Below are 530,671 nucleotides of genomic sequence, written 5' to 3' on the forward strand. Positions count from 1 at the left end.
GTTTTTACTCCCTGCCTCCGGCAGCCAGTAATCAGCTTCATTTGTTCCACCTGCACCAGGTAATACGTCTCCTTGTTTCACCTGCACCATGCTCCATATATACACTGCTGTTCTGTTTACTCGGCGCAGAAACATTCTCACTGTTCTTAGTTCTCATAGTGATCTGATCATGCCAAGCACGTCTTGCCTGCCTGTTTCTGCCACCTCCTGCTGAAGTGGGTTTTATTTATTAAATCTGTCTACTCACCACGCCTCTCTGCTTCCTGTCTGTCTGCATCCTGGGGTCCACCACCACACCATGTTCGTGGCAGTTGATCAGCATAAGGCAGCAAGAAAGTAACTATTGGCCTGGGACTGTGACGCCCTCAAAGGTACATAAGAATAATAAAATAATACACACAGCAAAAAAAAAAACCAACTATTAAAAACATGGTAAAACAGGCAATAACTGGGAAATTTAAAAACAGGTAAACAGTGGTTAAAAGCCTCAGCAGTAGAAAATCCTTAGGCTTAAACCAGCAATGTCTTTCATGTTTCTCTTTTGGAAGATCCTTTCACCTTCCTTTAGTATTGTTACATTTTATTGTGAATTTACCCATCTTTACCAGGGGTGCCAACTGTAGAGGGTGCTATAAAAGAAGAAAGAAAAAGATGAAAAAAAATCAAAGTGAAAAAAAAAATAATACCAAACAAAGGTTTCTGCCCCATATCAATACAGACTGAATCCTTATTAATTGATCAAGATTGTTTCCATTATTCCTAAATAATCTAGTGATACAGTCATCCAGATCGATATGCATCTCTCTTAATTAAATAGCATGTTCTCTTGACTTTCCCATATTTAGAAATGGCGTAATGGCTTATGATGTCTTATATCTATTCTTGAGAGATGCAAACCCATGGACTCCTAGACTCTCTGATCAAATAAAAAAAGATTGTATAAATTGAAAAACAGATCATTTTTCTTGCATTAGTTGTTTCTTACAATATTTTTTTCTTCTGAGCAAATTATCTGAAATGAAATGTTTGATTTTCCTAATATTTTTAATTTTAGGTCATGCTACTGTGTCAGTTATTTGCAAAACATTTTTTTAATGCATGTCTGTTTCACCTTATGATTAAGCTCAATGAATGTCAAGAGAATCGTCAGTGTGACACGTACACCTCTGCAGAAAGTCTCTCCTTGAAGATCTAGCATGTGTTTAAAGTAGCGAATCTAATTTACTGACACCTAGTGGCACAAACTTTAAATTGCACCCCTCCACTAAAAGGTTTCTGCCCTTATCCTCCTTTTTCAGGCATACTTAGAAAGAATAGATCCAGTAAAACACCAGCATTGGATTTGGAAGGTAACAAAATCCAGGACATGTAAATTACTTAATGTGTGAAAACAAAACAAATATTAGTGCTAAACTGATGCATTAGAGTAAAAAAAAAAATTGTTTCTGATTCCTCAAAACAATAAATACATTGAGAAACAGAAACTATTATTTCAAAAGATGGCATAAACCAAACATTTAGTTTTGATTTCTGATTCGGTTTGAAAAAATATGACATTTGAACTTATTTTCTTCCCGAAAAGATCATCTTCTTTTATTTATTTTCTCTTAGACATTCACCAAAAAGTAATATTTTATCGCTTTACATGTAGAAAAGCATTTACAGTGTTAGGGGACAGGTGAATTTTATGGTCATCACATAGTTGGCACACCTCCCAAAAACCTGCTGTACCCCAGTGAAAGATCTGATCCCTGAGTCAGCTCCACTAAACGCTGTGGAAAACATGAGCAGGTTGACTCGGACCTGTCAGGAAGTGCTGTGAAGAATGTTACTGAAAGCGAAGGCTGTGAATTGATCACCCTCTGGCTGCTGCCAAAAGGCGCTCGGTGTGCCATCCTATGTTGAGTATGTGTGTGCGTCAGCTTGTCATGCCCCCTATATGTGGAGATATTGGGGGACATGGTTAATTAAATGGAGTAAAAGCTGTTGAAAGGGGCTGGACACTACCAGCACGAGAGGACTTGACACCCATGTGTTTTGAGAGGCAAAAGGGGGCAAGCGTGACGGAAGGGGGAGGCCCATGTTACTGCACCCTGCCTGGCTGCAAGAGCTCAGTCATGGGGCAAAGACCCTTTAGGAGGAGGACAAGGCGGTAAACCATAATGTAGAAGGCTGGTGTTTGCATTAACTGCAATTCCAGACACTATTAGGGCAGTCTTCTCTATATTTGCCCTTTCCAGTGCAGAGCTTTAAACCCCAACACCCTATCCTACTGTGACACATACACACACACACACACATTCCAGGAGAAGGAGATGGGAGCGTGTCAATCGGGAAACAACGGCTGTTAGTTACAGAAAATGCATTACGGTGTGGGCCCTGGCAAAAGAGCGAAGGACAGGAAGTGGTGAGATTACACATGGGCCTGTACGAAAAGAACAGGGGGAGATTTCCTCCTCGCTGCCGTAAACTGTCCAGATTTACAAGGACTCCGGGGACAGGGATATCTCATACTCATCCCATCAAACTTTGACAGCTCCTGATTTAAAAATAATCCTAAATCAGCGTGTGACGGATGTCAGTTGGCTATAAGAGAAAAGGCTTATTACTGTCTTAACTACCTTTCCAGCACCAACGGTGATAATGTGAACTTAGATTTAATATTTTACATATGGACAACAATGCTTTTTGGGGGTTTTTTTGGTAAGAAAATTAATTTGCAACCTAAGTTTTAACATCCATATTAATTCTTTATAAAGTTATTCCTACTTTCATTTCCTTTTTTCCTTTTAATATTTACTTCACAGCAGTCATAAACTAACTTGTACATTTTTAATCATTGTTTTCCATACTATTTAAAATTTACACCCCAAATAAAGATGTAATGCCCCTTTAAGAAAAAAATGATTGTAACAAAATAATTTTTTTGACATGCAATTATTGACACCCCTACAATTCCTTTGAAATAAATGTAACTGGAGCATTTCTTAATTGGAACTTCTAATTAGTAATCTATGACTTCCTGTTTTCCCTGGGGTATGAAAACAACGTGACACAGGGGCCCATTTCTATAAGCAATTCTTCAAGATAGGGGGCCGTACCATTCAAGTAAGGCAAATGTGTGTTGATGTTCACAAGTCAGCAGCTGGCTACAATAAGGTGTTTACGCACCTAAAGCATCAATAATTAAAATGTTTGAGATAACTGCAGAATGTGAAGATGTGGAGTTTAATAAAAGGAACTGAAACTTTATCTGGATCCATGTCCTTTGGTCAGATGAGACTTTGATTCAGTTTTCAAGCAATAAACACTCCACACCCTGGTAACCTTATCAGACTTAACCTTTTCATCAACTCTTTACATGAACATTTAAAATACAAATTGATCATCATTGGATCTTAATGCAGTATAATGATCTAAAACATATGCCCAAATAAACACAGAAGTGGTTCCGTCTCTATCCCAGACTTAAATCCTAAAGAAACCTGGTGGGGTTAGCTGAAGAGAAGAGAGCATAGAAGAAGACCCAGGACTCTGGACCATCTAGAGATATCGTGTAAAGAAGAACAATCGCAGATCCCTTTCAGTATGTTCCAGCTTCTTCTGTTCTGGTGTTTAGATTTTATTTTCCTTCTTTACATTTTGCCTCTTAAAATTGTTTTTATGTAGCAAAACCGCCTTTTGCCTGAGTCATTTTTTGTTAGTGTTCTTACCAAAAAGGCCAGAGACTGTAGAGACTTCAGATTGTCTCCAGAAATGCCAGTTGAAGTTAACACAAGTTGGCAAATTTGCATAAACTGATTGCAGTTTCATAAATGTTTAAATAAAGCTGATCAAATTGAGATTATAAAGAATAATAACATCACATTATAATAATATTTATATTGCACTTTACGTTTTGAAAATCTTAATCTATTGTTATGCTAAAAAGCATAAAAATCATAAAAGCAGTCAGACATAGACAGTATATGTTTTTCAGATATATATTCAGTATAATTAGGTATAACCAGGTTAATTTCAATGCAATACTGAAAAAAAAATAAAACAATATTATGCAAACAATACCGCTACAAATGGCAGACTAACATTCACAATTACAACATTTTCATGATTACTACCAATGTTTTAAATAATCTCTTTTGATAAATTGAGCACCTTTGACTTTTTCTTTTGTGTTTCTCCTTTTAAATCAGGGACCAATATGCTTTTCAAACATATTTTATTATGGCTAAAAGTAACAAAGTTTTAGAAACTCTGATAGCTTTTATGAGTACCAGAAAGCGTTCTTCCTTCAGCTACATTAAGCTCCATGTTGAATACTTTCCCTTCATCTGGTGAAGATATTTCTCCCTTTATTCCTCACAGCAGTAAATAACTGTCTACATTCCCCCGTGTTCCAGCTACTGCTCCACTGATGTATGTTTTCTTATTGTGCCGGCATCACCCTAAACCGGATGTAACTCACCTGCCTCTCCTGTGATCACCACAGGCCTCTGAAGACCCCTTGAACAGAAACAGGAAGCACTTCATAGCTCGGGTCGTGACCCCTCTCACTCAGCCCCATGAGTCAAGGCAGGGCCCACCCCGACGAAACACGGGAAAGTTCCGGTCCCATCAACAAGGTGTGGAAGGATATTCACAGGGGGAGGAGGTGCTCAGGGCTTCACTCTGGCTATCTGAGCATGCAGAAGTCGGACAGAGAGAGGTGCACATCTGTGGAGTGCTAGCCGTGTAACAATATTACACACACGGCGCTGAGATGCACATCTAAATGCAACTACAGCTGCATCCAGTACAGAGCTCGACATCTGATTTAAAGCTGTTAAAGAGCAGGAAACTGTATACAACATAGATGCCTGTGGTAAAACAGTATTTAATCACTTTTTGTAAATCTTTTTTATTTACCCTCATTTAGATTGTTTATGTTCTTTCTGTGACTCATTTTGGACTTAATGCCTGCCCAGATGCATGATTCAGCATTGCTTAGAAGCTGGACATGATGAATGGCTTTCTAAATCACCCCTGATTGTGTTTTTGCTGTGAGCAGGAAAGTGAGATATCAGGCATATGATGCACAACTGAGCAAACTCAAAGGGATGGAAGAGACAGCTCAGAATACATGGCTGTGGCAATTTTGTCGTCTGTTACGGTTTCTGAAATATGGTAATTTCCAGTCTGACACTTTTCATTTAAAGATGGCCAAAATAGTTTTCATTAAACAACTGTTTCTCAGTTTAATCTTTACTTTTTTATCTTCAGGTTGGAATAAAATGTTTTGGCCAAAAAAAAAAACCCAAATACAAACTGTTTCTCTGCTGTGCATTGATGGATAGATGGCTTAATATTGCATACTAGCCATGCTTAAATTTCTTGCTGGGATTAAATTTTAATCATAAAAATAATCCATAAACTATTTAGTAAAAAGTAAGTCTCTGTTTTTAAAGGAATGGTTAAGGAGTATTCATTTTGCTCAAATCCAGATTACTTGGTCCTAAAGGTTAGAAATTAAGGTCAACAATTACTTTTTTTAAACAGTAGCACATATATTAGGATGAGTGTCAATTAGATCTTATTTGTTTGTTGTTTAAACTTTTTAATGTTGTTGTTTTAGTTAATTAGTAGTGAGTGAATATTGTTTAATCAATAATAAGACAACATTTTTGTCAGGATATGACATTTTTGGACTTTGTTTGTGGCTTTGTGTTAACTTTTGTTTAGTTGTTTCCATTTTGGGTTGGGCTTCATGTTTATTAGTTCCTTTTCTTCCCTCTATCATTTCCTAGTATGTATTGTATTCCCCTAACTCTTAGTTCCTTTTGTTGTTGCTTTCTTATTATTTTTTGTAGTATTATTATTCTTGTTATAATAATAATTATTATTTATCCTTGGATTCTTATTTAGGAGCTCTGTGTTTATTTATGGTTAGGTATTTGTTCTTATTCCTGCTTTAGTTATTGTTTTCATTTGGTTTGTTTATTTTGTAACTTAGATTCTTCTTCTGGGCTCTTTGTTTATTTCTTAGGTTATTGTTTCTATGTTCCCCTCTAGTTTCTCTGTTTACTTTAGTTCATAGTTATTCTAGTTCTTTATTTTCTCCTCTGATTTATTCTCTTGCTTAATTTGTGTTTTCTGTTTATTGTTTATTAGTTACTTCACTCATCCTCAGCCTTTGTATTTGTTTCACCTGTTTCTTCTGCTTCCCTGCCTCCTTGTTACACCTGTTCTCAGTTCCCTTGATTACCTGCCTTTGTCTTTCCCCAGTATCTTAGTTGGTTTGGTCTCTCTGTTCGTCGCTGGTTCCTTGTATTCGTCACTCCTCGTTCCCTACCATTATTATGCTTTGTTATGCTTCGCCTTGCTTTGGAGTACCTGCAGTGATTTTTGTGAGTTGTTGTATTTGGACTCTGGTTTGTTCCTGCAGTGTGTTTTGCTACGTTTTGACTTCAGAAATAAACCTTTGAATTATAAAGATGATCCTGCTGAGCTCTTGTCTGCACTTTGGTCCGATCCAAAACCACATCGTGACAATTTTGTTTTTATTTGTTAGGAGCTTTTGTCAACTTTTGAATTTTATTTGAAATTTCATGCAACTCATTGCATCAAATCTGCTTGGGGTTTGAGTTCTCTTTACTTTCTCTGCACTGCCATGTTCTTCACTTGCTTTATTTAAGTTCTTCAGGTTTATTAGATTAATTCTGGTATTTAGGGTTTTGTTACTTCCCTGGATTTTTATGTTGCATGTTTTAGTTTGTATTTCCTTGTAGATCTGATTCCTCCCTGTTTATGTTCTTTTGGCAGTCTCATTGTTTACTTATTTCAGTTCACTCAGATGTTTTCTCTTACCTCTCTGCACTCCCTGCTCATTAGTGTTAATTAGCCACTATCCCTCAGTTACCTTCAGTCTCTCTCCCACCAGCGGATCCCCCTCTGATTAACTACCTGTGTTCATTGGTCCATTTTCCACTCTCTGAAATCTTCCCTGAAAACTACCCTGCATATTACCCTATCTACTCACCACTCCATGTCCTGAGGCCTGAGTCCTGCTGACGTTTGTAAGTTTTCCTGTTTTTTTTCCTGTTTTGTGGTCCAGTAACAACCTCACTTACCATGACACATAGATTTATGAATATTCATGTAATCTAATTTAGCGCATGATAAGTGCACAAAAGAGAGGAAAACCCAATCTAGAAATGTGAACTGACAAGGTACAAACAACAGCAGTAAAAATATGAAGCTGGGCTGAACATGCTGAATGAAACTAACGATTGACTGCTTGTGAAGTGTGATGATAGTAATCAGAAACAAGTGTTACAGGACGAAACAAAAGATTTGATCTCCCATTTTATTTCAGTATATATGATGAGGGAAGATTAAGGCAAGTCTTTTCATTCATTAGTTTAGATTTAGTTTCATTAAGAGATGCAACTGAGTTATTTCTGTTTAAGTTTTCTTTTTTATTCCTAGCTGTTTTAAATTTTAATACTGTTGTACTATTTTACTTTTTGTTTCTTTTTTTTTTCGTTTAAAAATTAAATGTTGTATTCTGTACCTCAACGCCTTCATAATAAAGGCTCCAATATGATGATACGGATAAATAAACATGTCCTATATATTCCCCAGCATTCCCTTTTGCATTTCTAAAGCTACATGACTTGGAAAAGGTTGCCATCATTTTATGCATATTAATATAAAGAGAAGCCCAAACATCCTGAGCACATCCCCTCATGTAACATGACATTCTTGGACTTGTCTGAAAAAACAAACACATTATTCGGTGAACCATAAATTGAACGACTTTTCAGTTTGTACGTTTTCTCTGCGTTTGAGCTCCCAAAACTACAATTGCAATGCAAATATTTTGTGAGAAATGTTTTTGACTCAAACATGAAGCTGATGTCATGTGAGCCGTCTTAATGCTCGGCTACATCTGATTTATCACTTTAATGGATGGATGTCAAGGTTGTAAAGTGGAAGAGAAACAGAAATGACCAGGCTTAACAAAGCAAAGCTATTTTCCATCCCACATAATTTTCTCAGTGACCATCTGACAACATTATCTCCCCTCTCCTAATGGGCTCATCTCTGTGGAGGAATTATGCAGCCATCCTTCTCTAACTGCAGCCAGGTTTATTATAATGTGCCTGAAAAATGTGTGAAATCAGTACTTGGCAGTAGGGTAGTTTCACTCATAATCAAGTCTATTTAAAACATGCTGGGTTCAGTTATCACAATGTTTCCAGTTAAAGCTGACATAATACATATTTTTTACATTAACAGTAACACCCACAACTCCATGCAGTTCCACACATGTACATCATATAATAAACCTAAAGAAATTACCTCCAAGTTCATGTTTCCTTGAACATTATTAAAATGCCACATGAACCAGCTGACATACCTGAAGTAGTGTCTGAAATTTAAAACAAAAAATGTCCATCTATTAAATGGAAACACTTTCTTCTGTAATTGGATACATTTTAAACTTTTCTGGCTTGTTTTAAATATCAGAAATATGGCAAAAAGATTTGGTCTATTGATATATAGTTTGTTTTTTCAGATTTTGGCACTTTCAGTCAGCTTTCAGGCTCACAATTTTGTGCATGTTAAATCCTTTTTATAATGAACAAAAATTTGATGTTTGGGACAAAATCTTTTTAATGTGAAATCATGATGGAGAACTTACAAACAAAAAACCTCAACACCACAAAAATAATATTTCACTGTTGTTTAAATGTCAATGTTTTTATCCATTTCACAAAAATCTGATTAAAAAAAAATCTGAATTCTTTGGGAAAAAGTCAGTTGCATGAGTTCAATGCACTAGATTTTATGACTATACAAATGCACACCTTTTCAGATTCATACTTCTAAGTTAAAATTTATATTTTTTTGTTATATAACATATTGTGAAAATGTTCAAGAGGTGTTAAAGCTTTTGCAAGGCACTGTAATTGAACTAACACAACAATTAAGAATACTGACACTTTTTGCATGAATGCAAGCCTTCACGAGCCCCTCCTTCAAATTTCTATTGTTTTTATTGATGGGTTAAATGTTTCATAAATCACATTTGCGATTAGTTTGGTATTAATTTTTTCTCATAATGACAAAGAGAGAAAAAAACATAAAAAATATTTCAAATACTCCCCTTTTGTGTATTCATAAATAGAATTGTGTTTTAAAGAATATTGGTAGATCAATTCAGGTTAGGTCCTGCCAATCTAAGTATTTTATATTTTGATCTGAAGTTGATCAAATGTCATCCTGATTTATTTAAAGAGGGTGAAATAACCTTTTAATGTACTGCTGAATAATTCTGATGCGTTATTAGCCTATATTGGACCACATTTTCTTTCAGTGCTTACATTGTAACAATATAGGGGGGTTCCCACTTTGAATCAACAGTATTTGCAAGCAAGTAATAGAAAACGTATTTATTTTGAGTGCTTATGGCGCCCCCTGATGGAATGGTGCCCAGAGCAGTGAACCATGTCCATATTAAAAACCAGTTCTGACTGAGAGCAAATAATCATAAGATAAAAAAGTACATAATTTAAACATTTTAAGTAGTTTCTTTCTCATTTTTAGGACATCCTGCTGATTTTAATATCGACAACCATCTATTGCATAATCCTATCATGTATCCATCTTAGGAACCATCTTTTTAACAAATGAGCTGGCATTTCTCCAGCTAAACTTATGCCTTTCCAGTTCTGGTATCTGTCCTTTTGCCAGCTGTTTTCTTTCCTGAAGTAAATCTCTATAAATCAATGGGAGTTAATCTGCTGAGAAGATTGTGTGCTCACCCTGGCTATGGGTGCACTCCTTCTCCATTGGTTACAGAACATCCATCAAGTGCTCAATGAAGGCTCCACAGAGTAAAAACACCGCCAGTCCCTTTCTAACCCCATCACCCCACCAACCTCCAATGCCACCTCTTACTTTTTCATATTCTTTTTCTGATAACTGGATTGTGAAAGCTCAATTGTTCTGGAGAGATAAAGGGTAATTGCTTCATGATTTCAATCAGTTGTAATCTGTTGTTGAGTTTCACACTCTTGAGTTGCTTTATCTTTATCTTGGTGTCCTTTTGGCCTCATCACAAAACATTTCCTCCTGCAGCGCTGTCTCTTGGGCGGCAGTGTCTCACTGCACTGGAAAGTTGATCTGATTACCCCATCATTCATCATGTAACTTTAACTCCGAGGGCACAGTGCAGCAAAGGAAAACCTTTGCAGTGACAAAGCCAGCGGTGAATGGGTGCAAATCATCTTCATACTCTGTATTTGAGGAAGAAGATGGATTTTTTGTGCGGGAATGTCTGGGTGGATGACTCTTACCTGCCATGATGGTTTCAGTAACACATAATCCGATCTTGCACACTGCCTTCTTGGTTTATTAAAATATTTGAAGTGGACCTCAAGGCATTTTTGGAGGTGTTTGACAAACTGAAGCATGTCAAACCAAAAGAGGAGACAAACCAGCCTATGTGAACCCCAAATGACCTGGCCAGGTTTACCCAACATCTCCATCAAAGCCAAATAATAACTAATTCCAGTCAGACATCTTAGTCAGATGATTACCCATAATAATTTCGGTCTTTTCATTATGCATTTAAACCAACATTTTTCAAGAGTAGAAGATTACATTTTCTGTAAAATTTCTACAAGTCACACAGGGTCAGAATCACACACAGACACACACTGAATTGCCAGAACCATTCATTAGTCAGCCTTCACAAACACATATGAACTTGAGGGGCATCCCACTCTTAATCAATATGGTTTGATATAATGTCAGCCCACCCATTTATCTATAACTCCTTAAACATTTTCTGGGAAAGCTTTCCACAAGAAGAATTTAGAAATGTGTTTGTGAGAAACACATTTCTAAATTCTTCTTGGAACACAGTTGTGAGGTCAGACACTGATGTTGGATTCAGCTACTCAGGTTTAATTCCATGAAGCTCACTGCACACTGTTCTTGTGCTAATCTGAAGGCCATATGGAGTTTGGAGATCTGTAGCTATCGACTCTGCAGCAAGGTGGTGACCTCTGCGTGCTTTGCACCTTTGCCTCTATTAACCACAGAGGCTGTGGCTGATTTTACATGACCTACCACTTTGTGACTGAGTTGCTATTGTGCAGATTCACTTTCAGTTTGTCATTATACCTCTAGTAATTTTCTGATTTAATATTTAGTAGCAAGGACAACTGGATTATTGCACAGGTGGAATCCTATCAGGGTACCACACTTGAACTCACTGAGAGTGACCAATCCTTTCAAAATTGTTTGAAGTAGTATACATGCCCCAGTTTTGGTTTTTTAGACACATGTGGCCATTAAAATGGCCCGAACACCTACACAACCTCCATGTCTCAGGCCATTCATTAAGTGGAAGATGTTGAAACACCAGTGCCACTGTCCACACCGAGGCAAGGTTTACATCTGCCTGCGCTGAGAAAGCACCAACCAAAAAAGAAGCCACTACTCCAAATATGATACCTTCAAGATGTACAGCAATTTGCAGGTGTCCACATGGACAAGACAAATGAATGCAGATAAATGTTTTGTGTCCACAGGTGACAAAGATTTAGCTATATGGCTGCGATGGCAATAAGCATATTCCAAAGCGCCAATGTGAGGCTTTCAAACCTAATAACACTACCTCCTGTCATATATGGTGATGGCACCATCATGCTGAGGAACTGTTTTGTTGCCAGTGGTACTTGAGCTTTGAACAGAGGTAGAATACCTCCAAAACGTAGGCAGGTGAAACCTGACCCTAAATCCCCCCTGAAAAGCTTCTGGTACCATTAAGATTCCTGCATGGCTTTCCCAAGTCCCAGAATTCAACTTAAATTTTATGAACTATGTTTAAAAGCATTATCCATGCATTGTATACAGCAGATTCTTAAATTGTGCACAACAATGAAAGAAGCCCAGCCCCCACTGAGTGAACATGTAAAAAAGCAACATAAAGTCTATTTAAGGGAACAACTGAGAGAAAACTTTAATTTGGTAAAAACCTGTGCCGCTTCCAGGCTGTACTGCCCTAGGTGGTCAGCCATAGGACCCAAATCAAAATCTGCCACTTCACAGATGTCTAAGATCAGATAATAATATACCATGAAAAAATCCATCCATTGTTGTTGTGCTGCTTTATGACATCAATATTTTTGCATGTTGTCACACTTGGAAGGTAGAATTATGAATTGTTTATGACATAATATAATGCAATCATAGATGCAAGTTTTTCGAAGCCAGTGGCTAAAGCCATATACTTCATATTGATGGAAGAACAGTAAATGTTTCCTTGCAGCTGAAATCAAATGCCAACAAAGGATGACAGCTTTTGATGTTTGTACAGGGTTCAAGCAAAAAAACCTTCAACATATAGCATTTATATCACTATATGCCTCTGGAACACAAATTAAACTCTGTATTTCTACTAGTATAAGGTGAAATGTAGATTTGGACTGTATATAATCCAAGGTAAAATCGCTGAAACTGTAAACCGGTAGGAAATGAGTTATGAAAGAATCAGCGGCTCGGATTTCATGCATGCCCGTAAAACAGCCGTAGGCCTGTATGTGATTCACGTAAGTCAGACAGCGCACACTTTATTACAAAATATAATTGGAATTTGGTATCTATGCTCAGAGCTCATCACTACTGACTGTTATGTTTTCATTTAGAAACTCTGACTCATGAGGAAAATGAATTTCCTTTGAGAACCCACAGGAGGATGCTGGGATTGTGCCAGACTGAAAACAAGAAACAAGTGGTGCAGCAGCAAATAAATGCCCGAAGGAGAGAGGAAAAAATTATGTGTGAAGAAAGGGAACAGTAGTTTTTTTTTTTTTTTTTGCATTAAATAACACATAATTATGGTTCCGTTGTAGAATAGAAGTAGTATTTATATAATAAATTTACATTGCTTCTGTAGTTGTGAATGGATTGATTTCTAGACTAATTACTGTAAGTGATGTTGAATAATAAGGATCAAACTAAACAAATATAAATGTAAATACCTCAAATTCCTTCAACATCTCACTGTTAACGCCGATATTTCCAAAAATAACCTTGTTGCCTTATTAGGTTTTCCAAACCTTGACAGCTCTACACTGTCAGGCACTATCTCTTCGTGGCTGTCAAAAGGTTCAGCGTGTAACTTTTCTGACAGTACTGACAAGTAATCTCACTAAATTCATGCTCTCTTCTCTTTTTATAGAGAAAATTATATCTGTTCTGCAGCAGTGAATACTTGTTCCATAAAGGTGTCCCACTAACAACAGGTCTGACTGTTGTTTTAAAAAGTGGGAATTAGTAATCTTAGATTGATCAAGACTTTTCAGAGCATTCTGGCTTAATTTGTTTGAGATCAAAAAAGACAGAAAAGGAAAAAAACAAGGAATTTATTGAAAAAAATCACTGTATAGCATTGTTATTTGAAACACTTTGTGTGGCTTATTAGTCATTTTTAAGGCTACATGGAGAGATCATGTGCAGTCAGTATCTTACCTGCAGTATCTGAATTTCATAGCTTTGATTAAAAAAAATGTGTATAACACACACTAGCTAACAGTTCATCACAGCATGGTCAAGTCCAGAGTAATCATCTACCAGGTTACAGCATCTCCAAATTCAAAAGTTTGCAAAGCAGTACCTGCAAGGCTATTTTCTGAAACTTTACACCACCATGATCTCTTTTGTATTTGATTTTTAGCTCTGCGCTGTTATGTGTAAAACAGGGTTTTGCCAAACAGAATATGTTGAGTGTAATCTCAAGAGTAACATGCCGTAAAAAAAGTAGTTTAGTGAGCAAACCGGAAGATTATATGGGTTTTAGTGAGTACAGTTTTTTATTTATGTTGCATTACTTTCAATCATTTTAAAACTCCAGTCTGTTATCATTTTCTTTCAGCAATATACCGTTTGTGTCCACATGAAAGCTTATACTAATTTCCTTAAGAATAACTGTGTCAGAAAACACTATTGTTGATTATTATGTTGCATTTGTTTTCCGGTATTTTCAGGTATGACATTTTCTACTGTTTTCTGAACTGAAGACTAACATTGCAACAGAGTCCAGCGTAGAGGGTGGACCAGTTAGCATGGTTCACCTATTAGAGAACTGATCTGATTCACTAAACTCAAGCTACGTTCACACAGCAGGCAAATGCGGCCAAAATCTTTTTTACAGAGTTCTGAACGGCCAAATTTCGTTTTTTCTACCACCAAAAAGTTGAATTGTGCCATTTCCATACGTGGTACTAAATTAGACACGCATCCAGTGGTTTTTAAAACATCCACAGTCCGAACGCTCATGTTGCATTTCATTCGACTTTTACATGATTGCCCTTGCTCCGACTACGCGTCCACACAAACGTCTCTACAGAAGTAGCAGTCACTGCTCCACAAACGGTTGTTAAAAAGCCACTGTTAAAAGTTGTGCTCTCTTTTTTCATACATATATTCTTGTTATGATGTGGTTGTAATATAGTGGGCTCCCATTGCTCAACAACGTAAAAAACGATACACAAACAGACATGCATTTTTACTTCCGTAAACAGTCTGATGCTGTGTGACATCAATATTCTCCTTCTGCGCATATGGGTTACTTTGAGGTCATGAACCACTCAGACTGTAATTTGATGATGATGCAATTGAACAGCAATGTGAATAACCATGCAAAGATAATCGGATTTCAGGAAAAATGTGAGCTTAGGTACTGCTCACCACTTTTAGGAAAGTACAAAATACATAAAAAATTAAATGAAACCCCTCTAAAAAATCTGTGACTTATTTAAATGAACCTGTCTTAAAACCTTTAAAGTTAATCAGGCTGAACAGAAAAACAAAACTTACTACTTTCCTGTGAATACGGGAAGGCAAGGTTCTATGTTAGTACCAGTGTATCAGTCTGAGTAAATTATGCGTCTTGTGGGTGCAAGTAAACATATTTTAATGACTGATTTCATGTGGTTGGGATTTGTGCACATACGGCAAGCTTTGAATTTCCATGCTTTCATGCTCCAGGGGAGATCTCTGCTGTGACATCTACCAACTCTGCTACCAAGTTGAGCCTCTTTTCTTATTCAAATCGCTAACTCTCCCCTGAGCCAGGAGGCTGTTTGTGAAAGCAGGTCTGTGGGGACCACACGGGGAGAAGGAATCAAGGAAAACATGTCCAACAGACACAACCAACCACACGCTGCCGTCGGTTTTCATCTTCCTCAGTCCAGTGAAGAAAGAGAAGGTGGAGCAACAAGATATTCTCTGGATACAGGAAGCTTTTAATGACTACGTTCTTTAGTTATGAATATCGTGATGGAAGTACTTTCTTTTGTTAAGAGATGCTGTGTGAGTAAGCAGCCCGGTTGTAGACACAACTGGGTAGAGTAAAATATTAAAGATATTAAAATATTTGTGCTCTAGTACAAATAAAAAGTAAGAATCTAAGAAATCACTCAAGCAAGAGTAAAAATAGTATTTGGTAAAAAGGCTACTCAAGTACAGAGAACTAAAATAATAATAAAAAAACAAACAAATAACATAACAAATTCAGGGAAGAGGAACATTATCCAACTCACATTTTTTCACCATAAAACCAATACTTACAGTAGGTGATGTATATATGTTATGAGAGGGTAACGTACTTCTGCTGACAGTTTGTGCTGTTTAATGTATATTCATTTGACCTCCTAATGGCACAGCTGGCTCAGTAGATAGAAAATAACATCAGAGCAATGAAGCTTGTATTAAAACGAGATCATAAACTGTAAATGCGTGTATGAGGCTGGTGCATTTTTGGTTAAAACAAACTTGTCCTTCATTTGGTGAAGAAACTAGAGGTGGGTAGAATAGCTAGAAACATTACATAAGCAAAAGCAACAATACACCATAATAATAGTACTCAATTAAAAGTACAAAATACAATGCAAAAAGTTCCTCAAGTAAATGTATCTGATTAAATGTAACTAGTTACTAGCCACTTCTGGTTCTAGATGGTAGACCAGGGGGAAATAAGGGGAATAACCAGTTTGAGATGACTATGTTCATCTTTGCTCATCATCTTTATTTCCTTTTCATTTGAGAGCTGTGAAGAAATGACTCAGAAGTCAAACATGTGCCTGAAAGGAAGTCATTCACAAAGAATGTCCAAATGAGCTAAAGGGTCTCTGTCATCAGTGCTGCTCTTGTAAAATAACATCTAAAATTCCCCCAAAGTAGCTAACAGAGATTAAACTGCAATTTTTTTAAGGTGATGGCAGAATCTGGTTTGTGTGGAAACTGGAAAACTGTCTAAAAGACGTTTTGGTTGGGTAATTTGACTGGTCAGAGGATAGTGAAACCTAAACAATGTGGAGCACTGCTCTGTGATCAGCTTGGGTATGGTGATTAGTTAGGATGGTCAGAGATGAACCCGGGACGTCGCAAGGTTTCAGCTCCCCACTGGTGTGAACGGTGGGTGGTGAGGAGATAAAACACAAGGAACGCTCACAGCAATGTTTATGCTGCTTATTTGTAGTCTGCATCCATGTAGGAGGGTGTGTGTGTGTGTGTGCGTGTGTGTGTGTGTGTGTGTGTGTGTGGGTGGGTGTGTGTGGGTGGGTGGATGGGTGGGTGGATGTGTGCAGCCCTTATGTCTCTGCAATGTAGCATAGTGTTGCTAAAACCTCCCACATAAAGAATGAGGTGTAATAACACGGCTGTTGTTTAGTCAACATTTGTAGTTAGGAAATTCATTCTGTGATATTTTCCTATCATTTTGTTTTGCAGATACAGCAGACTTGCAAAACTGTGCATCTAAAACTATGGTTTGCGGCAAAAAAGTAACTAAATACATTAAAAATAGTTACCTGAAAATCCAAATCAGGGAAGACAAAATTCTCCTCTTGGGCGTTCATGACTGAGTATTGGGGGGTCCTGCCCCACCTGTTTCCCTGCCCCAAACAGCCAGGGTCAGTCACCAGAGAGGTGGTCCTGCTTGGCTCCATCCACACCATTGGCCCACCCTATCAAGGCTAAACAGTGTGAAACAACACATTAACAAGCGGCCTGTCCAAATGTCAGCCAGGACAAGTGCTTGCTTTAAAAACGACCACCACAGATCCATTTGTCTTGCTGTGTGGTCTCCACATAAACGTAAGTTAAAGTTTGCTGTTGTTGTTGTTGTTGTTGCATTGTCATTAAAGCCTGCAAAAAAGACTCAACTAATCACACTCTGCTGGAAATGTAAAAACTGGACAAAAACCTCTTCAATATTCAGTGAATCTTACCCATCACATGCATTAATGCAGAAATTTATAATTGTTGAACATATTTTTTTTTGATAACAATGCTGGTGTATGGCAGAGAAGAAGAATTCTGTTGGATGTTAAGAGGAATTGACCTAAATAATTTAAATAAATAATCCCTCTCAAATGTTGATAGGTTTTTAAACTGCCATTTTTGTTTTACTAATTAACATCTGCTCAACACAATTCTCCAAAGTTTGGCACCAAAACTCTTCTTACTTTGCTACAGTTGGTTAATATCAGTTTACAAGTTGTTTTATAACCATCTTAAGGAAAAACCTGGCCAACAAGATGACTTTCACGTAGAATTTTCATGTACAAATCAGCCACATTCAAAAGAAGTTTAGATAGTGGTGTGAACATCTAGAAGCAATCAAAGATGGTAATATGACAGTATTGAAATATTGTAACACAGCAGGATTATTGCATAGTGTTTATCATCACAATCAGAAGAATATCCATCTATCTAATCTCAAAAATATGAAAACTTCAGACCAATCGGCAAGTGAATCAGCTAGGTAGATCATAACATGATTGAAATCTATAGATTAAAACTGGGTTTGGGACTCCAATAAGCAGGTGCTTCCATTTCCCAGCTCAACACATTTTAATAGTGTTTGTCCTTTTTCTAATTGTTTATTCAGAGGATTTCCCACATGGTTTTCATGTAGAAAAAGAAAAATGCTAGTTTTTTTGTTTGTTCCCCCCCAAAAATTATATATGGGCTGAAAATTTAAAGCCACACACCAAAAGAGCATTCACAATGTACAAAGTAGCAAAACCAGGAAGAAACCGGGATAAACAAATTGCATCAAAAACAAAGATCTACAAGAGAAAATCTGATGTAATTAGAAATACACTATATGTGTGCAGATAAGAAACAAGAAAAAACAAGACTAAAGAGAAAATCAGGGAAAAAACATAAACAATTTTAGAAAATTCAGGTAAATTCAGTTTGGTTTATGTATATAGTGCCAGTTCACAATAAATATCATCACAAGAAACACTTGGCCAGGGGTACTTTCTAAGGCAAAACAAACCATACACAAATACAATAGACCTGTTACTGACTCTGTCTAGCAAAGAAACACAGCTTACCAAACAGAACGGTACAAATGTGGATGTCCCCAAAGAATAGATTGTGCTATACCACAAGAGCTCAATTAGCTGTGGCGGTGTTGAAGTGAGGAGTACCCTCTATGGTGATAAAAACAAAAAGAAGACACAAAGTAAATAGCAAGCTCCCGCACTGGATAGGTCAGGGGCACTTTCTATGGAATCAAGGCTGAAAACTTAAACCATTCGGTATTCTCATTTAACATCTCTTCCAAAATCAATCCCCTGCAAGAGTAGCAGTGGTATAAAATGAACTTCAAATATTTCTACTGGTTAAATTTTACATTTCTCCAAATGATTTATTAATGTATGGGTTTGTATAGGTCAATATTAATCTTTTAAAGTATGAAATAATAAAAGGCAACTTTGTATCCTGATTACTACATTATTTATAATGTTATGATGTTATAATGTTATAATGTTACTCAAGCATTGAAAAACTGAGAATGAGGGGGTTGCAGTTCTAAGAAAATTATACACATTTATGCATAAAAATCTGATAGGTTAAATAATGGCCCATGATAAACCTTTCCTCTAACTTGTACACATTTTGGTAGGTTTTGTATGATCTTGCAGGCAGAACAACTGTAATTCTTTCTTGACTGTGAAATCAAACCTCACTGGTAACATATTATCAAAAAAAAAAAAAAAAAAGATTCCAATTTTGTGAACTCTGTGAAGAAAATAATCTCACTATTTCTTTCACCTCTCTAAACTGTTAAGGGACTGTGAAGGAATATATTTCTTATCACATGGAGACAGTCTGGAACAGAGGGAAATAAAGTTAATTTAAGACCAGAGAATACAATTAAACTCTACATTTGTTGCATCAATGAAACAATCTGAAGGGAATCGTGTTTAAGAGCAGTACTGCATGAAGCAAATTAGTATCCTCGGTTGAAGTTTATCTATTTTTTTTTTTTTTTTCGAACTTTGACACACAAGCAACTTTGGCATTGGAAGTTCAGTTCTGCCAAGGATTAGCATCGCGACACTTTGGTGGTATTGTGCAACCCAAACCCTCACTACTGTTCCACACATAAATCTCACAGAGCGTGACTAACTCGGCCGTAACAAGATCTGGGGACCGGCGGTCCCAGTGGACCCCGGCCTGCATGTCAGTGTTTCAGTCTGCTCTGCAGCAAGAAGCAGCCCCAGAACTTCCCTGGGCCCCCGGAGACCCTGCGAAACCAAACAGTGAGGTCAGCTCTGGACTGCCATCTCACTGTGAGGATTACACAGTATCATATGTACATACAAAGAGCTCACACCACTGAGACTGAAGTTGGATTAAGTCATTTAGAGCAACGATCCACTAAAACCTCAGCCTGGGGCTTTCTCTGAAAAAATATTTCTTTTTCTCACAGCAGCTGATGTTTAATTTGTATGCTGAGCAGATGGGCTTTTCTGGACTTTTTTAGAAAAACGCTATTTTCATTATTTCTTTGTTAGGCTTTATTCACTGTAAAACATGCCTCCTTGAATACTTCCTACAATAAGACCATAAAATATATATAAAGCTTGTATTATTATCAATAATATTACACCCGTCTGACCATTTTCCTGCATGCACCTGCATCACTTTTAAACACACAATGAAATTCAATCTCCAATAACTTCCACAACAGTAATACAAGATGGTTTATTGTATAAAACAGGTGGTGATGATCTTCATGCCCACTGAAATGCATGACATTGGGCACGCTCTTCAAAATTTTGACTACTTGTGTGTGTGTGTGTGTGTGTAAATGTGTGTGATACTTGTGTATGTTTTTGTTGCATTATGCTGTAGACCTGCATGCAACCACACAAATAAACCTCCTGAAATAAAAACATCAGTTCACTACAGTGTTCAATAACTAGGATGATGCACGTGTTTTGACAAAACCCCACATGTGTTTAACTTGCTCTTATGCAGATGCATAACCGTCAATAGACAATGAATGTCTTCTTTGTTTAGACAGTAACGTTAGTCCAAAAAGTCAAAAAGGTTTTGGGTGTGGAGTCAAAACCTGTTGAGAATAATTCATACAAGTGTCAAAAGTGAGAATCTCAGGATTTTCTTACGGGGCCACACACATATGAATGGACACCACTTGTCCACATCATAAGGATCAATTTTAAATCCCATTTCATTTATTGCTTTTCAGACAAAGTCAAAAATTCATAAATAACCAGGTCAAAGGGGTTATAAAGATTTGGGTACATTTGATGATGCATAAATATTTATTACAATAATCCATATTGCACCTTTATTATTTCAAGTAAAACATTTTTTAAAGTAATAATGATAATAAAACAATATCTTATTTTCTTTTTTCAGTTATCAGAATTTGCAAATTAACATAGAAAAAGATACCCATTAAAGTTTAATTAAAAAAATATGATTAAACACAGTTACAATTCAAATGTCTCGTTTGTTTGTTAGTTTTTGTTCGTTTCTTCTGTCTGAGGTTTATTTAGGAGGCGGCTGAGAGGGTGATGTATTTATTAGCAGATTGTACAGGGGTTGGACAATGAAACTGAAACACCTGTCATTTTAGTGTGGGAGGTTTCATGGCTAAATTGGACCAGCCTGGTAGCCAGTCTTCATTGATTGCACATTGCACCAGTAAGAGCAGAGTGTGAAGGTTCAATTAGCAGGATAAGAGCACAGTTTTGCTCAAAATATTGAAATGCACACAACATTATGGGTGACATACCAGAGTTCAAAAGAAGACAAATTGTTGGTACACGTCTTGCTGGCGCATCTGTGACCAAGACAGCAAGTCTTTGTGATGTATCAAGAGCCACGGTATCCAGGGTAATGTCAGCATACCACCAAGAAGGACGAACCACATCCAACAGGATTAACTGTGGACGCAAGAGGAAGCTGCCTGAAAGGGATGTTCGGGCGCTAACCCGGATTGTATCCAAAAAACATAAAACCACGGCTGCCCAAATCACGGCAGAATTAAATGTGCACCTCATCTCTCCTGTTTCCACCAGAACTGTCCGTCGGGAGCTCCACAGGGTCAATATACACGGCCGGGCTGCTATAGCCAAACCTTTGGTCACTCATGCCAATGCCAAACGTCGGTTTCAATGGTGCAAGGAGCGCAAATCTTGGGCTGTGGACAATGTGAAACATGTATTGTTCTCTGATGAGTCCACCTTTACTGTTTTCCCCACATCCGGGAGAGTTACGGTGTGGAGAAGCCCCAAAGAAGCGTACCACCCAGACTGTTGCATGCCCAGAGTGAAGCATGGGTGTGGATCAGTGATGGTTTGGGCTGCCATATCATGGGATTCCCTTGGCCCAATACTTGTGCTAGATGGGCCAAGGACTACCAAACTATTCTTGAGGACCACGTGCATCCAATGGTTCAAACATTGTATCCTGAAGGCGGTGCCGTGTGTCAGGATGACAATGCACCAATACACACAGCAAGACTGGTGAAAGATTGGTTTGATGAACATGAAAGTGAAGTTGAACATCTCCCATGGCCTGCACAGTCACCAGATCTAAATATTATGGAGCCACTTTGGGGTGTTTTGGAGGAGCGAGTCAGGAAACGTTTTCCTCCACCAGTATCACGTAGTGACCCGGCCACTATCCTGCAAGAAGAATGGCTTAAAATCCCTCTGACCACTGTGCAGGACTTGTATATGTCATTCCCAAGACGAATTGACGCTGTATTGGCCGCAAAAGGAGGCCCTACACCATACTAATAAATTATTGTGGTCTAAAACCAGGTGTTTCAGTTTCATTGTCCAACCCCTGTATATTGTCTTCTTTTAACACCACTTTCTGAGCAGTTGCCTACTAAGTCTGTTTTCAGAAACCTAGTTCCAGCCCTGCTTTTCTATGAATACAGTGCTGGATCAGCAGCAGGTCAAAATTGCTAGTTAGATATGTTAACATTTGCTACTCACAATAAAAGTGTGTGCAAAGCTTTTTTTCAGATTAAACTATGAGAAATAAGTAAGATTCTGTTAGAATAGACAAAAAACGATGTACTATAACTATATACAATTGGAAGATGCATTTTAAGGGTTTACTATTGTCATATTTAATCCTTGAATGCTATTATTCTTGTAAAAAATGAAAACAACAGCAGAAAAAGCTAATTATATTACAAATCCAGCAATACGATGGTTTCACCTTTCCAGCAAGAGTCATGTGGAGGAGTGAATGCTGCAAGTCACTGCTGCGAAGCAATCTGCTGGGTTTCCTTAGATCGAAAACTTTGAATAATAACCAAAATTGACTGCAGTGTTTCCTGACTAGGATCAATTGGAATGTATGTATTTGACTTAGAATCTGTAAGATTTGATTGGATTGTCTTTGTAAAGTGCCTTGAGACGACATGTGTTGTGAAAAAAAATAATTAAGTTACAGCATACCAATATTTTTACTAAATTCTTCTGTGTTATATTAAGGTTTTGGTTTACATTATTTTTTCAAGTTCAAAAAAAGGTTTACAAATGGAAAAACCTCCTCATCTAGCATAGAATTGGTAACAGGTTTTGTTAGGTTAAAAATTAGTAACAGGTTGCCAGCTAACTATGACCCAATACAGACCCATTTCTAACCCAACTGACAACCCAAAAAAGGTCTTGCATGTGTAATCAAGTACCGTAAACTATGGCAAAACATTATAGAGAGGATCTGACATCCTGTGGTGCCAGTCCAGCCTGAGGGAAACCCAAATGGGACCTGCATGTTAGCTGGGTCCTAATTGGTCATTCTTCACAGAATGTTGATAAATACAAATCTCTTTCTTTTACTCTAACAAGACTAAAAGCAGCAGGCCATCATTATTAAGCTAGAATAAAATTATATTTCATTGTCAAAAGTTTAAATGCTGGGTTTTAGGACATGTTCATACAAACCCACATTTAGTAACCCAAAGTGTAGGGTAAGATTTTTAGAAAAAATCAACAAAAGCTTCCTCCCACTGAGGCTTCATGGCTATCATATTATGACCTCCGCTCAGTAAAAGCTTTCTGTGGCCTCATCTGTTGTTTTAATGGTATACCCCCATATAACCAATTCTACAGCGTAGCAGTGCCACGCTTCTCGCTCATCAACACTGACATTTATCAATATCCTACTAGTTTCACTTGGAGTCAGGCACTTTATCCCCCTAAAAAAAGGTCTGCGCTTGTTTTTGTAGTCTAATTTTCAAAGTAACAAAACTCGCTTTGTTCTGGGCTCAGACGCTTCAGGAAAAAATAATATTGGTGGATCATTGTCACGGGGGTTGCCATGGCTGCAGTCATACTTGCTGATGACTGGATTCATTTTGTATTATCACTGGCGACATCCCCGACTCCCAGAGGCCATTGCGATGCTCTAGATAATGATGTTTCGTCATATCATTTACAGGCTACAACATCAAAGGGATGCTTCTCTTTTGATTTGGATTCAGCTTCCAGTTTTTTTTTAAAGTAACTTATAACAAATGCCGTTCATGATGCTTACCTTTTGAAAAAGTACATAAATATAATATGGATAGAGGGCTAGACACAAAGAGGGCACTGGGGTCAAATTCTCACCTCACCGGGCTAGACAAAATATCTGCTATCTTTTCTTGCTGGGTCAAGGCCAGTGCCGCCTCTAAGTCCCCATCAGTGGCTTTGTCTGGAGGGCGCAGGAGTACAACACCAAATGCACACTGACCAAGTGGCAAGAGGCTAATCCATCACTCTCCTGAATGAGGACAGAATCAATCAGGAGTGGCCTTCAGATCACTCCAAACTAAATTACCATTGGATGTCAGGTGATAAGCTGCAAAGGGTCACTTTTAGTATTTATTACAATTGAAGTAACAGCAGGACAGGAACGCAAACAGCTGGAAAAATCTGCCGAACCCTTTAGGGTGGCTTCAGAAAACCAAATATGGTTATTATTATTCTTTATGTCCATTTGCAGGAACAACCCTTTAAACCTCTCCATCACTACCAGGCCATTTGCAAGAGGGCTATTGACATTGCCTGACCAGCGTGCAACACAATCATCATGCCTCATAATGTAATGCTCTGAGGTCACGCAGAGTTTGCCAGCAATTGGGGAAGTTATCAAGCTCTTTCTCTCGCTAATTGATGCACTTCAGCCGCTGTGACTTTGAACAGAATCCTTGCTCCATGCGACAGAAAGAAGGCAGATGCCATCAGTCCCCCACCTCCTCCTCTTTAGCCTTTGAAACCCAACCCCCGATCTAAACCACACAGCTCAGGGTACGAGTGAGAGGACCCGTCTGTTAGCTTAGCTCAGGAGACAGTTTCTCTCTGACGTGTTTGAACACCTTAGAGTCTGGGCTGTGTGTTTGAGCCAAAAAAGATTAGAAGATAATATCACACAGGCAGTGAGACCTGTGATACTGTCTGTCTCTGACTGTCTCTGAGTTCCTGCTGCCCTAAGACGAAGAGTCATTGTTTGCTCAAGACTTTTGCCTTGTCTGGCTTTCCTCCATGCAGAACAACTTACACAAAAAGCATGTGTTGCACAGAAATAGGGCAGGTTCAGCTGGACTTTAACAGACATAGAAAAAAAATAAATTATCTGTCCATTTCTCCATCTCCACCAAAGTGGTCTAAAGCTGATAACGAAATGTACATTTTCAGCCAAAGCTCTAAAATGCACCAGGAGCCCCAAAGGCTTTTAAAGCTTTTTCGAAAACCCAACTGATAACTTTCTCTGCTGTGGAAATGGCATATCCATTTCATGATAGCATCAGATCTTCCATTTCCTGCCACATAATTTCCGGCTGCTGTCGGTAAATGAAAACTTTAGGTTAACAGAATGATTTATGAACATAAACTGGGGATCATTTTTGTTGATATCCCATCACTGACCACACTGAGCAAGGTATTTTACTTTATGTTAAAGTGTTAAGTGGAAGGTAAATGATCAACATTTAGTACAAATAAAAACCTAAAGTGTGACATGCATTTGTGTTTAGCCCGTCTGAGTCAACCCCTTGTAGAACCACCTTTTTCATTAACATTGCAAGTCTATTGGGGTATATATCTCAGCCAGCTTTGCACATTTAAAGTCTAATATTTTTGCCCATCCTAATTTGCAAAGAAGTTCAAGCTCAGTTGGATTGGCTCGAGGGGGTTGGTAAACATACATTTTCAAGTCCTGCTGAAGATTCTTAATTGGATTAAGGTATGTAATTTGATTGAGTAGTTTTAACACATACATATACTTTGATCTAAACTATTTCACTGTTGCTCTGGATGTATGTTTAGGGGCATTGAACCTCTCTCCCAGTCCCATGTCTTTTGCAGAATCTAAAAAGATTCCTTCCAGGATTGTATTTGGCTCTCCCCCCCCTCACATCAACTCTGACCAGCTTCCCTCTCCCTGCTGAAGAAACTCATCCCCACAGCATGATGCTGCCACCACCATGGTTGACGGTGGGAATGGTTGTGTTCCCATGGATGTGAAGTATTACCTTTTCTACATCTTTTGCATTTAAATTTTTGTACCACAGCACCTTCTTCACGTGTTTCCTGTATCCCTAAATAGTTTGCAAACTGCAAGCAGGAATTTTTCTGTTTCTTGGCCTCCTCTTGCATAAAGGGCCAAATTTGTAGTGTGCACAATACAAGCAATGTTGTCCTTGTCTGTTTTGTCAGTTTAGGTGTTTGGTCCATTCTGTTTCCATTTTCACATTGAAACTGGTTTCATACTGACATTGAATGACACAGGTGGAAAACATTTACTAATGAGGTGACTTCTGGAGAGAGTTGGTTGGACAGGAATTTATTTAAAGATATCAGAGTAAAGGACATGAAAAATAATGGTTGACTATATAAAATACAGATGAAGTACATCAAAGATTGGACCTGTAATGTAACAAAATGTAAAAAGGTTGAAGTTCTGTTAAATGCTTCAGTTAAAGAAACTTTCAGCTAACATAAGTGATTTAATTCCAGCTGTTAAATAACCTGTTTTTCAGTAAATACCTAACCGAAGACACATTTTTATTCTTGACACTCCACTGACGTGCATTTTGTATGTAAAAGTAGCAGTTACCAAGTCGGAAAGTGATCCTGAAAACAACACCTGCAACCCCACTTTAAATTTCAACACATGGTTTTTAGCCTTCTTGCAAGAAACAAAGAAGCCATTGGATGTGTCGCAAACCAAACGCTTCACACGGCCATAAAAAAGGGACATCTGCTTAGTATTATCAAATCAATCCCTTCACAATGAGATTCTGAAAATGTAAAATTTGTACAGTTACAAATTAAATGTTTACATGGTGAAACTGCTATGTCTAGTTTAGAAGCTGTGCATGTTTACAAACATAAAAGCAGTGTGAACAAGAAAAATTACTTATGAAGAACTTTATAGTTTACTTTCTTAACCTAAAGGCTAAAAACAACAGTAAAAGAAAAAGAAAACACATTTTTGTATTCTGTTCTTAAAAAAACATCTTTTTCTATGATTCATAACTGTATTGAGATATGATCTGCTTTTCACAGGCCTCTCCTCACAGCCTGAGGCCGAGGTCCAGTGACCCTGCAGGTCAAAAGGGTGTGATCTCAGGTGAAGTATTGTCATCAGGCCCATGACCAGAGTACTTAACCCCTGATTGCCTAATTCATATCCCAGGTGTGGAGCTGGGTTATATGCTGTGTGTCCGTCACGGTGCTCAGCATTTCCTCTCCAACAGCCCAATGAGCCTGTCTGAGACAGGACATGCTGTTATGACATGGAGGGGGTGGTGGGTGGATGTAGGAGGTGTTTAAAATGGTAGGGTAGGAACTGAGGTGGGAGAACGGGAGTGGTGGTGGGGGGCTATAGGAGGAGAAGAAAGGTCTGCTTGAGGTGGTCCTACAGTTCATGTTAATTATCAGTTCTTTTTGTGACCCCCGTGTCAGCAGCAGCCCTAACTGGATCCTGCTTCTAACACCCCTCTGAGGGAGAAAAATCACATGGACGTGACATGTACATGCAGGATGTTAGATGTTGGAGAACATGATAGGCTTGGAGGTTTGCATGGTTAAAGTTGAGAAGTGCTAAAGAGGGGTGATAAAAGAACTCTGGCATCTAGCTGACAAATGCTATTATAATTTGCTCAGTGAGGGTAAAATTATTAATATTTCAACAGGCTCCTGCAACATATTGTACGAATATAACTTATATATTTTTAGGTAGAGTGATATTTAACTTTATAGGGCAGAGGTCTTGTCTTGAGGGACAGTGTCCTACAAGTTGTAGATGTGCCACTGCCCTGACACACCTGTATTAAACAGGTATCTCCTTATCCTGTTGTTCAGTGTTTCATTTCAATTTAATTCATTTAATTTATAGCACCAATTCACAACAAATGCCATCTTATTTCTGCATATCCAGAAAAATATCAAGTCAGTCCAAATATATAGACACATTCAGATTCAGACATTACAATTAGATCCTAATGGCAATACACTGCTGTCAAATTCAGTTTATTGAGCACACTGGAGAAAGGTTAACTATCTAAGGAAGTCCATCTGATTGCACTGTCTCAGTGACTGCTGCGAACCCTTATCCTTATCCTGAACCCCTTATCCTGAGCATGAAGTTGGCAACAGTGGTAACTCTTCTTAACAGGAGGATGCCTCCATCAAAACCAGGCTCAGTATAAGTGACCATCTGACAGGGAGTTGAGAGGACGGAGCAGACATTGAAAACCTACAAAGCACTGGTCCAGGAGTACTTTTTGGATCTCGCTAATGACTCAGTCATGTATCATGTGTGTTCAAGAAGGGAAACATCTAAAATCTTTTCCTCAAGAACAACAATTTCGCAATTCCTGCTTGGGGTTTTAGCCTGATCTTCCTCATTGTATTTCTGGGTAACTGGTAATGTGTCAGAACCCCAGTTTACCAAATGGAATGATACGTATTGCTCTTTCTTTGGGCACCTATCCAAACAGAGTGTTATGATTTGGGGTTGTTTGGTTTTTGGTTTCGGGTTTTTTCTTTATATGTTTTTCACAGTTAAGGTTTTGAATTGTTCTTCTGTTTATTATTTTCCTGGTCATGCTTTAGTTTTTGTCTTCTTATTCATGTTTTGTCAAGTTAGGCTTTTGGATCTGGTTATGCTTTAGTTTAATGTTTTTCTAGTTATATTTCTATTAGTTTGTATCCTTAAGGTTCTGTTTTGCTCCTGTCATGTTGTGTTCTGTCTGTCAATTAACGTTATTCGGTTCACCTGCACTAAGCTAATCTGTCTCCTTGCTTCACCTGGTTCACGCTCCATAAATACACACCTGTTTAGTTATTCATTGCGGAAACATTTCAGATCATGTCACCTGTGTCCTGTTGTTTACGCCAAGCCTGTCTTGCCATCCTGCCCATGTCTGTTTTTGCCTGTCTGGCCTGTTTATTGTTTTGGTTTCTGCCTCCTCCTGTGAGTGGGTTTTTTGTTTTTTGTTATTAAATCTATTTTCACTTACCGTCATGCTGCCTGCTTGTCTGCATTCCGGGCTCCTTCGTTGTACCACACCTGACACAGAGATTGCTAACTGTGCATGCACAGGAAGAAAATGCAATCTCAATTTGTAAGAAAGGCCCCAGATGTGATTTGAAACCACAATTTCAAATGAATTTTGATTCAGTAAAAAATAAAATTCAATCTAAATCAGCCAGCAAATGCAGGACTTAAACCAGTGCTTAAGTCTTAAGTCTTTTTCAATCTTGAATTTTCCTTGTGTCACACAAGCCCTGTTATGGACCTTCAACCTTTCCAATAGCCCGATGACAGCTGTAGCACCATGACAACTTGGAAAGGCCCCAACAACTCCCTTTGACCCTAGCAAGGTCTTTTTGTGGAAGAAAAACAAATCTCATGTGGTCAGATTGCTTTAACCTGCCTAAATATTAGCATACTAATGACTTTCTACAACCAAACTAACCGATTTTTTCAGTATACAACTGAATTATGAGACAAAAATGAAATCCAAGGGAAGCCATGTGTAAGATTTGTGGTGCTTTTCAAAACAACCAAAGTTCACTGATAATTTTCTCAGTACTGTTCTCTTCAAAAATGAAACACAAAAGCCACAAGATGTGACATATAGTGCTTTGCAAAAGCATTTAAACCCCTTTACATTATTTTTAAAAGGTTTTACCAATAAATGCACATTTTGGCATGTCTCTTGTTAAATTAATAAAAAAACTAATTGTATCTCAGTTTAAATACAATTATTCTGTGAAGCACTCATACGTGTGTCTGAAAACATTAGTGATCAAAGAGTCTTACAAAGACCAAGAAACACTCCAGAAAGAAGAAGTTGTGTATGTTTAAATCAGGGTTCGGTTTTTAGAAAACATATTAGACCCTGCAAGAGACTTGAGACAGGGTCAGAGGTTCACCTTCCAGTCTAATAAACCCTAAACATACACCTACCGCTATAATGATTTAGATCAAAGCATATTAATGTGTAAGAATGTCCCATACACTTACAGACATACTTAATCTGCTGCATTTTTTGCAATAAAAGTGAAGTGGAAGACTTGAGGTGCTGGCGGTGCTGAATACAAATATTCTTAAAAAGGTTCAAAAACCATGTTTCATTGTTTTTTTCACTTCACAATTATGCCCAATTGTTGGTCTATCCTAAAAAAAACATTGAAATGCTTTAGAGTTTGTTGTTGTTATGTGACAAAGTGTAAAAAAAATCAAGAGGAAGAAAGACTTTCACAACACACTGTAGCAAAGATTGTGGAAAAACAGTTACTACATTCCCTAGATCTACAGGGGTTGGACAATGAAACTGAAACACCTGGTTTTGGACCACAATAATTTCTTAGTATGGTGTAGGGCCTCCTTTTGCGGCCAATACAGCGTCAATTCATCTTGGGAATGACATATACAAGTCCTGCACAGTGGTCAGAGGGATTTTAAGCCATTCTTCTTGCAGGATAGTGGCCAGGTCACTACGTGATACTGGTGGAGGAAAACGTTTCCTGACTCGCTCCTCCAAAACACCCCAAAGTGGCTCAATAATATTTAGATCTGGTGACTGTGCAGGCCATGGGAGATGTTCAACTTCACTTTCATGTTCATCAAACCAATCTTTCACCAGTCTTGCTGTGTGTATTGGTGCATTGTCATCCGGATACACGGCACCGCCTTCAGGATACAATGTTTGAACCATTGGATGCACATGGTCCTCAAGAATGGTTCGGTAGACCTTGGCAGTGACGCGCCCATCTAGCACAAGTATTGGGCCAAGGGAATGCCATGATATGGCAGCCCAAACCATCACTGATCCACCCCCATGCTTCACTCTGGGCATGCAACAATCTGGGTGGTACGCTTCTTTGGGGCTTCTCCACACCGTAACTCTCCCGGACGTGGGGAAAACAGTAAAGGTGGACTCATCAGAGAACAATACATATTTCACATTGTCCACAGCCCAAGATTTGTGCTCCTTGCACCATTGAAACCGACGTTTGGCATTGGCATGAGTGACCAAAGGTTTGGCTATAGCAGCCCGGCCGTGTATATTGACCCTGTGGAGCTCCCGACGGACAGTTCTGGTGGAAACAGGAGAGTTAAGGTACACATTTAATCCTGCCATGATTTGGGCAGCCGTGGTTTTATGTTTTTTGGATACAATCCGGGTTAGCACCCGAACATCCCTTTCAGACAGCTTCCTCTTGCGTCCACAGTTAATCCTGTTAGATGTGGTTCGTTCTTCTTGGTGGTATGCTGACATTACCCTGGATACCGTGGCTCTTGATACATCACAAAGACTTGCTGTCTTGGTTACAGATGCGCCAGCAAGACGTGCACCAACAATTTGTCCTCTTTTGAACTCTGGTATGTCACCCATAATGTTGTGTGCATTTCAATATTTTGAGCAAAACTGTGCTCTTACCCTGCTAAGTGAACCTTCACACTCTGCTCTTACTGGTGCAATGTGCAATCAATGAAGACTGGTTACCAGGCTGGTCCAATTTAGCCATGAAACCTCCCACACTAAAATGACAGGTGTTTCAGTTTCATTGTCTAACCCCTGTCGATCAACCGGCGTTTGAGGTTGGGATTTAGGAACTGGATGTCTAAACCCAAACAGAGATCCAATTAACAGTTGCTGCAGGTGTGTTGTGATTGGACAAAAAGCAGGACTAGAAAGACACTACAAGGTGGGGACCTCTGGCTAAAATGCAGGTATTAAATCCTGTTCATTGATGTTCATTTAAACAACATGCAACAGGGATACAGTTTCTGGTAAGTTATTCAGGCAGATAATTATTGTTCTTATTGTTCAGTAGTTTTTCATTTTTACGTTGCTGCTGACGTTGCTTTAATACAGAAGATTATAGGTGCCATGGCTAAAGTTCCTGAGCCTGATCTGCAGGATCTGTAGAAATTGAAATCTCCTGCTGGAACAATGGATTTTGCAGATTGTTTAGGCAAAGCCCCTGTTGAAAACTTGTCTTCCTGTGCACCTGTTAATTTGAGAAACAGAGAAGTAGGGAGCAAGTAAATGTCTTTATCCTCAAAGAGAGCCAGGTTAACTTTCTAAAGCTTTGTCTAATTTTTGCAAAAGTCTTGAAGCATTATTGTTTTAGCCCTGTGTCTAAGGTTTTCATTTTTAGTGCAACAATTTCAATTAACTTTTTATTAGCATAAACACACTAATGTCATATAGAGATTTTAAACAGATTCTGACTTAGCTCCATTGTTAGATTTAGCCCGATATCCATGTTGCAGAAGTGCCAGCTTCGTGGCTTATCGGACTCCGGACTGATTTACACTTTCTGCAGTCCTCTCTGACTCCTCATTCTCAAAGAAGCAGGATCCTCCAGTTTGAGTTTCTTCCACAGATAATGCCATGATTCTTCCTGACAGCTGAAATGTCAACCCCTTGGCACTGACAGTAAATTTATGATTAGGTTCGGGATGCACAGGGTAGCCCAGGGGGGAGAATACATGATCGTGGCACACCAGGGGACAAGACTATTAATCTTTCCACAGCATGATGAAGCCCAATTTTAGTCTGACATGATACTTAATTTGAAACCATTTTCTGTTCATAAACTACTTTATTCATCACAACTCCTTATTAATCAGCATTTATGATATTAATTACATGTGGATGTATGTTTTATAGGAAACTTACTAAGAAGCTTTGATAGCAGCTGATGTTTACAACACAATAAAAGATAATAATTAAATTTTGACAAGAAATACACACAGACATTAAAAGCACTCTCTGGAAATCTCTCTTATGTTGGACCTGTCACTTCTATGGTATGGTAAGCTCACAACATAAATAATAAAAATGCAAACACTTCTGAATAGCTCATATCTAAAAAAAAAAAAAACATTACATTTAGTGCTAACCCAAAATGATTAATATTTGTTGACCAAGGGGAGAGGTTTTGAAAAAAAAAGGAATTTATTTATGTATGTGTGTGATAATAGTTGTACAAGAGTCATTTAAATTTGTTGGGTTGTTTACTGATTATTATAAATGCAGTCTTTATATATCCAGGTAAAATGTCTAAATGAGTTTAAATCTTTATGAGGACAACATTTAACAATAACAATATTGTTATTACTTAACAATAACTTAAATTGAACTGAACATCATCAAAAGAAGACTTAAAAATTTGAAGGTTTGAAATACTGATGAAGATAAGTAATGTCAGCATGCAAATAGAACACAGTGTTGTCAGACCTGCCTTCTCCAGTTCTGCACTTACATTAACTGCCTTTCACAGGTTGCTTCAAAATGTCCATGTATAACCATAGGTCTAGTCAAATCAACTAGTTCCCCCAGCTGGCAAGCCCAGGATCCCCCAAATATGAGAAGCATGTGTCCTTGTGAAGTTACTCTGCTCCAACAACTCTAACAACTGTCTAAATGCTGGTCAAAACATGTTTCCTTCTGAGACCAATAATCTTGTTTTGCTAGATTCAACACCCAGACAGATTTGAATAATTCATGACTAGTGACTCCCATAATAAATTTGAAAAATTATTATTGTTTGGGTCTTTCTTTAAAACAATAATTATGTGTTTAAAAAGGTGAATGTAAAAACACCCTCTGCCATAAGATGGCTATTTTGCCTCATGTGATAACTTGATGTATTAAGAACACAGACGGGTCTTTCTGGGATCTAAAAAACATGTTTTAGAAGAATAGTCGGTTTTAATTGGTTCATCAGTTCTCGTGACGACTTCTCACCCAGAAGCACATTCGGTCAAAAGGCTGGGCTGAGTTCAGAGACTCAGATTGAAATTCAGATTCTTTAAGAAAACTTGCCCAATAGGATCACAAAATGTTGATCAAACAGAACCGTTTATGGAGCAGAACCTGATTATTTTTCAGGCTAAGAAAGATGGCGGCAGTGAATTGCATGAGAAGAATCACAAGCTGGTTCTGTGTAAGTTATACAGCTCATGTCTCAGCACAACAATCTTTTTTTTTTAGCTCTATTGTTGAGGTTCTGTGGCTAAAAGCCAACTGATCAAGACCGAGTAAGATCTTGGGTTCTATTATCCTTTTTTTTCCCACTCCAATGGATTAAAAGGTGAGTTAGCTTATAGAACTATGTCATGAGAGGTCCCCTGGGTCTTCAGGCTTCTGAGAGACTGACAAATTCTTTATATATCTTAGGACTTAGTCAGTTTAGGTACCAATATTTTAAACATTCCCTTATTGGTTATAAAAATAGTTATCTGACACCGCTGTTTGTAGAAAAAAATCAATTAAGTCTATCTTTGATTTTTTTTTTTATTTGTGTGTCGGTTTCTTCTGTTAAGTTAATCCTTGGTGAATTTTTGTTATTGACTGATTAATAAAACATTTATTTCTCGATCTTTTTTAATAATGGCTTTCATCAATTCTTCTCACCTTCGTAAATGGATATGTTAATCTGTTACTTTTCAATAAATTATATTCCACAGAATCTGTTGATTGTTCTTTTATTGTGCAAAATACAAATGATGACAAAGATTATTTACACAGAGAATGAAGAGCAGGGGTCCTAATATGGAGCCCCGAGGAACTCCTTTTTATACCAGAAGAATGGAATGAGGTGAACACATTGTGTTCAAGTTGATTGGTAATTTGTCAGCACTTGCAGAAAAAACCAACAAGATGAGTCTAATTTTTTTTTTTTACGAAAATAGTGTGGTCGCCTATGTAAAAAGCCATACACGTCTCAGGTTTAGTACAACAACCAAAATTTAATGTGACTGGGATTGCTCAGCGTCTCTCACACTCAAGTAGCATCTAAGTTTGATTCATTCAGAAAATCCCAAATCAGATGCCTCTTGGGGAAAAACAAAACTGCCCATGTGCAAGGCTCTGAGACCACTTAACTAGGCTCTTCCTTTCAAGAACTGCTGCTTGATCTTGTTTTATTTCAATACACAAGGTCATGCAGCTGTACAGAAGTAGGAATCCCTCACATTCCTGCCTGTGAATTTTCCATTTGTAGCCCTTGAAGGTTGCAACAAATATGCCATGGGCAATATATCACTTTCTCAGAGGCTTTTATGTTTTTCTCTGATCTAAAATGAACGAGGTGAGTTTCTATTTTTGATGTACTATGCACACATTTCTAAAAGCTGGTTTAAGGCTGTCAACTTTTATCACGAAGTGATGTTGGTTGGAAATACAATTCTTATTAGTTAATAAGGGCAGAGACAGTGGAAAATATTTAGTAGCATAAGTTAAGATGCATAACTTTGCCAGAATGTCAGGGATTCTAATACTATCTTTTAATGTATGGGGTATCAAATTGAGCAATAAAAGGTACAAAGTGCTTTCTAATAAGTGGTAATGGTGGGGTTAAAAACCATAAATACGACACTGTATTTTCAGATTATATTTTTTTCTGATTACATTTTTAATTAATCATACAAAATAACAATATTGTTTTAGGCATTACATTAAATGATCTTACTTCAGTTATTTACATAAAAAAAAGTGAAAGAGTATATTTTCATTGTGTCAGTTTGTACTTTTCTCTTTGTAGGTCCATTGTGCAACCTTGGAAAACTACCTGGTGTTATACCAGAGCAACAAGACAAAGAAAAACCTAGCAATCCAAAATAGACAATAGATTTCTACATGAAGGTAAAAACCAATGGATGTGGACTGTATCCATTTCTATTTCAAAGTCTTTCCCTTCATGTCAGATAGCCCTTTGATATCCAGATATAACCTTAACAAAAATGATGAAAGTCAGGTAGGGTAAGCCAGTTTCAGATGAATGAATTAATCATTTCCGCACTTTTCAACGATATAATCTTTGAAAAGTGCTAGAATACTGAAATAACCAGGTAAGAAAAGAAAAACAGAACACAGGGCATAAAAGCATTTTAAGCACAGAGAAGATATACAATAGCTCACAAAAGTGAGTACACCCCTTACATTTTTGTAAATATTTTGTCTTTTCATGAGACAACGCAGATTATATGAAACTTTGATACAATGTAAAGAAGTTATTGTACAGGTTGCATGACAATGTAAATTTGCTATCCCCTCAAAATAACTCAACACAGCCATTAATTTCTAAACCACTGGCAATTCAAGTGAGTACACCCCTGAGTGAAATAGCCCAACTACCCAATTTCCATTCCCGGTGTCATGTGACTCGTTAGTGTTACGAGGTCTCAGGTGTAAAAGGGGAGGAGGTGTGTTAAATGTGGTGTTATCACTGTCACACTCTCTCATACTGGTCATTGGAAGTTCAACATGGCACCTCATGGCAAAGAGCTCTCTGAGGATCTGAAGAAAATAATTGTTGTTCTTCATAAAAATGATCTAGCCTATAAGAAAACTGCTAACATCCTGAAACTGAGCTGCAGTATGGTGGCCAAGACCATGCAGTGGTTTAAAAGGACAGGTTCCGCTCACAAGAGGTCTCGACATGTTCAACCAAAGAAGTTGAGTGCACATACTCAGGGTCATTTCCAGAGGTTGTCTTTTGAAAATGTGCAAGTGCTGCCAGCATTGAGGCAGACGTTGAAGGGGTTTGGGGTCAGCCTGTCAGTGATCAGACCATACACCACACATTGCATCTAACTGGTCTGCATGGCTGTCATCCCAGAAGGAAGCCTCTTCCAAAGATGATGCACAAGAAACCCCACAAACAGCTTACTGAAGACAAGCAGACTGAGGACATGGCTTCTCTAGTAAACTCTATGTCCAAAATGTCCAAAGGCTTGAGCTCCTTTTGTACTCAGTTTTTTGTGGGGAATGACTAACAAGTTTTGAGCTTGAGAAAGAGAACAGAGAAAATAACAAAATGTTTAGTCAGATAATTAATATGCTTCAGGTAGAGTGTTGTACGTTAAGTGTGAGCAATTGTACTTAATTACAAAGTGTCAACTTCACATGAAGCCAGTGTCATGGATGTAAACATGAGTTTTGTGAGCTTGCTTGTTAGAACAGTTAAAATAAAAGTTTTATTTCCATTTTTATGTTATTTACCTGTACAGCCCTTTGGTTTGTTAAGCACTTTATAAATGATTTAATGATGCTGATCGCTTCTGTTTTGCTCAAAATGTTTAAGTAAAATTTTTACTAAATAATACCTGCGATGGGAAGTATGTAAAATAAAAATAACAATTGTCCCTGTATCGGACCTAAAGGGAACCCCTTAGGACAAAGAAACTAATGCAGGATAGAAAAACTGGTCTAATGCAGAGCCAGAAATACAAATGCCATTGACAAACTGTTGCCCAAAGTATTAGATGCTGCATTGAGATTGAACAGCACAAGCAGAACAATTTCCTGGGAATGGCAGCCAATACTCAATTGTTACACATTTAAAAGAGAAGTCTCAGTAGAATGCTGTGGCTGATGACCAGATTGAAAAGAATCAGAAATCTTCAGTTTGGCTAATGAAGATTTGAACCAGCCCCCTACTAATTTCCTTCTACATTTTACTAATGAATAGGACCTTTGAAATTGTCTGACAGTTGCAGGTTTAACTGGCAATAATTATATTTTCTTGTTTTTCATATTGGATCTATTTTAAGTTTTCATCATGTTCTCCTTGTCCCACCCTCTGTCCCTTCCCTAAATATGACTTTCAGGAGGTCCCCCTGGCTTTGTAAATGCAGTTAATTGTAATTGTAAATGAATTGTTAATTGTAATTGTATTTTTTTGCTAGTATAGCAAAATAAGCATAAATATATTTAATTCATAAAAAAGAAAGACATCATTTATTTTTCAAACCTGCCAACCCTTAAGCTGGTCCTATAAAATAAAGCTGAAGAGTGGAACAGACTTTGCACTGCTCTTTAGACATTAAATAGCACCACAATGAAGCAATTTTGTCCAGATGCATATAGTTATAGCACCTGTCATGAAATTTGAGAGGACTCTTTAATAGCTTCTGAATGCCTCAATGTGTATTTATTCTCAACACAAAGTGAATGTATAGCAAACACCCATTCAAAACTAATATGCTTGTTGCAGTGTGGCAGCCAGTGTTGGATAGAGTTTCACATTCTATATATAAGCCTGTTGACTGTGTCCCCGTTGCTCTATTTAAATGCCAGAGTTCCACTGTCAAAACAGAGAGACGGACGCAACAATATGATGGACCTTTTTGAGACCAGCACTTATCTGTTCAGTGATTTGCGTTATTTGGAGGAAGGGGACCATGGACCACTACAACACATGGACATTGCAGGGGTCTCTCCTCTGTACTCTAACAGCAATGACAGCCCGTTGTCCCCAGGCCAGGATAATGTCCCGTCGGAGACAGGGGGCGAAAGCAGCGGAGAGGAGCACGTGTTCGCTCCCCCAGGTCTCCAGGCGCACTGCGAGGGCCAGTGCCTCATGTGGGCCTGCAAGATCTGCAAGAGAAAGTCAGCACCAACAGACAGACGTAAGGCAGCCACGCTCCGGGAGAGGAGAAGGCTGAAGAAGATCAACGAAGCGTTTGAGGCGCTGAAAAAGAAGACTGTGGCCAATCCCAACCAGAGATTACCCAAGGTGGAAATTTTACGCAGCGCCATCAGCTACATCGAGAGGCTACAGGACCTGCTGCAAACTCTGGATGAGCAGGAGAAAATTCAAAAAGGAACTTCCACTGTAAGCTTTTATTGATTCACCCTCAGAGGAAACTCCTTCCTGTCCACTTGATGTTCTAAACATGTCTGAGAGTGTGGCTGGCGGACTCAAATGACTTTCAAATGACACCAGAGTCCTTGCTTGGATTTTAAATGTGTTTTTGTCCTTTTATTACTGCATATTATTTATTTAATTATTTGGGATTGGTGTCAACTTTTAGGAATACCATTTTTGTTTAAGAGCATGGGTTGCACGAGTAAAATATGTTTTTGTCTTGCTTCAGCAGCTTGCGAGCGATGAGCATCAATGGAAGAAATCCTCTGAGACCTGGCGGACCTCTACTGATCATTCCAATGCAGCAATGAACCAGAGAGAAGGTACATTTGTCAGCAAATTCTTGTAATTAGCAGTTAATGAACAAAATACAGCCACAACTGGCAATGTGCAGGTTTTCATCCCTTTCAGTCTTGACAAAGCTGACCACCATGACTATTTGCAGGCAGAAAGAGATACACAGAGCTAATTCAGAAGTGCTGTAACAGTGTTCGAGTTGCTCCAAACATAATAATCAAACATTTCCATGTTTTTGAAAAGGTGTTGCCACTTTACTGTTTTTCACACGTCAAAAAGTTGCTTAGCAAAATTGTATCATGTTTGCCTTTTACATGATTTGACTGACTGACCATGCAGAAGAGTCAGTGAGATTTGGAACAGCCATTGCACTGGAGAGTTCAACTTTTTTGAGCACTCTGAATTTTATTTCTGTATTTCATTTTACATTCTTTCTACCATAAGGTTCATTTGGATCATGTTTGTGCATGAGCACCTAATTCATTGCTATAGATACCAAGATTTTTGTCTCTAAAGGCATGTCTTATAGGCATAGAGGATGAAGGTATGTAGTGACACATTTTAAATTTGGTCATACCTGCTTTCTAATACTTTTATGTTTTAAGAACCATCTTTTATGTTTTTTGGTAAACTTGGAGCCCTATTAGCAAAATGACAATCTCAGTTGATGAGATGGGCTGATACAATATCATTGGATGGACACTGTCTAAATGGAATAAACATGATAACTAAACAATGATCTTGTGTAACGATCAAGTATAAAGTTTTAAAATCAACTGTCATAGCATGGGCTGACCTTGGCAGCACGTTTATGGCCTTAAGGTGTTTTATATTTAGAAGATTTGGGGGGTCCAGTCTGTTTAACTGGTAGCCCTGCTCTGGTATGTGGAATTTTTGCTAACTTACCTCTAAATTTCTGTGTATGCTGTAGGTAGGAACTGATTACTTTTTTACAGAAGCCCCAATGTACTGGCATAGTTACAGAGATTGATGATTGTGGACCTTCAGGAAGGAGGGTTTTGGTTAACTTTCAGCTGAACCTTACTCAAAATAAATTTCATTGAATAGGTTTAGAAAAGACAAAGATGCTTCATAAGTGAACAATATGAAACTGAAATGTCACTGTCTTTAGGCTAAATTTGGGCAGAACATATGGGCTAAAAAAATCCCCCATTTTAATGTGGTTTTCTTGTCTAAATACAGAAGAGAAAAAGCCAACCTGGATTAGCCATATAAAAGATGTCTGTATGGCTGGGGAGGTTTAGTGCTTGAAGGACTGCTCTTAGAGAAGATTTCTAATCAATAAGGGTCATGTATGGCGGACTGTGTGACAGTAAATTTGTTTACATTGGACAATTAGACCCATAATGTGCAGTACTCCCATTGCTGATCATGATAAAGACAAATGCTAAAGAGTACATATAAATCAATTGTTCAACCACTGTGCAAATTAATTAGAAGTTAATGATCCATGTTTAAGTGGAATTTGTGTCCGCTGATCGACTGACTTTGCTGTCAAACATGATTTGGTTGACAGAATGTCTTTTGAAAGCAAAAAAAAAATTAGTGCACCATGTAATGATGCATTTATTTTATGTTATTGAGCCAGTTTTAAAATCGACTGAAGTGTTGGACACTTGGTGACCCCAAAAAGCCTGTCTTTGCAGCAGTTCTCTTTCAGTGAACTTTGGAGAGTTTTATTCCTCTCCTTTACCATTCTTTTCATGGGCATGGCGACAAACTAAACTTTTAAATTATTGCGCTGATTGGAAATAGGACAAGTTTGTTGTTTCTTGTAGCCATTTCCTGACCTATATAGATCAGCACACATTTGTCTCTTTTTCCTCTACGGAACAAATATACTTAAATTAAACATTGAATTTTTGAAAATTTTTCATTGTCCCAGCAGCAAAAGTTTTATTTATTTTATGGTTTTTTGCAAATCTTTTACCAAGATGTGTGAAGGGAGCTGTAAGCAAACTTCCTTACTATCAATAATAGACCATTACAACCTCATTGCTTGGGTTTCTTGTCTTTTCTGATTTGAAGCACAGCTGTTGGTATAAAATAAACACTCGAGTGACTCACTTTTCTTTGCTTCCAGGGACCAGTGAGTCCTCTGCATCCTCCAGTCTCCTGCGTCTGTCCTCAATTGTGGACAGCATCACAAATGATGAGAAACTGAACTTCTCTGTGGAACCCTCAGGAAACTAAAATAGTCTGAAGTGTTTTGTTGTTTTATTATTTAAAATTTCCAGTATTTTGCTCAAATTATTCTTTGTGTAATGCATAATTTTAGTTTGCCCTTGCTTGTAACAGGAAAAAAATTGTACATATTTTATATTAATGTGGTTTATAAATGTATTTATTTTGTTTTCAAAGCCTACCAGACTGTGGAAGAACCTTTCTTTTTGAAAATTTGTACACGTAGCTCACCAGCAAGTAAAACATTTACTATGTTGTAAGTTGTTTGCAAAGTTTTTCTTTTTTACATGCATGCTTCTGAAGACTATCTCATTAATGATTTTGTTTCTCATAAAAATCATTCACAAAAGATATTTTTGTTTTGCAGCATGCCAGTATTTACCACTTGGTTGTTTATAAGGATAAGCAAACACAAGTAGTAAAAGATCTAGCACTTACACCAGCGTTCATGCCTATTAGAAGTCCATAAAATCTGTCGAAACTGCTCTGGAACAGTTCGCTGCCAGAGTGCTTGTCTTTGTTCACCAGCAGACCTGATCCCACAACTGTAATCCGAGTCTCCCCCAAACACCGCGTGCCTCCACACTCCTCCCCTATCACATGTTGGGAACACGGAAACTTGGGCTTCAAGCACGAGTGCAAACCCCAGTGGGTTAATACAGTTATTTTAGCCGTTAGGTCTTAATTCATCATCACTCGGATCTTCATCACATGACAAAGCGTTTACATGAAATGTGTGGCTCAATGCCAGTGGCTTGGAAATCCAATCGGTCCTGTTTGTCCTGTATCGACGGGACAGAGATGGGGGCAGGGTTTGTTCAATGCAGAGCTTGATGTCATGTTGCACAATGGCTCGCTCTGATCTCTACAGACGAGTCAAAGTGCTTGTTGACCTTTGGGATTCAGACAGATAAAGCCTCATGCAAAATGTCACAGCTGCTCATCAGGTCTGAGGACAAAAGACAGAAAAATAACATAAAATAAGTAAAAAAAAATAGCTGACTCCAGGTTTCCATTTACAGGAAGTTTGTTCAAACCATGCTTACATTTGAAGGTCATTGCCTTTGTAGAGATCTGTGTGTGTTGAGTAAGTGATTGAGGATGTCAGACTCTCATGAAAGCTTTTAGAGAGACGTTTGTAACTGAAGATGTGATGAGGCTTTTAAATTTTGCCACTTTTAAAACGTGTCTTTAAATAAAATCTTCATACCCCTATTATAGTAATGTTTAACTCAATATTTAAATTTTACAAACATCTTTACGTTTTAAAGTTGCCCTGCTGCAGTACCGAATTGAATCTGATTGAGAATATGTGAAAAAAGCTATAGATTAGGGTAATTGTAAGGATGGCTTCCAACCCCAAAGGCTTGGAGCTGATGATCAGAAATAAATCATGAAAATTCCAGTGGAATCGTGTAAAAAGCTGCATATAATTTTCTGTAATGCTAATAAGTATGCATGGAATATTAAAAAGGATAGAAATAAAATTTGAGTTGGCAATTTTAAAATGAAATTTAACTAATAAAAAAGGTTTGCAAAGGTTATACTCCTTTTACATAATTGTATTGTTTTTTTTATGTACATGTCATTTTCTATCAGAAACAAACTATTTACAAATATTAAAATAATACAATAATTATATTTATTTATCTCTAAATCCGAGAGTAGCATAAATTATCTTAGGTTTTTTTTCGTCTAAATTTCACCTAAAATGAACAGAGTTTCCACCTGAACTGCGCCGCTTCGGGTAATTGTACTGCTGACAGCTCGTAAGGATACAATGCGGATATTTCTCACAATGTGCCAAAGCGTTTGGCGAGCCCTGTTCTCTGGGAACCGTTCACACCTAAGAAAACACGCAGGATTCTCAGTCCCTGAACTGCAGTGAGAGCCTGTCCGAGGGGCCACAGCTGAAGAAGACATCGGCTCTTCTGCTGCTTGTTTAACCACTCAGAGGATCAAAGGCTGCTTTACAGGCTGAGAACGACGTCGTCAATGAGAAAACCTGCTTAATTGAGCTCCGGGGCTTGATTGGCGCAGCACATGGCGCAGTTTTGGATGCAGAGAGGGAGATTATGCTGGCGCACAGACCCAGTGATGTGATCTCTGTCCTAGACTGATCTCTTGGGAACTCTCTGAGGTTGCTTTTCTGTTGTTCTCAAGGGTCAAAGGCAGAGTTAAGTGAGGGGCAGGAGGTGATCTTTTATGTCCCACCTCCCTCACGTCTGAAAACCTTATTTCCTCAAAAACGATCTAACTGAAAACATGGTTGGACCTTCTCTTAGCCCATTTTAATTTTTTTAATCTGCTGTTGCATTTAAATGACACTACTCTAAGGATTTATGAATGGAGTAGCCTAATGCTTGCGGAAAAGAGGAGGAAAATGTTTAAGAAAGACACAATACAATTATGCCCAGGGTTATTTTCCATGCAGTTTAAAGTCCGAAAAGAGAAACTGAAAAAAAAAAGAAACACAACATTTTGAGTGGCAACACCATTTGTTTGGCAGTGAGTAGAGAGAAGCGTGCTGCCAAACCCTGCAAATTGGAGCGCTTCTCATGGCAGGATGTTGAAGGAAAGTTCGGGCAACTCAGAGCACTCAGCTTCCAGGTCTGATCCCTCCTCCTCCTGTTATAGCATTCCGCCTTTCATCAGCTCTGATTTTTGAAACACTGACTTCACAGACTAATGACAATGATATGGTGTCATCACCAACAGACAACTCTAAGGCAAGGTCAGGCAGGAGAAAGTCAGATCATAGTTTCCTTTGCTTTATATAAGAGCAAATATAAAAAAGAATTAGAGAATGAGACTCACAACACAGCATTTACATCTTAATGATTTCATACGGAAGATAATGTTAAGAAATCCAATTATGAACAAAGCATGTTTTCCATTGTGGAGAATATTTTGTTCCAATACACCATTTTCCCAGAACGGTTGTAACATAAAATAGTTTCATGCAAAAGGCAGCCAGAATCCTGAGAGTTACAATTAATGAAGTTTTAATGAGCTTGTGCTCACTCAGTAATCTCAGTGTTCTTTTCTCTGCAGTTTTGTTAAAATCAACTTTTAATCTCTTCATGCACCTATAAGATGAGACTAATCGCAACCATTTAAGTTGGTTTCTTTTTGCCTGAAAACATAACTGAGTGCAGCAGCAGAAGATCTCAAAGGTGTATGAATAGTGTGTGTATTTTTTCCTGTGTTAGTTATCCTCTTCAAGCAAAGCTTTCAGATGCTGAAATTTCCTTTGCAGTAACAGTTGGTTTAACTTGAAGTTAAAGAGATATCTACTTTCAGTGTATCCTTTCATGCATTTAAAATAAAGGATACAACTAATAACAGTTTTTATTGAAAAAGAAATTGATTTTAATAACTTCACATTATTAGAACATTGTTAAGGTACTTCAAAGAACAGGTTCATATTAACTTTTCTTTCATTACAAGATTACAGATAAGATAGGAGGCAAAAAAGGACTTATGTGGGTATATGTTGTCATTTGCAAACAGGTCTTACAATAACTGTGACAAAATCAATCTACTCTTTAATGTGATAAAGTGGACTTATAGCTATATATTGTAATAAGAACAACTAGTCCACTGAAATGGTCAGATTTGAGTTCAAAAAGAATCTTCTGGAATCTTCCAGCAAAAGAAATGAGAGTTGTTTGTGTCAAGAATAAAAACATAAAGTTGTCAAACAGGGACCTGAGATCCTAAGATTTTCAAACAAAAACAGCTCTGCATTTAAAGCCCATTAAACTGTTGTTCATCCACTTGAATAAAAATAATTGCACCGTTATGACCATCTGTCGGGTGCTGTAACTTGGTGCTTAACTTGCGTCATTACCTTTTAATGGGTAAAATTTGGTCCACAGAGCTGGGATGCATAGTGGTGTCATTACTTTTAGTGAGCTTTGACAAACAGGAGTGAGCTCTCTTATGCAGCACCTTAAATGATGGGATTGGGCATTTAGACAGGGTCTGCTGTTGTTTTGTGAATTTGCAGGGGCTTGAAATGTTACACCTTCCTTTGCAGCTGGGCTGCATCTGCAACGCTGTTGTCTCCGCGGTAACAATTGGCCAGCATACTGCTGCAAGTGGTGACCCTGCTTTGCTGCACAGTTTGATCGAACAGACTGAGCTCTCGGTCGTCTTAATGTCTTCATAGCTAAGTGTGGCTGTAAGGTATAACAAGATGTCTCAAGGCTACCTACAGATTAGCTAAACCAAATAAATCCCCCAAAACACTTTCACCCTTTCAAACAGGCCATGCGACAAATATTCATCCACACCTTTGAAAGCTGCATGTCCGGTGTTCACTGTGCCCTCACAGAAGCAGAGCTGGAGAAAATGGGGATGAGTGGGAAAACACCAGTAGGTGCGGATGTGGGAAACTCTGTAGGGTACTGGGGGGTGAGGTGGTGGTAGGGATGAAGCAGGGAGGGAACTGAACTAACTCCAGCCTGCCTTCTGGCTGGGCCAATGGGCCATGGTAATTAGAGCTGGCCAATGTGGGCCCTGGGCTTTGGCCTGGGGGCATATAAGGGGGGCCCTGGGGCAACAGACCCCTCATATCACTCAGAGGTCTCCCCTCTTTCACCCAGTAACTTTATCCTCCTTCGTTCTATTCTGGCGTCTTTTCTTTACCAAGCCATGGATGTCTTCTCTCCATCCCAGCTCTACTATGACAGAGCTTGTGCTTCTTCTCCAGACAGCCTCGACTTTGGCACCAGCATGGAGATCACAGGCTCCGAGGAAGATGAGCACATCAGGATCCCTGGGGCCCCTCACCAGCCTGGACACTGTCTCCAGTGGGCCTGCAAGGCCTGCAAACGCAAATCCAGCTTTGTGGACCGCAGGCGGGCTGCCACTATGCGGGAGCGTCGGCGGCTGAAGAAAGTAAACCATGCTTTTGAGGCTTTGAGGCGCTGCACCACAGCCAACCCCAGCCAGCGCCTTCCCAAGGTGGAGATCCTGCGCAATGCCATCCAGTACATTGAGAGTCTGCAGGAACTGCTTCGAGAGCAGGTGGAGAGCTTTTACGGCCTACCTGGAGAGAGCAGTTCTGAGCCAGGCAGTCCACTGTCCAGCTGCTCTGACAGTATGGTAAGATCTCTCACCTATATGTTCATGGGGGTTAGTTGTGGCTGTAAAGCCAAAAGATATTCAGTTAAGAAAAGCCTTGAGTGAAAATTGTGGTGTTGCAGCAGATATGCAAGATCTCATTACCCGGCTAGTTCTAATCTGGAAAGCAACTAAGATTTTCTCATAGTAATTGCTTCTGGACCTCAATTTCCAGGATCTTCCTTATAGGTTATACTCTTATAATACCTCAATGCAAAACCTATTGTGCAGGCTTTTTTCTGTTTTTGTCCCTGAGCTTTTATTACCAATTCTGTTCAGTTTTACACTGAATCTGACCATGTATCAGATTATAAAAAATAACACATTGGACTAATGACTTTCCCACCACCGAACACTTTATGGCCCCAATAAACCAAACTAAATCCACCTTACTGAAGTCTGGCAGCAAAACCCAGGCGCTTTACCCCGCATTCCATCCTGACTGCATGTATCTGCACCACTGCCAGGATTTTCTGCAGATTTACTTAGAGAAAGTGTCATCTTGCACAAACCGGTGTTGCTTCCACTGATACAATTGATTCGCCACACTTGAAAACGGGCAGGGGAGGGGGGAGTTTACCCTGGCTACTTTAACTTCAAGGTGGACGTGAAATAAAGAAGCCCAATAATGCTGGAATTTAGGATTTATTGGCCCGTCCAGAATATGATGAAGGGTAGTGGCTGTTTTTGTACTTTTTCTGCCTAATCCTAATCAGCATTTCTCTATGCAACAATAACATATGACATCAGTCTACTTTTGTAAGGTATTTGTTGGAGTTCAAGGGTAAATTTGATTTCTTGTGTTCTTGCAGGCTGGAAGCAACAGTCCAGTGTGGCAACACCTAAATGCAAACTACAGTAATGGCTTTTCATTTACAAAGAATGGTAAGAGCTTATTGCTTTAAAAGACTGTTATCTGTTTCATTAATTAAAATAGATGACAAAAGCAGATAGATGACTTTTCATTATTAAAAGTGTTAGATATTTCTTTGGCAACCTCCTAAAATAACCTGTGAGCTAAAATGATTTTTCCATAAGTTAGTAACGCTTGTGTTTTTGTTCATTTTTCAGACAGTTTGGATGACAAAGCCCTTGGCGCCTCCAGTTTGGAGTGCCTGTCCAGCATCGTGGACCGCCTGTCTTCAGCAGAGTCCGGCTGTGGACCGGCCACTCTGAGGCACCTGCCTACCTTCTCCCCTGGTAGCTCCGAGTCGCAGCCCTGCACGCCAGAGAGCCCAGGATCCAGGCCCATCTACCACGTCCTGTGAAGAAAAACCCATGCTTTGATGTGGATAGATTGCCACATCAGTTTTTTTCAGACACCAGCTGCTTTTGTTACAAAATTATAGTAAGAAGAGGTTTTTGTGCAAAGCAGACGAGGACAGCAAAATCTTTGTATTTGTAAATATTTGTAAAAATGTAATATAACACCAATTTATTCTACATGAACTATAATACCCAATGTGACATATTTAATGTAATGATGCATTATTCAATTTTAAAATGATATTTAAACAGCACAGTAATGTTCTTTTTTCGCTACATAATTTTATGTTTATTAAATATTTTGTTTAATCGTTTAAGGGGTTTTAGGTTTTCTATGAAATATATATTCATGTTGAGCAATATTATCAAAGTAGGAGCAATACTATTATATCTTTTTTTGTGTGTGATTATCAGTCCTGATTTAGTATGTCTGCAAATTTGTTGTTTGAAAGTTGAACTAATTTCCATTTCTTATTAAAAAAAAATCTAAAATGCTCAGATTGAGTAACAGATTTGGACCTAACCACAGATACTGTGGCAAATTGAAGGACCTGGTTTATTTATTATGTAGTACAGACATAATACGTTCCAGATAGTCTCCGCTGTCTCCAGCTAACAAGGTTTTAGGATCCCTTTCGAGGTCAGCTGATACCATTTGTCATTTTGTGCTAATCACTCATGTGGCCATTTGTGTGCGAATCACCATTAAAACCATGATTTAATTCCTGAAAAATAAGAAAAATGGCCCTTCCACCAGTGAATTAAGGAAACAAAAGGAAATGTCCTATTACTTTTAAGGTGCTGGTGTGGATTTCTGCATTTTGTGTACCTGTTTGCTCTCTCTAAGCAAATGTGAGTCATCATTAGCACCCCTCATTATACCACCAACACTAGTGTGGAGAACAGATGGCCTCTAATGGTGCTTATCGGGTGAGTGAGGAAAGGAAGGGGTCAGTGTTTTAGATTGTGCTGCAAGTATGCTGTAATTTTACTAAATGCACCACTGACAAATTTAAAATAAAACTTTTGGTTCCTTAAATATGCTTTTTGCTTCTGTTCATTTGCTAATTTGGTACTGAAAACAAGAAGAGCAGAAAAAAATCATGCACTGTTACACCCCTTATTTAAATTTAAAACACTGGACACAACTACAGGATTAAAATAGAACTGCATGTAAATGTAGAACTTTGTATCAAGTTTGACTTGAAAATATTGCTCATAATACTAACAAAATATTGTTGAATTTACAACTTCTTCCGCACTTAAAAATTCTTAAAAGAAAACCTCCAATATTTTATTGCAGAAGTATAATCTCAGAAGCATGAAAACTAGGAAAATGAAAGGCTGTCAATGAGGAAAAAGCCCATCTTAACAACCCTTTCTTAAAACAAAATTACAGATGCCACATTAATTTTTAGATCATCTACCTTCATCTAACAGGAAGTCATAGATTATGAATTAAAACGCCCTAGATAAGTAAAGTGCTTCAGTCAGGAATTGTTGGGGCTGCCAATGACAGCTTAAATATTATTCAAATAATAAAAACAAGTTAATAGTGGATTTGTAAAGCATGGCTTTTATTTAGGATTTTACAAGTCTTTACCAGGGTGCCAATATAGAACTCAACACACCTGAATATCATAATTAGATCATTAGCAGGACTCTGTAGAACTTGAGTACATGAGGAGATAATTCAGCTATTTGATTCAGGTGTGTTGGACTCACTGAAGAAAATACAAGTTGCATGACATCGCAACTTGAGGACTGGAGTTTGACATCTGTGGTCAAAGCACAGTGGTTGAAAACTACAAAGATGTACAAGTAAGTCCATGCTTGTGAGTTCCAAGTCTGTGACGTTAGAAGTCCTTGCTACAACCCTAAACCTTAGCTCTGTCCACAGATTCTCTATCTGTGGAGTCAGAATCAGTTAAGCTGGGTGCTTGGGCTGGGCTTCTCCAAAATTTTAATATTACTTTCAGACAAAAGAAAATTGATCAAATTAAATATTTTTTTTGTCACATCTAAATCTGCCAAGGGTATGAATAAGTTTTGGTTTAACTGATTCTGATTCAGCCTGGGTCTAAAACAAAGGCAGGAATTTAATTTCTCTCAGAGCCAGTGTGTCTTCTGCGTTTCTTTGGATTTGGTTATCAATTTTAATTGTTCCTGTAGTTAGTAAGTTAATTTCAGTTTTATTTAATCAGAAATTTCTTTAGTTGTAAAGGGAAACCTGGCATAACTAGCAGCCATTAATTACCTATAACGAGGAAGAATCTACATTCAAAACTTCTTTAAAAAAAAGATGAAATGAGAGAGCTTTTCAAACAGTCTTTTCATGCTCTTAGTTTTTTATTAAAGTGAAAAATGAGAAATGTGGGACACAGAAAAGCCCAAAATAAATTCACTCTGTGACGCTTTTTTTTTGTAGTGGTAAATATGAGACTTTGAATTTACATGCTTTTTCACGAGGAGGGACTGCTTCAAATCAACGGGTCATGTTTCTCAATATCTCCTTAGATAACTTTAACAACTGGCGCTATACTATCAGCTTCATTTGACTGTATTGTATTATAATTTGGATTAAACTGGATTGTTTGATCTGGATCTATTTAAATGGTTTGGAGTTGTTTGAACTGGGATGATTTATTATACAGTGCATTCCTATTTAATCATATATATGAATTATATTTGTTTTTTAAACACTGTTTTTTTTATTTTTCAAGAATGCAGATCTGTAGATGAGATAGAAATTAAGAGCAGATCTTCCTGAATAAAAGCAGCAAATGTAAATGCAATGGAAAAGTATATACAGTGTGATTGAATATTTTTAATATTTTGAAATTGTACTTTTTAAAACCGCTTCTCTGATGCTGTTTTCAGTGTTAGTGGTTCCACCTATTAGTTTGATTTTCATGTTCCCGTTTACAGAATGTTTCCCCCTATTTGACAACCCCAGTTTGAATGAACGAGGACTGAAATTCCATTTAAGCTTGCTAAATGCTCTACAAATCCACCCCTGCCACTGAGCAGACAGGCTTTTATTTCTCTATTATCAAATGCAGATTTCTGTTCTCCGTTGGTGAACAGATACGAGTTCAACAGTGCCTGAAGGCAAGCACAATCGGTGTAACAGGGCTCCCTTGCTGCTGCTGTGTTGCTATGAAACATTCCAACAGGGGCTTGTTTTATGCAGGCCTAAAGAGTCAGCTCTAACTATCCTCAGAGTTCACCGGAGGGTTGTAGGATGAAAATTTTGAGAACAGTAACGTTTGTCACCTCTGTTATCTATTGAATATCTGAGTAAAAAAAGAAAAACACGTTTTTTGTGTGTTGTCATTGTAGTACTCTGTGACACCACAAGAGTGAGGTGTTTCATGTACATCACACATCAATGCATGACTAGTCATATTTAACTCATGGAGTCTAGCAGAGAGCTGCTAAAGAATGCACAGCATGTTCTTATGTTTGATGGGGAACTGGAAACCAGTTAAGGTCTTTTGAGAGTTTCATCTGCTTTAAGGCTATTTTAGAAAGAACCTGCAAACAGAGAAGGATAGGTGAGGCAGCAGCTTGAACCCAGATGCTTTCTTACAGTGAATAAAAAGATGGTCAAAAGTTCTACGTGCATTTGTTTGCACAATTGTATGTAATAATGACCATCATAGGAATGTGTGACCATCATCCTGTATAGAAAGGGGACAGGTTCTGTGTCCCAGAGATGAATGTGTTTTGGTGCAAAATGTGTGCGAGGATCATGGTCAGTAGGTATTTGTGTTTTTGGATCTCATTTGGCTTTTTCTTATTATTTTGGGTTAAATTCTCAATTTAGTATTAATTCTTAGTTTCAATTTTTATTTTATGCTATTGTGCCCAATCTGTATGTTTACGTTCTTCATCAGCTGCATTGCATTCTTCTGATTTTTCAAACCTCATTCAATCATTAACCTCTGCAGAAGTCAGTTTCCTGACCTCTTCGTCAGATTCTTTTGTTGTCCCTAGACTATTTCCTCCATGTTGGCTTTCCTGTGCTCCAGTTGCTTTCCTGTTCTAGTCATTCTCAGATCTCTCATGTTAGTTTCTTTAGTTGTTTTACGTTTTTTCTTTAATGAAATTCCTTCATCATCAACATAAGGCTATCTTTTCATGTCTACGCCTGGGTCCATCTCCACCATTACAATACAGGTCCTTCTCAAAATATTAGCATATTGTGATAAAGTTCATTATTTTCCATAATGTCATGATGAAAATTTAACATTCATATATTTTAGATTCATTGCACACTAATTGAAATATTTCAGGTCTTTTATTGTCTTAATACGGATGATTTTGGCATACAGCTCATGAAAACCCAAAATTCCTATCTCACAAAATTAGCATATCATTAAAAGGGTCTCTAAACGAGCTATAAACCTAATCATCTGAATCAACGAGTTAACTCTAAACACCTGCAAAAGATTCCTGAGGCCTTTAAAACTCCCAGCCTGGTTCATCACTCAAAACCCCAATCATGGGTAAGACTGCCGACCTGACTGCTGTCCAGAAGGTCACTATTGACACCCTCAAGCAAGAGGGTAAGACACAGAAAGAAATTTCTGAACGAATAGGCTGTTCCCAGAGTGCTGTATCAAGGCACCTCAGTGGGAAGTCTGTGGGAAGGAAAAAGTGTGGCAGAAAATGCTGCACAACGAGAAGAGGTGACCGGATCCTGAGGAAGATTGTGGAGAAGGGCCGATTCCAGACCTTGGGGGACCTGCGGAAGCAGTGGACTGAGTCTGGAGTAGAAACATCCAGAGCCACCGTGCACAGGCATGTGCAGGAAATGGTCTACAGGTGCCGCATTCCCCAGGTCAAGCCACTTTTGAACCAGAAACAGCGGCAGAAGCGCCTGACCTGGGCTACAGAGAAGCAGCACTGGACTGTTGCTCAGTGGTCCAAAGTACTTTTTTCAGATGAAAGCAAATTCTGCATGTCATTCGGAAATCAAGGTGCCAGAGTCTGGAGGAAGACTGGGGAGAAGGAAATGCCAAAATGCCAGAAGTCCAGTGTCAAGTACCCACAGTCAGTGATGGTCTGGGGTGCCGTGTCAGCTGCTGGTGTTGGTCCACTGTGTTTTATCAAGGGCAGGGTCAATGCAGCTAGCTATCAGGAGATTTTGGAGCACTTCATGCTTTCATCTGCTGAAAAGCTTTATGGAGATGAAGATTTCATTTTTCAGCACGACCTGGCACCTGCTCACAGTGCCAAAACCACTGGTAAATGGTTTACTGACCATGGTATCACTGTGCTCAATTGGCCTGCCAACTCTCCTGACCTGAACCCCATAGAGAATCTGTGGGATATTGTGAAGAGAACGTTGAGAGACTCAAGACCCAACACTCTGGATGAGCTAAAGGCCGCTATCGAAGCATCCTGGGCCTCCATAAGACCTCAGCAGTGCCACAGGCTGATTGCCTCCATGCCACGCCGCATTGAAGCAGTCATTTCTGCAAAAGGATTCCCGACCAAGTATTGAGTGCATAACTGTACATGATTATTTGAAGGTTGACGTTTTTTGTATTAAAAACACTTTTCTTTTATTGGTCGGATGAAATATGCTAATTTTGTGAGATAGGAATTTTGGGTTTTCATGAGCTGTATGCCAAAATCATCCGTATTAAGACAATAAAAGACCTGAAATATATCAGTTAGTGTGCAATGAATCTAAAATATATGAATGTTAAATTTTCATCATGACATTATGGAAAATAATGAACTTTATCACAATATGCTAATATTTTGAGAAGGACCTGTAGAATTCCAGAACAGAAAAACTGAAGCAAAAGATTTTGTGAAAATGCCGGCTGAAGCTGGGAAAGGAGTGTTATTATTCACAGGATAGTCCTGTTAAGACATGGGCTGAAAGGCCACAAAGCTAAGAACAAACCATTACTAGATAAAGCAACATAAAATGACAGAGTACAGTTTGCGAATGCTCTCAGGGACTAAAACCTTAGATCTTAGTCTTATGGAACTAAAATTAAAGTGATTGGCCGTAATGATCATTGCATGCGAAGGGAAAACTGAGAAGCTTGAGAGCCTGAAAGCACCATCCCAAAATATAATGTATGTGGGTAAAAGTATTATGTTTTTTGGGTGTTTTTACTGCAGGAGAGACTGGTGCACTTTACAAAATAGATGGCCTAATGAGGAAAGAACATTAAATGGAAAAGGAAAGCGGCATCTCCATGCATCAGTCAGAAAGTTAAAGATTGAGCACAAATGGGTCTCCCAAACAGATAATGACCCTAAGCATACTGTCAAATTAGGAACAAAGTGGACAACAAAGCCAGTGTTTTGGAGTGGTCTCCACAAAACCCTGATCTCAGCTCCATAGAGAATATGTGGGCAGAGCTGAAAGGATCTGTGTGACCATGATGGCCCACAAACCTGGTTCAATTCTACCAGTTCTTTCAGGAAGAATGGGCCAAAATGTCAGCAAAATATTGTTGAAGGAAACCCAAAACAACTGACCCAATTCCTACATTTTAAAAGGCCATTCTAACAAATACTGAGGAAATGTGGAAAAACTTCTTTTGAATTTTTAAAGAAAACTAAAATCTTTAAAAAAAAATGTGGTTTTTGTAGTGTAATTAAATATCTGGTTTTAATTGTATGCGATTAATGTAGAACTTTCTTTTTATATCAGCAGAAATAAAAAGCAACAAAGAAATCAATATTTTTTCCAGCTTTTTTTTTAGCTTCTTCCAATTTCATCAAAGCTATTTGCTTTGATAATTGGTTCAACACCATCTTTCTATGTCGCTTTGATTGAGCCTGAAGCAAAGACTTCTAATTTGCCATTTTATCAACAATTTATACCTCTCTTTACAAATTTCCTCCATGAAGTTTCTTAGTGCCACGTCCTGGAAGCATTTCCAAAGTTTCATGGCTGTAATACATTTTGATAAGATCCCACACTGTCCAAACTAACATTTCAAGGCCTTTGTTGATGCCATTCCAGTACCTTTAACCTTTGTTCTTCCTTCATAACATCTCTGACACTTTTACCATAGTTAGAAAGTATAAACATGTATCTGTTTTATTTAGATCAGAGGAAAATCAAAACAGGAAAACTAAACTCACAAAATCTGTTGTTTTTGTAAGTTTAGGGTGTTTTTATTGAAGTACATAAAATATTTAATTATTGCATTTAAAAAAACTAAATGTGTGACGTGATGGAAAGGACAACAAAGCAGTACACTGTACACAAGGACATAGATTTATTTATACAAATATAATATGTATAACAATTGCATATGGACAGTTTGTATTTTTCAGTCATCTTTATGATACAGGCTCATTCTTTTAAAGTGTAAATCAATTACGAAAAAGTATCAGTGTTTTAAAGATACAAAAATTTAATTTAACAATTTTTTTCATATTTTTGGGAGTGATTTGGGGACAAATATATTTTAGTCAAATATAAAACCATTAAATGTTACTATAAAGCATTAAGGTCACTTAAGACCTCATTGCTTTGGGGAATGCTCTTGTTGTATGTTGCCGTGTTACTCATGAAGGTAGATCTGCAATATTTTACAGTTCAGGTCAGAGGTTTGCATACACGCATCATATGCTTTAACATCTTATTTTTTTTGGATTTTTACTGATTTATTTTAACCAGTGTTATTTTAGGGGTAGATCATGAAAGGGACAACTTTGATCAATTTTAAGTACAAGAAATGAGTTCAGAAGAGTCAATGCTTTAAGAGTGTCAGTCCAAAGGATCAATGTTAGCTTGCTCTATGCAGTAAAAAAACAATTTTAATATGTGATCTATGTCCAATTGGAGCAACTTTGTTAGAATCAACAACAGCAATCTAGGGGTCTGGCCATCAAACTGTAAGATGCTGAAATCCCATTGTCACTACCTACAGAGAAGCAAGTTTAAAATCTACGTAGACTCAGAGTCGAACAAGGAACAAGCTCTGAAACAAATTAAGACACCTTCTGATATTTGATAACAGGCCAAGAAATTATCATGTAGAGGGGGTGTTTTGCTGCCCGCGATGCTTGTGCTCAAAGTTTGGCAGAAATTATGAAATATAACGACCTTTGCAAACATTTGACCTCAACACTATTTAAAATATGTGTCAGTAAGAAGTAATGCACAATGAGTGTAAAGTATGTTTTGAAGATTCAAGGATTTCAATCCCCAGAACCATGAACCAATAGTCAGGCATGGTGGTGGCGGCATCGTTCTGAGGGACTGTTATGCTGCCAGCATTACTTGTGAGTTAAACAAAGTAATGAAGAATTACCTACAATAAACAGATTGACTGACACAGTTTGATTCTTTAACAGGACAATAACTTCCAACACATATCAAAGCTGTTTTAAACTGGACAGTGGCAGCTGATATTAAGTTTACAGAACAGCGCTGAAAAGTTGGGTCGATGTAAAAAAATAACCAATTCAAATACACCAATTCTATCAATAAAAGTTGTCAAATCTATAGTCAGAACTCAGCCAGAGGCATGCTAATGGCTAAGTGTGGTTGAGATGCATTTTGCTAAAGGACAATTAAATATTAGTGTGGATGTATTTACATACATATTTAAGCCCATGTATATAATTTTTAAACCTTTTGGATTAAATTTAAACTCTGCAGTCAATGCTTTTTCATGAGATAAATGCTGAACCTTCCAATGTCTCACTCATGATTGTTAAAAAAAGAGAAAAAAACACATCCCGATCTATGCACTAATATTACACAACAAACATGTGTTAATAATAATCTGTATGTTTGAAAAAGAATATATCTGAAATGCTAAAACTTTTCTTTAGATCTCTAATCTACAATTTTCCGAAAAATAAGGATAATTCTACAATATTCTATGTGATCGGATGACATTCTGTTTATCTGTCGGGAACAGATGTTTGAAATAATCTCTTTGTGACATATAATCTAGATAGATTTCAGGTGGGATTATTGATTTAAAGTTTTTTATTGCACAATAATTGTACATGTTGCCAGTAAACCAACCTTAATCTCTTCAAACGGTACAGAGAATTTGAACTCGGAAGCTGCCTTACAGTAACAGGACTATGTTTGCTTTACTGTGTTTTCAATCACACAATAACTTTGTGTTCTTATTTATGAACTGAACCAAAAATGTCTTATTGCTAAAACTACAAGATATAAAATCTGCTGTTGCTACAGTATAGAAGGTAAAAAACAGTTTATCGAAAAACAGGACAAGAAATCATTTATATGAGACACAAGCACCAGAATTGAGGAGTTGATAGAAACACCACGGTACAAATGATATCTATGGCAAAATGGCAGAAGCTCTACTGCATCTTGGATGGAAGTATTAAAAATGAATAACAGGCAAAATAATTAACGAGAAACACAAGAAAAGGGAGCTTTTAAAAATCCACAACAGGGGAACAGAAAACTATAAAAAGGGAGTATAAAGTTAAACTGGACAACTTTCAATATGTTCTTCAAAGCACCAGTTTTACACCAAATTCTCTCTTTGCTCAGTAATCGGTGGTTCACTGGAAGGGAGAAACAGGAGGTCAAGAGAGTCTTATTGTCGATTTCCTCCACTACAAAGAGATTCCTTTGGGATCCTCCGCATGTAGGTGATCTTTGAGATCCATCCTTTAGTGCTTTTATTTCTTTTTCTTCTGGAACAACCTGTGGATCACAAAACAAACACAAAAAAACAAGACAAGCTGAGAGCCACGACTTCACACTTGCAGATTCCTCTAACCTTCACCCCAAAGCATGCAAAACAGTGGCTTATGTTGCACTCCTTTCTTATTGTTTGGCGTCAGCTTGGCTGCTGAAGCAAAACTCTGTGGTCGATAAAACAGGATCTCATTTCAGATCACTGTCTGTAACTCCACTGCAACGCCGTGTTACAAGTTCCCAAATACCTTCCAAACAGGCATTGTGCCAAGTTTAAGACAGCAGATGCGCTTCAGGGACTTGGTATCACAAGAGAAAGGCCACAGAGAACCTGGATGTTTGCCTGCCCCCGACATATCAAACAAACTCTTGAAAAATTGGAGATGGCTTTGCAGAATTAGGCACTGCATGACATGATTTTTCTCCCTGCTCTCATTATTGTCCGGAGCATCAAAGAATTTTGAGGGTTTTGATGGTTTTTTCAAGGTTTTTTCAAGGAAAATTCCTGTAGTTTGACTAAAAGTTCAGAGCAATGTTCTAGCTTGCCAGGGCATTTATACCAAGTATTTCTCATATAGTCATGGCGCAATCACAACCTTGAATCATCTTACTGGAATTCTATGTAATAGACCATCCAAGCTTCTTCTCTCCATCCGATCTTGTTCGCTCGTCTTCTGTGAGGAAACAACCCCGTTTCTGCTCTCATCATTGTTTTTATAGAGCTTGATGCCTTCACCGGTCAGGCCCTTATTAGGCTTCTTAGTTATTGCGCAACCTATTCAGCTCAGCTTCTTGATTATTGCTCAATACTTTCGTCATGGTCATTGTGACCCACTGATTCTGCTTCTCAGCCTAGGAGATGCCAAAAATAGCCACGCTGGTCTGTAGTCGCATCCTCCCGTTGCTGTCAGCATGCAGCTGCTCTCGTCACTCCTTGTCATCCTCCAGTTCTTTCCCTAATCTGCTCAGTTTTAAACTTTACACAGTATTACACATTTCATTATTCAGCTTTCAGCATTCACTTTAAAACACTGTTGCAAAACCATCACTTCATTCTTTTTATTCATGCTTTACAAATGATTAATGTTATATTTCTTTCATATATAGCTGATTGAGAATGTCAAACCTTAATGTTTTTCCTCTAATTCTCAGTTCTTAACCACATTTCAATCATACATCTTTTAACTTGTTAATCAAAGACTATTAATTTTATTCAATACATGTGAAAGAATATAAAATCATCATACATCATTTCTTTGGATATACTTGTTCATATTTTTGCAAAAGATAACATGTGGCAGATATGTGGCTCCACACAGGCCTCTCCAGTCTCTCAGCTCCAGAACATGAGAACATGCTTTTTTCACTCCTCACTGCTTCAACTGTGTGTTTTAATAATTATTGCATGGATTACATAAAAGATATAAGGATATTTATTGTAATTTTTATGGAGTTAACTGTGAGCAGTTACTAAATGTTGCATGGATTACATGGAAAGATCTCACCTTATTTTGACCTATGAAGTGGAAGGGTCATTGTTCTGCTAGTGGCTGAACATCTAACCCAGTCTTGTGCTCCCTGTAATGAGTTTTCTTCCAAAATGTAGCTCTGTCTACATTCCCATCAACTTTGACCTGCTTCCCTGTTTGTGCAGAAGAAGTGCATCCCCACAGCATGATGGTGCCACCACCATGGGCATGGTGTGTGTGGTCACGGCTAAGTCACACATGTCATCAGTTTCAATCAGAAAAATAGAAATTTGAAGTGCTGGTGCAATGCATGGCTGCTTACAAGTAATTTTCTCTGATGTAATATTTTTAGTTTAAATCAATTGCTTGGATAGCTATCCCTACTTCCGATACCCTTTAAATTGATTAGGATTTCAAAATGTTTTCCAGTTATCATTACAAAAATAACTTTTCTAGATAGGAAATCATAAGTGTATCAACCTAGTGTCCCAGGAAAATAACCTTTGGCATCTCAAGACAACTGCACAATAAAACCATGATCACAACAAAAAAAGCATCTGATATTTTGAGATAGAGATAAATAACTTATATCCTGAAAATATGTTTTAGAATGGTCTCTCTAGGCCAAAGGTCTGCAAAGGTCATGATACAAAGGCAGTTATGTCTTTTGCTTCACTTTTGAAGCTCTTTCTTGGCAGCTACAGCCATCGTATACGCAGACCTGTTAGCACCTTTGCCAGTTTGATTCACTATTTTGTACCCAATGGTTGCCATTTAATATCAACCTACATCAAATCATCGGTCATCAGTTGGAGAAAAAGTCCCTAAAATGGGCACGAATTATGTAAATCAGACGCTATTTTTGAAAACAAAAAACAAACATACAAAGAAATCAATAGAACGTGCTAAAGAACCTCAAAAACAGCTCAACACCTTTTTATTTTTGGTACCTTTTCATTGCTTTTCATTAAAGCCATGTCGCCTGTTTCTTGCAGTAAATAGAAATGTTGAAGTGTTTGCACAATGCATGGCTGCTTACAAGGAATTTTCTCTGATGTAACATTTTCAGTTTAAATCGATTGTTTGGATAGAACAAACCATTTCATACTTAAACTGGTAATCTTCTCCAGTGTCAGATCAGAATGTGTTGTTCTGTACACTTGGTCCATATAAAATCAACTGTCTGTTAATAATTTGGGCCTTTATTCAATAATAAAGTCTTGGAATCTGGTATACAAAGACAGATTTCCATAAGGTTTTGCTCTTAAGAACAAGCATTTTTTCCTAGGGATAATTGTATAGTGTTTTGACCCGACCTTGTAGTACCAGTTCGGGCTGTTGGTACCCTAACATAAAGCCATACCATGCGTATTGTTGCATCCCGCCCACCCCCCACCCACCCCCCATCCCTCACCCTTAAAGTAATGAAGCGCCTCACCTACGACATGTGATTTTGCTGAGCAGCCAGATTTTGCTGCTGCTGCATCAGGAGCTGCTGCTGCTGACGCCGCCGGGCCGTGCGGAGCTTCTCGAAGCGAGCCTCCATCTCCTCCAGCACTTTGGGGGTGTAGCGAACCACAAGCTTCACGCTGTCTTTGGCAGCCTTCAGCAGCTCCACCGCTTTCTCATGATGTTCTCCTTCTACACTCTGCAGGGAGGGGTTACAGAGACAGAAAATTAAAACAGGTGCTTATTTTAATATATTTTTAAAAATAGTATCTTAATGTTCCTTTTACTTTAATATACTGCAATTATAAGCAATGAGCAGGCTAACTCAGTCTTTTTTAATAAACTCCCTAGTCAGTAAAAAAGTTTCTATTTCCCATTCAGGAGAGGCATTTTGACCTTGATATAGGCACTCTCCTAATTGGAGACTTCTAATAGACTTGTGATCATAGGTAAAGGACAGACTTTTCCCCATAGGTTAAAAAATGTCATGAATGTATGCAGAGCTTATCTTAAATGTGTATCTGTGTGTCTTGTCTTCCTATGCAGCATTAATACTGTAAGGCTGCTGAGACCTACCACGCCGTTGACAGACAGCAGCTGATCCCCTCGTTTTAGGCCACCGTGCCTTTCAGCCACTCCTCCAGGAATGATGCGGGAGATGTATATAGGTGAGTTCTGCTCCTTGCCGCCCATCACATTAAAGCCTAACCCTTCCTCTGTCTTGGGAAGCTCGACCACCCTAGGGTGTGAGTGACCTTCGCTGGCTGCAAAGGCTGCGACTGTGGCCTTAACGATAAAGAAAAAGATGGTAACTGATAATGAGAGGTTGGCTGCAAAGAAGTGGAATACACAAATATTCCCCATATGCTTTGTCAATTAATGGGTAAACATTCATGTTTAGAAGATTAGCAATTCTTTGCAAAGGCTGCAGGAATTATGATGACTTTCCCCATAATTTGTTTTACAATGTGCATTTTTTCATATTCAGGCATAAAAATATATTCTAACTTCTAGTTTTAACATGTAGTTAACTCATAACATTTTGTGTGAAATTCATGAAAAAAATAAACTAATGTGACTAGATGTATTGAAATTTTCAAAAACTGTTCTCTCCAAAAAAAATACTTATCTGACTATTCAGCCAGTGTTCTCTACATGTTCTTGTGTAATCCTTCCATCATTAACCTCTTCATCTTAATTGATGGTAAACTGTATATATTGAACAAATATACAAACCTGATTCTGTCAATCTGTTAGTTTAAGTAAATACCACAAAAACAAGAATACACTGAGACACACGTTCTTGTTGACCTTCCAGGTATCTGATATTTTGCTTTATTTTGTCCTTGGGAAATGCAGATGGGAAATGCTCAACTTCCTCTGCATCTTTACCCACTTCAGCATCTGCAGCTCAGCTGTCACTACATCTACCATATGCTAACCCTTCACATGAGAGACAGGGTGAGAGAAAGTTGCATTGTTACTATTATCAGCCTTTTTTTACTTAAATATTTGTGTTACTACTTTCCCTGCAGGGCATTCTGTCATTACAAAATATAAGGAAACTTACTGTAACTCACACAGTTGAACTAATCTGCAAAATATATGGCTCTGCTTACAAATAAATGTAAGTTACAATTTAATAATATGTCTTTTTATAACTGCAAAAAACAATTACTGCTGTTGAAATACAGATGCATCTCAATAAATTAGAATATTAACATTACATATCATTTTATTCTTAAGGTTAATTTCAAGCAGAAATTCAGTTTCTTCGAAAATTAAAATTTTACATAAAAAATGACAAAATGTTTTAAATGTCATATTATGGCCTACACAACTAATTGGAAAACCGCTGACATGACAGATGTCCAGGAGACAGTCTCCACCAGGAGGATGGTTCCATGTAATATTACTGTGAAACAGAATTTTTGGTTTTGGTCCAAAATTAACAGACTTTAACTATATCAGTGTCTGTGTAATAAACCAAAATTATATATAAGTGATTAATGAATGCAGATTATGTTCTAAATTACTGACATGCACTTGTGTTTCAAAGAATAAGGTTACAATAATGGTATACATTCCAGGTAAATTATAGCCCCTGATGCATAATGTCCCCTTGAGTGGAAAGATGACTAATTGCAACTTCCTACCTACATAAAAATAATACCTAAAATCTAACAAATGTTTTATTTTAAATGCTTGGCATTTCTGCTACCTTTCAATTAGTTTTTTCTGTACTTACACTGGTTGAGTAGTAGGTTGCAATCCAAGGAGTGAAACACTACAATTCAATTCAGTTTATTTATATAGCGCCAATTCACAACACATGTTGTCTCAAGGCACTTCACAACAGTCAGGTTCATACATTCCAATTAATCCTAACCATTGAACAGTGCAGTCAGATTCAGTTATTTATTCAAATTGGATAAAATGTTTTTCTATCTAAGGAAACCCAGCAGATTGCATCCAGTCAGAGATTTGTAGTAGTCATTCCTCCTGGATGAGCATGTAGAGACAGTGGACAGTCACTGGCATTGACATTGCAGCAATCCCTCATACTGAGCATGCTTTCATGCACGTATCTGACATAATAACAAGGACATAGCTATTAATAGCTGTCAACTGCAGTGACCACTATTCATTAAAGGTTTGAGAAAAATTCAGATGATCAAGTACAATTTGTGACGTTACCGTTTTGTATTGGAAAAGATGTTCATCCCAAAGCGACAGGATTTAGTCAGGGCTGGGGATTTTATATTCAACGTGAGAAGTTTCTGGCTTTCAGTGCACGTGGATTAGCACATCTAAGTTCAGGACGAAGAAGCTGCCAGACAGCTTTCCCCTCGTTATGTCCACCAGCTGTGGGGTTTCTTTGAACCGCAAGCCTTTTGCTTTCAGAACAAAGCGCCATGGAGCTTTTTAGCCAAGCTTAGGGAAGCTAATGGCAGAAATACAGCGAAAGAGTCACTCCTTTCCTACTGTTTTCCTCGGGTGCTTCTCTGTTAAGTCAGCACCATTTGTCATAGCTGAGATGCAAAATGTAAAAACATAAAGTAGGGGTGAGTGAAATCTTTTGCAGATGTGCATCCACATTTTCAACTCCAGATAAGTAGGACTTTGAGGTATCATAGCATGCCAGTCTTTGCTCTTAGTTTCCAGATCCAATTTTATTTCCGGTTAAACTCTTTCCCTAAATCATCTCTCCTCTCCTGCCGCCTGTTTTATTGAAGTGATTAAAACACATCAACTGCTTCTTCTTCCAATTTTCTCTTTGTTCTTTGCCCTTTCTTCCTCTGTGTCTCCTCTTTCACTCTCCATGTCCCACCGCGAAGGCAGCTTCTCAGCATGCATACCGTCACCTCCCAGAACTCACAGTGCATCGACCTTCACAACTTTATCTGGGTTTCTGCAAACAAAAACATAATCTGGCAGATGGCCGGCGCCTCTCATACACAGGAGGGATTTTAAATGAAAGGCTTGCCGGAGGATAGACACCCTACACTGTACATACAAGTATGGCTTAAATTACCCCGAGTCACTTTATTCTCAGCTTCAATTTCTCTTTTCTGCTTGAAAAAATACACAGGTGAGTTATTGATTGGATTAATGAGGCACTAAAAGAGGGAGGTGCAAGTTGAACACAAATCTTAACTGCCTGGTGATTTGCTACCTTGCTTCTTAAAATACTTGCGAGGCAGGTCAATGAAGACCTTTTTTTACTTGTCTTTTGCAATTCAATTTCTAGAATAATTTTCTCTTTGCAGTACATTTAATATTGCTTTCCTATTGGCTGTTTCTAAATGGTTGCTATTTTTCGGCACATTCCACACAGTTTCACAGGAATCTAATCAGTTCTGTATCTTTTTGGCAAATCCTTCCTTCCTTAAGTAAAAATGTGAACTGTATGGGGAGTCTTTTTCTGACTCTGACAGAGTCAGAAAAGATGTTTTCTGTGCAATTTGTCCATCTGAGAGCAACATTACTCTAAAACTAGATGTGATAGCTAGAAGTGAGGTGGGGGTGTAATAGTGCTCCTTTGCTCCAACAGGGGTTTTTCACAGAAGCCATATCAGTGCAAGACCAGGACTGGTATTTAGGTTGGTTTTTAATTGATTTATTCTAAAAAAAAAAGTTGACTGTTTTTGTCGCAGCCAGAAACTAAGCTCAGTGCAACATCACTTAAAATGTAAATCCCAGTAAGTCTACATAGGGCATCAACATACAAAACATGACAACAACTGCTATTTTTTGCAAAGCCAGAGGAGAAGCAGGTACATCAGCCACTCTCCTGTGGCTGATGTACCCGACCTGCATTTCACAAATAGCTTTAGTCTTCAAGAATCAAATTTTTATCTTTTATCTGTAATATACGGAAATATTTCTTAATATCCACCCCCTCATAGTAAAAGTGAGACTGCATTGGCTTTTGGAGCACACCAATTTTAACTGCATTCATACACAGAAACTCACTTTCTTTGTTTTTGCTTTCTCACCCTGTTCACTCCTTCCACCCACTCATCATGATGTGTTGAAGAGGAGTAGACTCAGCTGGGCACTGAACAAATGAGGCCCACACAGAATGGCTCTAATTTCATGTTTTCATCTAGTTTCATTATCCTCTCCCTGTGCTTTCATGAAGTCAGAGATGCCTTCATCTCTTCTCTTTAAAGTCTCCCAGGTTTGGTCCTTGTTTATGCATCAGGTATATAAACCTACCAAGGATATCAAAACAAATGAGATGGCTATTATGTAAATGCAGACAGATTTAATGCAGAGAAAATTCAACTTTCATCATCAGATAAAAGTTTCGAGATTCTCTCTAACACTCTAAATGGTAACTGATATTTAAAGGTAGTTTCAGCTTCACTGTCATTTTCGTTGCCCTGTGATTTGAGCTAATGTGGTTTTATTGTGGGTTCCCACTATTTGCGTTGGTGCACAGATGTATTTGTGAAGTGGGTGCTCTTGATTCTCAACCCACACACCTCTGTCCCATTTAGTTATCAAATCAGCAGCATTTCAGTACTTTTTTTTATTTTTAGCCATCCTCATCTCAACAGATTTTGAAGTCATCCAATGAGAAGGCTCACTGTGTTTTGCTTTCAAAATTCACTTTTTAAATCTTTTGCGTGTGTGTGTTTTTTTTGTTTTCTTTTTGGCATTTCAATGAATCCTATCCTATGAGTATTTCAGCTCTACTGCCTCTTTATCCTTCAACTCAGTTATTCCCAAATGCTTTGACTGGAATAAGACCTACCTCACCAAACAGCCTGTCTGCTTTATATTCAGCCAGCAACCCTTATTCCCCAGTGTCCTTTCCTTCAGAGCTCCCACCTCCAGCCAAAGGTTCCCCTCAACGTTTAGCCTTCACTTGTCTTCATCTTCAACACCATGAACCTCCAGCCACATTTTAAGTGATTCTAGTAAATCAGTATGTGCACTGGAAACATGTGCCCTGTTTTTGGATTCTCCAAAATGATTGCAACAACACTAGCAATCAATAGATTATTTAAGCATAAGGTCTTTTTATCTTTTCGGATTGTGTTTGTACATTTCGCTTTAGTTCAAAAGAGCTGGAATCTTCAGTAATGGATATCCTGTCTATTATTATTTTACCACTTAGCATGACGTTACCAATAGAAGATTTTCAAGTGCTACTTCAGACTCTCCTTAACAGCAATGCAGAAATGCCTAACCACAGTTTTCATACCCCCTAAAAACCCCAAAAATCAATGCAATTTATTAAAATGTTAGTAGTAAACACTTTTGCAGTGGACAGAATAAGAAGCTATTTCATAGTTACCTTTTGATGTGAACCTCATATTAAAGTTTGTCTGTATGCTTACGGTCATTGTACTACTGGAAGGTAACATCTGCTCTAGTCCCAAGTATTCTGCAGCTTGTAATAGGTTTTTCTTCATGACTGCCCTGTATTCAGCTCCATCCATCATCTAATCAACTCTGCCCCTGTCCCTGCTGAAGAAAAGAATTTCCACAGCATGTTGCTACCACCATTATGTTTCACAGTGGGGATTGTGTGTCCAGGGTTATCCATAGTGTTAGTTTTCTGCTACACACTTCATTTAAGCATGCCAAAAAGTTCAACGTTGTTCTGATCTGAACTGAGCACCATCTTCAACATATTTGCTGTGTCAACAACATGGAAAACTCCTAATAATTGTCTAATTAATGTTCTTCCTCACCAGGCCTGTCAGTGTAGTTGAAAAGACAGAACTTGGGATATTGCTTCATAACCTAAACCTGCTTAAACTCCATATCTCTAGCTTTCCTTTGTCTTTATGATGTTGCTTGTTCACTAATATTCTTTAACAACCTCTAGGGCCTTCACAGAACAGCTGGACTAATACTGAGATTAAATTACACACAGGTGGACTCTATTTATTAATTTGGAGAGTTGGGAAGGCAATTGGTTGCACTGGATTTTATTTAGGGGTATTAGAGTAATGAGGGCTAAATACAGCTCCATGTCATAGTTATAGTTATTATTTGGAAAACCTTTTATCATGTTTTGTTCACTTTACAATTAAGGACTAATTAGTGTTTGTCTATCAGGTATAAAATCACAAGAAAAAAGTTGAGGTTTGTGGATGTAACAAGAAAAATGTGAAAAAATAATTTGAGTTCAGCATTTTTGAACACTTTGGCCCACACTGTAAACGTAAAAAAGTTTGTATACAAAGTACAATGGCAATCAAAGTTAAGAAAGAACAATTAAAGAGATGAGACGGCATAAAATAGTTTTGTTTCCCAAGCGCCTATTCTAATCTATCTGTACATACACTCACCGGCCACTTCATTAGGTGCACCTGTCCAACTGCTCGTTAACGCAAATTTCTAATCAGCCAATCACATGGCAGCAACTCAATGCATTTAGGCATTCAGACATGGTCAAGACGATCTGCTGCAGTTCAAACCGAGCATCAGAATGGGGAAGAAAGGTGATTTAAGTGACTTTGAACGTGGTATGGTTGTTGGTGCCAGACAGGCTGGTCTGAGTATTTCAGAAACTGCTGATCTACTGGGATTTTCAAGCACTACCATCTCTAGAGTTTACAGAGAATGGTCCAAAAAAAAGAAAATATCCAGTGAGCGGCAGTTCCGTGGCGCAAATGCCTTGTTGATGGCAGAGGTCAGAGGAGAATGGCCAGACTGGTTCGAGCTGATAGAAAGGCAACAGTAACTCAAATAACCACTCGTTACAACCACGGCATGCAGAAGAGCATCTCTGAACTCACAACACGTCGAACCTTGAGGCGGATGGGCTACAGCAGCAGAAGACTACACCGGGTGCCACTCCTGTCAGCTAAGAACAGGAAACTGAGGCTACAATTCGCACAGGCTCACCAAAATTGGACAATAGAAGATTTGAAAAACGTTGCCTGGTCTGATGAGTCTCAATTTCTACTGCGACATTCAGATGGTAGGGTCAGAATTTGGCATCAACATCAAAACATGGATCCATCCTGCCTTGTATCAACGGTTCAGGCTGGTGGTGGTGGTGTAATGGTGTGGGGGATATTTTCTTGGCACACTTTGGGCCCCTTAGTACCAGTTGAGCATCGTGTCAACGCCAGAGCCTACCTGAGTATTGTTGCTGACCATCTACATCTCTTTATGACCACAGTGTACCCATCTTCTGATGGTTACTTCCAGCAGGATAACACACCATGTCATAAAGCACGAATCATCTCAGACTGGTTTCTTGAACATGACAATGAGTTCACTGTAGTCAAACGGCCTCCACAGTCACCAGATCTCAATCCAATAGAGCACCTTTGGGATGTGGTGGAACGGGAGATCCGCATCATGGATGTGCAGCCGACAAATCTGCAGCATCTGTGTGATGCTATGATGTCAATATGAACCAAACTCTCTGAGGAATGTTTCCAGTACCTTGTTGAATCTATGCCACCAAGGATTAAGGCAGTTCTGAAAGCAAAAGGGGGTCCAACCCGGTACTAGCAAGGTGTACCTAATAAAGCGGCTGGTGAGTATATATATGGTTTGTTCACAAGTGTGAGGCTGTGTAAATTTACAACAGATTTACAATTTGTTAATATTAGAGCATATTTTTGGAAAGATTATTTTGAAGAACAGTCTTTAGGATTTAGAGACAACTAGTGGTGAAAATGCACAATACATCCAACTGAAAACTGTTCCATTTTGCAGAAATTGTATTAAATGCATTAGCTGGTACAGAAACATGCAATATCATTAATGTGTTAATGCCCTAGCATGGCTGCTGTGCCGGTGGAGTGCCTCCTTAAATAGTTCCTGCATTAGAACTTTATGGTTTTTAACGCTGTTTTTAATTCCTCTCTGTTGATTTATCATCTTCATTTGAGAAGGAGTTCCCTGATGTTCGGTTCAATTTATGTGATTAGCTTTAGAGAAAGTATTGCTTGAATCAAATATTGTGTTACATTAGAACATCATAAAAAGGTTTAATCTGGCACTTGAGTTCTAAGTTGGCTTACATTATCTGTACATAATTACAATTCCTAATTTACATATGCAAGGACTTGGGATGAATACAATCTACAGTTTTTTGGATTAAAACATCCTCAGGTACTGAAATATTTTCAGATAGTACTTTATAATCTGAGGTCAGCTTATAGCCTTTGGTGCAACCACTATTGCTTTGGCCTAATTAGACACATTCTCCTAATGAGGATCATTAAGAAGGAGGCTAGTTTGTTAATTTTGTTAGTGATGATATCACTGGATAATGTGATTTGTAGATAATTCACCAGTCATTATGTGCAGTTTTCAGCAATAATGCATGATGTTTTGATATCAAATAATTATGATTATCAGCTTGCAGTTCTTACCTTAGCCGTGGCTCTTGCCTGGTACTCTGGGCAGCCATTCACTGTAATTGTTTCATGCATGTACTGATAGACCTGAAAGAGATGAAGAGCGACATAAGGTGTAATTACAAATGACTGAAACATGAAATCACTACTTTCTAGAATCATCTTCCCTCACAGTTGGCTTCACATGCTTAGACTTCACTGCAACCATCTGACTGATGGGAAACTGGGCTCTAAATGCCATTAAAACAATTTAAGTAATTCTTTGAATGAGAGGTAGTCATTCTTGCCTCAAATATAAAAACAAACATGTTTGTCAGATACAGTAACACCATGCAATATGAAATATCAGAATGACCTTCAAATGTATATTTGCACTTTTATGTTCACTCATGATTACTACTTTTATCCTCATTTCAGCAAGAACTAGCTGTTTGCAGTGTTTTTAAACTACTTTTATACTCTTTGTTAGTGTTTCATGGCTGAAAATGGTTTTCTGACCTCAGCCCTTGACATAAGTTGCTTAGTTTCCAGTTGAATGTAGAAATAAAAGGATCTCTGCCTGTTTGACGAAGCAGATGGAACCAAAGCAGACAGCTGACCTCCCCAGTTAAATTCTGGCCATCAAGACTACTTTAGAAATTGAATAAATTAAAGTCTGATTAAGGAAGATATGTAATTGTTTCTCCATAATAGCAAACTGGCTGTGAATAGAACAGAATAAAATGGAATAGATTACAATAGAATAGAAGAACAAAGAAAAGAAATGGTCTTTATTGTATCTCAGTGGGGAAATTCAGGTGTAGAAGAAGGAAAGTGACAGGCAAATTGAAGCATGCTGATTCACACAAGGGGAAAATATAATAAAAAAGAAATAAGAGACTTGTGCAGAAACAGACTGTCACAATCATAAAAAGTGCTTTACACAATGACCTACAGCCAATAAATAATTTTTTTTTAACAAACTTTAGATAGTTTGTAGCTGAGTTTTTCATCCAAATGATGCATAGCACAAAACCTGCTGTTAATATCTCATCAGAAATATCACCAAAGCTGAACAAATTTTGCAGTGGTCCTTTTACTGACAAGATTAAGCTATAACTTTACAGGATAAGGCTGAAACTCACAAAATCATGATCTGACAAACTTGGATAATTTACAGCTGAATTTATAATCCAAAGGATTAAGGATAAGACAAAACCCTTGGTGGACTTTCTGTTAATACCTCCTCAGCAGACATGACATGTTCCTGCAGAAAACAAGCCATACATTTCTAGGTTAGGGCTTAACTAACCAAGTTATGAAACCTTACTCTACAACAAAAATGACTGCAGTTCTCAAATAGTTGGGTATTGAGATTTTTACCTCCCTTTCCATCTTCCTCACTGTGTGTGGATATAGGCAGGTCGAGGTTCTTACAGCCATTTTTGAAATTACAAAAATCCTGCTTTATTCAATGCCGTGTTCTCTTGTCCTTCCCATTTTGAACAGCGGCTAAGAGAAATGGGCCTTTGTGTCTTGTCATATTTACAGATATGCTTCGGTTACAGTTGTTTTAGGTGTTTAGTATTTGTTATCAAAAAAATTCTTCATGTCAGATGTTTTTTCCCACTCAATAAATGTGCTAAAGCTAAAAATTGGATTTTCCCATTTTTTTGGTGCGAAATTATGCCACTGCAATAAAAGGTAAGATAATTTTAAGGTTTTTTTTATTACACCAACAAATGTAGATGGTATTATATGTTCCCCCAAATTTACATAGCACAATTTTTTTGTAAAGCATGAATTGGGATCTTTGTCTATAATATAAACTTTGAAATAAAATAGAAGATGTTTTATTTACAATAATTTTAATTCAGAAATAATCAAATTTATTTTTTATTTATGCAAGATAACTATGGTGTAAATCATACCTTACAAACAGGAAAGACTGCATCACCCTTAAATTATCAAAATAACCCCTTTTTTTTTTTATTAACAAAGGTGTACCACAAAGCTTTTTTTCTTGGCTCACTATTTGGTTTATACCAAAAGTAATTTTCATGACTGTGGTGAAGAAGTATGCTGACAATACAGTTATTTACATAGCTGGTAAATATGAACATACACTATGTTGCCAAAAGTATTGGGTCACACCACCAAATCAGTGAATTATTGTGTTCCAATCACTTCCATGGTGTATAAAGTTTGGTGTAGAGAAACTTGACAGATTCCTGACCTCAACCTTCTTGAACACCTTTGAGACGAATTAGAGCGGAGGCTACGAATCTGATTCTCATCTAACTATGAACACACTCCAAAACCTTGTGGAAGATGTTTACAGAATAGTTAAAGTTGCTATTGCTGGCAATGGTGGGTCCATCAACAAATTGGACCTTTTTATAGTTTAAGAACAGAATGTCATCATAGTTCATGTACATGCAATAGTAGACAGAAAAATACTTTAACAATATAGTGTATCAGTTTAAATATGAACATAGCAGTGTTTCCTACATGTTTCCCACATGTGAGGAAGCCATGGATAAAATCACCACCCTTCTTACCAGGAGATGAACACAGAATATCTATTCATACCCAAAACCACATCCTTCTACACATCTACACAAACTACTGCACAGCTACATTAGGGCTTTAAACCCTTACAGATGTTGCTATATCAGACGTAAACTGATACATAGCAGCTGCTGTACGACAGTCCAAGTGTGATGAATGTAGAAGTTTAAAATGGTTGACAAAACGTCACAGATTATACAGACTTGATTAAAAACATAGATTTGATAAACTATTAGAAGATTCCAAATGATTCTGCAGCTCTGCTCCTCTAGTTGCAATGAGTTGTAGTCAATTAAGCAAATTAGCTAGCCAAAATCTGTTTAAAATAATGAAATGGATCATTTCTCAGAATATCAGCTTGGTGGCATGAATAGAGATTTTAATCACTTTTCCTATGTTTCACATCAGAGCAGAGCAGCTTATTGGAAACGAACAGATCAGGCAGCTTTGACATACAACATCACAAAGCTCTTGGTTTCCTGAATCGTCAAAGAAACGTTTACTTAAAGGATACAAACACTAAGATATTTCCGTGTATAAATCTCAGTGCGGGAAACACATCCCAGAGCTTCTGTTGGATTGTTTGCCTATGAATCTGAAAGACCAAACGAGTTGCTTTTGAGTGTGCAGCTCATCCCAGCCTGCAAAATGTTTTGAGGGTTTATGACAATGGCTCTTATTGAGAAAAGGAGCCTTGCAGTTCACACATGCACACACGGCTTCAAAATAATATTTTGTTTTTCCTCGGGTGTTTTTCCACCTCTGCACTTTTTGAGGCTGAGCACAGCTTTGAAAATGTTATGAAAGGTTCACATTTTTTGCATTCTTCATATGGAGCATATTGTTCCTTGTATTTATCTCTTTCTTTTAAACCCTATTGTTACCGCCATTTAGAGCTACTTATTTTGTTTCCAATAGCTCTACTTTTCTCCCATAGCACTTTCAAACACTAAGTGCAAAACAATGGCAGCTTCATCTAGCTGTTACAGTAATGCCTTTTGGGCCTTTAAACCCCAGCCTCCATTGTGCAAATGTTTATTAACAGCCTTATTCAAGCATGACAGGAGTGCCACAGATAAAGATTATGCAATATTTGGCATCTGCTGCATGAGAAAAAGCGGCACAGCAGCGAACTGAAAAGCAATGACACTAAGAATGAGAAATTTCTCGTCTCGCCTTGGGTGCATCACTGACTTCTAATTTTATAACTGCCACACACAGTTCATGAGGCAAATCTTCTCATTTTTTTTTATATGTATTGCATTATTTATTAGATTGGAATTTGTAAGTCTTTTTTCCACAATTAAAACCCTTTTGATCTGAGAATGAGTTCAAATAACTGGCAAGAGATTTCAGTTATGAATTTCTCTCCAGGTAAACTAGGTACATTTGGTGTGTGCAGGTGGCTAAGCAGCCTGAAAACCTGGATAACCATGTATACTGAAGAAGATTGCAATATATTTTGGATCAGCATTAGGTTCCTTTCTGATGAAAATATCTGTGCCTTTTATTAAGGCTATTCTTCAGTGTTTTTGGCAGTCAGTATTTTAGATGAGACATACGTTCTTAAGCTGCCTGCGGTCAGTAAAAGCAACAGTACATCTATAGACTAGAAAATGAAGAACAGCGTTGAGAGAAGCCATAAGACAATAAACAGCTATGAGTCACATATACAATGAATTTTTTCACTCATAAACTTCTGAACTTGTCACCAGAAACAGGACATTTACCAGGAGCTGCGATTACACACATCTACATAATAGGAAAATATCAGAAGGGATTTCACCCAACATTTATTGCTGTTTTGCAATCTATAGAGAGGGAGAGATTACTTAATGCTCAGTTACACAATGTAATGATCTTCTTCTCAGATGATTTAGTTGATTAGAAAAGTTTTTTGTAAAAATCTTAGGAAGGCTACCTCAAAAGAGGATTATTTCCCTCCTCCATCATATCCCTGACCCCTTTTTGTAAATCTAGCAAACCAGCCGGTCAGTTGTTTTCTCCTGTGCTAAAATTTCCATCAGCCTTTAGCAGAAGGTATTTTCCCTGCAATTAGTGTTACTCAAATAGCTCTGTACTTTGACGATGCTAAGAAATTTGCTCTGACTTGAACTTATACAAATCTACGTAAAACCCCAATTCCAGTGAAGTTGTGTAAAACGTAAATAAAAACAGAATACAATTATTTGTAAATCTTCTTCAACCTTTATGCAATTATATACACTACAAAGTCAAGATATTTAATTTTCAAACTGCAAAATTGTATTATTTTTTGCGAATATTCATTCATTTTAGATTTGATGTTCACAACACATTCCAAAAAAGCTGGGACTGGTTCAACACTGTGTAACATCACCTTGCCCACCTTTCCTTTTAACAGCACTCAATTCTTTCCCATTCTTGCTTGATGTACAACTTCAGTTGCTCAGCAGTCTGGGGCCTCAGCTATTGTATTTTGCACTTCATAATATACCACACCCTTTTTTAATGGGAAACAGGTCTGGACTGCAGGCAGGCCAGTCTAGTACCTGTACTCTTTTACTACGAAGCCACGCTGTTGTAACACGTGCAGAATATGGCCTGGCATTGTCTTGCTGAAATAAGCAGGGATATACCTTTTTTAAAAAGACATTGTTCGGATGGCAGCATATGTAGCTCCAAAACCTATATGTACCTTTCAGCATTAATGGTGCCTTCACAGATGTGCAAGTTACCCAGGTTCTCTGAATCTTTTGATAATATTATGGACTGTAAATGATGAAATTCCTAAATTCTTTGCAATTGTACATTGCTCTTAAACTGCTTACGCAGCTGTTCACAAAGCCGTAAACGTCGCCCCATCCTTGCTTGTGAACGACTGAGCCTCTCAGGGCTGCTCCTTTTATACCTGTTAACTCGTGGGATGTTCCAAACAGGTGTTTTTGAGCATTCCTCCACTTTCCCAGTCTGTTGGTGCCTCTGTCCCAGCTTCTTTGGAATATGTTGCAAGCATCAAATTCAACATTAGGGAACATTTGCAAAAGACAATAAAAGTTTATTAGGTTGAACATTAAATATCTTGTTTTTATAGTGTATTCAAATGCATAAAGGTTGAACAGCATTAGCAAATTATTGTATTCTGTTATTTGCGTTTTACACAACGTCCCAACTTCATTGGAATTGCGGTTGTGATATGTGATGACGTTCTCCTAAAGGCATGCATAATACCTCATTTAAATGTGGGCAAACTTTCTTATAGAATGACAACCATGTGTAACCTCAGGCTTACTCGAACCTTTTATTCCTCGCCTTCACGAATTTGCCCGTCACTGTGCTCCATGTTTACAGGACTGCAAACATGGAGCATTATGGTACCTTTCAGCAAGATTTTCAACTCGGTTCAATTCAAAAATACATAATTTTTTTCCCCCCTTTGTGAATAATACAGTATTTTTCAACTGAATTGAAAATCTTCATCTTCATATCTTGAAACAGTAATATCACAATGAGAATTCAAAGCTACACAAAAGCATAGAGAGAAGACTGTGAAACAGTCCAGCAGAGTAATATCTACCTTGCTTTGAGCTTTTTAGAAAATTGCTCATTCTATTTATATACTACCTAAAAGAAACCTGGACACTGTTAAAAAAAATATGACAGTAATGTAAAATATGCTGCTTGGAAATGTCTGAGGTAATAAAAAATCTGAGACTTTAAAGATAAGGTGAGATTTGTTTTCTTAGTATCCACCAAATGCCAATGTTTGTTAAGTGGGAATCTCACACATTATTGCCCGAATTTCTCTTCAATCATTTCTAAGAAGGTTATCTCCTCCAGTCCTTTTGTCTTACATCCTTCCCTTCCCATTTGCAAGGCTGATTGACCCTGAGAACTCACTCATAGTGATGCAGCGCTTCTAAAGCACACAACCATCTTCCCCCGCCCTTCCTGTCATTAAAGAACGTGGCGAGGAAAGACAAACACCTCATAAAACTCTACCCCTTTGTCATTTACCCGAGCACTGCTGAGGCTGCTTTTTTCCCTGCTCATCATTTTTCATATTGACAGATAGCTTGTCATCTTTAACAGGGTTGAATCATGTTTTGCAGATTCATCTGCCTTGCAAATAAAGACAGAGACAGGATTTTGGAGTGGACCTAAAGCAGGATTAGTGCTTCCATCATGTCAGACTTTAGGTTGGCCTTGAAGGCTTAGAACTGAGCAACAGCACATCTTCCATGTGAAAAAGAAATGATAATTTTACAAACAAGCAGTCTTCAAAAGAAAAAAAAAAGCTAATCCTTTTGTTTGAAATTCCAAGAACTGAGCTATAACACATTATGATTTAACTTGTATTTTATGGCTATCATAATCTGAAAGTGGTTAATGCTGATGGATGATATGGAGGAACAAGAAGTGAGCACACATAATAAATTCATTTGACCATGAAAAGCAAGGCATAATAAAAGCCTTTATATGGGGTAACGTTGCTTTTAGTTATTATTTTTATTTAAATATTAGTACTTTATTATGATGGCCTACAGCCAGCAACCGAATTCACATTCATGCCATTTTGTTAAAAGACTTGTGGTAAAGATTGCCGATCTGATTTATTTGGTCTTCGAGAAGGGCACCAGAACATGAAAAAAAGGCTAACCTGTGAATTCTGATGTGCTTTTTACTGACTAAAACACACATGAACATTGTTTTTGTCCTGCAGTTAAATGCAATAAACATGTACTAAAAATAGTCACAGCACATTGTTTCCAAAAGATCTGATTACATTTTTGCTAATAATTGTAGTTGGCTGTAAAATGCAGTAGTTTGTATTTAGTTACCAAAGTTTCCGTAAGGAACCAACATGTAACTGTATTTCTTGTTTTTTTATCTAAAACCGTAACCCTCTTTACTGTAGCCCTCTGCCCTCTGAGCACTCCTGATGGTTTCCTTGGTGATTGTGTTTAGCCAGCTCTCTGTAGGTGAAGCTCATTGCCTCTTGGTGAAGAGTGACTGCTGCTGGCCAGGTGGTTGTCAGTTTCTGAATGTCCATGTCATTTCATTCCTGTGACTAGCACCAAAATCAGTGACCCAGTTGCCAGATGAGCCTCTGGTGCCAAGATGTGCGTGAGTTGAGCTGACACAGAGCAGAGCTGGGCTCTGTAAGAGGAGACAGCCAGTTCTTTAATCTTATATATAACTTTGATGATGGCTGCAATATGATCTCATGTTCTGATAAAATATATGGCTTTGTTTGATTTGATTCACTGTTGGAGAAATTTCATTCCTGTGAGCACAATTAGGCAAGAAATCAAATAATCTCACATCCATCCAGCCATCCACTTTCTATACCCTCTTCTTCCGTACAGGGTCACGGGGGAGCTGGTGACTATCCCCAGCAGTCTACTGGCTAGAGGTGGGGTACACCCTGGACAGGTCGCCAGTCCATCGCAGGGCAACACAGAGACACACAAGACAAACAAACATGCACACCTAAGGGCTAATCAGAGATACCAGATAACCTAACAGTCATGTTGTTGCACTGTGGGAGGAAGCACTAGTGCCCGTAGAAAGTCCCCCGGACCGGAGTCGAACCCAGGACCCTTTTGCTGGGAGGCAACTATGCCACCCTGATGGACCTTGCCCATTGGTTTTAGATTATGACCTCAATCTGTTTTGAAAATCTGGTGTAATTGGTCCCAGTTTTCTCTATTATGATTCTAGTATATATTATCTGCCATTGTTTATCGCACCTTTTATCCTCTGACTGATTGTATAGGCTCTAGCTCCGTGCAACCCTGGACAGAATGAGGTAATTATATAAAAATGGATGAAGAAATATTTTGTGTCCTGACTTAAAATTAATGAAATATTTTCATCAAATAGGTCCCTGTTCAGATGAGCAAACTGTAAAAAGCGTACTGATCTCATCAATTTATGGCACACAGCATGTTTCAGCTAATGATCACTTGTCAAAAGTCCTGAAGATACAGTTGGTCACTGGTGTGCAGGGTACTATCTTCTACAAACTCAGAGGGTAATCCACAAAGCAGTGCAATTTACTCCCTTATTCACATGTCTTTTGCATGATCTGCTATATATACAATAAATTCATGCTGATGGCAAGCACTTTCAAGCCCAACAGAATCAACAATTTGCCAGTAGCCTGTCTTCAGGTTGCAGTTATCCTCTCTTAAGGTTCAAACAATGCAGTTACAGAAATGATCAAAGGGATATAAAAAATATATATATTTTCAGAGAGCTCCCAGTCCCAACAAGATCAAAGTGGTCATGCAAACTTTAAGAACAGTGTTTGAATGTGTTAAGGACAAATCATATTGAAATTGTAAAAATTGGTATGACTAATCATTTCAACTGATTTCATTCAAAGATAAAGAGCATTGACTGAAGGTATCAGAGTGCAAAACTGTCTATGCAAATATCCTTTACATTCTTTACTGTGATTATATCTGTATGTAAAAAGCAGGTTTGTTTTATGTTAGAGGATTTCTGTTACAGGATGCTGGTTGTGTCTCACACCCTCAGCTCTAAAGCAGAGATTCTGCACCTCACTTCATTGCACAATGTCAATAAGGTACAATTTCATGCAATCTGCATTACAAGAAGATCACTGATTTTACAGAATCCTAAGCCATTTGTTTGCAATTACATAAATATACATAAAATGGGTAGACTTTTTCTTAAATGCATGCAGGATAATGAGGTGTAGAGCTAGATGTGTAGAGCTCATTCACAAGTCTTCCAACATCCTGGAATCTTTAAATGCATGCTGTTAACACTTTACTGTCGAGTCCTAAAAATAAAATTAGCCTAGCAACACTGGCTTTGTACTAAAACAAAACCTGCTTACTGACAATGCTGAAACATGTTAACCAGTAATTTTGGTCTCACCTGAGCTGCCATGATCAGCAATAAGTTAAACACTTCACACTAAATCTCAGAGTTCAATAAAGCCTTTTTACAATAAGTACAATAATAAATAATGACAGGATTCATCAATGCAGAAATTCCAATAATGCCAACTAGTTTATGGGTTCATTGCTAGCAAATCTAATTTTTTTAAATTATTATTTATTTTAAAAAAAAATCTCATTAGGTTCAACAAAATAATAAAAATTACAACTTCAGGATAATTAGAAGTAGCTGCATGTTCAGAGAGCTTAAAGCACCCAAATAAGGTTAGAGGAAGGTCGACTCAGCAGATAATGTAAAACTCCCACCAACATACTGATCAACTCCACGAATACTCTTTCTCTCCAGGTCCAAATAAAATTTTGACTTTGTTTGTAATTGCAGAACAGAGGCCATTGCAGCATCTGTCATCTGTTTCCCTTCAATTTAATGCTGCTGTTTCCTTCACAAACTCATGTCACTGTGTGATGCTGCAGTATACAGGTCCTTCTCAAAATATTAGCATATTGTGATAAAGTTCATTATTTTCCATAATGTCATGATGAAAATTTAACATTCATATATTTTAGATTCATTGCACACTAACTGAAATATTTCAGGTCTTTTATTGTCTTAATACGGATGATTTTGGCATTCAGCTCATGAAAACCCAAAATTCCTATCTCACAAAATTAGCATATCATTAAAAGGGTCTCTAAATGAGCTATGAACCTAATCATCTGAATCAACGAGTTAACTCTAAACACCTGCAAAAGATTCCTGAGGCCTTTAAAACTCCCAGCCTAGTTCATCACTCAAAACCCCAATCATGGGTAAGACTGCCGACCTGACTGCTGTCCAGAAGGCCACTATTGACACCCTCAAGCAAGAGGGTAAGACACAGAAAGAAATTTCTGAACGAATAGGCTGTTCCCAGAGTGCTGTATCAAGGCACCTCAGTGGGAAGTCTGTGGGAAGGAAAAAGTGTGGCAGAAAACGCTGCACAACGAGAAGAGGTGACCGGACCCTGAGGAAGATTGTGGAGAAGGGCCGATTCCAGACCTTGGGGGACCTGCGGAAGCAGTGGACCGAGTCTGGAGTAGAAACATCCAGAGCCACCGTGCACAGGCGTGTGCAGGAAATGGTCTACAGGTGCCACATTCCCCAGGTCAAGCCACTTTTGAACCAGAAACAGCGGCAGAAGCGCCTGACCTGGGCTACAGAGAAGCAGCACTGGACTGTTGCTCAGTGGTCCAAAGTACTTTTTTCGGATGAAAGCAAATTCTGCATGTCATTCGGAAATCAAGGTGCCAGAGTCTGGAGGAAGACTGGGGAGAAGGAAATGCCAAAATGCCAGAAGTCCAGTGTCAAGTACCCACAGTCAGTGATGGTCTGGGGTGCCGTGTCAGCTGCTGGTGTTGGTCCACTGTGTTTTATCAAGGGCAGGGTCAATGCAGCTAGCTATCAGGAGATTTTGGAGCACTTCATGCTTCCATCTGCTGAAAAGCTTTATGGAGATGAAGATTTCATTTTTCAGCACGACCTGGCACCTGCTCACAGTGTCAAAACCACTGGTAAATGGTTTACTGACCATGGTATCACTGTGCTCAATTGGCCTGCCAACTCTCCTGACCTGAACCCCATAGAGAATCTGTGGGATATTGTGAAGAGAACGTTGAGAGACTCAAGACCCAACACTCTGGATGAGCTAAAGGCCGCTATCGAAGCATCCTGGGCCTCCATAAGACCTCAGCAGTGCCACAGGCTGATTGCCTCCATGCCACGCCGCATTGAAGCAGTCATTTCTGCAAAAGGATTCCCGACCAAGTATTGAGTGCATAACTGTACATGATTATTTGAAGGTTGACGTTTTTTGTATTAAAAACACTTTTCTTTTATTGGTCGGATGAAATATGCTAATTTTGTGAGATAGGAATTTTGGGTTTTCATGAGCTGTATGCCAAAATCATCCGTATTAAGACAATAAAAGACCTGAAATATTTCAGTTAGTGTGTAATGAATCTAAAATATATGAATGTTAAATTTTCATCATGACATTATGGAAAATAATGAACTTTATCACAATATGCTAATATTTTGAGAAGGACCTGTATTACAGACAGAACACTAAATATACAGGATCTGTGCTTATCAGCTTGTGTAGCATTGCCACAAGCAGAAAAGGCTCCTCTTTGCTTTTTACGCCTGTCCGGTTGATGAATCAGGTTACAGCAATGAATCAGCTGGGGGATGTTTTAGACGGCTTGTGAATGACAACAGAAAACCAAGATTTAGAATTCAGACCATGCATTGCTTCAGTAAAAGGAGATTAAAAGTAGCATAATTAAAATTAAAGGTAACAAGCGTATCAAGCCTTCACTATAATGAAAAGCCCACAATGTTCCCTAGCACCATCATCGTTAGTGGTCAAAAATAGAAATAATCAAATAAACCTCAAGGTTTTCCTTTTAAGCTCCAGCTGTAATAAGGCAGACTTATAAGCTCTGACGTTTTCACTATGCTGCAGTTATTTGATGAGCAGCGACTTAAAGGTATAATGCACACGTTTGTTATAGTGTCTCCATAAAGGTTGGAATTTAATATAATAAACAACCCTTCACCACATTTTAGATCGCCTAATTCAATCAACAGCCACTAAAATGTATTCTTTGAACATGACTAACAGATACTGCTGCATAAATGCATGAAATATATTTTATGGTTTGCTCTATTTGTACTCTGAAATTAGAATGTTTGACTTTCAAGTCAGAAAAATCAAACAGAATGCCTACTGAAGTTGAGGTCCGATTGAATATGGCTGCTGCGCTTACAAAATATAATGAAAGTTCTAGGAATAAACTGTTTAGTTTCACGTCTGACTGTTTGGATTTAATTAAACAGAAATATGCTTACTAACGCACAATTTAAATGCAAGCAGGTTCCTTCAATGTTTGAATAAGTGGAACTGGCATAAATATCTTTTTATTGTATTGGTAATTGTGGGTAGCCCTGGTCACTGAGCAAAAAAACTAGCTACTAGTTTGATACTTTGTAAAGACACAGTATGTTATTTTTGGCTGTGATGTAACTGCCCCACCTAACCATCTTGGGAGAAAAACTCCATGGCAAATTTACAGTCAATTTGTGTCTCCATGTAGTCAAATAATTATTAGCTGGATTCATTAGAAAATAGGTCACGGTGTCCTGCCGGTGGAGCACCTTGAGGTGAGTAAATTTTCATCAGTTCAGACAAAGTCTGCATATTGTATCAGATTAAGTACCTTTTTATTATTGGGTTATTACTACAACATTTGAGTAGTATATAAATTCCATAACGGTCTCTGTTGTCCAACGTTCATGCCACGAAATTGTTGGGTATTACTTATCTGGAGATATTATTTACATTATGATTTACATATGTTACAGCATCATACTCATAAAGATTATGCTGGGGTGGTGCTGACCTAAAACCACATATCTTTGTGCAAATAAACACATTCAAGATACTCAAAATGTGACGGGAATGTAAGGGCTAGTGTGTTACTATTACTGTTGAGCAGCGGCAACAAAGATCAACAGAGTGAAACATCCAACATGGAGCTCTTAGTTTAAGCTAATAGATCTCTGAATTTCACAAAAAGCAGGTCAATATAATCTCTGAATTTATTCTCTTTTTTAGAGAATGGAGCCAGCTGAGGTGGCTCGGGCATCTATACCGGATGCCTCCTGGACGCCTTCCTCGGGAGGTGTTCCAGGCACGTCCCACCGGGAGGAGGCCCAGGGGATGGCCCAGGACATGCTGAAGGGACTACAGGTCCTTCTCAAAATATTAGCATATTGTGATAAAGTTCATTATTTTCCATAATGTCATGATGAAAATTTAACATTCATAAATTTTAGATTCATTGCACACTAACTGAAATATTTCAGGTCTTTTATTGTCTTAATATGGATGATTTTGGCATACAGCTCATGAAAACCCAAAATTCCTATCTCACAAAATTAGCATATCATTAAAAGGGTCTCTAAACGAGCTATGAACCTAATCATCTGAATCAACGAGTTAACTCTAAACACCTGCAAAAGATTCCTGAGGTCTTTAAAACTCCCAGCCTGGTTCATCACTCAAAACCCCAATCATGGGTAAGACTGCCGACCTGACTGCTGTCCAGAAGGCCACTATTGACACCCTCAAGCAAGAGGGTAAGACACAGAAAGAAATTTCTGAACGAATAGGCTGTTCCCAGAGTGCTGTATCAAGGCACCTCAGTGGGAAGTCTGTGGGAAGGAAAAAGTGTGGCAGAAAATGTTGCACAACGAGAAGAGGTGACCGGACCCTGAGGAAGATTGTGGAGAAGGGCCGATTCCAGACCTTAAGGGACCTGCGGAAGCAGTGGACTGAGTCTGGAGTAGAAACATCCAGAGCCACCGTGTACAGGCGTGTGCAGGAAATGGGCTACAGGTGCCGCATTCCCCAGACCTGGGCTACAGAGAAGCAGCACTGGACTGTTGCTCAGTGGTCCAAAGTACTTTTTTCGGATGAAAGCAAATTCTGCATGTCATTCGGAAATCAAGGTGCCAGAGTCTGGAGGAAGACTGGGGAGAAGGAAATGCCAAAATGCCAGAAGTCCAGTGTCAAGTACCCACAGTCAGTGATGGTCTGGGGTGCAGTGTTAGCTGCTGGTGTTGGTCCACTGTGTTTTATCAAGGGCAGGGTCAATGCAGCTAGCTATCAGGAGATTTTGGAGCACTTCATGCTTCCATCTGCTGAAAAGCTTTATGGAGATGAAGATTTCATTTTTCAGCACGACCTGGCACCTGCTCACAGTGCCAAAACCACTGGTAAATGGTTTACTGACCATGGTATCACTGTGCTCAATTGGCCTGCCAACTCTCCTGACCTGAACCCCATAGAGAATCTGTGGGATATTGTGAAGAGAACGTTGAGAGACTCAAGACCCAACACTCTGGATGAGCTAAAGGCCGCTATCGAAGCATCCTGGGCCTCCATAAGACCTCAGCAGTGCCACAGGCTGATTGCCTCCATGCCACGCCGCATTGAAGCAGTCATTTCTGCCAAAGGATTCCCGACCAAGTATTGAGTGCATAACTGTACATGATTATTTGAAGGTTGACGTTTTTTGTATTAAAAACACTTTTCTTTTATTGGTCGGATGAAATATGCTAATTTTGTGAGATAGGAATTTTGGGTTTTCATGAGCTGTATGCCACAATCATCCGTATTAAGACAATAAAAGACCTGAAATATTTCAGTTAGTGTGCAATGAATCTAAAATATATGAATGTTAAATTTTCATCGTGACATTATGGAAAATAATGAACTTTATCACAATATGCTAATATTTTGAGAAGGACCTGTATGTCTCTCGGCTGGCCTGGGAATGCCTTGGCCTCCCCCCGGAGGAGCTGGAGGAGGTGTCTGGGGAGAGGGACGTCTGGGTGTCTCTGCTGAGTCTGCTGCCCCCGCGACCCGGTCTCGGATAAAGCGGAAGACGACGAGTACGACGGAATAACAAATCTTGTTTGCTGCTTCATTTAAGATTAGTTATTATTCATTAAATGCTTAAATTATCTGAATATAATATACTAAGGCACATTTTCAAAAGAGTGTAATAATGAAAGGAGAAAAAAACATTTCCTTTCATTTAATAATGTTAAAAATTTACAAATAATACAGTTTGTTAAACTTAATCCGACTAATGGGTAAATACAGTTTTTAGTTGCAAAGAAAATCTGACGTTCTTTTTTTTCTTAATCATATGTTTTTCAGTCTTTCTATCTTATTAGAATTTGGTTTTAGAGAATCTTTGAGCTTTGGCATCCATCCATCAATGTTCCCATCAAAACTTTTCTCAACTGTGTTGCAGCAGCAGTTTCATTAGAAACCTCCTAAGAAATTCCACAGGGTTAGTAATTAAAGGGCCTAAAGCCTATACTGTTAAAAAAAAAAAAGCTCTTTACTTTGAGAGTTTAACCATGAATCATCACGATACTGAGAACAATCACTGAAAGAGCAGTGTGATAGCACTTTAATATGGAGGTGTATTATGAGAAAGGTCATCCAAAAAAGGAGAAATCATCCCACAGCCGTCCAGACTCACCTCTCTGATTGCTGTGCAGAACTCACTCTGCAGAACCTTCTTCAGGGACTGCAACTTATGACCAGGAACATCCCCTGATTCCTGCAGCTTCTCCAGCAGCTCGATAGCCCGGGCAACATCTGGCAGGAGGAGGAACACAGACTTAGTATAAGCAAATGTGTGTGTGTGGGCACTCGTAGTGAGATGGAGAGCAAAAAAAAAAGCTGGTCAATTACATTAACAGCACAGCAATGACAAAGCCGCTGGAGCGAATCAATAGATGCTATAATGGAAATAGACTCAGTCAAGGCCAGCAATTGCAAGGGTGATAGAGTAGGAATGAAATCCTTGAAACGTATGCATTGACTCAAGATATGTGCATAAAAATAACAGAGGATTTCATTTAAAGTTACCTCTTTCTCAAAATTGAGAAACTACTACTTTTGTCATCTGTGCCTACTGATGTTATAGCCTGGTAATCTGATTTAGTTTTGTCAAAGAAAAAGGGATAGAAATTGGAAAAGATCATTAGAATTAAAACCGAACTGCAAAACATAACAACCAAGATAAACAACATAGATCTGCAAAGTAATACTGACCCAAAGTACTACTACTTCTCCAACTACAACACAAAACACTTGAGCTATGTTTGCAAACAGGTTATTTTGAATAAAAACGGACTAGATCACCAGTATATTATATTCTATTGATAGTAAAAGAAATATCTTCAGGTTGAGTATCAAGGGTTCTTGTGTAGGAAGGAACAGGTGCTTCTACCAGACCGTTCATTATCATATGATAGATTACATCTACTAGCAGAAAGTCAAGGTTATTTTGCTTTAAATTAGAGGTCATAATCTCTTGCATTTCATGAGAGTAAATCAAGGGTCTTAAAATAATAATCACATCAGGATGTAACAAACAAAAAACTCTTCAGAAAGTAATTTACAAATGAATTAACTTATATGCAAGATATAAGCATTTCATTGATGGTTTATCTCATTCATTCATCAACATGTTCAATGGCTGAGAGAAATAAACGGAAATTCAATGGTTTTGTACATGGAGTTACAATTATTTAAGACTAAGAATCGGAAGTAGGTTGGGATGAAATGGTGACATGTGGGTATGGAATGAGGGAGCAAACTGACGAATGGGCAAACTGATTGGGGCCAAAAGAACAGTAGTGGCATCCTGATAATGAGGCACATGAACAAAGCAATCTGTTTAGTTTGGAATGGTGTCAACCTGAAGTTCATTGTAAGCACTGGGGGGAAATAAGCCAAAGCAGTCATTGAAACATATTGTATTGTATTATCATTATTGTAAGTGCAACTATAATCATTTTTTTAAATTTGCCACAGCCAGACTGTATTTTGAGGTTGGTGTAGTTTCTTTCCAACTCTGACATCTTACTTCAAATGGTTTTCCAGTTGCTGACCCAAAACTCTGAAAATTCTGATGTCTAAGAACAAATGCAATAGATTTGTATTTTGGTTTATTTTCGGTTTATTTATTTATTTGGTAGGGACAGATACAATAAACATAGATCATTATATGCAAAATAATCTGATGCCTGTATCATGGTGCTTATAGCCATAGCTAATTCGCAGCACCTGTCCCTTGAAGGGCTTTTAACAATTAAAATAAATAAGTAAAAACAATTACAATAAATGCAATCAGAAATGTCCAGAAAACCAGTTGGTACTAATAAAATCAGTGTAATAAAATTAGCACATCCACTCAAGATCAAACAAATGTACGCCTCATATATACAGTTATGAATTTCATATGACATGGCCACACTGCTGCTGCTGTGTGAGCCAGGATTTTGCTTGTTTTTTGAAAGTGGACAGGCTAGTCAAAGTCTTAATATTAACAGGAAGACCACTTGTCTTAACTTGTAAATTATGGATGCCAACATTTCATTTGTTAGTGCAGCTCAAAACTAGGAAAAGGTACAATTGTGATATTATTATTGTTATGATATTGGTTGCAAGTAACTCCTATTCTCTTTCTTTTCTCATTTTCTATATTTCCATCATGAATTTGTCCATACGTCTCTCTAAGATTTTCAAGTTCTTTTTCACAAAGTTTATACTAATTTAAATATATGACTGATATCTAGAGCATAAATTTTATTTAAAATTCCTAAAATTTAATGTCATGACAAATATTGCACCCAACGGTCCTTTGCTATCGTAAAATTGCACACAGTGATACTGTGATGACAACTGCGATCTGATGTAATGTGCAGCTCTTATATGAATACTATTAAAAGAAGTACCACAATTTGTACACGTACCACAGTTTGAGCAAGAAGGCCTAAATTATTCATATGCCTTGGAAATTAAGATTTAAAAACATTTTAAATCAACCAAGAAGTTTGTTTCTGACAGAAAATTGGAAGATTGGAATGCTTCCTTGCAATCACCCTAATCTTGAGCTCCCTAACCAGATTCTCTGTCAGATTTAAGTTGGGCCTCTGGCTGGGTCGCTCCACAATGTCAATATTACCCCACTCAGGAAAGAAATCTTGGTAAAATAAAAAGATTAATTTAAATCTAAACTGGTTTAACTGTAAACCTCATTTAGGTGTGATGTATAGGATGATTGGTTCAATGGGGGGACAGAAAGTCTTCAAACTTTTAACATCTGTCTTAACATAAGAACCAAATCTATAATATAGTAAGAGCAGTGATTATTATGCATTTTTATTCTTGTAATCTTAAGAGAGTTCTGGGAATATAAACATCTTTATGTTAATTTTTTTATCAGGCAAAATCAAATCAATAGCTCACATTGCATTTGACTAACTTGCATAAATCAGCTTTGCAACCTGCACATCAAAGACACAACAGAGAGTAAAACATTTTGAATTATTTTGTTCCACTTAGGAGTCCTTTCGTTTAACATACTCTAAGTTATTTTTATTAGATATATGAATGAAGTCTCAGTTTAAGTTTAAGTTTTCTCAATCCTATCGAGTCCTTTGACCTCTAAATACCTTTCTCAACATGTGCCAGATTATTTATGAACCTTTGTAATGGTCCAGTTTAAGCTGCCTTTTATTACAGCCAGTTTGAATTACTGGAAAAGATCTATGCTTTGTGTTCTGAATTACAAAACATATGGTTAAGATTTTACAATACATGAAGTTATATCCTTCCTGTAATGGATCCTTATGTGCAGATGGCTTTAGATGTTTTAGCCGCTATCGTCATATGATTTAACAAAAATTCTGTTTATCTTTGAATGATCTAAAAAAAAAAAGATTTAAAACCATTGTAGAGACTGTTTCCTCTACATGACGTAGTCTGAGGAAAAACTGCTCACAGCAAGGTCTGTGGGTCAGAAGGCAGCATGAAAACTCCTGTTTTCAGCTCTGTGTGGAGCACAAACAAAACACCGCTGAGAGCAGAAATGTCAGAGAAAGACACCTGAAAATCTGTAAAAATAAAAAAATAAAGCATATCTCAATAGCTATCCAACAAGATTTGCAATAATAATACTTTTAATCAAGGTAAAAGAGTCACATTTTTAACCCTGTCTCTCAAAATCAAAAAACTCTTTTTAAAAAAAGCTCTTAAAGCTCTTAATGATTTGGCCATGTACCAAGGGCAAAGCTGTCTAGGAGGGCTCCATGCATTTCCGTCTCATTAAACAAAGGCGATAGGCCAAAGAGGTTTATTTTTCTGTCTGCTTCTTTATGCTCATTAACACACATTACATCATCAGCATCAAGTCCGTTCACCAACTATGAGAAACAGAACTTCAGAGACGGATATTGCAAATACTTTTTTTTTTCCTGCTGCTTTCATCCAGCAGATCACAAGTGACAGTTGAACATTTCTGGATAAAAGCTTTCCAAGTTAAAATCATCTTTGCATCATCAGAGAAGCTGTAAAAAATTTAAGAGAGAAAGTGCTTTATATCCACACCAACCTTAAAGAGTGATTAATAATTTACATACACGTTTTTTTTTCTGAATACATTTCAAGGTTCTTAAATTCCTATAGGCATTAAAAACAATACTAAAGTACATGTACACCAGAAGCTGTTCACACAAAAAATATGCACTGCCAGTCAGAAGTTTACATACACTCATCTCTTGCATGTTTTTTTGAAACATTGTTACAAGGAAGGACTTGGTGCACGTCTAATTATTGTGGATTTGGCATGTTTGTCTCTATGTTTCTGGGTGGATATTTGACTACCCATTGGGATATAATTGGTATTTTATTTAAACTGGTTGATTTCCTTGCACAGACATGGCTTTTGAACACAGTCATTAATTTAACTTAATGTTAGCCTGCTTTTTCCATTCCAAAATCGTTTCTGGTGTGTGTTGGGATGACTGGTCACCCGGTTGTTTCCAAGTTGTTTTTTACTGTTTGTCCAGCAGTTAAGCCGTGGTGGTGCTTGGGTTGGTTTTGAACTTCCTAACAAATTTGCTTTTATCTGAGGGTGACAGTTCAGGTTAGATGGTTAAAACTTGCACATATTTGGGTGCTCATATTGGACAATGGCTACAAATACACACATCACAACTCAGTTTGGTATAAATAAAGCAGACTACCATTAACCTCAACCCTGCTGAAAATTTGAGAACCATGTTTAAAAGTCAGGTCTATTTCAGAAAACCACCCAGTTGAAATTAACCCTAGACAATTCTGGCCATATATCTAAATAGAATTAGAATGTCCGTTAATTCTGCCTCTTGCTGAGGAATATAACCAAACATTAGTAGTAATGGATGTGGATTAGTGAAACTTTACAATTAATTAAAACTGTGTACCCAATTCTTGTTTTTAAAAACATTTTTGCTGTACTTTGTGTAATCATTCAAACTGTGAAAAGAAAAACTCAAGCTCATCATTAATTATTATAAAACTCATCAGATTGATGGATGCAAATCTTTGACTGGAACTATGAATTATACTTGTTCTTTAAAAGTACTCTGACAGGTTTTAGCACATAATTCGACTATTAGTTTTAAAACAAAGAATACATCATGGAAATAGATTCAGTATTTATAAGTTCTGTCTGGAGCAGAGATTGTTGACCATCAGCCAGAACGCTTAAATATTCTATCAGGCTTGCAGTGTATTAAATCACATCTAATCCAATAAAAGAATGAGTTATAGCCCAGCTCTTAAAAGGTTAATTATAGCAGTAACTAAGCCAATCACACTACTTAATCAGGCCCAACTTAGACACTGAGACATAACAAGATTCTTATGTTTCCTACCTGGCCAGCTTAATAAAATCTAAAAATGAATAAACTACACCAATATTTTGCCTTTATGACTCAGACAATAAGACAGAGGTTTTTCCTGGTCCAAACCCATTCCTGGGGTTTGGACCAAACTTATTCCTAAGGACAATGAGACACTATGGAATAAGCAGTAGAAAATTACTGACTGACAATGAGACATAACGGAGGTTCTTTGACAGAGCTACTTTTGAATCCAACATGCAACATATGCACTTTTGATGCATTTTAAGGACAGAAATAGAAATGTTTCTTCTTAGTATTAGGTCTGTTGCTAGGTGATTAAAGCCATTGTAGGGAAATTAACCAATTGCGATTGGTAACAACTACTTTGTGCATCTCTACCTAAACGGTCTACTCATTTCCAGTAAAACTATGATTTTCATTTTACAAGTAACATTTAAACTGTGTAAAATGAAAACAAACTGCAGGCAATTCCACATTGCAGTTGAAGCCAGTAAAATCTGTTTTTTGCATTTATTCTGCACAAGTTAGTGCATAATAAATGCAATGTTTAATAAACAATGTTTACGATGTTAGCTGTAAAGATGTCTACTTAGTAAGAAAGATAACACAATCCCACTCAGTATGTGGCCCCATTTTGCTTTTTTATTCCTGTATAAAAGCAAAGACCATTTATAGGAAGGTGGCCAGACTACACTAAATAGTAATAAAGCGTTGCCATATACCCCTGTATCCCTCAATGACCTGTTCAGATATAGTGCAATGTACTGCCTAGGTACATCTTCTCCTCAACACAAAAAATATCACGGTGAGAGCTTTTCACTGCTTGTGTTCACACAGAACATGATCCTGTAATGAATATGTGCAAACAAATCTTGTTATAATCTGTGTTTAAGTTGTCTGATTGATTTTGGTCAGCTTTGATATGTTTGTATTTATTGCTATTATTAGAGCTTGTGTTTTGCATCTTGTTTTTGACATTTCTGCCTTGATTTATACTGAAATGAATTTTAATCAGGATTTTTTTCTTATCTACTATTTGTTGAGCTTTGTTTCCTTTTATTTTTAAGAGTTCCTCTCCTTTCCCTGTCTTTGTAACATGTCTTTTTGTTCAAGATATACAAATATACTGCATACCATGGCTACTACAATGAAACATGGTAGTAGAAGCATTATGGTCTAGGCTTACTTTTTTCAAATATAACTAGACTTTCTTTAAGGTTTGCTAAAAGCATTAAGACTTCTAAAAACTAGTTTAGACCCATAATCTTAGTTTCTGCAAGAAAGCTGAAAATAAGGATTTCATTTCCCACCATCATCGTAAGTCCACACATATATCGAATTCAACAAAGAGTGCCCTCACCAGAAGCAAATTGAAGTTGAATGGCCCAGCCATAGTTCAGAATAGAATCCAACAGAAAAGCTTGGGGTCAAAAGCTGTGAAACCAGAGATGTCCTCACAATTTGATCGATTTTGAGAATTTTGAAGGGCAGAGTGTTGTAAATATTGCTAAGTCACGTTGTGCGATTCTAACAGACTCCTATCAAAGAAGGCTAAGTGGGAAAATTCAAAACAGGTATTTGTTTAAGGCAGTGTTTTTCAAACTTGGTCATCAAGGAACACTGTTTTACATATGTTTTAGATGCTTCCCTGCTTTAACACACCTGAGTCAAATGATCAAATCAGGTGTGGTGAAGCAGGGGGAACATCTAAAACATGTGGGGCAGTGTTCCTAGAGGACCAGGGTTAAAAAACACTGGTTTAAGGGTTTATAGGCTTATGCAACTAGATTGCTGCACTTTTCTTCATATTTTCCTCCTTAACATATTTGTGTCCTTTTAATAATTGCATTTTACAAGTCAAACCAAACATGGAAATATTTTGAAATGATTTGTCATGGTGTCATTTTACTTATGTCACAAAAAGAAGTGACGTTAACAGTGGTGTGTAGATGTTTTATATTCAGTGTATACCATAATAAAAAGCAAAAACTCGTGATAGAAAGGCAATAATTTGTAGTTTTTGCCTAAACCCTAAACTACTGTGCTCTAGATTTTTTCAAAAGAATTACAATAATTCCTTAAGACTGTTAGCTATAGACAATGTACTAGCTTTAGCACTAGCATATTTGGTCAGTTGTAGCGGATGAACATAATGGTGTATTTTGTAGGTTATTATCTGTTCACTACTCTTTACATACTGTAAAATGCATGAAAAATTACAAATCTAAATAACACTGCAACTTTATCTTCTTGCTCGTCTGTCTCTGGTGGATTTCATTGTTTCCACCTGTGTGTTAATGCTTGTGTTTATGGCTTTGTCTTTCCTTCAACTGCTGGTTATTGGGCTCTTCACCTGCTCTGTAATTAGCTTGGAGTTTGCAGTTATGTTCCTTTTTTAGAGGTTTCAGATAAACTGTTTCAACTTTACACTCCTTTTGTTCCTGTTAAGTTTGTTTTATATAGTATTTTATATAGTGTTCTAGAATTGTGCCGCTCAAGGTGGCAGCAGGTTGTAGTAGCTCTGTTACTTTTGATTCTGATTTATTCATTTTTGGGAACTATTCCTCTTGTGGCGGATACAGTTGATTTTTTTTTTTTTGGGCAACTGTCCTCTCCGGTGTCAGATGCTGTGCAGCTTGGAGGATTTTTCCTAATACTTTCTACTTTTGGACATTTGTTATGATGCATTGCCAAGGCAACAGGGTTGTTTCTTACAACCGGAAGCAGCTAATTAATATCTCAAAAGCTCAAATAATACTTCAACTACAACCCCAAATCCCTGATGAGTTGAAAAGGAGATGCCGTGGATGCAGAGCAGGAGCTAAGAGAAGAGAGAGAAGGAGGAAGTTCAAACCATCTCTTCCGTCGATTATGATGGGCAATGTGAGATCGTTGGGAAACAGGTTGGATGAACTCCAAGCCCTACAAAGGACCCAGCCAGAGTACCAGGCATGCAGTATTATGTGTTTTACTGAGACATGGCTGTAGGATCATATCCCCGACTCCAGCGTCTCTCTGCAGGGCTTTTTAACCATACGAGCAGACAGAGAGTTAAAGAGGAGCGGCAAATGTAAAGGAGGTGGACTGGCAGTACTTGTGAACAACAGATGGTGTAATCCAGGACATGTAACTGTGAAGTGTCATCTCTGCAGTCCAGATATTGAACTGTTGTTCAATATCTGTTTCGTCCATATTATTTACCCTGAGAGTTCACCAGTGTTATTTTGGCAACAGTTTACGTTCCACCTTCCGCTGTTGCCGACACTGCATGTGATGCCATCAGCTCAGTTGTTGCTAAGCTACAGACACAAAACCCCAATGCTTTTGTGGCAATTTCTGGTGATTTTAACCATGCTTCACTCTCTGCTACACTTCCAGTGTTTCAACAGTTTGTCAGCTGCTCTACCAGAGAAAACATTGGATTTGTTTTATGCAAATGTCAAGGACTCATACATCTCTACAGCAAGACCTCCTCTAGGCAAATCAGATCACAATCTTGTTTTTCTCTGCTCAAAATATGAGCCCCTTGTTCAGAGGCAACCTGTAATAAAGAGGACTGTGAGAAAATGGTCACAGGAAGCTGAAGAAGCTCTGCAAAGTTGCTTTGAGGCTACAGACTGGGACGCACTGTGCCAGCCACATGGAGAGGACATCAATGCCATGACTGAGTGTGTAACCGACTATATAAACTTCTGTGTGGATAACACCATCCCCACCAGAACTGTGAGATGCTTCCCCAAAAACAAACCTTGGATCACCAGTGACCTGAAGGACCTGCTTAACAAGAAAAAAAGAGCCTTCAGAGAGGGAGACAGATAATTATTGAGGAGTTTACAGAAGCAACTTAAACTCAAGATAAGAGACAGCAAGGAGGTGTACAAGAAGAAGCTGGAGAGCAAGCTCCAGCAAAACAATATCAGAGATGTATGGAAAGGGATGAAGAACATCACAGGCTTCAAGCAGAAGGATGATCAGACCGATGGAGGTCTGGACAGAACCAATGAACTGAACACATTCTTCAATAGGTTCAGTTCCGAAACAAGCTTCGCATCCTCCTCTCCTGCTCACAGCCAAACAGACATTCCACCTTCCTTTGACCCACAGCTCTCCAGTAACACCTAAAATTTTTTATCTTCCACCTCAGCCCTAGACCCTTCTGTTTCTACATGTTTGCCTTCAACCATATCAGAAGATGCTGATGCTTCCTTTGCTTCCCCCTTCCACCTGTGTGTCTCAAGAAGTCAAGTGAAGATGCAACTGGAGAGACTGAATCGGAATAAGGCTGCAGGTCCAGATCATGTCAGCTCTAGAGTCCTGAAGGCCTGTGCAGAGCCGCTCTGTGGGATTCTGCAGCACCTCTTCAACCTTAGCCTGGCCCAGAACAAGATTCCGGTGTTGTGGAAGACCTCCTGTCTTGTTCCGGTACCAAAGAAAACTCACCCATCAGTCCTCAATGACTATAGACCTGTTGCCCTGACATCCCACATCATGAAGGTCCTAGAGAGACTCCTGTTGGCCCACCTAAGTAAGCAAACAGTAAACCATCAGGACCCCCTTCAGTTTACTTATCGCTGTGGAGTTGGAGTTGAAGATGCCATCATACACCTGCTTCAACAAACCCACTGTCATCTGGACAAAACCAGCAGCACTGTGAAGATCATGTTCTTTGATTTCTCCAGTGCATTTAATACAATCCAACCTGATTTGCTTTGTCAGAAACTCCAGAAGACTCAGGTGGAAGCCTAAACAATCTCCTGGATCAAAGACTACCTGACAAACAGACCACAGTTTGTGAGACTGGAGGGTTGTTAGTCTAACCAGGTAGTCAGCAGCACAGGAGCACCACAGGGGACTGTACTCTCACCATTCCTTTTCACTCTGTACACCTCAGACTTCCAGTACAAGACAGACTCCTGTCATCTGCAGAAATACTTGGATGATTCTGCAGTCAAGGGGTGGATCAGAGATGGACAAGAAGCTGAGTACAGGAAGGTGGTGGACCGTTTTGTGGCATGTTGTGGAAACAATCATCTTATTTTGAACGTGACTAAAACAAAGGAGATGATTGTAGATTTTAAGAGAAACAGGAATAAGTCAAAAACTATTTCTATTATGGGAGAAGAAGTGGAGGTGGTGCAGGAGTATACATACCTCGGTGTTCACCTGGACAACAGACTAGAGTGGAGATGCAACTGTGAAGCCATCTATAAGAAGGGACAGAGCAAACTGTACTTCTTGAGGAAGCTCAGGTCCTTCAGTGTTTGCAGCAAGATGCTGCATATCTTCTATAAGTCTGTTGTGGAAAGTGTGATCTCTTCTGCCATCATCTGCTGGGGAAGCAGCATCAGAGCCAGGGACTTAAAAAAGCTCAACAAGCTGATAAAGAAGGCTGGCTCTGTTCTGGGGACTCCTCTGGAACCTCTGGAGATCATTGTGGAAAGACGGATTCTTCATAAAATGAAGAACATTATGGAGAACCCTGAGCATCCTCTTCATGAGACTGTCCTACAACAACAGTGTCTTCAGTCAGAGGCTTCTTCAGATCTGCTGTAAGACGGAGCACTACAGGAGATCCTTCCTGCCCACAGCCATCAGCATCTACAACAGCTCTTTGAAGAAACCTTCATAATGAGCTACAACAACATTTAATTTCCTTTTGGGATTAATAAAGTATTTTTGAATTGAATTGAATTATACCAGCGTTTTACTCAGTTATCAAAATCTGGTGTAGATTTTGACACAGAAAGGATTGTAGGACAAGTTCCATGTGAGATTCATGAATCTGTGTGCATGGCAGCTGGAATTAATTGTAAATTAAAGACCACTCCATTATTCATTAATAGTTTCAATGGCTTTGCCCACATAATTTGCAATCTGTAGGAACAATAGTTGGTGATAACTAGAGATATTTCAGATTTTAAAGTAACTGTGCCATAACAACAGATTATCAAGATGCTAAAACACACATAGATCAAAAATGTTGTTTCTTAGAGAAAAATGCCAATGCTGTGTAATTTTTTTTTCAACACCGTACTTGCAATACATAGGTGTTAAATGGTCACATTTTAAAGATGCTTGAAGAGGTCCTGTCTGAGAGCCTTTAAACCCATATTAATTCATCACACTGCAGAGTATCAACCTAAACACCATGATATTCAGGAGAATATTTAGGAGATTATTTAATAGAATTGCCTTTAAACTCTAGGCTTCAGCTTTCCAAAACTGACTTTGTTGTCCTTAAGCCACTTTGGAACTGAATGACCTAACAGTCATGTTATTTTGGACTGTGGAAGGAAGAAGCAGTACCAGGTGGGAATCTCATCACAGGGAGAACTTGTAAGCAAAATGGATTTGAACCCAGAACCTTCTACCTGTAAGGCAATATTGCTATCAACTGTACCACTGTGCAGTCAACCCTAGGATATATGTTTGCAAAAAATAAGATATTTGTCCCTGTGTGTTTTGCAAACTGTACTCTGGCTTTTTATGTTGCTTTTGGAGCAATGGCTTCTTTCTCACTGAACGGCTCAGCCTGTGTTGGTACAGGACTCATTTCACTGTGGATAATGACCCTCTTTTAATAGCATGTATCTTAACAAGATCTTTTGATTTTGTTTTGCACTAAAACACACTTTGGGACATACAATCTGTGTCCTTCATGAACGGTATGATGGATGGAATTTCCCTCGCTGTTTATTTTTCCCATTTGCATTTTATTAGTACAAACTGTATGTTTCAGGTACTAAACTTCTTCAATTTCTATATTTTCACCAGACCCATGATTGGAAAAATTGCAAGGTGCAAGGAGTCTTATTTGTTAAGGAATGATGCCATTATGTCATAGGGTTGGGGGTCAAACTACACTCATCAGCCACTTTATAGGGTACATTAGTTCACTACATGCTTACACAAATATTGAATATCGAAGAAAGGGGATTTAAGTAACTTTAAAATGAAGTGTTGTTAGTACCAGAGGGACTGCTCTGAGTCTGTCAGAAAGTGCTGATCTAATGGGATTTCCATTTATATTTATCTCTCAGGGTTACAGAAAACAGTGAACAGCACTGCCTAATATGTTGAGAAAGGTAACTTTTCATTCATGTGTTGCTTATTCACATATATCTCTTTGAAGAAAATTGGCAAATATTGAGTCTGGGATTTTAATTCCCTGATAAAGCACCAAGTGCTTATTTTAGCTCCTCTTCAGATTTTAGAGTATCCTGGAAAAATATGAATCTCTGTAGCTGTTTAATGTTCCAATACAGAAAATTACTAGCTATATAGATAGGCTGGTTGGTGTGGCACGTCTGTTTGTGCTGCAAACAGTTTTTTTCAACTGTAAATAAAAAGCGGAAGAATCACATTTTTCACTTTGAATATTTTACTTTATGAACGTCATTACCTTGCTAAAGTACTTTATGTAACAGCACTCTTGCAGATGGTTTTTGCACAACCTCATCCCTTTACCTCTATTTCCTGTTCTGCTATTATATGACTAAAGCTTTGTTCTCCTAATTGCTGTCACCTCCCAACACTCTAAACCTGTCTCTAACACCTACCTTTAAGTTCTTTGGTCACAGCTGAAACCCACAAAACTCTTCACTTGGTGTTTGGAAAATAATGAAAATCACTTTTAGCTATTTACTGCCTCATTGCACTATACTGACAATGGATTCAAATGAGATACTCATGGTATAATAACCTTGAGTAAAAACACCATGGCTTCAAATTATATGCTATTTACAAAAAGACTTACAGCAAACATCAATAACATAAGTTCTAACATACTTGCAAACAGCTCAATGTGTCTGTGCTGAAAGAGAGGGGAAAGTGTTATACTATTGCTTTAGCTATTTTACAAACAGTGCACAGCAATAGGTGGAGGGTGCAGGGTGGGTGCAGTTTTTTATACTACACACAGCTGTCAAAATCCTCTGGGGAATCTTTCACTTTTTCTGACATCTGGTTAAAATTACTTTACACCTTAGGAAGAGTATAATAGAAACAAATGTGCATTTTTGCAGACTTGGTACACACACTGATACTGATACTGGGCCTAATACTAACTTTCACTTGTGCAACATATATATGTGTTTTTCTATAGCATGACAACTCAATTCAATTTCACTGTTAACAACTGTATATCTTTGAAGCATGTGCCATATCCACTCAAGGCATTCTTATGATGGAGACTGAAAGTCTCTAAAATGTGCTTCAATTTCTTAACACTTTATTGGATTTTAAGAACAATGACCTAAAGGTCTATCAGGATTTAAAGAAAATTCATGACTTGAAAGTGAAAGTCTCTGAGCTTTGTGACACTTTGTTACACAACAAGAAGCTGTCTAATTGATGGATAATCTAAAAAACAAAACCAATAAAGCAACCTGGGGCTTAAACACTTTGTTTTGTTTTTTAGATTATCCATCAATTAGACAAAAAAGAAGAACAAGTACAAGGACTGATGTTTAATATTTTCTTGCAATGTGCCTTTTCATATCCAATGAAAGGACTCTGAATAAATGAGTCATATGGTGTGCTTGCTGTGTTCAAAAGAGCATCAAAAGGAAGATGAAATTTTGAACATGACTTGCACACTGAAATTTCTACTGTTCTGTCTCATCTTCCATGCAAAGGTGACATTTAAACATGAAAGACAGACATTTGGAAAATGTAAAATAAGGTTCGATCTATGTCTGCTGTCAGGTGGTTAGCAACTTTTGGAATCTTCTCAAGGACAAGGAACTTATTTTTTGTGGTATTTCCTGTGGTATGATGAAACTAAATCTGAAGCATTTGGAAATAATGACCATTGTTACATTTGGAGGAAACACATGATGCTAACCAGATTTAGAACACCATCCATACAGTTAAGTATGGGTGTGGTAGAATCATGATGCGAGGGTGTTTATATGCGGTTTTGATGCACGTATAAAAATAGATGACATCATGAACGAGAATATTATGTGAAAATACTGATGTAACTCAGTCAGGCACACACATCAACCAGGATGTTAAACCGTGTGCACAAATGGGTCTCCCAAACATACAGTGGCCATAAGCATACCAGCAGATTATTTACAGAGTGGCTTAAGGATGAAAAGGTGAAAATAAAAGGATGGATGTGTCAGTTTCCACAATGTTTCATGCAATTTTCTTGCCTACCTCCAATGATAAGATTCATTAAAAATGGGTATATTATGCATTGCTGTGTTCAAAGGAAGATCTAAAGGAAGGTATACCTTTGAATGTTTTTGAAGGCTCTGAATTCATGGAGGATGTGCATTGAAATTTCAACTTTTTTGTTTTATCTGTCTTGCAATTGTGATGATTAAATATTGAAGACAAAGGCACTTTGAAAATGTAAACAAGGATGGATCTATTTCTAGTTTCAGTTGCTTAGCAACAGTGTTGATAAGCAGAGATTTACATCTCTTGAAGGCCACTCATATTGCAGTTTTCCCTGTTGGATATATATGTCTTAACAGGTCATGTAAAATGTGTAATAAAAATATTTGTAACTGTAATGGAAAGATGATTCACAGCAGATAAAGCAATCAAATGAGAGACCTGACATTACCTCATCAGATCCTAATACTTTGGTCTGTTGAATAAAAATTGGTGGGGCACCAATTAAATATAATGTATTTAATTGGATGTTTGATATCAGGATTTCTGCTTTTTGGAGTCAGCGGTTACCTGGAATATCGAGAAATTCGGAGAATGTCTGCAACTGTTCTGGCAATTGTGAGGCTGACTGGCATGTGTGATGGGATCTTCAGGGGGATCAGCACTCAGACTGAGATGTTACGTGAGCTGAATCGCAGACTTGATGTGATCCTTAGGATCGCAGGCAGGTTGCGGTTCCTGGACTCAGGGGTGAAATGGGATAAATCTTGGAGAAAGTTGTTCGCTCGGATCTGGCAAAAGACCAGGAATTTGGCTGTTTGGATTTGCCTTTGAGAAGCACCAGCGAGACTCTCAAGGCTGACGGAAAACTAAGAGTCAGCCTAACCCAAATAATTATTGTTTTTATGAATCTGGCTCCCCTGCACGGCCTTGATGGCTGGCTATCTTCAACTTCTCCTGGAAGTTATGTAAACATGACGCTCTGCTCCCTCTGCCCCCTCCCTTCCCTGAGGACATCTGTGGACCTGCTCAGAACTTTGTGGCCGGTTGATGAACATTCCAACGAACCATCAAGGACAATGGCCTCTGTGACAGTGCTTCATGGACTTACTTGCACACACTCACTTACACACACACATGCTCAAGATAAACATATGCACCCCCTCACACCACCTTTACCATTCCCAGCATGAAGTTGTTTTGTCAACTTGTTGCTTCTTTGTGCTGAGGTTTTTTGCAATCTCAAACTGTATCCTGCTAAGGATAAAGTGTGAAATATGATTTTTTTCCCTCTACTTACCTAATGTGGCCTCTTTTCTCATCTAACAAGGGCAGCGCCTGTGAGTGGGCAGCAAAGTCTCGGTGACCCATCCCCCCCTTGTCTTGTGTCATGATGTATGTTTGGATGGGTTGTACTGGAATTCTAATTTCCCCTCAGGGATCAGTAAAGTATCTTAGAATTGAATTGAATTTTAATTAGGTTTTTCCAGGCCAGTACCAGTTTCCAATATTCTGAGATCAGACCTGCCAACTAAAAATGGTGGGAGTTCTTAGTTTTGATTAATAGGAAAAAAATCTGATTTGACCTATTGATTACTGATCAGAGAGATGGATTGTTTCATCTCTAATAAGACCACTATAACACAATACTATAAACATAATGTGGTGTAATGCATCTGTTGCTGGTGTTTCTACAAAAATACATCATAGGGATTTTTTTTCTTTTATCACAGTAAAGACCAACATCACAACTTGTTTGCTTAGAGAAGGTCAAGATGCTGAACAAACCCATGCTGAGGTTTAATGAAGGCTTCAATGCTTGACTAGCCCTCACTACGATGTTGTTGAGAGGTTTTCGCTCTGGGCAACATTCCAGTTTCCTGGTATAATTATTCCATTTAGATCAGAGAGCAGAACATAATGAAGTCCATTTGCAAGGACTCAGGAGTGTTATTTTGACACATAGCTGCAATAAGATAAATAAAAAAGCATCCATATTAGAAACTAAGCTCATTAACACTGGTAGATGTGGCATTATATCTGTTGTTTCACCTCAGCAGATGTCAGAAGGTCTAAATTACCTCCTCAGCAGATTCCCCTCACATCTTTTTCAATGCTGAAGGATGTCTTTTGGATGTAATGAATAAAGTGTCTTGAAAGAGGGTCTTGTAAACTGCATCTGTCACTATGACCTGAATGTCCTTGATACCCTCAGCATCTCTGCTCCTAAATCCAACCCCAGAATCTGAAATTATTACATTCTACGAGGTTAAAATGGGCCAACAGGGTTTTACCAACCAAGCCCTGTCCACATGCCAAGGGAATTACCTCTAATTTACCCGACTGTGACTATGCTCTCATAGCTCAACAAATTACTCCTAGAGGGCTAATGGCTCCTGTAGGAGCCTGCATTGAAGACAGAGACAGAAAACATCACACTCCTAATGTCATCCTTATCCTCCAGTAATGATGGGGCAGTGTCCTTGCAAGACAATTACTCGAAATACCGCTTATTTGTGCATTAACGGCTATGAGGGATGTTGACTTGTCAGCAACTTTTTAATCCCTTTAAATCCTTGATATGCATACAGACAAATGACCTAAAACTGTTGAAGAAGTCATGATCTCACTGAGGTAAATCCAGGTCAGGCAAAAAGCAAAAGGTGTCGCTCTTCAAAGATACGACAACCTCAGAAGCTGAAGGTGAAATGTGGTAAATTCATCTTCTCACACTTTTTCTTTTCTCAACTGAGAGCTTGAAAGCACTTCACACACTTCCCTAGGTAACACCAGGCTGGGATACAAAGATTTCTCCCTTCTGCACCACGCAAAATAAACAAATTTCCAGTTGTAACCAAACAATTTCTATGTCTACAAATTCACAGCAGAATCTCGCAGCTGGTGTAGAGTGTATTTCTCCATGAGGGCATTTTGTTTTTCCCACAACTGCAGTTGAAACATCCTGAATAAAACAAAATACATCAGGTGAGATATCAGAAAGGGAGTTGTGGACCTCAATAAGTCTGGTTCATTCTTAGATATAATTTGCAGCTGCCTGAGGGCGTCATGTTCATCTGTTTAAAGAATTGTATGCAACTGTGAACAGGATGGGAATGTCCAGCTGTCATTCTGAAAGTTAGTTTTACATAAGAATCAATTCCTATAGTGACCTGGGCTAAAGGGCCACTCAGTGAAGAAGAAGCCATTACTACAAAAGCAATTTAAAAAGACAGGCTACAGCTTTCAAATGCATACAGGGATAAAGATCTTCCTTTCTGGGGATTTGTCCTGTGGTAGATCATACTGACTAACGATGACCATAATGACCATTGTAACATTTGGTGGGAGAGGGGAAAACTTGCAAGCTTCAGTACACACTCCCAATTGTGAAGACCGGTGGTGGCAGCATCATGTCTTTTTTTGGTGGTTTTGCTGCAACGGGGACTAGTGCACTTCACCATATCAATGGCATCATGATGAAATGTGGAAATGCTAAAGCAAAACTTTCAGCACATCCACATGGAAGTCAAAGCTTGGGCACTAACAGGTTCTTCAAACGGACATCATACCATCTAATTACATTCAAAGTGGCTTAAAAAGTACAAAGTCAATGTTTGGGAATGGCCACCAGAAATCTCAGTCCCATGTGGAGCAGAGCTGCAAAAAATGTGTGCAAAAGGTGAACTTTTGAATATGAAGAAAGTTTCTTAGGTATGCAACAAATAAAAATAGTTTTGTTTATAATAGCTGACCTAAAACAGGAACAGTTTAGTCTATATGCATGGTATTTCATATGGTATTCTGCAGTATATGCATGTTTTATATTTTTAAGCTTTTATTTTGTTTTTAATTGGACTTCAAATTCTCAGATCTGTTAAGAAGGTTGGATATTTAATTATTTTGGTTTGATAAAACATTTGTTTTCATATGCAAAACTTCAGGTCAGGTTACAATTAATGTTTTAAATAAATTACATTTTGTGTTGGTCAAGATGCATAATTATGACATTATGTGTGTCTATTTGCTAGGCTTCCAGGACTGGTATAATGGCACTAAAAAAAAGAGAAAAATACAGCCAGCTTTGAGTGCACAAAACAAAAGGTAAGTATGATATGTTCAGTTTTCTACCAAAGGCAGTTGCTACAGTTAGTAGGGTTATAAAATATGGAAATTCTACATTGGAACTAAACACTGCAAGTTTTATGTTGAATAAGGACTAATTGTTCTGAGATCGGGTGATAAAGGTTAAGTCAAGGTTTAAACTTGTGACTTTAAATCCCATAAAAAAACTCAATTAATTTGTGCTAAAACATAGCATTTGGAGATTATTTATGTAATGCATCAACTAAACATTTCAAATGCACCTGTTCGAAAGGATACTGGGGTAATTTACAGTGTCATATTTTTCCAATAGGTTACATCATTGCTTTGTGTGTAGCTAGCATTTTCAGTACAAATGACATTAATAATTGAATATAGCAGACTGCTATAAATGTTACACAAACATTTAAAGCGCCAGGCCACAATGCTTTCTGATGTTGGCCAATCGGCCACATTTCTATCACTTTTTACTAATGTTGCTGGATTGCATTACAAAGATTAAACAACCTGTTATGCTATTATGCAAAACATCTTTCTTACATGATGAGATACATTTAGAAGAAAAAAATCTGACATTATCTGATATAGATAGCCTGTATCATAAAGTAATTGCAGATCTAGGAAGCAGTAAGTAAAATTCAAGCAGATAAGCAAAACATTTTTTGCATCAGAAAACAATGATGTCTGTCCAACCTGAACTCATCAACCCTACTGTAAAACATGGTAGTGGCAGGATCATGCTGTCATGTCAGAGTAGAGGACAAGATGAATGGAACTAAATACAGAGTAATCCTGGATAAAAAAGCTGTTAAATGCTACACAAGACTCAAGATTGTGGTGGATGTTCACCTTCCAGCAGAAAAACAATCAGAGCTACAATTTCAATCAAAGCATATTCATGTGTTAGAATGGACTAGTTAAAGCCCAGACATAAATCTAATTGAGGATCTTTGGAAAACAAATGCAGTTCACAGATGCTCTCTGTTGGGCTAACTTTCAAAGAAGACTAGACGAAAATTGAATTTTCTAGATGTGCAAAACTGGTAGAGACATAATGTACCTTAAACTGTTTGCATCTGCAGTTGGAGCAAAAGGTTGTCCAACAAAGTATCAACTCAGGGAAAATACAGGTGCACACCACACTTGTCAGATTTTATTTGTGAAAAAACATGTTCTTTTCACTTCACAATTATACACTACTTTGTGTTGGTCCATTAAATCCCAATAATATGTTGTATGTTGTAATATCACAAAATGTGAATAAGCTGAAGGGATATGAATGTTTAAAAGGCGCTGTATGTACAATTTGGACTATAAATTATATTTTGGTTTGCAAACTCTAATAGTGTAGTACTGCCTATTTCAGATGCTTTATAAGCTAAAGGAAGTTGTCCTCAAGAAGTTTGTGTTGCAGTGCCCTCGGCTCTTACTGTTTCCTTTACGGAAGGGTTGGAATTCATTAGGCTTCCCTTTTTAATAATTAAATGCCTGCTTTACTGAGAATGTCAGAGGTTCATTTCCATTGTTCTCTGTGGTGTGTCCTAATCACGGTTATTTCCTCTCACAATAACAGGAAGGAGAATGAATTTGAGCTCTTTATCATATTGCATTGACCCAACAAGCCCAGTGGGTGCTCTGGAAATAAAAAGATGTTGTTCATTTCCTCACCGTGAACATTTGTCAAACCCAGCAACTCAACAGCTAAAGCCTATACTCAACACAAGATGAGAAGACCTTTTCATTAGCAATTATAGTGTTTTCTCCAAATTGGCAGCACATAGGCAAGAGGAAGCCTATAATGGAGCATCTCTCTGATGGTTCCTATGGAGAACTATCATTACTGCTGCTCCTGGTGTTACACAGCTGCCAACAGCTGACTGGTCTAATTCATACCACGGCACGTGAATACCATCCCCCTCCTCCCGCTCTTACAGCAAACACGCTGAGGTCACAAGTGAATCATTGCCATAAGAAATGACTAAAATCAGATATGGCTGAATTTGGAGCTTAAACACATTCTTTGGGGTTTAGAGATACAAATGTTGTTTGTCAGGACAGTAGAACCACTTCCTAAGAACTCTGTCAAATGTGAAACAAGCAGGAGACGCTCAGCTAGTATTGTGAATATGTTTGCCTTGTACAACCTTGGGTTCATTTCATTAACTCAGAATGCATTAGTGCCTACTATTGCAACCCGCAGATTGTACATCAGTAAAGCTTTAAAGCCTTCAAACAGTAAACTAGACTGGAGAGCAAATTGCATTTGTACCAAATGCATATGAACAATTTAAAATCAGAATCGGTTTGATTCTTATTATATCTGTGACCAATGACAGGTGACATCAGTCAGCATAACTTCATGATAAGGTAAACTAAGTTAATCTTATTTTTGGCATGAAATGACCAAAGCTGAAGCTACTGCACTGAGGGAAGGTTGACTTCTTCCTCTGTATTAGAAGTACAACCATATCTTATTCCATGCCTACGCAAAATTGCATACCACCTAGGAATCTTTTACTTAAAAAATGCATTTTTATCATGATTTCAAGAATTTGTGTGTACTATCCTTGGTACACAAAAATCATGGGAAGATGGTGAAAGGCCAAATTCAGGGTAATCATGGAGGAAAATCTGTTAAAACCTGCAGAAGGCTTGAAAGCGAGTCAAAGGTTTCTCTTCCAGCAGGACAACTACTGTAAACCTACAGACCAGAACTACGATGAAATGTTTTGAATCAGCGTTTTCCAAACCTTTTGCCATGTGGGCCAAAACTGTGAAGTTGAAAGTATTCACAGGCCACAAAAATTCCAATTTTTCAAAAAATGAAAAATGCAAAAATAATTTTATTGTAAATGTTTTTCTTCTCAACTAATTAAACACACTGCATTTTCATGAGACAAAGTAGTTGCATTTTTGTAGAAAATGGATCTGTAAATCAAAAGTGCCACACATTTGCCTTCACAAAAGAAAGGTAAATAATTTCCAAAACATTATGTGTTGGGTGGTTTCTTTGTATTTGCACAGTTAGCACTGTTGCCTTCCAACAAGAAGGTTCTTGGCTTATATCCCAGCCTGGGGTCTTTCTGCATGGAGTTTGCATGTTCTCCTTATGAATGGGTGAGTTCTTTCTGGGCACTATGGCTTCCTGCTACAGTCTAAAAACTATTAGATTATGGGAGGTTAACTGGTCTTTAAATATCAATGTTTGGGTAAACCATGTTTTTTTTTTTTCCAAATACATGTATTATAAACGTTATTATAAGCATATTACATTTTCAAAAAAATTGTATTTTTCTGTGAAAATCTAGTGGCCTATCCTAGCAACACAAATTTACACATTTCGATTTGAAATCTCTGGCAAGAGTTAAAACATCCTGTTCACAGACCCCATCTAATACAACTGAGATTGATCTATTTTTGCAAAGATGAGTTTAGTCTCTAGATGTGGAAAGCTGGTAGAGACAAACCCGAATGTATTTGCATCTGTAATTGCAGCGAAAGGTAGTTTTATAAAGTATTGACTCTGTGGTAAGAATGCAGTATGTGACATATCAGTTAATGTGTTGGTCGATCTTACAATCCCAGTAAGATGCATTGAACGTTAAAGGGTATGCATACTTCTGCAAGAATAAATGAGGCTCAAATAGAGAAACACATAATTTGTATATATTCATTTTAATTAACTGTACATCTCCAACACAAACTTGTCTCCTGCTCTACAAAGTAGACTTCCAACAGCCCAGCCTTCCTCTCCTACAGATCATAAAGCAATCCTTGATGGGACAACATATTTCCGAAGAGGTTACATAATACAGATGACGATGAAGACTGAGCACTGTACACGTACAGTGCTTTAGTGTTTGTGTCTACATACACCACAAACGGTAGGAGAAAACCGGCGCTCCGTTCAGCCAACACGAACCGAACAGACGGCTTTCGCGTCATTTACACTGAGATCATTTTGCCTTAACACAACCATCCGTTCAGACCACATTAGGAAATTCGAAACGGACAGAAATGCTTTCATCCAACACCGATTGGCATTTCCTTAAACTTTTGGATGTGCGTCTCAAAAGAAGAAGAAAAAAAAAAAACATCCAATAAAAACGAGTCCAAATCGCGAAGCTCCGAGCGCCTTACCTCTTTCCAGTGTGAGCGGCTGGACCATTGTCGCCATGACTGCTGTTTACTGGAGACTGAAGAGACTACAGGAGCTGCAGCATCACAGACAGAGCGAGGGAGCCACAGAGAGGGAGGCTGGGAGTGGTTACAGGAGTAGGATTTTATCTGCCTCCATCCTCCTCATCACCTGCCTTTGTTTGCAGAACAGAACTGTTGGATTCGGCAAAACTTGGAAAAATGTGCATATACAGTTCATATCTCAACCCCTCTGTAAATTTGTAGGCTACAACAGAGGTGATTACACCCCACACATTTAACTAAAATGTTAAACTAAAAATTAGGGTAAATTAAAATCAGCTTTCTTTGAACAAAATAAAAATAACCCCACCACAGGAACAAGTTTCACAGCAATCAATCCGAGACTTTTTGCAGTACCTTGCAAAAGTATTCATACTTGCTGCAAAAGTATTCATAGTCCTTGTACAACCTCAAACGTCAATGTATTTTCTTCACCAGCTTTTTACATCCAGAGATTAACTATTTTCCCATTTGTTTTTGCAAAATATTTCAAGCTCAGTCAGATTGGTTGGAGAATGTCTGGAAACATGTCCAGTCTGTGCCATTCTAACACAATAGTATGCTTTGACCTTTACCATACCCCTGGTTGTATTTTAAAGGTTGCTGTTCTGATGGGTGGTGAACCCCCACTCTTTTGCAGTCTCTAAACAGATTGTTTTTTCCTTGACTGGCATATATTAGGGACTCTACATCTTTTTATCAAGTCTGACCGGCATCCCTCTAGCTGTGAATACAAAAAGCACCATGGGTTGCATGGGGATGGTGTGTTCAGAAAGATGTGCATGTAGGTCAAACGACTGAGTTAAGGAAGTTGACTGAACAAATGCACACCACAGTTTCATTTTTTTACATATGTAAAAAAATATTGCAAACTACAGAACGTTTTGCTTTCACTTCCCAGTCATATGCTTTTGTGGTATTGTTCTATACCAAATTAATTATATTGTAGTATGTGTTTGTGGCAAAATTTGAAAAAGAAATGTATGGTAAATGGCTTGCACTTGTACAGCACTTTATCAAGTTCCCAGAAACCCAAATGCACTTTACGCTACAATCAGTCATGCACCCATTCATACATACATTCACACACTGACAGTGGTGAGCTGTCATTTTGTTTGCAATAGATCTGACCCACATACAGAGAACACTCCGGAGAACAGAATAAATAAAAGATTGTTTTTATTGAAGGCTGATAATCAGGGACATAACGGTTGAAACTCCAACTGTATGGAAAGAGGGGAAGAGAACGAGTGAAAACAGGGAACAGAAATGTTAACGAAATTAAGAACAGTGAACTAATGTAATAGAGAGTTTTGCTTACTAAGTAGGTGTGGTCAGGTTGCCAGGGAAAGAGAGATTCAGGATCCAGGTTAGACGAAGGTGAGACTGTAGAAGGTTCTTTAGGTACAGTTCAGCGTGAGCTCGGAGCAAAAACAGGAATGAGTCCGGTGTGCCGATGCTTTTCTTGGAGGGTGGACAGGTTACGCTTACGGTTTGATCCAGGTGAGAGGGTAGCAGGAAACTGCCAGCTTGATGTGAATCCAAACGTAGACAAGAGACAGGATATGAAAATCCTCAGAACAAAGATAGTCTTGATAATCACTGTCACTGGAGACCACTGGGTTGATCTGGGATACATGAAATGTAGGATGGATACAAAGATATGCAGGTAGGCAAAGACGAACAGCAGACGGACTAATTATAGTCTCAATCTCATAGGGACCGATGAAACTAGGCGAAAGCTTCCGTGACATGGACTTAAGGGGTATATCTCGTGCAGACAACCAAACCTTCTGTCCAGGCTAGTATTCAGGTGCAGGTCTGCGTTTACGATCAGCGAAACGCTTGTTCTGATCAGCAGTGCGGTGCAGGCTCTGGACAGTAGAGTTCCAAATGGTCTTGCAGCGGCGGACATGTTGGTGGACAGATAAAACAGTGATATCTCTTTCGTCGGCAGCAAACAGGGGTGGCTGATAACCAAGTGAGGCCTCAAAAGGTGAACGTCCAGTGGCAGAAGAAATGTGTGAATTCAATGCATATTCAACCCCAGGTAGGTATGAGCACCAATCAGAGGGGTTAGTGGATGTGAAACATCGTAAGGTAGATTCCAGCTGCTGAATTAATCTTTTGGTCTGACCATTAGACTGAGGGTGATAACCTGAGGTCAATGAAACCTTAGCTCCGAGAGCTAAACAAAACTGTTTCCAAACCTGCGAGATGAACTGTGGACCTCGGTCTGATAGGATGTCCTGCGGAATTCGAAAGAGATGGAGACGAAAAACATGCTTTGTGAGACGTTTGGCTGTTTGTAGGGCTGAAGGAAGTTTCCTGAGTGGGATGAGATGACATGCTATAGAGAAGCAATCCACAATAGTGTCATACCTGAAGAAAGGGGAAGTCCAGTAACGAAAATCCAATGCTATGAGACCAGGGTCGACTTGGGATGCTGAGAGGTTGGAGAAGACCTGCAGGAGACTGGTTATAGGACTTATTTCTGGCACAAATTGCACACGCCTGAACAAACTCCTTCACTTCTATATGCAGTGAAGGCCACCAAAACCTTCTTTGAACTAGTGCAATAGTTCTACTAACACCAGGATGGGCAGAAAACTTTGCTGTGTGCAACCAATTGATTACTTGGGAACGTACTTTAAATGGGACATAGATGCGGTTAGGCGGTCCATTGCCAGGGTCAGGTTCCTGTTGCTGAGCCTTAAGTACGGTATCCTCTATCTCCCATCTGAGTGCGCCAACCGTCCAACTGGGCCATAGGATGGGCGCTGGTTCCTTCACCGAATCGTCTGTGGCAAACTGGAGAGGGCATCCGGCTTAGTATTTTTGGGTCCGGGTCTGAAAGAAATGCATAAGTCAAAACGAGAGAAAAATAAGGACCAACGAGACTGACGTGGGTTAAGTCTTTTAGCTGACTGGAGGTAGGCCAAGTTCTTGTGATCAGTCCAGACTTGGATGGGATGCTCAGCCCCCTCAAGCCAGTGGCGCCACTCCTCAAGGGCCAGCTTGATCCCCAGCAGCTCTCTGTCACCCACGTCATAGTTCTTTTCAGTATTACTGAACCTGCGAGAAAAAAAGGCACAAAGGTGAAGTCTCCCATCTTCTGAGTTCTGTGATAACACTGCTCCGACTCCAATGTCAGAGGTGTCGACCTCCAAGATTAACCATCTTGAGGAATCCGGATGGACCAAGATGGGGGCATGGGAGAACTTCTCCTTGAGAGCTCCAAAGGCTGCTTCGGCTTCGGATAACCAGGAAAAGGAGATCTTAGAAGAAGTTAAAGCAGTCAGAGGTGCAGCAACAAGACTATAGTCTTTCATGAAACGTCTATAAAAGTTAGCAAATCCTAGTAAACGCTGTAAAGATTTGCGTGAGTCAGGCGCCGGCCACTCCAGTACTGCCTTTATTTTCAATTCAATTCAGTTTATTTATATAGCGCCAATTCACAACACATGTCGTCTCAAGGCACTTCACAACAGTCAGGTACATACATTCCAATTAATCCTAATCATTGAAAACTGCAGTCAGATTCAGTAATTTATTCAATTGGATAAAAAGTTTTTCTATCTAAGGAAACCCAGCAGATTGCATCCAGTCAGTGACTTGCAGCATTCCCTCCTCCCGGATGAGCATGTAGAGGCAGTGGACAGTCACTGGCGTTGACTTTGCAGCAATCCCTCATACTGAGCATGCATGTACCAGTTTTATCTGCTTCAGAACATACTTGTCCACCCTCAAGGATGTAGCCCAGAAATGTGATGGAAGACTGATGAAACTCACACTTCTTAGCTTTAACGAACAAGCGGTTCTCCAGAAGGCGCTGCAGTACTTGGCGAACGTGCCTGCGATGTTCCTGAATATTCCTTGAATAGATCAAAATATCGTCCAAGTACACGAAAACAAAAATGTTCAAAAAGTCTCTGAGGACATCGTTAACTAAAGCCTGGAACACAGCAGGAGCATTACATAGTCCAAAAGGCATGACCAAGTATTCAAAATGGCCTAGTGGCATCTTGAAGGCCGTCTTCCACTCATCCCCCTGGCGGATCCTGACCACAGGAAAGAATTGCGAAGATGTAACTTAGAGAATACAGTGGCACCATAAACGGGTTCAAAAGCGGAAGTGATGAGGGGAAGTGGATACTTATTCTTAACGGTGATTTGATTTAGGCCCCTATAATCAATGCAGGGACGTAACGAACCGTCAGGAGACGAAGGTAGCAGGAAACTGCCAGCTTGATGTGAATCCAAACGTAGACAGGAGACAGGATTTGAAAATCCTCAGAATGAAGATAGTCATGATTATCCAGAAAAACTTCCGGACACGTAGTCAATACTCAATGACATAGATCCAAAGCTTAGGTTTTCTCAATCTGTAAAGGAGCATAGACAAAGTTACCCGAGGTCGAAGAACAAAGCATAAACTTAGTGTTTGGCTTGAGCTTGTACCACTGAGGGCAAAACACTCGAAGGCATCGAAATGCTGGCAGCCTCCTGCTTAAGTACTCCCCAGAGTAATCAGTAGAGTAAGTCGCACCTGTCACCCAGCACACCTGAGAGCTCCAGCACCATCTGAAACACTGAACACATGTAGCAAGCAACAAAACACAAACACAACTCAGATCCTGACATGAGCTACATTTTACTCACACTGACCCACAGACTGACAGAAGTGAGGCTGCCATACAATCAGCGCCACCGAGCCCTCAAGATAGGTGAAGTGTCTTGCCCAAAGACACAACAACTGAGACAGAGAGCACGGGGGGTTCGAACCAGCAACCCACCAGTTACAGGACGAACCCCTACCGCTGTCGTCACCGTCGCACTGTATGAGTATGAATACTGTTGCAGGGCACAGTATGCTCAATAGATTTTTTTATTCCAAGCTGTTACAGAAAGAGCCATCAAGTTTAATCTTACAGCCAGGTGTGTGAATTTAGCCGTATTACAAAATTCCTCCAGTAATTGGTGGGTTGCCGGTTCAAACCCCTGCCCTGTCCGCCTGCAGTCGTTGTGTCCTTGGGCACAAGACACTTCACCCGCCTTGCCTGCTGATGGTGGTCAGAGGGCCCGGTGGCACCAATTGTATGGCAGTCTCACTATGTCTGCCCCAGGGCAACTGTTCCTGATTTGTAGTTTCTTTGTATCGCTGCTCAGTTCATCTGTGTTAATTAATCTCCCTCCTTCAGCTACACTGCCTTCCTGAATGGCTGCTCCACATCTAATCTGATTAGCTCTCCTGTTTTTTTTTGTCCTCACATACCTTAGTATATAAGCTCCTGTTGTCTCGTTGTTCACTTCTAGATTCTTCTGTTAAACTGCCTTCTTCATAAAAAAGGGGCACTAAAACATTTGCTTTTTCTAACAAATAATACTTTTCTAAGCCACATAGCTAACTAGAATACCTGACAACAATGTACGTGTAGCCAAAGGTTCCATTAAAGCTAAATTAAAACAAAAAAGACCATCCAAAAAACAGGGGTGGTTTTGCAGGTGAGGCCACAGACTTTTTTTCCCTCCTCATTTTATGACTGCTTTTCAGTAGTTTTTTATTTGACCAGGGTCAATGTCACTACAGGTAGCATGAGGCGATGCCAGGATCCTACAGAGGTTAAACAAACAGTTCAAATCAACCAGGATGACACATCAATATGTGCCATTGCCCAAAGGTTTGCTGTGTCTCCAGGCACAGCTTCAAGAACATGAAGGAGATTCCTGGGGACAGGCAGTTACTCTAGAAAAGCTGGACAGGTGCCGTCAGAGTTCCTTAACCCATGAGCAGGACCGGTATCTGCTCTTTTATAACAGGAGAATCAGGATGAGTACTGCAAGAGCCCTACCAAATGACCTTTCAGCAAAACGGACTAGCCTGCCACAGCAGTTTTTCAGCCCTCTGTGGGTTAATAATTTTCCTTTTCAATGATTTGGCATCTTTTTGTTTCTAACACATTACCCATCGCATATCTGTATAGATATCCAGCATGTTTTTTTCTTCCAAATGAGAGAAGTTCTTACCATTTTAGGTTTGCATGTTGGATATATTTATGTGTGCATGCATAATTTTGCTTTAGCGCACTTGAATAATTGCAATCCAAGTAATCCATTGATGTACTGCACCTCTATGATCAGTTGGCTAGAAGCACGGTTGCTATTAAGATATATTGTGTAAAGCGCTAAGGCATGCTTCGTCTTATATCCTTTCTGGGCTATGTGCTGTGTATAGGCTGATAGGGACTAAATGATGGCAGCGAACCATAGTTGAAGGGCTTAAGGATTAATCTTGATGTTTACGTGCCACCATGGAGTCAAACCCCTGACTCTCCTCGGTTTCTGTACATAAGTCATGCTTAAAAACGAAAACAGAATAAACAAAAAATTAGGAAGTTCACGGTTAGCAAGAAGACAAAAAAGTGTCACATGGGCCACAAATTATGACTTTACCTTCACAAATTTCAGCTGAACAGGAATGGGCAAGAGCCAGAATGCACACACCTGTTTGAAGTAAATATAGAGCCATACTTGCACTATGTAAATGTCATTTATCTAATATTGCATGACAGAAACCAAAGGTCTGTGAGCTCATAATGATTCTATTTTTAAAGGAATATTCCATGGCCAGTCTGTTTTAGCTTATGCTTTTTCTAAACCTGCACACTAGTATTTATACAGTCATGCTGTGTGTGATGGTGAATTCTAGCTGTCCCACCCAGCTGTTTCCTGAGGTGAAGTAGTTAGTGGATGGCTGGATAGAGGGTGAGGGCTCAGAGAGCATGCATAAGGAGGTCACAGTGAGATTACAGGCTCACATCCATGTGGGCTGTAATACAGTTCTCCTTTTTTTAAGAGGTGGGATTATATTGCACTGCTTAATGCCCTCCCAGTGCAAGAGAACTGATTTCTCAAAGGCATCCCCTCATCTTAAAGGACACACAAGAGGCCAGATAGACAGACCAAATCATAATTTTCGTTACGGATGAAAGCTTGTAGCATTAGTACATGTTAGAGTTTGATCTGCTGAATTCCCATCAGTTTCCTCAAAATTCTGAATGTTGTCTTGACATTTTGGAAATTCATCCCAGATGAAATTCAAGTAAGAAGAATAACTGCATTTGTTTTACTGATGATAACTATAACAGATGTCAGTTGGTATTTTGAAGGGGGAAATGGTAAAAAAAAAATAGTGACTTTCAAAAGTACTCATTGCATTTGATCTATTCTGTATTTTGTCACTTTACAGTAACATTGATTATATTTTATAGAGATTTTATGTGTGGAGGTTGAAACTCCTTGTCTGCATAAAAATGCATCCCTACAGCATGATGCTGCCATGGACATGGTGACATGCATTGTTAATTTTCCTCCACACATAGCATTTCACATGTAGACAAAACAGTTTAATTTAAGTTTTACCTGATCAGAGGACCTTCTTCCACACACCGTGAAAGGTGTCCCCAACAAGGCTTGCAGAAAAAACTGCAAACATCTTCTGTTATCATTTGAACAAAAGCTTTGTTCTTGTAGCTCCCTCTCTATTCTGAATTAAATTGAATTGAATAAAAGCCAGACTGGGGGAATGCCAAATTAAGAATTGTTCCTTCAGCAGAACATGCCAGCTGAGCTGAGGATTTCTGCATCTACCCCACTTACCATGGACCTCTTGTCTGCTTCTCTGGTTATTACTCTCCTTGCCTATCCTGTCAGTCTAGGTGGACAGTTATGCCTTGCTAGGTTTGCAGTTGTGCCATCCTCTTTCCATGTTCAGATGATGGATTAAACAGAGCTCTGTGAGATGTCGAAAGGTTTGGATGTTGTTTTAGAACATAACGTGAATACTTTTTCAAGGCATTGTATCTATTGATTCTGTTTTGAGGCTTTTAACTAAAAATAAATCCGTAGCAAGGTGTTGTCATGTTGTCCTCCCCTAAAAAGATGACAACTGAGAATTGTTGCATCTGAAATCCATTCCAATTTAAAAAGGCAATCCTTATCCCCAAACTAATTTGATTATAAATCTATATTCTGACATTCAGCAGGAAAGAGACACTGAGCAGAGATCTTTTGCTTGCAGAAAAATTTCAGAATCCACCTCCATCAGCTTCTGAAAGAGAGCTAGTAATATTCACATTTATGTGATAAAATCAGAAAAGAGGGCAAAAAGGGCAGCTAGAATACACCATTGGGACCTCAGTTTGATTCTGATGATCCTGGCAAAGCTGCTGTTACTGTAATTAGTGCTTTATGCATGTTTGCTGTAAGAGTGAATTACTGTTATCACAAGAAATTAGTGCTCTGTTTAAAGGAATAATGATGTCAGAAAATGTGATATTACATCACCTGTTCACATTTGAAGGAAATCGATTTTCTAAATCAAAAATAAGATAGGAGATACACAAATATTTCCCAGGATAAGGATGTAAATTTGATAGAAATTACAGAAGAAAAAAATTATTTTGAAGTTACATATTATTTTCACAGTTTATATTTCCATCAACCTGTAGCAATAAAAGAAGTTGTTAGGAACCAGTAGTTGCAATTCAACCGCTTTAATGTATTTATGCTTTCTCAAAAGTTGAGAAAGCAGAAATACATCACTTGGTGCAACAGCAAATACAGTTAGAGTATTTTATACAAGCATTTATTTTTTATGAACATTCAACAGCAGGTTCAACTATTTGTAGTTTTAGGATTCCACCGTCTTTAAAAGGGGAAACTTACAATTTTAGGTTTTATTTAGCAGCCACCATGCTTCCAGGAGGGTCTGATGGAAAGATTTTTTTTCAAATTTTTAAATAGAAACAGATGATGTGAAATATCAGATGGTTGAGTTATTCAAGCCCACTGGGATTCTGTGCAGAGGTCATGTCCAGGGAGGATCAGCTGGATTATGGGTATTTACCAGCAGCTTGAATGCTGTTTGCAATAGTAGAAATGTGCAATACAAGAGACTGCTGCTGCTGCCTGTGAGCTATTATTATAGACATTAGAGTTGCACAAGTGATTGAGTATACATGTTTTTTAATTCTTTTTACCAATAAATATTGTAAAGTTGTGTTTATACTTATCATATATTCATCCCCTTTTAATCTGAAACCTTTAAACACATTACAGTGCTAGCAACTATCTGGAAAAATACTTTGTATAACTTAATCTCAGTATAAATACTGTTTTGCAAAGACCTCAGACCATCCCATGGTGAAACATGGTGGTGGAACCATCATGTTGTAAGGATATTATTATTCAGCAGGGACAAAGAAACTGATCAGAGTTGAAGGAAGGATGGATGTAGCTAAACGCAATGCAATCCTGACTGACCATGAGATGTTTCAAAATGAAGAACTGGAAATATTTTACACTCTAAATGTGCGAAGCTAAAACAGACATACCCCAATGTCTTGCAGCTGTACCTGCAGTGGTTCTACAAGTTATTGATGTAGGGGGGCTCAACACAGTGACCATGATCATTTCAAAACTATTTCCTCCTTTATATCATGGCAAAATGAACACAGTCAGTAGGACAGTGTCATTACTAAAACTCAATGTTTCTAAAACGTAATGTTTCTCCAAAATTGATGAAAGGATGAGGTGAAAACATTTAAGAGAGCCAACAAAAGACTGACAGCACAACAGAAGAGGTTGTAAGAATTTCTGGCCAGTTCTGGTTGTTGTCTTCTACATGTGACAAAAATCCTCCACACTTTATATGTTTGGATAAGAATTAAGATTGAGAAGTCTTTTCTTCTGCAGAAAACATTCAAGCTGGCTTTAAATATTCTGAAAACCTTTGCGAGAATGTGTTATGTCTAATGAAACAAACGTTTAATTATGGGCACAATTCCAAATGGCACCGAAAAAACACCATAGGCAGACTTGAAATATTAAGTAGTAGCATTTTTAACTGAGCTCGATTTTCTTCAACAAATTGTAGTTTTTGACCAAAAACCTTCACATTTCTGTAGGAGAGCTAAAGTTCAAGAGGGATCTCACTTGTCAGCAACAGAGTGAGTCCTAGCATACATCAAATTCAACAAAAGAATGGGTTCAGTAGAAGAAAACTAAAGTTCTAAAAATGGACCATTTAGAAGATATGTTCCCACAATCTGGCAAAACATTTGCAAGGTAGAGTGGGGAAAATATTGTCAGAATATGGGATCATGATAACACCAAATGCTGAAAATGAAAAGTATTAAAGCATTGCTTTATGGGTGTAAACTAGTGTAACCAGGATATTTTAACAATTGTTCAGGATACATGTCACATCAACCAAATTTAACTAATTTTCATATCATAAACCCTAATTTTAAAAACGGCTGTGTGAACTATTATTATGTAATTTTCAGCTTAATATATCACATAAAATCTCATGAAAATATATTGAGGTTTTTGAGAAAATGTTTTGCTGATTTTTTTTGGTAAACACCGCTGAGTAAAAAGCTGGGAAACTGGTATGCAATGAAAATTGAAGGCTACTGGCAGTTCACGTCCAGCTTTGGCTTAAGTAATATCTTTCTTCCCCTGTTGCGGCTCAAAGCTCCTCCTGCGTCAACTATATCCAGTTCATAGTTCGCATTCCTTAAGGGCATTGTAGCAGGATTCTCTTCCTGTAGGGCCCCCAGGTGAACTCGTTCAGTCTCGAATCGCACTGCTGGGTTTATTACCTTCAAGGAGGACATCGTGTTAAAGTAACTGTTTGAGGTAACTACAGACATAATGCATTCCCAAATAAAGTACTTGGTGCGCCTGAAGCCCTGTGCTCCTGTTCACAGCAAGAGGATACTCGAGAGGAAACTGTGGTCTTTCTGTGAAACAAAACAACAGCAACTAGAAGGAGGCGTTTGCGCGACTGGATCGCATGCAGCTGCAAGAGAAAATGCGTTTTTCGGATTTCAGCGCTGCAGAAACTATGCATCCGACTGCGCATATAGCCAAGCCTTCGCTTCGGCGAGGGACGACCCGGAAACATTTTGGGGTGACATGGGCCAGAACATAAGCTGGTTTGAGCCGTGGAGCAAAACTCTGAAAGTTGAGGACCCGGTGTTTCCAAACTGGTAGGTTATTGGTGAGTGTTTGCAACAGCGTGTGATAATGTGTGCGACATAATTATATATATATATATATATATATATATATATATATATATATATATATACATGTCAAAATGACATAAATAAATAAAATAAACAACCACATCTAATCTCCCCAAATAAGATAAGTTTTCCGACATAAACATAAACCGAAACACAACTTTTTTCACCAAAAACTTTGGATGCCACAATTTAAATAATACGTCTTTAGAAAAATGTGTGTTATTCAGAAATAAAAAGAAAGTACAGAAATCCTTAATTAAACGACAAAATGTTGATGCAAGATGCAGCCCCAATTTAAAAACGTTAATCACATCTCCAGGTATCCTTTTTGTAAACTTTACTACGGAGCCCGCGAGGGAACATGGGGGAGCGTTCGCTCGCAAAACTTTTGCGTTCCCACGCTGTACTTTTTGCGTTCTCACGCAATAGTCTTTGCGTTAACTCGCAATACTTTGTGGGAGACCCGTTTTTGAGATTTATTGAGTTTTATTTTGAAATCGGACTTAAATACAAGGATCTTCAATCAGACATAAAGACAGTTATTATCCACAAGTTGTCAAACTACTGAACTCTGGACAATAATACTGCACGAAACCACATCTGTGACACTTTATTTGCTTATTGCTGCTGCATGATGTGTACTTTTTTTGCTTTTGTTTTTATAGTGAGTTGAACGGTTCTTCTTATCTTAAGCATTTAATCACATTGTTGACTGCATGTGAACCTGCATATGACAGATAAACCATATCAATGCCATATCAGGGATGTTTGTTTTGTGAGAAGTTTGTCATCTGTGCTGCTGTTCCAAAATGCACAGCTTTCTCAAGGTGATTAACAACTTTTGCGAGCGAACGCAAAAGTATTGCTTGGGGACGCAAAAGAAAAGAAAAAAAAAATCACCCATGTCCCCTCGCGGGCTCCGTAGTAAACAAATGACCTGTGAATATGAAATAAAAATTAGTTGTATATGTCATAGAAGTACTGATGGCACAATTACCTAATGAAAACAGTTAAAATGTAACATTTATTTTCATTTATTTGACATGTTATCAATAATAATGGTAACAGCATTCGTAACATACCGAGGATGAAGTTGATGGGTGACAAGAAAAGTAGATTATAAAAATTTGCAATCAAATGAAGACTTAAGTCAACATGTCCAAGTAGATTCTCCTCATGACAAAGGATTTGTTCCCAAGAGTTTATTTGGAACAATATTGTTTAATCTGTTACTTGATTGAAATAAATAGTAAAAAGAAAAAAAAAAAGAAACAACAGTTAAAGATATATAAAGCAATTGGGTTTCCTGTTGGCTTATAGGTCTAGTGTATTTTTGATTATTGGACAGTTTTTTCCCGCTGGCAATCTCTCACTGTAATAGGATCACTTTAGACTAGCATATTAATTTTTTTTTTATTTCAAACAAATTCCTTTTAAATAGCAATGGTTTGCTTTCATTCATGAGAGAAAAATTATAATTAGGTCAATTTTAAAACAGTTTGAAAGACAGCTAAAAAAACTGGCTTATAGTGGAGCAGTTACCCATCTAACATGATATGTGGGCCTGTAAGAATTCTGCTGAGATGGGTGGGTCGTAATAGGACTGGGCTTCTGTAATCCACTAAAGTTGAGTAATTACAGCCCATTTTGGCAAGACCAGTTGGGCCTTTGTAGTAAGTCTTAGCTGCGTTACAAACTGATATAAAGAAAATCAGTTTAAATTGAGCAAGACATCTAGGATCCATATGCAAACTTCTTTACCCAGAGTTGTCCTACATCAGACCTACATAGGCAATTAATATGATGGCATAATCCAACCCATGGACAATCCTAATGGGACCTGTTTTTATGTTACTACCCATGTGTAACCTATATGTAAATGTTAGCTGGGTAACTGGCATTCTGCTTTTTCAGAGCACTCATTTTCAGCTATATTATATAGTAAGGAAAAAAGTTTGATGCAAATACAAAAATAAAAGAAGCAAACATCACTTAAAAAATCCCCAACATTCTTTTTGAGTTATAGTCATAATAGGTCGATGATGTCTTGGGCAATCTAAGTCATAAGAGAAGATAGCAAGTCAAGTCAAGTTTATTTATATAGCGCTTTTCAGCAACAAGGCACTCAAGGCGCTGTACATGAGGAAAAACATTACAATGATACAGAAAATCAAACAGAAGTAATTACAAAAAAAAGATGGATAAGAAAATGAAAGGAAAATTGGACTGAAAACTTAACTAATGTTTAGGTAACACATTCAAAGGTCACTCTAAACAAATAAGTTTTTAATCTTGATTTAAAGCAATTTAGGGTTTCGGTGCTTTTACAGTTTATTCCAGATTAGTGGAGCATAAGAACTAAAAGCTGCTTCTTCATGTTTGGTTCTGGTTCTGGGTATGCAGAGTAGATTTGAGCTAGCGGTTTCTAGCTGTATTAACTGAAGCTGTGTGCTAACTTTTAAACGCTCTTCCTTTGGTCCAAAGATTATTACTTGAGTTTTGTTTTGATTCAGCTGGAGAAAATTTTGGCCCATCCATGCATTGATTTCTTCTAAGCATTCTTCAAAAAAAACACAACCTACCTGAGACTGATAAACAAGGAAGGCTGGAACTGTCAATTATTCCATCTGGTGTGGAAGAATTTACAAATACCGTGACAGTTGGATCTCACTGATGCTCACAAACATAAATTCTTCTGCCTTCTTGCTGTTATTTAACTGCATTCAAAGCAGCAGGGTGACTTGTCTGATTGAAGACATCGATTAGATGTAATCTGCAAACAGAGATATTTGCCAGAATAGTTCATTGCTCTGTTGCCAATTTTTTAAGCATTATCAAGAGTGCATATGTACACACATCCATGTATATACAATTAAAAGAAATAAAAGCAATAATTAGGGGTGCAGCTAAGGTTCGATCTATTTCACATCAAAGATAGTAATGCTAACCTATGCTAAAGTTTGAAGTCATTCTCAGAGAATAGCCAAACCTACAAATAACTCCCATGTCTTAAAGGAACAAACAAATGCAATTATTTAGTTTTGATGTGTATGTAATGCATGAATGTCTGTGATGTTTGAAAGTGTACCTTTCTGTCAGGTTTGTTGGGGGGAGGTTAAACATGTGCTTCAATGCTGTGGACCATCATGTTGAAAATGGCCGTGGAGAGCAGCCAGCCATCATTTATGACAGCCCAGTGACTGGAACTAAAAAGATCATCACCTTCAGAGAACTTCAGGACCAGGTGTGTGGTAACAAATAACTACACAGTCCACCTAGATGATGAGCCACATTGATAAAGCCTAATTTTAAGGTCTGCAAGTAAACCATGTTTGGTTTTGTGGGGGTGAAAGAATGCTGTGATGGTTCTGAAACATGGTGCCTGTCGTTATGTTTTGAACCTTTAAATAAAATGTACTTTTTCATAGTACAAACAAACAACTCCTGTCTTTTAACACGACTGGTTTATGCAATGATCTAAAATCGCGTAAAAGGTGTGCAGATTTAATTTCTGTAAAATGAGAGTTTATTTTCTGCATCATTTCCTCTGTATCCTGAGCCAGGTGTCCAGGTTAGCAGGAGTCCTCGTGAAGAATGGGGTGCAGAAAGGAGACCTTGTTGTTATCTACATGCCCATGGTGCCCCAGGCCATGTTCACCATGCTGGCCTGTGCACGGATTGGTGCTCCGCACAGCCTCATCTTTGGTGGCTTTGCTTCCAAGGAGCTGTCAGTCCGCATTGATCATGCCAAAGTAAGGATTTTCTGCTGTTCACCTTGTGGTTGGTCTGGAACATCAATAATGCATCATATATATTTGTTTCATTATGCCAATACTTTGTTCCTACAGAGGCTATTAAAATGTGTATTTGATTACTTCACGTCTAGGGTGAAATGTATCCAACTTTAGGTAAATGTTCCTTTTAGGTTTTGAGTGTGTGTGTATTCTGTAAATAATTAAAAGACAAATGTACCTGATCCACCTTTGTTATATGTAACTCAATATGATTAATCATTAACCACGGAATGCCACATCATGTTTACTTTGCACATGTTTATGCATAATTTCAATGCACCCATGATCCACTCTGATCTCCACTGATGTTTGGTCAAATGTCCCTAACCACGTTGCAGAAAATATGGGATTTTTTGCATTCATTTAGAAGCTTCAGGTACAATTCCAGCTGGTTTCCTGACACACAATTGGCTTTTAAGCCTAGGCCATACATTTTAATAGGGTTGAGAGCTTTTGGGAAGGCCAAAGTAGCAGTTTAATGATGGTCTGATATATACATGCTGAAACCATTTTAAACGTTTTTGATGTTTTTTTAAAGATATTTAACAGTTCATCATCATTTTGAAACCCCCTATTGTGCTTCCAAATGAATGAAAATTTGTCCGGACCTTTCAGGAACAAACCAGAAACCACAAACATTTAAGCCTGCTATAAGCTGAAAGCTGCTGGAACACCAGTGTCTCCTTTCACATTGAAGCCACTTTAACATCAGCGGGAGGGTGCTGACCAAGAAAAAAACCCTGCTGCAAAATCAGCATTCAGACAAGCCAAATGTCCATCCATCCATCTATCCATGTTCTACACCCACTTCTACCCTACAGGGTTGCAGGGGAAGCTGGTGCTTATCTCCAGCAGTTTACAGGCGAGAGGCGGAGTACACCTTGGACAGGTTGCCAGTCCATCCCAGGAAGCCAAATGTCTTCTGGAGAAAAACTTTATAGTTGGATGAGACAAATATCAAGCTATTTGGTCACTGTGAATTATGTATGTGTGCTTTGCAGAGTCAATATGAGGGCTTTAGACAATACACCAGCTTTTAAGCATGGTGGTGGCAGCATCGTGGTGTGGGTCAGTTTTACTGCCGGAGATAACAGTGCATTAAACAAAGTGGAAATAGAGAGCTACATTAAAATTCCTAATCACCTTAAATCAACAATTAGCTGGTTGAAACTTTACACAATTAGGTGTTTCAACATAGTATCATCCCAAAACAAACATCAGAACTGTTGTTGGAATGAATAAAGTAGGCTAACATTAAGCTAACTTTAAGCTGGCCTTCTAAAAGCTCCAATCTACTAAAAATGTATGGACTTCGCTTAAAATTAGTTTTTGTGCTGGGAAATTAACTAGTTTAATTGTACTTTACCAATTCTACCATGAAGAGTGGTCAATATCCAGTAAATAATGCTAAAAGCTTTGTGCCGGCCTCAAAAGCTGTGTTGTTTTTCTCCATCTTGCCAAGGGAATTTAACCACATATTAGTTGGGGTATACGTATATGCAATTTTGACTGTGCTGATTAGAGAAAATTCACAATAAATTCAAACTTGTGCTGCCAGTTCATGCTTTTAAGAAATATTCAGGTTGTTTGTTGTATTATCAGTCCACCGTCAAAAACAATAGCTAAAATAAATTATTAAATGCCCCAAAATAATGACATTTATACACATGATGAATGTGAACATCTGACAGGAACAATTGTTAGGCTGGAATGAATAAAATCAGTACTTTTACACAGATATGGTGAAGGTGTTTTGGGCTTTTGAGCAAACTGCACAGAACAGCAAAATTGTTTTCCCTGAATCTGTAGGTGGGGAAAATTATAATTTTAAATAACTATAATAATACTAAGTGTTATGCTGTGTTCTGCTTGAACACTCAAGAAACAGCTACTGTGGAAAAGTAAGAAAATGTATTTTCATTTTGCATTAAAATAACTTTAAAAAAACTCAAATTTAGTTGAAATGTGAAGAGTTAGAAATTTAAAGGCACCACAGGAGTTACAAAACAGTAAACAAAGTGTCTTTTAAAACAAGCCTTTTCTCTATCTCATATTGCTATTTTGTTATTGAGGTCTAGATGCATCAGCCCTTTTAATTTGAAAGGCTACAGGAAATGCCTTTAATGATGTAGGAAGGCCTCAGGTGTGCTGGAAGCTTGCACTTGATTACACAACTGCCTGAAAGCCTAAGTGAACTGCACTCCATTTTGCCTGCTGACAACTCTGCAATTTGGTTTTCCCAACATTTTCACATGACTGGTGTTTTTGTAGCCCAAGCTGTTGGTGACAGCCTCGTTTGGCATAGAGCCAGGCAGAAGAGTTGAGTACATCCCGCTGGTGAAGAAGGCCCTGGAGATGTGCTCTCACAGACCCTCCAAAGTCCTCATCTACAACAGGTCCAACATGGTAAGGAAATCTAATTCAGCATAAATCTGCATCCGGCATTGTGGTAGAATGTAAGAACATGCAGGTTTCTAAAATACACAATACATATAGGCTCATGTGCTTAGTCTGTCTGCTGTCACCGGTTAGAAGATGTCATTTGGAGCTTGGCAGAGATCCTGCTTGGAAGCAAATTCTGTTTTGTTGAATATGTATACAGGCACTGCATAACAATGCAATATTTGACTGGTTATTATAGATTAAATTTAAAGATCAATGGAGCATATGCTAGCAGTAAGCAGAATTTTCACATTATTTGTATGTGCAAGTAAACAAATTCATCATTCATTATAATCCCTAACGTTTGTCTTTTTTGAACAGTAGAAAAGCATGTGCACACTTTGTGTGTTTTAAATATTTTCCCTCATATACTATACTTACTATATGCATTTACCATATACAGAATATCTATGTAAATAATGTTCACCCATCTAAATGTCTTGCTTCCACCACAGACACAGAAAGATTTATAAAAAAAAAAGTCAAATCTGGCTGGGCTTTTTCTGCAAGTTTTTAACTGAATAAATTTTTTGTATATATCACTTTCACACCACATGTTGCTAAACTCTAAGTAAAAGTGTGTACTGATCTTGTTTATAAAAGGGGAAGGATGCACACAAAGTATTTTATTGGCAAAAACACTTTGAAAAGGTTTGACCCTAACTTTTTGCCTTTGGCTTAGCAGGAAAGTCCAGAAATCTGAGCAAAACTACACCAGTTTTTTACTTGTAGATATTTTTTCTTGGTTTCAGGAGAAAGTTTCACTCGATCCAGAGTCGAGTCTGGACTGGGACCAAGAAATGGCCACTTCTCATCCACATGACTGTGTTCCTCTGCCCTCCAACCATCCTTTGTATGTTCTCTATACATCTGGGACCACAGGGACACCAAAGGTACTGGCAATCAGTTATAGATTCAATATCAGTTTCAAGTAGGATTACATTTTTGTTGTCGAACGACTTGAAAAAAAATATCGTTAGCTTGATATCAAAACTAAACACTGCAAAGCAAAGCAGAAAAATGTCAAGTAGAATTCAAAAGTCTTTGAAAGAAAACCAAATAGCATAGTGGAATTTGATTCAGTAATAGGAATCCTGCCATTTGCCATATACAGATCACAAAATCAATGAATTGCCCTGGACCAAGACTTTTCAGACATAAATGCATTTTTATTAGCAAAAACCCAGTAGTTTGGTAAACAACCTTTTATATTTTCTTAACTTCAGTATAATAATGTTATACTGCTCCTAAAATAGAAATAGGCCAAGCAATGAATTCCCCAATACAACAAATGGGAAGCTGTAGTAGAAGTTCACAGACTGTGTGAAGTTGAAGCAGTTGCAATGGAAATCAACAATTTTCCTCAGACTATCTGATTTTTGTACCTGAGGATTTTACCACATGGTTGCGTGGTGATAAGCTTGTTCATATTTGCAACCACAGTAGTTGTATAACAGTATACTGTAATGTGTTGCAGGGCATACATGAATGTTTAATTTAGGTTTTGCTGGGAGGCATTAAATAAAAAAGCCTACACCAGCAAGCGTTTCCCTTTTTATTTGAAAAACTGTTTATCTGCAAAACTGTGCGAGAATGTTCAAGAAGAGCAAAAGATCCTCAGTTGTCATTCTATGATCTGAAGGTTATATTCATGGGCCACGTTTAGCAACCATTTAAAGCTACATCTTTAATAATGGCATAAATGACTATTTTTGGTCATTACTTATTCTTTTAGGTTACTTATTGGAAACGAATATTGCATAACACCGTGTTAATTCAGAAAAGTTAGGAGATTTACTGTTTGAGTTTATCCTAAATAGTTAATTATGTAACCTGTGTTTGACTAATCAGATCTTCAACACTGTGAAACAATCTACAGCCATTATAAACTCCATCAATGTGACGTAAATAAGACAGAACTTCTGCACCGCAGCAGGAGGTGTTTCAAATGATAAATCACTGACATCCTGCAAATAGCATAATTTATCTTTCACTAAATGGGAATAAAAATATTCTCTTGGACTTTTCCTGAATTGAGCTGAAATTGGCAATTTTTTTCCTGTTTGCTGCAACATGTTCCGTTGACTAAAATGGAGCCTGACACCGCTGTGTTTTAGAAGCATTCATTCAAAAACAATATACAATCCCCTTCAACACTGCATGTCTGAGCATCTGTGTTTTAACTGATAGAACCCTGCTTCTTGGCTTTGTGAAATACCTGTCACCGTTTTAATGTCTTTCTTATCTCATTCCCCAGGGCGTTGTGAGAGACACTGCAGGCTATGCTGTTATGCTGAAATGGACCATGTCAAATATTTATGGACTCAATCCTGGAGATGTAAGTTGATAAAGTGTTCTCTTCTGAGTTATTGCTATTCTTATGGGAAAGAAGAAGTAAGCAATCAGCAAATTGATGAATTTTCACTTCAGAGATGATTTGATGACAGTGGATACATAATGGCATTTAATGTTGTATTGTCAGCTACATTTATTGTGTAGATTTTCAGTGCCTTAAAGCTTCAATAGCTTTAATGCATTTTTCTCCATTTTGATGCAATTTACAGAGTGATAATGTAGCTCTTGTTCTGTGATGTATGATATTGCATACATATATTTATTTGATGCAGGTTTGGTGGGCTGCGTCTGATCTGGGCTGGGTGGTTGGCCATTCCTACATCTGCTATGGTCCTTTACTCCATGGTAACAGCACCATTCTATATGAGGTATGTCCTTTTAAGAACAAGACAGTTATCTAAACAGAGTGCAGAAATGGTGCAAACCACTTAAAATAAGTCTGGGCTTCACAAAACGCAAACCTACAAAAGCAGCATTTAGATACGTGTAGAATGCAGACGAGTCTAGTGCATAGTTGTGAAGTGGAAGAAAAACATGATTTATACATGATTTTCAAATGTTTGTTACACCTAAAAAGATTTATTCAAGAATAGTCCAACCTGACTTATTCTAATACCGTTACATAAAATCAAGATTGCAATGCTTTGGAAACTGCCTAATGGTGGTGGAAGCATGAAGCTGTTGAGATGCTTTTCTTTAGGAGGGACAAGATAGCTCATCAGCTATGGTAGGCTAAAAGGGGCAGGACTTATCAATGCTGCAAAGCATTTTAGACTGGGCGGAGATTTCCATTCCAGCTGTTTTCAGTCCAATTTAATGAAGCTTAAACCTTTTGGCAAAAAACAGGGGGCTCACATTTCAGTCTGTAGATGCAGAATATATAGACATACCCCAAACAGGCCTTCTGCTGTAATTGCAGTGAAAGCATCTGTATCCTTTTCCTTCCACTTAAGTTAAGCACTTCCTTCTGGCGGTTGGACACAGAAAATCCCCCAAAATGTTTGAAGTTGTTGGTTGCATCACAAAATATTACGAGTTTACGAGGCATTAGGGAAATTGTTTCACTCTGTTTGATCCACTCTCCGCCTTTATTCCCTGGTTTTCCTTCTTCAGCCTAGCAAATGTGATATCTATGTGTGATTCATGCGTTACCATCCTAGCCTTAAGATAACATTTCATCTAGATAAAAATGACACTCTTCAAGCTACAAAGGACTTTCTTGATCTATGTGTGTTTTAACTTGAGATTGATATTTTTGCTTATTAATTTGGATCTTCTTTTAGTTCCATACAATCTAGTCTGTTTTAATGTGTAGACGTCTGGGAGGAAAATTATTACTGATTATTCAGTTTCTTGTTTTTATTTCTGAATAGATTTCCTCCTTTCCTTGGTTTTTCTCTGACCTGAGGGAAGCAGCCACATTTTGCAGCTCATTCACCAGCCTCCCTCCAAAAAGACTGATTTTATTTCAAATTGGTCTTTGTTTAAAAATTTCAGCCTCCTACAATGATTTGATAATTCTTTGTTGCACTGTGACAAACACAATTGTTTACATTACACAGCTTTATATACAGTGCCTTGTTTGAAAGTGTGCACATACAGGGGTTGGACAATGAAACTGAAACACCTGTCATTTTAGTGTGGGAGGTTTCATGGCTAAATTGGACCAGCCTGGTAGCCAGTCTTCATTGATTGCACATTGCACCAGTAAGAGCAGAGTGTGAAGGTTCAATTAGCACAGTTTTGCTCAAAATTTAGAAATGCACACAACATTATGGATGACATACCCGAGTTCAAAAGAGGACAAATTGTTGGTGCACGTCTTGCTGTTGCATCTGTGACCAAGACAACAAGTCTTTGTGATGTATCAAGAGCCACGGTATCCAGGGTAATGTCAGCATACCACCAAGAAGGACGAACCACATCCAACAGGATTAACTGTGGACGCAAGAGGAAGCTGTCTGAAAGGGATGTTCGGGTGCTAACCCGGATTGTATCCAAAAAACATAAAACCACGGCTGCCCAAATCACAGCAGAATTAAATGTGCACCTCAACTCTCCTGTTTCCACCAGAACTGTCCGTCAGGAGCTCCACAGGGTCAATAAACACGGCCGGGCTGCTATAGCCAAACCTTTGGTCACTCATGCCAATGCCAAACATCGGTTTCAATGGTGCAAGGAGCGCAGATCTTGGGCTGTGGACAATGTGAAACATGTATTGTTCTCTGATGAGTCCACCTTTACTGTTTTCCCCACATCCGGGAGAGTTACGGTGTGGAGAAGCCTCAAAGAAGCGTACCACCCAGATTGTTGCATGCCCAGAGTGAAGCATGGGGGTGGATCAGTGATGGTTTGGGCTGCCATATCATGGCATTCCCTTGGCCCAATACTTGTGCTAGATGGGCGCGTCACTGCCAAGGACTACCGAACCATTCTTGAGGACCATGTGCATCCAATGGTTCAAACATTGTATCCTGAAGGCGGTGCCGTGTATCAGGATGACAATGCACCAATACACAGCAAGACTGGTGAAAGATTGGTTTGATGAACATGAAAGTGAAGTTGAACATCTCCCATGGCCTGCACAGTCACCAGATCTAAATATTATTGAGCCACTTTGGGGTGTTTTGGAGGAGCGAGTCAGGAAATGTTTTCCTCCACCAGTATCACGTAGTGACCTGGCCACTATACTGCAAGAAGAATGGCTTAAAATCCCTCTGACCACTGTGCAGGGCTTGTATATGTCATTCCCAAGACGAACTGACGCTGTATTGGCCGCAAAAGGAGGCCCTACACCATACTAATAAATTATTGTGGTCTAAAACCAGGTGTTTCAGTTTCATTGTCCAACCCCTGTAAGTCAACCTCTTTTACATTGTGTTACTTTGTATCAACAAACTTGACTTGTTTTGGGATTTTATGTGGCAAACATGCAGAAAGTATTTTTATATTTTTTAAAACTAACATTTCTGGATCCGCGTTCACCTTCTAGAAAGAAGTGCACACGTGTGCACTCTGATTGGGGGCATGTCCTGTCGTTACGGCCTGTTGTGCACATCCCAATATTTGTAATACTCTCCAAAAGGAAGATGGGCAAGGTAAACTCTGAAAGGGCATTCATTTTTATAGGCACATGCTTGGTTGAATATAAACATAGGGTGTAAATGTAAAAAAAGGTTTGACAGAGTTGTAAAAAATTGCTAAAAGGTGACATGTACCAAACTTCATAGTTAGTTGTATTCGTAATGATCATTTTTCTTCTGCTACCAGTTTTTAAATACACACAGATGTACCTGCAGCACCATATGAGTGTTTTAAAATAAGAACTGCAGCGCCTTAAACGAAATTATTAAAGCCAAAGGGTAGTTTGTTGCCACTGAATTCTCTCGAAGCTTGAGTCAGTACTTTGTACAACCATTCACTGCAAGTCTTTTGAGGTATGTCTCTACATCTTATGACTTTATTATACCCCTTCTTTGAGAAATCAATTTGGATTAGGTCTGGACTTTGACTGGGCCGTTTAAACACATGACTATGCTTTGAACTAAACCTTTCTTTTGTAGCTCTGGTTGTGTCGTTGGGGTTGTTCTCCTGTAAGGTGAACCTTCGCCCGAGTCTCAAATCTTTTGCAGTCTCTAACAGGTTTTTCTTTTAAGATTGACCTGAATTTGGCTCCATTCCCTTTCCCATCATTGCTTAGCCAGCATTTCTGTATTCCCACATTGTGACACTGCCACCGCCATTATACTTTTTGAGATGGTGTGTTAGTTTTCTCACTAGATATTGCCATTTTGCATGTTTGGCCAACATGTTTATTTATGGTCATGTTTAGGTAGGATTGCAGTTGTGCCATACCCTTTCTATTCGTTCAGTCTACAGGTCCTTCTCAAAATATTAGCATATTGTGATAAAGTTCATTATTTTCCATAATGTCATGATGAAAATTTAACATTCATATATTTTAGATTCATTGCACACTAACTGAAATATTTCAGGTCTTTTATTGTCTTAATACGGATGATTTTGGCATACAGCTCATGAAAACCCAAAATTCCTATCTCACAAAATTAGCATATCATTAAAAGGGTCTCTAAACAAGCTATGAACCTAATCATCTGAATCAACGAGTTAACTCTAAACACCTGCAAAAGATTCCTGAGGCCTTTAAAACTCCCAGCCTGGTTCATCACTCAAAATCCCAATCATGGGTAAGACTGCCGACCTGACTGCTGTCCAGAAGGCCACTATTGACACCCTCAAGCAAGAGGGTAAGACACAGAAAGACATTTCTGAACGAATAGGCTGTTCCCAGAGTGCTCTATCAAGGCACCTCAGTGGGAAGTCTGTGGGAAGAAAAAAGTGTGGCAGAAAACGCTGCACAACGAGAAGAGGTGACCAGACCCTGAGGAAGATTGTGGAGAAGGGCCGATTCCAGACCTTGGGGGACCTGCGGAAGCAGTGGACTGAGTCTGGAGTAGAAACATCCAGAGCCACCGTGCACAGGCGTGTGCAGGAAATGGGCTACAGGTGCCGCATTCCCCAGGTCAAGCCACTTTTGAACCAGAAACAGCGGCAGAAGCGCCTGACCTGGGCTACAGAGAAGCAGCCCTGGACTGTTGCTCAGTGGTCCAAAGTACTTTTTTCGGATGAAAGCAAATTCTGCATGTCATTCGGAAATCAAGGTGCCAGAGTCTGGAGGAAGACTGGGAGAAGGAAATGCCAAAATGCCAGAAGTCCAGTGTCAAGTACCCACAGTCAGTGATGGTCTGGGGTGCCGTGTCAGCTGCTGGTGTTGGTCCACTGTGTTTTATCAAGGGCAGGGTCAATGCAGCTAGCTATCAGGAGATTTTGGAGCACTTCATGCTTCCATCTGCTGAAAAGCTTTATGGAGATGAAGATTTCATTTTTCAGCACGACCTGGCACCTGCTCACAGTGCCAAAACCACTGGTAAATGGTTTACTGACCATGGTATCACTGTGCTCAATTGGCCTGCCAACTCTCCTGACCTGAACCCCATAGAGAATCTGTGGGATATTGTGAAGAGAACGTTGAGAGACTCAAGACCCAACACTCTGGATGAGCTAAAGGCCGCTATCGAAGCATCCTGGGCCTCCATAAGACCTCAGCAGTGCCACAGGCTGATTGCCTCCATGCCACGCCGTATTGAAGCATTTCTGCAAAAGGATTCCCGACCAAGTATTGAGTGCATAACTGTATATGATTATTTGAAGCTTGACGTTTTTTGTATTAAAAACACTTTTCTTTTATTGGTCGGATGAAATATGCTAATTTTGTGAGATAGGAATTTTGGGTTTTCATGAGCTGTATGCCAAAATCATCCGTATTAAGACAATAAAAGACCTGAAATATTTCAGTTAGTGTGCAATGAATCTAAAATATATGAATGTTAAATTTTCATCATGACATTATGGAAAATAATGAACTTTATCACAATATGCTAATATTTTGAGAAGGACCTGTAGATGTTCAAAAGATGAGATATTATTTTATTACCTAGCCCTGCTTTAAGCCTCTCCTACTTTCTTCCTGACTTGTTTACTGTTTCTTGGCCTTTATGATGCTGTTTAACTAATGGTCTATAGCAAACCTGAGACTTTCACCACACAGCACTATTATAGTAAAATGCCCAACAGAGAGCTGGTCTCTATTTGCTAATTGGGTGGCTTGTAAAGGTAGTTGGTTGCACTGAATTTTATATAGAGATATCAGAGTAGGAGGGGGAGAATGGAAATGCCCACCACGTTTTTAAAATCTTTATTTGTAGAAAATGTTTTTTTTGTTTTGTAATTTTACTTCTACCCAAACCCTGTGTTGGTCTATCACTTAAAATCTCATTAAAATAAAAATTTGTGTGCGACTGTTTGTGGAAAAGTTTAAGAAGTATGAAAACCTTCTTCCCTCAGTATTAAAATGCTTATTCAGATTTAATAGCAGATGTGTCAATTGCTTGTGGGTATCTTGTATGTTTTTTTTTGTTTTTTTTTTCATTAAGAGTGCTCCATTATGTTAAAAATGTTTTTTGATCCATGGATTTCTGACCAGTCTGGATCAAAAACAGCCTTCGTCACTGAGCTTGTTTACTCTTGGTTTTAGTTTGTTGCGTTCACTATGTAGAAATACTGCTTTAACAAATCTGAGCTTTAATATTATCTGGATGGTATTTTACCTTAGCAAGGTACTGTATACATTTATGTGCTATATTAGAATTTGTTGGTATTTCGGGTTGTAAGGAGACGCATTTTAATTTATGTTCCTACATGATCTGATCATAGGGAAAACCAGTTGGTACTCCAGATCCTGGATCGTTCTTCCGTGTCCTGTCTGAACACGGAGCTTCCTCCATGTTTACAGCACCCACTGCAATCCGGGCCATTCGGCAGCAAGACCCCAACGCTACAGTTGGGAGAAAATACCCTTTGACCAGGTAAATCATTGCATTATGTAATAATCAGCCAGATGAAGAGAGGTTTTATTTCATGATTTGGAAGCTTTGTGTAAATTAGAAGTTGTTAAATGGATGATTGACAGATAATTTCTCGCTGATCTTATTCGAAACGTGGACTTTTCACTGTCAGGGTGAAATATTTTCTTTGGGTCTATGCTTTCATGTAGAGTTCTTCAAGGGTCCACCTTTGGCCCCATCCTGTTCTTACGAACCCAACAAACACAAGATCTGTTTTTATTACTATGTAGAGGATCTATAAACATTTATCAAGTTGAGGTTTATTTATAGAGCACTTTTAACCAAAGCTGAGCTACATCTTTCTTTCCCTGAGATTGCGGGGAAAAAATATATATATTCCTGCATATTTGGATTTGTGCAATTCCTTGTGCGTAGGTTTAGATAAGTTGTTCCTCTGTTTTTGTTGTTTCTTTTTTCCCCCGGCTGGTGTTTAATCCTGCTGCTCAATTATTTACAGGAGTTTAAAGGCACATTATAGCTTTATTACAATTATGAGACAGGCTCTTATATGACCCACAAACCAAACACAAAATACAGGTAATCACGCCCTTGCAGTGGGTTGACACATTGCTTGGATTGTCTTACCAATTCAGATACAGTAAGGCTCAGAACAAAAACAAAAAAACTCAAAGTGCTAAAAACTAACGTTTTTTTTCTTTGTGTTCATTTTTAATGGAGGTTGACAGCCTGATATTGGCCTGATATGCTGCCTGTTTTTTTTTTTAAACTTTAATTTTAATGTTTTCAATTTTGTTTTTGTATTACTTTTTCCTTCTTAAAGATTAATTTAGTGATTTTGTTTTTGTTTAGCTTTATTGGTGTGTTTGATGTTATCTTGCAGAACTTTGCTTCAACTTGGTTTCATGCTATAGATAAATTGACATTTAGTATCACAACAGTCTACATGCCAGTCAGAAAGCCAGCTCTTCAGTCTGTCAGGTTCTGCTGGAATCTCGTCTTTGCTGACACTTACACCAGCTCTACCTAGAGATTATTGCATTTATTGACCTGTAACACTGATCTACACTGGTATGCCCTTATCAGTGATATTCACTGGTACACAGTCTAAAACACAAATTAACCTTTTTTTCTCTTTGTTTTTTACTTTAGAGATATTTCAGAGCTTTCATTCTTAAGCTGCAGATTTGTTTTAGAGTCTCTAAACTTGGTGACCTTCATGACCGCTCAGTGTTATCTTTACAGCCTCTTATTAGTCCCTTGCCATTTGTGAACTGCTTTTACTTCCCACCTCAATCTTCTTTGACCTCCACTTGACTCACCTGGGTGTTCCTCAGGATGGCTTGCAAATGGCAGCCCAGTCTTGCCTTCTTGGTTAAATCTTCTACTCCCATCACCTAAATGCATATCTGCTTTCTGTTTCAATGGCAGAAGATATGACGATAAATGGTTTAAATAAATAACATTATCTGTAGCACAAGCAGTTTGATGTTAAATACTTAAAAACAAAACTCTTGCATGAGAAAATTGGAAACAGCTGGTTACCACTACTAAAAAAATAAAATCATTGTTACTCAGATGTTGCAGCAATGTCCCAGTATGCTGAATGTTTGAAGAGTCTCCAACAGCAGACAAGGCAACACCTATCTTTGATTAATTCAGCTAATAATTATTTAACCACTTGGGACATTAATTTGTGCAGAGCATCAAACCTTCATCCTCAGATGTTCAGGTGATCATTAAGCACAGAAAAAGATGCGAACAAAATTGGTACATCATGGCTAATGGGACTCGCCAAGTCCTGATGCAGGAAGGTTGTAAAATTTACACAACAGTGTAGATTTTACAACCTTTGCACACCTTTGTTATGGAGGCTCATCATAGGCAACACATTTGTTACATATGACTGGACTTTCACAATATGTGCATCATTTTTTTATGTTTAGACCCATGAAAAACATGTTATAAGTCTAAACATGCATAATAAGATAAACAGTGTGACGGCAGCTTCACAGCCCCTAATTCATGTGAGGCTATCTTTAGCATGGAATAAAATACACTTTTTTTTCATTTTAATAGTTTTGTCCAGTGATTCAGATACTGGGATGATCTCGTTTTGTTAAATGTTTGTTGCGGACCACAAATTCGGACCTGAGGGTTGGATTGTCAGTTTATCACTTTTCGCTCTGGTTCAGCAGTCTCAGCAGCCTCTTAAAACACAATCATAAAGCAATTTTGAATCTTTGGCGACCTTTGGCATCAGTGACTCATTCACTATATGTAGCAGTCTGTGTTGGATCCTCTGTCTTGAATCCACTGGGGTCTGGCAAACTGATTATTTTGTGCTTCCTTTCAGTTTTGACCCCATGCTGACAGTCAATTAAGCAATAGTGTTTTTAAATCTAATATGTTGCTTGTGAAAGATTACTGCGTTTTTATTTGGCTCTGCACAATACATCTCATTGTGACATAGAGGCGGCACTTTAAAAGCATGATTTTCCTGCAGTGCGATCTGTTAAATTTAAATTTTGATTGGTTAATGTATTACTAGAATTTGTCAATTTTACTGAAACAAGAAATAAATGTTGGTTTCTTTTCTTTGGTAACTGGCCAGTTTGCTACAAGAGGAAGGAGGTTAATGTTTGTGAGAATATCTTCTAATGTATCCACATATCTAAAACTATGAGTTTTTGTTTGTAGTAAAAAATAAAGTGATGAGAGTTGTAAAACCTTTGAGAAAAGCTTTTCAGCTTTATTACCAAACATAATTTCATGCTAGAGAGTTTAAACCATGATTTGATGCAGCTCACTTGTTCTTTGTTCAGTTTATTGACAGGGACTGAGGATTCCTCTTGAGCCTGTTCAGCTGTAGTGAGCCTTTTTTAATGTGAATAAGCTGCATCCCTCGTTAACATGTCAGTGGTGGCAGCTGTTTAGTTATCCAAAAATATAGGCTGAGCAGACAAGCTTTTAGCAGTGTTTCAAAAGAAAGCAGACTGGTTATGAAGAGATCCACAAACAAAATAGCTGTTACTTTTCATGTAAACTTATCAAAATATAGATTTTGTTTATAGCCAGCATAGTATGTTTAATTTGTTTGCTTTTGAGCAGCAGTTTCTACTCCTAACAGTTTCCCCATCAAGTATTTGTAACCATTCAATTGTATTTCTGAATATTTTATTAAAGTTCTCCTATAATTGTCGTTCTGGTGCAGCTGTAGCTAAATAGAGAGACGTTAGTCCTCTTGCATTTGGGAGGTTAAGTTGGACTCCAGTGTCTTTATGCTGTAGACACTGACCCTCACTTTTGTCTCCAGTCTGCAATTTCTTTGTAAAAAAAAGGAATTATAGAATAAAAGCCCTTTGGTTGTCGGTGAAACTGAACTTGACTATTCAGTGCTTAACAAAATTATTCATACCCCAGAAAGACTCCTGCCCTCATATTTATTTATTTATTTTTTTTACGTCTTGTCTTGTCAAAACCATCATATTCGGTGTAATTTAACAGATTTTTATGTCACAAAGTTGTGAATGAGGGAAATGCTGCATCGTTTCCAGTTGCAAAGTGATTTAAATTGGAGACCATAGGTGTTCTTAATTGCTCTTTCTATAATCATAGCACAGATTTTGATGCAGACTAAAGGGGATTATATTGACTTTGGGCCAGAGGGGGCACTTGACTCCATAGACTTTCATTTCTATTGATGATCTGAACACCAGAAAAAACGCCTGTCATCCTTGAATGACATGAAGCATAGAGGATATGTAATGCTCTTTGGCTGGAACATAATGCATCTCTCGGCTCTTCAACATTTATTAAGATATTTTAGGTGTTGCATCTTAATTCCTGTAGGTAAATGATTGTACACTGTTCATTAAGTTTAATGCAATCTTTTATTAAATGTTAGAATTATCATTTTGTCAAAATATTACTGTAGAAGTAAGCCTTAGCCAGAAATTTGTGGCTCATAAATTAGAAGCTTGCTTTATCTGTTACGCCAAGTATTAGGTTTTTATTATATTATTATTATAAGTATTAATTTTGCATTGTCCCAAATAGTTGGTACTGGTGTTATTTGGTACATTTTGTCAAGCAATGAACTAGTCCAAGCTGTGGTAACAAAGCCAACAGCAGAGAGAACTTATGGTCATTCAGTCACACTGCTGTATCACAGTTAAACCCTGGGCTTCATTTTCTTTTTTCTGTTTTGCTTAACCTTTTCAGTAAGTAAGTAAAACTTACTTACTGAAAAGTACTATATAGCATTTTTCAAGACTAAAATAAAAACAACCAGCAGGCCTTGGTTACATGACCAAGGAACCTGCTAGGGACAAATTAATTAAACATTCTGAGATGTGTGGAGATGCTTGACCATCCAAAGCCCTTTTGTGAAAACCAAGATCTTGAAGTGTACTGTGGAGTGTATGATGATCCAGTGGAGCTGGATGAGTAGCGACGAACATGAGAAAAGTTGGATTTGGCCAGAGGTCTTTCTTTACAACCTGTGGATGATCCAATGACGCTTTGCTTAGGCACATGAGTAATAAGTCATATTTTATACATAATTTTATAAAAATATAAGCATGTTGTTGTTCTGTTTTACACATTTTTAAATACAAATATTAATCTTACTATATACAGATGATTCAACTTCTTTATGATTTTACCTGCACATGCCAGGTTTCCAAAATAATAATATATTTGATACTATATTAGGGATAGAATGGCTTTTTCTTCTAAATATGTGCATTTTAAAAATGGATCGTCTGAACAGCTCTTTGAAGGGAACCGATCCTAAAGATTGGTTCCCTTCAAAGAGCCCTTGTGGAACTTTATATTTCACTTTGCAATGTTTAGATGCTGAGTTTTCTAATTTGCTTCGTTAGAAATTGAACCACTTAAGAACAGTTCTGGAGATGGCTATCATTATGAATTTATTAAATAAAATTTTATGGCTTATATAACGTTCTACACAATAAATACCAACCTTAACATCTGCATATGTACATATCTTTGCAGTAGTTTTACAACTTTGCTATCCTACCTTGTAATCATGTGCTGCTTTTAATGGTAGCATATTAGTCACTGCTTTAGAAACTGTTATTATTTTTGACTCTATGCTAGTTGCAGTATTGAAGCAATATTCTCACCGGTACTGAAAACTTATTCACTGAAATACTGCAAAGACAATAAAGCTCATCAACAGAATGCCAAGAGTGTGCGGAGCAATAATCAAAGCACAAGGTGGCTACTTTGAAGAACCTAGAATATAAGACATATTTTCAGTTGTTTCACACTTTTTTGTTCAATATATAATTCCACATGTGTTAATTCATAGTTTTGATGCCTTCAGTGTGAAGCTACAATATTCATAGTCATGAAAATAAAGAAAACTCTTTGAATGAGAAGGTGTGTCCAAACTTTTGGTCTGTACTGTATATATACAGGGGTTGGACAATGAAACTGAAACACCTGGTTTTAGACCACAATAATTTATTAGTATGGTGTAGGGCCTCCTTTTGCGACCAATACAGCGTCAATTTGTCTTGGGAATGACATATACAAGTCCTGCACAGTGGTCAGAAGGATTTTAAGCCATTCTTCTTGCAGGATAGTGGCCAGGTCACTACGTGATACTGGTGGAGGAAAATGTTTCCGGACTCGCTCCTCCAAAACACCCCAAAGTGGCTCAATAATATTTAGATCTGGTGACTGCAGGCCATGGGAGATGTTCAACTTCACTTTCATGTTCATCAAACCAATCTTTCACCAGTCTTGCTGTGTGTATTGGTGCATTGTCATCCTGATACACGGCACCGCCTTCAGGATACAATGTTTGAACCATTGGATGCACATGGTCCTCAAGAATGGTTCGGTAGTCCTTGGCAGTGATGCGCCCATCTAGCACAAGTATTGGGCCAAGGGAATGCCATGATATGGCAGCCCAAACCATCACTGATCCACCCCCATGCTTCACTCTGGGCATGCAACAGTCTGGGTGGTACGCTTCTTTGGGGCTTCTCCACACCGTAACTCTCTCGGATGTGGGGAAAACAGTAAAGGTGGACTCATCAGAGAACAATACATGTTTCACATTGTCCACAGCCCAAGATTTGCGCTCCTTGCACCACTGAAACCGTCGTTTGGCATTGTCATGAGTGACCAAAGGTTTGGCTATAGCAGCCCGGCCGTGTATATTGACCCTGTGGAGCTCCCGACGGACAGTTCTGGTGTAAACAGGAGAGTTGAGGTGCACATTTAATTCTGCCGTGATTTGGGCAGCCGTGGTTTTATGTTTTTTGGATACAATCCGGGTTAGCACCCGAACATCTTTTTCAGACAGCTTCCTCTTGCGTCCACAGTTAATCCTGTTGGATGTGGTTTGTCCTTCTTGGTGGTATGCTGACATTACCCTGGATACCGTGGCTCTTGATGCATCACAAAGACTTGCTGTCTTGATCATAGATGCGCCAGCAAGACGTGCACCAACAATTTGTCCTCTTTTGAACTCTGGTATGTCACCCATAATGTTGTGTGCATTTCAATATTTTGAGCAAAACTGTGCTCTTACACTGCTAATTGAACCTTCACACTCTGCTCTTACTGGTGCAATGTGCAATCAATGAATACTGGCTACCAGGCTGGTCCAATTTAGCCATGAAACCTCCCACACTAAAATGACAGGTGTTTCACTTTCATTGTCCAACCCCTGTAGATGATGAAGTCGCATTCAAAATAATTGAGAGGTTGTAAGACGTGAAAGATTTTTCTAACTCATTGTGATCAAGTTTTCATATCACAAATGTTACACATGGCAGACCGTGGATTTAATAATGATGCTACTCACTGTTGAATGTGTCCTTTTAGGCTACGGACATTATTCGTGGCAGGAGAGCGATGTGATGTTGAGACACTGGAATGGGCAAAGAAGGGCTTTGGGGTTCCAGTTCTGGATCACTGGTGGCAGACAGGTAGGAAGACATTAATTTTCCTCTGACAGAAATTAGAGTATGTCTGTCTCCTTTTGGAGTTTAGGCTTCTCTGGGTATTACTCAAGACTGAACATAGTTGGTCATCAAATATAAAAGGAAGAAAATTAGGAAGAAAAAAAAGTTGATGGACTGGAATTCAAATTGAGGCATTATTGTGTTGGAGACATTTGAGCTGTTGTATTTACATTTGCCTGGTGGAAGCCTCATTGACTCACAGAGATCAGAAGAAAAAAATAAATCCAATAATAAATCTTAGCTTAAGTCATTTTATGGATTTTTCACCATGAAATGTTGAATATATGTTAAGGTTAAAATGCCATGGTGGGGGAGTGGCTTTCATCTGGATTTTAACTATATAGCCAATATTTTAGTGCTGGACTGTATCATTGCGGTTTTAATAAATGTCATACTTGAATACTTGTGAGTTCATCTTTTAACAGCTACCTCTGTCATGCCCAGCATCTCTGTTCAGTGGCAGCAAATAGTATAACGCTGCAGAGTCGTGCAGTTCTGCATGATGGTCAGATAATACTGCAGTTTTTGTTACTAAGGCCATCTTTATTATTGATTCTTGAATTTGAAAAGTGGTTTGTCATTGAATGGATTGGTAAACGCAGGGAGCATACTAATGTCAAACCTCCCTACGTCCCACAGTTTGATTGCTTTCATCCTCGCAGGCCACAGAGCAGTGATAAATGTGAATATGAGCACAATTGGATGAAATAACGTGGTGGCGCAAATAGAGGATCAATGCTGGGCGAGATGACATATCTGTGTTAAATATGGAATAGGTGCTGTTGTTGGATTGTTTGAAAGCCATTGACCTTGAGTGCTTGTACTTGCAATACTCCTCACATCTCGGTACAGATTATCCCACTTGACCAATTAGTCTGTCCAGAGTCTATTGGATTGTGTAGAGCTCAGTATTGGAATAATACAGAAATGTGATTCATCAAATTGATCAATTGTTGAGGTTACAATCAGTGCATTAATGCAACAGCCATAGACCTGGAGCCCTGTCTTGTTTTTGTATGCGCCTTAAAGGTTGAATTTTTGATAGTAACATCTTAGAACCAGAGCTCATTATTCTTTTCAATTTCATAGTGCATTTGATGCAAAACACTGCTGAGTACCAAGGTAAGAGCTGTTTAAGAAGGGGCCAATTTAGACAAAAATCGATAAAGATACAGAGAGACAAACGGTAAGAACAAATTTTGATTTTTAAAGACCTGCAACTTCTTCAACAAGCTGTGGTGTCACAAGTGCAAATGTCATACAGTTTCTGGAACACAACAGACATCTGTCTGTCAAAATGGTGGGAGAAGTTCACCAGACAGAGGATCTCTCCGGTATGCATTTGGCAACATTACCATAACTTGGAGTTTAATAGAAGTTGCATTCTGGATTTGCATGGGACAAATATTAGTACCATTGAACTGTTTGTTTGTCATGTAAACATACAGTTTTCAGTGACCTTATGTTGGAACTAATATTCTTCTTGACAGGCTAGGTTTACTTGGATTACACCAATTTTGGCATCTGCTGTCTTATCATTGACATGCGAGGCACATCTTAAATCCATTGTCTTCCTCTTATCAGACACTACATAGACACAGACTTCCTTATAGGCACAGTCTTTTTATACCCAGCAACTCTTTATACCTGCTATTGGGAGATCCCAAGGTACTGGCAGACCAGAACAGAAATCTAGGCCTTCAAGTGAGTTCTGTTTCATCTCAGAGGTCTTCTCTCTGTGGGACGTTTTGGGAAATTCTCCAAAAGAAGCCAGTCATTTGGCATTCTGATCAGATATCCAAATCCCATTTACTCTACTCCAAGTCCCCCTCTTCATGAGCATTTCTCCAAGGCTGAGTCTATCAATCCTGTGGAACTAGCTCATTTCAGCTGCTTGTGTCTGGGATCTCCTTTTTTTGTCTACATTCCAACCATTAACTAAGGTCATGAAAAATGGTAAACTGGTAAATTGAGTAGACTCTCAATAGGAAACCACTTCAGTTCATACTTAAATTCATAGCTTGAAGACACCAACAAAACCACATCATGTGCAAAAAGCCAAGAAATGACCACAAATGCTTTGACAATCTTTCCATAAAAATCACAAACCGGATTGTTGACACAGAGCAACCCTGGAGGAGTTTGAACTTAACTGGTAACAAACATTATTGTGAGCCAGCTGAATAATTTACATGCTCATTCATGGTCTCCAATAGTAACAAATCACACCCAACTTGGACCATTCCTTCTGGCTGCTCAACCAGGTGCCAAATATTGTTTTAATGTGTGTTTGTGCATTTTCTTGCCCTCTTTTGACTCTATTATTTGACTTTGTATTATTAACTAAATATTAACAAAGGCTAAATTTATGTTCAATTATCAAACTCAGCCTAAAAAGTGAGAACCAACAGTATTTCTCATTGGGCCATAGTCTATTTCTTTCACTGACTGAGGACTGACTTTTTTTTTCGGTAATCACGCATATTAGCTCACTATTATTTTAGATATTTATAAAATTAATCCATTCACTTTAAAATCAGTTTTTCTTTATCACAATGCAGATGCAATAAAGAAATTCAATACTTACGTGTTTTTTTTAAGTTGTTTGTTTGATTATTGTTTGGTTGTGTTGTCTTGGCAGCATCATAATGTCAGCACACTAAATGAAGAAAAATGCACAAATTTGGGGAGTTATAGCATATCTAATGCTGAGTTATATAAACTTTACAAAACATTTGCCATAACTTGTGATGTTTTCTGTCTGCGTTGACTCCTGTTGGCTGTGGCAACAGATATTTCTAGTCCAAATGTTTGTCCTGTGTCATTGCTTTGCTCCACAGCACACTGAGTTGACTTCTGCTTGGATTAAATACGTGCTGTTCTGTATTCCCAGCAATTCTGTGGCTCTCCTACATCAGAGTGGGAGAGGCTAAGGGAATGTTTACTAGATAAGCAGCATATCCACAACATAGTACTTAGTAATTAAAGTGGAAACCAGATATTTACATGCACTTTGTTAATAGATTCAAGCTTTTTTCCCCCAGTGTTAGTATTTTGTAGCATTCAAGTGAAAGTTGTAGTCTGCCTTGCTTGTAAACACTTCTTTAGCTCTGCCCACAGTTTTTGACAAATTGAGGTCTTGGGTTTCTCATGGCCCCTCCAAAGCATTTACTTAGTTATATTTAAGCCAGTTTTTAACCTACTTGGTGCTCTGGCACAAATGGTTCTTCCAAATGGAAAATGACCATTACCTAAGGTTTAACTGTTTGGCCGCTGTTTTCAGATGTTGCTTAAATACTTCCAGATAGTTTGCCACATATTTCATTAAATGGACCAGTAACCTGTCCAGCAAAGCTCCCAGACAACATAATGCTGCCACCCTCATACTTCACAGTTGGGATGGTGTTCTCAGGCTTGCAACCTTCCTCCTTTTTTCTCTAAATATAATATATTATCCTGGCCAAACAGTTCAATATTAGATTTACCAGGCTAGAGGACATGGCTCAGAAAGTTAAGGTTTTAAGAATACATTTGCAAACTGAAATCTGGTATTTTATGTACAGTTGGTGTAATGGCTTTCTACTGTCTGACAGTTTCAGGCCATCTTAGTACAGGATTCATTTCCAGGTGGATAATGAGACACTCACCAGCCAACATCTTCCAAAGGTCATTTGCTTTGTTCTGGCAAAAATGGTCTTCATTTTTAGGACCTAGAACCCGTCAACTTCCCGATCAGACAGATTTCCTTGTTGACTATACTTGTGCATACTTATACTTGTTCATCTGTGTGCACACAGCCTTCAGCCATCTGGAAAGTGTTTCCATGATAACCCAGACCTGTGGAGGCCCACAATTCTATGATATCTTGACCAATTTTTCTATTTTCTTTTTATGGTGCCACACATCGAGGCATTATGTTTAGGATTTTGCCCTGAATTACATCCACATATGTGCCTCAAATTTTATTACAAAGCTTGCAAAACCATTAATTTATCTGTTTTAAAGGAACAGTGATATTAATACAAAGAAAGTTCAGAATTTAAAGTAGAAAATCAAGTTCCACTAAAGTCTTGTACTATTCTGGCATTTAGCAAATAGAAATAATTTTGGTAATCCTAATTGACCTAAACAAGAAATATGTAGCCTGATTTAACATCAGACAAAGAGGAAAAAAAGGATAGATGTCTTTATTTAGTGTATTCAATTAGTTTTATTGCACATAAGTTTTATACTATAGTTTATTCTTTACATTTTCTCTAATTGACCTTGACCTCTCTTTTTATTTTTTTTATACATCTTAAGTCTTCCTACCAGTTAGTTGTGACTCTTTTTAATCAGGAACCCTTTGGTGCAGCACTAGTAAACAAGTGATTCGCTTAAAGAGGACATATCATGCTTTTAAATTCTTCCTTTTCACACTTAAATCATCCAGTTGTGGTCTATATAAAGTGGAACTGCAATGCTTTTGTCTGAATTTCTTGTTATTGTAGCTCCATAGGCTCATCTTTTATCCCTGTTCTGAGGCACTTCATTCCCCACCCCCCTCCAGGTCGAAGAGTGTTCCACTCCACCTTGTTCGGCCATTTTTGTAGTTTGATAAGAGATACAATTATCTAATGCTGCAGAGACGAGACAAAAACAGCAAAAACAATGCAAAACTGTTTATGTAATAATACTATTTAAAACACGCAGTACGGTTCTGTCCTTAAGGACCTAAAAGCAGCACACAGCACTAACATTAGCAGAAGGCCCAATGCGACTGCTATCAGAACAATGGCCAGGACGTCATATCATCATACAATAAATTAATGTCTAAAATAGTTTGTTGTCATTTTAGCGTTATTTGGAGCTTACTGCTTTGCTGTGTCTGTCGATTCCATAGACAGAAGGAACTGACCCCTTAATCAAATGAAGCCTTTCGGCAAATTCTTCTTGATATTGGCGGAAGTTGTTAAAGGCACTTGTCCTTGAAGTGCTTCGTGCAAACAAAGAAGAATTTCCTTACTTAACTTACTTTGTGGGAAAATTTCCATTAAAAAATTAAATTTTACCAGACACTTTGAAGAGGCCACTGGTGGTTGGTGTAATGAATTGTGTGCGTTAATACACACAACAACCGAGCATTTAGACTAATCAAATTGCAGCTTCGGCATACTTGAGCTTGGACTGTAAAATCACAGCGAGAAAAAAACTGGTGGGTACACCAAACTGGTTAGCTGGACGTCCATGACTGTGGCGTAGCAGTTAAAAAAAAAAAAGAGAGAAAACTGAACGTTCTGAAAAATATGACCCAAACAGAATAAAGAGACATCTACGCAGCACCTGGAGACTAAATTCTACTTTTCTGCACTCATATAGACTCCAAGTACACAACAAAATGTATTTAAGAGCTAAAAAGGTGGAGTTTATATTACATGTCCCTTTTAATCAATGGTTAGTTTGACTTTTAGTGAGAACATTCGACCTGAGTTCGGTAGGTAGCTTAAATGTAAGTAAATCTGAATGTTGGTAGTAAACTACTCAGTGCTTATAAGCCCCAATCAATCATATATAGGATGCACTGAGTGTAAGCCACATTGCAGTATTGCAAAAGTTATGGCAAATCATACTGGGTTTCCTGTAGGTTTGGTTGAAGTTAACAGTTTCTCTGTTGCATAAGATATTTCATTTATTTACTGTTCATTCAGCAGTTTGTCAGTAGTTGTAGCTAGCAGAGCACAGCTAGACAGAGATTAATGGCTTTTTTTTCGTTTTATAGCTTTGTGATTTATCTGTCTGCTCTATTTACATACCCTATTACACTATAACCGTTCCTTAAATTTTATGTTGCATCTGACTGAAGTTACATATGACTGTACCAATACCTAACCAAACCTGTAAATGTTTAACTGGATAAAAGCTCTAATTTTTCTTCCTGAAGTTTATCTTTAGAATAACATTTCATTCTATTAAATGCTGAAGTGTTTATAACATGGTTCTTCTGTTCTGCTCTTTCACAAACACTCCTAAAACAAAATCCTGTCCCATTTGTGGCCATTCGAACCAGATGATTTATAGTTCGGAGAAAACCATCGGCCTAGATGTGTAAATCCAATATTATCGTTCACCCTTGGCCAAACTCTGTAACTGGCAGCTTGCAGCCACCGCTGGAATCCGAATATGTTCACCACTTTTTCATGGTAGAACGGGCTGCTTGCAGTCTCTTACTCTTTCTGTCGCAGACCCTGTTTGACCTTAAATATGAGGGGTAATAAAGCAGATATTATCTGTGAAATAGTTAGTTTTCAAGTATTCAGCATTATTTAAATAACCTTTTAAAATATTACATACTTTCTGTGCAGATGTTTAGAGATGAACTGCTCTGACCTCTCTTTCAGAGTTCCATTGCATATTGCATTGAGTTCTGGCTTCGAACCATATCATAATACTGTCATAGATAATACTGTACTGGTTTCAGGGGTAGAAGCTTTTCAGTATAGATGTCCTATTTAAACAACAATGACCACAAAGGTTTACACACTGCAGGACTCCATTCCTGACTTATTTATTGCATGGTATTGTAACACCAAGGTGATGATTTCAACATTTGGATCTTAAGCAGATAATTGATTTTTATGTTCTTTCTAAATCATGTGTGTCATACAATTAATAGTCCCAATATGTACAAACTTAGGCAAAACTTGCTGGATATTCTTAGTAACAAGAGGAGTACCTATAACACGCAGTCATAATCAATAAATTGGAATATTAAATGTTAAAAATGTTATATAAATGAATTATGTTATTTGTTATATAAATGAATTACACACAGACTGATGTTTTTTTGCCTTTATTTCTGTTAATGAGGATGGTTTCTGCTCACAGCTAATGAAAACATGACATTTAGGATTAGAATATAACATTGGACCAATAAAAAAAATCGATTCTGAAATGTGGACTTAATGAAACATATGCTTAGTACCTGCTTTAAGATTTTATTTTAAAAATGTACTTTTAATCTGACAAAAATGAGCCTCATTGGAACGCATATTCAAATTTATTAAAAATGGCTGTATGTAATGATATAAGCATGCAATTTTCATGTGATCATAGACCAGGTTAAATACACCAAAGTAGGAAAAAACTGTGTATTGTGAACCTTTTATTTGGTTATTGGTGACTAAGGTTCACATAGTACACAGAAATGGGTTCTGGGAATTCAATTTCTTTGATTATTCTGTACTTTTGTTAGCCTTTCTTTTTATATCCCCATTTTTCCAAGTAATAAAATAAGCTGTCTTTAATGGAACATTTGGTACTGAGCATGCATCAGTTTGTACTTGCTTTGGGGACGTTTCATACCCATACCTCCTTTAACAACCAATGATTTAAAGTAACTTTATTTAAGAGGCATTGGCATGCCTTGCAGAATGTTAGGCCGAACTGCATTATTTCCTTTTTAAGTAATTTAATCTAGCAATAAATATTTGCTATCAAATCTGTTTAAAATGAATATAGTTCTACTACATTCAAATGAGTTCTATATTCTGGCAGCTCCAAAATGCAAGGTGAGCACAGCCTATCATGCAAAAGAACACAGTATGACTGTTAAAAATGTTTCTTTAATGATAATAAATGCAAAATAAAACACTTTAGCGTAATTTTGATCTGGGACTGTGTTTCTGTTAACTTTAAATGGACAGGGTGAGTTAAAATCAAACAGAAAGCTATATGCTGGGCTTAAATGTCTTCAGATAAGCCCTTTCTCGAGACTTTTGAATGTATTCATCAATCTAAAGTTCTTGTTTGATTACCATAGAATTCCTTATTTATCAAAGTGTTTTGCTGCCACTGCTTTAATCATGCCTTACCTGGTTCAGTATCTGTGACCACTGATTCTACCTCTTTGTAGAAACCAAATCAACTGTGCACTATGTAGGAATGACTAATTCGACAAATTGTACTCTTCAGTCTAATACACCTAGAGCAGTGAAGATTAGTTTTCTAATCCAGAGCAGAAGTGACTTTTTAGTCTATTTCCATGTACAGTGGACTCAGTCATGCCTCAGTCTTTGTCATCTCAAGCTGATTCATCCTAATTCATTACCTTAGATAGTGCTTATCTTTTCATTTCATCCTACTTAGCCTAATTATGTTTAAATGCTTTCTCCCCCCACGCCATTTAATGTGTCATAAGTTTAACCTTTCGCCACCTCCCATAGAACCGTAACATGTGCTTATTTTTGACCCACCTGATGCCAGTGGCTGCTTGGCTCACTTTCTGTGCATATGAGAAAGTGTCTGCTGGTTTGAATCTTGATGATAATCTGTGCGCTATTTTAAGACCCAAGTGCCATTGGACGGGGGTGGAGAGGGCCGAGGATGAAGGTTGCTGATGTCACGACTGTTGCCTGGCAACAAATGTGTATTTCCAGTTGGCAGGTTTTGGCTGCTTGCATGAAAGCAGTGACATATGCACTTGTGATGTTATAGGTATGTATTCCTTTTCTGACTTTTCCTCTCCTGCTTTGTTACTTTTATGTTTTATCTTAAGTCCACCTGACCTTCTCAGAGAAGCTATCTTGCTCAGTATTTCTCTCTCTACCCTTGCCAGTAACTGAGCTGGCACAGGTGTGTATACATTGGCCCATCTCAGAAGTCTACCAAGGGCAGTTTTTCAGCCTCTATGAAAGGCTTGACAATGAAATGAAAGAGAACTGATTTTAGAAGAGCTGTGTATTCCTAAAATCAAAGATGACGATATAGATGAGCAGTTGATTGAATATTACAACAAATTATTGACAAAGCCAATCCTATTTGACTTTTTTCTAATAATTGACTCTTGAATCAAAATCAATGTTTTTTTTTAATAACTTACATTTTTTATTTTCCAATTTCATGACCAAAATTTCTGCCTTGGATCCACTATGTCCATAACTTAAGTATAACCAATTTAGTACATTACAAACTAATGTTTGTATTCCTGTTAGCATTCAGACAATCGCACATTAAGTGGTGGACTGCTGCGCAGAGGCCCACTCCCTTGAGGTGGGCCTCAACAGCAACATTACACTAGTAGCAGCAGTAAAGAACATTTTGCTTTTTACTTGAATGCATTAGAAATGCACAGCAGAATTGGCTGATGACCAGAAATTACTATTTTTCAGCTTAAATTCCCTGTTGTAAACTCAAAAGTCTGTTTTTTCCACCCAGTGAATTTAACAACTCTGCAGTGGGGAAGTTCTCACTGAGGGTAAAGACTCAAGCTTTGCTCCTTTTACTGTTTAAAAGTGAAGCCAGAGGAAGCACAAAATGTGATAGAAGCTTTTTAAAGGAAACTATTTTCCATGGTCTCCTGTCTGCTGTTAATTTAGACCGTGCTTAAACATAGGGAGACTTCCATGGATAACAGGAAGGCTGTTCTGTTTTGAGCTTTGAACCCCTATCTTCATTATTTTTTTTGTCTAGTTAGTTTTACAGTGGGGATTCTGACACACAGTGTGATGTCACCTCTGATCAAATGTTTGAAATGAGGCTTGATGTCTGAGCTAATCTATATTAGAGGTAAAAATGGAAATTCGGTGCTCTTAAGACATCTAAATATTTAATGTTATCTTCATTATACACTACCGGTCAAACGTTTTACATACACTTTTTCACTTAGTGGCTCTTTATTTTCATGACTACTTAAATTGTATATTCTCATTAAAGGCAACAAAACTATAAATGAACACACATGGAATCATGTAGGAAACAAAAAGTGTGAATTAACTCTAAACATTTTTATATTTTAGATTCTTCAAAATAACCATACTTTTCTTTGATTACTGCTTTGCTCTCAGCATTCTCTCCAAGAGCTTCATGACGTTGTCACTAGGAATGGTTTTCCAAAGTGTCTTGAAAGAACTTCCCAGAGGTTCATTGAGAGATGGCCAGGGGTTAATATTTCCGTCATCACAGCACAAGCCAGCTGCTTTAAGAAATCTAAAATATAAAACATATTTAAAGTTATTTTACAATCTTTTGTTTGCTACATAATTATATATGTGCACATTCAGAGTTTTGATGCCTTCAGTGGAATCTACGTACAATGTAAATGGTCGTAAACATTACATTCAAAGTTCCTTAAAAATAACATTTGTCTTAAATCTGAAGTCGGCATAAGATTCACAGCTTGTGATATGGCTGCCGTGTGTTAAACTGGCTGGGGAACACCTCCCAGGTTGAAAGCATAACAATTTTCAAAAACCTATACATGTGTATTTAATCCACATCAGTTTATTTTGTTGTCTCTGTGCACCTTCACAACCAAAAAGTAGTTTGTAACTTTTAATTTTTGTTTCTCTGTTTAATTTTGCTGCTTATATATGAAAAAACTAAGCTAGTCATTAATGCTACTGCTACCTGAAACCTATAAACAAAAAGGAAACACTGAAAATGTTTTATTCTTGAAATAGTTAAGTTGTAAAGGTACGTTTTTACCATTTAGACGTTTATCTGATCTGTTATCTTTAGAAACCTCTATTTAACACGTTCTTATGGTTATTAGTTGAACCAGAAATTGAGAAGGGACTTTTATATGAACAATTTCAATTGGCCCATGCCTTTGTTGGTAAGTAACAGAACATCTTCCTCTTTGTAATTTTGGTAGCATTTATGATGTAACACACTGTGCTCATGTTGTATTTTAAGGGTCTGATATTTCTGGCACTAGAATAGTTTGCAAGTGACATCAGACCACAAATAATAATGTATTGTTCATGCCCTAATAACTAGTAGACTAAAGAGGATTACTTGTAGTTTACATGGATTTTAAACATTTTGGTAAAACAAGAAAACTTCTTGAAGTTTGAGACATCAGTTTACTGAAATCTGTGAGTGTATTGTATAGTTCTCCATTCACATTCTAAATTGACAAAAAGATGAGAGAAAATAAACCAAATCAAGCTGAATCTCAACTTGTTCCTGTTTATGTCCAAGCTGGCATTAGTAATGCAGCACTGCTTGCTGCTGCACAAATTTTGAAGACTTGTTCAAAATTCCAAATTCCATTTATTATTATTTTTGCATTGTGGCAACCATTTACCTTTTAATCATTTTGTGTTCAGTGGTATCTCATTTTGTTGTTGCTGTGGAAATTGTTTTCTATGATGATGACAGTTTCCCTTGGAATGACTCATGCCTTGTTGTTTTTATTTTACTGGATGCCATAGCTATTTAAAACTATAGCAATTGCACTCTGCTATAGACTGTATGGTAAGGAATTTTATTTCTTCAAAGTTATCAACATAATCACTTTAAAAAGTTGTCTATTTATGCACCTTTGTCTAGGTTGTTATGACAGAATTTAAGCAATTTGCCCTTTTGGTGCATTTATAGTAACTAACCCGGTGTCTGGTTTTTTTTGTTCTTTTTTATTGCTAACCGTTAATTTCTCTTGACTCAAACCGAGGTATGTGGGTCAATTAAGTTGGAGATTATTTCCACTCAAGTCACATGAGAGAAATATTTTTACAGCATTGTCTTCGTTGTAATCACAATTGCATTTTAGGAAATGAATATTTCCATTATTGGAAAGGTGAATGTATATTAATAAACTTGGCTCTGAGCAAACAATCAGAGCTGCGTGGGAACTGATTGTTTTTCAGTTAATTGACTGAATCACTGAGTATTGGAAGTCAGTGAAATGCACTTTTCATGTGTTTTCTCACCATCTCCCTTACATTCTTAGGCCTTCACTCCACCTCCAGTATCAGATCCCAAGGGGGGAAGACTTATCTAATTCTAAGCCTAAGACGTTAATTCAAGCTCATGTCATTCTCAGCATTCAAGTCTTCCTCCGGGGTCCGAGTGCCAAAGATATAAACTTTTATCAATAAACTTCTCTAATCGCCATCTTGTTTCTTATTGTGAGTCTTTTCAGGCTGAAATTTGTTTGGTCACCTGTGTTACAGGCCTGTTCTTGGAAGGTGGCATCTACAATACTTTGGGTTGCAAACGGCTAAGATAAAAAAAGCAATTGATTTCTAAATGAGGGAAGATTAGTTTTGAATTGGTAAAGTAGATTAAAAAAGAAACTATCTTTTTTCTCATGTGCAACTTCGCCCACACCACATGTCTCTTTTTACATTGACCTTGGGTCACCTCTCTCTAAGCTCCTCACCTAGTTGCCACAGCAACCACACACCACACATCACACAGACAACCTAGAGCTCTGCCATACATATGTATGATGTACAGAGAGACCCTCTGGGCCGTTTCTGCTGGGGTTGCCACTCAGTTTGGTTCTCCTGTAGATAAGAGTTGGTTTTCCTGCTGACATTCTAACTAGAGAACCAAAGTGCTGGTCACAATTTTAATTTTTGAAAAGAGTTCTATCTTTTTGTTTTTAATTAAATTTTCAAAAAGAAAAAAATTATACCGTCAAGTTTAGCTTTTATACACTATTATAAATTGCTGTATTTAAAATGAAAAAAATAGAAAATAGAAACACGTTTCTCTGGCCAAATGTATTCATTCACCTTTAATTTATTTTACATTTTGTCATGTTACAACCACAAATTCAGTGTTCTTTATTGGATTTTATGTGATAGCCTAACAAAGTAAAGCATAATTCTGAAGTGGAAAAGCATGTATATTTATTGAGCTCCAGGTCAGCTGCAGGTCTTTTAGGATCTGGGTATTGCAACTTTCCTCATCTAAAAATTGAAAATGTCATCCATTCTTTGCAAATAAGATCAAGCTCCAATGGAGAGGATCTATAAAAATCAATTTTCATGTTTTGCCACATATTCTCTGATCAACTGAGGTTTGGACTTGGACCACGCCATTCTAACATAAGAATGGATTTTTATCTAAACCACGGTGTTGTAGCTTTGGCTGTTTTGTGCCATTGTCCTACTGGAAGGTGAACCTAGGATGCACTAAAGATGCACAATATACATTATCGGCGTTAACATTGGCATCGGCCGATTCTAGTCATTTTCTAATGTATCGGTCCGATAAGTAAAACTGGATCAATATTAATAACCAATGTTTATTTAAATGTTGTTGCTGTTGTGTTTGTCTTTTTGGAGGATCAGGGGGTTGACCTTGTGGTATAGGTTGGGGCATGTGACTGGTGAAGCAGAGAAGCAATGTCAGAAGTGTGGTCATTTTTTTAGTGTCAAACAAAAGTGTAGTGAAATATATAGGACATAAATAAATATCAATTATTGGCCATAACAGCAATAGCCTTGCTTTCAGATGATTTCTTCTTCCCGTCATTTAAAATTAGCTTTTCCTGTCCATGCTAAAGAAAGGCATCCCAGCAGCATGATGCTGCCACAACTTTGAGGTTGGACAGTGTCAGTTTGGTATGGAGGCCGAAATGTTCAGCCTCATCTGATCGAAGCACCTTCTTCCAAATGTATGATGTCTCCACTACATGGCTTGTGGCAAAATACAAACATGACCTATTGTGAACAATGGCTTTTTTCCAAATTTGTGAAATGCACAGCTATTTGTTGTGAGTTGTGGCTCTCTGCAGCTCCTCCAGAGGTACCATGGGCTTCTTGGTCATTTATATGAAATTAAGACTGTCCTTGTCTGGCCTGTCAGTTTAGATCAAAGGTCTTTTATTTAAGAATACTACTGTAAAGGGTGCCTAATAAATATGCACTTTTCATAATTTGTTTTACTTCACAATTATGCGCTACTAAATGTTGGTCCATCGATTCAAATCTAAATAAAATACATTGTTGCATTAGGTACACATACTTCAATCAGAATCAGCTTTATTGCCAAGTTCGTACATACAACAAACAAGGAATTTGACTCTGGTACACTTTGCTCTCTGGGTTTTCTTTTTTTTTTTTGCATTCTAAAATATATTTATGCATATATCTTTAGGTCTTTAAATACATATATACAAATATACACATATACAAAGGTGCATTTGCAACTTCAGTGTGCAGTTGTTTGGTACTCTATTAAATGTTCAACAGAGAAACAGCCTTGGGGAAGAAACTGTCTCTGTGGCGGCTGGTTTTAGTAAACAGCTCTGTAGCGCTGACCTGAAGGCAAAACTCTGAACAGTTTATGTGCAGGGTGTGTGGGGTCTGCACGGTGTTGTTGAGGATGGTTAGAGGGATGTATGGGGATGGTGTTCTCCGAAAGTCCACCACCATTTCCACAGTCTTGAGTGGGTTGAGTTCAAGGTAGTTCTGACCACACCAGTGTACCAGCCGATCCACCTGCTGTCTGTATGCAGACTCATCATCGTCCTGGATCAGTCCAATGACAGTGGTGTCGTCTGCAAACTTAAGGAGTTTCACGGACGAGTCCGATGAGGTGCAGTCATTTGTGTACAGAGAGAAGAGGAGTGGGGATAGAACACACCCCTGGGGGGCACCAGTACTTATTGATCTGATTTGGGAGAAGATGCTCCCCAGTCTCACCTGCTGCTGTCAGTGTGTCAGGAAGCTGTTGATCCACTGACAAGTGGAGGCTGGGACGTTGAGCTGGGTGAGCTTCTGGTGGAGGATGTCTGGTATGATGGTGTTGAAGGCCGAGCTGAAGCCTATAAACAGGATCCTGGCGTACGTCCCTGGATGGTCGAGGTGTTGCAGGATGAAGTGTAGACCTAAGTTAACAGCATCATCTGCCGACCTGTTTGCTCGGTAAGCAAACTGCAGGGGGTCCAGCAGGGGGCCTGTGATGTCTTTCAGGTGCTTCAACACCAGCCGCTCAAAGGATTTCATGATCACAGACATCAGGGCTACAGGCCTGTAGTCATTTAATCCTAGGATGTTGAGTTTCTTGGGTACTGGGATGATAGTGGATCGTTTGAAGCAGGAGGGGACCTCACACGTCTCCAGTGACTTGTTGAAAATCCGGGTGAAAATCGGAGCAAGTTGATTTCCACAGGCTTTCAGGCATGATGGGGAGACGTTATCAGGTCCTCCAGCTTTCTTTGTTTTCATGCGGTGAAAGAGCCTATTTACATCTTCCTCGGAGATCTTTAGTGCAGCCAGAGGATCTGAAGGTAGGGGGTTGGTTGTTTTACGGTTCGAATTTGTTCCTGAATGGGATGTGGAGGAGATGGTTTGAGGTGTGAACGGCTTCCTGTCATGTCGGCAGTAGAAGCCATTCAGACGGTTAGCCAGGCGAGGGTTCTGTTCAGGATGGGTGGGGGGGCTCCTATAGGCAGTCAGGTTTCTCAGACCCATCCTTACAGCTGAAGTATCACCAGTAGAAAGGCTGTTCTTCAGCTTCTCACTGTAGCTTCTCTTGGCTGCTTTGATCTCCTTTGTTAGTCTGTTCCTGGCCTGCCTGTACTGCACCCAATCTCCACTGCAGTGAGGTACTGGATCACTAGCCTTTCTGAAATATGGAAAAAAAAAACACCAAGAAGGGTTCTATTCTTTATTTTCAGTCAATTTAAACTCTTAATCATATTTTATATAATCCAACATCTTTTCTCTTCATTTTCACTGGCCATTATAATAATCTTATAGAATCTTGGGATTCGTTGATGTGGGAAGACATTTTTCAGAAATGTCAACTCTGAAGCTCCGGACAGCTGTCTACTGCAAGGTAGCCACAACTCTGATGCAATTGGTTTAAAAATATTACCATTAATGCAGAAACTGAGTTGTGAATGTGCTACTTTTTCATTATTTTTTAAGCATTTATACTCCGGAATCATAGTAGACTGCGAAACCAGTCCCTGTTGGCCTCGTCTGTCTTGCATGTAAGGTTTATAGACAGAGGGGTTAGGTTGTTTGAGCTTTTTTATTTTTTCAGTGAAAAAAGTTTGGGTTTAAAAGAGAACACATCAGATCAGAAATCTTTTTTCCTCCCTTCGGGGAACTTTTTTTTTTCTTGCAGCTGTTCTCTTCCAGACTCCTGACCCTGAGCACAACTATTCAAAGTGACTTCTCTGCATCAAAACATCCCACTGTGTTCCTGTTATTCCCAAGTGTCATCCAACATTCTCTACTTCTCTCCACACATTCATCACACACAAAAGGCTTCGCACTGGCCAAAGTAATCTTCAACAGGCCAAAGGAAGATTGATTTTTGTGTACAGGACAAAGGAGTGTGAAGCTGGAGGAAAATGAAAGACTAAAGTTTTACTCAAGCCAGGGAATGTATGTGAAAATGACTCAACCCAAATGCAAATTAAAGCAAATTAAAGTTTGCAAAGTGAGAATGTTTTTTTAAATGTTTAATCATCTCTTCACTCTTTCTGCTACAGTCTTAAAGTAGTTTGGTGAGCTGCTGCATCTCTTTTATCAGCCTCCTTTTTAAGTGTATTACCAATGCTTTAGTAATACAAATACATATTTATTGAAAATAATTCATCCCAATAAACTGCATAGCCAGTTTAGTTTGGCTGCCCATATTAAGATGTCTATATTTTGTCTAGGTTTGATGTTTATTGGCTGCCCTTAAATCTCTGTCAGTAAGGTCTGCTGCTTTAGACAGACAGAATTAAACACTCTCACTCGTGTTGCCCTAGTTCAGTGGGTTAGGTCAAGCTCCAGTCAACATGCAATTTAAGAGAGCTTTTAAAAGATCCTTACAGTAAACCTTCAGGGTCAGACCTACTTTTTTTCTAATACTGGGTTATTTTGTAAAGAAAATGGCAATATATCTTTCTAGGTAAAATTTTGTCATGTTTATGTTTATCAGTTTCTTAATATATAAGTAACCTTTTTAGTTAAGCAATGCTTTTCCTCAGACTGATACCAAACATGTTGCTGTTGTGTCTTAATCAGGACCATCCTGTACAATAATTGTTGGCATTTATAATCATATGTTCAGAAGAAATTAGCAGATCTAATTGTTTTAATTGCAAGGTTCCTATGCATTCATGAAAGGATTATAATTTGATTTCTGTGTTTTCATGTCTAGCCAATATGAGATCTTGTAGAGAGATGTGCGTAAATGTTGGATTTATCTATCCATTTATCCATCTGTTGTTTTCTGTTCCTTCACCCATCCATTCAACCCATTGGTTTTCATGTCCATCTAGCGGTCAACCATCTATCCATCCATCACTTTATCCATCCTTCCCTCAATCCACAGGTTTGTGCCTTCTGTCCAACCATATTTTTTTCCTGTCTCCCATTCCTCCACCCATCAATTTCTCTGCCCTTCTTTTGAATTGTCCATCCGTCGATGTACAGGTCCTTCTCAAAATATTATCATATTGTGATAAAGTTCATTATTTCCCATAATGTCATGATGAAAATTTAACATTCATATATTTTAGATTCATTGCACACTAACTGAAATATTTCAGGTCTTTTATTGTCTTAATACGGATGATTTTGGCATACAGCTCATGAAAACCCAAAATTCATATCTCACAAAATTAGCATATCATTAAAAGGGTCTCTAAACGAGCTATGAACCTAATCATCTGAATCAACGAGTTAACTCTAAACACCTGCAAAAAATTCCTGAGGCCTTTAAAACTCCCAGCCTGGTTCATCACTCAAAACCCCAATCATGGGTAAGACTGCCGACCTGACTGCTGTCCAGAAGGCCACTATTGACACCCTCAAGCAAGAGGGTAAGACACAGAAAGAAATTTCTGAATGAATAGGCTGTTCCCAGAGTGCTGTATCAAGGCACCTCAGTGGGAAGTCTGTGGGAAGGAAAAAGTGTGGCAGAAAACGCTGCACAACGAGAAGAGGTGACCAGACCCTGAGGAAGATTGTGGAGAAGGGCCGATTCCAGACCTTGGGGGACCTGCGGAAGCAGTGGACTGAGTCTGGAGTAGAAACATCCAGAGCCACCGTGCACAGGCGTGTGCAGGAAATGGGCTACAGGTGCCGCATTCCCCAGGTCAAGCCACTTTTGAACCAGAAACAGCGGCAGAAGCGCCTGACCTGGGCTACAGAGAAGCAGCACTGGACTGTTGCTCAGTGGTCCAAAGTACTTTTTTCGGATGAAAGCAAATTCTGCATGTCATTCGGAAATCAGAGTCTGGAGGAAGACTGGGGAGAAGGAAATGCCAAAATGCCAGAAGTCCAGTGTCAAGTACCCACAGTCAGTGATGGTCTGGGGTGCCGTGTCAGCTGCTGGTGTTGGTCCACTGTGTTTTATCAAGGGCAGGGTCAATGCAGCTAGCTATCAGGAGATTTTGGAGCACTTCATGCTTCCATCTGCTGAAAAGCTTTATGGAGATGAAGATTTCATTTTTCAGCACGACCTGGCACCTGCTCACAGTGCCAAAACCACTGGTAAATGGTTTACTGACCATGGTATCACTGTGCTCAATTGGCCTGCCAACTCTCCTGACCTGAACCCCATAGATAATCTGTGGGATATTGTGAAGAGAACGTTGAGAGACTCAAGACCCAACACTCTGGATGAGCTAAAGGCCGCTATCGAAGCATCCTGGGCCTCCATAAGACCTCAGCAGTGCCACAGGCTGATTGCCTCCATGCCACGCCGCATTGAAGCAGTCATTTCTGCCAAAGGATTCCCGACCAAGTATTGAGTGGATAATTGTACATGATTATTTGAAGGTTGACGTTTTTTGTATTAAAAACACTTTTCTTTTATTGGTCGGATGAAATATGCTAATTTTGTGAGATAGGAATTTTGGGTTTTCATGAGCTGTATGCCAAAATCATCCGTATTAAGACAATAAAAGACCTGAAATATTTCAGTAAGTGTGCAATGAATCTAAAATATATGAATGTTAAATTTTCATCATTACATTATGGAAAATAATGAACTTTATCACAATATGCTAATATTTTGAGAAGGACCTGTATATCCAGTAGTTCATCAGGCTGTTTCTGTCCTCTGCCTTTTCATTCCAATTCTTAAATCTATCTGTCCATCTGTCCATTACTCTTTCTTCCTGTATGTTCTTCTTTTGATTCAGACTCAAACACAATTGTCTATATTTCTTTCCAAAGATGGTTGTTTCAAAGCCATTATAAGTTGAAGTTTTACTTTTCAACACAGTTTGTGTTATCAAGAGAAATAGAATACAATAGACATAGAAATATAATTTCTTGTCCTTCTGTGGGGAAATTCCGGTGGCAGGCAAAACAGAAGCATGCAGATTTACACAAGTAAAAAAGATAAAACCAAAAAATAAGAAATTTGACTCTACAGTAAGGGCATACTTACAACTATAAAAAATGTACCATTAGAACACAGGGATGATGGTTGCTGAAAATAGGCCTGTAGAAATTCCAATAAAATCTGCTGTTTCCTGCTATAACAATCATTTACCACTTTAATATTGTCTCAACTGTATTTCTTATTATGTTAATTAAATTGAAGAAAATTGTGCTTTTTCTTAAAAAATAAGGACATTTCTAAGTGACCTTGAACCTTTGAGCGGTAGCGTATGTAAGACTTAAGCAATCTAGAGCATTTTGAAATGCTTAAAATATTCTTCTCTTGGTAGCATTGTTTCTGTGATACTATGCTGTGAGTATTATGTTCACAACCTGAAGTATGAACACAAAGCAGCCAATGCTGGGAATGCATAGATAGTCCATCACTCTATTGCATTCCTTACATTGGCATTTTTTTATATTATGATATGAATATACTTTAATTTCCAATCTGTTCAGGATCTCCTTGATGACTTGCTTATGTGCTCTGTTGTATGAGGCTATGCCACTACAGTGACATTAGGCAAACCTGGTAGAGAACAGAATTCATGGTACTTTAAATAACAGCAACACTTCCAGGTCCTGAAGCAGTAGAGGAACAAACCCGGACCATCACACTACCACCACGTTTTACTGTCAGCATTTCAGAAAAGACATTCTGTTAGTTTTAGGCCAGACGTGACAGGACACACACCTTCCACAAACGTTTGCTTTTTACTAGCCAGTCCACAGAATTTTTTTTTTCCCCCCAATTTTTTGGGAACCATTAAAATGTTTTTAGCAAAATGAGAAAGGGCCATTGCGTTAACTGTGGTTTTTGCCTTGTAACTCCCTTTGTCACATAGGGTTAGGTTGGTTTAGATAGCTTATTCCCTCTTATAAATGATAAATTAATTTTGTATTTACTCTGGTTATCTTTCTCTGATATAAAATATTTTATATGAAATGTTTAAGTGTGACAGAAAAAGCAAAAACAGAAAAAAAACTAATTTGTAGTAGAATACATGATGCTGGATTGGTATTGTTGTAATTTGCTGTTATATAAACTTAATGACATAAATAAGAAAATGTAGCGTTACATTTACTCCACATGCTTTCTGTTTCAGAGTCATATATTTAGGCATAAGCTTCATCAACATGATCCTATACTTGTCTGTTTAAATGTGTGAATGTGTGCGTGTTTGTGAGTGTGATTGGGTGAATGTGGCTCTAGCATAAATCGTTTTGAATGGTCAGTATGACTGGAAAAGCTCTATATAAATTTGGTCCATCAAGCATTTGCTGTTTTGTAGAGCTCGGGTTTGGTGGAATAGTTTTGTTACAGAAAATAAAATACAAATATGATGCTTGTTCGTGCATATATACTATAACCTTTATTTGTTCGTACATATATACTATAACCTTTATGCACGGACATGGCGAAGAAGGGAGGAAAATCTCTTCACGGATCTGGGGTTTTGCATTTACCACCAAAGACAGATGCTGATGCTGGCACACTCAGCTGCTGTATCTGATGTAATCTCCCTTGCTGAGCTGGATTGATTCTGCTATTCCTTTGGTGGGTGGGCGAGCAGGCCTGCCAGCCGAGTCTCTGCTGTAACTGGAGCATAGTTCTGTGGTGGAGCTGGGGAGAACCCACAGGAGCTGTCATAGTTTTGTTATGTAGGTTAATGCTGCTCACAGAAGAACACAATATGAGACATTTTGCTTGGATCAAATTGCCATTAAATTGTTTAGCACATACAAATGGGACGTTAAAACTATAAAACGGTTTCTGAAATTCAGATTTAAATGTTTGATCTCCCTTTTATGAGTGAGCTCTCAAGTTTAGTGAAACTGTATTTTTTGGTTGTTTTTCTTTAGAAACTGGTTCAGCTATAACTTCCTCCTGTATTGGCCTGGGTAACTCACTCACGCCACCTGCAGGCCAGGCTGGAAAACCAGTTCCAGGTTATAATGGTAAGAGAATTACCAAGAATTAACTTTTCATTATGTTTTGCAAAACATTTTCTGGTCGCAGGGTTCTTACGAAGTCTTGAAAAGGTTTTGGAATTTTGGTCCAGTATTAGTTAATGTGTTTCTAGATTTAATTCCTTCTTCCATTCTCTAAAAGATTTTCCAGCCTGTCTACTTTTTTACTGTAAATTAGTCCATCCATCTGTCCATGAATCAGTTATCCATCTATTTATCCTTTTGTATATCCCCATATATATTCATTCATCAGTCAGCCTCTCTGTCTGTGTCTGTCTGTTCATCACTCATCCATCCTACCATCAATTAGTCTGTCCATAAATCAGTCCCTGCATCTCTCCATCTTTTCATCCCTCTTCATCTCTTGTCTGTCCATCCGACCATACCTCCATTCATCCATCCGTTCAAAAGTCTGACCACTATCGAAATTTCTGTCATCATTTGTAATTTCATAAATCCACAAGTTAATGCGAGTGCAACAAAACCCTAAGTATGTTTTATATTTAACAACATTGTCTTAAAAAATGACTGGGAGCTCTGGAGATTTTAATGTGGGATTTTGACATGAGAAATGTGTAAGAACTAGTTACAAATTAGTTTTTTCAATCATATTCTTCAAAATGTTCAGTGTTAACACAGCTACTAAGAATAAACTGATCCATCTTCCTGTTTTTTTTGTTTTGTTTTTTTTTAGTCACTGTGATTGATGATGACATGCAGGAGGTGAAGCCAAGAACTCTGGGAAATATTGTGGTCAGGTAAGCCAAGCTGATGTGTGGGCAACTTCCTTTGGTTCTGTTTTAAAACTCCCAGATGTACAGTATGTGTTTACAGAAGAGCATTTTGCACATACGATCTCAGTTAGATGGGCAGCATATGTCTGACTCCACACGTTAGTGTTTCTGGAAGCAAAGGGCTGGTAATGGAAATGTTTTTGTAAAACAGGGTCGCTAAGTGGACTTCACTGAAAGTAGCTGAGCTCTTTTGTGCTGCTTTCAGTGCCAGTCTGTTTCCTATCTGTTATCACCCTCCATTCCACTCCCCCGCACTTTTTAAAAATGCTGGTAATGACCAAGTGCTGCTGAGGGGGGATTTCCAATATGGGGTGCATCAAGTGAGTTTGAGCTCTTAAGACAGACAGGAACAGCTGTGTTATTGTTCTTTCTGGTCTTATGAGAAAATCTGGACCATTTCTTCTATTTCATTCTCAAACTGGGTCTGCAGCTTTGCCAAGAGTCCATGCAGCCAACAGGGCACATTTTAAAGCATCACAAACTCTTTGTCTTTCATTAGAAAGTTGCAAGAAAGCTACAGCATTCTGATCCAAAATATATTGGTTCCTAATATAATAATGCACAGCTACATCAGCATTTTTATCCCAATTGAGTTCATGTATCAGGCTTACAAATACTTTTTGGTTTGAAACAGGAATAACAACATAAGATAAAAAATAGGTTTTCCTTGGGTAAAATCTTTTCCTTGGGGTGAGCTTTTTCTCTGCACAGTTAGATTAAGGGTTCAGGACATGGAGGAAACTGGCTAAGAGGGGGGATTACTTGTAGTCTCTTAGTAAACAATGACTTCCTGACCTTTCCTTTCTTGCTTTTTGTTTGTTTGGGTGCCTGTGTCTGTGGATCAGTTAAGGTCTAGCAGAGCTTGACTGCATATCAAGAAGAACTGCAATAAATTAAAAATAAACACACAATTCTTTTGTTTGTGTCAGTTTGGCTCTAAACCATTGGTAGCCTATTAGATTTAATGCTACCTAGAACCTATTAAGAGGCAGCTAGACAATGGGTCCCACATTTCTCCCAAGCCAGACTATTTTTAATTTTATTTTTAAGTTAATTTAATTCTGTTCTTTTCCCCTCAGACTGCCTTTACCACCCGGAGCTGCACTGTCCCTGTGGCAAAACCAGGATTTGTTCAAGGAGCTCTACTTCTCCACGTTCCCAGTAATTTAATTATCTACATTGTAATGCTGTTTAGGTTGTGGTCAGTTTTGCTTTTAAGAAAACAAAGTATACTTTTTAAAAGACTGTGACTTTTTGCAGCAAAAGGTAGACCTCTAGTGTTTAAATTTGATATTGCAGACTTTTCTGATCTATTTGCAGCATGTAGGGTCTGCAGGATGTTTTAATGAAATGCTGATAGATAGATAGATAGATAGATAGATAGATAGATAGATAGATAGATAATTTGGGATTATACTAGAGACAGTTCTTCTGGCTTCCTCTTGTTTAATCCTTCCCCTTTAGGGATACTATGACACAATGGATGCTGGCTTTTTAGACAAAGAAGGTTTCCTTTACATCATGTCCCGGTCTGATGATGTCATCAATGTGGCAGGTCACAGGCTGTCTGCTGGAGCATTAGAGGAGGTGGGAAAACCATCGCACAGGATTTGAAACCGCAATTTTCCTAGTAGTTTTTTTCCTAATTGCAAGGATGCGTTTGTGTTTTCCAGTCAGTGCTTCTGCACTCTGCAGTGGGAGACTGTGCTGTGGTGGGCCTTGAGGACACTCTGAAAGGCCATGTTCCTTTGGCGCTGTGTGTACTTAAACAAGGTGAGCAATACAGTGCCCAGCAAAAGTATGCACATTTTACATTTGATCATATTACAACCATAACATACATGAATTTACTTTTTTTTTTTTAATGCAATATCCTGAAAAGAGAAACTTGCATTTGAGAAGCAGATGACAGGGCCAGAAATACACAGCTACAGTGGTGACAGGATAATTATTAGTTGTGTACTCCACAAATCTGGGCTTTTTGGGAGAGTGATAAGTAGAAAGTCGTCGTTGAAAGAAAGGGTGAAGTCCTTTTAGCCACTGGCCATGTAGGGGTCAGATGAGACCAAAATTGAACTTGAGGCTGTGTGCAAAATGTTATGTGTGGTGAAGAAGTAACACTGCACTTCTAACACACCATCCCTACATTGACGCATGGTGGTCATTAGCTGGTAGAAATGGATGATTTTAAATAAAGGGCAATACTGGAAGAAAACCTGACAGAAGCTTTAGAGTATTTAAGAACAGGGCAGAGGTTCACCTTCTAGCAGGGCCCTGACTAAACATACAACCAGAGCTACAATAGAATGGTTTAGATCAAAGCATATCCATGGATCATAATGGCCCAGTCCAGACGCTGCCTATTCAGTCTGTCTGAACTTAAGCTTCTATGGAAAGAAAATGTCAGTCTCTAGATGTCCTGGGAGCTGTCCCAACAGCAAAAGGGTTTCTACAAAGTATTGACTCAAGGAGGGCAAATACAAATGTTTGCATCATTTTCCACATTTTTATTTTTGCATTTGTTTTGTTTCAGGTGTGCATAAAACTAAGGAAGAAATCATAAAGGAGATTGTGAAGCTTGTGAGAGACAACATAGGACCTGTGGCCGCCTTTAGGAATGTTCTCTTCGTCCACGGGTTACCAAAGACCCGTTCTGGAAAAATCCCCCGTTCTTCTTTGGCCAACCTGATCAACGGCAAACCCTACAAGGTAAGATGCAACGTGCTGGGACATGTTCTGAGCATTTTACAGTAATCATTCATTAAATTTGTGAAACAATTATCAGTAGGACTTTTTCTTTATCTTGGGGGAAAATACTTAAAGGTTCTGTTTTTGTCATGCTGGGTCATGGTGCAGGGCCTATTTTAACTAATCTGTTACAATTTCAGGTAAATATAGATTCACAAATAGCAGTTTTAGATTTTCACTTAAATTAAATATTTCTTTTTTTACAGATTACTCCAACCATTGAGGACCCAGAAGTGTTTAAAGACATTGAGAGGCAAGTACAAAACGTTCTGAGACGAGGTGCAGCTTGAACACACCGGTGGCAAAGAAAACCGAGGCTTGAAAACCGGACTACCACTTTACTCCGTTTACATTGTGTAGTTGAATGAATGTGAAAGCATTTGGAAAAATTAGGCATCCCGACTAATACAACTGATGGACCTTAGAGCAACATTAAACAATGTGTGTCTGCCCTTCGGCTTTTAATACTTGAACATTAATGCTGATTATAGGCCATTAAGAAAGTTTTAGTGGTAATTCAGTAGAATCTTATGGTTAAATCCCAACAAATCTAGCTGAAATTGGTTGAGAAACATTTTTCAGTTTTGGTTCAAATTCAAAAATGTTTTTCCAATATAAACAAAGAAACATGTTTCTAAACAACTATACATGCTTTGTCAGGATCAGTATTTCTCATGTCTTATTTACACATTTTACAACGGCGCTTGATTAACTCTTTTTAGATTATTGAACAAACCAATCACAGTGTGGGTTTTTAAACAGTTGACAAAAGTAACCAGTGAGCTGTACTACAGAAAGTCAGGTTTCTGTGTAATGAGGTGGATCTGTTTGAGTCAGAGATTTGGTGTAAAACATCAGACTGGGACTGCATTTGTTGTTGGACATATTGAATGTCACTGATTAATAATAGCCAATCAAGGAACGACTACAAGTACTTGTAGTGTTGAATAAATGATTATCCTGCATTTAGACTTAACTGAAAGGGTTATTTAGCTTTTTTTTGTTTTAGGTAGATGATCTGGAAAATACTCTAATATTTTGTTAAAAGGTAGTGATTCTTGGCCAGTCACTTCTTATTAAATATGACTACTGATCAAACCAAAATAACTCAGATTGTACTCCTGCTGCTAGATTTTTATTGGAGTCACATGATCAGATTTCCTTATAGCATGTTTACAGTAAACACTTTTTAAATGGTCGGGTGCCAAAGCTGGTGAGAAACATCCCAACGGGGTTTCGATTGTTTATAAAACATCCAGATGTCTCCTTTTTGTGCCTGAAAAAGCTGGAAGCAAAAAGTCCAAAACTGCACAGGTACTACTTTGGTCATGTTGCCACTTTGGCATTTTGAACTTGTGCAGTATTGGTTGTTTGGTACTCCACTTTTCTGGGGTACAAAAAAGAGGTGCCTTCTACATGATGCATTATACTGACCATGCATCAATTTGTACCCAGCTTTGGGATGTTTCTTACATGCTTTGACAACCGAAACTATACTTTTCTCCTGCTCTACTGTAAGGAAATGTGGATGTGTCTCCAAGAACACCTAACAACAGGAGGTTGCTGAGTTATTTTAGTTTGATCAAGGAGTCTTAAGTTATAAGGTAACATAAACTGACCACTACTAAGTTGTTTGGATAGTGGTATGATTTGGCAAAGGAGTAAATTGACCCAGAGTTTCCTTTCTCTACTCAAGATTTAACTTCTCCGATATCCTTTATTTAGATGTACAGGTCCTTCTCAAAATATTAGCATATTGTGATGAAGTTCATTATTTTCCATAATGTCATGATGAAAATTTAACATTCATATATTTTAGATTCATTGCACACTAACTGAAATATTTCAGGTCTTTTATTGTCTTAATATGGATGATTTTGGCATACAGCTCATGAAAACCCAAAATTCCTATCTCACAAAATTAGCATATCATTAAAAGGGTCTCTAAACGAGCTATGAACCTAATCATCTGAATCAACGAGTTAACTCTAAACACCTGCAAAAGATTCCTGAGGCCTTTAAAACTCCCAGCCTGGTTCATCACTCAAAACCGCAATCATGGGTAAGACTGCCGACCTGACTGCTGTCCAGAAGGCCACTATTGACACCCTCAAGCAAGAGGGTAAGACACAGAAAGACATTTCTGAACGAATAGGCTGTTCCCAGAGTGCTGTATCAAGGCACCTCAGTGGGAAGTCTGTGGGAAGGAAAAAGTGTGGCAGAAAACGCTGCACAACGAGAAGAGGTGACCGGACCCTGAGGAAGATTTTGGAGAAGGGCCGATTCCAGACCTTGGGGGACCTGCGGAAGCAGTGGACTGAGTCTGGAGTAGAAACATCCAGAGCCACTTTACACAGGCGTGTGTAGGAAATGGGCTACAGGTGCCGCATTCCCCAGGTCAAGCCACTTTTGAACCAGAAACAGCGGCAGAAGCGCCTGACCTGGGCTACAGAGAAGCAGCACTGGACTGTTGCTCAGTGGTCCAAAGTACTTTTTTCGGATGAAAGCAAATTCTGCATGTCATTCGGAAATCAAGGTGCCAGAGTCTGGAGGAAGACTGGGGAGAAGGAAATGCCAAAATGCCAGAAGTCCAGTGTCAAGTACCCACAGTCAGTGATGGTCTGGGGTGCCATGTCAGCTGCTGGTGTTGGTCCACTGTGTTTTATCAAGGGCAGGGTCAATGCAGCTAGCTATCAGGAGATTTTGGAGCACTTCATGCTTCCATCTGCTGAAAAGCTTTATGGAGATGAAGATTTCATTTTTCAGCACGACCTGGCACCTGCTCACAGTGCCAAAACCACTGGTAAATGTTTTACTGACCATGGTATCACTGTGCTCAATTGGCCTGCCAATTCTCCTGACCTGAACCCCATAGAGAATCTGTGGGATATTGTGAAGAGAACGTTGAGAGACTCAAGACCCAACACTCTGGATGAGCTAAAGGCCGCCATCGAAGCATCCTGGGCCTCCATAAGACCTCAGCAGTGCCACAGGCTGATTGCCTCCATGCCACGCGGCATTGAAGCAGTCATTTCTGCCAAAGGATTCCCGACCAAGTATTGAGTGCATAACTGTACATGATTATTTGAAGGTTGACGTTTTTTGTATTAAAAACACTTTTCTTTTATTGGTCGGATGAAATATGCTAATTTTGTGAGATAGGAATTTTGGGTTTTCATGAGCTGTATGCCAAAATCATCCGTATTAAGACAATAAAAGACCTGAAATATTTCCGTTAGTGTGCAATGAATCTAAAATATATGAATGTTAAATTTTCATCATGACATTATGGAAAATAAGGAACTTTATCACAATATGCTAATATTTTGAGAAGGACCTGTACATTTAGTGAGTTTCTTTAATGGGATTGCTTTAGTTTAGGCCAACACTGAACATATGTTTTAAATTAGCAGAGGTTGTTAATTTAAATATATCACCTCCATAAACCACCTTGGCTGTGTGCTGGTTTGAGGCAAAATTGCGATAATGATCTACGAGGGGTTAAGACTGTAGACTAGGACTTTTAAATGGTAACTATTTACTGGTATGCTAATTGGCCAGTCGTGGCTCTTTAAGTAACAAAGGTCTAATCGTAAGTCAGGGCGACTATTTTTTGGAATGTCATTGTCGCTTAATTTGAATGAAAACCAATGCAAACAGCTCACTGTCTTTTTTTTATTGACAATGAAAATTTGTTTGCTCACCACTTAGTTTTGACCAAAGTACAAGAAGTAATAAAAAAAAAAAAATGGGAACCAAAATAATTCTCATTCGTGCAAATGTAAAAACAAATGTGTAAGACGTTTGCTGTCCGTCAGAAACAATTAAAGACAAATAACAGGGCTGTACAATAATTACCCTGAAAACTGACTGAAACAAAGAACATTTACACTGAGATGGAAGTCACAGCAAGCAACAGGTTTTTTTTTAATCATTAAGTCACCTCACTTCGACATGGTCATAAACACTCTACACACACTATGAGCTAAAGCAGTCTGTCTTTCAGTTATTTCATCTGTTCTGTTAACAGGAGGGGCAGGGTAGAAGGCCAGCTTGGCTGTAAGTGTAGTCTGTGTTAATGTGCTGCCTGACAAAACGTACAGACAAGTGACGGCTCCGCTGATGCTTTTTATGTTCTCCGAGTGGAAGTTGTGCACCTTCAGATCGCTTCAGCGTCTCTTGTTTTGTCCTTGGCTACTAAATAGTCTGAGTTGATGCAGTTGTATGAAAGTGCTTGTCACGTTGTTCCAGTGTGCTGACAACTCCGCCTGAAAAGCTGCATCCTATACATGATGGTGAGTCCATAAGAAGAATGTTGTTGTAAGAGTAGCTCACCACTAGAGTGCAGGCCTTCACAACATCTGGAGTTTCTTCCTCTCTATGGTCCAGCACAGGTTCTTCATAATTTTCATTAGCACAATGAAAAAATAAAACCATATGTACAAAATGATCTAGAGGAACAGGGTCTAATGGAGAGTTTAAAGAGCAGCATATATTCATCTATGGTCCACTAAATGAGGTGGCAGGGACATTTTTTGCACAAACCCTTAATATCTATTTATACATAGATGTCTGTGTGTATATAATAAAAATGACATATTTATAAGAATTTACAGATAACCTACACATCTCCTGTAGAAGAAATACACAGTACACTATGCTCTGACAAGTTAAAAGGTAGAAATGGTGACAATGAGGCAGCCTGCAGGACAGTTTAGCACCGGCACCTGGTGCCCGCTTTAGAAGTCATGGAGGAGGGGATCAGAGAGGAAAGCAGGACTTCTTGGCAGTGCATGTCATCGGATTGTTGATTGGCCCGTTCATTCAGAACTGTAGCTGAAAGGGAAAACAAAAGGTTAGCTGTGTCAGATCTTTTCTGAACATGTCAGAGTTAGCCAAGAAATACACTGAGGTACTCACATAAACCCACCTTCCTTTACTTTGTTTGGCTGCTTTAATGAGTTAGAAACCCTGTGATGCAACATTGGCTGACTTTGATAAAGACCTCTGGCAGTTTAAAGTTTAGTTTTGCTTGTTGATGGTGACTGTAGGTTCAGTTGAACTTACAAGGGTTGGCTCTTAGCATTTCTGGCATGAATGATTTGTGTGTTGGTGATTCATGAAAGCCTTGTTTTTTTTCCATTTTAAAATACCAGCACTTTAGCTTTGCTGATGTCAACTAGGAGTTACTTTAATTCTGTTAGGGTTAGGATCCTTGACCAATTGACTAGATACCTGTTGTTGATGTTCTATTAGTGATTTTAATTTTTTTAATCCATCTATTTTTGTCTGCATGGCTTAACAGATATCATATAGTTGCTCTTAGTGCCTTTGACCTTTTACAGAGTCAAACACAGTCACACAAACGTTTCTTGTTTCATAAAATGCAAGTTTTACAGAGATTAGAAGCTGAACAGAGCAGAAAGTAACTATTAGCCTAGCACTTAGGCGGAGAGGTTTGAGATGCTACGGTTACTCATCTGAGCTACAATGGGAGGTAGTCAGCCAAGCATTGTCACTTGATGGTTCTATGATGCTGATTTAACTTTGCAAGCGGGAGCCAGCTGGCTTGCCTTGGGGCCATATTGCTGCCTTTTTTCTTGAGGGTTGCTGCCACAATTCTTTGGTGATTGTTTTAGTTGGAGGCAGTAAGCACCTCTGTCTCTGTACAATGCAGAATATTATTGAAACATCTCTAAATATAGTTGCTTTTTATGCTTTCTCTTAATTGTAAAAATGATCCAAATAGACATAACCAGATATCAGTTTGCACTGTATTTATAAGACATTTAATTTTTGCAGATATTTTAGTTGCTGTCTGAACATCAACCTTGTACTATCTTCTGTATATAATTGCAGGCTCTTGCATCACCTTAATTAAAATACGGTCAGTAGTTCAACATAATGTACTGGATTTCATCCCAATGCACTCACTGAACTCTGTATTTTTCTGTGGGTGAGCACCAGCACAAAGTTTAATTCAGTAAAACCCCAAATATGTGTTCCTTGGTTTAGATTATATTTAATTGTTACCTGACAGTTATGATGCCACTAAATTTCTGTTTTATAATGCCAGTTAATCCCTTAAGCCCCACCCACTTTTCTCTGGCTGTAAACTGGTTAAAACACGGTTAAGTTTTTATTTTTCTAAATATCTCGGAAGATTAGGCTTTAATGTTGGTAAATCAAATCGTCAAATTTGTTTTGCAATGTTTATTTAGAAAAAAATTAAGGCGAGGGCCAAAAAAAAGAAACTTTTCTGTGTTTAATCATGAATAAATCAGACATAGTAATGGTTGCAACAATGGTTCCACTAAAATATATTCATTTATGTCTTACCTTTGCACAGGTACCAAAAGTTTGCATGTAGTCCTTGTAGTTGTGGAGATATATTTGATTTATTTAAGGTATGTAATTCCAGGCACAAATTGCTCTAAAACCCCTTAGGGCTTAACAGGTTAATACTAAACAGTTTAGAAGGTTTAAATGTTTATTGCTTTTGTCCTAAGAATTTTTTTTGGGGGGGGGCAAGAGAAAGACAACCTGTTTGAGGAGTATACAAGTGCACCTTAATCACTGAAAAGGTAGCTTATTTGTAATTTGATTCAAAAAGTGAAACACTGATTGGATGTAGCTTGTGTTAACTTTTTTTCCATTTAGATGATTATAGCTTACAGCTACCAAACATTACAATGTATTATAAAACCAACAGAAAAAGGCTAGCAGTCTCTTAAAGGTCATTGCTAAACTAAGCATATTAATGGAAAGTTGATTGGAAGGAAAAGAATCTACCAGCAACAAATAAAACTACAGCCTTATGAGATTCATAAGGTCTGGACCGTGGGTGGAGTTATAGCTTTAAGAGTCAACACACACAGACGTATCTAAGACATTTCCTGTGTTAAATCAGTCCTGACCTAGAGACAGCATCACAGGTATCCTACCTGGGCTAATGAGAACAAATACCAGAATTTCACTTAGTAATCTAAAGCCCTCTTTTCAAATAAATGTATTTCAAACCAACAGATGACATGGTATCACTGTACTTGATAAAATAGAAAACTGGCCTAACTAAAACCTTATAGCACAGGTGTCAAACTCCAGTCCTTGAAGGCCTTTAACCTGCAACTTTTAGATGTTCCCCTGTTTCAACATACCTGAATCAAGTAATTACGTCATTAGCAGGACTCTGGAGAACTTGACTGCATACTGAGGAGGAAATGCACCCATTTGTTTGAGGTGTGTTGGACCAGGGACAGATCTAAACGTTGCAGGACACTGGCTCTTGAGGAGTAGAGTTTGACACCCCTGCCCTATAGATAAACTTTGGGGTGTTGTTAAGAGGAAGAGAAGACCCCAAATCCAACAATGCAGACAAGCTTGAAGGCCGGTATTGAAGCAACCCGAGCTTCTGTAATGCCCCAACAGAACCACAGGGCATGATTTCCCTCCACGTATCACAGGTTTTCATTAGCTGTGAGCCAAAATCATCAAAATGAACAAAAATATATATCACTATGTGAATTGAGTCAGAGTTTCACTTTTTGACAGTTTATTTAGGCTGCTGTAATCTTTTGAAGTTAATCTGTAAATAACTCGTACTTCTCGACAAGCATTAAAGGGGAGAGCACAGGATGTCCCATAGGTTGCTTTTTGCCCCTGTCCTGTCATTTCACCACAGCTACCTGGCAAAAACACATTCTCTATTTGCCAAGTTAATGATATTATCTGGAAACATTTAGAAACTTTTTTAAGGGCTGCTTATAAAACCCGTGCATTCAACTGAGCGAGACACTGTGTTGTGTTACATACAGCTTACAGTTTAAGGTCCCCTGCTTCCTCCTCTCAGCAGGAGTAGGTTCTCACCGTTGAGGTGTCCAGTCGCTGTACTGCAGATGGTCCGACTACAGACGAACAGAGTGAGGAAAGAAAACATTAAATCTACTACCATATCGAAGGTAACAAATGTGTGGTACTTAAGTTCTCACACTCTGATAGAGACATGTAACATTTCTTCCATATAGTATTTTTATTTCCAGTCACCCTGAGAGGACAAAGCCACAAATCACAGTAGGGGAGGTTTGTTTTGAGTATTTTGTTAGCGTCACAGAACAGCACAGAGATTAGACATGAAGGAACACAGGAAAGCTGTTTCAGTCTCATAGGGAAAGGAGGACACTGGCTAGAAATTGATTCTTTCCCAGTCATTTTGAACAATAGTATGCCATTAAGGCATTGCTGCTAATACAATCTGCAGCCGCCGCAAGGACAGTACTGTTATTACAGACCTGAACCATACCTAATCCTCTTCTATAGACAAACAGCCTAACCAGGTAAGGTTGTTTCTCTATAATATAGGAGTAGCAATATGTTAATGGGATGTCTGCAGTAATTTCTTAATTAACTATATACAATGGATAGTTCAGGTTTCTGGAAAAAACCCAAATTATTAATTGTAAAACGAGTATTACATCTATTGGGCTGCATCTGTTCTTTTTTAAGCATTACTTGTCGATGTAAATAAACTTTAGACTTCCAACTTAACATGTGCTGAAAAATTTACACTTTAAATATCACATTTGATTACAGAGAGCTTTAGTTGACATGATTATAAATGAGAAAGGAAAAATGTCTACAAGCTTATATAAAGTAATTTTGAACAATGTTGGTGAAAACTGTAATTATATGGGTTTGGACAAAATAAATCTGATAGTGTCCTGATTTGACACCATCCTTTTTGGCTTTGTAAGGTTAACATCATGCAAACGTAGCCCTAGTGGACAGCCCTGATGAGCCACGCTGCCAGGAGTGCTACAGGAAATCAGGATTGACCAAAGCAAATCTATTTCGTTTTATAACTGTCCAAATTGGGGAAAATAAATCTGAAATATTTACGTAGATTACTCAAGCTGTAATAAATCATTACTGTCCTTTTAATGGAGGCCCATTTTAGCCAATGTCCTCTTACCCTGAAGGGTTGTGAATTTACGATGTTTAAGGTAACCTACGCCAAACTACTTTTTAATGTTCTGTTTCATTACTTCATGGGTTAAACCATCAAGCAAAGGTTTTATTTTAATAAGACCCTCTCCACTTTTATTTACCCAGTGACATTTGCAAAACATCCTATAAAGCTCAATCGTAAGAGTTATTCTTAAAGAAAGGTCAAGTTGAAGAGAATCACCGTTTTCAAAGGAGAGAAGCAGGGCAGTGGTTGAAAGAAGTTGTGTCAATATGAGAAGGATCAGGTAAAATTAGTATGGATGTGGGACTGACAAGCCCAGAACTTTTTGGAGGACATAGCTGACCTTGAAACCAGTCCAAATACATGTCATCAGGACTGTCATCCAGCACCTCAAAGAGGACTGCAGAGCAACCGTCGGAGAGAACAAGAAAGACAGTCAGAATGCTCCTGACATAAAACAGCAGCCAAAACTCCTCTCAGGTGTTTCACTTTCATCTACTTGTTCAACAGGTTGATAAAAGCTCTTTTTCATTTCAGCTTCTAGACTCAAATATCCAGTTTTTTCTGCATTTTATAAACTAAACTATCCACCAAGCCAACAGAAGAAAATTGATTGGCCTTACCATCAGGGGGCAGTCTTCTGGAATGACCAGACGTCGCAATGAGACGGAACCCAGCTGGAAGTGTTTCTGCCGATCCAGGCATCATACTGATGCCGTGGACGTCCCTGGGAGGGAACTGTCGCCGCCATGACGGACCCCGGAAGTCTTTGTCATCGCACTAAACAACAGAAACGTAAAAACTCCATTAGGATTTTCAGTATGGTGTCATGTTCGCGTTTTATGGTTACTGATCAGCAAATAGAGGGAAGGAATTATCTAAAAGTAAGAACTTTTCCAGCTCTAAACTAACATAATGTAAAGCTGAGATGTATATTAGCTAAAAACATAAATGATAAATATATGTAGTCAATCTAGTACCAGTGGAGGTTGACCTTTGATAAACTCCAGTCTGAATGGGAATATCCATTACCTCATGCTAAAAAGTCCTCACTTGATGTGCACATGTTGGGGAGATCCCTGCCTGACTTACCTCTTTTACAAATGCAGAAATGTAAACATTATTGGTGAACTGGTTCATGGGATGGTGTTTAGAAAACTGGAGCTTTTCAGATAAAGCTGCCTGTATTAGTTAAAACTCACACAGGAAACTCTGGGTTTGACCATGACCTGCATGTTGGTAAATAAAACTTCTGAATGCATCAAATAATTCTTTGCTGTCTTGAGTGTTTTGCGTTGAGTTTTTGTCTTCTATCAAACTAAAGGTAAGTTTCCTCAGACATCTGACAGCATAAAAGCTTTACCCCCTCACACTTATTTTATAGATATAAGCTTTGCTTTTTAGCATTTGTTAGCATATAATTAAATCCCTTTTAAAATTACTTTAATATTTCTGCTAGTGACACTGCAACTCCAAAGATTGATCTGTTGTGCAAAGAGTAAAAAAATGTATCTATTCTATATTTTTTTTTAATTGTGCATTATTCTTCTTAAAACTTATTGCTCAGTTATCCCTCGGATGCACACATCAATGTATTTTATGGGGATTTTACATGACAGACCAACACTTTGTAGAACCACATTTGTGGCAATTACAGCTGGAGGTTTTTTCGGGGTATTGCTTTGCACATTTACAGACTGATTATTTGGCCGATTCTACCTTTCAAAATGGTTTAATCTCAGTCAGATACAATGGACAGCAAGTCACAGCCCTTCTGAAACAATAGATATATACATAGATATATACCCCTGGCTATATAAAGGTTTTTTGTTCTGCCAGGAGATGACCTATGGAGGGTGCTAATGTTCCTCTTAATCTTAAACTGACCGCTGCAACTCCTGTAACGCAACACAAAGAAAAACACCACCATTAGATCATGCAGATGGATGTTAAATATTAAACAATTTTTAAGGAGGAGACTCTGCAACTATAAAACTGGCCTTTAGATTGCATAACAGAACATGCTATAGCCCTAATGAGGCTCATTAAGGTCTGACTTGGTCCAAGTTGCTTGTATTTAAGAAAGGTTCAAAGGTCCTAAATAGTTTTGCATAACTTTACCCTAGTGTTGTGAAGCCTTGTGGGTGACATTTATAGCTCACCTCATCCAGTCTCCTGTCAGTGCCTAGAGCCAGCAGATTATTGTACTCTCGCTCCAGAATCTGACGTGCCTGAAGGAAAAAAAAAATCTAACTACAACACGTGCTAATTTTCACATCCAGCTATTTTTAGCAGCATGGTAATAGAGGCAGCTGACACATTACGATATCCATGCCACATTCAAAAATTACCTATTTAGATGAGAGGAGTGAACATTCACAGGGCAATGTGCCAGATTGACAGTTGGCAGATCTGCATGTTCTGATTTTGATCCATCAGCTTTTAAAGGCCAATACTAATACTCGTGTTACACAGGCAGATAATTTTTGTGCTAATGAAATAAAAATGCTTTAACATTAACCACTTATCCAAATTTATTGGTGCATTGTGGAACAGTCTGCAGCACCTGAGTGTTTTGGGTGGGGATCTGGAGAAGCAGGGCCAGGCTGCTGTAGTCAAAGTTGTCATCAAGGGCAACCAGAGCTCCATGCACACCGCTCTCCAGCAGGATGTTAGCATAGTCCCTCAAGCCTATACTCTGCACCCAGCGGATGACCCTCTCATTACTCCACACCAGTACATCTGCAGGTGCAAATATTGACTTAAATAAAAACAAATATATATATATATTCAACAACATCATGACAGCAATGTTCCAAGATTGTTTTTCTTGCCTCTAATTTCATGCTGGCTTTGTTCCCTGCGTCTTTCCAGCTCCTTTCTGTCATAGTTGAGCTTCTTCAGACACATGATTCCATACTGTAAACTTGTTCTAATTTCAGAAAAACAGAGTGAAATCTGTTGCCCTTTTGCTAAACTGCTTGTAAAAGTATTCACACCCTTCTTCACATTCGTAGGTATTTTAAGTAATTAGAAAATGGAGTCCCTCTGCGTGTAATTAAATCTCTCAAAATAAAATGTGAAAAAGGGTTATGGATGGATACCTTTGCAAGACATTGTACTATAGATAACACAAGGAGAGGGAGAATTATTAAAATTCTATTTTATGTGCATATAGTCACTAAAATCCATGACAAAAGGTAAGTCAAGTACCTGTGGAAGCTGTCTACCATTTTGAGGTGTACCCTCAGGTCCTTCTTGGTGAGATGGTCCAACATGCGGGCGTCCACCAGGCACTCCATGAAGTAGCTGCGGTACTGAGGTAGTCCGAGACTGGGCAGCCACTCGTTTCCTATCCACTCATGATTCATGTCCCCGTAAGCAAGGGTCTGAGACAAAACGTGATCATTAAATAAAAAGATGTTGCCTTCTGTTGATTGAGATATGAAAAGCTTTTGACTTTACCTGTGCCCAGCTGCCCTCTTCGGAATCCGACTTCTGGAACAACACCCGGAAAAACAAAATTTGCCAATTATCTGCACATATTTAAACCATACTGCAGCTGCTTTAGAAATATAATTTTAAGTGCAGATAACATGCAAAGCTAAAACTGATCTAACTAATGTGTAAGCAAAGAAAAACAAACTCAACCAGTGGCCGTAGTAAAGGTCTTCTGGTTCCTGCCATAAAAATAAGCCTTTTCAAATGCAGTATACCTAGGTCTATCTAGGTCTGAAAAAGTTTTAAAAAGTCTTAATTATGCTAGCTAACGTCTTACATTTGTACAATTGTTTATCATTGCTTCTTCAACCAATAAACTTTCTATTTTTCTATTCCCTTTACAATGGGTAGGTCTGTACTCCTGAAACTAGTTTGCTGCGTATTTAGGCCGTGCTAATTCTTGTTATTCTGTCCACTACAAGCTGCTTTACCACATAAAGTGTAAATATGGTGAGGTCTGGATTGAATACAGGCATGAGGTTCATTAAACCCATCACCAGAAAATGTTGTGAGACTTGTTTTAAGGTGTTGAAGTTGGGTAAACTACAGGTCCTTCTCAAAATATTAGCATATTGTGATAAAGTTCATTATTTTCCATAATGTCATTATGAAACTTTAACATTCATATATTTTAGATTCATTGCACACTAACTGAAATATTTCAGGTCTTTTATTGTCTTAATACGGATGATTTTGGCATACAGCTCATGAAAACCCAAAATTCCTATCTCACAAAATTATATCATTAAAAGGGTCTCTAAACGAGCTATGAACCTAATCATCTGAATCAACGAGTTAACTCTAAACACCTGCAAAAGATTCCTGAGGCCTTTAAAACTCCCAGCCTGGTTCATCACTCAAAACCCCAATCATGGGTAAGACTGCCGACCTGACTGCTGTCCAGAAGGCCACTATTGACACCCTCAAGCAAGAGGGTAAGACACAGAAAGAAATTTCTGAACGAATAGGCTGTTCCCAGAGTGCTGTATCAAGGCACCTCAGTGGGAAGTCTGTGGGAAGGAAAAAGTGTGGCAGAAAATGCTGCACAACGAGAAGAGGTGACCGGACCCTGAGGAAGATTGTGGAGAAGGGCCGATTCCAGACCTTGGGGGACCTGCGGAAGCAGTGGACTGAGTCTGGAGTAGAAACATCCAGAACCACCGTGCACAGGCGTGTGCAGGAAATGGGCTACAGGTGCCGCATTCCCCAGGTCAAGCCACTTTTGAACCAGAAACAGCGGCAGAAGCGCCTGACCTGGGCTACAGAGAAGCAGCACTGGACTGTTGCTCAGTGGTCCAAAGTACTTTTTTCGGATGAAAGCAAATTCTGCATGTCATTCGGAAATCAAGGTGCCAGAGTCTGGAGGAAGACTGGGGAGAAGGAAATGCCAAAATGCCAGAAGTCCAGTGTCAAGTACCCACAGTCAGTGATGGTCTGGGGTGCCGTGTCAGCTGCTGGTGTTGGTCCACTGTGTTTTATCAAGGGCAGGGTCAATGCAGCTAGCTATCAGGAGATTTTGGAGCACTTCATGCTTCCATCTGCTGAAAAGCTTTATGGAGATGAAGATTTCATTTTTCAGCACGACCTGGCACCTGCTCACAGTGCCAAAACCACTGGTAAATGGTTTACTGACCATGGTATCACTGTGCTCAATTGGCCTGCCAACTCTCATGACCTGAACCCCATAGAGAATCTGTGGGATATTGTGAAGAGAACGTTGAGAGACCCAAGACTCAACACTCTGGATGAGCTAAAGGCCGCTATCGAAGCATCCTGGGCCTCCATAAGATCTCAGCAGTGCCACAGGCTGATTGCCTCCATGCCACGCCGTATTGAAGCAGTCATTTCTGCCAAAGGATTCCCGACCAAGTATTGAGTGCATAACTGTACATGATTATTTGAAGGTTGATGTTTTTTGTATTAAAAACACTTTTCTTTTATTGGTCGGATGAAATATGCTAATTTTGTGAGATAGGAATTTTGGGTTTTCATGAGCTGTATGCCAAAATCATCCGTATTAAGACAATAAAAGACCTGAAATATTTCAGTTAGTGTGCAATGAATCTAAAATATATGAATGTTAAATTTTCATCATGACATTATGGAAAATAATGAACTTTATCACAATATGCTAATATTCTGAGAAGGACCTGTACATTTGAAGGTCCATACAAGAGTTGAAAAATACCAGGATGAGCTGGCAAAGTTTATAATTTACTTAAAAAGGTATGTTAAATATAATTGATTAAAGTAGTTAGGTAAACCTTTGTTTTTTTGTTAATGATGTTCATTAAGTAAACTCACAGAAACCCTGCAAAGAGATCTTACATTTTACTAATTCTTTACCAACACTGAACAAACAGCAAGAGACATTTCTGCAAGTTATTAAGTTTTTTTATTTGCGTAAATAAACAATTTATTTTTGCATGGTTAAAGTAAAATTAAAAAGATTTGATCATATGACCTTATTTGATCTTGATTTCCCCTGGAGTCAAAGTGCTGAGGGTAGCTGAACATGATTACACATTCTGAATGAAATAATTGGGAATAAACAGCATATGACCGTGTTTTCTTTCAGTGAGCCAATCTGTCTTTCAAATTTAATATTTGTCTTGGTTTTCAAAAATTATTTCATAGTCTTCCTTTGTGTTTTGATTGGTTTACAATCATTTCTAAAAACAAAATGTTAGTTAGGCCACTTAACTCGGACATATGACTCATTCAGGCATAAGTAGACAAGTCAAAAAGACAATTAGTTCTAATTTAGATTGAATCTTAAAAAAAAAAAAAACCCAAAGATAAAATGGTTTGAGGGAATCAAATTGCGTTTTTAGCACCAACAAGGTGATTCACAGAGTTATTATCTTAAAAGTTTATATACTGAAGATGAAGGGTGATGCATCTGCATACTGTTCATCTGCTGTAGATGTAGTTGTTTTATGCCTGATACTTCATTTCTACTCCACTATCATTACTATTAATCACAAACTGCAAAATATTCTTAACCACTCTCAATTCTGACCTTAGATAAGCAAAAAGATTTGATGTTTGCCCTTCAGTTTTGAAAATGCACTCAGCTAATTTACGACAAAATATTGCTCAAATCTTCAAGCCAGATATTAGTACAAAGAGTCTAAAAGAGGTTTTAACCATTGCATGCCTTCTCTGTTTGTCACCTTGCTCTACACTGAGATCTTGACTAACACACTGATGCAGGAAGAAATGTTTGACAAGGACACATTGGGACTGACCGTTTTGGAAGGAGCTGCCAGGGTCTCCATCTCCTCATGGGTCACCCATACGTTGCCTGATGGCTACAACAGGCGGAGCCCAAGAGACAGAGCAGTAGCAGCAGGATTGGTAGTAGAGGTCCATTAGGAGGGGCAAGCAGTATTAAAGAAGAAGAGCAGCACCACTGTAAGCCAATAGTGTTATAGCATCACGGTCAGATGATGAAACCCACCAGGGGTCAAAGAAAATGTGCAAAGGACAAAAAACACAGTACAGCACAGAACATCTCAATGTTGGCATACAATCAACAAATGCAATGCCATGCAAAACAAAGATCATTACACCAAGAGACACAAATATGACATGTTACTCATCCCTCACTATCCACGCTATTCCAGTGCCACATTATAACTGGCTGTAATCAAAGTTATAAGAAGAAATCCATCTGTTTTATTTCACTTGATGTATAGATCACAAAGTAGACTGAAGGATCTAAAAGCACAAATTTGTCCTAATGAATGGGCCAACAGGTGTTTGGAGAAAATATATTGGGTGCTGGTGATTTCACCTATTCACCAGTTTGTACTTCTGTTGTTTTGGTCAATTTGTACCCAACTTTTCGTCTGCCATGGGGCGTCCATTCTGACAATACGTTTTTAATACTCCACCTAAAGGTGTTTTAATAGACAATGATTTATAGCAAGTTAGTTAAAGAACTGCAATTTTTCTCATTTCCTTGATAATTGTGTTATGACCCCAATAAATAAAAAATAGCAATAGGTCGCTCAGGGTTTTTCTGGAACTATGGAGCATTATATTATCTTCAGAATAATATAATGCAATTAAATTAAACCATAGGTAAGTGATCTCAGAATTATTAGGAATATATCCGTAAAATTCATCAAAATGCTTAACTAATATCAGACAAACACTGATGTGCAAAGAGGAGTGATATTGACCAAAAATGTTAATCATGATATTGTTTTTTCGCTATTCTCTTAAATCTATATCTGCTTTCAGTCAGAGCCCCACAAAAAGAAATACTTAACTAAAAATACAAGTTACTAAGTATAAAATAGGCTATTTTGCTAAATCCAGCAATGCAACTGTGCTGCTGAAAATTGCGCAATAAATGCACTAAAAACCAGTTGAGTGAATGTATAGTTCCCAGCTATATCCTCTGAAGCAAATCAATAACCCTAATGTCTAACTGGTGTGAAGGAATATGTTTAGTCTAAGGTGACTCTTTTAACCTGACCCTGATCATTCACTATTGATATTTCTTTGAAAATGACTCATAAAATAAAATCAAAGCCTGAGAAAGCATGTCACTCATGATGAATTTCAAACTGGTAGTGTGCTTTAGTGAAGTTTCAAGGGATCTGGAGCTAATTGGTCAAAGAGATGGGAATGGAAAAAGGAACATGAGGGACGAGTACCATCACAGTTAATAAAGAACTGAAAAAAGGCAAAAAAAAAGGTTATCAAGCATTTTAGTTATGAGGGTTGCGTGCAAAAACATCCAACTTAAATGCATGTCCTTTTTTTGGATTATTAAATGCATTATCCTAGCTCTATCGGGCTCTGTGGGCAAAACTCTTTAGTGTGGATGCTGTTTCTGAGGCAGCAAAATTCAAAGGTGGTCACTTTTCAGTCATGTTAGCAATGACAGAGGAACCCCTGAGATATAAGAAGGAAACTGTTTTCCTAGGACATTTCTGCAGCTCATCCAGGCTGCAGACAGTGAAAGAGAGCAAGACTTTCAGCAGATAACTGAAACGCTGAACATATTCCAGTCAAAGTGCTCTGTTATATCTTTCTGAGCTTTAAACCTCAGTCTGTCATGACATATGCTGGCTGCATCAGGGAGCTATAAAAGCAACATGTCTGATTTTGCCTAAAGTGTATTATGTTTTGTATTATGTTAATTACAGTCAGACCTGCTTTAGAGGTACAATTTGTGACTCTTCAAAACAGCTTGATCCTGTAACTTTAAAAAGGTATAAAAAAAAAAAACACTTAGAATTTAAAAAGGTGAAATCTAAAGTGATAAAAATGCATATAGTAAAAAGTATAAATATAACACGAAGGCTGCTGTTTGACTGAGGTTTCTAAAAATATCTTAAATTATTTCCTAATTCTGCCTAAATAACTTGTGAATTATGTCTTCCTTTAATTCAGTTGCAGCTTTATACAAATGTTTATAAAAATCTAAGCCCACTTAGAGTCCATTTGAAGGCACAACTCACAGTTCTGGTGGTGGGTGGGGCCGAGGGGCTGGTGAGGGAGACCATCTCCTGGATGGCCAGACGAAGTTTGAGCCTGTGCAGGGGGTTGCTGATTCCAATCTCCCTCTGGATCTCGGTGTCCGAAAGGGCGGACATGATGGCACCACTCTTCACGTTGGCACGGCACGCCGCCACATACCAGGCTGGCATTCCCAACCACAACTACAACATAGTAGAAAACAGAGGGTGATGAGGAAAGTATTGACTGTGCCTCTGCTTTCACCCACCTCAACTCTTTCACTAACAAGTTGTTAACCACATTTACCATGCCATTAGGATTTTTGTATTCGAGACAAAATATATAAGTTGTTCAAATACCTTGGGTCATTATATTCCTGCTGTGTAAAAAGCAGCAGAGATGGTGAAGATTGTGGAAGTGCTGGAAAAGGGCATAATCTTTTACAAGAAAGGGACTTTTTTCAATGAATATGATTTATCTTTCACATATTTATTCATTTAATCTATTTTCCAATTATAGTCCAGAGTTTTCCTGTTGAAACGTGTCCTTTAAGAATCAACATGCTGCTCCAGACCATTGGTTTTCCATCTCGCCATAACAACTGACTGGTTGGATTTAGCTCATATTTTTTTGCCATTAAAACTGTCAGAGTAAAAATGCATAATGCTTGCAAAAATTGTTGATCATCAGCAGCTCAAAAATATGTGCATCAGCCCCATAATCCCATTTGACTCTATGCTTATTTGGAACAGTATGATAGGAGGGTTGGAAAGGTCATAAGCAGACTGATGGCTGTACAATATCAACTGAGAGGCAGGGGGCAGTCTATTTTTGCATTGTACTCAAATTATTTCTCTTTTCAGGAATGCCATGAATTAAACTAAGATATTTGTATCCCTTTTTCATATTAATACCAAATTATGTGAAGTGAATAACACCTCAGTCCAAGATTCACGCTCTTCCTAGAGCTACAACCTGCATCAGGGCGCTGAACCAAAAAACAACAAAGAAATAAGGGGATTTCAACAGCTAGAAGTTATCAATACGTTGTCGACTTTACCTGGGTTTATAGTCACTAAGTGTTTTCTTTTAAACAAAAAGACCCTTACTAAAACAAGAAGGCACTACCATACATAGATAGTATCTGTCAGGTCACATTCTTTAAATCCCTTCCTCTAATCACATAAGGGACAGTTTTCTTGAGAAAAAAGTACCTTCTTTAGCAGGAATATATAAAGTGAATATGTCCGCTTAGTGGCAAAACAGAAAAAGGATGGATTAAACTACAATGATGAAAAAAATGGAGAAAAACATTGGGTGTACACAGTCCCTCCATTGTAAACTCCTTTCCCTCCAGGATTATAAAACAATCTGAATGTTGAATTTAAGTGAAAGAACAACCGAATCCTCAGGAGAGAGGACATAGCACAGTTTATGCCACAGTTCACAGTTTAGCCTGAAGTTTATCAGGTAAAGAAAATGTTTACTTTTATGATTCTTACATTTTCTTTCCTTTGACAGAACAAAGCATCTGTTGTTGTCTGCAGATTGCATCAAGTAAACTGCTCCCAATAAACAATTCTCTAATGCATATTTAGGAATGATCACTAATTTTAGCTGTCACTTTTTTTAGTTGAGTCTGAGCCAAATGAAAGAATGTGTGTGACTGCAGCTAACATCCAACTGGGTATCGATATTTAAACTTTTCTTCCATCAATGACATCTAACATTAGGTTAAAGTAACATTTCAGGACTGAACAAAATGTTGCGTGGAAACCACCTAGATTGATCAAGTTTGCAGTGAGGCTTGAGAAACCACAGCATTGCTTGCTAATATAAAGAAGGCTGGTCAGATGAGTTGCTGGAGAAACATGCTGATGAAGGGCCTGTGCACAACACAGTAACAATGTTTTTCAGAATCAGGCCAGAAATTACACCAATCTGAATGCTGCCTGAATTTTATTGTTTTAAATTTGTTTTCTCAATTACAGCAGGCAATTGCAACCATGGTGAATTGAAGGTAGACTAGGTCTACTGAAGAGTGCTTTTAAATCCCTGCATATGGTGCAGGTTTTTAGGTCTCCAACCTCCTGATGTCAAGCAACATTTTTTCTGACTTTCTCCACCTCACTGGATACATGACTATAAAATATTCTCTTATTCTCTTACGTACCCCTGAAGCTGAAGACTTGGCCATCAATACTTTTGTCTTCGGTGGTCATTTTGTTACGCTCTATTGCCATAGTATGGTTTTCTAAACATAAACATAAGTCTTTGACTACTTTCTTGACTGCCTTGTGCTTGCTTTTTTCGTATTTTACGTAAAATAAACTGTTCTCAATCTCAATCATTGAAATTATTAGAAGTATCTTGAGCTATATATCCAAAAAACAACTAAAAAGGAAAAAAAAAAAATTATATTTGCCCTTCTTAAAGCTTAAATCAGCTGAGGAGATGTTTCAGCCCTTTTGTCCACATTGGGAGAGTCATCTCCAGAATAAGACAAAACAGTGAAATCAGCAATAAAACATTTTTGTATATTTTTCTACAGCATTTTCAATTGAAACATTAATAAAATGGTTAAAGTCTGAAAATCTTCAACCTTAATCAAAGATTTTATAGAAATTTTGCCATTCCCCAAGTCCCGTCTTGAAAAGGCACCCCTCATGAAAATAAAATCTGTAATTTTTAGCTATAAACCTACAATTGATAATTCTGTACCAACATCTACTCTCTATAAGTTATGTAAAGTTACTCTAAAACTCTTTGCAAAGGTATAAACTAAGGAATTTTAGATCAACTTCATGGAGGCAGACTTCCACTTTCCTATGCCTTTGTGGCAGAGAAGAGACAAAAGTGAGCTTCTGATATTCAATATTCTGGTGTTCTGTTTAACAATCTGGTGTTCAGCAACCACAAACATTACTTTTTGATTTTTACACAGTGCTTACACTCTGAGATACAACTCAGAAGGAACATGTAATAATACAATGTAAAAAAGTCTACTCATATGTTTTTAACCTGGTATATGCAGTAAATAGCAAGGAACGGTATAAATAAATGACCCCAGAAATCTACCCTGGAAAATATCCTAAAAAGGCCTTACAGTAAATCAAGCTCTAATGGGTTAAAATGGTCCAGGATTGATTTAGCTGTGACAGAAACGGCTTTTTTTACAACATAAAAAGCTGTTTACCTCCAGCCAGGCTACAACTGTGGGGCCATCCCACTGGGCGAAAGGTAAGCCTTTCCTCCTGGCCTCCTCCAAAAGCTCATGCCTGAGGGCAGGGACAGATGAGAGCTTGATTGAACATGGAAACATGTACGTCTTAATCATACAGCTGATCAGTCTAATCCATCTTATTAAAAACTCTTATCCTCACAAACGTTCCCCAAATCCATGAAGCAACACTGCTGTGTTTTTGTTGTTCTATCTTATGTGCATGGAGTTCTTCTTCCTCTGTGCGCCTAGTGTATGAGAGGTTAGCACTCCCTCTCATTTTATCTCCGAGACCAGCCAGTACACCAAGCGTGCTGAAAAGTGCAACACTTTATCGTTTATCTCTGCTCACAAAGTTGAGAAAGGGCATGAATCTAGCTCCACTGTTAAAGATGCACAATCTTACACACAGGTTGTAAAATTATGTATGACGTTTTTTTTCCCCAAATCCCTGCTCCTCAGAACCATTTTCATCTCAATTGTACAACTTGTTTTCTTAAGATCACACAAAATTTGTCAGCTGTTCTTTAAACATACTACTGTGTACAGTTCCTCGCAAAAGTATTCATACTCCACATTTTTATCATGATACAACTTCAAATTTCAATGAAGATTTTATATGATAGACCAACACACATTTGTTTAAAATTGTGAAATGGAAGGACATTGATTCATGGTTTTTACATTTTTTGTTTTACAAAACATTTGTATTAATCCCCTTTACTCTGATATTCTTAAATAAAATCCAGCGTAACCAACTTTCTTCAGAACTTAAAAATGAATAAAAACCTCACTAAATTTAATCTCAGTACAAATGCATGTCACAGTTTGTTAAAGAAAAATAAGTAAAGAGAATCATGAAGGCAATGATGTTGAGACGTTTTAAGCTGGTTTAGTTATAAAACAGACTCTGTAGCTTTGAACATCTCATGAAGCACATTCTCCATAAACTAAAGGCGTATGGCACAAAGAAAAGCTGACCGGTGCTAACTGGAGGAAGGAGGATACAGGGCAAACCTAGTTGTAAACCTGTTGAATGCTTCCAGAGATTTGAGACTGGAGCAGATTGTTTACCATCCAGCAGGACAATGACCTCAAACATACAGCCAGAGCTACAATGAATACGTTTAAATCAAAGCATATTCATGTGTTGAAATGGCCCAGTCAAAATCCAGACCTAAATCCAATTGAGAATCTTGACAAGAAATGATTTTGACAGATGCTCTTCATCCAATCTGACTGAGCTTGAGCTATTTTGCAATGAACAGGTAAAAATGTCAATCTCTAGAACAAAGCTTGTAGAGACACTAAGGTGGTTCAACTAAGTATCAACTTGGAGGTATATACACTAAATACAAACACACTTTCCAGATTTTGAATCATAAACATATTTGAAAACCATGAATCCTTTTCCTTCCCCTTAACAATTATGCACTACAATTCACTGCATATCACAAGAAATACTTTCATAGGTCTGTTTGTAACATGAAAAAAATGTGAAAAAGTACAAGGAGTATGAATATATTTACAAGACATTATATATTAATACAGAATAACCAATTTAGATAATGGCCTCTCCTTGAAGGGAGCCTACGGCATGTGCTAAGTGTGAACACAAACATCCACCTGGATGGCACTCACTGAAGCTAGATATCACACTGCTAATCTAAGCAGGATTTCCAAACTCATCCCAGTTCAGCCACTCACACTTTATCCTGCTGTTACAGATTTGTTTGTACTCGTATAAAGATGCAGTGTTTGAATTATGCAGTAGGGTCATTTTATGTACAAGTTTTCCTCTCATTTTCTGGGCTGAGGTCCATGGTTTTGTTTAGCAGGTGGTGAAGTGCATCCTGAGAGAGCTGAGTAAGATTTTGCTGTGCCTCACTTGGAGCTGACCTAGTCAGTGTGATGTAAATTGCACCTTATTGACTAGAAGCAGTGAATAGATCCTTTTGGTTTGTCATGAACACAGCTATTTGTATTATACCGAATCCTCCCACACTGAGATGGAGGACTGTTAAACAGCCAAAAGTGCCTTACAAACATCCCAATATGTACACACAGAAATATTTCAATATTCTGTTTTGTAAACACATTTCATAACAAAAAAAACCCTCAACAATCCATTCCTTTGGTGTGCTGTCAAAGGGTTTGACAAATTGAAGGAGTGGGCAAAGAAAAAAACATGATATATGTAGCACCAGAGCATTGAAGGCTATAGTACAGTGAAAGGGTGCATTAACAAACAACAGTGGATTGCAGAAATATTTATACCCCTTGAACTTTTCCACATTTTGTTAAGCTGAAGCTACAAACTTCAGTGTGCTTTACTGGGATTGTATTTGATAGTTCAGCACATAGTAGTGCATAATAATAAATATTTTTCTTAAATATAAAAATCTGAAAAGTGTGGCATGCATTTGTATTTACCCCCCTGAGTCAATACTTTGCTGCAAACCCTTTGCTGCAATTACAAATGAAAGTCTTTAGGTTTGTGTCTCAGGTTTTGCTCATCATTTTGAGCAAAACCGTGTGGTAGGACGGATGTTTTTCATCGTCACCACTGCTCCATGACATGTTCAAAGCTACCGTTTCATACTTTGAACATCTCCACAACATTATCTCCAAAATATCTGGTGTGTTACTTTGTCTTTATAATGCTGCTAACCAATGTTCTAAAGCAAACCTCTGAGGCTAGCATCATTTATACTAGAGGTGGGACTTAAATGCATCAATGTTGATTAATTGATTACAGAAAAGACTGTGGAAGGTAAACCCATATGCCTTCTGAACAAATGTTTAGATTACCTCAAACGAGTTACCACAACCATGCAGATGACACACAGCTCTACATTACAATGTCATCAGGTGACTATGAACCCATTCAAACGATGGGTAGATGCATAGAACAAGTGTATACGTAGATGTGCCATTAGGTTCTTCATTTGAATAAAAACCAAACTGGAGATCTTTTTTTGGACCAAGGGAGAGCGATCAAGAGTCAGCACACAGCTTCACTTATTACAGATAAAAACTACTGATCGGGCCTAAAATCTGGGTGTAGTGATGGTCTCAGACCTGAACCTTAAGAGGCACAAAAAGACTATCAATAAGTCGGCCTTTTATCACCTTAAGAACATTTCCAGGTTTAAAGGACTAATGTCCCAGCAGGATGTACGTGAGTTTGTCTATAGTGAAAATGATTACTGGAACAGTGTTTTCACAGGTCTGCCTAAAAAGTCAGTTCAACACATGCAGCTGACCCAGAACACTGCTGCCCGCGTCCTCACTGAAACTACACACTCACTGAGCACATCACCCTAGTTCTAAAGTCTTTACCCTGGCTCCATGTATCTCAGAGAATAGACTATATAAGTACTTCTGTTACTCGAAAAGAAATGTTGAAAACTATTCATAATTGTCCTTCCACTTCACAATTACTCACTACTTCGTGTAGGTCTATCACAAAAAATCCCAATAATATACATTAAAATTTGATATTATGGGATAAAATAAGTGCATTTAAAGTTTAAAGGGCATAATTACTTCTGCAAGGCACCATATATGGTAAACAAAAAGCCTACAGATGATAGAAGAAATATGTTCATCCAAATACAACCAAGTGCATTCACTGTCTTTATCTATTTAGCGCAAGGGGGAGATAGTTCATGTTTTATGTTCAGCCCGGGTCTAATGCATGTTGAAATACATCCTCTGAACATAGCTGGGGAGAGGGAAGTCAGGAAAAAGTTATGATAAATCAAAAACTGATAAAAACTTTAAACATTCCCATAACCAGACACTTTACCTGGTTATTTCACACACAGGAAAAGATAAAGACACATAAAAGGAGAGAAGAGAGACTGGTGTGAAAATTAAGTCTTAGTTTTAGCGGCGGCACAACCTCTATCCTCTATCCAGCAGTAGGTGCAGCTGCCATTGAACTGTAAAAAGGGTTGAGGGGAGGTGGGGGAAACATCTTCAGATGGTAGATGAAAACAGAAAGAAAGCAATGGCTTTGTTAACAGCCACACAGGAAGGATAGATGGATAGATAGATAAGAGACGTCAGCTTTGGCACTGGTCTTTCAGGACATGGTTGGACAGACAGAAGAGATGGCAGACAGGGCAATAATGGCTGCAACAATGGTCCAGGAGGTCAGTTAGATATCCTCACAACAACTTACCCGCTTTGTTAGAGTCAGAGGATGATGAAAGGGAGAGTAAGGGTCAGAGAGAAAGAGGGGGAGAAGGAGCGACGGGGAGACAAAAGTACACAAATGTTAATGAATTAAAAGGCAATTAACAAAATGACTTTAAAAACGCACATACACACTCACCCACCCACACACACACACACACACAAGTCTCACTATGGAGGACATTCGTTTTACAGGAGCATCTGTAGACCAGTGAAAGAAAATGTCATCTTCAACACATCTCGTGCAGCAGAAGAAATGAGAAATGCGTTGAAACAACAACACCCCAACTTCCATGGCCTTACATTCAAATGCTCAGTTACATTCAAGTACTTTTTGAAGGAAAAACAACTATTCTACAATGAGATCACGGTGGTTTTGTTTGATCGATCAAAATGCTGAAATGGAAAAGAGCAGCAAGCAGCTTATAATGGCATGCAGTGTAGAGGAGGCACCAAGATGCAAGGTGGTGGCGAGGCCCGGGTCCCGGACACCGCTATGGAGAAGTCAGTGCAGTGGGAGGAAAACAGCACATTTGTCAAAATACAACAACCACTTTATACTGACGAACTACATGGGAGGCAAAGTTATTTGTCATGACAACTCAATGTGCACTTCAAGCAAATGACATTCATCATTTGGCACTGGAGGATGGCAAATGCACGCACGCACACACACACACACTACACTACACGTTGTGCAACTTTCCAAAGTGTAATCTATGAGTGTAGTGTTGGGAAAGCTGCCTATATCGTCCAAATTGACAGAGCTTCTCTGTTGGATTAATTGGCTTTACAGGCTGGGTCAATAGTCTGACTTTGGCTCTGTGTGTGAATACATTGACGCTAACATCCGCTCCTGGACACTGATCCAGCTTCTGCTTTCTATTGACCATGTTCTCAGCATAGGATTTGCTATTTCGTACATTGCAGGGGGTGTTGGAGGACCAGGTAATCAGTGGAAATAGAGGCTGTCAGAATGAATTTGACTGTATTGTAGCAGTAAGTGTTTGTGCAGAAGAGTTTATGCATCCATTTTAAAAATAACTAACAGAATGGTTGTGTGTTTTCTAATTAAAACTGTGGTCACAGCAACTCATGATCTTACTTCTTTTTTAATCTGCGGTCCTTCTCAGCCTGAGTTCCTAACTTGCCCACCCCCGTGTCCTGGCCCAATGCGTCTGGGTCCATCATCGTGGCTGACAAAGAAGGAGAAAATGCTTGACAATTTTAATGCATCAACAACAATATGGTACATTTATTAGACTATCATTATTGTTTAGATCCTTCACTTTGATGGCATAAACAAATGACTAGTTTCATTCATTGTGCTTCAAACTTATCGACACTACTTGTAAAAACCTGTCAGAAAGGTCTTAAAAAAATGAATATTTTACTGCAGAACCATAATCCAGAATCCCACAATTAGCGAAAAAAAGAATTATCGGCAGTGCCACACAGCCTCCTTTTACTGATAGGACATAAAATAACTCTCTTAAGGTTTCTTCTCAACAGCTCACCCCACATGTTTTCTGTAGGATGCAGATCTGTGGACTGAGATGACCTGGACACAATGTTGATTATATGTCTGCTAAACTATTTCTGTGTTTGCTTGGACATAGGTTATTACATTATTAACTAGCTCAAAGACCCTATGAGGACCTACTTTCAGTTTACTAGCAGAGGCCAAGAGGGTTTTAAAGATCCAAAGCACTCCGACATGGTTCCTAAGGTCTTTGGAAAAGAGAAACAGGCTGACAATAACACAGATCCTCCAAACAGAGCACAAAAACTGCTTTCCCATAGTATTAACCATTGTTTCACTCCGGACTCAACTGGTGCCCAATTGTAGTCAGACATTCCTCCCAAACAGATGGTAGATGGCATCTAATGATTGTTTTGGGGACTTTTGACCACAGTTTGGGGTACGGGATAAACTTGAGTCTTCACCCAGCTTTATTTGACACATCTGCAGCTTTTTTAAACGTTTGAATATTTGCCTGTACTGTAAATATGTGAAAGTTCAGATGATAAACTATGTGGTGCAACTCCTAACTTGAATAGCTTGTTTTTTGTGTCTTTCCCATTTTGAGGAGTGTCTAAGGGAAATGAGTCATCTGTCACTCACCTCAAAGTCATACCTCGTGGAAACAGGACGTTATGGATTAAATTTGTCAACTAAATATGTCTACAAACATCTAAAATAAACTTTGCAATTAGTAAATAGTATAAATTAAATTGTCTCTATCTGATTGGTGCCAATAATTGTGATACATTGTGGGTTGTTCTTTTTAACACATCTTTACAAGGGTTGCCAGTATATTTGAAGGGTGGTGTTCAAGATTAAGCTCTTCTGATACTGCTGCATTTCTAGTACACCTTAATATAAGCAACATTAAGAGCCACTTGTGCTTTCTACTTTTTTAAAAGTGTGCATAGAAAGAATGATTGTAGCCAACAATAATATGTTTGCCACCTTCTCATTTCTGTACCATCTTTTATACATCAGTTTGTATGAACATATTTGATCCAAATGAGAGGAATTTACAATTAGATGGTTAGAAGACATCATTTCAGTTACTATTTAGGTAAAGAAAAATTATTTTTACTTTTTGTAACAGTTTTTAGCCTCACATGGTAAATGTTGAACATGTTAGACTAAGGCTTACCTTGATTTTCTGCATAGTTTGTATAATTTAAAGGTTTGCAATGTGACTCAATTACAGCTAATTCATTTTTGATGTTTACATTTAAAGTTAATGGCGTTATGCTAATCTTTGGATAAAATACATTTATAAAAATCCAATTACAATCATTCAGTAATCTATCACGTAAGGGCCAATAAATGTAAAAGTACAGTTTCTAATTTTCTGTACAGATTTTTTGAAGTTAAAGCAGTGGTTTCGTTTAGTCTATTTAATCATTTAAACTGTTCTGTATGCAGCCAAGAAAATCTTATACTTATCAGAGCTGAAACAAAAAGTAATACTTAAATACTTTGTTTTGCAATTTTCAGATAATTTACATTTTTGTTCCTTTTAGGTTATGAAGTAAGAAACAGCATTCAAACATATTATATTCTGAAGGTATGACCCACCTTGAGGATCTACCATGACCTGTCTGTGTGCTAGATGCGCCAGGCGGCCTTTTTCTTTTTTGCCGAACAAGCGTCCAATGGATGATTTGATCCCTTTTTTCTTCGGCTGTTTGTGCAGGGAGTCTTGGCTGCTGGCTACGCTACTTAGGGCACTGGCTTCAGCCTCCAGAGAAGCCACAATCCTGAGGGCAGAAAATAAAACAGACAATGCCAGCAAGAAAGAAAAGTTTACATTTGTAATTTTTTTAAATGTTTAAGTAAAAGAGAAAAGTCTGATTTTTAAATACTTGAGCAGAAAACTTACCCTCGTGCATCATTGTGCGAGGAGGCTGGCAGTGTGTGTGTCATTCGTACAGTGCGAGGTGTTGGAGGAGGGGACGTCTCACACTTGATGGTGGCCTTGTCCTCTCGGCCATCCTCTTCCACGGCTGCTATCTGAGTGACGAGGACAAAGGGGTGCAACATGAATCAAGAAGACCTGACTGCAACCAAGTCAACAGTTCCTTCATGGTGCCATTACAGCAACCATTAAAAAGAAGCATGAGACCTTAGTGTAAATATTTTTGAAGAAATGTGCTGGTGCTCCCTTTACCTTTCTTCTGTGCTTCCTCAGATCACTGGGCTGTCGAGTGGGGAGATAAAAAAAAAGATGGTAATGTTGACATGTCTGTATGCATGTGTCAAAACAAGGAAGAAACAGTAAACAGCATACAAAAAGATTGGCTCTTGCACATAAATATCATATGCCACTAGAACCCTATGAGCTATTGCCAAAACCCTATTCAGAGACAACCCAGTCATTTGATCAACAACAACAAAGTCTTTAAAAGAAGACATTTGCACATCATAACCTTGTGCAGTCATGGTGGATTTGCATTAAACATTTATTTTTAGAGCAAATTCTTCATCTTTATGGTCACATCTGGACTGTTAGAACCACAGGTCAGTAGGCAGACAGACACGCTGTCTGAGTTGGATATTTTCTAATTAGAAAAGGTTTGATCAGAGGTTTTTAGAGGTCTCAAAAGAATCAGCCATTCAAGTTACTGAAAATATTTCACAATTGGAGAACATTCAAAATAACTGCCATGATGCCCAAGTCTGGTGCTCCAATCAAGTTCACCCTGAAAGCAGATTGCAAGATGCTAAAAGAAGTCACCAAAAACCCTAAAATGTCATTCCAGGACCTACATCAGGCACTTGCTACTCAGGATGCAGATATTCAGGACTGACTGCAAAAGCTTAACCTTAATGGCTGATATGCAAGCTTATGAAAGGATATGAAAACTTTGTTTTCCAAGAAGAAAACTGGCGTCTATAAGAGAGAATGTTGACTTATCAGGACTTCTGAAATAATGTTCTCTGGACAGATGAGTCTAAAACTGAATTATTTAGATTTCAGAAGATAGGCCATGTTTGCCACGAACCAAACCAGCATTTCAGGAAAAACAACTCATACCAATTTGGAAACACTGAGGTCAAATGTCATGATTTGGGGGTACTTTGCTGCAGCAGTAACTGTCCAGCTCAACTACATAGAATCCAACATGAATTTTACCAAGTAAGAGAGGGTACCCTATAGCCTTACTGGATGCGGCCTCATAATCACCCAAAACATACTAGTAAACCCACCAAGGACTGGGATCAGTCAAAGATCTCAGATCTTGATCTTATGGTTATGTGATTTGGTTGAAACAGGCTGTGAATGCAAGAAACTCCCTCAAGAACCTCTCAGCTGCAAGTGAGGAGAGGGGCAAGTATTCCTCAGACCAATGTCAGGAACTGGTAGATGATTACAATAACTGTCACTGAAGATATTTTAACCACAGGGGCTAGCACTAGAGGATATGGTGTCCTTATGTTTTTCCTCAGCAGAAAAAAAACCATTCATAAACAACAAGATTAGACATCATTTAAAGATTTCTTAAAAAATAACTAATTATCTAATCTTGTGTCCCAATTTTTACAAAAAAAGAATGTGTATGATGGGGTGGATTGGTGGTGTGATAGCCTATGTTTATAACTTACCAGAGTCATCACTCCCATGCGTTCCATGTCCCGTGCAGGGCTTCTAGGGTCCAGTTTAGGGGTGGAGTGACCACTGGGTGGAGAAGATGAGGCGAGGGAGGACGCAGTGGCTGAAGCAGTGATAGAGGCTCCATGATGGTGCACACGAGCCAGGTTAAGACCTTCCAGGCTGACGCTGGCCACCCGGTTCTCAATCTCCTCTGCTCGTAGCTCTGTTGATTCCTTCTCCTCCTGTATCAGCCTGAACAGAGAATAGGCAGGAGTTCATTTATTTTGCTATAAATGTTTTGTTGCACAGAACTTAAAGCACCCATTAGAGGACTTTTGCTGGTAATAACAGTCCCTCTGCTTTTAAATTGTGCACCTCTAGAAGGCCCAAAAAAAGAAAGCAATTGCTTTAATGTTTTGCTGTTATGTTCAGGTCTTTGGGGTGTACTTCTGAAGATTTTCTTCACTAAAGCCAGAAAATGCCTAAAGTGTGAGGCGAACTAATTAAGGGCTGAACGTAAGGTAATCCGTTTTAACTATATCCAGGATCTAATTCTGTAATTAGCTGAGAAGAAAACTCCTAGGATCCATGATTATTACATTCAGTCAGATTAAAATAAAGTGTACGCAAAAGGAAGGTTGCACCATTTCTGTTGGGGTGAATGCAAATTAGCAACAAGCTCATCGACATTGTGCCTGGGGTTATGAATGCTTATCAGCACATGCTTATTACAGCATTAAGAACTAAGAGGCAGCTCACACTTCTTGAAACACTCCTTGCAAACAGCAATGGTTTTTGGAACACAGGGAAATTACTTTCTTTTTTTTTTTTTACCATGTCCTGTCCAGCAGAGTATCGCTCAGAATTGTTGTCTGAGTGCCAAGAAATTGCCCAACAGATTTACTTTCACAAGCAGCTAATGCTTTAAAGCTCTGCTTGATATTTATAAAAGAAACTTTATTATAAACTTATTTGGGAATATTTCAATTGTTACGGACACGGAGACTGAAATGAAAAGGAAAAAAGAAGCTCAAAAAAGAGAGAGCAGGGGCAAAAGGGAAAAAGGGGAGAAAAGGAGGAAAGAGTGGAGGAGGGAAAGAAGGATGAAGAGAATACAAGATTACACCCTGCTTGCTTATACACCCGCAGCTGTTTTTTTTTTTTTTTTTTAACAAAATAGTACATGGTAATTATGAATGTAAAATGTACCCAATATAGAACATCTGTGTATCTGTCAACACCTGAAGCTTAACACCTGTGAGTATGGGTGTGGACGCGCTTTTGTATACAAGGTTTCTCCACAAAAATATGCAATAGCGAGTGTGAGGACCCACAGACCTGCCCCATGGTCCCTGGACGGACAATGAGGAGATCTGAGCCACAGACATCCAAAGGCCCCCCAAAGCACAGGAACCCCAGGAGAACCACCGCCAGGACTACTGCAACCCCCCCAGAGAAGAGCAGTGGAGAATCCCAGGGGAACCACCCAGCAGTGACAGCGCAGAAGCCCCAGGGAGCTGCAGCGACGAGCCCACAGGCCCCGCCAGCAGCCGTCCACGCCCGAGCAGATCCAGCAATGGACCCAGAGGCCCAAGACCCCGGGACACACCACCCGACAAGCAGAGGCCCGACAGAGCCCAGGGGGCCAGACCCCAACAAGCAGCCACCGGGAGTGAGCCAGCACACACCAAAGCACCCGGCACTGAACACCGAGAACCACAGGTACCCCAGCGGGCAGAGACTCCAACCACCGGCAGGTAGTGTGGCGGGGAGGAAATAGGCCCCCCATTATATGGGGGGGCTAAGCTGATCCAGGAGAGGGAGCAGTACAATACCCAACTTGTCACAAAAAAAAAAACAGACGCACACAGTCACAATCATCCACTCCCACCCTCATGTATACACATAAAATAACACGCACCCAACGTAAAGACAAACAACAATGGACGTCATACACTCACTCGCACTCCCCATGCATACTCTATACTCCCAGGTCCAGGTGCCGGTACCCCCTAGGGGAAACCAGTCCCCGGACCCAGGAGGTGGTCCCCTTCCCTCCATGGACAGAGACAGGCAGACAGTGCCGGCACCGCCAAGACCCGGGTGACCCCGGCCCGGCTCCCACCCCCCCGCCCCGAACCCAGTCCCCAACAACCCCCATCCACCTCCGGAGAGGGGGCTATGTACAAAAGAGGGGTCCACATGGCTCAAACCAGCCCGCTAACCGGAGCCGCCCCAGGACGGAGCAGTCCCGACCCCCCAATGGGCCAGCCCCAACAAGGGCACCGATATCGAACACATGGCACCCGAACCCACGAACACCAAGAATCCCCTCCCCCACAGGGGCACACCCCACAGGTGAACTCCATGGCTGAGAAGCCGATGAAGCCACACCCACACAGCGCAAGCTCCACACACAACCCCACTCTAAGCACCCCCACCGCACCCCACTCCCCCACCACACAGTGAACTGCAATGGCAAAGCAAGGGCTCCGCATAACGCCACCCCCGCCCACTGGCGCAACAGGGCAGACCCCACCGAGCACCGTACCCACAACAGGATCCCCGACCCCACACCATGACGGGACAAACTCATCCACCAAGAGGTCCCCGGCCAGCGGCAGGCACCCAGGGCCAGTGTCCCCCACCACGGCCCCCCTCAGCCACAAAAAACACTACATCACTGCCACTGCAACGACCGCCCAGGGAGAAACACTATCCAGCTCAGCTCCACCATTGCCGCTAGCCGATCTAAACGCCGGTGACTCCACGCCCTAGAAGTGGACACAACCCCTCCACCCCACAGGCTGAAGCCCCTCCACGCCATCCCCCAGCCCACCGCCCCGATCCCCTCCCGGACACGACAGCCAGCAGAGCACCGCACCTCCAAGCCCGCCCAACCCCCCAGACAGCGCCAGGAGCCCCAGACCACCAGTCCACGGGAGGGATACATGCACCAGCCGGGTACCTGGGCCATGCAGACCAACCGCTCCAGGCCAAGCACAACCCCCCAGCCACCCCGGTGCAGTCAAAAGACATGCTCCGCCGCCCCACCCACCCGACGGCCAACCGCAGCCCGGCGCCCGACCATGGGCCAGAACCACAGAAGGAAGGAGTGGAAAAAGGCCACGGCAGCCCCAGTTACCAGGCACCCCGCAAACTCCACCCCAAACCCCGGGTGCGCCCCAGCCCGCCGGCCACCCGCACCCCCGCACGGCGCACCATGGCCCAACCAAGCAGTCCAGCTGGCCATACCCTCCACCAAAGCGGGGCCACATCCCAATCAACGCCGGCTAAGACCCCCCTGCCGGAGCCCGGCACACCCACAGCTGGCAGACCAGGGCCCAAAGCCAGTGGCCGAGATCCAAGGGAACCCAAGCGATCCCGAGAGAGCCGAAACACGTGCCACAGCACCAGACAATCCCCAAGACCCGACCCCCAACCCCAGCCCAGAGAGGGCCCACTCCCTCTCCCGGGCTCCGAGCACAGATGGGAAATAGCAAACGGGGGTGTGAAAAGACCCCAAGCCTGCCTCCGCCAGCTCAAATGTGGTGTTGATGCGTGTTGTTGTAGTGTGCATTTAAAAAGAAAAAATGGTGGCGAAGAGGGTCTGCTACACCCCCACCCCACTCTGAACCCTCAATGTCTACATGCAATTATACCCTTAGAGGTGAGCGCAAGCACCAGAGGTTAGGCTACTAGAATATCCTCCCTCTTGATGCCATTGAGTGCGCCCACCCCCAAGACCCTACATGTGAATGTCATGAAAATGTTATAAGTGAGAGTGTCTAAGTTGTACAATAAAATTGGGGCACAGGCTGCCATGGGACTGCAGAGATGGAAAACCCTTGTGGCACTCCGATGGCGCACCCACACCCCAAGGCCCTCCATGAGTGGTATTGTAATGGAGCTGGCAGAGGGAGGTGTCCGGGGATGAGGAGGGAAGGACTGAGGGGCAAACCACTCTCCCAGGGAGCCAGCTCCCCGGCTGACCCCAATAGGCACCCCCGTTTGCCGAGTCCCAACAAAGGAGGGAGGCATAGGCACATCTGCCGGGCAAAAAACTAGGGACAGGTAACAGGCCCCGAGAACCAACTGAAAACCGGGACCAACGTCCCCTGCCCCCCCTGAAGCACCCAGACCCTCAGACCTCGATCCCCAGCCCCGTTACCCAGTCCGCCGCCCGAAGTAGCCACCGACCGACAACAAAAAGGACCCAGCCAGAAGCGCCCAAGCGGCCAAGAATGCGGCCCCACTCCAAACAAAGGAGCAGACCAGCCGGGCCAGTGCAACCAAAATCCACCACACAAAGGAGGGCACATGACCAGCACGCCCAAGCCACCCCCGAACCCAAGGGGCAGAGCCAACAGAGCACCCAGCCCCCGATGCCCGGCACCAGACAGCAGCCACAACTAGGCAAGCATGGCAACAAAACACATCCCACTCCAACACCAAGGCCGCCACCAAACTGCACCCGACCCAAAATGGCAGGCCCACCCAAATGCAAGCTCCAGGCCAGGATAGGTACATGCACCCTCCCAGACAGGCGAACCGAGACCACCGGGCCTGCTGGGCAGTCAAGCAGACCCCACGATGCACCACCCCGCCCCCTACCATGCCCAAGGGAAAGACGCCGGCCCAGCAAGCCGAAGGGTGCCACAGAAAGGCCCCAGCACACGCAGCAATGAGGCCACACCCCCGTCCAGAGATGAAGACCCACCTACATCCAGGTCAGCCAAGCAAAAATAATAGAGCCGAGCCAGACCACAGATCCCCCCCGAGCCATCGCCACAGCAACACCACACTTCCTTCTGTGCATTCGTAGGGGCACGGCAAAGACCACTAACCCCAAGCACACACAACCCACCAGGAACCATCCAGCAAACAAGCAAACCCCACCCCAGTACAAGGCCGAGAAGCCCGACACAAGCGCAGAGCTAATTGACGCCCGCCCTGCCGCACCCACGCCTGGAGGTCAGAACCGCCACGCACAGGACCACTGCCCCAACACCACAGCACGCCATACAGTGGAGTACCCCCACCAGCCCCCCAAAAACAAAGCTCCCCATGAAAGTGCACCCCCACGAAAAGACCCGCAGCATCCAGGTCCAAGTACATGCCCGACATCCATACCCCTGCCAGAATCAGCCCCGCAAGAAGACCCACCCCAAGTCCCACAAAAGGCAAGAGAGCCCACAGAGCCAAAACCAAAACCCATCTGGAAGCCGAGACCAGTCCACCCCGAGACCAACCCCGGCCAGCCTGCACACTCGAACCATGCAGACCCCTCCGAACTCCCCCCCCCAAATAAAACCAAAAATAATTCTGAAAGAGTGCCTTTTGATACAAAACTTGTATAGCGATGTCTGTCAGGTACCGTATCTCTTTGTTGATAGCATCCAGCTGCTCTTGAAGCATCATGGCCAGAGTTTGTGCATCGGAGTGGCCGCTAGGGGATAGAAGGTCCATGGAGCTAAATAACGTTTCCCTGTCGTCATCATCGATGTCCGACATCTCGGTGTCGCTCTCAAAGTGATGGCCTCCCAGAACACCAAGCTGCTGTGAGCGCCATTCATGCTCCCCAAGTGATTTTGCCTGGACATGAAAGTAAAGATTCAAGTTCTAACCAGTTTCTAACAATTAAAAATACATCTTCTTGGGAAATGTTTTAATGATGTGATCATCAAAGGAAAGTTTTCTGAGAAGCTCTTAGTTTATTTAGCCTTCTTTACATTCTTTATCAGATTTAGATTTGTAATGCTTTTCTAAATGTAGATGTAAACATGAGACCTAAAAAGAACACAAAGCCCAGTACTCAAAGAATCATCTAAGCCCCTATAATTAACGGACTATACTTCTAAAAGAAACTGATGCCAGTTATGACACTAAGAAATACTGTTTTGTTATGAGCTCTATTACCTGAAAAATCTAAAAGTGATTGGTATACATTATAGTGCTGTAAAAAATGAGTTGCCCTTTATTTCTTCTGTTTTGCTATTTAGTCACACGATTTTCAGATCAAACTAATTTTAATAGCAGTTAAACATAACCTTTAAGTTAAGCTTAAAATTATGCATACCCCGGGCAGGTTTTTGATATAAAATGAGACCGGCATCTTTCATAGTGTAAAAGGAATATAAATAAAAAATGTTTTTGTAACAGGAGCACTACCAAAATATTTTGGGGATCATCAAGATGTTTTCTGCTCTCAGTCGGGCCTTTGTGTTCTTTTGAGTCAGCAGTTGCTTTGACCTTGAAACCCTTTTTTTTGCCCAGTCAGTTTCATATTCTTGAATCATGAACCCCAACATACCTGAGGCAAGTGAGACCTGCAGTGCTTTAGATTTTGTTCTGGACTAAAGTGGAGAAATTACCTTATCTAGGTTGGTTTGATAGCTATTTGTTCTTAATGAAATCATCATTTACTCGGGTTATCTTTGTCTGATAACATCTTTTTTGATGATCTGAGACATTAATTTTGGAAAAAGCAAAAAACTGACTAAATCTGTTCGCAGCATTTGGTTTTTATGAGACTGTATGAGCACATCATATGACAACTGAGTTTGAAGCTTATTTACCTCTTTCTGTTTTAACTAGACTGCTAAAGTAAGACTGAAAATAAATATTGGTTACTTATCCTCTGTACTACATAATAAAACTATATGTACACTAATTAATGAGCTACTCAGCTCTGTGATTTAAAACAAGTCCTATGTTTAGCTTTGAGTTACATCAGCTATCAACAAGTAACACTCAATACTAGTTGTAGGTACATAAAGCATTTTCAACATCACCAAAAACACAGGAAGCAGATTCAGTGCACTTAATGAAATGGGAAAATAATTCCAAATAAGACATTCAGGATTAACTTATTAACCCAATTTACTGTTAAGCCTTTAGTTTAACTGAACTTCTCTGTGGGCTTAGTTGTTGGTTTAATTTAACGGGTTAAATGAAGTTGGAACCAGTTCCTTTAGTGTGCTGCATATTTTCATTTGATGATTCAGAAACAAAGTTTTTATTTTTTTATTTTAACAAAACTAACAGCTGCAGGTGAACTGCCTGCACCTCACCTTTGTTTCGCGGAGACCTATTTGACCCCTCCTTGGCCGGCGGATGACTTTGGCTGAGCGGTAATGGTCCGACTGGGTTTCCGCCAGAGATCCCAGAGAAAATCGAAGCTCAGCTGATGTGTCAAGATGAGACCTAGAACACATTCACTCAATTTAAGCATTAACTTCTCTTCATCGCTACCCTAAAACAAAACCTGGCTGTATTTAAGGTGAATTACATTTGAACCTGTGTTCTGTCTTTAGACCAATCCCTAAACAAGAAATTGTCAGAGCGGTGATGCAGAAAATGAAAGATGAGAATGGAAAAATGTTCAGTTATGCAGGCAGCAAACCAATCATAACTTCCCTCAAGCATAATGAATGTTCATGGTTGTGTGGGGTTAAGCAAACAGAGGGTTATGCACACGTCTGTGCCGTTAAATTGTCTATGGCTGAGATTAAGAGTGCTGATATTAACGCACCACTGTTCTAATATTATAAGTTCATGGTGCATAAAAGAAAAACAACGATATATCTGTAGAAATACCAGAAGATCAGTGTAAGCAGAATTTCAAACTGTGGTGTGACAGAGTAAATCAGATGGTTCCAATAAGCGGAAATACTGTGTGAGTGAGTTTTTCTTAATTTCCTGTTTAGTTACTTGATGCCCCACACATAAACTACGGTTTTGGCCTTTTGTTGCAAGGTAAAAAAAAACATCTTATCCAAAGCCTTTCATAATATACAAGCCCTTACGTAACAATCAAAAGCTCTGCTCACCAACAGACTAATGTCTGGACACTAAGCTATTCTAATTTCAAAGCAGCTGACTAATTGCCTTTGTGCTCCCAAACGTAAAACACTGGATCTGAATCAACAGCAGATTCATTATCTGGATTTTTCTAAAAAATTCTAAAAATTGACTGCAGTTGCTGAGTAATGTTGGATTTTTAATGATCGCCTTGAGCCAAAACATTTGTACTAATGCCAACCCAGTTAATGCACTGTAACTGTTTGCTAATTCCCTCCCTTAGTGGTCATAATTAAACTCAAAAGATCCGTTTGGTTTTGAATCATTCAAACTTTAGAAGTCTTCTCTAATTCTGGTCTTTGGGAACCCATGTCCTGCATGGTTAGGATGTTGTCTGACTCAAAATAGCATCAACATTTCCATAATGTTGATATGTCATCTGAAACTATTCAGGAGAGATTCCCAAAGATCCTGTGGTGAGTGTTCCACAAATATCTGCTCCAGAGTGCACAGACTTCCATAAAATAGATTGCTTTATGAAGTAAAAAAAAATTAAATTAACACTGATTAAGAGGCAAAACATCATTGTTTTGATCATTTTCAGTTGACATTTATCTATAAAACTCCAGATAGATGTGAAGGGTGATCAATAGAGTTGATTTTTGCAAGAAAACAAAAACGAATTAAAATAGAGATATTTGCCCATCAGCAACAAAATGCTCCTTCTTCATGTTTACTTATAAAAATCAGCTGCAGCGACTTATTTTATTTATTAATTTTGATTTATTTCTGAGCCAAAGACACCAGAATTCTGACTTTGCTTTCAACCACAAGTGGGAGGTGGGATTCCACCTTGCAAAATAAATATACACTTTATCAAAGGTGATGTTTATGTTATGCATCACAGTCCAAGTTTAGCGTTTCATACATAGCATCAATTTGGGAAACTTTTGACTTTTTTCTTGATTGTTTTGTGCTTGCTTTGTTTCTTTAACACTTTTCTAGGATGTTTCTTGCCTTTGGATATGGAAATGAATAGAGTATTGAGTAATGAGTATTATGAGCTAAGAGCCCGAATACAGTTGTTAAGGTTGTACAATTCTGATAAAAGCCCTTTAAGTTTAGCAGGAGGCTGTAAATAACCATCAGCACAGTTGGATGGGGAAAAGGTGGTTTGCTGGCATGCATTAATTCACTGTTAAGATTTCCCAGGGAGACATATGGTGCAGGCCCAATACAAAGAGATTCAAACATGCAACATACCGAGACAGAGTGGGTTCTGTGAGGGAGCCTGCCCTCAATCTATATTGGTCGAGCTCTGATCTCAGCTTGTCAATCTCGTCTGCCAGCTGAGACTGGACAAAACAATTTGACATTACATTCCTGGTCAAACAGCTGGATGTCAAAAAAGATGCAAGAGTCTTTTATCTTTAGCATTTATTGTTCCTAAGCAAACCTACTGCAATGTGTAAAGTTATTTCTTAAGACAAACTTATAAAATGAACAAAGCTTTGAAATCAAAATAACTTCTTAATAAGTGCAACATACTTTTTCCTGTAAAGACTCTTCATACTGTTTTCTGTATCCTTCTGAATCCTGAATTAACATGTTCTGCAAAAACAAGAACAAAAGGCAACATTACATGACTGGGCAGAGCTGATACAAGTAAGTTCCCCCTTTTCATCTGCAGACCTTCTCTTCCAGAGCTGCCATCCTCTCCTTCAGGTGAAGCTGAAGGCGCTCATTCGACTCTGTGAGGAGTCGATCCACTGTGTCCGAAAGTCGCTTGTTGTGCTCTTCGTTCATCTTTTCTCTTTGTCGAGCCTAGAGGGTAAAATACAGCAATGATCAACCAGACTGAAATTGAAGGACTGAGCCTAAATAAAGGCTTTCTTGTTAGCTCTCAGTCACTGATCATGGATTCAATAATACAGTAATTGCAATTGTTTTTGTAAGATTTTCATAAAAAAATATGTATACTTCTCTATCACAGTCACATTTTTCTAAACAATCTATGTTACATTTTTAGGTGACAATGTTAGAAACTGTGTATCATACAGTTAACAAAAAAAAAAAAAACAAACATAAAAGGTTGCAGTTTACTGGCCAGTATTAATTACATGTACTAAATAAAAAACAAAATATGCAACTTTATTCTTCAACTTCTTTTAAACCCAGTCACAGAAGTTTTTCAATTGTGAAAACCTTTGAAAATAATTTTTCATCTACTGTTCCACCCTTTTTTGGATCATGTAGCTGTGGTACATGATTAAGATACTTTTTAAGACAAAGTTTATTTAATTTTTACAATTCATTAACATAATTATATTTACAGGAATAAAAACAAAATCTGTTTTTGAGTCAGCAGTACAATGCTGCCTGTTGATGTCTGAAGTGTGCTTTAATTATGATGCCATTTAAATCACCTCTGAGCAGTAGGTTTCTGAGATTTATTCATCAACCTCTTTAAAAAGGTCACAAGACATTAAAACACCCCCCTCCCCTTTATGATTTTATTAAGTAAAAGAAAGTAAAGGAAAAATGCATTTAGCCTATAAAGTTAGTCACTTGACTGTTTGATGAAAGCTAAACAAACTAATTTAAACAGTAAAAAAAATATCATGTGATGTTTCAACTATATGTTTCAAACTATAACCAAAAACAACCAAATCAGATGTGGCACAGTTCACTGCATACCTAACTTTTCCTAAAAAATAAATGTGACTAATGCATTTTTTTACAAATATTTTGTTGATCAGAGATTCGAATAACTCTTAATTAGCAATGCATAATTTTATGTTTCCCTGGGGTTAAACAAAGAACTCAATTTTCTTTCGCCACAGGCCACGACGCTTAACAAGAACACACAATTAACTTATAACCATGGGCAATAAGCAGGTCGGTAACATGGTTAGAAAAAATATCCAAATCCAGAAATGTACTTATTTTGTCATCCATGTAAATTAGCTTTTTAAACATTACACTCTCATCCAAATGTTTCACTCCTGAGGCTCCATGGTCTTAATTTCAAAAGAGGAAACTGGTATAAGGTTGATTTATTTAAAACTTGGTCCAACGGTAAGATCCTAAAAACACATTTATTTAATTTAATTATGCTGAGAGCTTTCCAAACATTTCATTAAAGTTACTTCTTTCACAAACCTGTTCAGTTTTACTGCCATCTTTTCAGTCCTTCATTCCACTTATGACAATATTTAGCCTGCCAAAAATAATAAATGAAACATTTACAGCACAGTCTGTTGTTCTCCACTGAGCACCTGAGCTAACTTCTAACTATTTAACACTTCCTGAGAGAAATGGGTGTAAGGCTGTGGTTCTAAAACATAACATAAAGCCTCATCCTGGACCTTTCTTGGACTGTCATCTTTTGTTCTTTTATTAGTATTAATATTACAGTTATTACTAACTGTATATGGTATGAATATACTGCCTTCATGTATCTGTTTAATTAGTTTATATAATATCACGTGTTATTCAGAAAAATAAAATAGTAAACTAGTTAATGAAACACCTGTGATTAACTTCTATGATTTTTATTTCTTATACTGCACATTTAAACAACCCAGAACTGTATGTTTAGAATCAGCACAGAATATATGAAAAAGAAGCCAGAGGCTTATTTTACACTTTCTACTATGAATTAGTGGCACCAGTAGATATTTTCCTGGTGTATTCAGCAACAATTTATTCTTTCTACATGTAGAACTGGACTATAGGACTGGCTGCAGCAATGAGATGCAATGTTATGATCTGAAGAACCTTTTTAATGTGTTTAGTAACTTTTATTTTGTCTGAACTAAAGGACCAGATATTTTTCACATCATGATTAATCCAGCTAGAAGCTCACAAAGAAGATTCCTACTATTTTCTATCACGGTCAGGCCATTTAACTTTACCTGTAGCTCAGGTGAAAGTCCCAAACATGACCCTGATGATGCTCATTAGAGTAAACCTCTGCATCATGTCTTGCTGGGTGAACAAGTTATTAGCTTTAGCTTTCGATCATGCCAGTCTGAGTCAGCTTTCAGGCTCCTGTGCGCAAACACGGACCAGACTCAGCTCTCCGGTTGGCTCTGCGGTTGCTCTGAAATAAGCCCTGTCCGACAGCTCTGGACTGAACAGCCGTCCTGAACTTCTCCAGGATGGACAGAGTACAGGGTGTTTGCGCAGTCGCGGTGCCATCTGTGTGCTCAAACAACAATTTTTTGTTTTTTTTCTTGTAACTCATTGCCAGGTTAGGTGAAGTGGGCAGTGATTATACGGAGCACAACAAACAAAACAGATGTTTTTTTTTTTAGATAGAAATATGAAATCCAATGCCATTTTGTGGCTTAGTGCCACAAATTTCGTCTTTTAGGAGATCCGGGGTTATTCAGAAAACCGCCAAGTTCTAACGATGCGCCTGTTCTGCATTATTTCTCAATATGGGATGTTTTCCTTACTGGATAAATGTGCTAAAGGTTTGACTTTTCAGTGGCTAAAGTGCATCAGGCTTCTGCATTAAGTATTTCATTTAAGGCTTTTTTACACATCTTAATAAAGGCTATGAATAAAAGGTGATGGCACTATATACATCTTCAGGTTTCATTTGCTTTCATATAGTGTCGAAAAGGACAAAAAAGATCAATTTTAAACAGTCTAGTGTTTCTGTATGATGCAGCAAAATGTGACAGTCTAACAGAAATGCTGTGAACATGCTCACATTATCTTAAAATAAGTTTGACATGACTGCATGATTTGTGATCACTATTCTATCAGCAGAGCGTGTGAAACACACGTTTGGTCAGGCTTCAGAAGTGATAAATCCAAAAATATTTGTCATCAGTTGTTGTCACATCAAGCCGGCTGCCTGGTTAACGTTGCCTGGCACGATTCCTCCGCGCTGACTCACCCTCAGCAGCTCCTGGTTTTTCTCCTCCAGCTGGCACTCCAAGTGCCTCATTCGCTCCTCAATGCTCCCATGACGCTCCTCCGCCTACAGATGGATTAAAGCATGGAGGGGACAGAAAGAAGGGCCACAATGACATGCCTATTCAAGAGCCTAAAGGGCAGCAGAGAAAATCAGAGACAGCTACAAAAGCGAAGCCCTTAACCAGTAAGTGAAAAACAGATGCTCTTTAGGAAGCATAACTAGGGAGAGCAATCTGAAACAAAAGAGTGAAAGGACAAAAAAAAAAATCACAATCACTGGAATAAAAGGACTGAATAAAAGAGGAAGAAAGCCTCTCCAGCACAGCAAAGTAAAAGCTCCTGCTAGGAGTGCCATGCAGCTGTCCCATTGGTGGCTGAACAGCAAAAGCAGAATCCCAGTAACCAACTGCCACTAAACAATGAGATAAATAGTGAAATCTGTTCTCTACAGTAGATGGCAGTAGCTGCAATTCCCCATAGGGCTACCTTCCTAAGAATGGAGTTCATGTCTTCAAGCTTAGCTTCCATAATAAAGTGATAATCATCGGGGGAAGAGGAGAAGCTGGAGTCAGACTATGTGGCCGAGGAAAAGGAGAGGGACACGTTGAAATATCATGACATGACACACCACACACACACACACACACACACACAGACACACACACACTGCACAGAAACATATAGAGAACAGGGTATCCATGAGAGTGTAAATCCATGTCAAGTTGGCATTCTTACCTTGGTGAGGGCAGCTATCCTCTGGGCAAGTTCTGCTTCTACCTCTGGAAGAGTCTCAGCTTTCCTCATAGTCTGCTGAAGCTTTTGCTCTGCAAGCTCTAGCCTCTCCTGCAACTGTCTGTTTTTCTCCTCCATCTGTACACAAACAAAAAACAGAAACATAAGTACTGCCATTTGTTTCAGTCAGTGTTTATTTGCTGCACATTTAGGTTTCAGTTGATCTATCACATTAACACAGCATTGCCAAGGTATTTAATACCCTTGAAAATTTTCACATTTAGTCACATTACAACCACAAATGATTCATGTCTCGCAACAAGTTTTACAAATTACCATTACTGCGTCAAGTCTTTTGGGCTGATTGGATGGAGGGTGTCTTTTGTGGTTGTGCAATACTTTTTGCATTGGATTGAACAAATGCAAACTTTTAATTCAACCTCACTGTAAGAATTTCCACAAATTTATCCTTGATTTTTTGGGTGTGTTTTATTTGTAAAAAGAAGAACAAAAAGAAACTATGAATCTTCTTCCACTTAACAGGAATGTGTTGCTTTATTTTGGTTTATCACATAAATTGTAAAAAAATATATATAGTAATGTGACAAAGGGTAGGATGAGTACCGCACTGTATGTTTAAAAGGAATAATGTTACACTTCAAATCTCAACTCAAAGAATTGAAAGCTTCTGCTAACACAAGGGCTTCAAAAGTTAAAGTTTTCAGGGATATTCATGTAGTAAATCACATGTTTTATGAGATTGCACCTATTTTATAAAAAAAAAAAAAGAAAAGATTTTCATTTGACTTTGAAGACATTTTAATTAAATTTAATCTCATTTGATCTTTTTTATTTACATTTAAATCATTTTAATTTCCCCAATTTGTGAGTAAACAAAAGGTTAAATATTTCCTAAAAAACATGGCGATCTCTCCTTTCTTCTCACTTTAATGTCAGCATTGTATTACTGTCTGTCAAAAAAAGAATTACAAAGATCCATCCTTTGCTGGAGGACGAGCTAATGAGGTTCTGGCACAACGTCTCAACTCCTCGTGGAAACAGCAGCAACTCTGCATGTACCCGTCACCATTTCTAATCAGCAGATACTTGCCATGACTAAGTATTTGGATGAAGTGCTTTTTATAAATATACAAATGAAACTGATCATTGTGGAGTGACATCTCTCCCTGATGCGTGTTGTGACTTTTGTCCTTTCTCTATGGAGCACTGAGCAGAATTCTTTTGCACTCACTTGGCAGCCTTTGCTTTCAGTGACAGATGCTTTGATCCCATAAGCAACAATCTTGGCAGCTCAATATGCCATAACTTGGAGCGGGCCAAGAATGTGTTATTTTCTGTGTCAGCGATACTTTCAGTTTGAAGTCGCATCATGATCCCAGCAGTTTTGAGGTAACACTGGGGAATCACGACAGTCTGCTTTTGGTTTTAAACACCATCCCCAGATGAGCTTCCGTCTGTATTTTTGGCCATTTTGCTTGCCATTTATTCTCATGCCTTCATGTTTCTGGACCCACAGCCAAGTGTGCATTCTCTAACCACATTATCTTCAAACATCAGTGGGTTTTCCTGAGCTTCAGCTGATGCCAAGAGGACATATAAACTCTCTGTACAGCCTGTGACAAAGTGATTTTGTGTGGCAGCTGGCGCTCAAATACTGAAGCTTTATGGGACTTAAGGATATTTTGACACTAGTTCTGATGTTCAAAACCCACCAACAATGGGTAAAACGAGAACCTTAATATATATAAAAAGTTTTCAGATGTTCACTGTTTATATGAAATAAGGGAAGACAATTTACAAAAAGTGCAACAGAAAAAGTTATATCAATGATGGTACATTTCGTTTGCGTTATATTTGATGGTGACTTTGATACTATTGGGCACTTTTCCTCTATTTTATAAAGTAGGCGTAATGTATATTTATTAATTTACAGGTCCAAACTATGGCTGCCACTAATGATTTATTATGATGAGTCTACTGAAAATGTTTGATTTCATCAAGCAATATTTTTCCTCCAAAAATGCTAATTTATTTATTTTTCTCCAAATCTCTTTCACTTTTTTAATTCTGAAAAATAAAATGCAAACACATTTTACACTAATACATGTATGAATAATTAGATGCCACTTTCAATGAAGCCCTTATTATTTAAGCAGTATAAGTATTTTGAAGGGTAAAATAATGATTGAAAATACACAAAAATCCATAGGAAAAAAATCAGTTCCTATTACACCTTTTAATTAAAATTTAATAACACAGTCTAAGTTTAAAATGACAAGCATTTATTAATTGTACTTTTTTTCTGTTAAGTAATTTCCTCTGTAATTATCCTACACAATGTCAAATAACCTTTAAATGGTTTAACCTTCGAGGAGAACCTCAAACAATCACACAAAACCAGTGGTACTCATAGTAAACTGGTCTCAGAGAATTATTAGCCTAAACCAAACTTTTCAGCTTCTACTTGAACACAGATCCTCAGCAGATTTTACATACTTGTCTCAGGAAGGCTTCTTTATTGGCCAACTCGTTCTCCAGTTTGTCGTTGATGTCGTGCACTGATGTGGCCTCTCGCTGGGCGCTCAGGTAGCGTTTCTCCAGTGTGACGATGCGTTCCTCCATGTCCTCTTTCTGACACATCACCTATACATGATAAGTTAGGCCAGTAAAGAAACTGGTGTTCGTTTCATATGCTCTATTAAATTGTAATATGTCAATCTTGCTCAAGTCTTCTGCATATATAGAATACATATTAAATATATGCTTTTATAAACTAAAATAAAAAATACTAGTGCACATCTTGCCATTTTTAGTGAAGCTATAAAAAAATGGAATATAAAAAGAGTTTAAATTTGTAAAAGAAAAACCCAGAACTCAGCACGTCAGCATGAGCTAAGCAAAAAGCCAGTCAAATTGGAAAGACAATGAATATTTTTAAAAGATGAAGACACAGATGTGGTTTTAACTGTAACAGAGTTGTGCTCCACAGCACTATCACAAAAACTATGGGAGTTAATTTCCTGCACATAGAACTGCAGCAGATAAAAAGCTTACATTGTTTTCTAACTAAGCAGCACAATAAATAGTTATCCTGCAAGAGTGGATAGATATTGCTGTTCTCAGAGATGGTAGATAAAGGAATAACAGGCTGTCTTTCCAATAAGGCCACAGTTAATGCCACTGACTGCATTGTTAGCAATCAATAGTAATTTCAGCCATGGTCCAAAGGGGTATGAACTTATATACATAGGCAGAAGAGTGTAGCAAATCAAGTATGCAGCTGTGAATGCAGATCAGCAATTGGAAGATCATTTTTTTATTTTGTCTTTTATTATCTTGTAGTATAAAAAAATATTTACCTGTCAGTATGTAACATAATACTTTAGAGCATTTTTAGTAGTTTCTTCACATTAAAAAATGTACATACATTAAGATAATAGTGACTTTAAACTATTTGGGAAAGACAAGATGATGGTGTTATAGCCTATTAAGCTTGTGCTAATTAAAAAACATTAAAGTTATTTGGATAGGCATACCTCTGCACACTTGCAACACTCGGTGGGACATCATGTGTAATAGAAAAAGTTGCAAAGACATCAGGAAGAGAACTGTTAACTTCAACGTAATTGGTCCGTCCTTTGAATACAATTCACTTGAAAGAGCTTTGGAATGTCCAACAATCATACTATTTAGGAAAGACAAGCTGAAAGGTTGCATGTTTACATGGACATAAGTATTCGGAATAAATAGCCGATAGGAATAAAAATGCTTCATGTAAACCCGCCAATCGGAATATGCTGATCGGATTCGGCTCCATGGGAATGAAATTGTGTTCTGAATGAGAGTGGTGGTTTTGTCGATTGTTAATCCGAACGGCGGACATGTAAACACTTGTTCGGATCATGACATTTTAATTGTGGTAAACTGACACGGCTGTGAATGTGTGCCCTATGTCAACACGACGCATTTCCCCTTTAGTGGCAAGGTACAATCTCTGGGAAACTGGTCTGTTGCCACATTAAGTCTATAGCTTAATTATGGAAAGCAATAAAGCCTCAACCTCTCTCAGGACCTGGCACAGCTCCATCCCAGACACTCAGACACTCATAACCAACACACTGCTGTATTTGTTCCACTTTTTTACAGCACAGGTGAAAGTACAACTTCTTCTTCTTTGGTTGGTTTAGGAAAATCCGACAACTCTGCGCATGTCAAAGTGCTTCTATTCTGGATAAAGTGTGGTGCATGTAAACACACGTCATAATCAGATTATTTCATTTTGCGGCCATATGAAACAGTGTATTTGGATTTATTTCAGTGCGATGATGACATTTTGTGCATGTAAACACAGGCCCACTACTCCCGTAGACACAAAAAAGCTAGATGTTTAGACAGAACCTGTGTCTGCTGAAACTAATTCAAGTTTATAGACCTAATGACATGTAGAGGAAAAGAGGGCAAGCTTGCATGGCATGTAAATATTTGATTTTAACTCTATATGCAAATACTTTCTCAGGTTACTGGAGGGATTCTTTCATGTCTTTTTTTCCAACTGACTTTCCCTTAGAAATGTGCATGGTCTTCCCTTTACTATGCATGTATATAGTGTGTGCATGCATGTGTAAAGGTATGCGTGTGTGCTGTTACTTCTTTGATGTCCCTCTGGTACTTGTTGTTCATCTCCTCTGACTTGATGAGGTCCTTGCGGGCCGTCTCCAATTCCTGCTCCACCTCGGAGACTCGGGATGATAGCGAGGACATGCGCTCCTTCATCTGGGCCAGCTCATAATTCTGCTTCTCCAGCAGATCCTGCAGTTCCACCACCTGGCTCGCCTCGCGGGCCGACTCCAGAGAACCATTTGACAGGCGCTTGAGGGAGACATGACATCAATAAGGTAAGCATAGTAAATAAAAGCCTCGCATCCAGCCTATAATTTGCTTTTTTCAACCTATGTTGAGCAACTGAATCATTTTTTCATCTTTTAAAATGACCAGACATACATTATTAAGTGATTTAAGGAAAGATAGATAAAAGTTCACACTTTATTTGGGGATTTTCATGATTTAACCTAAACATGAACCTTTGGAGAATTCCCGATTTATTTAAATTGAAAGCTGTCAAAAACCTGTCACATCACCAGTTGAGAAAACAGAATTGGTAAAATGATTGATATGACTCTAAAGTGAACAAAATGTACCTGCCAGCCTCCCTTAAGACCTGCTATAAGACATATGCTTTTTTCTAATTTCCCCTTCTTTTTATTTAGTATGTTTTTAGCTTTTTTGTGTATAGTCAAGGCATGCAATCTTACAAAGTTTAGTTTGTTTACAAATTAGTTATGCAAAAACCTTAAACAAGTCAGCTTCTATGGTAGAATCAAATAGTCGAGATTATATATTAAGATAGTTGTGAATTTGGTAAAAACTATCAAATAAAAGCACCTCTCAGTTATTTAAAATCTTAGGAAAAGTTATTTTACACTTGCAATTAAATCCAAAATGTGAAACTTATATAGATTCATTTAAATATTATGTTAGACTGACAAAACAATGTTTAAAGAAATGTATGTCCATGTACTGTATACAGGTCCTTCTCAAAATATTAGCATATTGTGATAAAGTTCATTATTTTCCATAATGTAATGATGAAAATTTAACATTCATATATTTTAGATTCATTGCACACTAACTGAAATATTTCAGGTCTTTTATTGTCTTAATACGGATGATTTTGGCATACAGCTCATGAAAACCCAAAATTCCTATCTCACAAAATTATATCATTAAAAGGGTCTCTAAACGAGCTATGAACCTAATCATCTGAATCAACGAGTTAACTCTAAACACCTGCAAAAGATTCCTGAGGCCTTTAAAACTCCCAGCCTGGTTCATCACTCAAAACCCCCATCATGGGTAAGACTGCCGACCTGACTGCTGTCCAGAAGGCCACTATTGACACCCTCAAGCAAGAGGGTAAGACACAGAAAGAAATTTCTGAACGAATAGGCTGTTCCCAGAGTGCTGTATCAAGGCACCTCAGTGGGAAGTCTGTGGGAAGGAAAAAGTGTGGCAGAAAACGCAGCACAACGAGAAGAGGTGACCGGACCCTGAGGAAGATTGTGGAGAAGGGCCGATTCCAGACCTTGGGGGACCTGCGGAAGCAGTGGACTGAGTCTGGAGTAGAAACATCCAGAGCCACCGTGCACAGGCGTGTGCAGGAAATGGGCTACAGGTGCCGCATTCCCCAGGTCAAGCCACTTTTGAACCAGAAACAGCGGCAGAAGCGCCTGACCTGGGCTACAGAGAAGCAGCACTGGACTGTTGCTCAGTGGTCCAAAGTACTTTTTTCGGATGAAAGCAAATTCTGCATGTCATTCGGAAATCAAGGTGCCAGAGTCTGGAGGAAGACTGGGGAGAAGGAAATGCCAAAATGCCAGAAGTCCAGTGTCAAGTACCCACAGTCAGTGATGGTCTGGGGTGCCGTGTCAGCTGCTGGTGTTGGTCCACTGTGTTTTATCAAGGGCAGGGTCAATGCAGCTAGCTATCAGGAGATTTTGGCGCACTTCATGGTTCCATCTGCTGAAAAGCTTTATGGAGATGAAGATTTCATTTTTCAGCACGACCTGGCACCTGCTCACAGTGCCAAAACCACTGGTAAATGGTTTACTGACCATGGTATCACTGTGCTCAATTGGCCTGCCAACTCTCCTGACCTGAACCCCATAGAGAATCTGTGGGATATTGTGAAGAGAACGTTGAGAGACTCAAGACCCAACACTCTGGATGAGCTAAAGGCCGCTATCGAAGCATCCTGGGCCTCCATAAGACCTCAGCAGTGCCACAGGCTGATTGCCTCCATGCCACGCCGCATTGAAGCAGTCATTTCTGCCAAAGGATTCCCGACCAAGTATTGAGTGCATAACTGTACATGATTATTTGAAGGTTGACGTTTTTTGTATTAAAAACACTTCTTTTATTGGTCGGATGAAATATGCTAATTTTGTGAGATAGGAATTTTGGGTTTTCATGAGCTGTATGCCACAATCATCCGTATTAAGACAATAAAAGATCTGAAATATTTCAGTTAGTGTGCAATGAATCTAAAATATATGAATGTTAAATTTTCATCATTACATTATAGAAAATAATGAACTTTATCACAATATGCTAATATTTTGAGAAGGACCTGTATGCACTCAATATTTGACCATGGCTCCTTTTGCATGATTTCTGCATAGATTACTAAATTGAAACAATAAGGCTGTAGCTCTGCTGAGATGTTAAGAAAGCCCATGCTGCATTGCAGCCTTCAGTTTTTCTGCATTATTGGCTCTGGTGTATCATCTTCCTATTGACAATACTTCATAAATTCTCACTGGGTTTTAGGTCAGGGCAGTTTGCCGGCTCATCAAGTACAATGATACCATGGTGATGATAGTAGGTGTTGGTTGGCAGTATGGGAACTGGGCAGGTACCAAGTCCTGCTGAAAAATGAAAAACATCAACATAAACCATGAAGAGCTCTAAAATGTCCTGGTAGACATCTGCACTGACTTTGGACTTAAAATACAGTGGACCTTCGCCAGCAGATGCTATGACTCCAGAGACATCATCACTGACTGGAATATTCACACTGGACCACAAACAACTTCAAATCTGTGTCTGTCCTCTGTCCAAATGAAGTAAAATCACTTTAGATGCACCTGAATGAAATTGGTTTGACACCTAAGTTAGTGATCTGATCAAATTTTAAAGGGTTTTTAAAGGGATTCACCCGTCATATCACCGTCATATCTGCAGGACATAGATTGCAGACACCAAAATAAGTTCAGCACACAAAATTAAAGAAACAAGAAAACCGTATCATCATCCTTATTACATAAGACATTAATGCTGAAGGACATACTAAAAAACAATGCTTGGACTTTATGCAGAAATGCAACTGTGATGCGATGAAGCACCAAATATGTACTAAATCATCTGAATTTGGAATTGCCTGATTTCATCTTAACTGACCCTGACCGGAAATCTCAAAATGTTTTTCTTTTTCTAATCCTTGAATGCATCAACCGAAACTACCCAGCACAAAAGATAACATTCTTCAGTAGGGAGCCTATGACTAAGGGAAGACAACTCTGGTCAAGCTGAGGAAGGCTGGGTATATTGTCAAGTTGCTCCGTTTTATTCGTTTATCCATCCTGACTTATTTTTAGCCTCTAACCTCGGTCTGTTATAGAACATGCTGGATTTGGAAATATTGGCAAGGGTTTGGGTAGGGTAAGGCTCTGGATGTTCCCCGACAACTAAGGAAGGAAGGAAGGAAGGAAGGAAGGGAGGGATGGGAGGATAAGTGCATCAATGGATGACATTTTGGATTGATGCATGGACACAGACAAAAATAATGAATTGATTGAAAAAGGAAGGACAGATTTATAGACAGAGGCTGGATGGGTGGACAGATGAAATGATGATCTGATGGACGAATAGATGCCTGAACAGAGATGGATGGCTAAACAGATGGGGGTTTTAACGGACAAATGGAAGGACAAAGACACAGGCATGGATGGACACAGATGAACTGATGGGTTGACTGATAAAAAGGGGTGGATAAATCAATGCATGGAGTGAGGTACAGTTTTTGGATAGCTGGATGGATGGACAGATGGATGAATAGTTGGATGGACAAACAGATGGGCAGATGTATGACTGGCTTGCTGGATGGATGCCTGCAACACTTCAATGTGCATCATCGATAGAAAAACCCCCGATAAAGCAAACTGGCTATGGAAACTTACTTTGAAAAATTAGATATTTATCAGGGCATAGGAAATAAGGTCAGAAATATATGTTTTTTCTACACTCTCTTTTTCCATATGTATCCAGACCTGGAATACTTTCCTACAAAGCTACCACTGAATTCTTCACTTCATAAAACCATGCAGTCAGTACTTTTAACAAAATAATCCACCATAAGTAAGGAAGCTGTTTGAGACACATGACATTTGTTGCTGTTGAGATCCAACTCACTGGAAAATATGTTATAAGGTTTGACAGTATTTATTCAAACTGGCAGTAGTGGAATAATGCATGGAGAGAAAGAACATAAAAGTCATCATCAATGAACTGTAACCTCGCATTATGAATCTCATTATTTCTAATAAATTCAATAAGGAATTTTAACTTAACTTAAATATTTGTGAGGTAAATGCTTAAGGAATAAAGATTGGTAAAGTTCAAAAGTTTAAATAATTTATAAATGAAAACTAAAAGACACAAATCATGAGCCTTTACTGTCCTTGACCTATTTCCACCTGTCACATTTAGGCCATGTATATCTTATATCACAGGACAGGCTGTCACTCTCAGCTAATGGTGTTTGCAGCCGTCTCTGCCAGTCTTTGCAACTGAATGACTAAACCGCTCCATCACTGCAAGGTTACAACTTTGCCTTCACCGTATGGAATGAGAAACATACACCCAGACATTAACATGCAGAAAACAGCCTGCATTTATTTTCCTTTCTTTTATCTCTACAAAACAGAGCAGATGATAGCCGTCTTCTCATTACCTCATGCCTCAGCATGCATGTTCTTCATCTCTCTACTCTCCACACCCCACAATACCAACTCCTCCCCCAAGCAGGAGCCAGGAGCAGACCAGCCAAGTAATAGCCTTTCTATTGATCTACCCAAGTATCCAGCCTGCTGTCTGCATTTAAATATTTTCCAGCATCAAATATGAGGTTTGGAGTTTTGATGTTACTGATATAAAACAGAATCAGTGATGAAACAAGATGATGTTACGTGAGTTTTTAAACTAATAATCCAAATTAACAGTGGACCCAGTGAATTAGGTAAACTAGCCCTCATGTAACAATTGGGTGAATGACCTAAAATGTGATTTCTTACTTTGGATAGGAGTGTAACATACGCTCAAATCCCATGCCAGGTTGTAGAGTTTTCAAGTTTTTAATCGTGGGTTCACGGTGCAAGCAGAGGAACTCAAACTGTCAGTGCATGATCACAGAGGATATGTTTATTATGAGTTACTGTATATTTGTTTAATTTCTTCTTCAAATTATTTTAAAGCTAACAGCTTCTGATTGGGAAAGATCATAATTTACATTCTAAAACAGGAAATACTTTTAAAAACTGGGCAATCCAGCAACTGGGCTCACGATTTTTCAGTAGTATAGCTGTTTATTAATGAACAATTGCACAGAACAGAACTTTTAAGAAGATTCAAACAGTAAGCGCTGTGGATAATGTCTGTGTTGCATAACTGCAGACAAGATGTAAGGGTTTCCTGAAACTGATGTGTTTAGATTGATCACTGACTTTCAAGTCGATTTAATTGTCCAAGGCATCATTATGGAGTTATGTCAAAATAATTTAAAGGAGAAAAACTTGTCGCTTCAAAGCAAGTGGTCTCTAAGCTAGGATTTTTGGACCACAGGAGCTTTCAAGGACTGATCTGGGAAGGACACATTCAGACATAGGCCATTGTGGAGCGCTGCATTAGATTACCAAAGTAGAGATGGTCTGCTTTGGATTGGCTGGAGGAATTTTCAAGAAAGTGGATGAGTTTATTTTGATGTGTGCATATCTGCACCAAATCAGGTTTTGTTTGATGCTCTGCAGCGTGGTAAACAGATATGGATCTGAAGGCTCTCAGAGGGAGACGAACCTCATTCAGCATGTCAAAAAAGTGATGTGTAAGTGTTAGGTATTGATTGCTGGCGCATCTGTGACCAAGACAGCAAGTCTTTGTGATGTATCAAGAGCCACGGTATCCAGGTTAATGTCAGCATACCACCAAGAAGGACGAACCACATCTAACAGGATTAACTGTGGACGCAAGAGGAAGCTGTCTGAAAGGGATGTTCGGGTGCTAACACGGATTGTATCCAAAAAACATAAAACCAAGGCTGCCCAAATCACGGCAGAATTAAATGTGCACCTCAACTCTCCTGTTTCCACCTGAACTGTCCATCAGGAGCTCCACAGGGTCAATATACACGGCCGGGCTGCTATAGCCAAACCTTTGGTCACTCATGCCAATGCCAAACATCGGTTTCAATGGTGCAAGGAGCGCAAATCTTGGGCTGTGGACAATGTGAAACATGTATTGTTCTCTGATGAGTCCACCTTTACTGTTTTCCCCACATCCGGGAGAGTTACGGTGTGGAGAAGCCCCAAAGAAGTGTACCACCCACACTGTTGCATGCCCAGAGTGAAGCATGGGTGTGGATCAGTGATGGTTTGGGCTGCCATATCATGGCATTCCCTTGGCCCAATACTTGTGCTAGATGGGCCAAGGACTACCGAACTATTCTTGAGGACCATGTGCATCCAATGGTTCAAACATTGTATCCTGAAGGCGGTGCCGTGTATCAGGATGACAATGCACCAATACACACAGCAAGTCTGGTGAAATATTGGTTTGATGAACATGAAAGTGAAGTTGAACATCTCCCATGGCCTGCACAGTCACCAGATCTAAATATTATTGAGCCACTTTGGGGTGTTTTGGAGGAGCGAGTCAGGAAACGTTTTCCTCCACCAGTATCACGTAGTGACCTGGCCACTATCCTGCAAGAAGAATGGCTTAAAATCCCTCTGACCACTGTGCAGGACTTGTATATGTCATTCCCAAGACGAATTGACGCTGTATTGGCCACAAAAGGAGGCCCTACACCATACTAATAAATTATTGTGGTCTAAAACCAGGTGTTTCAGTTTCATTGTCCAACCCCTGTATATTTCATGTTTCTTTGTGTCTTTTAGAGTGTCAATAATCCACTGTTGTGGCACTTTCACTTTAAAATCTGAAAAAAAACCTCAAGTTTTCATGTCCTTAAATTATTTATGTTGCAAGTTCTGTGAGTGATGTCACTAAAACTATGATAAATAAATATTGACATATTCTTTAATTTACAATTGTTTTCAGCCATTCCATTTGTTTGTACACTGGGACTGTGTGAAAAAAAGAAAAGTTATGGACTTGTTCTGTACATGAATAAGACCTAAAAAGTTGTTAATTTAAATTAAATTAATTTGATTTAATGCAATGAATTTAGAAGGGAGTAGGCAGTAAAACTACTCCTTTTCTTATTTTGTCTCTTGGTGAACAAGTTTCTCTTTTATTTGTATTATGTTCCAAATAAATAAATCTGGTTATAAAAACAAATGCAGGTAACTTTTATAATAATTAGCATGGTTAAATATAACATTTAAAACTCTAAAATAAAACAGACAGCTTAAACCTTCCTCAAAACTGGATAAAAGTTGTTATTTAGTGATTCACATAATCAGAAGTTCACTAATGAGTTTCCCTTGGAAACTTTCGTTATTTATCTGAACATTTTGTACCATTTTAGAGAATTTTGAAAAAGAGGTTCTTTATCCCCCTTTAAACCAGTCTTGTTTTAAAGTATTGCTCCATTGTGTTAGCGATAAAGTGTAACCAGAAACCCGAAGAACCTGAAGAATGCTCACCTTGGTGTGGACCTTTTGTTGTGCTTCACTGCCCTCCAGAAGGTCATCTCCTCCTTCACCAGATGCAACTTTCCTCTGAAGGTGAGCATTTTGCTCTCGTAAGGCCACAATCTGTAGGATCATAAAAAAGGGTCATGAAATATAAAATCTAAGTACTCATTAAGCCACTGCTGGAGAATGTATAAAACTTTATTTTTATTGTCTATTTTATTGGCTTTACACAATCAGCTGGTCATTCAGACACAACATTTCTAAATTACAGCATGTAGAGGAATCCAAAGAAAATGTAGTCAGGATGAAGCTGGATGTTCACCATCCAAAATCAACATTTTAGCATGGTATGACCAGCATAATGCTTACATTTATTTCTACAGTCTTTATCTTCTAAGGGCTCCTGCTTACTTGTATTTCTTGTAACTCCTTGGATCTTTTGAAAACAGGTCTAGAATCCTCTACATTGTGTAAAGCTGCACTACTCAGAACTGTTTTGTTGGTCTTTAATCTCATAATGACAGCAATACAAGACTACAAATTGAAGGACAGTTCTCTCAAGGTAAACCATTAAAACCCCTTTCAAAGGGGAGGAGCTGAGTTAGCGCTGAAATTGAACTCAGCTGGAATATCTGGCTCATTACTACCCATGCCTGTACTCAAGTCAAAGTCTGAGAAGCTTCTGGTGCATTTAATCTTTTAACATCCAACAATTAAACTGCAGGTAATCATTCTATGGTTTCCACAAAAGAGACATTTCTGCAACTTTTTTTATTGTAATTCATAGAAAAGTATAAATCAGGAGGAAACTGCCAGCAGCGATAAAGCTGAACTGTTTTCACCTTGATGGCAGAACATGGACCATTGTCAGACAAAACAAAGAAAAACAAAGTGCAAAAGCTTTGAGCAAAAAATCACTTGTGTAAAAAAAAAAAAATTATTGAAAATTCAAACCCTTGTAACGTTTTAACGTTTCCTGGTTCAAAATGATTAAATAAATGATAGAATAATGGAAGGTTAAAATCAAGTAAATTTCCATAAATTCCCCTGCTGGATAGGAAGGCTGTGTTTCTAATTATTACCTGCTTGTACGTTCTGCTCCAATTTAACCCCCAGCATCCTCCTTACAGTAAAAGGTCACAAAACCACTTCGGCTACAAAAAGCTCATACTATTTAACTATAATCCCTCTGGAAGCAAAGAAGCAGCAGCAAAAACAATCCACGAGACATGCTGTTAGTGTGCTAATGCTGCATCAAGCTGGGTTTGTAATCTCAGTTCTCAGAAGCTTTCAAGGGGCTTTAATCTTAACTCTGTTTTCTCTAGTTTTTCTTTGAGGATTTCCCAGCAGCAATGATATTTCATTTTAAATGCATCACAATATTGCGTAAAAGCACAGCGGTCAATACTGTAGTTTGCGAGAGAAACAAGATCATGTTTTCAGAGAGGTGGTTTGTTTTAACCTTCAGATATTTTCTGTGGTTGAAGCACAGAGGGCAACCAGAGGATGATCATTGACACAAACACCAATATAATAGAATTGTTTACACGATCCAGCTTAAAGTCAGATCCTTGACTTCGTCCACTGACTCAGAAGTGTAAATAAGGCTGTAGAACGACCTCTTTGCTTTTGCACAATGAAGGTTAAAACACTACAAAGCGTTTCCGTTCATTAATTTTAATGAGGGCAGAACCATGTCTCTGTATGTCTCCTAGGCTGTCACTGAGATCGCCTGTAATTTCTCCACATCAGAGATCAAACACCTATACCCACCCCCCCAACAAAAAGCACAACAAATAACAATTGGAGCGCAGCACATACATCTCCGGCTCCGCATTTATTACGGCACAATATAATCTTCTTGCCTGTCTTCATAACGTTTACGTTGGATTATGAGAAATATCCGAGGTGGTGTGACGAAATTGGATTATTGCAGAGTTAAAGGGTAATTTTGAGTGTCTGCAAGGTAGTTTACTGAAATGAAAAAGATTGAAGTCACTGATAACCCCAATTTCTTTCCTCGTAAAAGATCTTTTTCCTTGGGGTCAAAATAAAAGTATTTGTGCTCTGATTTCCTGCAATATATTTGGGTTTATTTTAAAGGTAACAGTGGAAATTCATCTGATTTCATCTATGGCTGGACACATGTTTAAATACAATAATATTTATAACAAACTTGAAGCAGCTAGTAAACAAAAATCATTAGTAATGCCAGGATCTAGTAAAAGTTTGATGGGATTATTAATTTTCAGGCAAGATGCGTATTAGGACAATGAAGAGTTGATTAGATTTTAGTGGTAATGCAGAGCAACATCTGGATCCAGGATTTCTTTAAAGGATTATTTTAATTGCGAGGTTGTGGTGTGACAACTTTAACTTCACACATGGTTCCTCACCCTGTCAGCAGCTGACATACAGTGGCCAGACGTCATCCAGACTATATCTCATCAGTATAGAAAGAAGCTGACATGCGTCAATGACCCTGTTGCCTTGGCGGACGTCCTCGCTCTATGAGTGCTTTTCTTCATGGTGACCAATAAACTGCTGATCATATTTTTGCTGCTGAAACAGTCCTGACCCATCAAGGCATGGACTCCACAAGGCCCCTGAAGGTAAGCTGTTGTATATGGCACAAAGATGTTTTGTCTTCCAACATAAATGTATTTATTATTTAATTTTATTAAAAAAAATAACTGTTATTGCTGTAAAACATGTTCTAAATGAAGTAAATTGTTACGTTTAAATAGCACATCCAACAGCTAGAATTTTAGGTTTTTTGTAAGCAAATGACTGAAAATAAACATAATTTGGCACAACATTGATTGCAAGATGGTGGGAAACTACTTCAAATATTACCTTTGGTATATGTGGAATCTGCATCAACAAGGATTAGTGGTATACTTATGTCACCTTGGCTCTGTGGTGGTTTTACGCAAACTTGTGAAAATAGTCTGCAAGTGGTTAGGTCCTGTGCTGTCCAGTGGGGCATTGTGAATTGAACTTCTTTGTCCAGCATATCCCAAAGTTGACTGAATGGATTCCAATTTGGAGAAGTTTTTAGGCCTAGTCAACACCTCAAACTTGTCTTTGTGCCCTTCAAACCATTCTTGAACCATCTTTACTTACTTACTTTTTTCTGGGGTATTTAAAACTGTTAATCAAAGAAGTACTTTTTAACCAGCTGTTTAATATGCTTTTATTCATTAAAATGTTTAGAGATTGAACTTATTTTTTTCCAGCTTTTTAACAAAAACAAAATGCAGTCCAGCAACACCAAGACATTGAACTTCACTCACAGTTTGAGGTTTCTGTTCACTCAGAAAGACCTTAGAGAACAAATATGCTGGAAGGAAAGGAATGTCCAACATTTTTCTTAGATATAAAATAGTACAATATGCTTTGTGGGAATCAAACCGTTAAGGCCCTGTTTTTTCCCCTTGTATGGTGTTGTTGGGACCCCATCCATGAGTTTCAACACTTAAAGGCCAGTAAGAACTTTTCTGGAACTTTCAAAATAAATCGCATTAACTTACTTCCAGGAACAGGAGGTTTATCAGCAGACTTCTTGTGTTCCAACAAACAGATCTTTTTCTGTGCGGATCCCCACAGGAACTGGACAGGAGATTTATCCAAAAAGGTTTGGTTCTTATTCAAAATAATATTTCCTTAAATATTATTTTAATATTTCCTTAATAATATTTCTATAAATATTATTGTACTAACTAAAGGCAGCTAATTATCACTGTTGTGAATTAGTCATCCAGAAGGTTGATTTTACTCAGCAAATCATTCTTTAAAATATTATTTTATTAAAATAATACTTTATCTGATCTTGCATTGTGAAGGGTTGTCTAAACGTTTGCTGATTATTGCCTAAGTTGGTTCCAAGACTAACTTAACTTCATTTCCAGATTCTTCAAGATAATCCTTGGTTCTCAAACATAAATAACATTGCATGGTAATGTTGCATCACTCATTTGGTCATGGTTTTCAACCATTTTTGATTCATTTGTTTATATTGTACATAGCCCATTAGTCTTCCTTATTCTTTAATTCTGCTTGGTAGTTTAGTTGGATTGTTTTAGCATAGTAATAAGTTTGTTGATTGAAATATGTTTGACTTTGGGTTGACTTATATTTGTTAATAAATTCTTGTATTTTAAGAAATTGTGTGAATTCATTCTGTGTGTGTGCAGAGTTTATGCTGTTCAATAATGCTAGAGCTTGGCTCATCAATTTTGTCCCAATACTACTGCCTTATTGGGCTGGTATTCACAGGACAACCCTCAACAAACCGAATTATTATTCAATCAAATATTAAAATATTAATATGAAATAATATATTTATATTCACGACAATGTAAAAAAAGTACCTTTTGATTTTGGAACAAGATGGCAACATAGCGTGAAATTTTAAATAAATAAAAGACTTCCCACCATTTTCACAGTTATAGCTCTCTCTCTGACCTCAAAAGACAATGTCCCTGTCTACCCAGAACAAGGAGAATCCACAGAGCCCAAACTATGATTCTTTGTACAGTGCATGCATGGCATCTTCTGAAAAGATCATCAAATCTAGTGTATATGTTTTTACCGTTAAACAAATTTTTTTAAATTTGTCTATAAATAGATTCCAACACAATCACAAAATATTTGGTTCAACAGCAGCAAATTAGAATCCGTTACAGTGATCAGTGTGTGGCCACTTAAGCACCTGTGACTGACCAAGGTCAAAGGGTGCTGATTTCATCAGGTATAGTAGTGTTGTGAAAATGCCTGCAGGGAAATAGGGCTCATACAAAACCTCCATCCAAAATCAATTACCAGTTTGCTTGCTCGAGCCTCCCTGAAGCCTCTGAAGTGAGAAATTTATATTCAGTAATGCCAGTTTAAGAGTCAGTCTGCAGCCTCAAGGTTCAATCACTCATCTGCCCACAGCTGATGTGTGTTGTTAACCGTATACAAGGGAAAGCCTCACAGATGTACGGCATCTTTAACTTTGACTCGTTGATGTGAGAATTTTTAATAGTCCTACCAACATGTCTGTCAGTGCCTCAACAGCTCATTCAATAAGCAGTTTTACTGTAGTAGTTTTCAAAAACTGTGAAAAAATCTTTTGAAACTACCGGCTTGTCAGATTACTTTAACTGTTATTTATTTAAAGACATTTTTTCGGCACTAGTGGCCTTTTTATTTTTTGACAGGAGAGAGGGGTAGAGAGACGGGGAGACATTCAGCAAATGTCGCCGGGTCCGGGACTCGAACCCCGGACGGCCGCTTCGAGGACTGTAGCCTCCGTATATGGTCGCGCACTTAACCCCTACACCACCAGCGCCGCGCCCCTGATATTTCTTTAGAAAAAAAAAACTTTGATTTGTTCAGCCAAGTAGCACACACTTACCTGAAACACTTCTCATTTCATCTACACTTGTGGTTTCTATACTTTTTTTCACCTTTGACCAAATGCACACTTCCACACTTATTAGCAGTTGGCATCTCCATTCTCTTACTCTTTTTCCCCATTTACATTCTCCTTTTTGTTCCTTCCACCCAAATCTCTATCAGATGATGCGACAACCACAAAAAGTCAATTTGCAACAGGTTGGGAAGTGCCAGGCAATCTGTAGCCTAAAGGCCATGTGAGTTTGGTCTAAACACAGTGAGTGGTTTTCTGTAAGTTCTAAATATTAGTACTGAAATGTATATAGCAGGATATATGGTGCACTGAAATAGTGTTTGTTGCCTTACAGATTTCTTCTGTTTGAAGCCTGACAAAAAAAAAACTAAATTCACAAAGGGAAAAAAAGACGTATCCAAACCAACCTGGACCTCTGGGAAAAAGAAATTGCCCTCCTTGTTAAATAATGAATTAATTGCAATTAAACTACTTTTTTAAGAAAGCTGAACTTAATTTTACAAGCCAAGCACAGGCCTTATTATTCCCCCACCTGCATTTATGATAACAAAATGTAATCAGAACCTCTCTAATGGCTGAAAGATCTCAAAAAGCAACACATTATCTAAAACAGACAAAATGTGTGTCATATTACATCAAAATGATGAGGCTCAGTAACAAGGCCATCTCAAAATTAATAAAACAAAGTCTAAATTTAGTTTTTGAGTGGCATAGCCAGAGTCTGGAATAACGTTCAATTCAGATGCTGTAGTATGACCCTAAACACACATTCATCGAACATCCTCCAATGTGGGGTAAATTTAGACATTTCTGCAAAGGACAGGCTCAAAATTCCCCTGCCTGTTATGGCAAAATCTTTAAGACAGTTGTTGCCAAGGGTGGCACAACTAGTTATTAGGTTTACGTTTTCCCCAAATAGGTCAGTTTTTTTCTATGTACTAGAATTATCTTGATCCAATATCAAAATTTGTCTGTAAATCTAAAACTTGCAAGTATGACAAAAAAAAGCTAAATCAGGAGAAATCTGCAAACACTTTCACAGCACTATAATTCTGTGTCCAAGTTTGATGATTAAACCCCCAAATTTAAGTTTATCGACATTTTTAAATTGTTTAGATGTTTGCCACAAATTTGTTTAAACAGTTTCATAAATACTAATTATTTTACACCTTTATAATCTCTAAATGAAGACATATATTGTAACTGTTTGTCCGTGAACAATCCTCTGAGACCTTCACAAAACAGCTGGATTTATACCGACATTAAATTACACACAGCTAGACTGTTTAGTAACGCCGTGATTTCTGCAACTGGTTGCACTGGATTTTTTTAGGGGCATCTGATTGAAGGGGTCTGAATACAAGTGCATGTTACACATTAAATCTTTTCACTTGTAAAAACAAATTTAAACTAGGCATCCTTTTCTATCCACTTCACAAATACTTTGTGTTCATCTTTCACCTCGTTTGTGAAATTTGTCATGTTATAAGCACAAGTTACACTGCTTGACAGAGTATTTCATTTTTATCCACACATGTAGTTCTGTCTTCTATTTGTAGCTTTTCTTGTACTACTAAATGAGATGCATATATGTTTGAAAATACACCACTCGAGCAATATATCATAATATATATTGTCTTCTGAGGCTCATTATCCATTTGAACATTCAGCATATAAGTCAAAAAGATGGTGCAATAAATGATAAAGGTGCAACACAAAAAATATATATTGAAATATAGTAGTAGTTGTCATTTAATATATGATCATAGTATGTTACCTCTTGATTGGCTGCTGTGAGCTCCTCCTCCAAGGCAGAAACCCTCTCCAATGAAACCCGTAGTCTTTCTCTAACCTGAAAATATGAAGAAAAAAATGTCTGTGCATAATTGTCCATCCTAATTGGTTTCTTTAATTTCAGACTAGGCTAGCTCTGGTTAACACTGTAGGAAAACAGCAGAATTAGTCCAGTATAATCCAGTGTACTGCATTTATAACGCATCAATTTTAAAAGTGAATCTTCTATAATACCATGCAAGTGAATATAGTGCACTACTGGTGACAGTTGTACCTTCTCATCGAGTGCTTTATGGTGTTCAAACAAGGACTTGAGTGCTTTGAGGACTTCAACTTCACTGGAGACCCCTGAGGGGGACTGAGCTTGCCGCTTGACCACAGTCATTCGAAGTGACCGCTCATGCCTGGACACCAGGCATTCCAGGTGTTCCAGAAGTAACTCAAAAAAAAAAACAACACAGGGAAAAGATTCATACAGCTGGCTGGACAGAGATTTTTAACAAACCTTGGCAGACACACATATTACTAAAGTTTTGTTTGAACTAGTAAATATACCTCCTCTTTCAAAAATTAGGCATTAGTTGTGCTAATTACATATATGGAGTAAAATAATATGTACATTATAATATATAACATTTATTTTGCACGAGTAGCACTGTTAATTGTAACTGTATGTAGTGTATATAGTAAAAAACACAAAATGCTTCCAGTTGTGTTTATAGCTAATCTAAACTTACCTCTCCCAGTAAAGTACTGCACCAAATGAGAAGCTGTGTGCAGCAAGTAATTGTCAACAGAAGGCTACACAAGAGCATCATGGTTACAGCTGGAAAAGTATTGAATGATCGTGAAACCAAAGAGCAACAAAAAAAAACAAAAAAACATAAAAGCCAATTGAAAGAAACTATAAAATTTTAAAATAAAATTCCAGAGCTTCAAAAACGTAAACAATGCAAAACAACTGACTCAAGTTTGTCACCCGAAAAAGCAGGAATATCTCTGCAAAGTTTTAGAGAACAAAAGATTTTTTCCCCAGTGGAAAACAAAAGAAATGGAAAAAGACCCCATCCGCTGCCTCTTCTAGGCTGATGAGGACTGATTCCATCATCAGGTAAGCACAGAAGTCTCCGCAGGTAACGTTTGGTATTTAGTACATCAAGAACACGGAAAATAATTTTAATTTGACATTAGATTCCACTGTGGCGCTAATAGAGCAAATGTTAACTGCAAAGGGATGCACTTTTGAATTCACACAGGGATGCACCTGTCCAGAGGCGGCATACTGCATGAACTAACTTGCTTTTCTAATGAATCATTAAAATGAAAGCTCTAACTCTAACATTAAACACTGGCTTATAGTTTTAAAAGTGCAACCAATTATATTTTGTTACAATAAAAAAAGAAACATTTAAATTGCCATTTTCCCACATTTCCCCCAGATGCTTTTTGTCACTATGTGGTGAAAATACTGCATTTGGAAAAGTGATCAGAATTTCTACAGTTGCTTTTCTGCAACTATAGGTTCCTAAAAAGAGAATCTTCTACCACTTCTCTATCTGATTCAACTCTTTCAGAGCCTGAGCAGCAGTCATCCTATCATCCATGCTCCTGCAACATCAACAGAACAAACACAGCTGAACCAATCAAGTGTTTACACTGTGCTTCTTCCAGAATTACAACACAGTCTAATCTTGTTGGGTAAATATTTTCACCCTTTGTTTTATTATTGGACAGGCTTCATGTCTCCAGACCTAACTGTACGTGCATGTCATTCAACTGGGACACTTATACATAATAGTCAATAAAGTTCACTTGTCTCCATAGACAACACAACAGCCCTTCAGTCCACTGCCTGCCCACACATGCTTTCCAAAACTTAATTAGGAAATGTATAACACCTTCAGTGACAAAACTAACCTTAATTAAAGCTTGCTTAGAAATTGCTCTTTGGAGACTTAGAGGTGATAATTAACCAAGTGTGAAAATTATGATTTCTGTTTCTCTGAACCTTTTTTCTTGATTTCTCAGTAAGCTGTACTTAGCTAGTCATCCTTTAGCAGAACAAAAATGTGAAAACTAAATCCACATCTCATCAGTGCAAGGAAGTAAAACAGTCTTATCTGGCAACACCAGAGTGTGCTTACAGCTTTAAGAGAAGGATATGTTTTTTAAATGAAGAAACACAAATTTGCCTCCCCAATAATTTAGTCGGTTTATGTTTTTAGTTCTTTAGTTCAATTTCCTTCCCTGTATTTGAGCAGGAACCCCCCACATATTAGCACCACTTAGTTATATTGCTGAGCACTCTTATATGTGAAGTGGAAAATTGTCAGGCAGAATGTCAATAACTAGTAACGATATACATGCTTTGTTCAATAGTTCAGCAGCCTAATTTCTGTTTCTAAACGATAGAATTTGTTTCTGTTCATCAAAGTGTGGGCCTTGGAGGTCTTTTCTGAGGATGTTTTAAAAAAAATCTGGGCCAGGAAATGAAACTTCATAGAAAATCAGGAATGTGGAAAATATATTTCTGGGTGCAATTCAGATGTTTTTCTTCCTGTCACAAAAAAGTATCCCTCAAGGCTGTGTATTTTGCCAAACACTTTTTTACGATTTATATTAATAATGTAGGTCAAATTGTTAACTGTGTATTCCTCGATCTCTATGCTAATGATATTTGTATGTCATGTAAAGATACTTCCGCCTAGTGTATGATTTTCTTCGGGTTGCATTTGACACTGTTCATGGTACACTGGTACCTCAAACTGGTACTAAATGCTGAATGAAAATATATGTATGTTGTTTTCTCCCTGTACCCTCCCTGTAAAATACCCCAACTCCATTTGTGCATTTTTACAAATATAAAAGACACGTGGATAGGAATGTTGATGATCTCTCAATCCCTATGCCTGTAAACTGATTGTTTTTGCAGTTTGATAATCCAGGGAACTTGGCTCCACTCTAAATGGTATAAAAAACCTTACACCTTTATTTGGCTTTTTGACTTTTATTCTGAGCCTGTGAAAGCAGACAAAAACACCTGGATAATGTTAAACTGTCACAACAGCTGCTCATTTGGGTGGTATTGCCAAAACGAGCACTGTCCTGAAGGAAAAAAGCATGAAGAGAATCTGTTAGGCCAGAAAAGAAAAGAAAACTGTATTCCTATCACTGGCTTATTCAAAACAAAATCAATGGAAGAACACCAAATTTGTGCAGACTGATGGTTTCTGTTTTTACTTTATTGTTTCTTCACAAGAAGCTGCCCGGTAAGCAGCAGGAGAGAGACCAAGATATCCAGCACATTCTCCTCTCTTTGGTTCACTGGATAATCTATTTGCATTTCCTACTACAAGTTAACCTGCATCAGGGTTCGTTGCAAACAAACCAATACCCCATTTTAAGGTAGACCATCCATGGTTCACTTGTTTGGTTCACACCTGTAGTGTACAGTAACACAAAACTGACCCTAAGCATACTTACTTACACACACACACACACACACACTTAACTTTTCTGACAAAGATTGTGATTTTAAAAATGTAAAACAAAAAGCTGTTTGTGTGTTTTCAACCAAACAGAATATAATTTTAGTTTTTCTTCTATAATGTCCACACAACGTACCACAAATGAATATATGTATTTTTATAAGTGATGGTCTTTTACCTGAAGAAAGTCTTTTTTTTAATCCAACATTGAATATCTTTAAGAAAAACAATCTTCTAAAATAAAAACCAAAACACCAAACAGTTTATTTTAAGGAAATAAATCACATGTTCATTAAACAGGAAAAAACAACAGCCCTGTTTAGAGAAGCATCGATCAGGCTTTGCCTAGTCAATGCTGGTTTACAGGTGTCTTTAAGGTGTGCCATTCCTATGGTGAGTTTGGTAAATTTATAAGAACTATACTTATATGAAATGCCCCATTAGTTTTTGACCAATCTTGGACACTGTTTATTATGAAGATTTAGAACAGGGTGTAATAAATGTACACATCAATGCTTTTGACACTCTAAATTAAATAGCATTCACTGTCTACAAGCAGCCTTTTCAGTGGTATGTTTTTCATTTACTGGTTAAATACCACTTAATCTAACTTCTGATATGTTACTCAAACAGATTAACTACAGCCTCTACTCACATATGTCTGTTAATTTTGTCATTTTTACACAATACCTGTTGAAGGACAATAAAAATAAAAGGTACTTGGTGGTTGTTCCTGTTTTTATGTTTCAGTTGCCGGGGTCTGCTGCTTCTGTTTGATATTTTTCAGGTAATTTGTTGCACAAAAAGTAATGCCTATTATCCTTTTAATATTACTTTTATTTTGCATGTTCATTTAAAAACAGGTCTCTCTAAACAATGAGACCATTAGATTTACCTGTATAAATAAAAGGTTAAAACAAATATTTAAACATGTAAGTGTGATGTAAGATGTATGCTTTAGCTACCCTGGTGTTGTTCCTCTCAGCTTTGAGTTCAGAGATCTCCTCCTCCTTCTCCAGCAGCTGCTCCCTGCAGACGTTCAGCTCCTTGGTCAGTGCAGCAAACTCCTGCAGAACCACAAAATGAAATGGAAGAGATGGGTCAGGATCAGAATAAATCCAGGCTGGAATGCTGTGATTGAATCAATAATAAAGCAAAAAGTTTCTTTGTTTCAAACAAATTAACTAAAAGATAAGACTTCCACTTTGAGAGAGGCGAAGATTTACATTTTCGTCTAAATTAAGCTAATCAAAAACAACATGTTTGCAGTCAGTTATGTTAAGCAGGTATATATAAAATCCTTGTCATGGTCTTACTTTAGAATGCATTGATATGACCTAATTGGCCAGATGCTCAGCATTTGATTTCATCAATAAGAAAAGAGAAACTGTCTCCGTCTACTCAACATTGCAGTCTATCCATTACTGCACAAACTGCTGCACACATGCAAAACAGAAATGTGCTGCAGAAAATTCTGCACACCTACAACATAAGCAGTGGAAGATATGACTTTAAGGAACCATAACAGAAAGCTAACCCACTGATGTTTGCTGAGGAAACCTTGTTTCTCTTCCTGATGCTAATCTCAGTCAGAGTTGAGGAAGCAGCAGTTTAGTGAGAGACACCATCATTTTCCTTTTTCCAACAACTTCCTCCAGCTCCTCAGAAGGGATATTTTCGCTTTTCACTTGAAGGCTGAGGATGTCATTTGTCCAGAGCTTTCTGAGTCTGCTTTTGGTTTCATGCTGGTTCACAGAAAGTTGATCATTAAAGATTTAGGTACATACTTAGCAGAGAATCTCTTAAAAAGAAAACGTATAAACTCAGTAATTCAGTGTATAGTGCTTAAAAAAGTTGCAAAGACTTTACTCTTTGCCTTTCTCTCTGTTTCTCTTTTTTTTTAATCTTAGAAATATTTTTCCATTGCCTTTTGTGGTTTGCTATCTTTTTCTTGTTTTTGTTGTTCTTTTGGTCTTGTTTCTGTTTTTTTAAACATGTCAGAATGTTTTTAATGTTATGTTACTCCTTTTTTCCCCTCACATTCTACAAGAATGCAAAAGGAAATTTATTTACGATATAACATTTAGCTTAACCATTGAAACCATGAACCATTAACCTGCAAATATCTTCATGAACTAATGCACTAAATTCTACTTGCAACAAGACATTTTTACATAAAAAAATGCCCCAGAACAACAACATAAGCAAACACCTACAGTAATTAAAACATCTTAATCAGGAAAAGGTAATGTGAAACTTAAGAGAACAAACCTCTCCTCAAATGTCACCAATAGTATGACACATGATTATGAAACAAGTCTCCTACAGACTATTGTCTTCAAGGATGACAAGCAACCCAAGGCTGAGGGAAGGGGCATAGGTTACCCCAGAACCCCTGCCAGTGCTCAAGCTGGAAGTAAGCAGCCCATAGAACGAATGCTGAGGAAGCCTGAAGGTCCTCTGGCAAGAACCTTTTCTTTTACAGGTGGTTTTTACCTTTCTAGTGTCCCCTGTCAGTGCAAACAGCCTTATGATATCCACCGACACCATTAGTAAATAGATTAATAATAGAAAGTGAAGCTTATTTATAAAAAAAATAAAAATAAATTCTAATCAGTAATATTACACCAAATGTTAAAATTAAGATTATTTAATACATTTACTCGCCGAGACGGAAACAAATCATATTTATTGCATTTACATACTTGAAAAACAAAATGTGGTAAAATAAATTTAAATATAACTACTTTGGAAATTTTGGTTGATTACATTGTTTGTAATCAACCAAAATTGATAGCTTTGGGGGTTAGGGGCAGCAGTGGTTCAGTACGAGTTGATCCAGCAACCAGTGAGTTGCCGGTTCGAACCCCGCTCTGTCCACCTTAGTTGTTGTGTCCTTGGGCAAGACACTTCAGCCAACCTGCCTGCTGATGGTGGCTCCTGTGTAGGCAGCCTCACTTCTGTCAGTGTGCCCCAGGGCAGCTGTGGCTACAATGTAGCTTACCAATGCAGTGTAAAGCGCTATACAAGTTCAGGCCATTTACCATTCAAATCAAAACTGATATGTTTTATTGCACTTTCCTAACAGTTCTCTCCAAGCTTGCCCATAAATGGCTTTACCTACAACAAATGGCTGCAATGGTACACATTTCCTTCAGTGTCTGAGCCAAATAAGCAAGAATGTACCAGCTGCAGCTGCAATTTGACTGCATGCCAGTATTTTACATTCTACCTTCCATCACGTGTGCTTAGGAATAACAGAGCAGCAGATTTAAGGCAAAATGTGAGAAAACCAGTTCCATATGGACTTAGGGTTTGAGTTGAACAATAAACTGTGTCCAAAATATTTATCTTTGATAGCTACATTATTGTAGTGAAGTTAAAATGTTAGGAGTAAAAACAGACTGATTATGTATAGTAAGTGACTTTCAGCTGTTTCCATTCTCTACTAAACAAATGCTTGCTTTGTACAAGTGAAAAAAGTGCAGATGTTTGCCTATAATGCACAGTTACAACTAAAGAAAATCAAGTACAGCAGAAACACTGCATCAGCACAATCAGCTCCAAATACCAAGAACAGAGGGAGATGCCTCATCATTTGTGCCTACTTTGCAGCCACAGTACAAAATACATTTTCTGAATTTCTGACTTCATACAACAAAGCTACTGAAGCTGTACAGTACCACTGCTCCCAAAGAAACAGAAATAAAACCGGGCTGCAGTGTATCCTGTTCAGATGATCAAACACCAAAAAAAAAGCTAATTCTACTCAGTCAACTGAAGTTAGGGGTCACACTATAGGGACAAATAAGCTTATTTTTGTTAGAGTAAATGCCTGCTCAGTTAATGACTAGCTTATCTGTGGAGAAAGCTAAGGTCAACTAAGAACTGAGCTGTTACCATAGCAACAGGAGACAGGGGCAAAACATGTTGGCGTGGTAACCAAGTCATCTCTGTAGGGAGCTGACCCATAATTCACACGGAGAACACAATGAAGAATATTTAAGGCACTATAAAGCATTTTTGTTATTTTATTTTTATCCTGACAGCAAAAATTATTCTAAAAAAACTAAAATTTCACATTTGGTGTTTTATATTTAGTCTATATAATAATATTTGGAATCTAAAAAAAAAACAAATCTAGTCCCAGAGGTAATCATCATAATTTCATGTTTTTCTAAACTATCTTGATAAAGTCCTGGGAGTTACACAGCAATTTTGTGGCCTCTCTGCATTTTTCAGACTTGCAAATGTGTACAGCAGGTCAGGCACAAAAGAAGCGAAGAGCTCATAAATCTCCCTCTCGCAGGAGTACAGCTAATCAAAGTCACCTCTTCCTAAAAAAAAAAAAAAAAAAAGAAACGCTCTGCAAATTGCACAGTGTGCTTTTGGTTTGTCGGACCAGAATATTGCGCTGCTGATGCTCCAATAACATCGCCATCCTTAACATCAGACCTCGGTAAACTCTTTGCGCAGCTTACCATTAACACAGTCATCTCAGAACAATCTTTTCTTTCAGAGTCAAGTTAAAAAAAAAGCTGTGACTTCCAGGGCAACACAATTTTTTTAATACTGCTTTTCCACCAAATGCCACCCTGTCAGGACATTTGACAGATTATAGACTAACAGTTCAAAAAACTATTTGGGTTCTACATGTTTATATTTAGAAAACAACAGAATTTCATAAAAAAAATGCAACACTAACTCAAACCATAGCATCTATGTGCTGCCATACTACCTGACTTGGCTTGTATTAAACTCTGGTATATAAAAAGTATATAATCATATATTAACTGTGGAAAGGTTTAAACTATTTTGAAATAAGAGTCATTCACAAGAAATTGGGGTTTATTTCCACACATTTATTTTTGCCAAATGTTTTCTCAAGGACAATACAAGCTGGAGGTTTGAAGTTTAGAAAGCACAACGGTGCAAAAAAAACAGTAAAATCAATGGAAACACAGTACGTTTTCCACATTTTCAGAAGAGGAAAACTTAGAAGAGACAGTACAGGTCCTTCTCAAAATATTAGCATATTGTGATAAAGTTAATTATTTTCCATAATGTAATGATGAAAATTTAACATTCATATATTTTAGATTCATTGCACACTAACTGAAATATTTCAGGTCTTTTATTGTCTTAATACGGATGATTTTGGCATACAGCTCATGAAAACCCAAAATTCCTATCTCACAAAATTATATCATTAAAAGGGTCTCTAAACGAGCTATGAACCTAATCATCTGAATCAACGAGTTAACTCTAAACACCTGCAAAAGATTCCTGAGGCCTTTAAAACTCCCAGCCTGGTTCATCACTCAAAACCCCAATCATGGGTAAGACTGCCGACCTGACTGCTGTCCAGAAGGCCACTATTGACACCCTCAAGCAAGAGGGTAAGACACAGAAAGAAATTTCTGAACGAATAGGCTGTTCCCAGAGTGCTGTATCAAGGCACTTCAGTGGGAAGTCTGTGGGAAGGAAAAAGTGTGGCAGAAAACGCTGCACAACGAGAAGAGGTGACCGGACCCTGAGGAAGATTGTGGAGAAGGGCCGATTCCAGACCTTGGGGGACCTGTGGAAGCAGTGGACTGAGTCTGGAGTAGAAACATCCAGAGCCACCGTGCACAGGCGTGTGCAGGAAATGGGCTACAGGTGCCGCATTCCCCAGGTCAAGCCACTTTTGAACCAGAAACAGCGGCAGAAGCGCCTGACCTGGGCTACAGAGAAGCAGCACTGGACTGTTGCTCAGTGGTCCAAAATACTTTTTTCGGATGAAAGCAAATTCTGCATGTCATTCGGAAATCAAGGTGCCAGAGTCTGGAGGAAGACTGGGGAGAAGGAAATGCCAAAATGCCAGAAGTCCAGTGTCAAGTACCCACAGTCAGTGATGGTCTGGGGTGCCGTGTCAGCTGCTGGTGTTGGTCCACTGTGTTTTATCAAGGGCAGGGTCAATGCAGCTAGCTATCAGGAGATTTTGGAGCACTTCATGCTTCCATCTGCTGAAAAGCTTTATGGAGATGAAGATTTCATTTTTCAGCACGACCTGGCACCTGCTCACAGTGCCAAAACCACTGGTAAATGGTTTACTGACCATGGTATCACTGTGCTCAATTGGCCTGCCAACTCTCCAGACCTGAACCCCATAGAGAATCTGTGGGATATTGTGAAGAGAACGTTGAGAGACTCAAGACCCAACACTCTGGATGAGCTAAAGGCCGCTATCGAAGCATCCTGGGCCTCCATAAGACCTCAGCAGTGCCACAGGCTGATTGCCTCCATGCCACGCCGCATTGAAGCAGTCATTTCTGCCAAAGGATTCCCGACCAAGTATTGAGTGCATAACTGTACATGATTATTTGAAGGTTGACGTTTTTTGTATTAAAAACACTTCTTTTATTGGTCGGATGAAATATGCTAATTTTGTGAGATAGGAATTTTGGGTTTTCATGAGCTGTATGCCAAAATCATCCATATTAAGACAATAAAATACCTTAAATATTTCAGTTAGTGTGCAATGAATCTAAAATATATGAATGTTAAATTTTCATCATTACATTATGGAAAATAATGAACTTTATCACAATATGCTAATATTTTGAGAAGGACCTGTATATAAATAGCAGATGAGTAAAAAGTGAAAAAAAAAAACTGAAGATGCACATGCACAGCATTTTTAGTGCATTCTTTTCTGTGCTCCAAGGGCAGGAAAAAGATAGATGATACAAACCGATTTTTGGTACACTGCTAATGAAACGTTAAACAAATAGGCAACTTTGACCTGAGTTTCCTAAGCAGAACTAATGTTTTAATAAATTAAAAAATAATTAAATACATTGACATTTAATTATTCCGTCTTGCCTTTTTTTTAAATATTTGACTCAGAAAGTAAAAAAAAAAAAAAGAAATCTAGTTTAATAGGGTGAGCTTTCCTTTAGGCCTCTCTTTGACCATTTTACTCAAGACCCACCAGACCAATGCCTCCTACTCCTCTCTTTTCCCCACTTCTCATTACCTGTGCATTGTGCATAGCGCTGCAATATGTCAGGTAATATGTGTGTGCATGAATGTGTGCAAGTATAGCGTCTGACAGCTGAACTCTAAATGAATCAGTGGCCAAGGCTTCCTCTGAGTGGGCAACTGTTGGCCTAAATTACAGCAGCAGATAGTTTTTTCCCTATTTGAAATAAAGTTCTGCTTCTGCAGGACAGCCATGCTTCCAAGCTAAAAAACATACGCTGCCAGCTGTACATCTTTCTCAGGACTGCAGAGGTGGTGGTTGTGATTGACAGCGTGCTGATTCACTGAGTGAACCTCAGAAAGCCTGTCATCCATGCAATGATGATCCGGCCATTTTTTAACAGTCAATCCTCAGAGGTGTTTAAACAGAAAAAGGCATGAAGCAAACATTAGCTGAGCTGAAGAGCCAGCCCAGAACGAAGCAAATGAAGATGATTTACAAAGAGACTAGAGTACAACCCATCCAAAACAATGCTTCGAAAGCAACTGTAAAAATAAGCACAAGCATCTGAAATTTGTGCTTTTCAGACGTTGCATGAGCATCAGAAAGGTTCACAACATGTTGTTAATTTTTAATCAAGTGGGATATTTACAGTCCGAGACTAAAAGGAGAGGAAACATGGTTGGTTATAAATAAACAATGAAAGGAGGATGCTGGTATCAATACCACCTCCCCCAGTAAACAAATGTGTACACATGCTGGATAGATGCTGTGCGACAGTGTACGAAATATCAATAAGATCAGGTTACATAAATATTCAATATGCACTAAGTGATAACCTAGAGCTGTGTAATCGTCCCTAAGGCTGCTGATAGATGAGGGACAGTATATATCCATCGCAAACCTAGTTTTACTCAAACAGATACACAATGTTTTGTTCAAATATGTACTTTATTCTTTTTTTTTTTTTTTTTTAGAAAAACACAATAATAAAGTTGTTGTGGATGTTTGTGTGTTGCCCTGCGATGGACTGGCGACCTGTCCAGGGTGTACCCCGCCTCTCGCCCATAGACTGCTGGAGATAGGCACCAGCTTCCCCGCGACCCACTATGGAATAAGCGGTAGAAAATGACTGACTGAATGACTGACTGACAATAATAAAGTGAAAAATTATTAATTTAAGGTTATCATGCTATATAATTATTTTACAGATGACATTTATAATCATAAATTCCTAAAAGTACAAACATAAATGTACTGACATCTTGTGAATTTTTTCACATTCTGTCACACAACAACCATAAGATGCAATGTAATTTATTAAGACTTCATGGGATAGACAAAAAAAACATAGCAACACAATATGTTATCTGAAAATAAAAAGCGTGTTTGACTGCTACAAACCTACCAAGACATGGCTATTCACCTAAACTGACAGCACATGCAAAGATAGCATTTATCAGTGAAGGAGCCAAGAGGCCCAAGGAAATTTTGGAGGAGCTGCAGAGATCCTCTGCTGAGACGGTACAATCTATTGACAGTACAACTATTTGTTGCGCACTCGTCAAGTCTGACCTTCATGTTAGAGTGGCAAGAAGGAGGCCATTGTTTAAAGAAAGCCAAACTTAAATCCAGTATATAATTCATGGTAAGCCAAACACTTATTTCCATAGATGCTTTTCCTTAAACTGAGCTTGACTTATTTAACAAAGAGGAGGGGGCAGAAACCTTAGTCATTAAATGTGAAAATCTGTTAGAGACATACCACGTTAGGCTTGAAGCTGTAATTGTAGTGAAAAGTAGTCATATGACATAGCTACTAGTGATACAAATTATGGATAAGAAAATGAAAAACCTGACGCCACACTTTTCTGAGTTTCATTAGTAAAATATTTTGAAAAACATGCATTATGTTTGTTCTACTTTGCAATTCTGCACTAATTTGTGTTTGTCTGTTAAAATCCCAACAAAATACATTGAAGCCTGTGGTTATTGCCATCACAAAATGTGAGAAAGATCAACATGTATGACTGCTTAAAATGCACTGTATATCAGTCAGATTTACTGCTGCAGTAACAGTGTGTAAAAAATTATTTCATATCAATATCTATTTTTATGCTGTGCTTAAGCCCAAACTATAATTTTCTACACAAAACTAAGCAATTTTACTACGAGAGATAATAAAACGGTCTTGCCAAATTTTAAAACACTAGGTTTAATGTTTAAATTAATAAAAACTGGGAGTAAGATGAAAAGCAAACACACAGTGGGCAACAGATGGAAAACAGTTAAGTTAGAAAATGGTAAATAACAGCCACAAACTGTTAGCACTAATTCCTCGAGAAACATGTCTACTATGTCTTCAGTGGCCCGGCAAAGGCATAAACAGTCATAATTGATAAATTTGAATATGTATTTCCATGAGGCTCGATTGTCAGAAAAACTGTATTGTGATTGTATTAAACATATTTTCATTAAGCCTACATTTATGTATTATTAGTTTTTTTAATAGGATGTAATATTCTAATCTTCAATGTCGTGCTATTAGCTTTAAGCTGGAAAATAATCATTAAATAGAAAAAAAGATTTTAAATGTCAGTCTGTGTGTAATTAATCTTTGTAATCTACTGAAATAAATGAACTTTTCAATAATATTCTAACGTATTGAATATGACTGTGTGCATAGACATGGCACATTGACAAAACGTGTATTTAGCAAAGACGCAGCATCTTTTTAGTTTTAGGATTCAAAGATACACTGATGGGAGGACGTTAGGAGCCTGCTGAACTGCAACAACAGTGACCCACTGAGGAACACAGCCAACCTTAATTCTTGCCCTTAATCTTGCTGATGAAGATGGACTGGTTGCAGCGCATCTAGATTGGACTCTCTGGAGCCTTGGAGACCTTGAGGTGTGACAACTGCACACAATCCAGCTCAGCAGCAGCCTCATTTCCACAACTTAAAATATTCAAGAAGGTTATATGGGCTGAGGGAGCACTGCACTTTTTCTTCATGGCAACACGCAGGTGAGATGACAGTAGGCGACACATTTTCTGCAGCAGCTTTTATCAGCCTGTCCTCATCTGAAATACAATGTTTGCCTTTCATCTGTCCCACTATTCAATCACTCTGCAGAACCTACTGCTGTCACTCTGTCCAAAAGCACTTCCAGATACGCAAGAGCCTTCAAGGCATTAAAATGACAGAATTTTTAGGATCACTGGTACTTTTTCCTTTGCAGACAGGTTGCAACACCATCCCAACTTCAAACGACTGCTGTAACCTAAGAGAATGCAGTCAAGATTTAGCAAAGATGGAGCTTTGATGTATTTTTATTAGTTTCCATGTGAAAAGTCAGTCTTTTATAAAGTTTTACAATTTATTCTTTTACTTGGAATGCTGTGGATTTGAGGTTCTTTTAGATGAGGCCCAGCTGAACACGTGTGATGCCGGTAAAGAAATAAATGGTGATTTTCAACAGCAGTTAGTCAGTGGGATAAGAGGGATTTTCTTGGTGTGAAGGCTCCTTAAGGACAAGTCATAAATCTGTTAGTGAGAATAATAACGCAACAATTTACTGCACTCTCCTTGCATGATAAATAATTCCAAGTCCAGTGCAGACAAAAACTCTGCCTTCCGTCAAAGCATCGACATCTACCAAAGTGAGAGAGTTTGGAGGAAATTACAACTCTAGTGCATATGCATTGCCACTGTCATTGTTTCACCCTCATCTTCCAAAAGTAGCTCATTCTCTGCTTTGATTGTGTTCATGACTAAGAATGAAGAGCAATATAAAAGCAGAGAATTAACTACCGTTGGGCACTCTAAAAAGCCCAAAGGACATTTTTGTGCTTCAAACATCAGGAAAAAACATACAACTGAAGTTTAACCAGTTATTCTCCTTTTTGAAACGTTATGAGAGAATAAATGGTAACCTTCACAAAAGTACAATAAGACATTTGAAAACTTTTACTTGGATTATATTACACTGTAGTATGCTGCACTCACTACTGTAGGCAAGGTCAGTTGTCTCTATGTTACAGTTCAACTATTCACTTATTTAAAAAATAAATTGAAATCAACTTGTTTGCAACTCTGCAACTTGTCATATGTAAACTGTAAAGGCATAGAAATAAATAAAAAAATAAAGATTAGTAGACAAATAATAAATTTCATTGGTATTTGATATGTAGGGATGGGCGATATGGACCTAAAATTTATCACAATGTTTTGTGGGACTATTGTGATAATGATAAAATCGACTATTTCTAACTTCTTTTAAGTCCTTTTTTAGGTAACTATGTGGCTGTGACTGCATGGCACATCAATCATAGCACCACAAAAACTGCTCTTAAATATTATACTCATTTTGAAATAGGCTTTGCACGCTTATGTTTTCTTACAAAATGCCATTATTCTTCCCCATTTATTGTTTTCTACCAGGTACCCTATATATGCTGCCACATGAAAATGTTTAAGAGTACATGAGGGTTGCTTTGTACTAATTTAGTCAAATGTTTTAATAAAACAATACCTAGATAGTTGCTTCAAGAGAAAGCGTTCCTCTCAATAGAAAATATTTTGATATTGTAACTCTACAAGATCTGGTTACATTTCTAATCTTTTTGTATGAATGTGTACAAGTGGTGGAAACACCTGTAATATAACATATCTTCCATAAATAAAAGCTGCTGATCTACTCTCACAAAAACACAACTGATGCAAAATCTTGGAGATCATGTTTTTATGCCAAAGTTGCCATGACTTGTTTTAAAGGGTTTCTATTCTTAGCATTCAATGGGTTCACACCAACTACCCATTAAATTAATTCTCCAAAAATATGTAATCAAGCTATTGATGAGGGAAACAGAATTCCTCGTACCATATGTGCAACTCAAAAACACAATGCTTCATTTGTTTTTCTTTCCACGAACAAAAGTGTACCAGAATAACAAAATAGGAGCAGTGAGTTAAACAAAGTTCAAAGTCCTAAAATGAACAACTTCTCATTCTTATAACATTTACAAAAAACAATCTTTGGAAAAATCTGCATCATATCATACATCAATAAGCCCATTGATCATGTCATTGTGTAGCATTTGTGAAAAGCTTAGCCAGCTTATTAACAGTTTATTTCTCTCTTTGTTCTCAAAGTTTATTATACTTTCCCTCACAAAGTGTATTTTAATATGGCTGAAATATTACCAGACATCCACACCCTTTCCTACATAAGGGATCAGAAAGCAACATTTGTCTTAATTGTTGATAGAAATTTGTCTATTAAGTCTACACTTTTTGCTGCAATTACCCTTGATGCACTATAAGATTGGTGTTTGTATTTTACATAATCTTGTTTAAACATGAAAGCTGTAAAACGTTTCAACTCATGTTAATCAAAGAAACCAACCTTCATGCTATTTCAGCTGTACTCATCCTTAGCTCTGCAAAAGGAGGAAGTTACAGAATGCAGTAAAGTGCAGAGGTAATTTTTCTGCTCGACTTTGCTGTATCTGCAAACCCAGAGCCTGTCTGACTACCTGACGGCAGCCTCCTGACTCCCACAAAATAACCGATATAATACTGCATAATCCTTAAGTTTGGATATTTGGGGTTTATGTTACATTTAAAAGTGAGGGGAGACTTATCAGTAAATGGTCCCCACAAAGAAAAACTGCCTGAACTGCAGATACACACACTTAAACCATATAAGCAAGCAATCAAGGAGATGCTGAACAAAAAGGAAATCAACAAAGTTTGTGTCCATTTCATTTTACATCATAATACATAAAAAATGTGTGCGCTCTGGTTGGTTATATAGGTGGGATTCCTACAAAATAGCATTACAGAAAGAGTGGCTACCAAGAGAAACATGACTTACTTACCATGCGTTTAGACTTGTCTAGTAATTTTGGCTCACTTTTGTTTGTTTTTTAAGTCAAATATCATGCAGCAACACTGCTTATACATTATGCCAAGCCACCAGTACTACATTGATGGTGTCAAACGTTTTTCTGTACAGAAAACACACCAACCTGTATAAGATGAGGTGGTCATTTATGTAACAGTAAAGTCAGGTTTATTTATATAGCACTTTTCAGCAACAAGGCACTCAAAGCGCTGTACATGAGGAAAAACATTACAATGATACAGAAAATCAAACACAGAAAAACAAATCAAATGACACTAATAATCCTTGGGAGTTTACTGGTAAGAGCTGGTTCTGATCCAATCTTTCTAATAAAAGTAATTAGCTCATTAAGTCCTCTGTGGTAAGAACTTCATCCGGTGCTAGAACAAAAATGATAATATTAATCCATGAGGTTGCTGGTATGAGGCAGTTGTGGTCCCATCATTCAAATAAGCTGGGTCACTGGTATAAAACAGTTTTAGTCCAAACTTTTTAAATACTAATAATGTTTGGCTGTCAGTGTTATGATATAACAGTAACACAATCCTTTTAAGAAATCTAAAATTCTCTGGTCATTGGTGTAAAAACAGCTTTAGTCCACATTTTCAAATACTAATAATATTTGGCTTTCGCTGGTAATCCTTCTGAGAAATCTGAAAATCTATGAAAAGTAATGAAATCACACATTTAGGTAGATGAGAAAAGAGACCACATTAGGTAAGAAGAGGGACAAAAACATCATATTTCACCCCTTTTCCTTAGTAGGATACAGTTTTAGATTGAAAAAAAAAAAAACCTCAGCACAAATAAACAACTTACATACGAAACAACATCATGCAGGGGATCCGGTGAAGGCGGAGTGAAGGGGTGCAAATGTTTATCTTGGGCATGTGTGTGTGTGCATGTGAGTGTGTGCAAAGTAAGTCTGTGAAGCACTGTCACAGAGACCATTGTCCTTGATGGTACGTTGGAATGTTCATCAACCGGCCACACAGTTCTGAGCAGGTCCACAGATGTCCTCAGGGAAGGGAGGGAGCAGAGGGTCATGTTTACATAACTTCCAGGAGAAGTTGAAGATAGCCAGCCATCAAGTCCGTGCAGGGGAGCCAGATTCAGAAAAACAATAATTATTTGCGTTAGGCTGACTCTTAATTTTCCATCAGCCTTGAGAGTCTCGCAGGTGCTTCTCAATGGCAAATCCAAACAGCCAAATTCCAGGTCCTTTACGCCAGATCCGAGCGAACAACTTTCTCCAAGATTTATCCCATTTCACCCCTGAGTCCAGGAACCGCAACCTGCCTGCGATCCTGTCCAAGGATCACATCCAATCTGCGATTCAGCTCACGTAACATCTCAGTCTGAGTGTTGATCGCTCCGCAGATCCCATCATACATGCCAGGCAGCCTAACAATGGTCGGGAGAGCTGCTGACGTTTTTCGAATTTCTCAATATGCCAGGTAACCACTAACTCCGAAAAGCAGAAATTCTGTTATCAAACATCCAATTGTGTACACATCTTCGACATCCTCAACTGACAATATCGACAGACACACAATCCTCCACTTCTGCCAGGAGTCCATCGTGTATCCGGTGAAAAATTTCCCGTCTGGACAAGAGGGTTCCCCTTCACCCTGTCTTCTCGTCGAGAAAATTTGATCAATTGCATTGAGAGACCAGTTGACCAAATCCATAACTCAGAATTTTGGAAAATATGCAAAAAGTAACCCCAAAAAGAAAGAGGTAATATTAGAAAATGAAAGTTAAGCAAGTATGAAAGAAAGTACCGAAGGGACATCAGTTCTGCAATGCTCTCAACTTGACACATTTAGCTCCAGTGTACTTGGCACACTGATAAATTGATGCCAATGAAATGCAGTGCTGCACTGCCTATGTTAATAAGGTCAAGGAAGGGGAAGAGCATTTTGTTATCCAGTGAGAATGAATTCTACGTTTTCCACATGTAATATTCTGTCATGCTCTTCTCATTTGGGTTAAATAACATAAGTCATCCATGCACACAGCAAAGCTGCGTATCTCTGTGACACACAAACAAGCATTCCCTGAAATGTCACACCATCCATCATTTATTGCTCAGAGAGAAAAATGCTCCAAAAGCAATCATTCTTTTTTCCAGTGACAAAACACCACCAGCGGGTTCTTTGCCAATATTTTGAGCTTTTTCAGGAGGAGACGAAGATTCACATGACTGCTGATCATATGTCTTTTTATTCAGGCTTCGGCCCAAACAAAATTAATGTTTTGGTGCAGAGGGCGCAACTAAACTGAATCTTGGGTAGAGTTTTTTTTATATTCTGTAAGGCTTCAAGAAAGTCATGACTACTTTTTTATGTTAAAAAAGGGACAAAAAAGTTGCATACTGAGCATTCAGGGATATTTCATTTTATTAAAAGCAAATAAAATAGAATATGGTCACAGTCCCTGCATTTGGTTACGTAACAAATTGTTGCAAAACAGCGTTTCTCCTCAGAGACCCGTACAGTGTAATGTGACGCTACATACTGTTATTTTTTTTTAAAACATAGTGTCTGTTCACATGGCCAAAAAACATTAAGGAAATAAGAGACCACAGAAACCCCTAAATAAATCAAATGCTAACAACTGGGTTCAGACTTCACCTAATTAGAAAATAAGAGTAATAAACAGCATCAAAAAAACCAAGGAATATGGGAGACACGTCAGGGGAAAAGTTGCGTAGAGGTTGAGAGCTGGGTTAGCTTCTAAAAAACATGCTAGGCTTTGAAATGCTACTACTTGTTCACACCACAAATATAGCAATTATCCAAGTGAGGCAACAAGAATGCCACAGTTGATAGAAAATCGCAAGTACTGGTCAAGGTTAACCACAAGACATGTGGCGGATGAAACAAGCATGCAGAAGGAGATGGTCTGGTCAGATGAAAATAAAAAAAATCTTTGGTATACATGTAAAACATAGAAAAGTTAACACTGCACATTGCACTGAATCCACAATTCCTAGAAGGAAACACAGTGGAGATTCTTAGTCAAAAAAAGTTCAGCTTGTGTCTTATTGGTATTTCCCTTTTCCTGAAAAATAACCCTCAAGACCCTGAAACCATCAGAACTAAAAAAAAACCTTTTGAAATATCTTCAAGAAGCAGGAGTTGAAGTCCAGCTGCCTTCTATTTAAGCAGTCAGGGTGGTGGTGGCAGCATCATGTAGTGGGGATACTTTTCTTCAGCACATATAGGATAGTTAGAAGGGAGATGATAGGGGTTAATGCAACCTGTTGAAGGACAATAATACAATTTAAGGCTTTACATGGGGTATTCATTCCTCTTTAATATCAATGATAAAGTTACATTACAACTAGGGCTGAAACAATTAATTGGATTAATCGATTATTGAAATAATTGTTAACTCTTTTAGTGATCGAATTATCGTTAACTGAATATACAGACTCTAAAACATGCAATTTGCTGGAAGAACAACCCACTCAGAGCAGCAATTAGGCCAAAATTGTAAAAAAAAAAAAATACATTTTGCATTTAAGATGAAAAACCTTGTCTGTCTATGAATACGCTCTTTCCAGAACTCAAGTGGCATAGCTTTAGCCTCACCTGGTACAAATCCTGTAAAAAATCTCCTATTAAGCACCTATTGCCTCTGATTATTAATTAATCGAAAAAATAATCAACAGATTAATCAGTTTGCAAAATATTCATTAGTTACAGCCATAATTAAAAATAAAGTTAAAAAGGCACAGTTGCATATTTTGCAAAAGTTCATTAAAATACAACACTTACAAAAAAATTAAACAATGATCCATTTGTCATTCTGCAAGAACTTGTATCTGCAGATAAAACTATGTTCAAACAGATGCGAGGGAAACAAAATAAAAATAAACAGGTGCTTTGTTAACATGAATGGTATAGACAAAGTAGAACTAATGCCAGAGATGATGAGAAAAATCTAAGTGCAGTTTTTAGATAAGAATGGCAGTGTTATTTGGACAGATAACCAGCTGAGGAACAGAGCAGTTATGTGTGGGCGAGGTGCCATGTTTAAAAAATTCATCAGACGAGTGGTGGGATTTGCAAAGATTACAGTAGACAGGAAGGACAGGGTTTGGAGCAATGTTGATTAAATCCCTGTCCACGCAGATAACATTTGTAACAGCCAAGATGAACACAAACGCCCTCAGTGCATCAAAGGAGGACACCGTCTGAGGTTTAACTCCTGCTGAAATAATCCGGAAAAAGAAACACCTCACAGAAGCTGGAAGGTAACAAAGACCAGCTCTTTATAACCACAATGCAAAACACTAAAAACGCTTTACATATGTGATATGAAAATCCCCAACAGTCCACTACTTACTGTAAGGCTGCAAACATCAAAAGGGTGCTTTGTACCTTTGCCTCTCATGTTTGTGTTTTGTCCAAGATGGAGGCAGAAAGGCCATCTATGATACCCAGGGGAATTCAGACCCCACTGACCTGAACCTTGGATTTATTTATTGCAGCTTGCACCTTGAATTGCAAAGACATAGCTGAAAACATGACAATGAACTAAAGATACTACTGAGAATTTTCTTTCATGTAAAAAAACATTCTAAATCAGCGCAAAAAAAGTCTTTACTGCTCCTGTGCATAGAAAGCTCTCAAGAGGGGTGTTTCTTTATGTACAATATAAAGGTTAATACCCAGCTATTAACATTTACTGCCATCAGGTGAGACCAAAGAGGTGCCAAGAGGATAAATTCTGACACTAGTTTATAGCTTATATAAAATTTTGCATTAGATGGAGTTCATAGGTTTACTTAACATTTTAAAAGCCATCAAACTGCATGATTGGACAATTTAAAACAGCAGAGTAAACAGGTAAATAGCAAAGCACCTGTAATTCACTGGTTCTTAAATTGAAGGTCAGGTTTGACTAAAAACAGATCAGTGAGAGTCCTTTTTAGGATGACGTCACCATTTGCAAATAACTGAATTAAGATATATAATTTAGCTTTATTTATCCAGAATTACAGCTTCACAATATGACAAACCACGATTATTATCACAACATGATTGTGTGCAATATCACAATTACAAAGGACTGATTGGAAGCAATAATTGGTTGGCTCCTTTATTTTAAGTATCATGAAGTTATACTCTGCCTGCTAACGATAAATTCGGTGAGATGCCTAGATTTTCACTCACCCAGATGCCAAACCTGGTATGGGGTTTTTGAGATGGGTTAATTGCAACAGACATAAACAATGCAATATTGAACAATAATATCTAAATATTGATATGTTTCTGCAGTTATGTAAAATCCTAACTGGTCTGCAGGCATTAAAAGTAACATGAGATTGCTGCAGGAATTTAGCTAAAAGCATTGTTACCTTACATTTCTTTATACACATGTCTCAAGTAACAGAATTGGCAGACTTTCTTGACTAGACATGCCCAGTGTCCAACGGTTCAGAAAGTAAAAAATCCTACATTTTTCTGTTCAGTGAATGCACCATACCTAAGCTTTACTAGGTCGCACTAGCAACACCCCTCTTTGGTGTTGACATTGTAACTACAGAAAGAAAAACCAAAACGTTAGCTATTTTCAATGCAAATAGAAGGCACAACAGGCTTAAAAAGCTATTTAAAATGAAATATGATATTCAATGGAGGTGTTCTGGTTCTTTGTTCAGAGAGAAGTGCTTAGTAGCAGATTTTATCAGATAACCATGCTTGGAGAATAACAACAATGCTCAGTTTTGAGTTTTCAAGCTCTCAGTCATTGGAAATATTATATTTGTCAATGTTTCTGCTATTTGGAAAGCTCACACTTAAGTAAGGCTTCAACTCACAATTATTTTTGCTAATCTGTCGACTATTATTTTTCCATTAATCGATTAATAATCGGATAGCTTCATAGATTTTTTCTTTTTTTTTTCTTTTACAGAATTTGAACCAGGTGAAGCTAAAAGTATGCCACTGGAGGAGCTCTGGATAGAGCATATTTACAAAAAGTTTTTCATTTTAAATGCGAAATGTTCTATATTTTGTACAGTTTTGGCTTAATTAATGCTCTGAGCAGGTTCGTTTTTCATCATATTACATGTATTACTCTGTGTACTCCAGTTAACGATTGTACAATTATTAAATTAGTTGATTATTTTAATAATTGATTAATCACGATTAATGCAATTGTTTCAGCTCTACACTTAAGGGTCTACATTCTTCATTGAATAAACACAAATACTGCTGTTTCCAGTTAGCAATCTTAGTCACACTGATTGTGTAACTCTAAAACTGAGTTCAAAACATTGACAAAGATTTTCTCTATATTTAAAAAGTAAATATTGAAACCCTGTTTTAAAGTGACCACTTTTGCTCAAACCTGATGAAACATCGTCTCTGCCTCTAAAATAAATACATAATGACCACTAACAGCAAGAAGGTCAGAAAATCATTTTGCTGTTAATTATAAAAAATTGAATTAGATAAAATTGGCATTGGTAGGTCAAACCTTAAAAAAAGCTAAGGTTGGAAATACTCCATAAATCTCTGATCTCTGCTGGACAATTATTGTATTGATAATAGTTATTGATCTTTTTAAAACCCCAAAACTGACAGTATTGCTAGGATTGCTAATTTTCTTGTTTAAATCATTTTTCTGCTCTTGGTTCCATGACTCCATCTGTAAATATAATTTATTTAAAGATATGATTGAATTTATTGTGTGCTGTTTAGCTGCGCGATTGCACTCCAGCTATGGTGAAGTAACTTATTTGGCAGTGGTAGACCTTTATTTGAAGAGCAGTATTTGGCTCAAATTGTTTGCAGAGACATACATTGCAAAAAAGGGATTTAATGAATTAATTATTTTTGCTCAACATTGCAATAAAAACTACTAAACAATATACAATTTGAAGTTTAACCCATTCCTAATGTTGAAAAATCAACTAGGATACTTCCATAGTAAAAACAGTCCTGACAGAATTATCCCTCATGGTTGTTTCTGAAAGTGGATGAGTAATGGTCAGTTTCTACAGAGGGATGGGGCAGTTTAACCATTATAACCATCAGGTAGATAACATTTCAGTAAATTGTGCTCTTGCCATCACCTATCATCTGAGCAGTTTCTGTGTAGTCAATGTTATCGCTCACCTCGAGCAAAAGAACATGCATGAAAATTCACAGTCATGCATTTGAATAGAAATGATATCCAAGACACCCTGTTGGTTCAGAATTGGGGCCTGGTCACACTGAGCACAAAAAAAGACATCCTCACCGAGCCCAGTCTAATACTCATGAATCACCGACATTGTCTTAGCAGCAGTGTTGGCTTTTAAAGGTCAAGGCACTTATAACAAGGTTGTCTCATGCAGACACTGTGTTAAAGGCTACAGAAATGGACATGTGATAAATGTATATCAAGTACCATCTTTATGTGAATCAACAACTACAAATTTGTACATTTTGATTGGAGGTGAAGATGAGAAGCTTTGACATGTGCCCTCCTTACTTTCTTTGCAGGTAAAGGCAAAATCAAATAGCCTCTGGCACTGTTCAAAATGAATTAATGTCATAGGGCCTCATCCTGCGAGTCTATGGCATTTAATAAAAGGTCTGTGTGATGAGGAGACCACCTGAGAGTCACTCTTCATTCAGGAAAAAATCCTCCAGAGACCTCAGTTCAATCAAAAACAATTCCTTCACTTTGTATCAGAGGTAAGAACTGTTTTATTCAATTAAAGCTCATATAACTGGTCGTTTCCGTGTCTGCAGAACAGTCTAGACTTGTAATCATTCTTCTTGCCCTTCTGGTACAACACAGTTACAGCAGAAATTAAAAGAGCAGAAGCAAATTGGGATAGCAGCATGGTCTATTTGTAGTAGAGGCAAGGCTAATAAGGTAAGGGCAATGCAATGTTCTGTTGGAAATGCACGGATAACTTTGAGAGCCTGAAAATGCAATGCAAGCTGAATGCATACAGTAAATCTGACCAATTACTAACTGAATGATCACTTTTCTCATTAAAGACTTAAATAAGCCAGATTGGCTTAATCAGGTGATAATTGTAATAATTCACTATTTAATGCTGTGGATTTAAAATGAGACGATGATGAGGCAGATTTCCTTTGCCTGGTCCAGACTGATTGTGAGAGCTGGTGAGATGATTGGAAGAAGCATGGCAAAGCCAGCCACACACACACACACACACACACACACACACACACACACACACACACACCAAGCAGCTGATTTGATTGGTTCAAATCCATGGCCAGATGTTTTGCTTTGCTTGCCTTATTGTGGCCCTGATGTCTCTTAATCCATCATTCATCACAGTAAAGCAACAGATGACCAAACAATCCTCACTTTTACAAATGTCAGGAGCCTGTATTTTCTTACCCTGTGATTTCCATTTACTTTTATTCTTGAAATGTTTAAATAAAGAAATAAAGCAATAAAGAGTAAAATACGTTCAACAGAGTGTCTATAAAATAATATAAATAAGGCTCCAAAAATAAGATACCAACTATGATCAAAACCGTTTTTACTTTCACTTACATAAAAAATCTGGCACCTACAGCACCCTATATGACCATTTAAATTGACATTTATCTATAAGCAGAAATAATTTTACCAACCTATTCTCCAGTTATTGTCATCCTAAAAATTCCTATAAAGTATATCTTACAAAAATAGTTGTGTAATTTCTGGTTTACTTTGAAGTTATAAAAACTTTTATTTAGAAATCAATAACTTTCTGTTTTCCAAAGATCTAAATTTAAATTCAATTCAGTTTTATTTATATAGCGCCAATTCACAACAATTGTCGTCTCAAGGCACTTCACAACAGTCAGGTTCATACATTCCAATTAATCTTAACCATTGAACAGTACAGTCAGAGTTAGTTATTTATTCAAATTGGATAAAAAGTTTTTCTATCTAAGGAAACCCAGCAGATTGCATCGTGTCAGAGACTTGTAGCAGTCAGTCCTCCTGCATGAGCATGTAGCGACAGTGGACAGTCACTGGCATTGACTTTGCAGCAATCCCTCATACTGAGCATGCATGTAGCGACAGTGGAGAGGAAAAACTCCCTTTTAACAGGAAGAAACCTCCATCCGAACCAGGCTCAGTGTGAGCAGCCATCTGCCACGACCGACTGGGGGTTTGAGAGAACAGAACAGAGACACAAAAAGAACACAGAAGCACTGATCCAGGAGTACTTTCTATGGGAAGGAAAAGTACATGTTAATGGATGTAGCTCCTTTAGTCATTTCATCTAGAAAGAAAGAACAGATAAACTCTGAGCCAGTTTTCAAGGTTAGAGTCTGAAAGAGAGCACATAGAATTAGTTACAGTAAAAGCTCAGTCAATTGCCATGTCTAGGAGAGAGAAAGGGTTAAACACTGAAAGACAGGGCCATGTGGAGCATCAGTAGAGGGTGAGCATTAAGTTGTTGCAAGCAGAAGCTTGGACGATGCCCCTCTCCAGAAAGGTGTCACAGGTAGACACAGAGTCAGGCCAGGTGTAGCTTCTAGGAAGAGAAAAGAGAGAACAAAGTTAAAAGCTGAAATAACAGCAAATAACGGAAAATTGGAGAGTAGTGTGAGAATGTAGCGAAGAGGGTGAAAGTGGTCATTATGTCCTCCAGCAGCCTAAGCCTATAGCATCATAACTACACCTGGTTTTAGACCACAATAATTTATTAGTATGGTGTAGGGCCTCCTTTTGCGGCCAATACAATGTCAATTCGTCTTGGGAATGACATATACAAGTCCTGCAGTATGTCCTGCATTAGTATCCTAATAGCACACAACAAGAAAGCATTTCTCTGGGATCTTTAATAGATTAGCGTGAAAACGACTGAACTGATTAAAACACAATATAGATTGTGTAACTATATAAAAGTTCATGTAAAGGTGTAAAAAGGTTATGGTCACTGTGCAAAAGCTGTTGGACACAGTGTAGCGACACAAGTGATTATTTCAGCTTCCCTCACTGTCTTCTGCAGGGCCTTACTGACTGATCGATTGCCAATGGAAATTTTTAAGCAATTTTCTGCATTACAGTGCTTTTTACTTCAGAACTTTGCAATCAGTGGAACAGCTGTTTAAGAAATCTGAATCTATAAATTTTCAGAACTGTATTCATTTATGAAACTCTGCCACTGTTTTCTTTAACAGATCTTTACATATCTCAAACTATTTAATGTTATGTTGAACTAGATCTTTAAGCAGCCCCACAGCTGCTGTCATTGTACCTGAAACAAATCACTTACAACAGTCCATCTTAAGCTAAAGCAGCTGAAAAAATCAGGACCAGGTTCAACTCACCCAGACTGGATGAAGATGCACAAATATAACCTGTGGTTTAACCAGATTACCCCATGTGAATTCCAGTATGCTGTTTTAAAGAGCCAGTGTGTGGATTTAGGGCTTTGACATACCTATTAGTGTCCTTGAGCTGTAGCCAGAGGGAATTTGCTTACACGCACAAGCCCATTTTTATACATATTTGGGTACAACTCAGCATTTTTTCTGCGATATAATGTGGTGGGTTATCATGTTTCTCATCAAAAGAGAAGAAAGAAGAGGTAAAGAAAAAAGAGTGATTTCTTACAAGGAATTTTATGTATTCGAAGGTACAACATCATCACAAATGTATATCTACTTTAAAGCTGTTTTTCTGGAATCTCTTATATTTAAACAAATAATAGGATTACAGAGTGCATGCGAGATACAGGGTTGGACAATGAAACAGGATAGTGGCCAGGTCACTACGTAATACTGGTGGAGGAAAACGTTTCCTGACTCGCTCCTCCAAAACACCCTAATGTGGCTCAATAATATTTAGATCTGGTGACTGTGCAGGCCATGGGAGATGTTCAACTTCAATTTCTTGTTCATCAAACCAATCTTTCACCAGTCTCGCTGTGTGTATTGGTGCATTGTCATCCTGATACACGGCACCGCCTTCAGGATACAATGTTTGAACCATTGGATGCACATGGTCCTCAAGAATGGTTCGGTAGTCCTTGGCAGTGACGCGCCCATCTAGCACAAGTATTGGGCCATGATATGGCAGCCCAAACCATCACTGATCCACCCCCATACTTCACTCTGGGCATGCAACAGTCTGGGTGGTACGCTTCTTTGGGGCTTCTCCACACCGTAACTCTCCCGGATGTGGGGAAAACAGTAAAGGTGGACTAATCAGAGAACAATACATGTTTCACATTGTCCACAGCCCAAGATTTGCGCTCCTTGCACCATTGAAACCAACGTTTGGCATTGGCATGAGTGACCAAAGGTTTGGCTATAGCAGCCCGGCCGTGTATATTGACCCTGTGGAGCTCCCGACGGACAGTTCTGGTGGAAACAGGAGAGTTGAGGTGCACATTTAATTCTGCCGTGATTTGGGCAGCCGTGGTTTTATGTTTTTTGGATACAATCCAGGTTAGCACCCGAACATCCCTTTCAGACAGCTTCCTCTTGCGTCCACAGTTAATCCTGTTGGATGTGGTTCGTCCTTCTTGGTGGTATGCTGACATTACCCTGGATACCGTGGCTCTTGATACATCACAAAGACTTGCTGTCTTGGTCACAGATGCGCCAGCAAGACGTGCACCAACAATTTGTCCTCCTTTGAACTCTGGTATGTCACCCATAATGTTGTGTGCATTTCAATATTTTGAGCAAAACTGTGCTCTTACCCTGCTAATTGAACCTTCACACTCTGCTCTTATTGGTGCAATGTGCAATCAATGAAGACTGGCTACCAGGCTGGTCCAATTTAGCCATGAAATCTCCCACACTAAAATGACAGGTGTTTCAGTTTCATTGTCCAACCCCTGTAGCTCAGGATAACCTAAGCCAATCTAACTATAAGCTTTATCAAAAAGGAAAGTTTTAAGCCTAGCCTTAAAAGTAGACAGGGGGTCTGCCTCATGGACTAAAACTTGGAGCTGGTTCCACAGGAGAGGAGCTTGATAACTAAAGGATCTGCTTCCCATTCTACTTCTAGAGACTCTAGGAATCACCAGTAAACCTGCAGTCTGAGAACGAAGTGCTCTGTTAGGAACATATGGAACAACCAGATCTCTGATGTATGATGGAGCTAGATCATTAAGGGCTTTATATGTGACGAGGAGAATTTTAAATTCTATTCTGGATTTAACAGGGAGCCAATGAAGGGAAGCTAAAATAGGAGAAATATGATCTCTTTTTAATTTTCATCAGAACTCTTGCTGCAGCATTTTGAATCAGCTGAAGGCTTTAAACTGTATTTTGTGGACATCCTGATAGTAAAGAATTACAATAGCCCAGCCTTGAAGTAACAAATGCAAGGACTAGTTTTTCAGCGTCACTCCTGGATAGGATATTTTTATTTTTGGCAATGTTCCGGAGATGAAAGAAGGAAATCCAAGAAACCCGTTTAATATGGGATTTAAATGACATGTCCTGGTCAAAAATAACACCAAGATTTTTTACTTTATTACCGGAGGTCAATTTAATGCCATCCAGGTTAAGCAGTTTCTTTTTTAAAGACTCCGGTCCAAAGACGACAACTTCTGTCTTGTCTGAATTTAGAAGCAGAAAATTTGAAGTCATCCAAGTTTTTATGTCTTCAAGACATGCTTGTAGTCTATCTAACTGGTTGGGCTCATCAGGATTTATGGATAAGTAAAGCTGAGCATCATCAGAGTAACTGAAAATGTATCCTTTGGTGCCTGATAACTTTACCTATTGGAAGCATATATATAGTAAAGAGAATTGGCCCAAGTACTGAACCATGTGGTACTCCACAATTAACCCTTGAGTTTAAAGATGATTTATCATTTACATGAACAAATTGCAATCTGTCAGACAAATAAGATTTAAACCACCACTGTTCCCCTGATCCCTACAGAATATTCCAGCCTTTTTAAGAGAATATTGTGATCGACTGTATCAAATGCAGCACTGAGATCTAACAGAACCAGTACAGACACAAGTCCATTATCTGAGGCCATACGAATATCATTAGTAACTTTCAGCAGAGCTGTTTCAGTGCTATGAAGAGCTCTGAAGCCTGACTGAAACTCTTCAAACAGGTCATTGCTGTATAAATGCTCACACATTTGATTAGCAACAATTTTCTCAAGAATTGTAGATAAGAATGGAAGATTGGATATAGGTCTGTAATTTTTCAAGTCATCTCGATCAAGCGAAGGTTTCTTAAGTAAAGGTTTAATTACATCTACCTTAAAAGCCTGTGGTACATATCCATTTACTAAGGATAGATTAATCATATCTAAAATGGGGCTGGTAATCAGAGGGAACACTTCCTTAAATAATTTGGTTGGGATTGGGTCTAACATACAAGTTGAAGGTTTAGATGCAGCTAATATTTCTGATAACTCAGGAAGCTCCACAGGATCAAAACAGTCCAAACACAGATCAAGTTCTACACTTACTTCCAATGTTGTCTCACTTGCTGAGGATGAAGTAATCATCTTCGGGAGTATGTCAAAGATTTTATTTTTAATAGAATCAATTATATTTAAGAAGAATCCCATAAAGTCATGACTGCTGAGAGCTAAGGGAATAGATGGCTCAAAAGAGCTATGACTCTTTGTAAGTTTAGCAACTGTACTAAAGAGAAACCTAGGATTATTCTTGTTCTCTTCTATTAATGATGGGAAATAAGCTGTTCTGGCTTGGCGAAGTGTCTTTTTATACAATAGTAGGCTATTTTTACAGATTAAGTAGGAATCCTCTACATGTGTAGGGCGCCATTTTCTCTCCAATTTTCTAAACATTGTGCTTTAAAGTATGCAGCTCTGAATTAAATCAGGGAGCCAGCCTCCTATGAATAATTACCTTCTTTTTCAAGGGGGCTGCATTGTCTAATGCACCACGCAATGATGAAGTAACACTATGAATAAGAGAATACATTTATGAAGGGAAAGAAACAAAATTATTGCCCACCACTGTGTTTTTCTGTAATAATGAGGAAATTTGAAGTGGAACAGATTCTTTAAAGGTTGTCTGATAATGATCTACTATAATGAAATTTTATATCAGGTGTGAAGTACTCGGTTAAATTAAACTCAAAGGTTATTAAAAAATGGTCAGACAGGACAGGGTTATGAGAAAATATTGTTATGTCTTTACACTCAATGCCATATGTCAGCACAAGGTCCAGAGAATGAAGAGAAATGTGGGTAGGTTTGTTAATGTTTTGAGCAAAGCCAATTGAGTTAAGATAGCATTAGAGGCTATATTTAGGCTATCACTTTCAGTGTCAACATGAATGTTAAAATCCCCCACTATAATAGCCTTATCTGTATTTAACAATAAATCAGATAAAACGTCTGAAAACTAATCTAACAATTGAGTGTAAGGGCCTGGTGGACGGTACAAAACAACAAACAGAAGTGGTTTTAGTGCTTTGCAATTTGGATGAGGAAAACTACAGATTAAATATTCAAAAGAGTTGTAGCTATTGATTGGTCTGGGACTAATCAATAGATCGGACTGAAAGATGGTTGCTATTCCTCCTCCTCGCCCAGTATTTCGAAGAATGTGAAAATTTAAATAATTAGTAGGAGTTGACTCATCTATAGTAACATAATCCTCTTGCTGCAGCCAGGTTTCTGTGAGGCAAAATAAATCAATTTGATTTATTGTGTGAACACAGAAGCCTATTTCTCTTAGCCACACTTCAAAATTGGAAAGACAAAAGAGTATGCCATTCAGGTAAGGCCGGAAATGGCCTAAGAAAATACGTAATTGTCTAAACCTTTACCTATAGTTAAACAATAATTTAAAAGTTTAAATGGCTTGGAAGTGTGACTTCAAGGCTGGACAAGGACCCAAGTTTACCTTGCCACTACCCAAGTTAGAAGTTAGTTAAGAAGCTTAAAGGGGTTACCAAATCTCTACAGCAACAATTTAGTTTCAGGCTTCATATAGATTTTTACATAATGTTGATGTATTTGTACTGCCTGACCCATATTCCAGAGTAAGACAATGCCTCCACCTCTGGTGCTTCAGTTTTTAAACACAAAAACCATGTCAGGTGGATCCCCATAGCGTGCGACTATGCAAAAATCCAAGCTGCCATAACTTGATCATTAGGCTCTTCTAAACATAATGCAATTTGTTGTACCTTAGTACATTTGATGTGTTTTCTTTTACAGAGAAGTGAAAAACAAGAAAATCTTGTCAACCTTTTATTGGTTTCACAACTACCAAGCATTAAAAACTATTTGAACAAGTGCCTTCCAATTTGGCCCTAAACCCACCAACAAAACTAAACATTAAAATAAATCCAGTACACACTGTAGTCATTGCATCCTCAAAAAAAAAACCGGGGGTGTCTTTTTTACTGCAGTGCTGGCCATCGCTCACACAATAATGCATTGGTGCAGAGGGAAGAAATGCATCACAGCAGTCTCACTTTCTGTTTCCTTATGTGTCCTGCATGCCTACGGAGCACTGTTTTTATCCTGAAAGCATTTCAGTGCTGCAGTCATGCAGACAGAGGCAATATTTTTATGACACCAAAGGGTTATTGAAAGATAAAATCTGATGAGTATAAAAAATATTTATTTCATGTATATTAGTGTTGTGTAACCTTGCAGGACAATTGTAAAAATATAAATAAGATTGTTATTCCCCATATGATTTTTTTTTTCCTGAACCCTCAGAGTATGGTATACACTTGTGATTCACAGAGCAAAAGGAAGTACTGGATTCTTCCAGGACAAAAAAAACATATGCAAGACGTGCTCCAGGTGATTCTTAATGTAGAAATAGGGTCATGTCAAGGACAAGCGAAGACTGAGTTTCTTAGAGTGCACTGCTGAGTAAAGGTCCAATGCAAACACAGCAAAATGCTTTAATATTGCATAGAGGGAGTATTGGTTGAAGCACATGAGGGCTGGAGGCAACACCTTGAGGGTGCCACTGGAAACATAATACTTACAGTTTTGTGGATATTAAGTTGAAACTAATCATCAGATCCATTTAAAAGAGCTCTGGGAATTATAAAATTCCCTAGCATTACACTACAAACACTGGAGCAGTAAAGACCACATGTCATCAAGTTTCAGTTTGCAGCCTACATCATCCTTTGACTCACCATGCACTACCACTGCCTCATTGATTACAAAAAGTGCTACCGTTCCTTTGTCTAAACAAATGCATCTGACTGTTTAAGCTAAATCTTACCACTTCCACCCAAAAGGCACATGTGCAAAAAATCTATTTAGACCTAGAAATGTTTTGTCAACTATCAAAAAAGTAGATTAGGAAATATCACCATTTGTTTGATTATGTTTATACTATGCACACATATCTCGGAGCACAATATGCACAATATTTACCAAATGTAAGACCATATTTTAAAGACATAACAGTAGATGCACAAAGAAATTGGCAAGATATATGTGTGAAATTTCAGGGGTCACTGGCATTGTCAGATTTGTTTCAGGAATCCCCCTGGGAAGCCAAACCCCCCTCAAGGCCAAACAAATCTACTCAGAGATGTTGGATGCAGCACTAGTACAAAAAAGTCCAGCCTGCTGTTCAGGTCAAACATTTTTGATAAAGGCAAAAGTATTTAAAATGTATAAAGCAGCAAAATAATTTTTCACATGTAACATTTAAACATTTTCCTTAATATTCATGTATAGATTTATTTTAACAAACCAATGTTTTAAAGATGGTCCAGATCAATGTGTTGTTTGGGTATGAAACGACGTTGCTTGTCTGACCTCAAATCAGACAAAGCATGAAATGTATGTTTGTGTAAGCCACAGGCTTGTTAGACAGCAGTGAAAATTTTAAATACCATTGATTAGTTTCAACAGAACACACTGCTTCCTATAATTTCACTGCAATGTTTGTAGCCCTGTTCTTTTTTCCCTGCCTTACTGACACCACTTTAAGACATATTCGCATAATGCCTGCCAAGAAGAAAAAGTAGTAAAACTAAAACAATGGGCAACAGTCTCATATGCCTCTATTTTTGATCAATCGGTTGACCAATTATTTGTGTTATGTGTGTGTTATTGCACATTGTATGTAGAAAATTGCTCACTCTGACTTAAAGTGCCTGTGACACACCTTTCACTCAAATGCAGATACTGAAAGGAAATATCTTAATATTTAAGAAATTGAGCATCAACTGACATCATATTAGCATTAAAGACAATTGTGAGACAAAATAGGCATATTTTGTTGTTAAATTTTGCAAGCCCAAAGTCGCCAGGAAATGACATCAGAGGGGAAGTCTCCAGTCATTCAGTGTGCGAGCGTAGAAGTGGTAATATGGTGAAACGGCATTGCTGGTGGTGGCAGCAATACTACGACAGCAGCCATTAGTCTGCACTGTTTTCATGCAATGAAGAGGATCAGAAAAGCCTGGATCAGAGCTGGAAAACTGACGAGGGACAGCTGGTCCCACCAAGCACAGCCAGTTATGATCGGAGGACTTCTTGGCAAACTGATTCGAACAAGAAAACTGAATTCTGAATTCACAAGAGAAATTATGTCAAAAGTTGGGATATTTTACAGACCAAGGAGAATGTTGGAGCAGATGCTATAGCCACGCTGTTCATAGCATCTGATGGGAAACAATGACAAAGAAAAGGTTGTTGCTGCTGCTGCTAAACGGATTGAGGCTCAGCAGGTAAAAACACTTCCTTGTTGCAAAAGTATATTTAGATATCAGCAGTTATTGTTAATAATTAATAATCCGAAACTATTATTTTTATTAATATGAAATTATTATAACAATAAGATAAATTACAGGCGCATATGATATATTTAAATAAATATTTCTCTGATTCTGATATAAAGTTAAAACAATGACAGCTGGTAGTGTCTTCAGATCTTGAATCATCCCTTGTGGCTGCTGCTGCTCCATGCTTCTCACTTCGCTTCAAGTTGTTCTACTCAGTGCCCTATTTACTGTAACCTTGGATTTACACTGCATCTGCTCCGGTCTGGTCCGGTCCACTGCAAAGCCCGGAAAACTCCTAGAACCATACGCAGATTGCGCAACAAAAGCTGGTGATAAATGCGGTAGCAAGCCCAAAATAACTCATTCTGTGGAAGTTAAACCAGTTAAACTGCTTCATGTTTGATGCATCCAGATATATTAATGTGTTTTGTTCTACAATGACTGAGTACCCTGAGTTCATTTGTTGTTTAACTTGGTGCATTTAATGTTTAATTGCTTGGTATATAAAATACCTTAGTTAACCCAGTAACTGATTTGCTGATCTAATGTTAACAACTGCTAATAACCACAGCCTGCAGGATTAATCAGAATGTGTATATATAAATCTGTGTGTGCATTTATTAATATCTTTAGTGAATTATTTTGAAACTACGGATGTTGTGCTGGTTCTGTTTCCTGGTGGTGTGGTATGATTCATGCATATTGACTCTGGCCGTGCTCCGGTATCCGGCAAACAGACTCTGGTTGACGTCAGCAGGCCGCAGCAGTTGTGCTCGGCCATCTGATGAAAGCAGACTTTGTTCTTCTGACTCTGCTGTGTCTCTCTGTGATAGCGGCTGAAATTTATCTAAAGAAAATCAGATTCTTCGCTGCTGTCTGTGTTGCTGGCCATTGTAGCAGCAACAAAATTACAAAGGAGTAGTCTGGAAATCCCTTTTTAGTGAAATCTAAGACCATATATCTCAGCAACCGTTCATTTCAGTGACATGAATTTACTCTTTAAAATATTGTATCAATGTTTCCTTTCCATAAATGTAATTGGATTCATCATGAAAATTCGACGTCACAGGCACTTTAATGACTATAAACTGTCAGCAGTTTGAAAACATATCCATACATTCCTCTTCCCAACAATACTCCCCAGCTAATTCTCATGGATTCCAAGACATTCCCAGTCTTTCCAGCAAGTTCCATTACTTCCCTGTTGTCTCCTTCCAGTGCGAGATCAGATGCTTAAACCCCCTCGGCCCACTACTTTCGATTCAGAGGAGCAGCAGCTCTATCCCAAGCTCTCCTAAATAACCTTACCTTATCACCTTATCTCACCTCATCTTAAAAAGGTCAGTTGTTGCTCAACCTTAAATATACAGCGCATAGAGATCATGTATCCAGTCTGTATCCTGCGTTCATTTTGTGTCATTTTAGTCTGTCATCAGAGAGCTTGCAGATGCATACCCAAACAACAAATGCAGCAAAATCACTGGTAATTGTGGGGGAAGTGTGGCACAGTATAGCTCATGTACAGTGAAATGGCATTTTTTTGTCTTTACCATTTTGAAGAATGGCCAAAAGAACCCCACTGTGCTACTTCATATTTATACCGCAGGGATATAGGAATTCAAAAATTACCAATTTAAAGCTCCTAAAAAACTCTGATGAACTTGTACGGATAAATTTTAGGGGTAAAAATTGTGGCACTGGGTGATTATAGTAAAAATTTATATTTCTCAGCATGGAGCTTTCACCCCACTCAGTAAGTTTAGTAAAATTAAAATTAAAATTCAAGGTCAAGATTTTACCACTGAGTTTATTCTTTCACATCTTTTTAGGGATGCCAATAAGTGTGGAAGTTACTGCATTTGCCTGCTGTGAATTGTAACCTGTTTAATTAAGTAAGCTTTTATGCAGACTTTCTTTATCTGAAAGTCATGAGGTCCAAGCCAATTGTTTTGAAGCTATCATTGCCATAACCTTATCTTTTTCTAACTAACCAGACTGTTTAGGACAATAAATCCAGCTGACAGGTTGACTTGATGTATACAATCTGTTTCTTGATAAAGCTAAGAATAGAGGCAGGAGATTCGCACTGTAAAGACACACTTCTTGTGAAAGCTAGTAATTACTGGCTGAGATCTATTCTGGACTCCCAGGTACAGAGAAAAACTTAATGCATTGTCTGTTTATCCATTTTCTATTTATGTCTGGAGAATACTTCAGGTATGCTCTAACAAAATAGTGTCACTGGCACTTCAAATAGATGAGCCTAAAAAAGCAATGTCAGAGGAAAACAGGTTGATGCATGTCTCAAAGGCACAGGTTCATTCCTGTCTAACACGTATTATTTTAACCACACAGGAAATCCATCAAAGGCAACAAAAAAGAAGGAAAAAGACTGCATGATGGCTAACAGGATATACTGCCAACTGTAGTTCTCCCTCATTGTAAAAATCTGTCCAGGTTTGGGGTACAACAGTCCCCTTCAAGGAAATTCCAATGATCAAACAAATTCCACATCATGTCAGTATGAATGACTCCCATTTACACTTTGTACAGTAGAGAACCTGCAAAGATTCCTCGTAGTGAATAACAGAAGCTCTGCAAACCGAAAGAACACCCCAAAATAAAATCCAGTACAACCTGTGTATTATTTTCAGCATAAGTTTGGCTGTTCTTGGAAGAGCTCAGGGTTTGTTAAGAAACACAAAAGATGCAAAACAGACAAAATGTCCACCAAAAACTGTAGGTACAACAGTAATTTGTTAAATATTTTAAAATTAAACTTGTCAACATTTTTGTATGGCCTTAAATGGATAATAGCAAAATATTTCTAGACCTCTACAGTAAAGAAGAGAACTCCTGTTGAAAAACTAACATTTACTGACTTTAAAAAAATTTAAAAACAAAAGATGTAGATTCAGCATCACAAGAAACGGAGACAAAACTGCCAAAGCAAACAAATAAACAAAAAAAATCAAGTGTTGTAAATAGCCGATAAAAAGATAAAACGACACACAGTAAATTAACAGGTAGTTAAAAAAAAAAAAAGTTCATACCTCGTTATTTATACACTACAGCAGAAGGAAGAGAGGATGCAAAAACTTGGAGAGGTCAGTTTATAATGAGCTCACAAATAATGTTGGCCCTTACCATCAAATCTGTGCCAGTTAATGGCCAAAAGAAAAAGAAAAAAACAACCAAACAGATGTCTTAATGTTTTTATTCTTGGTTTTTAAGGTGAGACATCATGGAAATTTGGTATAGTTGAATTAACATCTAGTAACAAGGTTTCATTTAAATTATGCGTGCATACATTTCACTTGTTTCAACTTGCTGCAAATACCTACTATTGCATTTTTAAAATCTACAACTATTCCAAATAGAGAAAATCAATACCTGTTCATCCTTTTTGTTAAAATCTATGTTTGGCTACCACAGCGCAATTTTTTACATTTGCCAGATTATGCTGTACAAACAAATGTACTGTGAAAAAGTATTTCCCCTTAGAGATTTGTTCTTGTTTTACTTTGATGCCAGTTACGTTTCTTAGACCAAACACATTTTAACACCAAATATAACCTGTGTAAATAGCAAAAGCTGTTTTTATTTATTATTAATATTATATATTATTTCAATTATTAGAGGTAAAAGCAAACCAACCTGACCCTATGTGAATAAGTAATTGCCAACTAACCTTACTAGCTGGTTGTGCAACCCTTGGTGATTTATGACAAATAAAACACTTTAATTCAGCTTTTCAAAAATGTGGTTAATTCCTCATTTAAAAAGGGGCGCAATTACTATTCCCACATGGAGACGGGTTTTAAATCGTTTTTTCCCCCTAAAGAAATGGAATAATTACTTGAAAACAGATTTTTGTATTTATCGAGGGAATTTTAGTCTGATATTAAAATTTGTTTGATCCTCTGAATAATCTAGGGGAGAAAAAAAGCAAAACCTGAAGAAATCTGAAAGAGGGCAACTACTTTTCATAGCACTGTATCCACATATAATGTAAATAACACACTGTCATATTTGTGTTGTGAACGAGAAATAAAACGATTGCTCTCAAATCACATCCCTTTCCTGAGGCATTTCTACAACCAAATCAGTTGGCATGATCAGCTACACATTTGACTCTGGACCGTCAGGGAATCCTAGCCTACAAAAGCCGCTATTTATATCCCACCCAGGCCCCCCTCAATGCTTGCCCTCTTCATTAAGACCGCTGTTGGCTCTGCTAGAGAAAATCCTTAATTAAAACTTGAATGTGGGTTAATAAGTCTAAACACATTACAAGCATTGGCACAAAACAAATTGACATGAATGTATTTTTCAGGATCTTTGGATCAAGGTGCTGACCTGTACACATCATCACTGTAACTATAGTCAGAACTGGACTTTGTAAAAGGATTGGGATGATTGCTCCCTGTTTTTTGACAGGGTTTTCTATCAGCATGATCAGAAATTAAATTTGAGGTAAAATGAATGGGTTTCAACCACATGATCTCTACACTAGAGATTTAAAATGCTTTAACATTACACCATGCAAAGGTGAATGTCTTGTAGCAAAAGGCGATAAGCACATCAGGCAATAAAAAAGCAGTATTTATAGATGACACCACTTGATGCATTTCAAATCAAGGCTGTTTTAAGGCGGAGCATATTTTTTTAAATCTATTTTTAAGACTACAATAGGGCAACACATCACCCTGGAAACAAGTCCTCATTTCACAGCATTGTTACCATAGCAAAGCATGCCAACATCTCCACTCTACTGTTCTAAATAAAATGATTATTTGCATGATGCAGGAGAAAAAAAAAGTGATTATTTCCTTCACTGAAAGCCAACAATATTCCTGAACTTAATGCATGATGAGAAGCCAGTGATTTCTGGTTGATTTTGTAAGAAATTAAACATCAAGTAAACTTCAGGTACAAATAATTTTTGCTTTATACATTTAAAGCCTAGAGCAGTGTGTCCCAATCTGAAATTACAGGTCACACTTCTCAGCATATTTTACATGTTCCCCTGCTTCAACAGACCTAATTTCCATCAGTGAGTAATTAAAAGGCTTCTGCAGAACTCAGGGATGAGCTGTTGAGGTAATTTATTCCTTTGAATCAGATGTGTTGGTGCAGGGCTGGAAAACCACTCCCTAGACGATATTTGGGATTTACATACCAACATTCAGGTACATATCACCAGAATGTTAGAATTGTCTCCAGACCTCTGTTTTCTATTTTTGCATCAAGATACTTAGACATGCGAAGAATAAAGTTAGATTCAAGAATGCCTTTGATTGTGGTGTAAGTTTGGCCTCCTCCTCACAGGACTAAAAACCATCCTATAGTCTCAAGGACCTGTGGTTTTTAGTACTTGGCAAAGATGTTTCTATGATGCCTTCTTTGTCAACCCATTACAATGCTACCGCCACAGTTACAACATTAGCAATAGGATGTTTCTCCGCAACCTGCGGAATTTCCCTACAAATAATACCAGAACCAGTCTCAGCATCGTTCTAGAGAAAACAATATATTTTCATGTGCACATCCTGGCCCACTGCACCAGACCTCAACTCTTCTCCCTCCAGGGGGTTGGTCCGAGTTGAGGTAGCCTTCTGTTACCTTTCAGGCTTATCGAGCCCCAGAAGCCAAGGCTCTATGCACCAGCCTTTCTCCAGCTTAATTCTGCCCCACTCTCCTTGTTATATGTTAGGTTTGCCTTCTCAAGAAGTCATCTACTATCAGGGTGTTTAAATCACTAAGTCATACTGTAAGATATACACTACCAATCAAAATTCAAAAACTCTTTTAAAATGTGGGAAATTCCAGGCTTTGTTTAAATGCTGCTACTGCATTAACCCCCATGATTTAATCACACAAGTTTTGTGCATGATCAAAACAATTGAACATTTGTTACAAAAAAAAACTAAGAATAGAAAAAAACTGATTCCACATTGGATGCCACATCACTTTGGTGTTAAACGGGTTGTTAATAATAATAATAAATAAATTAAATGCTAAGCCTTAGAGTAATGTTGGTGAAAATATAATTTCATCAAGCTTTCAACTCTTTATTTTATTTATTTATTTATTTATTTTTGTTTTAGGTATAATTTCTAATTTTCTAATAAAATCACTTGTGACTTTTAAATGTTTCCGAGTCCTGCAGGCAAACTGAAAACACATGAGAAAACTTTTTAAGAGCTTATAGAGCTAGAAGTAATCTTGCTGCTCGTACCTTTGTGCTCTTTAAATTTCAACTTCAGTATCAAAAACAAGCAGGTGAAACATAGTTAAAACGCCTGATATTAGTAAAATCCACTGATTTGCATTAAACAAATTACTTTCGATGCTGAGTTCGACCATATTAGCTTTGCAAGCATTTGGACATAAAGGCAATTTGAATAGAAGTCGCAGTAATTATGTGTGAAGGGGGAATGTGTTCCCCTCACATTACAAATTCTCCTGATGCTCCTGGTGGACTGACTTGGTCTCAAATATAAAGTCTGTCTCTCAGTGGTTGTGGTTGTATAGTGAAAGTCACAAAAATCATTTTATTTGTTTCCCCTCTGAACCCTAACTGTCAATGAAAAACAGCAACATCTCAGTGTGGAAATACATCAGGCTGGATTCATTGTGACTGCTGGGTGGATGCTGACATTTATTAGAATAATAAAAATAGAAGCGACCCGACATCTGAAGACACTGAAGAAAGAAGTTGATGCCTGTAAAGCAATCGTTTCTACAAGGATACACATTCAGAATCATAATAAGAAGTAAAACGTCTTTCCTTGGAAACACCTTTACTGATGATTGGGAATTTTGCCACCTACAAGATCAAAACAATCAAATGCTCTACTTTAAATGTTTTCTGCTTCAACAAAGCTATTTTATAGAAAAGAGGGGAAAAAACACACACACACACTTGATAAAGTAATTTGTCTAAAAATAAAACCAAAGTAAACATACTTAAAGGAACTGTGAAAGTGAGAAGTACTTCACATCACAGGGGCCCTAAACACTATGATCCAAAAAGACATTAAAATGTGACACATGAATATACAAGATATAGGTAATACTAAGAAACTTTAACTGAAAATAGCACGTCTAGGGTAATAGAAAAGAAGATCCATGGTCATCTGTACAATGGAAGTTGGGTTGAAATTCTCATTAATTTAAATATTTTATGTCAGTATTATCTTTCATTAACCATGTTCTAAAACTGGCAGCTTCATTTGCCTCTTCCTCTAGATTCTTTTAGAAAGTGAAAATAGGGATGATTGAAACATGACATTTATAGAGATCAGAAAATTTTGATCATATTTAATGACCTGTTCTAGGCAGTGGAAAATCTACCCAATCAATGGATAACATTTGGTAAATGGGTAAAAGCCAGAAACTTAATATGGTGCTGAAGCCTTATTACCACAAATATATAAAAGCTGTCATTAAACAAAAGAATAAAAGACAGAAAAAAGGAAAATGTTTCCTACAGAGCTTTTAATATAAAACTTGAATAGAAAGAGGTGAGTTTTAATTATCTAGGTAATTCAGCAGTATCTTCAATCATTTTTTGATGAAATAATGCAGATAGAAATGACTTAATGAGATTATTTATACTTCACAGTAAACATGGTCTGATATGAGATTCTTGTGGTATGGTGACTTTGAATTAAAATATCAGTTTTACAGTGTTTACACAGAAATTTTATCTAAATATTTCTACAATATTAAAAACTGAAAAGCAACATTAACTTCTGCCAAAACTAAATATCCATATTACAGTTATAATAATGTTACCAAATTAATTAAATATGGTTTTCATACATAGAGTTAAACTAAAAGTTTTTCAAATCATTATTCCATAGAATTAAATAAATTTTTGCTGATCTGCGATTTCTAACAAAAATGACAAATGATATGCACAGAGAACTCAGGCAGTAATCCGAATCATGTGACTTTCTACTCCACCGTCTTTGAATGGTTGTTTTCTATGAGACATCAAGGCGTGTCTATAGTTCATCCAGGAAAAGAAAGACTGAGCAAAGATAACAGGAAGACTAAGCTAATTGCAGAAAAACCACAAAATTCTGACATTACTTTGACACGTTTTCTGGCATCTCTCTAAAAATGTATTTAAACCATATTATTGGTAGGATAGAAATTTAAGGTGGAAAATAAGGAAAATGTAATATGTTTTGACACTGACCAATGCTATACTTCTGAGTAATAAATGAATTACTTTCAATTAAAGTTTTATTTTATAATATTTATGTTTGCAAAAGGAATCAAACTGAAATCAAACCATAGTTATAGTCAAGCACACATGCGCACGCAGAACCAAGCCCCCAGCTGGTTATAGAAAAGTCCCTCCTTCATATTGAAGTGACACATAATGAAGATCCCATTGTGAGGCAGGAGGACTGTGGGGCCTCAGTGTGTGTACTCATGTGTGCCACAATGTTTGCCTAGCCATGAGATAATAAAGTCGTAGAATCGATAACATGGGGAAACAATGCCATCTATTTAGAAATCCTGTACGCTGCATTTCTGGCTCTCTTCACTGGCAAGGTAAAGGACAAACAGAGCTCTTGGGGCTGTGCTACAGGTGACAAGAGGAAAGGAGGTTCAGTACTGCAAAGGCACAGTTGGTTAAGTCATGCATCAACTTGATAGTCGGTTCCACTGTGGCTGAGAAGTATGTCTCCGCTACTGCTATATGGTGTTCAAAGACAGAGCTAAGCCCTCTGCAAACATGCTCTGGCACAGATGCAGTTACCATATTTTCCTTTTGAACAAGCTGACTGGCAATATGCAGCAACAGGTGAAGGAGGGGCAGCCAAAATCGCTGGTTAACAGTGGATTCAATGCAATCCGTTCTTTAAACAACAGGAATGGAGTGAACTCCCCATGCATACTCTATACTCCCAGGTCCAGGCGGACCCAGGAGGTGGTCCCCTTCCCTCCTGGGGCAGAGGCAGGCAGACAGCACCGGTACTGCCCAGACCCGGGTGACCCCGGCCCAGCTCTTGCCCCCCTGACCCAAACGGCACGAATCCCCACCCCCACAGGGGTACACCCCCACAGGTGAACTCCGTGGCCAAGAAGCCGATAAAGCCACACTGCGCAAGCTCCACTCACAGCCCCGCTTTAAGAACCCCCGCTGCACCCCGCTCCCCCACCACACAGCACCGCAAAGGCAAGGCAAGGGCCCTGCGCAACGCCACCCCCGCCCACCGGTGCAACAGGGCAGACCCCACCCAGCACAACACCCACAACCGGACCCCTGACCCCACACCATGATGGGACAAACTCCCCGGCCAGCGGCAGGCACCCAGGGCCAGTGACCCCACCACGCCCCCCTCAGCAACAAAAAACACTACATCACTGCCACTGTAACGACCGCCCAGGGAGAAACACTATCCAGCTCAGCTCCACCATCGCCGCCCAGCCGATCCAAACGCCAGTGACCCCACACCCTAGAAGTGGACACAACCCCTCCACCCCACAGGCCGCAGCCGCACCCCCGCACGGTCACGAAGCAGTCCAGCTGGCCAGCCCTTCCATCAAAGCGGGTCCACATCCCAATAAACGCCAGCTAAGACCCCCCCCGCCGGACTCCGGCACCCCTCCAGCCAGCAGACCAGGGCCCAAAGCCAGGGGTTGAGATCCAAGGGAACCCAAGCGATCCCGAGAGAGCCGAAACGCCAGCCCAGCACCAGACAATCCCCAGGACCCGACCCCCAACCCCAGCTCAGACCCGACTAGAGGGCCCATTCCCTCTCCCGGCCTCCGACCACAGATGGGAAATAGCGAACGGGGGTGTGAAAAGACCCCAAGCCTGCCTCCGCCAGCTCAAATGTGGTGTTGATGCATGTTGTTGTAGTGTGCATTTAAAAAGAAAAACGGTGGGGAATAGGGTCTGGCCCCCCCCATTCTGAACCCTGAATGTCTACATGCAATTATACCCTTAGAGGTGAGCGCAGGCACCAGAGGTTAGGCTACTAGGATATCCTTCCCTCCTGATGCCATTGAGTGCGCCCACCCCCAAGGCCCTACATGTGAATGTCATGAAAATGTTATAAGTGAGAGTGTCTAAGTTGTACAATACAATTGGGGCACAGGCTGCCATGGGACCGCAGAGATGGAAAACCCTTGCGGCACTCCGATGGCACACCCCAAGGCCCTCCATGAGTGGTATTGTGATGGAGCTGGCAGAGGGAGGTGTTCGGGGATCGGGAGGGAAGGACTGGGGGGCAAACCGCTCTCCCAGGGAGCCAGCTCCCCGGCTGACCCCAATAGGCACCCCTGTTTGCCGAGTCCCAACAAAGGAGGGAGGCATAAGCACATCTGCCGGGCAAAAACCTAGGGACAGGTAACAGGCCCCGAGAACCAACTGAAAACTGGGACCAATGTCCCCAGCCCGCCCTGGAACTGCCCAGCCCCCGAAGCCCGGCACCAGCCACAACCAGGCAAGCAGGGTAACAAAACACATCCCACTCCAACACCAATGCCGCCACCAAACCGCACCTGACCCAAAATGGCAGGCCCACCCAAATGCAAGCTCCAGGCCATGATAGGTTACCTGCACCCTCCCCCCCCATAGACAGGCAAACCGAGACCACCGGGCCAGCTGGGCAGTCAAGCAGACCCCACGATGCACCATCCCGCCCACTTCCATGCCCAAGGGAAAGACACCGGCCCAGCAAGCCGAAAGGCGCCACAGTAAGGCCCCAGCACACGCAGCAAAGAAGTAACACCCCCATCCAGAGACGCAGACCCACCTACATCCAGGTCAGCCAAGCAAAAACAATAGAGCCAAGCCAGACCACAGATCCCCCCGAGCCAGCACCACAGCAACACCACCCATCCTTCTGTGCATTCGTAGGGGCACGGCGAGGACCACTAACCCCAAGCACACCGAACCCACCAACAAACGAGCAAACCCCACCCCAGTACGAGGCCGAGACGCCCAACGTAAGCGCAGAGCCCAGCGACCCCCGCCCTGCCGCACCCACGCTCGGAGGTCAGAAGGAGTTTAAGTATCTCAGGGTCTTGTTCACGAGTGAGGGAAGAATGGAGCGGGAGATCGACAGACGGATCAGTGCGGCTGCCACAGTAATGGGGGCACTGTGCCGGTCCGTTGGTGAAGAGAGAGCTGAGCCGAAAAGCGAAGCTCTCGATTTACCGGTCGGTCTACGTTCCTACCCTCACCTATGGCCATGAACTTTGGGTCATGACCGAAAGAACGAGATCCCGGATACAAGCGGCTGAAATGAGCTTCCTCCGTAGGGTGGCCGGACACTCCCTTAGAGATAGGGTGAGGAGCTCGGCCATCCGGGAGGGGCTCGGAGTAGAGCTGCTGCTCCTCCACATCGAGAGGAGCCAGTTGCTGTGGCTCGGGCATCTATACCAGATGCCTCCTGGACGCCTTCCTCGAGAGGTGTTCCAGGCACGTCCCACCGGGAGGAGGCCCAGGGGACGGCCCAGGACATGCTGGAGGGACTATGTCTCTCGGCTGGCCTGGGAACGCCTTGGGCTCCCCCCGGAGGAGCTGGAGGAGGTGTCTGGGGAGAGGGACGTCTACTGAATCTGCTGCCCCCACGACCCGGTCCCGGATAAAGCGGAAGACGACGAGTACGAGTAAACCAATAATCAATATGAAAGACAAGTCTGGAACCTATACAGTACTAGAAGAATGACCTTGGTCAAATAGGTACCCACACAGACATTGGTCAAAATTAATGTGGAAATAGGATAAAAGCAGTCAGTGCTGCAGCAATAGTCCAGTCAAGCCTTTATGGTAAAACAGCCAGAAAGAAACAGTTTAATTATTGAATACTTGGAAATTATAGGACATGAGAGTAAAAATCAGGGGCACAGATATAGGTCGAAAAACATGTCCAAGGTGCTGGGATTTTAACAAAACTGGAGGAGTTTTTCAAGTTTTGATCAGATTTCTTTAGAAAAACTGAATACATGTCGTAGCTCTCATCAAGGTTTAAGACCCAGCTAAATTATGATGACATGCAACAAAGAGCTTAGAAAATCAGCAAGCAACTTTTTTCAAAAGACTCACAATGTTCAAAAACAACCTGCTGGGTAAGCCTAAGAAAGCCCATGTTGTCTTCTCTATTTTCAGCAGATAAAAAGAGCTGATGACTCATAGATACTACATTATGGAAATCAAATTCACCAATTAAAATTCAGCTTCATTCAAATTATTTTTACCCCTTTAAAGCAGTTTTTTTTTCTGAAATTATATTTGATCTAAACGTGTGTGTACATTTTTTATGCAATCTGTATAATGTTGATTACACAACAGCTTAATACATAATACAACAAGTTGCTCTCATAGGCCTAATTTTGAATGAGGAAATGCACAAAATTACTTTGATGTAACTGCAGCAGGCCAATTCTGGTGCATCACATATTTATGAATCTGTTTATTGATGGGTTAGAAAAGTTTTTTAAAGGTCAAAGGGGTATAAGGTATGGGAGTATCTTAAGTTAGGTTGCGATAAAAAGGTGGTGTAGAGGCACTACAAGATTTCTTGGCTAACTACAGCAGAAGCTGGATTTAAGTTGGGGACTACAGATGGGCCAATAGAAAAGACAGAATATAAATGTTTGAGGAAACGTTTAGACCACTATCTGGGTTTTGATTTACTGAAGCTGGGTCTGAATGTATTAATGTGTTGGATTTATGGAGCGAACTGTACCGACTTTACTTCTGCTTGTTGACTAAATAATATTAAAATCAGACAATTTCAATGACGTTGTGACATAGTGGAAAACGTAAATAAAAACAGAATACAATCGTTTAACCTATATGTACCTGAATACACTATAAAGACAAGATATTAATGTTCAAACTGATAAACTTTTTTTTTGTTGCAAATATTCACTCATTTTGAATTTGATGCTTGCAACAGGTTTCAAAAAGCTGGGGCAACAAAAGATTGAAAATAGGAAATGCTCAAAAAACACTTGTTTGGAACATTTCACAGGTGAACGGGTTATTTAGAAATAGGTGAGTGTCATAATTGGGTTTAAAAAAAGAGCATCCTCGAAAGGCTCAGTTGTTCACAAGCAAGTATGGGGCCACTTTGTGAATGACTGCATAAGCAAATAGTCAAACAGTTTAGGAACAATGTTTCTCAATGTACAATTGCAACAAATTTAGGGATTTCGTTGGCTACAGTCCATAATATCAAAAGATTCAGAGAATCTGGTAAAATCTTCACACAAACAGCAAGGCCAAAAACCAACAATGAATGCCTGTGACCTTTCAATCCCTCAGAAGGCACTGCATTAAAAACAGACCTCATTCTGTAACAGATGTTACCAATGACACTAATGACAAAACCTTGACTAACGTCGGTAATGACTGGAAACAATTTTGATTCAAAGTTTTGATCTGAATGTACCCAAAAAGTCAAAATTAGATAATCTGCTCAAATAAAAACAAAAGCTAATGCTATGTTTTTCAAGAAAATTGAAAAAGGAAGCAGTTATGGATAAACAAATACTATCAATGTAGCTGATCTTTTTGTGTCCAGACCAGATAAGGCTTCCAATGTTAAGTCAAAATACAGGTCCTTCTCAAAATATTAGCATATTGTGATAAAGTTCATTATTTTCCATAATGTCATGAGGAAAATTTTACATTCATATATTTTAGATTCATTGCACACTAACTGAAATATTTCAGGTCTTTTATTGTCTTAATACGGATGATTTTGGCATACAGCTCATGAAAACCCAAAATTCTTATCTCACAAAATTAGCATATTTCATCCGACCAATAAAAGAAAAGTGTTTTTTATACAAAAAACGTCAACCTTCAAATAATCATGTAAAGTTATGCACTCAATACTTGGTCGGGAATCCTTTTGCAGAAATGACTGCTTCAATGCGGCGTGGCATGGAGGCAATCAGCCTGTGGCACTGCTGAGGTCTTATGGAGGCCCAGGATGCTTCGATAGCGGCCTTTAGCTCATCCAGAGTGTTGGGTCTTGAGTCTCTCAACGTTCTCTTCACAATATCCCACAGATTCTCTATGGGGTTCAGGTCAGGAGAGTTGGCAGGCCAATTGAGCACAGTGATACCATGGTCAGTAAACCATTTACCAGTGGTTTTGGCACTGTGAGCAGGTGCCAGGTCGTGCTGAAAAATGAAATCTTCATCTCCATAAAGCTTTTCAGCAGATGGAAGCATGAAGTGCTCCAAAATCTCCTGATAGCTAGCTGCATTGACCCTGCCCTTGATAAAACACAGTGGACCAACACCAGCAGCTGACACGGCACCCCAGACCATCACTGACTGTGGGTACTTGACACTGGACTTCTGGCATTTTGGCATTTCCTTCTCCCCAGTCTTCCTCCAGACTCTGGCACCTTGATTTCCGAATGACATGCAGAATTTGCTTTCATCCGAAAAAAGTACTTTGGACCACTGAGCAACAGTCCAGTGCTGCTTCTCTGTAGCCCAGGTCAGGCGCTTCTGCCGCTGTTTCTGGTTCAAAAGTGGCTTGACCTGGGGAATGCGGCACCTGTAGCCCATTTCCTGCACACGCCTGTGCACGGTGGCTCTGGATGTTTCTACTCCAGACTCAGTCCACTGCTTCCGCAGGTCCCCCAAGGTCTGGAAGTGGTCCTTCTCCACAATCTTCTTCAGGGTCCGGTCACCTCTTCTCGTTGTGCAGTGTTTTCTGACACACTTTTTCCTTCCCACAGACTTCCCACTGAGGTGCCTTGATACAGCACTCTGGGAACAGCCTATTCGTTCAGAAATTTCTTTCTGTGTCTTACCCTCTTGCTTGAGGGTGTATATAGTGGCCTTCTGGACAGCAGTCAGGTCGGCAGTCTTACCCATGATTGGGGTTTTGAGTGATGAACCAGGCTGGGAGTTTTAAAGGCCTCAGGAATCTTTTGCAGGTGTTTAGAGTTAACTCGTTGATTCAGATGATTAGGTTCATAGCTCGTTTAGAGACCCTTTTAATGATATGCTAATTTTGTGAGATAGGAATTTTGGGTTTTCATGAGCTGTATGCCAAAATCATCCGTATTAAGACAATAAAAGACCTGAAATATTTCAGTTAGTGTGCAATGAATCTAAAATATATGAATGTTAAATTTTCATCATTACATTATGGAAAATAATGAACTTTATCACAATATGCTAATATTTTGAGAAGGACCTGTAAGTTGCAGGCTACACTGGCAGTTCTATTCCATCAGTTCTTTGACATTTTCCCCACAAACTCCTCAGTGACTCTGCTGGTGTTATATACATGGACATCGTTGGATTAAGTTTTCAAAATGTCGATTGCCTGCTGTGTCCCCCAATAAGACAAGGCCAATATGATGTTGACACCTGTTTTAATAATCATAATAAAAGCATTTTTAGCTAAGACAGGCTGGCTCTGTAATGTTATGAAATTCTATGCTTGAAGCATCCATATTTGGTTTATTCAGGTTCTGCATCTCTGATCATTCTTGTGATCTGCATGTCAGTTTATCGATATTGCAAATTAATGTTGCCATAGATTAGCTTAATAAGGCCAGCAGTAAAACTGTGTACTTGAATGTATAATGGAAAACTCACTCTTCGGGTGAATGGAAAACAGATTCAAACTGATTGACTGGCTTTAAATTAGAGTGGAAAAAAACAGAACGTAGCAGGGAGATATTAACAGAACCAGTGATCTCTTGGAGATCGACTTCACCAGTGTAACAATAAAGCCACTTCAAACGTGGAGAGTTAAGCTCCGCACATCAGAAGTGCAGCAGTGCATCACCCTTTGCTTTGAAGCATCACATTTCCTTCAAGTTCAAATGAGCAGCGACAGAATCTAATGAAGCTGGATGGGAATAAGCTTCTGGGAGCAAAACAGCCATGACAGGGTGCAAAAATAAAACCTGCCCATGGATGTCATTGTTATCTGTAGGAAGTATGAAAAGAGAAATAAATCAAGAGAAGCACACGTAAAAGACAGAAAAAAAAGGAATGACCGATATGGAAAACAGTGACATGTTATTTCCTGTCACCTGGATAACATCACAGGGAACAAAGAGGAAGCCAAAAAAAAAAAAAGAATGTGTAAGGAAATTAATACAGAGATGGGCACTCAGCTGCAGAACATCATACAATAACCTGTCATGCATCCTGCCGCTTCATCTTAGCTCATAACGGGTTCACATCTTTTCCATCACACATCTTTCTTTAAAAGGGATACATATAGTCAGAAGCAGAATAAACTTTATTTATCCCCAGACGGGCAACTAAAAGGGGAAAGAGAGAAATAATAAATTAAATAAAAAGCAGACTAAGCAACAGATTAAGCAACAGAAACTATAATACTCCACACAAGCTGGAGTCTTAGTTATTTACATCCTTTAGAGTTCAGTAGGAGAATAACGTTGGGAATAAAAGCAAGCTCTCCTTCTCGGAGTCTTACAGGCCGAACAGTAGAACTTGCGACCAGAAGGTGGCCCATCAAAAAGCTGGAAAGAGAGCGTGCGTAGAGCCACTAAGAATGCAAGGAGTAAGCCTGCTGCTTGTACGCAGTGCCCGGTTGGCCAGCAGAAGGTCCAATAATCTTGGAGCACACCTTCAATTGTGTGTAGGCGGTTCCTGTACTGTAGAGTAATGGAATGGTACCAGCAGCATATAGAGAAAGCTGACACCTCTGAAATGAATAATAAAATGATAAAATGTTCTTGCTTACATAGAATAGTTCAGTTTCCTGAGTACCTACATCCTTTGGTGCATCAGGATCCCCTCGGTGCTGGAGAACTACAGTTAATTGTCTGTATTTGTATTATATTTGTATTCATCAACTGTCTCAACCACAGAACCATGGATAACGGTGGTGAAAGCTGCCACCATTTCCCTACAACTACTGGAAAACGTGATCACCATCTCCTTAGTTTTACTGATGTTCAGCTCCAGGCAGGAGCTGAATGAGGAGCAGATGTTCTTCTCTCAACATCTGCTAGTTTTCCAGTTGTTGTAAATCATTTTATATATGTTATATATGCTACAAACAAGAGATTAATTCAGTAAAGAATTGTTATTTTCTTGCAAACTATGCTTTTTGCACAAAATTCTTAAGTTTTAACCCTAAAAATAAATATCTGTTTTATATGCTCTCTTTTCAGTTTTATCATTAGGATTGGTTTTGGTTAAATAGAGCTACAACATAAGGAACACTTTTTAGAAGTTTTACTTTTTTACTTTTGTTTGAAACTTCAATGAATTTTATCATTATTTTATGACAGACCAGCACAGCGTGTTGTGACTACAAATCATATAACGCATTTGTAATTTATCTCCTTCACTCTACAAGCCCTAAATGGAGTCCAGTACAAACAACTCTCTTCCAAAGTCAGCTATATAGAAAATAGTCTTGTATGCAATGCAATTTCCGTATGAATAATGCTACTACATAAAGCCCTCAGATGTTTGTTGGGAAAATTAGGGAACAAGCATCTTGAACAAGTAAAGTAAGTAAGTAAAAGTCTATTTATAAAGCGCTTCTCGCAGATAAGAATCACAGTGCTGTACAAGAAAGAAGAATAGGACAATAAATGAACATGCAAATGAATTCATAAAATAACAAAAGTTAAAATACATCAGGCAAAGGCTTTCTTAAACAAAGTTTTCAGTTGCTTTTTAAAGGTTTCCACAGAGTCAGCCACTCAAAGGGAAAGGGGCAGTTAGTTCCATAGTCTGGGAGCTACAGCCTGAAAGGACGAGTCTCCTTGGGTTTTATGACGCGTCTTTGCAACCTTTGAGATTCTGGCCTAAAAACCGAAGGGTGCGCTCTAAAGAATAGTGACACAAGAAGTCAGTGATATACTGAGGGGCCTGACCAAAAAAAAGTTATCTACAATTTTTCAGTCAATACAGACTTTAACTGGGAGCCAATGAAGAGCAGATAAAACCGGAGTGATGTGGCCATTCTAGGTGAACCGGTCAAAGGTTTGGCAGCAGAATTCTTTTACGGTCTGATGTGTGTTTAAAGCAGACTTGTTAAAACAAGCGAAAACAGACTTGCAATAATCAATGTGAGACGAGATGAAAACATGGCTGATCATCAGACAGGTCAGGCATAAAGCTGCAGACAGATTTAATGTGATATTAGGTTATAAACAATTTTTGTCCTTTATAAAAGCAGTGGAAAGATAAGTCAGTGTTGAAAAAAGCCATGCAAAGTCAAAACTGAACTTTTGCTATTTTGCAAATAAGAATGAGCCACCATTTCTGTCTCTAGCTGGCCAACACTGTAATAGATAGCATAAATATACCTCAGAAAACTTGCGTATGAAATCGCAGCTAAAGTGGTCCAACAAAGTATTGACCTATGCCTGGTTCACATGGCAGGATTACATATAACAGATTTGATCCAACAGTGTGTGGTGTCCAGTCACACAGCAAGCACAACACACCACACACAGACAGATTTCACTCACAAATATTCAGAGTTGAAACGGGACACCTCACAAACCCTCTCGAGATCAAACGTGAGTTCAGAGTAATTCCCTTCAGTGTTTCCCTTCATGTCACTTTCTGAATGGCTTTTCGTTACATTCAACAGGCTGCGTGCTCGTTTGTCGTCGAGGAACACCCCACACGGTAGGATTTCGGGGCAAGACAATCCAACATGTTAAATATCCCTGATTTGAGGTCGGAGGAGTCCCAACGTCCTTCCAAACAGACTAGATCACTCTTAACACACCACACACAGCAAGATTATCTCATAAGATTATTTTAAGAGCCATCACAATAATCCGGGCATGTTGGAAGGGGAAGATCGGGGCAAAAAATCTGCATAAAAATCCTGCCGTGTGAACCGGGTATTAGGGTTTTTTTCCCCAGAAGAAGATGGGTTATTGTCCTACTAAAAGGGTGCCAGTGCAAAGCTGTTGCTAGTGCTAGCTTAATACTAGCACTAGCAACTAGTTCATATTGCTAGAAGGATAAACTATAGAATAGATAAACTGTTGTCATCTTACCAGCAACTTTTTCCTTGATCGAGCGAAACATGTTAATCAGGAGCTGTGAAACTCTCTCATGGCAAAACCCGACAAAAGAGGCAGAATGATGATTTAACTGAATAATGATCAACTGTGCAAAAATATCTCATACTAAAAAAAGTTTAATAAATTTAGGGATTTTCTGCATATTAATCTATATAAAAAACAAAAAACTTCATCTTCAAAAACAATTTATTTCTGTAGAGTATGGAAAATGTTTTTGTTTTTTTTTTGCTTTTTCTTAACAAATGCATGTGTTAACTTAATTTGTTAAGTCAAAATTAGATAACAATAAACGGGTGTCTTAGAGAGATATACAATTACTGATTTTCATTACTTGGAACTAGCATTAGAGGACGTGCCTTAAACGTTTGAAATAGCAAAAAAAAACAACAATTTCAAGAACAAACATTAATGACAAACAATCAATAAAAGAGCACAAGATAGGCTCAATGAAATGTGGTCCCACATCAGCTTATCACAATATCCTTATTCAAGGTTAAAGTATTCTGTGATGATGTACAAGTGTTAAGTCTCATTAAGAGTGCAGTGATGAGAACCCTCTCACACACAAACACACACACACACTTCAACAATCCCATACTGAAGTATCATTATAATGCCAAGGACTAAATGCGCTGTGCAGAGTGTTGGAGGAAAGAAATGTTTTAAAAAGGAGAGAGTGGCAGCCCCCACTAGAAGAGCTTTGAAGACATTCAGCAAGGTTTTCAAGAGAAAGTGTGTGAAGGGGGTGAATATAAAATTATTCTAGGAAGAGCAGCAAGTCTTTTGATGAAAAGGTGCAAAACAAATCAGTTGGCTTAAGTAGTTTTGGGCTGAATAAAATTCAGAGCTATGTTGTGCAAAATTTATTTAAAATAATGAACGGCATCTATTCACAACTGTGAACCTGGTATGTGAGCGTTTAAATAATGAACAGTTATTGATGCAGCAAACTAAACGTTTTTGTAACTACATAGCTGTTAATGTAGAGGTTTCATTATCCGTCTTCATATGTAATGCTGACAGTCATCTCCTGAATTATACATAGTGTGATGGTGTACCTCATCACAATGGGAGGAAAAATATTGGAGAGCATTATCAAATTGCTATCTCTAGGCAAAAACTCTCCACTGCATGGTGCAGTGCTCTTTGCACAAACTTTACACAGACGCACAGCTGTATACCAAGAAAGCCTTTCAGCAGCTTTGCAGGATGCCAACAAACTCCTGACAGATTACAAGGTGCCTGCAACCCAACTTTAATGCCGACTCTGAGCAAGAAGCCGTCACATTGTACAAATAAATAAAAAAAAAGACATCTGAATGCCATTGACAGCTCCTTTACAGAGTCTGTCAAACTAAAAGTTCAAAACTAAGTGTGGCAGGAGTGAAGGAGGTCGCAAATCAGAATGCAGCTTTCTGAAGAATTCAAAACATGCACAAGGTGATAAAAATAACAGTCGTATCATTGAATGTTTCTATACAATAATTTTAAAAATGTTTTGCGGAGATGTTGACATTTTGCAACTGCAAGCACAGAGAGACAGCAGTGCTCCCTATCAGAGTTCAGAAACAAAGCAATCAGTTTTCTTTTCTCATGACACACTAAAAGCTTCTCCATTAATGCATTAACACAACATACAAGAAGTATCCTAACTGCAAGCTTAGCTCAGAGGAGATTTATGTATTGAGGCTGTAGCAGCACGCATATCCGCATTTTCAAGAGGCAGCACTTGGTAAACATGACCCATCAAAAATACAGTAGACTCTCCAAGACAGTAGCATATGAGATGATCTGGATCAGGCTGCTTGTTATGTGAATTTCAATACCTGGTAGTAAAACATGATTTTACAAAAATTGGTCTTATGCAGCATGGACATAACTTTAGATTCAGCCAAGCAGGAGAAAGTATACTGGTGAAACTGGAGGTTCCATATTTGTGTTACTGTACAAAGACATTAAAAACTAAATTAAACCACAGATAAGAGCTAACAGCCGTTTTGATCAGTATGTGTAAGCATCTGTTGCAGAACATGAATGTATTGGTTAACAAAATGCAAGGGCTGGATGAGAAGTCAAACTTGATGAGTCCTCATAAAAAAATTTAAATTAAAAAACAACACATTTTAAAAATGGGATGCATCTAAAAAGATCAATCTCCAACCAGGTTATGCAGTTCCAATCTGAGGTATCGTGTCCAGATGACATTTTTTATTATTGGTATTGGAGTCGTTGAATAAAGCATAAATCCAGATACTCAGTATGGTGTAAAGGTTTTTCAGCCACACACCCAGCGATCCATACGGCCTTATTTTTTGCCAGTTTTTAAAAAGCATGGCCTATCTAATGTACCATGATTTCATGAGCACTTGAGATGTTTTCGTCCATTCAATGAAATTGGGTTTGCAAAGTTATGCAACTTTTTCTCAGGCCAGGCTAGGCCTCCTGGCAAAGTGAATAATGATCTGTCTTGCAGTCGAATCCCAGCTGTAATAATTTTGCAACCTAAGGAATAATTGTGCTTTTCTTGGGCACCCAAAGCAATCGGTTAATGACAAAACTAGAGCATGGAGTACCAATTCAAGCACAGTAATTGAAGAAAATATCTAACAAAAATTTACTGAAATGATCAGAAAATTTACAGAAAATTTCAATGTGGAAGTCATCAAAACTTTTAATTGAATTTTAATTTAATTTAGAAGCAGCATAGAGCAAAAAATAAAAAGTTTGAAAACATTATCAAAACATAATTTCAAAATCATCCATGTATACAATCTGTAGTAAGATCATAAAGAAGGTACTCCTCCACACATATTCTTTTCAACTTTCCATGTTGACCTTCCTTGCCTTCTCTTCCAGACACTCATGGGTGTGGCAAAACTCATCCGCCAGTTTAAGTGGAAATGAATCACGATCACCGTCTCCCCAGCAACCAAGAGTGGATGCTGAGGTCTTTGCACGAAGGGATTCTCATGTGGCAGGTGGTGCTCCTTCCTCCAGTGAGAACTGGAATGGCCTGCAGGGCCTGGCCCGAGCCACGCCACGGCTGGCAAGCTGTCAGTTTAAATTAGCATAGATCACAAAGCTGACATGAGTCAGTGACATGTTCAGTGCTGGTATCAGGGATATTGCAAAAGGCTCCAAGCTTTAGAAAGCTGGAGGAAAGTGGACCTTTTTTCCATCATTGTAACTTGCTTTTAAACAGATTATTGCAATCATATGTCATAAACTGAAGCAAAATCTTTTGCTGTAGCCCATCCTCAGAATAAACTATTTTTACATATTTGCATATTCCTTCAACAATGAGACTGTTTAATTGTTAACAAACCTTGCTTTAAGTTCAAAAAGCAAACAAGAGGTACTTGATCATACACTTGGATGCGATTTTTCGGACAGGGATTTTAAGGTTAAACTGACCCAGAGAGAGAAGCTCCATCACCATGGCCTGCAGTATCAATTAACCTTTGAATACAAATAGGATTAATAACAAATGGAAACAAGGAGGCTTGTGCTTTATAGTCAGACAGCATGTCTGTTAAATTATCATACAACCTAAAGTTTTGGCCTTCGAATGATGCATATGAGCTATCTTTTTAATCCTTCAGTTATTTTCTAAACAAAATCGATTACTCCAGTTGTGACTTTTTGTGGATTTCCTCTAATCCATACAAGGTAAAAAAAAATTAGGCATGGGGTGGTCAATTTGGGTTCTTTGCCCTGTTGAAACATCCATTTGTGCTCAAATTTTAACCATCTGAGCCAAACTGACCCGTGAAAGAACAATTGTTAGGGTGTTCAAAAAAAAAAAAGAAAAGGCTCAAACCTCTCATACTGGAAAATGCCATAACACCAGAGTCACAGCACTCACCTAAGTAGGCAAGGTATACCAAAGTTTTATGAATCTAATGTTTCAAAACCATTAAAATGTTTTTTCATACTGCTCTGGAGCTATAAAAGGTCCCTTTAAAGAAATGCCAGAGAACATTCCAGAGTGGCCAGAGTTAATTTAGTGGACATCTCTTTGAAAAAATATTTAAATAAGCTACTGTTTTAGCCTACACATAAACTATGTGAGATTGTGACTGAAGTGCCAGTAATACTGATTGTTTTTTTGTAAATATCTTATATTCTTTTATTAATTCATTCTCATGAGTGTTTGAACCTGCTGACTGAAATGGAAAATGAGAGAACGTGGGTGAGAGTGTTGAGATCCACTCCATTTAAAATCAAATCGCCCATTTCATTTCCAGTGACTTGCGAAAGTATTCACCTCCCTTTATATTTTTTATGTTTTGTTGCCTTATAACCTGGAATTAAAATGGTTTGTTTGAGAGTTTGTACAAATTCATTTAAAGAACATGCTAATAACTTTGAAGATGGACAAAGTCAAGCCTAAAGTCATTATTTTGTAGAGCCGCATTTTGCTACAATTACAAGTTGCTGGGGATAAGTCTCTATGAACTTGCCACATCTTGCTATTGAGATTTTTGTCCATTCCTCAAGGCAAAACTGCTCCAGCTCTTTCATGTTGGATGGTTTTCGCTTATGAACAGCGATCTTCAGGTCTAACCCCAGATTCTTAACTGGAATAAGGTCTGAACTTTGACTAGGCCATTCCAACACACTTAAATGTTTCTCCTTAAACCCTTTGAGTGTTGCCTTAGCAGTATTCTTTAGGTCATTGTCCTGCTGGAAGTTGAACCGCAGGGACCAATAAATCAATAAATTGTCATTAGTAGCTACAGTAGATGTTTCTTTGTGATAGTTACAGGCTGGGCAGTTAACCTGTTACAATTGATAAGTTAACTGCTCAGTGTGCACCATCATTCTTGCCTAATTAATGTTTCTGTAACTGATCTGGGGCAGAACATTACACAAAACAAGGCAATAGCAGTCATCACCATTTTCTAAGTTATAGTACACTAAACACAGTATAGACTGGCTTGACACTGTAATTATATTCACAGCAGGTAGCAGGATGTGCCTTGTTAGCAGCTGCATGTAGAAAATTGGATGCCATCTCTGCCCCAGCTAGAGACTTCACACATTAAGTCTGAAATAGATATACAAAAGCCAAGAGGCAAGCTATAACAACTGAACAAGTGAGAAAAACATGTTTTTATTGGCATAATCTATATGCAGAGACAGCTATGAGTCTGTAATCAACCTAGAATCAATCACCTGCTTCTTATAACAAATTCCCTCTACAGTACAAAATAAAAATAGGTAAACAAGTCCATCTCTCCAACTTTGCACAACTGTGCCCTGAAAAAATACTTGCCTTAATAAATACAAAATCCAGTTTTTCACTGATCATTTCATTTATTAGGGGCGTAGCTATCCAAATCAACCTGGCCCCGTGAAAAAATGTAGTTGCCCCTCAGAGCACACCTAGAGCAAGCCGGTGCGGAGGCTATTGGTAATTCAGAGCACTGACGGTGATAGTCTGGAAACATGAGCTTGTTCAGTTTTGTCGGCATTCTCCCTTTTCTGCATAGTCCTTGTGAAAGTCCTAAATGGTCTCTGTTAACCCAGTTGCTAATGCTAAAGTTAAAGCTCTGCTAATGCTAAGACAGTATCCAACATTAGTTGAGCTGTGTGTTTACAACATAGCTTGTTCATTCACACGGCGATAAGCCAAAGCACGCAGGCAGCGCTTATACACACATTAAAATTGGTAGTGCTGGTATTTAAAATGGTACATGAGGGACTTAAAAGGGTTGGTAAATAGAGTAGCAGCCACCATTTTCTGTGTGGTTCGCTGAGCCTCTAATCCAGGATCATCACGCCTGCCGTGTGTCTGCCAAATTGTTAGCCCATATCCACCATCTTTTGCTGCCATCTTGGTAGTCCATCACTCCATTCAATCAGTCACTGTGATAGCTGGTTAACACAACATTAAAAATCAAGTGTCCAAAAATGTTATTGATTTCCAATACAGCAAAAGATTTTTGAAACATTTTTTTTTTTATTAATCAATGCATTATCATTACAGTTGTTCCTTTAGATATTAGATCTACATTGACCTCATTCCCAAATCCTCAAACCTTGGTTGTTAAACATACATATTCATACTTAACTGTGATGGCACTGCATTGTTTTAATGGTTATTGGTTTCAGTTTTATTCTTACTTTTGTTTTGTAGTTTATTAGGCTTCCTTATTCTTTTTATTTAGTAGTTTGGTTGAATGTTATGACCCTACATAAAGAATTTGTTGACTGAAGTATTTCAACTGGAAGTTTAAGTATTTTGTCAAATTCTTTGTGTTTATTCTGTATATGTGTGTAGGGTTTGCTGTTTAAGAATGCCAGAGGGCAAATTCACTCAATCTACAAAACTTTATTAATAAAGTTACTAAATATTAGTTGTTCACAGCCAATCCAAACTTACTGTTGCACAGAGCTAAATGTAGAGCAAGAGCCAACACAACATACTAGTATTTTTAAAACCAAATATTGTACAGGGCAGCTTTGAATACATAAGAAAATGAGGTTCTCTTCTTCCTTTCCAAGCACAGATACCCTATACACACCCTATACACAAAAACAAGTCAGGTGAGGTTGTCTCAGCAGGGAGTGGAGTGTGTTTTCCTGCAGTTTATCCAAGGTGAAACTGCAAGCCGATATATTACGTTTGCACAGCAGGAGGGTGGTGATGGTAGGAATTTAGGCCTGTTGGGATACTGGAACTGCTTATTATAAAAATAATAAAAGTAAGATTCAAGTTGATTTGTTACATCCACTACCACACATATTCAAGCCTCTTGTGTTTTTATTTACTGCAACCCTCCATCCTGGTTCATCCTAGGAAGCCATCTATGAAATCATGCCTGTACTGATAATAAAATAATTATGAAACGAAATGGACAAAATAGAATACTGGTTGTCATTTTAAGCTCTTCATATCACTTTGCCTCTACACCTCTCTGAAATGCTTATTGTTCAAATTTTGATTTGTTTGACCTGCCATTAAATGAGCTACACTCTGCCTCTAAAAAACTCTTTCCAGTTATTTAAAAGTACCATAAAGTATTGTCCAACCTTCCAAACTCACCCCTTTAACCTTGCCTACACCAATTCATTTGTATTTGTTGTTCGTATTAAAAACGTTTTGTTGATTTTATTTGGCATTATTTTACTTACAGTTCCAGTCAGAAGTTCACACACACACTCATCATGGGCAAATTCTACGGTCTGATGAGAAAGATTAAGTTATTTGGACTTAACATATATCTGACAAACGCCAGAACAAATAAATGCATACTTGTAGATGTCCAGAATCAACCCTGTAAAGTCAAACAAGGTATGAAGATGGTAAATAATTTCCAACACCCTATATTCTGTTTTAATCTTTTTCTTTATGGTTCTGAACTTGAGAAATTAAGGTTTTAAAAGCAGTTATTACGGTGTGAAAATTATTACCTAATTTCTTTTTTTTTTTTTTTCTTTAAAACATTTTATTAGTGTTAGTCTCTGCCCAAACCTGCCTCACTCCTGTCCAAACACTAACCTCTGAACCAAAAATGAACTGTTCAACTCTGCCTACCTACAGGAACCCAGTGACTCTTTTCACATGACTGAGGACTGATTGTTAGCCCCAAAGACTGTGGACTTCATCTCATTCTTCGGAACTAAAATGGAGGATGTTGGGACCCACAGCCTTGACTTACAACAGGAAATGCGGTACCGACTTTTCTGGAACTTTCAAAAATAAATTGCATTAACCTACTTCTGGCATAACTTAGGAATTGGGGATAACAGCGAACTTCCCATGATGCCACTGGCTGTATAAAACCTCCACCTTTCCAATGGTCCTTTCTCTACCGTCCGGACTCTGTGCGAGGCTGGCCGGTGAGACAGCACGCTAATGTCTCTTTGCTAGCAAAAAGACATAAATTCTTCAAACTGGATCCAAGGGTGTTATGAGATCACGCGATCATATGCACAAGATAAGTACAAATGAATGACTGTCTGTATCCAGTAGATTCATTCATGACGCCGAGTGCAGCAGTTTCCCAAGGAAGGACAACGGAGACAGCATTACGGCAGTTAACGTGCAGTGTGCCGGACAACTCCTCAACACGTTCATACGAGGTTTGGTGTTTGGGCAGAGTAATAGAGAAAGATTTAGATTGAAATGATCTAAACCTTTTTCATTTTATGAAGTTTGGTTTTGTTTTTGTGTTTTTAAAGTTAAGACAAACTTTATTTAAAGGGTGATTTTTAAACACAGATGATCGGCCATAACGCGCCGTCCGCTCTCATGCATTTTAACCCTTTTATTAACGGTATTTTAAAGGTGTGTATTTGATTGTGGTGCTAAGCTATTAGCTTCCTTTGCTAGCTTTCACTGCCAACAAGCTAAGAACATGTGGTTGCCTGCTAGGGAATATTTAACAGAAAGGTTGTTTGTTTTCAAGCTAGTAAATAATAGTCCCTAAACATTATTTTACTAAATCTAATAACTAAGTAAACACCATTAAGCCCCATTTCTCCAGAAAGATTTGGCTCTTTTCCAAAATACTTCCTTAAATATTTCACCATCCCCTTAATATTTCTTTAAATATTATTTTAACAAATAATAGCACCTAATGAGATACCGTTGAGAATTAGTCATCCAGAAGGTTGGTTTTATTCAGCAGATCATTCTTTAAACATTATTTTATTAAAATAATATTTTATCTGATCTTGCATTGTGCATGGTTGTCTATAGGTATGCCAATTATTGCCTAAGTTAGTTCCCAGACTAACTTAACTCCATTTCCAGATTCTTCAAGATAATCCTTGGTTATCAAACATAAACATTGCATGGTAATGTTGCATCACTCTTTTGGTCATGGTTTTCAATCATCTTTAATCAACTTGTTTATATTGTACATAGCCCATTAGTCTTCGTTATACTTTAATTCTGCTTAGTAGTTTAGTTGGATTGTTTTAGCAGAGTAAAGAGTTTGTGAATATGTTTGACTTTGAGTTGTTAATAAATTCTTGTATTTTAAGAAATTGTGTGAATTCATTCCATGTGTGTGCAGAGTTTATGCTGTTCAATAATGTCAGAGCTCGTCTCACACCTTTCTATTTTGTCCTAACACCATCGCCTTACTGGGGTGGTATTCACAGGACAACCCTCAACAGACCGAAATATTATTTGATAAAATATTAAAATTAAATATTAAATAATATTCTCAGATTCATAATCACAACATAGACAACAGGGTATATATATACAGTTTCAAACACTTCAACATTGGTTAAGATTGGAAGAGCTCACAGATTTTGATGTGTGAGAGTTGAGAAGGACAACTAGACATGTGTAGTGACTGGTAAATTACTGGTTGAATACAGCAATGTTATTCTGTGGTTTATTGCGGCTGCAGGAACTACAGCAATTTACAGCAATTCGCTACTTGAGGCCTCTTCAGTTTGACTATAATGAGCATGCACAGTCTGACAAAGCTACACAGACAGAAAAAGCAGCAGTTAAATAAAAAAGTGGAGTCAACGGTGGTGTAATTGAATGTAACAAAGATTTTAATCACTTTATTATAAATTAATAAAAGCTGCTGCACGGTCTTATGAACATGGCTATCAGGGAAATTTACAGCACAGGGTGTGTGGGTGAGAGAAACACATTTTTAAAAGGCTTTTTAGGTTTTTATTGAATGAGTTACCCAGACAGTAAAGTGGAAACAAACTACAAATGGCTTGCCCTTCACTATATAAAATGAAATGTATGTTACAATGAGAAGGCAGGGAGGAGGGTTGTCCACATACCCTGCTTCGATTACAGAGCCTGTTTGAGCTATAAAATTAAACAGCCATAGAGGAGTGCCTTACGGATGAGTGCTACAGTTTCAGCACCACGGACAGAGGATGGCCATTTCCTGGACGGAGAAAAAGGAAAAAAAAAAAAAAACCTGGAACTCAATGACCTAAGATATTACAGATGTAATAGGACTATTCCACGGACAATGAAGTGAATGCAACAAAGTAAATGTACGGCTAAGGATGACATAAGAACTAAGCAGTCGAGCCATTCCTTGCCACAAATTTTAAAATCAGATCTACAGGGGTTGGACAATGAAACTGAAACACCTGGTTTTAGACCACAATAATTTATTAGTATGGTGGAGGGCCTCCTTTTGCGGCCAATACAGCATCAATTCGTCTTGGGAATAACATATACAAGTCCTGCACAGTGGTCAGAGGGATTTTAAGCCATTCCTCTTGCAGGATAGTGGCCAGGTCACTACGTGATACTGCTGGAGGAAAAAGTTTCCTGACTCGCTCCTCCAAAACACCCCAAAGGGGCTCAATAATATTTAGATCTGGTGACTGTGCAGGCCATGGGAGATGTTCAACTTCACTTTCATATTCATCAAACCAATCTTTCACCAGTCTTGCTGTGTGTATTGGTGCATTGTCATCCTGATACACGGCACCGCCTTCAGGATACAATGTTTGAACCATTGGATGCACATGGTCCTCAAGAATGGTTCGGTAGTCCTTGGCAGTGACGCGCCCATCTAGCACAAGTATTGGGCCAAGGGAATGCCATGATATGGCAGCCCAAACCATCACTGATCCACCCCCATGCTTCACTCTGGGCATGCAACAGTCTGGGTGATACGCTTCTTTGGGGCTTCTCCACACCGTAACTCTCCTGGATGTGGGGAAAACAGTAAAGGTGAACTCATCAGATAACAATACATGTTTCACATTGTCCACAGCCCAAGATTTGCGCTCCTTGCACCATTGAAACCGACGTTTGACATTGGCATGAATGACCAAAGGTTTGGCTATAGCAGCCCGGCCGTGTATATTGACCCTGTGGAGCTCCCGACGGACAGTTCTGGTGGAAACAGGAGAGTTGAGGTGCACATTTAATTCTGCCGTGATTTGGGCAGCCGTGGTTTTATGTTTTTTGGATACAATCCGGGTTAGCACCCGAACATCCCTTTCAGACAGCTTCTTCTTGTGTCCACAGTTAATCCTGTTAGATGTGGTTCGTCCTTCTTGGTGGTATGCTGACATTACCCTGGATACCGTGACTTGCTGTCTTGGTCACAGATGCGCCAGCAAGACATGCACCAACAATTTATCCTCTTTTGAACTCTGGTATGTCACCCATAATGTGTGCATTTCAATATTTTGAGCAAAACTGTGCTCTTACCCTGCTAATTGAACCTTCACACTGTGCTCTTACTGGTGCAATGTGCAATCAATGAATACTGGCTACCAGGCTGGTCCAATTTAGCCATGAAACCTCCCACACTAAAATGACAGGTGTTTCAGTTTCATTGTCCAACCCCTGTAGATCTAAAGGTTAAAGGCGAACCTCGACTCCAGCCCTGAGCTTTACTACGGTTTCTTTCAGGCTTAAGGGCAGAACATAGTCGGGTGTACTGTGAGCAGCGTGGACTCCACGCGCACTGTCCCCAGCTTCATAGTCGAGTGTACCAATATCCTCTATTTCCTGGTGACAAATTCCCAAATGTCCCACACTTTTTGCCATGCCGTCATCAGACGGAGAGGGAGTTTTGACGTAGCTTTCAAAAAAACAAAAACAAAAGGTGGTGTTAAAAGCCATTAAACCACAGTAGGGACAAAGAAGAGGAATACACCTCTCAGTGCGAGGCAGAGAGTGGCTGTGACGTTGCATGTACTCACGACTGGCTGCTCGGAGCAGTGTGTCACATATAAAACGGTTTGAAAAAATAAAATAAAAAACTGCGTACGCGGTCGTAAAGATTTTGCTTTGCGCAGAGTCTGCCCGGACCTAATTCCTTATACCTGATAAAGAAAAGCATGCCCATGGGATGATGGTGCCACCACATCCATGTTTCACCATGGAGATTGTGTGTTCTGGGTTATGTGCAGTGTGATATACTCTACATTCAGGTAATGGAAACAGTCTGCTGTGAGATGCTCAAAGGCTTGGATATTGTTTTATAAGCTAATTCTGAATCAAGCTTCTCCAAAAGTTTATCATTGACTTGTCTGCCGGATTCTCCCCAAAAATAAATGTGTGTCTAGTTTGACAAAATATGAAGAGATTTAAAAAAATATGGATACTTTGTATGGATACTGTATGTGGGTGATGTGGGTGATTTTTCACTGATTTAATTGCATTACAGAAAAGGAAGAATTTATAATGGCTGTATGCACTTAAGAACAAGACAAGGACTGAAAATCTATATTTTGTAAAGTAACTAAGTGTACTTTGCTGTTTAAATTGTGCTTTCCCCATCAAGATGCACCAGCTCTATTTGATGAAAGATGAGGATAATGACTGATTTGTAAAATTATATAATTTGGTGTGTGAGCGTCAATGTTAATGGCTAAATAGGCCTGAGGGAGATGATCGCTGTTACATTAGAAAATGATTGCATCAATATCCATGATTCTGTACAGCACAATTCCTTTTTAATCAGTTTTTTCTAACTAAACACTATGCTGTTATTATTTTCCTTTGGTCTATTTCAATTCTATCCACAGTATTTACATCAGTTTCTCAAAAACTTTAAATACAATTAGCCTTGATTTGAGTACAAAAGAAAATTTACAACTACATTCTGTAAGCCACACATCAGAAAGACAGAAGCCTAAAAATAAATGTACAGTGGTTGGCAATGAAACTGAAACACCTGTCATTTTAGTGTGGGAGGTTTCATAGCTAAATTGGACCAGCCTGGTAGCCAGTCTTCATTGATTGCACATTGCACCAGTAAGAGCAGAGTGTGAAGGTTCAATTAGCAGGGTAAGAGCACAGTTTTGCTCAAAATATTGGAATGCACACAACATTATGGGTGACATACCAGAGTTCAAAGGAGGACAAATTGTTGGTGCACGTCTTGCTGGCGCATCTGTGACCAAGGCAGCAAGTCTTTGTGATGTATCAAGAGCCACCAGGGTAATGTCAGCATACCACCAAGAAGGACGAACCACATCCAACAGGATTAAATGTGGATGCAAGAGGAAGCGGTCTGAAAGGGATGTTCGGGTGCTAACCCGGATTGTATCCAAAAAACATAAAACCACGGCTGCCCAAATCACGGCAAAATTAAATGGGCACCTAAACTCTCTTGTTTCCACCAGAACTGTCCGTCGGGAGCTCCACAGGGTCAATATACACACTGCTATAGCCAAACCTTTGGTCACTCATGCCAATGCCAAATGTCGGTTTCAATGGTGCAAGGAGCGCAAATCTTGGGCTGTGGACAATGTGAAACATGTATTGTTCTCTGATGAGTCCACCTTTACTGTTTTCCCCACATCCAGGAGAGTTACGGTGTGGAGAAGCCCCAAAGAAGCGTACCACCCAGACTGTTGCATGCCCAGAGTGAAGCATGGGGGTGGATCAGTGATGGTTTGGGCTGCCATATCATGGCATTCCCTTGGCCCAATACTTGTGCTAGATGGGCGCGTCACTGCCAAGGTCTACCGAACCATTCTTGAGGACCATGTGCATCCAATGGTTCAAACATTGTATCCTGAAGGCGGTGCCGTGTATCAGGATGACAATGCACCAATACACACAGCAAGACTGGTGAAAGATTGGTTTGATGAACATGAAAGTGAAGTTGAACATCTCCCATGGCTTGCACAGTCACCAGATCTAAATATTATTGAGCCACTTTGGGGTATTTTGGAGGAGCGAGTCAGGAAACATTTTCCTCCACCAGTATCACGTAGTGACCTGGCCACTATCCTGCAAGAAGAATGGCTTAAAATCCCTCTGACCACTGTGCAGGACTTGTATATGTCATTCCCAAGACAAATTGACGCTGTATTGGGCGCAAAAGGAGACCCTACACCATACTAATAAATTATTGTGGTCTAAAACCAGGTGTTTCAGTTTCATTGTCCAAGCCCTGTACCTATGCAGTGATCCAGGCAAAGGCTTATCATATTTTGCATCAATGTAAGCGGTTTTTGCTTTACTAGAGTCGCCTGAAGTAAGTGGTCTGGTCTGTGCATGCTCTCAACTTTACAATTTTTGGAATTTGTGTATTTGGACAAATCTCTGAAAATCTACTTAATACCAACTCAGAAAAGTCTAAATTGTGCTAAGTCTGATAGGATATAAGGAAAGGAAAGAATGGTGTGTAATAAATACCTATTTAAAATGGGCAGATCTCTTTTCCGAAAACCAGATACACAAACTATGTTCCATTAGCTGTTTGGTTAAAGCAACGCATCATTTAAAACCAAACCACTATAAAACATGAATGCATCACAATAGGCATTTCCATGTTTTTTAAAGCAGATAAGTAATTTGAAGACACCCTTCACTGGCACAGAAACAGAACTTTGGTGCCACATCCTCTCAGATATGCACCTCCTTACTTACATGTAGTGCCTGGACCTGCACCTCTGTCTTTAGCTGGAAATACAAAACATTTCCTTGACAAAAAAGATCAGACGGGAATATGCCAAATTCACATTTGGCAGCTTATTGACAACACAGAACAAGGACAGAGTGAGCAATTCAAATGTTCCCCAAATATCCTCTTCTCCACCAAAAAATAACTATTTATGATTATGAGTTAATTGAACCCATGGCTTCAAGGGAAGGAACAACCCAAGGCTGAGGGAAAAGGACACAACCAATGCCACGCTGAAACTTCGGTCAGAGGTTTGTTGTAACATCCTTTTTTTTAAAGAAATAGGTTAATTTTAACATGACAAATACATTTTAAAACTCATATTTGATAAATGCTCTGCACAATTTTGATTGAAACAATACAGGTAACGACAAAGTAAAGGTACACTGTCATTTTGTCCTCGTGCAGATACTAAACCACTATAAACAGACCCAGGCAGGGGCCTCTTGCTTCCGAAAGCACGCTTATCCTTTTAATCAGAGATGAATCCATCAAAGTGGGTCAAAGTCTTCCCCATCTGCCCTGGTCAGATTTTAAATGCACAAGGGTTGATTAAAAAAAGACCAAGAAAATAGGCCATAAACCAGAAACATACATGGAAACATAAAAAAAAAAAAAAAAAAATCAAAATATCAGTGTCAAGAAAGACACTGAAAGAAAATGCCACAAAATAAGGATTCCGAGAGCATTTGTAAGTAAGCAGGACCTGGCTATGATATAAGGGTCAAGAACTTTGATTCTAATTATTATATTATACACATCAGTATGCTGTATCTGTATAAATTTGTTGCAAACCAACTTGACCATTATCTGTACTTAAACATGTGACATATAAAGGACAGGGCAACATCGAGGAGGGGGGGCAGCAGAGTGTTGGCTAAACAAAACAGCTGGGGGTGGGGGTGGGTAAGCTTAAGTCCTTAATGCTTTTTTTTTTTTCTTTACCATCATTGTGTATTTTTAGAAATGTCACTGTGGTTACATATGCACTCTTGTTCTGGATCAAGAATAACCGTAAAAGAAAAACTCTAGTAATCAGGGAGATACAATTGTAGTGGAGAAGCTTATAAAAGACAACTTTTCATCCGCAGATCAACCTGCAGACCCAGTTTGATGTCATGTTATGAGAAGGTATTACTATGTTCTGTTTCATACATGCATGGAAGTCATCGAAGAGGGCAGGCCCTCACGTTTAGTCCATCACTGCAAGGCAGAGGGGGATTTCCTAGATTGAGAATTGGCATGCACTGGATAGAGAAGGGTCATTGCAGTGCACAGTATGTTAGGCAAAAATCAAATAAATGGCAAAACAGAGAAAAAGATTCCTTCTGCTATTTCAATCCAGAACTGAATTCATGCCAAACAGTAAGGAAAAACAAAACAAAAAACAAAACACAAAACACTCCAAACTTAGGTTGACTTCCTGAATTTAAAAAAAAGGGAGGAAAAAAAGAGTTAATGACTAAACATTAGAATTTTTTTTAAAGGAAATATACATGTCAATATTAAGAAAAGAATGCAAGAAAATATACATTCTATGATTGTAGATTCATCATTTCTAATGCAAGTATTATTGCATTGTTGGTGACATGTATGCTTATGTCTGGAATATCTAGATTAGTGGGACGTCTTATTACAATAAAGTTTTTGTGTTATATTTTATTTCATTTTTGCATTGCTGAAAATATCACTCTGATCCATCAGTGCAAAGTTGTAAAGATCAACATTTCAAAGTACTATTGGTGCCAATTACATTGCCCTGCAGAACAAAAACACTGAACAAGCAGCTCTGTCATTCCTACACCCTTCCTAAATTGTGTTCATCAGTTCAACGTAGGCCTCAGTATAAATCTTACCACGTGGAGTGAATTACCAGGGTGAATGAGAAGCAGCACGTTTTAATCAGCATGCTCGGGTCCCCCATTTATCTTCTCTGCTTCACATGAGCAGGTGAAGGAAGCAAAAAAGCCATTGTTTTAATGTTAAATGGGCTAGGCTGTGGCTGGGTTTACAAATGCATTACTGCAAAAAAGACAGTGATAAAGGAACCAGAATCACAAGAGTGGGTTTTCAGCCACATATCCCTTTGATGGTCCGAAATGACTGGGCAACTATGTTTTAACTGCAGTGCAGATAAGTACAATGCCAGCAAAGTTGCTTCAATCTTAATCTCAATCTTTTCAAGAGGGGTGCAGTCTAACACCTGATTAATATGCATCTAACAATCTGTGCTACTGTTGGCTTCTAACTTTGATTTGACTTTGACTCAGCTGTATTAGAAGAGGTAGCATGCATGTCACTTAAAATACAATATACAAAATATTTCATCCAAGCAATCCTTTGCAATCGTGTTATAGCACACATTGAAAATGAAACTGATTTTAGCAATTTCATATGTAGTGCAGCTCTTGATAGTAGTTATGAATCCAACATCAAAGCATATCTCACTATACTTCACTTATTTTTTTTACACCTAAAAAGACATCAAAAAACATGCTGTTGGTTGATCAAAAATGCTGGGAGTTTTTAGTTTGGATGCATTTAATAAGGAGGAACATTTGCGTTTTTTGACTTCAATCAGATGCTATCAAAGGTGAAAATTATCAGATTCTAAACTTGTGCCGATTGATGCATCTCTAAAAACACTCTAAAGTCAATGCATTTAGCACAAAGAGAAACTTTCACTTTTTGGCTGTTACTACAAATTTCAACCATCATTCTTAACAATTTCCCTAATTCATAAGAATGATTTTGTACTTGTTATTCAGCAGACACAATTGCAAAGTAATGAACAGTGGTTACTTCCTGAAGATTCAGTATTTATTTTACAAAAAAACATTTTTATGGCATCGTTAAAAAATAAAAAACTGCACTGAATGGTATCAAAAGCTAGAAGCCATGAAACATTTTGAAGGTAAGTGAATAAAACACTTGATAATTAGCATAGAATGGAAATTTGATTACAGCAGTTTTGAAGAAGTTGGATACTACGTAAAATATTTAGGACTGAAGCAATTATTCAAATTAATCATTATTGATCAATTATTGAAACAATCTTCAACTAATTCAGGAATCAAATAATTGTTAACTGGAGTATGCAGACTAAAACATGTCATTTGCTGAAAGAACAACCCACTCAGAGCAGTAATTAGACAAAAATTGTACAAATATATGTAAAAAATAAATAAATAAATAAAAACAAGTAAAATAAATAAAAACTGCCACTAGCTGCACCTCAGAAGCCAAAAATTCAAACAGTTGTTCCTGCAATTACTCCTGGTAATGACAGCAACTTTTGGTACAGTAAAGTGTTTACCAGTAAACCTTAACTTTTGTATATTAGTAGTATAGTATTAATGATCCCAAATGAAGTGATGCATTTGATTGGAGAAATTCAACAACTAAAAGCAATCATTAAAGAAAAGGATGAGAAGATAGAAGAGTTGGAAAAAAGAGTCGAGGGCTTTGAACAGTTTGCAAGAAAGGAGGACGTGGTGATATCTGGACTCAAAACAACACACTACACATACGCAAGGACAACAGCAGAAGACAATATCGGGGAAGATGCACCACCAGATGAATTACTTTCTCTTGAGCAGCAAGTTATCAAGTTCTTCAGCAGCAAAGGGATTTTGCTGGACAGTAAAACTATCGCTGCTTGTTATACAGTGCCTCAAAAACCAAATACAAATCTGGATAAAAGAAGAAAAAGACCAAATATCATCCTTCGATTCGTGAGTACAAAATACAAAACTGAACTGCTAAAATTTGTTTAAAAAAAACTAAAGGGAACAGATGTGTTTGTGAATGAACATCTTACAAAGAAGAATGCAGAGATTGCTTACCAAGCCAGGATATTGAAGGAGAAAAAATTACAGGCAACATGGACTAGGAATTGTAAGACACTGATAAAACTTAATGGTTCTCCTGAGCAAGCTAAGATTCTAACCATTAAAAATGTTGCTAAGTTGGAGAAATATAGGTGAACAGAACAACATTGACTTCGTACCGTTGGGGTTACAGTTTTCTATGTTTGCATTTTTGATTTTCTTTTTTGGTTTTGGATATACTGATGGAATGAAAGAGTATACCATTTAATCATGAGTCAAAGAACGGAATTTAAGTGTTTTGATCCTATGGATCATAAATTTTATGATATAGAAACTGATATAGACCCAGAGACCAATTTAAGTCATACCATACAGCATTGTGAATATTATTCTGAAGACAGTATTAATGTGGGGTCAGGGGGCTTTTCAATAATTCATTTTAATAGTAGGAGTATGCATGGCAACTTTCTCAGCTAAAAAGGTACCCTGGGAAATTTGATGAGAAATTTAGTGTGGTAGCAATCTCAGAAACCTGGATTACTGAGGGAAACAATCTGATGGATGGTTTGGATGGATATCAAATGTTTAGTCAGAATAGGTTAAACAAAAGGGGAGGTGGTGTTGTACTGTTTGTTAGGTGTGGATTGAGATGTACGGTTATTGCTAAAATGACATTTTCAGTTGATAACTTGATGGAATGTTTATCTGTTAAAAGGGTAATAGACCTGGACATATGTTAATTAGTTGTGTTTATCGAACTCCTGGGTCATCCAAAGATGAGTTTAGTAAGAGAATATTACAGACGTATGAAAGGCACAATGAAAAGTTTACTTTTATTTGTGGAGACTTTAACGTTGATTTGTTGAAATATAATGAGAATACTAAAACAACAGAATTCATGAATACAATGTTTGGTTTAGGTTTCTATCCATTAATTTTAAGACCTACACAAATAACTAAAGACAGTGCGTCATTGACTGATAATATTTTTATAAACAAGCTCAATGTGAAAACAAAAAGCGGATTGCTGGTTACTGATATAACTGATCATTGCCAGTGTTGACAATGTTGGATATTAGTAATCAGTTTAACTTAAGTATGACAAAGCAAATTACTAATCTAGTTAGAGTAAAATCATCTGAAACTGTGGAAGAAATGAAAGTAGAATTATTAAATTATAATTGGCAAAATGTTTATGTTGATGATGTTAATGAGTCATTGAATATGGTTTTGGAAATATTTGAAAGAACTTACAATCATTATTGTCCCTTCAAAGAATATAAACAAACATCTAAAAATAGATTGACTCCCTGGATGACAAAGAGTTTGGAGAAGGCATGTAAAAAGAAAAGTTATAAGGATTTCATTAAATGCCCAACTCATGAAAAAGAAAAATATAAAATATATAAAAATAAATTGCCAAGTCTGAGCCAGACTTGGCAGGCCCAAGCGCATAGTGAGGGTCTGCTGGGAACGTCTGGCGGACCCCTCGGCCAGGGATGTATTCAACTCTCACCTCCGGGAGAGCTTTGACCAGATTCCGAGGGATGTTGGAGACATAGAGTCCGAGTGGACCATGATCTCCGCATCTATTGTCGATGCTGCTGCCCGTAGCTGCGGCCGTAAGGTCTGCGATGCCTGTTGCGGCGGCAATCCCCGAACCCGGTGGTGGACACCGGCAGTAAGGGACGTTGTCAAGCTCAAGAAGGAGTCTTGCTGTGATTGGCGTGTGGGACTCCTGAGGCGGCTGACTGGTACCATGACGCCAAGCGTGCTGTGGCCCGGGCTGTGGCAGAGGCAAAAACTCGGACCTGGGAGGAGTTTGGTGAGGCCATGGAGAAGGACTACCGGTTGGCCCCAGAGCGATTCCGGCAAACCGTCCGGCGCCTCAGGATGGGGAAGCAGTGCTTCGCCAACACTGTTTACAGTGGGGGTGGGGAGCTGCTGACCTCAACTGGGGACATTATCGGGCGGTGGAAGGAGTACTTCGAGGATCTCCTCAATCCTGCCATCACGCATTCCCAGGTGGAAACAGAGGCTGGGGACTCGGGGTTGGACTCTTTTATCATCCGGGCTGAAGTCACCGAGGTGGTTAAAAAGCTCCGCGGTGGCAGGGCTTCGGGGTTGGATGAGATCCGCCCTGAGTACCTCAAGTCTTTGGATGTTGTGGGGCTGTCATGGTTGACACGCCTCTGCAACATTGCATGGCGGACGGGGACAGTGCCTTTCGATTGGCAGACTGGGGTAGTGGTCCCCCTACATAAGAAGGGTGACCGGAGGGTGTGTTCCAACTACAGGGGATCACACTCCTCAGCCTCCCTGGTAAGGCCTATGCCAGGGTATTGGAGAGGAGAGTCCGGCCGATAGTCGAACCCCGGCTTCAGGAGGAGCAGTGTGGTTTTCGTCCCGGCCGTGGAACACTGGACCAGCTCTATACCCTCTACAGGGTACTCGAGGGTTCATGGGAGTTTGCCCAACCGGTCCAAATGTGTTTTGTGGACCGGGAGAAAGCATTCGACTGTGTCCCTCGTGGTGCTCTGTGGGGGGTGCTCCAGGAGTATGGAATCGGGGGTCTTTTACTAGGGGCCATCCTGTCTCTGTACAAGCGGAGCAGGAGTTTGGTTCGCATTGCCGGCACTAAGTCGGACCTGTTCCCGGTGCATGTTGGACTCCGGCAGGGCTGACCTTTGTCACCGGTCCTGTTCATATCTTTTATGGACAGGATTTCTAGCTGCAGCCAAGGGCCGGAGGGGGTCTGGTTTGGGGACCAGAGGATTTCGTCTCTTCTTTTTGCAGATGACGTGGTCCTGCTGGCCCCCTCTAGCCAAGACCTACAGCACGCACTGGGGCGGTTCGCAGCCGAGTGTGAAGCGGCTGGGATGAAGATCAGCTCCTCCAAGTCCGAGGCCATGGTTCTCGACCGGAAAAGGGTGGCTTGTCCTCTTCAGGTTGGAGGGGAGTTCCTGCCTCAAGTGGAGGAGTTTAAGTATCTCAGGGTCTTGTTCACAAGTGAGGGAAGAATGGAGCGGGAGATCGACAGACGGATCGGTGCGGCTGCCACAGTAATGGGAGCACTGTGCCGGTCCGTTGAGGTGAAGAGAGAGCTGAGCCGAAAAGCGAAGCTCTCGATTTACCGGTCGGTCTACGTTCCTACCCTCACCTATGGCCATGAACTTTGGGTCATGACCGAAAGAACGAGATCCCGGATACAAGCGGCTGAAATGAACTTTCTCCAGCCGGGCACTCCCTTAGAGGAGCTCGGCCATCCAGGAGGGGCTCGGAGTAGAGCCGCTGCTCCTCCATATCGAGAGGAGCCAGTTGAGGTGGCTCGGGCATCTATACCGAATGCCTCCTGGACGCCTTCCTCGGGAGGTGTTCCGGGCACGTCCCACCGGGAGGAGGCCCAGGGGACGACCCAGGACACGCTGGAGGGACTATGTCTCTCGGCTGGCCTGGGAACGCCTTGGGCTCCCCCCAGAGGAGCTGGAGGAGGTGTATGGGGAGAGGGACGTCTGGGCGTCTCTGCTGAGTCTGCTGCCCCAGAGTGAAACATTTAACAGACGCAGTTAAAAAAAAAAAAAAAATCCAAACATTGTAATGAAATAGATATGGTTATTGTGAAAGAGGTAATTTATAGTATTATTAAACCTCTCACCTATATTTGTAACAGATCATTTTTAACTGGAACCTTTCCTGACAAAATGAAGATAGCAAAGGTTTTTCCAGTTCATAAAAGTGGAGACAAGCAAATATTAACAAATTACAGGTCGATATCATTGCTACCACAATTTTCAAAGATTTTGGAAAAATTATTCATAAAAAGGCTGGACTCCTTTCTTAATAAATATAATATACTGAACGAACACCATTACGGCTTCAAGAACAACTGCTCCACAACTTTAGCTGTGATGAAGTTTGTGGAGCACATTGTTGCAGCAGTTGACCCGAAGCTTAATACCGTAGGTGTGTTTATTGACCTATGTAAGGCATTTGATACTATTCACCACGCACGACTATTACATAAATGTGAATTGTATGGCTTATGGGGGGTTACATATCAGTGGTTAAAGAGTTAATTTGTACATATTGTAATCTATTACTCAAGTAACAACACAAAGTCACAAACAAAGTAAAATGTGGTCTCAGTTCTAGGACCTAAATTATTTACACTTTAAACGATATTTTTGCAGTATCCAGTATTTTAAAGTTTATAATGTTTGCAGACGATACAAATGTATTTGTTTCCTGGAAAAAATAAGGATGGAGTAATAAAAACAGTACAAAAAGAATTAGCTAAGTTGAAAACATTGTTTGATTACAATAAGTTGTCGTTAAATGAAGGAAAAACTAAATTCATGGTATTCTCTGGTAATCGGATCTATAATAATGTACAGTTATGTATAAATGGAGTTGAAATCGAAAGAGTATATGAGACAATTTTTAGGGGTTATTATAGACAAATTTAGTTGGAAGCCTCACATAGAATATTAGAAATAAAGTTGCAAAAACTATTGGAATATTGGTTAAAATAAAAGATTTAATAAATGTTAATGGCTTGTACATTATATATTCCTCTTTGGTTATGCCTTATTTGTCTTACTGTTCAGAAATCTGGGGAAATGCAAATAAAACAATTATTGATAAATTAAGTTACAAAAAAAAGCTACAAGACGTATTAATAAGGTGGGATACCGTGAACCAACTGATAAACTCTTTATTCAAAGTAATACATTAAAATTTAAAAGACATTGTTTATATAAAAATATTGGACATAATGTACAAAGCATTGAACAAAAGCCTTCCTTCTGGTATTCAGAGATTATTTAAACTAAGAGAATAAATATAATTTGCAAGGTTTGTTTATATTTGAATGTGCAAAAGAGAAGAGCCAGATAAAGTCTAGATGTGTTTCAGTTATTGGTGTGAAATTGTGGAATGAATTGAATGATGAGTTTAAGGTATGTCCTTTCTTGGTGAACTTTAAAAGAGCTTTAAAATGTAAACTGATAAAATCATACGCTGTTATGTAGAGTTACATTGTGAAGACATCCTGGTAGGATGTAAGGTAAAAGAAAAAATAGGGTAGGCAAGAATAAGCTTTGCTTCGGCCTATTCCTTTTTTGGTAAACTGTGGGTTTGTTTATTGTTATATATATTTTTTTCCTTTGTTTAGTGTGGACAATTTATCAAAATAAAGTAAGTAAGTAAGTGAATCTTACAGAGGACATTGTATGAGCGAAACTCAGGGTCACTACTTACACTAAAACTTGACTGTATTGAATAAATGTAAAATTTAACAGTAGAAACCTTTGATCAAAGCATGTCACAATTACTATGTTAGGACTACAGAAATTATATTAACATTTGGTTTTCATCCAATAAAAGCAGAACTCCACTAACTGACTAACTATGAATATGCAGGGAGCTAACCTGTTGCAACTACTGCTCTCTTTAGAGTTGCTTTGGTGATATCATGACATAACATGAACACGTCCTGCTTTGAAGGAATGACTTGCAACAGATGTATTGCACCCATCTCTTGGACTTCATAAGGCAGCAGTGTCTCTGAACACAGAACTAGTGTCACGTCAAAGAGACTAAGAAGTTAAGATTCTGCCCTGAGCCAGCTAATATGGCCGAGTGCCTTCAGAGCTTTGGGAACAAGCCTTCTCTCACAGGATTTGAGTCAACATCTCTCTACCGCAAAGTGATTCAGACCGAAAATTAAAAAAAGACACAGGAATAAAGCATGCCTTATTTCTTCTCACAACTTTTCCACAATGTTGAAAGTGCTACAGAATTGCAGTTCTAACATATTAAATGTACAGCTATGATATATGCCAAAGAAACAGAATATCATGACACACTGAATCGATTACCAAAACATTTGATTAATACTGTAAAGGTCAAGACACATAGGTTTTTGACAAGCATTGATAATGTAAGCCTCTATCCATATTTATTAAACAACCCACAACAGCATCTGCCTGCTCGGTGGCTGTCACTCTAAGGCGTGGTGTCTCGTGTTATAAGCTAACCTGTTCTAGCCCAAAGTCTTAACGGTCAAAAATAATCCACAGCTAAACTCCAAAAATCGGTTTTGTCACACCACTTTTCAGCAAGATGCATTCAATGTGACACAGGTAAATTAATGAGGTGTACCAGATGAGCACTTTGTGCAGTCTTTAAGGAGGCTCAAAGTCTGCAAAGTACAAAATGATAAATTCCTTTATGGTTTAAGACCAATCACTAGATCAAATCCTAATCTGTTGAGGTGGAAGTCAATACTGCATAAAGCACACCAGGCCAACTGTAATAATGTGGCTGGGTGCCTATGCATGCATACACTAATATGCATGCATGCATACACTGATATGCATGCATGCATACGCTGATATGCATGCATGCATACGCTGATATGCATGCATGCATACGCTGATATGCATGCATGCATACGCTGATATGCATGCATGCATACGCTGATATGCATGCATGCATACGCTGATATGCATGCATGCATACGCTGATATGCATGCATGCATGCTTGGATAGATACACTTTATTTAGGTACAATTTGCTAATACTGGGTTGGACCCCCTTTTGCCTTCAGAACTGCCTTAATCCTTTGTGGCATAGACTCACCAAGGTACTGCAAAGATTCCTCAGAGTTTGGTCCATATTGGCATGTTAGCATCACAGAGATGCTGCAGAGTTGTCGGCTGCACATCCATGATGCGAATCTCCCGTTCCACCACATCCCAAAAATGCTCTATTAGATTGAGATCTGGTGACTGTAGAGGCCATTTGAGTCCAGTGAACTCATCGTCATGTTCAAGAAACCAGTCTGAGATGATTGGTGCTTTATGATATGGCGCGTTATCCTGCTGGAAGTAACCATCAGAAGATGGGTACAATGTGGTCATAAAGGGATGGACATGGTCAGCAACAATACTCAGGTAGGCTGTGGCGTTGACACGATGCTCAATTGGTACCAAGAGGCCCAAAGTGTGCCAAGAAAATATCCCCCACACCATTACACCACCACCACCAGCCTGAACCTTTGATACAAGGCAGGATGGATCCATGCTTTCATGTTGTCATCAGACCAGGCAACGTTTTTCCAATCTTCTATTGTCCAATTTTGGTGAGCCTGTGCGAATCATAGCCTCAGTTTCCTGTTCTTAGCTGACAGGAGTGGCACCCAGTGTGGTCTTCTGCTGCTGTAGCCCACCCGCCTCAAGGTTCGACATGTTGTGCGTTCAGAGATGCTCTTCTGCATGCCTTGGTTGTAACGAGTGGTTACTTGAGTTACTGTTGCCTTTCTATCAGCTCGGACCAGTCTAGCCATTCGCCTCTGACCTCAACAAGGCATTTGCGCCCACAGAACTGCTGCTCACTAGATATTTTCTTTTTTTTGGACCATTCTCTGTAAACCATAGAGATGGTAGTGCGTGAAAATCCCAGTAGGTCAGCAGTTTCTGAAATACTCAGACCAGCCTGTCTGGCACCAACAACCATGCCACGTTCAAAGTCACTTAAATCACCTTTCTTCCCCATTCTGATGCTCGGTTTGAACTGCAGCAGACCGTCTTGACCATGTCTACATGCCTAAACTCATTGAGTTGCTGCCATGTTATTGGCTGATTAGAAATTTGCGTTAACGAGCAGTTGGACAGGTGCACCTAATAAAGTGGCCGGTGAGTGTATGTATGCACGCATGCATGGATATGTATGCATACATAGTCTTACTCTTTAAATCAGTTTTCATTGTTAACGCTGTACAGTAACTGCCTCAGAAAAAATAGGAGATGATGACATAGGTGTGTCCCATTGCTTCTAGGGACATGTTTACAGAGCTTGGTAAGCTGATTTGGCTTCAAAAGACACAAAACGTTTAAGTAGATTCAATGGATTATAAACAAAGTTATAACTGCAAACTAGTCAAGAAATTGCGAACATTTATTTAAATGTGTAACTATTAAACAGTTTGAGAGCAGGTATGTTACTATACAGATAAAACTGAAACATTATTTGCGGGAAAACTCCTTTGAGCATAAAGAACATCAATGGGAACCCAAACAGTAACTTTCAATGATCTTTATCTTAGGGGTATTTCCTGGAACTACAATCCATAAAACAAGATTTTTGTGATTTAGAAATATCAAAGAAGTTTACAAGCATTCAGGAAGCATCTGCTCTTTACTTTCTTTCAACAAAAGAGTATTTAAAGAGACTCTGAAACACCATAACATAGTCTGTGAAAAAACATCCAGATGCAGGCAGAGATTAAAAACTATTTTCTGCCACAAGCCCAGTTATTATCCCAACAATAAGACAGGGCATTTTTTTTTCATAAACTTCTCATCTACCATTGGCCTCATTAGGTTTTAAGTGAAGTAAAAAAGCAACAAAAAAACTCTGCTTCAATCCATAAAATAGTAGCTTAGAGAGTAAGCCTGTATCATTTTCATACTACATTAGAAGAAAAACATACATTGATCAGGAATAACATAACCACTGATTATCTCTTCGTCACTGCACCTGTTGGTGGGTGGCATATGATGGGCAGAAAGCCCATGTCCACCGTTGAAAGCACCAATAACTGGCACATGAGCATCAGAACTGGACCATGGAGCAATGGAAGGATTTATTTTAGAGCTCGTGGATGGCTGCCTGTGTGCCATCCTTACATCGGAACTAGATTGGATCAGGATGAACTATGGGAACAAGACCAGTGGTGGCAATAAGATACTTTGAGCAAAGTTCTTCTGGTAAACCCCAGGGCCTAGCATTCATGCAGACATCCATGGCTAGGTAGGAGGCATAGACATATTCCATCTACCTGCATTGCTGCAGACTATGTAGACCCTTTCATGGAAACAACATTCTTTGATTTCTGTGGTCTCTTTCAGATGGATTATGTGACCTGCCACAAAGCAAAAATGGTTCATGGATATTTTAAGAAGCACAACAACGACTGAGGTTTTGACCAGGGGGGGAGCAACACACTCTTAGGCAGGTGGTCATAATGCTATGCTTGACTGGTATATATTGAGAACACATTTCTATTTTAATAAAGCAAAAAGTACTGTCCTGTTCACAAGATTAAGGCAGACAATCAATATCCCTACACAGCTTCGTTGCCATGCATTCATTGGCTCTGCATGAACAGACCTAAAATATGCACAGTCTATACAACAATCGATGTGGGGCTCTGCATGGGGTGTCCTTATTTTCCGTGGAACAGAGAAAAACTGAACAGAATCCAAAACAAGACCAGCAGTAATGATGGGTGAAAGGTGAGTGTTAAAATACATCACACAGACTGGTTAAAGATTAATTCTTAAACTGCAGATTACCATTATTTCCATTGTAATGAGAGTATTTAATTTTCAAAACGTTAAAGAGGACTCCCGCTATATTTATTGCAACATATCTAGTTATTTGTGTATGGGCCGCGTCGCTGACTGAGCAGTCATTCATGTCCCCGTTTTACTTTGGTAAATTCTAAGACGATAAATATTTCCGGCTTCAACTCAATACAGACTGTCCTAAAGGTGCAATGCAAAGTCTAGAAAAAAAATCTAGTTCAATCCGCCACGCAATCAAGAAGAAGCACCAAACAATCACTGTTCCACAACAAAGTCTTAAATAATGTCATATTAAATTCACATTTTTGACTTAGAAACAGCAACGCCACAGAGACACTGAAGAGAGCAGCTCACTTGCCTGAAATGTGTAAAATCTCGTCCCATTCGGTGGATGCACCTTCGGGGAGTTTGTCCCCGTACTCATATCTGAGAAAATCATCATTCCTTTGCGCAGAAAACAATCCAAACTTATCCGTCTTTTCCTCTTCTTCAGTTCAGGCGAACGCAGAAACCTTTAACAGGAAACTCGTAAACAATCCGAGACAATGATTTGGATCAGCTGCTGACCCGACGCTGCGCTCCTGACATTACAAGGTGGAGAGCTCCGGTGAGATGCGCACCGCTCCTCATAGGGAACCAAACCCCCGATCATAAGGGTGACTACGAGGAAATCCCTTGGTCTTAACACCTCGTCCCCTTCACCAGCAGGTGATTAATCTCGGTGGGTTTCTAGTGATTTGAACAGAGAGAAGGACCGAGCGGAGCCATGCTCTCCCCACGCCCGCTGCAAGCTGCTCTGCTGGCGGCGGGGTTGGCTCTGTCTGTGCGCGGATTATCGCGCCCCCTCCCCTTCGGCTTCACCAATAATCAGTCAGAGCATCACAGCCGCGCTCAGCTAACAACACACAGGGTGCTCAAATTAGGAGGACACACGTTCCTTGTCTGTGCACTGTAAAACTGTACTGTTGTTACAGAACATCTTAAAAACAGTTTGGTTTTTTTTTCCTTATTCAAATACAAATCTGATTTTTATTGTTAAATTATAAGATGAAAAGACAAATACATCACAAGAATATTTTTGAAAAGTCGTTTTATTATGACATTTCAAGGTATAAGAACGAAAACAATTCTGGGCCCGAGTTTTGTTTCTTCTCATTTTCTGCTTATTTTTCCAATGGAGGGTGATTGCATGGGAGGATGGGTGTTATGAAGCCAGAACAAAATATGCAATTACCTAGTCTCAAACTATGGTTCATGTACTATCTGCAGTGACTTTCTTTTCAGAGACTTCTGATTCCATTTAAAAGCTGTTTAACCAGTTTGGGGAATGTTCACTGACCATTTAAAAGACTTACATCCTGGAAAGACATGCAGTGCAAGATGTCCTGAATGTGAGGAATAAATAAAAAGATAAAATGGGATTTGACTATTTGATTTTATAACAGCATTTAGCTGTTACTGAGTTATAAAATCCAGTTTAATCTAAAGGAAAACCTTCAGTTCATGCTGTAGCTTGATTTTGTGTTGTTAGACACAGCTCATGGTGAGTGGTTTGAACTTGAAGCTAGCCCTGTACTTCTTGGATAAGTTTAGTTCTGGAAGACTTCAAAGCAATGCTCTAGATTTAGTAGTTTAACAGCATTTATAGCAGAGAAGCAAAAGTTTAGCTGAGGTCACCAAAGTTAATTTATCCTGCTACTCAAATGCAAAGTTTACAGAAAATACACATATTCCCTTACATGTAAAATAATGGGGTTAAATCAGTTAATGAGATGGCTTGAATCTCAAGAGAAAGGGTTGCTCTTACTTTAACAATGTTAAAAATCATTGTCCCAATTTTTGAGTCACTTAAAAGAGCCCCATGTTGGGATTTGTTGATGCCATGTGAACATTAGGAGAGAGGCTGCAGATGGGTCTAACACTGAGGTTTTGATTGGTCAGTGGTTCTATATCAGCTGTTATGAACCTAAATGAGTAACTCAGAACTTGCAAAGTTAGAAAAATGGTGGTTAGATAGGTGTACAAACTTTAGCAAAAAAAAATATATATATATATCATGAGAAGGTCAGGAAATTATTTCATTTGTCTTTTGAAGAATTAGTGAAAACTGTACATTTTTAATTGGATAGCACAGCTAATCTAAAGTCTTTTTTAGACTGTTAGATAAGAAACAATTTTTTTGTTATTAGTTTATATATATAAGGTAAAATTACTATACATTCATTCCATATAAAAGCATATAAAACTTTTTCATTGTTAAATATATCCATCATTATGCATTTTCTAAATTAAGAGGAAAAGATGCCTGATTTGTGAGAAGGCTGAGGACCAAATCATTTAGAATAACAATCTAAATACTAAATAACAGCTACATTTTATGAGAACAAACATACATTTGCAGTGACTAGTCAAAATGTGGGACATTTGAGGTTCAAAACCTTCATTTTATTGGTCTGTTGAATGAGGTGGAATAACCTAATTTTATTCAACAGCAGTGATTTATGTGCTGTTTCAAAACAAGAGATTAACCTGATAGCTTTGAACAGATGGAAGTCAGAGGAAGGATAGAGATGTAAGTAACTATTTAAAAAGAAAACTATACTTTCTATGACATGTCTGCGGTTTATTAGGGTTTGCAAGAGAGCAACACTTTCAACGGATAACAGGAAGGCTAAACAGAGTAAAGTTGCTCTGTTATAATCTTTTCAGAATCTCAGAATAAGAGTAAGCATCTATATACTACAGGAAATAAACACAGAGACTGGTGTTTTAGTAATACTAGTTGTGATGACCATGGTAATGACCTACAGACAGTTTAAAATTTCAACTGCGATCATTTAGTATTTAATTTAGAATAGTAAAACCCTGTTTAAAGTAAGTGCGCTCTCTCTCTCTCTCTCTCACACACACACACACACACACACAGTAATGTTGCCTCTGCTCCTAGTATAAATAACAGTTCACTCATGGCAGGAAGTTATCAGTTATGGCTTTACAAAAACTTGAAAATATTCTGATATTCTGATCTTTATAATTTCAGGCTAATTTTGTTTAAAAAAAATCTGCTTTTAAGATCAATGTTGATGAAACTGTTGAGGTTCTGAGGAAAAATTGTACAGTAAAGCAACATCAGTTATTTTCTGACTGACTAAATTGACTTTTTTTTTGTATATTTCACAGGTAATGATAGTTCTGCAGTTCACTTTAAAAAGCTGAAAAACATTCAGATATATTATCTGAAACATAACATAAAACAACAAATTTATTTTCATTTAATTTGAAAGCTTTTCAGGTGTGGATGTGCACAGTTTTTACCAAAATGTGCTGCTAAGCCCTCCTGCACATCAACCACATAAGGATCTTTGTGCTTACAGTGTACTGATCTATGACGTAATTATCCAGATGTACAGTGGGCGTGGCTTAGTGCTAATCAGTCATTGGTTGGATGCTCTCAATCCACTGTGTTTCCTATGGCCTTCCCTGCTTTGTCTTTCAGTATTCCCTGAACTGCCAAAGCATCACAGATAAAAAATTACATTTAGCAAAAAAGACACTGTTAATGCATTATTATCCAAAATAAAATAATTATTTTAAAAAGTGGATACAAGTTCTGTTTCCTATTAAAATTAAGTTGAAATGTTCCATTGAAATTTTGTGCTATTCCAAATATGTTTATTCATTCATTAAAATTCACATCTTTTAGATCATCCATCATCCATCCATCGAAGAATTAAAGCAATTGGATTTGTGATGCCTGTGTTTGACCCATTCTTCTGACAGAAGAAGTAATAATAAATTGGTGAGTGGTATATTTGTGGAAACAATATAATCTAGGTTTGAGCTGATTTATGGGTGTCTAAAGACAGACAATACATTATCGTGTACAGTATAAAAACCTTCTGCAGTGACTCCGAACAATGATGAGGATAGTGAGACCACACATTAGCATGAGGCTAGGCTGTGGTTACCTGTGGAAAAAATGTTTATCTGATTCACATGTTAATTGTTTCTGTGCTGTATGTAAGTGTTTGTCAGAGCACTTTGCTAGAAGCCTGTTTGGTCAAGAATCCCCTTAGGCTGCAAACAAGACACAGAAAATAACACTTTGAGCATGTGTACAAAGTGTTTTAATGTTGTTTCTGGTTCGGGCATTGTGTAATGCAAGGAATGCTACAGTTTTAGCCAATCGTCTGGAAACATCTGTGTGTGGTGGCTCTTGAAGCACTGACACCAGTCGCTGTCCATACCTAGTCTCTTGGATGAACTGTGCTTCACAGTCCTCCCTTATTTTTATTGCTTTTGCAACTTTTTCTACCACTCAATGTTCCTTTAATGTGCTTGGATAAAGTACTCTCAATAGATGGCTTCTTTAGTAATGACCTTGTGTCGCTTACCTTCTTTGTGTAAAGCAAATATCGCTGCAGTATCAAATCATCAGTCTGCCAAAAGAGCAATCTTATAGTAATTTAAAAATTTTAATATTCATAATAAATAGCATGTTTTTTGCAGAAACATATAAAGTACAGTTTGTAGATTTTTAAATGATCCCACAAAGTTGCAAATTTGTTTAGAATCTGCACATGCTTTATTGATATGTATAGCTTTTCTTGCATTTTACATTTGACCTTACTGCACAGTCTTATTTTATTTTTATCATTATTATACATATTTGTGTGTATCTGCATGCTTCCATTTGCCTGTCACTCCGCTGCTGTAACACTCGAATTTCCCCATTGAAGGACAATCAAGTATATTGATATTCTGCTCATTTTATTCTGTTCCTGTCATCCCAGATTGCTGGTGTACTCAGCTATGCGGGATATCATCAGTTTCCACTTGTGATTGATGCAAGGCCAGAGGTTGTGGGTTTATGAATAGAAATGTTTTATGAAAGAGGGTAAAAACACTTAATATACATCACCTTGTAAACCTTGTATAAATCTCTCTCTCTCTCTCTTGAGAGAGAGATTTATTACATATACATATATATATATATATATATATATATATATAACTGATATAAATTAACCTTTTTGTTGAAATCCTAATTTATTGAGATGTGCAGGTAGTAATTTTAAGCCAAACTCATTAAATTGCTGAGCTATTACCTCACTATTTCACTGGATTAAGTACCCTACAGATTTTTAAACATTCCCTCTTTAACAGTACATTATTACAGTTTAAGTCATCACAAGATAGCATTTGTTTAAAAAGCACTGTGCAAATCTCTCCTATGCTCACAGAGGTGCACAGTTGATAAGCCCCTGGTAAATCTCTGCAGGAATCCAAGTTACTTAGAGGAAAATATGACATGTTAGAATTAGCATATGTTGTTGTCAACATGGCTGGCACACATTGTTGAACACATACTGGTAACAAGCTGACTGGAGAAATGGTACTTTACGGTGATGAGGCAGTGCAGTTATGAACTGTAGCTCCTCTGAACATCAAGTGGAGAATTTATAAGAAAACTTTACAGGATCAGCAATAGAAGAAACAAATTTTGTTTTTCAATTAAGTGTTGGGTGGGAACTTTTGTTTTCTTTATAAATAACTGGCATCATTGTTCAGTCTTCAGTCGAAAATCCCCTCCAGGCTCCAGAACCTTGTCACCTTTAGTTAATAGACATCTCTTTGCCTAATTGGGGTTTTTATTGCTGCTGTGTTCCACACTAAATTGGACAAGAAAGAATGCAGACTGCCAAACTGTATTCTGTATTAGAATATATTCTGGTGATTTTTTTTTTCCTGAAGCAAACAAACAATTTAGCTGCAAAACATCAACTCTCTTTGCTTTACTCAGCTATGGTTATAAAATTTCCACAATATGTACAGCTGTTGGTAATAGTTCTCGTGTCCTTCCCCGAAGTACAGGCGTCTAGAAACAAATGTCTGAATCAGAGCAGCAGATCCATATTGATCGTGTCAGAAGGGATGTGTTGGCAGACAGCTGTAATGGACATAACCCTGCTCCTGTCACAGCTGAAACATTGGGGAGGTATTGTCAAGGATATAGTCTGAGTGAACAAAATATCTGGAGCAGTCAATAAAATCCATCCAATGCAATAAAAAACTGGTGTAGAAATACTTGAGATGATTCTCAAACAACATGCATGTGGTTTCCTGTATTTTTAGAATGGTAGTTGGGCCCATAAACTGTCAGTGGTGGCTATCTCAGCTGATTAAACTATGTTCCCTTCATTTTTTGAGAATGGTGCATTAATTTGTGCATACTCCTGCAGACATTAGTCTACTGATTCCCTCAGCACTCCTACTGATTACGATAGAACAGCCCAAGCATTAAAAGCAAAGGAGTAAAATGGCAAACCTTGTAGCACACATGGAGAATGGTTTCAGAAAGGCTGTTATGTGTTGGTACTCCCTTATACATTTCAAATGTTCTAATTTCAGTCATTTTAGGACCTGGAGACAGGAGATAAACAATGATAAATCTTAAGGGGCTGTATGAAAATATAAACACATTATATATGAAGAAAGCCAATAGTCAGAGAGTAAACATCTTATTTCCTCCCTTCTCCATCCAGGCTTGGTTTAGGCATATTTTGTGGACAAAACCTTTAACTAGATGTCATCTATTTGGCAATAACTAAGTAAGTAAATACATAAACAAATAAAAAGGTTGTGGTCAAATGGTGATGGCTATGAAATGGGGTTTAAATTACCAAAAGGGTGAACTGACCCAGAGTCTGTTGGGAATAAGCATGCATACCAATGGGGTATGAAGAATAAAAAGATGCAGGTTGAACTAAAGAAGCCAATTAAAATGAGGAAAACACATGAAACAGAAACCAGAGATGCAGGCAAAGGGAATTGTATTCTCCAAATGCAATCTGAACACATGGCAAGAATAAAGTCCCTGCTAAAATCTGGCAAACACAAATATACCTTAGTAAGCTTGTGACTTACATACTTGTTCAAGGTATACCACTGTCCCCAATAGTTAAAGTTTGAAAACTACTAGAAACCTTTTTACATACTGTTGCTCTGGTTTAAAGTCATTTTAAAGAGATGCCAAAGTCAATTTGTGTTGTAATTTTGTTGAATAACTACTGTAAAATCATTGAACTGTGTATTTTTACTTAAGGTTATCATATAAGAGTTCAAACATGCCCATGTTTTGGTGCATAATTTACACTTCATGTCAGTTTTGTCATATTTAGACATCTAATGTTGCATTCTGTGATTTATTTACAGATATTTACAAGTTTATGCTATAGTAGCTTTTACATCAGATGTAAATTATCACTTCTAAAGAGATGTTTCTATAGATCTGACTCAATTTACAATTTGAATATAAACTCTACGCTGAAAATAAAGCTCCATATTTATGTATTTCAATAGCCAACCGAAGTTATGGTTTTTCTTGCTACCCCCTGGGAAAATCCAAAGGAAATTTAAATCTGGGCTCAAAGAATGGATTTTGATGGTGGCTGTGATTTGTAAGCAACCTTCTTTTCCTATGTAGCTTAAATGGAGACAGGTTTTGGACAGGATTTAAAAAAACACTCAAAACGGGCTACATGGAAGCAAACTCGCTGCTATATTTTAAAGTTAATCAGACTTCATTGTTTCTGGTCGACCGAACCTTTAAACTCCTCTTCTTTCACTTATCTGACAACAAATTTCAAACAAAAAAAGAGTCAATTTGCGCTGGCTTAAATTATTCTCAGTGGGACTCAACAACCTCTTGCGTTTTAGTGTCTCATAACTTAACAAGTGGCAGCCCCAAAAAACCAACGGAAACAAAAAGATTTAAAGTCAATGATAATGAAAATAAAGAACAAACATATTGTGTCTGTTTTAGTGGGCTTCAGTACGCCTCATACAGGTATATTTAGATTATTCGTTCTATATTTAGATTTCTAAGAGTTGTTCACCTATACATAAAATCACAAAGCCAAAGCAGCCAGAAACAGACGTACATGGACAATCTATTGGAAAGTAGTCAATCTCATAGTGAGTTTGAAAGTGAGAGTGTTATAGTACAGTTTCAATCATGTCTGAGTAAAATTACATGGCACTGAAAGTGGGAGGTTTTTGACTTTCAAGAGTGCGGTATCGCTTAGCAGTTCTAAAGAAACATGCTGAGTCGAGAGATTAGGCTGTCAGTCACTTTTTTGAATGTAGTTACTCATGAGCATATGCTGACTTGTAACATCTGGAGGATGTTAAGCGGTTTTCAGCATGCAGAGTGGATGCTTAAAAATTGGCTTTTTCATCAGCTTTAAAAAAAAATAAGTTAAATTGCAATCTGGGTCTGAATAAAGTTTCTAAATCTTATGAATTTAGTTGGAAGTTGCCCTGACCAACTAAACTATTTTCAAATTTTGACATGTTACAACCACAAACTTCAATGTGACTTCAATATGACTGGAGACTACATACTCTACTTTACATACTATTTTAAACTGGTGGAAGAAAATGTATTTTAATATATAACTGAGGGGGAAAAAACACTTGGAACAAACACAAACTCTAATGCAGTTACATATTTGGTGAAAATCACACACAATTTTTCATCTTTGATTCTGCCTGAATGAAGCTCCACACAGACATTAGATGGCAGCTCACATTGCTGTTAGGGATCTGAGAAACTGTGCTGCAGCCAGTCAGGCTACTGACCCATCTTACATTAAAAAAAACTGTAATTGCCTATCATATTTCCGTTCATACCTCAGCAAAGCTCTAAATACCCAAAAGCCCTTTCTGCAGCAGTTTTGGGAAAATAAATAGTGATGAAAAGTTGGCTGACAGGTTAACTGGAGACATTATGAAGCTTTAATGAGCATTTATACATGCACAAACATGCACATACACAATGCTGTCAGTGCTTAGAGCTCTGTGTGGGTGGATGATACCTCCCACGTGCTGTCCTGAGCAAAATAACTCACAATAACACAACACTATTCATGATGAGGACTTGTAATAGTGCTTAGATAATAGAAACTGAATCCAACAAAACTCCCTACCAGCATCTTCACATCATTCTAGGCTGTAGAAGCGCAGGATTTTAAAGTAATTAATTTTAGCAGTAATCAAGTGTGCCTTGCAGAAGTTAGTGAGGGGAACTGAAAAGATGCCGAATTGCTATTAAGATTGCACACTTTATATTACTGGTGTTCCCTTAAGTTTAATTGTCAGTCAGTCAGTCATTTTCTACCGCTTATTCCATAGTGGGTCACGGGAGAGCTGGTGCCTATCTCCAGCAGTCTATGGGCGAGAGGCAGGGTACACCCTGGACAGGTCGCCAGTCCATCGCAGGGCAACACACAAACAACCATGCACACACTCTTTCATACACCTAAGGGCAATTTAGAGAGACCAATTAACCTAACAGGCATGTCTTTGGACTGTGGGAGTAAGTTTAATTGTATATCTGCTTTTTTATAGATTGAAGTTTTTTTTTCTTTTTAATATTTTTATATGTTGAATGATCACAGAGATACAACATCTTGTTTTGTTGTTAACTATTTACTTTTCAATGACGTGACAACAAACTGATTGGATTTTTTCCAGCAGAAGAGGCACACATTTGTCAACATAAAACCAAGAATTCTGCTCCTGTCAAAAACCACTAAGTAAAATATTCTTAAGTGTGTTTAATCATTCTTTTTTTTTCTTATTTTAGCTTTTTTTACTTATTTATTTGTCTTTATTCATTAATGTTTTTAAATTTATTTTTTAGTTATTTTCATAAAAATTCGTAGAAAGTCTTTTATTGCGTAGTATTCAAAATATACAGTTTTTTAAAATTTAAATAAAGTCTTCGAATCTAACTAAGACCAAACACCTTCTCCTGTGAAATGAAAACATTTCAAATTGAAAAGTTATTGATACCTTCTCTCAAAACATAACACGCTGTAAGTCATAAATCCTGATTTATTGGGGGTTCAAACTGAGGCACACAAAACAATTTTCAGTCACTAGTAGAGCTTTTTGTATCTCGCTGAAAGCTGAGGGGCTCTAATTGGAAGAAACTGCACCACACAGATGACCTCCATATTGACACGATCAATCTTTCAAGCGTTTACAAGCACTTTTCTTTTTATTTGCTAGATGTGCGTCTTTCTCCCTCCCACCCGTTCCCCTGATTGTTTTTACTTTATTTGCAAGTTCAAGCTCATCAGTCTTCTCCAGCCACGCAAGGGAAAGGAACAATCTCATAACTCTCTCATTACCGCCCCCAGCCTGGTAGAGAATCCTGCTGCTGCTGCTCACAGATAATGGCAAACCTCGCTTTTGGGACACGAAATACCATTTCTGCACTAGTTGTGCCTGTAGAACTCGTTAAGTAATGCAATAAAGGGGCAAAGAAAACAAGGTTAAAGTTCTGAAAATGATGAAAAAAATGTTTAAACTGAGCTCTTGTAATATTTAGGGGGAATGCTTAATGAGGATGAGAATACAAAAAACCTTTATGAGGACAGGATGAGCAGAAACTCACACCATAGATGCGCAAGTAAAACTAAAGTCTCCCACAAAGTTTGTGATCGAATGCCCCAGATCTCTTTAAGAGGGAGGATAAATGTTGCATCCTCTAAAGTCCAGATCCTCACATCCGAGCTGACTGATGGAAAAGAAACCTGCCCTCATTTTTTGACTAAGAAGGTATCTACTGTCTCTGAATGGACCCTCCGTCCTGTGTGCTGAAGAAACAGAGCACTACGTCTTTGGTCCTGTCCCTACAACCAGGTAATCACCAACATTAATTAGCAATGCTGACAGCGCAAACAGTCTTATTTTGAAGCACAAAACATCCAGCAGGTAAAATCGTTAGAGTGCCTTCTGTCTGTCAGCATTTTCATTCAGTTTCAACAGCAATCACACCTCTAATGACAAGAGAAAATAATCACTTGTTTCCTTTTTTACTGACAGAGGCTGATGCTTTTAACCTGATAAATATTGTTATGAAGTCACAATAAGTCTGCTGACACAAATGGGCTGTGATTTATGGCTTTGATTTACACAGTAGTGGAGAGGCCTTTTTTTTTTTTTGCAGCTGGAAGCATCAAGAGAATTACTCTCAAGAATTATCACAGACTCGGTTTCACTTTGCCGAGACCAACAGATCTGTTAGATAAATGATTGAGGATACAATAAAAGAGAATAATATAACTTCCTCTTGTATAAAATAGTTATACTTAAGGGATGAGCAGATCTCCTGTCCTTCACTACCATCTGCTGGGCAAATTTAACAGCAACTTTAAGTAATCTGGTGAAATTCATTTTCGCACAATCAAAGACTTAATTTGTTCTTGAGGGGGGAATTTATTTAAAGTAGCTTAATGTTTTCATACATGTTATGCTGGTTTTCATAGCTAAAACATTTCAATCATTATGCATTTTTGTGCCTTATTTGTGCCATTTCCTAGCTGTACCCCATACTTCTTGGCAACTAATTAAGTAATGTGGGGATAAAGATTTAACATTAAGAAATAGGACACTCCTTAGAGTTGAAACATAATCAGTACTCACAAATTTGGTGTAAAGACACATGACTTAACCTGTCTGTTCATGTTTTGTAAATCATTCCTAAGGCAGACATCAGTATAGATTGCCTTTTAAGCTTCTAATAGAAAAAAAATGCCAAAACCTGGAAGACCAAAAACCACAAATAACTTAAAAATGGGCTGCATGGTGGAGTCAACAAAAGAAAGTCATTTATATGCCAAACAGCACAGAAATAGGCCTCAAAACATCTGAAACAAAGTTTTTTGTAGTGGTGAGACCAGCGGTGTGGTCACAATCAAAACCACTGCAATTGAAGAAAAGCCAACAAGGCCTTACTGAAAAGTGCATCATTGCTACTGTTTAACACGGAGGGGGGTCGCTTATGTTTTGGGGAGTTGTGAGCTACAACGGCACAGGGAAGATGGTCAAAATTAGGAGCAAGTTGAATGCAGCTTGTCAGCAGAAAAAACTAGAGGAGAATTTACATTCAACAGCCTGGGAGATCAGTCACCTAACCTCAGTATCACTGATTCACTTTGAGGAGATCTCAAGCATGCATTTAATGTAAGACAGCCCAAGAATTTACAGGAAGTGCTATTATTGCCAAAAACGATGGGCAGTGTTATCATCTGGGAAAATAAAATGTCTCATTCACAGCTACAGCAAAAGACTTCAAACTGTCATAGATGTTATTTTATTTTATTCAAACTTTGATTGAAAAACAAATAATGCAGATATTCGTTCCATTCCATTTTTTTAAATTACAACTTGTCCTCAATTTGTTTTCTTTTGGTATCTTAAGAGGACTTAAAAAAAAGAAAAAAAAAGAAAATATATATATATATATACATACACATACATTTACGCATACCTATATACCTTTGTACCTATGCATAAAGATCATAAGTGTGTGTAAGTAAATAAATAAATATAAATAAATAATCTGTTATGTCACACTAGGCATATTTATCTATTTATTTATTGGTCAGTCAGTTTCTATACCACTTCTTCCATAGTGGGTCATGGGGAAGCTGGTGCCTATCTCCAGCAGTCTACGCCCTGGACAGGTCGCCAGCCCATCACAGGGCAACACACAGCAAAAGCACACACTCATTCACAAACACCTAAGGGCAATTTAGAGAGACCAATTAACCTAACAGGCATGTCTTTGGACTGTGGGAGGAAGTCGGAGTACCCAGTGAGAACCCACGCATGCACGGGGAGAACATGCAGAAACAAACTCCATGCAGAAAGACCCCCAGCCGGGAGTCGACCTTCTTGCTGCAAGACAACAGTGCTACCAACTGTGCCACCGTGCAGCCCTCTTGTATTGGTATTTTTCTTCACTTGATTTCTTTTTAGTGTGCCACCTCTTTTGGTCACCAGATGGCAGGCTTGTACAACAAGAAACAAATTTACTCAGTTTGCAGAAGCAGACAAAAACATAATTAGGGCATTGCAGTATGATTTTACCAAAAATAAAAATCAGTCAAACATCTGAGTTTCATGTTAACTAAATGTTTCAGGTCCTATGGCTCATTTGAGGTTTAAACACAATTTTCTTTGGTCTCAGAGCAGCTTTATAGAAACAATTTAAAACAAATTTCAATCACTGACTTCAGATTTTTAAATGTTTTAAATCTTAAAGCTGCTCACTACTTTAAAGATGTCTTTCAATGTTTGAAAGGTGATGTGCTTAACGTTTTATACATATGGTGCTGCTTTTTATAACAGGCGGATGATGAAAAAAGTAAAAGTAGGCACTACACAGTGTCATCTGAACTGAATATCTTCAATAATTAATGCATAATACTTTAAGTGGCTTTAAGCCAGCAATCAGAATAAAACTTTGTCATAGATTCACACACATTACCTACATGAATCACTTCAAGAGAAGCGATATCCTGTGAAGAGCTGAAAATCACAGCAGCTCTAATATATCTGAATAGCAGAGCTTCTTGCAGCTGCACTCATAAGTGCTGAACTCAAGACCTAAAAGGTTAACTCCTGTAATAACTGGTAATTAGTGACGTGAGTGGGGTAGTAAGATGCACTGATTGGTGTTGTGAGTCTGTCTATCCAACAGTTATGCATATATTGTTGTTCAAGTTGCACTGATACGACAGTCAGTCATCATGCAACTTTGGTAGAGATCAGAACGAAAATAATAGGTGATAAATAAAAAGCTCTTAGCATGGTTTTGGAGAGGTTTTACTTTGAGAAACCATTTCCATGTACCATGCTGACGGGAAATAACAAACCCGAAATAATTAAATGATCACTTTTAAATAATAATCTTGAATTTTTTACTCTGTTTTTATTCAATTGAAATATTAGATGTCTTTTCTTTTTTATTCTGTAGCAACTTGCGAAAGTCTGAAAGTGAGACAGGATGGAAACATGCATTTGCTAATTTCATAGTGTTATGCTACAGGATATAAATAACATTTCTGTATTTTAAACAAAATTTGTGTTCCTAACTAATCCCCACCTAAAATTTGCACTGAAGTCAGATTTAAAATGTAGGAAAATAGCACCAGTGATAAGAAAAAAAACATGCACCTTTTAGGAGAGTGTGTCATTGCAGACCTGGGCCCAGATTTGTGAGTAACCTTTAAAGATTCATACTTTTACACCAAAAGCTCCAGAAAATGACACAGTCAGGTTTCCTTCACTGTACTTAAAACATTTTCCTCTTTTTCTTTTTTTATTATGGCACATATGCTAAGTCTGAGTTTGTTTTTTTCTTTAGCTGAACCTCTATCCCTGTTTAAGAAAATAAACAGCAAACCAGCTTTGAGCTTAACCATTAATGAGACGCCAGGCATCCCGCCCATCGGTTTCCAGTGTGTCAACTGGGCTTCTAAAAGAGTGACAGACCAACCTCAGACATGTGAAGATTTGATTTTAATTTCCAGACATCAGTGATTTCATGTGTTTGTTTTGTTTGTGTGGCCATGTATGATAGAGCCACAAATGTTTAATTTTTATGGTAGTCTTCTTTATGTTTTGTTCAACATAACTTGAACAAAACTAGGAGAACATGAAGTTTCATAATTCTATGTAATTTAGTAAAAAAAGGTATTTTTAGCTGTAAATTTACAACACAACAAAGATGTTCATTCAAAAACAGACACCATTAGTGCATATTATAATTAAGAAATATAAAAACTCATATTCTTATTCAATCTATAGTTTAAATATATGTATACAAAAATATATTTACATTGCTGGATTCTAAAGACATGTAAAGATGTGTAAAATATCTTCGACTAAGTTAATATTTTATTTCAGTACCATAGTCCAACACTGAAAAATAGCCAATAACAATTCTGCTAAAATAAGAGTAACTGAAGTCATTTTTAAATGTATAAATATTTGAAGATGATCAGGATGTTGAGGAACTTTTAATTTGTAATACATGACTACACAGACTCATATCTCTTCACTACTCCTGAAAATAGGAAAGACAGGAGAACACACAATTTTAAATTAGGCAGAGTTGTGTTGCTCTTCATAAATCAGGCAGAAAATGGTAAATTGCCTAAAGATGCAAATATTTAAAGCCAGGGTAATAATTAAACAGTCTAAAACTAATGGAACTGTGACAAACAATGCTGAATGGGACTAATTTTTTTTATCTTGTACATCAAACAGAATTTGTTGCAACCAGTAAAAAGCTTAAAACCCAATTCTAGATAGACCACTGGCAGGTTTTAACGACAACATATTTTTTTCATATAGAAGCACACATATGTGAATGAAAGAAATTATAATGGCATGCAGATATAAACCTGCCAGTGTTTATAGGTATCAAACATTTTTCTCCTCCGAAGCTCCTCCAGTTCCTGATGTCTTCATTTTTCTGGACCCCTTTCCATTTGTTCCCTGTGTTATCTAAAACCATGCAAGAATGTGAATGAAACCCATTAAGAAAAAAAAAATTGTGTTATAATTAAAGCATCTATCCAGCGCAGAATGGATACGTTGAGTGGATGTAACAGATTCTTAAAATAAAACAGGAAGAAAGGCTTTCCAGCGGGGGATATAAGAAAAACACTGCTTTAAACTTTGCACTTAATTTTCTAAGAAAGGCTCCTGATCCGTCTTCTTCTCCCTTTTGTCTTGTAAGTGCTTGTATGTGACGTTGGACATGAGCAGCCCATCCACAAGGGACAGCGGGAATGGGAAAATGGAAAGGGATAGAGAGGACAGAATCGGCCAGCAGAAGTAGAGCACAAACCTAAATCACTAAGGGCAAAGACCATGGGTCTGTTGTTTCTGTGCCACAGTTTGTCACGCAACCTCTAAAACCTACTCTTTGTCAAGCGTGTTTTTTCCTCTAGCATGTATTTCTAGACCTTCTAGTAATGTCGGTTTAAATCCAGCTGCTCTGTGAGGGCCTCAGAAGTTGGTTGGAGAACGCCAATGAACAAACTGAACATGAAGACCAAAGAACACATTCCAGACACATCTGGAATAATGACAAGCCATGAATATTACCGCAGTGACGGGAGAAGCTCTAAAGAACTCAAGAGTGACAAATTAATATTAAGGACCACAATGGCCAGAGCCGATCAAACCGAGGTGGTTCGAAATCACAGCTGAAGTGATTTGCTAGAGTAAGTCTTTATTTCACTATGCATGTTTGTAGTTGAAACTTATCTTATATTTAGTAGGCTCACACCGAACCATAGAACAATAGTTAATAGCAGCAGAGCTGAGTTGAGTTGAATGAGGCCGAGCAGAGTGGAGCCGTGCGGTGCTGGAACTGTGAATAGAAAAGAGGCATTGGAGACTATGAAGACTTCAGACTGCGGCAGAGGCTGACATTTATACAGTCAGTTATGATGGAATCATCTACATCGAAGCAGATCTCTGTGTTAGAATGGAACAGGGCGTTGCATGGTGTAGCGGTAGAGCGGACGCCCCATGAACAGAGGTTATAGTCCTTGACGCAGGCGCGTCTGTCTGGTAACTGTTTATAAAAGGCCACTGGTGCCAAAACAATGAATAAAAAAAGAACGGACCAAAGTCTAGACTTAAATCTTACTGAATTTTTACAAGCCACTGTATGCTATGTATGATATAAATAATACATGAGTAAAACAATTCTATCAAAACTAAAGCTGGATCTACATCCTGATCAGTAACTTAAGCTGCAAGTAAAGTATTGATGCTGTGTTGTAACAAACAATTTCATTAATCCTAATGTCAAATGACATTAAATCAAATAATAGGAAGTTTGTTCAGTGAGATCTAAAAGAGGAAGTGCTGCATTTCTCCTGAGGAGTCCTGACTTTAACATAATTTAGTGTGATATCACATGAAGACAATCAACTCAGTGAGAAAAACCAGTCTTGGACAACAATCTTTTTGAAAAACTGTGTACAAAAACCCCTGAAGCTCATTTTTTCTTGGGAAATTACATAAATACTGGTAAGCAGCATTAAGCAATATTCTTGGAAAGAATGGTGATATAATAAAAAGGGCATTCATTCTGAACTTCACAGACTCTAAAGATGCAGTGTTCACAGTAAAGATGAAACAGTGGAAAAGAGCTAAAGTAAAGAGTTGTGGGTTGTGATGTTAGATGCTTAATGTATGGGTAAGAATTAGGTGAAATTACAGAACAACCAATGTGAGTGCAAAGGTCAAGTTTAACTTTTTACAACATTTATAGTTAGTTTTTCTACTTTGTTCTTGTCCTGTTTAACAGCTTTGAAAAATAAATTTAGAATTACAAGGTAAAGTGTTTAACACACTCTATACTCTGTACTCTACAGTAAGTTTTAATCTCACCAAAACAGAAATCAAATCTTGATTAGGTGACTACATTTTATGTGTAATGGAGTTTTGACGAAAATACAACTTGGAAGACTCCCCTCCACTTCTGGCTCCGTCTAATTACTCCACCACGTTCTCTGCTCCAACCAATGAGCTCCTGATCCACATTCCTCTTCGGCCAGTCATCCCTCCAGGCTTTGCTTTAAAAGACCTTCATACGCAGAATCTCCTGCTCTTCAGCTGAGCCACGTCACATGCCCGACCACGTCTCTGGCGTCTTGGTCGGTTCCTCGCACTGTTTTGTGACGGATCCTCGCCCTCCTTCCTCCTCTTCCGCTCGTAGGAGCGTTCGCCTGGCCTTCCGCCTTGATAGCCCATTTTCCCCCATCTCAGCTCTGGGCAAGTGGAAAGCGCCTTAACAACTCCTGCAATCCTCCTGCTAAGCCTCATTGAGGTCACCCTGCTTCCACCCCAGCTCCAGCCGCCACGTCACCCGGCCCAGCTGCTGCGGTGGTTCTCCTCCGATCTTTCTCTCACACCGCAGTCTTCAACGTCTTCTTCTACTCTGACCATCTTCCCTGCTTCATTCATCTCGTCCATGAATTCTCTCCAGCGCTCCAAATCATCTCTTACTTCTCTGGGAGTTCCCCTCCAATTCTGCCACGTCAGCACTTCCTCTTCTCCGCTCTGCCGACGCTCAACCCGCTCCTTGGCCCCTCCCACTGACATTCACCCTCAACGCTCATCCTGGTTCGTCTCTAAGGGTGAGATGTATCACTCCATGCTCTCTTCTCTGTTTTCTCATGCATATGTCCTTCAAGCACACTGTGTTTCTCACTCCTCTTTTACATTCAGGTAGATCATATACTCCCATGCATTCTAACATCCACTCAGGCTCCGCTCCAAATCCTGCAGGGGCAACTCATTAATCTGGTTTCTCACATTTTACCATCTCCTGAGGTTGACCACTGTGTCGATTCTCCTGATGACTTTACTGCTATGTTTAAATAATCTCATCCCCGCCTTATTAAAAATGTCCTTTTTGGCGAGCTTATGCTGCCTTTAGGCATTTCAGAGACGTGTCCTGCTCTTAACCCCAGCATAGAATAAGCTCGATCCCATCCCTCCCTCTTCATCGACCTACATCTCAAACATGGGTTCCTGATTTTTCTATCAATATCACAAATCCTTCTCCACCAAAGCTGCATCCACCCTCACTCAATCAGAGGTCTGCCTAAACTGGTTTATTCTTGCCACTGAAATTTTATCATGATGCAAGGCACCTCTGATACCTGCGTCTCAGTAGGCCATCAAAGCGCTCTTTATTCTTCTCTTCCTTTCTTCCAGCAATTCTGCCCAACCAACTCCAGCTACTGGCTTCCTGCTCCAGTCTCCTTATGAACTGGAATGGTATCCCCTTCTTTTACGATGACGTCGTTCTCTCAGCTGACTCGTTTCAGTTTTTACGGTCTCTAGTCCCGGTCGAAAAGATGGTCTCTCAAACGGATGGTACATAATCCTTTGTTGACAGAGCCTTGCATGTGAACACATCATTAAAGCTAAATAATATACAGAACATTATACCTTTAGTAACTCTAACAATGTTGCTTTTAACCTGTTTCGGTTTATTATTTACCATAAATGAATTATTGACCTTAAATTAGTACAACCCCCTTTTATCATTAACAATTTTTCCCTTGAGTGCTTTTCCCTGTTTTACCACATATATCTATAAAAATGTAATCTATATTTTCTCTGTACCATTGAACAAAATAAATGCAACACATAATATTTCAATTGTCTGTGACTTTACTTAGCTTATAATATTGAAACTAGTAAACCTTCTTATTGCACATAAGCGTAACTAACTTACCAAAGAATATTAGCACCCTCTACTGAACAAAACCCCCCCCCCCAAAAAAACCATACATTTAATAGCAACATGTTTGCTCCATAGAACATCTATATTCAATATTCATTTACACATACCAATCTTGTTCCCTTATCAACTAGGCGCTAAGGGATCATTTACTGTTTCGATACATCTTAACTATATCTTTTCCCGTCTTAATCATGGAGTGCACTTTCTCTCCACATACTGGGTTGGCACTGCTCTGTTCAGTTTGCCACAATCATTTTACAGTACCTTCCCGGACTAAGTGTTTTTTTTTTTTTTTTTAAATATAAGCATTAACTGCATTACAGCCACAGCAGAATAACAAACTCTAACGAAACAATTGATGAACAGACAATATTACCAAGGTCATTTCACGGATGTAGCTCTTACCTCCATTGAATCCTGGCAGGCCGTAACTCATAAGTTCATAATTTCTGCCCGTCGTGTTCCAGGATTTTTCTAATTCAGTCGCTGATGCCCTGTCTCATTTTACATTTTCAGGTATTCCACATCTCTGTCCATCAGCCTACTTTCACCCTACTCCGATTATTCCTCTCGCTCCTTTCTCCATTGCAATCAGCCAAACATTGCTGTATCTCAGGTGTAGCACCTTCCACTTTCAACCCTATTCCTTCGCTGGCAAACCTTTGCAAAATTTGCCTTGCTAATAACACACCATCGTACCCGGTTCGCCTTCAAACAGTCCTAGCTTTCCTTACTCATTGTTGTTTCAGTCCCCTACATCCGTGGCCTATTAGGGACTGTGAGGGATTGCTTCACAGTAAACGCCAGTGACTGTCCACTGTCTCTACATGCTCATCCAGGAGGAGTGACTGTTACAAGTCTCTGACTCGATGCAATCTGCTGGGTTTCCTTAGATAGAAAAACCTTTTATCCAATTTAAATAAATAACTGAATCTGACTGCACTGTTCAATGATTAGGATTAATTGGAATGTACAGTATGTACCTGACTTTTGTGAAGTGCCTTGAGACGACATGTGTTGTGAATTGGCGCTATATAAATAAACTGAATTGAACTGAAAATTGAATATTAGCATGCATCACTTTTTCTCAAAAGATAATTTTTCTGAGCCCACTCTGAGCCTTTTCACTCATCACGCCATTAAACCTTTCCTCAAAGGCATCTCAAAACATTGCATTCTGCAGCCTGACTCCCAGAGACGTATTACACCTCCCCTCCTTAAAAATCTCCTTTGCTCTGGCCGTTTTTCACTTTATTTCAAATCTCTTCTCTCCAGCGCCTTCCTCCTTGCCTTCCATGGCTTTCTTAGACTAAGCAAATTTACTTCTCCTTCTAATTCATTCATGCTCTCAAACATCACAAATCAGCTCACCCTTCATGCCTCCTTTCCTCACTCCAGAAGGAGTTCCCATGATCGCCTCCTGGTTCCTCAAATTTCTGAGGCAAACTTTGTTCAATGCAACCTTCCCCCTAGTCAGTTCTCAGGTCACTCATTCAGAATCGGGGCAGCCACTTCAGCAGCTACCCAAGGAGTTTCAACACCTTCTGCACAACAACTCGGCTGCTGCTCAACTTCAGCATTGTCTTCATATGTCTGCCCAAACTTCTATTCTGTGCTCTCTGCTCAATGATCTATCAGCTCTTAGGTAAGAGCTTCTGCATTTACTGGTGGTGGTTGACCTTTTCAGTTTAAACTTATCCTTGCTATGTAAGATCGTTTCATCAAACCTCATTCTTTCCCCTCATTTTCTTCAAGGTCCCCATTCTCCAATATCAGTCAGCTGATGTTATCCATTATGTCTCCCACGTTTCTTCTCATCACTTCATTCTCTCTAGATAAATCTCCCTCTACACCTTGTCAGGCACACGCCTCATCCCTCTCTACACCTTGTCAGGCACACGCATCCCTCTCTACACCTTGTCAGGCTCACGCCTCATCCCTCTCTACACCTTGTCAGGCTCACGCCTCATCCCTCTCTACGCCTTGTCAGGCTCACGCCTCATCCCTCTCTACGCCTTGTCAGGCTCAGGCCTCATCCCTCTCTATGCCTTGTCAGGCTCACGCCTCATCCCTCTCTACGCCTTGTCAGGCTCACGCCTCATCCCTCTCTACGCCTTGTCAGGCTCATGCCTCATCCCTCTCTACGCCTTGTCAGGCTCACACCTCATCCCTCTCTACGCCTCATCCCTCTCTACGCCTTGTCAGGCTCACGCCTCATCCCTCTCTACGCCTTGTCAGGCTCACGCCTCATCCCTCTCTACGCCTTGTCAGGCACACGCCTCATCCCTCTCTACGCCTTGTCAGGCACACGCCTCATCCCTCTCTATGCCTTGTCAGGCACACGCCTCATCCCTCTCTAAGCCTTGTCAGGCACACGCCTCATCCCTCTCTACGCCTTGTCAGGCACACGCCTCATCCCTCTCTACGCCTTGTCAGGCACACGCCTCATCCCTCTCTACGCCTTGTCAGGCACACGCCTCATCCCTCTCTACGCCTTGTCAGGAACACGCCTCATCCCTCTCTACGCCTTGTCAGGCACACGCCTCATCCCTCTCTACGCCTTGTCAGGCACACGCCTCATCCCTCTCTACGCCTTGTCAGGCACACGCCTCATCCCTCTCTACGCCTTGTCAGGAACACGCCTCATCCCTCTCTACGCCTTGTCAGGCTCACACCTCATCCCTCTCTACGCCTCATCCCTCTCTACGCCTTGTCAGGCTCACGCCTCATCCCTCTCTACGCCTTGTCAGGCTCACGCCTCATCCCTCTCTACGCCTTGTCAGGCACACGCCTCATCCCTCTCTACGCCTTGTCAGGCACACGCCTCATCCCTCTCTATGCCTTGTCAGGCACACGCCTCATCCCTCTCTAAGCCTTGTCAGGCACACGCCTCATCCCTCTCTACGCCTTGTCAGGCACACGCCTCATCCCTCTCTACGCCTTGTCAGGCACACGCCTCATCCCTCTCTACGCCTTGTCAGGCACACGCCTCATCCCTCTCTACGCCTTGTCAGGAACACGCCTCATCCCTCTCTACGCCTTGTCAGGCACACGCCTCATCCCTCTCTACGCCTTGTCAGGCACACGCCTCATCCCTCTCTATGCCTCGTCAGGCTCACGCCTCATCCCTCTCTATGCCTTGTCAGGCACATGCCTCATCCTTCATGCCTTGCCAGGCTAACTAATTTTCTTTGCTATCCTTTCAGGCACAGATCATCCCTTCTCTATGTCCTGCCAGTCAGACCACCTTCATTCATACTAACTCCCATACTGTTTGTATTTCAGCCTCGGCCCCGGCGTCTGCCCTTTTTGGAGGGAAGACATCTCTATTCTAATACTAGATGTTTATTAAAGCTCATGTCATTTTCAGCATCCATGTCTTCCACCGGGGTCCGAGCATCAAAGAAATAAATATTTGCTTAAACCTCTTTTGTGTAGTCATGATTTTATTTGATTCCTCTCTAAATCATTCCTCACCTATGCCTTGGCAGGCTCAGTTCATCCCTCTTTCCATGCCTCAGCGGGGTCAATCGATCCTTCTCTATGCTTAATATGCATAATACATTTTTCACCGTTCATCCCTCTCCACGCCTTAGCAGGCACATTCTATTCTTCCTATACCCTAGCAGGCTCAATCCATCTCTCTCTTCCTCTTAGCAGGCACAGTTCGTCCCTCTCTACGCCTCGGCAGGCACAGTCCGTCCCTCTCTACGCCTCGGCAGGCACAATCCGTCCCTCTCTACGCCTCGGCAGGCACAGTCCGTCCCTCTCTACGCCTCGGCAGGCACAGTCCGTCCCTCTCTACGCCTCGGCAGGCACAGTCCGTCCCTCTCTACGCCTCGGCAGGCACAGTCCGTCCCTCTCTACGCCTCGGCAGGCACAGTCCGTCCCTCTCTACGCCTCGGCAGGCACAGTCCGTCCCTCTCTACGCCTCGGCAGGCAAAGTCCGTCCCTCTCTACGCCTCGGCAGGCACAGTCCGTCCCTCTCTACGCCTCGGCAGGCACAGTCCGTCCCTCTCTACCCCTTGGCAGGCACAACTCATCATTCTCAATTCCTTAGCAGGTACAACTCAACCTCATTATGCCTTGGCAGTTTCCTTTCATCATTCTCATGCCTTAGCAGGTACATTAATCACTTTCTATAATTTTGCAGGCTATTCCATTCATTCTACGCCTCGTTAAAGTCTGTCAATCTCCTTTCACTCCTTCAGGCTCAAATCATTCCTTCTCATGCCTTGTCAGGCTCTCAACATCTTTCCATTCAGTCAGTATGACCTTCTCTTCTTGTTATTCTGATCTCATCACATCTACCATTCACTTATCAATCTCGCATCATTCATGCCAACCAACATTCCATTTATATTCAGCCCCGGCCCCGTCCTCGGCCCATTTTTGGGGGGAAGACTTCTGTAATTCTAACCCTATGATGTTTATTCAAGCTCATGTCATTATCAGAATCCATGTCTTCCACCGGGGTCCGAGCACCAAAAGAAATCAAACATCAGCTAATAAACTCCTCTAATTGCCATCTCTGTGTTTCTCTCATTTGTGAGGCTTTCCAGGTTGAAATGAAATAACTCCAGGAAACAACGGTTTCATAGAAAACATTATGTCTCATTCTTTAGACAAATGTTTTGTGCATTCTTTAAGAGGCTCTTCACCATAGCTTGCTGGGATTTTGGTCCATTTCTCCTGACAGAACTTGTGAAACTGAGTAAGGTTTGCAATATGCCTTCCAAAAACATCTTTTCAACTCTGCAGAAGAGTATTCTATGGGACCAGTATCAGGACTTTGATGGCCACTCAGAAATACTAACTTTGTCATTAAGCTACTTTGCAACAGGTATCCAGGATCCAAAAACATTAAGCTTCCTTTTTTCATTTTTATTTATACATTATTTGAAGAGGGATGACCCTTGAGATGTAAAAGCATATTAACAAAGGGCCTGGTCAAAATGGCAGCACTTTAAAATGCTAAGCAATTTTGCAAAAGACTATTAATCAAATTTGTAATAAAGAATAAACTGTTTAAGAAAGTTTTAACACCAAATATGTTATAATGTTTTAGTGAGAGTTGGAATAATTGTTTCTTCTCTATTTTAAATACAACAGTTAGATAGTGTTATATGCTATTTGTATTGTATTTTTACTAAGGGTTATCACTCCATGAAACTAGCCCATGCCATGACAAGATGACAAAATCTAAAATGCAACAAACTTCTAAACAAATCTTAATACATTAAAATAAAGAAAATCATTAAAGTTTTAAAGGATTTTGATGGCATGCAACAGTTTAATTGGTCACACATTTATCAATCAGATTATTCATACTATCTCAAATATCATTCAACCTGGGACAAATGATAGGGATTTTACCATTAATATGTATTTCTCCTTCAGTGCCAGATATCCGCATTTACATTCTTTCAGAATTAAAAATGTAACTATCTGAAATAAACTTTTTTTTTTAGGAAAACCTTTCATTTTATGTAGATTTTTTGTTACTTGTCATGAGTTTAGATATCCAAAAGGAAAAACTATTGAAGATCGTTCTATAGTATTTCAACATGAATAATTTGTGATTCATAAACAAAATCAGAATCTTGTATTATTTATAATGGATCAACTTTAAAGGCAATTTTAGTTTTTAAAAAATTAATTAGGAGCAGTGTAAGGGCAAATATCAATACATTTGATTTGGATATAATTTTAGAATTGTATGCATTACCAAGTTCAGCAGCTGACTGCAAAAACTGACATTTAATGATACTATACAGTGATCTGTTTTTTCCAATACAAAATATTTCACAGAAATCAAGAACACAGTGGAGAAATGAAGATTTCGCAGCAGGATTTTACTGAAAGTTTAAAGAAAAACAAATCCACTGAGAAGAAAAAAAGCAAAATCTGCTTTGTCCCTATTTAGGTCATTAACATCATAAGAACATGAATCAATCAGATCAGCTGGCATTAGAAAACCTTATGAAAGACGATCAACTTTGAGAGATTTCAACTTAGACTGTGGGCATTTGAGTTGCAAGAGGTTCCACTTAACCTGCTTCTATCAGAGTTTGAATAAGATAACCTCCAAGTCATGATGGATGCTGCTTTAGAAACTGAAGCTAAAGAAGATGATGGCAATAACAACAAAAACAAATCTGTTTAATTTCCATTTTGGATGTTTTCCTTGGCGTATATTTGCTATTTAAAGGATATGTTCTAATATGTTCTAATAGTACCAACCCAAATGTTGGTTCAGTCCTGATGTGTTAGTCCAGTCATTCTGCATGCAAATCTTTTTCTAAATGTCTTCACACTGCTTTCAACTGGAATGGTGATACTATAGGTGTGCTCTCACACCTAAAAGACATCACCGACCCCCTCCTGGACCCCCTGCAGTTTGCCTACAGAGCCAACAGGTCTGTAGATGATGCAGTCAACCTAGCCCTTCACTTCATCCTCCGGCACCTGGACTCCACAGGAACCTACGCCAGGATCCTGTTTGTGGATTTCAGCTCTGCCTTCAACACCATCGTCCCAGCTCTGCTCCAGGAGAAGCTCTCCCAGCTGAGTGTGCCCGACTCCACCTGCAGGTGGATCACTGACTTCCTGTCTGACAGGAAGCAGCGCGTGAGGCTGGGGAAGCATGTCTCTGACTCCCTGACCATCAGCACCGGTTCCCCCCAAGGCTGTGTTCTCTCTCCTCTGCTCTTCTCCCTGTACACCAACAGCTGCACCTCCAGTCACCAGTCTGTCAAGCTTCTGAAGTTTGCGGACGACACCACCCTGATCGGACTCATCTCTGATGGTGACGAGTCCGCGTACAGATGGGAAGTGGACCATCTGTTGGACTGGTGCAGCCAGAACAGCCTTGAGCTCAACGCTCTAAAGACAGTGGAGATGGTTGTGAACTTCAGGCAGAACCCAGCCCCACCTGCCCCCATCACCCTCTGTGACTCCACAATTGACACTGTGGAATCTTTCCGCTTCCTGGGAACCATCATCTCCCAGGATCTCAAGTGGGAGCCAAACATCAGCTCCCTCATCAAGAAAGCCCAGCAGAGGATGTTCTTCCTGCGGCAGCTGAAGAAATTCAACCTGCCAAAGACTATGATGGTGCACTTCTACACAGCCATCATTGAGTCCATCCTCACCTCCTCCATCACCATCTGGTACGCCGCTGCTACAGCCAAGGATAAGGGCAGGCTGCAGCGTGTCATTCGGTCTGCTGAGAAGGTGATTGGCTGCAGTCTACTGTCGCTCCAGGAACTGTACACCTCCAGGACCCTGAAGCGGGCAGGGAAGATTCTGGCTGATCCCTCCCACCCTGGTCACAGACTCTTTGAGACTCTCCCCTCTGGCAGGAGGCTGCGGTCCATCCGGACCAAAACCTCACGCCACAAGAACAGTTTTTTCCCATCTGCCACCAGCCTGGTTAACAAAGCCCGGAAACCACACTGACACTCTCCCTTTTCCCCACACCCCCCCTTTTTTTGCTGACAGGACACTTGTAACCTGTAACTATGCGTTACATTAACGCTCAGCTTGGACTCTCTTATACTGGACTCATCTTATACTGCTCTATATTTACTCTCACTCACTTAAAACTGTGCACTTATATTTATATTATATTGTAGATATGTTTGTACTGTTTAACTTGTATTGTATTGCACCGACTACGCCAAAACAAATTCCTTGTATGTCCAAAAACGTACTTGGCAATAAAGCTTTTCTGATTTCTGATTTCTGATTCTGATAGGCTGTATTGGAGATTTAGATAATTATTTGGCAATCAGTTTTAGCAGATTCTGCAGGTTATGCAGCAGTTCTGTAGGAAACTTTGCTGGTACTTTGTTGTGTACTCTGTTATGATTTACTGCAGCTGTACTTGAACTCACCTGAAGGAGTAATTTGGTGTAAAAATGATTAATTAATGTCAGGATGATTTACAACAAAATAGGAAATCTAACTGAAAAACAGACCATGCCACATTGTTCTGTAGGTGACAATATTTAAAGCAAGTCTGATTGATTTTAATTAATACAATTTCAGGTGTGTAAACACTAAAATATAATTTTGACTTGTTGAAATTGTATTTTACAACTTTTGTAGTACTAACAAACCTAGACTCTCAGGAAAGCTATTGCTGTAATTTAAAAACAAATTAGAAAAAGAAGGGATGGTTAGATTTAATGGTACCACATCTGGCCACAGAATAAACCCAGACAGTTACCAGGTCTGCCATGATGCTGTTTGATCTAATCTGCAACTTTTTAACTAAATATTGGTCTACAATAGACATTTTGTTTTTTAGCAAGTCAAGCTGTATATATGGAGGCAATAAGTGATAGTGATCAACTGATCTTACAAAGCAAAAGCAGGCACTGTATTTCTTTGGAGTCACATTGGGGGAAAAAAAAAAATCAAGAACAAAATGTGTAAGAGAAAACACTCACTCCAGTGTTCTCACATATAAGCAAATCCAAACTGATGCCAGGATAGCCACATCAGTGAGTGAATATACAGTCTGTGTGTGTGACAGAGACAAAGACAGCCCAGTGTGTTGTGCTTAGTGCTTTGCCCTTGTTAAAGGCAAAGATGAGAAATGTCTAAACAGAAATGGTGACATCACTTCTTGGCAGGCGGCTCCAGGGACACCACGATGGCTTGACCAGTTACGCATGCTCATCCAGTCAAAACATGAGCCACTATATTAGTGCTATTCAGTCACTACAGGTCTCCAAAAGCAACACCTTCATCAATGCAGTGAAAGTCATGCAACAAAAAAAGGATTCAGTTTGCTGCTTCTCAGTTCATTTATTTTCAGACATATGTCAGTGAAAGTCATTTGTGCATATGTGCAAGACAGAAATGAACCACTGGGAAAAAATAAAGTTTGAAAATAATATCATGAAGATCTTAGAGGAAGGTAGTTATCTTTTAAGTCTTTTTGGGTGTGTAGACAGTGTGCATGCTTTCAAGCAAGAGCAATGAAGAGAGTGCCTAATAGGTACATGTGTGAAAAAAAGCTGGCGGTGAGGTGAAAAGGATAAAGACGAAGCAGAATGAGGAAAGAAAAGCTGGGTAAAGCTGGGTCATATTTGCCTTATGTAATTTCCAGGTCAGTCTGAACTATAGTAATTGTGAGAAAAAGGAGAAAAAAAAAAACTCTCAGTGACCATCACTGTTCAAAAATGTCTTGAGCAAAGGTAAGCTGGAGATACGGAGATCGTATTCTTGATAAATTTGACGGGCGATATGTTGTTTAGTTTTTTTTTGCTTCATGAACTAGATGTTTTGTTTTATGTCTCCTTCATTGCCCTACAGTAGTTCTAAAGGGGATGGTGGAACAAACTCATTTTGGACTAATTAAGTCCAAATTGAATTGATGGAAACTAAGTAATTTATGTCCATGTTATTTTTTAATACTGCATTTTTTTTTATGTTGAATTACCCTATCAATTGAACAATAAAAGCAAGAACCAGCTTGAGAATGTTTTGGCAAAGTACCATGCTATAACTGATACTCAATGTTACTAACCAATGGGCATTGGTAGTTTTTGTTCATCTCTATGAGGTCAAACAGATCTGATGGCAGTTAAAGAACGCAACTGGGATCATGAAATGGGCCTAGAAAGGATTCCACTTTCTAAGAAACCCAACAAACATCACTCTCTACCAGCATCCTTCCAGCTCTCAGAGCCATGGTTGACAGCATTTCGTCATGGTTCTCCTAGCTAACATGGTTGTCCTTACTATCTGTCCAAACTCTGTTTGAGAACTGATGCAGAAACAGGGCACTACCATGGACTCCTCTCTATCAACTTTTTAAACTGGTATCATCAGGCAATAGTGCCACAACAGGAAAACCAGAACCATCAAACTGCTACACAGCTTTGCTGTTAATTTGTTTGTTAAGATCTGCACTTTAAAAATGTTGCACTAATTTATGCATTTCATCTATTTTGTTTAATGTTATTTATTTATTTGTGTTATACTGTATATTAGTATTTTATTTATAGATAGATAAAATAGATAACTACTGTTTACAAAAGACCAAAATGATAAAAGCCAAGTCAAAACTGGCATTTCATAATTGCTTATCATTGTGGGGAATGTTACAATGGTTAGTTTTTAATTTGTCAGTATCGGTAATAGACATTAAAGGCTAAATAGGCTAAATATTGATTTTTTATCAAAAAATTCCTTTTTTTTTGACTGGAATATGTGGAATGAGTGATTGGCAAATTATCGGCAACACAGAAAAAAGACACTTCTGGCTTCTAGAGATAGAACAAACCAAGGATGAGGATGAGAGACAACCCAGGAACTGTCACGGCTGCAGCAGACAGTTTAATTAGGGACTCTGCAGCCAGATTACCTGAGGAGACCATGGGTGTTGTTTGTAAAAATATAACCTTTAGTAAATAAAAATTACATACTGTTTTTCTTTGTTGTTTGTTGGTATATAACATCTGCTGATACAGACAAATTGCTTTACTGAATTAATTAATTGCTTCTGACTTCCTTCACCTCACTAAATAAATAGCTTTATGAAGCTTCACCTTATGAACACTAACTGAAGCTAAATTCTTTGCTATTACTACTTTTGTCCTGGGGGGTGTTCTGCTCGCCACTTTCTTTGTTCTTTTACATTTTGTTTTACATATTTCTCTACCTAGGCTAGCAGCATGATTAGAACTATACAAAGCTAAAAGCATAAACACAAATGAAAATAATAAAAAAATAAATAAATGAAAATATTATTAAAATTGGTAAAGGAGTCAAGTGGAAGCATCAAGCGTTTTAATAAAGCAGAGGGTGAGCAGCTGCAGAATTGCAAACTGTGCCAGAGGCAGGCTTCATTTTCATATTCATGGATCCATGCATATCAAATTCAGAAAAGGTGGAGATATAACACTTTTTAAGGCATAAGGGCATAGGTTTCATTAAAAAGACATGTTATTATAATGAAGAGAAAGATTTTCTGTGGGTTTAATAAATGCTCTTCTGGCATAATTTATAAGACCTGAAGATCTGTTGCTGTGAAATGATTGAAATCATCATTATTGGATCACTGGGCAATCTGACTGCTCAAGATAACCACAAGGGCATCTTGTAGCTACTCCAAAAGAATGTTTTTCTTTTATTGGCCTGTTTTCCTGCTAGTAAGGAGAGGGTCTTTGAATTTCAAATAGATCATTTTATGATTAGTCTTTCCCTAAGTATGGAAATAAAACTCTTAACGTGATGTCTGCTAATCCGAACTGTTTCCAGACCAAGAACTAAAAACTAAAATACTTCGCCTCATCCACTCCATTGATTCACAAAGCTGTATTTTTTTCCATTTGGTCTTAGGGCTGAGCATGACATCAGAGATATAAAAGCCACAGTGGATTAGATAAACGTATTATCTTTTCACCGACTCATCTCCATACATGGAGACATTTATTTAATCACAGAATATGTCCCGGCTCCATTCGACTTTGATCACTGCTACACTACCAAGTTTTTTAGGATCTCACTGTTACTAGGTCTTTATTGGTCAATACTGGATTGCTGATTAAATGAGATCTGATTTTGTATTTTCTGACTAGAAGCTGAATTAAATATTTGCATTTCCTATATGTGGGAGGGTTTTGGTCTTTGATTACAGCTCTAAGAACCAGTGATTGGGGTCCATACAGTATACCTATGGTAACACAAATAAACTAACTGAACCTCCTACACATACTCCTAACGCTTCATTTGTTTAACACAAATTAAATCACGTAAAGCACAAGGTGTAGGTATTAGAGCTTGAAGAATTGAATGAGGACAGAGGCCGTTGAGGTGAATGTATGGAGAGCCTTCTTATTATCTCCCATATTAGGTCTATGTATTTACTTTTACTGAAGAAACCATTAATTCTTTGTTGTCCTTCATTGACCTTATAAATTTTAAACTGAAGAAAAGGAAAAAATACATCAAATGGTAAATTCAAATTTATGTTGCACGTTTTCTTCCAAAAAACTGTTTCAAAACTGGTATATTTCTCATATCTATGTGTAAAACTCAGTTTAGTAAAGTGTTTAAATGTTTGAACAACCATTTTAACAATTTCGTAATAGGTACCAAAAAGAAAGTCTCTCTGTGTATTAATGAGTACCATAATTTCAGCCTACTTCATGCTTCACGTCGGTGAGGTTCTCAACACACCCTTCTACACAGCACTCTTGAGGTATCCGTTTAAAGCCTGCACTATGGCTGGGATACTATAACTTTTAATTATTTCGTTTTTCTGTCATTCTTTTGTAGATTTGCTGGTGAGATTAAAGGTTAAGGGCCCCTTGAAGTTAAAGTTTTGATGAAACCTTAGCTCTAAGACAGGTTGGTTAATTTGTCACTCTTAAAACAATTTGTTATTCTGAAAGGTTTGACTGAAAGACTGCAAGATGCTTATATTGGCACAAAATGAGCCCAAATAACCACTCTTCCACCACCATGCTTAAGAGTTGTTATGAGGTATTTGTGCTGATATGCTGTGTTTGGTTTTCTGCAAACATGATGCGTGGCATTATAGCCAAAACCCCACCTTGGTCTCATCGGTCAAAAGGACCTTGTCCCAGAGGAATTGACATTCATTTAGATGCAACTTTGCAAACCTAAGTCAAGGTGCCATTTTTTTTACAAAACACAGAGGTTTCGCCTGGCAAACCTTCAAAGCAAATCCTATTTGTTTAGTCTTTTTCTAGCTTTCCTGAAAATGTAACATGCTTAGGCACATAGAGAAATTAACTCTTTTGTTTCATGAAATTCTTTTGAGAATAGAACTGTTTTACATTGAGATTATTTGGCTGAAATGTCCACTCTTGGAAAGAGTGGCTAGTGCCTTGAATGTTTTGTGAAACACTTGTGAATAATCTTTCTAAATTTAGAAATTATGCAATTCAAATAGTTTGGAAACATCCTTAAAGCCCTTCCCACACTGATGGGCAGCACTGTTTACCTTCTGTAAGGTCATTACTGATGTAATTCCATCTTGAGACGATGTAACAGCTCGACAAAGAAGGACACACATTCTTTATTATGCAATATAAATCTTTCAACATTTAATTTCCCCCGATATTTTCACTACATCTGCAACACACAGCTGTGAATCTTCAGACCAATCAGTCAGTTGCTCCAGTGGCGGCTCAATGAGTCGACGCAAGGGTAACATACTTCTCATTAATATAATTAGAACAGAACTGTTAACATTTAGGCCTCAGGTAATGTTAATGTCTGTTTTATGTTAAAAAAAAAATCATTTTAGGGCACTGTAATGTTTTTCAACAATGCACAAACATTTAATCAACCAGATATAAATGAGCTTCTTCAATACATTCAGGCCAGATTTACTTTAGAACCCACCTTTTTTTTTTGGTCTCAAACAAACAGCCAACTGTAAGGCTAAAATGACATAATTGACTTTTGTCTTGCAATGTTACAATAGAATCTTGCTTTCAACTGGAGAGAATAGGTGTGAAAACACTGTTAGAAACAAAAGCCCAGAGAGATGAGAAGCCATGCAAAAAGAGAGCTCTGATACAACAATGTCAAAAAAAAAAAGCCTCTTTCAGTATACCCTCCAGAAATAATACATCTGACAAACTGTCTCTGCCAAAAAAAGACTTCATGCTTTAAAAAAACGAAGTGGGGTTAAAGCTTTCTGCGTGCGGGATGCAACTATTTTTAGACAATTCTGAAAGAACAAAAGTCAGAAGGAGGGAGGGAGAAAGATGTATGACCTGAAAAGATTTTTGTTTGAGACCAACCTTGGGATTTCATGTAATTATTTTATTTAAAGACTTTCTGTTGTGTTCTGTTTTAATCACAGCTAGTTAGCTTTTGGTAGTAAAAGTAAGGTGCAGGTTACACAGCTGTTAAAATGGAAACTATCCTGGTTATATATGAGTTCTTATTCATTTTCAGATTATGTTAGCAAAGTGTTGTGTGACGATTTGGAAACAAAAAATTATTTTGTAGTCCTTTTTAAAAACGATCTCAACATTGGTACACAGTGTTGAAATAAAAAATAATACTATTCATTTTCATCATTAAGCAAAATACAATAAAAAAAAAATTTATTATGTCATAACTAGTGGTTAAGACATAGCATACAGTTTTGTATGCTACAGGCTTTCAAAATTTTCTTTTTAATAAAATTGACAAATCCATAGTAATTTGTTGATTTAATGCCTATATTTATCACTCAAATGTATTGCCAAAGACTGTATAAGAACTTTAGTCTTAAGGCCTGTACAGACAGAGAAATTAAGTATTTTACTCGAAGTGGCAAGAACAAGAACAAAGTTCTTTCTGGTAAGAAACTCAAGAGCAAAACTCCTGGGAAGTCTTCCTCAGTCAGTGCAGTTACAACACCTTTTTCTGTTAGGGCTTGCGAGATAGAGGACCCCGGAATGCAGACTAGCAGGCAGCATGACGGTAAGTGCAAAACGATTTAATAAAAAACTAAAAATCACTCTCAGAAGAGGCAGGAACAAAACAATAAACGGACAGGCTTGGCCTGATCCACAAAACAAGACGTGAGCATGATTTGGCAACAAGACATGATTTGAGAAATGTTTCCACAAGGAATAAACAGGACAGGTGTGTATATATGGAGTGTGACCAGGTGAAACAAGAAGACAGATTAACTAGGCGCAGGTGAACCGGATAAAGTTAATTAACAGACAGAACAAAACGTGGCTGGAGCAAAAACAGAGACTCCTGAATACAAACAAACAAAAACTAAAGCATGACCAGAACCAAAAACCAAAATTGACAAAACATGAACAAGACTAAAACATGACCATAAAAATAAACAGAAACGTGATTCAAAACTTGAACTGTGAATAAGACTCACAAAAACCCAAAACACCCACAAATAATAACATTTTTAAGTGTTTGGCCAGTCTCAAAGATTTTAGTAGTCTTGGAAGGAAATGTTATGGCCAAATAATGTGTCGGGAACAGGCTTTAAAAAACTCTCAAGCTAGGGCTGCAAGAACAGAATGGTCATTTTCTACATGCAACCCTGGGATAGAGAACAGATTTTTATGTTCCTGAAGAAAATGTTTACATGAGATTATTAAAACTTTTGGGTTTCATGTCACTTCTCTTTATGTTTTACATTTGCAAAAGCCTATAATTCTTCAAAATGGGTCTGGCACCATTAGACGAGGTTTACTTCTAGGAAGCGATGTCTTAACATCCTGCAATTTAATGCAGCTATAACAGAAATTATTAATACTGGTCCAGCTGAACTAAAACATTCTTATTAAACTTTTTTGTCTCTCTGGAGGATTGCATGACCAAACTTTTCATTTTAACACCATGTAAAGATAATAAAGAGCATAGCCTTTTACAGCAAAGAACAAAATAAACCTGGAACCTAATACTGAGATTCTTATCCAATGTTTTAATGGTTAGACTACAGTATTGCTCCTGTGTGAGGTTTACCTAAGAAGAGTTTGCACGGCCAGGGAAGATTTTAAGGTGTTGCCTTTATGAAATTAATTAGAAACTGGTCTTGTCCCAGTGTGTTTGTGAGGGATGAGGATACGTTAGACACCTCCACATGCTCTATATCCAAATTTATCTGTGAAAAGTTCCTCCCAAGGCGCACAAAAGGACAATTGGTGGGAGAGATTTTCATTCTCTGGATCATCATTATGGCACATTTTACCTCCAGGCATTAGGAAGGTTGATGTTTTGAATTCAAAAGTAAATAAAGGCTATACTGTTATTGTGTTAATGTTTGTTATTTTATTCCAAGAAATATATGGAACTCTTTTGAAGACCCTCACTATATCTTCCAAGTTATTCTGCAGAAGTTCTGTATGATATTTTATCCTTGTCTCTGTCTCTTTCTAGCCCCCAGTGTCTCACTAGAGACAGTTGGCAACAAACTATTTTGTCAGAAATTTGAAGCGGACATTCTCACAATAGCCATTATGTACTGCTGTATCAATCTGGCCAACTTTTTTCCCTATCAGACTCGAACATTTTGCCAAGGTTTTACACGTATTCACAGTAGCTCCCCACTTGTGGATTTCCTTGGGACAAAGTGGACAAAGGAAGCACCTTTTCTAAGAGCAGACAATGCAGCTTTTGTATAATGCTACAAACACTATATCTATTGATACCTTGAAGGTAAACAATTATTCAGGCCTTCATTAGCACAGGAACATGTCATTTACATCAATTATCCCACAATAAAAAGCAACAGCGTTGCTTGGATCATTGACTTAGTGAATGTGTATGAATCAATTACTAAATAGGATCTTGTTGCCAGGATACAGATTTTTTCCTTCTTTAACAAAATGTGACTTTAATGCTAATTGAGTAAATGAAATATGTATCAAATACAATAAAAATTACCAGTCATCAAATAGCACAAAAATTGACAGAAGGGCTGTTGAGAGTTAAGATAAAGCGTATGCCAGCTTCTAATACAAAACTCCAAAAGACACTTTAACATGTTTTGTAAAGCTTAAACATTAAGATATCAAAATATGAAAATGCCCTTAAGTTTGAGCTTAAGTGTCAGAAAAACGTCGCACTTGAGACTTACAGTACTGACAGGGGGTTAAAATATCATTAATAGTTAATGGTTTTAGTATATGAAACACATAAGCTTGCTTCAAATCATGCTTTGTTTTGAATAACACACTTTCCTAATTCTTATAAAGCATTTTATTCAATCAGGATTTCAGTTAAAATCCAATAAATTTTATATTGCGATCTGGATGGGATTGAGAATTTTATTAAAAGGAACAAATGTGAGGACATACCTAAAAAACAAGTTCAATCCTATGAATACTTGTACATTCAAAGATTTATTTTCACATAAGTATTTAATTTCCACTCCTGCACGATAAAACATTATATTCCAAAGGACTGAAATACACAAAGGATATAATACCTGTAGCAATGCATGTGTAACAAAATGTATATTTATTTTATGCTGATATTGTCTAGCTACTGAAAAGAACGCTAGAAAAATGTTTCTGTGCCAAATTTTGCTACTGAAGAGACTTTTTACTCATCTTTGCCAAAAACCTTGGTCAGCACAAGTGGATTCATTTTTAACTATAAGCTTGCATGACGGTACTCCTCACTGTGTATTTCAGGGTTAAGTATGTGCATTAAAGCTTGCTGCATTCTTTAAATGAACACTGCCAAGTATAAATGTGGGACACAGTGAGCAATAGGAGGAGGTTAAAGTGTGAATTACAGCCTGGGCAATAAAAGTCTGACCTCTACATCATTTACGGCACATTCACCCAATAAAGCCTTGAGTTCATTGGCATTATATCTCTACCTGTTAAATTCAATCCTTTTTCCTGCAACATCAGGAACTCAATTAGCATTGTCGAACTGACACAAATATAGACAAGCATCACAACCTTGTCTAAAATTATTTCACATTTCTATCTGAATTCTTTTTCACTATTGTTTTTTTTTTATATGTATTGTTACAATCATTCATCTGACAATATTCCAAAAGGAGCATTAACACAAATCTTTTACCAATTGTGCCCCTCTGTGCAAGATTTACACAAGAAACCTTTTTAAATGTCATCAGTAAAAATACATTAAACTATCTGATGTTGATTGGCACTGCAGGAATACTTTTACATACTGACACATTTCAGCTGTTTTTTGGCTTTCTTCACCTTTTTGCACATCTTAAAGGGTTTTGGAATGGATAAATGATGCTACCATTAAGCTTCTGTAATCAACCTGACCTAAATTTATTTAAATAATATATGGACTATGGTAAAAGTAGTAGTCTGTGTCAAGAAATCAACAACTTTGAATAACTTGAGGCCAATTATGTATTTGAGCCCGTGTGAATTTTTTTAAATCTTGAATAAATGTAAGAAAATCTATAAAACTAAAAACCTGAGTATTCAATTCTCTTTATCAAAATAAAATTGATATTTTAAGTTATATTATCATTCCACCATGGAATAATGGCTTCAAATGCCATTGCAAATAATTGCATAACACTGAACATTTATTTTCTTTACTTTCTATTAATTTGAACAAGCCAACATTAAGGAATTTGTGCTTTTTTATTTTGTTCTAAATAAAAATGTATGGTTTGTTGGAGTTGCGATGGACCAATTTGCAGAGCAGAGCGAGGAAGCGGCATGGTGAGTTAAAAAGTTTATTTTGAGCTAAGCAATCACCTACAAGATTCGTTGTGAGAGTTGCTGGCAGGAAACAAAATCTTGGTTAGGAAACACACCAGGGACCGGATGGGAAGCAAGCATTAGAATCCAGTGGTGAGAATAGAAAACCAGAGTATAAATGCTGAGGGAAGTGGAGAATGGACCAGTGAACTGAAGGAGTTAATCAAGGAGAAATTCAGATGCAGCTGGTGTGAGAGACTGAAGGTAACTGAGGGAGAGTGACTAATTAATAATGATGAGCAGGGAGTGCAGGGAGGTAACAGAAAGCATCTAAGTGAACTGAAATAAGTAAACAATGAGACTGACAAAATAACATAAACAGGGAGGAAGCAGATCCACAAGGAAATACAAACTAAAATGTCTAACATAGGAATCTAGAGAACTAACAAAAACCTAAAAACTAGAATGAATCTACCTGAGTGAATTGAAATAAAGAAAGTGTAGAACATGGCAGTGCAGAGAAGGTAAAAGAACTCAAACTCAAAACCTAACAAAGGCAGAATATGACAAAAAGGGAAATAATACTCTCCCTGATAACCTCAAAAATACAGAATTCATTAAATGCAAGTTTGTGCTTTTCATTTGAAATAAATAACCACAGCCTCTTGAGGCTCTATGATGGCAATCTTCCACAAATCAACAGCATTTATTTTGCTCAGAGGAAAGTCAGAGGTGAAACTATATTTCTTCTTTACAAAGAGCAAGTTATTTACTTCATCTGTAGAAAAACCAATGCAAATTGCTGATTTGGTTTGGCTAACAGTCAACAGAGGCTGTCATGTTGAATGCTGCCATACAGTCTTAAATACTGTATCTATAAACAGAAGAGAGTTATGTTGCAGCTGTAGCATTTTTTTGAGAAAATTACAATCATAGCAAAGAGCAGACAGAAGTCTGTGTATATGTCCTATAATACAGTTGAAAAGACATATATCATGCAAGGGATATCTGCTCATGTATGCACCAATCTACATTTTACATCTGTAATGCTGTTAAAGATGGGAAAAGATTGCTTTAGACTGGCCAATCAAGTTGGTAATTAGTTGCATTAGAAATTTCAACAGACAAGCGGAGTTAAAAGGCATGCAGATTAATATGAGCAGCTGCTATTCTCAATTTTCTTTGCATTTTGAGGAGGGAAATAGAATGCACACAGAAACATAAAACCTCCAAAGAAAAGGTTCTGTAAAATCACATTTCAAATTCCCTGAAGTCATTTAACAGCATCCATAAAGCATGAGACCAGTGATTCTCACATGCTACAGTAGTACAGAAAAGTCCTTTCAGTTAAACAGAAACCTGATGACCTCGGTCAAATGTTCCTTTGTTGGAAACAATGGAAACCTTTTACTATAAATGGGCACATTTATAATGAATAATTCAGTTAGCATTGTGTTGTATGAGCAGTTACAGTTTCTCCTGCGCAGCAGGACTATCTCCACTCTCCTGTACTATGGATAAATGAGCAGAAGGTGTTTGAAGATTAGGTGGTTTAAATTATCCCATGCAATCACAATTTACTGGACGTTTTTCTAAAAAAGACACACACAAATTCCCTACAAGAACTAACTGGCTTAAAATTTTGTTTTTTTTGAGAATGTGTAATTGGACCTTGAATTAGCCAAGTGTTGAGTGTTTTTCTTTTTAAACTACCAGTAAATGATATGCACCCTGGGGGTCTCACCATGGGGTCTTGAACTCTCCAAAATGCTTTTAAGTTAGAACTGAAAGTTTGTTGGCTGATTTCACACTATCAAAAATTAGATAATTCTTTAGAGATAAATTCATAACCACTAACGTTGGTATAAAAGAACAACTAAACTAAACATCCAAAAAAAATTGAGATGCACCAAAACATCAGTTGGTGACTGGAATCACATGATTTAATGCCACACTTATCAGTGATTTGACAATCAGTCAGAGCCTCCTCTCCAACACGGTTTCCTATCATATGCAGGAATTGCTGGAGTTCATGTGTTACATGGGTTTTAAAGTAAAGAAATGAAAGAGATTTTTTTGCAACAAAAAGTTCTGTCACATTTTTAAAGTATGTTAATCACTTTTGATGTGCTCTCAATAGTGTTTGTACACTAGCATCCGTTGTGTGGAATTCACAGTGTTCTGCTGCATCATGTTACTTTGATATTGATATTTGTCATAATGTCCCTATCACTCTATGGATCAACTGTAGCCAATAAGGGTAGTTACAGTCCATCCAACAGACCAAATCATTGGCATGCAGAATTTTAATGTTTGGCACTTTAAATATTATATTCTACCAAATATTGCATCGAAGCAGTGCTTTTTTAATGCAACATTGCACTCATTGGTATTGCGATGATGATTGAAGTCAATATATTGTGTAGCTCTATTTTCAAATATGTCACTGTCTTGGATGTGACATCTTGGATGTAACATAGAAGTGTTTTTTAATGTTAAAAGATTAACTAACCATCTCTGAAATGTCAACGCTCTATGAGAGTCCCAAAGTGGTCAGATAATTATTAGCCAAATTAATCAGCCTGTAAGTTAAGGTGGTCAGTTTAACTTTTAGTTTCAAGCATGCAGCATCCTGATATGGGTGAAGAACCTAAAAAACATCTTATGAGGTTACATAACATTACTATGATTGCTGTTATATTGATGCATAGGTGCATCAATTCTGCAGCAGTAGCACGTTTCTGGGAGTGTACATTGCCTGCGAGAGCCTCAGCTATGATATTGCAGAATTTTTGCCATGACAAAAAATGTCAGGCTTTTGTGGTAATCAAAGTATGTATTGCCACTGTGTTAAGTGGCATTGCTAGATGGAAGTGTTTTTTTTTTTTTCTCCAATGGCATGGTGTCATCATATGCCATTAATGAAAAAGTAGATAGTGATAGAGATATAAAGGACTAGTTGTTAATATTATGCGAAAAAGCAAAAAGCACAGAAAAATGATGACATTTAGAAGGACAAGAGAAGATATTCACTTAACTCATAAATCCCAATATTTCAATAATTGCAACAATTTTGGTAAACGTAGCAGCAGTATAGTGGAGTAGATCAACTCAGTTCTGTGAACCATTGGATACCTGTGATAAAAGCAGGCTGGGTAGCAGCTGGAAACAAGAGGCGGACACTAAATGCACTGGGAATAAAATAAGCAGCTGCTGGGGTGGTGGGTGGTTTGGGCCTGTCTCTGAGAGAAGATAGGCTGTGATTATCACAATGCAAATACAAGCTACAAAATGATGTTAACCAGAACAACTACTATCGCCTGGAGCATGGAACCCTAAGAACACAGATCATGAGAAGAACCAATTTTGTTTCTGCACTGAATGCGTATTTGATTAGCTAATTCAATTTTATAATAAACATACTTTAAGCCAAGATAAAAGTTAAAAAGGAAATTCAAATTGAGGCTAACATTATTAAAATACATTGGTGGACCAAAGAGAAAACTCAACATTAGGCTTTCCCCAACTCAAATTTAACAAACCAAACAGCAAAGGTAAAATAGCAAAGTTTAAATGTAGAAATTTATTTAAATACCACTTAAGAGTTCATACTTTACTATAAATTCTGAAATAAAACCTTTGGGGAAAAAAAAAAGAAAATTACACTATTGTAGCTGTATCTTAGTCTTAAAATACAACCAGAATGTAATTCCCAATCCCTCAAATCCATTCCAGACTTTAGTGACATGTGAATGTCTTTACCCCTTTTAGCATTTTTCACATCTTGTTGCTTCAAAACCTGTTTTTTACACCAAGTAATGGCATTTTTCTGGCCACTCTTCCATATATAGCCCAGCTCTGTGGAGCTTATGGCGTATTGCAGTCCTATGGGTATATAATCCAGTCTCTTCTGTGGAACTCTGCAACTCCTTCAGGGTTACGTTCAATCCCTGTGCTGCCGCTCTGAATAATGCCCTCCTTGCCCAATCTGTGAGTTCTGGTGGGCGGCCCTCTCTTGGCAGGCTCATTGTGGTACCATGTGCTTTCCATTTGAAGATGATGGATTTGATAGTGATCCAGGGGAACATCAAAGATTTGGACAAAGATTTGTACTTCTCCCTGACACCCTGCCCGTTGCTTAGTGGTGTTGCAGCCTTTGGGGCCTTTCAGAAGAAGTATGTTCCTACAGACAGATCAGGTGACACTTGCATTGCAAACAGGTGGACTTTATTTCACAAATTGTGACTTTCTAAAGGTATTTGGTTGCACCAAAACATTTCAAGGGCTTCATAGCAAAGGGAATGGGTGGTGGGGGGTTACATATGCATATTCCAATTTTCAGTATTGTGTTTCTTTAATCTTTTTTATACATATATATTTCTCATTTCACTTCACCAACTTAGACTATTTTGTGCAGATCCATCACATACAATATGATTAAAAACAAAGTTTGGAATGTAACAAGATAGACAAAAAGCCAAGGAGGGTGAATACTTTTGCAAGGCACTGTAGCTGGTAGGAGGTTTTCCCATTATGATAGCCTTGGGTAGAAATATTTAGGCGAAGATGTTTGACATGTGGCTTTTGTTTTAACAGAAATGTAACAATTATTTTTATGTTGATAATATATGTTTAGTTTTAGATATAACATTCGATACAGACTAATGAAAGAATTTTTGTGGTTTTATGAAATGTGTTTAAATTTGGTTGGTTGGGCAAACAAATGTTCACTCGTGCCTAGTTTTAGGTTCCTTATTTTCTTCTGTTGAATGTTTTTTATAATGTCCTTAATCCAGTGTTTTTCCTTTTTTAATGTACAGCCTTTTAATACCTTAAAAGCACAGCTTATTGTCCTTTTTCACAGAAAAACCCCAAAAATAAAACTAATATAAGGCTTATGTACAAGTCAACAGTTAATTTGCAACTCTGACTGCATGCTTCACCTGACAAAAAAACAATAAAAATAAAAAAAACAACCAAAAAACTCAGTAAAAAGTGCTGATTGCACATAGCATTTCCCTTTTTTGTGTTTTGCTATTTATAGAGTAACAAAAATACTACACCTTAATATTAGCAGGTTAATTACTCAGGTTATCTGCAGTTGCAAGCTGCAGGCTATAAAAGGGGCATTACCCTAATTAGAGAGATGGGTTGTGCTCCTTTAGTTTCCATATCATTACTCTGTTCTTTTTTTATTTCTTTTTAAACTTTTTCAGTGTCTGAGTAGGCCATTACTTGACAGTTTAAAAAGGACAGGAAAGGGGGCAGAGAGAAAAGGAAACAGCATGCATTATATAGCCTAGGGGGAGAATTGAACCAAACAATCAAAAGAGCATACTGAAAAAAACAAAAGTGAAAGTTTAAACTCTACAAACTGAAGGAAGTTTAGATTAAAACACAGAGGAGGGAGATGTGACTCCGCTTCACTGTTTTATAGTCAAATACCAAACTAATATTCAGAATAATATCTATTTAACCTTTGTGTTTTTGCTTAGGGCTATGCAAGACCTTCAACAAAGACCCCAACATAATAAACTAATACTTAGCAGCAGAATGTTTGATTAGAAACAGTGAAATCATTAAACTCATCTAACAAATCAGAAGTCATTAAAAGGTATAAGTGTAACAAAAAAAATAGTCTTGTTCAAACCACTGCAAAAAAAAAACAAACATAGGAAAAGTAAAACAAGTACATAAATACAAGTCATTAATGGCAGCGAATCCAAGTTATTTTTATTATGATGTCAGTTTTGACTTCTTAAACACCTTTGCAAATACAATCAGTCAAAAAATAGACATTGATCTTTATTTAATGGAAATTATGCCTCCTTTAAATTTGTAAATGCTTTATTGTTGGTTTCAAATTAGTTATATTACTTTACACAGTTTGCAAAGTAAATGGTAAATGGCCTGTATTTGCTTTATCAAGTCCTCAGAGACCCCAAAGTGCTTTACACTACAATTAGTCATCCACCCATTCACACACTGATAGTGGTAAGCTACGTTGTAGCCACAGCTGCCCTGGAGCAGACTGTCAGATGTGAGGCTGCCATACCATCAGCACCATCGAGCCCTCTGACCACCATCAGAAGGCAAGGCAGGTTAAGAGTCTTGCCCAATGACACGACAACTGAGATAAACAGAGCGGGGGGTCGAACCAGCAACCTATGCTGTTAGAGGACAATCCCCTAAAACTGTTGCCAAAGTCGCCCCAAAGTCAAAGTGAACGAACCCCCTTGAGAATAAAAAGTCTAAAACGTTTCTTTGAGTGAATGTATAGTAGTGAAAACAGTAGTGAGTGTACTTTAAACTTGCCTGTTTGAACCTGATGAGTGACCTGCCTATTTTAAAGGTTCCCAATTTGTTTTAAAAAGGCTGCTTTATACCAGAATGTGGGCTTTCTGCATCCTAGTGTAGATTATAGACCTCAGCAGTTTCAGTGACAGTGACATAAAGTCAGAACACTTCTAGAAGATATCAACTCAAAATGCCACATGTTACACAAGATAAAGCAGCTGTCAAGAGTGAAACTGATATATCTGCTCCTACAGGGAATCATTGCTTGCATTGCAGTTTTTCAGAACTGTAAAACAGAACTGTACTCATTAATGTAGTAGAATCAGAACAGTTGACATTAGAATTGGCTTTGATTGCTTTATATTCACAGCATATTCTGCTAAAATAAATATCTGCAGCTGATGTCATACTGTTTACATTTAACAACACCGGCACCTACAGCATTGAGACCTTAAAAGCATGCAATTGTTTCATAGATTTCTCTAATAATCTCTTAATAATATATAATATACTGTATCACAGAGATAGGCATTTATTTTAGACAACACAGGACATTGAATCAAAAGTTACATTAAAATGCACCATACTGTGATGCAAACTGTTGGCACAGGCAGACGTACGGCCCATCAGGGGAGCTGAGTCATGTCAGTGGGCTGGATGTGGGCTCTCTGTAGGTCAGAGTTAAGTTGTTGCCATGTCTGCCAGAAAAATGACAAACATCCAGCAGGCCAATGAAAGAATAGAGATATATAGAGATATGAGGGACCAGACCCTTGAGAAATATTACAATTGTAACAAGGATGTTATATCTTTTCCTTTCACATAGTGATTGGTGTTCAGTATAAAGTACTACACAGGTAATTTGTTAATGCTACTGTATATTATAGATATAAAACTATCTACAGTTGAGTTCAAGTAAATGCATATGTTGCCTCTGCGATGGCTCATTCAATTTCAGCAATAGCATGAGAAATCAAATTTATTTACTTCATATAGCTCAATTCTACTGCGCAACATGTTTTTCTTTCTAGCTATGGTGCCTTCCTCAGATTTAAACATGTATCTGCTTTCTGATTTCTTAATTCATTATTAATCCATTGACCATCCATGTATTTTAGTAAAACTGATACATTTATATGAACAGCTCATTTTGGTTACTGGCCCTATGGAATGGGGGGTAGGGTCAGTGACCCGTGATCTTAACAGAACTGCTTTTTTGTGGTCTTAATCACAGACTGCTTTCTAATGTCCTTTTTAGTGTGATTGTTCTGATTACAAGTTATAAGACTGCTACTTTTAACCAATGTTCAGAACTGGGAAAGCATTTTCCAAAGGGCAGTGAAACACCTTAAGGAACAAGACAATACGTCCAGTTGTCTGCTAAACAAAGCAAAAAAGAACATAAAAAATAGGATTCTTCCCAACAATCTGAGGAAACGTCTTTTATTCGGGAGGTTTCTGCACCTCCACCATCAGTTTTAGAATACCTAAGGAGGAGGAACCGTATCAGTATTTATATAAGCTTATCAACAACTTAAATAGATGCCAGTAAAGGGGGTTTCTGTACAAAGCACTGCAAACCACCAAACATGTCATCATGTGCATTAATATTAATCTGCCAAAGGGCTCCATAGGCATATCTTTGCAAGTGCAGTCAAAAGCAGATAGTAGAACGACCCGAAGAGTAAAAAGCTGTGAAACTCTAGGACTGCTTTAAGACAAAAACACTGTTCCTTTGAATATATTGCTGTATCAAATAAAATGTTTACATGCAGAATATTTACTACCAACTACTGTTGTTTGACCTTTTAAAAAAGCTTTTATTACATGTTTTTCTAATGAGGCATACATAGATCTGAACCATGATGCTTTCTCGAAATCTGTAAATTTTAATAGCCACAACAAATTACCAACATTATAAATCCTTGGAAGAGCCCTGCTAATCAGAGAGGTCATTAGTTGCTATGGGAAAAATGATTTTAATGATACCGCTCACAGATGTGTAATGCAGCAGATGTTTTTAGAATTGCCACACCACAAATTAAAGCATGCTATAAGTGGGAGCTGTAAAGCAGCAAAGCAACTTATCATGAGATTGGCTCTCTTAGGAGTCCTTGAACAAGATTCTTAGTTGGTGCCAAGAGCTGGTGACATCATGTTCTATTTCTGGCTTTCAAATGGAGCATCATGAAGCTAAAAGGTATCCATTAATGGGGACCAGCTGCATGGTAAAAAAAAACAAAACACAACCAGTCAATACCAGAGTCCTGTCTGAGGACTTAGTGTAAGCTTTAAAATAAACCATATTAAATTATAATGTCTTGATTCTATGTACCATTGTTGGAAATTTATATCAATATCCCAGATAATCCTCAACCAGAAAAAACTACAAATTTATATTTTACATTTTAAGATGCTGAAACATGCATCTTGTTAATACAGTGTATTTATCACAGCTGGAATTTAAAATAACCATATAATGGCTATTGCAGGTAGAATTAAATTTCCAGGTCAGCATTGGAGGAGCATTAAGTATTGGTCCTAACCTCATTTCTTTCTGCTCACTTTAGAGGATCTCAGGGGACCGGTTCTCTTATTCATTCAGGCAAAGCCAGCAAAAAGAAAGTGTATAAGGATGGGATGATGTATGTGTGTGTGTGGACTAAGGTTTGAGAATTTCTTGCCTCGAGCTCTGAGTCATAACCAAGTTTTTTTTCCCGCAGTGATGCAAACACCCCGCTCTGTTCCCACCTACACAAATATAGGCTCAAAAACGTGCACTTTTTTTCACAGGAGGAGATGACATCAAAGACCTCTGAGTGCGTCAGTCTGCGCAATGTAATTTCCAATTAATCAGGCTTTTGGGGACATTTGGGAAAAAACTAACTAAAAAACACATTATTCTTTTATCAATTTTATTATTTATCTAAAAGATGAAAATGAGAAATGTGAGAAAATTAGAAAACACAACAAATACTTGATTGTATGAATACCGTTAGCCAGACATTTACAAACACTGTGTGAAAATATGCATAATCTTTGTTTTTCACTGTCTAACTTTAAAGGTTTTTATGTTTTAGGTCAGTTAGGATTATAAAGATTATGTATATTTACCAAAATTACAAAGGTGATGTTTTATCAATAATTTGAAAACTCCTCAAATTCATACGTTTACTTTTATTTTGCTAGCATTCGGTAGCATTGTCTTTTGCATTGTATGGTCTAGGTAAAAGAATTTTGGGAATCCATCCACAAAATTCTCACATTAGTTTGCTGGAATTTCAGGCCATTTTACCTGACAGAACGGATGCCAGTAAATCAGGTTTTTCTGCTGCTGTGCAGGTTTTTGCCAGGGTAATTGTCTATTTGAAGGGCTCATTTCCACCCAGGCTTCAACCTTTGATGTTGCTTCAATATTTTAACATAATACTCTTTTCCTATAATCCTGAAGAGAATAACCAGCTATTAGTTTATGACTTTCAGCTCCACAGTACTTGGGCTATGGATCAGGATAATGATCTGAAGTCCACCTCTGAATTGCTCAAAATTAACTTAAAAAGGCCATTCATACTTAAAACCCTCCAATGTGGCTAAATTAAAACAATTCTGCAAAGAAGAGTGGGACAGAATTCATCCATAGTTATGAAATAGATTCATTGACAGTTTAAAGAAGTTGTTGCTCTCTAGATTGGCGCAATCAGTTATCAGGTTTAGGAGTCAATACTTTGTCACAGAGAGCCAGGTTTGCTGGGATAGCTTTTAACCCTTAATAAATGAAATCATCGTTTGAAAACTTGTTTGTCTTTTTTAACCCTTATTTTTTCTTTTTACTAATTTCTTATGTAGCTAAGAAAAAAAAACAAAAAAAAAAGAAAAACGGTACAAACTCCTAACAATAAAACGTCAATCAACCAGACTCCTAAGGGACAGCTGGAGAGACGAGACTTTCTGAACCTAGCTGGGGGCTGATGAGACACCGTGCCAATTATGGCAAAGCAGACAGTTGAGAGGTCAGGGCCAGTTTAGTAAGAGTGGTGTCTCAGTAAACTGCAAAACAAAGGAGGAAATTAGTGGCTGTCTGCAAGATGGCAGGTCGTACTGAGATACATGTCATAAAAGTGACATCAAATTGTATTTCCAAATCAAATTAAGTTGGTAAACAGAGGTTACATCAGTCTCAAGCCACAGCATCTCATTTATTTGTTGGATGCCGCTGGTTTTATTATAGTTTTCTTCTACAGCTTTAAATCAAATCCCAATATTCCAAGTGTTATAAACGTGCATTTTGCATGCTAATGTAATGTTTAGCCAGTTGGACAGAGTCTCACAGCAGCAGATGCTCACAACTGACACAAAAGACATTGCTCAAAATGCTAAAGGTCACAGAGTAATGGAAGCACAGATGAGAAATAGAGGAAAGAAGAAAATAGCAATATATTGCAACTAATATCATCATAGCAATATTTACCAAAATCATCGCCATTGTAAATGTTTCTAATATTGTGCAACCCTATTTAATTGTAGAATAAATGTTTAAACGAAACACATCCCGCAATGTCATTATTTAATGAACATAGAAGAGTAAACTGAAAAAGCTTTGTATGAAAAACTAAGTATTTGCTTTACAAGAGGTAATGTACCAGCCAGCTGCCAACCAAATGCACTGATTATCAGTAAGTGTCACCACCTCTTTAAAACACCTTTTCTCTTAAAATAGTAAGAAGGACAAAGTTTGACCCGTGTACTGTAATAGTACATGGGTCAAAAACTGTGCTTACTAGGCACATGTGAACATTTGGTATCATGAATTTAAAAAGCTTAGGGGTTCAAAGCACAAATATTTCTTATGATTTAGATCCATTTTAATGAGTTAGTGCCAAAGTGACCCAATGCTTCTCCAGCTGTGCTGTTTACTGCTTTTGAGCTGGTTGATAAAAGGTTACTACACCCTCACTTATAGGAAAAAATACCTCCTTGGAATTATTACCGACTTCAGGTTTGCTACTCAAACAGGTAACCCAACTAATTAACCAGCTAATATCTGCTTCCTATACTTGGGATATTCTATACAAAGCAAAACAACAAAATTATGATATTTTGCACATAATTCCTGTTATCTTTAAAAGTAATACAAAATGTTGCAGGTGTTTATTCTATGTTTTGCCCAACTCTCTGTATCTATATCAAAATAACTAAACAAAAGGCACAGAAAACATTATTAAACTGTAATAGTCAATGTGGTCCTCTATTTTTTACATTTATTGACATATTTGTAGCTTTGCTGTCATAAATGAAAGCAATTACATTTTGTTATAATTTTCAGTTTCAATCCATTTTTGGATATTTTCTCAAGGTTTTTGATCTTGAAAATATGCTGATCTGTGCCTAATGCTCTCACATTACATAAAGATTTATCAAAATATTAGTTAGACACTATCAAAGCCGATTCAGTCATCAGGAAATCTGACCACTCATAGATGCAAAATATTCAACAAAATAATGCCTTGGGACGAAAATCTTTATGGTTCTCCTTTTTTTTTTTTTTTATTATAGTACATTTGGAGTGGAATGCAGTAAGCACAATGTTTATGTGTGAATAAAAGCTGTTTAGTGTTCCTCTGAAGCTGGTCATAGCCTCAAATAGCCCCCTATGTTTTGTTAAGTATTAACATCCAACCGATTTCTACGTTTAGGTTATCTGTTGAATATCTGAGGACACTAGATTGAAAAAAAAAAACATCCAGATGGTGCTGCTTTGTTTAGCTGATCCATGTTCCTGTTACTTACTCACTTCACAGGACTCTTGTAATCTACTACGCTAATCATTTGAGAGATAATTACATCTGCTAGATATCCTTCTTGTTACTTCAGTATATATGATGAGAAACAGCCCTGTCCTAGACAACAAAACAATATATTTGACATTGGTACTAGCAATGACTCATCCAGAGGACTAGATCTTTCTCATCTGACCCTAACCTTAGGAGAATGTTGATCAAGTATCTCTGACAGAGCCATTATCGCCACTCAGTGCATAACATGCACGTGCCATGCCTATCCATGTCTCTGTCGAAAGGGAGATGAGGTGTTAAAAAGTCAGACGAAAACAAAGCTTTGAGAGTAAGCTAAGCAGAAAAAACAGATTTTAGTTTATAAAAAACAATGTTTAGAAGTGAGGGAAATAGTTCAAATGTGCCAGTGTTGATCACAGTGTTTATAGAGTTGCTTGAAAAAGCATTAAAAAAAACTTGAAGTTTTTAGATTTTGTCATCTTACAACTGCAACTTTCAACATTGATGGTCTGAGACCAACACAATGTTGAGCAAGATTGTGATGTGGAGGGAAATCAATACCTGGTTTTCAAAGCTTTTTAACAAGAACTGAAAAAGTGGCTTGTATTTGTATTCAACCCCTTGTTACTATGATACCCTTCAATGAAATTCAGTGAACAATTCAGTAAACAACTGCCTTCAGAAGTCACCCAGTTTGTCCAGTTTGCAATTTGCCACAACGTATGTAGAGCGAAATTGTCTTTTTTTGACCTACATCAAAACCAGTATGTGTGGTGGAAAAACCAACACTATCCGCACGGTAAAAATTGGTGGCACCATCATGTTGTGGCAATGCTTTTCTTCAACTGGGATGAGACAGCTGGTCAATGGAACAGAACGATGAAAGGAGTTCAACAAAGGACAATCCTGGACATAAACCTGTTTGAGGCTGCAAAAGACCTGAGACTGGGAGGAGATTCACCTTCTGGCCGGACGACTCTAAACATACAGCCACAGCTACAATGGAATTGTTTACATAATCAACTATTCATGTGTTAGAATGACTTAAATCAGTTACAAGACTTGTATTCACAAACCTTCCCCACCCATTCTGACGGAGTCTGAGTTATTTTGTAAAACAATGAAGAACATTTGCGTCTCTAGATGTGCAAATATAAATGCAGGCCACAATTTTCAGATTGTCATTTTTAGACAATGCCTTTACCTTCCGCTTTACGGTTACTCTCTACACACTGTTGGCCTATCACATAAAATCCTTATAAAATGCATTTAAATTTGTGGCTTTAACTTGAGAAATGTAAAAAGGTTTAAAGAGAACCAATACTTTTCCAAACCACTGTATATAGGACAAACGATCAGCGTGAATAAACAAACGTTAGGTTCTTCTGAATTACATTATCGGCCTCAAAGGTGTACTCATGTATTATGTATTCTAGAGGTAGTCAATACTTAACTTTAGATGAGCTGACCATTGCTTCTCCTTTTTTAATGCTTTCTCCTCTCTTCCTGCTGTGCATCAACTGCACATCTAGCCTACAGGCGGCATGAACTGGGGCACAAACAATAACAGTAATCATGGAAAATCATGTGCTGCTCTGGCGGAGAGGACCAGCTGACTGGCTGCTGGAGCCCTCGGGGTTTGCAGTACACGCAACAAGAAATGAGGGAAAACCAGTAAACGGATCCACCTTCCATTCCATTTCTGGACAAGCATAGTCATCTGTATTTCTACACACGGCTTGTGTCATAAACCGTCCCTGCTCCCTCTCAGTGAACTGACATCCACTCTTTATTCACTGCTCATCACCAGAAATATCTACAGAATATCCCAGTCCATGATAACAAAAGCTAATTTTAGGATATAAATGGTATAAACACCTAGATCCAGGTGTTTATGGCATAACATTGTGATTTCTGCTGAAATGTACATTATGTTTTGCAACTATAAAAACAAAATTGTCCCCACTACCATTTAAATGAAACTATAATTGGTGTGCAAAACTTAATCAGCAATTGGCATGAGAGATATCTGCAGAAAGTAGACTTGACCAGTGTGTTCTACAGCAGGTATGCAAGCTATGAATAAGCAAACCACAGATCAATTCTATGTTCTATACAGCAGTTTAGTTCAGTCTTAGCTTTCACTACAGCAGTGGTGTTGGCTGGTGTCTCATTACTTTGTGAATTGCCAGATAATAATCAACATTTAGAGGCTGTGAGGTCAAGCTGACGATGCAGAGGAATCCTATAAACAATATTTTTACATGTACAGTCAATCACATATATTTAATGGTGAGAAGCATGGTGGTGCAGTTGGTATCACTGCCTTGTAGCAAGAAGGTCCTGGGTTCAACTACCAGCTGGGGATCTTTCTGCATGGAGTTTGCTGTCCCCCCCATGCATGCGTGGGTTCTCTCCAGGTACTCCGGCTTCCTCCCACAGGCCAAAAACATGACTGTTTGGTAAATTGATCTCTCTAAATTCCCCTTTAGGTGTAAATTAGTGTGTGTATGGTTGTTTGTCCTGTATGTTTCTGTATTGGCCTGCAATGGATTGGCAACCTGTCCAGGGTGTATCCTGCCTCTCGCCCATAGATTGCTGGAGATAGGCCTCAGCCTTGGCTTCTCTAAACTCCTGCTCATCATTTATGTGGCCACAAACAAAGACAAGCTCAGAGCCTGTACACCTTGAATTTTTAGGTCAAGACGAGCCTGTCTCCCTCCTCTAAAACATCTGTTTAATAGGTGATAAGACATGTATTTCTGCAGGACTGCACCTTGGTGGCAGTGAGGAGGATTAGTCAGAGTCTACGCTGCAGCTGAAGTCTTCATGAGTCTGTGTTTGGCAACAGTAAATAGACAGCACGGGAAGTGGGCTCTGGTCCTCTAGGGCCTTTCTACAGTAATGCACAGATGAGTGCTCCAGAGAAGGTTGTTGGTCTGCCAGCTCGCTTGTCTGTGACACGACAGGGGTCACAGTGGGATGAAGGAGGGTTACATAGCACTCCAGGCACTAGTTTGCCTGCATGCCTTGTTTGTCTTTCCCTTCCACTTTCTCAGAACTGAGTCTATTGAGTACAAGTAAAAACGCAACAATTAAAAAAAAAAAAACATGGGTAAAGGAGGGGTGTTGCAATCATAGCATTTAAACGACTGTTAGCTGTCACACAAATACTTTTAATTAATGATTTAAAATTATTTTTTCCAAACGTAATGTCATATTTAGGATTTGATGGTACAATAGCCTTTACTTTGTCATTTACCTCCCATGCTAATGTCATCTCCAGAGAGAGAGAGAGAGAGAGACAGGGAGAGCACTATAATTTTGAGCAGTAAGATGAATCAACAGCTAAGAAGAGTAATTGTAGGAATGGGAGGGTTCAGCTGGGTTCGTAATGCAATGTCTCAAATTGTTTTGCAATGTGTCTGTGTGGTTTTCAGATAAATTTGCAGCTGCAGCTTTCTCAACATACCCGAAGTATGCATCTAATTAAAGGGTTGATTATCTATAGAGATTTATTTTATGTAAATGAAAAGGGAATCCACAATGGGAAATGGATGGGTATAGCTGGATTGCTATGCATGAATTGGTTTTAGGGGGTGGGATGTGTCCCTGGAAGTGTCTAGTGGGGACAACAAATGTAATTCCCATCGGTTGAAAGTGTCACAGTGAGCTGCAGAGCCATGACCTCTGATGGAAAATGGTAGAAACAGCAAAAAGAAGGAGACATAAGGCAAAGCAGCGCGTTACAGTAAAGCCAGTGACAGCAGAAACAGAGAAAAGAAGGGGGAGACGAACAAGAAGAATGGAATCACACTAGTCTTCTGGCCTTTGAAAACAACGGAGCACTATCAGTTAATATACATTTGCATCCTGTCTATTGCCTTAATGAGGCCATTTATGTCCTGTAAAAGATCTGCTTCTTCTCATCTATCACCTCACCTGCAATCAAACATGAGAAAAGGACTAGAAAGCCATCTACTGGGCTCTTAGGAATTCCAATACATTTAAGTCTAATCCAACAGTAAGTCTACTAAAAATGTGGAATATACATCCATGTAAGTGATACTTCCACATAGCAAAAATAATTAGAGTGCAAAATCAAGATATTCACAACTCTTCCATACTGTACTGTTGGCTGCTTCTATAACATTTTATTGTTGTAAAAAACAAAAAATTCTTCTGTTCAAACATGTTCCTGACAAAAGGCCTCAATATGATTACCAAAGCTTAAAAAACGGCATCAAAAACCATTAAACTAAGGCTGAGATTAACGGGCCACTAAGAAAACTGCAGATTAATTAACAGAATTGTTTGTGCCAGGACATTTCTAGCAGGATTTTACTGACAGCTAATTTAAGCCAGACATCAGGAGATACGCTTGAACAGTATGTCAGCTCTGTCATTACACTATGACAAACAGTACTTAAAAAAAGAGTCATTTACCGCCAGAGGAGATCAGTGAAATTGTCTGATAATGGAAATGTTATTTCACTTTGACAGGTCGGAATACCTTGGCGGGGGTATTAGGCTGCGGTAAATTCTGAGGTGCTGCAGATTTACATTAGCAATTGCAAAAAAAAACAAAGAGTAATATGTTGTGATAAGGATGTGATAGTGTCATTCTTGTCGAATTATAAAAGAATAGGCAGGCTTCACAACTTGAGGGTTTGAGTTAGCAAACACAGGTGGTCTGCACTACTAGCCTGCTGCAGTATTTGAGGTAAAAACACACTGGGATCACTATGGTGCGACATCTGACGTAAATCAAGAATCAGGCTCAAAAGGGTGAAGAAAGAAAGAATTGAGGATAATTTCTACAAATTAGAAGATACTATCAATGCATTAGTTAACTTGCCAAACCCAGATTGCAAGCAAATGCTGTTTAATGAAGAAAAAAGAATGTATTTTTAGAAATGTACATTACACCATGCATAGGCAGTGAAATAATCCTAATATCATTGTAACCTTTAAACAGCAAATAACGCAGTCCCTGCTTAGAATGAATCTGGCTTCACAGAAAATATAAAAATAATATAAGGGGCTATAAGCTACTGCTGACACAGACAACACCCAATCTACATAACATTCTACATAAAATGTTCAGATATTTCGGATTGTCAACTATTTCTTATTAATAAATTAAAAGAGTTTCATTGACAGTTTATTAAATGAGGTTGAAGATTTTCATTGCTGTTTGTCAAGAACAAGAAAAGGGTCACCATTAGCTCAGAAGCACGTAGAAGTCTTGTGTGACATGTTCTGTACCAGTGTACAATGAGGGAATTCTCGAGTCCACTGACACCAAAAATAGTCATCATTAAATACTGATGTTCTGAAACCAAAGTTCTTAATAAACCTTTATAGAATTAAAAACAACAGATAAGAACTACTAAATAAACTATTTGTCTATAGAAAATATTTAGCAACAAATTTAAATTTCATATCTTTCAATCTTTCATTTCAGTGTAATTATTGTGGCCTACCTGTGGCAGGGCGGAGCTAAGCTGCCGCTGCAGCGAGTCTCGGTCATAGATAACATCCTGCAGATGCTGCTGAGCCAGTCCGAGGCTCTCCTGGGTTTCCCTCAGTGTATCCAGGAGCCGATCCCTTTCGTCCAGCATGTTGACCATCAGCTGCTCAAAGTGGGAGTCCGGATCCGAAGCACTGCTCTGGGAGCCGCGCTGGCTCAGTGCTGTGTCCTCGCTAATCGTGGGCATCACTTCACACATCATCTTGGCTCTGGTCAGGAGAGTAAAGGTTAGAGTTTATTCAGAGATTTGAAAACAAGACATCTTGTGTTTTTTATATATATATATATAATATATATGAATATATATAATATATAATATATATAATATATAATAAATATATATAATATATATATCTATATATATATATATATATATATATATATATATATATATATATTTATAATATATATATCTATATCTATATCTATTTATAATATATATATCTATATATCTATATAATCTATATCTATATCTATATAGATATAGATATCTATATTTATCTATATCTATATCTATCTATATAGATATATATCTATATATAGATATATCTATATCTATATATAGATATCTATATATAGATATCTATATATAGATATTTCTATATAGATATCTATATATAGATATTTCTATATATAGATATATCTATATATAGATATACAGGGGTTGGACAATGAAACTGAAACACCTGGTTTTAGACCACAATAATTTATTAGTAGGGTGTAGGGCCTCCTTTTGCGGCCAATACAGCGTCAGTTCGTCTTGGGAATGACATATACAAGTCCTGCACAGTGGTCAGAGGGATTTTAAGCCATTCTTCTTGCAGGATAGTGGCCAGGTCACTACGTGATACTGGTGGAGGAAAACGTTTCTTGACTCGCTCCTCCAAAACACCCCAAAGTGGCTCAATAATATTTAGATCTGGTGACTGTGCAGGCCATGGGAGATGTTCAACTTCACTTTCATGTTCATCAAACCAATCTTTCACCAGTCTTGCTGTGTGTATTGGTGCATTGTCATCCTGATACACGGCACCGCCTTCAGGATACAATGTTTGAACCATTGGATGCACGTGGTCCTCAAGAATGGTTCGGCAGTCCTTGGCAGTGACGCGCCCATCTAGCACAAGTATTGGGCCAAGGGAATCCCATGATATGGCAGCCCAAATAATCACTGATCCACCCCCATGCTTCACTCTGGGCATGCAACAGTCTGGGTGGTACGCTTCTTTGGAGCTTCTCCAAACCGTAACTCTCTCGGATGTGGGGAAAACAGTAATGGTGGACTCATCAGAGAACAATACATGTTTCACATTGTCCACAGCCCAAGATTTGCGCTCCTTGCACCATTGAAATCGACGTTTGGCATTGGCATGAGTGACCAAAGGTTTGGCTATAGCAGCCCAGCCATGTATATTGACCCTGTGGAGCTCCTGACGGATAGTTCTGGTGGAAACAGGAGAGTTGAGGTGCAAATTTAATTCTGCCGTGATTTGGGCAGCCGTGGTTTTATGTTTTTTGGATACAATCCGGGTTAGCACCCGAACATCCCTTTCAGACAGCTTCCTCCTGCGTCCACAGTTAATCCTGTTGGATGTGGTTCATCCATTACCCTGGATACTGTGGCTCTTGATACATCACAAAGACTTGCTGTCTTGGTCACAGATGTGCCAGCAAGACGTGCACCAACAATTTGTCCTCTTTTGAACTCTGGTATGTCACCCATAATGTTGTGTGCATTTCAATATTTTGAGCAAAACTGTGCTCTTACCCTGCTAACTGAAACTTCACACTCTGCTCTTACTGGTGCAATGAGCAATCAATGAAGACTGGCTACCAGGTTGGTCCAATTTAGCCATGAAACCTCCCACACTAAAATGACAGGTGTTTCAGTTTCATTGTCCAACCCCTGTAGATATATATATCTATATAGATCTATATCTATATCTATATCTATATATCTATATCTATATATATCTATATATCTATATATATCTATCTATATATCTATATATATATATATGTATGTGTGTGTGTGTGTGTGTGTGTACACTACCAGTCAAAAGTTTTAGAACACTTTTATCATTTAATGGTTTTCTTTAGGTTTAAGACTATTTACATTGTACGTAGATTATCAATGACATCATCAAAACAATGAATGAACACATATACAATTATGTAGCAAACCAAAAATTGTAAAATAACTTTAAATATGTTATATTTTAGAAACCTTAAAGTAGCTGCCCTTTGCTGTAAGGACAGCAAATATAAATAAATATTCACCTCTGGCCGTTTCTTAATGAACGTCTGGGAAGTTCTTTCAAGACTCTCTGGAAAACCATTTCAGGTGACCACCTCATGAAGCTCATCAAGAGAATGCTAAAAGATCAATGTCATAGTTCTATTTTTGTGGTGGACCAAAAGGCAGACAAGCACGGAGAAAAGCTGAGAGGTGGTCGAAAACTCCTTTAATTTAAAGCGAGTCCACTTACATGCAGGCGAGGTGCAGGGTGACAAGATTATCCAGTTCAAGGACAAAATCCAAAAGACATCTCATGAGGACATTGAAAATACATAACGACACCGCGTGGAACAAAGGACGAAGGCAAACTTAAATACAGACAAAGGTGGACAAGAAACAATAGGGCAGGTAATCAGAGGAACAGGGAACAGGTGACAGAAAGAGGGTGGGAGGCAGAGGGAGCTGGTGAAACAGATAAACCACTAAGGAGAAACACAGACCCAAGCAGAACAGGAGAAAAGATGACTAGAATAAAAGTAAACAGTAACTAAAGCTAACCTGTTAAAGGAGGAATTGGAGAATAAAGATAAACAGAAGAAACAGAGCTAAGAGGGACAATGAATGTAAAGGGAACAGAAACGGAGTAATTAACAACTAAAAGAGGAAAACTAATGATGAGAGGAGAACAGACAGGGAGGCAAAAGGAAACCAGAATTGTCAGAACACAAAGTGATGAACAAGAATACAAAACTTCAAACAAGAGCATCTAGTAAAACAGAAACACCAAACCACAAACAAAGTCCAAAATCTCACATCCTGACAATCAAAGCAGTCATCAAAGCAAGAGGTGCCTATTTTGTAAAAATCTAAAATTGTTTAGAGTTATTTCACACTTTTTATTTACTACATAATTCCATGTGTATTCATTCACAGGTTTGTTGACTCTGGTGAGAATCTACAATTTAAATAGTCATGAAAATAAAGAGACCGATTACGTAAGAAAAGCGTTCTAAAACTTTTGACCGCTAGTGTATACCTATATATATATGTATATATATACAGGGGTTGGACAATGAAACTGAAACACCTTTCATTTTAGTGTAGGAGGTTTCATGGCTAAATTGGACCAGTCTGGTAGACAGTATTCTTTGATTGCACATTGCACCAGTAAGAGCAGAGTGTGAAGGTTCAATTAGCAGGGTAAGAGCACAGTTTTGCTCAAAATATTGAAATGCACACAACATTATGGGTGACATAATAGAGTTCAAAAGAGGACAAATTGTTGGTGCACGTCTTGCTGGCGCATTTGTGACCAAGACAGTAAGAGCCACGGTATCCAGGGTAATGTCAGCATACCACCAAGAAGGACGAACCACATCCAACAGGATTAACTGTGGACGCAAGAGGAAGCTGTCTGAAAGGGATGTTCGGGTGCTAACCCGGATTGTATCCAAAAAACATAAAACCCCGGCTGCCCAAATCACGGCAGAATTAAATGTGCACCTCAACTCTCCTGTTTCCACCAGAACTGTCCGTCGGGAGCTCCACAGGGTCAATATACACGCTGCTATAGCCAAACCTTTGGTCACTCATGCCAATGTCAAACGTTGGTTTCAATGGTGCAAGGAGCACAAATCTTGGGCTGTGGACAATGTGAAACATGTATTGTTCTCTGATGAGTCCATCTTTACTGTTTTCCCCACATCCGAGAGAGTTATGGTGTGGAGAAGCCCCAAAGAAGCGTACCACCCAGACTGTTGCATGCCCAGAGTGAAGCATGCGGGTGGATTAGTGATGGTTTGGGCTGCCATATCATGGGATTCCCGTGGCCCAATACTTGTGCTAGATGGGCGCATCACTGCCAAGGACTACCGAACCATTCTTGAGGACCATGTGCATCCAAGGGTTCAAACATTGTATCCTGAAGGCGGTGCCATGTATCAGGATGACAATGCACCAATACACACAACAAGACTGGTGAAAGATTGGTTTGATGAACATGAAAGTGAAGTTGAACATCTCCCATGGCCTGCACAGTCACCAGATCTAAATATTATTGAGCCCCTTTGCGGTGTTTTGGAGGAGTGAGTCAGGAATTGTTTTCCTCCACCAGCATCACGTAGTGACCTGGCCACTATCCTGCAAGAAGAATGGCTTAAAATCCCTCTGACCACTGTGCAGGACTTGTATATGTCATTCCCAAGACGAATTGACGCTGTATTGGCCGCAAAAGGAGGCCCTAGACCATACTAAAAAATGTTTGTCTTCTAAAACCAGGTGTTTCAGTTTCATTGTCCAACCCCTGTATATATATCTCAAAGTAAGAGCATTTGTCCAGAGGAAAAGTAATTGGAACCTTGCATTGTTTTCCAATAATTAGGTCTAAATTGTTCTTTATCTGTGAATTGAAAAAACTCATACAGAAATTCCCTCTAATCTCCTTTAAACTTATGAAAAATAGTTGCCAATATTCTGTCAATCAATGAACCAACAAAGACTATCTTTTCAGCAAACTCGCTTGAGCTTTTTGAGATGTTACTTTGCATGGTAAACATTATAAGTGTACAAACCAAACAAATAACTCATATGATGACAAGATGAGTATGCACATAAGGTACTGAGTAAAAGAAACGTGTGTTCGAATTTGTGAGAATATTCCCACGCTGTTGTTTAAACTGTTGTGCGTAATTGCTTGGGCCCGACACAGTTTGAGCTTGGCTCAGCCTTACATTGGTATCTCAAAACTCACAGAGACGTCTTGGGATGCTGGGCATTCTGCCCTAGATTTCACGCTTGTGCTGTTTATTGGGGCAGCTCAGATCATGTTACATAATACACTATACCTACGTTATAGTGGATATGTGAGTCCATATTCCAAGCTCCCTGCAGGGCCTTCACATGCGTAAGGAGCCATTCTCCCCAGCAGTTTGGTTAGTGAGACAAAACTATGTTTGAATGAAGCAATGAGCCACAAAATGACACAGATTATAAATAATTCAACAGTTTAAGAAGAAAACACAAGGGAGAACAAGTGGATGTTCTATTCAATAAAGTCTAGCTTCTCTGTATGCAGGTTTAGCTGGTTTAGCCTGGCTTATAACTGACAAAGTTTACCAAATTTAAAACAGAATATCTAACAGCAAATGAATACATGACTGAACCTTATTAACTTATTTAAAAGCAGGAAATCCACATGTAGAAATGTACATACATACATTTTCAACTGACTCATAGTCAGTGGAAGATATTGCACTTTTACATTTACTTTGATCATTTGAGTAATATAACACTAACGAGCCACTAGCAGGCAGGTTAAACCTACAGTGTGAATGTTTCCTGCTTCACAACTGTTAGTAGTCTTAGAACTTGTTTAATGTCTCTCTTTTCTTTCCGAAGCACCACCAATTGTCCTGAACTTTAGGACCTTAGTCAGGTCATTTTATTAGTTACACATGTTCCATTGTGTGTTAACACCAGAAGCGAATTATCCAATGGCATGGCAGAACTCCATGCATTAAGGCATCTAGACGTAAGGAGGACATATTCCTGAAGTTCAACTGAGCATCAGAAAGAGGAATAAAAGGGATGTAAAAGTATGGTTGTTGGTGCCTGACAGACTTGTCTGAGATTTCACAAACTATTGATCTAGCAAGATTTTCACACAGACTACCATCTCTTCAGTTTACAGAGAATGGTCCAATAAAAAGAAAAAAAATCATCAGATTAAAATTCCTTGCTGATGTCAGAGGAGAATAGGTAGCTCAAAAACCACATCTCAGAGATCCGGAATACTATCTCTGAATGCACATCAAGCCTTGAAGCAGACAGTTCACAGCAGCAAAGCCTACCTGAGTATTGTTGCTGATGATGTCCTTATGATGACAAAGTACCCATCTTCCGATGGCTACGTAAAGCAAGATAACACACCATGCCATAAAGCCCAAATGATCTGAAACTGCTTTCTTGAACATGTCAATTAGTTCACTGCACTCCAATGCTCTCCAGATCCACCAGATCTCAACCCAATGAAGCATCTTTGTTAAAACTAAAAACAGTTTTCAAATAATGATTTAATTTATTAAGGAAAATAAGTTATCCAAACCAACCTGGCCTTACAGAAAAAAGTAATTGCCCCCGAAATCTATTTACTGTTTGTGCCAATCTTGTGCTGTAGCAACTCCCATCAAGTGTTTGTGGTCAGTAGTAGTTTTGGTGTTAGAGCTCTGTTATGGATGCCATAGTCTTTGCCCTGTCTCTTTCTTTCCGTTGCACCATGAACACTGACCTTAGCTAAGGCAAGAAAGGCCTGCAGTGCTTTAGATGATGACAAGATGTGCTCTTGTGGTCATTTCAGTAGGCAAAGCACTCTTAGGAAGGTTATCAACTATTCCATATTTTTCTATATTTATCAATAATGGCTCTCACTATAATTTCTTGGAATCCCAAAGCCTTGGAAATGGCTTTCTAACCCTTTCTGGACTGATACATGTCAATGACTTTGTTTTCAGTTTGTTTTCATGTTAAGATCATATGTTGCTTTTTGAGATCTTTCAGCATTCTTCTTGTTGTCAGTCAGGTTCTTAAATGATTTCTAGGTTCTATAGGTCTCACAGTAATCATGCCTGGGTGTTGCTAGTGAAACTGTTTGGGCCAGGTTGGTTACAATAGCTTTCTTACCCCTAATAAATGAAACCATTATTTGAAAACAGTTTTTTGTTGTCTGACATTGAAATGTGTTTGATGATCTGAATTTTTTTTTATATGACAAAAAAGCAGAACAAGAAGAAGTATGTGGAAATATATTTTAACACTATGTCTTCATATTTACCAGTATTCTCTGAAGTTATTTTTAATTTTTAATTGTTCTTGTGGGATATATAACTTAACAAGTAAAGTTAAAACTATATGGCGTGAATGTTTTTAACGTGTAAAATGAAATATATATACACGTCTAAATTGGGGGTACGTATAGACTAAAGATTAACTCACTCATTTTACTAATTGGCATTGCAAATGTCTCGTTCTTTCTTTGACAACCAGAAGTTCAACATGCAGGCAAACATGCCTTGAATGTTTAAACAAGCTGGATGATTTTGGCTGTACTTATTCACTTTTACTTGACTTAAGCAAGGTGTGTTTAGTGAGATTTCAGTAACCAGTTGAACAGTCCTGGTTCCCCTGTGGATGTGTTATAATTCCAGCTCTGTGCCTCAGCATGTTCTGGCATTAGGATGGGTTCTCCCATATCTTCTCAAGGCTACGGGCCAGGCTCCCAATGGCTCCCCATTCAGACACCATCCACTACTATTTAGACCAGAAACTGTCTGCATGCTGTAGCTGGAGCGGCTGCAAGTACAACCCTTTCGCTTGGGGAGGGGACTTCTTGGCAGGGAGACTAGGACATTGGTTCTTGAATTTTAAGCAGAACAAAGTGATTCATTTGTGTACGTGACTCAGTGCTTGAATCCGTGCAAAACATTGAAGTGTTCGGTTTTATTACATCTTTTAAATCATGAAAATTTTGCATGCTTTGGTGATTTTTAAACGGATGCATTTAAGGCACCATCATGCATGATAATACCTGGTATATAATAATGGTGGTATATTTGTGTACCTAAATCAAAGTGCTGCGAGGAGGTTTTTCTACAACTCAGCTCATACAGTTCACATTTTCCATATTGCTGCCCCTTTTGCTTTTATTTCACAGTCACTAAACATTATTTGCAGTCTACCAAAGATCAATATGAGAGCATGAGTGCACTGAATCCTGATGGTTTAATCGTCCTCAAGGCCTCCAACCATATCAATCAATGCATTTACCTGTCTCAATAGATTCCTTGTAGGTACAGTACAGACCAAAGGTTTGGACACCTTCTCATTCAAAGAGTTGTCTTTATTTTCATGACTATGAACATTGTAGTTTCACACTGAAGGCATCACAACTATTAATTAACACGTAGAATTATATACTGAACAAAAGTGTGAAACAACTGAAAATATGTCTTATATTCTAGGTGCTTCAAAGTAGCCACCTTTTGCTTTGATTACTGCTCCACACACTCTTGGCATTCTGTTGATGAGCTTCAAGAGGTAGTCACCTGAAATGGTTTTCACTTCACAGGTGTGCCCTGTCAGGTATAATAAGTGGGATTTCAAGCCTTATAAATGGGGTTGGGACCGTCGGTTGTGTTGTGCAGGAGGTGGATACAGTACACAGCTGATAGTCCTACTGAATAGACTGTTAGAATTTGTATTATGGCAAGAAAAAAGCAGCTCAGTAGAGAAAAACGAGTGGCCATCATTACTTTAAGAAATGAAGGTCAGTCAGTCCGAACAATTGGGAAAACTTTGAAAGTGTCCCCAAGTGCAATCGCAAAAACCATCAAGCGCTACAAAGAAACTGGCTCACATGAGGACCGCCCCAGGAAAGGAAGACCAAGAGTCACCTCTGCTGCAGATGATAAGTTCATCCGAGTCACCAGCCTCAGAAATCGCAGGTTAACAGCAGCTCAGATTAGAGAACAGGTCAATGCCACACAGAGTTCTAGCAGCAGACACATCTCTAGAACAACTGTTAAGAGGAGACTGTGTGAATCAGGCCTTCATGGTAAAATAGCTGCTAGGAAACCACTGCTGAGGACAGACAACAAGCAGAAGAGACTTGTTTGGGCTAAAGAACACAAGGAATGGACATTAGACCAGTGGAAATCTGTGCTTTGGTCTGATGAGTCCAAGTTTGAGATCTTTGGTTCCAACCACCGTGTCTTTGTGCAACGCAGAAGAGGTGAACAGATGGACTCTACATGCCTGGTTCCCACCGTGAAGCATGGAGGAGGAGGTGTGATGGTGTGGGGGTGCTTTGCTGGTGACACTGTTGGGGATTTATTCAAAACTGAAGGCATACTGAACCAGCATGGCTACAACAGCATCTTGCAGCGGCATGCTATTCCATCCGGTTTGCATTTAGTTGGACCATCATTTATTTTTCAACAGGACAATGACCCCAAACACACCTCCCGGCTGTGTAAGGGCTATTTGACCAAGAAGGACAGTGATGGGGTGCTGCGCCAGATGACCTGGCCTCCACGGTCACCGGACCTGAACCCAATCGAGATGGTTTGGGGTGAGCTGGACCGCAGAGTGAAGGCAAAAGGGCCAACAAGTGCTAAGCATCTCTGGGAACTCCTTCAACACTGTTGGAAAACCATTTCAGATGACAACCTCTTGAAGCTCATCAACAGAATGCCAAGAGTGTGCGTAGCAGTAATCAAAGCAAAAGGTGGCTACTTTGAAGAACCTAGAATATAAGACATATTTTCCGTTTTTTTCTCACTTTTTTGTTCAGTATATAATTCCACATGTGTTAATTCATAGTTTTGATGCCTTCAGTGTGAAGCTACAATATTCATAGTCATGAAAATAAAGACAACTCTTTGAATGAGAAGGTGTGTCCAAACTTTTGGTGTGTACTGTATATCAAGTTAGTTAATATAGCTACACCCAAGACTTAGGAACAACCCCCCCCCCAAATATTCTTTTTATAGGATCATTTGCAGCCTGATACTGCCAAGATATTGTACTTTAAGGATGAGTTGGTGCACAAACTCATAGGCTTTCCTCCAAAGTGGATCAGATGTGCTGATAGCTAGCAGTGCCCTGTTGTTTAATTGCATCTTAATCAATTAGAGCATGATTAAAGCATGATTATTTCCGTAATTCAATTCAATAGTGAAGCACATATTATATACTAATTACACACAAATTTAGATATTTATATTCATTTTGATGTTTATGGCTTACAGCTAATGAAAACAGAAATTTCAGTTTATAAGGAAATTTGAAACTATCATGAGACCAATAAAAAGGCTCTTGCCAGTGGACCTTTTTAACCTATACTTTTCCCTTCCACTTAACTTTTCATTGAAATCCTTTAATACAAGGAACAAGCAGCTCATTTACCAAGGACGTTTTATTGTCTGGGTTTTGGTTTCTGTGTGTGTGTTTGTGTTTTTGTCTTCACTTTGTTTTCAGTTTCCAGATGGTCCTGGAGTTTCTCAGGTGTGCTGGGTGACAGGTGCGACTGATCTGCTGATTGCACTGGAGGAGTATTTAAGCAAGGAGGCTGCCAGCACTTTGATGCCAGAGTCTTTGCCTTCAGTGGTAACACGCTCTGCCACTTCTAAGCTATGTGTCGTTCTTTGTCACTAAGCTGATGTTTATGTTCCTTCGTAGGCAGAAACCTTAACCTTCTGATCATTCTTCTTTGAACTTTGACTTCGGTTCCAGAAGTTTCTGAACGATCAAGATTACCTATGTTTGGTGGATTTCATTTGGATTTCGTTTCCGAGTACCAAGCTGGCAGCTTCCTGTTATCCTCCGTCTCCTGAATCAAGGCAGAAGCGTACCCTGTCCACCCTCCAACGCAAGTACCTGAACATTGAATTAACTCACCAGAACTCACTCTACAGCTCAAGTGAAACCATCTGGATTTTCTCTGCTTCACACACAAGGGTCCCGACTCCCTCTACCCCTGGCGACCTGACTTCTCTCACTTAGTAAGCCGTTCTATTAACATAATTACTTCTCGTTTATTCCTAAAGTTTATGGTTCTTGTTTTCACCAGTTCTCCTTCCCCTCTTTCCATGCATTTGGCAATCCTACCGTTCATGTTCCAGTATCACTTTGTTAATCACTTTCACTAATTCAGTTGTGCTTCTGAGTGTTCTTCTGTTTGTGGGTCAGATCTATCTCGAACAAAATGACATTTATAACTTATAGCTCAAATCAGCAGTGCTTTTCTTGATTGTGTAGGCCATAAAGTTGCATTTACATTTTTCCTCTCCTATTACAATTTTTTGAAGGAACTAAATTTTGTGTATTAACCATAATTGTCAAGATTAACAGAAATGCATTACTCTTAGTGTAATTAATCTATCTAATGATGGGGTTTCACTTTTTGAAATGAGTGTTTGAAATACATTGACATTTCAGTGATATTCTGATTTAAATAAAACTAAAGATGCATGTCAAACCATAAATGTGAGATTTTGTCATGTCAATTGATTATAATGACAGCTGAAGGTGGAATGAGAACTGCAAAAGTAAAAACATGCAAGAATCATTGGGATTTTCACTCCATGCCATATGCCAATCAATGAATTATTTAAAAGGCGTAAGGGGGAGTTTTTCTCCCCAATCAGAGCGACAGATCTAGAGAAACTTTCTTGCCTTGCAGCCTTACAAAACTCAAATCTGACACCAGTTTAACATTTAGGAAATAATGGAAAATTACTAAGAGATTCAGCTGATACTGAAACAATGATTAGCACATTTAAATAATACATAAATCCAGTGTTCTGTCCTTGACACTATAGCAGCAGTAAAATGAAATTGTACTGGTGGATTTTATTCTAAAGAATAAAATATTGGTCATATTATTTATGCCTTATCTGATATAATAATGAAGTCACAACACAATGATGCACACTGAGTTACTTTAACCAAGCCAAGTAAATCCTCTAAGTATTTCAAGCTGATTCTTCATGTCGACACTGTGTATTACTTATAAAGACTGATCGGAGGCCTGCAAAACAACAGCAAATTCAACTAATGGTTCAACAGAGCCAGGATGTCTCAACTCACCATTTGAATAGTAGTTTTTCTGCAATTATGAGCTCAAAATGAAAAACTTGGCATACATTATACTCTACGTGTTAAGTTTTTTCCAAATACTTACCATATGACAGGAAGATATTTTACAGTAACAGTTTAGTGCAAAAGCAATGATGTCCCTTGAACAATTTTGTCAAGTTGCAGCCACAAATTTCAATGTATTTTTTTAGGATTTTATGTTATAGATCAATACAAAGTAGGTCATAATTGTGAAGTGGAGAGAAATAAGTACATGGTTGTCTACATTAATTACAGAAAAAAAAAAAAAAAGAAAAAAGTAGAAAGTATGAAATGTATTTGTAGTCACCCCACTACTTTCTGATCTGGTATCAGAAAGTACTGGGGTTACAAAAATCCAGTGCACACATTTTTAATGTGTGCACTGGATTTTACTAAGGGGTATGAGATTAAAAATGTAATTCCGACATAATTGTTTTCTTCTCAAGTGGAGAGAACGTCATTGTGCTAACAGATTTTGTTACAATAAACCTTTTTTGTAATTTTATACTGCCAACTGCATCTGTAATGATACTGATAGCTGGGAAGAACAGACCCCTTTTTAATGCACACTCGCCACCATGATAGATTTATTGGCATATGTGTAATCAGTGATTGGAAATTGGCCACAAAATCTCTATGTGCATCTCTTTTTTAGGCTAGGGTTGCACAGTTATCCTGAATATATTGTCATTGCTTTATCAGTGTGTGTGTGTGTGTATATATATATATATATATATATATATATATATATATATATATATATATATACACTGATATTGCATATATCATATTTTTTAGGGTAATACATTACAAGTGAACCCACATTTTGCATGCCAGTAAGATATTCAGCTTTTTGGAAGGAATTTTCTCAGCAGCAGTTGAACACACCTGGTACAGATTACACCTCCCAGCATGCTGAGGGTCACAGAGAGCGTTTAAGTACACAAGAAAGACAGGAATGAGGAAATATAGATTTACTGCAATATATATCACCATCAACATGTTTTACAATTATATCATTGTCACATAATTTTCTGGTATGGTGTAGCCATACTTAGACCTTTGTCAGTTGTGCTTAGCTGCAGAAAAATAAAAAAGGCTTATATACCTCTGGGATGTTTTCATTTTGAAAGTTAAAGCTGCCTGGTAAAAACATTGACACAGGAGTTAACTGAAGCACACTGAGAATGACCTCTAATTGTACTCTTTTCATGCTGAGGTAATACATTACGAACAAAAGCAGCATACAATGGTTTTCTTTGAGCTTCAGTCTTGAGAGAGGCACCAGACAGGAATGTCTACCTTCCCCCTAACTGTTCGCTATAATTTGTCAAAGCAAAAATATTTATAGAATTGAAACAGCTAACAAAATCTGCAAAATTGGTTAAATGCTGATAATGTTTTGCTTGTTGTGGAAAATGCAAACCACTCTCTAACAGTGGCAATCACTCTAATGAATACGTCATCAACAATTTCAGATTACTATTAATTAATTTAAACAAGTCAAAGGCTCTTCCCTTTTCCTCTAATATTCATCTCTCTCCAACCATTCCTTTACACATCGGTAACATCATGTACCTACCTAGGCATCAACAGGTTGATTTAGCTGATACAATTAAATTCAGTCAGTCAGTCATTTTCTACCGCTTATTCCATAGTGGGTCGCAGGGGAGCTGGTGCCTATCTCCAGCAGTCTATGGGCGAGAGGCAGGGTACAATTAAATTATACCCCATAAATCAAATTCATTTATAAACAACCTCACACGGTGGAGAACTCTCCTTAAAATGATGGTTCTCCCTAAAATAAAGTAAATCTTCTGTATGATCCCAGTTAAACCATCCCAGACTTGGTTCAAAAGCTTAGATTCTTTCATATCAAAAATGTTTAAGAACTTAAATGAGCTTAAATTTTAGAAGGATTGAAACTCTTTGAAACTTTTTATAAATGTTATATTTTGGCACATAAATACAATATATTTTAAAGTGGATTTGGAAAAGTCCATCAGACAGTCTATGGATAGAAATTGAACAAAGGCTATGTATGGAAATCGGTATCTTAGATATTTCATTTATCAGCCCTTTATTTAAGCAGCACAGCTGTTTTAATAGCATCAATATCAGTACATCTCTGACAGCCTGGTAAGTATATCTCCAAATTAATTATCCCTTTGGAACAACCCAGACATCTTGCAATATAAAAAGGTACTTAACTTTTCAACATGAAACAATTAAGGAATAAATCATTTAGAGGACATTGTTGATGGACCACATTTCATACACTTTAATGTATTAGACGAATCATATGGCATTGATGAAAATAAATTCTTTGAATACCACCAACTAAAATCTGTTATCTAGTCCAAATTTAAGATTAAACAAATTAACATACACTCACCAGCCACTTTATTAGGTACACCTTGCTAGTACAGGGTTGGACCCCCTTTTGCCTTCAGAACTGCCTTAATCCTTCGTGGCATAGATTCAACAAGGTACTGGAAACATTCCTCAGAGAGTTTGGCCCATATTGGCATGATAGCATCACACAGATGCTGCAGATTTGTCCGCTGCACATCCATGATGCGAATCTCCCGTTCCACCACATCCCAAAGGTGCTCTATTGGATTGAGATCTGGTGACTGTGGAGGCCATTTGAGTACAGTGAACTCATTGTCATGTTCAAGAGACCAGTCTGAGATGATTCGTGCTTTATGACATGGTGTGTTATCCTGCTGGAAGTAACCATCAGAAGATGGGTACACTGTGGTCATAAAGGGATGGACATGGTCAGCAACAATACTCAGCTAGGCTGTGGCGTTGACACAATGCTCAGTTGGTACTAAGGGGCCCAAAGTGTGCAAAGAAAATATCCCCCACACCATCACACCACCAACACCAGCCTGAACCGTTGATACAAGGCAGGATGGATCCATGCTTTCATGTTGTTGGCGCCAAATTCTGTCCTTACCATCTGAATGTTGCAGCAGAAATCGAAACTCATCAGACCAGGCAACGTTTTTCCAATCTTCTATTGTCCAATTTTGGTAAGCCTGTGCCAATTGTAGCCTCAGTTTCCTGTTCTTAGCTGACAGGAGTGGCACCTGGTGTGGTCTTCTGCTGCTGTAGCCCACCCGCCTCAAGGTTCGACATGTTGTGCGTTCAGAGATGCTCTTCTGCATGCCTTGGTTGTAACGAGCTGTTTTTGAGTTACTGTTGCCTTTTTATCAGCTCGAACCAGTCTGGCCATTCTCCTCTGACCTCTGGCATAAACAAAGCATTTGCGCCCACAGAACTGCCGCTCACTGGATATTTTCTCTTTTCTGGACCATTCTCTGTAAACCATAGAGATGGTAGTGCGTGAAAATCCCAGTAGATCAGCAGTTCCTGAAATACTCAGACCAGCCTGTCTGGCACCAACAACCATGCCACGTTCAAAGTCACTTAAATCACCTTTCTTCCCCATTCTGATGCTCGGTTTGAATTGCAGCAGATCGTCTTGACCATGTCTGAATGCCTAAATGCATTGAGTTGCTGCCATGTGATTGGCTGATTAGAAGTTTGCGTTAACGAGCAGTTGGACAGGTGTACCTAATAAAGTGGCCGCTAAGTGTACAACTTCCTTTAGTAATAACTTTCTTCTTTAAACTTTAACCCCTAAAGTTGCTCTCCAAAACCTACAGAAAAATTTGATTTATCAATCTCACTTCTTATCAGTAAATGCAATGCTATTTATCAACCAGTACATATGTTAACTATTCCAGTTAAAATCTATATAAACGCTTTTAGAATGACTCAGCCTTCAGCTGATACAATACAAAATCCTTCATAGAACCCACTACACAGGATAAGGCATGTTTCAAATGGATTTCTCACTTACCACCACATGTCCAAACTGCATGGGAAATTTACCTAATGACTATCTACATGCTCTCTGGCACTGTCTGCCTGTCTATGGATTCTGGCTAAAAGTACGTAAAGAACATTCAACATGCCTAGAGTATAGTTACAATTTTCCTCACACTTTGCCTTGTTGATGACATCACAGAAATAGATTTGCTTGTAAGAAAAACCAACAGAATAACCTTGAATTAGTTTGGTCTCCAAAAATTGAGTACATAACCTATTGGTGCGGGGAATTTGGGCATTGCCACTTCGGCATCAGGGGCTGGGGGGCATATGGGGATGTTGGTGCTGGCTGGGGCTGTGCTATCCTTAGATGGACTGGGCATTTGGATGTTGCTGCAGCATTGAGGCAAAGATGGCTCGTGGGCTGCTGTGACCTCTTTTCTGGCCTGCTTCTGCTTCTGGCTGGTGTAGGGTTGGGTCCCTGGATGGCTTGGGGCCTTCTAGGGCTGTGCCGTGGTGATGTGGCTGCCTGTGCGTCAGGTGGGGGGTGCCTCCTTGGCATCCCTGGCTTGGGGGCGTGGGCTGAGAGCCGCAATGGTTTGGACTTGGTGGACGGGGTGTGGGGCCATTGTTGAGTCAGAATAGGATCTGGGGCTGGAACAGTGCTTGAGGGATATGGGTGTGTTTAGGTGGACAGCAGGGGCCTGTAGGCAGAGAACACCTGCTGGGGCCTGTGTGGTGCCTGCAGCCCTGACTGATCTTGCGGATCTCTGGGTTCTGGACTGCTACTCTTGGCTGACCAGGGTTTTCCTGGACTGTTCCCACTGGGCGAGTTGGCAGCTTGGTGAGGGCTAGCGGGTGGTGTCTTTGGGGATCTCTTGGGGGTCTCTGGCCTTGACTGGCACTGGGCTTGTGTGGGCACTGGCGGGTCAAGAGGGAGCCAGTTGTGGAGCTGGCCCCCTCTTGGCCCCCTGGGGTGATACGTTATATCAGGCTGTCTGGGCCTGCTGTGCCCTTCTAGAGCCAGATCCCCTTGCCTTTTGTTGCTCTTAGGTGCTGTGGATTGCAGGCATTCTACTGTTCTTGCACCGCTTCCAAATGTACAATTCCAGGTGACCAACTCATAGTCACACACCTACATGCACATCTATTTCTACACTTATGCTCAACAAAAACATATTAATATACACACACCCATGCACCAACACACAAATACTCAAATGGTTGAATATCATATTAACACCCTGACATTCTTGTATGGCAAATGGTTTTACAGCTACTTTGTGACCCTGATGCTCTTTCATACAGAAGAGATTTTAAAAGTGGACTTGTGAAAGGTGGTGATTCCTAACCTAAAATTTTGTAGTTTCAAGTGGCTCAGATTAGGGAGGTAGTTACAAAAAAGTATTGCCTTTGACATATGTTCAGAAAAACAGCAACATGGAAAAACAGAGAGAAGTGCACGACCAAACTGAGATACTTCCTGCCCAAAATAAAATCAAAGCAACCAGTGAAAAACTGTCTATATGAAACAGATGTAAATTTAGCCAATATTAGCAAGAGCAAATCAGCATGCTTTGGTTAATTTCCCAAACGTCTTTAGTTCATCTCATGCATGTGACAATTGTGTGGGCAGATAAGAAGTGGTGCACAAAAACAGCAGTTTAATATTGAGATTTCTATGGCCAAATGAGGCGAATTCAGCACAATTTACCACCTGGAAAACATCAAAAGATATGCAGCGTGTGAGGGTGTGCAGAACAGGCACAGGGCTGAACGTGGTGCTCTGTGGCTTTGGAGATAAGCTGCACTGCTGCATGCTTGTTAAGCTGACTTTGGAAAGACTAATATAAATCAAGTGTGTTTAAAGGCTTCCTATTATCAAGCATGGCATTCTTAATGTTTTAGGTGATTAAGCAAAGGGATGGTCATTTAAAATTTGAGTAAAATTAAACAAAGTGTATCTAAAAAGCCAATTATAGATGAATTTGTTTAAACTTGATGGTTAGCTTTACAAATATTTGTAAAAACCTTATGATTCAATCAATAATGCTAATGCCAATAACAGGATGAGAAATTGTTGTATATTAATGCACTCAACTTGCATCAGTACAAGAAGAAGAAAGCCGATTACAAGCTCTGCATTAAGGGAAGCTTAATACTTTTAAATAATGACTGATTTCTTGGCAAACCGTCAAGCTGAAAGTGCATCCATTGACTTCATTTGTGAACACAAAGGGTAATGGAAAAAATTGTTGCATACATTTCCTTCCCACCCTGGCATCTATATCAGGCTGACAGGTGGGAGAACACTTGTGCACATTTTTCTGAATGAAACTGGACAGATTGGATAGTACAACTCCTACTGCTGTGAAATCGCATTCATATGGCACCCTGCACTGTAGAAGCCTCTGACAACAAGGCCAACATGTCTGCCAAAAAAAAAATCTATTCAAGTGTATTCTGTTTTATAACTCCCACTAGAACACACTTTGGCGATTCAGCAAAGGTATTGCTCATGTCTACATCATAATGTCACATGTTTAATGCACGATTACAGGGTAATATCAACAATGACTTGTTTATGTTTGCTTAAAGAGCACGTAGATACTGGAGGGTTATAATAATTTGCTATGTTATCCCGTAGAAAATATTACATTAGCTTTAAGGGCAACAAAGGGTCATTATATTTATGTCGTTTTCATTTTGCAGGCCTTGAGACAGGTTTTAGCAAATCAAGGGTGTATTCACACCAGGAAAGTCCAAAAGCGAACTTTATTTTTTTCATTTGGTGTGGTTTGTTTTCACATTGTACTTTTTGCAAGTGAACTATTACTTGTAAACAAAGCCCTCAACAGCTCATTCAACACAGACTTTGAGACGTTCCATTTATAATTTTACAACCCCGTCGGAGAATGCGTGATGAAAGCCGACGTTTTCTACGTGCCTTGTCCCACAACCAAGCCAGTACCGTTGCTAAGCAACACACTAATTATCGGGTATGATTACCTTACAACACACACCTTTGCTACCAGCTACGGTGGCTTTTTATGTCCAAAGAGACGTACGCTTTTTGTAGTTGGTTCGGATCTGGGCCGCTTTGTATTCAGACCATAAGCGATCGGCACCAGAGTCCGTTTGGAAGCGGACCAAGACCAACTTAAAAAGTGGGTCCCGGTCCGGTTGTTTGGTCCGGACCAGGTTTCGCTTGTGTGTATTCACACCTGCACAAAAGGTCCGGAACAAAGGGGTAAACAAACTCAGTTTGAAGCAGGGCCTTCAGAATAAAAATTTAAAAAATCGAGGCACGTGACATCGCCGGGTACGGCGGAGACGGGTCCCACCATGGAGCCAGGCCTGAGAGTGCCTGGTGGCCGGCTTGCTCTTCGCGGACCCGGCCGGGCCAAGCCTGAATGAGAGACACGAGGCCATCCACCAGTGGGCCCACCACGTGCAGGGGGAACCATGAGGGACCGGTGCAAAGAGGATCGGGCAGCAGACAAAGGTGGAAACCTCGACGGCCCGATCTCCAGATGCTTAGGCTTGCTTTAGGGACGTGGAATGTCACCTCGCTGTGGGGGGAAGGAGCCTGAGCTTGTGCGGGAGGTCGAGAGATATGACTAGAAATAGTCGGGCTCACATCAATGCACAGCGTGGGCTCTGGAACCCAGCTTCTCGAGACAGGCTGGAGGCCCACGGGGAGAGCCGGCGAGCTGGGGTGGGTTTGCTTGTTGCCCCCCAGCTCAGCTGTCTCGTGTTGGGGTATACCCCAGTGGATGAGAGGGTTGCATCCCTGTGCCTTTGGGTCGGGGACAGGTCTCTGACTGTAGTGCAGAGTACCCAGCCCTCTTGGCATCCCTGTTGGGGGTGCTGCATAGTGCCCCTCCCAAGGACTCCGTTATTCTGCTGGGGGACTTCAACGCCCACGTGGGAAACAACAGTGACACCTGGAGAGGCATGATTGGAAGGAATGGCCTCCCCAATCTTAAACAGAGTGGTGTTTCATTATTGGACTTCTGTGCTCTAGTAACGGATTTTCCATAATGAACACCATTTCCAAGCATAAGGGTGTTCATCAGTGCACTTGACACCAGGAAACCCCAGGCATGAGGTCGATGATTGACTTTATTGTCATGTCTTCAGACCTTCGGCCACATGTTTTGGACACTCGGGTGAAGATAGGGACTGAGCTGTGCAGAAAGCTGGACAGACTTGGCAGGCCCAAGCGTATGGTGAGGGTCTGGTGGGAACGTCTGGTGGAGCCCTCGGCCAGGGATGTATTCAACTCCCACCTCCGGGAGAGCTTTGACCAGATTCTGGTGGAGGTTGGAGACATAGAGTCCGAGTGGACCATGTTCTCCGCGTAGCAGATCATAAGATTGCCGCCGACTGTCGCGGCGGCAATCCCTGAACCCGGTGGTGGACACTGGCAGTAAGGGATGCTGTCAAGCTGAAGGAGTCCTATCGGCTGTGGTTGGCTTGTGGGTCTCATGAGGCGGCTGACGGTACCATGAGGCCAAGCGTGCCGTTGCCCGGGCTGTGGCAGAGGCAAAAACTTGGGGCTGGGAGGAGTTCGGTGAGGCCATAGAGAAGGACTAACGGTTGGCCTCGAAGCGATTCTGGCAAACTGTCAGGCTCCTCAGGAGGGGGAAGCAATGCTTCGCCAACACTGTTTACAGTGACCTATAGCATGCATTAAGGCAGTTCGCAGCCGAGTGTAAAGCGGCTGGGATGAAGATCAGCTCCTCCAAATCCAAGGCCATGGTTCTCGACCAGAAAAGAGTGGCTTGTCCTCTTCGGGTTGGAGGGGAGTTCCTGCCTCAAGTGGAGGAGTTCAAGTATCTTGGGGTCTTGTTCACGAGTGAGGGGAGAATGGAGTGGGAGATCGACAGATGGATCGGTGCGGCTGCTATGGCCATGACCTTTGGCTCATTACCGAAAGAACGAGATCCCGGATACAAGCGGTTGAAATGAGCTTCCTCCGTAGCTTAGCCGGGCACTCCCTTAGAGATAGGGTGAGGAGCTTGGCCATCCAGGAGGAGCTCAGAGTAGAGCCGCTGCTCCTCAACATCGAAAGGAGCCAGTTGAGGTGGCTTGGGCATCTATACCGGATGCCTCTTGGACGCCTTCCTCGGAAGGTGTTCCAAGCACGTCCCACCGGGAGGAGGCCCAGGGGACAGCTCAAGACACGCTGGAGGGACTATGTCTCTTGGGTGGCTTGGGAAAGCCTTGGGCTCCCCCGGGAGGAGCTGGAGGAGGTGTCTGGAGAGAGGGACGTCTGGGTGTCTCTGAGTCTGCTGCCCCCATGACCCAGTCCCGGAAGAAGCTGAAGACGACGCGTACGAGTACGAGAGTAAAGCAGGCTGAAAACAAATGCACGCCACACTTTTTCTGATTTCTATTTGTTTGAATGTTTAAAAATTAATATTCTTTTTCCTCCACTAAACTATTAACCAAAACTTTGATTTGAAGCTAAAATCTAAATAAAATACATTAAGGCTTGTGTTTATAATGTGCCAACATTTGCACAAATTCAAGTGGTGTGCATATGTTTGCATGTCGTTGTGTAATTCTGTTTTATAGTTATGTAATTAGCACATTTATTACACTAGAAATTGCCAGCTGGGATTAAGAATCCCTTTTACAGAATCATTATACCAGATACAAGACTAGGATAGCTAACACGGTCCTGACTTAATCTCCTTCTGCAAGAATTTTGAAACAAACATTTGGTAAGTTCACTGTGAGGTCAAAAAGACACCTTTTGCAGACAAAAACATGACCTTCAAAGGCCAATGAATGATTTATTCATTTTCTCGAGTACAAATGCAAACCCGAGGAAGATTCTGTGAGCTTTTTTTTTGTTGATTTTCTTTGAGTTTTGCACCATGGATATGTTAATGTTGGTTATTGTGATCCCTGAAACAGCAGAAAGTCTTCTAAAAATATGGAAAAATAAAATGTTGCTAATTTATCTTCTATTAATTTATAAATAAGAATAAATGTAGCGGAAAGGTAAGATATAAATAAATAAAATAGGGCATTTATCTTTCAGAATGTTCCTTACGCAGTGAAAGAAGAAATCTCCTGGAAAACAGAATTTAGACATTCCTTATATGGAAATATCAAATTTATATTGCCAAATAGATTGTCCCTCTTGGGTGGAGGACTTGCCAGGTTTACCACCCACCCTAAGGTGGCTACAAGACATTTAAGGTCCTAACTTGAGGTATCTAACAAATGTTTGCCATTTATGAGGTGACCTGAGAAGATTTGCTGGTCCTCCACATTAATAAATGTCTATAGGGTTAGTTTGAGCCTTCAAGCACCCCAGGGTAACTGCTTTGATATATCCCCACAACCAAGAAACTTCAGGTTCCCTGTGAACATCATCTGAATATCTGAAAAATATAGAACTCTGAACACAACACAAGGTTGCAGTGATGTAAAGATGAAATTCTTCAACTACAGGTCCTTCTCAAAATATTAGCATATTGTGATAAAGTTCATTATTTTCCATAATGTCATGATGAAAATTTAACATTCATATATTTTAGATTCATTGCACACTAACTGAAATATTTCAGGTCTTTTATTGTCTTAATATGGATGATTTTGGCATACAGCTCATGAAAACCCAAAATTCCTATCTCACAAAATTAGCATATTTCATCCGACCAATAAAAGAAAAGTGTTTTTAATACAAAAAACGTCAACCATCAAATAATCATGTACAGTTATGCACTCAATACTTGGTCGGGAATCCTTTGGCAGAAATGACTGCTTCAATGCGGCGTGGCATGGAGGCAATCAGCCTGTGGCACTGCTGAGGTCTTATGGAGGCCCAGGATGCTTCGATAGCGGCCTTTAGCTCATCCAGAGTGTTGGGTCTTGAGTCTCTCAACGTTCTCTTCACAATATCCCACAGATTCTCTATGGGGTTCAGGTCAGGAGAGTTGGCAGGCCAATTGAGCACAGTGATACCATGGTCAGTAAACCATTTACCAGTGGTTTTGGCACTGTGAGCAGGTGCCAGGTCATGCTGAAAAATGAAATCTTCATTTCCATAAAGCTTTTCAGCAGATGGAAGCATGAAGTGCTCCAAAATCTCCTGATAGCTAGCTGCATTGACACTGCCCTTGATAAAACACAGTGGACCAACACCAGCAGCTGACATGGCACCCCAGACCATCACTGACTGTGGGTACTTGACACTGGACTTCTGGCATTTTGGCATTTCCTTCTCCCCAGTCTTCCTCCAGACTCTGGCACCTTGATTTCCGAATGACATGCAGAATTTGCTTTCATCTGAAAAAAGTACTTTGGACCACTGAGCAACAGTCCAGTGCTGCTTCTCTGTAGCCCAGGTCAGGCGCTTCTGCCGCTGTTTCTGGTTCAAAAGTAGCTTGACCTGGGGAATGCGGCACCTGTAGCCCATTTCCTGCACACGCCTGTGCACGGTGGCTCTGGATGTTTCTACTCCAGACTCAGTCCACTGCTTCCGCAGGTCCCCCAAGGTCTGGAATCGGCCCTTCTCCACAATCTTCCTCAGTGTCCGGTCACCTCTTCTCGTTTTGCAGCGTTTTCTGCCACACTTTTTCCTTCCCACAGACTTCCCACTGAGGTGCCTTGATACAGCACTCTGGGAACAGCCTATTTGTTCAGAAATTTATTTCTGTGTCTTACCCTCTTGCTTGAGGGTGTCAATAGTGGCCTTCTGGACAGCAGTCAGGTCGGCAGTCTTACCCATGATTGGGGTTTTGAGTGATGAACCAGGCTGGGAGTTTTAAAGGCCTCAGGAATCTTTTGCAGGTGTTTAGAGTTAACTCGTTGATTCAGATGATTAGGTTCATAGCTCGTTTAGAGACCCTTTTAATGATATGCTAATTTTGTGAGATAGGAATTTTGGGTTTTCATGAGCTGTATGCCAAAATCATCCGTATTAAGACAATAAAAGACCTGAAATATTTCAGTTAGTGTACAATGAATCTAAAATATATGAATGTTAAATTTTTATCATGACATTATGGAAAATAATGAACTTTATCACAATATGCTAATATTTTGAGAAGGACCTGTATAAGAAAACATTGTTTTTTGCTTCTAATGCATATTACTCTGCATATGACTGGTGTGAAATTAAAAATTAAGTTACCGCAGTTTAAAAAACAAGACATGCTTGATAGCAATATTTTCCTTTATTGAACAGGTTATTTTTACTTAAATACTGTATATGTATCCTCTCACTATGAACGGAGGGCTGCTTTTGCAGACAGGTTGTTTTTGATAAACTAGTAGGAAATGTAATGCAATGACCATCATAAACCCTTACAGTCAAACTGGTAGTAATGTGTGACATTTATTATATATTGACACTCGGAGTGTTTCATTTATAAAATATATGCTCAGCAAAAAAGGCCACAGAAGATGCAGCAGCGCCACACACAAAAGTGCACAGCAAAGGCAAAAAATAGAGTATAAATTAGTTTTTTTTTAAATATATTTGCATTTACAGAAAATATATGAGCCACTTCATCTGGTCTGAATCCACATGTACTGCTCCTGTCACCATGTTTCTCTACAACCTGAGAACATCACATTCAGCACATCATAAGGAGCATGTTTCCATGCTAAAGTGAACAAATTTCTGACTCATTCACTACTAAAAACTGTGAATGACAGTCCTGAAATGTATGTGCATATGTGAAAGACATGGACTCCTCCAACTCCAAGATATGTGTCTTTGAACTTTAAGAGGAAATCTCCTGTATGACTTGAAGCATTGAGTAATACAATGCTTCCTCACTGATATGTTGCTTCCCAGTTCTGGTCAGCTGACTGAAAGAAGGCTCCAAAATTTTACCTAATTTACTACAAATACACACTAAGCTGTCTGGAAGTTTTTCTAGTTGCAAAAAACTGAAGGAGTGCCACCCAGTTTGCAAAAGGCATGTTTGGTAAGAAATTCTCACTGTACCCTAACCTTGAGGGGAAAAAAGCCACTGTTTCATGGTAACACAAACAATTTAAACAAAGAGGTAAAATTTGATCTAATTGCTATCTTTTAAAACATAGAAGCAACTATTCCTGTTAGCCTAATTGAAAATCTAAAATTTAACAACAGCTTATCGGCTTCTCAAAAGTAAAAAAAGGAAAGGATTTTAGGGTCTTATTCTGACCTAAGAACTAGAAATGATCTAATATGATCTATATTCAGCAGACTTTTATTTTGTATGTTTGCTTAAATCTTTCAAAATAACAATAATGAATTGTTACACGAAACATTGTTATACCTAATAATCTGAGTTATTTTAGCAGCAGCAGAAATAATTGTTGATCTTACATTTTAAATATAGCAAATAATAAATACCACAAAAATGACATGAGGATGGGTCTAAATCCCTAAATTCACACCAGCTGATTGAGGAGGCTGGAAAAGGTAGAGGAGATACCTTATACTTATTTTATTTTTAATAGAGCCCAAAGATCAAAATCAGGTCAGATCATTTTTTCATGAATTGATTCCTATTGGTGCAGGTCAATCATTGAAAAATCAGATTTCTTTTCCAATTTATTACGTGCATCTAAACTGAAAACTGACCATTTTGACCTATAAACACATCAACCAACAGCCAGTCCTTAAGCATTTTTCATATTTAATTAAATTTAGATAAAGGTTAGGGACACATACTTTGATAAATAAAGGTGTATATTCATAACATAAAACACATTTTATTCTATGTTATTTGTATTAGAGCTTTAAGATTCTACATGTCAGATCACAAAGACAAACTGAAAATGGTATTGGCCGGAAATGCCTATTCTGTCCAGCTCTACTTTTGAGTGCAGTTTAAAGTCTACCTGCAAGTGAGCATCTGTGTGAATGACGAGGGCCGTATGTTCACTGATTGTGTGCTCATCTGAAAGGACGTCTGCAAAACACATGAAAAGCTGAGGAGACCATGTGTAGCCTTTACTGCTGGCCACAATCTTCCCCTTTAGCAAGGTCATGCAAAGCACGAATCGATAGAGACTGAATTAGGTGCAAAGAGCGAGGTGAACATGAACAGCAAGTAAGGTCATGCTTGAACTTATTAGAACAAAATGGAACGATCATGAGCATTTCCAACGAGCTTTGAAGTGAAAGGCAGCAATAGTTACACCCAACCTATTTAAAAGCTATAAAAGCCGGAGCCACAGGTAGCCACTTTTCTGCTTCAAGGCAATAAACACTTTGGCTCACAAAATAAATTAGGCAGTTTAGGTTGTATCACTAGAGTAGCTCACTCGGTTGTGACAAAGCGGTTAAATGAAGCAACCTGACTTTGCATAAAACCTCTATGAGGCATTGAAACAGAATGTCCATGCTAGGGCAAATACCATCATATTCCCTTACTGGTGTACTTGCAAAATAATAGCAAAGAGCAGCTTTGACATTAATCTTCTAACAAGATGCCAACATCTGCAAGTGTGTGTACTTTCATTTCTGCATTCATTTACTCAAACGTGGTCACCGAGAAACAGGTGGATGAATGCAGAGTCTCCCCTCCACCATGCTCTCTCTGGCTTTGAATCACTATAATAGCTGGTAATAATGTGGTTCAAAGGAGGGGCAGCTGTTTCTCACATGACACCTCCTCATCATGCTGTCATTAACCATACAAACAGGCCTGACTGCGGTTGATCACATCTTTGCACCACTGCAACAGCTCCTCCTCGGTCTCTGAAATGATAATTGGGGAGAATCCTTGGCCATTGTCTCAAGCGCATTACATCATGCCAGCCTCTCAGTCTGCATCCCGCCCACCTATAACTCTCTCCACTGTCTCTCTAATGTGTGGCTGCCGCCGGTTCTTTTTTCCCCCCGCAGTGTCTTACAATGTCATTAAGCGCAGAAATTAATATGCATTGCTTTTGGAACATCGGACATCTCCAGTAAAGCCAGACTCTAGAGTTCCTTATGCAAAGAACGACCCAGAAAATCACCTTGATGCTGCAAAAACAGGGCAATGTAGGTCAGCACAACACCGGCTGCAACAGTGTGTATACTCACATTTTATCCCTTTACTATCAGCAGAGGCTCGGGCGGCGGATCAGTCACTACTGCAGTCCCTACGAGCTACAGCATGAAGCGCACAATCCTAGGAGGCTTCTTCAGAGGGAGCTGGCAGCAGCAGCAGCAGCAGCAGCAGCGGCGCCGCGGATCCGATGGAAGAGGAGGTGCGGCTGGTCCCCGCCGCTGCTGGCATTGTCCATACAGAGATAACCAAAGAGAAGCGATAATCATCTAAAATTAGCCGCGTCGGACGATGACATCTGATTTGCGGGGTCAACCACGCACACACGCACGCATCCACACCGGTGAGGAAATTATGGCATGTTGCGAATTCTGCTGCGATAAACTGAGCTGGAAAAGACCATTATGGGCGCTGACAGAGGGGGAGCGAGAGGTCTTAAAGTTGCAGCTGTGATATTCTTCCCTCAATCTAAACAGTGATAATAATAATAATAATAATAATAATAATAATACAGCAATTAGAAAAAATGGCTATTGCTATAAAACATTTTTTTTCAAAAGACAAAATATCCAATACTTATCTAAAAATTGAATATTTGAATAAGGTAATTTTCATGCAGGACCGAATTGAGTACAAATTTAGAGGAATGAGAATTTTCTTTCCAGACAGTAAGCTGCCACCTGAGGCTTTGTTCACCTTCTGCTGCTGCATGATGCTCTCCGCCACGTTTTCAAATACTTCATATGAATTCAGTTATTTTCACTTATCAGTGAATTTCTTTGCTCGTTCTTTCCCAGGATATTTACAAAAATGTTTTTTTATTTATTAGCTGAGCAGTTAAATATATTTATTTTTCTATTATCCTAAAAGTCTTGTATTTAATATAAAACAAGATATTATAGATCTACTGCAACTGTCACGGTGTGACATTTTGGACTTTGTTTTATTGTCTCTTGTGATGGTTTATTTTGTCTTGAGGTTTCTATTTTGGTTTTTGTATCATGTTTATTCGTTTGTTTTGCTCCCTCTACCGCCTCCTGGTGTTTTGTTGTTTTCCTCCCTCAAGTTTCCTTTATGGTTGTTTCCTTATTACTTTGTATGGTTTTATTGTTATTATTATTATGGTTCTTTATTCTCCCTGGATTCTTTTAGTTTAGTTCTCATTTAGTATTTCTGTTAGGTATTTGTTCTCTCTCTCTCTCTCTCTCTGTTTAGTCCTCAGTTTTGTTTCTATAATTTCAGCCTTCCTTTTTAGGTAAGCTCTAGTTATTGTTTACGTTTATTCCAGTCCTCGTTTCCTCCTTTCCATTCTCAGTTTGTTCCCTTAGTGTTACTTAGGTTTGTGTACTTTTATAGTCTGGGTTCCCTTATGGTTTCTATTTTGTTTAGGCCTTAGGCTGTTGTTCTTCTGTTCCCTCCAGTTTCTGTTTCCTTTAGTTCTTGGTTATTCTGGATTTCTTATGCTTTTGGTTATCTTAGTCTATAGTTTTGCTTAGGTCTATGTTTCTCTTTATTGTTTATTAGTTCCACCTGTCCCTTCTGCCTCCTTATCACACCTGTTCCCTGTTTCTTTGATTACCCACCTTTTGTTATCCCTCAGTATATTAGTTGGTTTTGTGTCATTTTGTGTTGTTGGTTCCTCTCTGTTACTACCCCTGATTCTGTTTCACTATGGTTTCCTGCAGAGAACTCATGTAAGTTTTGGTCTGGACTCTTGTAGTACCTGCAGTGATTTGCTGCGTGTTTGTAAAATACCTCTGAAAATAAATTCTGAAGACTTCTTACAACATGCGCTTCCCAAGCTCTGGTCTGCATTTTGGTCCGACTCAAAATCAAACCTTGACAGAAACAATGTATAAGAGCAGGGTTGCAAACAGAACAGTTTTGTTTTTGCAAAGGATAATATTCCATATTGCTTGCTTGGTAAAACGAGTTATTTTTAATTGTAATCTTGTTCTACTAAAATGTTGTTCTTAGAGATAGTGTTTTGATTTGTTTTCCACTTGAAGGCAATCGTAATTCTTCATGGTCTGTTCCTGTTTATTCTGCAGCTCACTATATTGTAGCAATTTAAATGCACGTACTGTCATGATTTGTGGGTGTTTTTTGGGTCCTTCTTCTTATTATTATTATTATTCTTGATGCGTTTTGAATCATGCTTCTTTTAATTATTGTCCAGGTCATGCTTTAGTTTTTGTCTTCTAGTTCATGTTTTGTCAAATTATGTTTTTTGGCTCTGGTTATGCTTTAGTTTCATGGTTTACTAGTTGTGTTTAAGTTTGTATTCAAGAGTCTCTGTTTTTCTCCAGCCACGTGTTGTTCTGTTTCATTCCTTCCTGACTGCCAGTGGCAGTAAACAAAGTGGATATGTCAACTCGCGCTCCGCGCAGGTCGAGATTAAATGTAAAGAAAGTCGCGCACGTGACGCGTAGCCCACCTGGGCGTGCGTCTATAAGTAGCACGTGGAAGGCTACGTTCGGTCTCTTTGATCTTCTCGCTGTCAACTGTCGCGTGTTTCGCAGGTTGGTTGCTCCTATAAGTCCGTGTTTCGGCGCTTATTGGATATTGCAGGTCTAAGAGAGGTAAGCACACGGTTTGTGTGATTCGGCGTCATCGTGCCTGTGACTCTTTCGTCGGAGTGCTTTTTGTAGCCCTCTAAGGCTGTGGTTGACATTTCTCTGTTTCTGTGTTAGCAGAATTCTAGTAGCCGGAAGCTTGATGCTGGCGCTTCTTTTCCCCTGTTGATGGGGAGGAGCGGACAGCTGCAGTTTTCAGGTGAGTGGAAGCTGGATGTTCTGACTGCGTTCTGTGCTGCACAGTTCTCGCTCGGATTGCCTGGCTCGTGTCTGTATTGAGAAGCAGTGGATTAAAAAGAGGCCTCTGACCGCGTTCTTCAGTTCTATTGAAGTCCTCGTTCAGTTGGCCTGGTGCCTGCCTGCATTTCCCACGTCTGTGATCGGGATGCTGGCGTGCGCTTCATGTGGGGCTCCTCTACAGTAAATAAAGACACTGCTGAACAAGGAGGCCATAGTGGTGGTCCCGCCACATTCGCAGGCTGATGGGTTTTACTCAACCTATTTCCTGATCCCAAAGAAGGACGGTTCCCTTCGGCCGGTGTTGGACCTCAGGGGGCTGAACCACTTTCTGAACGTGCTGCCATTTCGGATGCTCCGCACCTGCGACGTCCTTTGGGTAATCTGTCCAGGCAAGTGGTTTACATCCGTGGACCTGAAGGACGCGTACTTCCGTGTTCCGATCCACCCAGAACACAGGAAGTATCTGCAATTCGCCTTCCACGGCGCAGCTTACGAGTTTTCAGTCCTGCCGTTCTGCCTTTCTTTAGCCCCTCGGATTTTCACGAGGTGCATGAAGGCGGTCCTGAGCCCTCTGTGCATTTCAGGATTAAAGATCCTGCCATATTTGGACGACTGGCTCATCTGTGCCCCCTCCTCCGGCGGGGCGGATTGAGCGACGTCAAAGGTCCTGGCCCACGTCAGAGCACTGGGGATAGCAGTGAACTATCAGAAGAGTTCTCTCATCCCGGCCCAGCAGGTGGTCTTTATTGGCATGGCCTTGGATTCAGTGGCCATGCTGGCTCTGCCGACCTCGGACAGGGTGGACAGGATTCAGTCCCTGCTCCAGTCTTTTCGGGTGGGGGCGGCACCCCCAGTCAAACTGTGGCTGAGACTGTTGGGGATGCTGGTGGCGGCCTCGGCTCTGACGCCTCTGGGGTTGCTTTATCTACGGCCCTTGCAGAGGTGGTTCAACAGCCTCCACATGGACCCCAGGTTGCACCGGCAGGTCAAGGTGCGGGTTACACCCGGCTGCACAGTGCTCCTCCGTCGCTGGCGGGACAGGGCGTATCTGCAGCACGGGGTCCCCCTCGGTATGGTCCCTGCAAGACGGGAGGTGGTGACTACGGACGCATCACCTCTCGGATGGGGAGCAGTGTGGCAGTGCAGGTCCGTCCAGGGGCTGTGGGGGCCTCAGGAGGGAAGTCTGCACATCAATGTCCTGGAGCTCAAGATGATTTATTTGGCGCTAAGACACTTCTCACCCTTTCTCGAGGGCAAGCACGTGCTCGTCGGGACGGACAGCACCTCAGCAGTGTTCCACGTCAAACACCAGGGTGGAACCAGATCACTGCAGTGCCTGAGGGAGGCCTGGAGGCTGTGGACCTGGGCATACCCTCGCTTCGCTTCCATCAGGGCAATGCACCTACCGGGGACGAGGAACTCTGTGGCCGACTATCTGTCCCGACAGAGGCTCCCCCCCGGGGATTGGAGGCTGCATCCTCAGGTCGTACGGCAGATATGGGGTCGGTTCGGCAGGGCCCAGGTCGACCTTTTTGCCTCAGGGAGCAGTACACATTGCCCCTTGTGGTTTTCCTTGGCAGAGGCCAGCTCCCCATTGGGGATGGACGCCCTAGCGAACGCATGGCCAGCCGGCCTGCTGTATGCCTTTCCCCCGTTTCCGTTGCTTCTGCCCACTCTCTACCGAGTGAGGTCGTCGAGCCTGAAGGTTCTGTTGGTGGCCCCCGAGTGGCCCATGAGGGTCTGGTTCCCACTGCTCCTCAGTCTGCTGGACGGGGAGCCATGGCGGCTCCCGGTCAGGGCAGACCTGTTGTCTCAGTTGGAGGGGAAGGTTTGGCATCTGTCTCCGGGTCATCTTCTCCTCGCAGTGTGGCTGCTGAGGGGTGCTGGCAGCCCCTGACGGATCTGGAGCCCTCCATTCAGCGGACACTGCGGAATGCCAGAGCTCCTTCCACATTGAGGACTTATGCCTGTTGCTGGCAGCGTTTTGCGGAGTGGTGCAGACGCAGAGCAGTTGACCCAATTTCGTGTTCCCTGCATAATATTTTGAGGTACCTGCAGGGTCTATTGGATGTCGGACGGGCAGCATCAACCCTGAAGGTGCACCTGGCTGCCATTTCAGCCAGCCACGACGTCGTGGATGGCAGACGAGTGGGGACACACTATTGGGTGTCACAGTTTCTCCGGGGTGCAAGGAGGCTATGCCCCCAGTTACGGAGACCGGCGGCAGCATGGGACCTCCCACTGGTGTTGAAGGCCCTGAGTGGGCCACCTTTTGAGCCTATGGGTGCTGCCCCATTGAAAATGGTGTCTGTTAAGATTGCTTTTTTGTTGGTGGTAACAACAGCCAAGCGGGTCAGTGAGCTCCACGCACTCGCCATCACCCCTACCTGCCTGCGTTGGAAGGCAGGCGGGTCCGGAGTAATGCTGTGGCCGAACATAGCCTTTCTCCCTAAGGTTCTGCCCCCAAGGCTACCTGAATACAGCCATTGAACTGGGGGCATACTGCCCTCCCCCATTTCAATCCGAGGAACAGAGGCTGGCTAACACGCTGTGCCCGGTCCGGGCATTGCAGCTGTACATGGTGGCTACAGGCGCTATTCGCCAGTCGGACCAGCTGTTTGTGTGCCACGGGGGACAGAACAGGGGGCGAGCCCTTTCTAAGCACAGGCTATCGCATTGGGTTGTAGATGCTATTGTTCTGGCTTATGAGTCTGTGGGGGCAGCTGCCCCTTCTGATGTTGTGTGCCATTCCACCAGGAGTGTGTCTACGTCCTGGGTGGCACTAAGGGGCGTGCCGCTGGGCGATATCTGCGCGGCGGCGTCATGGGCAACACCTTGCACGTTTGCACGCTTCTACCGCCTCAATGTGGCACATGAGTCTGCACTGGCCTCGGCAATCCTGCCTCTGGCCCCTTCTACTAATTGAGAGGTGGGTGAGTACTGCATTCCTCGTGACATTGCTGGCATAAGTCATCCACTTTGTTTACTGCCACTGGCAGTCAGGAAGGAATGAAACAGAACGGAAGTTACGCTGTAACTATGGTTCTGTGAATTCTTGGATGACTGCCAGTCACACTGGTCACTCGGAACTTCTCCCTGCTAGAAGATCCCAGAGACCAAACGTAGCCTTCCACGTGCTACTTATAGACGCATGCCCAGGTGGGCTACGTGTCACGTGCGTGACTGTTTAAATTTAATCTCGACCTGCGCGGAGCGTGAGGAGACATATCCACTCTGTTTACTGCTACTGGCAGTCATCCAGGAATTCACAGAACCATAGTTACAGCGTAACTTCTGTTCTCTCCTGTCTGTCAATTAACTTTATTCGTTTCACCTGCAGCTAGCATTCAGTTTCCTCGTTTCACCTGGTTCTTGCTCCATATATACACCTCTGTTCTGTTCATTCCTCACGGAAACATTACAGATCATGTTATGCCTGTCTTGCCTGCCTGTTTATTGTTTTGTTTCTGCCTCCTCTTATGAGTGAGTTGTGTTTTTCTAAAGATTTAAATCTTCTACTTACCATCATACCGCTACACAAACTCTGATACATACAGATAGTCCGAAAGCCACACATTTTTTTAGTCCTGGTTTAGGGTTGTGGCTCACTTGTAGCTTTTTAAGTGATTCACAGTTAGTCTTAATAACAATGACCAAGAGCAACATGGTGCCTTGCAAAAGTACTGTTTTTCACATTTGGTCATGCCAACTAAGTGACAGCTAATTTGATTGGCCATCACAAAATAGTGCATTATTGTATAAGTGGAATAAAATCATATTTTACAATTTTTACTGACACCAATTCAGTTTTATTTATATAGTGTCAATTCACAACACATGTCTTCTCAAGGCACTTTACAAAGTCAATTCAGTCAAATCATACAGATTTCAAGTCAGGTACACACATTCCAATTACTCCTATCAAACAGTGCAGTCAGATTTAGTTTATTATTCAAATTGGTTTAAAAGGTTTTTCTAAGGAGACCCAGCAGATTGCATCGAGTCAGTGACTTGCATTATTCACTCTTCCTGGATGAGCATGTAGAGATAGTGGACAGCTGCTGGCATTGACTTTGCAGCAATCCCTCATACTGCGCATGCATGTAGTGACAGTGGAGAGGAAAACTCCCTTTTACAGGAAGAAACCTCCAACAGGAACAGTCTCAGTGTGAGTGGCCATCTGCCATGACTGACTGGGGGGTTGTTTTTTCAAACCCCCAGTCCGGTGTTTATTGTTCATTTGTGCACAACATTTGGTGTGCCTTTGTATTTATCCCAAGCATTGCTGGCCTGATAAAAGTTAAACTACCCACTCCTAAGTGTTTTGGAACCATTAACTTGTTCTCTTTTAGGATTGCCCTGTATTTAGCACCAATCATAATAATAATATAATAATTGATACTTTATTGATCCCCAAGGGGGAAATTAGACCCTCTGCATTTAACCCATCCCTTATAGGGAGCAGTGGGCTGCCGTTGTGCAGCGCTCGGGGAGCATTCTGGGGCTAAGGGTCTTGCTCAGGGACCCAGAGTGGCAATCTGTGGGATACCAACCCGGCCCCTTGTGTCCCCTCCGGAACGCAAACCTCCTGCTCTAACCACTAGGCCACCACTCCCAATCATGCTCCCATTAACCTTAAGTAGGTTCCGTTTCTTGGCTTAATCAAAAGCATTCCCAAAACATGAAGCTACTAAGGCCATGTTTTACAGTTTGAATGTTGTTTTCAGGCCTTCACAAAACATCTGTATTTATACTGAGCTTAACTAACACAGGTAGATTATAAAGTGAGTTAAACTGCTCCTACAAGGAATAACTGTTTTTACTCATTTGTTCCGTTATGCTATTAAGCTGGAGATTACATGCATTTCTCTTTCTGTGTTGTTAAAGTTAGCATACAAACATAATAATCTCTTTTTTTCCAATAGGTTGGCAAAAATGGCTCATTGGACTGTAATTGACACCTCCTCTTTCGATGTCTGAAGTTCTGAAATACTTTCTTTTGTTCATTGTGTTGGGGTTGGTTGTGTTGTTTTAATTGAAATAAACCCTCTACAATGACAAGCACATTATGAGCATGCCCATAAAAGTCCAGTGAAGCCAGATAAGCAACACCAGCTCACACTTTTTTAAATTAGCACAACAAGTAGTCAAAAAAACGCTATAAAAATATTACAGTATTTAGGTTTTATTTTCTAATCTATTTAGGGAATGCCTATTGCCAGGGCAGATGATTTGCAATGCAAAGACTAAAGATGAAAACCTAGACAAAAAGTCTGAATCATGCTTTCGGTTCTGGCCTGTGGGCAATAAAACACTGAACTGTCACTGATGAGTCTATATCCAGTCTTGGCATAAAGTGTGAATTTTCTCCTTCAAGGTTTTCTGATGGCTAAAAATGTGACTCAGTTTGAATGCAAAGTAAAAACTAACCTTACAGGAATCAACTACATGAATTTTTGGAGGAAAGTTAATATATATAATTAAATACCCCTTATTTGTTTACTTTAATAACATAAATTTAGATTTAAAAACTTGTGTAAATGTGTGATTTCTATTTTCTTCTTTTAAAAAAATAGAAACTGAGAAACTGAATATGTCGTCTTGTGACTCAGAGTTAAAAAAATAATCCACTTTTTAGCTGATCAATTATTAAAGAATGTCAAGTGGTTTTGAATGTCACTGAGATCAGTGTTATGTTGATCCACATTACAGAGATTTATGGGGAGCAATGCATAAATGCTACATTTACACACACAGTACAGTCCCTGGTAACACAAGACCAATGTGTGTAATCTTTTTGGCCCACTTCTCTTTAATACTCAGATTCTTCTAATGAATGATCTGCTTTTATATGTCTATTTCTGTTAGGCTGTCATCTGGAATTTCCAATGAAGATGGAGCAAGCACAAGGCCACACAGTACACCCTCCCACACATCAGAATAAATAGATTTTCATTATGAGTGCCTCTTTGATTAAAGTCTCTTGTGTCAAGATTCTTAGAAAAGTCTTGACATGGAGCTATTTCTATTTCTAATATTTAAACAAAGCCCTGTCGCTGCTCTTTTCTCTCTGTGATAATTTCCTGGCATAAATGGTAAGGTGAGAATAAAGTGCAATGCAGAGACAATATATAGAATCAGAATCAACTTTTTTAGCTAAGTTTGTGTGCACCAAACAGAGAATTTGACTTTGGTTTCCATTACTCACATTGTATATCAACATGAGTCTAAACACCAACCACAATGTGTAAAAACAAAAAAAATAAGGACAAGCAACAGTAAGTGTGTTTTTTTTTTGTTTTGTTTCCAGCAGATCAGCAGACTACTCTGGCTGTGAGGTGTTCATTGTGTTCAACAGAGAGACAGCCTGGGGGAAGAAACTGTCTTTGTCTCAGCTGGTTTTGTAAATAGCGTTCCTGTCTGTATGCAGACTTGTCACTGTCCTGGATCAGACAGATAACGTTGGTGTCATCTGCAAACTTCAGGAGTTTCACAGAGAGGACTGCTGAGGTGCAGTCGTTTGTGTACAGGGAGAAGAGGAGTGGGGGGACAGCACCCCCCTGGGGGGCGCCTTGAGCAGAAGAAAATGCTTCCCAGCCTCACCTGCTGCTGCTGGTCAGTCAGGAAGCTGGTTATCCACTAACAGGTAGAGGCTGGCACTGTGAGCTGGGTGAGCTCCTGTGTTAAGAAAACCATGGTTTATTGTTGTTGAAAGTGTGAAAGGTCTTGGTGTGCACACACATGTCCTCACAGAAACTGATGAAGTCACTACATCGGTTAGTTGGTTTAAATTAGAGGCAGAAGCTTCAAAAACATTCCAATCTGTGCATCAAGGCACTTCTATCGCATCTGCTTTGACTCCTCAGTCTGCTTCCTAACAGTCCAAAACACAGTTTCTGCCCAGCGCTGTGGTCCGCATGAAGCATCTGAAAGCTCAGCAATAGAAGCGTGTTGTCTGTGATGTGTTCATCAAGCCAGGTTTCAGTGAAGCATAGTGCGGCGGATCGGCGGAAGTCTGAGTTCATTGTGCAGAGGAGGAACAGTTAATCCGTTTTGTTCACCAGGGAGCCAGTAGGGACACACACCAAGATGTTTAACGCTGGGTGGTTCAAGCATTGAACAGAAATGCACACCACACTTTTCAGATATGGACACATGTCCACACAAAAATGATTAACAGGAAACATATTTCAAATGATTATGATGTAAAAAAATTTTGATTAAATATACTGATAAAATGTAATCTAAATGAAGAAATATACTGAAAACAAAGTTAAAGCTCCCTCTCATTATATGTTGGGTATAACTACAAATCAATGCTGCCATTCCAATAGTTATATTCTCTCAGATTTATTTTATCGCCACCTACTCTGTTAATTTTAATCACTATGCATCCCTTCTTGACAAGTTCTTCAAATGTCAGGGGTAGGATCAATCTGAGGCTTTTAACAATTTCATTCGTCTGCAGACTGTCCAGGCACTGGGGTCACTGTCCGTGGTGCTGAATCCTTTATGCTCCATTTACAGTATATTCTGCACAGCAATGCAGTCCTTTGTAAAAAAGTACACTGAATTTTAAGTTTTCAGCTAAATTTCTCTCTAAATGAAACTGAATATACATCCACATAGCACCAACTCTGTTTTCTGCCACATGTTCCTGTTTGTCTTTCATTTGACAGTTTAGCAAAACCAATATGTGTTAAAATGTTTTATCATTCAAGCTAAAAGAACACTCATCCTGTGCAGAAGTACTGTATTTGCATAAAGATAGAGAACTTGATGCTCATTGCAAAAAAGCATCCCTCTTTTCTTTTGACAGTTTAACGTAGAACATTTTGTTTATCATTTCATAGTTCATGGATGAACAAGGTTCATTCCTTGCAGCCATTACATTTACCACAACATTATACACTTGCCTGGTTATAATGCAGATTACTGCTTATATTGCATACCACCCACTATATTGAACCACCGTGTGTCTACACTGCTACTACACTCCCATATTGCTGAGTCGTTCCATATTAATTTTCCCAGACGAGTGTGTGTAAGCCTCTGCATATGAATGGTTGTAATGTGACCAAGTGAAAGGCTTTTATATCTGAACGCTTTGTAGCTAAGGAGTCACATATATCGACTTTTCCTTCCACCAAGATGGGTGTGCAGGCCAAGGTGGGAACGTCTGTTTTGTGTGATGGCTCATTTGACAGGGTTATCTCTGAAAATGATGCTAAAATGGGACCCGCTCAAACAGCACTGATCAAAGGAATAAAGTGGAAGCTACAAAACAAGACTTTTAAGTAGAAGCAATACCTGTGACACAATGCACAATCTTTGCCTTCCTTTCATAATATGACACACCCCACACTGCTCCCTCCTTTATTATGCTAATCGATATTTTTTCACAAACATACAAATGTCAGTCTCAGGGACTGAGGTCCTCATGGCCAATTAAAAAGTCTACAGAAATGGCCAATGGCAAAATGTACCTATGTGGAACTTTTTGGCTCACATGCAAAACCTTGTGTGTAGGGGTGTTGGACCATTTGCGCGCTATTATGCCTTCCAGCGTCAGCTGCCATTATGTACCCCAGGATAGTCTGCTACCACAACTCCCAGCAGGTATTGCAGCTGATAGGAAGGGGGCGTCGCAGCTCTGATGTCACAGTGGACTATATAATAATATGAGGTCTCCCTTATCTTTGCTTTTCACGCTGGAAACCGGGACCGGTTACCACGCAACTGGAGTGCATAATTCTGGAGAAGAAACTCACACGTGATTTTTCATCAATTCTCCCCACTGGCCAGAAAACTCAACGAATAAAGCTTACAAGAATAGGTAGGTTTGTAAGTTTTACTTTACCGATCGAAGACGTGGATTTAACACGTGACCAAAACCCACGGAGGTTTTCAAGGAGATGAAATCTTCCTCCTTGTTTTGTTCCAGTCAACTGCTGACGGTCCGTCATAATTCTCCCCTTTTGCCAATGGAGGCCAAGGACGACGCAACCGCTTCTTGGAGTAAATTACGGACGCCTAACTACTCCCCCCTCTCTCTCTCCCCCTACTCCAGACGAGGAGTAGGGGGGAAACTTTGATTGCTGTTGGACTTTGAAGCTGTGTGTGTGTCTCACTGTATTTTGAAATAAACACTGCATATCACCACTGAACACACCATTTCCATATACAGTGGTGGGAGCATCATGCTGTGTGCAAAACTTTCTTTAGTGGGGAGCATTGAATGAAAATTGGATAGAACGATCTAGTATCTGTTCTGGGGATCTAAGCGCTCTTTAAGCACATCCAGATGAGCCTTAACAAGCTGCATCTGCTGTAGCTGCACCTGCCGGTCACACCCGGAAAAAGTAAGAGAGCAGAAACAACCTGTGCACAGCATCAGCGATATGACCAATTGGTTCATAGTCATTTGCAATGATTTTGGTTTTGCGAGATGATATATGCGTTTTTCCAAAATTAGCAGAGTATTTATTTTCTTTGTTATCTTTAGAGACATTATTATTTTAAACTGATCATTTTGAAATAATTTTCTCTCCCGGAACAGCAGTGGAAATAAGAGCATGCTCCTAGACTCAAGTCTAACAGAATTGATTATTTTCCTTTGTTGTTAATTGACAGATTGTTTAGATCCGCAAGTATGCTTGCAACATGTTTGTCTGCTTAACATGGGTGTGCGGCGCATCTCTAAGCAACAACTGGAATCAACTCTGGAAGTGGAGGGTTTTGTGTTTCGGCATTGGAAGATTTCACTATTTGATTATTCTTTAATCTCCCTCGGCAGCATATTTTGGCATACAAATCAGAAAAGCAAGCAAAAACCAGAAAATTTCTGAAATGTCCTGCCTCTTAGTGCGTGCTTCTCAGTCCAGAGCCAATCTTTGGCCGAGTTAAGCTTAGGTTGCATCAGGATTGAGGGTGGAAGGCAAAGACATCCACCTAGACCTGTTCTTGTTTCACTTGTAATGATATTGCTTTGCAATGGCATTCCCTGCCTCTTTGCATTGCCATGGCAGGCCCCAACAAATAAATCACAGCTCCTCAATATGTGTAACTAGGCATTTTCCTCCTGCAATGTTATATACATATATGATCAGCAAGAGCATTTTCAACATGTGACTCAGAACACTATTAAAATGTGTTTTTGACATACTTATCTTTGTCAGAACTCCCAAACAATTTTGATGTGAGTTAATTTTATGTGATCCTGTTGTTCAATTATATTTGTTTAGTGGTAAACAAAAAAACTGCTGGGAGAAAAGCTTTAAGAAATGTGACTTACAAATCAAAGTCTGGTACATGGTAACAAAGAGAAGATCAGTAGGAGAACTGACAGGAAACCAGAAAGGACAGAAATGCAAACAGGGTTGGCAAAAGGAGGACATGAGAGAGATCTGCTAAATGTTAATCTCTAAAGCAAAGACTAAATGTCACATAAAAGGAAAATCACTGGGATAACAAGTAAACAAAACATTTTTAAACCATAAAGGCCTATAGAATACTTCAGTGGAACCATCAAAGTTTTTTCCTAACATTTTATACTTTGCAAAAAACTGAGGTGCAGAACTCCTGGGAAGTCCTCATAGAGACCTCCCACTTCTGACCAATTACATAATATTTTTCAGACACCTCACAAGGAAAAGGTTCTGCCCAGAGGATTTGTCAAGAGCCAGCTGTTGAAAACTCCCAAATCAAAGCTGCAAGAACAGAATGTTGTAAAACATTGCAGTTTCTTGCAATGTTTTACTATTTTGGTGTATACTGTCCCAACAAATCCAGATAAAATATACTGACGTTTGTGAATCCAACAAAATAAACTAAGAATGCTGTTTTAAATACTTTTGCAAGGGACTGTAAATGTAACTTTAACAGTCAGTCATATGATGTGGCAGTTAACAAGGTTAACAGGATGGAGGAAGTAGAACTGGGTTTCCTCACATTAGAATAAGCAGCTCCTCCTTTAAGTGCAAAGACATTGAAGGAGCTTTGACATGACAGCAACCTTCAGGTATGGCGTAGTGTTTGCTAAGAGCAATCACAGTCTTATACACCACTACGTTTGTGTTTGATGTCTAATCTATTGTTAATGCTGCGGCGCTTACAACACTGAAACATTTGTTCGTGCAGCAAAGCAACTCTTCATGTCCTATATGTAACATAGAGGAAGCAGTGCAACTTGCTGGGAATAGTAGCATGAAGAAAGATTTCAGCAGAGCTTTAAATAAGAATGAAGAAAAACACCTACAGCGAATCAGTGCAAGAAGAACAAATGTTCTACTTCTATCAAAATGAAAAACCCTTCAGCATTTCTTTTTAAATAGGGATGGTATAAATGTAGTAAAAGCTCCAGAGTCATTTCTGAAAGATCAATGGAAAATAATCTACCATCTTCCAAAAGTACATTATGACAGATTAAAGAACAAAGTGACGGAATCAAGTTGGATCAATGAACTGGGATGTTAGGAAACCTTTGAAAAAGGTACAATTTGTCATGATCTCAGCCAAAGAACAGCAACAGTATTAGTTGTGCCCCTCTGGTGGGGCATAAAATGATAACCGTGATTAGAAATCATTCACTAAACACAGGAAGAGTTTCTCAAAAGGTATATTATCTAAAGGTGCTTAATATGAGGTCAGTGGCATCATGTGTACTTAGAAGGGACATGTGAATACAACAGAAATCTTCTGCACACCTTGCTTAGTTTGTGCTGCTGTGAATCACACCATGATGCATACAGGTCCTTCTCAAAATATTAGCATATTGTGATAAAGCTCATTATTTTCCATAATGTAATGATGAAAATTTAACATTCATATATTTTAGATTCATTGCACACTAACTGAAATATTTCAGGTCTTTTATTGTCTTAAAACGGATGATTTTGGCATACAGCTCATGAAAACCCAAAATTCCTATCTCACAAAATTAGCATATCATTAAAAGGGTCTCTAAACGAGCTATGAACCTAATCATCTGAATCAACGAGTTAACTCTAAACACCTGCAAAAGATTCCTGAGGCCTTTAAAACTCCCAGCCTGGTTCATCACTCAAAACCCCAACCATGGGTAAGACTGCCGACCTGACTGCTGTCCAGAAGGCCACTATTGACACCCTCAAGCAAGAGGGTAAGACACAGAAAGAAATTTCTGAATGAATAGGTTGTTCCCAGAGTGCTGTATCAAGGCACCTCAGTGGGAAGTCTGTGGGAAGGAAAACGTGTGGCAGAAAACGCTGCACAACGAGAAGAGGTGACCGGACCCTGAGGAAGATTGTGGAGAAGGGCCGATTCCAGACCTTGGGGGACCTGCGGAAGCAGTGGACTGAGTCTGGAGTAGAAACATCCAGAGCCACCGTGCACAGGCGTGTGCAGGAAATGGGCTACAGGTGCCGCATTCCCCAGGTCAAGCCACTTTTGAACCAGAAACAGCGGCAGAAGCGCCTGACCTGGGCTACAGAGAAGCAGCACTGGACTGTTGCTCAGTGGTCCCAAGTACTTTTTTCGGATGAAAGCAAATTCTGCATGTCATTCGGAAATCAAGGTGCCAGAGTCTGGAGGAAGACTGGGGAGAAGGAAATGCCAAAATGCCAGAAGTCCAGTGTCAAGTACCCACAGTCAGTGATGGTCTGGGGTGCCGTGTCAGCTGCTGGTGTTGGTCCACTGTGTTTTATCAAGGGCAGGGTCAATGCAGCTAGCTATCAGGAGATTTTGGAGCACTTCATGCTTCAATCTGCTGAAAAGCTTTATGGAGATGAAGATTTCATTTTTCAGCACAACCTGGCACCTGCTCACAGTGCCAAAACCACTGGTAAATGGTTTACTGACCATGGTATCACTGTGCTCAATTGGCCTGCCAACTCTCCTGACCTGAACCCCACAGAGAATCTGTGGGATATTGTGAAGAGAACGTTGAGAGACTCAAGACCCAACACTCTGGATGAGCTAAAGGCCGCTATCGAAGCATCCTGGGCCTCCATAAGACCTCAGCAGTGCCACAGGCTGATTGCCTCCATGCCACGCCGCATTGAAGCAGTAATTTCTGCCAAAGGATTCCCGACCAAGTATTGAGTGCATAACTGTACATGATTATTTGAAGGTTGACGTTTTTTGTATTAAAAACACTTTTCTTTTATTGGTCGGATGAAATATGCTAATTTTGTGAGATAGGAATTTTGGGTTTTCATGAGCTGTATGCCAAAATCATCCGTATTAAGACAATAAAAGATCTGAAATATTTCAGTTAGTGTGCAATGAATCTAAAATATATGAATGTTAAATTTTCATCATGACATTATGGAAAATAATGAACTTTATCACAATATGCTAATATTTTGAGAAGGACCTGCACAGGGCCATGCAAAGATTAAACTTGTTTTCAAAAAAAGATCTGAACTTTAGTTTGCAATTATATTTATCCTCCTTTAATCTGATACTGCTAAATAAAAACCAGGGCAAACGATTGCCTTTAAAAGACTCCATCAGCTTTGCACATCAATACACTAAAAATATACCCCATTCTTATTCGGAGAGCATCTGTGAACATACACTTTCAATTCTTGCCATAAATTCAGAATTGGATTTAGATCAGGACTTTGGGTAAGCCATCCTAACATGAATATGTGCCATGTAGGATCACTGGAATAATATGGTTCCATGAATTGAATTTAAAGAATAGGACAAATCTCTCCCACCTGCACAGACAGGTCATTCAGACAAGCACACAGCAACCTTTTTTTTTCTAATAAAAAAAGTGACATGCAGGAAATTTTACCATGCTGATTGTGGCCCATTGCATTGTGACTCTGCTGTCCTGCTGCATGGTGAACCTCCACCCCAGTCTCAAATAATATGCAGCCTCCAACAGGTCTTCTTCCAGAACTACCCTATATTAAGCTCCGTTGATGTTTACATCACCTCTGACCAGCTTCCCTGTCCCTTCTGGATAAACACATCCCGACAGCATGATGCGGCCATCACTACTGCAAACCTACTTTGAATGGAAGATAGGTTTGCCACAAGGCCAGTCATTTTTTCATAATTTAGCTCTTTCTTCACTAATGTTCTCTAACAAACCTATGCGACCTTAACAGAACAGCTGTGTTCTTATGAAATCACACACTGATGAACTCCGTACTCAGAACTTACTAATTTGGTAACCTCTGATGCCAGTTGGTTTCACTCTGTTTTTATTTAGGGATATCAGAGTAAAAGGGATTAGATGCATTTCCTTCTACACTTTTCAGATTTTTATTTTAATAAAATTTTAGCAAAAGGTGAGGGGTATGAGTACTTGTAAAAAAAAATTATTTAGTGAGAAGAGAAGCAGGTGGATCTACAGCATTTCCTGCTGTGTTTGAGACAGAGTTGGCCCTTTCCTTCAAGATTTGTTCATGAAGGTCATGAAAGCTAACTCAGGGAAATTTTTCCTCAATGGCTCCCTCATATCATCTGAATCCCTCTGCTGTAGGACTCCAAGTCTCTTGTGCCCTTGAAGAGACTATCACTGAAGTAAAAATCAATTGAAGTGGAGCACAAGTCTTTTTCTCTCGTTTATGTGTCAAGGAGAGAGGTCCTGTTGCATTCAGTCCTGATTGGCCGAATGAGGTCTCTGTTGCCAGGCAACCATCCATAGGCCTTGCAGACAGACAGCTGCTAATGAAGCCCGGGTTGTAGGTAGAGGGAGCATAAAAGGGCAACACAGCCTCTTTTTCTCATGCTTAACACACCCCTGGAACCTGCTACTGTGGGTGCAAATCCTCAAGCCCCCACCCTTCCTGCACATTGGGGCCAAAACACTCCATGAATACGGTCATTCCTCACTCAGCCCTCTCCTCTTACACCCTTCCCCAGAAACCTATAGATTAATATTTATACAGTAAAAGAAGGAAGGCATACAGAAGGCTTCAGAATAGGAGCCTTGCTTATTTTGGAAATGGAAGTGTAAAGAAACAGATGGCACCAATGCAGCCACAGCAGCACTGAGTGTTGATGGCTGCACATGACTCACACTCAGGTCACACATACAAATCCTGCGCAATCTGAGTGTCCCACCCAATCTGTCTGGACAAACTGAATGAAAGCTACAGCCATATATCTCCATGTCTCTCCAAATGCTACCTTTTCTCACACTGACGCAGTTAACAGTTGGGCTGTGTAAAAGAAAGTGTGTGTATGATTTGTGTCCTGTTTAATCAGGGTAGTTGGAATTTGCCTTGTGCTTGTAATCCTGGACAGAATGTTTGGGATTTTTACCCTTTAACATTATTGTTTGTCTTCCTGCTCTACAAGTTGCATCTGCACATTTTGAAGCTGCCTCGTGACATGGACCATTTATGCGCTCTTAATGTAGCTTCACAATGTCTCTCAGCTGAGCACGTCATCAGCTAACGTGCTGCAAGTGGAACAACTCAGCTGAGCAATATGAGCAACTGGTTGCTCTGTCCGGCTGTGATACTTGTGAAACAAAGCTTACATCTCTCTGTAACTAGACCAGTTTTTACTTAATGACTACATGCCTACTTCATCAAGTTTTTCGCTTTTTGAAAAGGTAGACATCACAGTTAGAACAAAAGATGTGAAACCACAGCTGCAGTCCCTTGAACAATTAGTCATAAACTGAACATTTCCAAGGTTCCACTTTAGATAAGATAAAACCCAGGTGGACTACATTTACTGATTAGGTGACTTCTTGAGCTATTCGTTGGGTTGTCATGTTTTAGGGTAATCACAGAAAATGGGACAGAATACAAATGCATACCACACTTTAAATGTGTTACTTATGAATGTGAAAAAGTTGATGGATGGTTTGGCAAAGTACTGTAATTTCAACAACTTTACTGCAGTATCTTGTGTGTCCGATGATGTGTTCAGCAAGTCTAAAGACAAGTAAAGGGAAAAGCAAATGACTAAAAGATATACATCAAAACATCAATATTTGGTTTAATGTAAAAGACCATCAGCTATCTAGCTCATTCCTCGCAGTGCTGCAATAGGATTGATGACTTTTGGTATGGAAACAAACTGCTTTACTGCAGCAGCCACTATCGTACCTAATCAATCGAAGTGTGCTGTATTTTGAAGTAACTTGTTTGCCATTTAGCTAATTTCCTTCTTTTATAATAATTATACACCGAAGGACATGTCCTTTCAAAGCTTGGACATTATCACGTTCTTGGTTTGGATCGGACCAAAGTGCAGATAAGAGCTTGGCAGCCGCATGATGAGGGAAAGGGCTTCTCTTTAATTAAGGTCTCCAAAACGTAACATAATCCAGCATGTACAAGCATGAGTCGAGCCAAAAACTTACATCTGTTCACAGTTCTGTAACGTAGCAAAACTGAGCATGAACAGGGGTAGTGAACGAGGAATAGTGACGGAGGAACCAGCAGGGAATAAAGAACACAGACCAACTAATATACAAGGAGAAAACAAAGGCAAGTAATCACAGGAACTAAGAACAGGTGTGATAGCTGGCGGGCAGGCAGAGGGGACAGGTGGAACTGATTAACAACACAGGGAAACAGAACTAAACAAAAGTTAACACAAAACACAAACCAAGTCCAAGGATGTCATATCACGACAGACATGTCCTAAAATAACTATCTCTAGCACCATCTACTGCTGCAGGTTTAGTCAGACAAAGCTTTACCTTTTGCCTCAGCTTGTGCTCGGTAAACATTCAAATGCACACTGGGTCATTCCTGCAATCAGATAATGAATCAAGACAACTGTGGCTGAAGAATCTTAGTTTAAAACAATCACCCGAAGCCCTGCAGATGTTCTCTTTGCAGTCGTGAACTAATGATCCAGGGAGGAGGAAAATACTTAACCCACTTGTGTTTGAGCTATGACAGACCACCATAGGAGAAATGTCAGATTAATCATCCCCCTTAGACTTAAAAAGGTTGAAGAGCAATATTTGCATTGCAAGAGAGTTCATACAGTGCCTTGCGAAAGTACTCGGCCCCCTTGAACTTTTCAACCTTTTGCCACATTTCAGGCTTCAAAAATAAAGATATAAAATTCAAATTTTTGTGAAGAATCAACAAGTGGGACACAATCGTGAAGTGGAATGAAATTTGTCGGATTTGTTAAACTTTTTTAACAAATAAAAAACTGAAAAGTGGGGCGTGCAATATTATTCAGCCCCTTTACTTTCAGTGCAGCAAACTCACTCCAGAAGTTCAGTGAGGATCTCTGAATGATCCAATCTTGTCCCAAATGACTGATGATGATGATGAATAGAATCCACCTGTGTGTAATAAAGTCTCCGTATAAATGCACCTGTTCTGTGATAGTCTCAGGGTTCTGTTCATAGCGCAGAGAGCATCATGAAGACCCAGGAACACACCAGGCAGGTCCGAGATACTGTTGTGGAGAAGTTTAAAGCCGGATTTGGATACAAAAAGATTTCCTAAGCTTTAAACATCCCAAGGAGCACTGTGCAAGCAATCATATTGAAATGGAAGGAGTATCAGACCACGGCAAATCTACCAAGACCCGGCCGTCCCTCTAAACTTTCATCTCGAACAAGGAGAAGACTGATCAAAGATGCAGCCAAGAGGCCCATGATCACTCTGGATGAACTGCAGAGATCTACAGCTGAGGTGGGAGAGTCTGTCCATAGGACAACAATCAGTCATACACTGCACAAATCTGGCCTTTATGGAAGAGTGGCAAAAAGAAACCCATTTCTCAAAGATATCCATAAAAAGTCTTCTTTAAAGTTTGCCACAGGCCACCTGGGAGACACACCAAACATGTGGAAGAAGGTGCTCTGGTCAGATGAAACCAAAATCGAACTGTTTGGCCACAATGCAAAATGATATGTTTGGTGTAAAAGCAACACAGCTCATCACCCTGAACACACCATCCCCACTGTCAAACATGGTGGTGGCAGCATCATGGTTTGGGCCTTTTCATCAGCAGGGACAGGGAAGATGGTCAAAATGGATGGGAAGATGGATGGGGCCAAATACAGGACCATTCTGGAAGAAAACCTGTTGGAGTCTGAAAGAGACCTGAGACTGGGACGGAGATTAATCTTCCAACAAGACAATGATCCAAAACATAAAGCCAAATCTACAATGGATTGGTTCACAAATACACTTATCCAGGTGTTGGAATGGCCAAGTCAAAGTCCAGACCTGAATCCAATCGAGAATCTGTGGAAAGAGCTGAAGACTGCTGTTCACGAACGCTCTCCATCCAACCTCACTGAGCTCCAGCTGTTTTGCAAGGAAGAATGGGCAAGAATTTCAGTCTCTCGATGTGCAAAACTGATAGAGACAAACCCCAAGCGACTTGCAGCTGTAATTGCAGCAAAGGGTGGCGCTACAAAGTATTAACGCAAGAGGGCCAAATAATATTGCACGCCCCACTTTTCAGTTTTTTATTTGTTAAAAAGGTTTGACACATCCAATAAATTTCATTCCACTTCACGATTGTGTCCCATTTGTTGATTCTTCACAAAAAATTAGAATTTTATATCTTTATGTTTGAAGCCTGAAATGTGGCAAGAGGTTGAAAAGTTCAAGGGGGCCGAATACTTTCGCAAGGCACTGTATGTGAAGATGCTATAACAGAAGTTGCCAATAGAATTCAAGAACTGCATGGATTGAGGAATAAGGTGGATATGTGACTGCTCAAAGGGAACATCTAGAGCTGAAAAGTGCATTTGGAGTAATGGGCTACTTCAGTTTAAACTACAGATGGTGCAGAGCAAAATGCCAAAAAAGCTGTGGTGAGCACCTAAAACACAAAATATAGTGGAGTAAAATCAGAGGTTAACCCATTACTACAAGACAGGCAAGATTTACAGGAGTGGGAACCAGTGGACTACCTTCACCCAACTTCAGCCTAATAAAAAAATAATTCTGTGTCCCTTCATTTGATTGGCTGTGCTGAATCGTTTTACAATCTACCTCACAAACATGGACTTTTTTCAGGAGATAAACAAGATTATTTGGTTTCATCACAAAATAGGACTTTCCCTCAAGATCTTTTAGCAGGATCAATTGGCAAAAGCAAGTTGAAGTTGCTCCATAAGGTTTTTGTGACCAACGTCAAAGGATATTATATACTAAACCACAGTGATTCCAGGGAACTGCAAGTGTGAAGGACTGTTTGTCTGGTGGGAATATGATGTGAGGGAAGATAGAGATAGAGAATTTATTTTTAATTTCAAAATGCCACCATCCTGCAGTCTTATATTGTTTCCTCCTGAAGGTTGTGTGTTCTTTATATTTCCTGGGCAAAGTGTCTTAGCCTTCCTGATAGGCCAAATAGGCAAAGGACATTAATAATTCAAAGATGTGGTAGCAAGGGCTGAATACATATAGGATACATGTAGGACAACCAGCAAAAATCACCAGTACCTGGCTGGTTATTCAGGATGAGGTGACTAAAGAAGCTTCCCTCTGAATGAAAGAGATCCTGGGAGGATTTTAACACTTGGCTCTTAAGTTTAAAAAAGGAAAGGAAAGACATTTAGTGCTACATTAGGACAGTAAAGGCTGTACTTGTAGTTAAAATTGGGTGACAATAAAGAACTTAATAGAAAAGCTTGCAAACACACACAAAAACAGACTCGGAGGGATTTCCAGTAAGCAACTAAGAGTGCTGCAAGTAAATTTGAGTAGCATGATGAAAATCTTTTTCTATCTGAACCTCAGAAATTGAGTGGCTCTGTTCTTCTAAGGGACAAGTGAGTGTTTTTCAAAGAAGGGTCAAAACAAATCCCTTAAATAAGCGTGAGCAAATGAAGAAATTTAATAGCAAGTGAAAAAAATGAGTAATGACTTAATTACTAAATTCATTAAAACATGGGAGTGTAACTATCAGAAAATCAGTTTTTAATTAGAATGTGAACCATTTAGTGAGCTGCTATCTGCATCCTGTTAGTAAACTGCCCACATGTTCAGAATATGTATGTAGCTGTTCATTAACAAAAAGTGGCATGGCCTCGGTTTGATTCCTTGACTCGCTTGGATGAATTTACAGTATATATCAAAACCTAATTTTTTTTTTTTACTAAGTTTATCAAACGTGGAACTGTAATCTTGCCTCTCTCTGTTACTGTCTTTAATGTTCAGATTGTTGCTATTGATTAAATCGACATCCAAGGTTCAGATTACAGCCTGGGACTCTTTGCTTCCTTTCCCAGCATAAACCCCAGTGTTTCTCTATCATCAGTCCAGCCTGGCTCCATTGAAGTTTTTTTTTGTGTTTTCACTTCAGTAAAATATCAATGGTGTTTGAATTCCCTTCAATTAGTCATCCACAAAAAAACAACTTAATCTGGAAGGCTTTAAAACAGACAGAATCGCACCCTTTCACCTCCTCTATGGGACAAACTCTTATGTTGAATTTGCAGCAAACGCAAATTTATCGCATCCCTAAAACATGTAAAGATGTTTAAGAAGCTTTTAAATGTTTTAAATACAAACAGATAAATAAATAAAACTTTGATTTTATACATGAATAAAGTAAAATGAAAATAATAAATTTCATTGTTTGTAAAATAAACATTAATCTGATCTCTACAAAATTACATATACTGTATTTAAAGCTTTTTTAAGAATTTAAACACAGTAAATAAACACACAGAAAATAACATTGCTTTTTCACATCAGTACATTAAGAAAAAAAATTTTTATGTAAAATAAATAACTAGAAAAGCCCTTATAGACACAGACCTCCACCAAGGCAATAGGGTCACTCCAACTTTTAGAGATATTTTGCAGACAGAGTGACGGACAAACAGACGCTGACAAAAATATAACCTCCTTGGCAGAGATAACAATTACATTTTTTTTTAAGTTTCTTCTTTATAATATTAGAGTACACACCAGAAAGAAAAGCTATTTGTTCCCAATACTTAAACGAAATTAAGCAAAACCAAGCTAAACTAGACTTAAATAATACATAAATTAAATTGTGAGGTTTTCCTTTTAAAAAAAGCTGAGTTATAAACTAAGCTAAATAACTGCTCTCTGGTTAAACCTTCCAAGTTCTAATCCATTTAACAGACATGGTAGTTAAAGTTGCATTTTATGCATTGAGTTTCTGTTTGTCACCTAAAATTTCATCAACTGAGCCCCAGACGTAAGCCTTCTGTCATTTTAAATCAAAGCCTTGTGCTGAATTTTCAAGATTATACAAAGTTAATACTCATATGTTAGAATGAATGATTGTGAAGAGGTCCTTCCTCCAGAGACCTGAGTTTATTGTCAAAGTCATGAGCAATTTCCCCTAATCATTGCAGGTCAAATTCAACTGCATTGATGTATAACCAGCTGGGCTTCTCCCAGTGGTTTTACAACCTTCATAATTGGCTTTCAATTCCCAGTTATTCTACCATGACCATACAGACCATGTTCTCAGTTACTATGAGGCATGATAAAGAAGATTAAACATTATCTTAAACTTTAGTGTATTTTTCTGAATACATTTCTTTAAATATGCTTCATTGCAGAAGGTGCGATGCATTTGATTTTGTTGAAACTTAACACATTTATGTACAAACACAAACCTAGCACTTGTATGAAGCCGTTGGCATTAAATGATTTCATTTTGTTGTTGGTTTGCACATCATTCTTCCAGAGTTGTGTGAAGAGATCACAGCTAATCAAGTGAAAACAAATGAGGTGAAATCAATTTACTTTTCATTCATAAAGGTGCTGACAGAAAAAAACATCATTACTGGTAAAATCATAAATGGCACAAGCATGTTAGGAAAAAACTTAAATGTTCAGTCCCTGAGAGATCTAAGCAGTTTGTTCTATTGAATGGACCAGAAAAATTAAATGGTAGTCCTCAGGAAGATCAATATTCTATGCTCAAAGTCTTCTGTGAGAGTACAGTAGAAAACAAACTAGTGGTTTCTGCTCACCTTTAGATATACGAGTCTTTATTTGATTTTTTTTTTCATGCCTTGCTGACCAGTGATTTATTCATGACTTCTTGCTGGGCTGAACATCTTCAAAGGTATGTCTGGAAAAGAATCAATAGAATCAGGCTAAATAAATTTCTCTTAAATCTCATATATATTCTTTTTAGTTCCTGGTGATACCTTAATTTTGTAGTATAAGATGCATGCTGAATCAATAAGAATCGGCAAGCGGTTTAACCGTTTTCAGAAGAATGTATCTAGTCTCAAACAAGCAAAGAAAAAAACGTGTCCATCCCGTAACAAAAGAATGGATTGGGTAGATTTGAATTCGAAGATAAAAAGCCATTGAGGCTGGTGTAAAATAATTGTTGCTTTTGTCGTTATGATCTCCAAGACATAGATGATCAATGAAAGTTACTACAGCTTTGCAAATTTAGCAACTGGGATTTCAGTGTGAGGTAATTATGACCCTGCCACATTCTATTTTTTCTATGCTGCTTTCTCTGCCATCCTATCACAGAGCAGTCTACGGGTGAGAGGCAGGATACACCCTCGACAGGTTGCCTAGTAGACAAACAACCATGCACATACCCATTCACACCTAAGGGCAATTTGGAGAGACCAGTTAACCTAACAGTCATGTGTTTGGATGGTGGGAGGAAGCCGGAGTACCCGGAGACAATCCATGCATGCACAGGGAGAACATGCAGACTATCCAGAAAGACACCTGGCCGGGAGTCAAACCCAGGACCTTCTTGCTGCTAAGCAACAGTGCTACCAAATGTGCCACAGTGCAGCCCATTGTTCAAGAACAGTTATTTATTATGTACAGCTGTGGATTTATCACAGTTTTAATTTCTGTGCAAATTCTGCTGTTTCACAGAAACCTAAAAGAAATGCTGAAGAAGAATGAATACAGAGAGCATTGTGTATTATACTAGACACAAAGCAATTCATTCTTTTAATTATAAGGCTTTATTTGGTTTAAAAAACACTTTCTGTAAAAAACACTTCTAAAGCAGATTATTTCTCTGGTTTCAAATTAAAGAACTTACTGAAAGACAATATTTTCACATTTTGAATTATAAATTGTGAATATATCTTGGCACCTTTCTGTAAATGTATGTTTGCAATATTTTCAGTAAGATCTGAAGATGAACGAAGGTATTGGCAGGACTTCGGTCAAGAAGACAAGGATGAAGTTCAATTCTGTGATTAATCTAAGACTATCAAGATAAGTGAAGGGTTGTCAATCTGAGAGACTACCATGTGTGGTTAAAGGTTGCTTTAAGGATGATCTCAATAGACCTCTCACTTCATTTTGATTATTTTATGGTGGAAACAAAAATATTCACACCTTCATATACTTTCAAACTGTGTAATTTATAGTTTATCACATGTATTTGTGTTTTCCTACAATAACAAAGCCATGGAGAAAGTCAGCCAAGATTGACACTGGAAATAAGGTGCTAATATGTGTGAAATGCAAGGCAGATGCAACAATGTTTTTAAAGAAATCTTGAAAGGTCATAGTTTTGAGTTCTACTCATCTAAAAAGAGGCAGGATGTCAGCTAACATATAGGAGTATTTCAGTGGCCAATCAGATTGTTTGGGATTGGTTTTCCTGGCTTGGCCCATAGATTCATCCATGAGCAAAAAGACACTTACTTAAAATTAAAATCAGTTGCTGAAAAATTAAGAGAATGTTATTTTCAAAATTGACATTTTTTCAATGTATTAGATCAGAAGATGTATTCTGTCTGCAAATTGCATTTACCAAAATAGAGGAAGGCACAAAACTAACTTAAACTAAATTTGTTTAAATTAATCAAACAGAAGAAATATGTCCTAAAACAATACTATTAATTAATTTGAACTTTAAGCTTTTTTTAAAACAAAAGCATTCATTAGACAGAGGTGGATTCACTAAAAACATGAAACCTTTTTAAACCTACGCCAGTCACATTACTCTCAAGTCATTCACAGGTTTATTTACTCCATTTTCATTTGGTTTTTCCACCACAAAAAAAAAAAAAAAAGAACAGTTTTCCACTAAAATGCCTGAAATCTGGGATCTTAAATTAATTCCTTACAAAGACAGTAACATCGACCACATGCTATTGTGTATTTAAAAAGGATTACAAATTAATACAAATAATTTTCCCACATCCTACTAAATATGTCCCACATTCACACTCGAGTGCGTCATCTACGTTTCACAGATCACTATCCTCCCTTTAGAATACTCGTTGTATATATAAAAAACAAACCGTATTCAGATTCAAAACATGACTCACTATTTACCTGCTGAGCTTTCGGCAGTTTGCTCAAAAGATGTATGTATGTATGTGTATGCATGCATGCATGCATACACAGTACAGACCAAAGGTTTGGACACGCCTTCTCATTCAAAGAGTTTTCTTTATTTTCATGACTATGAATATTGTAGCTTCACACTGAAGGCATCAAAACTATGAATTAACACATGTGGAATTATATACTGAACAAAAAAGTGTGAAAACACTGAAAATATGTCTTAAATTCTAGGTTCTTCAAAGTAGCCACCTTTTGCTTTGATTACTGCTCCGCACACTCTTGGCATTCTGTTGATGAGCTTCAAGAGGTAGTCACCTGAAATGGTTTTCCAACAGTCTTGAAGGAGTTCCCAGAGATGCTTAACACTTGTTGGCCCTTTTGCCTTCACTCTGCGGTCCAGCTCACCCCAAACCATCTCGATTGGGTTCAGGTCCGGTGACCGTGGAGGCCAGGTCATCTGGCGCAGCACCCCATCACTCTCCTTCTTGCTCAAATAGACATTACACAGCCTAGAGGTGTGTTTGGAGTCATTGTCCTGTTGAACAATAAATGATGATCCAACTAAACGCAAACCGGATGAAATAGCATGCCGCTGCAAGATGCTGTGGTAGCCATGCTGGTTCAGTATGCCTTCAATTTTGAATAAATCCCCAAAAGTGTCAACAGCAAAGCACCCCCACACCATCACACCTCTTCCTCCATGCTTCACGGTGGGAACCAGGCATGTAAGGTAAGGTAAGTTTATTTATATAGCACTTTTCAGTAACGAGACACTCAAAGCGCTGTACATACAATTACAATACAATCACAAAGAACACAGATCAAATGCTAAGAAATCTAGAAATCTATGAATCCTTCTGAGAAATCTAAACATTTCTGGTCAATATTACAATGATACAGATAACATTAATAATTCCTTGGGTTTTACTGGTAAGAGCTGGTTTTAAACCAATCTTTCTAAAGAGGTAATTATATCATTAAGTCCTCTATGTAGGGGAAAGCATCTTGTGCTAAGAAGTCTCATCATTCCACTGAATTCTAACTAGGGAAGCTGAGTCACTGGTAGAAAACAGCTTTAATCCACATTTTCAGGTGCTAATAATATATTGCTTTTACTGGTGCTGAAGTTGAACTAAGTAATCTAATTAAGAAAACTGGGTCATTGGTGTAAGAGCAGCTAAAGTTTAGTAACTTGGACTTTAGCTGCTCTTACACCAATGACCCAGTTTTCTTAATTAGATTACTTAGTAATACCTACCTACCTACAGGTCCTTCTCAAAATATTAGCATATTGTGATAAAGTTCATTATTTTCCATAATGTCATGATGAAAATGTAACATTCATACATTTTAGATTCATTGCACACTAACTGAAATATTTCAGGTCTTTTATTGTCTTAATACGGATGATTTTGGCATACAGCTCAAGAAAACCCAAAATTCCTATCTCACAAAATTAGCATATCATTAAAAGGGTCTCTAAACGAGCTATGAACCTAATCATCTGAATCAACGAGTTAACTCTAAACACCTGCAAAAGATTCCTGAGGCCTTTAAAACTCCCAGCCTGGTTCATCACTCAAAACCCCAATCATGGGTAAGACTGCCAACCTGACTGCTGTCCAGAAGGCCACTATTGACACCCTCAACCAAGAGGGTAAGACACAGAAAGAAATTTCTGAACGAATAGGCTGTTCCCAGAGTGCTGTATCAAGGCACCTCAGTGGGAAGTCTGTGGGAAGGAAAAGGTGTGTCAGAAAACGCTGCACAACGAGAAGAGGTGACCGGACCCTGAGGAAGATTGTGGAGAAGGGCCGATTCCAGACCTTGGGGGACCTGCGGAAGCAGTGGACTGAGTCTGGAGTAGAAACATCCAGAGCCACCGTGCACAGGCGTGTGCAGGAAATGGGCTACAGATGCCGCATTCCCCAGGTCAAGCCACTTTTGAACCAGAAACAGCGGCAGAAGCGCCTGACCTGGGCTACAGAGAAGCAGCACTGGACTGTTGCTCAGTGGTCCAAAGTACTTTTTTCGGATGAAAGCAAATTCTGCATGTCATTCGGAAATCAAGGTGCCAGAGTCTGGAGGAAGACTGGAGAGAAGGAAATGCCAGAAGTCCAGTGTCAAGTACCCACAGTCAGTGATGGTCTGGGGTGCCGTGTCAGCTGCTGGTGTTGGTCCACTGTGTTTTATCAAGGGCAGGGTCAATGCAGCTAGCTATCAGGAGATTTTGGAGCACTTCATGCTTCCATCTGCTGAAAAGCTTTATGGAGATGAAGATTTCATTTTTTAGCACAACCTGGCACCTGCTCACAGTGCCAAAACCACTGGTAAATTGTTTACCGACCATGGTATTACTGTGCTCAATTGGCCTGCCAACTCTCCTGACCTGAACCCCATAGAGAATCTGTGGGATATTGTGAAGAGAACGTTGAGAGACTCAAGACCCAACACTCTGGATGAGCTAAAGGCCACTATCGAAGCATCCTGGGCCTCCATAAGACCTCAGCAGTGCCACAGACTGATTGCCTCCATGCCACGCCGCATTGAAGCAGTCATTTCTGCCAAAGGATTCCCGACCAAGTATTGAGTGCATAACTGTACATGATTATTTGAAGGTTGACGTTTTTTGTATTAAAAACACTTTTCTTTTATTGGTCGGATGAAATATGCTAATTTTGTGAGATAGGAATTTTGGGTTTTCATGAGCTGTATGCCAAAATCATCCGTATTAAGACAATAAAAGACCTGAAATATTTCAGTTAGTGTGCAATGAATCTAAAATATATGAATGTTAAATTTTCATCATGACATTATGGAAAATAATGAGCTTTATCACAATATGCTAATATTTTGAGAAGGACCTGTATACCCTTAGAGGTGAGTGCAGGCACCAGAGGTTAGGCTACTAGAATATCCTCCCTCTTGATGCCATTGAGTGCGCCCACCCCCAAGACCCTACATGTGAATGTCATGAAAATGTTATAAGTGAGAGTGTCTAAGTTGTACAATAAAATTGGGGCACAGGCTGCCATGGGACTGCAGAGATGGAAAACCCTTGTGGCACTCCGATGGCGCACCCACACCCCAAGGCCCTCCATGAGTGGTATTGTAATGGAGCTGGCAGAGGGAGGTGTCCGGGGATGAGGAGGGAAGGACTGAGGGGCAAACCACTCTCCCAGGGAGCCAGCTCCCCGGCTGACCCCAATAGGCACCCCCGTTTGCCGAGTCCCAACAAAGGAGGGAGGCATAGGCACATCTGCCGGGCAAAAAACTAGGGATAGGTAACAGGCCCCAAGAACCCACTGAAAACTGGGACCAACGTCCCCAGCCCCCACCACCCCCCCGGAACCACCCAGCCCCTCAGACCCCGATCCCCAGCCCCGTTACCCAATCCGCTGCCCGAAGGACCCAGCCAGAAGCGCCCAAGCGGCCAAGAATGTGGCCCCACTCCAAACAAAGGAGCAAACCAGCCAGCCCAGCACAACCAAAATACGCCACACAAAGAAGTATACATGACCAGCACGTCCAGCCGCCCCCGAACCCAAGGGGCAGAGCCAACAGAGCGCCCAGCCCCCGAAGCCCAGCACCAGACAGCAGCCACAACCAGGCAAGCAGGGCAACAAAACACATCCCACTCCAACACAAAGGCCGCCACCAAACCGCACCAGACCCAAAACAGCAGGCCCACCCAAATGCAAGCTCCAGGCCATGATAGGTACATGCACCCCCCCCCATAGACAGGTGAACTGAGACCACCAGGTCAGCCGGGCAGTCAAGCAGACCCCACGATGCAACACTCCGCCCACTACCATGCCCAAGGGGAAAGACGCCGGCCCAGCAGGCCGAAGGGTGCCACAGAAAGGCCCCAGCACACGGAGCAAAGAGGTCACACCCCCATCCAGAGACGTAGACCCACCTACATCCAGGTCAGCCAAGCAAAAACGATAGAGCCGAGCCAGACCGCAGATCCCCCCGAGCCAGCACCACAGCAACACCACCCATCCTTCTGTGCATTCGTAGGGGCACGGCGAGGACCACTAACCCCAAGCACACCGAACCCACCAGGAACCATCCAGCAAACGAGCAAACCCCACCCCAGTACAAGGCCGAGAAGCCCGACGCAAGCGCAGAGCCCAGCAACGCCCGCCCTGCCGCACCCACGCCCGGAGGTCAGAGCCGCCGCGCACAGGACTACCGCCCCGACACCACAGCACGCCATACAATGGAGGACGGAATGCAGCAAAGAGCACCCAAAGTAAAATCTGCACACAAAGCTCACACTGCGCGAATGTGCCCCCACCAGCCCCCCAAAAACAAAGCCCCCCATGAAAGTGCACCCCCACGAAAAGACGACCCACATCATCCAGGTCCTAGAACATGCCCGACACACATACCCCCGCAAGAAAACCTTTATAAACAGTTCATTCTGCATTTGTCATTGACAGAAAAATGCACCAGCTTGATAAAACACAGTGGACCAACACCAGCAGCTGACACGGCACCCCAGACCATCACTGACTGTGGGTACTTGACACTGGACTTCTGGCATTTTGGCATTTCCTTCTCCCCAGTCTTCCTCCAGACTCTGGCACCTTGATTTCCGAATGACATGCAGAATTTGCTTTCATCCGAAAAAAGTACTTTGGACCACTGAGCAACAGTCCAGTGCTGCTTCTCTGTAGCCCAGGTCAGGCGCTTCTGCTGCTGTTTCTGGTTCAAAAGTGGCTTGACCTGGGGAATGCGGCACCTGTAGCCCATTTCCTGCACACGCCTGTGCACGGTGGCTCTAGATGTTTCTACTCCAGAGTCAGTCCACTGCTTCCGCAGGTCCCCCAACGTCTGGAATCGGCCCTTCTCCACAATCTTCCTCAGGGTCCGGTCACCTCTTCTCGTTGTGCAGCGTTTTCTGCCACACTTTTTCCTTCCCACAGACTTCCCACTGAGGTGCCTTGATACAGCACTCTGGGAACAGCCTATTCGTTCAGAAATTTCTTTCTGTGTCTTACCCTCTTGCTTGAGGGTGTCAATAGTAGCCTTCTGGACAGCAGTCAGGTCGGCAGTCTTACCCATGATTGGGGTTTTGAGTGATGAACCAGGCTGGGAGTTTTAAAGGCCTCAGGAATCTTTTGCAGGTGTTTAGAGTTAACTCGTTGATTCAGATGATTAGGTTCATAGCTCGTTTAGAGACCCTTTTAATGATATGCTAATTTTGTGAGATAGGAATTTTGGGTTTTCATGAGCTGTATGCCAAAATCATCTGTATTAAGACAATAAAAGACCTGAAATATTTCAGTTAGTGTGCAATGAATCTAAAATATATGAATGTTAAATTTTCATCATGACATTATGGAAAATAATGAACTTTATCACAATATGCTAATATTTTGAGAAGGACCTGTAAGCTGGTGTATAGGAAAAAACATGATGTGTGTCTAAATATAAGAAAATCAAGGAAATTTTGTAGAACATCCAGTACTGTCAGATCTTCAAACTGTGTGTGTGTCACATTTGATGAGCTTCTGTTCTGAATAATGAGTGTTTACTGGGATCAGTTATGTGGAATTCACTCTATTCTGATGCATTGTGACCGGGTTTAATTTATTTTTCAATCAGAAAATTATTTGCAAAATAAATATTGCAAAATAAAAATATTATTTAATTAGATATTGATCTTTATATTGGCATTTTCTGTGCCTTCAAATCATGTAATTGGCTATTTTTTAAGTGCCAGCTTTTTGTAGCTCTAGAATGTGGTCAGGGATGGAAAATATGTAATTGTCATGCACTTGTGAATTATCATAAAACATCACTACATTTACAAATTTTTAAGATCATACCTGATCTGCCCTCAGCAGAAGCAATTTCTTTTCTGGTGGTCGGTGATACCCCTATTACAATGTAGGGTTCCTCCATGGACTTTCTGTTGACAAAAGAAAAGTGAAACACAGTTTCTCAGAGGTCACTTTTATCATTACCTTAATTTTCTTAATGCAAAAAAGGGTTATAATAACATTTATTAATATAAATGTCCTTCAGTTAATTAATATACATGCCTTTAAGTTTACAGGACAGGTTTGTAAAGTGAGTATTGATTTAACATACACTTTTTTGGTTACCTTGCAGCAAGAAGGTCCTGGGTTGGACTCCCAGGCCGGGGGTTTGCATGTCCTCCCTGTGCATCTCTGGGTTCTCTCCGGGTACTCCGGCTTCCTCCCACAGTCCAAAAACATGACTGTTAGGTTAATTGGTTTCTCTACATTGCCCTAAGGTGTGACTGAGTGTGTTCATGGTTGTTTGTCCTGTGTGTGTCTGTGTCACCCTGTGATGGACTGGCTACCTGTCCAGGGTGTACCCTGCCTCTGGCCCATAGACTGCTGGACATAGGCACCAGCTTCCCTGCGACCCACTATGGAAGAAGCTGCAGAAAATGACTAACTGACTGACTTCTTCTTTTAATGTAGAAAAGTGACAAATGACCAGAAAAAATTTAATGAATAAAGAAATGGATGAAAAGTTTAGATGCAACATTTGTCTTGACGCCTTTTCTGTTCAAAACTAATGGAAAATACTCCATTTTGGGTGCATGCTTAACACGCACCTGCTGAAGCCACACGTTAAGCTTGGTCTGGTTTTAGGAGCAGCACAGAGTAGCCCCATTGGTCTTCCACATCAACAAAAGTCAACTAAGATGATTTCCCAGTAGAGTTTTCTGGTCACTTTCCACTTAAAAGGAGACCCTAGGCAGACCCGGAACTTGCTGGAGGGACTATATATATATCCCTTCTGGTCTGGAAATGTATTAGTATGTATATCTTAGACAGATCTTAAGAGTGTAGCTGGGGAGAGGAATACAGGTTTTGTTCCTGGACCTTTACCTCCACAATCCCAACTTAGATATGAAGCAAGGAATGAATGAATAGCTGGATTTCTTTTTACTTCGATGTGCCTTGGCTGACTGAAAGCACCTGAGCCCCCCTATAGTTCATCTACCTGCAAAACTCCACGCAACTTCCTATACTCTGGAGAGAAATTATAGGAAAAAAAACTGGCTGTTAAATTAAAACATTTCACATAGGGTGAGTTTCAGCACATAAAATTAAACCAGATGTGTTTGATTATGTCACACACACAGACATTTTTACAATGGACAATCCAGATACCGAGTGGGCAGGGAGGAGCTGTATCCTAGCAACTGTCTTTTTGCTACTGAATTTTGCCAGGCTACGCTGGCACAGCTTGGCGATCAGTTTATGAACTAATATAAAATGGAGATTAATTCAACACGTGTGTGCACGCATGTGTGTATGGCTAGGTAGGCATCAATCGAGTGCTGTTAAAAGGTACAATAAGATCAACATTAGACCTTCTAAGCACTACAAATAGCAACCGAAACACTGGACAAAGTAGTTTGGAATGACTTATGTCTCACTTCTTGATGACTGAAAATTGTGTCGTTGACAACACCATAGCCTTGACAAATTAAATCAGAGCAGTTAAGAAAAGCACTTAATCACGGGGTACATAAATGCCCTGTCTGGGCAGATTTACATTGATTGAGCACACTGAGATGAGCAGAACACGCCCCTTTAGGTAATAAAGGGCCACAGTCAATCACCCATCAGACTCTCAATGCAGCTTTACTCCTGCCATCTCTGCCTATCCAGCAGGTTCCTCAACAAGCGTTCTAGTGATGAGTTGGCCTATGCAAAATGAGAATACAAAGCCTGGGGGAAATGGAAGTGAGGATGGAAGACTGAGCCTGGGAAAATTGATCTCTGTTTGAGGACGTCAGGAAGCAGAGCTTTACTAAGCAATCATGGAAAACACTCAGCCAATGATTTTGAGGTTCAATCATGAAGCACCATTTGATATTTGAATCTTATTGAAAAGAGAAAGATGATGTTAACATCCTCTGCTTTAATTTTCATTCTATCAATCCAACAAGAGAGGGAAAGCTCATAAAGATGTTAGATGGCTGCTGTTAATGATCCCTTTCAGACTTGAAATCTAGAAATGATAGTTTGTGTCTAGCTCAAGAAGTTTGAATTGCTGTATCTTGCGGATTCAGACAATGGCAGTATTTTAAACTAAAGTATATTATTTGTCTGAATATGACCCAAGAAGAAATTCAAAATCAGTCAGCAGAAGTGGACATGTCCACGCTTAAGAAGAGAATACTTAACACAGAGATAAGTTAGGCAAACAACAGCAGGAAATGTGGCTGAGAATGTAAGTAAGATTTTAGACATTACTTGAATGGACGTTAAAGTTACTTTTTTTTTTCCTTTTTCCAAAAAAGATGCCACAAATTCATATTTGAACCATTCACTCTCACACATGTGCATGCAAGCACACTGAAAGAAAATGGAAATGGGACAAAATTCAACTTTCCCTACAGATTCTGAAAAAAAAAACTTGGATAAATAGCAGATGGCTTTGAAAACTGCTAAAACAGTTTTTCTACAGGTTTGTGCTCAACAATAGTCGTAATTTCCTTTGTAACATTGTCATTTGCCAAATCAATCCATATGAAACTTCCTCTGTTGTGCAATCACTGTCCCTGTATGAAGAGTTTTTGGAGTTTTTCATAGGAAAAAAATTCAAGCTACTGTCTTCTCCCTACATCTTGTATCCAACTTTTAAGGATTTTGAGTATTAGTCACAATCTGATTTGTCCAATGTAGTTTGTCAATTCAAATCTGCTCTTTGCCCATTAGGCAGTGTTCCAGTCCCAATTGGTTTTTTTTTTTTAAACATGTCACAGTACAACCTCTCTGGGAGCTTTGAAGACTTTAGACTTATCTGCAACCTTTTCCACAGTTGACCATCAGATCCTCCTTTCATGTTTTTACTTGTATGCAGGCACTAAAGATACTGCCCTCAAATGGTTTCAATCTTATCCAGTAAGAAGGGATTTATCAGTTCTTCAACATCACAAACTCTCAGCATTAGTCGTGTTATGCAACAGAGTCCAACTGGGTTCCATTTTTGGCACTTTCCATTCTCCTTGCATTTGCTGCCTTTGGGCATGAGTTTAGGGTTCCGTGGTGGCACAGTTAGTGCTGTTTCCTTGCGGCAAAAGGGTTCAGAGTTAAAATTTCAGCATGGGGCCTTTTGCATGAGATCAAATGTTCTCTCTGTCCATGTGGGGTTTCTCCAAGGGTTATTTGACTTACATAGTCCAAACCTATGCATGTAAGGTTAAGTCGTCTCTTTAAATTTCCCTTCGGAGTGAGTTAGTGCATGCATGGATGTTTGTCCTTTGTGCTTCTATGTTGTGCTGTAATAGACAGGCATCCTGTAAAGGGTGTACTCTGCATGGACTGGACCAGCCTTTTGCACACTGAGTCAGACTGTGGCCTGTGAGCTGTTTAAGAAGGGATGGGCTTTATATCATAATTTACAAGTCACTCTTGTGGTTTTGTTGATATTTTACAGCTTACTGGAATGTATTTTATCAGACGCCCAGACATAAATGTGGCAATTTACTCACAGACTCTTGACAGCCATATATGTTGTCTGGCCTTTCCAAAAGCTTCTGCAAGTTGTCATTTATTAACACATTGAAACTGTAGCAAGGAATAGCATAATGGTAGTACAAACAGGAGAACTTTATGGCATTACTAGAGTCATTTTATGTAAAATGTGGGAAAATCCATCAAAATAAAGACTTTGTTGGTTGATACTACAGTTTTTCCAATACGTTTTTACCAGATTTTAAATTTAAATATTGTAACATCCATAAATATCTTTTAACATTCTTGCTTGATCCTCAGTTAACTTATGTCATGTTTGGTGTTTGAGCAGGGCCAGAGTGCAGCCTAGACATCAGGAGCAACATAGTGAGTAGAATGATTTAATAATAATAATGATGAGCAAAACTTACAAGTAGGCACAAGGAGAGCAGGATCTGGAACCAGCACAAACAGAATGGAAGAAACCAGCAAGGATGGAAAAGCAGGGAGCTTAAATACTGAGGAGGTGTGAAGAGTGACATAGAAACCAGCTGAGTCTAATCAGGGGAATGCTGACCAGCTGAAGAAGAGTATTGAGCAGGAATACTGGCTGAAGGAGACTGATAAACATGGAGAGAGCTGAACTAAATACAAAGGATCTACAAATCAAAGGGGAGAAGCCCAACATTAACATAGGAGTTCAAACTAAAAATGCACAGAGAACAGAAACACAAGAATTAGCTAAGAAACAAAAAAAAATGAGAATTAACCTATGTGGCAAATCTTTACTACAATAATGAACAACTTGGAGAAATGAACTGGATGCGACAAAGGATTCCTAATAATAATAATAAACCTAAAATGATCAGAAAAACAAAAAAGAAAACCAAAACAGCAATGGATCGAGCCAACTTGATCACCAATTTTGCATCATTCCATTGCTTCTTATGGAACCCAACAAGCCAAATAAAAAAACTGAGCTAATGGACTGCTTGTGGCGCCCTTTCGTGGTTAGCGTCAAAACCGACCTTATTATGCTTACCCACAGACTGACCACAGGTTCTGCACTTATCTGTCCTACCTCAAACACACTAGTGTGTTCAACTGCATTTCAATTAGGTAAACATTGCGACTGCGTGTACCAACTAAATGTGCCATGTTAGCCCACACATCTAAAAGGGCAATGCTAGGGTTTAAGTAAGATAAACATAGCTGCTTGCGCATCATTCTGCACACATGGACTTATAGCCTAGTTTATTTATAGTCAAATCAAATCGGTTCTTACCTATACTTCACACACCCCTTTGTAGTCTGCTGCACTATATACCCTCTTTGTTTGGGCATGTGACTGACCATGGTCCAGCAGGTTTATTGGACATTGCAGAGGAGTGGACAGCAACAAGCATTCACATCATTTTTATACTTATCATTTGTATCTTTTTTTTAAAAAAGGAAGGTTTATAAAGTCTTAGATAGACATTAGGTCCTGTCTAAGAGATGCCACATATGTGAAGAATTATTTGAAGTATAAATTGATGCAAAAGTATTAGTAATGGTTATTAGTAATTAGTGTGAAGTGTGCAACATTAAGGCTAACATCTGCAGAAGATCCTGTTTATTGCTATTAATTACCGGCATTGCCACAATAATTAATTTAACAAGCAAAACGTAACACCAAAATGTATTTACAATCTCACAAACATATATTTCCTATGCTCTGACAGGAGGAATAGCTGCCTGGAACTTCAGCTTCATAACTTCAACACAGTAACTGAACTATTACAGAAACAACAGTACGTATACCTCTTACCCAGCCAATACTAGGTTTGTACTCTGTTGTTACTACTGTTAGTGATCTGCTTTGTTGAAGTGGGTCTGGAGCAGAAAGATTTATTACATAATGCTAAGACGTGCAGACTATGCACATTTACTGTGGCCTTTGCTTCGTATACCTCTTAAAACTGTGATGCAACATCCTTGATGTCTTTCAAATATGAGAGATACAATATTTCTTGTCCATGATGGGCAAAAAAATTATAATTTATTGCATCAAAGATGCTCTGGCATCTGAATTTCTTCACAAATACTATACATTTTGAGTTTTGCTTTGTTCTACTTCAGGTTTTATGCTGCTTCCTGTTTTGATTTTCTTTTTCATGCAATGTTCTCAAACATTAAACATTTTTAAATCAAATAAAAATATATATTTTTTCAAATACCTGACAACTTTAGTAACTGGTGGGGCGACGGTGGTGGCAATCCCCGCTCTGTCTGTCTCAGTCGTTGTGTCCTTGGGCAAGACACTTCACCCGCCTTGCCTGCTGAAGGTGGTCCGAGGGCTCCACACTCCTCACTTCTGCCAGCCTGCCTCAGCTTTGGCTACAATGCAGTTTACCATTGTCGATATGTGCATGAATGGATGGATGACTGATTGTAGTGTAAAAAACTTCGGGGTCTCTGGGGACTTAATAAAGTTTGAGAAGTAATTTAAACTCACATCCTTCTCAAGCCTTTTCTGATTTTGTCTGCATCACAGTTATTACTAAACTTGTCCATGATTCCTTGGCAGTAAGGGGAACAAAACTGCAAATGTCAAGAATCAATACAGAAATAATAGCTAGGTTGATAGATTAATTACTGAGCCTGTATACAGTATAAAAACTAACTTATGTTTTTATTAAATTATGCAAAATATATCTTAATATACATTATATTTTTATATATATAAATTATATTTTTAAGTCTTGGTAACATGCTACTTTTCCATTGTTGAAATTGAATTCTGTATCTGTTTCTTTAGTTTATTCTGTTCTAAAGTCTATGCTCAGCAACAAGAATTATATTTCTTTAAAAACGCTTGCTACAATTAGGCAAGATTAATAAATGGATGTGCCAAAGTCTGCTTTGAAAACATTGAAAACAGTTTGATAACAGGCAAATACTTTGTTTTGCACCTAGCATTTTACATTTTAAGAGGACAGTAAAAAATGTTGCTCTAAAAGATTTAGAAAAACTGTCCACCCGCTAACATGTGCTACAGCAGTGATTTTCAACCTTGGTCCTCAAGGCACACTGTCCTGCATGTTTTAGAGGTTTCCCTGCTTCAGCACACCTGATTTCAGGTGATGGCTAATTACCAGACTTTTGCTGAACTGCATTAATCTGAATCAGGTGTGTTAAAGCAGGGAAACCTCCACAACATGCAGGGCAATGTGCCTTGAAGACCGGGGAAAAACACTGTGCAAGAGAGCAAAATTTGTACCATTCTTTAATTGCAGTCAGGGGCCACACAAATTCATTCCCAGTGCTGGAAATGGCTCCCAGGATGCATTTTGACACCACTGATGTACAGGGTGTACCTTGCCTTTCGCCTGTTGAATGCTAGGGTTGGCTCCACTGATAAAACAGCATAAAATGAGCCTCTACTGCTCTCATTGTCATCCAATACTAACTGCCCTATAGTGACTGATTAAACAGGCTGACGGTGGTTCAAAGCAGAGCAAACACTGAGACAATTAAATGTATAATTGATGGTGGATGTTCCACGGGAAATAATTGCAGATTGTGAAGATGATCAATTGCTGTTTGCACTCATTATGTTGGTTGTACACTGATTGCAGTCCACTTCATTTACATTCTGGAGACTGTTGGTTTATCAGTGACTTAAAGATGCAGCTCCACAAAAAATGGTTGCACAAAATCCTATTGTATCAACAGCAGCAAAGCTCTGGTATAATCACAATCCAACATTGCAAGGAGATTTAAATATGTCATTTTTACAATATAATGCCCATGGAAAAATTCAGAGATCTGTTAAAATACTCCAACACAGCTAAAAAACACAGTATGTTTAGATAAATATCTTAGTAGTTACTAGTTTTAGCAGTACTATTTCCAGAATGAATAACTGTTTAAGCCATCTTTTAAGATCTTATTCTCTCAAAGGTAAGAACAGTTATACTGTCATCAGTCTGTTAACGTGGTAACAAATGAAGTCTCCTTTAAACCTAAAACATCAGTTTTTTTTACATAATTGTATGTCTAAGACTTAATACATCCAGAAGGTGTCTGTATGACCTAAAATAAAGGAAGAAGTAAACAATACACAGGCAACAGAAAAAAATCCAGAGCAGCAGAGATTGTCTTCTGGGAGATCCTGAGTCAGACGAGCATGACGCATTGTTCTCCCCTCCATCCCGAGTCTCTTTTAAAGCAGTTTTTTTGTGTCTTGGCTTCCAGACAGTAGGGTCTGTATCAGCAAGCTGCAGAGCCAGGATTGTTTATTTACGATTTGGAACGTTGGAATACTTTAAATCCCATAGGCTTTGAGGTCTTCTGTGTAAAGAAAAACCCATCGTTTCAGTGAACTTCTTCCACATTCCTGAATGAATGTCTTCCTCTCAGGTGCAGAAATGTAATCTGGGAACGGACTTAAAGACCCTTAATGAAACTGCCTGCTTGAGCCCTCAGCTGTTACCTGTCGATTGGGTTTATCCATGTATGTATGCACTGAATTAGCATCTAGTATAATGATCTTGTTGGAATCTGCTGCACAAGGCATGGTTGAACTGCTCTGCTGCTTGGAGTGTGTTTGTGTTTATATTTTAGGTGGGCAAAAGTCAATGGTAATAGATACTAAGGTCAGATATTATCTAAATGCAAAAGGAAATGTAATTACTGAGAACCCTAACAATACTACTGAGTTTAAAAAAAATATTTAAACAAGAAAAAGGTAATTTGTCATTTCATTTTTATAAAAAATATACATTGAAAATTTTTTTATCTTGTGTGTATGATGTTTAAATGATAACAACATTAAGCATCGCAGCAGGACCTCTCACATATTTTTGGGCCCAAGCAGCAGGATGACTTCGCTTAATCAATGTGACCTCTTTGGGCTGTGATGTCCACCCACCTGCTCCTGTCCAGCCTCGTGGTTATCAACTGCTTCACTGGCTGATGGATTGGGGTAGTCTCCACCAAGTCCATTGCTACTTTGGGTTTTATTTCAAATATACCCCATGACATCAGGATATAGGTTTCACAGCAAACCCACTTCTTAATCATTAACGCTCAGCTTGGACTCCTGCTTTACTTGCACTGCCATACTTGCACACTGATCATCTGCACTGTTGTACCGCTCTCACACCCAATACTGCTCTATATTTACTCTCACTCACTTAAAACTGTGCACATATATTTATATTATATTGTAGATATATTTATACTGTTTAATTTGTACTGTATTGCACCGACTACGTCAAAACAAATTCCTTGCATGTCCAAAAACGTACTTGGCAATAAAGCTTTTCTGATTCTGATTCTGATTCTGATTCTGATTGACAGAAGAATGATAGCTGTCAGTCTGCTGGTACATCAAGCTGGATTAAGAGACATTTCTATAGGATTGTTAAAAAACTAAAAAAAACATGTTATGTGTATGTAGGATTTTTTTTCTCTAGAGATTATCTCACACAACAGGTATGGTATATTTTAAATGCAGAAAGGGGACATCAATCAAGTATCTAAAGCTGACATCACATGGCTGTTTTGCTTAATGAAAATAGAAATTTTAGTTTTTTAGCATGGAAGAAGTCTAGCATGATCATATAATAAACTGTGACAAGCCATCAGTGCTAAAGCTAATCTCTCAAGCTATTTATTTGTCTCTTCTCCTCCATGTAGTGCAGGAGATACCAAACAGCTCCTTATTAATTTGCAGGATTATTATCAAAATGTGCAACAAATCAGTTAAACATTTAAAGTCGAGAATAAGCATTAAACACGCACAAGATAAATTGAACATTTTAACATAATATCAAGGTACACTATGGGAAATGATAGAGTGAATGAACAAGTGAACATTTCAAATCCATATTTCATCAAAGTGAAGATGTAAATGGAGTAATCTCCTGCTGTGAAAACTTTTACTGGTCATAATGAAAAAGAACCTTTTTAAAGCATAAAAGAACTGTTGCTTTGAGGTGCTGTGTTGGGAAAGGTTGCTGTAAACAGGGTTTTTACTTATTTTTCATGTTAAAATACAATACATTTCCAGACTGAAGTTTCAAGTGATCAATTTTTAGCTAAGTCATATAGTTTGAATCCCAATGTTCTTCCCTCCTAATAAAACACTTCCAGTCCCTGTAGGAACTTTGGGTAAATAATTAGATTCCTTCACAGTAGCTAAATAAATCCTGTAAACTATGAATGGGTGTTAACTGAACCTGTAAGTTCATTTGTAATCCTGCTCAGCAATCCTTTGCATCTTCTGTAAAATATTTAAAATTCAAATGATCCATCTTATCTTCCTCCACTTGTTCCCATCTTGGTCTGTGTGCTACCTGACGTGTGTGTTTTGAGTAAACATGTATTTGTTTATGCATGGGTATTACACACTTATGTGGTAAATGTGCACATCTGCGTGTGAAGGTTAATTAATTCCCAGGACATCAACACGCACACATAAACAGGCCTCTCATGATAATAGGTTTGTAAATGGGGGATTCAAGCTGCCAGGTCTTGTACCATGCATGCAAAGACATCAGCTGGTTGCCAAGGGCAATGTTTCTATGACGGCTATGTGGACGATGACTTTCCTCTCCTTGTTTACCTGGAGGGGGTAGCCTATTAAGACTAGTTGGCTTTATTTTAATTGAAATTCTAAATCAAAATTAAAATAAAACAGATTTGTTGAATCTGTTTAACTATGGTATTGTTTCAGTTTATTTTTAATTATTTCATAAACTTGGTTTTGCTTCTTTTACTTCTTCAAACATGTGTGAATGCCCCATGGGAAGTCAGTTTATACTCACTTTTTGTTTCGTTTTGTGAAAAAAGGGATTGAAGGAAAGGTTAAGACTAGTTTGGCCTTAACATGCCAGGGATCTAGGGAGATCTGAGGAAAACAAGGTGAAGATGGGTTGTCAATCCCTTTGTGGGATGTCTTCCTGTTTCCAAGTAAAGAGAGGGGCTGAACTAAGAGCTGATCTAGGGTTTCACAAAAAAAAGTAGTCGAGATGTCTCAGAGCGTCATGGTCACAGAGCTACAGCTTTTACTGACTCACTGTTGCAGCCATATATCTGGGAAATAAAACATCAAACCAAACAGTGATGCAATACAATGCATTTCAGTTAGTTAGTAACAGAGGATGCTTATCAAATGTATATTATAAATGATGGAAAGACCTACATCCATTTTTGAACATGGCAGGATTTCTCAGATGAGGCTTTAGCTCCATCTGCTGGTCGCAGAGAGAGAGAAACAGAGCAACATTTATTTGACTAAAAGTGGAGGCAGTTTCTCAGTGGCACGAAATCTAGAAAGCAATAGGTTACTAAATCCTTCAGAATTCCTATTTTATATAACTTAATAATAATTAACTTAATAATAAAATAAAATAAATGCCATCTTGTTTCTCATGATCCTCCCACAGTAAGGGGTTAAAAAAGAACAAACATTCAGGAACATAGGGATCAAAAGGACTAACTAACAGAGGCAAAGGAAATCAAAGGCAAAACAATACAAGATCAAGGCACTGCACTAACTTGAACAAAAGCAACTGTGAGCATTAAGAGACCATGCAAGGAGGAACCACAAGCAGACATCAAAATTGAAAGCAGACAAAACAAAAATCCAAAAGGATGACTAAAAAAACTAAAGACTGTTATTAGACCATAATAAAATCAGTTTTAAGATCAATGAAACTCAGAACTTTGTATTTGCAGTTATTTCTTATCACTGGAAGTATGCCACTGTCCAAAGATCAGCTCACTACCTATAAACCAACATTTAAAAAAATTATAATCTTTACCTCGGTTTACCTAAATGTGACCAAACCAAGATGTACCCACCACCAAATCTGAAAAGTGCCACATAGGAATCATTTAAAATTTTCCCCTGGAGTAGGATGTCTGGATGACTGTACAGTTGTAGAGTAGTGTGAATTGTCAGTTCTGAATTTGAAAAGTATATCTGAAATACAAGACTGACACTCTAACAGGAACGCTACCAACCCCACAAGCCCAACTTGAAATATTAAACGGTGCAACATAAAATCAAGGATAATACATAAAACATACAGGTCCTTCTCAAAATATTAGCATATTGTGATAAAGTTCATTATTTTCCATAATGTCATGATGAAAATTTAACATTCATATATTTTAGATTCATTGCACACTAACTGAAATATTTCAGGTCTTTTATTGTCTTAATACGGATGATTTTGGCATACAGCTCATGAAAACCCAAAATTCCTATCTCACACAATTAGCATATTTCATCCGACCAATAAAAGAAAAGTGTCTTTAATACAAAAAACGTCAACCTTCAAATAATCATGTACAGTTATGCACTCAATACTTGGTCGGGAATCCTTTGGCAGAAATGACTGCTTCAATGCGGCGTGGCATGGAGGCAATCAGCCTGTGGCACTGCTGAGGTCTTATGGAGGCCCAGGATGCTTCGATAGCGGCCTTTAGCTCATCCAGAGTGTTGGGTCTTGAGTCTCTCAAAGTTCTCTTCACAATATCCCACAGATTCTCTTTGGGGTTCAGGTCAGGAGAGTTGGCAGGCCAATTGAGCAAAGTGATACCATGGTCAGTAAACCATTTACCAGTGGTTTTGGCACTGTGAGCAGGTGCCAGGTCGTGCTGAAACATGAAATCTTCATCTCCATAAAGCTTTTCAGCAGATGGAAGCATGAAGTGCTCCAAAATCTCCTGATAGCTAGCTGCATTGACCCTGCCCTTGATAAAACACAGTGGACCAACACCAGCAGCTGACACGGCACCCCAGACCATCACTGACTGTGGGTACTTGACACTGGACTTCTGGCATTTTGGCATTTCCTTCTCCCCAGTCTTCCTCCAGACTCTGGCACCTTGATTTCCGAATGACATGCAGAATTTGCTTTCATCCTAAAAAAGTACTTTGGACCACTGAGCAACAGTCCAGTGCTGCTTCTCTGTAGCCCAGGTCAGGCGCTTCTGCCGCTGTTTCTGGTTCAAAAGTGGCTTGACCCGGGGAATGCGGCACCTGTAGCCCATTTCCTGCACACGCCTGTGCGCGGTGGCTCTGGATGTTTCTACTCCAGACTCAGTCCACTGCTTCTGCAGGTCCCCCAAGGTCAGGAATCGGCCCTTCTCCACAATCTTCCTCAGGGTCCGGTCACCTCTTCTCGTTGTGCAGCGTTTTCTGCCACACTTTTTCCTTCCCACAGACTTCCCACTGAGGTGCCTTGATACAGCACTCTGGGAACAGCCTATTCGTTCAGAAATGTCTTTCTGTGTCTTACCCTCTTGCTTGAGGGTGTCAATAGTGGCCTTCTGGACAGCAGTCAGGTCGGCAGTCTTACCCATGATTGGGGTTTTGAGTGATGAACCAGGCTGGGAGTTTTAAAGGCCTCAGGAATCTTTTGCAGGTGTTTAGAGTTAACTCGTTGATTCAGATGATTAGGTTCATAGCTCGTTTAGAGACCCTTTTAATAATATGCTAATTTTGTGAGATAGGAATTTTGGGTTTTCATGAGCTGTATGCCAAAATCATCCGTATTAAGACAATAAAAGACCTGAAATATTTCAGTTAGTGTGCAATGAATCTAAACACTGCACAAATCTGGCCTTTATGGAAGAGTGGCAAAAAGAAACTCATTTCTCAAAGATATCCATAAAAAGTCTCGTTTAAAGTTTGCCACAAGCCACCTGGGAGACACACCAAACATGTGGAAGAAGGTGCTCTGGTCAGATGAAACCAAAATCAAACTGTTTGGCCACAATGCAAAACGATATGTTTGGCATAAAAGCAACACAGCTCATCACCCTGAACACACCGTCCCCACTGTCAAACATGGTGGTGGCAGCATCATGGTTTGGGCCTGCTTTTCGTCAGCAGGGACAGGGAAGATGGTCAAAATGGATGGGAAGATGGATGGGGCCAAATACAGGACCATTCTGGAAGAAAACCTGTTGGAGTCTGAAAGAGACCTGAGACTGGGACGGAGATTTATCTTCCAACAAGACAATGATCCAAAACATAAAGCCAAATCTACAATGGAATGGTTCACAAATAAACTTATCCAGGTGTTGGAATGGCCAAGTCAAAGTCCAGACCTGAATCCAATCGAGAATCTTTGGAAAGAGCTGAAGACTGCTGTTCACGAACGCTCTCCATCCAACCTCACTGAGCTCCAGCTGTTTTGCAAGGAAGAATGGGCAAGAATTTCAGTCTCTCGATGTGCAAAACTGATAGAGACAAACCCCAAGAGACTTGCAGCTGTAATTGCAGCAAAGGGTGGCGCTACAAAGTATTAACGCAAAGGGGCCAAATAATATTGCACGCCCCACTTTTCAGTTTTTTATTTGTTAAAAAAGTTTGACACATCCAATAAATTTCATTCCACTTCACGATTGAGTCCCACTTGTTGTTGATTCTTCACAAAAAATTAGAATTTTATATCTTTATGTTAGAAGCCTGAAATGTGGCAAGAAGTTGAAAAGTTCAAGGGGGCCGAATACTTTCGCAAGGCACTGTACATGTTCCTTCTCCAGCACACATGACATTTTGCATGAAGGCCAAAAGCTTCAGTTTTGATTGTGTCCTCTTGTCCTTAAATAGTCCTTTTTATTGATTTCCTTCAGCATTCACTGTCTTCTTGTCACTTTTCCATAATAGTGAGATTTGAGGAGAGCAAGACTTCTGTAGTGTTTGTACTGTCAACAGATTTTTCCACCAGAGAATGGATCTCTGCAGCTCCTCCAAAGTTATCATGGGTCCATTTTCTGCTTTTCTGATTAATGTTAGGTTAGGTGGGCAACCATGTCTTGGTAGGTTTGCAGTTGTGCCAAACACTTGCCATTTCCAGATAACAGATTGAACAGAGCTATGTGACATGTTTAAAGCTTGAGATGTTGTCTTATAATTTAACCCCGCTTTAAACGTCTCGACAATTTTATACCAACTCTGTGTTGTGTATTCCTTATTCTTTTTGATGCTGGTTGCTCAGTAATGTTCTCTAACACACCTCTTAGACCTTCACAGAACAGCTGGATTTATGCTAAGATTAAATTACACACTAGTGAAAGTTGGTTGCAATGGATTTTATTTTGAGGTATAAGAGTTATAGGGAGTTAAATGTACATGTACCATGCTTTTTAAATTTGTACTCACATAGTACAAATTTATTGATACCTATGAATGCTCACATCACATGAATTATTCATAAAATTCATTCAAGTCTTAGAATTTACCACAACAAAATGTGAAAGAGTTGAAGGACAATTAATATTTTTGCATTGTATCTGACATATTTCACTTTTCAAACTTAAAACAGTTTAAGTAAAAGATATACATTTCGTTTTGTCATCCTAAACAACTTACATAACTTTGCATTCAATAAAATATGCAAAATATGTTAAGACTGTGACATCATGTCTATTTTTTACTGCTGTTGCATTCATGCTGAACTTTTTGCTGACAATATTCACTGTCTGAGTAAGACTCCACTAAAGGAACCTCTAGGTCAATACTGTACAGGAATTTTAACAAGCGGGACTTCTGTTGATGAAGTGAAGCTGACATCCATACAGTGTTCACTCAAGTGAAAAGAAGTGAAAACAAACTAATCAAGAGGCCTCTCTTTTTTTCTCAGCTGAGCTGTTCAGAGGCCTTGGCAAAAAATCTGGATTGTATTTATTTAGACTTTGTCAAGAAAAGACAGAAGTGGCAAGAATTAATTTAGCTTTAATACACTTGAACTACACAACATTCTTTGAGGGGCAAGATGAAAAAGTGACACTGTGAATGTTGTAAGAATTGGCTCTCCTGCTGCTCTGCAGCTGCTTCCACGCCACCCTGACTTTTTCTTCTCAGACCCCATAAGTCCTCAATCAAGTTGTATGCATGTATAAAAGCATATCTACCCAGAGACAAATCACAATACAGGAAAGAGCTGTGCACTTAAACTGCTTTAATTACTTGCCGAAGCTTGTAAGAGTGCTGGCTTTGTGTCTTGCATGTTGGGCGGGTAAGGGAAAGAGCCAATGAGGGGAGAACTGCTTGCTACAAGAAGGGGGGAGAGTGGGACAAGTTCTGACCTGTGTAGTAATCTCCTACTACAGTTTTCAAACACATTCACTCGGTGACCGACAGACACAAAAAAAAACATGGAGAGGACACAGATAAAGAGAGAGCAAGATAACGGAAAGATGGAGGAGGAGGTGGTGTGCCTTCGGAGGGAGATTGGGCTGCTGCCTGCTGTGTCCTTCATCATCGGGACTGTGGTTGGCAGTGGGATCTTTATCGCTCCGAAGGGAGTGTTAATGAACAGTGGCAGTGTGGGGCTGTCTCTGCTGGTGTGGGCACTGTGTGGCATCCTGTCCTTGTTTGGTAAGACCATGTCTTTTTTTTTCCTTCTTCTTCTAAATCCATAATAATCTGTATATTACTGTATATGTAAAATATTGCACAATAGTTTCAACCAAAATTGTTCGTCTTTACATGCAAAATACAATCTAATACATTTATTCAGAAAAATCCTAAACTGCCATTTTGAAATTTAAAACCAACTAAATCTTTAATAGATTTGACAGATGCAAAAATGCAAACCACATTGGCATTGGGGCCATGTTCCCTGTCCCTGCTGCCGAAAATCATCCCCACCATGTATTATCTTGAGGATGGTGTGTTCAGAGTGATGTGCTGTGTTAGTTTTACATCATAGACATCAGTTTGCAAGTAGTCCAAAAACATTCTAGCTGGTCTCATCTGACCAGAGCACCTTCTTTCACATTTGCTGTGTCTCCTACATGGTTTGTTGCAGACTGCTAACAAGACTTCATATAGCTTTCTAGAAGCAATTATATGGGAAGAAACTTGTGCCATCAGAAACTGAATTTGAATTTCTCAGACTGAATCTGTATTTGTGTAATTTGAAATTAAATGCATTGGTTTGAAAATGAATTTCACTTAATTGAAACTGAATTTATTGGTTTGAAACTGAATTCATTTGCTCTGAAAATGTATTTTGTTGAATTGAAAATTCAGTTTCACTACTTTTACTTTCAATTCTAAAATTAAATTTCAGTTCTAAAATTCAGTTTTTTGTGTCACACATCCGGGTCCTTGAAGCCACAGATTAATCAAACACAGATTCACCGATTCACGGATGTCATTCACTATTGCTGTGTCCAAATTGAGGGGCTGCATTCTTTGAAGGACGCATTTGTAGGCCGATTACGTCATTGTGAGGCAATGAAGTCTACAGCTTCGCAGGCTCCTCCAAATAGGGCAGACAAATGCGTCCTTCTTTTCCCCAGATATGAAGGATGAGTCCGGTGTATCCTTCGTGGGCCACCCCTATCCCATGATTCATTGCGGGTCAAAGTAGATTGTGCTAACGGAAGTAGCAAAGCCTGGAGGAGAGGGTAAAGATGTGAACAAAGTTGGATATATTGCGCTTTCTGTGAAACAAAATGAACTTGTTTTTAGACTAGAATGTAGCTGTGTAAACCTGAAATATCTGCTCGGTTTATCAAGATTTTGCTTAATTCCACATGTGCTCTGACGTGTTTGGAGACGTCCGCTTCTGCTGCCCTGACACCGGGCTCAAGGCCGACTCGCCTCGCCAGCGCACAGCTGACCGGGGGGTTGAGGTGCGATGAACCCCGAGAGATCAGCTGACTCCCGGCACGTTGTTTTCAAGCTCTTGCTGGGTTTCCCCAATGGATGGAAGTTAAACACAGATATAATTCATATATAATAGATTTTTATATATATATTTTTTATCTATGAACACAAAACTTTAACAATTTAAATGGCTGAATAATGAACAAGATTATAAAACAAGAAAATAAGCCATTAGGGCTCCATTTTTTCGGCTTCACAGCTCTGTGCTTCACGCTATCACTGTTGCTAGGCAACAGAAGTTACGCTGAGGTAAAGGCAGCGGACACGCAGACCGACGTAACACCGGCCGCACCATGCTGATCTGGCATGTTTAGCTAATAGCTACAGGTAGCATAAGTGTTGCTGTTTGACCATCATCTGTTTTCATGATTTCTTATAGATGGTCAGTTGACTTGGTGATGGACATCCGCTAAGTTCATGTATGCTGCACTGCTCCAGCTCAACATGCCGTAAAGGAAGTTTAACCTGATGTGAAACGTAAATCAAATAATCTGTTTGTTTAATCTAAGGCTATCCTCAAGGACCCGGATGTGTGACACAAAACACTGAATTTTAGAACTGAAAGTGAAAGTGGGCAAACTGAATTTTCAAAACAACGAAATACATTTTCAATGCAAATTAATTCAGTTTCAAACCATTAAATTCAGTTTCAAACCAATAAATTCAGTTTCAAACCATTAAATTCAGTTTCAAATCAATGCATTTAATTTCAAATTACACAAATACAGATTCTGTTTGAGAAATTCAAATTCAGTTTCTGATGGCACACGTTTCTTCCCATACAATTGGTTTCACCAGATTTTATTTTGAAGTCTCAGAGCAAAGGGGGGCTGAATACAAATTCCAGCCACAATTTTCAGATTTGTATTTGTAAAAAGTATTAATGAAGTTTGTAATTATGTGATGAAATATAGAAAGTTCGAGGGGAGGTACCATTATAACTCTTGCAAGGTATGTAGGTGTGTATTAATGCACATTGCATACAGTGAAAACTACTTGCCTAACTCATGCTTACAGATTTATTCTGCAGCCCGGTTTTATGTACAGTCACATTCGATAAATTGTAATATTCTAATCTTAAATGTTATGTTTTCATTGGCTGTAAGCAGATAATCATTATATTTAACAGAAATACGGGCTTGAAAACATTAGTCCGTGTGTGAGTAATCTATTGGTGTTTCACTTAGTGAATTGAGTTCCTGACATAAATTAACTTTTCTATTATATTCTCATTTATTGTATATGGCTGTATTCTTTCATGAAAACTCTTATTTGCAACAGTGCTGTTCCTATGTAAATTGGTCTAAAAGTAATGCTTCTCTGTCTGTCCAGTGCCTTCATAATATGGTCTGCATTTTGCAGATCATCTGAAGTTTTGAAGCAACTAAATTTACCTACATTTTCGGTTGTGACAAAAGTAATTTATAGCAAGAAAAAAGCAAACTGTAACAAAACTCAAGGGCTCTATTGGTTTGAAAGTCTCATTACAATTACCCTAAATTATAAACGATATTTAAGCAAATGCTTGAGTGAAGAGAAATATGCAGTTTCATCCTTATATGTTCTAGAAAAATTACATATCTTTGTTTAGATTCAGTTGAACTACGGTTAAACTGAAGCTTTCCTCTTCCTTTTCCCCCCAGGGGCCTTATGTTATGCTGAACTAGGAACCAGTTTCACAAAATCCGGGGGTCACTATACTTATCTGCTGGAGACACTGGGGCCCCTACCTGCATTCTTAAGACTCTGGGTTGAGTTCTTATTTATAAGGTAGAATGTTATTTTTTCCTTTTGGGGGACTCAAGAAGTATAAAAAAATAACAGAGAATCATATCAGAAACCTTTACAGCGTAAATTTTCTTTTTTCAGACCAGCTGTGGCGTCCTATGTCTCCCTAGCTTTCGGACGGTATGTTGTTGAACCTTTATTTGCACCTTGTCCTGCTCCTACGGCACTAATCAAACTCGTCAGTATCCTCGGAGTGAGTGAGTGGTTTTCCACGCCTGATTTTTGTCTAAGTTTAGATTTAGAGCAATGCTTCCCAGATAATAGAGGCATCATTTGTGTTTTGTGTCTCTGCAGCATTTGTCGTAGCAGTTAACTGCTGGAGTGTAAGCATGGCCACCCGCACTCAGATCACCTTGACCTTCATTAAGATGTTTGCGCTGGTCCTCATAATTATTCCCGGGGTCATAGCACTGGCCAAAGGTATAATGATGTAAGCAGTAGTACAGAACAAAACAGACAGTTCCAGACTGCATCTTAACTTTTCAACTTGCCTTTGCAGGAAAGACAGAAAATTTTCAGAATGGATTTGAGTTGGACTCCATAACTCTGGATAGGTTGCCACTGGCTTTCTATAATGGTTTATATGCATACGGTGGATGGTAAGCAAGCATAATTTACTATGTCTTTAGCAAAGTGCAAGTGTTTATGCCTCTTGAACGTTTTCACATTTTGACAAGTTAGAAACACAAATGTTAATGTATATTATCAGGGTTTCATGTGTTGGACCAACAAAACGTAGCACATACCTGTAATGTGGAAAGAAAAGGATTAGTATGTTTTAAAACTTGTTTACAATTAAAAATGTGAAAAGTGTATTTGTATCCAACCGACCCGAGTCAATGGGGAATATATCTACCAGCTTTGCACATGTTCTCTTCTTTCCAAAATAATTCCTGCTCAGTCTTATTGGATAGACAGCGTTTGGAAACATTAATCTTTAGGTTTTCCCACTGATTCTCATTTCAATTAAAATCGGGACTTTAACTGGCTCTAATACTAATCATTCCACTGTAGCTCTGGCTGTATGTTTAGGGCTGTTATCCTGTTGGAAGGTGGACCTCTACCCTAGTCTCAAGTCTTTCGCAGCCTTCAGGTTTTCATCTAGGATTGGCCTGTATTTACTAAATCTATTTTCCGTCTACAGCTTTCCTGTCACTGCTGAAAAAAGGTTTTCTCACAGCATGATATTGCTAGCTTCATGTTTCAACATCCAGAGGGTGTGTTAAGGGTGATTTGTGGTACTAGTTTTTCTCGACACATATCATTTTGCAAGAAGGTCATAGTTCAATTTTGGTCTAATCTGATCAAAGCACCATCTTCCACATGCTTGCTGTGGTATTTGCATGGAATTTGAAACAATACACATGGTTTTCTGTCAGCCATGGCTATCTTCTTGCCTCTCTGGGGCCAGATTTGTGAAGCACACATTAAAAAAAATTTTATGTGTAAAAAAAAATTGTAAAATATTTCCTTCCACTTCACAGTAAAAATACATTGAACTTTGGGGTTTACTGTGACGAAATGTGAAAAAGATGCTTTTTAAAGCACCATTTTGCATATTGTTGTGTACATATGCGTGTCTCAGTTTCTTCTTCTCTTAGGTTTTATCTGAACTTTGTCACAGAAGAAGTAATAAATCCAAACAGGTATGGGTTTTTTGTATGACATTCACCTGAGATTGAGTTAATTTTGTTGAACAAGTTAAATTTATAGGGTTCTTCTATCTTCTGTATGAATCATATGCTTTCAGAAACATCCCTCTGGCAATAATATGCTCCATGGTGACAGTGACGGTGTTTTATGTGCTTGTAAATGTGGCCTACTACACCATGATGACACCTGCTGAGCTGCTGCTGTCTGATGCAGTGGCTGTGGTCAGTAGGGAAGAACATTACGTTTCACAAAGGAAGAATGCAGAGGGAAATATGTTGGCGCAGCTGTGGTCTGATCTGTTTGTTTGCCTGCAGACATTTGCAAACCGCGCTCTTCAGGGGCTTGCCGCTGTAATTCCGGTTCTCGTTGCTTTATCCTGCCTTGGAGCTCTTAATGGCGGCTTCTTTGGGTCACCCAGGTATTTTAAGTGCTAAAAGGTTACAGTTCTCATTCTTAGCTGTCCATTGTGAACTTTCGATATATCTGGTTGCAGGATGCTGTTTGTGGGTGCCAGAGAAGGCCACTGGCCACCAATCTTTTCCATGATTCATATCCAACGACGCACACCTTTACCTGCTGTACTCTTCCTGGTAAGTTTTTATAATGTGGTTTATTTCATTTAACACTCTGTGATCAAATAAAGTCTCCAGTTACATTTTAGGTAAGTTCTTATTTATGTAGACAGTTTTTTATTTCTTAACTGATCATTTCAAACAATTCCTGCGGTTGATACCCTGTGGCAGAGAGGTTAAATCATCGCAAACAAAGCATGTGTATAACAATAGGGAGAATTGAGAACTCCTACTATTTCTTGTGCCTAATCTACAATCTTTTGGGAAAAGAGTGGTGATTTCTGGCAATCGATAGTCTGGAATAGTTTCAGCAAAGTTGTGTGCACAAAAAATTAAGGTTTGCTAAATACAGCACCGTCCACAGTTTATTATGGAGGCACAAGTTCACCCATAACACATTTAGAAAAATCTACTCAAAAATATTTTGACTCATTTATTTATGGGGACATTGCTAACTTGACATGCTGTTTGGGCTGGTAGACTAAGAAAGGGAATTTGAATCACATCTCCTGGATTGGTGAAGAAATGACCCCTCTTATAGTCCTAAATAAAAGGGACCCTTTGTTGATATAGATGTGCAAACGCTGCCAACACATGGAAGAAAAACACTCAGGAATCCTGTATGCTATTATTGTGGCATTTCCAAAGAGTGAGCCTGTGTAACAGCATGTGATCAAAGCTGTATTGTGTGTGTCTCCAGTACCCATTGGTGGTGGTGATGTTAATCACCGGGGAAATCTACCAGCTCATCAACTTTGCCTCTTTTTCTCGCTGGTTTTTCATCGCCTTGGCAACCTTGGGCATGCTCATCCATCGATACCGCTTCCCGCACCACCCAAGGCCCTTCAAGGTTAGTGTTTTTCTGAGTCTTAAAGCTTTTTTTCTTTAACCTTAGAGTACTTAGTAAATCTATCCTGGTTATTCACCCACCTAAAGGTACCTCTGGCCATTGCAGTCACCTTCACAGTCGTTTGCTTCTTCATTGTGGGCCTCTCACTTTACTCGGATCCCTGGAACACAGGACGAAGCTGTGCCCTCACTCTAACAGGAGTGCCAGTTTACTACGTGACCATCTATCACTTTCGGGTGCCCCGTAGATTAAGAAAGGTTTTCAGTAAGTCATGCTGTTTGGTGATTATGACCAAAGTAAAAGCAAAGTATTCAGTATGACAGAGTTTAATATAAAAGGTCTGACTATTGCATGTGTCTGATTTTCCCTCGTTTTCCCAGATTATTGCAGCAAGCAGCTGCAGATCCTACTGGAAGTGGCTCAACAAGAAGTCCAGACATACTGAAGACCGAATGGACATTTAGTTTTACACTGACAGTCTTTTTGATTACACCCTTTCCAGAAAGTTTGAACTAACTAGCTGAAACAATTCTTTTCATACAGAAAAACTATAAAAAGAATATTTGACACACAGATATGTGTATTAACAAGAAATATTTTTGAATAAATAGAAAATTCACTGCGACTTACACAACCTCTCACACGTTTTAATATTTTGTCACGTAACAATCAAAAATTTCATGTCTGAGTCCCAAGATGAAAATCATTGCTGATCTTTGAATAAATAATAATAAAAATCATATAAAGTATTTCTTAAAAGATTTTCTTCAAGATGGCAGAATGTTTATAGTTCATCAGCACTTAAAGTGTATTAAACAGAGTCTGTTTCAGTTAAAACAAAGGTAAAGTTAGCCATGCACATCATATTGTGTTGTAAAGCGAAATTAAATAGAAACATTCTTAGATTTTATGAGGATTCAGGTGATTTATTGTAGTTGTAAAACACCAACACTAAACAGATGGATTTATAGTGCTGAGCCTCACGTGGATTAAAAAGTTAAGGACTTGTTTTTAAAAGCACACATTACTCTGCGGTACTGAAACAGGTATAGACCGTCCTTCAACGATGGGACTAGGGTTAGGATGTTTTCCCCTATTTTCCCGTTTGTGCTTCATAACCAAAAAATATATATTTCGTACTGAAAACAAATGCTAAATATTCCGTATTTTCCTCCTTAAATGGTTAAATGAGCTGTTCACATAAAATCCTCTGTTCGGATACAAAGTGCCCTTCAGCTGGGGAATGGCACATCAAACAATTACAGTAAAGAGCTCTGAAAACAAGAAATGGCAACATTTCTACAATCATCACAGACAATCCTATTGCTGTTAATGCTACTTTTTAGTAATACTTTTTTATTGCTGGTCTAAGTTTGTTCACAAGACATTGGAATGCAATTACAAAGCTTTCTAAACAGCTAATCTAATACGCAACTGAAACTGTAAATCATATATTATAATGTGCAAATCAAGATATGTATACATTTAAATAGTTTTCTTCTCATGCAGCTCTCTTAAGTGACAGGTATGCAGAGTGGATAACTGAAAAAAAAAAACCAAAATGTTACATAAAACTTTGAAGAATTTCACACATACAGAAGGTCAGTAATCCTGTTAATCAGACCCGCCTGCTAAAGCTCGTATTGATCAAATATATTTGAGACAGTAAGGCAGGTAGAATCAGCTAAAAAAAAGAGCAAAGCATGTGCAAACATGAAAAAGTTAAAAATACAAATACAGTGCGGAAGATGAATGAGTGCAGTCGCTTGTCAAGCTGCAATTTGCCAATCAAAAGGTCCTTTAAACATAAAATTTACTGGCATCATGCGATACCTTGGTGTAGATGGTATCTACTGAATACTTTATTTGCACTGAATTAAAATAATAAATTATCGTCACACAGAAATCATACTAAACACAAATATTCTGAGGTTCATCACACACCTCCAGATTCATATAAACTGTCAAATACAACAAAGACTGAATTGGTAGATTTCAGATATGATCCTCAAACTAGCTTGTAAAAAACACTCCTCCCTCAGGAACATTTGAGACACATTTACATCTGCTTTGCTGGGTCAGTCTGTGTGTCCTTTAGTGTTCAACATCAGATTTTTAGCGTTTTAGCCGTCAGGCTAAATAAACTGACCAAAGAACTCAGACAAGCTGATGTTAGCAGTATCCAGGTCTTCATCGTCCAGGGCAGAGAAGCCAACGTCCACCAGTATCTTGCTCAGGCTATCGTTCATGGTGTCCAGTATGAGGCCCTCTGTGATGGAGCGGTTAGATGGTGACGCAGCAGCGGCTCCTGCCTGCTGCAGTTCAGTGGGGAAATCTATTGGCTGGACTCTGCAGGAAGTAGGATTGAGCAGCTCGCTGGGAGAATTGAACAGAGGCAGCTCTATGAAGGGAGAACTGCTGAAGCTGAAGGTGGAGTAGTCCTGTCGGGGCGTGACTACAGGACCACCTGGTGTGCGAATAGGACTAAAGTCCAGGGTGCTCTGGCCACCTTTTCCAACGGGGGTTACTTTCCAGGGTTCGAGTGTAACATTAGGTAGAGGCTTGCTTGGGGTAGAGGAGCTCAAATGGCTGTGACTTTTTATCGGAGTCTTGAAGTATAGTTCCCGTGCGGGGCTGCCCTGTATGGGCTGCCGCTTATTTATATCAGCTTCTCTCATGTCCTGGAAGGTGGAAACATCTGACACTACACCAGAGTCAAAGAAGCTGCTATCAGGGCAAAGGAGAATGGGCTCGTCCTGCAGAGAGTTCACCAGACTCTGTTTGCGGCGGGAGCTGCTGGACTGTGTCTTTGGAGGAGATTTGCGTGTCTCACGTTTTATCGGAACGTTTACAGGTTCCACCTTCAGATCTTTCTGAGGAGGTAGACCCACAGCTGGGGTGTCGCTACTTGTCACCTGTCATGGAAAATAAGATATAACCAGGGTTCCTACACGTTTTCTACGTAAAAAAAAAGAAATAAATCAAGATTTTTCCAGACCTTACACACGGAAAATGCAAAAACAATAAATGGGAAGTAAGAAAGCTCATAGGACAGTAAGAAGGAAATAACACAATGTAGGAAGGAAGGAAGAAGGAAAGGAAGAAAAGAAACAAAAAGAACGAAAGACAAGGACAGAGTTGAGGGAGTGCAAAATGAAGGGAAGTAGGAATGACACAAGGAAGAAAGGATACAAGAACAGAAAAAGAAATGAATGGCACAGAAAAGTAAGAAAGGAAGGACACAGAGAAAGAAAGAAGAAAGATGGAAAGAATGAAGAAAGACAAAAGGCAGGGCAAAGGGAAGAGCAACAGAAGGAATAAGGTAAGGATCATACGGAAATTCATGGCAATAGAGCTGTGCTGTACAACATGACTTCAACTAGTTTTTCTGTCGTATCATTTGACTAGGTCTGTACCTTCGGAGCTATGCGGACTCTCTTGGTCCCCCGTGAGGCATTTTGTTTATGCTTGGAGCCAGTGTTTCCATAAGAGCCAGACAAGGATTGCAGATATGCAGGGGGGGCAATGGGGAGCTGGATGGGAACCAAGTAAGAATCTGTACGGGGCAGAAGTGGTTTCATCCTCCTCTCTGAGAACAAAAAAAAATCACAAATATAAAACAAAGAAAGATACGAGTAGACTCCAAACGAACATTCCTGTTTAGTTGTGTTAAACTAACCAGAGGAAGATGGTGCTTTTCTTGCAGCAGCTATATTCTTCTTTTCTTGCTGTGAGAACAAGAGAGAGGATCAGTTTGAGCTGTCAGATAATACAGCCAATGAAGCCTCAGTTTACTCACTTCCCTGATTGTCCCTACTATAAATGAAGGAACACTTAATCAGTGCATACAGTGCCTGGCTAAAGCTTTAAGGTCCCGTAAACTTTTACAGTTTGTCACATTACAACCACAAATTGCTGTGGAAATTATTGAGGTTTTTATGATAGATCAACACATGGTAGTGCAGAAATCATGAAGGAGAATACATGGCTTTACAAACCAAAACCTTAAATGTTTGCCATGCATTTCTATTCAGCTCCCAAGTCAATGTTTTGTAGAACAATCTTCCAGCTGCAACTCATTTCGGGTATGTCCGTACCAGGTTTATTTATTCCAAAGGCATGCCACACTTTACAGACACTTATTAGTAAGAAATGTTACATTATCCTTCCACTTTGCTATTAAACACTACTTTATTTTGATCCTACTCAATCAAATAAATAGTTATGCAGTTGTAATATGACAAAGTGTGAAGTTCAAGGGTGTCAAGACACAGTAGCTGTTAAGTATGACTTCAGTCATTATTCCTGCAATAAAAAAAGACCACAGAACTCCAGCTGCAGCTACATTTTGAATCTAAAATCCAGAACAGAATTTAAAATTCTCCTTCTCAGATATAAAGCCCTTAATAATCAAGCTTTATCATACATAAGAGATGTGATTGTTCCACATGTTTCTACCAGAGCCCTTCGGCTGTAGGTTCACCAGTGGTTCCTAAAGTCTCAAAAAGTAGAATGGGAAGCAGATCTTTTAGTTATCAGGCTCCTCTCCTGTGGAACCAACTCTGTTTTTAGCTGTGATGCCTTGCTGGAGGAGGGCATCAGCTGAACATGCTGCTGTCAACAACTTAATGTTATCCTTCTACAGATTATACGCTTGGGACTGTCCTTCAGTGTTTATTTCTCTCCTAGATGAAGCTACTAAAGGAGCTACTACAGCCTTTAACGTTTTACTTTTCCTTCACCTAGAAAGTACTCCTAGATCAGTGCTTCTTTGTTCTCTTTGTGTCTCTGCTCTGTTCTCTAAAACCCCCAGTCGGTCGTGGCAGATGGCGGCTCACACTGAGCCTGGTTCTGCTGGAAGTTTCTTCCACTTTTCACTGTCGCTACATGCCTGCTCAGTATGAGGGATTGCTGCAAAGTTAAAGCCACAGTGCAAGTGACTGCCCACTGTTGCTACATGCTCATCCTGGAAGAGTGAGTGCTGCAAGTCACTGACTCGATGCAATCAGCTGGGATTCCTTAGATAGAAAACATTTTAAGCAATTTTAATAATTAACAGAATTTTGATAACGAGGATCAGCTGGAATGTATGTTCTTGACTTGGAATCTGTATGATTTGTGTGAACAAACTTAGTAAAGTGGCTTGAGACAACATGTGTTGTGAATTGAAGCTATATAAATACACTGAATTGAATTCAAAGCAGAAGTTATTATCAGGTCTTAGAAAACATAAAACGTTTGACTTGTCCATGCTGTTTAGCCCTCTGCTCCCTAACTGTTGGTTGAAAACAACTGAAACAAAAGGTGAATCCGTCTTACTTGGTGGGGACATGAAAGCATTGGCACAGGAGAAGAAACGGTCCCCGGATCACAACAAGGCTACAGAAAGAACAGAAACTGAACGAATAACACAGTAGTTGTACTGCAAAAATGGAGATGATGATGAGGGAAGAAAAAGTAGCTTTATATATTTAATAAAAATTAAAAAACAAACTTCTGTAGTGTTTTATTTTTGCTACATACATGTGAAAACAGTGATGCTTACCCTATAAACCTGATCAAGAGTGAGGCACCGATTGATATCTGGTCGAATAGTCCAGAAAGAGGTTTTTCCATCTGGCGACCTCTCACGGATGAACATGTCATGCAGAGAAAGATTGTGTCGTATGGAATTCTACAAAGGAACAAGAATCAATGAAATCACTCAGAGTGGTGCTATGAGATCCACTCTATTTTCAACAGTTTTCTGAACCACCTTCCATCCTGGTTTGGCCACTTCTCTGTAATAAGGGAAATGGTCCTCGATCCACGTGTAAATATCTTTCAGTGTCATCCCCCTGTTCTTCCTGCTGTTGATGGCAAACTGGATCATGGCGGTGTAGGAGTATGGTGGCCTCTCTAATGCGGGCTGATGGGCACCTTCTGGGTTTGAATGTGTACTTTGGGCCTGGAAAAATGCTAAAGAGAATCATGGACAGCCCCTACAACTACTGTTGGATAAAGCATCATTCTAAATCAAGTGTATATGTCTTGTGATTTTCAAAGGCACAGAATGTAGCCACCAAATTTACACAACAGCACTACAATTGTGAGTCAAATTCAGGAAATTTGCCAATTAGTCAAACCTTTAGCAAGAGTTAAGAGCTATTTTGAAGAAGTGGCTATACTAGAAAACAAGAATTCTAGTTAAGATGTTTTCATGTCATAATGTCCAGACAGTGGCAGTGACACATAAATACAAAAATAACTTCAGTTATTGAATCAGCAGAGAAACAGGGTTCCTATTTGTTGGCCAATTTTAAACCTAATAATAATTCCAGACTTAAACATGCAGATTTCCGTCCATTTTTCTCATATTGTTAACGCTTACATAAAAACACTGCTGTAGCAAGGCTTTAAAATCAATACAGATCCAAGGTCATGTGAAAAACCACAGACTGTGTAAAATAGATAACAAGCAGAAAGCAACCCTTGTGGAAAAAAAACAACAACTTTGTTTTCCTAAGTATTACAAGGTCCAAATTACAAGTAGAAAGTGTTTTTCAGTGAATCACGTTTGTCTTTTGGAAAAGTATATTTCCATTTAGTGAAGAATAAAAAGGATAAACCTATGGATGAAGGGGCTAATTTGTAGCTCCATGCACATCTACAGAACCTTGTAAAATCTATATGCTATAAAGTGTTCTTTAAATGTGTTTCTCCTTTATACAGTCATATTCAATAAATTAGAATGTCATTGAAAAGTTTTTTTCAGCAACTCAGTTCATTAAGTGAAACATATGGATTAATTCCACACAGACGTTGTTTTCTAGCCTTTATTTTTGGTAACTTTCATGATTTTCTGCTTACAGCTAATGAAAACATGGCAGTTAAAATTAGAATATTACGGTACATCAAACTAATAAATGGGGCTTAAATTAAAAGCTGTTGTTTTCAAAAGGTACATTTAATCTGACAAACAAGCCTCATCTGAACGAATATTTTAATTTATTTCATATGACTGTACACTGGACTGTTTTCCGATCCAGTAGCCAGGCTCTCTAGTTCTCAGTTCCTTTGTAGGACCTTTAAGAACTTTGTTACCATTTACAAAGTTCATTTCATTTATTTATTAAATCTATAAAAACTTTCAAAGAAAATGGCATTCGCCAGACAGGAAAATTGGATTTCAGCAACATTAAGGGGATTCCCAAAGAGCTGTTAACTGAATAGGATTATTTAAAGGGTCATGTATCTTTCTGTCTGTTGTCAGAGTTTTTGTTTTTCTTGATGCTTTAAGTAATGCTTAAAAATGACTGTTCAGCTGCGAAAGTTGTCAGTTGGAAATAATTTTTTGTTTTGCTCTCTAAAGATACATTGACAGAGGCGAGAACTGTCTCTCTGGTGGAGCAGGAGGAATTACAAAAAAACTGTTTAGTCCCAACAGCCAAAAATGACTGATTTTATCACAAGGTTCCATCGCCTAAATAAATAAATAAAAATCGGGCTGCACAACAACAGTCAGATATATAAGAGCGATAACCTTGTTAATGATATAAATTATGATTAACTCATTTTTTGGCTTTTCTTTCTTACCAATACATACAGGTCCTTCTCAAAATATTAGCATATTGTGATAAAGTTCATTATTTTCCATAATGTCATGATGAAAATTTAACATTCATATATTTTAGATTCATTGCACACTAACTGAAATATTTCAGGTCTTTTATTGTCTTAATACGGTTGATTTTGGCATACAGCTCATGAAAACCCAAAATTCCTATCTCACAAAATTAGCATATTTCATCCGACCAATTAAAGAAAAGTGTTTTTAATACAAAAAACGTCAACCTTCAAATAATCATGTACAGTTATGCACTCAATACTTGGTCGGGAATCCTTTTGCAGAAATGACTGCTTCAATGCGGCGTGGCATGGAGGCAATCAGCCTGTGGCACTGCTGAGGTCTTATGGAGGCCCAGGATGCTTCGATAGCGGCCTTTAGCTCATCCAGAGTGTTGGGTCTTGAGTCTCTCAACGTTCTCTTCACAATATCCCACAGATTCTCTATGGGGTTCAGGTCAGGAGAGTTGGCAGGCCAATTGAGCACAGTGATACCATGGTCAGTAAACCATTTACCAGTGGTTTTGGCACTGTGAGCAGGTGCCAGGTTGTGCTGAAAAATGAAATCTTCATCTCCATAAAGCTTTTCAGCAGATGGAAGCATGAAGTGCTCCAAAATCTCCTGATAGCTAGCTGCATTGACCCTGCCCTTGATAAAACACAGTGGACCAACACCAGCAGCTGACACGGCACCCCAGACCATCACTGACTGTGGGTACTTGACACTGGACTTCTGGCATTTTGGCATTTCCTTCTCCCCAGTCTTCCTCCAGACTCTGGCACCTTGATTTCCGAATGACATGCGGAATTTGCTTTCATTCGAAAAAAGTACGTTGGACCACTGAGCAACAGTCCAGTGCTGCTTCTCTGTAGCCCAGGTCTGGGGAATGCGGGACCTGTAGCCCATTTCCTGCACACGCCTGTACACGGTGGCTCTGGATGTTTCTACTCCAGACTCAGTCCACTGCTTCCGCAGGTCCCCCAAGGTCTGGAATCGGCCCTTCTCCACAATCTTCCTCAGGGTCCGGTCACCTCTTCTCGTTGTGCAGCGTTTTCTGCCACACTTTTTCCTTCCTACAGACTTCCCACTGAGGTGCCTTGATACAGCACTCTGGGAACAGCCTATTTGTTCAGAAATTTCTTTCTGTGTCTTACCCTCTTGCTTGAGGGTGTCAATAGTGGCCTTCTGGACAGCAGTCAGGTTGGCAGTCTTACCCATGATTGGGGTTTTGAGTGATGAACCAGGCTGGGAGTTTTAAAGGCCTCAGGAATCTTTTGCAGGTGTTTAGAGTTAACTCGTTGATTCAGATGATTAGGTTCATAGCTCGTTTAGAGACCCTTTTAATGATATGCTAATTTTGTGAGATAGGAATTTTGGGTTTTCATGAGCTGTATGCCAAAATCATCCGTAATAAGACAATAAAAGACCTGAAATATTTCAGTTAGTGTGCAATGAATCTAAAATATATGAATGTTAAATTTTCATCATGACATTATGGAAAATAATGAACTTTATCACAATATGCTAATATTTTGAGAAGGACCTGTAGTGTCCCTATTAACCTCTAAGAGTTTTGGCATCTCAGACACTGAAAACGTAGCTCATGTGTGGGTATTAAGGGTGGTGAGAGTCTATCCAGTTAGTCAAAAATATTATTAATTTCCAGAATATGAATACAAGACACTTGAAGTATAGTAGCCTACCAAATATTGATTCTGATAGTGCATTCACTGACATTGGGATTGCTGATTGCTCTAAAGGAAATGTAACTAAAATCTAAATGGTAATTTACCCTTCTTGACCCAAATTAATTCCAAACCTAACATCATAATCTGGAATCTGGACCCGCTCCATATAGTAATAAATGACACAGTAATAACATTTTAATTACACAGATTTGGTAATACCTTGCTTTTGTAAGTTTCTGAAAATTTAAGTCTCTTATAGGTATTTTTATACCAGTATGAGTTTGTACTTTAAGATCTGTATGAATGAAAATGAACTTAAAAACCTATATTTAACTTAATTGAAGATTTCCACAAGTTAAAGATTATTTAATCACAATTGTGCTTTGCAGCATTTGACTTGCATGCTTTTACATCTACTCTGACACAAATATCTGTTTGCACTTAAACAGTAAAAAGTAAATTAGAAAGAGGAAACGACACTGACCTGTAAATTTTGCGGTGCTTGAAGCTTGTTCTCCTGATCAGCAAACTTATTTGCAAGATCTGGTTCCAAGGCACTCGTGTTCATTCTGCCCAGCCACTGGATATTGGTGAGGCTGTCATCTAGGGGACCGCAACTTCCATCTATGTCCAGTGGTAAACACAGGTATAAGAGATCAGTTTAATCAACAGCTTAAAAATGAAATATAAATAAAACAGGTTATTGATGAGGGTGAAAATATAGCTCTTATTTCATACGTACGTGACTGAGTTCCAGTGAGAAATTGATCATGCAAATTGTGGATAGTCTCTGATTTCACTGGTTGTTCAGCTGTACTCCCTGCAGAAGATGACTCCTCTTTGGCAGAAGCCTGACAGAAAGAACCATTGCCCCTACTGACACTCTCACTGAGAAGGATGAACTTATTTGGGCCTTGGGCACCACTCTCTTTGCCCTTTGCAGTGAGAGCACCGATGATGCTTTGTAGATCTGCCTCTTTGGGGATGACAACCACCTGAGTGTTGGACATGGAAGGGTGATCCATGATAGGGATACCACGAGGGAGGCACTGGCTGGCTGCTGGTTTAAGTGGCTCCCCAGAGCCCGAGGCACAGGATTGGTTGTGTTTGTCAGCTGGAGTTGGTTCATTTTGCTGAAACGGTAGTTTTCTTCTTTTCAGAATCAGGGGTCTCCTTGGGCTCCGTCGCATGGTCAGATCACTGAAATTGCCCTTCACTGGATTGCTGTGCAAAAATAACATACATGAAATTAGATATTTAATATTAATAAAAAAATATTTATATAAAAACCCGTTTAATATGTTGAAAAAAGCTTCTCACTTTACCTTGTGTGTATAATATTGCTACTATATATAACCAGATCAACGTCTAACGTCTATTACCACCGGAAGAAAACTAAAGACGTCGAGGCTAGCAAGCCGACAATAACCGTTCTCCATTAATAAAACACAAATAATAACGCATTAATAAATACAACTGCTTACCACAATAATTAAAGTAGATAAATGTTCTTCGTGTGAAATTCAAGCACCCTGTGTCGCTATATCGGCTCAGTAATTGCTTAGCAGCATTAGCCGTCGTTTCCTTAGCGACCTGCACCTTCTAAAACAGCCGTTTGTTAATTTCACCGTTTTCTAACGTTTGGCTGGAATGTATTTAAAGCCAGTGTTCAGTAGTCAATTGTTTATGTGCATAAAACTAAATATTCGAAAGGGAATTCCTGAGTTATAAAGCACTGACCAGCATAATTCACAAGTAAAATAGCACTGCGTTAAATACGCCATTTTAATAAGCGAAATCAAACCTTCATATTACTGCAAAGTTTCAGGCGATTCCACTTGGCTGGACCCCGAGTCAAAGTTGAAACATTGCGTTCATTGTTATGTATTAATCAAATCACTGTAACTGTTATAAAACCGTGTCATGAAGTGTTGTTTACATATCGCCTGGTCGATTCAGAGACGTTTTTGAATTTTGGCGCTGTGGGCGCTGCCTCTTTCCGTCACTCTGATCACGTGGTAAAAATAGACCAATAAGGAGCTAGGGGATAACCCCAGTAGGTGGCAGTAATGTACATGCACGTTGGCATGCTAATCGATCCAGAAGAAGAAAAAGAAGAAAACCGGAAAATACAACAATGCCTGACAGGACAACAAGAGTAGGATACATAAATTGCATAACTCAGACTTTTGCGTATGTTATTTATGTAGATGACGTCTTACGCGAAGAACAACGGTACAGTAAGTAGAAGTTAGAACTAGGTGCTTGAAAACATTCAAATGCAAACTCCATGATTTATACTTGAACACGTTTAATGTTAGGTATTTCCTTAGAGATATTTACTCAAACTTATTAATTTATTTCCTGTGACTTATCTTCCTCTAGATGTGCAGGAATGATTTATATTAATGCCCCGCAAAGCCATTAAGGCGGATAAGCCTGCCCTGCAATTCCTCGAGCGGCCTGTGGGTGGAACCAGACTTCAAAATGTCCCTGAGGTCCGAGCTGCAGTCAATCCCAAAGAATTTTTCTCAGAGACACAAACACAGCCCAGTCCAGATCTTAATTCGTGGGTAAGTTCTGTTGTTTATTATGTCGACTGCTTTGGTCTGTATTCATCCCACTAAAATCTCTTGTTCTTCCCCTGCAGAGTTTAGATTTAAACCATTTTTCATAACAGCACAAGGATTTAGATTTGTTTTATCAGTATAAAAAGTGGATTGATCCTGGAGTTGACTAAATAGATTTTAAGTCAAAATGATTAGCGAAAGAACCTGGTAAGGTATAGAAAAGTCTGGGATTTGATACAAGAGTTATTCAGGTCTGTAAGACAGTAGACAAAATATTTTTGTTTTTGGACTTCATTCTCTATCCCACTGTCCAAAACTTACCTTTACACAGGTACCAAAAATTTGCATGTAGACCATATAACTGTGGAGCTATACTTGATTCATTTAAGTTATGTAATTTCAGGCAGAAATTGCTCTAAAACCCCTTAGGGCTTAACAGGTTAATCTATATCTGTCTCTTCAAGTCATCATCTCCGATATTACTAATTTGTGTTGGACACACGGACGCTGTAGCAGAGTCTAAAAACAAAACAAGCAGCATTAAAGCTCACATATTTAAAAAAACGACAAAAAGTATATTAAACAATCTGAAAACGTATAATAAAAGACCATCCATTACTGTTTGTTTATGTTCATTTACGGTGACCTGTCATGTAACATATTGCTTGAGAGAGGAAGTGTGTCTCTCCTTTTCCTTCTGGTGTCTGTTTTTTGTAGGTTTTATATTTTAATCTTCACCAATGTTGAAAAATCTGCCATAAATTTTTAGCGAACTTGGTTCTCTGGCAATTTCAGTCTGGAATGATACGGAATCTTGACATGAAAAATGTGTTGGAATCCGGAGCTGTGTTAATTTAGTGTGGAAAGCTGTGACAAATCATAGCAATACATTTGCATGGCCTGTGGTGGTACTAGGTGTATTAAATTACTGCAACTCTGGCTGTGCCATCCATTTGACTCGCAATTCTTTTAATGTTTCAGGTAAACCCACAGTTTGACTACTCAGCTGCAGCTGCACCTCCGAAAAGACGAGGGAGGAGACAATGCCAGACTGCCACAACCTTACTTGACCGATGCAGTCAGTTGCCTAAAAAAACCAGCACATGCAAATACCCCTCATTGTCATTCCACATTGGGTTAAAGGACCAGTCTCAAAAACAATTAAGGAGTGCAAGCGCAACAAAAAGTGCAGTATCAGAAGTCAAAAATCAAGCTTGGAAATCTGTTTGCCGCAGCAAAAGGACTGTGTCAAATGGAGGTTACTCAGACACTCCAAAAAGGCCGTTGGCCACAATTAGAAAAAGGAATGCTGAAACACGTTCTGAGGGTGCTGCCTCCCACACTAGAAGTTTGGATCAACCTGGAATTCAATCTAAAGAAGTGGCCAACAGATGCAAAATTCCAGCAGAGGGAGCCTCAACACCTTCCTCCACCAAGTTGATACCCACAGAGGTCAACAGTGTCTGCCCACCATCTGATGTGGACACTCCGAAAATGATGTGGGAAGAGGTAAACTGTTACTTCTCTTCCCCTGGACTTTTACTGTTGGCTCAGCCATGTACGCCACCATACAGCGGCCCACCTGATACCTTGGTGGCTGACACGCCGGAGAGGGATTATGGGCTGAAGGTGACGTGGAGGAGGAGAAAAGGTTTGATGTTGATGTTAAAAGAAAGGGGTCACCTATCTGAATTTGATGCACTTATTCATTGCTAAAAAATTTCTTCTTTTTTTTACATTTTCAAATAGTTGCTAATTAATTTTTGATAGCCAATAAATTATGCTTTGTTGCTAATCTAAAGCTGTTAATGATAAACTTGGTGATCATCAGAAATTGTCTGTGATTCAATGTATACATTACTGGTGTTTATCACTAATAAATCACGATAAAACAGACTGTATTTTAACAACTGCAATATTCATAATATACTGCACTGGTAAAATTTGTGGTGCACATTTACTTCTGCTGCCCACTCCAGCTATAACTCATAAAATAGGGAATTTCATGAAGAATATTTTGCTTTGATAAATGTCATGTAAATTAAGAATCTTCTTAATGAACTGTTTCTAAACAATGTAAAATAAAAAGGGAACATGTAGAAAAAAATAAAAGCTTATTTTATTTTTAGACAACCTGTAATTAAAAGTATTAATTTAATATATTGAAAGTATTTTTTTTACATATATTAAAAGCAAAATTGATTTAAAATGTTTTATAATTATTACAAATACTATTTTGCTAAATGCATTATTATAATCAATCAATCAATCTTTATTCCAGACACAAGGATAGTCCATAGATAAAAATAAGATAAAATAAAAATCAACAGAAAGCACATACAAAAAGAAAATAAAAACAAATAAAATGAGTTATAAAAGTTATAAAAACCACAACGCATGTTATATTTCATTGACCCACAAATAAATGATGACACCGATGATTCCACATTCTTGATGGACATCTGACTGTACTCGGTGCAGGGTTTACTAAAATATAATCTATACATATACCTGTACATAAGATTCCTGAGCACAGCTGGACATGTGGCTACACCAACACCTGCAAACAGGTAACTAGCACTACTCCATCTAGGTAGTTTGAGTAGTAGCCTCATAGCGTTATTACGCTACCTGAAGTTTCTGCATGCTGCCTCTTGTATTGTCTCCATGATGGGCAGTGTACATTGGAGTACAGAAGGCTTTAAAAAGAACAATTTTTGTGGAGGGTGAACACATATCAAATTTTCTGACCAGCGTATTAACTTGTGCATACACCATACAATACTGCCTGTAAATGTCACGATCATCAGGCAGGTCATCAGTTATATAATGTCCCAAATATTTAACCTCATTGCATATGTTGAGAACAGTACCAGACAGGGAAAAATCAGGGGTTATCAGATGCTTATCTGCCTTGCTTCTAACAATCAAAATGTTGCTCTTCTTGGCGTTATATTTAATATCAAGGTCAGCCATATTGAGAGCATACCTTTAGTAACTGTTGAAAACCAGCACTGTATGGACATAGGACCACCAAATCATCTGCATACATCAGGTGGTTAATTATGAGGTCACCAACTACACAGCCTGTTTTGCAGCAATTCAAAAGCTTTGACATCTCATCCATATAGATGTTAAAGAGGTAAGGAGACAGTATACTTCCCTGCCTGAGTCCATTTCCAGTATTAAATACATCAGACACAATATTACCTCATTTTACGTACATTAATTGATGCTCATACCAATAAACAGGGACTCTGATTAGATATTTTGGTACTCCCCTATTATATAACTTATGAAACAGCTTTTGATGATTCACATGGTCAAAAGCTTCAGAGGCATCAATAAAACATATAAATATTGTGGTGTTGTGCCTGTTATACAAGTCTAGAATCTCCTTTAATGCAAGGATGCACATGTCTGTGTCGTGTATAGCTTTAAAACCAAATTGATTGTCAGAGGTCAGGACAAACTCATCCAGCCTATTTAACAGAATCCTTTCTAGGACGTTTGACAGACTACTAACTAAGGCTATAGGTCGGTAATTCTCCAAAGAGCTAATCTTACCTGCTTTATCCTTAATGATGGGTACCAGTATGATAGATAGCATTGAATTTGGTAACAAACCATGGTCTAAGAAGCCAGTGAAACACATGGAAAGTAATGGTCAAATTTTCCTACTTGCATTTTTCAAATGCTCAGCAGAAATATTATCCATACCACATGCCTTGCTGTTTTTCAATGTCATGATTGCATTATGTATTTCTTGAGGGGAAACAACCACATTCTCATTACTATGTATGTCACCCACCACAAAGGTGTTACTTTTGACACAGTTAAGCAGCTCATTGTAGTGCTCCTGCCATAACTTACATCACTGACATTTATAAATATATATGATATAACATACACTACTATTTTGGTAGTAATTCAATACTACTCATTATTGCTAATGCTCATTTTGTGAGTGATTATACATTTAATTAATAACAATTATTTGGTCATTCTAGATTAAAAATATATGCCTGTGGTCTGAGGATTTTGTGAACATTTCAAAGTCTTGATTTAAAGCGCCACTTGTTCCTACAACAACCCAATTCATGCTAAAATGATCGGTACCTTAAGAGACATCTTTTTTGTATTCGTGATTCACCTTTGACTTCTGTCTACCGAAAATCTCATCATAAAATGAAAAGAAGAAACTGGGCGGGACGCTCCACCTCTCTCTAGAACGTCGTCCAATTAAATCCATCCTAAAAAACCGACGGGCCAATAGAAAGGCCTGTTCTTGATAAGGTCTGTAACTAAGGACAGAGTAACTGTGCTCTCGACAACGGCATCCAAGAAAAAAAGTGCAGTCGCTCCTGATGGTCTTCCCTTAGCAACCGTGGACAAACATGAGTTACTACAGCATAAGGTGAGCACAATGTTGCTGTCTCGTTGTGTTTTGGAGGGGTCTTTGTCTCCAGCTGTGTAATCAGAAGCCGAGTGTTTCCAACATTTTTGTTTGGTACTAAAAAACTTAAGTGTCGCCCTCAACTTTTAAAAATAGCAGCACTGCTTATAGTGGAGACGGAGGTAGCTAACGCTAGCTTGTTACGAAAACCAGCAGGATTTAACAACCTGCCGCTGGTATTCTAACAGCCGCGGTTTTTCTGTGTGAATTTACCTTTTTTTTAAATCCATAATGATAGTTAAAAGACGGCTATTTTACCGAGTGAGCAAACTATCGTAATATTTAACCGTAAAACCGCGTTACTGTATATAATGTAGGAAGAACTTTAAAAGAGCAAATACTTTGTACTGCCTTGTTTTGGTTAAGGTAAATATCCTACAGTACATGGTGTACTGGTGGATAACTTATTTGGCAAAAGCAAAGAGCAGATTTTATTGTTAGTAGTTTGGGAGAAACTATCAGTGCATCTGTATATTTCTGGGAAGAATCCTGATGTACAGCTTCATATTTTATTCACTTTCTGACTATCTACAGCGTGCAAATGCGTTTAGCTAGGGATGACCTGTAAGCATCCTCAAACTTTTCTGGTTTTTAGTTGGAGAAAAGAAAAACAGTTTCATGTCTAAACTTGCCTTTGAGTAATTTTGACTTTTTCTGTTTTCTTCTTTTCTTTGTTGTAAACACTAAAAGGTCTAAATTGCACAATTTGTTAGATAAGTCGTTCACAGTATGCTTAAAAGCAAAAACACATGTACGCATGTTTATACTAATATTTAAAAATATTTTAATAATGATATTTACATTTTTTTTTTACTGTGCAAAGTGGGGCTTCCCTTAACTAGTTTTTGTTAATCTACTGACATGTTCTTTCAGTTAATCTAGACAACCAATGTTCTTCCAAAAATGTAAAGCAGTTAAATTATAGCAATGAACTGTCACATTTATTAAAACATGTGAACAAAGTTGTACAATTAAAAATATATGTATAAATATAAAATGTCACTTCCAGCATGACAAAATAAATAAAAGGAAATACAAAAGTCTGGGTATTCGGTATACCGAATACACTAGGACTGAAATGAGAGTAAACAAAAACAAAGTGCAGCTCCAAAGGAGTTTTTATTACAAACTTTCCTTAAAATATAATAATACAAACTGTAACATTTTTATGAAATGTACAAATGACATATTAACTGTATTATTTCTGAGTTTGTGTGGATTGTATCCAAATTATCCATATACTTACTTAAATATCAGGAAAACATCAAATTGCGATATGATCGCTGGACACTGCAACTGCAATATTTTTCACATCTAAACCACTAATTTGTTGCTCCTCTCTCGTGGGCATAAATGACATTGGACAAACACTCAACTGGCTAAATATATTATTGGCAAGCACCGCTTTACAGCCTTCAAAATATTGCATCCGAGAACGTCTTTGCTGTTGTGGTACTGCACACATTGATACTGTGATTATTACCATTTATTATATTGTGCAGCTCTAATATTACCTTTTTATTTGCACAGTTAAGTACAAAGTAAATGGACGGAAGGAATGTTGATTTTGGTGGCCACATTAAGTTTGCATTAACATGCACAAGAACAACGCAACTCAATGAAATGTGCCAGAAAACTTGCTCAAAGGTTTATTTACTGGATAATGTAGCCGACTGAAAGCATTTTATTCAGCAGCTTAAAGAAAACGTGTGACCTAATGATTTCTGTTGGCCTCTTGCTCATCTTTCATGCTGCTTGTGCTGCTGTTGCACAACCAAACCGTACAGAGCAAGCGCCTAACTTAAAGTACTCCCATACTTTATACCATTTCAGCCTTCTATAATCTGACACGTCTGACAGTGATGCTTTATCCGCAAAGTTTTCTTTGAAACTGTTTCTCAGATGGAGCCGACCATTGCCTGGAGCTGAAGTCGGCCGACGCACGCGCATAGCCCTGCAGACTGCAGCCAGGGGCTTGATGTCAGCATCATTAATTAGGATGACTAGATCCGGCAGCCCAAGTGAAAATAATCCGCATACCTTATTTCACCGGGAAAGACCGATTTCAATATGAAAACTTTTTTTTTACGAAGGTGTCCCAGCTACAATGACAGCAGCTTTAAACAATGACACATAAAAAGTCTACAAAATTTAAAGGGTTAGAATATACGCAACTAAAATAAAACCAGTGGCATGTACACTCCAGTTCAACAGAATCATCAATCAAAACTTAATTAAAGATGTTTTGAACAGCTATAATGTTTAAAATTAGTTTCAACTCTGTAGGCGAGATAACTTTAATCAAATGTAGCTGATTTTAAAGCCGAGTACACAAATCAGTGGCAGAATATTTGACTACTATTTGACTTCCCCAACTCAGTTGCAGCCCTTGGCACACTAAAATGGGACAAATTACATTAACTTACACGAAGAAGAGTTTAAAATATGTAAGGAAATAACCCGTGTCCGGTTGACAAACGAGGATATGCCAGTTGTTTGATATTTTCAAGACAAAGCAAAATATCCAGTGTAGGAATACAACATCTGATGATGAGTAAGAGTTTGAAAGCTTGTGGTAAAAGCTTCGTTGTAGATGAGATGTTGAAAGCACATTCTGATGTGTGCAAATAAAGAACCGAAACAAAAATTGCCTTTCATTTCCCTGACAGAAAAAGTCAAAGTAACCTCAACCTTTTCCTGTCACCGTGCCAGTACAGTTTAGGACAAGTTTGTGATTCAATAATCTTTTTGCTATGTATGTTTTTGCTGCAATTTTACAACTATAGGCTTATTTGCATTGGACATTTGACAAAAAAGTTCCTGACAGTCAGTCGCTACCATCCTGGGTATTTTGTTTCTATTTGTGATGTGTTTCTTTATTACTTTTTTTTGTCAGCATGACAGGAATAAACTGTTTTCTGATCAGCATACCAGCTGGATTGTGCACTGCCCTGTGGACTCCAACAAACTAGGCAGCCTGTGTGATAATTCACAAACGGCTGTTTCAGTATTTGCACTCATCTGTTTGAAAAAAGAGGTGGATGGAAGGGAATCGCTTCATGTTGCTTTTAATTATAGCTCTTGTAAATTAGTCGTGGAGTCCAAGGAGCAATGCACTATGCATGCTTCTACTAAAATCCCATGTTAAATATTTGACACACGGTGTGTTTCCTATTTTTAAGCTGCTGAATACTGAGAAAGTTGGCAGCTTTTTTGCTGTTACAGATCCCACACTGTGCCTGCTGGGATGAGCGGTTTAAGCAGTGACAGTTTTCATAACAGCATGCCTATGCAGGGTTGCAGGAACTGCTTACATGATTGTAGAGATGTAAGACGAAGGTTACTATAGTTACTTGAATCCTCAGATAACGGTATAGGAGGCAGCATTTTTTTGTGTAACCATTGTTGAAATATTTATGACTGTTTTACTTCATTTATCTTCACAATAGAAATTTCCAAGTCATCTCACTTGGACGTTGTGGGACTGTGGTGTAAATCATTTTTAAAAATCTCTACTTGGACAGTGTTGTACCTCAGCAGCTGGAAGCATGACTTACAGTTGAGTGGTTTATTTATGTAACCCCGCACACATTTGACTCAGCAAAGCTTTTTCTCAAAAGCCTGGAGATCGGAGTAAAAATCGTGGTATATTTTTATGCATACTCTTTTCCTTGGTGGATTGCGAGAGAAATATGACCATTTTGACAACCATTTTGGTGCCCTGCCGTGGTGAATCATTGTTCCAGGAATGTGTTTACAAAGAGCGCTGCCGGTATTCAGCAGCTTACATTTCTTCAGATTCGCTTAAACATAGCAAAGCATCGCCGTTGGACAGTCGGTCGTGGAGGTTGATGCTTGGGGTTCCCGTGGGAAACGGTATTATTATCAACTCTTGCAGTTTATTTCCAACATTTGTTTGGAGCTCAATAATTGCTCCCAATGGTGAAAGATTCCCACGCTTATCATCAGTTGACTCATATACAGTTGTACTACTGTCTCGCTTTGGTAAACAGGTGTCAAAAAAGGGAGACTCTGGTCTCCATGTCATGTTTGTTTTTAGAAAAGGGCAATCGGTAGGTTGCATTTTTAATGAATTACCTTTAAAAGTAGAATACACTTTTCCAGTGTCACAGTGACAGACTTGAAAACCTCCTCCCTCTGCAGGCAGCCAACCTAAAAACTGTTGACAGGGCAAACATTTTCTGTTTTTAAAGCGCAACAACTTTCCACTGTTGCATACATAAAAGATGCCAGACCGAATGAGCATCTGTGGTTTGATAGACACCCTGCTTCTGAGTGAGTCAAAGGAAATGATTGCAGAGTCTGTCAGGAGCTTACTGGGAAGTAAGTTTATTGGACAGTAAAAAAGGGTACTAAAATGGCTGATGTTTAAAAAGAGTTCTTACACAATAGAAAAAAGCTTTGTATGAAACAGAAATGGGGGAAATAGTCTCTGGATACAGTGCTTTGAAGGAGTACACGTACCAGTGAATATGCTTTGATCTCAACCACCCTATTAGCTCTGGCTGTATATCCTGTTGGAATTTGAACCTCTGTCCCAGTCTCGTCTATTGAAGCTTCTTATAGTTTTTTATTTGCAGGGTTGCCTTCTTTTAGCTCCATCCTGCTTTCAGTCTATTCTGACCTGCTTCCTTGGCCATTCTAAAGAAAAACATGCCCTCAGCATGATGCTGCCACCATCATATTTTACTCTCAGGATGATGTGTTCAGGGTGGTTTGACCACACATAGCATTTTGTATATAGGTGAAAACGTTCAATTTTAGTCTCATTTGCCCTGAGCACCTTTGTCTCCTGTATGGCTCCTCCTTCCATAAAGGCCAGGTTTATCAAGTGCTCAGTTAATAGTCGACATGCTGTGGATCTCTGCAGCTCTTTTAAGTTACCACAGGCTCCGTGGCTGCTTCTCTGATTTCTGTTCTTCTTGCCCAGTCTTTCTGTTTAGGAGGAAGACCATGTCTTTGTTGCTATAACCTCACCCTGCTGTAACCCTCACCTGTTGTTGACTAATTTTACTTAGTGGTTACAGAGTAAGAGGGGGCTAAAAACAAATGCACTCTAAACATTTCCTTTTACCTTACAATTATGAGCTGCTTTGTGGTGGTCTGTCATATAAAACCTAAATAAATTACATTATGGTAACTGTCACAATGTAGGGATGTTTAAGCAGTGTGAATACTTTTGTGAGGCATTGTACTCGAAGGAATTTGCTTACATGTATTAGACAAAGGGGGCTTTCTCTGTTTCAGGCTTTTTTTTTTTCAGTACACTGACATTCAGTGCTGTCACTTCCATGCCAATTCCTTCTTGGTTTCTTGTGCGTTGTCTGAAGTGTGAAGCCTTGGTAACGGCACAAGCCTCCCGACCTCAGTCTACCTTAGCGCCGGGTTACTGTCACTCCCATGGGTGGAACATAGTGAAGCTGCTGTTTCTTTGTAATATCTGACTGAGATCTCGGAGCGTGGAGGTCGTTCTCTTTGTTCAGACCGAGCAGAAAGTTTACCCACAAGTGTGAGTGAAGATTTCTGCACCACTGGGAGAAGTGGATTAGCATTCATACGTTTCCATCCATGGACTCTCTGAAGACTGAAGGATCTCAGCTGGTCTACAGCCGCTGGTCATACAGGTAGCTGCTCATACAGGGAGATATTGTGAAAGTTACATGTTTTCTTATAGCGTTCTTTTTATTTAAGACTTGTCTTTTTATTGTTCTTCATTGCATGGAAGATGTTGCATAAGTGACTTTAGCTAATCATTGTAACCATCTCGTATCCAACCGGCTGTGATTTGTTCTGCAACAGACTACAGTCTGCTAGAATACAAAGTGGTAGCTAAAGGATTTTTTTTGTATCCGTGGGTTGCCTTATCATCCTGACCAATTAGCTGGCAGGTGGACAGATTACCTTGCAGTCCACTGTTGTACCCCTTGCTCATGTTTCTACCACCATGTCGTTACTTATTCAAAGCACCGGCTTGTGACTGTGCTTGTTGTAACTAAAGTTCCTGCTTTGTGTCTGTCCAACCCTCTGTGTGTGTGTGTGTGTGTGTGACTTGAACATGTAACTAACAAAATCCTTAGAGTATCCATTCTGAAAAATGAATGCAACTTCTAGATGTGTCTTCAGAGAACTGCCAGGATTAGATTCTATTTCAGTTCTCTGTAAGCTTTGTCGGTTTCCACGTATTAGTTCATGAGTTTTTGAAATGAAATCTGTTTCCCAAAAGGTCAAGAAAATAAGAATGTATTGAAAAAGAATATTTCCAATGAGCTGCAGTTGTTTGGACAAAATGCCTTGTTGGTGTCAGAGGAGGCTGGGTGGACTTGTTCAAGATGATAGAAAGGCAACGGTAGCTACATTACAATCAAAGTACATATCTGAGCCAACAACACGTGGAACCTTGTAGCAGATGGGGTACAGCAACAGAAGACCACACAGGTTGTTTGCTAAGAACAGGGAACTTAGGCTACGATATGCCCAGGGCCACCAAAACCTGACAATACTGTACCAGATTGGAAAAATATCATCTGCTCTGATGAGTCTTGATTTCAGCTTCAGCATTCAGATGGTAGTGTTCTTAATAAGCAAGGATCCATCCTTACTTGTATCAGCGGTTCAAGCTGCTGGTGGTTTAATGGTTAAGGGGATATTTTCTTTAGAGCTATTAGTACCAGTTCAATATTGTGTAAATCCCAGAACTTCTCGAGTATTGTTGCAGACCATGCCAACCCCATTATGATCGCAACGTATCCATCTTCTGATGGCTACCTCCAGCAGGAGGTTCTGCCTTTCTTCAGGAATTTGGCTCTTTTGTTAAAAGGTCTGGGTGCTTACCTCTGCTGCCTGATCTCATTGTCCTCCACTAACATTAAAAAAAGAAATACCCTGAAATAAAGCTCATATATAGTTTGATCTGCAAGTCATTACATTTGATTTATTCAAATGACAAACAGCTATAGACTCACATGGCTTTAAATTCTCAGGTCTGCGACTGATTAGTAGTTTCCTCTTGCCAACTTGATGTTTTGAAATGTTTTCATGCAGACTTTCTCTTAGACCCTGACTACTTCAAATTCATCTATTGGCATATAAAAAGAATTTAAAGTTTCTTCATTGCATCAGCTCGATGCAAGGTTGAGCTTCATGCTGAGATGCCTTATTTGCAGAACATCTGGAGTCATGAGGCATATTCTCTGTGCTTTCCAGAGGCTCGGCGGGAGTCAGGGAAAGGTTTTGTATACGTTTTTTTTTTTTTTTTTTGTCCATAGACACAGAAAGTGGTGAAAGCACAATATCTGGGAACCTTCTTAAAGATGTGCAAGAACCTCTTGAAATTCCTAAAGGAATATTATTAAAATGTTCTTAAACATGCTGCATTGACATACTGCTGTCTATTACACAATGCAGTAAAGTTATACAGCCTGTTTAGATTATATGTATATATACCAGTTTGTTAAACAAATATTTGACTTTATACATAATTGCAATGGTTACAGTTAATATTTAAGTAAATGTCCTCATTCGGGTTTTGGACATGCTTCTCAACACATTCCCGCTACTTGGCACACCCTTCCTCCTTAAGTCTGTAAATCTTCACAGCAAAGTGCAAAAGGCTTCCAATTACTTTAAAGCACAAAACGTGACTGGAGGTTTTAATCAATGTTGCTGGAGGTGTTCTGGTGATGACGGAGCTACAGTCTCCATGGCTACCGTGGTCTGACACACAATGACGGTACAAGAGTTGCCTGTCCTTCTCCTGTCACCCAAGCTGTGACAGACTAATGAAACATTGATCACTCACAGCTCTGATGAGACTCCTTCTAACTTTGTGCATTTGTGTGAATGCGTTTTCAAAAGCATATGGCGATGAAGGATTTTTTCCTCAATGTCAACCAGTTTAACTTATAAAATGCTAAAGAAGATTGTGGTATATTGGATTTTCTGCCTTTTTTGTTCATGCATGTTTCCTGTCAAGTTAAAGACAAAACCACTGCCCTTTATATAAATTAAATAAAACACAAATCATTCATACACTTGGGGGGACATTCACAAAACTCCCCATTTGCCCTATTTTCTGCACATTTTTGCACTCGCTGTTTGCTTTATTTCGGCGCTGAAATCAGGAATGGGTTTCAATAAATATATGTAGATGCAAACATGCCCTTCAGTAATTTACACATATGTTTGAGTCAGGTAATGCCGGTTTTCCTTCAGCCGCGAACAGAAGTTCACAAGTGATCCAAGAGAGTCCTGACCAAACAGAGGCACTCTTCTACTTTAAGAACAAGTTTTTTATGAAATCAGAGAGGTTCCTGAAAGGTATTTCTAAATGAATAAGTGTTTTGGAATGTGTTATTGGATCAGAACAAACTAAAAACACTGAAAAGATTGATCCCTTTTAACTGGTTCAATCGAAGATACAAAGCATTTATTGAAGAATCGGATTACAAAATTTTTACATCTAACCTATAAATATGTACTGTACTAAATGGAGATATATTGGCAGAACAAAACAGAAATGTATTTGCTTCCTTGACCATAGCTACATCCTGTTAGTTTCACAAATGAGCACAGGGTTTCTACTTGGAAGTGCTGGCTGTTCATTCAGTCAGTATCTCCCGGTGTTTATTTCACACAGTTTGTTGCAAACGGCGCTGGTCTTTCAAAATGCAATGCTATTTGCTCTGGCTGGAATGGATATAAATATCAGTAAATTTAAGAGGAAATTCTTCTAAATGCATGAATAGGACATCATTTAAATGTGGCAAACTGTATCTCTGCAGAGGCACAATTTGACAGGTGTCATTCTTTGTATGCAGGTTGAGAATTTAATAGACTCTGGTTTGCACCCATTTAATGTGTACAGATTGCTTTGTGAATTAGTATTATTATTCATTTTCTCTAGAATTGTTGTTTTAATGTGTTGCTGGACTGATTTACTTATTTTACACTCCAAATAATCTTTTCTTGTGGCTGTGCCCTTTTTTCCCTGAAGACCTTCAAGCTCTGCCAGCTTCTCCTCAAACTTAACATCAAGGTAAGCCCCAATGCCCACCACAAACTTTAACACAAGCCTTCATCTTTCACAGCTTTCAATAAGAAACGAGAAAGACTTAAATGAGGATTATGGATAGCCAGAGCGCATATGACAAACATTTTTGACCAGTTTTTACACCAGTTCATTGTTTTTTGTAACTGTTTATAGTTAATTAAACATTAGAGACCACAAAACATGTTGTAGATAGATATCTAATTACACAGGGATGTGATATTATGGTTTTCTAATTTCTCTGTTTTGAAATCCTGAAAGGCTTGTGGTCTTGGTCATTTTTATGCCAACAGGAAACTACTTTTACAAACTGTTGCAATGACTTGCTAATGATTTGGCCAACATCTCACTGCTTAGTCTACATGCAGGTCTTAATCCCAAATCCTTCCCCTTAAATGGCGTTCTCATATGTAATTAAGAACTACTATCAGTCTCCACTCCCTTCCTCTATATCACCACCACTCTGTCTCAGATGCCTCGCAGGGGACCCATCGGCTTACCAGTAACCACACAGAGGGATTTATTAGTCAATACATGGCACTCTCTTGTGCAAGATGATCAATTTTGGCAAAGGCTAGCATAACAACTATGAGTCATGCATGTGATGACTAGTGGGCTACATGCTGTGATGATGAAGTAGACAGCCTTCTCAAAGCACTAATCTTTCTGTTCAGTGCATTTAGAAATGGTGCTCCAGTGTCCTTCTACGATGGGAGTCATCCCTTCATAGAAGGACTCTGTAGCTGTAGATCTGACATGAAAGTGACAGAAAGAGTTGGGAATTGAAAGTATACATGGTGTATCGAATGAGCTTACCTCATACCGGAAAGAGCGACCTTATTGGAAGATATCTCATAGCGTCGATCCTTCTCTACAAATAGTAATTTCAGTCCACAGGAACATGTGATATTTAAAGATTTAGTCAACAGGAAAAGAGTAATGGGAGTCCGTGACCTGCTCATGACATCAGCCTGTGATTTGTGACTCACTTCTGATTTTGAGAGAGACTCTTCACTGCAATTTAGCAACATGTCCCATCAGAAAGGTGCCAAAGGTAACTGGACACCAGCTCCCAGCTCCTAGACTCTACAGCGTCCTCATTTTCTATATTTATACAGATTTTCCTTTTTCTCATTATTTTCTTTCTTTATTACCTTACAAAAGATCTGCTGATGCGTGACATTACATTTTTTCCTGTAGAGAAATGTCTAAAACCTTGCTTCATGTTTGCATTTTTTCTGCAGTGGCATTGAAGATGACTGCGGCAGTTTAATGCAACAGAAGCTGGAAAGACAGGTACGAACTGGAATTTTCTTCACAGAAGTCTGTAATATTTGACCGATTACATCATTTCTGTTTTTTTGCAGCATAGCTCATACTGTATGTTGGGCTTATTCTAGCTGAATGAACAAAAAGATTCTGGCAGCATTCAGGTAGACGTAATCACTGCTCTGGTTTTGATCTGGATTGTAACTCATGTGCACAGGCTTGCAGAAGAACTTTCAGTTGCATCACCAGGATAACTGATTAACTGTTTTACTGATTTATTAATTATGTATTATCGTATTATCTGAGCATCGGCAGAAATGTTGTAGTCTGTAGTCATGTTTGAGTGACTAACTCCACCAGAGTTAACTGTGGTGTAATCATTCAGCCTTGTGTTGTTCTTTCTCTTAATGTCATGATTCTTGTGTCATAATCTTTTGACAAGATATATTGTAAGAGATCCTCATCAGTTTCACAACTTCTCCTGCATAGCTAGGAATGTGGGGGAGTAAGAGTGCTCACTCAGTTGTTAGTGTGTGGCAAATAAGTGGCTATATATGCTTTGTGCGTGTTCCCTTTGCAGCAGCCTTTTCTGTATTTCTGTAAGCTAAGTAGCCATCGCCTTCTGGTGTTCCCCACTGCCATATTATCACGCTGTATCTGGAAAATTACCGTTTGAAAATCTTTATCCCGAACCAAGCTGACGAGCTGTGGTGCAGAACTTGAATTCAACATGGAATCTGCTCTCGGCTATCTCACCCTTTTAAACTGGGTCATAGTAGAGCATAAGGTTCAAAAGGAACGAAGGATTTAGTGTTAGAGGGCTTTCTGTGCTTAAATGTGAAGAAATTAAAGTTACGATACATGAATATGATATATGAAAAATAATTTACTCATTAGATACATTTTATCTGAAAGTTAAAGTCTTGAATACATTTTCAGATAGACAAAAGTAAGGCAGCTTGTTTTACTCGGAGTGCACCTCCTGTGCCCATTTATCTCTCCCCTCTCCTCAACGCTAATGACCCCTCATTCAGTTAGCAACGGTGACTGCACAGACACGCTCTGGTGCTTGTTATTGTGAGATAGGCCTTTTCTGTCAGAGGACCACATTATGCAGAGGAGGCCATCAACTTTTCGATTCTGAGCTTCAGGAACAGAGACAAAGATAACCCAGCACTCGTTTTGTCGGCTTCCGTTTGCATCTGACCTCAAGGAGAAAATGGAATCTGTAGCATTTTTGACTATAAAGGATCATTAATTTTGGCCAGATATTTTTTATGTTCACACCGGAGCAGGTTTGTACATTTTATCCTCTGTGCTTCTACGTATCTGTGGATAACAGGAACAAGGCTGGGGTTTTTTAATGCATCTCTTTCATCAATAGTACTTTATTATTTCTCATTGGGTTTTGAATGATCTCTTTTTTTATCCAGTAAAGTTTATGTGAGTATGTCCCTTAATTTGGACTAAAAACAACTACTATCAGGTTCAATATCTGCTTTAAACTATGTCCTGTGCTTTAATTTTCCTAATGTTTTGGTTTACACAGGAAGAGCAGTGAACGCCTTAATGAAGTCACTTCCTGATCTGTAAATGCCACCTTCTCAGCCGTGACAAAAGAATTGAGCCTCAAAATGGATACGATCAAAATAGCTCCTTTATAACAATATAAACTACGGAGTCCTGATCACACTTTTAAAATTGTTCCTGTTGTTGAGTAAAATTTACAGTTACACAGTGATACTGGGGTTTAAATATATGATATTGTCATTTGTTGCAATGATAAGATGATGTGAAGGAAAGTCTGAAGGACAAATTTAATAAAACCCATTTCATCAGGATGAAATGACTATTTTGATAATGTTCTGGAAGCATGCTTCGATTTATTTTTGAATTGTACTAAAGTAACAAAATACCACCTTGTTGGCACACCTGGTAAAGTTGTGTAAAAAGCCTTTAGGTCGCACTGCTCACTAACAGGTTTCTGGGGCATTTGGAAAAGAAAAAGGACCAGAGCATCACAGATTCCTAATTACCAGTGGCCATGAAATGCTTTTCGGCACATTCATCCCTAGTAGAAAGTCAGACCCACCTGGTGTGTTTGTTGCTGAAAGACACAATCTTGATCTTAGGGTTAAAGTCTCAGTAGCATTTAGAAAACTCCACATGTTTTTGTTTGTGATGGCAGGACGGAAAAGTTTTTTTTTTTCCCCCTGGCCTAGCTGCCAGTGGCTGAAGAATCGGACTTCTGTATCATGTCATTTTTTAAAATGTGCATAAAATCATAAAATGATTCAAGAGATTTATTCTAAATGGATTTTTAGGATATCAGTAATTGTGCCAATATTTATTTAGCTAAAAACAAAAATATTCAACATTCACCTTTTCCCTACTGAATAAATGTGCTCAGATTAAAGATTTTATACAACTTTTTTACTTAAAAGTGTGATATTAGGTTGCTGCAATCAAAGATGAATCATTACACATTTTTACTAGGGCTGCCAATAAACATGTAGACATCCGCTTGTCCAGATCTCACATAAGATTAGTAACAGATGCTTCTCTCTAGTTTTTCACTGTTAACTGAATGACTGATGAATTATGAAAGACCTTTCTTTGATTTGCCAAATCGGAGGCAAGGCTTCCTGATCTCTTCCAGCACACTAAACAGCATCACTCATCAGGATGTGTTGTTGTGCACTTGGCACACTAATTAATGTGCTTGCATAATCCAATTGGCTACTCTGACCACAGTTGGGTTAGGGAAGAGGGATTAGAACATACAACATAACCACAAGGCATTTTCTGAAGCGCAGTGCATAAAATTTTCCATCACACTAACGTAGCTGTTGCGATGCAGACGTGTTTTGTTTAATTGGCAGGCTATTTACAGTATTACCTGGGAGACACGGGTTGCTTCTCATCATGCATGCTAATGTAATTACCCTCCGTTGTGTAATGTTTTCCACATCGACTGTATTCATCCTCTTCACATCAAACATTGAATAATTCGTTTTTATAAGCGTGCGATCGGTCGTTTGTTGAATGTTCTCTCAAAGCCTGGGGCTCCATGACACCTGTGTTTACAGAGGGCGCTGCTGGAGCAGAAGCAGCGACGGAAACGTCATGAGCCCATGATGGTGCAGCCCAACACTGAGACTCGGCCCCGCCGCTACAGGACGCAGCGTGGAGAGGAGCAGGACCCACTGGTGGAGTCCCAACTCAGTGTCAATAACGACGTCATTATTGATGGTGAGAGAAACACAAGCGAAGGGTCCTTAAATGGGATGTTTTGTTTATAAAATAAAAAGCTAAAAAACTACATAAATTACATGAAAACCAGATTTAATCAGATTGTGCAAAAGGCGAGGCCACCACCCCCCTTTTTATTGACGTGCACTGATCAGAATTTTCTGGCAGATTCTTATTTCTGCTTTTCTTTCAGATCTTATCTGCCGATTCAGATTTTTTTCCTCCAGGGATTATACTACATACAACCTCAGTTGTGTAAGCTTTGTTGTGATTCAACAAATGGATGTACCAAATGTTAACAGGTTCCATGAGTCCAATATAAAATGAAGGGATTACAAAATAATCCCCTATTTATCTATAAATGCAAAATAAAGGGATATTTCTACTGGTTTTCAGTTTTGATGCATTTAAAAAAAGGAACAAAAAAAAATCACCAATCAGATCAGCAGGTCGAGGGAAAATCCTCTGAAAATTGTTCGCTTTCCATCATCGAACAATGTATTTGTGCAAAAATACTAACTGGAGAACACCAGGTTTAATTCTCCATCTTCCTTAATTTGGGTGAGTAATAAAAGAATAAACACCCTATTCTGTTTTTATATGTATTATTTGTAGTGTCTCTGCGAAATAAACTGACACCTAATTATGGCCTAATTATTGTACAGACTTGCAGAAGTTGCTGCTTTTAATCCAGTTTATGTTCATTTAACCCCTTCACCATTGTTTTACTTTTATGTTTTTGTTCTGTGGAAGTTTTGCACCTACTTTCACAGCTGGTGTTTTAAAGTGATTTTTTTATGTTTACTTGCTGCATTACTTTTAGAAACTGACAAATGTAGAATATAATTTCTTTTAAGTAATATTGGCCACGACCCACAGAGAAATCTTGGGTGGACATTATATAAGCAAATGTATTTGCTTGAGAACACAAAAAAGGATGCTTAGCAAGGTAATTGTATTTAGCTAATATAAAAGCTAAACACCTCAATACAGATATGCCTCTTAATGTAAAGATAACAGAATAATTGAGGGAGCAACTAGTTTCTTTCCCCTGTTGTAGGCATTGATGGACCGGCAGCTTTCACTGGTTCAGAAGCCCCTGATCTGGAAACGAAAATTAAAGTTCGGTCAGTGAGCCAGGCCCCGTCTCCTCAGCCCCATCATCAGCCTCCACCTCAGCCCGAGTCTCCTGCAGCCGAAGAAACAGAAAGAGACAGAGATACTGAGACTCTGCTAGAACCCAAGACAGACATCCATGAGCTGCTACAGAAGGAAGGTAAGGTTGGTGGCCTTCATTTGGTTTTCTAAGCACTCTGGTTTGTCACTGTTCCTTGTATTCATAAAACCTGAATCGTTGCTCTGCTTGTTAATTATTTTTGACGCTATCACTTGAACTGTAACTTAAACAGATGTCATTACTGTCCTGATATGTTACAGTCTAGATCAGAATTTGTTGGGAAGTTAAATATTTTGGAGGTAGCGTGCGTCCTTCATTAATCCATCCACTTTGTGTAATGTATCAGCGAAACAGACCCTAAGGTTGATCCGGCCGCTACCATGCTTGGTACTTGTCATCGTGGCCAGGTAGATTAGTCTTTGTGTCGTTTGACCATTTAAAAAAAAAAAAAAACAAGCACAAGAATGGCGAGTTAGTCTTAATATTCAAGTCAAGGTGATGTCGACACCTACTGGTGCAGCATGGGTATTGCAATATTTTTCATTGGAGTTCCAGGAGACCAGGTTAAAGATTTATTTCATTTTTTTCCAAATGAATGAGGAGAGAAAAGTGTCTGTTTAATATCAGTAGTAGTTCTGGAGATAGAACTGGTACTTTTTTACTTCAAGCCCCCACATTTTAACCTAGTTTTCATTGCACTATAGAAAGAGACTTGAACATTTCACCACTATTTGTTTTAATAGATGAATATATCTTTCTTAAAAGAGCGGATCACCCTGCTGGGTGGAAATGCTTCTTAGTCCTCTTTCCCATTACCAGACAGTTGAATGGGTCAGGAAACATTGCATGGTGCTTTAATCAGAGTCCTGTCATTACTTTATGAAGACAGCTTCATTTAAAATAGGTATTCCACTAAATGTTCATGAGATTTGTTTCTTGAAAACCCAGTTCTTCTCAGACGTCCATCTGTTCTCCAACCTGCCCAGCATGTGTTTGCCCGGGTAATTTACTTTTATTTTCAAAGATAAAATACTGAATACATGCTAAGATTTAAAACTTTTCCAACAAACTTCATACATTTACAGTTTCTAACTTATTAATCATTTGCATATGCAGCTGTCAGTATTAGGATTTCTTTCCTATGCTGAGATGCATTAATACTAGTGGACCACCACTGCTTTCTGACGGCGAATTAAAGTGGGGTCTAACAGCAGCCAAGAGCTACATCTTGGCTGATAAATCCAACCATCAATGAACAGATCGATGGACAGGCAGTTTAAATGCCTTCAGTTTGCTTGAATCATTTTACATCTGCATGACTGCTTGGCTCCCAGTTTTAAGTCTTAGAAAGGAAACACTGGCTGCTAATGGCTGTTCTAAACAAAGCACTGCCGAGTAATTTTCATCCAATATCTGATTTAAATGATTCCGTAATTGTTTTAGTTTCTTTTGCTTTTTTGCATTGAAGAGCAGTGAGCCATCTCCCAGTTAAAGAATGAATACCCCTGGATCATTCCAGAGAAATGGGCTTCAGTTATTTCCCAAGTTTCATTAAGACCACTAGGACCCTTCTTCTTTAATCCACTTGAGAGATGAACAGTAAATAACTAACTTGATAAGCCCTCTTGCAATGGATGATTTCCAAAAGCCTCGAGGCTCATTTTTCCCTTTATATGTGAAAAAGTGTCCTAATCAGAAAACCCGTGAAGACCTTCACGTGTCATTGATTTATGCGGACACTTTTGCCTCGTGTCTTGCAACAGGTCTGTGTGGAAGTATGAACTTTGATGAAGCCAGCGAGCACGAAGAAGATGCAGATGAGGAACGGATATGTTCTCTGTCCTCTCCCACCGATGTTCCCCGACCTGCCTCAGCTTCTAGTGGCAAAAACATTCCTGTGGGTTGTTTAGCAACCTCTACCAGTTTCTAATTTAGAAAATTATAATGGAAAGTTAAATGCTGTATTGTTTCCTTTTTTCTCAGGAGCCAGTAAACCCTGGATCACCTTCTGCAGAGAGCTTCCTTGCAGATGCTGCCAACCTAGAGGAGTTTGTACTGCGCCCTGCACCTCGTGGCATCACAATTAAATGCAGGATTACCCGGGACAAGAAGGGTATGGACCGTGGCCTCTACCCCACCTACTTCATGCACATGGAGCGAGATGATGGAAGAAAGGTGAACTATGAAAGTCAGACGAAGTAACTTATTTCTGTAATGTCCTTACACATCAAGACATAAGTCAGATCCCAACGTTTGATATACAGGTCCTTCTCAAAATATTAGCGTATTGTGATAAAGTTCATTATTTTCTATAATGTAATGATGAAAATGTAACATTCATATATTTTAGATTCATTGCACACTAACTGAAATATTTCAGGTCTTTTATTGTCTTAATACGGATGATTGTGGCATACAGCTCATGAAAACCCAAAATTCCTATCTCACAAAATTAGCATATTTCATCCGACCAATAAAAGAAAAGTGTTTTTAATACAAAAAACGTCAACCTTCAAATAATCATGTACAGTTATGCACTCAATTCTTGGTCGGGAATCCTTTGGCAGAAATGACTGCTTCAATGCGGCGTGGCATGGAGGCAATCAGCCTGTGGCACTGCTGAGGTCTTATGGAGGTCCAGGATGCTTCGATAGCAGCCTTTAGCTCATCCAGAGTGTTGGGTCTTGAGTCTCTCAACGTTCTCTTCACAATATCCCACAGATTCTCTATGGGGTTCAGGTCTGGAGAGTTGGCAGGCCAATTGAGCACAGTGATACCATGGTCAGTAAACCATTTACCAGTGGTTTTGGCACTGTGAGCAGGTGCCAGGTCGTGCTGAAAAATGAAATCTTCATCTCCATAAAGCTTTTCAGCAGATGGAAGCATGAAGTGCTCCAAAATCTCCTGATAGCTAGCTGCATTGACCCTGCCCTTGATAAAACACAGTGGACCAACACCAGCAGCTGCAACGGCACCCCAGACCATCACTGACTGAGGGTACTTGACACTGGACTTCTGGCATTTTGGCATTTCCTTCTCCCCAGTCTTCCTCCAGACTCTGGTACCTTGATTTCCGAATGACATGCAGAATTTGCTTTCATCTGAAAAAAGTACTTTGGACCACTGAGCAACAGTCCAGTGCTGCTTCTCTGTAGCCCAGGTCAGGCGCTTCTGCCGCTGTTTCTGGTTCAAAAGTGGCTTGACCTGGGGAATGCGGCACCTGTAGCCCATTTCCTGCACACGCCTGTGCACGGTGGCTCTGGATGTTTCTACTCCAGACTCAGTCCACTGCTTCCGCAGGTCCCCCAAGGTCTGGAATCGGCCCTTCTCCACAATCTTCCTCAGGGTCCGGTCACCTCTTCTCGTTGTGCAGCGTTTTCTGCCACACTTTTTCCTTCCCACAGACTTCCCACTGAGGTGCCTTGATACAGCACTCTGGGAACAGCCTATTCGTTCAGAAATTTCTTTCTGTGTCTTACCCTCTTGCTTGAGGGTGTCAATAGTGGCCTTCTGGACAGCAGTCAGGTCGGCAGTCTTACCCATGATTGGGGTTTTGAGTGATGAACCAGGCTGGGAGTTTTAAAGGCCTCAGGAATCTTTTGCAGGTGTTTAGAGTTAACTCGTTGATTCAGATGATTAGGTTCATAGCTCGTTTAGAGACCCTTTTAATGATATGCTAATTTTGTGAGATAGGAATTTTGGGTTTTCATGAGCTGTATGCCAAAATCATCCATATTAAGACAATAGAAGACCTGAAATATTTCAGTTAGTGTGCAATGAATCTAAAATATATGAATGTTAAATTTTCATCATGACATTATGGAAAATAATGAACTTTATCACAATATGCTAATTTTTTGAGAAGGACCTGTAAATGTTACAATTTCTTTCTTTGCAGGTGTTTTTGTTGGCTGGAAGAAAGAGAAAGAAGAGCAAAACATCAAACTACCTCATTTCAGTGGATGCCACAGATCTGTCACGAGACGGAGAGAGTTTCATTGGTAAACTGAGGTCAGCGGCTATCATTAATTCCAGACTAGGTTTTAAATAATGTTTCAGATTTTGATTTACATACACACAACTGCAACCCAAATTCCATTAAAAAAGGTAGAATGCTCCTTTAGTGTAGTAAAGCCAGATAAACAATTTAGGTGGTGGTGGAGGCTTCTTCTGTGCTCTTCTGTTGCTAGGCAGCCTGTTGACCAAATCTCTATCAGTCAACAGTCATACAGCTGAACAACAACTGAAAATCTTCTACTTCTCTGATAAGGGAAGGTAGTGGAGAACATATTGAAGTAAATCAGGTAAGGATGCACAATATATCTGCATTACATTGGTATTGGTCCAATAAGGAAATCTGGGCCGATATTTGTGTATGTGTTTTGGGAGGGGGAGAGGGATGGACATGTGGTCTTTATTTGTGATGGTCATAGTCATGCAGCTTGTCCACCAAATTTAACGGTTTGACCAGGAGGTCACAAAACAACTCAGATCAACATCTAAAACTCTCCAGACCTTACCTGACTCATTTAAGGTCAGAGTTCATGATCTATGAATAAGAATGACACTGGGCAAAATGGCCTCCATGGGAAAGTTTCGTGGCCAAACCACTGCTGGCCAAAAATAACACAAATGCCTCTTTCATAAATATAAATATGACGTTTGTAGACTTTTCTCAGCCTTCAACACTATCATACCAGACATCCTCCACCAGAAGCTCACCCAGCTCAACGTCCCAGCCTCCACCTGTCAGTGGATCAACAGCTTCCTGACGGACCGACCGCAGCAGGTGAGACTGGGGAGCATCATTCTCCCGCAGCAGATCAATAAGTACTGGTGCCCCCCAGGGGTGTGTTCTATCCCCACTCCTCTTCTCTCTGTACACAAATGACTACACCTCATCGGACTCGTCCGTGAAACTCCTTAAGTTTGCAGACGAAACCACTGTCATTGGTCTATCCAGGACGGTGATGAGTCTGCATACAGACAGCAGGTGGATCGGCTGGTACACTGGTGCGGTCAGAACTACCTTGAACTGAACCCACTCAAGACTGTGGAAATGGTGGTGGACTTTCGGAGAACACCACCCCCATACACCCCCCTCACCATCCTCAACAACAATATCGGCCGTGGACCACTTCAGGTACCTAGGAACCACCATCTCTGAGGACCTGAGATGGTCTTCGCACATAGACACTGTTCGGAAGAAGGTCCAGCAGAGACTGTACTTCCTGAGGCAACTCAAGAAGTACAACCTTCCACAGGAGCTGTTGGTCATCTTCTCCACTGCCATCATTCAGTCTGTCCTGTCTTCATCCATCTCAGTGTGGTTTGGCTCATCCACAAAACAGGACAGGTCCAGACTGCAACGAATAATCAGGTCTGCAGAGAGAATAATCAGGGCCGACCTTCCTTCCATCCAGGACTTATACAGGTCTAGGGTCACGAAAAGAGCTGCTAAAATCTCTGCAGACCCCACACACCCTGCACATAAACTGTTCAGAGCTTTACCTTCAGGTGGCGCTACAGAGCTCTGTTCACTAAAACCAGCCGCCACAGAGACAGTTTCTTCCCCCAGGCTGTTTCTCTGATGAACATTTAATAGAGTACAGAACAACAGCATACAGATGTTGCAAATGCACCTTTTTTTATTAGATATGTGTATATTTGTAAATTGTAAATTTGTATATTCTGTAATGCAAAAACAACAAAAGAGCAAAGTGTACCGGAGGCAAATTCCTTGTTTGAATGTACGAACTTGGCAATAAAGCTGATTCTGATTGTGATTCTGATGATCTCCAGGACCTTTGGGAAAATATTCTGTGGACTGGCGGGACAAAAGTGGAACTTTTTGGAATGTGTGTGTCATGTGACATCTGACCTAAAACTTACACAGCATTTCAGGAACTGACCATCACACAGACAGTCAAACATGGTGGTGGGAATGTAAGGGTTTGGGTCTGCTTTGCTTCTTCAACACCTGCAGGATAATATGCAGCCATCTGCACAGGACATTAAGCTCAGTCACACTCTGGTCCAGCAGCAGGACAATGATCCAGAGCAGAGTAGCAAAGCCGCCTCTGACGGACTTAAAAAAAACGAAAATAAGTTTTGGACCTAAATCCAATTCATATACTGTAGTATTACTTTAAAGACACAGTCATTCATAAAAACCCTCCAATGTTGATGAAAGAAAACATTTCTGCGAAGGACAGTGGGTAAGAATTCTACAGTGGTTGCTGCTTTTCGTATTTGCTCAGGTTATCTTTATCCCGTTTTTAAATTTGTTTGATCTGAAACAAGTAAGACAAAAAACACACTTCGATGCGGAGACGTAGGGAGGGCCTGAACAGTTGAGATGAAGAGCCGAATGAGGGAGGATGACACAGGAACATGGAGACAACACAGAGTCTGAGAAAATGTCCTTTCTTTCCATTACATTGAACATCGGAACATGTTAGAATATGTGGCCTCGTTAGTTTTACTGGCATTGTTTCATATTTCTTTGTGTTTTCACTCAATATTTAATGTTATTCATTTGTTAGATACATATTTCAACATGTGCATGTTGTCCGCTTGAGTGGAGATGTGAAAAACTCTTTAAAAAGTGTATTCAATGTTTTTTTTGCCTCAAAATATGTTTGAAAACACTTCAAATCCTGAGTGCGGCTTGTATTATAATTCTTGCATGAAAAGGTTAGATCTGCCTGGCTCCATTTTAGACTGTGGTTTGGTATTGAAAATCAAAGCAGAAACTGGCCTCAGAAGATTTTTAGCTTAAGCACTGTGAAAGACAGCATTTTCTATAGTATGTGTAAACAAGAATCAGAACCGACAGTGGGCCTTGTTACTCCATGAGTCATTAGCTACTAAGCTAACCAAAATCCTTTTATCTGTAGCCTCTATGTGTGATTTATATAAAAAGACGTGATCAAGAGGTAAAACTGAAAACAATTTGTCACAGTTGCATATATGTGTGTGTTTTCTTTTTAAAAAGGTCCAACTATACGGGTACCAAATTTACAGTGTACGACAACGGCACCAATCCCTGCAAAAACCTCGGGACGCTGCTGGAAGAAAGCAACACACGACAGGAGCTGGCTGCAATCTGCTATGTGAGTGGATTTTGTTTGTAAGGTTTCGTTTAGTGCGTCCTTTTTTAGGTGAAATCATCACTTTTTTTTTTTCTTTTTGCAGGATACCAACCTGCTGGGATTCAAGGGACCACGTAAAATGACTGTTGTTCTCCCAGGGATGAACATGAACTTTGAGCGAATCCCTGTAAGGCCTCAAAATGTGAGTCCAACAGAAAAAGGTTACTGCACAACATTTCCTCTTATCTGGGCAGTGTTGCTTTGATCTTTTGTGGGGTTATTTGTATAAATTCAATCAAAGATCTCATTTTTCTTTGTATTTTTTGCTGGAAAAAAGTGAAACTAAAGCAAAACCTTTGAGGTTTTAATTTTTCTATTCACTCTAAATACGGTGCCTTTGAAGTGTTTTACATTTTGGTCATGCTACAACCACATATTTCAATATATTTTATTGTGTTTGTTTGTGATAAAAGCATACAAAGTCATGCATAATCGTGAAGAAAATTATAGATGATTTATTTCACAAATAAAAATATGGAAATTCTGGTCTGCATTTGTATTCAGCTGCCTTAATCAATACAATGTAGAACCACCTTTCACTGCAAATGGTCATTGTGATGCTGGATGTTCCCTAGCAATCCAAGTACCAAGTATCATTTTTTTTTCCCTTCACAATTAAACACTACTTTGTGTTGGTTTCTCATACAAAATCCCAAGAATTTCCATTACATGTTGTGGTTGTGGGGTGTAAATACTTTTGTAAGGCACTGGAGGAGCATGAGCATGGATATGTTTGTGTGGCAGGAACAGGAGAGCCTGGTGGGCAGGTTGCAGAGCAATGTGATGGAAAACCTGATTGAGCTGCACAACAAGGCCCCTGTTTGGAACGACGACACCCAGTCTTACGTGTTAAACTTTCACGGCCGGGTGACACAAGCCTCAGTGAAGAACTTCCAGATAGTTCACGACAACGACCGTAAGTATTTTTATTTAAATTGTTACATCGGTAGTTGGGTTTTAGGTCTTTGTTACGAAGTTCTTTTTGCTACTATTCGGTGTGATTTCATGATAGTAGTGACTAAACTGTTGACGGAACAGTGTTTTCTCTAACCTCAGCTGACTACATCGTCATGCAGTTTGGAAGAGTCGCCGAAGACATCTTCACCCTCGACTACAACTATCCTATGTGTGCTCTTCAAGCCTTTGCCATTGGGCTGTCGAGCTTCGACAACAAGCTGGCCTGTGAGTAACGGGAGGGTGTACTGCAAGAGAGCCACTCGTCCTTCAGCTTCTACCATGTTTTACTTTTGTTCTTTTTCAAAATGTTGTAATATAGCTTAACATGGGTAGTTTAATATGTTTTGAACCATCTATGTGCAGCGGCTGTTTATATGTGAAAAAAGCAACAAAAAAAACCAACAAATGTACTGGTTAAAAGGGAAAAGAAACTCATTTTATCTTGTGAGGCACCACGTACGAGAGCTGATGTCATAGTTTTGAGCTCCTGTATTCTGTTACTTCCGGTTCTGTTGTATTCTATTTAACCCAGTTTCGATCTTTTGTTTAGCATAAACAGCATAAATTACTTTTTCTCTGGCGCCATCTGCAGGCAAAAACCTTTGCCTTCTATTTAAAGCGTTTTTAATGGAGGATGGGGTCAATTAATTTTTTGCTTCCAAATTCAAACATATACTTATTACAACCAATTTTAATCTCTCTTTATGTGTGGCACCTTCCCTCTCAGTTGTCCTTGTGCCTAAGGAGCATTTTAAGCAGACCTTTTGTGCATGTCTTCATACGTTTTTTTAAAAGGCCTTTTGTGGATGTTTTTTTTGTGACTTACATGTTACTGTCTTTTGATTTTAAATTACACAAAAAATATAAATGCAAAATTGCACATTTTAAGACAAACAAGAGACAGCAATCGTTATTTTTGGACTGCTTTACATCTTTTAACCAGTATAGAATATAAAGGTTATTGAGACGATCCTTTTTTTTTTATTATTATTTTGGTGTTGAAGTTAAAACACTAGTGATCTTTTATGTTTGTGAACAAATGCACAAATTGTGGTGTTGTTTTTTCTAATCTTATATAGGTATTATTTGGTTGAGCCAAACAAGTTCTTTTTTCTGTTCATGATAATCAGCTGTGTTGATACCTCATTTCAAGGTTAGGTGAAGCCTACAGTTCCTGTCAGAGGTTTACATGCCGTCCTCATAGAATAGATAAACAACATACAGGAACACAAGTTTAAATTTATTGAAAACCTTTGTCTAATCTGTAAATATGGTCAAAGTTACACATACAAGCCTAAATGTATACATACACCGCTACTAATATTTGTTTGAATGGGCTTTATCATGATGACCCCATATGTTTTGCACTCATCAACAAGCACTATATAAATAAACTTACCTTACCTTACCTTATGACGTAATGCTGACATTATATTTTGCCGTTCGTTCAGCAGAAGTTTGTAAAGTTAATTGGAGAAATGTATTAAGGAGTTATGGTGAAGCTTTCAATCCAGAGGACACTATCAGCTGTCAAGCAAGGTAGGTGTAGCATCATGTTATCGGTCTGTTTTCCTAGCTGTGGATTGAATAATGAAGACTGACAGCTATCTCCAAATTCTTCAATTTCACCCTAAATCACCCGTGAGCAAGTTGAACCTTGCACACAATTAGGTGCTCCAGTCAGACAGGAATAAACGACACATCTAAACTGGTTCCGTCATGGACAGGGCAGTGTAACCTTAAGCATCTGGAATGATCTGGAGTTCAACCTCATTTAAAAATCTGAGGTCTATGCTTAAAACCAGGTTGGTGCACTTCTGGTAGGAAGAGTGGTCAAATATCCAGCCAGATTCATGTGAGTGACCATGCCGATGGTTATAGAAAAACGTTTGATATCGCAGCAACTTGCCAAAGCTAGTTTATCTAAATATCAGTCGGTGTATGTTTTTATTTGAGCATTTAGCTACAATTGTGACCGGATTAGAAAAAATTCCTAATAAATTCAAACCTGTACAATCATTTGAATTTTGAAAATGATTGCAGTTGTATCTGTCCACTCCAATGACATTTTAATCGATTAAAATGACATTTTAATTGATTAAAATTGCCTCATTTATTAGTTTTCTGTTCATATGGGTCTGGGTCCTCAGTAAATATTCTGAACAGTTGTTCATCCAGAATAATGTACAGCGGGAGGGGACACTTATCGGAAAGATAACTGTTGCTACAGAAAAAACCATTTCAAGTAAAACGTTTCTGGGGTATCTTACTGAAGATGAACTTTCAGAGGTCGGACAGCAGCTGATGTTCGATTTCCCTGCTCACACAATGACCTATTAGAGCTCTACAGCGATTACTCTCCTCACAAACATGCAAACCATATAGTTTGCTTGGTTATAAAACTGCTACAAATACTTCAGAAATGACTTTCATCAAAACTCAAATTGTTGTTTTGTTGTCCGCTAAATGGCAAATGGTCCAATAAACTTTAGAGAAATTATAATTTATAGAAATGTTTGGAATTTTTATTTCTCTTTCTGCAAGTTTTGTGAAACACATTCCAGTTGGAAATATTTGAGAAACTCAGTCCGATATACAGCTTTATTAGAACCAGTAACATAACAATTGCTAAATTATTCTGTTTTATATTTAATTATACTTGAACATCAATTTATTGACTGAAAACTATTTTTATAAACACTTCAATTTGATTCTGAGCAAGTCAAAAAAAGGAAACTTAACATTGCTTATTTCCACTAATGTAATTTCTTTCAAAACGCTAAAATAAAAGCATTGTGAAAACAAATCACGTTTTAAGATGTTTTTGTCACCTGCTTAAATCCTCACTGTTTTGCAGAGCTGCATATTTAATGTTAACAAACTGAACATTTTCTGCAACCGCAAAGAACATTTCTACTTGCTGCACATAAAGTACCTTGAACAGGAACATGGTTTCTGTCTGAAACGGTTTTGAATTAAATCTCATTACTCATGAATATTAACCTCTGCAGGAAGGTTTTTGTATTTGATCAGGTAGTAAGGGTAGCACTGGCAGCTATCGAACACTATGAACATCTCAGGGTTTCGCTTGTTGTCAACACAGGCATTGTAAAGATTGGCCTTGGTGTCGGGTGGGCGCCGGTAGAAATATTTTCCCAAGCAAACTCTTCCCACCAGGACTTTTGCCAGGAACATGTAGCCCACCCCCTCCGACTCCTCTGCTTCTGTGTAGCCGTGGGACATTAATGCGTTGGTAGCAAAGTAGGAGCCAAACCCGTGCGAGTGGCCATGAAGCCCGGCCACTCGGGGGTCAAAGCTGTTGAGGCAGATGCTCTGTGAGGCCTCCTTGGAGGTCCCATGGAAGAGATGTTTCTCCAGAGGTCCCTGACCCTTGGGTTGGCGCTTCTGCATATGAGTCTTCTGCCTGTGGTGACAACGCCGGTTCGTTATTTTTTTTTTTATTACACAATTTGAAATTTGCAGCGAGTTTTATTATTATCTAAACATTAATAGGGCCGGAACCTTTGGTACTTATCCCAGTGCAGCAAGTTCTGGACCTGCTGGATGCTGACGACATCAATCTTGGTCTCTGGCAAGTTTTCATGGAAGACGTTCTTGATGCTCTGGTAAGCCCGGGTCCCGGCAGGAACATCTACCAGGCGGTAATCCTCCTCTGTGGCCTGATGCCAGACTGGAGGGTACCAAGAGCTGAACTCCTGCAGAGGATCTATGCTGAAGTTGGCCCCAGCAGCATTGTTGTCAGGGTGGGCAGAGGCAGACTGGATTTTAGTCCTGGAAAGAGATAAAAGGAAGAAATAAAAACTTGACAAAATTCAACATTTATGGCTCATTTCTCAGTCTAGTTGTTGCACTATTCTTTTGTATTTACCTTTGTGAAACAGTAAACATAGTAAAGCAAGTGTAAGAAAGTACTCCAACATCATTTCCATTATATTGTATACATCCAGTATTTTCTATACTGGATGTCTATAAGAGCCAGGGCAATCTTAAGCACAACTATGAAACTCTGACAGCAGGTATTTTTTTTTAATGAAATGTCATGGTTCACCTATGAACAAAACAAAGATGCAGCAGACAGAACGGAAAGGATCCAAAACACATACTTCAGGTGAGGATGCATCAGTTCTGGTGAGCGGTAGGCAGGCCTGCAACGAATTTCTCTCTGGAACCCTGTGCTGACTCTGGTCTGGGTCATACCGGTGAAGTCTACCTCGTACTTCTGCGCACCGATGTTGAAGGAACACATTGGCTCCTTTTCACTCATCTTCTTCAGAAGTAGGGCAGACACATCCTAGAAAGAAATGAACATCAAGTTACGTAATTCATTCAACAGGAGGGAAGCTGAGCTGTAACTTAAAACCGGAGCAGGCTAGTGGTGAAACTTTACAATAGATAAAACTTGCTCTTAAACGGATCCAATCCGTCCTTGTCTTCTAACTTCATAAGGAAGCTCCTTTCATCTGCAGATTTTCCCTACCAATGGGTGTTGCTCCTACTGAATATTAGCCTTGTGTTTCTCTGTAATAAATTTGATGATGACCTATTGCAAATCTAGGAGCAATAATAAAACAAATAAAAGAAAAATTACCGGTTTGTACTCTTTGAAGTCGACATCATCACACCAGTAGATTTTCCACCTGCTTGGAAAATAAGGATTGCTTTCTGCGCTCTCCGAGTTTGTGAGTCGCCTAACTCCATCGTACTTTGAGAGATCGTCCAACTCCATTGAATCAAAGTTCAGGGTGTAGCAGGTTTGCCTAAAAAGAAATTAGAGACAACACAATATTAGAATCTAGAAACTTATTATTTACTAAAAAAAAATTTAAAACCAAAGGCAAATAATGTTGCTGATTCTCCTAATACACGTCTGTGAATAAACAGAAGTAGATTATTTTAGTAATTTAATTCTAACTTATATTAAAACTCCTTTTATATAACTTTATGACCTAAAGAATGACATATTTCAAGCATTTAATTCTGTTCATTTTGATAATTATGGCTAGCAGCTAATGAAAACTCCAAATTTAATAAATACAATAATTAATTGTCTGGTGATATGCTAATTTCCTGAGATGCAAATATAGAACTAAAACTCACCCATCTTTGAGGGTAACAAAGCCCTGATCAGCACAACAGTAGATCCTCTCCAGTAAGACCTGAGCGCGAGGCGACAGGTCGATCCACTGGTGGGTGTGTAAACACCACAGCTGCCAGTGAAATGGATAAGGAGTGTGGTGCATCTTACACCTTACCCCTGCATCACATGAGCCCAGAAGGAAGTTGTCACATATGAGGACATCAGGGGAGATCTTTGTGTGAAACGGGAAAAGCTTGGGCATTTTGAACTGGACCACTAGGTCACCGGAAACATTTGTCGGTGTCTGGCTAGCAGATGGGGGCTTTTTAGTCATAATGGTGCCAGACTGATGACCTTGTGGAGAATGACTGATGATGAGAGGCAGAGAAACAAAAATCGGGTTGACTATATTAGGGCTTGGTTGATATGTGTGGAACGGTGGTTGCAGGGAGCTTTGGGAGAAAGTAAGAAACACACAGGAGGTGTTCTGGATCTTGGGCTGAAGGGTACTGCAGGAAGATCTGGATGTCTCTGCCGTGTTGGATGTGCTTTCACTCTTGCAGGAAGTTGTAAGGTCCTCTGGCTTCGCAGTCACAGGTGTTAAGCTGATACTGATACTGTAGGGGTCGACCGTCCAGGTGACACCAACTTTCAGGGATCTCACAGCATCCCACACCGGGAGGCTGGTGTTGGTGTCAGCGGGGATTTCCAGAAGGAGAAGGGACGAATTGAGCAGGATGACTTTGGAAGATTCAGATGGGCACTTTGGGGCTTTGGGTGCCAACTTTCTCTTCTTTCTTTTGCCACATGAAACATCAGTCATCTCGAACTTCCTGTTTGACACTGGAGCAATTCAAGTTGAGTGGATTGGTAGGAAAAAGTAGAAATGGTTAACTGGGTTAACTGATTTCAGCCAGGCTAAAGGTTACAGACCTGTGCAACATTATGCATACCCCTTGAACTTTTTTTATATATTGTCATGCTTCAACTACAAATTCATGTGTATTTCAATTGTGGTGTAATGTTATAGACCAACATAGAATTGAGCATAGTTGCAAAACAAACAAAAAAACTGACACAAACTTATACTTAACACAAAATCCAGAAAGGGAAGCATGCAGATACGAAGCCCCCTTTACTCTGACACCCCCAAATAAATTCCAGTGTTGCCAATTACCTTTAGAAGTTCTCTAATATACAAATAGAGTCCCAATGTATGTCGTTTAATCTATAAATAATTGCAGCTATTCTATTTAGGCCTCAAAGGTTGGTTAGAGAACTAGCAGCATCATGAATACCAAGAAAAACATCGGACAGGTCAGGGAGAAAGTTAAAAAACAATGCCAAGCTTTGGGAACCAATTCCTAAATTAAGCTAATGGCTCCAATGTAGCATTAGCTCTGCGGCTGGAGCTGGCTAATTAAGATAAAAACGAGGTAATAATTGCTTAACCTTAAAGTTAGTACCTTCTCGGGGCTGAAATATTGACGAGTCACCCTGTGGGATAAGAAAAGGCTTAATTTTAAGGCCGTTTTTGCTGTTGAAAGTGTCCAACAGAGACAGGAAGGTGCGGGGAACTTTCCGGGAGAAAAGGAGGTTAACCGTTAATGACGACATGCCTTAAGCCTATCCAAGTACGAGTGGAAAACCTCATCAAAATATTTCAACAAAAAAGCGTAAAATCAACAAATTTACAAATTAATTTAAAACTAATGCACATGCAAATTTGAATTATGGCAAAATAATGTTTAAGATTAAATCAAATGTAGGCTACGCCTATTTGTTATTAAATTATAGTGTAAGTGTGACTGCAGATGTGTTCTTAAGGATTGAGTTAAAATGATGAGCAGACATTTAGATTAGATTTGATTTTAGATTTGAAATCATTAAAAAAACAAAAAAACAAAAAAAAACACAAAACTACCAGCAGGAATTAAAAATTGACCCTCCAAACCTCAACTGCCACTTATGTTTCAGGTTTTTGACTGATGAAAAAATACGAAATTTAAAGGCAAATAATCCTCCTGCTCTTATCATCAAAAATGTTTAATAAGTATTTTTCGTGGTGAACAACTGTGTGTGACAACAGATTTGAATATACTAGTAACAGCCAGTGTTGCCAGGTGAGAAATGTAGGATTATCGTACTAGAGACATAAAATTATCGTATTTTGAGGGAAATTATCGCACATTCGTCATAACCAAAATAACAAGTCTGTTGATGTGTTGAATAGCGTCTAACAGACACTCGCAGCTTTGTGACGTCAGTACAGAATGGATTCATCAACAGCTTCTTCTTCTTTTCTTTTTTTCTTTTCCTCAATCATGGGCGGGCGCAGTGGACTATTCAGCCAATCATGGCCGTTGTTCTGACGCCAATGCACACGTCACACGTAGGTCACATTTAGAAAAGCACGATTGGCTGGAATTTCCAGCATCTGTTTCCGAATCCGGACGCAGATGCCTTCAAGGTTCACAAAAAAACTCCGACAAGACTTTGGCGATAGGCTGATGACGACTGATTACAACCACACATTCACGAAATGGTCAAATTATCGTACATTTGTCCTTTTTTTTTAGGAATAATGATCGTACATCGTACAGAGAGCAAAATTATCGTACAAATACGATAATTATCGTACACCTGGCAACACTGGTAACAGCGCCCCCTACAGTCACAGGATATGACTGTAGGGGGCGCAAAATTAGGTGACTGCCTAGGAAAATAAAAAATGAGCCAATTTTTTAAGGTAACCTTTTTTATTATTCTTTTAAACATAAAAAAATTAAATCACATAAAAATTATTCTCATCTATTTTTGACCACAAAAATAAAAGGGAAGTGGCTTGTATTTTATTTTATTGTTTTTCATTATAAGATGAAGGCTTTGTTTATCATTACTGGCTTATAAGAACATCCAGTTACCAAAACATCCATGGACTCCATTCAATCCTATTAAACAGTCATGGAGAAAAAGTAACAACAGCCAAATTGCTTTTATAACCACATTCAGCAGCAATAACGTTTATTTATAATTTCTTCATGACTGTGGTGGAATTTTGGCACTCTTCATTGCAAATATTTTCTACACAGGTCTCTAAGGTCCCACCACAGTCTATTAATCAGGTTCAGGTCTGGATTTTGATTTTCCCATTACAAAACTTGATTCTTTACCACTTTAGCCATTCTGTTGTAGATTTGCAGCTGTTTTTGTTGAGATCTTTGTTCTGTTGCATGACCCGGTGTGGGCCAAGCTTCAGCTGTCAGAAAGATGGCCTCACATGCAGGCTTGGTGGGATTTTGCTGGAGCATCCATTCCTGGGAACCTGGCAATTATTATAAATATTTTCCAGTTGAAAAAGTAATCTTGAATAATATAATCGTGAGTAATCTTTCTCACTGTAAACTCTTGTGTGGAAATGGTCTTATAAGCCATTCCAGTAGGTTTTCAGCTACAACTGTGTAAGGTCACTGCTGTCTTTCCACATTAGCATCATGTTAAACACATTTATATGCATATATATATATATATATATATATATATAAATCCTAAACCAGTACACTTTTTCAAACTTTTGTTCAGCTTTCTGTTAAAAAGTGTTTACACAAGAAATTAAGGGCCATAATTTTAATAATTTAATTAATTTGATTTATTTTGTATATATTAAACATGATTATGCATTGGCAATTACATTTTAGTCATACATAGATGAAGTATAACTTTTTAGGTGATTTATTTGCAGATAAATGTACACTATCACCATCTTCAGAAATAAAAATCCAAGTAATCATTTTTGTTGTAATATTCATTGTTTTTTTTTTTGTTGAGTAAATTCACCCTGAATACAATGAACTGAAAGTTTAAGTCAACAGAAGTTAGAGTGAAAAACCTTTCATTTAAGTGAGAATCTTAAGAAAATTCAGCAAGTTTCAAGAAAACATCCACAGGTTGAACTGTCAAAGGACACTTCTGACAGCCCACCCAGAGGTAGGGAAACACCGCCTCAGTGATGGCTTGTTTGAAGGTGTAAATATGTGTGTTGTTATGTGGGTCATAAAACGACACTTTGCCCTTGTCACAATCCAGCTGCACTCTGATCCTCTGCGGATTTCTTTTCAGATTCAGCCTCGTCAAAGGAGAGGTACCGGCGAAGTACATTTTGTGGTAAAAGTACACACAGAGGTAGCCGTTGTTTAGGACCGAAGACACTTTCTCCTTCCTCTTGATGGACGTCTTGGCCACGCCGACAACCCACGCCGTGTTATCCCCCACGTTCACTTCCCAGGCGTGCTTGCCTGAGGTCAGGCCGTCCCGGCCCAGAACGGCAGTGTCAGGGTCGAACCTCTCCGGGTTGTTGGGCAGCTTCTGTTTCTCATCGCTGTCATGGACGGTGGTGAGGTCATCTGACAAGACAAGCCATGGGGCTGCTGTGTTGGGATCCAGAGTGACTGGAGCTGAAGAGAACATGGCAGAGTGTCACCTGAGCCACCCCAGGAATAAATACAAAGGTAGATGCTTTTCTAGGAGTAATAGAAGTGCCTTTATGGTTTAATGCTTCAGCATAAACTCACTGTATTTGGCGATTTTATGCATCTTTTCCCACACCTGGAATGTTAAAGAGCCGACATATTTAGCCACATCTATTAGTGCTGATGGAGCCATGACTGGTTCTTCAACTGGATCATGTACCCTGCAAAAGATACAAACAATTTTTGCATCATGCGAATGAAATATATAAAAGAAAGGGTGCTGCACAGAGAATGTTTCTTTTTACCTTGCAAGTGTACTCTTGCATTTCTGAAAAAAAGAAAAAGTAATTTAGGATTTGAAAGCAATAAACATGCATGCATGAATACCTATTCTCATCATATACAAGCTTACATGAAGGACAGATATGTCCTCAAGAGCCATGTCCTCCTCCAAAACTCTGATAGTTTCTGACATGGACGATATGTTTTGCTCAATTTTTTCAATCATCTGCCTCATCTGTGCAGTCTTCTGCTCCTCCTCCCCCCTCAGTGCTTCCATTCTGGATTCCTCCTCCACACGAAGAAAATTGTGGAGTTTTTCAAACTCCTCGCGGGTCCGTCTTTCCACAAATCGAGCCTGAACCTAAAAGACAACATTCTTTAAGTACAGTGCTTGTATAAGTATTTATACCCCTTAACGGTTTCTTCATTTTCTTACTACAACCACAAGCTTCCATGTAGTTTGGGGCTTTTATTCACCAGTCAGTAGCTCTCAAAGACTGGAGTTGGAGACTCGTGCTCTAGATGTACAAAGATGGTAGTTCTAATAGGTTTTGACATGAGTGGGTGAATACAAAAAAAAAAAAAAAGAGAACCATATATCATTTCCTTCTACTTCTCAGTTGTTCGATACTTCGTGTTGGTTTAACAGACAATCACATTATACATTGGAAGATTCTGGTTTCAGTAGAATATAATATGAATTAGTTCAAGTGTTAATACTTTTGCAAGGTACTGTATGGCTTCCACAAGACAAGCACAACCTGCAAACCAGCCTGTACTTTATAGTGATGTCACAATGGGGTACTGCACCTGAATGTGTGTCACTGTGTCCTCACAGTTTTTCTTCATTTTGTCAAACGCTTCCATCTTCTCCTGCAGGGAACTAATAGCCAACTTCATTTTCTCCTGTATAAATAATTAAAAGAGCAGTAATGAAGCTTAGGAGATCCTTAAACATACGACCTCATTACGTTAGGGTCTTGAAACCTAAAGTCAATATTTACCTTCACATCCAGAGCTGCTTCACTAACAGGACAGCAATCATGCTGCTTGTGTTTTCTTGAGGTGTGGCAGACCACACAGATGGGCTCTTTGTCCATCAAGCAATAAAGTTTGAGCTTCTCCTTGTGAACAGGGCACATCTCTCCTGGGTCACAGTACAGCTCCCCTCCTGTTTCCTCCACATGGTGACTCTCCTCCTGCACACAGGACTCACACAGGTTCTTCAGGGTCAGACTGGGCACGGGGTCGTCCAGATTCTGGGTTCTGCAAAGGGGGCAGTCACGTCTTCGTCCCGTTCCAGTCCAGTACTGCTGCAAGCAAGGAGCACAGAAGCTGTGGGTGCACTTGAGCACCACCGGCTCCCTGAAGATGGTGCAGCATATGGGACAGGTCAGGTCCTCCTCAGGCAGAGACAGCCTGCCTGCCATACTGGCTCTTAACTCCTGGTTTACCCTGAAAGTGAAACTGGAGCAAAGGTGGATAAACTGATAAAACGCATTAAACCCACAGACAGCAGCTGCAGTCTGTTAACTGTCTGCAGGGGAAAGAGATGAAGCTACATTAGAGTCAGGAGCCCTTACAGAACAGTTCTCCTTCTTCTTCTTCTTGTTCTGGAGTTTAATGGTGGTTGGTTAAACTCTTACAGAACAGTTGAAACTTCACAAACAGGCTAAAAGCAAACAACTGACAGAACAACGAATCTTGCTGTAAGCACTTCCTGCTTCCTGTTGTGCTGAGTCACTCCAGAAGGTGGAGTCATATAGAGAGAGAAGACAATTTAACCCCTTACTAGCTTTTCACATCCTATTCAGTCTTATCAGAAAAAACTAGTAAAAAAAAGTCAAGCATATGTATATATAAAAGTTGATTTTAGATTCACTATCTCAGGGTTCATACGTAACCTGGACAAATATGGAGTTTAGTTTATCCATGTTGGGACTTCATTCCTTTCTGTTTTTTCCTTCATTCTTGTATTCATCCTCCCTTTCCTTATCAGCCTTAAATTCATAGAATAATATGTTGGTTGTATTTTAAAAAGTCATACATTTTGACAAGGAAAATGTTCAGGAGCTGATATCTGTATTATGCTTCTTCTATTCACACTGATCAAAAGAGAGACCAGAAAAAACATGCTTTGAAAAAACATCCAATAAATATATATTATTATGTTGTGGTCAGAATACAGTACATTCGTTGCTTTTTGCTATGCTGGTTTTCTTAATTAATAGAAAAAGCTGTCATCAGATAACTCCACTAGATGAAAGGTGACAAGAAAAAGGTTGTGAACCATGAGCAACCAATCAAATCACACAGTAAAGAGGGAAGATTCACATTGAGCTTAAAAAACATGGTCATTATTTCTTTCTACCTGCCTTCTCCTACTGATGGTCATGAGACAGTTGAAACCTGCTCCAGCTGTCACCCAGTGAGAGGCGCAGTACACTGTGAGGCAGCTCACCAGTCAGTCACCGAGCTGACAGGGAGACATAGAAAAAAGGACTATGTGCAAGGCATGTTCGGTTACTGGTATGAAAAAGCACTAAGGTTGGAAAAAGTTTTGGTTTTTAAGTCACTCTTTTTGTCATATTTTTTTCTAAACTCTTTTTAATGAGATGCCAGAAAATAAATCTTATTGACTGGATTTTTTTTCCAACTGGATGAAAGACAAAGCCCCTCTTCCACCTATTGCTACACATTGCTAGTCAGTTGACTGAAATAAGGTTTTTGCATTTCTACGCTTGCCCAAAAAAGCTAATCATAAATCCAGCTGTTTGAAAATATTGCCAGTAATGAAGTATATGGACAGTTAGTTTAAAATAAAACTGATTAGAGCATCCTAAACCTATGTCTAAATATAATGAAACAGTTTTTTGTTTTTTTTCAAATATCGCCAGGTTTTCACAGTATGAGGGTAAGTTCTTGATGGCAACCCATGTAGGCGTCAGCAGAAAAAAAAACAGCATTTCATGTATTTAACATGTAAGACTGCAATTCTGTGCATACATTTTCCCTGGATGTCATCCTTATTGCAACAGTGGAGCATGAATAACCACTGCCACTTTACAATTGGATGCCCTCTTATAAAAAATGGCTCCTAAATAAACAGTCATTCTCCACAAGGCCATGATTATGTTACTAACTAAACTTTTAAGACTTTTCAAAACACTTAATAGGTTTCAGCTTGACGGTGAAGCATTCTACAAAAAAAGACAGTCAGACTTTTCTGACTTTTCTACATTGATGCAAAATCACTCATTTGCAAGGCATTGGTCTCTTTTGACATCTCTTTCATCCTTTAAATAATGCTCTGTAACTCAGTTTTAAATGCTTTATAAAGTGCTGACAACTTCATTAACAACTGATTTATTAAATATTAGTCCTTTATAAGAAACATCTTGTTGTAAAGTAGTACCAGATACACTAGCTTCCTGCAATTATTCATGTCTGATTCAACCTCATAGTTAAATGTGTTAATCTTTACTTTTCATTTTCTCTGGTAGGAGTCCAGTTCCTGTTCTCCAGTCATCACTGAAAGTAGTAAGAGCTTCTTTTGATTACCGCTGTAACTGAGTTGAGGTCCAACGAACCTGCTGTGCTGCATTCCCATTTTCCCTTTCTGGAGTCTGATTAGCAACCCTGACACCCCCACCAGATAGCCCCACAATCACTTGAGTAACACCGAATGACAACGTTTGCTGAAATATATCAAAAGCTGGCTTTGTTTTCTAGAGGTGCAGGTATTAAGTAAAGTCAGCCAGAATAAATTGTGGGAAGTATCTGAGGTGTGAATAACTTACAGCCTCAACATGGTTTCAAAGATTGTAATACAGAATTTTTTTTGTAGTGCCATTCAGGTCAAAATATGCAGATGGTAATTTCACTGATTAGATCTAAAATCTGCAGTTTCCCATAAACTCGTCTCCGATGGAGCATTTTGTACATCAAAATAAAACTTTACTTCACATTTAGCTTGTCAGGCGTTCTGCTAACTAAGCCTTGTTGGTTCAGCTGGTGATGGAAAGAAATGTGAGCTTTTTGGACCTGAAACAGGCAGCACAGATGGCTTATTTGTCAGAAGAAGTTAGATTTTTCCAGCAGATGTTCTGCTTCCTGTTCTCTTCTCTTCAAGTATGACTCTTTTTTTTATTTTGAGACAGACTGCGCTTAGCTTCAGTTGGCCATTCAAACCGGTAACTTTATTGGTATTTAAATTTCAGAGATGACAAGCACACTATATTTGCCTTATCAGATGCTGATGACCAAGGGTTTCTGTGAAATCTTTTACTACATTTCTCTGATGTGTCAAATACAAGCCTGATTACGCTTAGTGTGAAGATGACCCCTTTTAATCACATGAGCATCAATACAGTACCACAAGTATTAGAACCTTTCAACATTTTGTCCCATTACAGTCACAAATGGTATGGTCTTTTGTAAGGATTTTATGCGTGAATTGGAAGAAAATTGATAAATAGTTTTCATTGTTTATACAAAAAAAAAAAAAAGAAAAGTTTGGTATGTGTTTGAATTCAGCCACGTTTTGCTCTGATACCTCTAAATAAAATCCAACAAAACCATTTGGCTTCAAATGTCACCTTATTAAAGAGCACAACAGACAGGTCAGGGGAAAAGTTATAGAGAAGCTTAAAACAAGGTTAGGTTGACAAAACAACATCTCAGATTTCAACCATTTGAAAGCAGAAAGAGCATGGCACAACTGCAAATCGACCATGCCATGGTCAAGGAGCCCACGGTGACTCTGAAGGAGCTGCAAAGATACAAAACTCAAACTATGAGACGTGCACCTCACCTTTTTGGCCTACATGCAATGTGTTGCAAAAAACAGACACTGCACATCAATTTGAACATACTTTTGGCATAATGAAATATAGTTTTCGCTGCATTAGGCTGTGGGGATGCTTTCCTTCAGCTGGAAATGAAATGCAAGCCCTGGAAATCAGAGTTGATGGAAATATGGAGCTAAATACAGAGCAATCCAAGAAGGAAGCCTGTTAAATGCTGCAAAAAAAATGTAAGACTGTTTTTTTTCCATCTAATCTGACTGAGTTATCTTGCAAAGAATATTAGGAGGAAGTTAGTCTAGCTATGCAAAGCTGTTAGAGATCTACTCTAAAAAGAAATACGTTGTTTGCAGTCAAATGTGAAAAAGATTCAAGGAGTATGAATACTTATTCAGGGCACTCTAACTGGTTGTAAAATCGGGCACTATTGGGGAACTCTGTTGTAACCATTTAACAGAACTTGTCAGAACTTGCCCAATTGTGACAAAAGCGTCAAGTAGTGAAGCGAGTACATTTTGTTACTGAAGTTATGTGCAGGATTTATGCAGAAGGCTCCTTAATAGCTCGAGGTCAGGGTAAATATGAAAAGATCTTCGATATCTTATCAGAACTTTGAAAATGCATCTGCATCACCTCAGGATGAAGCGCTTACAGGCTCACATTTACTGGGATGTCAGGCCTCTTCTACCCCATAAATTGGTTGTCAGCTGGTTTGACCTGCGCTAATAGTGATTCATTATTGCCTACGCCCAGCCGGAGAGGTTCATCTTAGTTGTGGTGAAGAAGTGAAGAGAAAGGGAGGGTATGTGAAGGCAAGGATGGCCGTGTCAATCTCTCAGCATCTAATGAGGACAGGCAGGAAAACAAACAAGACGGACAATCTCTGTGAGACCTGCCTCACTGCCTGAATGTCCATAAGGTGGAGCAGCACAATCATGGCTGCTAATTTTCTAATTTGACTTCCGAATAAGTAATAAAGACTACAGCTTAAAAAGCACATTTTAAAAGTATTAAAAAAACCTCTTTAATTTTTAAGCCTCTTTTTCACAAACCAACAGTTGCCATATAATCTGGATGATTACATGTGGTTTGTGGTGACTTGGTATCGTAATTCTGATTTGTATTTTTGTAACAGATTAGATTTCCTCTAATTGCAATAAAATGAGAAAATGAGCTTTTGTAATTCATTGAATGACCTCTAGGGGGCACCAGATAACTTATAGTCTGTAACTGATGTGCTGTATGAGGGGTTATGTACTATAAAGCAACACAATCAACCTCAGCCAACCTTGTGTTCTGTAACCACTATTCAACTTATTCATTGAAAATATCTAGCTGAGATTTTATCCCTTTCCCCAGATTATTTCTATCTGTTCTGGTAAGTCAACTGTTTCCTGTGTACGCCATCTGTTCAGGTGCAACATCTTAACTCCTTACTGGTTATTATAAGGTAATGTCCTCTAGATAAAAACTTTTTGTGTACACAAATAGAATATGCTAAGTTAAGGCTGATTAAAGTTAATCAGCTTGATGACATTCAAGTTCACTAATATAAGTTGAGTTTTTCCAATGCAGTTGCCCTATATGTTTAAGCATATGGAGAAACCTTAAAAAGAAAAACGGGGTTTACAAATGCATTTAGGAACCTGTAGAAAAGAACCCTTTTGCCTCAAAAAACAAGTTCCACTTTAAGGCCAACAGCTCTCAAGCTGGAAAAGCAAGCAGGCATTTAGGATAACACTTAAATGGGATAAAGTAAGGAAAATAAAACATTTGATACATAAGAAGAGAACAATTTACATAACACCCTGGGTTATTTCCTTATCGTTTTTGTCTGCCTCATGTCCTTATTCGGTCTCCTGGTCCTCTGCCTGCTCACAGTAATAAATGTCCCCTGTAATGATGGCTTATGTGAGGGTCAATGATTGTTGCAGCTTGAGTGTGTGATGTGGCAGCTACAGATGGTCTGTGTGGCCAGCTAGCAGTGGGATTTCAGGCAAAAATAAACAGGGACCACCTCTGTGAACTTTGTATTTGATGCACATAATTTGTCACAATTACCACGTTTGGACTGCTCGCACTAAGGGGCACCAAAACAAAACAGATAAATGAACTTCAGACAACAGTAGTTGTTTTAGTAGTGGTGTTGTTCAAAAATGGAACAAAACTGAAAAAGTGTGACAAACCACTTATGTAACGTCCCTTGTCGATCACTCTTTTCTACTTCAAGCGTTGTCTGGTGCCGGCTTGATTTTTAAATTGCAAATCGCATTTAAGTGAACTGATGATTTATGAATGTCTACAGGTAGCCATTAGAGGGGTTCATCTTTGTGAGTTTAATACTTCCTGTAACCCCCAGTCGGTCGTGGCAGATGGCCGCTCACACTGAGCCTGGTTCTGCTGGAGCTTTCTTCCTGTTAAAAGGGAGTTTTCATTGCGGGTCGAAGTAAATGGTTCAAACGGAAGTAGCAAAGGCTGGAGGAGAGAGAAAAGTTGTGAATAAAACTGGATATATTGCACATTCTGTGAAACAGCTGAACTTTTACAATGTTTCTAGACAAGAATGTAGTTGTGTAACCCTGTCTCAAACCCCCAGTCAATCATGGCAGATGGCTGCTCACACTAAGACTGGTTCTGCTGGAGGTTTCTTCCTGTTAAAAGGGAGTTTTTCCTCTCCACTGTCGCTACATGCATGCTCAGTATGAGGGATTGCTGCAAAGTCAACGCCAGTGACTGTCCACTGTCTCTACATGTTCATCCAGGAGGAGTGAATGCTGCAAGTCACTGACTGGATGCAATCTGCTGGGTTTCCTTTGATAGATAAACTTTTTATCCAATTTGAACAAATAACTGAATCTAACTGCACTGTTCAATGGTTAGGATTAATTGGAATGTATGTTCCTGACTTTTGTGAAGTGCCTTAAGACAACATGTGTTGTAAATTGGTGCTATATAAATAAAACTGAATTTAATTGTTCTGTTAAAGAGGCTATTTTACACATTGTTAAGTCCTGAGCTCAAATTCCAGCCAATTACATTCCAAGATGTTGGCTCGGAGATGAAGGGGTGTACCAATAAATAATCCATAAGATTGAAAGAAATATAAGTGTTGAAGGGCAATAAAATACTAGATTAATCTGATAAAAATAAAAGATTAAGTCCAAAGAAAAACAAGCTCTAAATGACTAAGTGTAGATAGACATAAACACCCCAATTCCATAACAGCAAAGACACCATAATAGGTTCACTTTCCTGTTAGCAACCTGAAAAACCCTATATGAAAAAGGATTCAAAACACCAGACCAGGATACACCAAGAAGGCCACCTTCACCACCAAAGACAGAGAAAGCATCTTGTCTCTCAGCTTTATGCTGTGCTTCTGATGGTCTAAGTGGTGTCAGCTGTTCTCTCTTAACTGCAGAAGCTACAGGAGGCATGACACCTAGACTCTGAGGAGAACAACATTGAAACTACGCACGCACCATGGCATGTTATCAAGAACAAAAAGTGCCACAATACAATAAATTGGTAATTTATCAAATAAATATTTAAATGTGCTGTAGCTTAAAAAAAATCTGTAATACAGTTGCATCAACATTTATAAAAATGTGCTATTAATTTAATAAATATCCAATACAATAATTAGTTTCAGATACCATTAATCACTAATCCAATGCATTACATATTAAGATGGCATATCATTAGTTCACTATTTATTTAATTAATTAACATTCCTTGTGCGGCAATCTGCCATTAAATGATCAACTTGCCTTATACCTGAGGATACAAGTTTATCAGAATCAAATTTCCCATTTTCTGCGTATTTGGTAATATGTCAGTGTCCTTTCATTTTTATTTCATAATATGTTCTCATTGAGTCCTTCATTCTGGCTGTGCATTTAATTTAGTCATGTTTTGTTTTGTATTCCATAAAATATGAAACTTTAGGAATACAGAAACAAACTGGTCACTGTGACGGAGGTCAAAAGGATCACGTTTTCCTTATATTGTTGAAGCTGTTTTTGCACTTGATGTTAGTGCTAACTTGTCGCTAATTAAAAGAAATTAACATTTGATTAATGGTCTAGTTTTTCAACCTTTTCCTTTAAATCAACCTAGCCTTAATGAGGCACGCCTAGTCTGAAGATTCTTTAAATTAAAACTTATTATAAACAAAACCATTTGTTACAATGTTCTTGCACCATCTTTCATGGACGTATTCATTAAAAATGAGTCCCAATCATTGCTTTCTGTAATAAAGTACATGTTACGCAGCTTCACAACTTATTTCCAAAGTGCTGCTTGAGGAAATTAGATTCACTAATATTTGATAGATATTAACATTTTCACATAATAACAGCCAGTAGGCAGCAGCTGAGCTATTGCAGAGTGTGGAGAAGACAATTATAAGATTAGTCTCAGATTTTAGTCACAACTGTAATTGCCACCCGAGAGAGAAGAAAGAAGGGGGTGAGAAGACGAGATTTACATTTTTAGCTTTTTATTTTTGATCTTTTCAGATTAAAATGTAACACAGATATACGTCATTTACATGCCCCTCACATCATGACTCTTGAGTGAGCTTCATCACCGCACATCCATTTCATCAGAGGTGGCTTTCATTTTGTCTCTGCTTTCACAGTTGAATTGAGTTCTCAGTACAAATTGGATTAAATGCACAATTTCACAAAAGCTCGCAAGGCCATTTTGAAGACCAGGTACTGTTGTTTTTGTTGTTGTTTTTTTTTTGTTTGTGCACATTGACTTTCCCCCTTAGTTAAGATTCACACAAACACTGCCAGGCATGTGTGATGAAGTATGAAAGAAAAAAAATCTAACAGAGCTTAGGCCTTTTTCCTCTGAGCTATTTTCAGCATCTATTCGGAGGCATGTGGAAGCCTGAAAAGACTCACTCTGCATGTCGCTCACACACACCCACACATGAAAGTACACATGGAGATACCCACACAGAAATACCCTGACATTTTCACAAACGCAAATGTGTACCGAATGGGACGTAAATTTGATCTTTTTAGAGAGGCTGCTGGAAACCTGTGGGGGGCTCTGAAGGCTCCTTGACTCTCTGGAAGGTCGCCAAGCCCTTCAGATTTTTCAGGAAAACCTCCCGTTATGTCGTGCCCACACCGCTAACAAACACAAACACCTGCACACAATAGCTCAGCTCACTGAAATTTTCAGGAGTGACATCAATCCACTAAGCCCAGCCTATCAGGGACAGAGCAGCGCAGCACAACACAGCTGCTCTCTGCATCCCTTTGCTAACCCATTTCCCCTCCCTGGCTTCCTTCTTAACTCTAACTCAGCAAAGCAAAGTGATGACAATTATATTTTAGCCGGATGAATCTGGTGTTGAGGATGACACAAATCTTTGTTGTTTATTTATGTAGCAGAATATTTCCAAGAATATTGCAGAGATGGTCAGGAAAGTTTCGGTTTCTTTGCATGTTTTCAGCATTTTATCGTTATCTTGAATTGTTAAAGCACAATGGATCCTATTGGATGAAGTCAAACTGTATACTTTTAACTTTTATATTTCCTGAGACACACAGGGCACTGCTGGAAACACGAAAAGCTTGCTTATTATGTGGGTCTATGAGGATCATTAGGCTCAGTTCAGGCAAGATTTGTCAAATCAGTCTTGGTGTGACATGATCGAATGTGGGGGCAACAGCTAGCCTTTTAAATCCCTCATACTATCATAGTTCTGGTCACAAATGTACACACACACGTGATGCATATTTTTCCTATACTTTGGAGCTTTTAATGATGCATTTAGGTGATATCATTCTGCAACAATTTTAATGTTTCTTTGAACTAAAAGACTTGGGAGCACATGCTGAATTTTTATGGATATTGTCAAATCCAGCCAAGTTTAAATTTAGACAAATTAGACTTTTCCATATGGTATGCCTGAAATGCCATGACAGGACATGGATAAAACAAACAACATTTGACCACTCTTCTAGGTAGAATGAGAAGAATTAGAGTGTTCTTTTAAATTAGTCAGTTTAAAGCAGCAGACCCTGTACCATCTGCACCAACTCTCAAGCATGGTGGTGGTAGCAATATGGTGAGGGACTGTTTTGGTACCTGTGGTATTTGTGCAGCACACAAAGTGGTTGGAATAGTGAAGATAGTGGATTTTCTAAAACTCTTCGACTTCACATAAAATCAAAAGCTAAATGGCTTCAGCAAAACAACACGCATCCTGAACATGCATCAAACCTGGTTTTGGAATCAGTAAACCAGGCTAACTTTAAGCTTCTGGAATAAAAGCCAGGTTTATGACAGAAAACCAACCAATTTAAATGAATTTTTTCCATTTCTGCTAAGAAGGATTGGTAAAAGTCCAGCCAGATTAGAAACAAAAACCTGTTGATGGCAACCAAAATGTGTTTTTCCCTGAGGGATTCTAAGGAACATTTATCCAAATAGTGTTGGGGGAGAATATATAATTTTGAGCCTGAATGTATGATTTTGTGTTTGTGTGGGTTTGGGAAAATCCTCCCAAAATTGAATTTGCACACCCCAGCCTTGTTTAAAGGTCAAGTTTATTTTTTATTATCGCTCCACCTCGAACAAACAACAGTTCAAACAAATCACTAAAAGGTCCAAATTTATGTGATATTCATATCAAGGATAAGTGCATGCAAATTGACTAGAACTGTGAAAGACTTTAGGATCTATGTTATTGTTTTCAAATAGCTTAAACTTTAAGGACTCAAGTAAAAGGAACACACTGCACGTTGCTCTCTACCCTCACACATGGTCCGGAGTTGTCCTTTCTTTCAAGGAAAGCCTTAGACTTCTTAGGGCTCAGATGGCTGTGTTTGCTTTCCAAACACCATACCCAAAGGGGCTCTGTCACATGATTATGAGGTCATTTATGGTATAGATACCCATCTTTAGATGGCTCTGTACTGGGTAAATGGAAGCTATGGATTGCTGGCTGGAGGCCACACGCTCCCACTGTTGACCCCTTGTAGTGCTTTATGAGTGAACACGTGCTCACATGTCAGTGTGTGTTCCTACTGGGGGGGAAATAAAAGCACGTGGCAGCATACTGAAGAGCATGTGATGCACATCATTGGGTCAATAAGTGACCTAATGGTCATGAAAAACACATGGACAGGCGATGAAGAGCTCTTTAAAGTCTCATATGGACTGCTCGGGTTCTCTGAGGTTGTTTGTCGGAGTAGATAAATCAGAAAAATATGTTTTAGCTTCATTGTTTGTGTGCTGCTGCCTGACAGGAAATTTAGAGACTTTTAGGATTAATTAGCATTCCTGGAGCAAAACACATCAGAAGGATTTCCACCAGTGTCAAGCCTAAGATAATATTTATATATTGTATCTCAGCCACAGGGATGATTTGACTAATACAAATCTCCATTGCCAGAAATAGGATTGGAGCTTTCCCCCTAACTTAAAGGTGTCAAACAGTCCATGACAGCAGTAATCCTGTAATCTGGGCAGTCACCAGCACTGTAAGGTTTTTTATTACAGTACAAACCAGACCCAGAGGTGAAGTAATAACAGCTCACTGCCCTGCCACAGAAGGCCACAGCTGCCACCAGCAGCTCCAACACCCACATATTATCTTTCATCAGATCCCACCCACTCACATTTCACAACTTGATCCCAGCAACCCGTTTTCTGCAGTTGAAATATTCTTTGATTACAGTGAGAGCGCAGTAGAAAATCTGCCTTTTATATAGGATTACAAGACTTTTTGACCGTCTGCTTCAGTGTGGGTTTTTATTGGTAATATGCTACATGACACTTTCTAAAACTAAATAAATACAACACCCTCCACATCTACTTATGTGGAAAAAGCTTTAAAATAAATTCATTTTTGGGTCTGTCTACATACTTTTCATTAGTAATCCATGACCTTCTGTTTCCCAAGGGTATATACACAGCATGAGATGGGACCATTTCTCAGTGGGACTCTTCAAAACACGAAAGACAAGGGAACATCCTGTTAACATTAGACATACAGGTCCTTCTCAAAATATTAGCATATTGTGATAAAGTTCATTATTTTCCATAATGTCATGATGAAAATTTAACATTCATATATTTTTGATTTATTGCACACTAACTGAAATATTTCAGGTTTTTTATTGTCTTAATACGGATGATTTTGGCATACAGCTCATGAAAACCCAAAATTCCTATCTCACAAAATTAGCATATCATTAAAAGGGTCTCTAAACGAGCTATGAACCTAATCATCTGAATCAACGAGTTAACTCTAAACACCTGCAAAAGATTCCTGAGGCCTTTAAAACTCCCAGCCTGGTTCATCACTCAAACCCCCAATCATGGGTAAGACCTCCGACCTGACTGCTGTCCAGAAGGCCACTATTGACACCCTCAAGCAAGAGGGTAAGACACAGAAAGAAATTTCTGAACGAATAGGCTGTTCCCAGAGTGCTGTATCAAGGCACCTCAGTGGGAAGTCTGTGGGAAGGAAAAAGTGTGGCAGAAAACGCTGCACAACGAGAAGAGGTGACCGGACCCCGAGGAAGATTGTGGAGAAGGGCCGATTCCAGACCTTGGGGGACCTGCGGAAGCAGTGGACTGAGTCTGGAGTAGAAACATCCAGAGCCACCGTGCACAGGCGTGTGCAGGAAATGGGCTACAGGTGCCGCATTCCCCAGGTCAAGCCACTTTTGAACCAGAAACAGCGGCAGAAGCGCCTGACCTGGGCTACAGAGAAGCAGCACTGGACTGTTGCTCAGTGGTCCAAAGTACTTTTTTCGGATGAAAGCAAATTCTGTATGTCATTCGGAAATCAAGGTGCCAGAGTCTGGAGGAAGACTGGGGAGAAGGAAATGCCAAAATGCCAGAAGTCCAGTGTCAAGTACCCACAGTCAGTGATGGTCTGGGGTGCCGTGTCAGCTGCTGGTGTTGGTCCACTGTGTTTTATCAAGGGCAGGGTCAATGCAGCTAGCTATCAGGAGATTTTGGAGCACTTCATGCTTCCATCTGCTGAAAAGCTTTATGGAGATGAAGATTTCATTTTTCAGCACGACCTGGCACCTGCTCACAGTGCCAAAACCACTGGTAAATGGTTTACTGACCATGGTATCACTGTGCTCAATTGGCCTGCCAACTCTCCTGACCTGAACCCCATAGAGAATCTGTGGGATATTGTGAAGAGAACGTTGAGAGACTCAAGACCCAACACTCTGGATGAGCTAAAGGCCGCTATCGAAGCATCCTGGGCCTCCATAAGACCTCAGCAGTGCCACAGGCTGATTGCCTCCATGCCACGCCGCATTGAAGCAGTCATTTCTGCAAAAGGATTCCCGACCAAGTATTGAGTGCATAACTGTACATGATTATTTGAAGGTTGACGTTTTTTGTATTAAAAACACTTTTCTTTTATTGGTCGGATGAAATATGCTAATTTTGTGAGATAGGAATTTTGGGTTTTCATGAGCTGTATGCCACAATCATCCGTATTAAGACAATAAAAGACCTGAAATATTTCAGTTAGTGTGCAATTAATCTAAAATATATGAAAACAAGATGGCGCCGCAGATGGTCGCCTCGGCGTGTTGGTGCGCATTGTTTTGTTTTGTTTTACGCTTATCACGCCGTCCCACGTGCTGCACTGGGCCAATCCGACCACATCATGGTCCACCTGATTCCTGCATACAGGCAGAAACTAAAGCTCTGCAAACCTGTTGTGAGGACGACAAGGAAGTGGAGCAGTGAGGCTGTGGAGAATCTCCAGGCGTGTTTAGGCTGTACAGACTGGGATGTGTTCAGGACTACTACCAACAATCTGGACGAGTACACAGAGGCTGTGACTTCCTACATCAGCTTCTGTGAGGACAGCTGTGTACCATCATGCACCAGGGTGAGTTACAACAACGACAAACCCTGGTTCACAGCTAAACTCAGAAGGTTAAGACTGGATAAGGAAGAGACCTTCAGGAGTGGGGACAAAGACATATACAGAGAGGCTAAGTACAAGTTTGGCAAGGCAGTGAAAGAGGCCAAACGACTGTACTCTGAGAAGCTCCAAAACCAGTTCTCAGCCAACGACTCTGCGTCTGTCTGGAAAGGGCTCAGGCAGATCACCAACAAGAAGCCGAAAGCCCCCCACTCCATCAACGACCGACGCCTCGCCAACGACCTGAACGAGTTCTACTGCCGCTTTGAAAGACAGCCCCCCAACAGCTGCAGCCACAATCCACCACCCCCACCTCCCCAACCTCAAGAGGGGCCTTGGCACCTCCAACCCCCACCCTGAAGTTCCCCCCCACCAGCCCCCTACCCACGCCGGGGACGGCTCTTTCCATCCAGGAGAGGGACGTCAACAAACTCTTCAGGAGACAGAACCCCCGGAAAGCTGCTGGACCGGATTCTGTCTCACCAGCCAGCCTGAAGCACTGCGCTGATCAGCTGTCTCCAGTCTTCACAGACATTTTTAACACCTCACTGGAGACATGTCATGTGCCAGCCTGCTTCAAGTCCTCCACCATCGTCCCTGTTCCCAAGAAGCCAAGGACCACAGGGCTTAATGACTTCAGACCCGTCGCCCTGACCTCTGTGGTGATGAAGTCCTTTGAGCGCCTTGTGCTCTCACACCTAAAGACATCACCGACCCCCTCCTGGACCCCCTGCAGTTTGCCTACAGAGCCAACAGGTCTGTAGACGATGCAGTCAACCTAGCCCTTCACTTCATCCTCCAGCACCCACAGGAACCTATGCCAGGATCCTGTTTGTGGATTTCAGCTCTGCCTTCAACACCATCGTCCCAGTTCTGCTACAGGAGAAACTCTCCCAGCTGAGTGTGCCCAACTCCACCTGCAGGTGGATCACTGACTTCCTGTCTGACAGGAAGCAGCGCGTGAGGCTGGGGAAGCACGTCTCTGACTCCCTGACCATCAGCACCGGTTCCCCCCAAGGCTGTGTTCTCTCTCCTCTGCTCTTCTCCTTGTACACCAACAGCTGCACCTCCAGTCACCAGTCTGTCAAGCTTCTGAAGTTTGCGGACGACACCACCCTGATCGGACTCATCTCTGATGGTGACGAGTCCGCGTACAGATGGGAGGTGGACCATCTGTTGGACTGGTGCAGCCAGAACAACCTTGAGCTCAACGCTCTAAAGACAGTGGAGATGGTTGTGGACTTCATGCAGAACCCAGCCCCACCTGCCCCCATCACCCTCTGTGACTCCACAATTGACACGGTGGAATCTTTCCGCTTCCTGGGAACCATCATCTCCCAGGATCTCAAGTGGGAGCCAAACATCAGCTCCCTCATCAAGAAAGCCCAGCAGAGGATGTTCTTCCTGCGGCAGCTGAAGAAATTCAACCTGCCAAAGACTATGATGGTGCACTTCTACACAGCCATCATTGAGTCCATCCTCACCTCCTCCATCACCATCTGGTACGCCGCTGCTACAGCCAAGGATAAGGGCAGGCTGCAGCGTGTCATTCGGTCTGCTGAGAAGGTGATTGGCTGCAGTCTACTGTCGCTCCAGGAACTGTACACCTCCAGGACCCTGAAGCAGGCAGGGAAGATTCTGGCTGATCCCTCCCACCCCGGTCACAGACTCTTTGAGACTCTCCCCTCTGGCAGGAGGCTGCGGTCCATCCGGACCAAAACCTCACGCCACAAGAACAGTTTTTTCCCATCTGCCACCAGCCTGGTTAACAAAGCCCGGAAACCACCCTGACACTCTCCCTTTCCCCCACACCCCCCCTTTTTTGCTGACAGGACACCTGTAACCTGTAACTCTATGCGTTACATTAACGCTCAGCATGGACTCCTGCTTTACTTGCACAATGATCACCTGCACTGTTGTATTGCTCTTGCATCTTATACTGCTCTATATTTACTCTCACTCACTTAAAACTGTGCACATATATTTATATTATATTGTAGATATGTTTATACTGTTTAATTTGTATTGTATTGCACCGACTACGCCAAAACAAATTCCTTGTATGTCCAAAAACGTACTTATAATAAAGCTTTTCTGATTCTGATTCTGATTCTGATGTTAAATTTTCATCATGACATTATGGAAAATAATGAACTTTATCACAATATGCTAATATTTTGAGAAGGACCTATGTGTGTTTTGGGTCCTGCTATGGCGCAGAGGTATAGTGCAACCCATCTGTGGTAGTGACAGTCCTCATTATGGCCAAAGCCAAAAATAAAAATTTGAAACTGAAACTGTGACAAAGAAGGCTGGACAAAGACCAGATTTCTTTTTGCACACACAGTACAGAGGATGTAAAAATGAACTCTCCAAAGTGTACTAGTTGCCTTACCTGGCATGCTCCATGATGCATGATTAATTAAAGTACCTGGTATGATTTAAAAGAGGTCTAGGAAAGTAAAAGCCAAAACAAAAAGCCTAAAGTAATGAAGGAGATTCTTTCATGATCCTGTAAATCTCATAAGAATATGATCAAACATCAAACAAACCTTGTGATGGTGTTTTGACTTGTCGGCTTGTTTGACCAGTACTGTCTGGTCATGACTACGTTAACAAGTTATTTAATTTAAGTGTTTACTGTCTACATTGGGTTTAATGATGTAAATAAAGGAACATTTTCTCCAACAACAAACCCCTTCAATTCAAATAAGTTCACAGGAAACATTTGGAAACATAAGACAAGAAGCACAGACATGCTGCAGCAATACGTGTCCTGAATGTATTTCTTGTATCCTTTGCTTAAAGATGAGCACTAAATTGGATTACAGTGGCTCTTTGTGCCTTATTAGTCTGACTTTTCTACAAGAAGAAGCCCGTGTCCTTGGCGGACGCAGAAAACTGGCTGCATTTAAATGTCCAACTACAAGGGCTAATGATTTTTATGTCTTGTCATCTTCTAATATGCTTATGAAAATAGTGAAAAAATGTCTAGACAACTGTGGATTGTATGGCAATCTAAAAAAAAAGATAGTTTTTATTGTGGGTTCTTTTAGGACAAGGAGAAACAGCAACTCTTCAAATGAAGCCCTGACAGAGCATTTGATTCTAGAAATTGCATAATAGGACTATCCTGAAGCTCGTCTGAGTCCTCGACTTGAAAAATCACAGGTTTATCGTGGGCGAGGCAGAACAATGCCATGTTTGATGTCTTTGTTGAGGTCCTTCTGTTTTGTTTTTTTCTCTTCTTTTCAAAGATTATTAACTGTGCGACAGCCTAAGTCTAATGAATGTCACATTCTGTTGAAGGAGGCTCCTCTGTTCTGCATTACATCTGCTTTCTAAAAATAGCACAACAGAAAAATATGCTTTCCACACATCAGTTTTTTTTTACGTCTTTTTAAAGCCTTACATATGAAATAGACAATGCCTCAAACATAAGCTTTTGCTGCATTACTATCATGGCTATAAAGTAGCCTATAAAGAAACAATCTATTTATGACTCTTACAGCAAGGAGTGCACTTGCTGTCCGGTGAGAGGCACTTAAACCACAGCAGGGACAATAATTGCTCATCGATCCATGGACAAAGGAGATATTTGTCACAACATTCATTCAGGCCTTTTTCCTTTTGATGAAACAGTAAGGCGTGTGTTGGTGTTCCCAGCTCAGCAACACCATACTCCCGTCATAGTTCATGACTTATTGAGTGTTTTGTTGTGCTTTTTACCTCAACTGTGCAACTGCAGTGCAGCAGTGTCATTGATCATGGCTGAATGTGATGCTCCGACTGCAAGCTTTACATGTGACATTTATATTATTGTCTGATCTGCTTAGATATGCTGTACATATAAACTTTTTTATTTTGAAATGCACTGGTGGAAAACAAGGACGATCAGTAAATTTTATAATTCAAACCAATTGCAATCTAAATTACATTGTTTTGTTATGCGGCAACAAATGTACTGCCTACTTTTCTTGGACAAATGTTATGCCCGAATTGACCCATAAGTTGGTGCTAACTGCTGTTAGCCATATAAGCTGATCATATTTCAATTTACTTTCTTTATATCTACTTGTGTTCCGTTTGTGTACTCTGCTAGTCCTTCTCTTTGATTCCCTTTGTCTCTGTTCTCTGATTGCCCTCTCAGCTGCTTCCACTCTGCTCATTAGTCTCATCTGTTTCTTGTTCCACTCATTTATTCTCCTCAGTATGTAGTAAATTCCCCTTTGGTTCTCCAGTCACTGCTGGCTCACCTGCTCAGACTTGCCCTGTTTAATTGTGCTCTCCGTCATCTTCCCTAGATGTTTCTGGTTGTTTTGGGGTTTATTTAGTTTCATGATCTTCAGTTGTTTGCATTATAAAACATCTTTATTTTTTGCTCCACCTCTGCCTCCTTTTTGCCTGCATTTGGGTCCTCCACAAGTGTTTTTCTGGTCTTTAAGGCAAATTGCACTGCATGTTTTGGAGGTTTCCCTGCCTTAACACACCTGATTAGGATAATTGCAGTTCAACAATGCCTGATAATCAGCCAGCAACTGCAATCAGGTGTGCTGAAGCAGGTACCGTTCGATAACTTGCAGGACAGTGTGCCTTGAGGACCAAGACTGAAAACCACTGCTCCACAACCACCACACCTCTTTTATGACCAACACTTGTGAAATGGGATTACGAGAGCCAACATGGGTTTAATATTGTGGTATTTAGCGCTCTAACTTCTCTGTTTAGCTTATCTTTCAATATTTAATGATACTTTTCACTGTAGTCCCTACATTGGTGATAATGCACTTTTATGCATTGAGGTGTGAAACAAAAGAAAATGGGAGAATTTTAAAAGACGTTTTAATAATGTTTATAGAGGGTGCAAAGTAAACAGTTTTAGCTAGATTTTTATTTGCGAGTGTCTAGGAATCTAGAGTTGATTTTTAGTTACATAGAAAGGTAGCTTTTTTCACTTGGTTCCCTTATCAGAATCAGAATCAGAATTAGAATCAGAAAAGCTTTATTGCCAAGTACGTTTTTGGACATACAAGGAATTTGTTTTGGCGTAGTCGGTGCAATACAGTACAAATTAAACAGTATAAATATATCTACAATATATTATAAATATATGTGCACAGTTTTAAGTGAATGAGAGTAAATATAGAGCAGTATTGGGTGCGAGAGCGGTACAACAGTGCAGATGAAAGGGTACATTTAGATTTTAGTTTATTCTGTTACGAACATACAGTCAAATGTCCATTTCAACTAAAGGTTTCAAGAATATTTTCTTAATCTTGTTTAACTTTATCCGAATTAATATTATTCAAAATGTGTTTTATCTTGTTTTTAAGTACGTGCCATCAGCACATCTGCAGTCATGGATTTTAGGAATAATAGACAAAGAAAGCTTTTTTTAAAAGTGTGTCTTAGAGCTAAAACACTGCAACAGAAAATGACATGATTAAACAGAACCTGTGCACAATATATAAAATACTTCTCTGTGTTGAGAACAGATGTGCACCATTACTGTTTGATAATCGACTTCAGTAACTCTGTGTTCCATGTATGTTTATGCATATTGGTTTTCATCAAAGTCTACTCTATCGTCTTAGTCTTTTTCTGTCTGCATGGTCATTAGTTACATGGAGTTTAGTTTAACGACCGGCCAGATTGAAGCACTTCTCTTTCAAAATAAGTTCCAGAAATGATTATAAATGTGAATAAGCCTCAACCCTCAAATTCCAACCAACAGTTTGACCATTAGCTCATAAATACCATCTCTACAACAAAATGTGAAATTATAGAAACATGACCTCTGATTCAGATGGGAAATTTCCAGGATCTCAGATTGGAATGATGGTTTACATTTCAATGGTTACCTACTGGTAAAATCCAGCACTTTACTTTGTACCGAGCGAGCTTAAATCCAAACATGAAACCAAATGAATATCTCTGAGTAGACTAAAACTTAAGGATGCAAACTTAAGGAGATTACAGAATCATTTCATGAATAACAGGAGAAAAGGAAGTGGTGGGACAAGATGGCCAGTTCCTTCCATCACAATATGAATAGTCTGTACATTTATGTAAAGATTGCTCATCTTCTGCATAAAGATTATATGTTTAGTAACAAAACAACATGTTAAGGTTTCCATAATCACCTAGATGACAAGTGTTTATTTTTAAACTGCATCTAAACTACAAACTTGACAGAAACTACTAAAATGCTTCATTGTATAAAGCATGAAATACTGTATATTCTGACCATTTTTGGGTTATGATTGCTAGTTAGGCCTTGCCATTTTCAGTTCATTTATCTGTGTTATTACTGCTATTAGGGTCTTTGATATGTGATAGCCTGTTTCTGATTTATTGTGTTCTTTCATCTGTGTTTATTCTTTTATGTTATGTTGGGCTTTTCCCCTTTTTTGATTATTTTTGTGCCTCAGTTCGGCTCCCTCTGGGTTCTCTGTGTTAAATAGTCTCCTTCCCTCAGTCTCCCTGCCTTTCTCTCTTCCACAGCTGTTCTCTATCCCCCTCAGTATTTAAGCTCACTTGTTTCCATTGTTCATTGCTAGTTTTTTACGTTCCCTGGTCTTCCCTGGTCTGATATCCTGTTCTGCTTTTATAATTTTTGTATGTTTGTTTTGCATTATTAAATCCTTTTTTTTACAGAACAGTCTGCCTGCAATTAGGTCCAACTAGGGAAAGAAATAATGTCAAAATCATAGACTCAAAATAGCAACATCAGGATGAGACAGCAAAGGTATTAAACCCGTAAATGTCTGCTCTTTCAGTACCATGGACAGCACAATCGATTCTTCGATCAATAGGCCAGTAAGCCAAGGCTTACAGTATATCAGCACCATGACTGGGGTTATAGACTACAACTTGCACAAACATCAGATAAAGAATCAATAAATGAGGCATTCTGCGCACATTTGTTTGACTATAACACTCCCTCAGACATTAATGCCCTCTCTTTAAATTCACCACAAATCCCAGAAGGCACACTGAGTTGGAAAAATGCCTAAAATGTTTTAGGCGTGTAATGGCATTTGTTGTTTGAACATTTATGAAGAAAAATATTTTGAAATATTAATAGTGGAGGGATTATTTAATTTTAGTTACTGTTTAGAACTTTGCTGTTTCCAGTGTTGAAATTACTGTACAGGGGATGTAAAAAGTAATTAGATATATCACTTTTCAAAACATCTTTAAAGACCATGCATTAGATGGGCTGTTTGAAATGCGCTAAAACCTAAGAAACACTGACTAATGATATTTTAGATGAATAAAAAGGATCACATACTATATATGTGAAAAATGCACTTTAAATTAATACTGCAGTGAGAAAAGTTTGATCAGCAGTTCTCCATTATTATCTATCTTGTTTAAGTTTCTAACATCTGCTGCAAGAAGAGCAAGTAAAACACATGTCTTCTTGACATCTCAGTATTTATCTCCTTATTTATGAAAAAAAGACCCTGACTTAGAGTTTCTGAACTTAAGCATCCATGTAAACCAAAAATGAAGTATAGTGGCGTATTTGCTTGTGTCATGAAATGGTGGAGAGCAGGACCCCAATGCAAGGAGGAGGTTGGGGGCAGGCAGGTTAACAATTTTACTTAAAAAAGAAATTCAAACCAAAAATTAACACCCAGGGGGAATCCAAAATAATAAATCATGAGACTAACAGAGATATTTAAACTAGAGAGGTGATTACTGAACAAGGAGCAGGTGGTTGATTAGAAACAGGGTCCAGCTGTGAGACAAGGAAAGCATCTGGAGCTGAACTGAGGAAAAAGCTGACAGAATCGTTGCTACATGCTCATCTATGAGGAGTGAATGCTGCAAGTCAGTGATTTGATGCAGTTGCCTGGGATTCATTAGATAAAAAAGCTTTTTAATCATTTTCAATAATAAACTGAACTTGACTGCATTGTTTGAGGATTATGATCAAATTGGAATGTGACTTGGAATCTGTTTGTATGATTGGATTGAATTCACTTCTTTTTGTAAAGAGCCTTGATGCGACATATGTTGTGAATCTGTTATATACTGTAAATAAACTGAATCGAAGTAGAATACACAAGGAACCAAGGAAACAGAAACCAGAAAAATAAATAGAAATACTTAAAACCAAAAAACATGACAAAAACACAGATACAGGAGCAACAGGAAAACATGAAGCAAATAGAACACATACCTTAAGCCAGGGGTGGGCCTCGAGGCAGGGAAACATCTAAACCATGCAGGACACTGGCCCTCGAGGCCCGACTTTGGACACTCCTGCCCTAAGCAAAGGCAGGTTTCCAAAAGATGACAGGAACTAAGGTCTACAGAGAATATCCATAACTAAAAACTGCAACTCAGATCAAAACATAAATGCATATGGAATGCTGAAGGAAAAACCAAAAGCACAAGGAGTCTTTAAGCTAAGGAATATGAAAAGAGTGACGAATCTTAAAATAAAGCAAAAACACAAAACAAACATCCCAAAGATTATGACAGCTTGTGCCTCTCCTCCTACATTGTATAGGTGTCATGCCAAAAGTAAAATAGGACTCATGAAGGCCATTGATATATTTTTTTATCTACTTTGTGCCTGTATTACCCTATCCTTGTGTCTGTGAATAGTATTTTAACGTTTTACATTACAAAACATTTTTAATCTTTATGAGGTTTCCATACAATGCTTTCAAAGTTTAAAGTACCTTGTAAAATTATTCAGAATTCTTCACATTTTCACACATTACAATCACAAGCCTTCATGTATTTTATTTTATTTATTTATTTGATTAACCTGAAGTACTGCATAATTGTGAGGTGAAAATAAAATGTTACATTGTTATATTTAATTTTCTAATACAGTTGTGACACAGGTGGTATTCAGGCACCTTTTTGCTCTAAATTTATTCACCAAAAAACCAAATGCATTAATAACTAGATTCCACCCATGTGCATTTTAACCTCTGCATAATCTTTGTTGTTTGGTGCAGGCCTCAGAGGTTTGTTGGAGAACAAACAGTATTATGAAGACCAAGAAACACAGCAGATGGGTGGGGAGAAAATTTGAGTAAAAAAAGTTAGATTATAAAACATTATCACAAGCTTTGAACTCTTCAGGAGCGGCAAAAATCAATCAATTGATCAATCTGCTGGAAGGACAAATATTATTCATGCTCTCTACAAATCTGACCTTTAAAGAAAGCCACTGTTGATAGAAAGCCATAGGAAATCTATGAAAACTAACACTGCACATTATCCTAACACTGTATATTATCCTGAACACACCATAGCAGTGAGAGATGAGATCATGCTGAGGGGAATATTTCAAACCTGGGAGAAAATATTTTAGATGACGAAAATATATGGGACTAGGCTGGAGGCTCGCCTTTCATCAAGACAACAACTCAAAACATGCTGCTCAACTACAATGGAATTGGGGTGGTTGTGTCTGTGTGGTTGGTTTAGTGTTACTGGAACCTTAGGTCTCCACTGGAGGGCGCAGCTGGACAAGTATTCTGGAGGGTGGACCTGAGCAGGTGTGCTTCTGCACACCTGTTTGTCATCAAGCCATCTATTAGTGTATATGAGAAGCTGGCTTGCCACTTCTTCTCTGAGTGTCATAACTCATGTAGCAACCAGAGCCCTCTGAGCTCTCATGATGTTCTCTGTGTTGTTTCTCATATTAAAGCTCCAAGTTCTTCCTCTTTGTATGTTCCTGGATCTCAAATCATCACTACGCCTGCAACTGAATACAAACTTAGGATTTATATTCATGTTTAAGAATGTCAAACCGAGACCTAATTTTAAATGTAAATATGTGGCAAAACTAAAGAACTGATGTTCATTAAAGCTTTAAATCCAATCTGAGTTTGAGCTATTTTGCACAGAATGTTCAAAATGATGTGCAAAGCTGGTAAAGACATACCATAGACTTGGAACTATAATTAAAGGGAAAGGTGGCTTTACAAAGTTGACTCACAGCAGATGAAAAAATGCACACAGCATTTTTCAAATTATTTGTAAAAAAATAAAAAGCTATAAAACTTCAAGGCATATGAACACTTTTGCAAGGCACTGTAAATCTTGGACAGATAAAGAATCAAGTGGAAGCTGCCTTATCTGCATATCATCACAATTACGTCTCTTCACAGGATGGGGTGCTGCTTTGGTCTGCTCTTTGCAGTCTGTCAGGCTCTTGTGACTGATGGTTATGGGGTGTAAAGGTCAACAAGACCAGCTTAACCTGCTTGGACTTGGGCTTCTTTCAACCTCATTAGGAGAGTACCACAGAGCTTCTTCTTAGACCAGACACATTCTCATCTGTATGCTGGGAGGCACAGACATTGATGTGGCAGGCGGTCCCCTCTTTCTGCTCAGCTGAAAATCAAGCCAAGTAAAACATGAATGAAACATATATCCCTGCAGCTGCTTCGTGTGGCCATTTTTCACATGGAGGCAATCAGAAAATGTGACGTGAATGCAAGTAGCACACAAGGGTTAATTTTTTATTCTGGGATCAAGCTTCATGTATATGACAGAACTTAGAATTAGATTTTAACAACAACATACAAATACTTTACTTGTGTTGCCAGATCAGACAATTACAGGGGTTGGACAATGAAACTGAAACACCTGTCGTTTTAGTGTGGGAGGTTTCATGGCTAAATTGGACCAGCCTGGTAGCCAGTCTTCATTGATTGCACATTCCACCAGTAAGAGCAGAGTGTGAAGGTTCAATTAGCAGGGTAAGAGCACAGTTTTGCTCAAAATACTGAAATGCACACAACATTATGGGTGACATACGAGAGTTCAAAAGAGGACAAATTGTTGGTGCACGTCTTGCTGGCGCATCTGTGACCAAGACAGCAAGTCTTTGTGATGTATCAAGAGCCACGGTATCCAGGGTAATGTCAGCATACAACCAAGAAGGACGAACCACATCCAACAGGATTAACTGTGGACGCAAGAGGAAGCTGTCTGAAAGGGATGTTTGGGTGCTAACCCGGATTGTATCCAAAAAACATAAAACCACGGCTGCCCAAATCATGGCAGAATTAAATGTGCACCTCAACTCTCCTGTTTCCACCAGAACTGTCCGTCAGGAGCTCCACAGGGTCAATATACACGGCTGGGCTGCTATAGCCAAACCTTTGGTCACTCATGCCAATGCCAAACGTTGGTTTCAATGGTGCAAGGAGCGCAAATCTTGGGCTGTGGACAATGTGAAACATGTATTGTTCTCTGATGAGTCCACCTTTACTGTTTTCCCCACATCCGGGAGAGTTACGGTGTGGAGAAGCCCCAAAGAACGTACCACCCAGACTGTTGCATGCCCAGAGTGAAGCATGGGGGTGGATCAGTGATGGTTTGGGCTGCCATATCATGGCATATCTTGGCCCACTACTTGTGCTAGATGAGGGCGTCACTACTAAGGACTACCGAACCATTCTTGAGGACCATGTGCATCCAAGGGTTCAAACATTGTATCCTGAAGGCGGTGCCGTGTATCAGGATGACAATGCACCAATACACACAGCAAGACTGGTGAAAGATTGGTTTGATGAACATGAAAGTGAAGTTGAATATCTCCCATGGCCTGCACAGTCAACAGATCTAAATATTATTGAGCCACTTTGGGGTGTTTTGGAGGAGTGAGTCAGGAAACATTTTCCTCCAGCAGTATCACGTAGTGACCTGGCCACTATCCTGCAGGAAGAATGGCTTAAAATCCCTCTGACCACTGTGCAGGACTTGTATATGTCATTCCCAAGACGAACTGACACTGTATTGGCCGCAAAAGGAGGCCCTACATCATACTAATAAATTATTGTGGCCTAAAACCAGGTGTTTCAGTTTCATTGTCCAACCCCTGTAGATAAATGAGCAACATTTGGGAGGACAAGCTTTAACGTACACCATCTAATCCTTGCAGACAAAAGTACTGCATTAGCATAATTTTGCAATCGAAGGCAAATTACCACTGAAATGGAGATTTTAGCCGGCCAAGAAGTTCACTTCAAATCATGATGAACTCCTTACTGCAGGGGCTAAATTCTGTTCATGGGGATGCATTACAAACGGAAGACATTGGAAGCTGACTACCTATTAAATTGAAGCTAGTTTGTTCTACCCTCATTAATGAACAAGACTTTAACTTTCCCCACTCAAGGCAGTACCTCAGTTTCAACTCAAAGGTGGCAATTCTTCTTTTGTTTCTCTCTATAAATTTGGTTAATTAATTTGAACATCTGAGAAGCCTTTTCATCATTACAGAAAGCTTTTTTACTTTAAAGCTTTCTGCTATGGTCTTCAAGACTGGGAACTTTAATTTCCCCTTGTAAATTGTAGGGGATACGTTTCATTTACCCCATGTACCAGAGCTTGTAACCTGCCTCACATTTTGGGTCTTTTTCGAATGTAAAATGTTTTTGTAAATCAATTTGTTTTGCTTGAGCAGGATTTTATATTTTTTTTATAATCCCTTATTTATAGCCGGAGGTTATGCTTTACTAAGTCTTATTCAACTAAAAGCATTTTCTTTTCTTAATAAAGGAAACAAACGTATACATATCATATATAGGCCTAATTTTTTCCTGCTTTAGGACCCTCTCTTTGCATCACAGTAAAGCCTTGTGAGCTGATAAACATACTCCTTATTAACAAACAAGAAAACAACGTTCAATCAGGACTGATTATATTTTATCAACTAAAGGAAATCATTTGAAATGCTGCGGGTAGACGTGATGTGCATGCGCTGTGAAATTTAATAGCTTGCGACACTTCCCTGCTGTTTTTGTTTCCTAATCATGCACTTCACTTGATGATGATGTTCTATATCATCATGTGAGTAGCTAAGGACAAACAGTAAGGCTTCAGTCTGCAGAGTGCTGACTGCAGATGGTCAGAGCTCTGTTGTCATGTGGACTTTTATTTAACTTTATCTCCTCCTGGACTGACAGTGAGCACCTGCAATGGGCAGAACAAGCGCCTGCTAAGCTGATATGTGTTTACACGCTTGGATGATTTGGAGAGAAGCACACAAGTGGAGAAATGAGGCAGAGGGGCCCACTGCCAATCACAAACCCTTAAGCTGTGTCACTAAATGTATCTTCGAAGAGAAAGTTAAAAATCGAGACACATTATATGTACGCATATAGTTCCCATCAGCTAAACACTCTTGTTGTAATTATGAATATGAATATATTTAATATTAATACTTTAATATTTTATTAAATAATATTTTGGTCTGTTATCAGTTGTCCTGTGAGTACCAGCCCAATAAGGTGATATTAGAACAAAATAGAAAGGTGTGAGACGAGCTCTGACATTATTGAACAGCAAAACTACAAGAATTTATTAACAAAAATAAGTCAACTCAAGTCAAACATATTTCAATCAACAAACTCTTTATTATGCTAAAACTATCCAACTAAAGTACCCAGCAAAATGAAAGAATAACGAAGACTAATGGGCTATGTACAATATAAACAAGTTGATCAGAAAAGGTTGAAAACCATGACCGAAAGAGTGATGCAACATTACCATGCAATGTTTATGTTTGAGAACCAAGGATTATCTTCAAGAATTTGGAAATGAAGTTAAGTTAGTCTTGGAACCAACTTAAGCAATAATCGGTAAACCTTTAGACAACCATTCACAATGCAAGATCAGATAAAATATTTTAAGAAAAATAATATTTTAAAGAATGATTTGCTGAATAAAACCAACCTTCTGGATGACCAATTCATAACAGTGTTTAATTAGCTGCCTTTATTTATTCAAAATAATATTTAGGGAAATATTATTTTACTAGATTGAAAACTAACAACCTTTTTGGGTAAATGATCTTAAGTAGGCAAGCATGTGTTCTTAGCTGTTAGCGGTTGAAGCTAACAAAAGAAGCTTGTAGCTTATCATCAGAATCAAACACAAAACACATAAACTGAGCACATATGCTGAGCAGATAATCTGCTAGCACTAAGATGGCTGAGCTTCAACACAAACAAAACCAAACATCATAACACGAAAAATGTTTAGATTATTTCACTCTAAACTACTTCTCTCTGCCCAAAACACAACCTCTTACATGAACCGTGCTGAGGAAAAGTTGTCCGGGGCGACGAAGTTGAAGAAGGCATCCATAGTGAACAAAGGGTTAAATTGCTAACCTCTGTAGCTGTGGGATGGGGCGGCTCGTTCTGTCAGCCGGCCAAACTGCACGTTACAGCTGTAGCCACGGTGATGCGGTCCCACTGTCCTTCCTCCAGACCCGGAAAACTGCTCCACTCGGTGTTGTACAGACAGGGTCTCTGCTGGGAACTCTCTGGAACACAGTTTGCTTCTGTAGACCTCAGAGAAAGTCAAGCAAGGCTTGTACCTTAATTACCCCAGTTCATGAATGAATACCGGATACACAAACAGCAATTCATTCCTACTTAGCTTAGTGCATATGATCACGTGATCGTATGACTCTCTTGGATCCAGTTTGAAGAGTTATGTCTATTTGCCAGCAAAGAGACATTAGCGTGCTGTGTCCCTCCGTCCAGTTCCTCTGGGAACCTGCGTCGAAGAGGTCAGTTTGTTGCAAAAGCTGGGTTTTTATTTGGACAGTGACGTCACGGGAAGTCCGCTGTTACTCCGTTTCTGGTTGTGCTGGAAGTAGGTTAATGCAATTTATTTTGAAAGTTCCAGAAACGTTCTTACTGGCCAATCATATTGTACCCATGGCAGGGGTCCCAACACTCTCAATGCAGTTCCTTTTCTTTAAAGATGTGCAAGTTTTTGTTAAACTCTACCTGTGGTTTAATCTTCAGTTCTCCAACGGTGCCACTAGGATTTAATTTTGTCCATCAATTGGAATTGCATGCTTGTCCTCACACTTAAAAAATGAGATCATGGTGAATGAGAGAGGTGTGTCACCTTTTGAGGCAAAGCCACAATAAGAACAAGTTATATCTCACAGAACTGGATATAAAGGGTTTGAAAAAGTATTTATACCCCTTGAGATTAACCTTTTATCACATTGCAACTACAACATTCAACGTATGTGAGTGGCAAACACAAAGTAGTGCATAGCTCTGAAGTGTAAGGAAAATGATACATGATTTTTGAAGTTTTCTACAAATAACAATCAGACAAGTCTGGTGTGTATTGATATTTAATTTGATACCCCCAAATAAAGTCCATTGCAGCTGATTGCCTTCAGAAGTCAACTAATTGGTGAATATACTCCACTTGTGTGCAGTTTAGTCTGAGATTTAATCTAGCTGTTCTATGAAGCATCGAGCCCTTAGAGATATTAAATAGATCATTAGTGAACAAACAGCATCATGAAGACTGTGGAACACAGTAGACAGATCAGATGGAAAGTTGTGGAGATGATTCAAGCAGGCTTAGTTCATAAAATATCCCAAGCTTCAAACACTGACCACTAAACTAAGCAATGAGAACTATTAAATCAACCAAGAGGCCATTGGTGAATCTGGAGGTGCTAAAGAGGTCCAGATCTTAGGTGGGAGAATCCTTGTTGGAGGCTGCAAAAGACTTGAGACTTGAGAGACATGCATGTGTTGAGATGATCCAGTCAGAGTGCAGATCTCAATCCAAATGACTGACATAGGCTAACTCACTAAACCAGGGGTGCCAAACTCCAGTCCTCAAGGTCCAGTGTCCTACATCTTTTAGATGTGCCCCTGGGCCAACTTACCTAAATCCAGTGTTTGAATTGTCTCCTTAGCATTCAAGTTCCATAGAGCCTGGTTAAAGACCCAAGTACTAGATTCAGGTATGCTGACACAAAGGCACATTTAAAAGTTGAAGGACACCAGCTCTCGAAGGGCTGAAGTTAGACGCCTGTAACAGCTGTAACTGTGATGTAACTGAATGGGAAAATATTTAGATGTGCAAAAAGGTGGTCCTACCATGCATTGAGGTGGGTTTATTATAAATACACGCTTTTCAGATTTTCATTTAACAATTTAGAACCTTAGAAAAATTAAGTGCTATTCGTGTTGGTCCGTTTCAAAAATCCTGATAAAATATACAGTTTGGTTGAAACGTGACAAAGTAAAAACAATACAATTACAAGGCACTGCATGTGTGGGCAAAAACTCCTATTAACACAAAAGGTTCAGGAACATCAGGGCTCGTATTCACAAAGATTCTCAGAGTCCTCTCAGACACCTCCTATCTTGGCTTAAAAGTTCCTGCCAAGGACTCCTAGCTTAAGAATGATTCCGTTCTCTGCTGAGAGCACCTGTGAGATAGGAGGTGACAGAACGTCCCATCTTAGTGAGGAGGTATGGTTTTAATCAATGTAGTCAATGGAGAAATATTAACTGATGAATTCAGAAATGTGTGAATCATGATGATCAAACTTAGCAAGATTAAAATAATTGTGTAAGATTTGTTTTAGAATGACGTCTCTAAGAGCTACTTTTAGTCTTAGGATTCTTTGTGAATACGGGCCCGGATTTGTAGCAACTTAACCTGATCTCTAGTCACAGCAACTTTAGACAAACGAGGTTCAGCATATGGTCACAGAGCTATTTCTCTTACTTCTGTCTCTCAATCGGCAGATAAAAGGGCTGAGCCGGTACCAAGGAAACATATCACAGCCCACTGGCTACAGACTGGGTGACAAGAAAACAAATCAAAAAGAAAGAGAAGAGCACCCTCAGGGGCTCAGGCTCCATCAGTGATAGCAGTGATTCCTTGCCCTTTTTTCATCCTCTGCTCCCTTGCCTTTTTCTCCCACTACCCACCTTGGCACTAATCCTATTGTTAAAAGTGACTGCCGGGAACATCGAGGCACTTTGAGCTTAAGAACAGAGCTCCATTCTTTTTTTTTTTTTTTTTTTTTGAATGACACAAAGTTACTCTTAAAGAGCTGGGAAAAAGATATGTCACTTAGGTTTTTCTTCACCTCCTTCTTAGTGTCGCCCACGTCATTCCGTCTGTGTAGTGTTTTCTTTCACAGCGATTCCCTCGCTAATAGGCCTCAAAGCTATTGTGCACCTGCCATCTGAGATCCATTCAAGTATACACATTTCTTTCATTTCTGAGGCTCCGGGTTGTTTTGACAACTGAAATTCTGAATTGGACAGAATGAAATGAAATATAACACAGTGTTTATTTCACCAGAACAAATACCCAACAGGGACAGTGAGGATTCATAATCCCAACACCGGTTTGGAAGAAGACTACAGAACTGTGTTTCCCGCATTCAAATTTCTTATATGTTCTCTAATAGTTCATTTCAAACCTAAAGAATGCACTATTTCTAACATTATCCTATGTTTTTTTTTTTTCAATGTATACACCAAAGAATGACATCGTCATCAAGTCCAAGAAAACTCAAACACAGTACAAATTGTCTTTACATTGAAAGTCTTTATAAAACAAAAACAAAAAAAACACATTTTCTGATGTTGCCTCTGCTCTATTCCGTTAGATTGAAAAGTCATTAATGAGAACATACGCAAGCCATACTGGGAACACGAAATAAAGCCATTAGAGATTAATGAGTTTTTCGGGGAAGCGTATGGAGGCAGATAAATGCTGGGCGATGAGGCCAGAGTGTCAGCTCAGAGAAAAATAAGGGGTGTTTTCGTTAGTGCTGTCATGCTCCATCGCCTGTGCTGGAGTGTTTTTGGCTCCTTCAGATTATTTCTCAGTCATAAATTAAGTTCTGTGGTCTTGTAAGTGGGCTTTGCCGGGACAGGATTTTCCCCTGACATGCTTATATACGAGTATGGGGATATCTAAGTTTGATTTATTTGGTTCAAGATGCATTATTATTTCACCTAAGAAAGTTCTCAGGCAATGCACATTGCAAATTGAACCGTTTAGTGGATCTGTTTTCTATTAGTTTGGCTGATATAAGTTTTCAGACTCTGACACTCAAAGGAAAGTTGAAATGAAACATTCTTGCACTCAGGAAACAGTCATTTAGTTTCGGTCTGATTGTCTTGCTAACCAATAGGTATTCACAATTACAGACTTGTTGCAAGGAGTGTGATCCCTAATAACCATTAAATAGTTTTTAAATGCAGTTAAATATCCCATTAGGACCTGAATAAGAATGTATCTGCAGTCCTGGATGAATAGAAGGCAATTCATTGCTTCATATTTTGCAAATTATGAAATTGTCCTCTTTGAGTTTGCAAATAAAACACAGAATATGATATTTTAAAAGCAATCCTTTAGCTTTTATTAGCTAGGCAAATGGCAAAGATATACAGTAAATATAAATGTTCAACCAAAAGCTAGATTTTTAATAATGAAACTGAGCGTATTGTGAAATTGAATGAGCACAATAGAATTGGTTTATTGCTAATTAGATGTAGGCGTCAGACTTTATGTGGAGATAAAGATGGAGATTTCAGAATTATTGGTAATCAAATTTACTGAGGTGCTAAGGATGTGTTTGAGTCTGTTAATTATAGTGTGATATTATTGGAAGGGATCAAGTCTACTGACAGATCAAGAGAATAAACCTTTAATTGCATTGAAACTGCACAAAGGTAATTTATATCAGTAAAACATTTATTGCCTATGGAAATGAGTTATTTGGTTTAGCGAACACTGAGATTGAAACAGTTTGACTACACACTTCTCACATTGCACTGCTATTGTTTTATGGCAATACAGTAGAGCCTCAAAAACAGTGAATTTTGAGGATTCCTCTGCCCCTGACTCCATTCATTCCTATGGGATTTTGGGGGGGTGGTTTTTAGTTAATTACATCGCCACGGTAACTCGAAACGCCAATAAAAGTAATAGCACACCTCCCGGGACCGAGCCGGACGTTTTGATGTACATATTGTGGGGGTGCGCGCTGCGGTTCGGGCCGCATTAACGGAGATAGGTTTTGACCAGGTGAATAGTAATAGGTGCCTGCCATGCATTGCATGGGAGGCAGTGCATTGCTTGCACTGCTCTCCTATGCATTTCTATGGCAGGCCCCAACTAGAAAATTTCGGAAGAAATTTAGACGGGGCCTGCCTCTTGGTGCGTTTTGCTCCGACCAGAGCCAAACTGTGGCCGAGTTAAGCTTATCTCGCACCAGGATTCATGGTAGAGCCTTGAAGAGCTTAAAAGAACTGTAAATTTGTGTGTTAGTTCAATTAAAGTCACCAAAAACTGTTTTCCATTTACCTGAAACAGGATGCAGGTTTCATTACGTGAGGTTAAAACATGGCCTCAGACTTGAACCTGTCATAATAATGCATTTCAAAAACAGCTGGGAACAATGGTTTAGCAGCAATAATAATGTTCAACCAAATTCAGCATTCCACATTTACATGACTAAATGTTTTTATTAAATATTGTAGTTAAATTTTATTTTGTAGCCAAGAGTATGATTCATGTTGATGAGGAAATAAAAACTTTCTGAATCAGGATGCGTTTGTACCATGAATTTTAATGGTAATTTACACAAGTAAATCCACTTCTTGATACTTGAGATAATTCAATTCAATTTTATTTATATAGCGCCAATTCACAACACATGTTGTCTCAAGGCACTTCACAACAGTCAGGTTCATACATTCCAATTAATCCTAACAATTGAACAGTGCAGTCAGAGTTAGCTTTTTATTCAAATTGGATAAAAAGTTTATCTATCAAAGGAAACCCAGCAGATTGCATCCAGTCAGTGACTTGCAGCATTCACTCCTCCCAGATGAGCATGTAGAGACAGTGGACAGTCACTGGCATTGACTTTGCAGCAATCCCTCATACTGAGCATGCATGTAGCGACAGTGGAGAGGAAAAACTCCCTTTTAACAGGAAGAAACCTCCAGCAGAACCAGGCTCAGTATGAGCGGCCATCTGCCACGACCGACTGATAGACATTTATTGATCCAAATAAACTTGAAGAACTAAGAGAAAGCACCATGAAATGACTGAAGTCCTTAGCGATGACAAACATGACAATTAGTTTCCTTCAGAATGGATTTGAACAATAACATTTGGTCTGACAAAGCAATACATGTAATTAGTTCAGCTCAGTGATCTCCTGCTTTAGTTTCTTCTGAAGCTCTTTGATTTGAGACACTTTAATTTCCTGTTGGGATGTGATCTGCTGCTTCACATCAGAGCCTTTATGGTGAGAAGTGGAGGAAAGTTCAAAATAGCCACCTGTAAAATTCAATTGAAATAAATAAAACATTAATATACATGGTAAATTTTTTTGATTTATTTGATAATTAACAAATGCAGTGGAAATTAAGGTTGCAGACTGTGTGCCGCAAATGCTTGACGTTTGCTCCCGCCTTGTTGACGCTCCAGCTGTTGGTCAAGTTGTTGATGGCGATGACCAGTCCCACGGCATGTTGAAAGACACACAGACATCAAGATAAAACTTTCAAGCCTTAAGAAAAATCATCATCATTTAAAATCATGAACATGCAGATTTCTAACTACATAGGTGACACAGGAGAGGTCGATGTTGCAACTGCAGTAAGTTTTGAGAAAAATTTACAATCACAACTTCATTGTGTTGTTGCAAATTACCCTGAACTTGTCATGGACATACCTGGTCATGGGGCACGGAATCCAGAAACCTTGACATAAAGAGACACAAATTACTTCAATGAGAAAAGCACAAAAAATAACTTATCCTAAGCTCAGTTAATGAAAAGCAAAATGAAAGCCATATCTTGTTCTCCGTAGACTGCTTGGAGGATCAAGGCTGCCAGGTGGGTTGGGGTGTCCTGCGCTAAAAGCATGGATACATGAATAATTACAAGCATGAGATTCATGTTATATTTGAAATTTTACCAACAGCTACTATAATTGCAACATACAAAATACTTTTTAGGTTCATAGTCTATCATCAGCTAGATTTTGGATACCTTGGTGACGTATGATGGGCCGCTCTGCAAATCGACCAGGTCCAGCCTCCTCCATCTCTTCTTGGAACCCTCATGAGTCATACC

General features: G+C 39.0%; 11 protein-coding genes and 2 long non-coding RNA genes across 35 annotated transcripts; 7 read left to right on the forward strand and 6 right to left on the reverse strand.

The window, feature by feature from the left end:
* The first annotated feature begins 37,943 nt into the window (after positions 1-37,943).
* myf6 (myogenic factor 6) lies at positions 37,944-41,275 on the forward strand. 2 transcript variants are annotated; one of them, XM_047390093.1, is made up of 3 exons: positions 37,944-38,480; positions 38,743-38,836; positions 40,915-41,275. In XM_047390093.1, exons 1-3 carry the CDS (start codon positions 37,980-37,982, stop codon positions 41,022-41,024), a joined length of 705 nt encoding a protein of 234 aa, XP_047246049.1. In that variant the 5' UTR covers positions 37,944-37,979; the 3' UTR covers positions 41,025-41,275. The 2 variants fall into 2 exon arrangements, with proteins under 2 accessions (XP_047246049.1, XP_047246050.1); XM_047390094.1 differs by having other exon boundaries at positions 38,746-38,836.
* Positions 41,276-45,265: 3,990 nt separating this feature from the next.
* On the forward strand, positions 45,266-48,450 carry myf5 (myogenic factor 5). Its single transcript, XM_047390101.1, has 3 exons — positions 45,266-46,127; positions 46,958-47,030; positions 47,217-48,450. The coding sequence occupies exons 1-3, from the start codon at positions 45,531-45,533 to the stop codon at positions 47,411-47,413; spliced, it is 867 nt and encodes a 288-aa protein (XP_047246057.1). The 5' UTR covers positions 45,266-45,530; the 3' UTR covers positions 47,414-48,450.
* Positions 48,451-48,924: 474 nt separating this feature from the next.
* On the forward strand, positions 48,925-77,221 carry LOC124883092. Its single transcript, XR_007042079.1, has 4 exons — positions 48,925-49,232; positions 60,555-60,676; positions 61,368-61,469; positions 76,750-77,221. It is a non-coding gene; the product is annotated as an uncharacterized LOC124883092 (long non-coding RNA).
* lin7a (lin-7 homolog A (C. elegans)) lies at positions 54,656-107,140 on the reverse strand. Of its 2 annotated transcripts, none has more exons than XM_047389997.1 (6): positions 107,006-107,140; positions 84,415-84,533; positions 68,867-68,938; positions 60,585-60,794; positions 60,002-60,207; positions 54,656-57,096 (listed from the first exon to the last, which is right to left on the reverse strand). In XM_047389997.1, the coding sequence occupies exons 1-6, from the start codon at positions 107,040-107,042 to the stop codon at positions 57,072-57,074; spliced, it is 669 nt and encodes a 222-aa protein (XP_047245953.1). In that variant the 5' UTR covers positions 107,043-107,140; the 3' UTR covers positions 54,656-57,071. The 2 variants fall into 2 exon arrangements, with proteins under 2 accessions (XP_047245953.1, XP_047245954.1); XM_047389998.1 differs by having other exon boundaries at positions 59,998-60,207.
* Positions 107,141-117,631: 10,491 nt separating this feature from the next.
* On the forward strand, positions 117,632-165,803 carry acss3 (acyl-CoA synthetase short chain family member 3). Of its 2 annotated transcripts, XM_047390074.1 has the most exons (17): positions 117,692-117,769; positions 117,841-118,122; positions 121,261-121,405; positions 121,725-121,913; positions 124,227-124,361; positions 125,150-125,290; positions 126,655-126,735; positions 127,025-127,120; positions 133,047-133,198; positions 140,063-140,166; positions 161,178-161,273; positions 161,980-162,043; positions 163,159-163,240; positions 163,544-163,666; positions 163,753-163,852; positions 164,613-164,788; positions 165,034-165,803. In XM_047390074.1, exons 2-17 carry the CDS (start codon positions 118,049-118,051, stop codon positions 165,115-165,117), a joined length of 1,842 nt encoding a protein of 613 aa, XP_047246030.1. In that variant the 5' UTR covers positions 117,692-117,769; positions 117,841-118,048; the 3' UTR covers positions 165,118-165,803. The 2 variants fall into 2 exon arrangements, with proteins under 2 accessions (XP_047246029.1, XP_047246030.1); XM_047390073.1 differs by having other exon boundaries at positions 117,632-118,122.
* A 2,685-nt stretch (positions 165,804-168,488) lies between these two features.
* ppfia2 (PTPRF interacting protein alpha 2) lies at positions 168,489-391,315 on the reverse strand. Of its 12 annotated transcripts, none has more exons than XM_047390065.1 (33): positions 390,945-391,313; positions 364,091-364,346; positions 232,945-233,046; positions 228,766-228,930; positions 228,475-228,549; positions 221,291-221,401; positions 213,441-213,662; positions 211,290-211,436; positions 208,776-208,910; positions 208,021-208,104; positions 204,801-204,932; positions 204,657-204,719; positions 204,372-204,463; positions 202,379-202,511; positions 200,683-200,900; positions 195,317-195,557; positions 193,881-193,910; positions 193,593-193,723; positions 193,289-193,470; positions 191,300-191,390; positions 190,181-190,183; positions 185,968-186,049; positions 182,774-182,974; positions 180,545-180,607; positions 177,258-177,290; positions 177,006-177,181; positions 176,627-176,724; positions 176,359-176,534; positions 175,955-176,023; positions 174,416-174,572; positions 174,136-174,192; positions 172,694-172,731; positions 168,489-169,663 (listed from the first exon to the last, which is right to left on the reverse strand). In XM_047390065.1, the coding sequence occupies exons 2-33, from the start codon at positions 364,337-364,339 to the stop codon at positions 169,652-169,654; spliced, it is 3,768 nt and encodes a 1,255-aa protein (XP_047246021.1). In that variant the 5' UTR covers positions 364,340-364,346; positions 390,945-391,313; the 3' UTR covers positions 168,489-169,651. The 12 variants fall into 12 exon arrangements, with proteins under 12 accessions (XP_047246021.1, XP_047246018.1, XP_047246019.1 ...); XM_047390062.1 differs by having other exon boundaries at positions 172,647-172,731; XM_047390063.1 differs by having other exon boundaries at positions 172,640-172,731.
* Positions 391,316-414,239: 22,924 nt separating this feature from the next.
* Positions 414,240-424,198, reverse strand: LOC124883373. The gene is made up of 4 exons (XR_007042182.1): positions 424,066-424,198; positions 423,787-423,869; positions 415,630-415,730; positions 414,240-415,361 (listed from the first exon to the last, which is right to left on the reverse strand). It is a non-coding gene; the product is annotated as an uncharacterized LOC124883373 (long non-coding RNA).
* A 15,292-nt stretch (positions 424,199-439,490) lies between these two features.
* si:ch73-352p4.8 (cystine/glutamate transporter) lies at positions 439,491-446,703 on the forward strand. Its single transcript, XM_047389978.1, has 12 exons — positions 439,491-439,792; positions 442,735-442,861; positions 442,961-443,076; positions 443,174-443,299; positions 443,379-443,478; positions 444,481-444,525; positions 444,630-444,753; positions 444,847-444,950; positions 445,026-445,122; positions 445,805-445,954; positions 446,041-446,218; positions 446,335-446,703. The coding sequence occupies exons 1-12, from the start codon at positions 439,570-439,572 to the stop codon at positions 446,397-446,399; spliced, it is 1,455 nt and encodes a 484-aa protein (XP_047245934.1). The 5' UTR covers positions 439,491-439,569; the 3' UTR covers positions 446,400-446,703.
* A 574-nt stretch (positions 446,704-447,277) lies between these two features.
* foxm1 (forkhead box M1) lies at positions 447,278-457,196 on the reverse strand. 4 transcript variants are annotated; one of them, XM_047389975.1, is made up of 9 exons: positions 457,053-457,196; positions 455,991-456,472; positions 455,733-455,872; positions 451,710-451,901; positions 451,500-451,628; positions 451,274-451,333; positions 449,634-449,682; positions 449,371-449,543; positions 447,278-448,869 (listed from the first exon to the last, which is right to left on the reverse strand). In XM_047389975.1, the coding sequence occupies exons 2-9, from the start codon at positions 456,436-456,438 to the stop codon at positions 448,090-448,092; spliced, it is 1,971 nt and encodes a 656-aa protein (XP_047245931.1). In that variant the 5' UTR covers positions 456,439-456,472; positions 457,053-457,196; the 3' UTR covers positions 447,278-448,089. The 4 variants fall into 4 exon arrangements, with proteins under 4 accessions (XP_047245931.1, XP_047245930.1, XP_047245932.1 ...); XM_047389974.1 differs by lacking the exon at positions 457,053-457,196 and adding an exon at positions 456,733-456,892; XM_047389976.1 differs by lacking the exon at positions 457,053-457,196 and adding an exon at positions 456,574-456,711.
* Positions 457,197-457,307: 111 nt separating this feature from the next.
* rhno1 (RAD9-HUS1-RAD1 interacting nuclear orphan 1) lies at positions 457,308-459,714 on the forward strand. 3 transcript variants are annotated; one of them, XM_047389981.1, is made up of 3 exons: positions 457,308-457,406; positions 457,634-457,821; positions 458,800-459,714. In XM_047389981.1, exons 2-3 carry the CDS (start codon positions 457,657-457,659, stop codon positions 459,532-459,534), a joined length of 900 nt encoding a protein of 299 aa, XP_047245937.1. In that variant the 5' UTR covers positions 457,308-457,406; positions 457,634-457,656; the 3' UTR covers positions 459,535-459,714. The 3 variants fall into 3 exon arrangements, with proteins under 3 accessions (XP_047245937.1, XP_047245935.1, XP_047245936.1); XM_047389979.1 differs by having other exon boundaries at positions 457,332-457,488; XM_047389980.1 differs by having other exon boundaries at positions 457,366-457,483.
* A 2,406-nt stretch (positions 459,715-462,120) lies between these two features.
* On the forward strand, positions 462,121-486,558 carry tulp3 (TUB like protein 3). Of its 3 annotated transcripts, none has more exons than XM_047390099.1 (12): positions 462,121-462,235; positions 471,288-471,329; positions 472,586-472,637; positions 475,700-475,862; positions 476,923-477,138; positions 478,803-478,936; positions 479,023-479,214; positions 480,938-481,050; positions 484,037-484,154; positions 484,237-484,335; positions 484,938-485,109; positions 485,250-486,558. In XM_047390099.1, exons 1-12 carry the CDS (start codon positions 462,216-462,218, stop codon positions 485,381-485,383), a joined length of 1,455 nt encoding a protein of 484 aa, XP_047246055.1. In that variant the 5' UTR covers positions 462,121-462,215; the 3' UTR covers positions 485,384-486,558. The 3 variants fall into 3 exon arrangements, with proteins under 3 accessions (XP_047246055.1, XP_047246053.1, XP_047246056.1); XM_047390097.1 differs by lacking the exon at positions 462,121-462,235 and adding an exon at positions 467,849-467,919; XM_047390100.1 differs by lacking the exon at positions 462,121-462,235 and adding an exon at positions 472,709-472,774 and having other exon boundaries at positions 471,308-471,329.
* Positions 486,217-492,115, reverse strand: LOC124883146 (protein mono-ADP-ribosyltransferase TIPARP-like). Its single transcript, XM_047390096.1, has 6 exons — positions 491,715-492,115; positions 490,269-491,091; positions 489,760-489,928; positions 489,275-489,462; positions 488,673-488,942; positions 486,217-488,574 (listed from the first exon to the last, which is right to left on the reverse strand). The coding sequence occupies exons 1-6, from the start codon at positions 491,863-491,865 to the stop codon at positions 488,136-488,138; spliced, it is 2,040 nt and encodes a 679-aa protein (XP_047246052.1). The 5' UTR covers positions 491,866-492,115; the 3' UTR covers positions 486,217-488,135.
* A 1,758-nt stretch (positions 492,116-493,873) lies between these two features.
* On the reverse strand, positions 493,874-496,733 carry LOC124883107 (E3 ubiquitin-protein ligase TRIM35-like). 2 transcript variants are annotated; one of them, XM_047390016.1, is made up of 7 exons: positions 496,583-496,733; positions 496,004-496,466; positions 495,810-495,905; positions 495,130-495,360; positions 495,023-495,045; positions 494,820-494,938; positions 493,874-494,702 (listed from the first exon to the last, which is right to left on the reverse strand). In XM_047390016.1, the coding sequence occupies exons 2-7, from the start codon at positions 496,427-496,429 to the stop codon at positions 494,158-494,160; spliced, it is 1,440 nt and encodes a 479-aa protein (XP_047245972.1). In that variant the 5' UTR covers positions 496,430-496,466; positions 496,583-496,733; the 3' UTR covers positions 493,874-494,157. The 2 variants fall into 2 exon arrangements, with proteins under 2 accessions (XP_047245972.1, XP_047245971.1); XM_047390015.1 differs by having other exon boundaries at positions 496,004-496,733.
* Between the last annotated feature and the right edge of the window lie 33,938 nt (positions 496,734-530,671).

Source organism: Girardinichthys multiradiatus, chromosome 17, assembly GCF_021462225.1.
Source record: "Girardinichthys multiradiatus isolate DD_20200921_A chromosome 17, DD_fGirMul_XY1, whole genome shotgun sequence".
In the NCBI taxonomy this organism is placed as follows: domain Eukaryota; kingdom Metazoa; phylum Chordata; class Actinopteri; order Cyprinodontiformes; family Goodeidae; genus Girardinichthys; species Girardinichthys multiradiatus.

Excerpts from the sequence above, each read along its gene's own strand:
- myf6 (XM_047390093.1), top strand. The coding sequence starts at position 37,980 with ATGATGGACCTTTTTGAGACCAGCACTTATCTGTTCAGTGATTTGCGT. Across the intron at positions 38,481-38,742 it reads TTCAAAAAGGAACTTCCACT|CAGCTTGCGAGCGATGAGCA; the intron begins GTAAGCTTTTAT and ends GTCTTGCTTCAG. Across the intron at positions 38,837-40,914 it reads AGCAATGAACCAGAGAGAAG|GGACCAGTGAGTCCTCTGCA; the intron begins GTACATTTGTCA and ends CTTTGCTTCCAG.
- myf5 (XM_047390101.1), top strand. The coding sequence starts at position 45,531 with ATGTGGGCCCTGGGCTTTGGCCTGGGGGCATATAAGGGGGGCCCTGGG. Across the intron at positions 46,128-46,957 it reads CCAGCTGCTCTGACAGTATG|GCTGGAAGCAACAGTCCAGT; the intron begins GTAAGATCTCTC and ends GTGTTCTTGCAG. Across the intron at positions 47,031-47,216 it reads CTTTTCATTTACAAAGAATG|ACAGTTTGGATGACAAAGCC; the intron begins GTAAGAGCTTAT and ends TTCATTTTTCAG.
- lin7a (XM_047389997.1), bottom strand. The coding sequence starts at position 107,042 with ATGGCGACAATGGTCCAGCCGCTCACACTGGAAAGAG. Across the intron at positions 60,208-60,584 it reads TGCTGTCTGTCAACGGCGTG|AGTGTAGAAGGAGAACATCA; the intron begins GTAGGTCTCAGC and ends CCCTCCCTGCAG. Across the intron at positions 57,097-60,001 it reads GCTCAGCAAAATCACATGTC|GTTGTTCCAGAAGAAAAAGA; the intron begins GTAGGTGAGGCG and ends TGTGATCCACAG.
- acss3 (XM_047390073.1), top strand. The coding sequence starts at position 117,785 with ATGCATTCCCAAATAAAGTACTTGGTGCGCCTGAAGCCCTGTGCTCCT. Across the intron at positions 126,736-127,024 it reads ATGGACTCAATCCTGGAGAT|GTTTGGTGGGCTGCGTCTGA; the intron begins GTAAGTTGATAA and ends TATTTGATGCAG. Across the intron at positions 163,241-163,543 it reads TCTACTTCTCCACGTTCCCA|GGATACTATGACACAATGGA; the intron begins GTAATTTAATTA and ends CTTCCCCTTTAG.
- ppfia2 (XM_047390060.1), bottom strand. The coding sequence starts at position 364,339 with ATGATGTGTGAAGTGATGCCCACGATTAGCGAGGACACAGCACTGAGC. Across the intron at positions 176,725-177,005 it reads ATGGTAGACAGCTTCCACAG|AACAAGTTTACAGTATGGAA; the intron begins GTACTTGACTTA and ends TTCTGAAATTAG. Across the intron at positions 174,573-175,954 it reads CTGACAGGAGACTGGATGAG|TGCGATGACAAAGACTTCCG; the intron begins GTGAGCTATAAA and ends TCTGTTGTTTAG.
- si:ch73-352p4.8 (XM_047389978.1), top strand. The coding sequence starts at position 439,570 with ATGGAGAGGACACAGATAAAGAGAGAGCAAGATAACGGAAAGATGGAG. Across the intron at positions 443,077-443,173 it reads CGTCAGTATCCTCGGAGTGA|CATTTGTCGTAGCAGTTAAC; the intron begins GTGAGTGGTTTT and ends GTGTCTCTGCAG. Across the intron at positions 445,123-445,804 it reads TACCTGCTGTACTCTTCCTG|TACCCATTGGTGGTGGTGAT; the intron begins GTAAGTTTTTAT and ends GTGTGTCTCCAG.
- foxm1 (XM_047389975.1), bottom strand. The coding sequence starts at position 456,438 with ATGCGACGGAGCCCAAGGAGACCCCTGATTCTGAAAAGAAGAAAACTA. Across the intron at positions 451,902-455,732 it reads AAGCACCGCAAAATTTACAG|GCCCAAAGTACACATTCAAA; the intron begins GTCAGTGTCGTT and ends GCATTTTTCCAG. Across the intron at positions 448,870-449,370 it reads GAGTCCGCATAGCTCCGAAG|GTGACAAGTAGCGACACCCC; the intron begins GTACAGACCTAG and ends TTTCCATGACAG.
- rhno1 (XM_047389981.1), top strand. The coding sequence starts at position 457,657 with ATGCCCCGCAAAGCCATTAAGGCGGATAAGCCTGCCCTGCAATTCCTC. Across the intron at positions 457,822-458,799 it reads GTCCAGATCTTAATTCGTGG|GTAAACCCACAGTTTGACTA; the intron begins GTAAGTTCTGTT and ends TTAATGTTTCAG.
- tulp3 (XM_047390097.1), top strand. The coding sequence starts at position 467,864 with ATGGACTCTCTGAAGACTGAAGGATCTCAGCTGGTCTACAGCCGCTGG. Across the intron at positions 475,863-476,922 it reads TAACGACGTCATTATTGATG|GCATTGATGGACCGGCAGCT; the intron begins GTGAGAGAAACA and ends CCCCTGTTGTAG. Across the intron at positions 485,110-485,249 it reads GATAGTTCACGACAACGACC|CTGACTACATCGTCATGCAG; the intron begins GTAAGTATTTTT and ends CTCTAACCTCAG.
- LOC124883146 (XM_047390096.1), bottom strand. The coding sequence starts at position 491,865 with ATGTCGTCATTAACGGTTAACCTCCTTTTCTCCCGGAAAGTTCCCCGC. Across the intron at positions 488,943-489,274 it reads CTGATGCATCCTCACCTGAA|GACTAAAATCCAGTCTGCCT; the intron begins GTATGTGTTTTG and ends ATCTCTTTCCAG. Across the intron at positions 488,575-488,672 it reads CACTGGGATAAGTACCAAAG|GCAGAAGACTCATATGCAGA; the intron begins GTTCCGGCCCTA and ends TTGTCACCACAG.
- LOC124883107 (XM_047390016.1), bottom strand. The coding sequence starts at position 496,429 with ATGGCAGGCAGGCTGTCTCTGCCTGAGGAGGACCTGACCTGTCCCATA. Across the intron at positions 495,906-496,003 it reads AAGCAGCTCTGGATGTGAAG|GAGAAAATGAAGTTGGCTAT; the intron begins GTAAATATTGAC and ends TTATTTATACAG. Across the intron at positions 495,361-495,809 it reads ACACAGTGACACACATTCAG|GTTCAGGCTCGATTTGTGGA; the intron begins GTGCAGTACCCC and ends GTTGTCTTTTAG.